Source organism: Cavia porcellus, unplaced genomic scaffold, assembly GCF_034190915.1.
Source record: "Cavia porcellus strain 051 isolate PalLab524CR breed Dunkin Hartley unplaced genomic scaffold, mCavPor4.1 scaffold_26, whole genome shotgun sequence".
Lineage (NCBI taxonomy): Eukaryota > Metazoa > Chordata > Mammalia > Rodentia > Caviidae > Cavia > Cavia porcellus.
In genome coordinates, this window is record NW_026947509.1 from 41545683 (window position 1) to 42122398 (window position 576716).

The 576716-nt window shown below is 38.1% G+C and overlaps 5 protein-coding genes, 1 long non-coding RNA gene and 4 other non-coding genes across 59 annotated transcripts in view; 4 read left to right on the forward strand and 6 right to left on the reverse strand.

The window, feature by feature from the left end:
• Positions 1-6099: 6099 nt before the first annotated feature.
• On the reverse strand, positions 6100-32421 carry Wdr12 (WD repeat domain 12). 2 transcript variants are annotated; one of them, XM_005005743.4, is made up of 14 exons: positions 32403-32421; positions 31689-31807; positions 29300-29394; positions 25954-26048; positions 23762-23868; positions 22558-22673; positions 21814-21968; positions 19438-19483; positions 17477-17562; positions 12486-12626; positions 12269-12374; positions 12023-12155; positions 10192-10264; positions 6100-7598 (listed from the first exon to the last, which is right to left on the reverse strand). In XM_005005743.4, exons 2-14 carry the CDS (start codon positions 31727-31729, stop codon positions 7521-7523), a joined length of 1272 nt encoding a protein of 423 aa, XP_005005800.1. In that variant the 5' UTR covers positions 31730-31807; positions 32403-32421; the 3' UTR covers positions 6100-7520. The 2 variants fall into 2 exon arrangements, with proteins under 2 accessions (XP_005005800.1, XP_005005801.1); XM_005005744.4 differs by lacking the exon at positions 32403-32421 and adding an exon at positions 32018-32150.
• On the reverse strand, positions 28413-28514 carry LOC111758177 (small nucleolar RNA U13). The gene has a single exon (XR_002792403.1). It is a non-coding gene; the product is annotated as a small nucleolar RNA U13 (small nucleolar RNA).
• Positions 32422-87349: 54928 nt separating the features above from the next.
• Positions 87350-87470, reverse strand: LOC100379618 (5S ribosomal RNA). Its single transcript, NR_033364.1, has one exon. It is a non-coding gene; the product is annotated as a 5S ribosomal RNA (ribosomal RNA).
• Positions 87471-124354: 36884 nt separating this feature from the next.
• On the forward strand, positions 124355-301524 carry Nbeal1 (neurobeachin like 1). 6 transcript variants are annotated; one of them, XM_063237279.1, is made up of 56 exons: positions 124355-124532; positions 125349-125629; positions 142042-142133; positions 147092-147253; positions 149075-149156; positions 149524-149651; positions 158641-158723; positions 167991-168076; positions 173207-173513; positions 175092-175198; positions 196369-196455; positions 198807-198890; positions 200803-200901; positions 201039-201619; positions 202540-202672; positions 203278-203397; positions 205060-205363; positions 206743-206828; positions 213724-213813; positions 219378-219546; positions 219937-220070; positions 220695-220854; positions 220958-221060; positions 221860-222016; positions 224510-224668; positions 227513-227672; positions 228610-228698; positions 229198-229764; positions 230243-230418; positions 231357-231510; positions 232023-232151; positions 237568-237873; positions 237967-238116; positions 240215-240372; positions 243023-243147; positions 248217-248343; positions 250144-250292; positions 251358-251491; positions 253235-253336; positions 254177-254272; positions 254629-254753; positions 256138-256278; positions 259348-259478; positions 262578-262687; positions 266561-266678; positions 272604-272701; positions 274093-274209; positions 279216-279305; positions 280899-281008; positions 282401-282573; positions 283796-283890; positions 285727-285843; positions 286189-286350; positions 287325-287473; positions 290845-290980; positions 294103-301524. In XM_063237279.1, exons 2-56 carry the CDS (start codon positions 125579-125581, stop codon positions 294202-294204), a joined length of 8160 nt encoding a protein of 2719 aa, XP_063093349.1. In that variant the 5' UTR covers positions 124355-124532; positions 125349-125578; the 3' UTR covers positions 294205-301524. The 6 variants fall into 6 exon arrangements, with proteins under 6 accessions (XP_063093349.1, XP_063093351.1, XP_063093348.1 ...); XM_063237281.1 differs by lacking the exon at positions 196369-196455; XM_063237278.1 differs by lacking the exon at positions 294103-301524 and having other exon boundaries at positions 290845-291744.
• Positions 301525-313107: 11583 nt separating this feature from the next.
• LOC100713954 (cytochrome P450 20A1) lies at positions 313108-375808 on the forward strand. 5 transcript variants are annotated; one of them, XM_063237287.1, is made up of 14 exons: positions 313122-313266; positions 317357-317499; positions 318039-318088; positions 318663-318829; positions 322479-322621; positions 338153-338320; positions 350258-350336; positions 355784-355899; positions 357143-357197; positions 360338-360458; positions 372204-372315; positions 372870-372934; positions 375025-375114; positions 375224-375808. In XM_063237287.1, exons 4-14 carry the CDS (start codon positions 318826-318828, stop codon positions 375372-375374), a joined length of 1104 nt encoding a protein of 367 aa, XP_063093357.1. In that variant the 5' UTR covers positions 313122-313266; positions 317357-317499; positions 318039-318088; positions 318663-318825; the 3' UTR covers positions 375375-375808. The 5 variants fall into 5 exon arrangements, with proteins under 5 accessions (XP_063093355.1, XP_063093356.1, XP_003474497.1 ...); XM_063237289.1 differs by lacking the exon at positions 313122-313266 and adding an exon at positions 313496-313824; XM_003474449.5 differs by lacking the exon at positions 317357-317499 and having other exon boundaries at positions 313109-313266.
• LOC134473296 (uncharacterized) lies at positions 339264-343491 on the reverse strand. The gene is made up of 2 exons (XR_010043495.1): positions 342972-343491; positions 339264-340235 (listed from the first exon to the last, which is right to left on the reverse strand). It is a non-coding gene; the product is annotated as an uncharacterized LOC134473296 (long non-coding RNA).
• A 24852-nt stretch (positions 375809-400660) lies between the features above and the next one.
• Positions 400661-400797, reverse strand: LOC111758213 (small nucleolar RNA SNORA2/SNORA34 family). Its single transcript, XR_002792434.1, has one exon. It is a non-coding gene; the product is annotated as a small nucleolar RNA SNORA2/SNORA34 family (small nucleolar RNA).
• A 3927-nt stretch (positions 400798-404724) lies between these two features.
• Abi2 (abl interactor 2) lies at positions 404725-500822 on the forward strand. Of its 35 annotated transcripts, none has more exons than XM_063237327.1 (13): positions 404725-405102; positions 453493-453660; positions 457943-458119; positions 459812-459829; positions 466552-466649; positions 469771-469917; positions 470546-470670; positions 470944-471105; positions 477027-477185; positions 488878-488964; positions 494042-494215; positions 496586-496678; positions 496902-500822. In XM_063237327.1, the coding sequence occupies exons 1-13, from the start codon at positions 404986-404988 to the stop codon at positions 496976-496978; spliced, it is 1602 nt and encodes a 533-aa protein (XP_063093397.1). In that variant the 5' UTR covers positions 404725-404985; the 3' UTR covers positions 496979-500822. The 35 variants fall into 35 exon arrangements, with proteins under 35 accessions (XP_063093397.1, XP_063093398.1, XP_063093399.1 ...); XM_063237328.1 differs by having other exon boundaries at positions 404728-405102; positions 470549-470670; XM_063237319.1 differs by adding an exon at positions 452166-452275 and having other exon boundaries at positions 404967-405102; positions 496586-500822.
• On the forward strand, positions 438629-438765 carry LOC134473372 (small nucleolar RNA SNORA2/SNORA34 family). Its single transcript, XR_010043623.1, has one exon. It is a non-coding gene; the product is annotated as a small nucleolar RNA SNORA2/SNORA34 family (small nucleolar RNA).
• Positions 489909-576716, reverse strand: part of Raph1 (Ras association (RalGDS/AF-6) and pleckstrin homology domains 1) — a 104267-nt gene continuing 17459 nt past the window's right edge. For 2 of the 6 annotated variants that reach the window (XM_063237290.1, XM_063237291.1), the window contains exons 2-16: positions 548015-548134; positions 543228-543333; positions 541959-542464; positions 533549-533629; positions 527953-528027; positions 521133-521210; positions 520563-520722; positions 519539-519660; positions 518292-518357; positions 516916-517059; positions 515605-515715; positions 511687-511785; positions 510981-511101; positions 509388-509536; positions 501431-508117 (exon numbers count right to left, since the gene is read on the reverse strand). In XM_063237290.1, coding sequence (XP_063093360.1) covers positions 506363-508117; positions 509388-509536; positions 510981-511101; positions 511687-511785; positions 515605-515715; positions 516916-517059; positions 518292-518357; positions 519539-519660; positions 520563-520722; positions 521133-521210; positions 527953-528027; positions 533549-533629; positions 541959-542464; positions 543228-543333; positions 548015-548134 — 3693 coding nt within the window. In that variant the 3' untranslated portion in view covers positions 501431-506362. Of the gene's footprint in view, positions 492919-501430; positions 508118-509387; positions 509537-510980; positions 511102-511686; positions 511786-515604; positions 515716-516915; positions 517060-518291; positions 518358-519538; positions 519661-520562; positions 520723-521132; positions 521211-527952; positions 528028-533548; positions 533630-541958; positions 542465-543227; positions 543334-548014; positions 548135-576716 lie in introns of those variants that run through there. The other 4 variants (XM_063237295.1, XM_063237293.1, XM_063237292.1 and 1 more) reach the window with 4 other exon arrangements.

Below are 576716 nucleotides of genomic sequence, written 5' to 3' on the forward strand. Positions count from 1 at the left end.
TGATCAAAAAACCCCAAAAAGTAATGATCTTCTGTTTTTATATTTTAGGGCAAATCTCTATTTAGTCATCTAAATAAAACCATAATTGATATTAGAAATTTAAATTATCCTACTATTTATATGGGTTTTACTAGAGATTAGGGATGTATTATACTTTATGTCATCGAAATAGCTCCATTTCTTCAAGGTGTTTCCATCCTCTGTAACTGGTTGGATCTTAGTAGGTAAAAAGCATTACAAGCCAGTGGCAGTGAGGGGTAGAGATCTGTTTTCCCAGATGCTCACACTAGTAACTATATTAATGTAAGCTGAATATGCTCATGGTCTCCTACATTTTCACTCAGGGCTAGAAGATGCAGTATTAAGATGGCTTTTTATAAATGTCAAGTATTTCACAAATATTTTAAAAATATTTCCTCTTCCTGAAACTATCATTGAACTTACCTTGGAATTAAGTTCCAAGCATGTCATATTATTTAGAATTATTTAAAATTTCTAAACTCTCTGTCAGATTTTACCTAATAAGATCAGTTCTCTGTATTTATTACTGAGAATCGTATCTCCTAGCCCCATCATTAATTGGCTGTATGCTTTCATACAAGTACTTATGTCTGGATTGTGGTCTCTTAATGTAAATGACAATTCACTTATATGAATAAACCACAGAATATTTTCTGATGTCCCCTTTTGCTCATATAATTCCTATATGAAAATATAAAAATGGGTCTTTAGGGTAGTCTAGTACCAATAAATGGCAGCTAAGTTTATAACATTTCCTTTCTATAAGTGAAGACATTCTCACATTTATTCTTTTTTTTTTTTTGTCTTTTTCATTTTTATCGGTACCGGGGATCGAACTCACAACCGCCTGCTTGCAAGGCAGGTGCTTATGCCGCTGAGCTAAACCCTCAGCCCCCTCACATTTATTCTTTACACTTATGAAAACATCATTCTTGGTTAGTTTGGTTTGGTTTAGTTTGGTACCAGGGATCCAACTCCCAACCTAGCGCTTGCCAGGTGGGAGTTTATGGTGATGAGCTAAATCCCCAGCTTGAAAACATCATTCTTATGCGTAAGAATTGTGAAGACTGAGTATAGTTCAGTGTGGCAGAGTGTTTGCCTAGCATACAAGAGGCCCTGAGTTCAAACCTAGAACCAAAAAAACCCTTTTTAAATGCAAAGTCTGTAAAGTTAGCTTGGCCTTCTATGCGTTGCTTCCACATATGTAGATTTAATCAACTTTAGGTAGAAAATATTTGGGGGAAAAACTGCATCTGTACTAAACATGTACAGATTTTTTTTCTTGGCATTATTACCTAAACAATAGAACATAACAATTATTTACATAGCATGTACATGGCATTAGGTATTGTAGTAGACCCTTGAACAAAACAGGTTTTAATTGTAGGGTCCACTTATATGTGGATTTTTAAAAGAATTTTTTAGAACAAAAACAGAAATACTGCATAGCCTAGAAATTTTTTAAAATTCAGAAAAAAATTAGGTATATCATAAATGCATAAGATATCTATAGATAAGTCTATTTTATTATTACCATCAAATATACAGTATTCTAAGTTACTTCATCAAAACTTGCACAATCACCATACATGGTACCATAAGCAATCAAGAGAACTGTAAACAAACATAAAGATGTACTGTTAACACTGCTGCCGCTTCAATCTTGCAGTGGAACAAATGTGCTGTCTCTTTGGGCTGCTTGTATCACCAATGATACAAACAGATCTAGTACTTTTACTGGTAAAAGTAATGAATAGTCATACATGTGCCACCAGTGGTTCAAGCCACCTGCTGCAAGACATTTGATGTATAGCCCCACTGGGAACATGTTAATTCCTAATAGTGAAATCAACTGTAGTGCACATTATACTACTATCCTCATTTCATAGTCATCTGCTGCTATTGCAGTAAAATTAAGTGTTGGAGACACTTAAAAATAACATGTGATGCTAATCATTTCCATGTGTATCATCTTAGTAGTAAATTATGCCTCTGGTAAAAATGACTTCTTGTGGCTCTGATGTATATTTCACCATACATAATACAATGTATAAAATATGCATTAACCTACTTTTATGCTCCAGGTAAGGTTTCCAGTTAGGAGCAGGCTATCAGTAGTTGCTTTGGGGTAGATAAAAGTTGTATGTGGATTTTTTTTTGTCTATACAGGAGTTGATGCCCCTAACACCTATGTTAAGAGTCAATTAGGGGGCTGGGCATTTAGCTCAAGTGGCATAAGCGCCTGTCTTGCAAGCACATGGTTGTGAATCTGATCCCCAGTACGGAAAAAAAAAAGTCAACTGGGCCTGCGATATAACTCCGCGGCATTTGGCAATGTGCAAAGTCATGAGTTTGATTCCTGGTACCAAAACAAAAAATGATCGTAAGGGTAAACTATACAATATAAGTAATTTTTACATGACTAAAAGAATACAGGAAGATGTACAGAAGTTGTATGCAAATATTGTTTTACAGAAGGAACTAAAGTATTTATCAGAGATTAGAACCCAGGATCTTGAACATGCCAGGCAAGTGCTCTTTCTACTGAGCTATAGCCCCAGCCTATTACTTCTCCTTTGAAATGCAGATAACTTGGCACCTATGCCTGTTGATTTTTTTTTTTTTGCAGTACTAGGGATTGAATTCACGACCTCGAGCTTGCCAGGCAGATGCTTATGCCACTGAGCTAAATCCCTAGCTCGCTTGCTGATTGTTATGATGAGCTTTATTATCGTTTTTACAAATACAAGAAAGAAACTTATTTCCTTAAATCTGTAAAATCAGTAGAATTGATAATAGAACATAGTCTAATTCTATTAAGCCACATAACCAACTAAAATAACCTTAGTGATGTTGCATTAGAGATATCTGGTCCATTTAACAAAACATTATTATATTTGATATTTGAAGTCTATAATAATGTCAATATTAAAAGTGATGAAAAGTTGTGTTTTGAGAGAGGGTCTTGCTTTCACTACGGAGCCAGGCAGGCCTCAGACTTGCAGCAATCCTCCTGTCTCAGCCCCCCGAGTGCTGGAATTAGAAATCCTGCCATTTTTTTTTTCTTTTTTTCGGTACCGGGAATGGAACTCAAGACCACCTCAAGGCAGGTGCTTCTGCCGCTGAGCTAAATCCCCAACTCCCATTTCTTTTTTCATTCTGCCATTTTTTTTTCATCCTGCCATTTTTATACCTGGCAGGTTAAGTAGCAAAATGGATTTCATGTGCCTAATGAAACCTGATTCTAATTAGTGGCTGTTACTATTTCTAAAAAGATATTAATCGAATATTCCTTGCACATGGTCTTATTTTTTTAGGTTCTGGGAATCAAATTCAAGACCTTGTGCTTGCCAGGCAGGTACTTGTACTGCTGAGATATATATATGGTTTTAAAATGTCATATTTTTGCCTTTAAAATCAGAATTATGCTGGTATAGTGGTACATGTTTATAATCCCAGCACTCAGGAGGCTGAAGGAGGATTGTCATGAGTTTGAGGCCAGCCAGGGCTACACAGTGATTATAAGTCCAGCCTGAACTACACAGCAAGACCCGGTCTTAAAAAGAAACAAAATCAGTGCAAGGTCATGAGTTCAACCCTTACTACAAAAAATAGGTCAGTTATAACTGGACATGGTAGTGCACACCTATAAGCCCAGCACTCTGGGAGGCTGATGCAGGAGGATCACAAGTTGGAGCTCAACATAGGCAACTTAACAGACTGAGTGAGGTCCTATCTCAAAAAGGGATTGGGGGCCTGTTGATGTAGCTCAGTATGTGAAGGGCCTGGGTTCAGTTCTCAGTAACCCGCCCACAGAACAAGAATCAGCTATGATATTGTCTATTAATACTGTTTTTCCTATATATAAGCAACTGTGAATTTTCAAAGCTAACGTCCATCAAAAGAATTTTAGTGGTATTACCAGAAATGCATGGATGGTACTTATCTTGCAGGGCTGTTTGTTCAATTATGCAATTAGGTACATTTTAATCAATTAAACACTCATCATTCCCCACTAATGCCAGGACATTCTCAGATATATTATTAGGCACTGTTGATCACAGTTCCAAAGTGGAATCTTAAATTCAAAAGAAAAGAATATACACAGCAAATATCATTCATTTAATCAGGAAATGTTTTTTTATATTCCATGTAAAATAAAAATGTTTAACTGGTCTTTATCTTAATAATCTTTAATTGGGGGCTGCGGATTTAGCTCAGCAGCATAAGCGCCTGCCTTGCAAGCACACAGTCGTGAGTTCAATCCCCGGTACCAGAAAAAAAAAAATCTTTAATCATCAAAGCAAGATTTTGTTTCCCTATGGATGATCCTATCTTATGAAAAGATTTTGAAAGTGGCTTTCAGAGGAAAATAAAACTTCTATGTATGAAGAAACATTATATCCACATCTTCCTCATATTATCTGAACAATCATGTTGGATGCTTTCTCTATGTATCTCTCTCTGCTACAAATAACCTACATTCTCACTGTGTTCCTCAACTACTTGCCCAAACCTTGCTCAGATGTCAGTCCCCTAAGATGTCCTTCTCGATAGCCAGCTTCCTGCAATACTAACTGCTATCTTCGCTATGCTCTTTGCATTTAGGATGCCAGTGTAACTAAAATTTTAATGAGTATATATCAAGTATCGTATTTTTTCCTATTTTCTATTTTGCACTTTTGTCTATATATTGGGGTTCTCATATAAGAAAAACCGTATGGTATTTAAGCTTTGTCTTAAATGCTTAATTACTTAACAGGACCCTGAGGGCCAGTTTCTTGTGGAAATGTAGGGCTGTTTTTTACTCTCAGGTCAGGAGTCTGCCCTCTTGTCATCCCTTTCCTTCTAGCAGAGCTGCAGTGACACTTGGGGCAGGGGCTCGACACTCCGTTGTTCCTAAGATTCAACTTAAGGTCTTAACCTTAAGGTTTCAATGCGTACCCTATTTTCCTACAAATAACTCATTTTTCTTTCTTTATGACAATGTAGTACTCCATTATGCGTAAACACATTTTATCCTTTTTTTTTTTTTGGTAGCCCAAGCTGGTCTTGAACTTACAACAATCCTCCTGCCTTAGCCTCCCGACTGCTGGGATTACAGGCCTGTGCCACCTCACCCGGCTACATTCATGCTGATGGTCATTCAGGCTGCTATTATAAATTACATCACCTTTTGAAGGTAAATATCCACATCGTACAATTTTTATGGTTTTTCCCCTTCCTATACCCTAGCAGACTCTAGTGTATAACAATTCAACATTATTTGATTTGGTTTGTTCAGCCCATTTTACTTACTTTTTGGAGATGAGGATCAAACCCAGGAGCATACAGCATCCTAAGCAGCTGCTTTTCCACTGAGCTCGACCCTTGGCTCGAGCCTAAGTTTAAATTTAGGAAGTTTGTTGTTAAACAGTAAGAAATGGCATTTCTTTGTTAGATAAACTGAGAGACCAGGAATCAACATATTTATGATCCCCATTTCTATGACAAAACAGCATAGATAATGCCCAAGGTAACCCCCAAGGTCAGCTTCTCAGTGCTGCAAGAACAGCTTTGAGCCTTTCTCCAAGTGAAAGGGATGACAAGAGGGCAGACTCCTGACTTGAGGAAAAAGGAGCAGCATTACATTTCCATAGGCTCAGGAGCTTCACGGTCCCGTAGGCATCACATATTTTTCCTGTTCAGGAAATAAGCTCTAAGCAGTTCAGGTACTGGGAAGTCTGGCAGGTATGGATCAGAGACCTCTTGCTAAATGTACTGTAATACCCCAAGGGAGAAAGCCTAACCCTCTCCCTATCTTGCTGAGGAGCCAGGACTGAGAGCGATGAGGGATCAGTTACAGGTGACACTTCCTTCTTTCCAGTGCATTTGATAAGGAAGGCTCTATCTTTACTTTCACCACCTAATGCATATCCCATTTAATCAGACCAGGTTGGGTGAGTTCAGAAATTTTAAATAACCAGGCTCAATCAGAGACCATCCAAAACAGGAGTTCTCTGACAAAGACTATAGTCCAGACACTAGAGATGTGTTAAGATTTACAATAGTCGGCACAAAATGAGAAAAACAAGGACGTTGTGAATTTTAGCTACTTTATTCATTTTTTGACATTAAATACATTTTAAGAAATTGATAACAGGACCTCTTGGTTATATGAAAATGAGGACCACTGAAGGGAGTCTAGGATTGAAGGGAGCCTGGGTCCCTAAAAAAGAGAAAAAAGCCAGGCAATAGTGGTACACATCTGTAATCCCAGCACTCTGGAGGCTGAGACAGGAGTATCGCTGCAAATTCAAGGCCAGCCTAAACTACATACTGAAACCCTACCTCAAAAATGGAGGGGAAAAAAAAATGGTAGTAGGAAAAAAAAAAAAAAAAGTCCCCTATCCCAGACATGAACTGCCTCTGGGCTTCTACATGCCAGGGAATTAAAATTCTAACTGGTTCAATCCACTGTTAATTTAGTTGTCAACTGCAATCATAAATGTTTCCCAACTTCTGTGGTAGCAGCATTGTTTGAGATATGGTACAATGATTAAGGCCAAGCTTATTTCCCATAGAAAGATGTAAGAGCTCTGCTTGAGGAATATGGATCCATTAAAGATGAAAGTCATATTTTAAAAGATATTACTATATTTTGTTTACAACATATGCATAAATACAAATGTTAAGAAATTTATAGGCTATTTAATACTGACAGGCTTTGTCTAAAGAATTTATTTTTAACATATATGAGGATCAGTTAGTGAGAAAGGAAATTCCTAGTTATCATGAAATCTGTATACATTTTCTAAAAGACCTGATTGATCTTTAATATGATGTATTTCATTTAGAATAGCTAAATGAAATTTTGTGTGTATGGTTCTGAAGGCTGATTTATGCTTGTTCAAATTTTATTTCGAGACAGATTTTCATTAAATTGTGCAAGCTATCCTTGAACTTGTAATCCTCCTGCCTTAGCCTCCTGAGTAGTTGAGATTATAGGTGTGTGCCACCTTGCCCAGCTTTCAATGACTTAACTGGCAATATCTTTTAATGTTCTAAATGCCTACAAAATCTTATCATTAAGCATTATTTTACCAAAAGGAATTTTATTTCTAACTTTTTTTCTCTAATAGTTTTTATCAGTCTTTTCTGGATGCTTTTAAAAAAATAGCTAATGGAAAAATCCAAATTTCTCCAACAGAAAAATCTGGAAAACTGATTACTGTACTTCTAGTATATTCCTTCATGGTATTTCAAAAGCTACTCTTAGTTCAAACTAATACCTTTAAAGAGAAATTGTAAAACTCAATTTAATTTCAGGAGTTTGTACATTCAGACCATTTGTCATGTTTTATAAATACAAAGAAGGCAAAGACAGTGATGGTAACCATTATAAGGAGGAAAATGTTATGTAAGCTTTAAAAGGCTACTTTCCATTTCTGTATAAATAATGTGAGGTTTCTGTACCAATGTTATTTATGAAGACTCCATAACTAAGCTATCATTCACTTTCAAGCCCCCACATGAGAAGTGGTAGGTGAGTATCTGTAGGAATATAATTTATTATCTGCTCCTCCACTCAGAAGTAGCTGTGCAAAGAGAGAAAAATACAGAAAAACATAATTATTTCATGTAATAGCCAAGCCTAATTAAATACTGATTACAAAAGGAATTATAGGTAAGCAGGTAACTAGCAATGGACATTAATATTAAAGGGACAAGTTGCAGGAAGTTTCACTTCTTTTTTTGTGGGTACCAGAACTCGAACTCAGGACCTTGGTTTATCAGGCAAGCACTTATGCCACTGAACTACAGCCCCAGCCCTAAGTTTCACTTCTCTTAGGCTAAGCATCCCTATCCCAAATCTCTGCAGTCTGGGCCAAGGATGTAGTTCAGTAGTAGAGTACATGCTCAACACTTGAATCCCTGGATTCAATCACTGGCACTAAAACAAAACAAGCAAAACTCACAAATGAAAATGCTCCAAAATCTAAAATCTTCTGAGGGCACAATGACGCCAGAAGTGAAAAATTATACATAAGGTCTCATGAGATGGGTTACTGTCACAATGTAGAAACACAAAATATTACATAAAATCTCCTTCAGGTTTACATATAGGGTGAATATAAAAAGAAAAGATTCAATATGGAAATGTGTGGCTGGGAATTTAGCTCAGCGGCATAAGCGCCTGCCTTCCAAGCAGGCAGTTGTGAGTTCGATCCCTGGTACCGATAAAAAGGAAAAAGACAAAAAAAAAAAAAAAAAAAAAAAAGTGCCTGCCTGGCAAGCACAAGGTCATGAGTTTGATCCCTGGTACCAAAACAAAAATAATTGGCATATGTACTAGTTCCCCAAGATGGATATAATTAGAATGTATTGCCAACATGTACTCATAAAAACTTTTTTTTTTGGTGCTGGGAATTGAACCCAGGACCTTGAGCTGGCCAGGCAGGTGCTGTGCTGCTAAGCTGTATCACTGGCCCAATAAAAACATTTTTTAAAAATAATTTCATGTTTAGACTTGTGTCTCACCTCCAAGATATTTCATGTATGTGCAAACATTCAAAAATCTGAGAAAACTTCGAAATGCTTCTGCTCCCAAGTACTTAAGATAATGGACACTCAATATGTATTATACAATACATTAAAACATAAATAAAAATGATCATTAGAATTTGGTTGAGGCACAGTTGGCAATCGAGCTTTCTATGAAGCATTTGCTAAGATATGTTATAATAAAATAGTTGGCAACTAACTAAGTTTTACCTAAGAAAATCAAGTTTCTAAAAGATACCATGTTATTTGTACACAATGTATGTTGTAAATAATTCAAGTGGCCAAAGAACTTGTATGTGGAAAGTATTCTGAGGCAGCAACAGCTTATCTATACAGATTTTAAAAAGTTAAGAGGCCAGGGGCCAGGGATTTAGTTCAGTGGCATAAGTCCCTGCCTGGCAAGCACAAGGTCGTAAGTTCAATCCCTGGTACCAAAAACAAAAGCAAAAACAAAAAAAACCTTATATCATAACTTTCTTTGAGGTGGAGGAGACAAGGTCTTGCTGTATAAGTCAGGTTTGGCCAGGCCTCAAATTCATGGCGGTCCTCCTACTTCAGCCTCCCAAGTGCTGAGATTACAAGTGTGCATGACCATGCCTGACTCTAAATTGTAATTTTTTATTATTTATTTATTTATTTAGGTACCAGGGTTGAACTAAATTGTAATTCTTAAAATTGATTTTTGGACCACCCTCCCACTGCTAAATTTGACTAGCTTTAAAAAAAAAATTGATTTTTGTTTTTTTAACCCTGACGACTTACTTCAGGCTGGCCTCAAAATTCTATGTAGCCTATGCTGGCTCACACTCAAGATCCTCCTGCTACAGCTTCCTGAGAGCTAAGATTACAATGTGCCACAACACCCCAATTTAAACACTTTTTTTGTTTGTTTTTGCAGTACTGGGGATTAAACACAGGGCTCTTGCACTGAGCTACATCCCCAGCTTTTCCTGTTTGAGAAAAGTTTTCACTAAGAAGCAGGCTGGCTCAAAGTTGTGATCTTCCTGCCTCGGTTTCCCACAGAGTGCTGGGATTATAGGTGTGCACTACTATGCCCAGTTTAAACACATTTATAATCTATATTTATTATAAAAGATGTTCTGAGAATTCCTTTTTTTTTCAAGGCAGGGTCTCACTATGCAGTTTGAGCTAGCCTTTAACTTACTTTGTAGCCTAGACTGATTTTGAACTTACAATGATCTTCCTTCCTCAGCCTCCCTAGTGCTGGGATTACAGGGGTACACTACCATGCCCAGCCTTGGGAATTGCTCTGATCTGATTAATATGAAGTAGTTTATGGATTTAAAATGTTTAAGACATTTTTAAGAAAAGACTGCTAACTAACCCTATTGCTAGAGAATAGATTTGTTTCTCCTTTGAAAACGGTGAGGTTTTATCATAGAATTATAAAAATTAGATTTTTTTTTTTTGTCTTTTTCCTTTTTATAATTACCAGGGATCGAACTCACGACTGTCTGCTTGCAAGGCAGGCGCTTATACCACTGAGCTAAATCCCCAGCCCCCAAAAATTAGATTATCTTGAAACTAATGCCTTTATAAACACAAATACTAGATTTATTCAAATAATATATTTGACTTTCTACCAAATAACTAAGAGATTCTTACCCCCGTGTCTGTCCAGTCTACACTAAGAACTTTGTCTTCATGAGCAGCCAGATCATAGAGAGGAGCTTTACAACTGAAAGATTAAAATACCAACATGTTACATGCATTCACAGTATTAAACATGAGCAATCAGTTACTCTTTTAAAGGTTGCACAGGATTATCATCCTTCGTCAATCACCATTTCATCTGAACATTCTGATGACTGCCCACTTCACCTGTTTCTTCCTATGTCATTCACTGACTACAAATATATACAGGGAAAATGTTAATTGTAAAAATTTATTCGTACTTAGGCCCATTTTCATACATCTCTCCCCTTTACAGCCAAAGCACAGCTATATGTACCCTCTATCCAGTCATATATATGACAACTCCTAAACTTCTATTCTCAGTCCACACTTCTCACCTGAGCTTGATATGTATATCCAGCTGCTTTACAACTAGATGGAGGGCGGGTGTGGTGGTTTACACCTGGTGGATTACACCTGTAATCCTAGCATTTGGGAGGCTGAGGCAGGATGATCAACATGAGTTTGAGGTCACCCTGGGCTACACAAGTGAGTCTAAGGCCAACCTGAACTACACAGTGAAACCTTGTCTCAAAAAAAGGAAAAGAAACAAACAAAGTGGGGGGGGGGTGACCCCAGCTAGACAGGCACTACCAATTAGATTTAAATAACAAATCAAAGCTCTTGATTTAATTTTAAAAACCTGCTTATCCAGTGTTTTCCATCACAGTAAGTGGCATCACCAACTACCTAAATACTGGACATAAAATGTGGACACTGCCCTTCAGTCCTATCTCCACATTTAATGCTTAAGAATAAAACCTGCCACTTGTTTCTTGTGCCACCATATCTGTAGCCAGAATTCCAACAGCCTTTCTACTTCTGCTCTTCTTTCCTGCTGAAAACCCTGGAAAGCCTTCCCATCACACTTAGAATAGAATCCAAACTCATCAACACAGTCATCAATACTGATGACTACTCACCTCACATCCTACGTTTTTCCTCCCTGCTTACTCTACCAACAGTGGCCTTTTTGCTCTTTTGCCACTATGCCAAAATTATTGTCACTTTATCTGTTGTCCCCTCTGTCATGGTATGTGTGTGGCTTGTACCTTCACATTATATAATTCACTACTAAAACATTTCCAAAGAGAGCTCTTCCCCAAAGTAGTAACCCTTTACCTTGTTTTACTTTCTTCATAGTACATACTACTACTATCAGGAACTATATATTGCTATATAAAAATGTCAATTAAAATGTATACACCTTCTAAATATTAATGTTGTATATGATAAGGTAGTATAGGACTGTCAAAAGCCATATTTTAGATAAACAACAGCAATACAAAAACAAGTACATTAACCCATCTATTTGTAATGGAATATAATTAATTTGAGTACACATTTTATTTGGGCATTCTATATATACATATCACAGCACTAAGCTTATGATAAGGAAGGTTTCTTTAATATCTTTAAAAATTTTTTAAATTTAATCTCCTATTAATATATAATTTATATGAAGGTCAGGATAATCTTTCCAAAGCCTATTTTTATCCTGTTTTATAAGAAAGAAAGGTAGATTTTATAAAGTGTAGGCTTTTAAATTTTGTTTTCTTCGTAAAAGATAACGTAATTATATTTATTCAGGATGCTGAAAACAACAGTATCCTTTGATCCTGTCATTTTTTGAATAACTGTATTTATGAAGTATAATCAAACTTTCTTTTCCTATTTAAGTTATAATAATCATTTCAGCATTCTTTTTTTCTGATATACAACACTAATTGATATCTGTTTTATACAGTATAATTAAATTTACCTTCTTGTATCCCATAGCTTCACAATGTTATCTAAAGAGCCTGAAATCAGCTGTTGTTCATGTGTTGGAGACCACTTTACTGATGTAACCCAGCCTGTATGTGAGGTTAGAGACAGTGACACCAAAGAACCATCTGAAAAAAGCAAAAAAGACAAGTTCTAAATTTTAGAAAAGCAATCAGAACAAACCTAGAAAGTATGTGTAGAAAAACCGTTTTACAGCTCTCAGGGGGATTATACAACTCACCTTTAGTTCGGGGATCCCACAGTCTGATATGTCTATCTGTGCTGCCAGACGCTAAACGTTTACAGAGTGGAGAATAGGAAATACAATTAAACACTTTATTACCTGTCTGAAAAAGAAAAGGAGTAACATTTAACCACAGAAAGCTAATAGCAGCCAGTTTTATAAGTTTACCACTTAACAGACCAAAGGTAACAGGACCACGGAAATTAGGTCTTACCAGAGTTGACTTAAGACTGCCAGACTCAACATCCCACACTCTAATTGTGTGGTCCCAAGATGCACTGCAGATTTCTTCAGCATCTGACCACAGTACTGAGGAAATTGCTTCTGTGTGGCCAGAGAGGGTCACTATGGGAGTCTAGAAATAAAAGACAGCATTTTCATTTCAAAGTAAAGTTACAAACAGTAATAGTAATTAGCTTCCAAAGTCCATATGTTAGATATTTTGCCAAGTGCTTTTGTTTTGCTATCTTGTGATCTTTCTCTTTTACAACAGTCTTCCAAGATGAATATATATGAAGCTGAGAAAGAAAACTTGCAGAGTTGAGCATGGTGGTGCACAACTGTAATCCCAGCAGTTGGGAGGATCCTTGCAAGTTCAAGACCAGTCTGGGCTACAAAGTGAGCTCAAGGCCAGCCTGAACTTCGTAGTGTGACCATCTCAAAAAGACAAAAAAAAAAAAAAAAAAAAAAAAAAAAAAGAAAGAAAGAAAATTTGTCCCAAAGATAACTTGTTCCAAAGTATCTAGTCTTTCTACTATCTTCCGATGCTTACTTTTTTACGTTTTTTTTTTTTGTTTGTTTTTGTTTTTTAAGACAGTCTTGCTATGCAGTTCAGGCTGGCCTTGGGTTCACTTTGTGTAGCCCAGGCTGATCTCAAACTCACAATGATCCTCCTGCCTGTCTCCCAAGTGCTGGGATTCCAACAGTACGCCACCATACCCAGCTTCTGATGCTTCTTTCTCTCTTCTGGTTGTCATTTTGAGGAGTATTAATGTTAACACTAACTCTCCTAAAGGTCAGAAGATTAGTACTAAACAGCCCTCAGATGACCTTAGGCTGACTCTTCTTGCTTGTAGTTCTCAGAACTGTAGAATATATTAGGAATGCAACATCCTGAGATATGGAAGGCTGACCAGAACAGCCCAGCTCTTTCCAGGTCCTTAAAGTTTTGCCTAGGAGTCCCATGACCCAAGGGTAAAAAACCTAGTGCTGATTGCTTTTTGGAAACCTGCTGTCCTGCCAAGTGGGCACATACCAACTTAGGATGGAACCTAGGTTTTTGTTGGCTCTCGGTGCTCCTCTTCAGTGATAATTCCATTTCCTGTAACTTGTCATATGTTAATGTATTACGTCTCACTAGACCCAGGCAATAGTAAAAGTACAGCCCAGGATGCAGTGGATGGAAGTCCTGACAGCTGGCAGTTTGGGTACTATCCTGTATGCAGTGGGAGCCCTTCCTTGGGATCGGTTATTAGTGAATCTGTTTCTGAGCAGAAAAAGTTTTTGGATGCAACAGATCTAGGTTTGAGTCAAGGTGCTGCCATTTGCTTTAAGACTCTTCCAGGTAAATTACTCTCAATACGCTGTTCTCATCATCTCATTCCCTCAGCACCTTTGACTATTATTTAACTTATTTTTATTTAATTATATATTTTTGAGGCAAGGTCTCATTATGTAGCTCAGGCAGGGCTTGAACTTGCTATGGGCCCAGGTTGGCCTCAAATTTACAGCAGTCCCCTTGCTTTAGCCTTCAAAGTGCTGGGATTACAGGCGTGTGCCACCACATCTGAATACTCTTTAAAGTCCATAGTTAATTTTTTAATATTCCAGAATCTCTAATGTCTTTCCCAAATTAAAAAGCCCCAAACTGGGTACAGTGCCTGTCTTAACTGTATAAGGAACATGTAACAGAAAGGAAAGAACTCGAAAATGAGATATCTTTATAAAATAACTGCTATATTTAATATCCTTAAATATTAGGTCATCTGCAATGGAGGGAGGCATTATGCTAGATTAGGGAGCAAACCCTTTCAGTAAAGAGTCAACAAGTAAATATTTTAGCTTTTGTAAGCACATGCAGCTTCTTTAACATATTCTTGTTCATTTTACAACCCCTTAACAATGTAAATGCACTTAATGCTCTATAGTATAAAAATAAATGGCAGCCAAGTTGACTTGTAAAAGGAAGGTAGAGGCCTCTACAATAGAAAACAAGTTAGAAACAGGAAAATGTCTATAAATAAGCTATCACATTCTTAGGTTCACACAAAAATCTGAACATCAATTTTGATAGCAATTTTATTTATAACCATCAAACTGTAAACAATCAGGTACACTTCAACTTGTGAATGAATAAACCAACTGTGGCATATCCAAACACTAGAATCCTCTCAGCATCCAACAGGGACCAATTCAGGGACCTTAACAACAAGGATGAAGCTCATATATTTTATGGCAAGTGAAAAGGCTGATGTGACGAACTATTGTCATTCCATTGATAGGACTTTCTGGAAAAAGAAACTTTATAGGAACCAAGAATAGACCAATAGTTGTAAGGAAACAGACATGAGAGGCAGTGCTGACCACAAAGCGGAAACCTGAGTTTTCGCAGGCAATGCACTGTTCTGAATCTTGTTTGTTACAGTGGTTACACAATTCTGAGTTTATCAAAACACAAGATCCATACTAAAAAAAAAAAAAAAAAAGGAATGCATTTCCCCCATGAAAAAGCCAACACTGGCACTGTTACTATAAACAAACTAATGTGGGTTAATACTTCAGGGGGAAAAAAGTAATTTTGAGACTAACAGAGGAATAAATCTTACTAAATGTTTAACACATGAAACAAATGACACCTGGCAACATGACTCATGTTAGTTCATATCAGGTACTATAAAGGAATGCAGCAAGAAGGGAACTTGGTATGTGTCTTATCTCATTTTCCCGTTATTTTTCTAAAGTCCACATTTTTCTATTGTTTCTAATGATGGCAACTTTTACTACAATTAGCTCGTCAAGGTTTTCTGGCATGATTTCAATTAATAAATGTACACCTGAGTTTAAGTTCCATAAAAAGCTAAAGGGCAAAATGAAGGTAATATATTATTTCTCTCAAACAAAATAAACAATGGATACAAGCTTATGGAAAGTACATCTCTAAAATAAAAGGTATCAACAAGGTACTGAGGAGAAGAAAACATTTTCTATAGATATCCAGCAAAGAACCTGAATGCAGAATACACACTGAAAGTCAGTAAAAACACAGGCAAAATACTTTTTAAAAATAGACTAAAACTGTGCACACTAGCACATGTAACCCAGCAACTTGGGAGATAAGGCAGGAGGACTGCAAATTCAAGGCCAGCCCATGTCTCAAAATAAAAAATAAAAAGGGATGGGGCTCAGTAGTTCAGTGGTAAAGTACCTCCAAGTACTAAGAGAAAAAAAAATAAGAAAAAGGATAAAACATCAACAGGCATTTCACAACTAAGTATCAAAAATTGGACCCAAGTTAAATTCATCACTGAAAATAGATGAAATGATATACTTCTAAAGAAATAAGTTAATATGTTGCCAGATACACACTGGCAGGCTATACTTATAGAAGAGAATCTCTCGAGCTCAGAAATTCAAGCCCTGCCTGGCAAATCAGCAACTTAGTGAGACTTTATATAATATTCTTACATGTTGTAAAATGAAGTGAAAGTGGATATAATCCATTTTGGAGAATTTTTATCATTATGAAACATTCAGAAAGTAAGCTGGGCACACTGGCCCGAACCTGAAATCCTAGCTATTCCAGAAGCTAAGGCAGAAGGGTTGCAAATTTAAGACCAGCCTAGGTAACTTAGTGAAATGTCTCAAAATTAAAACTGAAAACAGGACCTGGGATGTAGCTTAGCGTACTTTACTTGTTTAGCATGGGTTCAATCTCTAGCACTACTTAAAAAAAAACCCACAGGTGTATGTATGTGTATGTATGACCTAGCAATTTTTTTTTTTATTTCCACATATGCAGAATGATTGCAAACATAATCCATAAGACAAGAAAGAACTATTTTAGATTTATTTTCATCAGTCACAAACTGGAAACAATCTAAACATCCATCAGAAAAAAAATGGAAAAATTACAGTATATTCATGTAATAGAATGCTACATATTAATGAAAAGAACTGCTGTATTACACGTAGTAGTATGACTCTCATAGATATATGAAAATTAGAGAGCTGGGTATTTAGCTCAATGGTGTAAGTGCTTGCCTGGCAAGCATGAGGTCGTGAGTTCAATCCCCAGTACAAAAAAACAAAAGAGAAATCCCAAGAGGTATAAAATCAGAGGATTTAATTAAAAAGAAAACTTACCTTTTCAGTAAAAAATTATTATAACTCAAGAAAGCTTTTTCTATTCAGATATATTCTTTACACGTCTGATCAGATATATACATGGATACAGACCACTGGTGTATTTAATATTTAACTCTAAGGTACTGCCAGTTTTAATGTCCTAAACACGGCCTGGTGGCTCACACCTGTAATCCCAGCACTTGGGAGACTGAGGCAGGAGGATCATTGTGAGTTCAAGACCAGTGTAGGCTACAAAGTCAGCTCAAGGCCAGCCTGAACTGCATAGAGAGACCTTGTCTCAAAAAGACAAAAAAAAAAAAAAAAAAAAAAAAAATCAACCCTGTACCATGTCCTACCTAAGTAAGGAAACTGAGTACCCATCAGATCTTTTGTGTTGAAGATCAGCAATCTATGATTAGATGTATTAAAAAGTTTAAATCATTATTTTCAGCGAGAAGCAGCAGGTGCTATTGTTCAGGGCATCCTATGTGAGTTGAATAAATCACTTATTATACTTTAATCCTCATATCAACAAGTTTTATCTCACTGGTAACTATAAGAACTAATACACAAACATTGCTTGATTACTGCTCACTTATTACAAACATTAGAGAATAAATGGAAGATGTTTGGTTGTTATCAGGCTACCAAGCTTGCCTAGTGCTACCACATCAAAGATTCTGAGAAATGCAGCCATATAGTGTTTAAAACAATTTACAAGCCTATTGCGAAAAGTGTAATTATGGTTGAAGAAATAAGGCAAGATAAAAGAAAATCTAAATAAAAAAGACTATATTAAATTCCCATATATTCATCAGTGCTGACCTAAGCCAGGCACAGTCTATTCTCACTAATACCTACCCTTGTTAGTCCTAACTGCTCTGTTTTCTGTTTCTTTCTTGGTCGATTTGTGGATTCTTCCATTTCATCTTCTTCATCTGTTGGGACTGTATTAAGGAGAATTAGACTTGATACTTTAACAATGTGAGAATATTAACAGCACATTTTCTGGAAGAATTTTCTGCATTTTTAGTACACAGTTTTTCTATGTAGTTAACAGCAAGTTATATATAAAACACAATACCTGGATTGCCAGTCTTCAAAAACAAAAAATAAATAAAATTTAAAAACTAAAACTTAGTTTAAAATCTTGCCATGTGTCCTCAAAATGAGCACTGTGAAAATGGATCACTTTACCACAGGCATGAAAAACTGCTGTTAGTGCTAGGAGTTATGACCAGGTTGCATTTATGTTATTGTAGGAGATAATAAGGTAAACACATGTTCAAAGGAGATACTCCAGCATATTTATTCCCCCTTGGCTATTTCACTTTCTACCCAAGCAAAGTCTGCTAAGTTACTTTGTTTTGTTTCTGTGGTACTGGGAATCAGATACAGGGACTCCTGCTGGATCACTTAGCACTCTCCAAGCCCCTCAGTTTGATTTTATTTAAAAAAATCTTTGTCATATCTTTGGTTAGGTAGTATATCCCAACTGAAAAATACAGATTTTAATGCTTTGTAACTTTCATCAACATTAATCTAGTTATAGTTAATGGTGCGCCACTTATCCAGCATTGTCAAAAAATATTCTACAAAGGAAAATTATCTAAACTGCTTTCTTCCTCAAAGTTATTTACTCTGGTAAATTTTTTTTTTATCGGTACCGGGATGGAACTCACGACTGCCTGCTTGCAAAGCGGGCGCTTATGCCGCTGAGCTAAATCCCCAGCCCCTACTCTAATAAGTTTTATAAAATCTAAAATGGATATGTTTCCTGTCATGACACATAATTATTCAAAACTGCTCAAAATTTTCTTGATCCTTTTCAATTCATTTGTAAACTGCTTGTTTACACCCTAATACAGCAAAATCCCTCAGAAGTTATGGAGATACTTGAGTCTAGTTTAATAGCTCTAAACTGTGTTTTAAGGTTTAAAAATTTCTGTTTTTTCCCCTTTTCTTCCCATCACTGTCTCTAATCTCAAGGCATTTTCCTATGAGTCTTCTTTCCTCTCTCAATTATTTCCGTTTATCCATGTTTTCATAGTAAAACTATTAACCTTGGTAAAAATGCATTGAAATAAGTTTTAAAAGTAAACCAGATTGAAAAATCCATCTAATAGTAAAATGACTCAAAATCTTTTTTTTCCCCTTCCTGAGACAGGGTCTCACTATGCAGTTCACGCTGGCTTTGAACTCACTATGTAGCCTAGGCTGACCCTGAACTTGCAGATATCCTCTTGTCTCAGCCTCCCTCAGGGCTGGGATTACAGGCATGTGCCTCCACGCCCAGCCCGAAAGCATTTTTAAATGATTTAAAGTAAATCAAAATTATTCAAAAGCTATTTTATTTCTAGGTTCCTAAACAAGGGAGCTCTGAATAAGGTAGTTCTGTTCTAGTATCTACACCAAGCATTTGGTTGATACCTGCAGCAATTCAGTGACCTTTGTCAGTACAAAAGAGGTTTTAAAAAAAAAAAAAAACTCCTAAATTGCACAAGAAATTACTAATTTGTCACCATACTCTGTATTTTTCCCTATGTCCTAAAAAAGCTGGTATATTTATATGGCAAAATGTGGGTTAAAAAAAATCATCTGATGACTGGGTATGGTGATGCACACCTGTAATTCTAGACCTCAGGAAGCTGTGCTACAAGTCTGAGGCCAACCTAGGCCATACAATTCAAGGGCAGTCTAAACTACACAGCAAGACCCTGTCTCAAGAAACAAAACAAAACAACCACCACAAAACAAAAACCAAAAAATCTCACTGAAATGCTTGCAATATCATTAATAAATCAAAGAAATACTTAACTCACCTGCAGACCAGATCTTTAGCATCTTATCCCAGGAGCCACTGCAAAACTAAATCGATATATATGAAAAGAAAAAGCATATGTAATAAAACTCATTATTTGCCCCTTTTTCCTGCTATTTGATTTTAAAACCTTTAATATGCTTGCTTTGTCTCTGTGCAATGGCTCTGAAATCATTTACTGCCATGGTATTGGTTGCCCAGCTTCTTACTACCCTTAACCTGCATGGCCACTGAGAAAGCTGCTAGCCTTGTGTTGCCCTGTGCCCTGGCCATGCTTGGTTAGACCAGGGTGGGGAACTGACCTATACTGTATCAGTAGGCCTTTTCCTCATTCAGTATCTTAAAAAAAAAATTATGACCCAGAAAACTGAAGTTAGTTTTTTCCCAGGGGCAGATAGTATAGGGCATAAACCCCGTCAATTACTGAAGTCCAGGTCCAATGCCATGTGGAGAAGGGCACTCCCAGATGAGAGAATACAGTTGATCTAGGGAGACGGAAGAGGGTGACAGGCATATTCCACTGGTCCTGAAGGCCTAAATGTATTATCACACTTTTTTTTTTGTACCAAGGACTGAACTCACAACCTCATGCTTACCAGGTAAGTGCTTGAGCCACTGAGCTAAACTCCCGGTTCTTTATTTGTCTTTTTGAGACAGGGTCTCACTATGCAGTTCAGGCTGACCTGAGTTTACTTTGTAGCCCAGGCTGGTCTCGAACTCGCAATAATCCTCTCGCCTTAGTCTTTCTTCGACTCCCAAGTGCTGGGATTACAGATATGCGCCACCACACCCAACTATATCATCACTCTTTGCATGATGGGTTTGGTTGTTTACTTTTTCTTTAGATATCACATACCATTAAATGTTCTCATCTTTTTTTCGGGGGGGGGGGGGGGAGTACCACGGATCAGACTCATAACATTGTACTTGCCAGGGAGGCCCTTGTGCTGCTAACCTAAATCCTGGGCCTATTCTCATCTTAAGCCAAGTTAAGAGGAGTTTCTACCTCTTGTAAGCAAAAGACAAGATATAATTAATTCACCAAAATAAACCCTTTTTGCCTAAATATGAAATATTGATTGTCATTGTACAAAAGAGAGGAAAAGAAAGTAATCTAAACGATATAACTGCATGTATATTTAAGTGTATAAGATAGATAATGATATCACTGAGTTTTGTTGGATCATTGAACAGAACTGTTTGCAGTCTCACTGTTGGAATGTCCACTTTACAAGCTTTAATTTTGTGACTTGAACAATTATTTCTAAGATGACAATATGTAATCCATTAACTAGTGATTTCCTACTGTTTATTTTTTTCTGTAAATCCGTATAACTTGTACCCTTTCTGTGCTTTTTTTTTCCTTAAATAAAATTTAAAAAAAAATTAAAAAAAAAAAAAGAAATATTGAATACATCGAATGTCCTGTTATCCCCACTGCCAAAGAACTACTAAGGAAATACTATTAAATCCAGAGTTCTTCAGTATGGCATAGGGAACTTTCAAATTGTAAGAGGGTTTGTAACCCCTCACAAGCCAATATAGTAATTCTATCAGGTCTGTGTGTCCTTTTAACTTTTACCATTTTGTCCTGATAAAGAATAGATCAAGGCTGGGCATGGTGGCAAAGGCCTATAATCCCAACACTCAGGAGGTTGAGACAGGAGAATCATTGCAAGTTCAAAACCAGCCTGGGCTATAAAGTGACCTGAAGGCCAGCTTCAACTGTATAGTGAAACTCTGTCTCAAAAAACAAAACAAAACAAAACAAAAGATCCACACTGATAGTAAACTTTTAACATTATTCTTTTTTATTTTAATCGGTACCAGGGATTAAATTCACGACTGTGTGCGCTTGCAAGGCAGGCGTTTATGCCGCTTAGCTAAATCCCCAGCTCCTAACATTACTCTTAATGTACGTTAAAACTCAGGTGACTGCTTAACCATTTTAAACAGATGACAACAATTAGAGTAGCTGATGTATTTAAACTATCATTTAAGAAGGTCACAGAAAAAAATTCTTGATTCACTTGATTTCTTTAAAATTTTGTAATTTATAATTCCAAACTCTGGCAGTTAAATCTTTGTATCTCTTATTGTATGAGCACAGTATTTACTTTGGGTTTGAAATCATATTCTTTAGGTACTGACTGTTTTTAAAATAGGACAAAAGGAGGGCATAGTGGCACATGCCTGTAATCCCAGCACTTGGGAGGCTGAAGTAGGAAGACTGCTTCAAGTTTGAGGCCAGCCTGAACTATATAGCAAGACCTGGTCTTAAAAAAAAAAAAAAAGAAAAAACAAAAAACAAAAACAGCCATTGGACCCTACATAGAAAAATGTTTTAGTGAGATGCTTAAATTCTTAACACACTTACTTTAGTTCCAGAGCTATCAACTGCTATAGAATCCACACTTCCAGCATGACCTCTACAGCAGTGTAGAGCTTTTACTTTATTTCTTTCTACACTCCATTCCCATAGGAGAATAGTCTGATCCATAGAGGCACTCAGTAGTAAGCAAGACAAACTGTCTGGGAGAGAATGCAAGAACAAAAACCAAATTAGCTCAAAAGTACAAACCCACACTGAAAAATTCAAACTTTCTGCTGGTGCTAAAAGAGTGAATAAGCTCATATGGCCAACTTATGAAAACCAAGGGTATAAAATGGAAGTTTCTTCAAACACAGAAGATACATTGTGTCACACACCTATAATTCCAGGACTACCTGCTGAGGCAGGAAGATTACTATAGAGTTCCAGGCCAGCCTGGGCTACCAAGTGAATTAAAGGTCAGCCTGAATTACATAGCCAGATCCTGTCTCAAATACCAAACAAACAAACAAAATCCAAAAAAACAACAAAAAAAGATAAGCATGTAACATAATAAATCTGAAAATGTACACAGCATTATGTAATTTTAATAAAAAAGTTTCTATTAATCTATAGATTTAAAAACACAATCTTTTTCTTTTTGAACACTATGTTTTTGAAAGTCCCCACAATAATTGAAGCATGAGAAACTTCTTACCCATCTCCCATTCTCCTCCTGCATTTAGAAATGGCTTATATATTTCCAAATCCCTACCTAAGATTCTTCTTGGCTTAAGAAAAGATTTCTACCTTTTTTCACCCAGGCCACATCTTTTACAACATCTGTATGTCCCACAATTGTCATTATTGATGTTCCTTCCAAGGACCAGATCCGAGAAGTTTTATCATAAGAACCAGTCAAAATCCTAGAATGAGAAGAAAGAACAAAAGAAAATAAGAAACTATGAAATACAAAAAGGACTGAAAATCAATTGTGTTTCTATAGCAATGACAACAGAACCCTTGGAGATTATAAACTTTTCTTCACATATGAATCAATATTTCAAAATTTATTAGGCTAGATCAGATATTACACTTAAGTTTTCCTTACCTACTAAAAATAATAAACAACAATGCCTAGATTTAACTTTTACTTTTTGACTTGACTACAAATCTCAGAGAAGATATGCAAATTGCTTATAAAGCTTAACAGTCCTTTGTAATAAACAGTAAAAACAGTGAAAAATAGGATGGGGGTACAACACTGGGCTAGAGTGGTTTTGCAGCATGTATGAGCCCCTAAATTTAATCTCCAACACCAGAAAACAAAATTTCAAAAAACAGTAAAACCATTTAAAGTGAAACCATAAGAGTAAAAACATAACTTTATGCAATAATTAGAGATTTATTCTTTGAAAATAAGCTTCTCTTCTGATCTGCTCTTGAGGTGTTTTTGTACAAGTAAGGCTGACAGGGTTTTGGTTCTTACTTGATTTCTAGTATGACCATTTTAGCTCTAAAATAGTATGATCTATATCATCAGGGTAGAGAGCCTAGAGATCTTTAGCTATAAAAGTTACTTTTTCCTTTATGAAATAAAATATAAATTCAACCAACTGTAAAACCAAATGAATTAAATGGTTTAAGACACTTGTCTTATACAGAAGGCAAATGTCACTAAAGTATCTTGAAACAGAAAAGAAGACCTATGTTAAACCCCAAGCCTTTGCACTGACCTACACCCCAGCCCTTTCTATGTAAGGGTCTTAGTGTTTCCCAGGCTGGCAGTGAACTTGCAATTCCCTTGCTTTACCCTCCTGAGCAGCTGGGATTACAGGCATTTGCCACCTTGCCCAGTACTGGTTTTCTTTTGAAATACAGTGAACGCAAAGATCATTCTGTTTGGCCCTGTCACTGATTATTTACAAATCACAAAATTATTGTTCACACAGTAGATTATTAAAAAGACTGAAGAAGCCCAGAAGGAAACAGAAGCACATTCATCTGGCAGTACCATTCCTCTGCCCCTTTGACGGCGCTGACCCAGTCATCATGGAACATGCACTGCTCGGGCTGGGGGGCGGTATACTTCTCCACATATTCCAGCTCCACAACTTCTTCCTAGTCAGGGAGAGAAACCAGCAGTCAACTAGGAGGTACGGTTTTAAAGTATTATTATGCAGATAAAGCACTGTATCTGCAGAAGTATTCCAATTTACTGTATCTCCTTCCTAAGTCCCTTTCATAATCCAGAAAATTTAGAACCATTCTAAAAGTCAAAAACTTTATTTGGTCTAACAGAATGCTAACAGTAATAATGAAAAAATAGAACTAAGTTTGGAAAATTTATGTAAACCTGTGTGTGGACAACATACAAGGAAACTACCATTTTTTAGCTTTTCCTCCCTGGCTGTCTAAGGACCTGCTGCCATTCTAAATGACACAGTAACTGTCCAGACCCCAGAAGGTCATGTGCAGCCAACTCCACCAGAGGAAACAAATGGTCAGTGATGCACTTCACCATGGGAAAGCAACAGTTCCTAAGATAGAAGTTCGAGAAAAACTCACCAAAATGTACAGCACCAGATGTCATTTTTGTGTTTAGATTCAGAACCCCTTTTGATGCTGGCAAGACAACTGGTTTTGGTGTGATTTATGATTCCTTGGATTATGTGAAGAGAAATGAACCTTCACATAGACTTGCCAAGATATGGTCTATATGAGAAGAAAAAGACCTCAAGAAAGCAGAGGACAGAAGAAAGTCCAAGGGCGCTACAAAGGCTAACATTGGTAGTAGCGAAAAGTGAACTGGAGATTAGAGATGGCCAAAGGAGTAATGATTCTGCAGTGAAGTCAGACATCAAGGTACACTCCTGTAATCCCAGCGGAGGTAGGAGGATCTTTTCAAGTTCGAGACCAGCCTGAGCTACAAAGTGAGCTCAAGGCCAGCCTGAACTTCATAGACACCCTGTCTCAAAAAAAAAAAAAAAAAAAAGAAAGAAAGAAAGAAAAGATTCTGCAGTTTCTATCTGTGGTGACTACAACTTTTTCATGACAGGATTAATAAACTATAAAAATTTCAAAAGAAAAAAATGTTTTTAAAAAATCATAAACTTATACTGTTGGGTGGGTACAAAGTGTCTATTTAGGATGCAGCAGTTCTGGAAATGGGTAATAGTGATGGTTATATAATACTGTGATATATTTCATGGCACTGAATTATTTACTTAAAAATGGTACCTTTTTTTTTTGGTCTGGGGGATCGAACTCACGACCTCACATTTGCAAGTTGGCACTTATGCTGCTGAGCTAATTCCTTGGCCCCATAAAAATGGTAAATTTTATGTTGTGTGTATTTTACCACAATTTGCTTTTTCTATACCTGCCTGACCCTTACTAGGAACTGAATCTAATGCCTTTACATTGAGCTACATTCTCTAGCTGTTTCTTAATTTAGATTTTGAGAGAGGGTCTCATTAAGTTTATTTTAAACTTAAACTAATGCTATCTCATTTTAAAACAAACCTCAGAAACATTGCCCAGGCTCGGGTTCAAATTTGTGATCGATCCTCCTGCCTAAACTGGCCAGAGTACTGGGATTACAGACATGTGCCATGCATATATATCTTTTTTTGTTGTTTTGAGATATATAGTTCAGGCTGGCCTTGAACTCTTGCCTTAGTCTCTTGACTATTGGGATACAGATGTGCACCACCATGCCCAGCTTGTAAATTATATTTTTAATTATAAAAGCAGTATTAAAGACGTTGTGAAATCTCAGAGGATGAATCACAATAAATCACAATAATCTACCTCCTAGTTTTTAAATATGCATAATTTTTTTTATTCCTGTCAAGTGTTTACATATATTTGCTATTCCTTTTCTTGCACATTCTTTCAATATGAAGAATGTGTTTATTCATCTGTATTTTCTTGAATAAAATACTCTCATTAAGAAGATTTTAGGCCAGGTATATAGCTGAGTGGAGCAAGCCCTTGCCTGGGAAGCGCAAGGTCCTGAGTTCAATTCCAAGTACAAACAACAAAAAAAAAGATTTTAAAATTTAATATATAAACTGAAGTTCAAATTTATAGAAAAGACCTATAATCAAAGAACGTTGATTACAAAAGATAGACTCAGCTTGGTTACATAAGGTCCAGTAACTGATGATGACAGTTGATAACTGAAGATAGTCATGAACTTACTGATGAGATGTTTTCCACTTCCATGTGCTTGGCCAAAGGCATTCGTAGAAACTGGCCTTTGATAAGGAAATCGAACTCCACATATTTGTGGAACTCTAAAGAAAACAGTAAAATTGTTATCTATTAAGAGTGTGAAATGTTATTGGCACAGACATAGAACTCCTGAAATCAACAGGTACCTTTTATCCCAGTGTGGCCTCTGAGTGTCTCTAGGACTTCTTTTGGCGTATCAGACAAATGTATTTGCAGGATACCATGTGATTTTTTTTTTCTTTTTTAGAACTGAAATATGTTGTTCTGTTAATATACAGTTATTGTTGCTAATATAACTTTTTTTTGGTGCTGGGGTTGAACACAGGGCCTTGTGCTTGCTAAGCACATGCTATCATCACTGAGCTGTATCACTGGCCTTATTTTGATTTTTGTTTGTCTTTTGAGGCAGGGTCTCAAACTATGCAGCCCAGGTTGGTCTCTAACTCACAATATTCCTGCCGCAGACTTTGAATGCTGAGATTATGGGTGTGTGCTATCATATCTGGTTCCTATGTTTTTAAAAAATGTTATTCTATGGAAAATTCCAAGCATATAAAAGTAGAAATAACAATGAATCACTATCACACATCTTGACATCAACCAACTCAAGAATAATCATTAATATTCTCCTCTGCTGGTTTATTCTAAAGCAAACCTCAGAAATTAGTTCATTTCTTAGTGTCTTACTATATATCGCCGAAATTTAAAGACTTAAAAATATTAGTTGTAATGTTAGAAAATTTACAAATTATTCCATCTGATATCAAATACCCAGTACCACTGCATTTGTTTTAGAGTAGGCTTTTTAAAATCAGCATCTGAAGTCCATACATAGTATTTGTTAATGTTTCTTTTAACCATCAACAGTCTTTCTTCCTTTTTTCTCCTTGCCATGTATTCTTGAAGACAGTGGGTTATGTTTGTTATAATCTTTCTATATACTAGGCTTGCATAGTCACATCCAAGCTGTTGTTTTAGGCAGGAGGGGTATTAGGCATTGAATGTAAGGCCTTTGCACTAAGCCTGGGGCCTCAGCCTATTTTTCTTTTTTGTGAGACAAGGTCTCATTAAATCACTAAATTGTCCAGGCAAGTCTTGCAATCTTCCTGTCTCAGCCTTCTAAAGTGCCAGGATTAAAAACATATGCCATCATACCCAGCTGCCATGGTGTCTTTTACCATGCTCTTTATTACTTATATAACCTATAAAATACTCAGATTAATGTTCAGTAAGATTCACATTTAATTCATTTTTGGCAAGAAACTTTATAGAGGCTTCTGTGTATTTCCTATATATTGGAATGCATATATCTAATTGTGTCTTTTCTAAAATCCATGCTTGTTGGCACTTGTCTGCAATCCTAGCATTCTGGAAGGCTGAGGCCGGAAGATTACAAGTTCAGCATGCATAACTTGCAACTTAGTAAGACCCTTTCTGAAAATAATAAACAAAATGTTAAGAACTGACATATGTGAACCAGGGATATAGCTCAATGGCATAGTGCCTGCCTGGCAAGCATGATGTTGTACGTTCAATTCCTGGCACAAAAAAAAAAAAAAAAAGGTAAAAAAGATTGACCTATGTGGTCAATGATGTCAGACTGATCCCATTGTTTTCTGTCATTAACCTGTTTAATGATTGTAGTAGTTATTAATATAATCACTATATATATTCATTGTTTGATTTATAGTTGGCAATGGTAATAATATAATTCTATTATTCTACATTTATTAGCTATACTCCTAAAAGAGTTTCCTCAACAATTATCTTCATTTGAAAATGAAAGCAAAAAAAAAAAAAAAATTATCTGACTTGTTATTCTTTAAAAATCGGAAGTCTGAATCAATTTGCATTTTTAACTCAAGCATGACTCAGTTCTTTCATTTATACAAAATGACAAAACATTTAGTCTATAAACTCAGAAAAATTCATAAAGACAACTTTGTATCAGTTATCTGTATGCATCCAAAATGAAAGTAAAGACAAGTATCAATTGCAAATGTTCAGTAACTATCTCTGAATCAAGAACTGCAACTTGCTAGCTAGGAACAATATAAGCCCTGCTAATTTTGTCATCCCCTCCCAAATTAAAAAAAAGTGATTGCCAGGTGTGGTATCATACACCAGTAACCCCAGCACATGGGAGGCTGAGGCAGAAGACTGCTGCAAGTTTAAGGCCAGCCTAAACTGCACAGCAAGACCCTGTTTCCAAAAACAAAACAACCAAATTTTGTTTTTCGAAGTCACGTTTTATGTCATTTTTAATTTTTCATTTAAAAGTTTTTGTATTTTATGTTTCATTACATTTTTAAAAAAATGTATTACAGAACATTCCAAACATATAAACATGTAAAATAATACTTTCATATATCCAGCTTCAACTATTATCAACTTATGAATTCTCTTCATCTGTATTTTTTTTTTCACGTCAGATGGGTAATGTGCCGAGGTCGTAACAAGGTTCAAAGGAGGCACATGTCATGCATAGAGCATGAACACCCAATTATCACGCTTATGAACCTGAGGATCCTTCATCTGTATTTTTATGTACATTGTTTATATTTATTGGCAAAAAGCCTATTTTAGCACATATACTAGTATATGTATGCTTAATTTTTATCTGTTTCTTATTTGATATTCTTGTGTTTATACATTTTGGCTATGTCTATTACTTTATGAATTCTGAACATAAGAAATGAAATGGCAGTATTAACCCTAGCATTTTGTTATTACATAAAATTACAGTTCAATTCAGATACTGATATCTCATGCTTTACCAATAAGCAGGGCCTATGCACCAAGATGTGTGCTTTGTACCTATATAACCCAGCCTTCCATGGTACAATCAGTGTCTGTGTTAACCACTAGTAACACATTGTTAGTATACTAAAATATATTTTCTTAATTTTATGGGGTTTTTTTGGTACTGAGAATCAAACTCATGACCTTGTGCTTGCAGACAGGCACTTGTGTCACTAAGCTAAATCCCCAGCCCCTAGTAGGCTAAAATCTTTATTCCCTAATTTACAACCTCTTTAGCTGTATATTGACTGAAAAAGTTATAGAAATAATTTTTCCTGAACACACTTTTCTTTCAGAGTATGTTGTAATTTATAAATTTCACTGCTATGAAATTCATAGCTTTTGGGGTTGGGGGTACCAGGGACTGAACTCATGTGCTTCCCAGACACACACTGTACCACTGAGCTATATCCCTGGCACATGAAATTCATATATTGAGAACAAAAAATATATTTTAGTGAGGTTAGTGGCTCTGGGCCTTCCGGTAACTTCTCAGAACATATATACCCACCATTTTTGGCCTCCAGCAATTTATTGATGATGTTACTAAGGTCAGCAATTTCAGAGCTGGCAGGGATTGAGAAAGGAACATCATCTACTGCGTATCTATAAAAAAAGATGATATGTCAAGATCAAATGTAAAGATATTTTAACAAATGTGCATTTATTCATTCAACAAACATTTACTGGGTACCAACTACATGTCAGATATTTTGCTACATGGAGTAAACAAAATTAATTAATAAGTATTCCTTCTCAAATACAGTAAAGCTATATATGTCACAATAAAGCTAACATCGCATTATTTATAAGCTAATGTATATTAATAATTATTAGCATATTAAGAAGCTAATGTAGCTTTATTAATAAAGCTAATGTAATATCATAAATGACATTATATATAGTGAGAGAAGAGAAAGTTAATAGGTCATTTTTTTTGAGACAGAGTCTCACTATGTAGTTCAGGCTGGCCTTGAATTCACTATGTAACTCAGGCTAGCCTCAACCTCTCAGTGATCCTCCTGCCTCAATCTCCCTTAGAGTAACACAGGAGACTAATTAGGAGACTCAGAGGATGTGAGAAAACATTTGCAAATCATACATCTGATAAGGAACTTGTATCTAGAATAGGACACCTATAACTCAGCAATAAAAATCAAATTTTAAAATGGGCAAAGGACTTGAAGATGCAAAAATAGCCAATAGGCACATAATAAGATGCTCATCACAAGTCAACAAAGACATGCAAATGAAACTACAATGCAACATCCCTTCATACCCGTTAGGATGGCTATAATAAAATGACATAATACCATCTGATCCAAGAAGTCCTTTTAAGTAAGTGCAAAGAGAAATGAAAATATGTTCACACAAAACTTGTACACTAATATCCATATAACCTCTATTCATAATGGCTAAGGGGGAGAAACAAACTAAATGTCTAAAAACTGGACATCAATAGGAAAATGCAGTATATCCAAACAGAATATTATTTAGCCATAAAAAGGAATTACGGACTAAGCCAAACTACTGCATGGATGAACTATGAAGACACCGTAAGAGTTGAAAGAAGCAAGTTACAAAAAACCATTTATTATTTCATTAATGCAAAATGTCCAGAATAAAGACATCTATAGAGACAGATAACCAGTGACCGCCTAGGGCTAGGTTATCAAATGAAGAAGGGGACCCTAAAGGGTAATGAAAAATGTTTTAAAATTGACTATAGTGATGGTTGCAAACCTGCTAATATAATGCTGCAAGTTTTCAAACTACACTTTGAGTAATAACAGCTGTATATTTATCATGACCTTCCAAAAGCAAGCTGTTATTTTAGTTCTCCAAGAGGTAATAAAACCTAGAAATTAAAATGTTTAGTTCTTTAACTTAATACTGTGGTCAATAAAATGTGAGGAAAAAGTAGCATAGCTTTCTTTAACATATACGCACACACACACACACCATCACAATACATGTCAATAATTTCCCCCATTTTACTGATCAAAACATATTAATTAAAAAAAGGAAGAAAGGGCTGGGGATTTAGCTCAGCGGCATAAACACCTGCCTTGGAAGCAGGCGGTCGTGAGTTCAATCTGGTACCGAAAAAAAAAAAAAAAAAAGGAAGAACGAACCTTAATATCCAACTTTCGTAACTTTTGGAAAAGCTAAATACAGACACAGAGGCACACATACGAAATTCACCCTTTTATTTTTGGAATTAAAATACAGTAGTATATGGCAAGCACAAGGTCCTGAGTTCGATTTCCAGTACCAAAGAAAACAAAACAAAGACATACAGTAGTACATTATTTTTCACAACACCAGGTGAATAATTAATTCAAAAATTTTAATACACACATACCATTACACACTCAAATTTGTAACCGAACTGATTTAGCATTTTCATCAAAATCCAGGTCCAACAAAAGTAGATTTAGAGATCCATCTGTTGTCCTGGTTTAGAAAAGCATCTTCTATCACTTAAGAAAACCTGAAGGGTGCTTTCAGAAACCAGGAAAGCCACTCCCAGCAGGCTGGACTGTAGGCGCAGGGCCTACTATTCACTGCGCAAGTTGAGCGCACTGCACGCACCTCTCAGCAGCGCGCTCGAAGCTCTTCTGTTCCACCGCACACAGATTTAACCACGCGCTGCGGGTAAACGCGGCCGAAAAGAGGGGAGGTCGCAGCGCGGGCGAGGGGCCCTGAGAAGTCCCGCAAAGGCACTGCAGAAAGCAGCAGGCGAGCGGCTCGAGACAGGCATCGCCTGTAGAGGTGTGTGGGGGACGAAGCTGACAGCCAAGACAACCCGGGAACCACAAGGCCACAACGCGGAGGGGGGGTCCCCTGGTGAGACCCAGGGAGGGGAGAGAGGTGCGAAGGCCGGGCCGCTCACTTACTTCTTGTTGTCCGTGAAGAAGCGTGTCTGGAGCTGAGCCATGGCGGGGAGCACAGGCAAGCCTTGCCTCCCAAAACGTCTAGGGCAGTACTACGAAAACAGAGCTTTCGTCTCCTCGGACTACAAAAAGAAGTAGCTCAAGATTAGATTCCGCAGACCAGCGAGAGCCGTAGGCGACCCGGCTTCCCTTCCTCCCTGGCGTGGGTCTCCAAGCAGAGGTACCACGAGGTTTCCTGACACACGGCCTAGGCCGCGCACGTCGACTACCTATCCCTGGATCAGGAATCATCGATGAGTGGAGTGCGGTCTTGCAGGCAGTGTATCCCTTACCCTTATTCTCATTTAGATTTTTCCCATATGTTTGGCCTGGGATCGGTTAGGATGATACAGAATGGCACCTCTCAAATCCCTCTAAAATAAATAAATAAAAATGCTATCGAAGGAGGGTCGACTTCAACTACAGCGCCTGCGTACTACAACACCCAGAAGGCAGCGCGTCTCAAAAACTGTCATCTCTGGGAATTGCAGTCTTTTTTTATTATACGCACTGGGATGCTCTTTGCATGGAATCCTAATTCAGCCCGCTCTTTATTAAATTTCATTTTCCGTCAGCCTTGATTGACTAAAGCTTTCCCCTACTTTCCTTTTTATGCCTATTCCAAACCAGAGGTTGACTCAGGCAAGAAGCTCCCACCCCCACACACTAGCTTCTCACCTCTAGCTTTGGGGTTTAATACCGGAAGAGCATGGGCGGAAATACGAAAAGCAGAAGAAACGAAAGGGAAACGAGAAACGGTGGCCCGTAGGAGTCTCACCTCACGAAACCGATCTGAGCCGCGGAGAGAGCTGCGCCTGCGCATTGTGCCGGTCTCCACGGCGGGGCCTCGGAGCCAAGACGAGGTTGAGTAGACTCGTTCTGAATTTTCTCCCCTCTGCTCCGGCGGACTTCCCTCCTCGCCGTGTAGGGCTCTTCGCAGCGGCAGGGCCAGGGGAGCCGGAGGTTTGGCAGAGCTGTGTGCGCCGACCTACTGGACGCTGCCTCCCCACCCCCTCTCCTCCAGTCACCTCCTGACTCCCTCCCGGCCGCGGGGGTCTTAGCTGCGCACCTCGGGGCGGCCGGGCTCGCGAGCCCCGGGCGGGAGGCAGGTAGAGGAGGAGGCCCGGTGTCCGAGCAAGGTGCCGAGTCCAGGAACGCCCGGGTCGGCAGAGAAGGAGCCAGACCCTTGAGCGGGCGCGCCCCGCTTTTGAGCTTCCCTTTCTGAGCGCTTAGCATTTTAATACTTAGAAAAGAAAGAGCGTGCTCCCGTGCCTGTCCCTCTGCTTTTGATTTTTTTTTTTTTTTTTTTGTCTTGACGTTAACTAAAGGCCTATCGTGGCCTCGGCGGACCCCATAATTATTATTTCCAAACAGTTGTTTTCTGAGGGAGGATGGATAGAGCCACTTTTTAAGGATTTGGCCAGGAAAGCTCCAGAGCGGGTCTCCCAAGAGACAGCTGAGTCCGGCATGGTGCAGGTGAAGACCGCAGGTCTCCGTTTTTACCTGACTTAAAGAAGTAGTGTAATTAAGCAGACGGGTGCGGTCTAAATCCGCTTTAGATAACTAGAAGTGACTTAAACAATTGGAAATGAAAAGTTTTTATTAGCCAGCGTGACAATAAAAATACAAGTGTTTCCGGTTTATTGTACTCACCTTTATGGAATGCGTGCCCTGGAACCAGAACACCTGAGTTAGACTTTGCATCTGCAACTTAATGAGTCTCAATGTGCCACTTTAGGCAACTTTGAGGATTTAATGCTACGTAAGAAGCATTTAGTAAATGTTAATATTTTTTACCATCATAATAATTATCAACTCAGATTTAATTAGAAGCCTTGCCAGGTAAACAAATAAAGGAGATAGTCACATGGTTGGAGGTATCAAACAGGAAAACCCACAGGCTGAAGTTCCTAGTAAATCACTGAAGATTGGACTTTCTAAAATAAAGGTGTGGCTATTTAAATGTGAATCATGCAACAGTGAGTGTTTACCTATCGAATAAGTGGAAGCATATGACGCTTGAAATGCTTTCTTAATTGAAGTGTTGCTATTGACTCCATATTTGTTAGATATATCATTGGCTAAAAGATCTTATGAAAATAGGTTAATACATTTTTAAATGTCATTAATTTGAGGTTTATCAAATTAAGAATATACAATACCCGAGAGTTGATACAGTTCTTTGTTTTGGTACTAGGGATTGAAGTCACGACCTAGCGCTTGCCAGGCAGGCACTTATGCCGCTGAGCTAAATCCCTGGCCTATACAGTTTTATTAGGAAAATGTCAAGAAACTATAGAACCTCATTATTCTTAAGCAGATAAGACTTTCAATTTGCCAGGCAGAAATCTTGAACTCATTAAAATACTTTTCATTTGACCAAGACCTTTAAAGAAAAGTTACTGTTCCAAAATAACAGAATACCCAGTGTAATGGATTTTTTTTTCTAACAGTGATTTACATGTCATGTTTGGTGTTGCCTCCTAGCCGTAACCAGGATGGGTAATGCTTTTACTTTGTTTTTCTTTAGTTTGAACATTAACTGCAAACGTTTGGTTAATAATTTTCTATGAGATTTATTAACTTTGGTCTTCATGAAGACCCATGGTTTTGTGGAGAACCATAGCTTGGAACATAAATATCTTACAGATTTTTTTTTTCCTGTTTATAAGGGCATAACATGGTGTGGTATAATGACCATGTTTGGGCTTTGGAGTCTTGTTTTTTTTTCCCCCCTCTTACTTGGTTTTGAATCTGAACATAATATTCTGATTGTAAAAAACTTAAAGTGGAGCCTCTTTCCCGAGGGTTTGCATTTCTCATTTTAAATTAACTATGGTCAGAAAATCCAGAAACAAACAAATCAAGGGTTTTTAATTGCATGATGTTCTGAATAGCATAATGTCTCCCTTTACCCTACTTGGGTTATGAGTCATCCTTCTGTCCAGAGAAGGTGTCCTCCAGATAGCCTGCCTACCATCAGTTAGGTAGTAGCCTTCACAGTTACCAGACCGGTATCACAAGTGCTTGTGTTCAAATATCTGCAAGAGTAGTGGTACAGAGGGCTGGGGATTTAGCTCAGCGGCATAAGCGCCTGCCTTGCAAGCAGGCAGTCATGAGTTCGATCCCCGGTACCTATTAAAAAAAAAAGGAAAAAGACTAAAAAAAAAAAGAGTAGTGGTGCTAGCAATTCAGATAAGCCCAAGACAACCTGAAAGTACGTCTATGAAGGTAAAAGTTCTTGATTTAATAAGGGAAAAGTTGTATGCTGAGGCTGCGAAAATCTACAATAAAGTATTTTGAAAGGGTACCTTGCTTAATTATCCCAAGATTTCAAAAATTTTGGAATCTATCCAATATCAGTGTCAGATTTTGTTAGTAGCTATAGTAAGGTAACATTCATATAACTTTATTATAATTAGAATTGCTCTTTTTTGAGACAGGTCTCATTATGCAGTTGAGGCTGGCCTTGGGCTCACTATGTAGCCCAGACTGGTCTCTTATGATGATCCTCTGTCTCAGCCTCCTGAGTGCTGGGATTATAGGAGTGCACCACCACTCCCAGCCCTATTGTTAATCTCTTACTCTGCCTAATTTATAAATTTAACTTTATCATTGTTATGTGTGTTTAGGAAAAAATTATACATATATAGGGCTCTGTTCAGTCATGATTTCAGAGACCCACAGACAGTCCTGAAATATAGCCCCCAAGAGTAGCAATGGGGTGCACTAATGTACTTGACAGCGTTGGTTGTCTATCTGTAAACATACTAAACTTTTCCTCAGAGTCACAAACTGTCAGAGAGCCAAGGAGTGAAAGGAGGTATGTATGTACATGGTAGGAAATGGACAGAAATAGATAATGGGGAAGATTTCAGGGAAGGGAAATGAAGAAAAAAGAGAGATTGTGAACACTAGTCAAAGATTTTGTTTTCTTTTTTTCCCAAATCCATTTTATTTCAAGGAGGAAAAGGAAAAAGAAAAAAACTAAAACAAAATTTCAAAACATCAATTGGGGTGACAGTGGTACATACATTGTGCATTGTCATAGATTTTTTTTTTTTTAAAGTGAAAGCAAAAAGTGTTGGGAGCATACTGGAGTAGTCCATAGTTAGCCAGTGTATGTGGGGCCCTGGGTTCAGTCTCCAGCACCAAAACAACAGTAACAACAAAATCCAGAAATAAAACACATTAAGATAAAATGGAAATACATTCATACATTTAAAAATTTGATACTGATTTATCACATAAGTTCCAAAACTTCTTTTAAAAAGTAATCCTATTACAATACTTGTCAATTTAATAGTCTCGATTTAATTTTTTTGTTTGTTTTTGGTGCCAGGAATCAAATTTACAACCTCATACTTGCCTGGCAGGAACTTGTGCCGCTGAGCTATAGCCTCAGCTCCAGTCTTGATTTTGACACCAAGGATTCACTGTAGTTTATGCTGTTTACCTTACTATAGCTACTAACAAAATCTGACTCTGATATTGAATAGATTCCAAAATTTTTGAAATCTTGGAATATTAAGCAAGGTGTATACTTGGAATGGAAAGAAACCAAGTCTAAGTGGCTTCAGCCTGTTTGCAGGTTTATTCTCAGGTGATTAGTTTTAACAGATGAAAAACTTCTTTTCTTTTTGAGATAGGACCTTGCTGTGTAGCCCAGAATGTATGCTGTATAGCCTCAAACTTAACAGCAGCCTCAGCCTCCCAAGTACAGATATGTACTGTAATACCAGATGATTGATAATATTGAGAAATCCAGGGGAAATTCGGCAACATCATTCAATGTTAGGACTCTTTTTTTAGAAGTTACACTTGAGAAGTTTTGAACAAATAGAACTGCTATTGAACAAAATAAAACCAGCAGTATCCCAAGTATGATCCTTTACAAAGAATTAAATGATTAAAGCCTTTAGAGTCTTCCTCTGACTTGCATTCACCATGTAAACAACAAAAAGGCCTTTTTTTCCTATAATTAAAACACAAAAGACTAATTTTATAGTTTCTTTCTAATCTTTTAGATAAAACTTACTTCCATATGATATGAAACAATCTAGAAAACAATTTGTGAAAAAAGTTGAATGCCCAAATATAAACTGTTTTAACTCCATACTTAATTCTTTGTTCTTTCTTTTTGCTTCCTTTACCCAATAGGAATACTTCTTAAGAAGTATTCTTAATAAGAATACTTAATAAGAATACTTCTTAAGAAAATTTGTTGGACTAGAACTACATCTCAGTGAGAGACTATTTACCTAGCATGTATAAATTCATAGATTTGACATTCCAGTACCACAAAAAAGAAAAATAAGTTTGTTAGTTTTAGGATGGGGAGAATATAGAAAAGGAAGCTTTTATTTTTAAGCTTTTTGTGTTCCAAAAGATCTTCTATTACTAAATGTTTTTATTGAGAAAAAAATATTTAGTTGCTATAGAGGTCTTTATATCAATAGTAATTACAGAACGTTGGAACTGGGGATTTAGCTCAGCGGCATAAGTGCCTGCCTTGCAAGCAGGCCGTCGTGAGTTCGATCCCTGGTACCAAAAAAACAAACAAACAAACAAAAAACAAAAACAGAATGTGAATGTTGAATTAAAATTATACTTCAAATCCTTAATTTTATAAGAAATTGGCAAGGAGAAGTTAAGATACTATCCCAAAGCACCTGCACTAAGGCTGTAAATTTACCTTAACTGAGTGATTGATGTTTCTACCATTTAAGGCTGGTAATCACTATTTTTTAAATAAAACCTGTATAATGAAATCGGGTGTTTTTATTTGTGTGTAGAAAAATACATATTGAATGCCTTCTCATTACAGAGAAAATGCTGCTGACACAGTTATAGCTTTTGTATAAATGATGATACACTTACTATGATTTAGAGCCCTTGAAAGGAAGAACTGCAGTGAAAACAAAAGACATTTCTGGGGTGATAGAATGCTTGAGGTCTGGAAGTTAAACTTCAGCCACTGCCTAAAGGTAATAATTTTATTTTTCTCTAATTGAAAGTAACAGCTTTATAAAAGTTAACTATTATTCAATTGTGGTGATGCACCCCTGTAATCTCAGCACTCAGGAGGATGCAGCAGGAGGATCACTGAGAGTTCAAGGCCAACCTAGGCTACACAATGAATCCAGACCATCCTGAATTACAAAGCAAGACACTATCTCAAAAAAAAAGATTGACTCGGTTACTCAGGTCTATATATTTTGATAAATGTGTAATGTCATGTCCTTATTACAGTATCAAAAAGAATCATTTCACCACCATAAAATTCCCCAGTGCTTCACTGATTTATCCATCCCCCTACCCTCCTTGCTCCCTAAAGCCTGCTAACTACTGATTTGTTACTGTGCCTATTAAAGTTAGTCTTGCACTTAACAGTAGGCATTTAAGGTTTCTGTGTGATTTCTTCTTTTTTACTAAAAAAATTCCATTTATGGATCTAGAAATGTAGCTCAGTGATAGAGCACTTGTCTAGGATGCCTGAAGTTCTGCTTTCAAGCCACAACACTACAAAGTCAACAGACAAAAATAACAGTCTTCCCCTTAGGACTGTACAAATCTTTATTCATTTCTGTTGAAGGACATCGGGGTTCCTTTCAACTTTTGGCACTTGTATATCAAGCTGTTATATCCACATACACATTTTTATGTGACATAATTTTCAGCTCCTTTGAATAAATCTCTTAACGCAATAGCTGGATTGTATAATAAACCTATGTTAGTTTAGGAGAAACCACTTGTCTTAGTTATTTTTCTTATTACTATGACAAAACACCCAACGCCTGAGGTAAAAGGGAAAAGGTTTGTTTGGCTCAGTTTGTAGAGGTTTCAGAATATAATCGACTGGTTCCAAGCCAGGGTGATATGGCAAAGAGGCATTACAGAGGAGCAACATTCATGGCAAGTGGAAGACAGCAAAAGTAAGCAAGCAAGGGGTGATCATAGCTCTTTCTAACCCTTCTGTTTTATCCAGGCTACTTAAGGCTGTTAGCACTCACACCCTTAATCCTTGTGCCTTTGAGCCTCAAACTTTGCCATAAATTAATCCCAGTGTCACAAACTCTTGATCAGCCACTTCTAAAAAAGCCCCACCTATGACTGCATAAGGCTTTAGGGTGTCATCTAGATAGAAGGCAGTACCCATTTTGCATTCCCAAAAACAGTAACAGGAATTCCTGTTTCTCTGAATTCTTACCAGTATTTGATACGGTTATTTGTTTTTATTCATTCTAATAGGTATATTGTATTTTTGTTAGTATATGTTTGTAGTATATAATGATTACATAGGTCGTGAGGAGTTGGTACATGTATATAACACCTTAATTCTTTTTACCTGTAGTATATCATTGTTCAAATTTTGTTTGTAGTTCCTTTATGCTATATGATATTGGGCATCTTTTCATGTGTTTGTCATCTGTATACATTCTTTAGTCTATTTTCAGATTTTTTTGTGTGTGTGTGCCAGGGATTGAACTCAACCTCGTGTTTGCCAAGCAGGTACTTACACCACTGAGCTAAACCCTGAGCCTTATTTTCAGATCTTTTGACCATTGAAATATTGGGGTTTTAAAAACTTCGGATTTTTCGAAGTTCTTTGTATATTTTGGGTACAAATTCTGTATCTTTTGCAAATATTTTCTCCCAGTCTTTGGCTCATTGTCTTTCCCATTCCTTTGACATTGTCTTTTGCAGAGGTCAGCAATGTTTTAATTTTAATGAAATCTAGCTTACCAATTATTTCTCTCGTTTTGCGTTTGGTGTTTAAAGAGTCTTTGCCAACTGGACATGGTAGCACTGCCAGCATTTGAGAGACTGAGGCAGGAGAATTGTTAGTTGCAGGCCACTTGGGCTACATAGCAAGTTCATGGCTGGCCTGGCCTCCGTAACAAGACCTTCTCTCAATAAAAAAGTCACTGCTGTGCTCAAGGTCACTTAGGTTTTTTTCTGTGTTATCCTCTAGGAATTTTGTATTTTTAGTCTCTAATCCATTTTGAGTTCTCTCTCTTTTTTTTTTGAAAGCTGTAAGGTCTATCTAGAGTCTTTTTTCTTCTTGCATGTATATTTTATTTGGGCACCATGGGTTGAAAAGACTCTTTTCTTTACTGAATTGCCTTTACTCTTTTGTTAAAGATCAGGGACAACATTTGTTTGCATTTGTTTGACTCTGTCCTGTTCTGTTAAGTTACTGGTCTGTTTTTTGTTTGTTTGTTTGTTTGTTTTTTTGGTTTTTTTCCTTTTTATCGGTACCTGGAATTGAACTCACGACTGCCTGCTTGCAAGGCAGGCGCTTATGCCGCTGAGCTAAATCCCCAGCCCCTACTGGTCTGTTCTTTGTCTTTTCTGTTTCACTGATATCTTGGCCTGTTTGTGTTGTCCAGATTATCATAGGTTTATAACAAGTCTAATAAGTGTTGGTCTTCCAACCTTGATCTTCAGTATTTTACTGACTATTTTGGGTTTTTTGTCTTTTGCATAAACATTAGATTTCTTTTGTTAATATATAAAATGTAATTTGTGTTTTGGGATTAAGAGGAAGAATTGACTTATTAGAATATGGGCTGGGGATTTAGCTCAGTGGCATAAGTGCCTGCCTTCCAAGCAGGCAGTTGTGAGTTTGATCCTTGGTACCGATAAAAAACAAAAAAGACAAAAAAAAAAAAAAAAAGACTATTGACTGTTTGATCCATAAATATGAAATCGCTCCATTTATTTACATTTTTTTATTTCTTTCATCAGAATTTTGTAGCTTCCCTCTGATGGTTCCTGTGCTCTTAAAATTTGTGTTTCCATAAAGAAAGATAAACAGAATCATTTATAGGAAAATGGATGCCCCTGGAGACCATAAGATTAAATATCACAAGCTTAATATCAGACACACAAGCTTAAATATCATATGGTTTCTCTTATATGAGAAACTCAACATATAAATAAAGTACAAAATAAAAGACAACAGGAAATAACAAGATAGATCTTTGACATAAGGGAAGGGAACCAGTAGACAGAGGGTTGGGGAAAGAGGGCGGGAAATGAGATTACAACATGAAAAGGAACATGAACTGATGTGTACATGGACCAAGTCCCTACAGGGAACATGATCATCATGTACTGTGAATGTATATTTTAAAATATACATAAATATACATGTGTCTACATATACATGTGTGTATGTATGCATATGTATATGCATACAAAATTAGGAAAAAGAGAAGGGAGGGAGGGGAGAACATTAGAAAAAAAGAATTGAGAAATGTCACATTACATGTATCAGCTCCCTATGATGAGCATAATCATTATGTACTACAAACGTACAATAAAGAAAACACAAATTTAAAAACCGAAACAAATTTGTGTGTGTGTGTGTGTGTATGTTACCAGTGATTGAACCCAACAAGTACTAAATTAAATCCCCAGCTCTTTTTTAAGTTTTGCAACAAGCTCTCACCAAGTTGCACAGCCTGTCTTGAATTTTTGATTTTAAGTAGTCAGGATTATAGGAATGTGCTACCTACATCGAGCAGCAGTTGACTTTTGTGTCTTGACTTTTGTGAACTGACTTTTATATCCTGCAATGTTGCTTATTCCAAGAGTTTTCTAACTTCTTTCCTGGTGTGTCTTTCACACCTCCCACCTCCATTCCATTCCCTTGCTTTTTCTATGACTTCCAAAGCCCTATTAAATAGTAGCATTGAAAAGGGACATCTTTACCTTGTTCTGAGTCTTAGGAAGAGAGTGTTTAATTTTTCACCACTAAGAACTGAAAAATACTAGCTGTAGGCTTTTTGTAGAAGCACTTTATGTGGTTGAAAAAGTTCAGCTAGTTTGAAGTTTTTGTCCAAATTGGTGTAGAATTTCATCAAATGCTTTTCTACATCTATTGATGTAATCATATATGTCTGCTTACTATAATTGGACAGATAGGATGCCAAGTATGATTCTGATGCCTGTTGATATTATCGATTACTTATTTTCATATCCTGTACTGCGTAGCAAGACCTTGTCACAAAAAGACCCCCCAAAATGTATATATATTTACATTTGATGTCGTTACTGGATTTAATTTTGCACTATATTTCATGACAAATTATATTTCTTTTATATTTTTGAGGGTTTTTTTGGTTTTGGTTTTGGTTTTTGAGACAGGGACTCACGTAGTTCAGGGTGGCCTCAAACTCACAGCAGTCCTGCCTCAGCTTCCCAAGTACTGGAATTATAGCCATGCGTGACCACACCAATGTATTTCTTATCATAAAATGCATCTATTAGGATATTTTCCTGTATGTACTTCTTTAATGGTTTCTTAAGGTTGATTTGTTCTCAAGACCAGCTGTATTTCTCTGATTGATCTAGATGTTTTGTAGTAATTCTGAAAAAGAAATACGTAAGTGTTGCAGTACACAGCTGTAATCTCAACATTTTTGAGACTGAGGCAGAAGGATCACCAAGAGTTTGAGGCCAACCTGGGCTACATAGTAAGTTTAAGGACAGCCTGAACTATATAGTGAAAAAGAAGTAGAGAAAGAAAGAAGAAAAAAAAAAAAAAAGAAATCTTTACACATACAAATTTATTTACACATCCTTTTAAATAGTGTATAAATTTGTGTTTTATTTATACTTTCATTATTTAACATGTTGAATTTTATCAAATGAATTTTAACCTAAGAGAACTGAAATTATGTTTTTTCTTAAACTGTTAATGCAATGATGCCATGTATGGATTTTCTAATTATCTCCTTGGTAATTCTGAAAAATCCTAAACTGGTCATGACATGTTATTTATGCTAGTAATTCTAGAATGCACATTTTCCCCACATTTTTATATTTCTGAAATTAACATATCTTATAACTGATGGTATCTTATAATCATTGTTGACCAAAAAGCTTGTGTACCTATAGTTTGCCCGAATACATCACGAGCATCATAATTTAAGGAATGTATGTCAGCAGATTAGAGATAGTAGTGGAACATTATTTCAACCTGTTGAACCCTAATGACCACAGAAACGGGTTAGTAGATATAACTTAGCAGATGTATTTTGCATGTATTTTCTTTTTTAGTCTATATATAAGAATTTTATGTTCTAAAACTGTTTAGAGCAACCTTACAATACGTAAAAAATAAAAATTCTAAATGAAAAGAAAGCATGCATCATTATTTAATTATTATCCGTTATTTTTCTTACTTAATGGTCCATAAAATAATGGTAAATATGAGTTTAGTGGCTTCTTAGAGTATACATTTATGCAGGATTTATGTATTTACATGCTGTAATTGTTTTTAAACATAGATTTTGTTTCTGTATAGGTATGCTGAGGTTGACAGAGCAGAAGATAATTGCCACTAAAAAGATAGTTTGTTACTCACAGTTCCCAAGAGGAAGAGGACATGCCATACTCCGAAAGGCATACAAAACACCACCAAGGTTGGTAGGGGGTGGGGAGCTGCAGTAGAGCCTTTATCATGGTTTGCAGAAGAAATGGACATAGCAGTGCAAACAGGCTAAGTCAGTCCACAGTGGGCTGGTTTAAGTGATCTTAGTGGACCACAGGGTGTATTCCCTGGCCCTAGTTGTCTGATAACTGGTCCTGTGGTGATTAGAGGAGAACAGTGACTCAGCGGGTAGAAGTCCTTTAAAGAAGGTGGGATTCTGGGGACTGGATTCTTGTGCATTGGAAGGGCAGGTTTACAGGAGACTCTGCTCTCCAAGAACTGGTTAATTCTGGGAGGAGCAGTGTTGTCCTGGTCAGCAGGGACCCAGAAATGAAGACATCAGATATAGAAAATATGTTTAATATAACAAAATTGAATATAGGGCCAGGGATATAGCTCAGCACACACTGCCTGCCTTGCAAGCACAAGGTCCATAGTTCAATTCCTGGTACCAAGAAAAGAAAAATTGAACCATATATTTTCTTCCTTATGCTGTCCTTGTCGGTTTGGTATCTAGTTTATACTATCCTCTTAGAATGAGCTGGGTGCAATCCCTTTATACTATAGAAGAGCATGTATAAGCTTGAAATTATATTTTTTGAAAAGATAGTTTTTAAAAACTTATAAAATGACTTGGCTTGATATTTATTATGTGGGAAGAATTTTAACTTGTAGTTTAGTGTTTTTAATATTGTGTAGAACTATTCAGCTGTTACAATTCTTCCAGAATCTGTTTTGGTTAAGTTGTTTTTTTCTAGGCATTTGTCTGAGATATCCTCATCTTTTTAATATCTGCTTCCATAGTCTTTTTTTTTATTCCTAATCTTGATAGATCTTTTTCTTTCTCTACGGAGAACCAATTTGAGAATTACTGGTTTTTCTACCATGCCATTTGGTTTGTATTATTGGATGACAATCTTCAGTCTGACTTTTCTTTTTGTTTTTGCATCTGTTATTTTTCTAACATTTTAATTATTATTTAGCTCATTGTTTATTTTCTTTTTCCCTCATAGAAACATGACATGAAAATTATTTTATTTTTTAATTTAAAAGCATACATATTTATGGTATACAACATGATGTTCTGATACATGCATGCATTGTAGAATGGTTCTGTTGAGCTAATTAAGAGATGCATAGTGTGCACGTGCACATGCAGGAGTACACACACAGGACTGGGGCTTAAACCCAGGTCCTCGCATGGGCTGGGCAAACACTGGACCTCTGACCCGTACCCACAGCCCAAAGTTAACGCTTTTTTGTATGATGGGGACACTTAAAATCTAGTCTTTCAGCAATTTTTAAATGTGGAATATATTAACTATAGTCATTTGATATACACTAGAGCTCTCAACTTCATTCTTTTGTACAACTGAAATTTTTTATCTTTTTTTGTAATATGAGAGTTTTTAAATCTACTATTGTCATTTCAAATGTTACTTTCTCAGTATCCCAAAAAATTTTTTTCCCCCCTGGGGATTGAACTCATGATCTCATACTCCTCACATAGGTGCTTATACTGCTGAGCTAAATCCCCGGCACTCAAAAGTTTCATATTATGGTTTACATCTTGAGTTTTTTGGTGCTGTAAATGAAACTGGGGAGCTCACGCTTACCAGGCAGATGCTTTTTCACTGAGCCATAACTAGCCTTATCCCACAATACTTATACAAAATATTTTCATCATGATGTAGATCCTTATGTATCTGAGAGAAACATACATTCTCTAAGTATAGGGAATGGTGTTTTAAATATGTCCAGTAAGTCAAGTTTGTTCTATTTTATGGTTTTCTTGTCTGTTTGCTTGCCTGTTTTGAGGTATGTATAATGAAATTTTGTATTGTAATAGTGTGTTTGTAATTTTCATCCTAAATTATATCCATTTTAAAAACTTTTTAAAAGGAAATTTCAAGGGCCAGGGATTTAGCTCAGCAGTATAAGTGCCTGCCTGGCAAGCACAAGGTCATGAGTTCCATCCCTGGTACAAAAAAAAAGGAAATTTCAAAATATACAAAAGTAGAACAGTAAAACAAAGCCAGTGCTTGTTGTTGAAGCCATTTATGAGCTTGAACAAGTCTCACTATATGACTAGTCTTGTGTTACTTATATCTCTATCTGGCTGTATTCTTTTTCTGAGTTTGATATTTTAGAAACACATATCATGGTACAATTTTGTTCTATTTTATTTGAGACAGTGTCTCACTATGTAGTTCAGGCAGGCCTTGAACTAACTGTGTATCTCAGGCTGGTCTGAAATTCAGTGGGAGTGAGTGCTGGAATTACAGCCTGGCTTACATGGTAGACCTTTATCCATAAATGTTAGCATAATCACAACATTCATGTTACCTGAAAACAGAGCAGAAATTCCATAATATACTTTTATCAAATAAGTAGTCCACATTCACCTTTTCCTGGTTGCTATGTGTATATAGACACACTCAGATATAAATAAATATTTTGGATACCACATTCATACATGTAAGGTGTAATATATAAGTTGAGTGCATGCTCATATTCCCATACTTTTTTGGTATTTTTTAACCTTTTGTTTTATTTTGTGGTGCTTGCAGTCTGGTAGATACATACTGTATTACTGAGCTATACACTAAACCCACTTTTTTTAAAAAAAGTGAAATTTGTACAACTAAAACTGACCATTCTTAAATGAAAAATTCAGTGATATTTAGTGTATTCACAATGAAAGTGCTACTTCTAATTTCAAAACATTTTCATAACCCCAAATAAAATTTTAAACACATTAGATATTTATCCTATTTCTCTCCCTTGAGCCTCTGGAATTCTCCAATTTGCTTTTCGTCTCTATAGATTTGCCCAATGTAAATATTTTAATTAGGTTGGCTTTTAACTTTCAAATTTCATTTACTTTAGTTTTTAATTTTTATCAATACATACTTGTAGCACATAATGGTCACACTTATCATGGAGAACTGTATTTAACACATCTTAATTCTTTTTACTTCTTCTCCCCTGCCTTTCCTCTCCCTCTATCTCTTGGTCCCCTTCTCATTTGCAAAAGATCTATCTCCCTGTTTCCTGTCATTTTTTATTTTGCTGTTTGATGTAGTTGTAAGAAAAACCATTCGATGTTTAAATTTCTGTGTTTTATTTATTTCATTAACATTATGGTTCCAAGGTACACCCATTTCCCTACAGATGACTCATTTATCCTTTATTATAGCAAAGTAGTCCTCTGTTGTGTATAAACACTGCATTTTCTTTATCTGTTCACCCATTGATGGACATAAAGACAGTTCCAATGATTTAGCTGTTACAAGTTGTGCTGCTATAAACATGAGTATACTTGTATCACTGTAATATGATTATTTTAGCCATGTTGTTTTAATGTGTATTGCTCTAATGGCCATAGATGTTGAACATTTTTTTCATGTATTGATTGGCCATTTGTACTTCTTCTGAGAAGTGTCTATTCATTTCAGTAACATATTTTTACATTAACTTTCATTTTGGGAAGTCTTGGTTTTTTGAGTTTCTTATTTAATCTAGTTATTAGTCCTCTGAAGAGTAACTGGCAAAAATTTTTTCCCATTCTCAATCATGGCATCCTATTGATACCCAATTTTTGTTTTTTCTTTTGACACATGTCGTTTCTATGACACATCAAAGAAACCATTGCCAAATCCAAGCACACAAGGATTTAGCTTTATGTTTCATTTTAAATTGTGTAGTTTTAGTGCTTGTATTTAAACATTTGATCCACTTTTGATTTTTGACATAACTTCTTTCTTTTCCATGTGGTTCTTTAGTTGTCCCAGCACCATTTGTTAAGAGTGGGTTTTTTGGGCCTGGGATTTAGCTCAGTGGCATAAGCGCCTGCCTTGCAAGCAAGCAGTCGGGAGTTCGATTCGTGGTACCGATAAAAAAAAAAAAAGAGTGGGTTTTTTTTGTTTTGTTTTGCAAATGCTTTTGGTACACTGTCAAGTATAATTTAGCATTTATTTCTGAACTTTATTTCCATTGGTCTATATGTCTGTCCTTGTGGCATTACCACCCCCCCCCCTTTTTTTTTTTTTTTTTTTTTTTGCAGTGCTTGAGATGAATTCCAGGGCCTGGCTCATGCTAACTGGCAAACACTGTGCCCATGAGCTACATCACCAATGTTCCACTCTCAATAACTGTAGCTTTATAGTAATTTTTAAAATCTGGACATGTGGGGCTGGGGATTTAGCTCAGCGGCACAAGTGCCTGTCTTACAAGTGTGCAGCCCTGAGTTCAATCCCTGGTACTGATTAATTAAAAAAAAAAAAAAGATAAAATCTGCACTGAGGCTTCCAATTTTGTTCTTTTTAAGAATCAATTTGAGGGGCTGGGGATTTAGCTCAGCGGCATAAGCGCTTACCTTGCAAGTGTGTGGTCGTGAGTTCGATCCCTGGTGCTGATAAAAAAGAAACCCCCCCCCCAAAAAAAAAAAAAGAGTCAATTTGAGGTTGGGGATTTAGTTCAGTGGTGTAAGTGCCTGCCTGGCAAGCATGAAGTTATGAGTTCGATCCCCAGTACCAAAAAAAAAAAAAAAAAAGAATCAATTTGATTATCCAGAGGCTTTTTAAATGCTGTGTGAATTTTAGGATTAGCTTTTCCATTACATCTTAGAAGGCCAGGGTATCATAATAGTGACTGCACTGTATATACATTGCTTTGTGTATTATTGTCAGCATAACAGTATTTCTTTCTAATCTGTGAGCACAATATGCCTTTTCACTTATTTAGGTGTTTTAAAAAGTATTTTGTGGGGCTGGGGATGTAGCTCAGTGGCATAAGCGCCTGCCTTGAAAGTGTGCGGTCGTGAGTTCAATCCCTGGTACCGATAAAAAAAACAAAAAAAAGTATTTTGTACTTTGTGTGTAGACATTTCCCTTTTTTGATTAAATTCATTCCTATGTATTTTATTCTTGTTGATGTTCACAACTTTTGACTTTTGGGAAATGTATGGAAGTGTACAATGGTCTTTGATTTTGTAATTTCTGTTTTTTTTTTTTTTCTTTCTTTCTTTTTTTCCTTTTTATCGGTACCAGGGATCGAACTCACGACTGCCTGCTTGCAAGGCAGGTGCTTATGCCACTGAGCTAAATCCCCAGCCCCCGATTTTATAATTTCTAATAGCAGACCCCAGCCACAAAATATTTTATTTAGTTACTTACTTACTTACTCTCTTACTGTCTTTGAGGCAGAGTTTCACTCTTCATTTCAGGCCAGCCTTGAACTCAGTTTGTAGCCTAGGTTGGCCTTGAACTCAGAGTGATCCTCCCAAGAGCTGTGTCAGCCACTGCGTGCTGGGATTACAGGTGTGTATCATCACGTCTGGCAGAATAGTTTATTTTAGACCAACTTGATGTTTTTGTTTTATAGCAAAGAATCTTATAAAATGCTTATTCTCCTATATTACTGTTACCATTAGTTTTATCTTTTTAAAAAATTTGTGTTAGTACACGTTCACAATGCATAGTGATGAAATTCATATGGGGAGTTGGTTCCTGTACATAATACATCTTAATTCTTTTTTACATTCCCTCCTCTCCCTCCATCCATATCTTAGTTCCTTTCCAGTTTGTTAAAGATCTCTGTTTCCTATTATGTAGCTTTTTTTTGCTCTTCATTTATACTTCGAGTCTCTAATGCGAGGGAAACACCATGAGATGTGGCTTGGCACCATCATTCAATGGTGCACGAGGGCTGCTGTCATTTTGTGTACATGAGCCATGGCTGTCTTTGCCTGGCTCCAAGGGCTGTGGGTTTGTGAGATACCCTTCCTGCCCCAGTGGATCCTTCGTGGCAGCTGTGCACGCTGAGGGAGACCCCCAGTCTAGCTGGAAAGTGTGGACAGCCAACAGACCACTGAGCTCTGTGCGGGCTGCAGGCAGCGAGACAGGGGCTGGGGCTCCAGCTCTCCCTGGACTTACTGCCAGTGCTTTCAGACTCAGCCCCTTGAGAAGCCACACACGGGTAGCTTGGCCTTTCAATCCACAGGGTGGAGCCCCCAAGTCCTGGCTGGCCTGAAATTAAACTTCTCAGAGAGGGATTCTGTGTTTGCCCCATGCCCTCTCTGTGACTGTCTGTTTTGCCTGTCTCTTACCTAGTCACTGAGTGGCACCAGAGACCCTGAAGTTCGGTCTTTCTAACAGTTAACCCCTTTCCAAAATGGCTCCTGATGAAATCTTCTCAGATATAGCCGGCCCTGTATAGGGTTTCCTCTCCAATTCTAGCTTGCCATGCAGAGGGAGTCACTTTCAGAGTAAAACCCCACATGTGGTTTGTAGTTTACTGCAACTGTGGGCTTCTCTTGGGCCCAGTCCGTTCTTTCTCCCTGGCACAGCTGACTCTCAGGTCTTACCTGGTATCACTGGAGACAAGTCCTTGGCCCTGAGAGCCAGGGCCACTTTCTCAAAAGCTTCCTGCCTTTTGCTTGCTGTGCTTTGTTTCTTTAGCCACTCAGCCATTTCCAGTTTTCCTGTCAGCTCTCTCCTGATTCCTACAGTTCTTTTTTTTTTCTCTTCACCAAGTTATTTTCCAGGTATCTCCATTCCATTTCCAAGTCTCCATTCAGGGTCCTGGAGAGACTATATTTTGTTCTCAGTCCCTACTTACCCATTTTTAATCTTCTCCATTTTTAAAACTGCTTCAAATTTTATTCCTAAGTGATGTAAGTATAACAGAGCATAAAGTTATAAAATTACACTTCTATAGCCCAAGATGTTTTAGGAGTTTCTATAATAAATTAGATCAGAATACAGAAATTATTTTAAATCTTTTTCTTTTTTTTAATCACATACAAATTTTACTCAGTGCTTGTATACTACAAAAAGTTATACCATAACCCTGGGATTCGCTGCATCTTCAGGGTGTGGGAAAACTAAGTAATTCAAAGAGAATACTGATACTACTCTGGCAATCTTCTTGCAATTATATCTACCTTTGGATGGTAGAGAATCTGGCTTAATTCTTATGTTTGCCTCAAAATGGTTTAGATGCTATAACACAGCAAAACTCAGAGAAAGTGGAAAAAAATGAAAACATCCCATACACATTTTAAGGAGAACTAAGATTTATCGTGAAAAATGTTGCATTAGAACACGTAGAAGCATGTTCTGTCATGTTAATTTGGCCTTTGAGAAGAACTGGGAAGTGACTATGGAATTAAATAATAGGAAAAAGTAGAATCTAATCACAGGAGGCTCATGCAGCTCCAGGGAAAGCTTTTCCCACCGTGGAATGGCATCGAGTCCTGATTCAGAGAAGCCTAGGGCTCCTGTGGTATTTTCCTCTCAACCCCTGTGCATCTCTCTCGCATGTAGGGTTTCTGCATCTCTTCTTTCCACTAAGAAACAAAAACAAACTCTCACCTCCATCCAGTGGAGACCTCCAAATAAAATCAAAGAATGAATTTTGGAAACAACAGAGATTAAAGAGTAGAATATTTTATTGTGAGAAAGAAAGTTTCTGTCTGAGAGAGACAGAGGGAGTCCCAAGCAGGTTGCCCTAAAATCTTGAAAGAAAGGCAATGTGAAGATATTTTGTAGATGCATATTAAAATAAGATTGATTTTATAGCCTTGTAAAATCATCCCTATTGTGAACCAGTGTACTAGACTTAAGTGACTCATATTTTTTATCCTGTATAGTTTTCATTTTCCAAGCCTGTCAAGCTAATTATAAATGGTGCAATTATATATATATATATGGCAAGAATTGTGTAAAACTGGGTGTACTGGCACATGCCCATAATACCAGCACTCAAGTGACTGAAGCCAGAGGATCGCTGTGAATTTGAGACCAACCTGCTACATAAGCGAGGCCAGGTCTCAAAAAAGCAGCAACAAAAAACCTCCCCAAACCAAAAAAGAGTAATGTACAGTAGTTCTCCCTTACCTATAATTTCTGTTTCTATGGTTTTAGTTACTTACAATCAGTGGTTACCTGAAAATATTAACTAGGTAATGGAAAATTTCAGGAATAAACAATTCCTAAGTTTTAAATAACATTACAGGATATTATTGTATGTGTCCTATTTTATTAGTAATATTCTCTTAGTGTGTAAATTAAATTTTATCATAGACATTTATGTGTAGGAAAAACTAAAACACATAGTGCAGATAGAGTTTGGTACCGTCTGAGGTTACAGGCATCCACTAGAGTATTTGGAATATATCCCCTATGGATAAGAGGTAATTATTGTATATATAATCCCATCAGCAGTGACACATCTTTTCTTGTTACAGGAGGGCACCCCCACCTCATAAAATTAAAAGCCTTTATTTGGATTTAAATCATTGTGAAATGAATAATTTAGACTTATTTATAAAGGTATACCATTACCTTGTTACACAGTAGCAAGTTTAATCAGCCAGGTTAAGAGTATAATTAAAGATAGTATGAGGCACCTATATAATCCTCATTTTTCTTTTGCTTGAATATATTCTAGGACCTTGGCCAGCTGTTTCACGGAAACATTAATTTTCTTATTTTGGAACTGGTCTTACCTAAATTTTATAAGATACCACACACAGTAGAGGAAATAAGAGATTTAAGGTAAAACATGTCATGAGCATGTTAAATGCTTTTGTTTATCAGATATTTGAACTTTTGCAGCTGTTAAGTAATAGGAGAAAATGGAATTGAGTCCGACACCAGCATGGAAGAGTCTAATGATTCATTACAAGCCAACTGTAATGATGGTGAAGCGTCCAGGACAGATGTGCAGGAATTCGAGGTAGAGACTCAGCTGGGAACTTCTTTCTCCTCTTGGGAAAACAACATGCTATTTGTTAAATGACTTTTTAAGCTAAGGAACACTTACTATGTTTAATTGTTTTTTGTTTTTGTTTTGGTTTTGGTACCAGGAATTGAACTCAGGACCTTGTACTTGCCAGCTAGGTGCTTATGCTGCTGAGCTATAACCCTGGCCCCTTTATTACATTTAATGATTTAAGATTTTAATACTTCATCTACATAGTTTATCATATTTCATTGTATAATACAGAACTTTATAGGAAGAAAGACTTAGATATATTCATAAAATTTATATATAAAAGTATCTGTATATTGAATTATATTTCATCACTTTAGGATGCATTCCCATGACCAACTTTATTTTTATAAAATCTAAATATAAAATAAAATTCAATAGTTTCACTTAAGAAATATTTTCTGCCCTATAAATTGACAGTCTTGTCAAAGTAAAATAAACTAGCTTTTAAAAAATGTCTTGGTTAGGAATATAGCTCAGTGGTACAGCACCTGTCTGACAAGTGTGAGGCCCTGAGTTTGGTTAAAACAAAAGTTTACTATTTATATTATACATGTTCTATTTTGAGGTAATCTTTGCATTTTGTTTTTCCTTTTGGTTTATTGGTACAGGCTTGTGGTACATAATGCTTATATTTCTTGTGGAAGGTTAATGTGTGTACATGACACATTTTAATTCACTTGTCTCCCTCCCTGTTCTACCCATCTCTTGGTCCCCTTCCTTTTTTTTTTTTTGTCTTTTTCCTTTTTATCGGTACCAGGGATCGAACTCACGACTGCCTGCTTACAAGGCAGGTGCTTATGCCGCTGAGCTAAATCCCCAGCCCCGGTCCCCTTCCTTTTTGTGTGTATATATTTTGGAAGTATTTAATGTTCTGTTAGGGGAGCTGGGGATTTAGCTCAGCGGCATAAGCACCTGCCTGGCAAGCAGGTGGTCTTGAGTTCGATCCCCGGTACTGATAAAAATGAAAAAGACAAACAAACAAAACAACAACAACAACAAAAATGTTCTGTTTAAAAAAATGACAACATATTTTACAAAGACTGAAGTAGGAATTTTTTGTATGTATTTTGTTTTGTTTCATTTTTTTTTTTTTTTTTTTACAAAAGCATCTAGCCTGTATGGACACCAGGGATCCTTCCTTTGGACCAAATGATTCTCCTGCAGATTTGGACATCACTACTCCAGATGCAAATAATCCACTTACATCACAGGATATCCCAGGACCCCTGACTCAGACCTCAACTCTTTCTGCAGAGCAGTTCCATCTAGTGGACCAAAATGGGCAGCCTGTTCAATATGAACTTCAGTCACTGGGAGATTCACAAATGGTGAGTATGCTTTATAAATAACCAGGTTATGCTATTTAGCAAAATCTAGTAGTCTTACTAGATGACCTTAATTTCTTCATACTACTGACTTGTGTTGAAAATTCTATTTCCATGACGTTCATTTTGTGTAAGGATTTTAAAAGGTTCTCTTTCAGGCCTACAAGTAGCACTTTAAACTAGTTTTACTAAGCCACTTACATCTGAGCACACCTGTGTTTTGAGGTGAATTGGAACTGTAACATCATCTCTAATAAGTTTACACGTAACTTAGGTGTTTCTTGGGTATAGTGACTTGGATGTGACATGCCAGTTTCCTCTCTTGAAAAGAATGGATTTCTCTATGGCCTTTTACTGAGAAGTATGTCTTTTCAGAAAATTGCCCATGTTTTGATTGGGTCCTTTATTTTGGGAGGAGTCTAATTATTTTGAATTCTTCATATATTCTAGCCATCACTTCTCTGTCTGAGGAAATACAAATAACAAGTAAAATAAAGATAGATAGTAGGAAGTAGGGAGATTTTTTTTTTTTAAGGGAAAGGGAAACAAGAGATGAAGGGGAAAGGGGTGAAAATAGAATTAAAAGAAAAAAGTGAAGGGGACCAGCTCAGCCACATAAGTGCCTGTTCGGCAAGTGTAAGGTCATGAGTTCAGTCCTTGGTACCAAGAAAAAAGTGGAAATAGAGCTTTTGCAGATGGAAAGAGGTCCAGGAAATGGAAGGAACAGGGAAGAATGGGAGTGGGAGAGGTAGAGGACAAAAAAGAATTAAGATGTGTTATGTTCATGTACCGACTCCCCAGGATAAATGGGACCGTTACAAACTGCAAGCATGCCAATAATAAAAATATTTTAATGGAAAGGAAGCAATGGAGATGGAGAGTCTGCAGGCTTACCTTTCTGGTCTCTGTAGGTAGATAGTATGTATTGTGTGACTAGCAGCATGCACAGGTGAGAACAGTTACGGATGCAGATTCAACTGTCAGCTCAGAGGGTTGTTTACCAAGTTCCACAGAAGAATCCAGAAAGTCTGTATGGATAAAGGGCCTTAAATAACATGGTACTGTGCCTTAAAAATGAAGTTGTTTGATTCTGGAAAAGTTACCATTCTTGTAATTAAATGTTTTATACAAAGTGATATGAAGCGCTGTAGTAAAACAGATAGCAGACTTCTAGTAGAACAGTAAAGCAGTGTCAGAAGCAGACCAATCAATCAGATAAAGTATGTAAGAAGTTCGAAAACTTAACTGTCTTTTTTTGGGGGAATACTGAGAATTGAATTCAGGACCTCATGCTTGCCAAGCAAGCTCTGCACCACTGAGCTATATCCCCAACCCCTGAAAACTTCTTCTGAAGTCATATGTTACTTACGTTTTCAAATGGTAGGTTCAAAATATTTCTCTTCAACTTCAAATGACTTTGTAGTTGATACTTCTCTACATTTGGGACAGTGGGTTCATTTGTTGAACTGAAAAATAGTACAGTAATTCCCTGTGAGTTCAGGCTTTTTGGACACTACATAGTTGTCTTTATGGAACAAGAAAGATACATAGGGAGCGGGGGATTGGCTTAGTGGCATAAGTGCCTGTCTGGCAAGTGCTAGGTTGTGACTTCGATCCCCCCCTCAAAAAAGACAGATACATAAATACAGAAATATAAAAATAAATCCTGTTTAATCAAACAGCTAACAAGTTACCTTTTTAACTAACGCCATGAGTTAAAATATGGGACAAATAATTGCTACACAAGTAAGTCAAACCTATGTAGATAATATAAGTAGAAGAGCATAAATATGTTAAAGTTGGTTATAGAGGGGCAGGTGGGGCAAGAAAAAAAAAGTTGGTCATAGCCGTGTTCAGATTACTAAGTAGATTTCATTCGTATAATGATTAAGACTATGAGTAATAGCCAGGCATGGTGGCGCACACCTGTAATCTCAGTACTTGGAAGGCTGAAGCAGGATATTTGCTGTAAGTTTGAGGCCAGCTGTATAATGAAACCCTGTCTCGGGGGCTGGGAATTTAGCTCAGCGGCTTAAGCACCTGCCTTGCAAGTGTGCGGTCGTGAGTTCAATCCCTGGTACCAATAAAAATGAAAAAGACAAAAAAAAAATTTAATGAAACCCTGTCTCAAAAAACAAAACAAAAAAGACGATAAGTAATTAAGACCATTGTCTGTAGGGTCAAACTAACTGTTTTGAACACTGGCTTTGCCACCCATCAATTGTGAGACTTTGGAAAATACTTTTGTGTTTCTCAGTCTTTTCATGTATAAAATGAGAAAAACAGTATCCTTTATAGAGATAGGTATGTGTTTTGGTTTTGGCTCAGTATATTCTATTAAATCATTGTAAGTATATGCATTTAACTGTTTTTGTTTTTTAATGTTTCCAAGATGATCGTGGCTAGCCCATCAGAAAATGGACAGGTGCTTCATGTAATTCCATCTACCCAGACAGGACTGGGACAAGTGATTGTGCCTCAGGAGCAGCTCGTGGACACAAATGCTCCTCAGGGTAAGTAATAATGAGATACTGGGGATTTGTGAACAGTTGGAAATAAATACATATTCTGGAAAATCACCTTACCAGAAGTCAGTGTTAACACTGATTTCTTTAAGTGAAATTGTGAACTGCATAATGAGAAAAAAATCCCAGCCCAAATAAATTTCAAGTTCATTTTTCAACTCTTACCTAGGTTAGCTGTCTATTTCATTTTGGAATTCTATGAAACTGGTTGACTCCTGCTTCCTCTCAAATGACCAGTGAGCATAAAATAAATTCTTCTTAATTATAATAACAGTAATAATAATAGCAGCAATAACAAGAATAGAGTGCTTAGCTTTAGGAGTCTTTTATGTTTACATTTTTATTAATATTTTTTGTTAGTCTTATGGCTCATTACTTTTTTAAACTATCATTTTTATCCTCCTGCTTTTTATCTCTTTTCTGTAGGCTTCAGATCCAAGAAGAAAAATTTCCTCATTTCCTTTCACCTATTCTTTCTTTACCTGTTTGATAATATCTCTATTCTCATTTTGCTTCCATCCCTTTCTCATATCCTAACATTTATAGCTATAGTATTTTGTTGGTTTTTCATAAGTGATGGCTTAAGGTAGATCTTTATATATTTATTCTGTGATTCTGTGTTAGCAGTCACTAAAAAGAAAAAGTTTCCAGAAAACCTAAACATGGTATATAAACAAAAATTCTACATTTCCTATTATATAACCATTAGTATAATGATTATTTCTGCCCGCTTTATAGTCTGCCCTTTCAGTATAAGTTCCAAAAGCTTAACTACAAAATTTTAATAGTACGTTTAAATTATGATTTAAAAGTAATCAAATTCATTGGAGACATTTTTAATAAAGCATCTAAAATTTTGTTATCTTTGGCTTTAGAACAATTCTGTCTTTTCTTATTACAAATATAGAAAGTCTAGTTAGATACATTCCCAAAATGATGTCAAAATACTGATTTTACTTTGTTCTTATTCTCATGTTAAGATGTCTCTGAGGAGAAATCCAGTGACAGAAATGGGCAGACCCTAAGGGTGGATGCCCTGACAGACAGCTCCAGCAGTTATATCCTCCATCCACCTGTGTCCCCTACATTGCCCAGAAAGTCCGTGGCCAGGTGAGTCAGTGGGAAGGAGAAGCTCATCTTGGAACAGCATCGTGGAGATCTTTTTTGCAATTATCACGTCAAAAGTGACTATTAAAAAAATGAGATTTAGAAAATGGAAGAAACTATCATCAGATATGTATTTAATTATTTTAATGGCATGTTGAAAATATGGCTACTTTAGAAACTGTATGTATCAAATGTGCTGATCTTCTGCAGTGTCACTTGCACAGGCATCTTTTGAGGCTTATGAAGGCTACATCATCTCTAATAGGTTTTAAAACAAAGACACCCATTCTAAGAGACAGGGAAATAGCTCAGGAGCAAAGCACCTGCCTGGCAAGCATGAGATTGTAAGTTTGATTCCTGGTACCAAAAAATTTAAAAAAGAAAACATCCATTCTCAGTCCTAAACACTTTTAATGGTTTCATCACATTTTTGTGCATGTAATTCTTTTGCAATAGAATGTTTTTGCTACCTTCCATTTCAGTTTTCAAAAAATTTTTTTCTTAAAATAACTTCAGATAATTTAGAGAAACAATCAAGAAATCTTTTCATTAAAAACTCTTTGTGGTGGGGCTGGGGGTTTAGCTCAGCGGCATAAGCACCTGCCTTGAAAGCAGGCAGTCATGAGTTCGATCCCTGGTACCGATAAAAAGGAAAAAGACAAAAAAAAAAAAAAAAAACTCTTTGTGGGCTCACTTGTTTTTGCTTTTGTTTTTTAATTTTGAGACAGGTCCACACTATGCAGTTCAGTCTGGCTTTGAACTCACTATGCACCCTACGCTGTTCCTTGAACTCACAATGATCCTCTTGCTTCAGCCTACCTTTTACTGGAATTACTGGCTTGTGCTACCATGCCCAGCTAAGCTTGTTACTCTTAACAAATCATCTAAAATTGTTTTATTAGATCTTTTTCTGATAAATGAAAAATAATTACATAAGGAGAGAAATACAGTTGACCAGGATGGTACATGTCTATAATCTCCACACTCAGGATGCTGAGGCAGGAGGATTGCCATAAGTTTGAGGCCAGTCTGGGTCTCAAACTGTGAGCTATGTAGTGAGTTCAAAGGCAGCCCAAACTGCACAGAAAGACCCTTGTCTCAAAAAAAAAAAAAAAAAAAGATGAAAAATACAAAATAAATTTTGAGAGAGACATATAAAATACTTAAATATTTGAAGTGTACATGTAACCCAGGACATATAGGCCTTTAATTTAGTAGTGAATAAAATAGTAATAATTAAAGCAGATGATAGATAAACCATCTGATAAAACTGTGGTTGTTAAAATTTTATTGATGGTCTCAATATATTGTCTTTAGCACTGGCTAAGAAGATAGGGCAGTGCAACCTCTTTCCCCTGGGTAGAGCCTAGTGTTTATTTATGTGTTCCTTCTCTACCCCAGAACGCTTGATGAACCTTTGCTGGCTCCTCTGCAGCCTCTGTCTTCTAACACACCTATGTGGGCCTGCCGTCTTAGGAGTTGTGAGGTAAGTTCAAATAACCCTTAGCAAAATCATTTAACTGATTGTCACCACAGTTCATCTCACAGTGACCTCTTTTGAGTACAACTAAAACAGGATATGTCTGTAATGCTGTTTCACTAAGTCTGACCACATCTTTTTTATTATTACTATTCTTTTTTGTGTGTGTGTCTTTTTTTTTTTTTTATCAGTACCAGGGATCAAACTCACGACCGCCTGCTTGCAAGGCAGGTGCTTATGCCGCTGAGCTAAATCCCCAGCCCCTACTATTCTTTAGAGACTGTAAGCTTTATTAAAGCAGAAGGGTTTTTGGGGTTTTTTTTTTTTTGGCGGGGGAGGGGGACACCAGGAATCAAACTCAGGACCTCATACTTGCTGGGCAGGTGCTGTGCCGCTGAAACATATCTCTGGCCCCAAAGCAAAAGGTGTTTTGTTTTGTTTTTCATTTTTAACCTTTATTTCTTATAGTGAAATATACATAACATAAAATTTATTATTTTAAGTATACAGTTTGATGGTGTTGAGTACATTTGTGTTGTTGTGGAGTTATCACCACCATCTGTCCACCTCTGCAACTCTTAGGTCCGGTTTGTTTCTCATCCAGAGCTGCTGCACATTTCCAAAAAGGGAAAGAAACTTGTACTTCTTCCTCAGGAGGTAAAAGTATCAGTGGAGCATTTCTGATGGCTCCTAGATCCTTTGTTCCCTCTCCATGGGGAAGTGAAGGACTGGTGCTTTCTCAGGACTGAAGTTCAACCTTGCATAGTTTTCCCTTTCATGGTGTCCTGCTAGGGACACATACATGTTCTGATCCTTTTACCAGTGAACATACTTTGACAAATCCTGCCTTTGACTAGAAAGGCTGCAGTTGTAGGAAAGTGAAGACAGTTTGAGAAGAAGCAGTAGGAAGCTCCTTTGCCTGTGGGTCAGAAAGGTGCACTTCAATTTGTTGAAGACCTATTTTCAGTCCTCAGTCTTTAGAAGAGAACTGAACGGAGTGTGTTAAAGCTGAAGCTTCTCTTGCAAGTTCCTTTCCCATCTTCCATGAAACTTCAGTATCATGTGTCTCTGTTTTTACTTTTGGGCCATTCCTTCTCTTTTTGTACTTTCCTTCTTTTCATATTCTCAGTAGAAATTCATTTCTCACTTTTGACCTTGTATTTTTTTCCTACATTATTTGGTCTGGTTTTGATTTTGAGATAGGGCCTTACTGTGTTGCCTAGGCTGTTATTGAACTCACAGTAATCCTCCTGCCTCAGCCTGCTGAGTGCTGGGATGATAAGCATGCACCACCATGCCCAACCTCGTTTTCTACATTAATCTCTGTCTCATTTCTCTCTTTATTGAGTTTGTTGACTTTCAGCTCTCACTACCTTAAAATGATTTTCAGATATGTATCATCTGATTCTTAATTCTTACTGTTTTCCCAGATATCCAGCTACTTATTTAAAGCTTTACTTGGATTTCCCTGTGTTATTCACTTCATCTCAAATTGAAATAATCTACCACATCATAACTAGGTCTATGTCCTAAATTCCTTGTCTATGTAGTGACAAATCCCATTTTCTTAGAAACCCATGCACAAAGTTTTAGACTGAAAAGTTTAAATGAATAAGGCAGTTATGGACCTTTGTTATGTTACACTTGATTACAGTACATTTCTCCTTAAACACTTTGCCACCCACACATGCTCCCATCTCAGAGGTGAGGTGTTTTCTGAGGCAGAGTCTTACTACATAGTTTAGGCTGGCCTCAGACTCAGTAATCCTTTCACCTCACCCTCCCAAATGCCAGGACTGAGGCACTTGGCACTTGCTGATCTCTTTGACACTTCCATTTCCGGTCCCTAGTGTGTATTTTTATAAAATTGCTTATCTTTAAATACTGTTTTTATTGTGTTTTTCTCACTGATCAATAAATTCAGTGTCATTTTCTCCACATTATTTAGCCTAGTAGCTTTTAAAATTTTCCATAATCTACTGGACTTGGTGCTGCACACCTGCAATGCCCACTGTTGGGAGATTGAGGCAGGTGGATTACTGTGAATTTGAGGCCAACTTGCATTACATAGTTTAAGGCCAGCCCGAAAAACAAACAAAAACCAAACAAAACAAAAAAGAAGTCTTCCATAATACAACAGCATCTTACTGTGTTCTATTTTATTTTTTCCAGCTCATCTTCCATTCTTGTTAACCTAGTTCTCTGACTTTCTGTAAATGTGTTAGAATCTTTCTTTAGTACTTTTTTATGTATTCTTAAATATGTATTAGCATAAATTGTTCATTATTACACAATGAACTAGATTTTTTCTAAGAGACCATGCCTTCTCTTCATGTCAGCTATAAATGATAATGAGTATGTAACTTTTATTATTATTATTATTTTTTTTTGTCTTTTTCCTTTTTATCGGTACCGGGGATCGAACTCATGACTGCCTGCTTGCAAGGCAGGCGCTTATGCCGCTGAGCTAAATCCCCAGCCGTAACTTTTAAAATGCTTCATTATTTTAAACAAATCTCAAAATATGGGGATGAAAAAGATTTCTTTAGATTTAATATTTTAAGAGAAATTCTAATAATAAAAAGATGTACAATGTGATATATTGTATCTGTTAATACTTTCTCATTATTCTTGTTTTTATAAGTTGTATTTGTATGTGTTAGATTTTTTTCACCCACACTTTCTGTTGGTCATAAAATGGTTTTTCAGTTTTCCTAAAGTTGTGATTGTCTCATGGGAGTGTTTAAAAGTCATTGTTATAAACCAAATAGAATGCTATGGATATTAGCATATTCACAACTATGTGGTCAAATCACTTAATTTTGCAACTATTTTACATTGTATAGATTGTCTTAAAGTCATATATCTTCCTTTTCTTTTCTTTTTTTTAAAATCTGTACTGGGGATCAAACTCATAACTGCACACGTGCAAGATAGGCACTTATGCCGCTGAGCTAAATCCCCAGCCTAAAGTCATATATCTTGTAAAAAAAACAAAAAACAAAAAACAGTGGTTAAGAGTGTCCAACAGACCAAATAATCTTTCCCACCGTAGGATTCTTTCTTTTCTCCAAAGCTACATCAGTAGTAAAAACCATTTTTGCTTAAGAACCAAAGAAATGTTTTCTGCATTTTACTTTAAAGTATTGTTTGGTAATGCCCCCTCTTTTTGATTCTCATTTAATGACTTGTGTACAGATCTATATTTTGGCCTGATTATATTATACTAATTTAAAATTTTTCCCTAAGTATTCTATTTTTTTTTTTTTTTTGTCTGTTTCATTTTTATCGGTACTGGGGATTAAACTCACGACCACCTGCTTGCAAGGCAGATGCTTATGCCGCTGAGCTAAATCCCTAGCCCTTCCCTAAGTATTCTATTCATTTTATTTATATAAAAGGGTTGCAGTAGGCTTTATATTCCTACTTTTATTTTTAGAAGGTTTATTTTTGTAGAATGTGTCTTGATGAACTATCTAGGTCAGAAGCAACTTTGCATTTGTAAACATGGGCTTTTTACAGTTTTTAGGAGAAAGTGTAGATAATATCTGGTGTCAGGTTATCTCTTTCTTATGGGTAAAACTACAACCACAGCAGGTATTTCTGTTCCTTCCTTTGCTGCTCTTGGGGGTGGTAGGGTGTACTGGGGGTTGAACCCAGGACCTTCTCGTGAGCTCCATCCCAGGCCTTTGTTATTCTTTGTTTCGAGACAGGCTATAAATCACTGAGTTGCCCAGTCTTGGTTCCTGCTCATCCTCTTAGGGTGCTGTGATTACAGCTGTGAGCCTCCGTGCCTGACTCTACAATGGTGTTATCTGCTTTCATTTTTGTTAGAGGTTCTGCCAAGATAAAATATTTAGTCTAAGGAGAAAGAACAACATCTCCATGCCCATGTCTTTGCTTTTATTTTCTCTAAGAAGGAAAAATACATGGAGTCAATTCTAAATCTTTGGAAATAAAAAAATAAAATGCTCTGGATAGATAATATTAATTTATTTATACGTGGCCTTGTTTTAAATGCATGTCTGAATGAACTACACTTGTGCATGTATGCATATACGTATTGTTTAAAATCTAAGTATGTGCATTTTAAAAGGCAAAAACTAATAATTGCTAAAGTCTGAGTCAGTTAGACAAGGGAAGCTACCTAATTTGCATAAGATAAACCCAAACTAGGGGCTGGGGATTTAGCTCAGCGGCATAAGCGCCTGCCTTGCAAGCAGGCAGTCGTGAGTTCGATCACTGGTACTGGTAAAAACGAAAAAGACAAAAAAAAAAAAAAAAAAAAAAAAAAAGATAAGCACAAACTACCAACCATTATTGGTACTAAGACCAAATAGTAATTTCTCTTAGAGAAGAACCTTCTAAAAATGAGTATTGATATATTGGGCCAATTCTTCTGCAGCATTTTTATAAGAGATATGATCACACTTTTCATTGGGTTTCAGATTGATTCATAACATCATATTAAAATTAATATTAGTTAAAAGATGCCTCACCAGGAATCAGTATTTTGTAGCTAGTTTTATGCTGATCTGGATTTGATCTAACAGGATCTTAAATATGTAGAATTGTATCTTAGTTACTTTTTACTCTTTGCTGAGACAAAGTCCCTAATACTCAAAGTTAGGGAAGGAAAGGATTATTTTTTACAGTTCTTGGAGGTTTCAGTCCATACTCAGTTGGCTTCAAGGGACCGTGGCATGGCGGGGCCACAGTTAATGGCAGCTGCAAACAGCAAGGTAGAAAACTGGCAAGACAGAGAGATACGCCTTCTTCCGGTCATTACATCATATCCTGGCACCACCCCTAGGTAGGTGTAGCACTCATACTACCAATCTAAGCACTAGGCAATGAACCAGTCACAAATGCACAGTGCAAATGCCTGAGGCCTAGGGGCCACTGACATAAACCATGACAAATGGGTATGTCCCATGTTCTTCCCTCCTTTCTCAATGTTATTTCTTATGAATAAGATTTTGATAAAGATCATGTGGCAGTAAATTTGGCATTATCTTCTCTAGCAAATACATGGAAAATATCTATTTGATAATAGTAGTTCAACTCAGTTTGGGCCCCCTGGTTGAAAAGGACCAGTGATCTGAGGGAACAGTTGACATTCTCTTTTGTTTTTGTTTTTGGTTTGGATTTTGGTTGTTTGAGGCACCATCTCACTATGTAGTGCAGGCTGGCCTTGAACTCGCTTGTAGCCCAGGCCTCAGACTTACAGCAATCCAGGCTGGGGATTTAGCTCAGTGGCGTAAGCACCTGCCTTGTACGCAGGCAGTCGTGAGTTCAATCCCTGGTACCTATAAAAAGTTAAAAAAAAAAAAAAAAAAACAAAACCTTACAGCAATCCTCTGGCCTCAGCCTCCTGAGTGCTGGGATTACAGGCATGTTCCTCCACACCCAGTTGACATTTCCCTTTTGAAAGTTGTGGGGTTTTTCATGTTAAACCACCATCTCATTGATTTTATTGTACAGTGAAAGAAATTTGCTAATGAGTTTATTCAACTTCTACTACACACAGAAAATTGGAGATTCATACCGTGGCTACTGTGTGAGTGAGACTGAATTAGAAAGTGTTCTGACATTTCACAAGCAGCAGACACAGACCGTGTGGGGGACCCGGCAGTCTCCTAGCCCAGCCAAGCCTGCTACACGCTTGATGTGGAAATCCCAGTATGTCCCATATGATGGCATCCCATTTGTCAATGCAGGTACTCTTTTAAAGAATTACTTTATTTATTTATTTATTTGTGGGAGGGATCTGGGATTCGAACTCAGGACCTCACACTTGTCAGGCAGGTGCTGCACCACTGAGCTACATCCTCATCCTCTTAAAGAATTATTTTAAGCCAGGTGTGGTGGCTCACACCTGTAATCCCAGCACTTGAGAGGCTGAGGCAGGAGGATCGTTGTGAGCTCGAGACCAGCCTGGGCTACAAAGTGAGCTCAAGGCCAGCCTGAACTGCATAGAGACCCTGTCTCAAAAAGACAAATAAACAAAATAAAATAAAATAAAATAAAAGAATTATTTTAAGGGGCTGCGGATTTAGCTCAGTGTCATAAGTGCCTGCCTAGCAAGCTCAAGGTGATGAGTTGGATCCCTGGTACCAAAAAAAAAAAAGATTTTTTTAAAAGAGATTCAGTAGCAGCCATTGTCCATTGTAAAACTGTGATTTTCCTAAGGTAATAGTTTTATTTTGGTAGATAATAATTGAATGTTAATTGATTAAAATACTAAACTGAAAGAAAAATATTTCAGTAAGTATAACCAATTACTTAATGTCATAAAATTGCATTTTAATGTATCGGAGTAAATAAATAGTGCTATCTATTTTATGCTTTTGAATAGAAAATAAAAATATTGAAATTCTAGGTACACCTATTTAATAAAATATAAAAATAAAAACTTTATTTTTAAAATATACATATCCACCTGGGCATACACACCTGTAATTCCAGTGCTTGGGAGGCTGAAGCAGGAGGATCACCATGAGTTCAAGGTCAACCTGTGCTGCATAAGCAAGTTCAAGCTCAGTCTGCACTACACAGCAAGACCTTGTCTCAAAAAAAAAGATACGGGCTGGGGATTTAGCTCAGCAGCATAAGCACCTGCCTTGCAAGCAGGCAGTCATGAGTTTGATCCTCAGGATCCTCAGTACCGATTACAAAAAAAGGAAAAAAAAAAAAGACATTCATGTTTACTATGCCCCTTTGCCAATCCATATATTCTCTCCTTTTTTTTTTTTTTTTTTTTTTTTTTTGTCTTTTTCATTTTTATCGGTACCAAGGATCGAACTCACGACTGCCTGCTTGCAAGGCAGGTGCTTATGCCGCTGAGCTAAATCCCCAGCCCCCATATTCTCTCCTTTTTAAATTTGTTTTGTTGGACAAACTTGTGTCCATTTTAGGTAGCTTATAACTGTAATTACTGTACAGAATTTGTGTGGGTCTAGAGTTAATATAGTTAAAATGTAGAATTCTGATATTAAAGTTTTAAAGCATATAACATTCTCTGACACTAGGTTAGTGTTTCTGCAGTGGAAGAGTTACAGACAGTCCCCAGAAATCTAGGACTGTCTGTAACTAGCAAGACTAGTTACACCCCACAGAACCTAACAATAAGTGATTTATTTCTGGACTATGAGGCACTAATTTAGCTGGAAGAATAGTAGTCTCATTCTGGACCTCTGAGGTTAATAAGAAATATTTAAGATTATGATTATACCTGAGGGGTAGAGTACTTGCCTAACATGGATGAGACTCTGAGTGAAAACCCCCAGCACTGAAAAAATAATAATAAAGAAAGGCTGATTTAAAAGATTGCCCAGGTTTCATCACTGTTACATAAAAGAAATGCAGTCTCAAAGGTAAGTATAAAGGGGCTGAGGTATAGCTCAGAGGTAGACCATTTACCTAGACTCTATGAGGTTCTTGCTTTGGTCTCCAGTAGCACAAACAAAACAAAAAACCTTGATGCCCTTAATTTCCCCTTTTTCCTTCACTAGCTCTGATCTCCTTTTTAATTCATGATAGCCATTAAATGTATTTGGTGTGTATCTTTCCAATCTGTTTTTATTTCATTTCATCTTTTATAGTAGGGTTTTGAACTTACTAGGCATGTGCATAGTGGGATCCTGGACTTCCTAGGCATGTATACTCTTCTAAGATTTTTACTTAATTAAAAAATATTTTAATGCGATGTACATAGGTATTAATAAAGAAAACATAAAAAGCACTTTCTGTTAAAAAATTGCACATAACAAAATAATTAGAGAATAACAATAGTTAATGTACTATGTACTATCATCTTAAGAGAATGGCCAAAGTGTTACTCAGAGTACAAGTTGTGGACATAAAACTCTTTTACAGAAAATGAATACATAACAGCACTGTCTTTTCAATGAACTAAAGAGAAACTAGTAGTATCAATGAAACGAATTAGTATATATATTAAAATATTTTAGAAACAGTGGAATAGAAAACTTTAGTCATTATTTGAACTTCTTCCTGTATCTTTCTATATTGCTAATTAAAGTGGTAAATTTTATTTTTTTGAATATTTAAAAAATACCTAAATAATAAACTAAATGGACATTGTTTTGCAAATTTTCACTCATTCCTATTTTTCACTCTATCCATATTTTTATGGGTCCTAGTTAAAACATTCAAGTTGACTGTTGTGTAATAGTCTAGCATGTGACAAACCAGGATAACTTTTCCATTGACTAAGATTGTTTCCAACTTTTTATTATTTGAAAGAACACAATAGTCAATCTTTCACAATCTATATCTTATCATAAAATGCATAGTTTTTCTAGAATATGAACCTTAATATGGAACTGTTAGTTTTAAAATATGCCCACTTGATCTTTGCAAGATTATCTCTAATTGCTCATTTTTTTTTTGGTACCAGGGATCAAACTCAGGACCACATGTTTGCAAGGCAGGTGCTCATGCTACTGAACTAAATCCCCAGTCCTCTAATTGCTCTTTAAAGTAGCTATTTCTCTCTCAAACTTTTTGGGCAATATCTTTCATAATTCTGTAATTTTAGAATGTAACATAGTAAGTTTACAGAGTACCCCTTGTAAGTAATGTGTAGACAGCATCATAAAATCTTTAGGGTGATCACACTGAGCAGTAAAGACTGTAAATAGCTTCACACATTTTAGATCATATGTAGCCAAATGAGTTCCAAAAAACTTTTTTTTTGCTGAGCTTTTTAGATTTCAAATTTGCTCATAAGGGATTGAAGACTTGTTCTGATTTTCACTCCTTTCAGCAATGTGTGAAATTTTTTCTTTCCTGCATTTACTTACCCAGACTTTTCTTTTGAGCTGGGGATGAATGCATTGTTGAAACAAGATCTCACTATGTAGCTCAAACTTAGCTTGAACTTTGTATGGCCCAGGATATCCTTGAACTCACACAATCCTCTTGCTGAGTGCCAGGATTAAAGGCATGTGTCACTACACCTAGCTGCATTGCCAGACTTTAAAAAAAAAAAATCTCTATATTATGGCAATTATCATATGCCATAATATGTAGAGATAATGCAATGAAATAGAGGCAATAACTCCATGATTCCAGGTATCTCTCATAGAACTTCAGCCTCTGTCAGCATGTAGTCAATGCTGTCTCATAACTCTATGTACTTCTTCATTCATTCATCAATGGTTCTGTAACAAATTCCAGACAGCACATCGTTTTATCTTTAGTTGCTCTTAAGCGTATAACATATACTGAGGTATAAACCTCTAAAAGACAAGTGTGCTTATCTTTTAGATAAGGATATATGTGCATACATATATGGCAATCCCATTTATGCCTTGAAAGAATCAACAGTAATTTTTTAATGTTATAAAATGTCTTGTATTTATGTTTTATCACTCATCTCAGTTTTCCCCCCATGGGTTTATTAGAGAAGGTATTTGGCTAATATAAATTTTCTCTTAAATTTCTTTACATCTGAAGATTTCTCTTCTCTTTCCCCACAGGTAGTTTGTGCTGTAAAATTTGCCTATTTTGGATTTCAGTGGTGTAGTTTAACATTCTTTTATCTCCTGTATTTCTTGTAAGCTGTTAGTTTTAGACCCTTGATTAAATGCAGATTTTAATTTTGAAAGAATGCCTCACAGATTTACTGTGTACTTTATATTAGTACTCTGGTATCCCTATCTGTGGTATTCAGATTGATCAGTGGAATTAGTTGTTTAGAATATTGTTAAACACTTTCATATGTGAAGAATGTGAGATAATTATTTTTATTTATATTTTCCTGTTTGCTAGTGAAGTTGAACATCTTTTTATGTGTTTATTTATTAGCATTGTTTTTCTTTCTTAATCACCTAGTTATAACCCTTGCCTAGTTCTCTGGTAATTTCTTTAATTAATTCTTTAAAAGAATCTGTGGTTCTTTATATTTTCCATAGAAATACTGTGTAATCTGGAGTAAATAGTGCTATTTCTCAAACCTGTACTTTTACTTCTGTTTATGATACCTTTTAAACAGAAACTTTAAATTTTAATATCAGGTTTAACAATATTTTTATTTATGATTGTTATTTTTTATGTATTTAAAAAGTTTGCTGTATTCTATAGTAGAATAAGTTATCCAATTCAAATTTTTTAGCTGTATAGTTTTTACACCTATTTATTTGTATTTTCCATCATTATGTAACAAATTACCCTGAACTTCATAGCTGAAAACTGCAAACATTTCTTATCTCACAGTTTCTAAGCATCAGGAATGTACCAGCATCTTGGCCTCATACCCTCTCTCAAAACTGAAATCAGAATGTTGGTTGGAACTGTCGTCTTCTCACAGCCTAACCGTGGGAGGATCTACTTCAAATCCCACTCACACAGCTTTGGGCAAGCTGTGCCCCTTGCCATGTGGACCTTTCCACAGAGCTCCTCACCATGTAGTGACTGATTCTATCCAGAGAGAGCAATCAAAACAAAAATACAGAGTACCCAAAATGGAAGTTACAGTCCATCACCCAAAAGAAAAAATAATATCCTATCACCTGCGCCATACTCACTAGAGATAAGTTGGTTGTGTGCAGCCCTTACTTGGAGGGAGGCTGTTACTCAAGGAAATGAATACTGGATGCAGGGATCATTGGGCATCTTAGAGTTTGGCTGTACCATTTAAAATTTTATGTCTATTAGTAGATTCAGGCAATGTGTTGTTTTCTACTTTGTTTATAATTAACATTCATTTGGTAAATTTTATGATAAACTTTTAAATTTGTGTTTGGACTCTTACTAAAGTGTTCCAGTGTTGTTTTCCATAAACATGTAATTACAGGTATACATTCTGACATTGCCATCACAAAGCTGTTGTTAATCTAATGTCTATAATAGACACGTGAATTAATGTCAATAGTTGGTTTTGGCCTGCAGGAAGTAGAGCTGTGGTGATGGAGTGTCAGTATGGGCCAAGGAGAAAAGGTTTCCAGTTAAAAAAAATCAGCGAACAGGAAAGCAGGTCATGTCACCGCTACAAAGCCACCTGTCCAGCCAGGTAAGCCTTCTTTCTTTTTCACTGTGGCCTCTCTTGTATATAAATTCTACTACACAGTGTTACCCATTGCAGTGTTCTTTACAATTGCAAAGCACTGATTTGGCTCACCTTCTTCTCCCATGAGAGCTCTTGTATAAGCTGCCACAGGTCCACATGCAGAGGGCTGTGTAGTCTGAGCCGACATGACATGGTTTCATGGCATGGCACACTGTTAAACAAGAAAAATCAAAGTGCACAAGTGTATCTGTTGTGTGTTTTATAGTAAGGTATACAAGAAACTATATGAATATCTGCTTATTTGTGTAAAAACTAATTTAGGAGAACTAAACCAAGTATACGTGGTTCTGCACCAAGAGCATGGTTGGCCTTGCACTAGCAACTCTTAGAGTACCACAAAGTAGAGTTTTGGCAATAAACCACACTCAACACACCCCACCCAGGACATGCGGGAACCTGGGATACAACAGAACAGCAGTCAGCATTTAACTAATCCTCTAAGGGTACACACTATGAAAAATATTCTTTATCATTATATACAAAGCTGCACATAACAACATTGTATATATTAAACTTAGCCAAGTTTGTTAGTAAGGTAAACCCCTAAAAATGAAGTTGATGGTAGAGTAAAGGTTATATCCTTGTTAATTGTTGGCAATATTACAGTGTTGCTTTTTAAAGAAATTTAACCAGTTTAAACCCACAGTAGCCAGTCCTAGAGAGTCTATAGTATAGTCATTGTGCGCGTGGGAATGAAAAATGGAAATGAATGAAAGATTTTTGAAGTATCCTTTATTAATAGTCTTTTTAGCTCAGTGGCACAAGCGCCTGCCTAGCAGGCACAAGATCATGAGTTTGATCCCCGGTTCCAAAAAGAAAGAAAAAAAATTCTTCTTTAAAATACTGAAAGTGTTTAAAATTATTAGTAACATAAAAATCTAGAAGATATTAACCAGCGTAGTGTCATGCCGTTAGTCCCAGGTATACTCAGGAGACTGGAGAATTGAGAGAAAGCCATGAGTTCTAGATGGGCCTGGGCAGCACAGTTGACCCTGTCTCTATCAGAGCAAACAAAAGATTATGAGAAATGATTGGGCTTAACCTTAAAACATTACATTTTAGTATTACATTTCATTTCACAACTATCAACAGTCTCCAAAAGATTTAAAAACTCATTCCAAGGCTTTCCATGGTTACTTTAATAATGTTAACTTTAGTCAATATTTAAAGATAACCATGGGACAAAACTTTCAACTGGTTTTTACACACAAGCAATATAGGTGTAAAAGGGAAGAACAGTTCTGCATGTGGGGAACTAATTTTATCCTCCCTCGTTCTGCAAATACTTTCTGAGTTTCTACAACTCTGTGCCCAGAAGCTGTGTCGTGTATTCCAGAAGAAGGGAGATGGGGAGAGGAATAGTATTTTACTTAATCTAGTGATTTAAAATACTTTTGGAGAGGATCAGAAACCAAAACACTGGTAAAGAACATGATCATGTAGTAAGGTACAAAACCTGTGAATTAGCTACCTATTACAGATACTCAGGAAAGGAGTCTATGCGTGTAAACTCCTAGCAGGAAAGAAAGTTCAAGTTAACCTGGGCTCTGAAGTTTAGGCTACATTTAAATAGAATTAGAGGGAAGATACAGTAGTCAAGGAGAACCATGTAAATAAAGGTTTTGGACAGTGACATTTGATATCACAGAAGGACAGGACATTGAAAAATTGAACTTCACGGAAAAAGAAACTTTGTATTTGTGGCAAGATAGATAAGTTAAGTTGCAATCACATGGAATGCCTTGATACTCCCAAGGAACTCTACTGACTAGAAGGAAATCTTCTGCAGAGGAATATAAATGCCAACAGCTTGTGGGGTGGATGTATCAAATGAATTTAAAAAATGAAAGATTGAAACACAGCAGCCTAGACAGCTCTTAATCCAGGCAGGAAGTGATTACAGCTTCCAGGAAAGTGGAGAAGAGGCAAATTCAGAAGAATTACTCATAAGTATAGTACTTAGATATTTTTATTCAAATAAAATTATTGTAATCCCATATATCGAGTTCAGTCATCCAAGTATTGTAATCCTCTTTTTAGTTTTCCCCACTATCCAAAAAGTCACATTTGTAATCCCATTGAGATGTCATTGGAATCTCAGCAAATTAATTTTAATCTACCACCACCAATGCAATCCATGGCGAGAGTAAAAACACCTAGACATATTCTGAGTTTCAGGCAGCTAAGGTGTAAATCTAATCCTCTTGAGGATTTGCAGACAAAGGCCTTGACCCTAGGCCTCTCCCAGAATTTATTATCTTGTGAAGAAGGTGGGTGGCTCAGGGATGAGTGACAGTGAGGATGGTGTCAATTGTGTGAGTAATTTGAGCTGGCTGGCCAGGTGAAAGAAAGAGATAGAAGGATCAATTTACATATTCTAAGGTAGCAACAGAATTGTTTTGGGAGGCTGTTGCTTTAGTTTTTGATATGTAAACTCTTGTGACTTCTGGAGTCATAGCCTGTTTACCTTGAGGCTCTTACCCAGTTAACATTTTTGGAGCTAAGGGCTCTAACATCCCGCTATACTTATATCCTGTACTCATATCCTGTTTGGAGAATACTATGTGAGGAAACCGGACTGTCTGTTGACTTTAGAGATTACATACCTGGGCTAGCCTTATTTGCAATGCTTAGAGCCAATTGAAAAGAAAATAAAATGCTATAGCGAGCTATCTACATATCAGTATAAAAAAAGTAGGTCTCCAAATAATCAGTCACAGTTAATTGTTTTGCATTCAAGAGGAGTCATTGGAGTTGTCTCCTACATAAAATTATCGGTGGGTGTGGTGGCACATGCCCGTAATCCCAGTACTTGGGAGGCTGAGGCAGGAGGATTGCTTCAACTTCAAAGCCACCTGGGTTACATATGGAGTTCAAGGCCAGTCTGAACTATAACAGCAACATCTTGCCTCAAAAACCCAAGGGGGGAAAATGGTTAATTTTCTAAGTATTATTCACTGAGTCTGGCTTATCTTGCATATACCTCTGAATACTTTCTAGGTAAATAGAATTTCAGTTGATAAGTTAGATTTCTTGAGTTTATAATGTAATGAAATAAATTCTTTTTATCTTGCATAAAGGATTTACATTAAAAAGGTGCAGAAGTTTCCTGAATATAGAGTACCCACAGACCCCAAAATTGACAAGAAAATAATCAGAATGGAACAGGAAAAAGCCTTCAACATGTTAAAGAAGAACTTAGTAGATGCTGGTGGTGTTCTTAGGTATGACATTTATATAATTGTTTAATTTTACAATTAATTAGCACCATATATAGGAATTCACATAGGAGAAATTATTAAAATTTTATTAAAATAATTTATAAGGTAGATATCTCACTATTATTAAATTTGTCACTGAATAAAGTAGAGTATTATCAAAGAATTACACGCTATACATGCCACATATAATGAGCAGTAGAGTATGTGCAAGGCTTTTCCTCAAATGACAAATACATATTTATCAACAGTTTTTATTATGTATCTTGCACTTTCAGATACTTAATAAGGGAGCTTTTAGCTATATATGTGTTTTTAAAATCCCTCTCTGATTACTGTAACATCCTAAAATGAATTGTGAGTTATAGTATTTTATGCTCAAGTTTTGAATAGGAAGAAATACTAGCTTCTAGTGTATTTTCTTTTATGTTCAGTCAGGGGAAAAAACTTACTATTGGGCTGGCAATATAGCCTAGTTCAATTCCCAGTGCCTAAAATAAAATAAAACAAAACATTATTGTGGATTAATGAGGGTTAATGTAGGGAAAATAGTTTTTGTGTGACTTTTAATAAAAACTTTTAGGTGTATAAAAAAATGAATTGAAGTCGGGGATCTCAGCCTGGCAAGTGCTAGGTCTTGAGTTTAATCCCCGGTACAAAAAAAAAAAAAAAATTGAGTCAGTAATTCAACCCTTCAGTGTACAGGCACCATTTATTTAATATTAACCATTATAATAATTTTGTTGCTGCTGCATGAGTTCATTTCCTGACATCTGTTTTCTGTAAGGAGGTTAGCTGTTAGTTGCTTCTCTGGCTCCCTGGGCTGTGGGAGCCGGATGCTTTGCAGGCAGTGTTTAGCTCCTAGGGCTGGGGCAGAGTCTCCCACACAGCGGTATCCCGCAGGCGTTAAACTGCAGCTCTGGTGACTGGAAGGTGGTGGGCGCATCAAAGCTGCACCGTGTGGCGAGCGATGGGAGATGATTCGCAGCGTCGTCTATTTTGGGGTAAAAGTTACTTAATGGAAAATGGAAAATATCCTTTCCAGGTGTACTTAAATCCCTTCAGCTTTAGAGCCATAATGAAATTTCTCAAGGTTTATAAATATTTTTATTTAATCGACTATACAATCGCAGTTAGCAGAGTTCAGTGAAAAACATTTAAATTTTATTAAATGCAACAAAATATTTTTATTAAAATTTTATTGCTTTTCAAATATTAGGCTAAGTAATTCTAGCCCTTGTCTAGTAATATTAGGTAATTTCAGTATTTAAATTTTACTGTTTTAAACATTTTCTCTTCCCAGGTGGTATGTACAGTTACCCACACAGCAAGCTCATCAGTATCATGAATTGGAAACACCTTGTCTGCCTTTGTCACCTTCCCCTTTTCCTGTTTCTTCTCTTGAAGAAGAGGAAACTGCAGTCAGGGATGAGAATTGTGCATTACCCTCACGTTTACACCCTCAAGTAGCACAAAAGATTCAAGAGTTAGTATCGCAGGGCATAGAGCACGTATATGCAGTGAGGAAACAGCTAAGGTACAGTAGAAGCAAACTGTGCGTTATGTTTTTCATTTTTGTTTTCTGGTTTAAACAGTGCGCTTAACATTATAGATATTTTCCAGGATGTGTGCTATCAGAATAAACAAAGAATATAGATTATTAGATTATTACTTACAAACCAATAACTTTCTAGCAAATAAACCATTCTATAATGTGAGTTATTATAATCTTATTACTCATTTGGAACATTCCATATTTTTCATATTGGACTGTTTCTAAATGATGTATGAGTTGAATTATGTAATAAACACTTTTAAAGAAAAGCTTTTGTAGAACCAAAGATTTCAAGATACTTATTTCATATTATTTGAAAAGCAATTAAATTTATTAAAACAAAAATGTTTGGATAGTTCTTTATGTAATGAAACTGTATTTGTAGTACTCTGGCTAATTTTACTCATTCTAAATAATTATTTACTACAAAAATGCCACATGTCACATATATTTTATTTATATTTTTATTATATATAATTGTATCATGTATAATATAGTAATAATACTAAGTAAATTATATTGAGTAGTAATAAACTTAGACCAGAGTACTACAAATAAAATTTCTTTAAGCAAAGAGCTATCCAAATTTTTGTAATGTAATTTATAATTTAAGATTTTAAAATTTAAAATAATTTAATATTATTTAGTGATACACCTTGCCAAGTTCTTTACATATGTCATCTTCCTCAGTCTTACAGCAGCTGTTTAAAGCTAGTGTGCTTCTCCCCACTCCACATGTGAGAAAATGGAAATGCAAGAGCTGTTAAATAGTGGGCTTTTACGTTTAGCCCTAATTCTACATCCTTTGCCTATTAGTATGATTTCTAATACTTCATCTTGCTCCTACTGGCTATTCTGTAATATAATCTGAACAATAAGATGAGTGCTTCCTAGAATTGTTTCTGAACTAATGCATGACTTTTCTATTTAGCCTATTTCTTAGAAATTTTATATTTATTTCTGTTGGTCCATTTTTAAGGCCAAAATTTGGTGAAGTCATCTATAGTTTATTAATAATCCTAGGTTAAGGGGCTGGGGGTTTAGCTCAGCGGCATAAGCACCTGCCTTGCAAGCAGGCGGTTGTGAGTTCGATCCCCGGTACCGATAATAATGAAAAAAGACCAAATAAATAAATAAATATTAATCCTAGGTTAAGATATTTGCAATGAGGTTCATTAAGAACAGAGAAAAACCAGACATATACCTGTAATCCCAGCATTCAGAAGGCTGAGGCAAGAAAATCATCAAGAGTTCCAGTTTGGTCATAGCTACATGGTGCGTTCAAGCCCAGCCTAAATGCATAGTGACACTGTTTCAAAAAGGAATAAAAAAGAAAAGGACTAGAGGAATGGTACAATTCTAAGTCTAGTTCATTGAATGTAATGCACAAAGTATATATATATTTTAAACAGTGATTTATGTATTTTTTATATAATGATGTAGCAATGTTGCCTTCTGTTTTTCTCTTGTTTACTTATGAAATTCAAGTTTCATGTAATGTTTCATGTAATGTTACTTGCCTTTTGGAAAAAGTATAACATTTGCCTATGCACATAATTTGGGTATAAGGCCAAGCTCTCTTTTTTTTTTTTTTTTTTGTACCGGGGTTCAAACTCATGACCTTATACATGCCATGCAGTTTCTTGTGCAACTGAGCTAAATCCCCGGCCCCAAGCTCTCTTTTTTACTGGGTAGGTATATCACTTTGAAAGAATTATTTAATTTCTGCAAGTCTTCAGTTCCCTCATCTATATAGTGGGAATAATAATTGTATCTATGTCACAGAATCATAGCAAGACTTACAGGAAGTATTGAAGTAGTCAATACTACACTTAACATAGCATTTAAAAACATTAAAATGAAAATAACTGTTCCTTTAATCTCACTCTACTGTTTATCAAATGAAAAAAATCTTTTTTGTACCAGGGATTGAACTCACAAGCTCATGCTTGCCAGGCAGGCACTTACACTGCTAAGCTAAATCTCCAGCCTCTATCAAATGAAAACTTATACTTCTTTAACCTGGATGAATTCTATGATTTAATGTATGAAAAAAAAATTAAGTTACGCTTGGTAGCACACATCTATAATCCGAGTGCTTGGGGTGGGTAGGCTGAGGCAGGAGAATCACTGCAAGTTCAAGGTCAGTCTGGGCTACAATATGAGTTCAAAGGCAGCCTGAATTATCTAGTGAGACCCTGTCTCAAAAAAAAAGAGGAAAAATATAAATTATTTACAGAGCTGTAAAACTTACTTTACTGAAATTCATGCTGAAAGAAACTTTCTCTTTTGATCTACTAGATGGTTTATATTTTTATTTTATTTTACACTCTTCACAGAAAATTTGTGGAAAGAGAACTTTTCAAGCCTGATGAGGTACCTGAAAGACATAATTTATCTTATTTTCCGACTGTAAATGATATAAAAAATCACATCCATGAGGTACAGAAATCCTTGAGAAATGGAGTGGTGTATGATTCAGAGATTATTCCAGCCACGGTATGGTCACAACTGCAGTTCTTTGCTTTATCAGAGACTGTTTCTTAGCTTCTATTAATATTTGAACTAATAGTGACAGCTACTACTACAGCATCAGAATAACATATAAAAAATAGTGACAAATCACCATTAAAATGTAAATATTATGAAATTTTAGATGATTTAAATTTTATTGCTGTCAAAAGGAGATGAAATGATGAATTTCTAAACCTGACTATAATCAAAATTCTAGTCTTCCCTTTAAAAATCAATGTTGTTCTCTACAAATGTTATTTCTTATTCATTTAGCAGACATTTGTTGAGTACATATCAGTCCTCTCCCTTTTATTTTTTATTGACTGAGACAGGATCTGACTTACTGTGTTACCCAGGTTGATCTTAAACTCCTAGGCCCAAGTGATCCTCCTGTGTCAGTTCCTCAGCACTGGAACTAAGACTGTCCAAGCACATTTGGCTCCCCGCTGCCATCTATATCTATATCTATATCTATATCTATATCTATATCTATATCTATATATCTATATCTGTAGAGAGAAAATGAGAGAGAGAGAAGAATGAGAGAGAGAGAGAGAGAATGAGAATATCAATCCCAGGGCTTTGAAAGTGTTAAGCAATGCTCCAGCACTGAGCTTCATCCCCAGCTTGCAACCTCCCTTAAAAAAAATATACATGAGGGGCTGGGGATTTAGCTCAGCAGCATAAGCGCCTGCCTTGCAAGCAGGCAGTCGTGGGTTCAATCCCCGATACTGATAAAAAGGAAAAAGACAAAAAAAAAAAAAATGCATGGATACATGGTCAACGTTAACTACTTTAGACTTAAATGCACAAAGTGATAAATGTTGGTTCCAAATGCCAAATATGAATATCAGTGTTATCTCATACTTCAATGCCATAGTTTCCACCTAAGTGCTAAGAAAATTTTACTACAATTACCTGGGAACAACTACGAATAAAGCCTTAAAATCTGAGTAGCAATATTCTTTGTTTTCTTAAACTTACTGTCCAAATTCACTTAGTATGTTTGAATATTTTTAAAGCTAGAACTGCTATTTTTTTACTATCAAGAACTCTTAATTATTCACTATCCAAAATTTAGAAAATAAAGCAGATTAGCCAGACATGGTGGCTCATGCCTGTAATCCCAGCACTTGGGAGGCTGAGGTGGAAGTTCATTGCAAGTTTGAGACCAGCCTGGGCTACAAAATGAGCTCAACGCCAGCCTGAACTGCAGAGAGACCCCCGTCTCAAAAAAGACAAGAAAAAAAAAATCAGATTTAGTTAATAATGATTATTGCCATCTATACTTACTATACAGATTCTTACTATCTGAACTCAGGAACCTAATGTATTTGGATTACTGAGGTATTACTGTGCTTTCAGAATGTGAGCAAGTAACAGAGTAATTGCAGAGTACAGTATGATATGATAATAAGTTACAGCATGTTCTAAGACTTGTCTTCCATACAACTACTCTTTTACTGAAATGAATGTTCCCATTTCAGCTACAGTGGACTACAGATAGTGGAAATATTCTCAGGGAGACTGTGACAGTTACATTTGCAGAAGGTAGGTTATCTTGAATATCTATAAAACATCAAATCAGTGTGAAAACTGGAAGGAACTTAATATATAATCATTTAATCAGATTTTATAGCTAAAGAAACCATGACCCAAAGAGACAACTATGTTAGCTATTTAAATTTCTCCTATATTCAACCTTTATGCTTTTTTATGGTTGAATTCTTAATGCTGATTACTACCATAATGAACAAGAGAGCTGGCTAAGTCTGGTATTGTGTATTTTGTATTGTTTTCTTTCTTTCAGAGCTCTTACTCCTATATTCTCTCAATATTCCATCTTAACCTTTTTGCATGTGTTCTGTCTTCTGGAAATGTCTTTTCTTCTGCAAGGCAAGCTCCTCTTATTACTAATTAAGATATCAATTTAATTTCAAATGCCTTCTTCGCCTCTTATATTAAAGATGCTAATCATACCCTATTTAGCATGGTGACCTTATTTCAGCTCTTCGGCGGAGCAAGAACTGTTTTATTCATATCTGTATAACTAGAGCCATGGATAATGCCTGCTAAAATGTTAACATCTAAGTAAATGCTTTAGAAGAAATTGAACAACTGTACAGTACAGTTTTTAATTTTTCTACTTAGTAACCTGTAAGAGTCACTTTACCTAAAAGTAACTTTTAAGTGCTGTCGCATTATTCATTATACTTATTCAATTCACTGTGCTAAATGCTGAGCATAGAAAAGAATGGATGAGTTTTGTGCTCCATGGAATTTAAAGGTTAGCAAGAAAAAAAGTTTAGCAATAAAAAAACGTTAAATTCTGTTTGGTATTGGTGAAAAAGATCATGAGAGAGTTTTGCAAAATTCTGTGGGCTAGTAATAAACACATAACAAGCTAGAGATGAGGGCTATGACATGTAAAAATTCCACTTTTAAACTAACAACTAAAGATGAAAGAGATTTTCCAATCAGAAGAATAGCACTTATGAAAGCAAAGCAAAAATGATCTTGTCTTGTAGCTAGGTGCATGCCTGTAATCCCAACACTCAGGTACATGCCTATAATCCCAGCACTCAGGAGGCTGAGGCAGGAGGATGGAGTTCAAGCCTGGGCTAGATACCAAGATGAAGGCCAGCCTAAACTGCATATCGAGACCCCATCTCAACAAAACAGAGTCCTGCTTAAAGAAGTGTGATTCTAGCATAGATAGTGCTTTGAATTAAACTAGATAAATAAAATAGTTGGGAAAACTTTTTATTGAATAAATGAAGACGTTAGTGGTTTAAACAACAGTTGGTAGCATGCACACTAAAATTAGATAAATTGTGAGAGTGATTTTAAAAATAGAATTCAGAGACATTGGTTCTGAGTGGTGACTACTTTCATAGGACATAAACTAAATTGATTGGTATTAGGTGGGGACTTGGGATGATCTAATGTAACACCCAAATTTCTACTATGACCAGTGAACTGATGGTGGTGTGTACTGAGCTCAACAAAAGTATAGGGCAGGGTGTGGTGACTCCCCTCTATAATTCTAGCACTCTGGTAGGCTGAGGCAAGAAGATCACAAATTCAAGTCCACTCTGCACAATTTAGCAATTTTGTAAGACTCTCTAAAAATCAAAAGGGCTAGGGATATAACTCATTGTAAAGGCTGTATTTAATTCCCAGCATTGAAAAAAAATTATATAAGAATGACTCAGATTCCCTTAGGACAATTACCTTAAAAATGAAGCTATGGGGCTGGAGGTTTAGCTCAGCGGCATAAGCACCTGCCTTGCAAGCAGGCAGTCATGAGTTCGATCCCTGGTACCGATAAAAAGGAAAAAGACAAAAAATGAAGCTAATAAGCATTTTCTATCTTTAGTGATTTACTCCAAAAAATGAGTTAAGAAATTTAATATTGTTGTTAATGAAGATCTGCTTTTGCCAGCCATTCCTGTAGTTACTAGAGATAAAAACAATGAATTAAGTCTGATTTTTGTAATGGAGACGCTCAATAAGTTTAACACATCTAAGAAAGGTCAGATATAGTCTGGCAGTGTAACATGGAGAATGGACTACCTTAGAGTCACAAATATGAGTCTTTCAAAGATATATTCCTGAATTCTGTTCCAGATCTATAGAGCGAAAGCCAGTAGAGATACGAGGGTGGAGTAAAGCTAAAATGGTAGAGCACTTGGCCTGCATGCTCAGCACTGTGGGATCTAGCGCCAGCATCCCACTGCAGCGGGGAAGAAGTTGAGCCTAGGGATTAAAAGGTGTTTGTTTTTGACAGTACTAGGAATTGAACCCAGGGCCTTTGTAAGTTCTTTTTACTTTTTATTTTGAGACAGTCTTGCTAAGTTACTAAGTTGTCCAAGCTGGGTTCAAATTTGTGATCCTCGGGGGCTGGGGATTTAGCTCAGCGGCATAAGCGCCTGCCTTGCAAGCAGGCAGTCATGAGTTCAATCCCTGGTACCGATAAAAACGAAAAAAGCCAAAAAAAAAAAAAAAAAATTTGTGATCCTCCTGCTTCAGCTTCCCAAAATGTTGGACTACAGCACTGTGTGTCACCATACCTGGCCAAGAATCTGTATTTTTAAAAATTTTTCCTTAGAGAGTCTGATAATTTGCCAGGCTTAGAAATAATATGGGCCAGGGTTATAGTTCAGTGGCACAGCACCTGCTTGGCAAGTGTGAGGTCGTGAGTTCAATTGCTGGTACCAAAAGAAAAAAAAAAGAAGAAAAAAAAAAGAAAACAGACTAGATGACTTTTTGGCGAATAATTTCTCGAAATTCTTTTAAACCTTTGATCATTTTTCCTATTCCATTTCTGGTTGAAAGGGTTGTAATAAAGTTGTATCCTAGAATCCATAAAAATAATTTTTAATAGTTGTATTTTATGCAATTTAGGAAATTCATCAGGAGAATCAATTCCCACCAAAGTGGATACAAATCAGACAGGGACTTCTTTGTCTCCAGAACCAACTCACTTGCTTTCCTCATTTTCTTCATTTCAGCCCAAAATATTTACACAGCTACAGGTAGGTCCCCAATAAATAGCTGATTCGGGGCTCTTCTTTCCAGAATTGTTACAGAATTACAGTAATGATCAAATATTTATGATTAATTTCCTGATCTCTGTCTTAAAATGATAATTTAAACAGTATATATTTTTTTAAAGTTTGATGTTGACTGTGAAAGCAGTAAAATTTAGTTGTACTACTCTTACGTTGGTTGTTTGTATCTGCATGTACTACTTTTTACGTACTTGCACTTTATTTGTTCCAAGATTTTGTCAAAATAGCAGAGCGTGACAGCAAACACCTATAATACCAGAACTTGGGAGGCTGAGACACAAGTTCCTGGCCTGCATAGTAAATTTAAGGACAGCCTGAAATACATAGTGAGCCCTGTGTCAAAAAAAAAAAAAAAAAATGTGAGAATGTCATGTATAGCAAATCTAAGCATTTTGATGTAACTGTTCTTTTTTAAAGGGTTTGCAGTTACAACCAAGATTTACCTCTCCAGATGGGTCGCCAGCTCTGTTATCAGGAAGTAACCACCCCTCCTCCAGTCCTTCAAGACTTCTGGATTCAATAGAAAGTACTTCAGTGAATAATAATTCTCTGCTGCGTGGTCAGAGTTGCAGCCTTCCAGCTGATACATGCCTAACCCAAAACAGTAGCGCTGCATCTCGTGGGGGTAACCTCCAAGGACCAGACCAGAGTCTCATGGCAGTGGACCAGCTGATGGAAGTCGGAGATATTGAGGATACCGGGAATCTGGAAGGAAATGTTGATCAGATGTTGTTGGGAGATATACAGACCATTCCAATACACATTATAGACCACCACCCAGATCTTAGTAAGTTAAAACTCAATTTACTGTGTTATGTTTTAGCCTTTATGGACTAGCATCATTATGTCACACAACTGAAAAAACACATTTTTTCCCAAGGGATTTATAGCATTATATAATTCACACAGATTTTTAAGAAAGAAGGGAGAAATTTCATTCAAAATTATGAAAAGGAAAATTCACTAGTTTAAGAACTTTTTAGCTTTGTTTTTCTCCTTTATTTCTAATTACTTAATCCCATTGAAATTACTCGAGTAATTTGTTTTTCCAGGGATGATGATGTGGTAATGTAAAACCAAGAAAATTATTTTAGAATGTACACATTCTAAATTGATAGCTGCACATAAAATAAGGAAACCTATTTTACTGCAAAGTTTATGGAAAACTTGGTACACGAATACACACACAGAAAAATGGAAAAGCAAACCAGATACAAAGGTTAAAGACAAGATTTTCAGTTATAAATGTAAATGTTGTGTTCTATGGAAGTTAAATAGAAACTAGTAAAATCTGGGCACTTGAATATGACCCAAGATCCTGTTATCTTTACTTCATTACTAAGCCAGTCAATGTAGTAGTGAATTCTGTTAATGCTTATTTGATCTGCTTCTTTTCTTTTCACACAAATTGTTCTGGGCTGTGCATATTTGTAAGAAAGGATTTCTAGTTTTCTTTGAAGAACAAAAATCTTCATAGAAGTTATTCTTTTTTTTTTTTTTTTTTTTTTTTTTGCGGTATCAGAATTGAACTCACAACCTCGCACTTGCCAGGCAGGTGCTTATGCCACTGAGCTAAATCCCCGGCCCATAGAAGTTATTCTTAGAACACACAATTTCCCTTCATTTTAAAGATCATTCTTAGGACTGGGGATTTAGCTCAGTGGCATAAGCGCCTACCTTGCAAGCACATGGTTGTGAGTTCGATCCCCAGTACCAATAAAAAAAAATTAAAAAAAGATAAAGATCATTGTTATAGAAAAGGAGAATTAGGGCATAGCTCCATCCAGAAAGAATGGTTTTCTTTTAAATTATTGAAAACATTACTTTTAAGAAAATGTGTCCAGAGGATTGTGTCAGTTATAACTACTCAATAACTTGGGTAGATGAAAAGGGAATGAGATAGACATGAATTAAGTCTCATAACTGCATGGTATTGGTCAGTGGTAGCAAACCTATAGCAAGCTTGCTGCCATGGGCTGTTTATGCCATTGCTGGTATAGGTGGTGGTGCCCCTCCATAGGTGAAGAAACCAAAGCTCAGGGAGAAAGAGTTATTGCCAAGAAGCCCCTATTTGGTGAGTGACACAGCAGACATTTAAATCCAGATTAGTCTTACCTCCCAAAGTTTTCTCCCTTTTAACATGCTGCATCCCTGTGTTTGTGCCATAGTATTTCTTTGGATTTAATCTGCATGGTTTATCATGTTATATTGTACTGAGGGACTGTTTCACCTGGATGTGAGTTCTTAGAGTTTCTAAATCCATCTTCTACTAGCTCTCTGTCTCTGGCTAAACCTCCAGTGTGTGAATGAGCGATAGATATGTTCAGCACACTTCTCTTAACAAACACCTCTATTTCCTACTAGCATCTGAAAAACTGACATTTTGTAAAAGAGAGAGGAAGATTTGAAGTTAGACTATTTGCCAGTTTACAGCAGTGCTGCTGATTTGTTACCTTCAGATTAACTTGCTTGTAAGCTCTCTAAAATCAGAATTGATAAGGACTTTCCAGACTGTTTGAGATAAGCAGATGCATAGCTCACACAGCTAAGTCACAGGTAGGATGTAGGAGGTGGCACAGAGTTCTGAAATATACTGGCTGCTTTTCTTAAATTATAGCTTTTTTTTCCCAAACTACTGTTTTTTACTTTTCTTAAATTCATGTAACTCTAAAGATTCTGGTGCCAAAAAGTATATTAACCTTATGGGTTTTTCTTTTATGTTTGGTTTTAAAGTTGAAGAAAATCCAGAATGTTCAATTTCTGTGAATCAAGTTAAGCAAGAACCCAAAGAACCAACGCTGTTTATGGTACCAAAAAAGAATTTAGACCGTAAGAAGTTATCTGCTACATAAATTTTTGAAGCTTTCAGGATTTACAGCTCTGATGACTTCTGATGTCTTAGAAAAGAAGTTGACTATCAGCAAAGCACAACATGTAATAACTGGACTGAAGACTGGTTTGATGACAGCTTTGATTTACAATTGGTATATTTGTTAAAATTTTCATATTTTTACCTTCGTTAAGAGAGATTTTATTTTTATTTTATATAATTCTTGTGCTTTTTGATTATCTAATAAGGTCAGTATTTCAAAAAACTCATCTGAACTTGTTCACAGTAATTTAGTCTGAACAAAAATGGTTATCTAACTTATTCCTAGAAATAACCAATTTTGGTTTTTATAAGACAAAAAGCAAAAACTAGAACAGTATGAGTGTACTTGTGTATGGATTGATGTATGTTATAAGGTTTAAAGTTGTAAAGATTTTTTTTTTTTTTTTTTGGTACTGGGAATTGAACTGAGCATGCTGTGCTTGCCAGGCAGGCGCTTATGTCATGAGCTATATCTTTGGCCAAGAAATTTTTAATTAGTAGACACATGAGAGAAAATATTTGTAATCTTTCTTATTTGGAAAGGTAAAACAAGGGGGCTGGGGATTTAGCTCAGCGGCATAAGCACCTGCCTTGCAAGCAGGCGGTCGTGAGTTCAATCCCCGGTACCGATAAAAAAGAAAAAGACAAAAAAAAAACAAAAAAAAAAGAAAGAAAGGTAAAACATTTAACATACTAACACAAATATTGGCAATTACGTCTGTAAAGACGTAATTGTAGTTTAGCCTCTTCTCTTAATTTTTGTTCTTTTAAGAAACCAGTAGCACACTAATAATCATATAATTGAAATTTAAGTGTCTTGTTAAGTACTGAAAATTTTAACTTCAGTTAATCAAATAAGCAACAGAAATCAGTACATATTGCTTGGAATTACACTGTATTGATGGTAAAACACTAATTATAAGCAGAAATATGAGGAAATTGAGAAATCTCAAGAAGAAAATAGATTTCCTGGTGTTTATAAATAAGTTAGGCAACCTTTTGAGGATAGCAGAGAATTTTTTACCTTTTTTCTTTTGAAGATTGTGTCCTACTCAGAAAAGACTGAGTTATCTTTACATTTTTTAAATGTCAGGGTTCTTACTGTGTTGAAGTATTAGGATTTACAATTCAAGGTAAGTATAGTTCAGAATTTAATATTTGAGACTTTAAATTCTAATCTTGTATATTTGCTTGTTAAGTAAGTATATTTTCAAATACCAAAACTGTACTAATCAGTATATTCATTATAAACTTCTGTTTTCTGGAAGATTGGCAACTATAATGGTCAAGAAATCAGCTGAAAGGCTTTTTTTTTTCCAGAGACCATTTCTGGGTATATTTTTCATTTTATTTTTTCAAAGTCAAGATTTCAAATTAATATTATTAATGTTGAAAGCATGCACAATATAACATAGAATTCAACCTCAATATTTTACATGTGTCACTTCTGGCTTCACATTGAGGTGTCTACCCAGCCCTTTTTTACTTTTTGAGACAATGTCTCACTACGCTGGCTAGACTTCCTATACTAGGGGTTATGATCCTCCTGCCTCAGCCTTCCCAAAGGGGTGTGCCACCACATGTTGCTCAGCCTCCCCCTTTCTGAAGTTACTGTTTCAGGTACGTAACATGTATCTAAGTATAAGTACTGTTACATTAGAAATAGATGGAATTCTACTATTTCTCGCTCTTTAGACTTATAGCCTGTTGAATAGAAAGTTTATTATTTATATCTATTTAATGCAAAATTAATATTTAGCTGTATCCTATTTTTAATAAGAACTGCTTAAGAATTGAAAATATTTGATGTCAACATTTGTACAAGTAGGCTGCTCAATTTGATTTTTAGGCAAAGTTAAACTTAACTCTTAGTTATCTCAAACCTGGATTTCTTAGTCTGTGTACTTATGAAGGGTAAACCTAGATTGATTTTTACAGTTACAATGTAGATACTATTCATTTGTTATTTCTACTTTTTTGGAAATCTTATAAGGTTTTAAGTAATACATTTATATCTCCTAATAATGATAAATGTTTATTCAAAACATTTCACCAGTTGAACTATACCATTTAAGGAGATACACCTTTCTTTCTGGTGTTGAGTTGCTAAGGAGAAATGCTTGTCAAGGTGCAAGCCCCTGCTGGGTGCCTGCGAAGATGAGTGAGGTCGGAGGACTCAGACTTTGGTACTTGATCTTGAACGAAACATAAATTGAGATGTATTTTCCTTACTTCTTTCGTGAATGTCTCTTCTATTACTGTTCTTTATCAGGACAGAAAGTTACAGTGCATCGTTCCTACTGACAAACAGAATTCCTACAAAAATCAAAAGCATGAAGGAAGTTATAAATGCCTAATTGTGTACTCTTGGGTTTTATGTAGAAACTGGAACTATTGATATTTTCATGTAAGTATTTCAATAAGCTCTTTAAAAATTATTTCTAAATGAGTTTTTAAAAATTCGTTTGTCCAGCCGGGGATTTAGCTCAGTGGCACAAGTGCCTGCCTGGCAAGCGTGAGGTCATGAGTTCAATCCCCAGTACCAAAAATATTCATTTGTCCTCTAAATGCTTGTTCAGTCACAGTATGTCAGTATTGTGTTTAAAGATGCTGAGCATCACCTTTTGAAAACTATGTTTGGGGGCTGGGGATTTAGCTCAGTGGCATAAGTGCCTGCCTTGCAAGTGCGTGGTTGTGAGTTCAATCCCTGGTACCAATAAAAAACAAACAAACAAAAAAAACTATGTTTACATATTTAAAATGTTTATTTTTAAATTCCCAGGTTATGAAATACAAGTGCATAAATTGTTTAGTATCGATGGCTTTCTTCCAACAGCTCTACAGCAATGTTTGACATTTATATTCCTCTCTATTATTATGTATTATAAGGTGTAATACCTGTAGGATTGAGCTGGACATTCAAAGTAAGCCGTTAGGATTTTACAGTTACAGTTCAACTTTTTCTTCATTGTAGTTTTCATGTTCCAAACCTTCAAGTGAATTTCGTATGTACTCTAGTACATTGTAGATAAACACAGCCATGATGTTTTTCTTCAGACAGCATTTTTCTATGTAAGCAGTGAGTGTACTTAAAAGAAAAAAGTTTTTTTTTTTTTTGTTTTTTTTTTTTGTTTTTAAAGCCTACAGCACCCGGTATTCCCAGGCGGTCTCCCATCCAAGTACTAACCAGGCCCGACCCTGCTTAGCTTCCGAGATCAGACGAGATCGGGCGCGTTCAGGGTGGTATGGCCGTAGACAAGAAAAAAGTTTTAATATCTTATACAAAGCACATTTCCCAAAAGTCACAAAAATGATCGAAAACAGATTTTGGGATCTGGTTCTGAATTTGAGTTTCTCATTTTGAAACCTATCCCCTCATTTTTTGTCTTCTTTATATCCCATCAGAATACATACTTGATCATGTGGGCATGAAAAGATGTTGTTTACTTTGTACCAGGTTTTAAAAGATATTTAAAAATGTGTACGTGTGTATATATATATGTATATATATATATTAACTTAATGTACAGTGTCCTTGTTATAATGTAATTTTTTCATTAAAAAATCCTGTGGTTTTTTTTTTTCTTACGTTCTTAGGGTATTTTTTTTTTTTAAACACGTATATATTTTTTTCCTGGATATTTTTCCTGGAGATATGGGGAGTTTGTTCCTCTTAAATAAGATGGTAAATAAACACTTTAATATGTAAGAATTTTGGCTAGAGATTTATGTTCAATTTGGAACCTGAAAATTTTTAATTATAACTACCAAGAGCTGCTGCTATTGGAGGGTACACATTTAGTACCATGACTTAGCTAAGCACCAACATTTTAAAACATGTTTGATAAGGCATAAATGATTTTTCTCTCCACATTTTCACATCATGACATCTTCAAGCACCTTTTGTATTCAGCATGATGACAGAAGGATGTATAAAAGAGATGATTATTATTAGCTGTCTTCCCCTCCCCCTGCTTTATTTCAATTTATGCAGGCATAAATTTTCAGGTGTATGGGAAAGTGTTATTCTCCCCAGCAGGATACTGAACTGACCATTCCTCTGAAGTTTTAGACTTAAGAAGTTTTAAATGGTATACTGTTTTGATATGTAGACATCTGTATTTTTACTTAATTAGTTTAATCATTGTAACAAGCCTTAAGCTAGGTTTGATGGTGCATACCTATAATTCCAGCACTCTAGGAGGCTGAAATAGAAGGATCCTAAATTTGAGTGCAGCCTGGACAATTTAGTGATTTAGCAAGATTTTATCTCAAAAACTTAATGGCTGGGAATATAGTTCAGCATAAAGGCCCTGGGTTCAATCCCCACTACTAGAAACAAAAACAAAGGACTGAGTATATTTTTTGCTATATATAAGTATCTAGGGCTGGGGATTTAGCTCAGCGGCATAAGCACCTGCCTTGCAAGCAGGCGGTCGTGAGTTCGATCCTCGGTACCAATTTAAAAAAAAAAAAATAAGTATCTGAATTTTATTGTTAAATAATACAAGTATTCATTGTTGACTGAATTCTTAAAACTTTGGGAATAAAAACAGAAATTAATGCAGGGTGTGGTGGCTAACACCTACAATCTCAGCACTTGGGAGGCTGAGGCAGGATTGCTGCAGATTGTTAGCCAACCTAGCTGCATAGTGAGTTCAAGGCCAGCCTGAACTACTTGGCTAGACCCTGTCTCAAAAAAAAATCAGAATTTCTTTTTTTAAAAACTCACTTATTCAGCACTTAGGAGGCTGAGGCAGGAGAATTATTGAGAGTTCCAGGCCAGCCTGTGCTACAAAGTGAGTTCAAGGCCAGTCTGAACTGTATAGTGAGATCATGTCTCAAAAAGACAAAAAACTCATTTATTAATGGATTCTAATGGGATTCCTAAGTAAAATTAATTATATGGAAAAATGAAAAACCTTTCAGAATATGATATGGTTATAAGAATAATACAACCAAGCAATACGGGAATCACATACCAGGCAGGGTTTTTTTTAAAAAAATATCTTTATTGAGGGCCTGGGGATTTAGCTCAGCGGCATAAGCATCTGCCTTGCAAGCAGGCAGTTGTGAGTTCGATTCCCGGTACCAATAAAAAGGAAAAAGACAAAAATAAATAAATAAAAAAAATATCTTTATTGAGTCTAATTAACATACCATAAATTATACATATTTAAAGTGCATGATTTGATATATTTTGAAATATACACAAATATAAAACCATAACCATAATCAAGGTAATAAACTGTCCTCCCCAGAAGTTTCATGTTTTTCCTTGATAATCTATCCTCACTCCTCCATAGCTCCCCACCCTCCATTCCAGTTAACTACTGATACATTTTCTGTCAGTGGAGATGTTTACTATACATGAAACTGTATAGTATGAACCTTTTATGATCTTTTATAGTAACCTTTTATAGTTGTTCTGTGGTTCCTCTACATTAGAGCATGTATGATTAGTTCATTCATTACTGCTAAGTAGTATTATCCTGTATGATTAATACCATAATTTGTTTATTCATGTGATAATGAATATGAGTTGTTTATACTTCTAGGTTGTTACAAATAAAGCTTCTGTGAATATTTGTGGACAAGTCTTTGAATGACTTAAATTTTTATTTCTCTTGTGTAAATACATAGTAGTGGAATGACTGGAGCATATGATATGTAAATATATTTAACTTTTTAAGAAACTGCCTAATGATTTTCCAGAGTGGTTGTACTGTTTTGTTCCTATCAGGGGTAGGTAAGAATCTCCACATCCTCACCAACACTTAGTATAGATAGTTTTAGATTTCTGAGATTCTAGCATGGTGGTTTTAATTTCAGTTTTCCTGATGACTAACACAGCTGAGCATTTTTTATGTTTAATATGACATCTGTATCTTTACATCTTTAGTGAAGAATCTAAATCTTTTACCCATGTTTAAATGTGGATTTTTGTTATGAAATTTTGAGTTTTAAAAAAATATATTCTAGATATGTCCTTTATTATTTTCACTTTCTTACTAGCATCTTTCAAAGGGTAAGGTTCTTAATGCAGCTTTTTATTTTTCTTTGCAGGTCTTCCTTTTTAGTTATATCTAAGAAATCATTGCTGATCCAAGGATTTTCTCCTAGATTTTACATTTAGATCTAGATTTTTTAAAAAGAGGTTTTGTTACTCAGGCTTGCTCTGAACTCCTGTACTCAAAGAGTATTCATATTTGTCTGCCTCCTGAGTGGTTGGGACTGCAAGCACAGCCACCACAGGCATAATCCATTTTGAGTCACTTTTTGTATACTGCTCTTAGTAGTGAGTGTATATGATCTTTTAGTTGTTAGCACATATTTGGATTACATCCCTCTTTTGGCATAAGTGCCTGCCTGGCAAGCGTGAGGTCATAAGTGCGATCCCCAGCACCAAGAAAACAGTTTTTTTGTTTTATTAGTACATGTTTGCAATTCATGCAGTTTGCAATCATATTTGGGAATGGTTACATATCCACAGTAAGCTTGTTTTTCTTTTTTCTAGTCCCCTCCCCTTTTTTCCCCTCCTCCTCTGGTTCCCCTAATCCCGTTTCCATACTTGTTGGTATTGTTTGCCTTAGCTCATGTTATGGCATATAACGTTTACCTTAATTGAGGCTATTAAGTTCCTGTTTACGATGCCTCTCTCATATCCCCTTCCCCTCCTCCTTACCTCTCACCCAGGGTCCCTTGGACCCCTTCCCTCTTACAGGCAGTCTGTCCCCTTGTCCCCTTCTATCCATTCTTCATCATTTTCTTTGTTTTTACTTTGCCTCACTCAAATGAGAGATCATTTAGTTTTAGTATTTAAGCCTGTGTGTCTGGTTTATTTCACTCAGTATTATATTTTTGAGGTGCATCTGTTTTCCTGAAAATGTCTTAAATTTGTTTTTGCTTTTTGTTAATTTTAGTTTAAAGAGAATAAAACCAAACAAAACAATGAAAGCAATACAGGACTTCAAAACAAGATAATAGAAAATCAACAATGGCTACCATAATGCCTCTTGTTATTTTTAAAATAGCTGTCCAGATCATCAGGCATAGGCATGTAAAATTGACCAAACAGTACAAGAACTAAGTTGCTTCTTTACTTCAGTTGTTACTTTTTCAGAAATTTCAGGTATGTGACTTTGAATTTCCATTGCTGTGTCTCCTGAGCTTGTTCTGTGTGGGCTGGAGGTCTGAGATTGTATTTTGCTCTTCCATCTTCACATCTTTCTGTGTTCCTCCAAATCCCATTGCTATATCCTGAGTGCTTCCTGCATAGACTGCAGGTCCCTTGGTATAGTAGACAGGACTAGCCACCTGGGTTCCTCCAATCTGGGGTTCCCAGAAGGGTGGACAGGCACAGGGTAGGGTTTCACCAGGGCTCCCTCATTGGTGGCAGGGTCTCAGGATGTATCTGTTTTTCCAGACTTGCACTGAGCTTATTGGATCTCTCCAGGCTGCTGACATGTGGCCTCTGGGCATGGCTTCTTCCTAGTAACTCTGTTTGTTCAAGGTTTGGTATTTCTTTGCTGATCTTCTGTCTAGTTGATCTCTCTGTGACAATGGGGTGTTGAGATCTCCTGTTACAATTGTATTATTGCTTATTGGATTTTCCTTGTCTACCAATAAATATCTTATATAGGTGGGTGCTCCTGTATTAGATACGTATATATTTATGATGATTGTTACGGCATTTGTGCTGTCTCTGTCTCCAACTTTCTCATTGACCCCGGTCAATCTTGTGTTATTCTTTGTTTCATCTTAGAGGTGTTGGATTGATTTCTCATGGTCTCTTGCTATTTTTGAGATGTCTTTCTTTTCATGATTACTAGCTGCAGTTCTGTCTTCAAGATCTGAATTCTGTCCTCTCTTTCGTTCAGTCTGTTGCATATGCTTTCAATGAGATTTTAGTTTCCTAGGTCTCTGTTTGGATCTGTTTCATGGATTCCGTTTGTCTCCTATGTTGGGCACTTTTTATTTCCATCTTTTTCCAAGGTCATCTTTAATTGCTGTCTTCATGATGTTAGGCATCGTGTCTTTTTGTACCTGAGAAATCTTTTTTTTTTCTATAACATTTTCCACTTGTTTTTTCACTTCTGCTGTTATCATTTCAGGAGATTCCAGTGTTTGACTTCCAAATTCATCCGTCTCATTGAGTTCCAGGGCTGTCTTGGTGGCCTGGGGTCTGGGGCCACACCCCGCCTCCACGTCTTGCCATTCTCCACTTTGTTTTTCCTTCTGTTTTGTCTTCTCTGTTGATGCCCACCAACCTCCCATGATATATAGCTCTACCTCTAGCATTGAGACCTCTCCCAAGAAGGAAAGGAGAAGATGTCCTCCAGATGAAGTTGGTTCTTTACAGCTATCCCAAGAGCCTACCGTCTTCTGATTTTTCCAGTTCTGTGCTAATGTCTGTGTTACATCCCAGAGATGGGCTAGGTATGGAGCTGATCTTGGCCTCTGCATGTGGGGGCTGGGACTGGTTTTCTGTCAGTGGAGTTCGTCAGAGTCCCTGTCCTACTTTCCTGGATACCTTTTTACCCTCTGTTTATCTTTGATCTCCCAAGACCCTTCCTCTACACACATCTTTACTCTTACCTAAACACCTTGCAATTTATTTCACCAGAAAACCGAAGCAATCCTAAGAGGATTTCCCCAAGCTCTCACTTGTCCTCACTGCTACCATCTTTATCATGTAAACCGCTTTGTCGTGAATCCATATATGAAGTTTCCATGCATCTGTGCAAAGCCAAACTCTTTACCTGGACACTAGATTCCACCTTTTGAAAAAATATTTCTCCAGCAATTCTTTCCCCCTCTGCATTCCCATTCTATCTGTGTTAGTTTTCATTGCCTATAAGGTCATTCTACAGTCTTAAAGGTAGTCATTTATTCAGAATTATTTTCCAAACATCTTCCGCTGTGAGGTGTACAGTGGTGAGCAGCTTGGGATTGCAGAAATATAGGGCATTATGAAGGCATGGCAGATTGTTTAGCCTGACGTCAGAAGTCTTTGAAGGACTTCCAAACTCATACCTCCCTCTATCCAATCATAAATATCAAAGACTTTGCCCAAGCCCATTTGGGTCTGCTATAGTGAAACTACTCTTAAACCAGATCCCAAAAAACTTACAAATTTTATACCTCTAACATTAAGCTGTGAGACACTGCTGTCTCCCAAGTGACATTTTTCCTCACTACATTAAGCACAAAGTTCAACATACTGCTTTATCAACATGTTATTTGGGAGATGTATTAAGGGAGCCAGCACTTAATGGTCATGGAGGTCCCCTCAAGCCTGATCAAGAGCTCCTCAGCCCTCAATTTGGAAACTTTTTTCTAAGATTTTCGAGCCTTCTAGACAGGGTCTCTCCAATAACAATGATGAGGTAAGTTCACGTTGAATATGAGCTCTGATTTCTTCTTATTCATCGAACACCTCAATGTTAAGAATCATTCATGAATACTACCTAGGAATAAGAAAGAAACCCTTCTCTTTACACAGAAGCAGATATACAGTGGTTGCCGCGGTGGGAGTTGGCTGGAGGATGGGAACGTAGGGGAAAGAGCATAAAATTGCATTATGTGGGATACGTTTTGAAAGCTGACCAACAAGAAGACGATGGTAGCATTACATGCTGTTCATTTTCTGAGAGACTAGATTGAAGCACTTTTCCTGTACCCCCGCCAAAAAAAGGTGAAATGAACATCTTTTCAAAACAAGGAAAGAGGGGACTGGGGATTTAGCTCAGTGGCATAAGCACCTGCTCTGCAAGCTGGCGGTTGTGAGTTCGATCCCCGGTACCAGAAAAAAAAGAAAACAAGGAAGGAGAAAAGAAAAAAAGTGAAAGGTAATTAAATGGGACAGTGGGTATATATGTTAATGTCCTGTACTGACACAATCATTTCACTGTGTATATCAAGATAAATGTGTTTTTAAAAAAAACCTTTTATATCTGAAGTATATACCATAAAAAGGAGACCCTCTCAAATCCAGTGAGTAATTGATCAGGTTTGAAAAATAAATTTTGGGGGCTGGGGATTTAGCTCAGCGGCATAAGCGCCTGCCTTGCAAGTGTGTGGTCGTGAGTTCAGTCCCTGGTACCGATAAAGAAGAAGAAGACCAAAAAAAAAAAGAAAGAAAAGAAAAATAAATTTTGGCCGGATGTGCATTGTTACCAGTGACACCATTGTTTGTTTGTTCTGGTCATTCCTTCATTGTGTGTAGGGCGAGGGTGGCTGTAACTTGGATATTCAAGTGGTTTCTCTCCAGTGTGACATCTCAGATCATTTATGAAATCAGAACTTTCTTCAGTCTCATTTATCTGTGAAATTCTATTTCTTAAGGTAGGATAGACAGGTGGGGCAAGTGTCCAAAGGACAATATGCCCAAGATTTCTCTGTTGCCACACTAATGGGTTTATATTTAGCCCAAGTCTGTACTCTGTAAAGTATTGCTGTATTTTATATGCATTTATACAGGGATCAAAATGTGTCATCTTAACTGGCTAAACCATATTGGAATGACAGTGGTTACTTTAGAGAAATTTTGATAATAAATTTTGAAAGGCAATTTGGAATAAAGTGAAACAAAATAATAAGCATCCTATTGTCTACATTTTAGGCAGCAGAAAACCTCCAAAATAAATTTAGATTATGAAATTACCTCTGGAAGATTACATGGTCAAGGAAAGAGAAATATGTGAACTATTAAAGCTATTTTTACATTAACCAGAGCAATTAGACAAGAAAAAGAAGATCTGGGGAGGAAAGGAAGAAGTAATTTAACTTATAATAATTTAATTATTGGGGCTGGGGATTTAGCTCAGCAGCATAAGCACCTGTCTTGCAAGCAGACAGTCGTGAGTTCGATCCCCAGTACCGATAAAAAGGAAAAAGACAAAAAAAAAAAGTTTTAAATAATTTAATTATTATTTGTAGATGACATGATCCTCTACATAGAAGACCCCAAAACTCCATCAAAAGGCTCCTTAAAATTAATAACCAAATACAGTAGCCTAACGGGAGGCAAAGTCAGCACTCAAAAATCAATAGGATTGGGGCTGGGGATTTAACTAAGCGGCATAAGCGCCTGCCTTGCAAGCAGGCAGTCGTGAGTTTGATCCCCAATACCGATAAAAAGGAAAAAGACAAAAAAAATCAATAGGGTCCCTATAAACCTGTAATAAACGTGCAGAGAGAGACATTAAGGAAACCATACTCTTCATAATATCATCAAGAAAAATGAAATACTTAGCAGTTAACCTAACCGAGGAAATGAAAGACCTCTACGATGAAATCTACAGTACTCTGAAAGAGGAGCTCAAAGAGGATATCAGAAAATGGAAAGATAGCCTGTTCCTGGGTACGCAGAAACCTGATAGAGTCAAAATGGATCTATTTCAAAACTGTTACACAGTTTAATGCAATCCCATCACAGCACAGTGGACCCTTGACTTACAAACTTAATTTGTTCATGAGGGCTAGTTGTAAGTCAAGCCTATTTTTCCCATATGAAATAATGGGAATATCTAGATGTGTTCCAAACCTCCCACAGCACCCTTTTGTGAGTTTGAGTACAACCCCCCCCCAGAAAACATAATAGCTAAATCTTGGAGACCAGTCTATATATCCATCAATGGATGAATGAATGAATTTAAAAAAAAAAAAACATTTATACACAATGGAGTACTACTCTGCCATAAAGAAGGATAAACTTTGTCATTTGTAGGAAAATATCAGATACTCAAGCTTAAATATTGAATAGTTTCTCTTATAAGAGAAACCAAGTATATAAAAAATGTATTAGTCTGGGTTGAAAGTTATTTTACAGCTTGAAACACTGTTCTGCAAGCTCTCCTGGTTTTTCAAGTTTGTGTTGAGAGGTCTGCTGTGATTCTGAGTTTTACAAGTGATTTGTTGCTTTTCTCTACATACTTTAAGATTCTGTCTGTGTTGAATTTCTGGGATTTTGACTGTGTTGTGTCAGGAAGTTCTTTTCTGATTATGGCTATTTTGTATTTTTTTTTTTGTTACCATTTGTACTATCTTCTGATTTTCCCTAATTTCAATTAACCTTAGGTTAGTCTTTGCCTCATCTAGCAGCTGTTGGCTCCACTTTTCATGTTCTCTTATTTTTTATAATACCTCTAGGGTAATGCTCACCTTTATCAGCCCTGTCTTCTAGTTCTAGTACCCTGCCCTCTTATTGGTCACCACTGCTGCCCATACTTTCAAGAGACTTTTTTTTTCCAAGACAGGGTCATGTTGTGTATTCCAGGTTGGCCTTGAACTCATTATGGAACTCAAACTCATGGAAATCCCCTTGACTCAGCCTCCCAGATGCTGGGACTATAGGCGAGCGCCACCTTACCTTGCTGCTCTACAGAATTGTTTACTTGCTGGATCTTTGTTTGGTACTTTTCCACAGGCTCTCATTATTTGCTGAGCCGGTCATTCATCAGCTAGTTTTTTTTTTTTTTAATTAGCTTCTTCTGTAAGTTTGCCAATCATTTTTGAGATGCACACTGGGCTTGGTCTTTATAGATGTCTGCCTGAACAGCAAGATCCAGCCACCTCCCTTAATGTTGCATAGAATGATGCAGTGGAACTGTCCCAGCACCTGATTCTCTGGAAACAAACTGCAGTAAAGTGGAGGACAGAGGAGAAAATACATACTGGGAAACAATAAAAACCAATTTATAGCAACAACTATTCCACCATGGGCAATAGCAATGAAATCAGCAAAATAATTGTCAAAGGCAAACTGGACATGGACACAGCACAAGAGCCAGTAAAAGGACTGGGGGTACAGCTCAGCACAGTGCCTTCCTGGCAAGAATGAGGTCCTGAGTAGTTCAATTCCTGGTCCCGCCTCCCCCAGGAAGGAACCCCTGACAAGTCTGGAAAGTGTGGAGTGAGCCGGCTGGGAAGACACCAGTGGTGGCGATGGCTCAAAGTGTGTTTGGTTTCAGAAAGTAGCTGGAGCAGTGCAGGAGCTGAGCTGCAGGCTATGGGGGCGTATGGGGAGGGGGCATGGCCGCACCCCCAGTGAGCAGTCAGCTTCCAGCCTTGCATTTGCTCTGTCATGACCTGAATAATGCAGGGTGTCTTTGGGAGTGGATACCAGCTGCAAATTCTGTAAATAAAATATGCAAGTTCCACAGGTGGGGGATTGGGACAGAGAATCTGGCCGAGAGTTCCCTGGGATCTGTAGGCCTCTAAGGGCCCACCAGTGGGCTGACACCATGCAGCCAGTCAGAATTACCCTTTGCCCTGGTCTTGCACACAAAACCACCAGTACAGCTGACTCCATTGGACTTCCTGTAGACGAAGACGAAAGCTATGTGACAACAAGGATGACAAGCAGACTCCACCATTACAAGAATGATTCTGCCCAGACAGCCAGTTGCAGGGGCCCTGCATCTTTCCTTTAATGGAATTAGTCCCTTATCCCAGCCCGCCCTGGTGCCCTGAGCTACAGTTAGCCAGGCAGATGGACTGTGTGGGCAGATGGACTGTGTGGCTTGTCTTTCCTTGAAAACTGACTTATTGTTGAGTTTACGACCACCCTCAGAATCCTGTACACTGACAAGTAGAGACATGTAAAATTTTTATTTCCAATTTTCTGGATGGGTTAAGCACCTCAGCATTCCTTAGGCATATATAATACATATATATATATATATATATATATATATATATATATATTGTTCTTTAACATTAAGCTACATAGTTGAGGCCATTCTTGTTTTGTTTCCAGTAGTATGAGTCTATCCATTGCTGGCAGAAAAGGGCTTGCCTGAATGTGCAATCTAAGGTGTTCATGAGAAGTGTTCAGCTGTATCCTCTCCTTGCAGGGGAAGGGACAGGTGGAGTGTTTAATGCATTATGTGGGGAAAGAAGTGGTTAAGATTAGTGATAATGCTGTGTACACCTCTTTTGCAGCCTGTTGGTTGCCTCTATTTTCCTTAGTTTCAAGTTCCACCTTTTGCATAAATGCTGGACAAGTCTTTATTCTTTGTGTGACATCCCTCGGAATGTATGAAATTACTGTACTTGTATATTAAAATACCCCTTAGATCATGTATTCTGCATTTGTTCAATTTTTTTTTTTTTGAAACAGGGATTCACTATGCAGTTCAGGCTAGTCTTGAACTCTCAGGTATCCTCCTGCCTAGGCCTCTGGAATGCTGAGATAACAGGCGTGCACCACCACACCTGGCTTAATTGAATTTAAAAAATAATGAGTAAAAGCTACCATTATTTCACTGTTTGCAACAGAAGAGAATTCTGCAATACTAATACAGACATCAAGACAAACTGAATATTGATATCAAGTAAATATCTACTAAGTGTAACAACTGTTATCAGTAGGAACATGTTGAACAATGACAGCATAAATTACATCTCTAAAATTAATAAAGCTTAAGAGTAATTGAAAGGATTTTGCCCTAAATGGGCCGCTGCAGCAGTGAGAGGCTGGAAGGTGGAACCAAGGGGCTCTATCTTGAGGTCACCTTCCCCCACCCCTAGGCAATTTACTTGTGGCTTGAAATAAATTCCAGTGGGCTACTTGTGCATTAGTAATGTCCCTTAGACACTACCCCAAACCTAAGCTATATGTATGTGCCCCACAACATGTGTCTGGCAGAGAGAAAAGCCAGACCTCAGTGGTGGTGATGGGGTTCTCTCTCCGCGTTCTTAAAATAAAGGCCACTTTTATTTCATATTTTTATCTTTTTAGCCATGCCGAAAATTCTATCAGTAATACTAGTAAGGATGAAGGGGTAGGGAACAGAAAAATGAAAGAAAACTTGAAAACAAAAGTTGGATAAGGAGGTAACAAAATTTGAGGTCAAGCTTCTTAATAAATATAAGAAAACAGGATAAAAGTAACAGAAAAGAACAAAGAAATCAGAGCAAAATAAGGAAAAAAAACTCAAACCTACCCCCCCCCCAAAAAAAAGAAGAAAAAGAAATAACTAAAAAAAAAAAAAAAAAAATCTGTGTGTTTGCTGGAGTGTTTTCTCACCAGTCTGCAATGCTGGAATCCACCTGATAAGGCCTTCTTGGTGTCTGCGTCCTGTCTGTGTGCCTCCTGCCTGCCTTCCTGCTGGCATGGTCCGACCTATGTGCTTTGAGACCATGGTCACTTCGGCCACTATCAGTTGCTATGTCTCTCTGTATGCTCCAAGTCACGACTTTCTCTGTGGACCCGGGAGATGCCCTTGCTCCTCTGTCTCTATACCCCAAGTTCTGGCATCACATCAGTGATGGGAAACCAAAACCCACCACTGGGTTCCACGATGGATGCAGGCAGAGCAGGCCAGAGAAGCATTCGCTCTATTACCGCCAGCGTTTCAGAGCCGGCACCCTCCATAAGCCACACACAACAGGCCTGGCCTGCCGGCTCAGAGGACAGGACCCCCACGTCTTTCCTAGCCTGAGCTTAGTCCTGGGGCATCTGTGGACAGCCTGTGCCTTTCCCGTCCCAGTCACAGTGGTAGGCTGATACCTAAGCCCTGAAATGCGCCCTAATCTTCCACAGTTACCCTCTTCCCAGCTGGCTGCTGAGTAGACCCTCTGCCCTGGGTTGTGCAGGGACCGGGCTCTTCCCGGGCCAGCGCTCCCTGCCCGCCTGGTTTCTCCCGGGGCTGCTGTCCGCTCCCGCTTCCTTGGTTTCCGTGCAAACAGGGCCCCCTCCTGGGGGTTCCGACTAACATAGTGTTCTCTGAGGAGCGCCTTGGTTTTCTTGCTTCTCTGTAGTTCCCAGGTTTCCTGTTAGTTCCTTCCCAACTACCAAATATCTACTAACGCTTTTTCCAGGTATCTCAATTCCAGGTTCCCGGGGAAACTGTTTTGCTGCCAGTTTCTACTCTGCCATTTTTAATCAACCAAACTGGTTTAAATGTTTTAAAATCATTGATCTTATTCCTAATATGTTATTGTCAATACAATATTCTAATTATACCGAAAGGTTGAATGTCTCATAATTTCAACCTCTATATTTCTTACATTAGCTTTATAGGACAAGCATGTTATCATTATTATGTTGCTCAAAAATTCAAAAACTGAACCCGAGGATGTAGCGCAGCGGCCTAAGTGCCTGCCTAGTGAGCACAAGGTCCTGAGTTCAAGTCCTAGTACAAAAAAAAAAAAAAAAAAAGAAAGAAAGAAAAGAAATTCAAAAATTTAGAATCATAACTAAAATTGTAACAATGGGTAATTTAAGAGGTTTAATATCTCATGATATTTCTATAACATTAAAATTCTTAACTTTATGTTTATGTATACTTAGATAAAGAAGACCCTACACCAATAATGGTAAATCATTTTGGGACCAAGTACCCAAAATAAAGCCCAAAGCTCATTTGTTTATTGCAGAGTGGCGCCACTGCGATTAAACCCGAACACTGAGGTTTTAGTGTAGAAAAAAGAACCCATGCACGTGGCTTATGTGCCAAGTGAGAGGCTCAGTGTGCCCACCACAGCACACCACTGCCCAAGAAAACGTTAAACAGATTTGATACATGATCTCTGTATACATGAATAAGATCTAAAGTACTGAGCAACAAAATATTAGTCATGAAACAGTTTTTGTATTAGTAAATGTTTTGTTTTCTTTTTTGAGACAGGATCTCACTGTGTAGTTCAGGCTGGTCTTGAGTTCACTATGTAGTTCAGGCCGATCTTGAACTCATGACAATCTTCCTGCCTCAGCCTCTCAAGTGCTAGGATAACAGGCCTGTGCCACTGTACCTGGATGTGTGTCAGTTCACCTTAATTGTCAACTTGATTGGGTTAAGAGACTCCTGACAAGGTGATTGGACCATGGGGTGATACACTCCTTAGCAGATGAATCCACTGTTAAAGCAGAGTGTGTTGGAGGCATAGCCCAAAGAGGAGGTGTCCGGGAAGATGTGTGTCCCTCCTGGCACTGTTCCCCTGTTCCTGGGTTCCACATGCCGTGCAGTGAGCAGCTTTGCTCCGCCATGTCCTTCCACTATGATGTCTCTGCCTGTAGTTAGCCAACTATGAAGCCTCTGAAACTGTGAGCCAGAATAAACCCTTTTAAACTGTGGGTGTTTGATAGTCTCTGTCAGGATAGCTGACTATAGTATTGTTTTACTGTCATTATTATTATACATTTAAAAATGGAGATGATTTTATAGAATATAAAATGCCTTCAGATTTGGTTTATATATAGTTTCCTTAAAGAGTGCAAGGATATTGGGGCTGGGGATTTAGCTCAGTGGCATAAGCACCTGCCTTGCAAGCAGGTGGTCGTGAGTTCAATCCCCAGTACCAGAAAAAAAAGAAAAAAGAAAAAAAGAATGCAAGGATAATATGAAAGGTATTCTCATGTAGAAAATAAACTTGGTTTTTTATCTTTTAGCTTTGCCTAGAGGGAAACTGTTACATTTCTTAAAAGAAGTAAGATTTAGCGAAAGGTGAGGTGTCACATACCTGTAATCTCAGCAATTTAGGAAGCTGAGGCAAGAGGACTACAACAATTTCATGCCAGCTGAGCAATTTGTGAGATCCTGTCTCACACTAATAATAATGAAAGTTTTGGGATGTAGTTCAGTTGTGGATTGCTTGCCAAGTGTGTGTGAGGCCCTGAGTTCAATCTTTAGTCCTGGGGGAAAAAAGTTAAAACTCTAAAAGTTAAAACACTAAACACTAACAGTTAAAACACTAAAAAAGTTAAAACACTAAAGTTAAAACCTGACAGGTGAGTCCACTTTAAATCTGTGAGGGGATATAGATTAGACTAGCAATCTTGTCTGTCCCTTGGTTCAACAGATATAATTCTGGGTAAGATAAACAGGAATTTCCAAGAAACATTATGACATAAGGTAACTCTTGTTTAAACACCCTATGATATAATACATAGTGAATCACTCTCTTTTGTATGTGAGAATATTAGATTACTGGACATGATTATAAAATTATTTTGGAAGTGTATTTTTCTGCTTTCTAGTCTGTTTTATCACCTACCTTAAATGATCGATTTTATCTTTTTTATACATTATTAAATTTAGAGATTGAATAAATGATTAAATTATTTAACTTATTTTGCTTCTACCAGTCAAGCTGCAGTATGAATTCTGGAAATAAAAACTTAATTCAAATAAGTAAATATATTAACTGTCTTAAGATCTTTCCTATCATTTCAAGTTTGATTAATTTTCTTTTTTTTTTTTTTTTAATTTTTTTTTTAATTTTATTTAAGGAGAAAAGAAAAAAAAGCAGGGAAAGGGTACAAGTTATACAGATTTACAGAAAAAAAATGAACAGTAGGAAATCACTAGTTAATGGATTACATATTGTCATCTTAGAAATAATTGTTCAAGTCACAAAATTAAAGCTTGTAAAGTGGACATTCCATCAATGATACTGCAAACAGTTCTGTTCATTGATCCAATAAAACTCTGTGATATCATTTTCTATCTTATACACTTAAATATACATGCAGTTATATAGTTTGGAGCACTTTCTTTTCCTCTCTTTTGTACCATGACTATTACACATTTTGGGTTTCATTGCTCCCACGGTTCTTATTACTTTTTTGGAAGAGAGTAAAACCAAATGTGACATAACAGAACAGAATTGGTCAAGTCAAAAGGGTGGACATAATAGATAATGTAAAAACATAATACAAGGTGATCAACAATGGTTACTATAATGCCTCCCGCTATCTCTAATAGAATTGCCTATATCGTTAGTTATAATACAATTGAACAAAACAGTAAAGAATAAAACCGACAAAACCAAAACATTGGAGACATTGTAGGTCTTCAAAAGTAGATAAAAGTCAACAAGAATGGGCGTCATAATGAATCTCATTATCTTCACAGCTGATGCCTAAACTTTCGAACCTGATACTATCCAGCAAAACAGAATAGGGAAACATCAGTTAAAAACCAGATGGTGAGAGTAATACAGGGCTTTAAATCAAGGTAATGAAAAGTCAAAGTGGGTTACTATAATATATCCTGCTATTTTTTTCCTTTAATTAAAAGGATAAAGATAAAAAAGTAAATAATGGAGTGGAGATTGAGATAAAAGAGGGCATAACAACGAAACAGCGCAGATCAAAACATAACCATTTAAGCAGAATAGTGTTTCACCACCAGATAATCCTAACCTAAAAGTAGTTACCATATTGTCTCTTTCTTTGAAATCCTTGAGTACAACTTCGTATACTGTAGCATTAAGTATATAAAAACAATGTAAAACCATTTAAGAGAATGACAGCATTACAGAGTATTTAGAATTGACTAACAGAAAATGAATAATGGTTTTTGTATAATCTCCTTGTCTTTACAAGGTTTTTGCTTATACTATCGTACATAATAAAATCCAGTAAGATACAACCTATTTAGACCATTGGAGACAGAAGGACAAAAGCTAGATGAGACTTCAAAACAAGATGATACTAAATCAGTATTACCTATTAAGATGTCATTTTCTCCAAAATAGCTGTTCCTATCATCCAATCTTCTCTGCCTCATTTCTGTTGAGCTCTTTTTCTGTCAGTAGCTGTCAGTTTGTCTTCTTCATTTTGTTCTCTGCTCCATTCGTTGTGGCCTCTGCCATTATTTCTGGATTCTTTGTATTTTTCTTTTTTTAGAATATCCTGCAATACTCTCTGTAGAGTTGAATTGGTGGTTGCAAATTCCCCCAGTTCCTCTTTATCCTGGAAGCACCTTGTTTTTCCATCAATTTCCAGGGACAGTTGTGCAGGATATCTCAATCTTGGCTGGAGATTATTATCTTTCAAAGCTTGAATTATTTCCCCCCACGCTCTTCGTGATTTGATGGTTTGTGCCGAGAAATCTGCTGTAATTCTGATGGGTGTTCCCTTGTAAGTGGTCTGTTTCTTGTCTCTTACAGCTTTTAATATTCTGTTCTTGTATTGAATTTCTGGAATTTTTATTATTATATGCCTGGGTGTTGCTCTGTTTGGGTTGTAGGTAGCTGGGGTCCTGTATGCCTCATACATCTGAGTATCTTTACCCTTTGCTAAATTAGGAAAATTCTCCTGGATTATTTCTGTGAGTAGCTTTTGTAGTTCACTCGTTTGTGTCCCTACTTCTTCTTTTATGTTCTTAATCCTTAAGTTATGGATCCTCTTATCATCTTCTTGTCTTTGTATTATTGCTGTTTGTTTCTTTGTTATTTTTAAGAAGTTTTTCATTTCATTCTCCCATATTACAAGTCTGCCCTCCAGTTCAGATAGTCTGTCCTTAGTTTCTTTCAAGCTGTTATGCCAGTCTTCTATAGACTTCCTAGTATCTTGGTAGTGCCTTTGAACCTGTTTCACGTATTCTATGCTTTCTCTGTTTTCTCCATCAAACAATTCTCCCCTTTTTTTCTGTTCTTCCATTCTACCGCCTGTTTTTTCTTGGGTGGTACTTAGCATTTCTCTAACTATTCTGCATACTTCTAGCTTCAGGTCGTTGATAACTTCATTCCTGAATTGGTCTATGAGGCTCTCTATATGGTGCCTTATGTATATTGGTGCGGTGTCTGCTATTGCCTGTTTCTCAGAATTGGGGGCCGAGGAGCCTTTCTTGTTGCTGCCTCTTCCCATGCTGCCTCTTTTTCTCTGTTCCTTATATATGCAAGCTTATATAAGAGGCCCAGCTTCTCTCCCAGTCAGCCACAGCCTGATCGAATTGCACCAGTTAGGTGTTCCCGCCCACCGCTGCGCACCAGGGAGTTACGGACCAGGCAGCCTACGCGTCTCCCCTCCTGGCCACCATCAGGCTCTGGGATCTGGGTTGGGACAGCCTACCAGGTCCGCTGGCAGCGTCACGCAGGCCAGGCACTTTTCACCAATCTCGCCCGAGAGGGGGATGTGTGGCTGGAGTCGCCACCGCGCCCTTTTCCCGCAGGACTGCTCGGACCCAGAAAGTCCTCCGCTGGAGTCAAACTGTGGTAGAGTGTCAGCTTCTCTCACTCACCTCACCACAAGTCAGTGCACGCCTCCCTGCCGTTCGCAGATCGCCATTCTCAGAGCTTCTGCGCGTCTCTCTCCTTGCCGAGCCACTGTAGAGGCAGCCAGCCGCCACGCGGCGGGAAACCCAAATCGCGGCTTACAATGGCGCGGGGTCCAGCCTCCACACCGAGGCTTTTCTGTTCCTGTTTTAGCACCAGGAATGCATTCCAAGTTGGTTTTTCTCAGCCCAGTTCGTTCCTGAGTCAGCGGAGCATATCTCCACCTGCTTATGTCTCCTTAGTCCGCACCATTCCTGGCTTCTGAGCCGAGTCTTTCAGAGAGCCTCCGGTAGTTGCTGTTATCTGTCCGCCATGTTCTCCCGGAAGTCGTTTGATTAATTTTCAAAAATAGTTTGTAATTTTTTTTTGTTTTTTGAGACCAAGTCTTGCTCTGTAGTCCAGGTTGGCCTTGAACTCACTGTATAGCCTAGGCTGGTCTCAAACTCAAGATAGTCTTCCTGCCTCAGTCTCCCAAGTGCTGAGATTACAGGCATATGCCACCATGCCTGGCTTGTAATGTTTTTAAATCAAAATTATATTCATCAGATATTTGGGGGTATTGACACTTTCAAGAAAAATAAAATGAGGAGCTGTGGTGTTGCTCAGCAGTAGTGCACCTGGCCAGCATTTATGAATGAATGAATGAATGGGTTTCGCCTGCATGTGTATACACACACAAAGCACTTAAACAAAAAAATAAAGGGAAAACAAAAGCAAAAGGAAAGCATATAAGGTGCTGGTCAGGTCCATTGCTTTAACTATAGCAATAAACACAGAAGCTAGTTAACCTTTACTCATTTGCAGTTTACAAAATGAAGCCAGGTGTGGTGAGGGATACCTATAATCCTGGGAATTCTAGATGAGGCAGGAGGATTACAAGTGCAAGCCTGGCTTGAGCAATTTAGTGAGACCTTATCTCAAAATAAAGTATAAAAAGGGTTGGAGAATGTAGCTTAATGTGAAGTCTGTGGGTTCAGTCCCCAGTATGAATGAATGAATGAATGAAGAAAGATGGTTAAAATAATTACAAGTTTCACTTGGTTATACCTTTAACTGCATATTAATTATTTTTTATTTCTCCTAAAGCTATCCTACAATTTTACATGCATTTAATTCTTCTGCTTGTTTCAACCCTGCAACTAATATATTTTAACAGAAAGTAAACTATTACAGAAAATGCAACAATGGAAAACAAAAGTTGTTTTTTTTTTTTTTTTTTTTTTGTACCGGGGATCAAACTCATGACCTTACATTTGTCAGGCAGGCACTTGTGCAACTCAGCTAAATCCCCAGTCCAAGAAAATGCAATAGTGGATCCTGGCAGGGTATGTGGTTGTGAGATGTATGAAGTCACCCTATGGAATAGGAGCAGAGTAGCAAGCCAGTTCTGTCACTTAGCTTCGTGGTCCTGGGAGGGTCACTGCGCTTCTCTGGCTCCCCCTTACCTCATCTGTAGCCCGAAGGCATGAGGAAGAATGATCTGAGATCCCTCTAAGCTTCAGAATTATAGGGTTCCTGAAAGGTCTTGGCTCTGTGGAGCCCACAATTTATGAAAACTACCCACACGAGCATTTGTCAACACAGATCTGTGGGTCACTGACAAAGCTATTAAATGGGGCAAAACATTCACAAAGTAGGTGCAATGCAGATTTTAGAGACAGGTAATCAATTTTCCCTTCTTTTGGATCATTGGAGTCCTGATATACAAGTTTAACAAGTTCTCTTTCTATTTGATGGGGTGATTTTCAGAACATAAGGGGCAAAAGGGAAGAATTGATTTATTGATGATTATTTTATGCATTATATTTTTTACATAATTATCTTTCAGTCTTTACAACAATGTTACAAACAGAGATTACTATTCAAATGAGAGCTAGAAGCCAGCAACAGTGGCATGTGTTTGCAGTCACTTGGAAGACTGAGCAGGAGATCCCTTGAGGGCAGCAGTTTGAGGCTAGCCTGGGCAGTACAGGGAGACCCAATCGAACTGAATCTCTAAGAAGGTAATTCAGTCAACTGCCATTCAACATTTGAAGATACCATGTAGTATCATTTTGAACTTTAATGTGACTTGATCTTTCTCTTTGTTCCTATTGTTATTTGCTGATTATCTACATTAATAGTTTCTTATCTGTAAATTAGAGCCCTGAGAGTTTGTAGAGTAACTGCCAAGAAAAGTGAAAATCATTGTATCTAAATAAATATGACTTGCATACATAGATGACTATTCAAAGCCATTACTAAAAATATGTATTAATTTTAAAGTATTACTAGTTTAATGGCATTAACATTTTTTGTTCAAAGTGTCTCAAAGAAATGTTTTGAACTGGGTGCAGTGATACATACCTATAATCCAGCACTCTGGAGGCTGAGACAGGAAGATTGCCATGAATTTCAGGTCAGCCTGGGCTACTTTGTTTTTTGTTTTTGTTTTTGTTTTTTTCTTTTACATTTTGCTTTATTGTGGGGGAAAAAATTGTGATTCCCTAGGGATTTATCTTTTTTTTTTATTTGGTCTTTTTCCTTTTTATTGGTACCGGAGATTGAACTCACAACTGCCTGCTTCCAACGCAGGTGCTTATGCCACTGAGCTAAATCCCCAGCCCCTAGGGATTTATCTTAAGTGGCAATAGTGCCTGCCTTCCCCGCACACAGGAGGTCCTGAGTACAATCCTTGGTACCAAAAAAAAAAAAAAAAAAAAAAAAAAAACCTCACTGGAGTTGTTCAGGGGATGCTGCCCCCCCCAACACACCACAGTATGAGGTCCGGGGTCTAGAGGACCCCCCTCCGCACCTGGGTCCCCAAGGAGGAAATGAGGGTTAGGCAGAACACCCCAGCTACAGGGTGGGGTCTGTGCCAGTCACCCACTGCCTCCTCCACAGGCTCCGTGTACCAGGAAACAAGCTGGAGAGAATGGCTGGCCCGGCTCCGTGAGGAGTCCCCCTCACCCAGGGGGCCAGGGTGACACAGAAGGACCAGTGTCAGGCCAGGGTGGAACAGAGGTGGTGGAGTCTCATCCCATGTCAGGTCATTGCCTTCTCCACACAGCAAAGCCTGGGCTACTTTGTTCAAAGCATGTCTGAACTACATAGCAAGAACACGTCTCAAAAAAAAAAAAAAAAACACCAAAACACTTTTGATATGTAAGAACCCTTTGTGAACGGTCACTTGGATTTTTAAGACTGTTAAAAGCAAATACACGGTTCATAATCATAAATCTTAATCTATGAACTTGCTACTTTCTTTGTTACAGTCATCAATGAGGTTGTCTTTGTCTATGAAAGTTATTCCTGTGTATCTATTTTCCAGGTACCTAATATGAGATATGAGAACATAGGGTGTTTTATATATATTTGGGGGGGTGTTATATTTTTAAGAAAATTTCCTTCATCTCAATAGAAAGTTAAAAATAAGAAATTTAAAAATCAATGATAAGTTTAATGAAAATACATTCCCAACTGCTTTTCTAAAAAACTATATTTGAGCTGGTATGCTGACAGAGGCCCTGCCAGCTGTCAGGGAGAAGCAGTAGGGGGGTAACGTAGCCTCCACCCCTGTGCGCAGGCAGAGGGCCTGTGCGCCCTGGACAAGCGGCAAGGAAGACTTGCAGCCCGGCGCTCGCCACACCCGTGAGTAAGCAGACATGGCACAGGCTGAGATGCTAATAACTGAAGTAGGGAAACAATCCGACGTGTATGTTGTTGGATTGACTTTGCAGGCCTGGTGTCAGTTGTCTGGGCAACAAAACAATATTTAATATAGTAATGATTGTGGAGTTCCTACTGTCCTATCACTGTTTTGTTTAATATTACTGTTCTGTTTTACTCCCTTTAAAATTAAAAAAATAAGAAACTATATTTGGGGATCAGGAATGTAGCTCAGTGGTGGAACATTTGCCTAGCACATACACGCCTGAGGGTTTAGTGTGTGTGTGTGAAAGTTAGCTATTTTAAAAAATCAATACTCTGAGGCTGGGGATTTAGCTTAGTGGCATGAGCGCCTGCCTTGCAAGCAGGCAGTCGTGAGTTCGATCCCTGGTACCAGTAAAAAGGAAAAAGACAAAAAAAAAAAATCAGTACTCTGTCATATATATTACTATAGTAAAACATTTGTCCATTTCTACATTATAGTATGTGTGACTTTACCAAGTAAAACAGGGCGTATCAGTTTTTATTATATTTATAAAGTAATCTGTTTATGACACTATTGCATGTGTTATACAAATACCTCTACACACCGATTTTTGGCATTTATTCCTCTACATGCCATTGTATTTGACTAATGCCTTACGGATGAAGTATTAATACTTTATACTGTGTTGTATGGTTTGCAGAAAAATCTCACTGTACACTTTTATTTGGGCTTTAAATTTCCACAAAGTAGTAGGATTCGTTAATCATTTTATTTCAAAGTATACACACATTTTGCTCAACTTTCCACAAACTTTTTATGATACAGCCAAGTAAAAGTATTATTTTTCTATCTTTTGTTGAAGATGCTAAATTATGGGAAATAAGTGACATCTTGTGTAGCATCACATATTTAATAATTTTTAGTTAAATGATATAGACATAATCACTTGGAGGTAGTTTTCTGATACTTAGTTGAGTAACTTTTATATTTGAGATTATCTCAGCCATAATCACTAAATTATAAAATTCTTAACTTTTCTTAATTGCCCTAGCTTTCAATAAGTCTACTCACAAAAAGATCCCAAAGCATTTGTTTGCAAGAGGAAATAAGTGGAAATGCACCGAATCCCTTGTTTTGTAAGAGGGATTATATTCACCTATGAAATATAATATGAACTTTGGTCATAGACATGAACTTAAATGAACAGGAAATGCCAGTATGTTTAATCATTTATTTCTTAAGTAAGTACACAGAGTTTACAATAAAAACCATAGTGTTTCAAAACACTAATGACCCAGCAACATGGACTGAATTTTTTTTTTTAAGACAGGGCCTGGCTATGTAGTTCAGACTAAACCTGAATTCACTGTGTAGGCTGGCCTCAAACTCATGGCAGTCCTTCTGCCTCAGCCTCCTGAGTGTGGGGATTATAGGAGGTGTCACAGTGCCTGGCACAACACGGGCTTTTAACTTGCCTGCTTTTTCCCAACCTATGCAGCATTTAGACTACCAATATTGCTAGAAAATAAAGATGCTTATCACTTAATATGTATTCACAGAGTTCCAAAAAATGATAATAGCTAATATTTATTGATATTCATATTTATCAGATAATCCTCACAATTGTCCTACTATATGATACTGTATGATGATCCCAATTTTATAGGAAAAAATAAACTCAAAGATTAAATACTTTGCCCAAAATTATTTAGGAAGCAAAGAGCATAGACTCTGAACTCTTATTCCAAAGTTTTGTTTTGTTTTGTTTTGTTTTTGTCTTTTTCATTTTTATCGATACCAGGGATCGAACTCATGACCACCTGCTTGCAAAGCAGGTACTTATGCTGCTGAGCTAAATCTCCAGCCCCCCAAAGTTTGTTTTACAATCAGATTTAACTTCTTTTAATTTATGTGTGGTAGTGCATGTCTGTAATCCCAACACTCTGGAGGCCTGTGAGTTCAAGGCCAGCCTGAGCTGCATAGCAAGACCCTATGTCAAAAAAAACAGAACTAATGCTGGGGATTTAGCTTAGTGATATAAGCACCAGACTGGCAAGCTCTAGGTCATGAGTTTGATCCCCATACAAAAAAAAAAAACAACTAACTTGTGAATTATCAATATTTATCATAAGGAAGATTATAGTTCCTGCCAACCAAGCAAATTCAGAAAAATGACCATGGGATATAGATTAATATATTAACATAAACTAGTTTAGTTCATCCAAAGTTGCACCAATATTTTTATTTGCAATTTGCCTTGATATTTGATCCTTTTCAACAAAGCATTTAATTAAATTATTTATTTTTTTACCAGAGATCGAACTCATGACCTTGTGCATGCATGCAGGTGCTTGGGCCACTGAGCTAAATCCTTGGCCTTATTTTGGTCTTTTTCAGACAGTCTCACTATGCAGTTCAGACTAGGCATGAGCTCACTTTGTAGCCAGGGCTGGTCTTGAACTCGTAATGGCCTTTCTGCCTTAGTCTTCTGAGTGCTGAGATTGCAGAAATGTGCAACCATACCCAGCTAAAACATTTAACTTTAAAGATATTATAAAGATGAAATAAACACAGGACAATACTTAGAAAGTCTGGCCTTGAGTTACTATCTTAAATTTAGTATTTCAACTGGTTTGGCTCTTTTGATTGGAAAATAAGTATTACATTTTATAGTTACATATATTTGAAGCTGATCAGATTTCAGATCTTATCTAGTTTGCTGAGAGTTTAAGAATAGATGTCAATTTTCTTTAATGTGCGGACTTTGTGAAAAAAAAAAGAATAGATGTCAATTTTTGTACAAGTCTATGGTGCGAGAGATTGAACCCAGGTCCTATGCATGCTAAGTATACACTTCTAACCCTGTGCAACACCCTCAGCCCCAACATAATCTCAATGGAATGCATGGTATTATTTTTTTTCCTTTTATGACTAATGATTTTTGTATCTTGTTTAGAAAGTCACTTTCATTTGATGGTTCCTCAAAAAATTAAATATGGGATTAACTATATGACCCAGCAATTCCATTCCTAGTTATATACCACAAAGAATTTAAAACAGGGACTCAGACAGATAACATATATGCCAGTTTTCATCATGTCATTATTCACAATTGCCAAAACTGGAAACAACCCAAATATTCATCAAAAGATTAATTAACACATAAACAAAAGTGGCATATTACTCAGACAGAAAATGAAATGAAATTCTGATGTATCCCTTCACATGGATAAATTTTGAAAACATTATACTAAGTAAAGAAGCTAATCACAAAAGAACAAATATTATAAAATTCCATTTATATGAAATATTCAGAATAAGAAGGTTAATGGAAACAAAAAGTAGCTTAGAGGCTATCAAGGGCTAAGTAGGGAGAGGACTGGGGAGCTATTGCTAAATTGTTACAGATGATAAACAATTTTTAGAAATAGCAGTAATGGGGTGGGGGTTTTGCTAAGCAGCACAAGCACCTGCCTGGTAAGTATGTGGCTGTGAGTTCCATCCCCGGTACCAAAAAATAAAAAAGAAAAAAGAAATAGTAGTGACAGTTGTACAATGTTATAGATATAATTAGTGTCACTCGATGCACTAAAAATTGTTAAAATGGCATATTTTATTATGTTATATATTTCACCAAAATGAGAAAATCAGTCTCTATCCAGAGGTTATGGAGATATTATCTACTAAAACTGCAATTTACACAGCACCACGAAAATGAAGTAAAGCTTTGCAGTTTTGACTTATTACCTGGATTTGGCGAGATGGGGAGTTTCTTCCTCTTTCATGTTTCCTGTGGAGAGTTGGTTATGTCAACACTGTTTGATGACCATTCCTCTTTGTAGAAATTGTTAGTTGCCTAGCTAATAGCCACTTCTCACATTTTCCTACTAGAAGATGAGCTATTGTTTTTGATGGCAATGTGACCCACTAAAGTCCTTTGTTTCTTGATCATTATTGAAGATAGGAGTGTCCAATGAGATGCATGTTAAAAATCACTGAATTTCCACAAAATGCCTTTAAAATGATCCTCCTTTAAAGCCAGGAGGCAGCTCGGCCAAGCAAGCTGTAAACACTACCATAGCTTCTTTCAATTCAACCCAGTGGAGGAAAAAAAAGTCAAGAAGCATGTTCCTTTTCTCTTTTTCCTTCGCTAGTCTGCCAGGAAATCAAATGTTAATGCTAGAACTCAAGCAGCCATCTAGGACCAGGAAGAAAAGCCCAAGAGAATTACATCTTTGACAATTATGGTCCACTGAACAAATGCCCCGCTAAATCTCAAAGAAACACCTGTTTCTGGATTTCAAATTGGTAAGAAGAAAATAAACCTCTATGTTTTTTTAATGCCACTATCTTAGGCCTCATCTGTTCCAGCAGGCAAATGCAATTCCCAACTGATACGTCGACCAAAAAAGTATGCACCATACTTTGGTGCAAGAATGCACCAAACTTGGTGCAAAGTATGGTGCAAGCTACATTGTGCGACTCCAAGTGTATATTGCAAAAGTGTCACACCCTTCCACTTTGCTTTCTTGAAATGTTAGTTCTTGGAACCCAGAAACTATGCTGTGAATAAGGAAGACTAAACTATCCCATTTAGATAGAGCATGTTTGAAGGCTAGAGGTAGGTGTTAGATGTTGACAGTTCAGCTGAAGCCCTGGTGAACAGTGAGCATCAACTTTAGTGTTGCCACTGAGTCACCCACAGCCTTTGAATCTTCTGGCACAAGACTAAAACATTCTAGAGCAGAGATAAGTCATCCTGTCTTTGCTGTGCCCAAATTTCTAGTCCATAGAATCTGTAAGCACAATAAAATAGTGTTTTGCACACTAAGCATTAAGTTTGTTTATTACGTAAGAATAATATTTAGAATAAGAAAACTATGGGAACCTTTAGAAGAATGTTGTGATAGATAGAACTTCATAATTTTTAGTCTTTAAAGATACTGATATCATAAAGAGAAACAAACCAAATTCATTCATCCTGATTGTCATGGTTTGAGTCTGGATGTCCCTCAAAGCCTCATGCCATCATAGAGGCAGGGTGCTACAGTTTGTGAATGACTTATGGTCCTGTGGTGGGATTATGGGTGTGAGTGCTATACCCAAGTGGGTGTGGCCTGCATACAACATATGGAACAGAAAGAGTGTTCTCTCCATGCTCCTCCCCCTTTGCCCTTTTTGCTCTTGTTGCCTTTGGTACTTGGAGCTGCCATGAACAGTTGACCCTCAGCCATGCCATCCTGCCTTGGAGCCAGCTGAGTATGGACTGAAACCTCCAGAAACTGTAAGCTAAATAAACCTTTTCTTTCTTCATTTTCATTTCTTCATGTCAGGCATTTTGTTCTAGCAATAAGATAAAAGTAACCAAAAAAAAAAAAAAGATAAAAGTAACCAAGACACTGATATGGTGGGATAGGGTACTACAGCAGATTGCAAATTGTACTCAGTTCATTTTCCAAAGCATTTAATGCTAGACACATGAATTCTTGTGAGAAAGATTTTCTAGTGTATTTTCTCACTGAATATTCACATTGAGTGAGGTCTTGTCTGTGGAATGTGAAAAAAAATGACAGGCAACATTCATATTACTGGCTTAAAAGGAAACTGCTCTTCATTTCTGCCCTTCCTCTCTTCTTGTAAGCTGGCTGATGGATCCAGGGATGAAAGAACAGTTAGAAGGGAAGTAGTGTCTATGAATCTCATGGAGAATGAAGTTCCCTGTCATCTAAACAGCCTATTTATCTTCAGGCAGTTAGGCGAGAATAATAAAAGAGCCTATTGATTTATCCACTGTGGTTTTTGGTGTCTGTTATAAGTGAGCTTAAGTGTTCCCTTAGTTTATCTCAGTCGTTAGGGACAGGATGAGAGAGATGGACAGATACTAGGTCCCTAGGATCATAGCCAAGGATTTGACAAGGTTGTCATTGACCAGGATAGCACTTTAAAGCAAGAAGTAAATCTAGGACTAAAATGGGGTGGGGGAGGGGTCGCTCTGTTTATTATTTATATGCTGATTCAGCTGGTCAGGTAATGATTGCTGAGCTATCTGAAATTTGTAATCCGTTGAAAAACCTGTTATTTTTTGCTTTGTAAGCATGAATTTGTGATTTTGAACCCCAGTATCAAAAACCAAAACAAAACAAAGCAAAAAAAAAAAAAAAACCCTGTTATTTTAACAAACTGATTGATGAGAAAATTTACAGTGCAAAAAACGTTACATGAGGGGGCTGGGGATTTAGCTCAGCAGCAGAAAGCACCTGCCTTGCAAGCAGGCAGTCGTGAGTTCAATCCCTGGTACCGATAAAAACGAAAAAGACAAAAAAAAAAAAAAAGGTTACATGAGATGTCTTAAATGGCCATTTTACTATAACCTAGTCAAGTACAACTGGTTCTCTTTCTATCTCTTCCTTTTCTTATGATAAATTATATATAACAAAGTTTAACATTTAAATCAGTTTTTGGTTTATTTATTGGCTTTCTGAGACAAGGCCTTGCTATTTAGTCCATGCTGGTCTTGAACTCACTATATACTTGCAAACTGGCTTCGAACTTGGGGTGATCCTTCTGCCTCAAACTCCTGAGTTATGGGATTGCAGATGTGCCCCACCACATCTAGCTTAAATTGTTTTCAAGTAAGCACTTAATTAGCTTTCCAGTACATTCATATTGTTGTACAATTGTCCCCAAATTATTTATCAATTGTCCCCTTTTTCATCAAATAACAACTCATTTTAGCCTCAAACATGGGTTCTTTTATATATGTATATAGTAAAGTGTTTTTACAGTATCCACTAAAATACCAGGAAATAAACAAACAAACAAAAAACAACAGAAAAAATTTTAATAGGATAGAGTGGGGTAACTGAAAGATTTTTGCAATACTATTTCTATTTCTAAAAAGTAATTAAGGCTATATTCTTTATAGAGGCTGTTTGATTTCTCACTTGGAAATAAAAAAAAATTGAGAACAAAACATTTTTTCAATTGTCCATCCTTTTCTATTAAATTTATACTGAAACAAACTTTCATTTTAGTCACATAAATAGAATGCTCAATAAACAAAGACCTTCTTCCCTGTATTAAACCCATTAAAATAAAATAGGAAAAATTAAATTTGTAACAAAAATTTCAGGAATGTTTAAAAATTGTGATGTAGTTGCTCTTTCATTCATTGTTGAAGTACTTAATGTGTGTCAAACTGTCTAGGTAGAAATTACTGGATCTCAGATTTTTTTATTATTTCTGTGTTGCTTATTTTATTACTATTAACATTTTGTTATATGAAAAAGTAAAACCTTATCATTCATTACTTGTATTAATTTACCCTTGAAACTCTGGATCTCATAATTTTTAAATTTTATTTTAAAGAGAATAAAACAATAAAACCAATCAAAACAATCCAGTGTAAGAGATACAGGACTTCAAAACATTACAAAATCAACAATACTGACTATACTGCCTTTTGATGTCTTCAAAATAGCTGCAGATAACTTCAGACATAGTAAAAATCAAATAGAAGAGAACAGAATAGAAACAATAAAAATAAAACAATGAATGCAATAAAGGACTTCAAAAGAAGCCAATAGTAAACCCAAAATTGCTACCATAATATATCTTGCTATCTTTGAAATAGCTGCTCCTGCCATCAGATTTGACATAATCAAACAAAACAAAAGAAAGTAAAACTCAACCCAACAAAACAATAGAAATGATATAGGACTTCCAAAATAAGACCATAGAGAATCAACAATGGCTACAACCCTCAGAAAGAGATCCCTGCTAGATGCCACACTGTATGCCGCTATCCCCTTGGCATATGATCAGACCACTGGTTCTAGACCTGCAATGTTAGTGAAACACTAAAGCACCACAGGCATCCAATTGCATTTCACCTCGATAGCTATCATCACAAACTGTGTTTCTTCAGATAAGCCAGTCACTTATGGTGGCAGGGGTTGGTACTTCTTGTTTGCCAGCCTGTGTGCAGGAAGGAATGGGTCTGTCTGTTCCAGACCAGCATTGGCTTGTGCTGGTTCCCAGACTGGGCTCCTTCTGGTGTGGCATTCTTCTCTCTACCCCTGATCTGCAAATCTGGATCTCATAATTTTTATTTCCAAATAAACTAATAGTTATTAATCCACTTTACTGCTCAAGTAAGAGGGAAAGGTGCTAATCAACTAAATGAATCTACTGTAGATGTCAAAACTAGTTTCTAGAGCTGTATGTGGTGGTGCACTCCTGTAATCCCAGTGCTTGGGAAGCTGCAGAAGGAGAAACGTTTGCAAGTTTGAGACCAGCCTGGGCTACAAAGTGAGCCCAAGGCCAGCCTGAACCGCATAGTGAGAGCCTGTCTCAAAAAGACAAGGAAACAAAAACACAAAAACCCAGCTAGTATCTAAAAACCTAAATACAGTGCCAGATGTAATTTCTAGGAATGCTAGTAGATTAATGTCAAAAATCACTTCTCATTCTTTGATTCTTACTATGGAAAATATAGAGGAAACTGATGTGTAAATAGGACTGCAGACACTGAGGTAGTAATTACACAATTTTTTTCTTTTTTAATTCTTATTGTATTTTCTCACTATGAGAAATATTTCTTAACGGGTGTGGTAGTGCAAACCTCTACCCAGGCTCCTGGGAGGTTGATGCAGGAGAATGGCTATGACTTCAAGGCCAGCACAGACTACACAGTGAGTTGTAGGCCAGTCTAAAACTACATAGTGAGATCCTGTCTCAAATACAAAAGAGAAGGGGTTAGGGGCTTAGCTCAGGGTGTATGTGCCTGTTTGGCAAAGGCAAGGTCGTGAGTTTGATCCCTGACACCAACCCCCCCCCAAAAAAAAAGCGAAATAAAATATAAAAAAAGAAAAGTAATGGTTTTTTTTTTCCTTTTCTTTTTTTTTCTTTTTTTTTTTTTTTTTTTGTCTTTTTCCCTTTTATCAGTACCAGGGATCGAACTCACGACTGCCTGCTTTCAAGGCAGGCACTTATGCCGCTGAGCTAAATCCCCAGCTCTAAGAAATGTTTCTTGATGCATAAAATGTAAAGAGATCTCAAATATTACTTTAGCTTGAATTAGAGCAAATGGCCTTCAGAAAACCTGCTTTAAAAATAAAAAGAAAGTAAGTTATTTCTTTAGGATAGGAAGTGTCTTCCCATCTCAAAATTTTTTCTTCAAATTTATATAAAAAGACAATAATTTAAAAAAGGAAATGCTAATTTTTAAATACAAATTTTGTATAATTTCCTCTTTCTTCTTGATTAAAGAATTTTTTTTCTAATGTGGATTGTGGGAGTCTTAACTTTTAATTAACTATCCAGCAACTGTGGGAATTTCATTAAGGATGAAAGTAAGGGGTCGTCTTTCATGTTCAACCTCATTTTAATCACCGTGTTCTGTGTGTTTGTGTGTATGTATTTATGCATTGCTTTGAGCAAGATATCACAAGATTTAAGAGAACAAACATAGTATTTCATCTCATTACATGTCTGCTTCAAAACCTCTAATTTTAACACAGAATTAAATCTGAAATTGAGCCAGTATGTAGGGAGCCACTGTGAGCTGGTTGTAAGCCCTATTCTCCCAACTTCATCTCACTGCTTTTTTTTTTGGCATGGGCATCGAACTCAGGACCTCATGCTTGCCCAGGAGGTGTTGCATCACTGAGCTAAATCCCAGCCCTATCTTGCTGCTTCTACCTCACATAGACTAGTCAGGTGAGTCGCAGTCTACTCAAAATGCACAGGAGAATTTCCTCAGGAGCCAGAGCTTTCTCTAAGGCATTCTTTGTTTTTAGACTTTTCCTTTCTTTCTGGAGACCAGCATTCTAGCATTCCTTCGAGGTTTTGCTCAGCTACACTCTCCAATAAAACTTTCTTTAACCATAGTGGTTTCTCGGTGGTATCTTTCTGTAACAATCCATGTTCAAAAAACCTGCCCCTTTTTGAAGAAGTTCCATCTTCATCTTACGCTTTGTCTCTGCCTCTCAAGTCCTGCATGTGCAAGAGGTTATTAGAGTAGATTTTGAAAGGATATGGTGTTAATATGTCTAGCGGGTATGATTTTGCTTTTCTCTTTTAACTAGTTAACTCTGTGACCTTTTGGACTGGTTAAACTTTCTGAGCTACAATTTTCTTGTCTGTAAAATAAGGAGAATTCTACCATCCTTACAGTGGTCCTTTGAGAAATACGAGATACTAGGTATGAAGTGCAGGATACTTTGTGTAACGTATATAGCCAGCAGAGACCACTGGGCTTGGGTAAAGGCAACAAGATATGGAATTTATTGTGCCTGGGGTCAGGCAGAGAGCTTCTGCCCCACACAAAAAGAAGTGTGTCTCTTTTATAGAGATAGAGAGAAGGCAGGGGAAGGCATCAGGTGGTTAAAGTTTTCTGGCAATCTTGCATTTCAGTGGGCAGAGTCCTTTAAAGAGTACACTGTAAATTCTCTGGTGTCTCCAGATGCCTCTAGAATCTGCAAACATCCTTTTTCTATCTTATCTCCCTTCCTGTGCTTGTGGATGATAGTACAGTGCCAAGTTGAGTTCCCTGCTGACAGCAGTGCTTGTGCTGGGAGCAGGCTGGAGGCTGGGAAGTCAGGCCAGGCAGCAGACTTACACTGTGTGTAGTAAGCATTTCACAGATGATGTTATATATTAACATTTTTAGCTCATGTTCTAGGTAGCCACCAATAGGCAGTCTTGTGTTGGTGAATTTGCACTTTTAGAACTAGATCATATTCTTGACATTTTTATTACATCATCAAGTGAGTTGGCTCTACCTCCCTCTCTCAAAGGTCCCAAAAGACCATCTTATGTCACTACAATATTCTGGCAGCAGAGACTATAAGCTAGAAGTTCTCGATTGGGGAAAATTTGCAACTCCTTATTCAGGGATATATACCACATCTGGAGACATTTCCAATTGTTAGAAGTGGAAGACGCTACTAGAATTTACCCCTTAGAAGCTAACAAAGCCTCATTCTGCAATGCCCAGGACAGCTCCCTGCAACAAAGATGTAGCTAACCCAGAAGGTCAATAGTGCTGAATTTGTGAAATCCTGTTTGGAATTCATAATTTTATGGACTCTGAAAAGGCAACACAATTTGATTTTTTTAAAAAGCCTAAGAACATGGAGTTCTGGATTCTAGTTCTAGTTTTGTCAACTGCAAATTGTGCTCCAGAGCATACAAATCCCTTTGCTTTTTAGTCAACTGTCATTTAACTTACTCCTTTAGCCACTTTGTTTCTATGCATATTACTTCTGGGGCTTCACTGTCCAATACAATCATCATTAGCCACACGTGGCTACTTAAAAAATCCTAAAAATTCATTTTGCAAGCCATATTTCAGTGGTACAATGGCTACTTATGGCTAGTGCCAGAAATATTGAACCTCATAGATGTGGAATATTTGTAACATTGCAGAAAGTTTTGTTTGATGGTGCTGTTGAACAGGGGTAGACAAATGCAGAGTCACACCTTCGCTTATTTACATGTTTTAAAGGGGGGGGGCATTACAGTGAGACCCTATCCAAAAAAATGAGGTCAGGCCTTTCCCCAACATACAGGTCTTTGTCTCTGGAGCCCACCACAATGAGGCACCCTCTGGAGCCTCTGTTACCTGGTGATCCCAGGTGCTGGTAGATCCCAGTGAGGACAATGGACATGATCCCAGAAGCCAAGAAATGGGACTTTTTACATTCAGAGATTTGGACATTGATTTGTCCAATTCCTAGAGGACTAGGAATACCTGGATCCTGCTAAGCAGAATTTGTATAGGGATGTGATGTTAGAGAATATTGCCTAAAAAATAAACCTAAGAGAAGGAAAAGAAAGTCAAATGGCTGCTTCTCAGCAGCTGGGAGAACAAGAGCACCCAGTCTGTTAGCTTGTCACAAGGCCTGGCCCAAACCACAAGGCTGGCCTCTTTGCACAGGGTTATGGCACCAAGCATGAGGGGAACCCAGCTGTTTCTGGGGTAAATGGCTATGACCACCTGGTGGTCTATGTTTTAATCCATCCTGTTAAACCCATAAAAGTTCACTACTTTGTTCTGGAAGCAGCCTGATCTCCCTTTTTGTTGTGATCATTGCTTGCTCCCTTTCCCTGAAACACTTTTCTCACCACCTGCCCCACTTAGAGCCTTGCTTGGGTATTTACGTATTTAAAAAAAAAGGATAACGAATTCCATGACCTCTATAGTGATATCCAGTTCTTTAGATCTGGTCCTAAAGACACATGGTGATTTGCTTTCATAAAAGAAGCTGTACTGTAAACAGGTGGCTAAGTAGTTTTGGTAACACCCACATTCCAATCACTGTAGTCACAATCAGAGTGTTTTCCTGCCCTGCCTGGTACTGCAGTTTAGACAGCTGTATGGTACCCACTAAAAAGAAACAGACAATGCTTCCAATGTCCAGAGGCTTCGAAGATGCTGTTTTATCAAGAAATAAAAAGCTGGACAAATAAAAACCAAAAAAAGGTCATTTTTAGGTCCTTAAGAGAAGTGAGATCAGGGTTGGGGATTTAGCTCAGCAGCATAAGCGCCTGCTTAGCAAGCACAAGGTTGTGAGTTCAATCCCTGGTTCTACAAAATAAATAAATAAATAAATAAATAAAATACACAAACCACTTAAAAAAAAAAGAGAGAAGTGAGATCACTTTTGGGAGGGAGAAAGTGCAGCAAAACACAGAGAATACAACTCACCAAAGCAGAAACCTCCACAGCAACTCTGGCTAGGGTGGGAAAACCTGATCCACAATTTACTTAAAGGGAAAGCAAAGAGACAAATTTAATAAAATGAATCAGAACATCCAAGAATAATGGAGTAAACAGAATAGTGTCATATGTGTAATAGGAGTTCTAGAGGGAGCAGAGAGAAGCAGAAGCAATGACTGGGAATCTCCTCAAATTGATGACAGATACTCAACCACTGTCTAAGAGGCTCAGAGAAGAGAGACAGGATTTAAGAAAGGGGCATACAGCTTCCCTCCTTCCCCCTTTTTTCTGTCTCTGTCTCTCTTTTTCATATTTCAATTGAACCCATGCTAGAAAGCATTCTACAGCCTATAATCTTTTTAGTTTTTTTTTTAATTTTTGAGATAGAGAGTCTCATTAAATTTGCTAGGCTTGCCTCCAATTGGTGATTCTTCTGCCTCAGCCTCCCAAAATGCTGGTATTATAGGTGTGTACCACTGCACCAGGTGGAAAAGAGATTTTAAAACAGGAAAAACATTCTATGTTTCCAGCTCTGTCCAAGAGGAACCGCATTATATAGAATTAGCAGAATGTTTCAGTTGCCCTTAGTGGAAATGGTATATTCAGACTATTATACAAGACGCCACTCCCCAGTAAGTTAATCTAATTAGTTTTAGTTGTTCTGAATTATGATGAAAGGAAACCCTAAAAATGTTTTATTTCCTTAACTAATTCTATCAGGAGATAATGCTCTGATGAAAAGATATGAGCATTTCAGTTGCTTTGGCAGGTGCATTATATTGTCAATTAATTTAGTGACATTCTAAGGTTCTGTGATGTAAACTGAATTGTTGAGGGGAACTGAAATTCATAATCCTGCCATTAGGTGAGATGCTGAGCTGCTGTGGACTCAGGCAAGATAATTTACATTAATGTGGAGGTCTTTTGTTATGAAAATCAGATCAGAAATCTTTGTCTTTTTGAGACAGGGTCTTGCTATGCAGTTCAGGCTGGCCATGTGAGCTCACTTTATAGCCCAGGCTGGTCTTGAACTTGCAAGGATCCTCCTGCCTCAGCCTCTTGAGTGCTGGGATTACAGGAGTGCACCACCATACACAGCTTTTAGAAATATGCTTTTGATATAATAGCCCAGGATTTATAGAAGACACAGTTTTAAGGTCACAGTTTTAAGAAAGTGTGTTCTTAGGTTTCTATGTTTTTTCCTGCATGCTGAGGTTACTGCTTTGAGTCTTGTGTCATCTTGAAGTCACCTTGAGTTGCTCAAAGTGCAGCTATGATTCTCTCACTTGATTTCTCACTTTAAAGCACTGGCAACAACTGGTGATTGGTATTTGCTTCCTGGCTAACATCCAAACTTAGGTTTTAAAGGGGAAGATTATTTTTAAGACTTAACTAACATTTATCTCAATAACATCCCAAGGCAAAGACTGATGCTTATTTTGTGCACGGATGAGCAAGCCAAACCCTAGTCATAGCCTGTAGCTTTCCTCATCCAAGGCAGGCCAAATGGGTGGCTCTGCAGTTTACTACCTAAGCTGTGCCAAACACCTGGAGTTGTGTCTTTGTATTCCAATGCTTAAATGGTCCCCTTCTCTATCAAAATTGAGAAAGTCAAAGACATACCCAGCATTAAATCATTGCCCATCATTTATATCATTTCCTCTTCAAAAGAGAACAAATGTGTATCATCTAAGGAGATGTACGAGGTGACTGCAGCTGACTGAGGACAGTCACGGCTAAGCTACAGTAACCCTTTGGAGATGGCAAAACTTCAACAACATGCGAGTTTTTGTTTTTTGGGATGGAGTTTTGCAAGCCCTCTTGTGAAGTTTTGACACGTTGAGTTAATCTGCCTGCTAGACAACCAACGAGAAACAGTGAATGTAAACTGTGTCTTCCGTGTAAAACAGCGAAAGCATAATCCGCAAGCAATTACTGTCAAGTCTGTCGTGGCGGAGTGAAAGCAGCTATTGACAACAGGAAAGCAACGGGCATGGCTGTGTTCCAATAAACATGTCCCACATTGAAACTTGAATTTCGTCGGATATTCATGTGTCAAAAATCCTTAAATTTTTTGGAAAGTTTTTGATTTCTGTTGTTTCGAGTAGTATGGTTTGTGCAGCCTAACCATTCAGTCTCTAGCTTTTTACAGGAAGTCTGAAGAATTGTTACAGCTGAAACGAAACAGGGCATCGGTTCAGCGGTGCCTGAGGCAGCGGCTTCATCTCGTCACTTTTTGGCTCGCGCGCGGGGACTGTACCATGGCCCTCTAACAATCTGGGGTAGGAACTCGGGCTCAAAAACTGAGCTAACGTATTTTTCCTCCCCTTAACAAAACCGAACCCTCTGAAAGTTGTAAATCCAGGCTGGTAGCAAAGCCGTCTGCTTTTGGTTTCTTTCTCTGAAAAAGCGAAACCCCTTCGACGTCGGCCGTGGTGGGAAGAAAAACCCTTTGCACTTGACAGAGACACACTACGAGGCACAAACACGATTCAGGAAAAGGATTTTTTTCCTTAGGGTTGTGGTATCTTCGCTACAAATTCGTCGGCCCAACCCCATAAAGAAATCAAAGCTAAGTCCCCTAGCTGTCACCAGCGGAGTCCTCTCCCTCAGCTGGCTCGCGGAAATGACGCCATCAGCCTAAGACTCCCCCACAGGTTTCCACGGGGGCGGGGCAGGGCGCTGACGCCCCTACTCGGGGCCCTGGCACCGACTGCGGCTGCGCAGGCATGCTGGGCGGGGCCTTAGTTCACCCCGCCCCATAGGGGCCTGCGCCACTATGGCCGTGCGGACGCCTGGGGGCGGGGTAATACCTGAGCGGCTGTAATGATTGGCCGAGGTGGCGCCCGTTCCCCCCAACCCCGCGCCTCCCACCCGCGGGTGTGACCCGGGATGAAGCTGGGGTAGGGACTAGGGCGCAAGTACTACGGCGGCCTGTGAACTGAGCTAGCGGTGAGGGGCGCGGCAGCGGGATAGGGGCCGCGTAGCGCGGTCCGGGAGCCCCTATGCGTGAGGCACTGGGCGGAGCGCTGTCTAGCGAGGGTCATCGGAGGGGCGAGGCTCTGTCCTGGCTTCAGCCCGGGCGGCCTGGGCGGCGGGGTCCTGGGTCGGCGGGGTCCTGGGTCGGGGTCGCACCGCGTCGCGCGGCCGCAGTTCTAAGGCTTCTGGTCAGCCTGGAGCCTCCTCAGTGTGCCTGCACTGGAGTGTTCCGGGACGCGGGGAGGGCATTTAAAGCTCCTGCAGCGCTTGGAGGCTTTCCCGGGCGCTGCCCTGTTTCTCGTTGGAGGGAGACTGAGAGGGGCCGGGTGGACGCAGGGTCGCCCTCGCGAGCCGCGTAGTCAGACTGAAATTTCCTCTTCCCCCCGCCTGTAATCGGCCGGCGTCCCCGCAGCTTTCCAGAAGCGGACTGGGAAACTCTGGGGTTGGGTGTGTTTGGGAGGTGTCATGGGAACGTCTGAGTGCAGACGACTCCTGGTCTTGATCCTCCATGAATGCAGCTAGGGTTGTGAGTAGGAACTCGGCTTTAGAGAGTGGTCCTGCACAGTTCTAGGGCTTGATACTGGTGTTAGCTATCGTGTTCCTCGCGATGTTTTCCTGAAACATAAGTTTCTGTGAAATCTAAGCAGTGTAAAAGTTGATCACCTTCATTGTGGCAAAGGGACGCGGATAAATAAGATGATCTCTAGTTTTTGATAAATCTGTATTGTTAAAATGTGACCCCCCCCTTTTTTTTTTGCACAAACTTTTGGGTATTTTTCTCTTTCACAGATTTAATTAATTGCCTAGCTATCAGTGATGAAGATGTGATGTGTTGGAATAACTGCTGAAACTGCCTTTTATTGACTAAAGACCGTCCGTTTGTTGCATTTATTTTTGCTTTCCCTACCACTTTGAGCTTTACTGTAACGGCTGACAAATCTGGAAAATAAAATGAACATACTGTGGTCTTGAATATAATTTTTTGAGAAAAATATTAAAGTGCCAGAGTGAAAACCAGAATGGCATCCAGAGAGAGGCTCTTTGAACTTTGGATGCTTTATTGTACAAAGGTAATCACTTTCCTTTTTGTTTCTTTTTTGAATACTCTATTATAAAACTTTGTGACTGACTTTATTCAATGAATGCTAGTATACTTATGCATACTAATAAGTCCAAATTTAAAAACACATAAGGAGTTTTTCGGATTTCAGTACATACACATATTGGCAGACTATTAAAAGTCATTGGGATGTGTTTTTATTCAATTCTTGAGTGATTTTAAAGTTAGATAAATAAAATTATGAGACAAATATTTTTGTTTATACTTCTCAACAAGTGGGAGCCGGATAAAGACATTTTGTGAGAAGGGCATTAAGCATTTTTTTCATAGTTGACCTTTTAAATTGTATAGAAAGGTTATTGACATACTTACTATGCGAGTGCCACTGTTGAACTTAATGCATAGTGTCTTATTTGATTTTCATGTGTCCTGAAGATATAATTATCGCCTTTTACTGATGAGAAAACTGATTCTTCAAGGTCATAAAATTGTTTTTATCATTTAGAAATAATTTTCTCTTCATGTGAATTTTTAGGTCGTAGCTTTGCTTTTAGGTTATTGGGAAGTGTTTAAAACATGTTTTTCAAGTGTGGAACTGTATTACTACTTTCAGGACGATGGTCAGGGTCAGAGAAATATAGCTAATCTATTTGAGTGGAGGTGATAAAGTTCTCATGGTAGGTTCCTTTTACAGTCTTTCAGGTGTTTAAACAGTGAATGTTTCTTAAACAGTGATCTCATTTATCTGTAACGTTAAATTTTAGAGAAATTTTAACTTCCTGGTTTGATAGGTGTTATAATTACTGAAGTATGTACACCTGATGTACACCTTGTTTAATGTGAATTTTTCTTTCTTTTTTTTTTTTGGTACTGGGGATCCAACTCTCAACCTTACGCTTGCCTGGTAGGCGTTTATGCCACTGAGCTAAAAATCCCCAGCCCTAATATGAATTTTAAAAATAGCTTTTAGGCTTGTGTAATTTATTTATTTACTAATTTTTTCTAGAAGGAAAAAGGGATGACTGGAGTCTTGTGTAATTTAATGCCGGAAATACCTTTTAAAAAATAAGCCATTCTTCCAACAAAAAGAACTTTTTTGAATAGTCATTAATACATGTTAGCCAAAAGTTAAAATGAAATATTAGTGTGACTTGCCAGTAATTTGAAAACAATTTTTGTTTTCTTGTGTATTTTGACAGAGGATTTTACTATGTAGCCCAGGATGGCCTTAAACTCACAGCTATTCTTCTGCCTCAACCTCCCTAGTGCTAGGATTACAGGAATGTGCCGTCACACCTGGCTGTAAACAATTTATATATTAAAACATTTGTACATTACACTTACTAAATTTCATTTTTTTTTTTTTTTTTTTTTTACTGGTACCGGGGATCCAACTCACAACCACGTGCTTGCAAGGCAGGTGCTTATACTGCTGAGCTAAATCCCCAGCCCCTAAATTTCATTATTTTCATATAGACAAAAGGTGAATGAGCTTCACTGTTTTATTGATTACTTGTGATAATTGTAGGTAGATTTAGTATTTAAGTGATTCTGTTCTTACTGAAAAGATAATATTGTTTACTGGCATACACTCAATTTTACTACTAACTTTTTTGAGACAGTGTCTTGCTGTCTGGCCTGGAACTCAGAATCTTTTACCTCAGCCTCTTGAGTGCTAGAATTAAAGGAATGTACCATCATGCTGGGTACATTCAATGACTTTCAATGTAAATGTGAATCCTTACTCTCTTTTGAGATACCTATCCTTGATAATGAAGTTTTTAGTAATCATTGTCTTTTTTATTTATTGCTGTACTAGGACTTGAACTCAGGGTCTCAAATGTGCTAGGAAAGTGCTCTGTTGCTGAGGTAATCTATCTCCATGCTATAACCATATTTTATAGTCTATCTCCGTCTTGGACAGAAAGATAAATCTCATTTTTATGTTTAAGATTAAATTATTTGTGTATTTTTTGGGGAGGGTACTGGCATAAAACTCATGACCATACGCTTGCCAGGTATGTGCTTATGCCACTAAGCTGTTAACACTGACCCCTCATTTGTGTATTCAACGACTTAATTTCTAAAATTGTTTTTAAAGTATAGTTAACTTGTAACTACGATTTTATATTTCATTGTTTTATGGATAATGTACCTGTTAGATAATTTTTTCTACCACAGACCTCTTGATTCAGATAGCTACCAAATATAATTCACAGATTTAACTTCTGATTGTCACATAGGTGTTCTCTGGTCTTACCAGCCTTACTGCCTTCCACTCTAACAGTTAACCCTACAAAGCTGCCTCACTCCCCCGCCTTGACAAGCTTATGGGGTTTTTTTTACCCTTTATTTCCCTTTCTAGTACTGAGGAATGAACCCAGGACATTCCTGTTAAGCTACATCCCATCTCTTTATTGTTAATTTCATTTTGAGGTAGATAGCCTTTCTGAGCTGCCAACATGCCCAGTTTTACCCTCCTACCTCAGTCTTCCAGAGTGCTGGGATTACTGGCATGAATCACCATGCTCAGCTTTTTTTTTCTTTTTAAAATACGTTTGATGGGTTTTCAGATGATTTGGGACTGCTTAGATGTATTTTGTTTTTGAGGTGCTGGGATTTGAACCCAGGACCTTACATTTGCTAAGTAGGTGCTCTACAGCTGAACACCTGGAGTTCCTGTTTAGCTCTTACAAAAATGTTTCTACAATTTATTTTATTTCTTTTTAATACCAAGGATTGAATATTGCACCCCGTGAGCTTTCTCACTGAACTGTTTCCCCAGTGTTAAAAAACAGTTTTGATAGGGTCTCACTAATTTGCCAAGAGTAGACTCAAACTTGGTGGCAGTTTTCCTGCCTCAGCCTCTTTAAGTACTTGAGATTGTAGGAATATTTCTGCCATGCTTTTTTTCTTTAAGGCAGTGTTTTGCTGTGTAGCCTAGTCTGACCTTTAATTTGCAGTCCTCTTGCCTCAGCCTCTGGAATGCTGGGATTACAACATGTTCTGCCATGCCTGCTGTGTGATTTAGTTCTAAGACCTTAGCAGTTTTTGTAGGCTTCTAAGTGTAAAATGTGAAAGTCTCTTGTTTTGTGACCTTGAACAAGGCTTACTTTTTTTTTTTAAAGGCTTCTTTGAGTCTCACTTTTCTCATTTGGTGATTGAGCCTGTACACAGGGAGAATGCTTGTTTTGACTCACCATTAAGGATTTTGTTTGTTTTGTCCACTGAGGGACAAGTAATTTTTTTTGTTTGACCTTATTATGTAATTGATATATAGAACCATTTAGCTCTTTTTTTTTTTAAGCTTTTGTTTTGGAAAATTTTAATCATCTGCAAAGTAGAGACAGTACAGTGAACTCTTGTTATCTAACACCTTACTTTAACAATGATTAATTCATATTCAATCATGTTTCATTTATAATCTTCCATTTCCCTTTCCTCTATTCCTGAATTATTGTAGAGCAGATTCGAATTTATGATCCCACTCAGATATTTAATGTGATTATAAGAACTCCTAGAAAGTCACATGATTTTTTAAAGTAAAATATTGCCACATTCACACTTCTGATAGTGCCATAATAATCTTGTTTTATCACTGTTTGACTCTACTGAAACAAAATTTACACATTTTTATTGACAGTATCTGTGAAATATTTTAATGTATAGATTCTCCTTCACCATATTTTTCTTTCTGTTGTTGAAGAAACTGGATTTTGCCCTTAGGGTTTTCTAGTCTGGTTTTGCTTATTCACTTTTTTTTATTTTACTTGATCTTGTTGTCTGGTGTCTATAAACTGGCAGATGTTGAGGCTTAAATAAATTGGATTTGAGCATGGGTGGTGGTGCACACCTGTAATGTCAATACTAGGGAGGTTGAAGCAGGATGATTGCTTAAAGTTCGAGACCAGCCCTAACTACATAATGAGATCCTGACTGGACCAAAAAAGAAAAGAAAAAAACTCAATACCTGAGATTTATTTTGGGTGTGGATGGCTAGGAAAATTCACAAATGTAGCAGTTACCAATGATTTTTTGCTTTCCTTAGGATTTTGCAAAACTCTTACTACAGTACTCAATTCTGTCGTTTTTTTCCATGTACTAGAATACACAGAGAAATATGCCCATCAGTCTTTGATGGCAGTTTTCTAAAGGGAAGGCAGGCAACATAATACTTGCTTCTTTTAATTTTCAGACTTGATTTACTTTTCAAGGTGACCAGTTTTTTTTTCTTTTTTGAGTATCAAGTTAAGAATTAAATTTTAAACAGTGTCTACTGTTCTGTCACTTTACCTGGCTTGTTCTCTTTATAATACTGTCTACATACCTGATTAAAGAAGACAACTTTGAAGACTTACTTAGGATGGTTTGCTTCAGAGAGTAAGGTCAAGGGGCCATCTATATTTGCCCCAAGTGCTCTGCCAACATTAAGTTCTTAATGTATTTTAATATAATGTTTTTGAAAGTTGCAGTTGACCATTATAAAAGTTTAATAGGTGTAGGTAGCAAAATTATCCCAGAAATAGCAGTTGGATAATCCTGTTTTGTCAAAAGGATGCTAATGGAATATATGTCTCCTGCCTGTTGGGTTGGGTTCTGTTGCAAGCCTAACTACTAGTAATTAAAGTTCTTTAAATAGAATTTAAATGAATTACTAGTTTCAGTTTTTAGCAGATGGATCCTTATATACTAAACTCAACATTTTAAAAGAATAAAAGATTAGCACAGGCTCTGTGCTCATTTTGCAGCACTGAAAAAAAATTATTCATTTATTTTTGTTTGTTTGTTTATTTATTAATTTTTTGGTACTGGGGATCAAACTCATGACCCTGTGCTTACCAAGCAAATGCTAGAACCTCTGAGCTAAATCCCCAGCCCCATGGAAAAAAAAATTAAAAAGAATTTGAGTAAAAGTTTTGCTGTTTTTTTAGGTATGGAATCTAGGCCCTTTATATTGAGTTTCATTCATCTTCAGCCCTTTAATTTTTTTTCCTTTGGGACAAAGTCTTGCTAAGTTGCTCGGGCTGGAACTTGTGCCACCATAACTAGTTTTAATTTATTTTCATCTAAGAAATACATCTCACAAACTTACTGATTACACAGTTTGTTACCAAATTTCTCAAGTCTAGTTTTTTTCGCTTAATTACATGATTAAAGTGTGAATCTTCACAGTAGGTTAGTAATTTTATGAAGTTATTGTGTAATGTAAGCAGGATTAATTCTGGTCACCCTGCACATTACTGGTCGCTTTCACTGGTATATAAGACTACTACAGTAATTCAGATATGTAGTCTGAAATTTTCATGCCTGCAAATGGTCATCCCCACCCAGGGTCAAGGACTTGATTAGCAGTGCCTTTCATATAGCTTTCCCAAGTTAAACATTAATTTGAACAGGTTTAATCTAGTATCTGGATTTTAGTTCAGTAGTTAACAGCTACATACATTGATGTATTTGTCTAAAGGATAGAAGGTGAAAGGACAACTGCTTAATGTTTAATGGTTTTAAGCCAGGTGCATTCCTATAATTTTAGCACTTAGTAGGTTGAAACAGGATTGTGAGGTTCACCTGAGCTACACAGTAAGACCCAAAATAAAAAAAGAATTTGTTGTCTATGGTTACCATGTTCACTATGTCTTTTGTTACTATCAATGTTTTGTAGTACTGGGGATTGAACCCAGTGCCTTTATACAGCTACATCTCCAGGCTAGTTTAATTTGGTTTAGTTTATAAATTAGTTCAATTTAATGTAACTTTGAGACAGGTTCTTAGTTGCTAAGTTGCCCAGCCCGGGCTCAAACTTGTGATTCTCTTGCCTCACTGTCTTTTGATACTTCATTTAGCATACTTAAGGTAGAAGAGACAGAGAAACAACTAGAGAACAACTTTATACCAACTTTTGTGTTTACTGAAAAACTTTTTGGAGCTCTTCTATTTGTGTAGAAAGAAAGAAATGTGCCAAATTCCTTACTTGAACCTGCTGCCCATAGTCAGGCATGAGAATGGTTTTTGCTTTTTTTGGTACTGGGGATTGAACTCATGACCTGGCACTTGCCTGGCAGGCGCTTGTACCGCACTGAGCTAAACCCCTGGCTGGTTGTAGCTTTTATAGGGATACTGCAGTTGATCCCTAGAATGTGAAGAGAAACTGAGCCTTTCAATTTCTTAGGTAAAATTAATCTGTTTTTGTTCTGTGGTAAAGTAACAAATGAATTAATCTCAGTTACCAAGTTACAGAGTGGCTCAAAGTGTAGCCTTTTGAAATGTGGTAAAGCAGGTTAAAATTCAGCTTTTTCTTATTCCTTCTGCTTTAGTTTCTGCTGAATAATTGTGTAGCACCAAGGGAGGAACCAAAATTTAGTTCTAATTCTGCTTGTGATCTTAGAGGGCCTCAAACAGGTTACTGTTTTCTTATGTCTCTTTTTTAATTTGTCAAATTGAAAAAACATAACTCTTTTACATATCTGTCAAAGTTGTTGAGAAAACTGAATTGGTTGTATTAAAGATTAAGAAATGTAAATGTATAATGTTTATTATGTAAACAGATGTGTGTCTGAAAATGTGTTTCAAGATTACTTCCAGCTGGCATTTTATTATATACTAATAGAAGGAACAGCATTGTCTTGTCTTTTTTTACCAGTAGTAATAAAGATTTGGTCATGAATGTCTTAAGTGATTTTAGTCTGTACTTAATTATTCTTCTATCCAGGAGTAGTGTTGAATTATGTTTAATAATGATTTCAGGTCCCTCCCAGCCCAGTTTGTTTTGGACTTTGGTGATGCTTCATTTCCTGCTGTTGCCCTTTGTCCTGCTAAATCTGGAGTATGACTGAAATAGATAGTTTTGCAGTGAGCTCAGACTAAATTTCCTTTTCAGAATAAAAGTTTTACTTTATGAAGAAACAGAATTTTGAGGTGTTTTTTTCCAGTGACAAGTACCTCTTTTTATGCAAATTTGGAAAAAATAGAATGACTCCTCTACTGAGAAAATTGTCAGTTTATTAGTATGTGTTAGTTATCCTGAGTAAGTTTTAGGCCCACTATATAATCAACTCTGAAAATTTAGTAAGTCTCAAGTATGTGATAAGTGTGGAAATGACATTTGAATTCAATCTGAAAATGCATATTTGCACAAGAAGAGTAGAAATCAGGAAGTCTTAGAGAATATTATTGTTCAGGTAGCTAGAACAGTTGAAAACACCTGCTTTAAACATGTAATAAATATTTTATGTTTCCTCTGTTTCAGGATAAGATGTCAGAAGAAGGAGAGTTTAAATGGGTGGAGAACTGGTAGTGATTAGAAAGCAGAGCTGAGAAGGGAGTAGTGAGGAGAGTCAGATGTGACACAGCACAAGGAAAGCATTATCGAGCATACGTGGGACCCAGCATTTCAGGGGTTATCAGTGACTTAGGTGGAGGCATGTGGCCCAAAATTCATTAAAAGCACAAGTAAATACTGTTTCTCATTTGACTGGTTTATTCTTGTGTTGCTGGGGAATTGAACCTAGGGTCTCTTACATGCAGGACAAGCACTGTACCGCTGAGCTACACCCTTTGTCCTTCACTTTGTTAGTGCTTTTAGTCTTAAATTCAACCAATTTCAAATTAACGCCCAAGTGCTTTGAACATTTTAAAATACTTCCTGGTATTTGACTAACCTGGCCAAGGTTTTTTTATTGGTCTCTGTATCACACTTTGCATGAAAATTTAAGACTCCCAAGAATCCTTTTGTAACTCCAGAGATCTAGAATTTGAAAAAGTATTGCTCTACAAATTGGACTGGCGGTAGCTTGCTATCAATATGAATGTAGTCACTAAAATTACCAACTGATTGCAAGGCTGAAATTCCTGAAATGCTTAAAGTGTGTAAAAGTTAATAGAATTAAGAACACAAACTTTAAAAATTCTTATATGAAACTTTTTTTTTTTTTGAGACAGTGCCTTCTTGTGTAGTTTACTCTGGCTTTGAACTAAGTTAATGTGGTCCAGGCTGGCCTTGAACTCAGTAGTCCTCCTCCCTCAGCCTCCCAAGTGCTGGGATTATAGGTATATGCTACCACGCTTAGCTTCCTTATGTGGAATTTAAGGATTCCTAAAAATATTTTTGATAGCTTCTAGGATTCTTGGACTCCATTTTCAGCAATACAGGGCTTAAATCAATTATTATACTAGACACACTACTGTTGCTTTCTGTTTTCTGTAGTTTCCTTTCTGCAAAATTGCAGGGTAAATTCATTTCAAAAGAATGAGGAATTGGGACCAAAAATCCAATCTCTTGATCTCCTTTTTTTTTTTTTTTTTTCCTCTTGGTCTCCTTTATTGGTTGCAATTATTTATGCCCTTCTATATGCAAAATTCACGTCCATCTTAAGGACTCTTGTCCACTCATGCTATCAGTCTTGAAACACAGAGTGTTGGATGTACATCAGACCCAATTATGATTTCTCTTGGTATTGAGAACTGTGAAGACATGATCAAAATCTGTCCGTCACAAACCCAGCATGTACTGGTGAAACGGGGAGGAATGAACTCTGCAGAAAGGATAAGAGGCACCTAGGAAGTTCTGAAAGTTGTAAATCATAACTGTGTCAAATCATAAACATTTTGCCTCAGTTTGGAAATTGGTGTCCTTGCTACTCCTCCCTATTACTTTTGGCTCTATACTTTTGAAAGATTTGTCATTTTCCTTTTGCTGTCTGTCAAGAGGTATACTCTTGTGATGGAGCAGAATTAGTCTCTATGAAGGCATCTCTCTTTCCTTCACGCAGTTCCCTTTTGTTAAGTTATATTGTGTAATAATTCCAGCATTATATTCTCTAGTGGAAATTTTAACTATTATTAGTCTGTGATGTATAATGGTACAAATTTTACAATTTTTTTCTGGGTCTACTGATATCGTAGGCTTGCCACTGTTTATATTACACAATTACTAAGAATGAGTTTTTATGTGTGTACATGTTACAATGTGAATGATTAAACTACTAAATTTCAGAAAAGTGATACTAAGACTTCAGTAATTGGTTCATGGTTACTAGTGGCTTTGTTATTTTAAATGTATTCCATTATTAGAATCTCCATGATGAATTTTAAGTAAGTATAGTTAGAATCATGTGCTACACTTAATTTTCAGCAGTTCTTATTTGTTAAAGATGTAAAATAAAATGATGATAGGTCACATTTTAATGCCTTGTTGTGAATAAAATGTTCAACCTGGCTAACAACATTTTCTTTAACATTTTCTCTGTTTCTAGTTAAAAGCCTTGTTGTTAACAAAAATCCCTAATTTCTTTTTTAAAAATATAACTCACTGTTTGGATGACATTTCTATTTTGGTCACTGCAAACCTGTTAGCTGCATGTGATGGTACATGACTGTTATACCAGCACTCAGAACACTGTAGGATCACTGTGAGTTTGAGGCCAGCGTGGACTAAAAAGTGAGTTCAAGGCCAGCCTGAATTGCAGACTATGAAATTCATGATAGCCATGTATGAAATTCTTCAGCGATATGAGAATTTAGGCAGGAGTTATCAAAACTCATTTCATCATGCCCATCAGCTTCTCAGAATGTGCACTGCTGTTTCCATAAAGAAAATGGAGAAATCTTCTTTTAAATAATTATATCCAAGAGGTGTCAGCATTCTCTTCTTCTACTTATGTCTTAGAACTTAAATTCACAAAGATGGATATATTTTCATAGCATTTACTGATCCATGCATTTCATGCAATAGTCAATTCTAAAAACAATGCTTCTGCTTTTGTTTAAAAGTAGTTAGCAAAAAAAAAAAAAGAAAAATAAAACTACTTAGTTATGTGTCTACCCTAATACCAAACATGTGAATAGTAGGAAAGATATATGGTATTTAAATACATGACAGTTTTATGAGGTGGGTTGGTACCGTTTTCCTTTTTGGTTTATTGTGATCCTGGGGGTCAAATTTAGGGCATCACAAATGCTAGGCAGCTGCTCTATTGTTGAACCGTACCCTTAGTTGTATGCCTTTATTTTTTATTGAGTAATTTTGACTTGCAAGTTTTTTTAGTTGAAAATCTAAAATTTAACCTATCTAGTAAACAAACTTCATTTTAGGGAGAAATATATATGGATTTTCTAATTAGATTTATGTTCTAAGAAAAGTAGTAATGGTGATACTATTATGATGAATTTAAATTTAAATTTTTATTAAGGTACATAAATGTAGAAAATTTAGAAACTTGATATATAGAAGTTGCTTAATATCTCATTAACTAGAAACTTTATTTTTTGGATCTGATTTAAGGCTGTAAATTATTATGTTTATTATTAGAAATCATTAAGATACCACATTTTAAAAAAGACTGACATAAAACTTGAACATTTTTTCAAACTTTTATTTTCCATTTAACAAATGTCAACCTTAAGTCGGTTTTAAATATTCATGTTAGGCATGGGGTTTAGCTCATAAGTTCCTGCTTGGCAAAAGTGAGGTGGTGAGTTCAATCCCTGGCACCAAAAAAAAAAAAAAAAAAAAAGTTAATATATTGACTTAATATGTATTGATAACACTTTTTTCACGCTAAAATTTTTAGTCTAACTTAACTGGTTCTTTTTCGGTGCTTGAGTGAGATCGGCAGGGATATGCTATAAAATTAGTATGTCAAATATGAGAAATGAAGTAAAAGTCAAATTGAAGCAGATTCTGTTACAGAATCCAAGACATTGATTATAAAGTACACCATTACTTTATGTGACACTTAGGAAAAATGCTAGCAGTTAAAACTGCAGCTTAATGTGTTATTCCATAATATATGAATGGACCATACCAGGATTTTATTGTTTTGAATTTCATTTTTCTCTTAGCTTCCTTTCTCTTGGCTTCATTTGCATTGCCTGGCATATGATAAATCTTTTTGTATGCATTTCAGTTTGATTTATTTGAGATTGTCTCCCCTTCTGAAGTTTCTAAACACAGTGGTGATCATTATAATATTTATTTCATTAATGCCAAATTATACCTTGTCTTCATTCTTTTCTGTATACATGATTACTATTTATTGCTTGCTTATTGTATGTGTATTTTCCCTTGTACTTCTAGGGATTAAATTCAGGACTACTGAGCTATATTCTCAGCCCTTTTTTAAGTTTTATTTTGAGATGAGTTCTTGCCAATTGACCAGAATTGGATCCTTCTGTCTCAGCCTCCGAAGTAGCTGGGATTATAGATAGGTGCCACCATACCTAAATTTGTTAGATTTTTTTTAAAGCAACTTTTCTCATTAATTGATAGAACAAATGGAGGAAAAAGATAAAGATTTTAATAAAAGGATTGCCAAATCTGATATGATGTATTTATGAAGATTTTATGCCCCGTATACATTTCCTTCAAACATATGCAAGTGTTTACAGAGAATGAAGATTAACAGACCTTAAAAGTTAAGTAGATTTCAGATTACTGAAATAATAGTATGTTTTTGGTTTTGTGTTTTGAATTTTTTTGTTGTTGTAGTTTGTTTTTGTCTTTTTGAGACAGAGTTTGACTATGTAGTTTAGATTGGCCTTGAAATCACAGTAATTTGAGTGTTGGCACTTACAGGTATGTGCCGTTTTGTTTTTGAGACAGGGTCTTGTTGTATAGTTCAGGCTAGTCTTGAACTCATGACATAGCCCATACTGGTCCAACTCCTGGAGGTCCTCCTGCCTCAGCCTCTAGAGTGCAAGCATTATAGACATGTACCAAAACATCTGTCTTACTATATGTTTTTTGAGTGAAATACCATTAATGCCAGCAAAAAATTTTAAAAAATAAACTGGAAGACAAGAAATACATTTTAAGGTAAACCTTGGTTGAAGAACAACTTAAAGGAGCATTAGATTTTTAAAATTGAATGACAAAAGTATGTTTTAGAACTTGGATGTTACTATTTTCTTTCTTTCTTTCTTCCTTCCTTCCTTTCATTTGGTACTGGGACTTGAACTTGGGGCCTTGTGCTTGTCAGCTTCTGTGCTGCTGAGCTATGTCTCTGGCCCTAGAACTTGAGATATTAGGAATATTTACAGCTTCAAATACAGTATTATATGTTAGAAATGGAAAAGGGCTGAAAATAATGAACTGTTGATAATAGCCTCTTAAGATCCCCACAATTAAATGAGTATTCTGAGAGCATTCTTTTAAATTTTGAATTAAACGGTAATGTTTTAGGGAAGTAAGTTGCTTGAGTTTCTTTATCCAAGAATACAATTAAAATTGACTGGTAAAGGGGATCATGAAATAGTTTATATATATGAAGTATAGAACATACCATTTTTTGGGAATCCTAATTGTGAACAAAGCTTATGAAGAGAATATTAATTTGATATTTACTAAGTATTTACTGTGTATTAGGCATTATGTTAAGATGGAGACATTTATTAAGTTATTTAGTTTTCATGACAATCCTTTAGTATAGATCCTGTCCTTAGAGTTACTTGTTCAAGAAAGTGACAGTCCAGCCGAACTGGCTCCAGCACTCCTGCATACTTCATGAATCTGTGAGCTGTGTTAATAAATAAACATTGTAGCAGTGGGGATGCAGACCTCAGAGGTTTAGCATTGTTTCTGAATGTGTGGAGATCTTTTCTGGCCTTTGGCAGCAAATTATCCTCTTAATTTTTTTTTTTTTTGACAGCAAAAATTCTCAGGATTTTTTCAGACTTTGTGTTAACTTCTCTGTACATGCTTTTCCTTTTTGCTTATTGAAGCTCCATTTCCTTCATGTCCAGTTCAGAGACAGTGCAGTGCAGTGCAAAGAGCATCTGTTGGTTTCATGTATCCTTGCACTTTAACCCCAACACTGTCAATTACTAGCTGTACGATCTTCATCAAGTTCATATGTTACAGTTTTATAACTTATAAAATAGGGACTGTTGTCTTTTTTCTGGATAGTAATAAGCACTTAATAGGACAGTGTATGTCAAAATGTTTACTGTAACACTTAGCACATAGCAAATGCCTTACAAATGGAGTGTTTTACTTCTTAGTAAGTGAAATAATACCATTTCTTTGCTTACATCACTCAATTTCTTTAGAGAGCTGTTGGCTTACACTAGTATTACTGACCTTTAGAATTTGAACTAGATACTATAGAGTTCTTAAATATAGAGAGAAACGTGAAGATTTTGTATTTAATTTTTTTTTTTTTTTTTTTTTTGGTACCAGGGATTGAACTCATAACCTCACACTTCCCAGGCAGGCTCTTGTCCACTGAACTATATCCCTGGCCCCTTGTGTCTTAATTTTTACTGAGAGATAATCCTCTGTTCTTTGAGAAAGGAGACATGATAATGAAACTCTGAACACTTGTATTTCTGGACTCTAACCTGAATGGACAGATGAAAGAATGGCAGGTCAATGACATTCTAGTTGGAAATACAAAAAAGTAATGAAACTCTTGAGAAAATTTCTCACGGGGTTGTTCTTGTCTAATTTCCATCTTATGATTTCTCAGTAATAATGTAGACAAGGAAACTTTACAAGCTGATTTCGAACAGTATATTATTAGAAAAAATAAACACACAAAAGGTCAAAGTCTGTGCATATTCTGGGAACATTCTTTTAAATTTTGAATTACAGTGTAATGCTTTTATTTTAGGGAAATAAATTGCTTGATTTCCCTTATCCAAGAGCAGCATGTACACATTGATGTTTTAAAACTGCTGAGTCACATGCTGTAATTGACTGGTGCAAAGAAGTACCGAGAAGCCCAATGGAAAAATATTGACATCCTTTTTAACATACAATTTATACTTTTAAAAAATTTCTGAGAGACATAATTTTTTTTTTTTTTTTGGTCTTTTTTGTTTTTATCGGTACCAGGGATCGAACTCACGACTGCCTGCTTCCAAGGCAGGCACTTATGCCGCTGGGCTAAATCCCCAACCCTGAGACATAATTTTTTAAAACTTGGTTTTATTGAGATTTTACTTTGGTCATAATGCACAGTTTACAGTGTCACAGATGATGAATTTTGATACATGCAAAGCATTACCTTAATCAGAATGTGGAAAATTTCAGGGCTGAGATACGACTCAGTGCCTAAGCACGCGTGAGGCCCTGAGTTTGATCCCAGCACCACAAAGGAGAAAAAATGGAAAACATTTCCACCATTAGAAAAGTTCCCTTTCCCCTTTGCTGTTGGTCCTCTCAGAGGCAAGTTGTTAACCTGATTCCTGTCAGTGTAGCCTCTTCTAGACCTATGCTTCAGATAAATGAAATAAATTCAGCCTGTACACACAGATTCCTGGCATCTTTTGCTCAGTAGGTTTTGTGAATTTGTACGTGTTCTTATATCAGTAGTTAAGAGATTTTTATTCCTGAATGGTACCACATTGTGTGAGTATGCTCCAATTTCTTTATCCATAAACCTATTGATAGAATTTGTGTGTGTTTCCAGCTTTGAACTATTAAAAATAAAGTTTCTATGAACATTTTTGTGCAGGTGTTTTCATTTCTGTGGAAAAAGAATGGCTGAGTAGTATGTATATGTTTAGAGGAAACTCAAATTGTTATCCAGGTGGTCATACCATTTTATATTCCTACCAATAATGTGTAGAGCTGCAGTTATTTCACATCTTCACTAACACAATATCTTCAGCCTTTTCAACTTTTTCCATTCTAATGAGGAATACACACACACACACACACACACAAACACATAGATATATTCCATTTGTTTTAATTTGCATTTCTTTGGGCAACTAATGATAACACATTTTTATGTGCTATTTGGCCATTTGTGTAGCCCCTTTTGTCAAGTGTTCACTTAAAAAATTGAGTTGTTCTTTTGTTATGGATTTGTAGATGTTCAGATGCTGATACAAATGTCTAAGACATATTTGAGTATTTTCATCAACACGTGTGAATGTGTGTGGTGCGGAGGATTGAATCTAGGGCCTCAGACATGCTAGATAAATGTGGTATTACTGAGACACATCCTCAGCCCTGCCTTCCATTTCCTTGATAGTGTCTTTTAATGAGTGATGAATGGAAGTACTTGCTTATTTATTTTGTTTTACTTATTCGTGCTGGAGATTAAACCTAGGGTCTCATGTGTGCTAGGAATAGACTACTGCTGAGATACACATAGCCATAGCCTTTAATTTTAATCAATACCAGTTTTCTCTTTTGATTCTTGAACTTTGTGTACCAGAAAGAAAAAAAAAATCTTTATCTCCATGTCCACTGTATTATTTTCTGGAAGATAGTGGGTTTAGTTTTAGTGTTTCGATTAGTGATCCATTTCCAGTGTGATTCTGTTGCATTTTGTATTTTCTGTCTTAGTATATGTGTTGCCAAAGTGAGCACTGTTCTTCCTGTTAATTCACTGAAAAAAAAATTTACTGAGCACTTGGTGCTAGGCACTGTTTTAGGTACTTGGTAGCCATTAGCCAATAAGAAAAATCCTGTGTCAATTTATATCCTAGGGAATGTGACAGATAATAAGTAAATCACACAATATTATAAAGGATGATGGGAAAAAGAACAATAGGATAAAAGACACTGACTTTTTGTTTTTTGATTTCTGGTCTTTTTGAGACAGATTCTCACGATGCAGGTCGGATTGGCCTTTAGTTCACTTTGTACCCCAGGCTGATCTTGAACTTGCTATGATCTGCCTGTCTCAGCCTCCTGAGTGCTGGGATTATAGACATGTGCCACTATGCCTGGCTTGACAGATTTTGCCTCTGAGAATATATCATTTAAAGAATGACTTGAAGCCAGGTGTTGTGTACACCTGTGATGCCGCCACTTGAGAGGCTTAGGTAAAAGAATTGCTGTGAGTTTGAGGCCAGCCTAGACTACACAGTGAATTCAAGGACAGCCTGAATTACATAACAAGGCCCTTTCTCAAAAACAAAACAAAACAAAACAAAACCTTGAAGATGGAGGAGTCATCTGTTCAGATGCCTGGGAGAAGTGCATTCTGGGTAGAGAAAAAGGTCTGCCATGTCCAAGAAGTAGGCATGAGGCAATCGAGTGTAGCAGTGGGAAAGGCACAGAGTGATAAGAGAATAAACTGGTTAGAATCCCAGAGGACACTGGTAAGACTTCATTGAGTGATGTGGAAAGCCATTTAAAGGCTTATTACACTTTTAAAACTTTATTAGTCTATATTTGTCACTGATCATACACATCATAGAGAATTTGCACCTAAACATAACATGTCTCAGTTCTTTTTTGCCATTCCCCTCACCCTTCCATCCTTCTTTCTCTCCTCATTTAACATAAGCCTGTTTCCATTTCATTATACTTAATACACTTTGTAAAAGAGCACATAGCTTTTGCTGAATATTGCTTAGAGATTTCATATTGTTGCTTCTTTTATGTAGCTACTCAGTTGTGAAAGCATTATTTTTCCTAACAAATATACTAATGTAATCATTTTTGTAATGATTTTCTAATTTCAGAAAGATCCAGATTACCTGAAGCTGTGGTTGGACAATTTTGTTTCTAGCTACGAACAATTTTTAGATGTTGATTTTGAAAAACTGCCTACCAGGTATGTAGACACCCAACTTTACTACTCTTGCTGTTTTTGGCACAGAAATGTCAATGCTGACATGTTATAATGGTGACAAATGTGTCAGCACTCTTAGTAGCCTGCATGACTATTATCATGGCAAAAAGTATTAATCATAGCAGTTTTACTTGTTGGTACAAGACCTGGCTTTTTGAAGCCTCTTTGCGTTGGTGAGACATTACCCACTGGTGCCTTGCAGTTCACTCATTTCTGATGCCAGCTCTCCAGGATTCGCATCAGGTCTCAAGTTAAAGGGAAAGCCTTCCACAAGGCTGGCTTCACTTCAGACATCCCTCACAAGTTTGGGGGGACATCTACATTTCTGACCAACTATTAATTTAGGGTTTTTATCCTCTTTTCAAGTTCAGGAATTTCTTAGACAGTCCAAAACAATTCACCATATGATACAGCTTTATTGTAAAGGACACATAGGACAGGGTCTAGAAGGGTCCTGGATGCAAAGCTCCAATGTCCTTTCTCCATGGAACCAGGACATGTTACCTCTCAGAGCATCAGTGTGTCACCGGTCAGGAAACACAAGCACATGGCTTATTTCCAGCCTCAAAAGAGAGCCTTGAGAGAAGGCAAAAAATTGAGATTTTTACAAGTTATATTTAAAAAATGAGGTGGGTGTGGTGGTGCACACCTGTAATCCCAGTACTCAGGAGGGTGAGGCAGGAGAATTGTTGTGAGTTTGAGATCTGCCTGGGCTACAAAGTGAGCTCAAGGCCAGCCTGGACTCATGGCAAGACCTGGTCTCAAAAAGACCAAAAAGAAAAATGAGGGCCAGGGATATAGCTCAGTGGCACAAGCTTCAGCTTGGCAAATGCAAGGCTCTGTTACATTCCCAGTACCAAATAAAGAATAAAAAATGGGCCAGAGGTTTAGCTTAGCGGTATAAGTACCTGCCCTGGCAAGTGCAAGGTTGTGAGTTGGATCCCTGGTGTCAAAAAAAAAAAAAAAAAGATAAATAGGGGCCGGGGATTTAGCTCAGCAGCATGAGTGCCTGTCTGGCATGCACAAGTTGTAAGTTTGATTCCAGGTACAAAAAAAAAAGGGAAATTCAGATTTTTATGTACAACTGAAAGTACGGATCTTCTTTTCCACCACCTGCCATCATTTCTGGACTCTTAGTTTCTTGGCTATGTACAAGATAAAGTTTTTTTTTTTTTTTCTAATTCTCAAGCTGTCTGAAAAGCCCAGTAGTTGGTAGATCAGAGAAGTTGCCTGGGGTAAAAAGGCGGAGAAATAGAGACAGCCTCAAAAAAGTTCCAGTTACAGATATATGTTGAGGGAAGAAGGAGGAAATGTTGTAGTTAGTGAAGAGAAACAGTACTGGAGAATTAAAAATCTGTAAGGAATAAATAGTGTTAAAATTTGGGAATAAAAACTGGCAGTCAAGCCAGGTTTGGTGGTGCACACCTGTAATCCCAGCACTCGAGAGGCTGAGGCAGGAGGATGTTGCAAATTTGAGACCAGCCTGGGCTACAAAGTGAGCCCAAGGGCAGCCTGAACTGCATAGTGAGACTGTGTCTCAAAAAGACAAAACAACAACAAACAGGCAGTTGGAGGGTAGTAGTGAGAGTTGAGTCTGGAGAATCATACAGGGACCAAATACTGTGATTGCATTGTTAATGGATTTGATTTAAAAAAAATAGTTAATGCAACTTAAAGTTTTGGCTGGGCATGGTGGCTTTTCTAATCTCAGCTACTTGGGAGTATGAGGCAGGAGGGTTGTGAGTTGGAGGCCAGCCTATACAATGTGGGGAGACTGTCTCAGAAGCAAAACAAAACAAAATAAAACCAATGGGAGTGTAGAAGTATACTCAGTGGTAGCGCCTTTATGTAGCATGGGTGAGGCCCTGATTTAAATACCCAACTACAAAACAGTAAAGTTTCTTGGTAATAAGTTGTTACCAAGTTTGTTTCTCAAGTTGTTTTGTTGGCCCTGCCCAGGGAGAATTGGAAATTTGGACTAAATGCAGGAAACCCAGGAAGAGAAGAATCTGGAGAAGAAATTACTAGATGAGATGGTGCTGAGGAAGGACCAGTACTTTATAAATACAGTTTCTGATTTCTTTCTCATTAGGGTATTGATAGAATTTTCTTAAGATTATGCCTCAATTTCTACTAATAAAAGAGTATTCATGTAGTTTGTGCCTAGAAGTACTTTAATTAATTAATTTTTGTAGTACCAGTAACTGAACTCAGGGGTACTATGTATCTACAGACTTTTATTTTGAGATGAAAATTTCACTAAGTTGACCAGGCTGGGCTCAAACTTGTGATCCTTTTGCCTCAGCCTCTCACACAGCTGGGATGACAGGAGTGTGCCACTGCATGTGACTTTGCTTTTACTTTAATAATTTAGAGTTCACTTTGAATCGTGGGCTTTTCAATTTTAGGGAGTGAGGGTTTGGGCCTCTGAATATTTCGAGTATTGGAGTGAGGCTTCTCAAGTTTCTAATGTACAGTTATCACCATCCATACGTTATAAAGGGGAATCATTTTAAAAAACATTGCATGGACTTATAGTGCAACAGAGTTTAATTTAGAATGAAGATGAAAAATGTTAAGAGCTTTGCTTTGCTGTGTGGTTAGCTTTTGTTTTTTCTTATGTTGTTTTTGTTTATTGTTTCATTTGAGACAGGGTCTTTCTCTATATAATTCAACCTGGCCTTGAATTCAGTATATAGTCCAGGCTGGCTTTGCACTCACAGCAATCCTCCTGCCTCAGTCTCCTGATCATTGGGATTACAGGGATGTGCCACCACACCCGGCTGTAGTTAGTTTATTTAAAATTGTGTTTCCAGGCCTCTGAAATAGGAAGATCAAAAGTACAAGCCCAGCTGGGGCAATTTAGCAACCTGGTGACATCATGTGTCAAAAAGTGAAAAAAAGACTGTGGTTATATCTTAATGCAAAGGTGTTGGGTTCAATTCTCAGTACCTCAGAATCAAAACTAAAAAATCCCCACGGGGCACGAATATAGATTTTACTAATAGAAAATATTTTCAAGCGCAGATTATATGCAAGACACTGTAAAATTAGTACAGGTAAGAAACTCATGAAAACTGTCATGTAAAGTACATTTCTGAATTAGAGTTCATAATGCAAGGCAGATTACTTTTATCAGAATTTAAAGTCTTGAACAAACTTTAAGGTAGGCTTCTGCCTGGGTTAGATCCAATTATTACTGCCATTCAGTATTCAGTAGTCAACAGAGGTAGGGAACAAAGTTTTGGATTTGGGAAATTTCAACGAAAAAAGCGTATAATTTTGGGCAGTAAAGTTCTAATAAAGTGCTTCTAAGTTTGTAAATGTTTATCATAGTAGAAACGTGGTCAAGAATTTTACCTGTAAGAAATGTTTCAACAACAGGTTAATTTTATAATAAGCACTAGTTCAAAACAAAACAAAAAGATATATTGCTTGTTAAGAAGCTGATTACTTTTGATAGTTATTTTACAAAATGTACAGTGTAGAATGGAAAGACCAAGGATAAAAGGAAATAGTGCTTTAAACTATTGTGGATTATCAAAAAATAGTTTTCCTTCTTTTGACATTTTTTTGAAAAATGAAGAATAAAGAGATTAATTTATTCTCAAAATTGTATTTTAGTCCTTATTATCTTGAGTTACTCTGGTTTTTCCAAGCCCCTCTTTTGAACTCTTCACCGTATATGTATGACAATGAGAGTTTTTCTGGTGCTGCTTATGAGTAAGAGAATAAACAAATGTGAAGCTACAGCTGACATAGTTCTCATGCATAAGTAGTGTGGTACTTTTGTAACATAGTTATAGAATTTGTTAGTCTTTATAATGTGCTTTGGACAGTACTGTCTGTAGTTAATTAAACTTAGGCTTTAATTTTATAAAAAGTTTTTAGTTATTTTGGAGAATGATTCATAAGGGGGCTAATTGTATTATGTATTTTTTTGTCCTGCAGTGAGTCAATCTTTCATTCAGTGTTAAAGAACTGTATTAGTGGTAGCTCACGTGAAGCAGTATCTGAAGAGACATCAATTATTATAAGTCATTTAATTATAGGAGCTCTTTACTTTCCTAAGATTTGGGCATTTATATAGTGGTTTATGGAAAAATTCTTTGGCTTCAGTGGTGGTTTATACATTTTTATAATTTTTTATGTATTTCACAGCAAAAAAACCATATTGACATTCTGGTTTTCGAACCCTGTGAAAATATGTCAGATGATAGTAAAATTTCATAAATTGAGGAACTTCAGAGATTGAATGGCCAGCACCATGTTAGAGATGGAACGTGTTCCCTAGGGTTTAACTGTGACTCTGGTGTCACAGTTTATTGTGAAGGAGACACAGAGGAACCACTTAGGTCTCCTGTGCACTTTGCCATCATTTGTCTTGTTACACAGAAGACATTTATCACAAAATAGTGATCTGTTGCTCTAAAAATTCTTACATGTATGAGGTTTACGTTCATCTTCTCATCTTTCTTCTTTCAGTATTTATCACTTTGCCCTCTTACAATCATATGTTTAGGGATTGGATAAGTAGTGCATTAGTGTTCAGTAAACCAGATGATAAAATTTCTATTTGTGAACTTTTATATGTAAATTATATAGTTACATATTTTTTATACTGGGACTTAAATTCACTACCTTGCACTTGCCAGGTAGGTGCTGTGCCACTGAACTGTATCCCCAGCCCTGTTACACATATTTTAATTCAAAATAGAACAATTGAAAATGAGTCTTCTTTCCTCTGATATAAAATTAATCATTCTGCTGTAATCTAGTTACCAATCTGGTTGTGCTTACAGACAAGAAGTTACAGAGCTTCTGGAAAAAATTAAAAGAACTTCCTTAACTTCCTTAGGATTTAGGTTAAAAACGCTGTTCATTTAAGTTTTAGAGATTTCTTCTGTATTTCAACACTATTTTCTTTCCCTCAATTGTAGGGTAGATGATGTGCCTCCAGGAATATCTCTACTTCCTGATAATATTCTGCAAGTTCTGAGGATTCAGCTACTACAGTGTGTTCAGAAAGTGGCTGATGGGTTGGAGGAACAACAACAAGCCTTGTCAATTTTGCTTGTGAAGTTCTTTATTATTCTTTGCAGGTATGTGCATAGACATAGAAACAAATCATGTATTTAAAAATAATTATTACAGGGCCAAGGATTTAGCTTAGTGGCACCATGCCTGCCCAGCAAAGTGTGAGGTCGTGTGTTCAATCCCTGGTACCAAAAAAAAAAAAAAAAAAAAAAATTATCAAAAAGAATAGATTTCTTGGTTTTGAGATTTGTGTGTGTATATGCTTTGTTTCTTGTTTTGTTTTGGGTTGGTTTTGTTTTGTTGAGACAAGGTCTTGCTACGTAGTTCAGGCTGTCCCTGTCCCTGAACTCAATATGTAGTCCAGGCTGGCCTTGAACTTGTAGAAATCCTCCTGTCTCAGCCTCCCCAGTACTGGAATTACAGGTGTGCATCACATGCCCAGCCTGGCTATTTCTTATTTGAAACCAGACTCTCACTATATAGTTCAGGCTGGTCTTGAACTCACTATGTAAACCCATGTTGGCTTCAAATTTGGGCAATCCTGTTTCAGCCTCTTGAGCACTGAAATTACAGATGTGTGCCACTGCACCTGCCCATTTATTGATTGTGTTTATTACTTTGGTCATTGCTGAGACAAAATACTCAACACTCAAAAGTCAAAGGAGGAAGGATTATTATAGCTCACAGTTTGTAGAGGTCTCAGTTTATAGTTGACTGGCTCTAAGGCAGGGTGGCATGGCAAAGGAGAAACAGTTCATGGCAGGCAGAAGGCAGCAAGGCAGTGAAGTAGCAAGCAGTAGCCCTCTTTCTGTCTCTTATATTCTGCCCTTAGGTTGGGTAGCACTTGCGCATAGAATGGGGTCACCCTTAATCCTGGTGTCCCACCATGAATCAAATCCTAGCATCACAGTCTTTTTTTTTTTTTGTCTTTTTCCTTTTTATCGGTACCAGGGATCGAACTCACGACTGAGCTAAATCCCCAGCCCCGCATCACAGTCTTAATTCCATCATCACACACCCTACCTAGATCCAGACATCTCTGAAAAGCTGCACTTATGACCCCGTGAGACTTTGAAGGAACATCTAGATATAAGCCGTAGCATTGATTATTAATGATATTTGTTGTTCATGCAGATCTTGAAGAGTATAACCACGTTTTGTAATTGGTTTGTCATTTCTTCATGCATTGCAAAACCTTTTGAGTGCAGCTAATTACAGAGATGCTTAGCCAAAAGTTTTAAGTGTTGCTTTAGCATGAGGACAATAACCAAAGGTTTTACTTCAGTGATTATACCAGTACCTTTTGTATGCTGCTTACTGAAAAATACGTACTTTTTCCGGTGTTGAGGGTTGAACCTAGGGCCTGGCCTTGAAAAACATTTTAGCACTATGCTGCACTCAGCTCCTGATGCACATTTGTATTACTATGCATACATCAGTCTTATTTACTCCATTAAGAAATGGAGTAAAATGAGGGTTGTATTTTAATTAAGGTTCAAGCACTTATGACCTGATGCTTCAAACAACAGTGTAATACTCTGCCTTCGAGAATATGTAAGGATGTCTCAGTGGATCAGTGAAGGACTTTTAATATAGTAGAGTAATATCACGTAAATCTAAAAGAGAATTATAATTCAGAATGTTAAATGGTAATGGTTAAATGGTGCATATTTTACGTTCTTAGAGGAAAAATAGTTATATAACTATTGGGTTTTATTTATTTGCTTTATGACTTTAGGGATTGATTGCAGGGACTTACACTTACGAGACAAGTACAGTTTTATGTTTTAATATTATTTGTATTTTCTCGACATCTGCTCTCAGAATTCACGCATGAGCACGTTTTATTTGCCATTCCTATATATGATTCCTTTTTTTCTTCCTAGAAATCTATCAAATGTGGAAGAAATTGGAACATGCTCATATATTAATCATGTCATCACCATGACAACACTCTATATTCAGCAAGTAGGTGTAAATTGATATATTCTTTCTTGTTGCTTTATTGAGGCTGAATAGATTTTACTGTATTATATTATAGTTGATAGTTAAATATTTTGGAAGTTAAAAATTGAGAGAATTTAAGTTATCCAATAACTTGTATTTCAGAAATCTTTTTTCAGTTTAAAAATGGAAGTGATTTATAGGTGGCTTTTTAACATGACAGTTTTATTTTATTATTTATCATATTTTATTGATTGCATTATTTTTTCAAATAGTGTTTGACTTTTTAAAGCTATCCTGGGAAACACTTGATTCAGTCTTACTTGAATAAAATGATGTATTGTTAGATAATGAATGCTATACATGTTTTAATATGTTTGACTATTCCTAGTTAAAAAGCAAGAAAAAAGAGAAGGAAATGGCAGATGAGACAGCTGTTGAAGAATTTGTGATCCATGCATTAGCATTTTGTGAAAGTTTATATGATCCATATAGGAATTGGAGACACAGAATTTCAGGGTATGTCAAAGTCATGTTTATTTAAAACCCAAATGTCATATGTGTGATTCTCTAAAGAGTGTCTTCGCTGTGAAAACAACTAGAAAGATGTGTATATGACCTACAGATTTAACTCTGAGGTAGAGACATACGAATTTGTGATAAATGCTGCCTCCATAAAATTAAAGGTACTCTGAACTGTTAGTCTTTTTGAGACAGGGTCTTACTGTGCAGTTCAGGCTGGCCTAGAACTCGCTTTGTAGCCCAGGCTGTCTTCAAACTTGGAGCGATCCTTCTGTTTTAGCTTCCCGAGTGCTGGGATTTTAGGCATGCACCCTTCTCTGGTTGAACTTTTATTTTCAAGTGTGTTCAATATTGACAGTTTGTTAAGAAACATTAAAAGCTCAACAATAAAAATAGAGTATACATATTTTCAAAGAAAGTTCTTCTTTTTAAAAAAATATTACATGAGAGACATTTGAGGCTGGGCTATGGCTCAGAGATAAAACACAAGCGTGAGTGTGGGTTTGATTTCTGTACCCCCGCCCACCTATGCAATGCATATATTTTTTATATATATATGTCGTTGTTTGAATTTCTTTTGTTTTTTGACAGAGGGTCTTGTTATATAGTGCAGGCTGGTCTTGAACTCATTGTGTAACCCAGGCTAACTTTGAACTCTCAGTGAGTGTCTGTCCTTCCTCAGTCTCCCAAGTGCTGAGATTCTAGATATGTGCCACCAACCTGGCATATTTTATATTTTAAAAATCCCCATCAATATTTTGTTCTGTTTTTTGTTTTGGTACTGGGAATCAAACTCAGGATGTTGCGCTTGCCAGGCAGGCACTTATGCCGCTGAGCTATATCCCTGGCGATTTTGTTCTATTTGTAATTGTGGTGCATGTGTCCGTCAGGGTCCAGCCAGGAAGCAAACCACTAGATATTTAAAAAAGAGAATGTAATATAAGGAAATTATTAAACAGAGAACTGGAAAAGCAAAAGTGGCATACTGAGATAATGCAGAAATAGCAACTTCAGGGAACAGTTACTATCTTTTGGGCTATGTGCACAAAGGGATGAGATTGCCAACAGCAGAAATCTAGATGTTTGGAGAGCCTATTGGCACTGAGACTTAAGTTTTTTGAGAAAGGAGCATTGCTAGGTGCTGCTGGCATTGCTGACTGGCTAGGAACAGGGCCAAAAATAAGCTGAAGATTAAACAAACCACCATTGCTTTAGTTAAAACTATTGCTAGGTTGATGCGAAAGAAAAACAAAGAACCAGTTCCTCTTTCATACTTTGCTGCTGTTTAATACTTGTTATTGGGGGAACCAAAAGGATGCAGCTGGAAAAAGAGCAATTTGCAGTGTCTGCTCCAGCTTTAGAAAGTAGAAAGGATACGGAAGGGTGGGTTTGTAGCAGGGTTAGGGTTAGGGTTAGTAGCTGCATTGCCAGCGCAGAACACAAAAAACATCTCTGCCTGCCTGTAGGCCCAGACCAGGAAGAGTAATCCCATCACCTTCTTCAGAGCTCTTTTTTTAGGTTTCCAAAGTTTGCTCACATTTTCCTTACTTCTATTTCTAGTTTAACTTGACTCACTTACTTAAAAATAATTCCCATTTCTTGCAGCATGATTTCATCATTTCATTACTAAAATTCAACCTTTCATTACCAAATAATTTTTATAGGATTTTCAGAGTTTCCAGGGTAATGTCCTGATTTTGAATAGCTACCAGTAGATGGTGGTAAGAGTTCATAACTGAGAGAACATCTATGTAGACCGCAGCAAATGCTTCGTGTGTTCTAGTGATATCATATTTTATTGAAATAATATGTCCTGATGAGGTGAGTAGGGATATGTTGATTCAGGGCTACAAAATTTCAATTAGACTAGAAGAAATAAGTACAAGAGATGGATTGCAAATATGATGACTATAATTAACAACATTGTTGTATTCTTTTTGGTTTTCAATTTTTTAGTTTATTAGTACATGTGTGCAGTACATGATGCTTGCATTCTTTGTATGGAGTTGATACATGTTCATAATATGCCCCAATTCCTTCCTCTCATCCTTTTTCACTTCCCTCCCTACTCTTCTGTCTCTTTTTTTTTTTTCCTTTTTTTCTGGTACTGGGGATCAAACTCACGACCGCCTGCTTGCAAGGCAGGTGCTTATGCCGCTGAGCTAAATCCCCACCCCCCTCTTCTGTCTCTTGATCCTCCTCCTGTTTTAAAATGACCTATCTCCCTATTACTTACTTTTACTCTGAACAAAAATTGCTAAGAGGATAGCATTTTTAAGTGTCGCCACACATATACAAAAAGATAAGTATGTGAAGTATTCATTTGTTAATTACTTTGATTTAATCATTCTATAATATATGCATACTCGAAAACATTGTGCATCATGAATATATATGATTTTTGTCAATTAAAGAAAGAACACGTATTTTAGCAAAAGGAACACTATCCCAGGTATTAAATATTACAGTCTTTTCTGCTTATTTTTATATGTATTTTACACCTTAAGAGAAGCTGACTTACATATTAATTGGGTTCTCCAGAGAAACAGAGCTAATAGGATGTGTACGTGGACATGTGTGTGGGGGCAGATACCAAATTAATCTTAAGAAATTGGCTTACATAACTGCAGAGACCAACAAGTCCAAATCTGCAGCACTGGTCAGCTGGCTAGAGACTTGGGAGCCAGGTGCAGATGAGTCTGCAGGCCTGAGAGAGCCCTTCCTGGCTTGGAGGCCATTCTTTCTATTGTATTTCAGCTTTCACCTGATTAGATGAGGCCTTACAATATACTTTACCAAAAGTTCACCGATTTACCACTTAAACTTCTCTAAAAATAGCCTCCAACTTAATTAAATTGTCATATTGTTCTAAGACTTTTTGACTGTTTAGTAATGAGAAAGTGCTAATAATATTCTAATACTTCCTTCCTTTTTTTTTTTTTTTTTTTGTCTTTTTAGACTGGATTTTGCTATGCAGTTCAGGCTAGTCTTAAACTCACTTTGTAGCCCAGGCTGCCTCAAACTTGGTATGAATCTCCTGCCTCAGCCTAAGCACTTCCTTTCTATAGACTTGTCATATTCTATTTTTCCAGAAAGAAAGTCTTTGAATTTTCATTTGTGAAGATTTTTTTTATAGGTTAGTTATAGTGCAGTAATAAACAAGGGGCCCCGAATAATGAAGGTTTTTGTTTGTGTGTGTGTTCTGTCTCCTGTGGCTAGGCAGAAATTTCTACTTACTCTAGCCCCTTCAGGTCCCAAACTAAAGGAACAGTTGGCATCTTAGGCTTTGTTAATTACTATGTGAGGGTGAAGAAAGTGTGAAAGGTCTCATGTTGTTATTCTGAAATCATTGGTCAGAACCAATTGTGTGTCCCCATGTATCACAATAGTGTAGGAGTTGAGATTCTTGAAGGACAATACACATGGGAATAAGTGACAGTACTGGGACTACCTTTTACGTCTGCCTGTGCACTGCTTATGACTTTTTAAGGATGCAAGTAAGAAAATAGATGCACCTTGAGACCATAATGTTAAATAAATCAGATACACAATTTTAAATATTGAAGAAACTCAAACAATAAATATAGTAAGATAAAACATAGATAACAGGGAGGTAGATCTTTTGCAACAGGAAAGGGGACCAAAAGACGGAGGAATGATAAAAAAACTAAGATGTGTTAATGCATTTACCAACTCCCCACAGGAGTATGATCATTATGTATTGCAAATATGTACTAATGAAAAGTAGAAATTAAAATGAGATTTAAAAAGATACAAGATCCACAGCAGCACTTCATTTGTCATGTACTCGCTTAGCATGTTCCTTGTGTATCAGTGTTCCTTCTGTTTTGATTTGAATACCACAGAGTTCTCAAAATCTTGGTTACTCCTTCTCTTGATAGTTTTCTACCTTCCATTTTTTGCTTGTTAGCAGTAAGTAGCCAGTCTAAGAAGAATACAAGTTTTGAAACAGTGACTTTTTCTGTATATTTTATATAGAAGTTTTCAGTAAAAAAATTTTTAAAAAGTTGCTGGGCATGGAGGCACATGCCTGTAATCCTAGTACTTGGGAGGCTGAGGCAGAAGGATTATGGTGAGTTCGAAGCCAGCCTGAACTACAAGGTAAACCCCTATCTCAAAAAACAAAACCAAACTACATAGGCAGCAAGGCAGATGCAGAAAAAGAAAGATAATATCAATGATAAAGCAGAGTCTAAAGAACTCTTGAAAATAAGAGCAGTATTGAATTTAAACATGAGGGAGAGAAGATTTATTTAAAAAAGTAGATCTCTTGAAACTAAGTAAAATTGGCAATAAAAATTTTTTTGAAAACTAGAAAAAAATTTAAATAGTACAACATCATACAGAAAGAAAGTTGTATATATTTTATAAGGTGGCTACAGAAAGGGGAATAGAGGATGAGTAGTGATATTTCATAAATGCAGGCAGTACTTGCCAGCAATATTATGTGAATCTGTTTGTTACCTCTAGTATGCATAACAGTCTTGCTTCTTCTGTTATGTAAGAATTGATTTGGAGGTAAATGGTAAAGCCAAAGGATTTAAACTTAAATTTCTTTGACTTAGGGAGATTCAGTCATGGGTTTATGAGAAATCCATTAGTCATGGAAGACCTAGACAAAAGATATACAGTAGTGATTTACATAATATTTATTACTCTGATTCTAAAGTAGAAATTTAGAATATGTATATTTTGTATTTGCTGTTTGTGCTTGATGTACTGTAAAAACCAGGTAAAACAGGTTTAATTAGAATTAGCATAATTCCACAGAGCCATTTAAAATTATATTTCTTATCTGGGTGTGGTGGCACATGCTTGTAATATGAGCATGTGGGAGATTGAGGTAGGACTATCTCTGAACTTAACGCTAGCCCAGGTTACACAGCAAGTCTAAGACCAGCCTGAACTACATACATAGTGAGACCCTGTCTCAAAAAACCTAATAAAAAAATTTAAAAATGCATACATATTTCTTGTTTAATAAGTAAGTAGCTGCTTTTTTTTTTTTTTTTAAAGGCAGGGTTTCCCTATATAATTCAGGCTGGCCTTGAACTTGTGGCAATCCTCCTGCCTCAGCCTCCCTAGTGCTGGGATTGCAAGTGTGCACCACCATGCCTAGTGTAGGTGCTTTTCATACGCCTTATAATTTGATTTGATTATTCTATTAGACCAATTTTCTTCATATTTGCAGAATCTCACATTGAATAGTTTCCTCAAGTGCAACTAAAATAAGCAGAAGAAAGAAATTTTCCCTTGAAATAACTTAGTCAGGCATTTTTTAAACATATTTAAGTTCTTGCTCTATGCCCAGTGCAAGTTTATTTGGCCTCTTTGCCTGCCCGTAGAAAAAAATGTAATTATACAGTATTAAATTATACCCTGGGTCTTCTACTTGCCAAATTTGTGACAATATACTGTATACACAAAAACAACTACAGGGAAACATTATAAACCATTCAGGAACAAATGGGAATCCATGAGTTTATATGAGTAAGAGCCATGTAAAGGAAAAGTGAAAACTTTTGTTTTTGCTGGAGTTGAAAATATAATTAGCATCTTTAGTTACAGTAAACATTGGCCCACACAAGAATAATTATGGTAAATTTAAGGAGAAAGTTTGATTAAGAGGATGATATGTGCATCATTTTAAAATATTACAAAACTGGCCTGTAATCCCAGCACTCACGAGGATGAGATAGGAAGATCACAGCGAGTTCAAGGCCAGACAGAACTACATAGCAAAGCTATGTCTCAAAAAAAAAAAAAAAAAAAAAAAAAGAAAAAGAAAAAAAAAAAAAAAAGAAAAGAAAAAGTGGAAGGAAAAGAAAAAGTCACAGATTGCTAATTTATGAATGAAAATGTAGTGAGTGTTTTGGATGGTACTGGATCAGATAATCTAGTTACAGGTTACCAGAGCTACTGTCAGCACTGAGAATGTGATGAGTGTGTCATCTGCCTCCGTGTTGACCCCTGACAGAGGCATGTCATTGCTCACATGGTGTGTAGCAAGAATTCAAGAATTCAGTGTGTACCTAGTAGTAAGGAAACTCAGAAGAAGAACATCCCAGTTCTAAAAAGGAGTTGGGGCATATTCCTTAACATTTTACAGAGAGTTTGTGGAAATAGTTCAGAATAATGGAGGTTGAAGGGCTCCAAATGTAATGCTTGACCCTGGGCAGAAAGCTATGCTGAAAGGGGGATGTTGTACAGGTGTTACTGCATGATTTGACAAACCTGGAGCATAGGGGCTGGGGATTTAGCATAGCGGCATAAGCACTTGCCTTGCAAGTATGCAGTCGTGAGTTCAATCCTCAGTACCAATAAAAACAAACAAAATAAATAAAATAAAATGTGCTTTACATCATTTACTTTAAAAAACAAAACAAAACAAAAACCTGGAGCATAGCTGGTAGACTAGAGTACTATGTCAGTTTTGAATTTATTATTATTCTTTGGTGTTATACAAAACAATGTCCTTGTTATTAGTAAATATTCATATATTATAGGACTGTAATATGTGTATCTTCCATTTAAGTGTCTGGAAAACGTATTTGTATACCATATATATACATATATGGGGAGAAAGTATGCATATGACAAAGGTTTGGGATGAAATGTAGTAAACTTAGGTAAACTGTATTTGATGTTCTTTGCACTATTCTTACTGCAGCTTTTGCAGGAGCTTGGACTTATTTCCAAATAAAGAGTTAAAATAAATTATTATATCTTAGGGCCTTAACATTAACACTAATACAAAAGAAACTGGCTAAATTCATTAAGGAATGTAACTTAGAAAACTGGGATACAAACATGTTTTGTAGCACTCTCAAAAACCAGGTGGTGTGTGTTAGCATCAGCCAGGTGTTAGATGTTTGCACCAAATAACAGATAATAATGGAACCATCAAGCATGCTGTGTGTGTATTAAAAATGGTGTATGATGAAAGTTCATTTTTAGCCTTACTGTTTTAATAAATGGTACATTACAGGCCAGGTGTGCTGGCTCATGCTTTTAATCCTAGCACTTGGGAGGCTGAGGCAGGAGGGTTGCCACAAATTTGAGGCCAGCATGAGTTATATATTAAGCTAAAGGGCAGCCTGAACTACATAGTAAGACCCTATCTCAAAACAAAACAAAAAATATAGTACAAATCACCTAGGCTTTAATTTTTGTGTTCTAATATATAGAATAGTGCTTATCTCTTTATGTTAGCATTTAAATTCTCATTACTGGCTTGAGGTTTTAGCTCAGCAGTGTGTGTGTCTGCCTGATAAATGCGAGGTCATCAGTTCAGTCCCCAGTGCCAAAAAAAATTACAGGTATACATTTTCATTCTGTCAATCAGGTGAGTATATTTAGTGTTGCTAGCACAGATTGTTTGACTAGAACATACAGTAATATGTAACAAAGTAGAAATAATTGCATAATTAAGACATAGTTGAAAACAATCAAATTTCACATTTTTCTTTCTTTTTTTTCCTTTTCAGTGTTGGGTCTTGAACCTAGTGCTTTTGCACTGAGCTTCTTTCCAAGTCCTTTTTTATTTTTTGTTTTGAGACAAGGTTCTCACTAAGTTGCTAAATTGTCCAGGCAGGGTTTGAATTTGATATTCTTCTGCATAAGCCTTTAAGCATTGGGATTTACAAGCATATGCCACCATGCCAGGCGAAATTTGATTCTTTTAAAATGAATTTTCTATCATATTATTTAAGTTTTAATTTGAAGCTATAAAAATTCTGTCTCGTCATAAAGACAAATGTGTCTTTGATAGTGATTTTAATAGGAAGATCTAATTATGTCCTAAGATGTTAAACATTAAGTAATGGAAGTCTGATCACTTTCATGCCTTGTACACACTGGAAGTCAACATTAGTTTGGAAAGCAGTGCCATAAGAAATGGTGTCTGTCTGATGTGATTGCTGGTGAATCCAGGCGCAGATGAGCTTTGGACTCCATTCTGTCATCGCTAAGTCCAGTTACGGCTCCTTGGCTTATTCTATCGTCACTTGGCTTTTGTTTATAGATTTGAATTATAAGGAATATAATTTTAATAGCTCATTTATGGTCACTTAAGAAAGAAGTGTCTAAAACCAATGTAGATTATATTTAAATGTACAGAATTTCTAAGTATCTAGCCTTTAGGATATTTTGTACTTTTATTGACTTTAACAATTTTAAGTGCTTTTACAGAGCATGAAAAAAAATGCCTGATTTTTTTTTTTGTTTTCACCAGTTAAAAGTATCATTGTAATGTTAGCCTTTATTTTCCAATCTCCATGCTATCATGCCTAAGAAATTCCTTTTATGTTGAATGATCCTGAGTAAAAATATGTGCAGTTTGTTTTCGATACTACAAAATCTGTACAAAATTTCCATCACACTAGATCCATGTCATTAAGATGAAAAAGGCTAATCAGAGAGACCCATTGTGTCCTGTAGGAGTCTCAGAAAGTGGCAGTGACCTAGCTTCTGAGGAATTTTAGCGTAGTATTAATAAGAAGCCACTAGCCATAGTTGTCAGTTCAGCAGTGCTGGCCAGCTTAGTTAGGGCAAACCTGTGGTACCCATGTTGTTTTTAACAAAAGATAAATGTATAAGTTTTTTCTAAACTAAAACTTACTACTCAGGTTTAACTGAAGTGTTGATCTTTTGCAATAAATAAATAGGTTTTCAGTTGCAGTTTTGGGATTTGTTTCTAAAAGGTGCCCCATTGCTGGGCTAATTTCCAGTTATTTAGAAATTAAACTGGCTATAAGTTCACATTTTGTAATTTAGAAGAGGAAATCTTTTATTGGTGATCATTTAAATTATTTGCTAGATTCTTTTTAAGAATTATGTCAGTCTTGGAGATAATTGTTCAGTATATTAATTAGAAATGAATGTTAAATTTGTTTTATGATTATGTTTGTAATTGTACCATTTCTACTTGACCATGTTACAATTAATTGTCTTTTTTAAATAATAGACGAACCCTTAGTTCTGTGGAAAAGAGCAGACAGAAACATAAACCAGCTTCTCTCACTGTGGAATTTGTTCCTTTTTTTTACCGTAAGTATAGTAACACACTAATTACTTTCACCTTGATTTTCATTTTTCTCTGGTTATTTATTCTTATTCTGAATCTGACCTGAACTCCTAATTTTAAATTTATAAGATAAAGGTTGAGAACATGTCACTAGAGTAATTTATTTTTGGTGATTGTTTTCACTTGGTGTTTTTCTGTTAAGAAGAGCTGATTTGGTGTGTGTGAGCAGAATATTTTACTATAGTAACATACTTTACAACTTCAGAATTTTTATGGAAAACAGGAAACATGGCTGAAGGTGTAGCTCAGTGGGAGAGCCCATGCTTTGTGTGCACAAGGCTTTGGGTTTGATTCCTAGCACCCACTCAGATAAAAGCCCTCACAACCTGGAAGAGTCCTGGCCACTGTGTATATGTGTGACTCGTATGGGCTGGTTTTCCTTCTTTAAAATGATCATACTAACTTTAAAATACAGAAAAATTTGCAAATAGAAAAGGAACACTGCATATGTTTACTGATTATATTCTGTATTCAGATTTTCCTGATCTTAACAATTTGCTGTTTGCTTTAATTCTTTTTTATTTTTCTTGTGAAGTAGAATAAGACAGAACTAGTATTTTGTCTGCTTAGTGAAAATAATTGCAGTGACCCCTTTGCATTATGACCAGTAGTAAAATTGACTTTAATTAGATAATCAAATTAACATTTCCATGATTCACTATGTCCAGAACTGGCCTTGTGGTAATAGAAATTCTGCATGCCTTAGACCAGTTTAAATTGTTTGTGCTTAGCAGGAGTCTGCAGCAGTCAAGGGGCTCTTCTTTGGTCCTGCTGCTGAGGTTATGAAAACAAATTTGGTGGATGGATACAAGAGCTATGTTGGTTTAAAAGCACAGTATTTCATAGAACCCTTTATATCTTGTTTTTGTTTTTGAGACAATGTCCTTTTGTATATAGTCAGCTGCTGGTCTTGAACTCAGTGGCCCAGGCTGGTCTTAAACTCAAGAGGGTACCTCCTGCCTCAGCCTCCTGAATCCTTGAATTATAGGCATATGACACCATATCCAATTTAGAACCCTTTATATCCTGCATGTGTGAACTGTGTAGATGTTTTCTTAATGTATCCTGAATTTTTCATGTTTTTTTCACTCCATGAATAATTTTTTTTATTTTGAAAAGAATAAAAGCAAATGAGAAAAAAAATGGAGTCATTTTTGTACTATGTCCATTTGTACTATGTCCAAAAGGATGGACATAGTACATGATTTAAAACCACAATACGAGGTTATCAACAATGGTTACTATGACGTCTCTTGTTATCTTCAGTAGAGTTGCCCAGATCATCAGGTACAGTAAAATTCCACGTAGCGGTATGGAACAAAATCAATAAAAACAAAACATTGAAGACATTATAGGGCTTCAAAAGAGGATAATAGTCAAACCAAACTAGGTATTGTAGTGAATCTTACTGCCTTCAGAGTTGTTGTTTATACTCTCAGACTTGATACTATCAAACATAAAAGATTTGAATAAAATCAGTCAAGACAAGACAGCAATCAAACAAAACAGATTCAAATAAAATCAGTTAAAGCAAGGCAGTGAAAGCAATGCAGCATTTCACATTAAGTTAATAGGAAATTTAAAATGGTTACCATAGTATATCCTGCTATCTTTGGAATAGCTGTCTATGCCCTCAAATCTAGTACAAGTAGGCAAACTGGAACAGAATATAACCAAACTACACAGAGTGATGAAAGCAACATAGATTTCAAATCATACAAGATTAACAATGTCCTCTGCCTTCACTATTTAGACAATTCCTCCCCTTTCACTTTCCCAAAGTGCATAGTATATTTTGCATCCCACTAACTCCTTTGGTTTTTAGATTAGGGAGGCAACCCACTATTTACCTAAGTGGTTCTGAACCTTTTTACCCCTGAGCTTGGTCTCAAGTTGTATCCATTTACTTACAAAAGCCTCAAGGTTTTTCTTCCTTATGGGTGAGTAGTTCTCCATTGTATAAAAGTGTTATGTCTTTCCAACCAATCTGCAGCTGATAGGTGAGCTATCCCCTCTTTTTTCTGGTTCCCTATCACACAGAGCATTATTTTCATTGACTTTCAGTTTATAAACCGTCTTTCAGATTAAATATATTTCTTATATAGAGCATCTTGATGGGCCCTATCTCCTGATCCACTCTGTCTGTGTTTCTTTTTGTTAATGTATTTAGGCCATCCATGTTAGAGATTATGGCCGATCTTCTCTGCCTCCTCCCTGCCATGCTATTTTCTGCCATTGGTTGTCTACTTTTCCCCTTTATTCCACTGTCTGCCCCATTCAGTCAGCCTCCTCTGTTGCTATTCTTGAAATCATGGTCTTTTTTTTTTTCTCTCTCTCTAGATTGTCCTTCAGTATTTTTTGTAGGGTTGGATTGGTGGTCACAAACTCCCCAAGTTCCTCTTTGTCATGGAAGTATCTTGTTTCTCCATTAATTTTGAGAGATAGTTTTTCCGGGTACATCAATCTGGATTGAAGGTTATTTTCTTTCAGGGCTTGGAATACTTTGCTCCAAACTCTTCTTGTTTTGATGGTTTGGGTCGAGAAGTCTGTTGTGATTCTGATGGGGTTTCCTTTGTAGATGATCTATTTCTTTTCTCTGACAGCTTTTAGTATTCTGTTCTTGTGTTGAATTTCTGGGATCTTGATTATTTATTATATGTCTGGTCATAGATCTATTTTGGTTATAGCTGGCTGGAGTTCTGTATGCCTCATCTATCTGAATATCATTTCCTTTTTCTATGCTTGTGAAGTTTTCTTTTAATTATTTCTGTAAATAGCCTTTGTATTTACCCCTGCTTCTTCACTCACATTTTTTATTCTTAAGTTCTAGATCCTCTTGTCATCTTCTAGCTTTTGTGTTGTTACTTCCTGGTTTCTTGTTATTTTTATGAGATCTTTCCTTTCATGAGCACACGTTGTAAACCGGTCTTCAAGGTTTGATAGTCTATCTTTAGTTTCTTTCAAGCAGATTTGCCAGCTTTCATTGGAAGTTTTTAATTTCCTGGTAATCTCTTTGAATCTGTTTCATGTATTCTAGATTTTTTTTATATTCTTCATCAAAGGTTTCTTTCCTTTTTCTATGCTCCTTTATTCTTCCCTCTGTGTCTTCTTGAGAGGTAAATATTATTTTATTATTTTTCTTATATCTACTTTTGCATGTATTAATATTTATGTTTTGAGTTTTTTTATAATGTCACAAAGGTAATTCTTTATGTCATATGATCCTTTTTCTGAAACTGCAGGTGTGCAACTCCTGATCTCTTCTGTGTTTACCTCTCCTGGGCCAGTACTGCTTGTGTTGGAGGCTGGAGACTTCCTTTTGTTTCTTCCTCTTGTTATGTTTCTGGTTTCTTCCAGACAAGTGGGTAGTGGTGGTCCCTGACACTTCCTGTATTGGCTAGACATACTCTGAAGTGTGCTGGCTAGGGATTGCTGCCTTCTCCAGTCTGCTGATGGCCACTGAAGTACAAACAGGTGCGGGCCAGGCTGGGCCCTCCCTTCTGAGCTGGTTAAGCTCTAGGAATCTTTACCACATGAGTGTGTGCTGTGGGGACAGGGCTGGTTAGATATAGCTTCAGGGAGACCTTGTCCTTGGCTATTGGATTACGCACAGAGGCGGGACTCAGTCCAAGCAATTCTCACCAATCTGCGCTGCACTAGGAGTGGCTGACTGAAGCCATTGCAGTTCTGGTTCCAGGCTTATCCTGCCTGACTCTAAGATGTTGCCCAGCCAAATGTTGTCCTCCCCTCACGGGAGGACTGAGTTTCCCATACTCACTGTGAGCCAAGCCAGTGCTGTTCTCCGCTCCACTGCTCTCCTCTGTGACCATGTCCTTCCACCAAGGCCCTCAGGCTGCCAATCTCCAACTTCACAGTGACCACATGTCTTCGAATTTTGATTCCAGTGACAGCAAGTCTGGCTACAGCCTTCCATCCACATTTTCCTTTTCTTTTTTTCTTTCTTTCTTTCTTTTTTTTTTTTTTTCCTCTTTAGTTTCTTCCTGGGTTGAGAGCATCTATCTCCTTCTGTCTGGTCTTCTCAAGGATGTTTTATTCCAGCTTCTGAGCTGTTTCTCTCAGAGAGGCTCTTTACTTTACTGCTTATTGATCCGCCATCTTCCTTGGCACCAAATAAATTTTTTTTTTCTGGTACTGGGGATCAAACTCATGACTACGTGCTTGCAAGGCAGGTGCTTATGCCACTGAGTTAAATCCCCAGCTCCCAAATAATTTATTTTTAATTGTACTTTCCATTTATTACAGCATATAAAAGTATTTTTTGTACAAAATGTATTTTTGTATTGATGTTGAGTCCTATGACCTTGCTAAATAAATTCACTTGTAAATTGTAGTAACTTTATATAAATGCTTAGAATTTTATGTGGACAGTCATCTATCTACAAAGTAGGATTTTCCTTTCCAAACCATATAAACTATATATTATTGAGTAGAAGTAGTGGGAGAAGACATTGATGCCTTTTTTCTGTGTGTACATGGGAAATATGATGGAAGCTATGAATTTTTTTTTTTTTTTTTTTTTTTTTTTGGACAAGGTCTCTCTGTGTAGTTCAGGCTAGCCTTGAGTTTGCTATGTAGCCCAGGCTGCCCTGGAATACCCAGTGGTTGTCCTGCCTCAGCCTCCCAATTGCAGAGATTATAGATGTGCATCACCATGCCCAGCAGCTATGGATTTTTAAACTGATGTCCTTTATTACGTAGAGGAAATTTTATTATGAATATAGACTTTTTTTTCATATTTCTGCTTCTATTTAAGATGATTCATACATTTTAAAAGATCTTCTGCCTGTTATTCAGTGTTGTAGATTGATTTTTTTGTTTGATTTTTCTTTGTGAGTGTGTGAGAAAGAGAGGGAGTGTGTGTGTGTGTGTGTGTGTGTGTGTGTGTGTGTTCAGACTGAATCTTGCTTTATAGTTCAGACAGGTCCCAAAGTTGAAGTGATTTTCCTGTCTCTCTCGGCTTCTCAATTGCTAGGATTACAGATTTGTGTACCTCTTCTGTTTTTTGAGACAGGGTCTTGCTAGGCTGGTCTTGAACTCACTGTGTAACTCAGGTGATCCTCCTGTCTCATCCTCCTGAGTGCTGGGATTATCGGTGTGCATTACCAAACCTAGCCCAGTTTTGATTGACCGATTTTTATTTTTTATTTTTTTGTACCAGAACTCACAACCTTACTTTGGCTGGCAGGCACTATGCCACTGAGCTATATCCCTAGCCCCCAGCTTTGATTTTTGACTGTTAAATTTCTCTCTCTTTTTTTTTTTTTTTTTTGCCTTTTTTGAGACAGGGTCTTGCTATGTAGCTCAGGCCAGCCTTGAGCTCACTTTGTAGCCCAGACTGGCCTTGAATTTACAATGATTCTCTTGCATCAACCTCCCAAATGCTAGAATTACAGGTGTGCGCCACCACACCTGGGCCCTTGATTGTAAAATTAACATTGCATTTTCAGGCTAAACTACTTTTGGTTATGATTATATTTTTGTATTATCTATTTTCTGTAATACTGTATTTGATTTGCTAATATTTTGTTAAAGATTTTTATATATATGTTCAGACTGTATATGGATTTGTAGGTGGTGTTTGTTTTCTTATGTTTCATGTGGTTTTTGTGTCAAGGTAATTGCTCTAGCTGCCATCACAAAATAAAAGTAGCATAAGCTGGGTAGCTAAAATGTCAGAAGTATATTTATATTCTTGTAGTTCTGAAGGCTGGGATGTTTTCAGATCAAGATTACATTAGGGTTCAGTGTCTAGTGAGGTCTCTGACTTGCAGATGGTGTCTTTATTGCTGTGTCCTTATGCATTGAAGAGAGACTCATGTCTCTTCTGCCTTACAGGACATTAGTTTTATTAGATCAAGGCTTCACTCATATGACCTCATTTAACCTTAATCACCTCCTCTGAGGCTGTATCTCTCATAGTCACTGTGGAAGGGAGTTAGGGCTTTAATACATGGATTTTAGAGAGGCACAGTTTAATACACTTGTATTATTCACGTTAGTGATGTGTTACTCTCTGTATAACATTAGCTGGCTATGGTTTCACTAGGTGCTAGGTATTTTTCAGCTCCATTCTAACCTTATAGGACCACTGTGGTACAGGCAGTCCCTGAGCGATGCAAGTGTTGTCCTGTGGTGCAAAACTGTGTTTAGGGTTAGCCAGCCATATATTCAGATAATCTCAGTTTTGTTGACCAAAGCCAGTAAACCATAAGCTATTTGCTGTCTATCCAGCCTGACGTTGGCCATTTCAGTTGCAGAAGTTCTTCACAACCGGTTTGATCAGGTACTTGTTGACACTGATTGCACAGGAACTTAAGGAATGTGTTGCTCTCTTTTTTTCATGTTGGGTTAAATTTTTGGGAGATTGTTGGTGATGGTGTAGTGATTAAGTTTATTTCTTCTGGGACATTCTTGTAATCTATTTGGGCTGCTTTTAGGACTGCTTTGTTTTGGGTTACCAAAAGTAGGAGACTTTTTTTTCATGACTTTTAATACTTTTCAGCACTGCCTTATCCTTCATTTCCTTTGCTTTGGCTCCAGCATTGGAGAGAGGGGTTTTCTTCATTTTTGTTGCTGTCTCATGAAAATGATCTCCAGGGGGCTGGGGATTTAGCTCAGCGGCATAAGCGCCTGCCTTGCAAATGTGCGGTCGGGAGTTCGATCCCTGGTACCGATAGAAATGAAAAAGCAAAAAAAAAAAAAAAAAAAAAAGAAAAGAAAATGATCTCCAGATACAATACCTTTATTTCATTACTTTCTTATATAATTTCAGTGTGGTAAGTTCTGTTTTACAGACCATTTATTATCCTCTTTAGCTTTTTTTTTCTTGGTGCCAGGGGTTGAACTCATGACCTTGAGTTGCAAAGCAGGCACTTACTGAGCAGGCACCACTGAGCTAAACTCCCGGCCCCAGTAATACTTTTTGAATGCTTTGTCAAATATTAATTTAATCCTGAAATTTTGTAATTAGAGATTACATGATATATTTTATATCCTTGTTGTCTATTAACTTTCTTATGAGTCCATTTGTGGCTGAATGGAACACTGTTCTGTCTCTGTGTAAAATCAAAATTATTTAGCCTTGTAGTTTTTCATCTATCTTGTGCAGCTTGACACTGTTGTGTCAGGAATGATGGACAAACACAAAGTAAGTCTTGTGCATGTTTCTGGAGCACTTTTCCTGTGTTATCTTCTTCCTCTCACAAATTCCAGTTGCGTGTGTCCCACCAAGCATTTATTTCTGGTTCCCTAATTCAACAAATATGCATTTTTTTCTTTTGATTTCTCCTTTCTGTGCAGTAGCCAATACAGTATCTCTAAACAGGTATCTGAGTTGGTCCTGGGTGTACTTTGTTTACCTGTTTCTGTATATCACTGTTTTCTGACCCAATTTCTAGAAGCAGTTGCATCAGTTTTTTAGGTGTTTATAGTGCCAGTTATTCTGACATAGGATGACTTCATTTAATTATAAATACATAGCAGTACATTTTACCTCGGCTTTGGTTTATTCCTCACAATAGTCCACCCTGTGTCCTCCAGGGTGTACTTTTATCTTGTTTTTCCCTTTTACTCAGCCCGAACCCGCTCTGTGCAGCCAGTTTCTCCCTCACTTTTACTCTTCCAAATAAATTTTTTTTTGTCTTTTTGAGACAGGGTCTCGCTGTGCAATTCAGGCTGGCCTTGAGCTCACTTTGTAGCCCAGGTTGGTCTCGAACTCGCAACGATTCTCCTGCCTCAGCCTCCCGAGTGCTGAGATTACAGGCATGAGCCACTGCACCTGGCTTCCAAATAAATTTTTACAGGTTAAAAAAAATACATTTTTACTTTAAAGCTGTTTCTTTTTTGGTAATATTACATAGAATACTGGCAATAATTCTGTAATTATATCTTACCTAAGTATGAAGTATTATATGTGAAATTATATTTCTTATAGAATTATCAAAAGAAGGGAAAAGCGTAAGTTTACCAGTAGAGAACTGGTTAAGTAAATGTACATCACCATAAAGGTATATTGTTTCTGGTCATAAAAATAAACAGGACAGTATCTGTTAAGATGTAACAATATTAAAATGTATTAAATTTTAAAAATGATGCAGTACTGCCAGCTCTATCCATGAGTTTCACATGTGTAGATTGAACTAAACATGATTTTAAAATAATCAGCAATCATGTTGCATTTGCATTGAACATGTACAGATTTTTTTCCTTGTCATTCCCTGAAACAGTGCAGCAGAACACTGCTTCTGTAGTACTTACATTGTATTTAAATTATGGAGAGATGATTTAAAGTACACAGCGGGAACAGCACAGGTGATTCACAAACACTGTACCATTTTATATAAGGAATTTGAGTGTTCATGGTTTTGGTGTCTTCAAGCAAGAGTCCTGAAATTAGTCACCCACAGATACTGAGAGAAAACTGCGTATATGCTTTTGCTTTTTTTCTTTTGTTCAAGATGGGGAGTGATAAGGCAGGCGTGGTGGTCCATGCCTGTAATCCCAGCACTTGGGAGGCTGAGGCAGGAGAATCACCATGAGTTTGAGGCCACACTGTACTACATGGTGAGTTCAAAGCTGAAATATGTAGTGAGACCTTGTCTCAACAAAACAAACAAAACCCAAAAAACAAAGATGAGAGTGGTGTGGTATGCTGGGGGAGAAATCAAGGAGAGACTTTTTCTTTGTCATGTCCACTTGTAACATTTTTAAAATAACAAGATAATTTATGGTGGTAAGAGAAAAGTTGCTGTTATTTAGGATCTTGGCCCTGTTGTAGACACAGGAAATATTTTTGTCTGACTCTTTCATTTTATAATTGACTAAAGTCTGTACTAATAAGAGGCAATAATAATAGAAAAAAAATCCAACAAAATCTAATTTCATCTCAGGTTTGGGTTGATGTCTAGGTCTTGTTACTGAGTGACCCTGTTACTTCAATCAGGATGCTAACCTCTGATCCTTCAACTTCTTGTTTATAAATAGGAATAGGATATTTTCCTGCGGAATATTATTAGAATTAAATGAGAAATCACAGTGTACCAAAATGCTACCTGATTATTTCTCTTTTTCCTGAGATAAAATGCTTACCATCTTTGCCTCTGACAGCATTTTTGCCAGATAGTTCTTCATGCTTTAATTTTACATACTCTTTAGAAATTAATCCTGTTGTGAAAGAAACTGTGTTTATTTGTTGTGTATTGTATTTGCAGAATGTTTTCAGGAAAGTGAACATCTCAAGGAAAGCCTTAAGTGTTGTTTATTGCACCTCTTCGGAGCCATTGTAGCTGGTGGGCAGGTGAGAACAGTGTTGAAAATTGATATATAAGTCATAGTTGATACAAATCATAACTTAACAATGCCAAAGATTATCCATCGATTGCTTAATGTGTTCTTTCACTTTTTTTTTTTTTCTCTTTATCGGTACCAGGGATCGAACTCACGACCGCCTGCTTGCAAGGCAGGTGCTTATGCCGCTGAGCTAAATCCCCAGCCCACTTAACGTGTTCTTCATTTTTCTAACTTCATACACCATACAGTTTTAAGTTTATATTTTGTTTAAAACTTACCCTTTTTTCACATTTTTATCTAGGTTCTAAGAAATTTAAATAATACCATTGACAGTAAGATTGCTAGATAAATAAATTTAACAGTTTTTAGTATTCTAAGTTTATATTTTTTGTTGGCTTTCAGCTGCTATTTCTTACTTTAAGGTGTAATTTCTGTTGTTGATTTAAAGAAATTAAATCCTAGCAGCTTGCTTTCTTTTTTTTTTTTTTTAACCTTCTAATCTTTTTACCGGTACCGGGGATTGAACTCACAATCGCCTGCTTGCAATGCAGGTACTTATGCTACTGAGCTACATCCCCAGCCCCTGCAGCTTGCTTTCTAAAGTGTGTAAGTCTACGCACTTTTCTGTCATTACTAAATGTGTGTATATATCCTTTTGGCAGTTTGATAAAGCCTGTCGCTGGAATGTTTTTAAGTATGTAAGATCTCTAAGGTCGCCAAGAGAACCACTCATACTGAAATATTAACCATACAAGTTGTGCTGTAATAACATATTTTCTTATAACACATAAATAAGATAGTCCAGCAGTGAATGACATGCTGGTCATGCCTGTGGAAGCTGAGGCAGGAAGTTCCCTTGGGCCCAAGAGTCTGAGGCAGTCCCAGGGCAGCACAGTGAAATCCTACCTTTCAAAAAGGAAAAAAGAGGCTATCGTCAACAGCTGTCATATACGAAAATGTGTATGATTTATCAGTGATAAAACCACAAATGTGGTTTAGTGTTTACAATAAGCATCAGTGATAAAACTACAAATGTGCTTTGTTGGGGCTGGGGATTTAGCTCAGCGGCATAAGCGCCTGCCTTGCAAGCAGGCAGTCGTGAGTTCAATCCCTGGTACCAATAAAAATGAGAAAGACAAAAAAAAAATTTTAAAAAAATGTGCTTTGTTCATATTTTAATATGAAGGTGAAAGTAAACTTAAGTTCAAGATTAGTGAAAATAAAGACACAATTTTTTCTAAGATTATATCAACCTTGAATTTTCTTGCTCTTTCCCCTTACTTTCTGTTAGGTTGAAAGTTCTTTTTTGTTGTGTTTTTTGAGATGGGTCTCACTCTGTAATCCAGGTTGACCTTAACTTCCTGTGCAGTCTAGGTGGACCTGGAATTGCAATTCTCCTGGCTCAGCCTCCCCCCAGTGCTAGAGTATTACAGGCATGTGACACCATACCTAGAAGGTTAAAAATTCTTCCCTATTTTAACAATTCGATTTTTCTTTCACGTAAAATATTTTTTTGACATTACTGTGTTACATTCTTTGTAACAAATTGTATGTTTCAGTTACAATTTCACTTTAAAAGTTAGAAATGTTTTTTGTTTCTTGGTGCTGGAAATTAGCCCCACGCTTACAGTGACTGCATCCACAGCTCTTGTTTGGTGTTTTGTTTTTTTGTTTGGTGCTTTTGTATTTAAAACAGGATCTTGCTGAATCACCAATTTTCTTGGGTTGTGTTTGAATTTATAATCCTGCCTCAAGATTCTAGGATTATAGGTGTATACCACCATCCCTGGCTAAAAATTGTAGTTTTAAAAATTTAATTAAATTTTATTTAAAGACACATAATTGTGCTAATACTTTTGACATATTACCTTAGCATTCTGGGCTTAAGGGACAAAACCCTTGTCTACGTTCGGTAAGAAACCAGAGAAGCCGGGTGTGGTGGCATGTGCCTTTTGTAATTCTAGCACGCAGGACACTGAGGAAGGAGGATTGGCAGGAGTTCAAGGCCAACCTGAAATGGTATGGTGAGAATTGCAATTTGTTATAAAGAACTATGTGTCAAGAAACAAAACACCAACACCACCAGCAACAAAAAACCCCAAAATCAGTGTTTTGGTTATTTATGTGTAAAAGCCAAGCAAAAGAAACTGTTAGTCCCATAACAATAAGAAATTTACTTAATAATCTTACTTTACTTTATAATTTACTTTAAAATAATTTAAAATAAACTTTACTTAATAATTTAATTAGTACTTCCTGTTCTGTTAGGAACATTTGAAAGAGCATTTGTCATTTTTCAAGTAAACTGCACTTTGTAAACAGTGACTTTGTATATTTAATCTTTTAAATTAAATGTGCCCAATTTAGATCTGCTTTCTTGGATATTTATTTTGTAATACTATCATGAGTTTCCTGTCTTGATTCTGCTGCAATTTCCCTTTCTTCTTTATCTTTGTTTTTTAATTTTCTCTACACATAGTTTTAACCCTTGTACTCACTGAAAATTTTAAAGCCTGATTTTTATTACTACCTGTGGTGTCTAGAGCATGGTTTAAATTTCTTTCTTTCTTTTATCTATCCTGTTCCTTTTTGGTATTAAGCCAGAATCCCCACTTGGGTTTCCTGGTGGGTTGTATGGCCTTCTCCTGTTTACCTCGATGGAAGATAAGGATCTCCTTACAATGAAAGAGAGTGTTCAATGTCATATTTTCCAGTTAAATCTTACATCAGTTATATTCTTCTTTTGGGTCAATATCTTCCCTTTCCCTCGTTTTTTCACTGCCATGAATAAGAATTGATAGATAGGCATAAATGAAAATCGAAGTGTTTTGTTGGGATCTCATTCTCTTTTTGAATCAGTGATACACACTTTTGTTAGTACCCAGGGTCAGTACAGCCCTAAGAAATGTCCATAATGTAAACAACATGAAAATTTAGTAGATAATAGACGCTTAATTTATTTTCTATACTGAAAATACTCGAACATCCTTGTGGTCAGGATATAGCTGTAGTTATACCAAAGTCAGAAAGTTTGTTTGTTTGTTTGTTTGTTTGAGACAGTGTCTTGCTAGATAGTTTAAGCTGGCCTTGGACTCACGTGTAGCCCTGGATGGTCTTGAACTCACAGCAATCCCCCTTCCTCTGCCTTCTGAGTACAAGGATTACAGATGTGCCTTGCAGAAAATTGTTTGTTGAATGTGGGGTAGGTACAAAGGAATTTAGATGAATCGAATATCTGAAGACATAAGAATGATCATCTCATGATAAACTGAAAAAACGAAGTCTAGTCTCCTGAGCACATCATTGTGCCTGGGCTTCCCATGGGCAAATTTGTTCTTTTTCTCTCTCAATACACAGGCTGGGGATTTTGCTCAGTGGCTTACGTGCCTGCCTGATAGGCACAAGGTCATGAATTTGATCCCCATTACTAAAAAAAAAAAAAAAAAAAAAAAAAAAATCTGAATTCACCCAAAATATAGCCTGTTAATGTTTTGTGTTAAGAGCAAGGGTTTTAGTACTGAGTGTGAGTCTCATATTCATCTGAAACTAATTAACAATGGATAAAAGTATTTATGTGTGTTTTATTTAGTGGGTGATATGGCAACAGTAACATTTACAGGGTAATTATGATGACTACATGACATGATACATAAGCATTCAACAGAATACCTACAGTTATAAAAACTAAGCATCTCACAGTTGTAGATACATGATTTGCCATAAAAAGCAGCTAATAAATTCATAACAATTAAGTTAGTGTACTTTGCTCTCTCAGTTAAAAATGTGGGGCTGGGACATAGCTCCAGGGTGGAGTATGAGCATAGCATATACAGGACTGTGGTTCAGTCTCCTGCACTCTGCAGAAGTAGAAAACATCCAGGGCTAACCTAGCGACTGGTGTCTTTAGGGACTCCTGCTGAATTCCCTCTGTTATCGTTATACTAACCCTAACCCTAAGAAAACTCTAGAGTTCTGGCCATTATGCTGGTATTTGGGGCACAGAACTTGAAGTAGTCATGATGAGAGAAGTGGCATGTGCCGGTGGTCTCCAGAGAGATAGTGAAAAGCTGATGCTTTCTAGGCATGGTGATGCATTCACGTAACTGGAGCTCTTTTGGGGTCTGAGGCAAGCGAGTCACAAATGTAGGCCAACTCTCCCTTTCCCTTCTCTTTCTCTTCTCCTGTTCGTTTGAAAAACATGGTGTTTAAATTTCGAAATATTACCCCACAAGCTGGGTGTAGTGGCACATGTCAGTATAATTCCAGCACTGAGGAAGCTGAGGCAAGAGGATCTTGAGGAGTTTGAGACCAGCTTAAACTACATAAGCAGACCATGTCTCAAAAAATACACATTTCAGTAGTCCCAGACTACTTCAGAAACTGGCACCATTGATTAGATAAATGCATTAGAAGCAAGGGAAAGTATTTTGAGAGAGATTAATGGCAGTGTGTCTTTTACTGTTACAAATCTAAACGTTCATCATATGTTTCTGTCATTCTCTGTTGCTCAGTTTTGAAGGCCCTGGGTTCAATCCTAGTGCCAGAAAAAAACAAAAAGAGAGAAAAGCTGATATTTGCTGTCTTTTTAAAAAGTCTTATTTGCCAGTCTGAGTGATAGGACTGCAAAGAAGTCAGATATGTTCACATTTAAAAAATAGAACTTGCTTTCTCAACTCCCTTAGCAGCAGGGGAGGTAGGAAATGTGATCCTCCTTTTGGTAGCTGAGCATCTAGGGAAACACCAGGGTTCCCCTGTTAAGGAACATGGGGAGGCTGAATGTTGAGCTCCTTCCGTTGTGGTACTTCCTTTCACTAATACTGTAAGGTGTTTAGGATAGGAGAAGGTAAAAGGACCAAGGGCAAAGTGCTGCACTCTCCATGTATACCGCGTATCATTAAGCAGGACTGTTACATGGTTACCCTTAGCTGCAAAGGAAGACAGGAAGTACATTTTTCATTCAGCATGAGAAAGGGAAAACTTAACATTTATAAAACACCATCAGTGTCTGTTAAATTATTCACTAAAATTTTATATGTGCTGACTTATTGAAAGAAAAAGTGCCTTACAGGTTTATTAATTCTTTTTCGCAGAACTGCAGTTAGATTGTTTTTCATTTTTATTGCCTTTAATGTTCCAGAGGAACGCTTTGCAAGCAATTTCTCCAGCCACCATGGAAGTTCTTATGCGAGTTTTGGCAGATTGTGATTCCTGGGAGGATGGAGATCTTGAAGAAGTGGTTAGGAAGGTAGAACTCACCCTGCAGTGCCTTACAGAAGTGGTGCATGTACTTCTTACTAGCAGTTCTGATCAGCGACAAGTGGAAACCAGTACTATTCTGGAGAACTATTTCAAATTGCTCAATTCAGATCATTCAGCTCTACCTAATCAAAGGAGGTCCAGACAGTGGGAAAGCCGATTCATAGCTCTACAGATCAAAATGCTAAGTAAGTAGAGATTTCTTGAGTCTGTCTGTTGCTTTTGTATTGCGCATTTTCTTTTGCAATAACAGCACCAATGTATGGAAGGTGTTGATTTTTAAATTGTAATAACAGATGCTTTGTTTTTTGACTTCCAAATAATTAATACAGAATTGATTTTTCTTTTTCTTTCTTTTTTTTTTTTTTTTAGTTGGTACTAGGGATCGAACTCATGACTGCCTGCTTGCAAGGCAGGCGCTTATGCCGCTGAGCTAAATCCCCAGCCCCTCAGAATTGATTTTTCTAACGTGTAATACTCTAAGAGTACCACTATTAAAAAGAAAATCAGCCCTGACTTTAAAACTATGAAAAGTAAATTTTCAGTGTCATGTATAGTGTTTTTTACTTATATTGAGTCAATTTTATATATGCTTTTATAACATGTCTGTATGGCTTAATTCAATATCTGTCTTTCCTTTTGAAGGCCTTTCTTTGTGTTTTTCTCTCAGAGCTCCTATGTGTATTCCTTCTCTTTTCCTCTGTCATTGTTTTGTTTCACAGTGTCCGTATGATCTATCTCTGCTCTGCAAGCTTCCTCACCAGTATATAATTTCTTATTGCATTCCTATGTTGTATTGTTAAAAATAAATATTATTAACTGATGGTTCTTTATTGTATAAGTAAAACATTGTCTTTACAGTTAAAGTAGAAGATTCAGGTAAGTAAAAAGAAAATGAAAGTTTTTAATATTTGATCTCCCCTTCACTTACTGTTAATGATTTGCTGTATAGATTCATGTATGTATCAGTTTAGACATTTTGAGACGAAAATTTTCTTTGAAATTAACATTCTTTGAAATGGTTTTAATAGGAAGATTTATGTTTTTACTTTATAGTTTAGCATGTCATGTTTTATAATTACTATAAATTGGAAGTTGGTAAATAAGTTTGAGTCCTTGTCAAATGAACTTCTTTTCTGTTAGAAACTGGGGTATCGGCCATGCTGGATGTCCTTTGAAGAAGTATTACTAGGTTGTTGTTTTTTTTTGCAGAAAAGTGGATCAAATTGGAGGCTATTCTGTTAATCAAAACAAGCCAGTCTAAGAAAGTTGAATAATCACATTTTCTCTCACATAAGCAGTAAAATACTTTTAAAGTGGTACTAAATAAGTAGTTGACAGGAAACTAGGAGGTGGACTTTAGAGATGAAGAAGGGGATCAGAGTGAGAGTGCAGACAAAGGAGAACACCAGTAGCTGGAATGAAGATAATAAAAACATATCTTGTTTATGTGAATGCCATTCTGATCACGAAAGTACATCAGTAAAAGAATACAGAGTTGGTTAGACTTGAGCCTTATGATGGAAGAATACCTAAATCTCTGAGAAATATGTATATATCAAAGTTATATATTAAATTCAAATATTTTAAATAACGAAGCATAAAAATGTTCACTTTTCCTTTCTGTAACTGTAGGTTTTATATTTCTCCTCCCTGTTGTTTTCCAGTTAATTTATATCTGTTCTGTGAACTGAAAAGTCTAACTTCCTAAATTTAGATCTTAAATTTTGACTCTAACGTGGATGGTTTTGTTTTTACTTTCCTAGATACCATCACAGCTATGCTAGACTGCACAGATAGACCTGTTCTGCAGGCCATTTTTCTTAACAGTAATTGCTTCGAACATCTCATAAGACTGCTACAGAACTGCAAGGTATGTTTCTATTAGGAAGATGACAATGATTATTGTCTTTGATTGTCAGGAGCTTTTGTTTCATGTTTTGATTTAAATTTGAGCATATTACTGAATTTTTATGATTCGTGTTTGCTTTTAAGTATGTAATTTAACTGTATGTTGATTGAAACTAATAGCCCATCATTTGTAATTATCTAAATTTTTTTTTAAATAGTCAAACTGAAAGCTAATTTCTTTGTGTGATTAGCGTTTTGGCTCATGAAAGGGAATATGCTTTATAGCCTTTAAAGACACTGGTTGCTCCTGATTTGATGGCTAGCTATTAAGTATATTGTATTGTATCAGAGTAGACTAAGATGATCAAGACTTTCTTTGAAAAATTTTGACAAACGTTTACTTGTAGCTGCTGTCTTCTTTGAGTCTGGAAACCTGCTTTCAAAAGATTTTTCTTATAAATGCATGTCATTGATTGTGAGGAGTATCAGATGTAAAATGTGGATTGCTCAGTGAAATTTGTGTTTCTCACTCCAACTCAAATTGTATGTCATTAACTGACTGATAGCTTCAAATAAGAAAAAAATTTTAATTGGGTGTGGTAGTATATAATTAGAAGACTGAGGCAGGAGGATTGCTGTGAGTTTGAGGCCAGCCTGGGCTACAAAGTGAGTTGAAGGCCAGCTTAAGCTGCATAGTGAAACTCTGTTTTCAAAAATAAAAAAAAATATAAAAAAATAACTACCTAAATAGATTGATTTAAGAAATATTTCTTGTATATCTGCTGTTTGGCAGACACAGTTCAGACTATTGATTTTAAAAATCTGCCCTTTGAGCTGGGTATGGTGGTTCAGGCCTGTAATCCCAGCACTCAAGGAGGCTGAGGCAGGAGGCTTGTTGCTAGTTCGAGACCAACCTAAGCTATAAAGTGAGCTCAAGGCCAGCCTGAGCTGCATAGCGAGCTGCATGCCTTTTAGAAGCTTACATTTTGACTGGGGCAAGGCAAGATAGAAACAAAGATATACATGATGAGCTGGTGCTAAATGCCATGAAGAATCCCTGTGGAGCACACCTGGGCAGGCCAGACACTGCTCACTGCTGTGTGTGTGTGTGTGTGCAGAGGAACCTGTAGGCCATGAGGAGCCACATAAAGCAGGTACCAGCATTTCACAAAAAGAACAACAAAATTCCTGAAGCGAAAGCACTCTTAGCGAATTTGAGGAACAACAGGTAGGCTGTGATGCTAGAGACAGAGTTGAAAAGAAATCAAGGTTAAATTGTCCAGCTGAAAAATTTTAATTCCATATTTTGTGTGTTTCTTTAAGAACATAGTTTTTGGGGGCTAGGGATTTAGCTCAGCGGCATAAGCGCCTGCCTTGCAAGCCCGGCAGTCGTGAGTTCCATCCCCGGTACCGATAAAAAGGAAAAAGACAAAAAAAAAAAAAAACATAGTTTTTATAGAAAGTGTTATTGAACTAAAACCAAAAAAGGAAACCCTGTCAGTCAAAATAAAGACCACTATTTATTCAGTGATGCTTACATTTGCTTACATTTGAGGACGCAGGACATGTATTCATAATGACTACACAGACTAGGCAAGTGTGTGAATCAAAGTTTCAGATTCTTTTTGACCCAAGGCCTTTATTCTTCTATACAGTGTCCAAGACATTACTTCGTGTGTTTATTTCCAGATTTCTTTCCAGACATGTAGTGTTTTTGCATAATTTCAATAAAAATTAATGAATGATTTGATGCCATGTCAGTCACATAACATTTTCTATAATTATTTTTATTTTTTTAATTAATTATTTATTTATTTTTGGTCTTTTTCATTTTTATCGGTACCAGGGATTGAACTCATGACCGCACACTTGCAAGGCAGGCGCTTATGCTACTGAGCTAAATCCCCAGCCCCTAACATTTTCTATAAATACTGAAGTAATAGTATTCTCATTCCCTTTCCTTTTTCTTTTCCATTCTTGTTCTTTTCTTCCCTTACCTTCTCTTATTTTTTTAAATTTTTCCTCCTGGGGATTGAACCCCAAACCTTGTACATGTTTGCCAAGCGCTCTACTGCTGAGCTGTTTCCTCAGCCCTAAAGTAGTATATTTTTACTATAAAAGAAATTTTAGTGATATATTGATTCTCTCAAACAATAATAAATGTACTCAAAATTTTTTGCTTATGGGTAAACAGTGACAATAATTCCCATAATGGGAAAAAATGTTTCTATTAGAAAATTAACAAAGCAGGTATGGTGGCACATGCCTATAATCTCAGCATTTGGGAGGCTGAGGCAGGAGAATCTCTGTAAGTTCAAGGCCAGCCTGGACTGTATAATGGGTTCAAAGGCAGCCTGAACAACATGCCAAAACCCTGTCTTACAAAAATATGTATAGAAAGAGAAAATTAAGATTTAGCATTAAGCCGGGCGTGGTGGCTCATGTCTGTAATCCCAGTACTCAGGAGGCTGAGGCAGGAGGATGTTGGGAGTTCGAGACCAGCCTAGGCTACAAAGTAAGCTCAAGGCCAGCCTGAACTGCACAGCGAGACCCTGTCTCAAAAAGACAAAAAAAAAAAAAAAAAGATTCAGGATTAAGGTGAATAATACCTTTTTTTTTGGTCTTTTTCCTTTTTTATCGGTACCAGGGATCGAATAATATCAGTGAAGCACATTAATAAATGTTTATATATGTTTTCTATTTTTTGGCTTTTCATATCAGGGTCTTGCTGTGCGGTTCAGGCTGGTCTTGGGCTCACTTTGTAGCCCCGGCTGGTCCCCAATTTGCAATGATCCTCCTGCCTCAGCCTCCCGAGTGTTGGGATAACAGGAGTGCACCACCACACTCGGTCAATAAATATATTTTTGATAGCCTAACTGTATTATATAACACACAAAGATCTGAAGCAACTAGATGATTGGTAGTTTTTTCCAGTGTCTATTACTCCCTTTTATAGTTGTTTAGAAGATATCAAAGTTAGTATCGACATGAAGAAACCTTAATATCTTTATAAGCGGATTTTGTACAACATAAGATTATTTTGTTTAGTATGTCAGTATTTTCATGGCAAAACTCAATATATAGAAAATAGAGTATGGAAAACTACATCAATTGCATAATAAGGAGTAGAAACACAAAGGTAGAATGTAACTTGTTTAACATACTACTCTGACCTTCATTTAAGATAACAGTATTAATGCACATAAGAAATTGAGAAAAGAAAGTTTAAGAAAATATAAAGAAAAATAATTCAAATCCATTGTTTAAAAAGTTGGCAATTTAACATCCTTCTCTTTTATTTATACAATTTAATGAGCGTTTTCTTATTATTATTATTTTTTATTTATTTAAAGAAAAGGAAACGAAAAAAAAAATACATGGAGATTAAAAAAAAAAGGGTAGAAATAATACTAAATTACAGACAAACAAAAGGTAAGAAATTGCCAGTTGATGAGTTACAAATTGTCTTCTTCGAAATGGCTGTTCAGGTTATAGAATTAAAGTATTTAGAATGACATTCAAAAAAGTGACCCTACAAACCATTCTGCTTTATGGCCGAACAAAAGCTCCGTAATATGATTATCAGTCCCACCTATTTGTTTTACATCTCTAAGAGGATAAGGTTAACCATATCAAAACAGAACAGAACATTTAAAAAAAAAATAAAAAACAATTTAAAGAAATACAGATTTCAAAGCAAGTCCACTGGAGATCTACCTTATCTAACTGTCTCTAGCTTCTTACAAATAGTTGTCCCTAACTTCACCCACTTTCTATACTTATTGCATATTATAGAACAAATCGAATCATTACAGGATGATGGAGTCTTTTTAGGTCCTCAAGTTCCAGATTAGGGAAGACATTTCCAACTACCATCGCATCTCTCATTCTCTTTGTGATAGCCGTCCCCATCTCTGCATATACTGAAGTTGAGCTGAAGAAACCAGTCCAGAGTCATTTTAATCAGCAAGCAATAGATTGCTAGAATTTATATTATAATGCTACAAAATAAGCCTCGGGTTTTTCAGGTCTCTTCCTCAAAGTATTTGTTCCTATCCTCTCTGTATTATAGGGAAAACCAAGTCATAACAAGACAGCGAAACAATTTCCTAGATAAACATGCAATGGATAAGACTTATAAAACTATAATATAAATGATCTTCCGTAGCTACTATGTTTTCTCTTGTTATTTTCAATAGATTTGTCGACAACACTGGCTTATTATAGTTAAATATACTATCACCTATTTTTATAAAAACTTATCTTTGACTGCATTGTAGTATTTGAGAGCTGTTACTGATTCATACCAGTATGGATATCCTTTACATCCTGTCATGCTCAGAGTAGTTTCCTCTACTTTTAGGGTTGATTCTAACACGCATACCGATTTCAAATAGGATCAGTCAAGGCCAACCAATAGTCTTATGATTCAGATACAATTAAGATCAGTCTTAGTAAGACAATGTAAGTAATACAGGATTTCAGCTTAAGTCAATAGGAAAATAAGGATAGTTACTATGGTATAACCTGCTATTTTTGGTTCTAGAGGTCTGTGTCCTCAAATCTGATATGAGTGGACAGACCAGAACAAATTTAATTCAATCTAAATATGGCACTAGGACTACTGTGTCTTTTAAATCGTTATACACCATTAGCAATGACCTCTGCTTTTTTTTTTTTTTTTAATATAGTTTCAGAGCTGTCTCTACCAAAGACTAGCTTACCGTCTCTGCCTCATGTCTGCTACTCCATTTTTCTGCTATAATTTGTCCACCTTATTCCCTCATTCCATGGTCTGCCCCGTACACTGAGGCCTCTCTGCCACTGTAGCTGTAATCCTGATATCTCTTCCTCTCTTTCTCTGTAATGTCCTTCAGCGCTCTCTGTAGGGTTGGATTGGTGGCCACGAACTCCCACAGTTCCTCCTTGTCTTGAAAGTATCTTATTTCTTCATTAATTTTTAGAGAGAGTTTTGACGGATATATGAACTTAGGTTGCATATTTTTTTGTCGTGAGTGTCTAGGGCACTCTGAACTCCGGGCAAGGTAAACACACACGCACGCCTTGTCGGGACACGGGGGGTACAGCGCTTGGAAAAGAAAGACAGGAGAGACACCTTTGCTGTCTGCACCGCGTTACACTGCACTGCACTGCACTGTACGCACAATCTTTATTTTAGGATTCATATATAGTAAACCCGATCAGTTCACAGAGCCCAGATAATTAAGTAGTGAAAAGGCATTCTTTGTGGCAAGCTACAACGTGACAGACTACAATGTTTATTCTAAAGCTATCTAAGTGAGGTAAATAATCACAACCAGTTCTCATAACCTCTCTAGCCCAGGAAGAAATTCATTAGCTCAAGAATGTTGTTAATTTGTCTGCTGTTAGTGTCACAAAGGGTGGCCAGCCACTTCCTCAAGACTTCTGCAAAACAAAGCCAGCTCACAGTATGAATTCCAGAGGGTGAGGGCTCACTAAGAACAGGCATTCCTATTCTACCTCCTTCTCGCATACCAGGGCGGCTATTGTAAATTGCAGGTTAGAGGGGGTTGGGCCTACAAAGTGACACCTCATCCCCCACACTTCCTTCCTTTTTATTTTTTAACAACAATTTCCATAAGATCAGGTTATTAATAGTATTTCGTCTTATGCAGTAAAAATACACAAGAACTATGGCAATGAGAACTATAATTAAACTAAGTCCCATGCCACTAAAAGTGTGGGTTATGCTCTGCCAGATTCCTTTGGAATCTAATCCTTTCAAAGATTGAGCAAGCAATTGCGCGAATTGTGCTAGGGATTCATCATCATTTTGCTTTGCAAAATCCTTGTCAATTTGATTATGCAAAGATTCTATTTCCTCCTGGGCAGAGGTGTTTCCATTTAGATACATTCTAATCATTTCCCATTCATGTTCTGTTTGATTATAAGGTCGTTGGGTTATACAGAAAGTAGTTGAATTCCAATCACATTTTAAAAACACTTGATGCTGAAGAGCCAATATTTTTCTACCCATCCATTCAACTGTTTGTTTAAGGAGGTCTATTTGTTGTTGTAGTCTGGCGTTTATTTGCCACTGAGTTAACCAAAGTTCATGAGAATTTTCATGCCATAATTCTACAACATGTTTTTCTTGCAAAGAGGTTTGTAAAGCTATTCCTGAGACTGCTGCTAGGGAGGCTACAGTTATCAGACTTAACAGTACAGCAACCACTATTCCAATAAATCTTTTTGTACGTTTTAACAGATGTTTAAAAAATTCAGTAGTAACAGAAATTACCGGGTCTTGAGACCATGGTCGAGTTAAATTTACAGGCAACCAAATATGAGTTTTTTGTTGTAACAGCATAACTGTATAAGGCTTAGTGAAATTTAGTGTGCTATTTAAGCATGTAAACAATTGACAATTTAAACAAGTACAAGAAAAATGTGTAAAATTAAAAGTTCCCACTAAAAAGACATAAGGCAGAGGTGCACAAACAGTAATATTATACATTTTAAACCTAGTAAAATTATAAGTAGTAGATACAGATCGACTAGTCCCTGAATAGGAAACATTGTACAAGGTTACAGGTTGCATAGCGGCTGGAATCTTCCAAATATGATTTTGAAGGTGATGAGGGTATTCTTCGGCTGCAACAGCAGGGTTAGCGATTCCACCATCTCCCCACCACAAAAGAGCCGTCTTCTGATGAAATATAGGAGCTCCGTCAGTTATTTTCTTTGGATCTGGAAGACTATACACAACAGAGAGATTACATCTTGTCTCATTCCATTCAGCACATCCATTAACGAATTTTCCAAATGGTCCCCAAATAATATACCCATCAATATTTTTAGCAAATTTTCCCATACATAGTTGCCAAATTATGGGATTATAAGAAATATTTTTATAAGTGAATTCAGGGCATACAGGAAATGTATTTGTATCAGGTGCTGTTAAATTTCTCCAGGTAACATTAAAGGTTTGAGCAGCCAAGGCTTGAAGCCTTGTTCTTTTGTTGCCTGCTTTTATTCCATGTTGAATCCAATACTGCCATCCCAGAGGGATGCAAGGCGGTTCCCCAATGCAAATAGGCCTTTGATTACCATAATAAGTAAAATTGAATAATGTCCCATCATCTTGATTGTGGGGGGTTAAATCAGCCCACGGTGCTGACAAAATTTCTCTAGGTGTGGTATAAAGTAAAATATCACTAGTTCCCCATTTTACAGGTTCTAATAAAGGGGGGTTTGGAATATATGCCCAGTACGAATGCGGAGGTACCTCAGTCCCCAACGCAACAGTGAGCAAGGCACATAAAGCTAAAAACAAGTTTTCAGGGTTTAAAGGCTTTCCTGCTTGAAGGACAAGCCGTTGCCCTTCTATGGTCAATTTCTTTAATTGTCCCCATGTAGGGAGGGGATTTAAATTTGGTCGCTGTGAGCGGCGGGATTTTCTTAGCTTTAATCTGGCCATGGCTGCGATAGGAACAAGCTCAGCATCCTCAGCCTCTAGCTGGTTTCGCGCTCGCTTCTGAAGGCACGGTTCCGGTTCCTTGGGGAGTTGTCTCCGGGGCTGGCGAACAGGGTCTGGAGGCGCGGATCCTGATCCATCGTCCAGGGACCCACTGCTGAATTCCATTTTCTGTGGAGATATAACCAAAACCTTTCCCCTTATAGAGCAATGTGCCCCTCTCCCATTCAGCCTCTGGAGCTGTTTTAGTCCAAATAGGTTCATTAATCACAAAGGGCTGTTGTTGCTGTTCAAAATGTTTTTCAGCTCTAGTTAATATTTCACCTTGTGGTAAATTGAGAAAATTTAAAATAAACAATGCTTGATGCAGTAATGTTTTTGGACTGTTTTGCAATTTAAACAGTATTGGTATCTGAATATCCTCCTGACTCCTCCTTTTTAATTTTTTAATTTGTAACTTAAGAGTGCCATGTGCTCTTTCAACAATAGCTTGACCCTGGGGGTTATATTCAATCCCTGTAATATGAATAATATTATGGAGATCGCAAAATTGTTTAAATGTTTTGCTAGTATAAGCAGGTCCATTATCTGTTTTGATTTTAGAAGGAATTCCCATAACTGCAAAAGTCTCCAATAAATGTACAATAACATTTTTAGTGGATTCTCCCTGTTGAGCAGTAGCCCATAGAAATGAAGAATAGGTATCAATAACTACATGTACATAAGAAAGCCGACCAAAAGAAGGTACATGTGTAATATCCATTTGCCATAACTCATTAGGTTGAATTCCTCGAGGGTTGACACCTGCGGGAATAATTCTTAAATGTAATGGTCTACAAATAGGGCAAGCTTTTACAATCTGTTTAGCTTTTGTAAAAGGTATCTTATATTTAAGATGCAAATGTCCTGCATTTGCATGATTAAATTGATGTTCTTCAACGGGTGTGGTGAACATAACTAAGGAATCCACTGCATTGTTACCTGATACTAATGGTCCGGGTAACTGAGAATGAGAACGTAAATGAGTAATAAAATAAGAATGATTTCTTTTTTGAACATGTATTTGTAAATTTTGAAATAAAGACAATAAAGCAGGCTTATTAGAATATAACACAGCTGAATAGATATTTGTCACTACTCCAACAGAATAGGCTGAATCGGCTATAATGTTAATAGGTTGGTTATGAAAATCTAAAAACACTTGTAATATAGCAAAAAGTTCATTTTGTTGTACAGAGTTAAAATTTGTCTGACGTACCCAGTAAGATTTTTGAGTCCAATATGCAGCTTTATTTTTAGATCCATCTGTAAATATAGTCAAAGCTTGTGGAATTGGCTGTACAGCTAATAAGGTATTAACCACAAATTGTTGACGTCTAAAAAAATCCCATAATTTACTTTTAGGAAAATGATATGAAAAAGTTCCCATGAAATCTGCTAAAGCAATTTGTAAGGTTTCAGTAATTGACAACAAATATTCCCATTGTTCCTTAGTTAAAGGGATAACTATATTGTTTATATCTTCTCCTATCAAAGTTATAGAACGAGCTCTACCATTCATAATTAAAGCTGCAACCATGTCAATATAAGGCATAACATTTTTAGATTGCTTAGTTTTAGTGAATACCCATTCTACTGGCATAGCATTTTGACCTAAAACTGCAGAGGGATATTGAAAAGTATTAATAATATATAAAGTTAGAGGCAATTTAGGATCAATCCTAATTAAAAATGCATCCTTAATTCGTTGTTCTACAAACTGTAATTCTTGCTCTGCTTTTGCTGTTAAAGAACGAGGGCTGGATGGATCTGAAGAGCCCTGTAGAGTAGCAAACAAATGTTGTAATGCATGGGTAGGGATACCTAGTGTGGGACGAAGCCAATTAATATCCCCTAATAATTTTTGAAAATCATTTAAAGTGGATAACTTATCTCTCCTAATAGACATTTTTTGTGGAATCACCTTTTGTCTAGTAAGAATATATCCCAAATAATGACTAACTTCTTCCTTTTGAATTTTATCCTGTGCTATTACAAGTCCAAACGGAGAAAAATATTGAGGTAAAGTTTTTAAAATATCTTCTAAAACATTTCTATCACTATATGAGAATAAAATATCATCCATGAAATGAGCCGTATAAACCTGAGGCCATCGTGCACGCACTGGTTTTAATGCTGCATCAACATAAATTTGACATATAGTTGGGGAATTTTTCATTCCTTGGGGTAAAGTCCTCCATTGATATCTTTGATAAGGTCTTTGATAATTTGTTTGAGGAATTGAAAAAGCAAACCGTTTTCTATCTTCTGGATGTAATGGGATGTTAAAAAAACAATCTTGTAAATCTATAACATATACAAACCAACCAGCAGGGAGCGCTGAGGGTAAAGGAATGCCGGGCTGAAGGGCTCCCATTTGAATTAAGGATGAATTTACAGCACGTAAGTCCGTTAAAAGTCTCCACTTGCCTGATTTTTTTTTTTATCACAAATATTGGAGAATTCCAAGGAGATGTGGATGGTTCTATGTGATGTAGAGCAAGTTGTTGATCAATCAATTCCTGCGCTGCCTGTAACTTTTGAGTAGTCAAAGGCCACTGATCTATCCAAATTGGGTCATCATTTTTCCAATTAAGCTTTAAAGGATTCATTTCCCTAGGCTGTAGAAACATGCAAAATATTAAAAATGTATATAAGCTCCCCATTGTTCTAATACATCTCTTCCTAAAATAGAAACTGGTACCTCTAAGATATAAGGTTTAATAACAGCAACTTGACCCTCTTCATTCTTTATATGTATATGCATTGTGGCTTGTCCAATTGTATTTACTGGAGTTTTACTTACTCCTTTTATATTACATGGAATAATAGTATAAGTAATATGAGAAGGCCAATCAGTAGGTTTAACAATAGTAATATCCGAGCCTGTATCTATAAGAGCCTGAATTTTTTTATGCTCAATAAAAATATTAATAAGAGGTTGTTGTTGAGATAATTTAGCTGTCCACATTACATTAATAGGGTTAGTGCTGCCGAACCCTCCTGTTCGCTGAACAACAGAGGATCCTATTGGGATATAAGGCAGTAAAATGAGTTGAGCTATACGTTCTCCCTTTAATAATTTATAATCTGTAAGTGAGGACATCAGAATCTGAATTTCTCCATTATAAGCTGCATCTATAATTCCTAAGTGAACAGTAATGCCTTTTTGATTTAAACTAGATCTACCCGTGAGCAAGCCAAAAGTTCCCGCAGGCAGAGGACCAAAAATTCCTGTAGGAATTCTCACGGGAGATTGTCCTCCTCTTAATTCTACATCTTTTAAGGCTGGTATGTCCACTGCGGCACTGTGTTGGGTGGCTGGCTGTAGGGAGAATACGGTAGATTTACCCCATTGATTTGTCCGGGGCCCGGGGTAGGGCCCGTTCTCCCGTTTCCCTTTTGTTCAGCTGAATTAACTTGTTTACTCCTGCATTCACGAGCCCAATGATTTCCCTTCTTACATTTTGGACATAAGCCGGGAGCTCTAGATCTCTTTTTTTGATCATTGCCTACAAGTTTTGGACAGGCCCTCTTTACATGTCCTATCTGACCACAATTAAAACATTTTAAAGACTGTTCCTTTTTAGATTGCCAATTAGTCCACGTGGTTGCCATGGTCTCAGCAAACAGTTGCATTTTCCTAGATTCTGAATTTAAATCTTTACATTGTTTTATAAAATTGTCAATCGTTCCAGTATCTTTTATTGGAATTAAAGCCCTTTTGCATTCATCATTAGCATTTTCAAAAGCTAACATTTTTAAGAGATGCTCTTGTAAGTCTTGTCCAACTACTGTTTTTTCTATAACATTTTGAAGTCTTGCAACGAACTCAACTTACGGTTCATTGGCTCCTTGCAGAACTTTAGCCCAAGATCCATATTCTGATCCTTTAGGCCGTATTTTATCCCAAGCTTTTAAAGCAATATCTTTTAATTGAGCATGAATCTCTCTTGGAGCTCCTGCCTGATGCTCAACAGTATCAAAGAAACCTGTACCAGAGAGCATGGGATAAGAAAGGAGTCTAATATTCGGATCTCGATCGTCAGCATTTTGTCTTGCCTTTTCCGCACAACCTTCCATAAACCACATGTGCCACTGTAAATATTCTGGCTCCTTTAAAAGAATTTTGGCCAAGGCTTTCCAATCATAAGGAGCAAGATTACCATACTGATCTGCTACTGATGTTATTAATTCTCTAGTGTAATGAGCCTGAGGGCCATAAAGGGTTACAGCCTTTTTTAATTTTGCTAAATCATCCATATTAAATGCTTCCCATCTAGGGGGAACTGCCTCTCCATCTATTGGCTGTGGCCTGATTACAGGGAAAGCAAAGGCAGGCTTTTCCTCATCAGAATCCCCTAATTTTGGTAGATCAGCCAAAGCTAGCTTGGCTTTACTCCAATTAGGGTTAGATGGAGGAGGTGCAGAGGGAACTATAGGCGGGTTTTGCTTAACGGAGAGTTGTTTCACCTCTTGTGTTAAATGTTGTATAGCCTGTAAAATTGGGCGATTGTCATAATTTGATATTGCTGCGGCAGCTAAAGCTGAGTCGGCTGTAGTGGATTTTACTTTTAGTTTGGACGCCTTTTCACTACTTAAAGCGATAGCGTCATTTTGAACTACATTCTGCTCCTCCTCTGTGAGGGGCAATTCCTGAATAACTGGCTTAATTTCTAGTTGAAGATTTTCTACAATATGTTCATCTTCCATAGCTTTTAATAAAGAGTACACAACCGACCAAATAGCCCAAAAACGTAAAGGAATCTTTTCTTCCTGTTGCATAGCCCTTTCTATACTAACCCTTGCCTTCCTCCATACTTCTACATCCAAAGTTCCTTCATCTGGAAACCAAGGATTATATTCTTTAATTGTATCAATACACATATCCAAGTCAGCTGACCTGAGCGATATGCCATATATAGATAATAAATGTTTAAGAATTTTTAAGAAAGGAGAAGAAGCAGATTGTCCCATTTCCCCGTAATAAAATTATACTTACCTTCCTAAGCGACCTTCGGAGTCCCTGAATTCGGGCGCCACTTGTCGTGAGTGTCTAGGGCACTCTGAACTCCGGGCAAGGTAAACACACACGCACGCCTTGTCGGGACACGGGGGGTACAGCGCTTGGAAAAGAAAGACAGGAGAGACACCTTTGCTGTCTGCACCGCGTTACACTGCACTGCACTGCACTGTACGCACAATCTTTATTTTAGGATTCATATATAGTAAACCCGATCAGTTCACAGAGCCCAGATAATTAAGTAGTGAAAAGGCATTCTTTGTGGCAAGCTACAACGTGACAGACTACAATGTTTATTCTAAAGCTATCTAAGTGAGGTAAATAATCACAACCAGTTCTCATAACCTCTCTAGCCCAGGAAGAAATTCATTAGCTCAAGAATGTTGTTAATTTGTCTGCTGTTAGTGTCACAAAGGGTGGCCAGCCACTTCCTCAAGACTTCTGCAAAACAAAGCCAGCTCACAGTATGGATTCCAGAGGGTGAGGGCTCACTAAGAACAGGCATTCCTATTCTACCTCCTTCTCGCATACTAGGGCGGCTATTGTAAATTGCAGGTTAGAGGGGGTTGGGCCTACAAAGTGACACCTCATCCCCCACATTTTTTTCCTTCAGGACTTGGAATATTTCTCCCCACTCCCTTCTTGACTTAAGAGTTTGTGTTGATAAGTCTGCTGTTATTTTGATAGATTTCCCGTTATAGGTAACCTGCATCTTTTCTCTGGCTGCTTTTAATATTCTGTTTTTTTGGTAGATTTCTGGGATCTCGATTATTATATGCCTAGGCGTAGATCTGTTTTGGTTGTAGGTAGCTGGCGTTCTGTATGCTTCTTTTATCTGGATATCATTTCTTTTTGCTATACGTGGGAAATTTTGCTTTAATATCTCTGTGAATATTTTTTGTATTTCATTTTTGGATGTTCCTGCTTCCTCACTCACATTCTTTATTCTTAGGTTATGCATCTTTTTATCATCTTCCAGTTTTAGAATTGCTTCTTTCTGGTTCCTTGTTATTTTTAAGAGGCTTTTTCTTTCACGTTCATAAGCCCTAAATCTCTCTTCAAGTTTCAGAAGGTTGTCTTTAGTTTCTGTCAAGGCATTTTGCCAATATTCAATGGAGTTTTTAGTTTCCTGATATTCTCTTTGGATCTGTTTCATGTATTCTAAGTTATGCTTAAATTCTTCTTCAGATGCTTCTCTTTCTTTTCTGGTTTCCTCAGTTCTTCCATCTGTGTTCTCTTGGGCGGGGCTTGTCATTTCTTTAATTAATCTCTTTATATCTTGCCTCATTTGGATCAGGAGTACATCTTTAAATTCCTCTATGAGATCATGTAAATACTTTTTAATTTCGGCTGATGCTGTGTCGAGCAATGGATGGTTACTGTGTTTGTTCTCTTCAGTGTTTAGTTCTCTTGGGTTTAATTTCTCCTGTTGAACAGCTGGAGATTTTTTTTTATTTTTATCTCTTGTCATGTTTCTGGTTTCTTTCAGACTGTCCTGGAGTTCTCTGGCCCTCTCCGAATTGCTTAGGGCCTTTCAGAAGCGTGCTGGCTTGAGTTTTTGCTGTCCTCCCCAATTTGCTGTTATCTGGGGTAGGCTGGGATGCAGGGGCGGTACAGTCTAGTCTCTAGCCTCTGTGCCAGTTAGTTCATAAATTAGGCTGTACTTTCTGGTTGTCACTGAGTTGTGACCATTCTGCATCCGCCCATTGGGCCCCAAGCAGAGGCCTGGTCTAGCCCCAGTAGCTCCTGCCAGTTCTCCCTGAATCAGAAGCAGCTGGGTAATGACACAGGATTCTGCCCAGGTCCCAGCCGTTCTCTTCCAAACCTCTCTGTGATAGGAGCTCTAGAAAAGCAGATCTGCCCAAAACCAAGATGGCTCCCACTAAGTTCTCCGTGCGGAGCTGAAGCCAGCAAGCAATCAGACTCTGCCAGGACTCAAGATGTCTTCCACCAGCCCTCCCTACAGGGGGACCTGGTGATGTTACCAAGCTGCGGTTTCTGCCGCCAGGCTAATATGTCTGCACCAGATTCTGTGTTATTGATTTCCCCGTGGTGGCGGGCCAGCTGTTCTCTGGTCAAACCCAGCAGCCGTGGGGTTTTCTGTACTCACCAGAGTCCGGTGCAAGTCCCCACTCCGGGACCGCCGCACACCAAGCGGTCCACTTTTCCCCACCTCGCGGCTCAGCGCTGACTGGTCAGATTTCTGTGCACCATTTAGATTCGAAACGCCAGAGCTCTGTACATCTGCTCTGGTGCAGCGGTGCAGAACTGGCTGCCACCTGGAGTCTCGATCTGGGTCTCAGTTTCCGCAGTCCCCAAAAGCAACTCAGCTTTTCGTGCTGGGTCCACGAGTCTGTTCGTTGATTTAAGGGCGCGGGATTTGCAGTCTCCGGTCTCAGCACGACTTTAAATCCTCCAGCTGTACTGTCTTGGTTAATAAGAATCGCTATCGATTTGTCTGGTCCTCTCCATGCTGTCTTTTTTTTTAGCTTTGAGTTTGAATTCTCTGGAGAGATTCTTCGCTCGATCCCCTAGCTCGCCGCCATTTTCAGACTCCTCAATCCTCTGATACAGCTGCCCTGACTCCCTGGAGGGGAGTAGAAAAGTAAATAGTCATCGTGGCAGCCCACTCAGCTCACTTGCTTCCTTAAAACCATAGTCCTCGTCTTCCATGCCCGCCTCCACCCGCGTGCCCAGCTCGCAAATGGGACCCAAGATTGCGTTGACCGGGGGCCACCGGAGCAGCAAGCTGCATCTAGCAAGGGCGCGTTTTCTTATTTTTGTATGTTTATAATACATTATTGTATTCCCTTACGGTAACTATTGTTGACTTCTTCTGTTACTTTGTTTTGAAGTCCTGTGTTGTGTTCAGTGTTTTGTTTTGATTGGTTCTATTCTGTTTTATTTTGTTTGGTTTTATTCTCTTTAAAACAGTAACAACAACAAAATAGTTGTATTCACATTGGAGAATTGGTGCATATATAAAAAATATCTTGTTTTCAATTCCTTTATCCCTTCCCCCTTGCTGAGTTTCCCTTTCATCATTTTTCTCTCCATAAAGAGTTTCATAAATAGATGTATTTCCTACACGTTTTAAATCATTTGAATGAGAATACTGGATTATCTGAATTTTGTGTACAATGAAAATATTTGTTTATAAAACTTAATAAACATCCCCCTGTCACAGGAACTGTTATTAAAAACTAAAACATCTTTAGAGTAGGCATAGAGAAAAACAAAGGGAATGAAAACATTAAACCCCAAAAGCCCGCTCTGACACTGTTGGCCTGGCTGCTCTTCAGCCTTTGTTCCAAGGCGTTTCATCTCTTGCGTGGTTGTTCTTTGATGTTTTCTGATATTGGCAGTGGCTTCTTCCATACCAATATGTGCTCTAAATAAAAGGCCTTTGTACATGTGTACAGTTTGTATGTTTGTCAGATAATTCTCTTGAAAATGTGACCCTATTGAAAGATTCTTCTCTCCCTGTTTTTAGGCCTGATAAAGTCTACTCATACCCATGAGATAACAAGTGCAGTTACAGGTTCTGTAACATTTTGAGAGGTAGCAAGGATTGGATCCTATTCTGTTAATTTTAAAGTATGTCTGGCTTTTGCCTCTATTGCTCCATTGAAACTTTTTATCAGTATCCTTGAAACCTTGTAATAGACATTAGTTTCTTTTTTAAAATAGTGTTGGGCTTGAATGTAATTAACTGCTAAGCCAGCAGATGAAAAGATCTGATGGTAAGGGGGTGGAAATCAGGTTTATAAATTTAGGAGGGAGGAAGGCCCTTTCCGACTGGTTTAGGTTTAAACATTCACCAGCCTGAATCATTTTTTGGCTTTGAAATTAAAATTTTTGCCATAAAAAGTGAAACAATGTATTAAAACTGGCTTTTAAAATTGTCCAAATTTTTATAATTGATTGAAGTTTTCACTCATATTTCTTTGAATATCAAGTTTTCTTTGGTAAATCTATCCAAAATACTAAATTTCATGTTAGAGTACCCTGAATTCATGTTTTTTTTTTTTGTTGTTGTTGTTGTTGTTGTTGTCTTTTTCTTTTTTATTGGTACTGGGGATCAAACTCATGACCACGCACTTGCAAGGCAGGTGCTTATGCTGCTGAGCTAAATCCCCAGCCCCTTGAATTCATGTTTGTTAAAGATACCTGACAGGAATGGTGGCCAGGAATGGTGGCCCATGCATGTAATCCTGACACTCAGTGAGGCAGGAGGATTGCTACAAGTTTAAGGCCAGTCTGGGCTACATAGTGAGCTTAGGACCCACCTGAAGTACAGAGCGAAACCTATCTCAAAAAAAAGAAGAAAAAACCCAAATAAACATTATTCAGCCTTAATGACTAGTATCTTCCCTTTAGAATGTCTGAGTATTTTCTCATTAAGTTGTCATTCTCAGAGATAGCTAGGAGAGGAGCTGGAGATGTGGCTTAGTGGTGGAGACCATGCAGTGCCTTGTGTTCAGTGCTCAGCCTTGAAGAAACCAAGATATTTAGGAGAAATAAGTATGAATTAAACACCTATAAATTCTTCACTTCTGTTGCAGTGTAGCAATTTATTACCTTTCTCACAGTGATCTTATCTGTTCAGTATAAACTAAGGCTTAGGTTTTTTTTTTTTTTACAGAAAAAGCTGACTGCAGTTCATAAAGCAACACTTGACTACAGCGTCTCCACTTCTTTGTTATTACAAATTTAACCGAGACAAGTCATTCTTTGATCTGTACATTTTGATTTTAGATTAAGAAGATATTCCCCCTGTATCTTGCTGCACCTATTTTAGTTTTCCTTCGTTTAATTCTTATTTATGATTCTTGTTCACAGAATTACTTTGGAGGATTCCAGTTTCTGCATCAACACTTGATATTTTTTATTCTCATAATTACTGCCCTATGTGATATGAAGTGCTATCACTGTGGTTTTGATTTGCTTTTTACAAATGACTAGTGATGATGAACATTTCTTATCTGTGCCATATTTGTGTATCTTCTTTAGAGAAATATCTGAAGCCTTTTGCCCATTTTAAAATCAAATTGTTGAGTAGTAAAGTCTTTTTAATAAAGTAACATCTTACATATTTGCATATAATTTTTATGTAGGATATTTTATTTTCTTTTTTCTATTTTATTTTATTTTAAAGAGAATACAACCAAAGTAAATAAAATAGAATAAAGCCAATCAAAACTAAACTGTGAAAATAATACAGAATTTCAAAGCAGGATAATAGGAAAGCAACCGTGTTGCCTCTTGTTATCTTCAAAATAGTTGTCCATACCGTTAGACATAATAAAATCAAACAAAACAAAACAGAATAAAACCAATCAAAATGAAACAATGAAAGTGATACAAGACTTGAAAACAAGATAATAGGAAATCAACAGTGGCTACCATAATGTATGTTACTGTCTTCAAAATAGCTCCCCATGCCATCAGATATAATAAAATCAAACAAAACAAAACTGAATAAAACAAAACAATGAAAATGATAAAGGAATTTAAAACGAGATAATAGGGAATTAATAATGACTGCCACCTTCAGAAGAAAATCCCCTGTAGCTGCTATATTGCATATTGTTGTCCTCTAAACAGAAGCTTAGACTACTGGCTTTAGAGCTGCAAAGACAGTAAAACAATATAGGCATTAGGTTGTTGTTTTACTTCAGTGGCTATCATCTCAGCCAGTGGTTTGGCAATTGGAGGGGTGGTTCAGTACTTCTTGTCTCACAGCCTGTGTGCTGGCTAGTTCACAGAAAGGGATTGGCCTGGCCCATGACTACCACTGGCTTAGACTAAGGGATTGGCTTCTTCTTGGTTTCTTCCTAGGTCACAGGGCCACCACTGGCTCACAGGAAGGGGTTGTCTTAGCCCATGACTGTTGCTGGCTCAGAGAAAAGAGTTAGCTTCTTCTTAGTTCTCTTGCTGGGTCTCATGGCCACCGCTGGCTCACAGGAAGGGGTCGTCCTAGCGCATGACTACCATTGAGTCACAGGAAGGGATTAGTTCTTCTTGATTCTCTTCCTGGGTCACTTGGCTGCCACTGGCTCACAGGAAGGGGTTAGCCAGCTCATGACCGCCACTGGCTCACAGGAAGGGGTCGTCCTGACCCACGATTACTAACAGCTCACAGGAAGGGATTAGCTTCTTCTTGGTTCTTTTCCCGGGTCACATGGCTGCCGCTGGCTCACAGGAGGGGGTTGGCCTAGCCCATGAGTGCCATTGGCTCACAGGAAAGGTTTAGCTGCTTCTTGGTTCTCTTCCTGAGATGCATGGCTGCTGCTGGCTCTGATGCTTTATTTTCATGTTTAAGATTTTCATGTCTAGACAATATTAAGTTCATGTACTAAGAATTATTTAATAATTCTTTATAGACTGATACTTAGTTTTTGCTATCACATGGCTTTCAAATTCTCTTGAGTATATACTTCCTATTATAATTACCAGTCATAAGGCACAAACTTTTATTGTTTTTAAAATGAGGAAGCATTGTATGAAAGGAAGTTACCACTATTGAGAAAATATACAAAAACACATCCTTCATATGTTGTGCTAATTTGCTTTATAATTTTGTGCACTTGTAGCAACAATACATGAGAGTACATAATAACAAAGATTTTTGCTTACTATAATATCATTTTATCATTTCAAGGTGGGTATTATTTTTTTATTTCACAGAGTTTCTTGTAGAGTCTTTGTAAATGAAACTATTTCATAGAGCTTTTACCATTCTATTTGAAGTACTATATTTCATTCATGGACTTCCTGCCAAAATCAGGTTGAGTCTGTTAGAGTAGTCTAAAATGAGGATTTGAATATCTGTTTCTTGAGTTTTTTCACATTGTTAGAAGGAATAGCCCTGAAATATTTTGCTTACCTTGTGCTGTACAGCAAAAATGACGTATGATTGTAAGGACTATATTGATACGTATAAAGCCAGGGAAATTATCAAATTCTACTAGATAGGTGAAAATGGCATAATTGCAGTGTTTATAGAACTTTTTTATTGTTACAGAAAAAGCAGTATGGCTTTATTAGCTCTACAGACAAATTCAGTGATCAAGTCAACACCTACATGCATAAAGTATCTGCTAATTGTACATTCTAGGGTTATGTCTAGGACATAGTATAGTTTCTACTAAATATGTTAGGATGGACTTTTTTCTTCAGTATATGAATCTCTTAGCGCATGTCTACCTATAGATATAATGAATCTGATGTAAGTAGTGTATTTACAAGACAATTTGTCATAATTGCCTAACATGGTGAGGCAATTGTTCTATGATACAAGGATATTTCCTGAAAAAATGCATCTTTTAGTTAATTTCATCACTCTGTGAGCATCCTATACAAAATAGGACGGCTACAGCTTTCATCAGCTTTGCTTGAGCATTGTAATTGCCTTGCACCTCAATATATGGAGTCTTTGCTGATAGTACAGTTTTTACTTATTTTTCTTTTTGTAGTATTGGGAATCACCAGCTTTCTTTTGTTCAGATCTGTTATATGCTAGATATCACATGCAGAAAGCTGTTTTATGCTAGATATCACATGCAGAAAGCTAGCATAAATTTTTATCATTTAATATTATAGCTGACTGATTACTTTTCTTATTTTTTTGAGAAAACAGTTTTGAAGTAATTGAGTAATATTTCTTAAAATTAAAGCCAAGAAATAGCAAAAGATTCAAATCTGGATCTTTTATTTGAAATACTATTATTTTGTTAAGCTTTACATATATACTATCATGCTGTCATCCAGTTTATTTTGTAGTAAATATTTTAGCATGTAACCAAACCTCTGTTTTCTCACTTCTGAAGTGTCAGAATTCTCTAAGAATCTCTTTTTAAGAGTCTCTTAGTATATTTCTTCATAAATCTTTCTCTGCCTTTCACTTTTATTCTGATTAGCTTTCTCTTTATCCAGACTATGACAGAAGCCAAGGCTTTTTGGAATGCTTAAGTTTCTGTACTGAAACTATTTGATTTCTTTTTTATTCAGAAAAAGATATTCCCTGTGTGTGCCAGAGATTATCCCAGCCTCCTTTTCCAGAATACAAATAAATGTAAACTAGGTTCAACACTTGGTGACTTTGGAGCATATCTTTAAACAGTATTTCAGCCAAATCTGTAGGCAGTAAATTGGGAAGTGCTGCACACTGGCTCCCATGTCAGGGTACACGCTAGCTTTTTAGAGACCCTGAGAACTGTTTCCAGCAAGAACCTTCTGGAAAGTCAGCTTAATATCATTTTACAAACTTGATTAAGTGTGTTATTTGTTACTGTTTTTAAGTCTATTTCAGTAGCAACTTCTCTGAGACATTCTCTGCTGATTGTTTAAGAGTTTAGGAATAACTAATTTTAATTATTGTTGCTTTTTCTTATTTTAGCAAGAATGAGTTCTAAGGGAGAAATGTATCTATAATAATTAAATAGTACATAAACTAAATTAGTTCATAGTCCAAAAAGCAAATAATCTTCAGTTTTCAGAAGAGGGTACTTCACAAAAGATTTCTTAGTTTTGTTTGGTTTTTCTTTTTGGGGGAGTATGTAGGGGTTGTTTTCAAGAGACAGGAAATCCATTTAGGCTTCACTCTGCTTATATACCCTGTAACAATGTAATGTTCTTTCTCCATTATTCTTGTCTCTGTTTTGAACAGCTATTTTTAAATGCTAACAATAAGGTGACAGACAAGAGCGAGAAAGACCTTGCCAACAAATTACTGACAGAAATGAATGAGGACCAGGTACCTACAAAGCCTGCATCTTGTTTCAGCTGAAGTCCAAAATCAGTTAATGGGAATAACTGTTCCTGTACTTTTCTTACTTCTTAAAATATGTAAACATCTGATTCTGATATTCACTATTTTAAAAAGTTATATAAGATTAAACATTGCTTTCATCTAAAGGATGAAATCTTAGTGCTTGGTAAAGTCAATACCATTCCATTTGTGTGTGTTCCATTCATTCAGAGAAGATACAAAGTACAGGAATGGAATTCCAGTGTCAAGGCTGTCTACCTGATGATAATTTCATATTTTGGAGCTTACTTTTCTAAGCACTATGGTATATTGGGACTGCAGGGCTTTGTTTGTGAATATAAATTATTTATTTTTAATGTTTTGATTCTTTGCTTTTTATTGACATATAATGATTATAATTTAATGGACAACCCAAATCTTGGAGGAAGGGAAGAAGATGTTGAACTTTTTTAGTTTTAATTTATCATAAAATTTAGTTTTTCTATCCTAAAAATCCAACTGTATATAGCTATAATAAAGGAAGATATATTGTTCACGTTGCTTCTCATTATATATTAAATTAGTTCTTAAAAAAATTACTGTGTAGTTGGGTGTGGTGCTATATACCTAGAATGCCAGATTTCAAAAGGCTAGGGGCAAGAGAATCATGAGATCAAGGCCAACCTGAGCTACAAAGTAAGATCTTGTCCTTAAAAGAAAAATATTTTGTTCTTTTTCTTGCCTAAAATGTTGTGAGAGAATTTATTTTTCTTAGCATTATATTAATGTTTAGGTTTACAGAATCATGATATAAAAATGTTTTATTCTCTTCTATCCTTTTCTATTCTGGATATGAAATGCCAGTTCAGAGAACTGTACTGTTTTAGATTTCTCTGAATGTTTAGTCTTTGTTAAGGCTTAATTGTATAGATTAATAAAATAGTCATAGTAGTTTAGTAGAGATTTATGTTACAATTCCAAATGATAGGTGTAATGAGGTTTTTTTGGCTTACTCGTCATGGACAAAATCTTGCACAGATCTTATTTGTATGAAATTTAGCATACACAATGTTTTGTTTTGTTTTGTTTTGTTTGTTTTTTTGTCTTTTTCATTTTTATTGGTACTGGGGATCGAACTCACGACCACCTGCTTGCAAGGCAGGCGCTTATGCCGCTGAGCTAAATCCCCAGCCCCACAATGTTTTAATATATGCTGTAATATGTTTAATATTTGCACAAAGTACATAACAACATAACAAGAACTAGGATTCTAGATTGAGTAATCTTCCTAAGAATGATAGATCTTAGATCACAAAGATCTAAACGGTTCCTTTTATACTCAAATCTGTTTTGTCAGATAGAAAGGAAAATCGTGTTTGTGAAATGATGAGCTTCAGATTGTAATTATATATTCCTGACAGCCAATTTTCAGGACTGTTTATTTTACTGCTTTCTGGTCCTCATTCTGTGCTCTCATGATTGGCTTAGGCTGATGTAATAGTAATGTTCAGTTTCAATATATTGTTGGTATTAGTGTTTGGGTTTTGCTGTAAGTGCACTGCCTTGAAATGTGGTACATCTCTTGTTTATGAAGCTTGTACAGTGATAGACAAAATGGAGCTACTTTTTATTTCTTAAAATCTTTGGTATCGGGGCTGGGGATTTAGCTCAATGGCATAAGCACCATACCGATTTTAAAAAAATAAAACAAACATCAAAATCTTTGGTATCAAGGATTGCCTTTTTAGACACATGGACAGTGCATCGGATACACATTTAACTTTCAGTGTCTACCTAAAAATTTGTAAAAAAAAATTAAATATATAAGCATTTTATGTGTTTTGAATTATTAGAGATCATTTTGACATAATAAGGATAATGATTAATTGGTGTATGTGTATACCATTTCAGTTTTGGTAGTTTGGAAAGCAAACGAGTGAGGTTATTTTAGCTATCTTACTGTGTATACGAGTAGAACTTAAAGCTAGACAGTTCAGGAATATTTTTGAAGGGAAATTAAAACATAATAGAATTTCTGGTTGTAGACCTCCTTCCCTTCCTCTTGAGATTGTCCATTATTTTTGAAAAGCATGTGTTAAGCTTGGTGTTTTGTTTTATTTTTTTCCTCAAAATATTTAATGCTATGGATGAATGTTGCCTTACCTTTCTTGACACATATGGCTTTATCTTCTGTTACCTTAGCTAACTTCTCTTGCAGGTTACAGTATTTCGGAAATCCATTTCATGGGAAGAGGAATGGAATGCGTATTAAGTATTCTTTTTCAGGTTTTCGGAACAGAGGTTTCCTAACTGAATAAAATTTGATTATATGTGTTTACTTCTCCCCACTTTGGTAGGCATTTCAGGAACAGTTGGATTGTTTGGCTGTATCAACCATTAAGGCTTTGACTGCAGTGATGAACAAATCTCCAGCTGCCAAGGTGAAACTTACATTCCCAAGCTTTAAAATGTCTTAGATGTAACCAATTTTCACTGCACAAATCCCAAAGTGGTATGTGAAAGTAGGTAACAGGTACAGCTAAGTAACATCTGAAGTTAAAGTATTCAAAGAATAGCTTAGTATAAGAGCAGTTGGCTGATAATTTTAAAAACTACCCTTATAAACACTGCAGGATTTTAAAAGAATTGATTCCTGGTCTGCGAATCAGGAGAGATGCAGAGATTTCTAGTGTTGACCATAGAAAAGGAGATAGCCAGGTGGTGGTGCACACCCATAGTCCCAGCTATTCCGGAGGCTAGGCAGAAAGACTGCAAGTTCTAGGGCATTCTGGGCAACTTTCTAAGAACTTTGTCTCCAAATTTTAAAAGACGGGGGAGAGGGAGCATAGGGCTTGCCCACACATGTGTGCACCCTTTTCCCCTCAAAAAGGAAAAGAATAATGGGAAGAAAGCGCTGGTATTCAAATGATTATTGTTTATTTCATAGATTTTCTTAAAATAATCACTCTTCATTTAATCATTTTATAGATATGAACATTTTCCACATGTAATCATGTGAGACATTTTTTCAGGTTATATAGCCATAGAGCATCTGCTGCTGCTTGTGTAGACACTAACCCTCCAGAGCTTTCTACTTTTTCCCTTTCACTGCATCTGACTGTCCTTTTGTAAGTTGTACTGAGAATTACCTCACTGAGTAGTTGTCAGGATTAGCGAGACCATCTCAGTTAAATGCTAAGCAAAATGCCAGGCACATGGTAATCAGTAAAAGCTAGTGAATAATTACCACTTTATCTTCCCATTTCCCCACTGTACTTTATGCTTCACTTTTCTGGTACTAGAGTGAATCAATATTCCCTGATCCCTGAGCATTGTAATCATTTGTTTTCCTTAGTTTCCATTGGTTTTTGCTGTAGAAATGTTACTGTGTACAGTTAGGTTCTTATTGAATGGACTTTCTAAATTGTAACATGTGAATTTAGTCTCTAATTAGTAATAGCTTTTATAAGGAAGAAATCATTCTAAGATCTAACTAATTGGTTTATAACAGATTGCCTATAATGTATTCTGAAATTCAAAGCTAAGAAAGTGTTCATGTCTTTTAAGTTAATTTCTTGTTGACTATATACTGCCTTCATGGTTTTAAAGTTTCAAAGCTTATGTTAACACAACAGCAACAAAAAAATCTTTTGCAAAAAAGATTTCCTTCCTATCCTTAACCTATGTGCAACTAGGGTTGAGACAACCAGTACTACTGGTTTTATTTAAGTCTTTTGATTTTATAGTGAGTGCAAGTATTTGTGCCATAATTTCAGTGAATTAATTGAATATTTTCTACACTTTTTGGTTGTCTATATTTTACCTTATTGCTTTCGAGTGCATGCAGATGTAGTAATATATGCAACTTAAAGCTTCTGAAAATGAACTTGATGCAGCAGATAATTTAGATAAAAAGAGCAAAGAGAAAATTCTTTGTATTTGGGTTTTTTTCTACCACTACTTAAAATGCCTCTTAAGTCTAATCCTTTGAAACTGTTGTCTCATTGTTCTTAGCCACAAAGTCTCATTTTTTATGTTTTTTGTTTTAGCTTTATGTAATATTTTATTAATTACAAGTCATTAAGCAAGTAGCAGAAGTGTCATATGCTGTAATCTGTAAATAATAGTTCCTGTTACTGCTAATTTCATTTATTTTGTTGTTTGACAGATGAATATAAGTATTCCAGAAGGTATATGAGCTTTACTTTAACATGGAATATGAGATTTAAGAGAACAAATACTGAATTTGTAATCTTTTATTTAATATTAAGTTAAAGTGGATAGTCAGTATTTTAATATTGCAATAAATTTAGTCTTTTAAATTATGGTTCAATGTATTATTTTCCCCTTTAGGAAGTATTTAAAGAAAGAATTGGTTACACACACATGTTTGAAGTATTAAAGTCTCTGGGTCAGCCTCCCTTGGAACTACTTAAAGAACTCATGAATATGGTGAATTTTTAACCTTTATTAAATTCCTCTCAAAATTTAAAAATATTAAAAATTTTTTAAAAATTATAGAAGTTTTATTGCTGTATTGCCATTTTAAAAATGGTAACTAATCTATTTTCTTTTATGTTGTTTTTTAGGCTGTAGAGGGTGATCACACTTCAGTTGGGATTTTGGGCATTAGTAATGTCCAGCCTCTCTTGCTTCTTATCCAGTGGCTTCCAGAGCTAGAATCTCATGACCTGCAAATCTTCATCTCTGATTGGCTAAAAAGAATTTGTTGTATTAATAGGCAGAGTCGAATTACTTGTGTCAATGCAAACATGGGAATTAAAATCATTGAAACCCTTGATTCACATTCTTCACTCCATCGAACTTGTGCTGAGAATTTGATTGCAATTCATGGTTCCTTAGGGAGTCAGTCAGTGAGCTTCGAAGAAGTCCGTCGACTGCTAAGGTTGCTAAGAGTAGATGAATATAAGGTTATTCATCCTTATACCCCTCCTGTGACTCGAGCAATCCTAATGATGGCCCGAAAACTGAGTCTTGAAAGTGCGTTGCAGTATTTTAATTTATCACATAGTATGGCAGGAATTTCTGTGCCTTCTATACAGAAATGGCCAGGGTCTGCCTTTTCTTTCAGTGCTTGGTTTTGCTTAGATCAGGATCAGTTGACTGTCGGCATTGCTAACAAAGGAGGAAAAAGAAAACAGTTGTACAGGTAATAGTGCAAATTGTGAAATATATATATGATATGTCTTAACTTCATATGTCATGATTTCTTAAATAGGAAAAAGCCTGTCCGCGCATATCATTTTAAAGATAATAACAATTTTTCTGGAGCCTCTTCATCCTTTGGTTGCATACAGTTTAGTTATAAGTAGTTTACTGCTTTCCCAATAATTATGTATCTTACACATTTTGCTGATTAAATCCTAAGACTAATTTGGAAACTTGTTTCTCAAACGTAATGGGTTATGCACATGTACCAATCTCCATCAAGGAATGAAAACATGTACTAAGCACAGCTATTCAGAAATTTAAATTTAAATAACAGTAGTTAAAAAAGATAAGTAAATGTAGAGATAAAGGCATAATAACTTCAGTGACAATGCCTGTCCCATGCTTATATGAATGACTAGAAAATGTATGTGTAAGTTCATCCAAACTTCAGTAAATAATAATTTTTATTATGCCTGGTGATTTTTAATACCTTTATATATGTTTTCTGAATCTTTGTTGGATGAATTTTGAAGATTTGAAAATTTAAGCAGGATACAGTGGTTTATGCCTATGATTCCAGTAATTAGGAGGCTAAGCCAGGAGGATTGCTGGAAGTTCAGGGCCAGCCTGGGCTACCTAGTGAGTTCAAGGCTAGCCTTAACTACAAACCAGTACCCTGTCTCAAGAAACAAAACAAAGCAAATCTGAAAATTTACAGTTTTGCTATGGTTTGCCAATGGAATTTCACTTATAACGCTAACTCATGTACAAAAAGAACTTTAAAACTGTGTTTGATATATGGCAGTAACATTTAAACTACGGCATTGTTAATCAAAACATTCATGGTTTCATGTGTTTCAGTGATGATGAAACTGATCAGCTGACTTCAGAAGTTCTAATAGTATTTATTTTTGTTAGCTTTTTTACAGGAAGTGGCATAGGTTTTGAAGCTTTTATTACCCATTCAGGTATGTTGGTTGTGGCAGTATGCACAAAAAGAGAATATGCAACGGTTATGCTTCCTGATCACTGTTTTTGTGATTCCCTCTGGGTAAGGTTTTAGGGCATCATGTTTAATTTCTTTCTTCTTTCCTTTAAAACAAATACAATTTGATGGATATTTTTAAGGAGTTTTTATTTCCTTTTTAATAGTCAAGTAATGCTTACTTTAAAATTCTATTCATATTGAAATTTGTAATACTGTTTGCCATCACCATCATATATTCAGTAATCATTTTGTTAAAAATAAAATAGAGGTCAGAGATATAGCTTAGTGGCACAGCACCTGCCTTGCAAAAGCAAGGTCTTGAGTTCAATTCCTGGTATAAAAAAAAAAAATTAGGTTAAGATTTTTAAAAAACAGATTGGACTTTTAACTTAAGTGCTTTTTTACTTCTAATGAGAAAAATTGATTCTAAAGAATATTCACAGTCTTGGAAAATGCAGAAAAGATACTATGTTATGATGTGTCTGAGTTTTTTAGAAAAGGCTTTTGTGCTAATATAGAAAAAATTGTTTATTTTGAAAACATCAGTATTCAACTGTGGTTAATCTTTATTCATACAAATGGGTTATAGAATAATACTCTGTAAACATTTATTATTCCAAAAACATAATGTGACTTTAGCCTTTTCTATGTATGTTTTATTTCACCAGCACAACATAACTATTGTTCACATCCCTGGAAAAAGGCCTTTTGGTCAGAGTTTTGTGTCTATCTATGACAATGGACAGCCAAAGGTCTCTGCCCCGCTCCGATTTCCTGCCATGAATGAAGTAAGTGTGTCTGACTTATTCTTCACAGGCTCAATTAATTGAAAATTCCTTAACATTTTCAGTTAATATACAAAGGTTTTTTTTTTAAGAATTTTAAATATGTGCTCCCAAATTTAAGTTTTTTTGGTGTTATGTATTAAGATACAGTAAATTAATAATGTTAATCTATCATGAAATGACATTTGATAATGTGTTTAAAAAAGACAGCACAGGGCCAGGGAGTTAGCTCAGTGGTGTAAGCACCTGCCTGGCAAGCGTGAGGTCATGAGTTTGATCTCTGGTACCAAAAAAACAAAACAAAAATGAAAAATAAAAAATAAAACAACTCAAGGAATAAATAAATGTGAAGGCTTAGGAAAAAAGATATAACAGGAAAGATAATGAAATTAATAAATCTAAGTACCATTTAATGAAATCTTCCAAGTATATAAAATACAAGATATCATAATTGACTCTTCCATTTTCACAAAATTTGAAACAAAATGAAGAAATTTTAAGTGTCACATTGTAACTAGCTATAAAGTAGAGTTTTTGTACTGAGGCCACATGTGATAATGCACATTTGTAATCCCAGCACTCTGGGAGGATTAGTCAGGCGGGTCACAGGTGCAATCCCAGGCCCTGTAGCGTGCCAACTTTACCAGTCTCAAAATTCAAAGGACTGAGAATGTAGCTGTGTATGAAGGCCTTGGGTTCAGTTTCCATTAGTTAAAAACAAAATGAAATCCACAGTGAACATAATCATGATGTATTATAAACATGTACTAATAAAAATCAGAAGTTATTAAAAGCATTAGATTTTTCAGAGGTTTTGGGATAATTTAGAAGTCTTTTCTGAATATAATAGAATGGAATGACTATTTCTCAAATCCTTCTAAGATTGTAGTAGTTTTTTTTACTGCTTTTCATCTTGATGACTATATTAATGTATAACTTTGTTCATGAATTCTAAGTGGAAAAATAGCTTTCCTCTATTTTAGATAGTAATAAATTTGTTTAAAGTTTTCTTAGAATATACATACATTTAAAACTCCAAAATTTAAGCCAGGCCATGTGGTATATGACCTGTAATCCCAGCATTTGGGAGACTGAGGCAGGAAGATTGCCATGAGTTCAAGATCAACTAGGTACAGTTTCAAGGCCAGCATGAACTACATAGTGAGACTCTGACTCAAAAAAAAACAAACAAACAAACAAAAAAAAAAACGCTAATTCAAAACAAAAATTCACACAAGGTTATAAAAGGAATCATTAAAATAACATATATATATATATATATATAAAGAAAATAAAAATAAGATTTTATCCATTTTCATTTTGTTTAATTTTGTCTGTTGTGTCATTCTTTTATTTGTTTTTATGATTTATTTATTTATTAGTCTTTTTTGAGACAGGGTCTAGCAGTGTAGTTCAGGCTGTTCTCGAACTCTTGTTGTAACGTCAATCTCACTAGTGCTGTAATTACAGACGTGTGTCAGATTAGTTTTAATTTTTAATCTATTTATTTAGTATTCCTGGGGATCCAAGCAAGGATCTTGTGCACGCTAGGTCAGTGTTGAGACACAGCTACATTCCTAGCTCTGAACTGTTTACTTTTAAAGATACTTATTTGTTTTCTAGGTATTTATTTAAAATTCTGTAACTTTTGTTTTCTGTTTTTAGCCTTTCACTTCCTGTTGCATTGGTTCTGCTGGGCAGAGAACCACCACTCCCCCACCATCCCAGATCCCAGATCCACCTTTCTCTTCTCCCATTACCCCTCATCGGACATCATTCGGTGGGATTCTGTCATCAGCCTCCTGGGGAGGACCAGTTGAGAAATCAAAATCAGTTACTAAATTGATATCAGCTGGCACCCAAGACAGTGAGTGGGGGTGCCCCACATCCCTGGAGGGTCAGCTGGGGTCTGTTATTATCTTCTGTGAAGCACTGCAGCCTTCTCAGGTGAAGGTATTGTACTTAGCAGGTAAGCATATGATAAGTCACACTGTTCAGTTACATTTAAAGTTTTTTCCTGTTGTCTGAAGAGTACATTTGTTTTAATTAAAGCTCAAAGGGAAAAAAGGCTTGCCACATACACGCTCGCCCACCCTCCTTCCCTCTCTCTCTCTTTCTCTATTTCTTTCTGTAAGTAAAGCAACTTTTGGAAATATTTCAGATTTCATTCATTATACTGCTTGTAGGCTTGCCACAGTCGTATCCTACTAAATCTGTAGTTTTAACAGCAGGAATTTATTTTCTCACAGTTCTGAAAACTAGAAGTACAAGGTCAGAATGCCATTAAGGTTGTTTTCTAGTGAAACTTCTTTTCCTGATTGTAGCTAGCTGCCTGCTTGCTTTGTTCTCACAATTCTTTTCTCTCTGTATATGGAAACAGAAGAAGATAGCTGTTATCCTTTTCTTTCCTTGTAAGCAACCCTATTAGGTTAGGACCCCACCCTGTGACATCATTTAATTTTATTTATCTCATTAAAGGCCCTGTTTCTAAGTAGTCACACTGAAGACTATGGCTTTAACATACGAATTTTAGGGAAACAGTTTCTGAGGGGGATGTGGATTAGAGGCATGTGCCACCATGCCTGGCCAAGTAAGAATTGTTATACAGTCTTCATAAGTGATTATTTTCACTGGATACAGATTTATTTTTGAGTTTAGAAATTTACTTAGGTTTATTATTTTTAATTTAGTATAAGCTTTAGTGTTAAATATAATGAACTGTTTCTTAAGTGTTTATTTTGATGAATTCAATCATAAATTTCCAGGGTGAATATTTGAAATGCATGAATGTACTAATGGCTGTCAATTCAGTGTTAAATAATCAGTTTCCAGAAGGGGTGTGCCAATTCTCAACCTCTAACAGTAGCACAAGTATCTCAACTTCATCACAGCCTCAGTGAGACAGTCAAGAATGTTGCATGTACAGTATTGTTTGGACTTGTACTTTTTTGATTTTTAGTAAAGTTGAATTCGGTGGGATTCAGATTAGTTTTAATTTTTAATTAAATTTTTCTATTTATCTGCTACTCCATTTCTGTGATGTGTAGTCTCATTATTTTGTTATTTTCTTAATCATTAGAATTTACATTAGACAAAATACATAGTTTGTTACATTTGATAATAGTTTTTCAATGCTACATAAAAGTTTCTTTCTGCAGTAGAGATTAATCTGTTCCTCAACTTTTCTACATTTTGAATAAAAACTAAAGTACATTTTAGCAAGTGTATTTTAACTGTATTTTTTGAGTAGTTTGAAACAGTTTAGTTTAAAATTTGCTGTAATGACACAGAACGGAAGAGACCATGTACAATCAGTGATGCATACGTATGTGTATAAATACTTTTCAGGTCCCAATTGTTTAAGCCCTTGGAAATGTCAAGAGTCAGACATGGCTGACCTGCCTGGTAACATCCTCCTTCACTACACAGCAAAGGTCAGAATAAATGTGTGAACTTTCCATCTAGTTATAACTATCCTGTAATTGAAAATTCTTTCTTTTAATTCCTTTGTCATTATTCAGAGGAGAGGAAAAGCAGCAAAACTTAAGGTATACTTCTTCAGTGAAAGTTTAAATATTATCACTGTGTCATTCTGATAGTATGACTCTGAATAGTTAAAGTTGCAGCTAGTACTGTGAATCAACTTCAGCAAGTGAATTTTTTTTTTTTTTTTTTTGTCTTTTTTGAGGCAGGGTCTCTATGCAGTTCAGGCTGGCCTTGAGCTCACTTTGTAGCCCAGGCTGATTTCGAACTCGCAAGGATCCTCCCACCTCAGCCTCCTGAGTGCTGGGATTACAGGCGTCAGCCACCACGTATGGCTAGCAAGTGAAACTTTTAAAATTTGTATTCTTCTTGGGAGGAGAGATAAAACAGTTATACTCAAAATTCATTTTGTTTTTAAAATGTGATACAGAAAAAAGTCTTAAGAAAAAAACAAATTCCTATATTCCTACCATGGTCAGCCAGTTTGCCTTTTAGGACCTATCTAGTGAAAGTGAAAATAATTGAAGTCAGCAATGGAATGAAGGAAAGAAGATAAATTAGAATAGAGAGAAATAAATGAAAGTGTTAAAAAAAAATCTCAGTTGCCTTTATTTTGTTTAATATCATGTTGATTCAGATAATGCTTTAATTGTCTGAGATTGTACTTTGTAGAAGTTTTTCTAGTTGAATTATAATTTATTACTTTTGAGAATATCAAATGTATTTTCCTCAAATTTTTTTTTATTTTGACAAATTTCAAACCTAGAAGGAAGTCAGAAGCATAGTAACATCCTGTTTACTCTTTACTAAATTCACCAATTATTAACATTTTATTTGTTGACTTTATTTCAAGTCATTTTTGTTGTTATTGTTGTTGTTTTTGACTTTTTGAGAGTGTCTCACTTTATAGTACAGGGTGGCCTTGAACACACTTTGTAACCCAGGCTAGCCTATACGCTATCACACCCATCCATCTCAAGTCATTTGTGAAAGCAGATTGTAGTATTTCTAGAGCTAGGTGGAGTGGTTCACTCCATAATCCCAGTATTTAGGAGGCTGAGGTAGGAGGATTGCCTTGAATTCCAGGCTAGCCTAAACTACACTGTGTCAAACCCCAAAGCCAAATAAAACCAAAAGAATATTTCTATATAATTATTTACCTATCTTAAGAAAGTTATCCATAGTTTAGTATATAATATGTTTTCAAACATTCCCAAAATATTTAGCATTTTAAAATCGTTGATCCAATCAAAATTTATGCATTATGTAGGTTTTAATGTCTCTCAAATCTTAATTTTTTTGTTTGCTTGTTTTTCACAATTTTTTCCCAAAAAATATATACTTACTTGCTCAACATACTTGATATTGTTTCATAACAAAGACTATCTATATCTTGTGCTTATTTCTGTCCCCCAATAAATAGTATAGATAGGAATACTTGAATTTAATCTAAATAATATATATAGTGGCATGTTCTAGACATCTGATGGCCAACTGGTCTTTGACATTATGATTATCATCTTTTTATAAGGTAACTTTGAATTCAGTAATGTTAATGTTGAATAAAAGTTTGGGGCCCAGGTGCATTCTTTATATCTTTCTTGGAGATTGATGCAACACTTTAAAATTTCTGTTATAATGTATAATGAAATAATGTAAAGATACTATTTTACTTGGCTTTATCCTGTTGTTTCATCAGTTATTTAAGCATAAAACACACTTTAAAAATAACTCAGTGACTAACACAGTGCCAGTTTGGGAAATGCTGCTTTAAAGGACTTTTTAGTAATCATCAGGGTTGTTTTGTTTTTTCAGTTTTGTCCTCATCTGTTCGAAGCATTTAATTATTCTTGTGTTTAAAATTTTTCTTTGGTTTGCTAAAAGTTTGTGCTAAACTTTTAGGACACAAAGCTGAATGCCTTAATTTCTTTCTCATTGCTGAGACAAAATATCCAGCACCCAATGTTAAAGGAGGAAAAGTTTATCTTAGCTCACAATTTGTAGAGGGTTTGTTTTAGTCCACAGTCAGCTGGCTGCAAGGTAGCATGACAGAAGGCATCACAAAGTCTACGTCACTGGACCAGAAACAGCAAAGCAGTTTGCAGCAGCAGCAACAGCAGCCTGCATTTCCTTTATCCTTTTTGGGTTACTGACCTTTTGAGTGGTGTCTTCCCATCATCCACACTCAGAACTGTGCTATACAAAATTAGTGGACTAATTTAGTGATCATCACCACATCCCTTGACCCAGCATCACATATCCTAGCCACCTTTGAAAAGCCCCACCTATGAGCTTTTGAGGCCCAATCCTAACAGTTTCAGCACTACTGAAAAGTCTAAAGTCTCCTCTGAGATTTAAGACAGGCTCTTAGCTGCAATCACCTGTAAAAATGAAAAGAAAGTTAAATACTTGCAACATTCCTGAGTACAAGATAAACATTCTCATTTCAAATGATACATTTAGGGGAATAGAAAAGAATGAGACCAAAGCAAGTCCAAAATCCAGCAGGGCAGACATTAAATTCTACAGTTTCATGTCTAGCATCTGGTGCAATCTGTGCCGAGATGTGAACTCCATAGGGCTTGGATGGCGCTGCCCCTTACACCACTGCAGGTGTTGGCTTCTCTTTTGGGCTTGCTCTGTGTTCTTCACACAGTTTTCCTCAGATGATCCATATTCTTGGCTTCTCCAACCTTCAAGGGACTCTACTGGACCTTTGGCTTCACGCTTACAGCCTCACAGACTTCCCTCGCAGGTGCACACTCGCTGGCCTCCCAGGCTACCTTCTGATGTCTGAGTGGAAACCTTCCTGACCAAACAGATCTTACATTTTGCATATATCTAGAGCCAGCATCGTGTGTATGACACCAAGCTCTGCTGCCAGCTGGAGCATCAGGCAGGTTTCTTACTCTCTTGGTTTGCAGGGGCAAGTACCTGGATTGTTTGGTACCCTGAACCCAGTCCCAAAGGACAAATTCCCTAAGCTACTGCTGTTGTGCAATGTGCTTCTCTGGGGCTTTCTTCCCAAAGCAGTCTTTCATCTTTGACATTTTGAGGCTTCAAAGGCTGGAGTCTTGCTAGTTCTTATGATGTCCTCAGACAGTTTTTCTGTTCTCTTCTTTCTCCTACCAAGTTCTCCTGTGCTCCTCCTTTCTGGCTAGAGCTTCGTCCTGGCCAAACTCAAAATGTTTTAAATCATTCTGCTGTGCTGTCTGCTCTTGATACTCAATATAGATCTGGCTAAAAGCCACCTACAGTAGCCATGCCATCTTTGAAATTCTGCAAGACTTGTTTGAAATTCTGCAAGATTAACTAGTCAGTCACCTTCAGTCTCATTCTCAGGCAAGGACACGAGCAAAATGCAGACAAATTTTGTGCCAAAGGACAGTTCCTATGGCCTGGAGTCCAGCACCAATGCAGTCCTTGCTCCTAACTGAAACTTCTTGAACCTGGTATTTACTGTTTGCATTTCTGTCAATATTATCATCTTTTAAGCTCTGATCAGAATCTCCCATCAAGTACAGTTTAAAGCATTCCAGGGCTCCTGTTTCTGCCAGTATCTCTAAACTTTTCCAAACTCTTTCCTCAAGCTAGTTCTAATCCAGCTCCTGAACTACAGGGTCAGGTAGTATTGTAACGGAAAATGCCCCTTACCCCAAGTCAGTATACTTCAGTTTGTTAGTTGCTCAGGGTTCCAGATCTAGTTGCTCCTGAATTTTAGAAACCTCAGATCACTATGATGCACATTGTATAAACCAAGCCCCAATTGACAAGCCATTCTGCCTCTGTACTTCCTGCTTGCTTATCTCCTGTTAACCTTCGACCACTAGAGATCAGAGTCTGATGTTTAGGAATGATCCCGATAGTGCCCATTGATGTAAACCAAATCATGGGTGTTGTTTTGGTGTTTCTACTTGCCACTGCAGTATCAAAGCAGCCACCTCACTCTGGGTAACAAAATCTGTCTCAGTTACTTTTCTTATTGCTGTGACAAAATACCCAGTACCCAAAGTTAAAGGAGGAAAGGTTTATCTCAGCTCATAGTTTGTGGAGGGTGCAGTCTAGTTGATTGGCTCCAGGACAGGATTGCATGGCAGATGAGCAGCAGTCCATGACAATCAGGCCAGAGAGGACAAAACAGTCAACAATAGGAGCCTGCCTTTCATTTTTGTCCCTTACAGGTTAGCCACCTTTTGGGTCCACATCCAGGTGGACCTTCCCAGTACGTATGCTACATGCTGTGGTGTATGGTATATGCTATACCAGAATCAGTGGACTAATTTAGTTATATACTCTTAATCCCAGCATCATATCTTTAATTGCAGCCTCACACACCTTGATCCAGGCACCTCTGAAAAGCCCCACCTTTGACCAAAAGAGGCTTTGGAGGACGTCTAGATACAAACCATAACAATGAATAAGTTGAAGTCTCTAGGTTTAGGAAGATTAATATTTAAAGTGAGATGAATGTATCTTAAAAGTGTAATACAATTTTGTGAGAACTTGTTTTGTTTTGGAGGCAGAATCTCACATGTAGTTTAGGCTGGCTTTGAACTCACTTATGTAGCCCATGTTATGTTGGCCTCAAACTCATAGCCATCCTCCTGCCTCGGTCTCTGGAGTGCTAGAATTACAGACATGCACCACTGATTTAGGTTGAGCATATATTTTTAAGCTATCGTTTATTGAACGCTTACAGTGCATTAATGTACTTTGTTAAATGTGTCACTTAATCTTCATTGAAGTACTCAGAGGCATATAGCATTCTCTATACATTTTTCTAAAGTTTTGTTTTCTGATGTTCAATTAAACAACTTGCCTAGCCTTATTATTCTAGTAAATGGTAATTCTGAGTTTATAATTCAGCTTGTGTAATGAATATCCTTACCCAATATACTATGCAGCATTTATGTGTTGGAATTATATACAAAAATTAACAAATATGCATATAAAGGTCAAAGGATGGCTTGTTTTTTCAGGGAGTTAGAATATGATAGATGATGTTATTTGTATTTTAAAAAGCAGTATTGAACTGAGTGTGGTGGCACATGCCTGTAATCCCAGCACTCAGTAGGCAGACAGGCAGGCTGCAAGTTCGAGGCTAGTTTGGGCTACATAGTGAGACCCTATCTCAAAAAAACAAATAAGCAAACAAATAATTAGTTGAAAATTTAAAAAACTAAAAAAGTATCAAAAAAGGATGCACTTTAAACAGGATCTGCAAAGACACAGTATAAAACTGGATTGCACATGAATGTATTTGTGAGCAAGGGGAAAAGATGGTAGGAAATGAACTTAGAGAGCAAAAGGAGACCAGATGATATCAAACCTCATGTTTCACTGATTACAAACAACTGCCTATGGCTATCAGGCTCACCACTACTTTACTAGACTGAATACTAGGCATTTTGCATAGAAAGTAGAATGTTCAGGTTTGCATTTTAGAAAAAGTTCTCAGGCTACAGTAAGAACATTGGACTGGAAAAGTAGAAAATCATAGGCAGCAATACCATCAGAGAATTATGTTAGGGAAGGTCATAGATACATAGTGACCAAACTAAAGTAACAGAGACTGATATATATTAAATATTCTTTCTTGCTGGGTATAGTGGTATACACCTGTAATCCCAGCACTTGGAAAGCTAATAAAACAGGAAGATCATTGGGAGTTTGAAGCCAGCCTAGGCTATAGAGTTCAAGGCCATCTTGAACTGCATAGTGAGACCTTGTATCTAAAAAATATAAAATATATGGGGGCTGGGGATTTAGCTCAGCGGCATAAGCACCTGCCTTGCAAGCAGGCGGTTGTGAGTTCGATCCCTAGTACCGATAAAAAGTTAAAAAAAAAAAAAAAGAGCAAACAAAAAATATAAAATATATATATTTATTTTTATATGTTATAAAATATATATATATACACATGTTTTTCTTTGTTACAACAATTTTTTTCAGTTCTTTTAGGAGAAAAGCAGTAGCCATATCATATGTGCTAAAATTGTAAGTTTCTGTTTGGGAATTAAATTAAAGGTTGATTTGTTACCTGGAAATTCATGGATTGTGGTTTTATATGCTCTTTTGAATAGAAATTAACATTATTTTAACAATTTCTAAAATTGTTTATTAAGTTCTTAATGTGAATCAAACCAGAAATACCTTTTATTCAACATGCAGGAAAAGTTTCTTTTGGCTACAATTTAAATTTTCATATCGCAATGTATTTTCCTTCCCACGTTTTTGCTTACCTCACTTTCTCTTTTCTTTGTGGTACTGGGGATCAGGCCAGGGGCATTCTGCCCAGTTCACATCCCCAAACTTTGCATTTATCATCTTGAAACAGTATCTCCCTAAGTTGTCCAAGCTGGGCTCAAACTTGTGATCCTTGTGCTTCAGCTTTCAGAGCAGCTGAAACTACAGGAGTGCAGCACCCCACTTGGCTTCTGTTTCACATTTTAATCACTTATTTTATGTGTATCATGAAATTAATCATAGAGAAGTACTAATGGGAATTAAACATCATATATTTTCTAAGCACCAAGCCTCTTGGTATATTCTGGTTTAAAAGATAAAAATGTAAAAGCTATCTGGTGAATGAGAAGTTCTAGCCATAGCTCACCCATTAGATGATAAACAGCAGTGACCTGCTTTTGATGAGAGAATGCCTGGGAATGTAGTCCCTGGTTCTTCAAAGAGACATGGTGTGAATAGCAATACTAAAGTTCATACAATAGTCTTCTTACATATATTGATATACCTTTTAAAAGTATGAGGAAGTCTTCCAAATATGGTTAAAGTTACATTTTGTCTTATTTATACTTAGTTGCTTACTCTGTTTTTTTTCCCCCTTAGGCCTGCAAAAATTCAATCTGCCTTGATTTATCTACTAATTGTTTGCATGGAAGATTAACAGGAAACAAAGTGGTAAACTGGGACATTAAGGTAAGTTACTAATAAATGATGGGGTAGTAAGATTTGAGTGAGTTTAATGGTCATTTTAAAGATTTTTATCTTTTAAGCACCACCAGATTGATCTGATGGAGAACAGTAATGGTTCTCAAAATGTCATGCTGCTAGACAATTTGAAGAAAACAAGTAGTCAGATGACTTCAGTAGCTGAATGACTGATTTGCTTAAACCTTAATTACTTTTATAAGACATATACCTTAAATAAGTCTCCATAAAAAAACTAATATGGGACTGGGAATTTAGGTCAGTGGCACATCATCTGCCTGGCAAGCACAAGGACCTGAGTTGGACTCCTGGTTCAAAACAAAATAAAAAAAAAGTAGTTGGTTAACTCACTTTTTAGGTATTTAATTCCTAAACACTGTGGTAGATTTCAATATCCTAAGCTTCTCAGAGACTTTATTATTTCTCTCCTCCTATGTCTGACACCTCTGTTTGTACAGTGTTCTATACATCATCAGCTTTGAACAAACTCAAACTTTTCTTCTCCAAAGTTACAGATGACCTTAGCTGTCACATTTTGTCTGCACTCTCTTAGTTCTCAAAGATGTGTTTTATCTCTAACTTTGCTTCTGTGGCACTAGATCATTTCATGTATCATAGTGAATATTAACTGCTTGCTTAATTCTCCAGTGGTTTGGGCTGGGGATTTAGCTCAGCGGCATAAGCACCTGCCTTGAAAGCAGGCAGTCGTGAGTTTGATCCCCGGTACCGATAAAAAGGAAAAAGACAAAAAAAAAAAAAAAAATTCTCCAGTGGTTTGTAAGAACTTTGAAGGAGGGGCCACTATTTTTTTAACAAGTGCATAGTACAGGGATATGGAGTAATGATTGACTCTTTCTTAAATACAGCATTTCCCTAATATTTTATTTTGAGTAGAAATTATAATTCAAGTAAAATAAAAAGAAATATAGCCTGGACATGGTGGCACCTGCCTATAATCCCAACATTCTGGGAGGCTGAGATGGGACAGTTGTAAGTTCGAGTCAACCTGGGCAACTTAATGACTTGAGGAGACCCTGTCACACAATAAAAAAATGTTAAAGGTGATCAAATGGCTCTAAGCTGGTGACCGTAGAAATCACTCCTATGCCTCGTCCTTCACCTAACAGAAGAGGAGAAAACAGAATCAAATCAGGAGATTCCTAACCTGGATCGTTACATTAAACATCTTCTACAGAACTTTTAGATACCCTGTTTTATAAAAAACGGTAAAAGTAAAACATGGAAAGCAAATCTTTGACTTATTCAAATTTGCTAATGTTAAATTTGATAACATTTGGGTTCTGTACAACCATGTCCAGTTGTTTAGTAGTTTAATGCCTTGCTGTGATTATTTATCACTTTGTGTGTGTGTGTGTGTGTGTGTGTGCGCGCGCGCGCATGCGCATGGTGCTGGAGATTAAACCCTAGGCCCTGTGCCTACAAGGCAAAAGCTGTACCACTGAGCCACATCCTTGGCAACTACTCACTTTTTTTTTTTTTTTTTTTTTTTGGTACCAGGGATTGAACTCATGACCTTGCTGGGCAGGCGCTTAAACCATTGAGCTAAATCCCAGGCCCTAACTACTCATTTTTTAAAGATGATATTGAGTCCATATAGAAAGACAAGGCAAGCAAATGGGGAGGATGACAGCTATTTACATTGAACACACAATTGAGATGTCTGGCAACAGACAGTTGTACTCATTGGAGAATCTTTGATGACTGCAGTGATGATGTATGTAGAACTGTTACTAGTATTAGCACTAAGATTGATAAGATGGCAATGCAGGCTACTGAATATGAAACACAGGCTCTCTAACAGGTAGAGAGAGTACACCAGGAAAAGCTAAAACTTCCTCCAAACAGTGACTAAGTTACCTGTCCTATGCAGATACAGCCACGAAGAGCAACTTCATCACTAAAAATAAGTTAAAGAGGACACCTCTGAATATTGTCAGAGGAGACTATATCAAGTAGTTGAGATTTAAGAGCTGAACTAAAGCCTTTTTAAGGGCCAGGGGTTTAGCTCAGCGTTATAAGTGCCTGTCTGGCAAGTGTGAGGTCGTGAGTTTGATCCTTGGTACCAAAAATAAATAAATAAATAAGTAAAATAAAAATAAAGCCTCTTTGGGCTGGAGATTTAGCTCAGCGGCATAAGTGCCTGCCTAGCAAGCACAAGGTCATGAGTTTGATCACTGGTACCAAAAAATAAAATAAAGCCTCTTCAAAAGCAGTGTGGACCTTTTTAAAATTTCATTTCATCCAAATGTTGTTTAGACATAAAAAAAAGTCTCATTCATCTTTGCTTAAACTGTACCTTCTTTAAAATTTTTGCTTGAGTTTTCAAGGAATTACAGTCCACATCATCCCCAGAATCCATAAATGTATTCCTGTCTGTTTTGTAATAGCTTTGTAGAAAGACTATAGCAAACACATCTTACCCATCTATGATACTCAAAACAAGAACTTACCGTAACAAGAAAAAGGTTATGTTACATTTCATTGTATACTGTGCTTATTTTGTTGGTTGAAAGATAGGATAATACCTACTGTTTTCTAGCAATTTTCTTTGTTTCTTTTTATAGCATCATCTTTGCTGCATTCTTGCTCTGAAGGCTGCTAGATTTTGTTTCCCTATTTACTTACATTAGTAATTCTAATGTCAGTTTTTCATTTGTTTTGTTTTTGTTTTTTCGTTGTATGACATTGGTAAAGGATCCAGGAATGACAAAAAGTGGAGTAAATATTAGCTGTGTATTCTTTGATAATTTTTTGTTTTTTGTAATATAAAGCTATGCTACAGATATATGTATTTCATTTAAATGAATGATCTGTGCTTGTGTGATTTCATAAACCTAATTGTGGATTATTTAAAAAGTAACATAATTACATCCCTCACTAAAGTTAGTCTCTTTTTATATCTTAAAACTTTTTTCTTTATGCTATATTTTAATACTTAATATTATGTAGGTTATTTTGCTTTGGTTAAAAATGGCTCAAGTAGAAAAGCAGTCTTATTTGTGTTAAGATAGTATACAAAACTAAAGTGTGTACAATAAATTGTCTTTGAGAGACAACTAAGAAATAACAATAAAAAGAACTAGAGATGTTGCTCAGTGTAAAAACTGCAAGAAAGAAAAAAAAAAAAAAAGAAAGAAATACAAAAGGCTACAGTAGCTCAGTGGTACAGCATCTGCCTGGCAAGTGCAAGGCCCTGAGTTCAATTTCTGGTACCAAAAAAAAAAAAAAAAAAAAAAACCCAGAAAGCAGTAGACACCTGCTGGTAAACCAGCAAGGAAGCTTTTCTAGGCATTTACTATCAATCAAATATGTTTATTGCTTGAATTAAATAATCAGAATAGTTTTGCTTGTGTAGAAGTCAATCATTACTAATCTCATGTTATTCATGCATAAAGTATTTTTCTTTTTAACTTTGGGATAATCACTTATTCTCTGTTAACATAGTAAGATTTATGACCTGAATGACAATTCATAAATTAACTTTTGTTTAACTTGTTAAGATTGGCTTTTCAGGACTGGGGATTTAGCTCAGCGGCATAAGCACCTGACTTACAAGCAGACAGTCGTGAGTTCAATCCCTGTTACTGATTAAAAAAAAAAAAAAAAAAAAAAAGATTGGCTTTTCAAAGCTGGGGATTTAGCTCAGCTGCCTAAGCAGCTGCCTCGCAAACAGGCAGTCGTGAGTTTGATCCCCGGTACCGAATAAAAAAAAAAAAAGATTGGCTTTTCAAGACTAGTTGTGTATATTAAATGTAGAAGGTTAGGCATTTCAAGTATGTCATACATATCTGAATATCAAAGCAGTCCTTAGTGCTTTGTGTTGCACCTACATAGATTAACTAGTTTGCCTAATGTGGAAATAAAGGAAGAGAGGGCCAGGGATTAGCTCAGTGGCACAAGTCCTTGCTTGATGTGTGCGAGGTTGCAAGTTCGATCCCCAGTACTTCCCCAAAAAGGTACAGAATTAAGACAAAGACAGTTGTTTGCTGCAACAAAATTGAGAGGAAAAAATAATTTTAAAAATGACAACTAAGAAAAATGTTCACCATTCAAAATATTAATTTGTTTACTATATAGAGAACCCTTTAAAATCAGTATGGAGGGACCAGGGATATATATAGCTCAGTGGCACAGTGCCTGCTGGCAAGCATGAGGTCATGAGTTCTAGTCTCAGTACCAAAAAAACAGTATAATACCCAATTAATATATATATATAGTTTTTATGTTTTTGTGAACCAGTTAGAAATACTTCTCTTAAAATCAGTATAAACTCTGGATGAATGATTTGTGGAATGATAATGTGCACTGTATGTACATTGTTGCCCCCGATGGTATCTTAAAATTTATTTATTTATTTAGTTAGTTATTTTTGGTACGGGGAATCGAATTCAAGACCTCATAAATGCCAAGCAGGCATTTATACTGCTGAACTAAACCCCTGGCCCATGTTTTGAAATTTTGTTGTAGTTTTTTTTTTGCTTCTTTTTTTCCTTTTTAATCCTTGAAATAAAGTGGATTTGGAGAAAAATAAATAAATATAAAATAGTATTAATGAGACAAAACAAAGTGGAAAGTATGCAAATTAATAATTCTGGAAATTTAATACAAATTTTTGTTAAGTAAGATTTTAGCTCCCCTTTTTACAAAAAAGCAGTTAAGGGACATGATACGTTAATCTGCTTCAGTATTGCAGCCATTTACCTTTGTATGTACCCTGCAACATGCTGTAAACCTCAGATAAACACAAACATATTACTTATTAAAGGTAAAACAGGCAAAGGATGAAAGAGGCTGTTTACAGGCTTAGACTGGGTCCACACGGAAGTTCTGACTCCTGGAATGCTTTGGAGTAGTAGCTGACACCGTCTCTACACAGGCACTAAACATTTTTCATGTATTGCTTAATCTTTGCAACGTCTTCATGAAGTAGGCATTATTATTACTAGTCTGGTAGAACACGTGAAAAAACTGAAGCCAAAGGAATTACAAAGACAGAATATAGTTTGTTAAGCTGTCAGTTATATCCATGAATTTGAATTTTGGCTGAAGCTATCCTTTCCATATTTTTGTTAACCAAAAATAGAGGGGTCAGTCATATTTCTACCACCAAATTCATTGTTTTTGTTTTTGTTATTACTGTGAGACAGGATCTTGCTATATAGTTGACCCTGGCCTTGAATTCACTGTGTCTCTCTGTCTCTCTGTCTCTGTCTTGATAGCGTCTTACCATGCAGGTAAGGCTGATCTTGAACTTACTGTGTAGTCTAGGCTGGCCTCCAATTTGTGGCTGTCCTCATGCCTCAGCCTCCTGAGTGCTGGGTTTACAGGTGTGCTCCATCTCACGCCACTGAAATAGTGTGTCTTAACTTTTGATTATGGTAACCAGTCTGATCTTTAAAGAATCTTCCCGTCAGTTTAAGCTATCCTAAGGTTTATTAACAAATTGTAACTTTGTACACGCTGCATAGCTTTTAGATGACACTGTTGAGCCCTTGTGTTACAAGGTGAAGACATTATGGCTTTGTTTTCAGGACATCATCAACTGCATAGGTGGATTGAATGTACTCTTTCCTTTATTGGAGCAAATCAGCCACTTGAGTGAAGAGCAGATTGCTGAAGGCAGGAGTGAAGGCACAGTTCCTGAATCTGTTGGACCTGTGGAAGGAGACAGCATGGCGCCAGCCTCCACAAAGGCATCAGGTATCAAGTTGGAATTAATAGTCTGCATGAGATATTTGACAATTGAATTTAAATGTTTTGCTATTGTTAGGAAGAAACTTAACCACTTGTAGCTGTAGCAGCTGCTAACTTTACTAATATAATTCAAGAAGTTTATGATACTTTGGACAAAATACTAAAGGTGTTGTTTTTATTATTTACTAACTTTATACTCCTAATGGAAGGATTGTTAAATTTTGGGAGAGAAATATTTATATGTGTACGCAGTATACAGTGTACAGTGGCAGCCTTTTCTGATTTAGTTGTCCAAGAAAGCCTGAGAAGCCCACTATCCAGCTAGACTTTTTCTGTTATAATATGTATTATTAAATAGAGTGATTAATTGTAATATACGTGTTTCCATTTCAACAGAATCAAGACTGGAGAAAAATCTAGTGGCTACATTTATCTTGATTGTGAAACATCTTATTCAGAGGCACTCTATCAACCAGGACAACCTCATTCACTCCAATGGAGTTGCAACTCTTGGCGTCTTGCTTCAGAAGGTGACATACATCTAACATGGTGTTGATGTACTAGTAATTTTAATTAGAAGTTGGTGTTGGGATTCTTTTTTTCCTACTGACTAAAGGCATTAGTAAAGATTACAGTGTTACATATTACTATATTAATATAAGGTGTTACATGGGCAGCTCTAAAAATTTTTAGGAATCATCTTATGTAAGAATTACTTATTTTAGGCCAGGTGTGGTGGCCTGTGTCTGTAATCCTAGCACTTGAGAAGCTGAGGCAGGAGAGTAGCAATGAGTTGAAGGCCAGCCTGAGCTACATAGTTCAAGGCCATCGTGGACTACATAGCAAGACCCTGTCTCAAAAACTCAAATACAAAAAAGAATTATTTAATTAATATAACACTGTATAATCTTTGAGACTTCATCATTGACTTTTAAATTTTGAATATTTGAGAAACAAGACATGAGGAATACAGCATTTGGAAAATATGTTCTAGTGTTATGTTAGAAAAATAAATGATTTAGCTGTTTGTATTTCTCTACCCTATATTTTTATATTACTATATTTGGTAGATGTTCGAAAGTAATTTTGAGACTATTGTTTAATGATAGTTGTTTAAACTGAATTTTATGGAACCCCCTTCCATTTGTTTGCAGGTACCAGGCTCCTTAATGGATGTGAATGTATTGGTGGCAGTTCAACTACTAATTGAGCAGGTATCCTTGGAGAAGAATATGCTGCTCCTGCAACAAATGTACCAGTATTTACTCTTTGACTTCCGTGTTTGGAATCGTGGAGATTTTCCTTTCCGAATTGGTGAGAGCAGGGTGTTGCAACACATGGTATGAATACTTCAGAAATTTGCAACTATGTGACTTTATTTTAGTTACATTATTTATAAGTCAACTTTCTGTTTTAGGTCATATACAGTATCTTTCAACAATCATTAAAGATAGTAGGAGAGTTTTCCGAAAGAAATACGGCGTGCAGTTTCTCCTAGATACGCTTAGGATTTATTATGGGTATGATTTCCTTGCTTCTTCTTGGTTTGCTGTAATGTTTCCTGTCTGCTACTTGACTGAAACAGGTAGCTTTTTCTTCACCAGCAATTCTGTTATCTTTTGACTTCAAAGAAATTGACTAGTATGAAAGTTAAAATGATAAACAATGGATCCACGTATGTTAGGTTTGAATATTGGTTTCATAAATTGTGTGACTAGAGGTAAATTACTTATTCTCTGTGATTCAGTTTCTTCATCTATGAAAAGCAGATTAAAACCATGGCCTCCTATACTAGTTTTGAGAATTAAATGAGTAAAATATGTTAGGTACATACAACTTTGTCTGCTACCTCCTAAGTGTTGTATAAATGGAAGCTGTCTTAATATTTTAAATTTTTGTCATCGAAATTTTTGAAGAGTTTTCTTAAAAAAGTCAAAGATACCATGAATTCTGACAATTAATGAGACTTTTTAAAACCCTAAATTCTGCATGCATATAGTCCCAGCACTTGGGAGGCTGAGGCAGAAAAAGTGCTGCTAGTTCAAGGCCAGCCTGGGTTACAAAGTGGGTTGAAGGCCACCCTGAGCTGCATACCGAGACCATACCCAAAAAGATTTTTTAAAAGGGCGGGGGACTGAGACTGGGGATTTCGTTCAGTGGCTTAAGCTCCTACCTGGCAAGCATGAGGTCCTAAGTTTGATACCTGGTTTTAAAAAAAGAAAGAAAGAAAGAAAGCAAACAAGCAAAAAACTGTGAATTCTTTTATATTAAAATACAAGAGTATTAAAATTTTAATTCCACTTTTGTGTTCTCTTCCAGGAGTGGATGTAAATATAATGAGTTATCTCTAGATGATATTCGAACAATAAGAAATTCTTTGTATGGATTAATTAAGTATTTTCTGTGTAAAGGGGGAACTCATGAAGAGATACAAAGTATTATGGGTTACATAGCTGCTACAAATGAAGAAGAACAGGTATGATGTCTGAAATCTGTTTTTTTTCCTAACGTTTAAGTTGCTGTATCATTTCATAACCTTAAAAGTATGTTTAATTATTACCATAGTAAAATATATATATGTTATCATAATATTACAGAGTTAAGGAAAATTTACTGATTGTAAGTTTTAATAAGTATATAATAAACATAATGAAGTTTGATATTATTATTTGTAGTAGCGGGGAGGATGCAACCCAAGGATACTCTACCTCTGGGGTACATACCTGCTCTTTTTTATTTTAAGATGGGGTATCATCCAGGCCTAGTTATACATACCTGTAAATCACAGCACTTGGGGAGGCTGAAGCAGAGCTACAAATTTGAACTCAGACAGGGCAACTTAGCAACTAAACAAGACCTTTTCTAAAAAAAGAATGTGAGAAAGAGAAACAGTACAGGGCTAGAGATACAGCTCAGTACAAAGGCCCTGGGTCTAATCCCTAGTACTAGAGTAAATGAATGAATCTGTGTTGTGTGTGTGTGTGTGTGTGTGTATGTGTGTGTACACCTACCTATATATGTCAGGGTCTCACTGAGGTGTCTAGACTGGCCTTAAACTTTCGATCCTCCTGCCTCGCCTCTAAAGTAGTTACGATTAAAGGGATGTGCTCCATTGCCCAACTAATTGAATAATTTAGTTATAAAATATAGTTTGTGGAAATAGTTGTTGTGCCTGGCAGTTCTGCAGTCTATTTTCCCAATCCATTTGTTGTATGTTTTATCTATCAGAGTTACAGGGTAGATTTTTAATGTGAATTTTAATGTAGCATTGTTTCACAAAAATGTTGCATAAAAAGTAAACCCTAAATAGATGTATCTGTTTTATTTTTTATTTATTTTATTTTATTTATTTGATACTGGGAATTGAACTGGGAATTGCATTTGATACTGGGAATTGAACCTTTACATGCATTATCTCATTTAATCCTCAGAGCTTTCTTTCCTCCAGGACAGCAGGGTTTTTTTGTTCGTTTGTTTTTGTTTTTTTGGTACCAGGGATGGAACTCATGACCTTGCGTTTGCCAAGCATGTGCTTATGCTGCTGAGCTAAATCCCTGGCCCAGGGCAGCAGTTCTTAATGTCAGTCCCTGACCAACTTTAACCTTGTTAGAAAAGTAAATATAATGTTTACTGATTTCACTAGTGAATCAAGCACTACAGGTAACTCTAGTACACATGCTAAAATTGAGAACAGCCAATGTGAAATATACAAGCTAAGAATTACTCTCCTCATTGATACTTAAAAAGTTACACAACTGATCTACCTAAAACTAGAACTCAAGTATGTTTTTTTTCCTGGTGTTTCATGTTCCTTTTGTGTAACACTATGACCACTATAAATTTGAGCAGCCTTGATTTATATTCACTAAAATATTTTCCCCCTCTATGTAATGTTCATTCTGTACTCAGTAGTTGCATAACCTCATAATTGATATTATACAGATGAGCTAACAGATAATTTTCCTGTAAGATTGGACTTCTCACTAGGACTGTGATTGTAGCTCAATGGTGTAGCACCTGCCTGGCAAGTACAAAGCCCTGAGTTCAGTTTCCAGTACCAAAAAACCCAAAATAAAAACTTCTCATTACTGGTCATGGTGGCATGTGTGCAATCTCAGCTGCTTAGGAGGAATGTGGCAAGATGATTTCCAAGTTTGAGGCCAGCCTAGGCAGTTTAATGAAACTTTATTTTAAAAGGCAAATTTATAAGGCCAATGATACCAGTGGTAGAGTGCTTGCCTGAAATACCAGGGGCCTGTAGGTTCAATCCCCAGTATTACAAATACAAATAAAACCAAAAGACCATATCAAAATGAGCAAAATTTCTCAGTATTTAGAATGATGATGATAACTGTGATGTATCTGTGATTCATAGCCAGTGATATTTTCTTGGTCAACTCAAAGAATTACTTGTTATGAACTTGATATATGCCTAGAGCATAATATTAGTCATTGTAGATAATGCAAAGATGAGTACATTACCATTCTTTTAGCTTAATAGAGGTAGAGGCCAATAAGAGAGATTTACAAGTAAGTAAAAGCAAGAAGATAATATCAAGAGAGAGACAGTTCTGTGAGGACTTGTAGGAAGGTTTTACATGTTGAGCAGACAAGGAAAAGTTGTTATGGAAGAGGTGCCTTGTTACATGGCAGGATGGATAGGAAGGGTTTCCATGGAGAGTGTGAGGAGAAGCAGGTGTAAAAATTCAAAAACATGGGACAGGATTTAGCTCAGTACATAAGCACCTACCTTGCAAGTGAGCAGTTGTGAGCTCAATCCCTGGCACAAAAAACAGTCAAAAACATGTCAGAAAGAACAGGCAAGGGTAGGGTTGGAAGACAGGAGAATGTTCCAGAAAGTTAAGCATTGGCATACATAGGTTCTAGTTAAATAACTTCTATATGGTTTATGATTTTATGTGCTTATATACATTAATGTGGTTCCTTGTTTTTGTGTTAATTTTTAAAGCTTTTTGGAATTTTGGATGTACTCTGTGTTCTCCTACGTACCAGCCCAACAAGAGGGCAACTTTTCTTACTGCTGTTTGAACCAGGAAATGCTGACATCCTTTATGCCTTACTCTTAAATCAGAAGTACTCTGATAAACTACGGGAAATTGTTTTTAAGGTACGAACATCTAAGCATCTTTATGTTTGAAATCATTTGTGGGTATATGAATTCCCTTGGAATGCATCTATTCTTTCTTCATATCTATTTAAGTTTACTGTCTCTTGATATATATTTTTCATGTTAAACTAATTATATTATAACTTCCTAAGTCATCTCAGTGATGTATCTACTATATTATACTATCCACAATGTGAAATATCTTATGTCCTTGTTAAATTATGATGACTCTGTGTGCCAATTCAGAACATTTCAGTTGCAGATGACCTGCCATTTGTGGTTATGATCCCATGCCTATGGTTATTTGTGGTTATGACACATGCCTATGATCCCAGCACTCAGAAGGCTGAGGCAGGAGGATCACTGGGAGTTCAAGGGTATTGGGGTATCAGGGCTACATCGTGAGTTCAAAGCCAGCTTGAACTACATAGTGAGACCTTGTCTCAAAAAAAAAAAAAAAAAAAAAAAAAAAAAAGGCCAACCCATATAATACCTACTCAATGTCAAGCCTAAGCACTTTAAATGCAATAACTTCCTTAGTCCATAACAACTTTGTCAAGGGGTATCACTGTTATTCCCATTTTGCAGATAGAAAAACTAAAGCCAAAGAACATATATTACTAAGTTATTCAAAGTAAGCAAGACTGAACTTTGGCCAAAACCACCCAGGCCACCTTTTTATTAACTAAAATTAGAGGAATCAATTATATTCCCAAAACTAAATGCACTTTTTTTTTTTAAGTAATTCTCCTGTTTAGCCTTCTTGCCTGGTGACACTTGTTTGTTCTGACATTGTTAACATTATAAAAGTCTCTTTATGGAGTAGTGTTTGGATTCCCCATACTTGAAATCCCTAAACTTTATAAAATAAAGATACAGTAAGAATAGTCTGAAATGGCTTCTCTTGAATGTTGCTTACGGTGACCTCTGACCCTATTCTTTAGTGCATCTGTCCTTACAAGAGTTCTTTATGGCAACTCAGTATTATTTCTTAAAAACAATCTTGTAAGGATTGTTTATGATATTCTGACAGGATCACCCTTGTAATGTGTCCATGTGTCTTGGTTACCTTTTTCTTGTTGTTGAGACAAAATACCCGATGCCCAAAATGAAAGAAGTGAAAGGTTTATTTAGCTCACAGTTTATGGAAGTTTCAGTTCATAATCAGCTGGGTCTAAGGCAGAGTGGAATGGCATGGGGGCAACCTTTCATGGCAGTGGAAAACAGCAAAAGCAGCAGGAAGAAAAAGGGAAGTGCTCAGAGAAAAGACTCCATCCCTTATATTGTATATAGGCCACACCCACCCTAGGGTTAGTGTAGCATTCACACCCATAATCACAGCATTGGGCAATAAATCAGTCACAAACTCTAGAAGCCCACCCTCATGACCACATGAGCTTTGCGGAGACATCCAGACACCAACAATAACATTCCATCTCTGGCCCCCTCAAAGACTCGTGTACATCCTTTATGCAAAAGGATCTAAGAGTTACCAAAATCCTAACAGTTTCAGCACTGCTGAAAAGTCCAAGTGTCAAGTCTCCTCTGGGATGTAAGGCAAACTCTTACCTGTGAGCTCCTGTACAAATGAAAAATTAAACACTGGCCACGTTCAGTGGCACAAGATAAACATTGATATCCCAAAAGGTACAAACTCACAGTGTTCTAAATCACTCTGTAGGGTTCTGTGCTGTTGATTCTCAACATAAATCTGGCAATAAGCCTCCAACAATAGCAATGCCACTGGTGTAACACTTGACTGCCTTGAAATTTTTTCTGCCAGTTTAATTAGTCCATCATCCTTAATCTTAGTCTCAGGCAAAATCTCTGGACATGACCAAAATGCAGACAAACTTTCTGCCAAGCCGTAACCTACATTTCTGGACTCTAGTAGCCAGTGCAGTCCTTCTACCCAACAGAAACCTCCTGAGCCTGCTCTTTACCAGGTTTTTGGTCTTCTGAGCTCTGACCAGAATCTCCCATACAGAACAGCCTAAGGTGTTTCAGCTCTAGTCTTTTCAGTCAGTGTCTCCGAACCTTTCTAAACTACCATATTGATTCAGTTCAGCTGGTTGTGAAGTTGACCACTAATTTTCAATCTACCACACCATGTAAGATTACAGTGCCTGTCTTGTAAAATGCTAATCTCACCTCAAAAGCATCAGACTACTAAATTCTGTCCCCTTTTTTAGCATATGGATTAGATTGCTTCACAAGTCCTTCCTTGTTCTGGAAAATTATTTTGATAAATGTTATAGAAATAACCAGAGGTGGTGTCACATACCTGTAGTCCCAGAATTTGGGAAACTGAGGCAGGAAGATTATTGCAAGCTCAAGACCAGCCTAGATAACATAGTGAGTCCAAGGCCATCTTGAATTCCATAGTGAAACCTGTCTCAGAAAAACAAAAACAAGAGGTCAGTGATATAATTGAGTGGCATAAACATCTACCAGGCAAGCACAAGGTCCTGAGTTTGATTCCCAGTATCAAAACAAAGTTATACAAATTGAATTACAGTATTAGACTGATTCAGAGGTATGCTGACACAGTTTTACTCTTCTTGCAAACTACATGTATTCATTTGTTTTATTTTTTGTATTTAAATCAGAGTTTTAAACATTAGTTATTCAATTACAGATACATTTTAGTCCAAACTGTTTTTAAACTCATTTTTATTATAGTATAATTATAGGGTACTCCCAACTAGTGGTGAGTTTTTTTAATACCAAAGAGTAAAATAATACTATGAAAACAGATATAAATGTCTTATTCAACATTAGTCTAAATGAAAAACTGTTCTTAGTGCTTTATGTTGAGAAGGATATATTACTTGTTGTGATCAGGTTATGGAACAGATGTTGAAATGCACAAATGTTTATGAACGTAGTAAACAGCGAATTCGACTCAGAGAAGTTGGCTACTCAGGATTGGGACTCCTCCTTAATGAAGCATCCATTAACACTTCTCTCATTAAAAACCTTACCAATCAGATCATAAATACAGGTATGACTAAAGCTGATAATGCTATTAAATAGTTTTTTCCTGGCTAGAATTTTTTTTTTTTAATCCCAGATTCTCAGATTGCTTTTGAACTTAGCTGTTATTTGATTCAGGTAGGTCTTTCTTAGATACTGTGTTTGTCCTTTCTTACTTTTGTGTCTCCTGGGAATAGCTCGGTTTTTTTCTTATTAGGTAAGTGTTTACTCAATCAGCAATTGAGTACACAAACAAAAGAATACTGTTGATAATATGAGTAAAATATTCTCTAAAATACCTGCCTGGCAAGCATGAGGTCATGAGTTCAACACCCCAGTACAAAAAAAAAAAAAAAACATATTCTTTAAACTTTTGTTAAACATTTCCTTCCATTTTCCCCTTAACTTTGACTTTATTTTTTTATTAGTCCATATTTGCAATGCAAAATGTCTGACATTCTTCCTGGGTAGTTGGTGCAAGTAGATGGCACAGGTTCATTCCCTTTTCACCCCCTTAGCCCAAAAAACATTAAAATTAATCTCAGATATATATTTTCTTCTTCAAAGCTTTACATTTTTAATAAAACTTTTTCAGTACTTACTACAAACTAGAGTTTATGCCAGATCTTGGGTTTTTTGGGTACAGTCTTTGTTGTTTGTTTGTTTGTTTTTTAATCTTCAATGATTTACAGTCTCAAAGACAAAACAGATATGGTAGTAGTATTAGAGACATGTAGAATGGACATTTTATTCAAGCAGTCAAAAGAAAATAACAGTTATTTAGTGCTGACTGAGGGGAATCAATCATTATAAATCTTTCTTTATTCTTTCTGATAAAATTTGGCATGACTGTAATTCTTATATGAAAATGAAACACCATTTCAGCATTTGTTAATACCCATGGTTCTTTCTTTAGCTATTTATGAATCTGAATTTTAGTCTTTTGTTTTTTTTTCCCATCATAGACCCTGTTATTAGTTTCAAAGATCTGTTATCTGTGATATATATATCTTACAGAACACACATAAATGTCAAAGTGGCCCTCTGCAGAAAGGTTAGTAAACTTTAAAATATATTTTAACAATATCACCATCATATTAATAACTTTCATTGACTATTTTTTAGAGATAAAAGTTTTAATTTGACTTACAAATAAAATTGTTTTATAAAAATGTTTCCACTTAAAAGTAAATTTATGGCGGGCATGGTGTTGTATCTAATCACAGCACTCGGGAGGCTGAGAATAGTTGAGTTTGAGGCCAGCCTGGGCTACAAAGTGAGTTCAAGATCAATCTGAACTACATAATGAAAAAACAAGACAAAAAGTAAATTTACTTGATGTAAAGAAATCATTGTAGCAGTTTTTACATGGTTTTGTAGAAATATACCTTTTCCAAAGTCAGAAATCTACTATAATTTAAGATTATAATCACTTGAAAGTATGTACTCCCACATCTCAGTAAATTACCTTATTATTAAAGTAACTACAAAGAGAAATTTGGGTGTGAAATAATTACACTTTTTGAAGACTTCTACTATTCTACTCTTTGCAGATTTTACACATTGTACAGTCCCAACCAGATGCAGCATATCAGATATCACAACAAGTGGGTTGGCAAGACACATTGGTTAGACTTTTTTTAAAAGCAGGTTTTGAAAATGGAAATTCTCTTCATAAGCATAGTAGAGCTGCTTTAATGAAAGAAATCAATAAGAATACATCAATTGAAGATACTAAGAGGAACTTCGATGAAAAGACAGAAGAGGGAAAAAATGACTTGTTCTTATCAACTAATGTCTCTTCCGATCAGTGGAGTTGGGAAGATAGACAATCTCTGGACTCAAACATGATCTTAATTCAAGAAGATAGCTCTGTGGGAGAGTTGACTTTCCACTCTGAGAATCAAGAACTCTTGGAGAGTAACCTGTCACGTTTGACTTTGGATCTCAGTGGAGTGGACACTTGTGAACTGAGTGACAGTGGCAGCCACATGCCAGACAGCCTACCTAGCACACCGTCCCCAGTGGAGACCAAGTCTTTTTCTGCTCCATCTGACAAAGAAGGCAGCATCAGTGATATGGGCTTTAGTGATGACTTCTCTTTGCTTGAAAGCCAAGAGGTAAAATTCCTTATGTTTCCAAATGGTGTTTTTGTTTTCATATGTCTGTTACATGTTTTGATCTTCTATCAATATCTGAGCAGTTACTAAGAGTTTCATATCATATTCATGTTCTAAGTCTCATGAAATGAGCCTCATTCACTAGGTTGTGTCTTGAGACCAAAGCCAGTGTTTCATGTATCAGGTATATCCAGGCCCTACTAAAGGTTTGGGTTTCTCAAGACATTTAAAAATCGTTACCGCCACTGTGTTCACTCTTACATGGTGGCTGCCTTTAAGCTGTAGTATATCTTTTCCTACTTTCACTTTGCCTACATTCACTCTGCAGAATCAGTTTCTTTCCTACGTTTAATAAAACTTTGATATCATTAAATAAATAAATAAAGTTACATGGATAATTAGTGTGGGAGAATTCCTTTGGTGTGCTTTTAACACTTCCTTCCTCAGGTAATTTAGTATTACTGTGTCTTTTTCCTAGAGATCTGAGGAGGAGCTTCTTCAGTTGCTGACAGATATTTTGAATTATGTAATGTACAAGGGACTAGAAAAGTCTGATGATGAGTCTTGGATTGAACGGGGACAAGTGTTTTCAGCACTAACGAAACCAGGAATATCCAGTGAGCTACTTAGACCATCAGATGAAATAAAACTAACGTAAGTGAGCATTTAGTTCATGACTTTTTTCTACCCTTTTTTTGAAGTAGGCAAGAATGTACAATAATAATAATCCTTGAACATTTCTTGAGTATTCAGTGGAAGCAGAGAGAGAAAAGGAGCAACTGTGCTCAATTACTTTTCCTGTGTTTTGTCATCCTAGCAGAATCTTAAGAGAAGAGCAGACTAACTCCCATGTGAAGAGATTTAAATCTTAAATAACTTCGGGCCTTCATGATTTCAATTTCTTATTTAAATTCTTTTTTGCATATCTGGGGACTAATGCATTTGGTGCTACAATTTTGTCCAAATCTCAATGTTTTCATGCTAAAGGAAGCAAATAATGTTTTTAGGAAAATTTCTCCAAATCATTTAAAGTTCCCTGGAGATAGTAGATTGTAGTGTAACAGCAGTACCCTGGGGAAGAGTTACCTCTTTACTTCTTCTTAGATGTTCTCTAACGTGTAATAAGTCTTTTTCTCTAAGTTTTCCCAATTTAAAAGTTGAAAGAAATCATTTTAAATATCTCATGGAAAATGTAATGTGAATTATTGTCATAATCTTTTTATGATCAAATAAAACAGGGCCAGGGATTTAGTTCAGTGGCCTAAAAGCTCGAGATTGTGAGTTTGATCCCCAGTACCAAAAAAAAAAAAAAAAATCAAATGAAACAAGTGATTTTCTCTTTTGATAAGTCAATTAAAGATACTTAGAACATTGAAAAATTGCTGCACTAGTACTGTATGGAATTCAGTCCACAGTGTCTTAGCGCAATACATGCTAGTGATAGTGTATCTTTAGAGCTGCAATACTCCTAATAAACCACTATCATTCTATACTCCTAATAAATACTATCAATACTCCTAATAAATCTCTATCATTTCATGTTCTCTTTCTAATTCATAATGGTTTAAGAGGACTATGTTTTACTTCTGTAGTTTGCTACAGAAGATGTTAGAATGGGCACTCACAGAAAACAGAGAGGCAAAACCGAATCCCGTTTCTGCTGAAAATGCCTTCCGACTCATACTCATCATACAGGACTTCCTGCACTCAGAGGGATTAGTTAATTCAAACATGTGGACTGAGAAGGTTAGTATTATCTTTAGAGTTACCTTTAGGTTAAAGACTCTCCAGAGAAAACAGTTTTTGCACCCTTTTTCCCCAGCACTGGGAGCAGACTCAGAGCCATGTTGACGCTGGGTGGGGGCCGTATCAGTGAACTTCACTCCCAAGTGGCACACTGCTTTGTAGAACATTAACACCTCACTATGTAGATACAAGGAGCTTGGGTAAAATGTAGTGCATAACCACAGGTTTTGTTAGTTGTTACTAGGATGTTACTGTCATTTTTGGTTTTTGTGTCGCTTTTGGGACAAGTCTTCCCATTTGTTTAGGCTGGTCTCAAACAGAATAGTTCTGTTTCAGCCTATTGAATAGCTGGTACCACAGGTGTACTCCAGGTTACCAGTGATTCCTTTGGCTTTCACAAACTGAATATAGGACTGGTTTTGATATAATTGTTATTTTTATTAATGTTGGGGAAACTCATGATCAGTACATTGAAAAATCATTTTTATTTCTGAATTTTTCTTCTGTATTAGCTTTTAGAGGATATCATGCTACTCTTCGAATGTCTATCAGTCTGCTATTGTGAAAGTTCAGTGTGGGTAAAACTTTCTCAAATTCAGATCCAGTTGCTCCTAGGATTCATTGAAAGCGGCAATTTGCAGGTTTGTCAATTCTTTTTATTTTCTGTACTTGTATGCACTAGTGTTATTTAGGGACAACTAAATGATAATGCTTTCCAGTACTTTGATTTATGTGTTCCAGTAATATATATGTTTTCACTTCAAATTTTAATTTTGTGACATCACAACTAATTACTTACTTCTTCCTTGTATTTAAAAGGTTAGAAAGGTTTCATGTGGATTTTTGTCTTACCATTTTTGTTTTATATTTGGTATTGTGATACCTGGATTGGATTAGACATACTAAGAGGTAAGGCTTACTTCTTTAACCTTCTCAACTTCAATTAATCATAAATATCCCACAGTTATTTGGTATTTGTCTGGCTCTTTTTTTTTTTTTTTTTTTTTTTTTTTGGTTTTTTTCCTTTTTATCGGTACCGGGGATTGAACACACGACTGCCTGCTTGCAAGGCAGGCACTTATGCCACTGAGCTAAATCCCCAGCCCCAGTACTTGCAGTTTTAATGTTACAGTTTTAGTACTTGATGTGGGAGGGTTACGATGGGTTTCTAAGCAAAATATAGTGTTGCTAGGAATATGTAGAAGTTAAAATACTGATGTCAAGATTGTTTTATTTTAAAAAGACCATAATCTGATGGTTCTGATTTTCAGTAGATACTTCTTTCTGATCATAACAATACATGTTTATTGGGGAAAATATGCAAACATAACATGGTCTGTGTCTGGATGTTCCCTAAAGTCTCATGTGGTCATTGGGATTGGGCTGTTTGGAGGTGGCTGAATCTAGAGTTTGGGGTTGGTCCATTTTCTAGTGTGTGGACTAAGGCTAGGAGTGCTACACTCATCCTAGGGTGGATACATACAGTAAAAGGTAGGGCAAGTGGCGTGTTTTTCCCCTTTTGCTCTTGTTGCTTTGGCTGTCTTCCACCACCATGAACGGCTGCCTCTCAGCTGTGCCACTCTGCTTTGGAGCCAGCTGAGTATGAACTGAAGCTTCCACAAACTGTGAGCTAAGTAAAACCTTTCTTTCTAAATTTTGGGCATCAAGTATTTTGTCTTAGCAACAAAAGAAAAGTAACTAAGGTTAAGCATGAAGAATAAAAAAATGGGCTGGGGGTTTAGCTCAAGGACACAAGCACCTTGTCTGACAAGTGTGAGGTCATGAGTTTGATCCCCAGAAGCAAAAAAAAGAAGAAAAATCAAAATTATTCATCATCCTATAGCCTGAGAGAAAACTACTAGTATTTTAATATATTGCTTTCTTTCTGTCATTATTTTTTTAAATTTTATTTTGAAAGTAGTAAAATACAACAGAACAAGACAGAATAAAGCCAACTAAGATCATACAGTGAAATTGGTACAGAACTTCACAGCAGGTTACCGGGATAACAGTAATAGGTATCACAGTATATTTCGTTATCTTTACAATAGTTGTTCTTTCAATCACATATATCAAAATAAAATGAAATACAGAACATTATAGAACTTATCAAAACAGAACATTGAATAGGGCAGTACCGTTAATCAGAATAGAGCAAAACAGTAATAAAAACATTTGCCTTCAAAGAGGTGGTAGAAGGAAATCTCCCTTATTTGCTATAGTCAGCCTCCTAGGAGATGCTCAGATTTCTGGTTCCCATTTGCTAACGGGACGGGGGGGGGGCGGGGGACAACAGAAGGGGGGTAGGGGAAGTGGGATGTTTGACTCTAGGCCGTGTACCAGTAGGTTCACTATTGCTTAGCAGGGAGGCAGACTGGTTGCTTGGTTTCCCAGCTTCGTAAGTTCCAACATGGTATGAATCTCAGAAGACACTGATGGTTCTCCCCCTGGAAGGGCCACAGCCCGCCACACTGTAGCCACTTACCAGGGAGGGAAGGTGCTTGCTTCTCTGTCATTATTTTTTGTGAATGTATCTTTTTTAGATTGTTGAAATTATCATATATTTAGGTAATTTTGTGTTTTTTTCTCCTACTATATAAAACTTATTCCTCTATGTTGCTTTCTTAATAAATAGTTTTCCCCTTTTATCATAAAAGGAACCAATATTCAATGTAGAAAACTTGGAAAATGTAGGAAAACTAGTTAAATAAGTGGACTCTAAGATACATGAATGGTAGAAGTTTGAAAAGTATGGTTTTATAATACATGAACTAAGAACTTTAAAACATGATTGTACTCTGTCTAGTAAGTCCACCCTGAAACTATATCCTCACATAATAATCTAAAATACTGGAGTCTTTGAACATAGATGTTCATCATGGGAATCTGTTTTATTTTCTCCTCGTAGAAATAGAATGAGGCTATTTTTTGGCTTTTTCTTTAATGTTAGCCTAATGAATATATAGCAGTTACAACTAGTATGTTTACTAGATGGCAGAACTCTTCATTTTATTTTAGATGGTAGAATTCTTTTTTTGGGTTATTATTGTTATACTAAATTTAATGAAATTTACCAAAACAATATCCTTATACTTTATCATTAAATATCCAGTATCTATCCATTGTAGGACCCCTACTAACACCTATTAAATAAATGAGTGTAGCACCTACATACAAGACTTAGCCTGTCTTATCTGCCTATATTTAGTCCTGGGTTAGTCAGTTTGCCCAGATTGTTCTCGAATAAAACAACCCACCTGCTTCAGCTTCCTGAGTAGCTCATCTAAAATATTTTTTATAAGCCTGTTTGATTTTATTCGTTCAGAAATAAAAGCAAGTTTTCCTGAGGTTTTATACATTAAAGGTTAGGATAGGGATCCTTCTTTTTAGACTTACACTCAAGCTGACTGCAACATGAAGGTGCCACTCAAGCTTTGGTTCGGACCATGTGTACTAACTGCTAGTTTTTTTGATTTTACAAGATTTCACATAAAAAGCCAAGAAATCCTAGCCTGTAGAATTATGTGGCTTTTGATTGATTTAGATGCAGGGGGTTACATTCCTATTCCTCCCAGTTGTTTCAGCTTAAGCCAGTGATTTTCTTTATTTTTTATTTTTTTTTAAACCGCACTGGGATTGAACTCACAACCGCGTGCTTGCAAGGCAGGTGCTTATGCCGCTGAGCTAAATCCCCAACCCAGCCAGTGATTTTCATCCTGGGCTGCACATGAAATCACCTAGGGGACCTTAAAAAAAACAGTTGCCTAAGTAAGGAAGGCATCACTTTCCTCTTCGTTGGGACAAAATACCAGACCCACAACCTAAACGAGGAGAGGTTTATTTTGGCGTACGTTTTCAGTCCGTGGTTGTCTGGCTCCAAGGCAGTAAGTGTGTGGTAGGATGGACTGGCAGAGGGAGGCTGCTTGTATCAAGGCAGCCAGGAAACAGAGAGCAAGGAGCAAAGCAGGGAGATGAACCTTTCTAGTGTATGCACCCAGTGACTTGCGTCCCTCCACCTCCCAGCAGCAAGTCAACTGTCCTCCAAAAGCCCCACCTGTGAGCTCGTGAGACCTTTAGGGTACATTCTTGATTTATACCGTAGTTCATGCAGATGTAGGGAAATGTTGGGCAGTGGTATTGTTTTTTGGTACCAAGGATCGAACTCATGACCTTGTACTTGCCAGTCAGGCACTTGTGCCTCTGAGCTAAACCCCAGGTCCTAATCAGTAGTTTTTTAATTCCTCAGGTGATTCTAATGCAGTGTTCTATAGGAGAGGTAAGATCAGGAAGAAATAAATGTGTATATATCCAGAAATAAGGCAATGGTCAAGTAAAGTATGGTGTATTTATTAAAAATAGCTTTATAAAATAAACATATGAACAGTTTATTTAATACCATGTTATTACAATCAAAGAACTATATGGTCAATTTTTTTTTTTTTTTTACTTATGCTGCTGAGCTAAATCCCCAGCCCCTGATATTTTTTTAATGTTATTTTGAGACATCTCCCTAGGTTGCCATAGCTTCCTTTGAACTCGCTGTTACCCTTCCAAGTTCCTGGGATTTACAGGTGTGCCCTGCTGCATCAGGCTTCATCTTTTTAAGTCAACAGTATTTTTTTTAAACATATAACACAAAGGCCTAGATATTAGCATGTGCGATATGAGGATTGTTAAAAAGCCCCACTTACTGCTAGAGAAGTTAAAACCTTGAACCACATTACAGATTATGTCCTCCTGTGCTATTTGCTTTGTTACGATTTTCTTGTTTCCTTTGCCTGTAGAAATCTGTTCACATAGCCAAGACCAGCTTTTACCATAATACCTTCTTAAGGTCACGTCAAGTTGTAGTAATTGATTTTATTTTGCTTTTCTTTACTTTGAGAAGTAATTTTATCCAAAATCAGAACAAAGAATGAGGGACAAGTGAGCACAATATTGTCATTTTGCCAGTTTTGCTTTTTAAGGCTTAGTTCTTTCTATAAATAAAAAAACCTGAATACCTTTAATGATCTAATTTACTTTTCCACATTGGTACTTATGGCAAACCCTTAATAATATTTCTAGATCATTCCTTTGCGTGGGCTTGTGCTTTGGTATCTATTTTCTGTGAGAATTTTAAAGGTAATTAGGTTTTGATTATAACTTAGACTGCTGTATATACCTGTCCTTGTGTATCAGAATATTGTTTATCACAAATAACATCAACACCAGTTCAAACTGACTAAAGTAGAAAGCTTTAGTGGCTCAAATAATTGAGAATCCCATAGTGAAGAGGAGTTAAAGCAGGATTTGGTCAGGGCTCTGGTTCAACTAAATTGCTGTTCTCCCAGCACTTCTCTTGTCTTAAGGTGGCTTCCTTTGTGGACACAAACTGGCTGCCATTAGTAATTGGGCCTCTTTGCTACCTTATTCATGTGCAGAATAAGACAAGATTTTCTTCCTGCAGTCATTAGTGGTAGAAACCCTACGTGAGTCTCTTGTGTTTCTATGTATGAGGGTCAGATGCCCTTGGTAGACTGCTTATGTAGTGAAGAGCTTTGGAAATGAGGTCCCAACTTCCTCCAAACAAACTTTTGGCCCAGATGAAAGGTTCAGTTTCCATGTGTTTGTTTCTCCCTAAGCAAGGGCATGGGCCTTGGACAGATACCATCTATTCGTCTTCTGTTCTTACTGCGAAAATTGCAGTTTGGGGAGCCAGTCCAAATGCTGATACTGTAATTATTATTATTATTATGGCTGTAAATCTTTGTTGCTGGCCCAAAAATCTCATGTTCTCTGCAGGTATGTTTGAAAATACAGCAGGCTAATTTGTCAGCTTAGAAATAAAGTAAGGGGGCTGGGGATTTAGCTCAGCAGCTAAGCCCCTGCCTTGTAAGCAGGCAGTTGTGAGTTCGATCCCTGGTACCGATAAAAATGAATAAGACAAAAAGACAAAAAAAAAAAAAAGTAAAGTAAGATCTGAAACAATTCTTGATTCCTGACTGTTAATATGCACAGGTTCTGTTTTCACTCAGTTCTGTCTTACTCTCCTCCTCCTCCTCTGTTTTCTTCCAGGTTTGTGCAGTGGCATCAGCCAGGCTGAATACCCTTCTTCAGACCAAAGTGATTGAAAGCCAGGAGGAAGCCTGCTACATTTTAGGGAAACTGGAACATGTTCTCAGTCAGTCAATCAAAGAGCAGACTGAAACTTACTCATTTCTGATTCCCCTTGTCCGTACTCTGGTGTCCAAAATTTATGAACTTCTCTTCATGAACTTGCACCTGCCTTCTTTACCTTTTTCCAATGGTAGCTCCTCATTTTTTGAAGATTTTCAGGAATATTGCAGGTCACATGAATGGCAAGTTTACATTGAAAAATACGTAAGTTTTATCTTTTTTGAGCAAGGTTCTACTGTTTTATCAATTTCATAGATATATGCATACCAAACTTTGTATATTCTTTTTTTAAATAAGATTGTTCCTTATATGAAGCAATATGAAACTCATACATTTTATGATGGGCATGAGAATATGGCCCTGTATTGGAAGAATTGTTATGAATCCTTAATGGTGAACATGCATAAGCGAGACCGGGAAGGAGGGGAAAGCAAGCTCAAATTTCAGGTAAAAATGCTTTTGTTTTATTTTGTGTTGCAGTGCTAGGGATCAAACCCAGGGCCTTGTGCGTGCTAGGCAAGTGCTTTACCACTGACCTATACTTGCAGCACAAATGTTTTAGTACCTACATTTTCATATTGATTCCAAGCATTTAATACTCAAATGAGAGTACTAGTAAACCTGAAATTTGCAAAGTTAATAATTAATCTGTCTGAAGACTGTTTCAGAATTGGAAGACAAACAACTAATCAGAAACAATTGAGTATTAGTACTAAAATGCTCTGTATAATGATTATATGAAAATTAGTTTATTATACTGAAAGCCCATTAGTAAACACGTGTAAAAAGGCTCATTATGTATCAGTGCTTAAAGAAAAATTATGCTTATTAGAAAGGCCTTAATATTATAATTTTAAATTTCTACCTCAAGAAACTAGAAATAGCACGTAATTTAAACTTATAACAGAGATAAAGAAATAGATAAAAACAGAAATCAGTGAAAGCAGAAAAATAGAGAAAATTAGTAAAACCAAAACTAACTCTTCCAAATGTCAGTAAACACGATAAACTTCTAGCAGGGTAATGGAGTAAAAGTAGAGAAGTGAAAAAAACTGAGTAGGCCTGGCATGCAGCATGCTCTTGTAATCCCAGCACTTGGGAGATTGAAACACAAAGCATTGCCACAAGTTCAAGGCCAGCCAAACTAGGCAAGGCTCGTCTTAAAACAGTTAGTTCTGCTGGGAATGAAAGAGGCAATGTGACCACTGACTGCAGACCTTGATGCAATATTAAGGGACTACCACAGACTCTGAACACAATAAATATGGTAGCTCAAGAATGGGTCAATTTCTGGGTAGACAGAAAAGTTAAAACTAAAAAGTAAGTTGATAAGCTAGATAATATCTACTAAATAACCTGTATCATAAAGAAATTAAATTCATAGTTATAAACCTTCTTAAATGATAACTGTAGGCTCTGGTAGTTTTACCCACAAATTACACCAAGCAATTCATGGAGAAACAACACCAGTTCTTTAGCCTCTTCAGAAAATAGGTAGTGACACTTCCCAAATCATCTTATGAAGGCAGTGTTATACTCCTACTGAAATCGCACAGAAATAGTACAAGAAAACTATAGACTGATCTTCCTCCTCAGGAGCCTAGGCACAAACCCAATCCAAATAGGAGAAAGAGAGGTGGGTGGGTGAGTAGGTAGGTAGGTAGATTGATTGATGATTATCCTAGGAGTGCAAATTGGTTCAGCATTGAAAAATCATTCAGCATAGGGGACTACATTAATAGACTTGTCAAGAAAAACTTCATTTAGTTGGGCATGTGCACTACCATCCCTTATAACAAACAGTTAAAGACATGGATCAAACACAAAGGTAATGTAGTAAAACTCTACTATATTTGATCCATGTCTTTAACTGTTTGTTATAAGATGATCCAGTTTTGATTTGTTTGAAAAATGTTATACTGTCCTTTAGTTCCTGAAATGTGAATATCATTGAGAGATAAGCCAGTCTTACCACTGTCTATTAGAAAAGTATAAAACCAGGCATGGTAGCACATGCTTGTAATCCTAGCACTTGGGAGACTGTGGCAGGAGAATTGCCTTGAGTCAAGGCCAACCTGAACTACATTTCAAGCTTTGTCTCAATTAATGCTGTTAGGGAGAAGCAGTGTAAGACAAGAATTTTTCTTATTATTTTTGTTGCCTTTTAAGTCCATGGTAGTGATGTGAAATGAGATGACTCTTCCTCCTACTTTCTTTAAATATGAACCTCATTCCAGAGTCCTTATAAATCAAAGAATCCCAATTAAAATTTATTTCACCTGATTTTGGAAGGCTGCTTACCCTGAGTTTTAAGAATCTCTGTTAAGGCACTTTGTTTTTTAAATTCTTTACAAGTTTATTACTAGGGTTTTTTTTTTTAAGTTTTAAAATAGCCTGAATAAATTATAGCTAGAATTATATCATGCTTCATCAAAGATAGTTATTGCAGTAAAATAAAATACGTGATCACAAGCTTCTTTTCTCATATTACATGATTTTATTGGTCCAGTTTAAAAATTTTGTGAGTACTGTTACTTCCTTTCAGGAGTTTTTTGTGGAACCGTTTAATCGAAAAGCACGCCAAGAAAACTTGAGGTATAATAATATGTTGAAGCAGCTGAGCACTCAGCGACTAGCTGCTCTGAGACTCTGGAAGGCAGGACGGCTCTATCTCACAAGTGAAAGGGGACCTTGGGCCAAGAGGTAGGAATATGCCATTTATTAATTACTCTGTTTCTTTAGAACTCTGGAACTAATGAGCCAGTTCCCTTTTGACTCCAAATTGATTTTGTTGTGTTTCTATAGATTAGATCAGGGATGGTTAGAGATTTTGTGTCTTTTTCTGTCCTTTTTTTTCCCATCATGGATCTGGCAGTTAAAATCATGGCTTTCACACTGAGCTGCATCCCTATCACATTTTCACTTTTTGAGACAGCTAAGTTGCCCAGGCTGAGGTTGGACTTCCTGCATTAACTTCCCAGAGTACTGGGATTACATACATGTACCACCACTTTTGGCATATGGGGTTTTTCTTCATGCACGTGTTTTCTTTTTACCCTATGATACATAGGTTTATCAGACGTTAGACTCTTTGTAAACATTGACATTGTATACTGCCATCTTTCTGATCCACCTCTTTAAAGTAGGGTTAATGGTAGTTTAATGAAGTAAGGTTAATGATATGTTTAAATGTTTTATCACTAAGTGATTCCTGTATCATTTCTATTTTGATAAATCAGACCAGTTTTATAGCTCTTTTTTATAAATCAGATTTACCATTTTATTTATTTTATACTATTTTTTCTGGGGCTGGGATTGAACCCAAAGTCTTAGCATGCTAGGCCAGCACTCTGCTGCTGAGCTGTATTCCCAGCCTTCAGTTTAGTTCTGCTGTAGTTCATAATGTCTAATTTCAGCCGAATGTGATGACATACTCCTATAGTCCTGCACTCTGAGAGACACAGACATAAGGATCACAAGTTCACGCTTAGCCTAGGCACTTTGAACAATTTAGCAAGACCTTGTCTCAAAACAAGACAGTGTGGGGATGCAGCTCAGTGTAAAAGCCCTTGGTTCAGAAAAAAAAAAATGGTACAGTTCAGCAGCATTAAGCACATTGATAATATTGCGTGATCACCACCTCTGTCTAGCCTCAGAATATTTTCATCACCTAAAGGAAAGTCCTTGTTTACTCAACAGTTACCCTCGTTGTTCCCAGTCCCTGGCAACCTGCAGTGTCCATTACTGGCCTCCTTTTAGATATTTCATCTAAGCTATTTACTTAGCTTGTTTTTGTTATATCCCAACATATTATATAACAGTATTTTATTTGTTTTTATGGCTAGTAAATGTTTCATTGCATGGATATACCACCTTGGTTTATCCAGTTATCGGCTGATGGACATTTGGTTGTTTCTTACTTTTTTAAATTGTAATAAGTTCTACTATGAACAATGGTCTTAAAATGATTGAACATCTGTTTCTAATCCTTTTTGGTATTATCCACAAGTAAAATTTCTGCTTCCTGCTATAATTCACTGAGGACGTGCCAGGCTCTTTTCCATAACAACATATGATTTTATGTTCCAGCAAGGTAGAGAGTTTCAGTTTCTCCTAACCAATACTTGCCATTTTCAAAACTTGCATGGCCTCTCCTAGTGGGCATGATATCTTATGATTTTTCATTCCATTTTCCTAATAATTAATGATACTGAACATCTTTTCTTGTGATTGTTGGCCATTTATCTTTGGAGAAGTTTCATTTTTAAAAAGAATTTCACTAGTCCATGTTTGCAGTACATAATGATTATGTTCATCACGGTGAGGTGGTACATGTAACATGACACACTTGAATTTTTTTTACTTACTCTTCTGCCTCCCTCCTTCCCTTCATCACTTGATCTCCTTCCCATTGTCCATTCAGTTTCTTTGCCCATTTATAAAACTGGCTTTTAAGAAGCTTATAATCTTAACTCTTATATCTTTGATCCATTTTTTTTATGTGTGTGCTTTTCGTTTTTATCGGTACCAGGGATCGAACTCATGACTGCCTGCTTGCAAGGCAGGTGCTTATGCCACTGAGCTAAATCCCCAGCCCCTTCTTTGATCCACTTTTACTTGTCCTTATTATTAGTAAAATTATTTTTTAAACTGTATTTGGAAGTATAAACCCATAGTATAGTTATGTAAGAACTTCCATTTGACAGCGAAAAACTAAAGCAATCAGGCTATAAGTTTGAAGTTTCCATTCAGATCTGACTTATGCTACCTGTAAACCTCGTATAGCAGAGCAAGTAATAGCCGTCCTAGGTTCCTCCTATATAAATGTAGCTATACAGATTCACTTTAATTCACTTTACTATTTAAATTAAGTGATATACTCAACCAAAAAATAAAGCAAAAGCAAATGAGATAATCAATATAAATGCTTTAAAACAAATAGAAAATACTTGGGATTTTTTTGTTTTTTGGAGATCTTTGGTTGTTGTTTTGAGACAGGGTCTCTATGTAATTTAAATGGGCCTTGAACTCCCCATGTAACCCAGACTGGCCCCAAATTTGCAGCTAACCCCCCATCTCAGCCTCCCAAGTGCTGGGATTACAGGCATGCACCACTGTGCCTAGGACTTTTGTTAGTTTTGTTTGCTTGCTTGCTTGCTTGCTTTTGAGATAGGATCTTGCTAAATTACCTCAGCTGAGCTTAAATTGCTATTGTCCTGCCTCAGTCTCTCATAATGCTGGTGTTGCAGGTGTGTGCCATCCTACCTAGCTAATACTGTGTAATTTCTTATACTACTTTAACCAACCAGTCTTTGTAACTGTAATTAATATATTTTGTTTATTATATTTTTAGGAAACAAAATCCAATTCACTGGAAACTAGCTAATGTAGAAAATTATTCCCGTATGAGACTTAAACTGGTACAGAACTATCATTTCAAAACTCATGAAGAAGCTAGTGCCTTGAGAGATAATCTGGGTGAGTTGCAGTGATGGCTTAATTAACTGTTAAAGACAAGATTGTTGATGGGCTATTATTGTTTCATTAATGTTTTTATTTTTATTGTTGCTCAGTTGTCTTTTTGAAACAGGGTCTTAACATGCATTTCAGATTGGTGTTGAGCTCACTTGTAGCCCAACCTGGTCTTAAACTCAACAATCTTGCTGTCTTAGCTTCCTCTAAGTGCTGGAATTATAGGCGTGAGCCCCCATAGCCAGTTCATTAATTATTTTTAAAATTAGGAAGAGCAATGTTTTATAGTCAGTATTTAAATTTTATGTGTGTTCAGTGCTGTTATATTTGGACTAAAGTGACTTCATACTTCCCTTGGTGATACTTTGAAAAAAAATGTAATGATAAATTTTTTTGGTGGGTGGGTGTGTACCAGGAATTAAACTCAGGAACTCATGCTTGCCAAGCAGGTACTGAGCTAAATCCCCAGTGTGTAATTATAAAATGATACTCAATTTCTTACGAATTTTGTCTCTAATAGTGAAATATTATCTTTTCCCTTAGACTAATATTACATATAATAGAATTCTTCAAAACAGCAACAACAAAACAAATATGGTAGTACATATCTGTATTCCCAGCTACTTAGGAGGCTATAAGCAGAAGAATCACAATTTCAAAATCAGCCTTGGCAAAACAGCTAAATTTTCTAAAACACAAAAAAATTTCTTGGAAATGCTTTAGGCCTTTCTTTTATAACCTAATTCTAAGCCAGAAATGGTGGCACATCATGGAGGACCACCTGGAGAACTCTCCTTGAACAAAGAGCAATTACCTTCCCTTTGGCTACACCTGGCCCTGTCTCCAGGTACTGATATGTGCAGAGCTGGCTAAGCCATTTCCTCTTCCCCTCAATTGGCTTTCAGCAATGTAAATAGGGCTGACTGAGGTGCTGATGTGTAATCTTCGAAGCTAGATGATGACAGTCTGTTTCCTGCCCCGTGGCTCCCCCAACTGTCAGGGCTGTCAGCTGGGTTCAGCCTTGAGAAGAGAGGCTGTGACTTTCCAGGGCAGAAGTTTGCACATCAGAGCTGTAGCACCACCCTGCAAACATTAAATGCTACCTCAATTGTGTTATACAGACAGGTCTCTCAGTATATCCTTCTCTGTATATTGCAGAGGTGATTTCAGGCCTCCTACCGAACCCAGCTCACAGTACTCATGTGTTTCCTGCCATTCTCACAGTCACTCATCCTCAACTACTCCCTTCATGAACTAATAAAATCTAAACTGGGCCTTTGTTCCGATGAACCTTCATCTTGGCTGGAGTTAGGGCTCCTTGGCTCCTCATAATTATAAACACATGTTAGTGTTTTTTTTCTTGCCATGGGTTGCATTGACAGTGGTAAAAGTAGATTTAAAAACTTGCTAGAATTCCAGTAACTTTTCCATTTTATTACAAATATAAATTTCCCAGACTGTGACGAGTACTGAAAAGGGCTCACTATAGCACATAGCTAAAATCCCAGCAGCTCATTGGGCTGAGGGCAGGAGGATGGCTGAAAGTTTGAGGCTGGTCTGGGCTACATCGTGAGTTCAAGGCCAGCCTCAATATATATAGCAAGACCCTATCTCGGTTAATAAAAACCTAATTCTAAATAACTAAACCTTTAATGTTTTTGATGTACTGATACTTCAAAATATTTAACATGGATGCTCCATGCCTAGCATGCTCAAGGTCCTAGTATATATCCCCAGAACCACAAATAAAGTAAAATATAATATAAAATATAATATAATATAATTAATATAATGTTACTCTAGCAGTATTTCAAAACAGATTTTAAGGATATTGTACAACTCCTAATGAAGCCCTTTATTTCTACCCATCTCACTTGTCTTATCTGTCATCTTTTTGAAGATAGGTCACACTCAAAATATTATTTGTAAAGCCGTTGACATTCATCTATATACTAGATTGTAGTTAGTTCTACCTCTGCACATTGTTTTCAGTGACTAGGTTATAGGTGAAATAAGTGCCAACTTTTAAAAGATCTTCATGCTTAATTTAACATGTTGGTACTGTATAAGCAAAGCCATGTTGTCTGCTCTTTAGGGTCTTATATTCTAAAATAAGCCAGATAACAACAGTAAGTGGTTTTCCTCAGTGAAAACTAGTGTCCTTGTCCATAATACAACCACCAACTTTTAATGTATCTTACATAGCAGCAGCCAATTATATATAGCTTTCCTTCCCTTTTAGTGTCCTGAGACTAATGAATGAATGATTTTCTCTACTGAATGATTTAAGCAGTAGAATCCCACATCATTTTACTGACATTTGCCAAGAAATTGTACCCCAAGAAATTCCTTCTCCCCATTTTATCCCCCTACATATGTATACAGGTGTAATTTTAATAATGTCTTGATCTCTCAGGTGTTTTGAATCCAGGAAAATGAGTATCCTTTCTCCTTTTTTCATCTCAGTCTTTCTCATTACCTATTTTAAAAATTCACTGCAAGGATAATGGTGACATTAAAACTATAGTAAAGAAAGAAAATTACATATTTCTTGTGAAAATGGAGATAGTAAAAGATCAACAGCTTCATGTATTTTAAGACATGTACAGTTCCTTGAAATATATACATTTCTGAATTAACTACATAATATTTTGCTTTCTTCTGATTTTTGTACTTCTGTTGAAGCATTTAGTAGTCATTCTCCTCATAAATGTATTTCTTTGTTATCTCTGGTATGTTACTTCTTTCTTTCATATCAGTTTTGTCGTCATCTTTTTTTTTTTTTCTAAAACTTTTTTCTCATCTTTTAAGTGTTGGTGTTCCCAGATCCACATCTATCATCTTGCCTTTTACCTGTTTCCTCTGGTCATTCCAGGCTTTACCACTGTGTATGTAATGACACTTTGTCCTATAAATATCTCCTCTACAGCCTCCATATAATTGATATTTCTGAAGCTAAATTAGTTATCTTTTCCCATTTATGTATCATATATCCTAGATTCTGTTTCTCTTCTATCTTGTATTCTAGTTCTCATTGTCTTCATGTATTAATTGTTCAAATTAAAATCACTATTGTTATCTTCTCTCACCTCTCTTAATCCCGTATACCACAATAGCTTTAAATTTTAGGTACATGTTGATCTTAGTTCTCACATACCTTTTGAATATTTTTCCTAATTTTTATTTCCTTTGCTGTTGTCATGGCTGAGTTTGGGGCTGTCTTTCCCCAATTTTGCAGATTTCCCACTTGGCCCCCTGCACTTTATGACTTCTATCCACCCAGTCTGACCAATCTTTAATGGAGTGGTGTCATTCATCTACATAAAGTCAGTTCTGTTTATATCAGATGTGTCTGGACTTCCTGCTTTTTCATTTGTATTGCATTCTTATGTGCTTTGTTTAATTAAATGTTTCAACAGTTTTTTTATTGGGAGCTTATGAAAGAAACATGTTCAGCAGGAACAGTTGCCAACATGTTATAGGAAAATTATGGACTAGGTAGAAGAAAGTGTGTTGAAATCAGATTACACAGAAAAATGCAACTCCAAATAGGTTCATACATTTTATGTCTGAGCAGTGATACCATTTGAGAAGCTGAAAGATAAATAATCTTTATAATGTTTTGATGTAGTGTTTTTTATAGTTATTTGCAGTCTTATGTTAGTATGAATTAGTATTTCCCATGAATGAAATATGTTCATTTATAAATCTTAAGAATTTTTAATTCTTGCCTATAAGGGATATACTGTAATACTGTTGTTCTCAGGCCTGTTAAGATAGTTGAGAAGCTGAATGTATTAATGAAAGATTTATTTAATGTCTCATATATTACCTTTTATATCAATAACTACTCTGTGATAAATTCTTTCAACTTTAAAACATAGATAACATTTACTGAAGCACCTTCCTGTAATTCGAGCTATTCAGAAGGCTGTGGCAGGAGAACTTAGGAACACCTTAGGACAATTTAGGAAGACCTTGTCTCAAAAGAAAAAAAAAATTTTTTTTTTTTTGTCTTTTTTGTTTTTACTGGTACCAGGGATCGAACTCACGACTGCCTGCTTGCAAGGCAGGCACTTATGCCGCTGAACTAAATCCCCAACCCCTCAAAAGAAAAAATTTTAAAGGCTGTGGGGAGCAGCTGGGAATATAGCTCCGTGGGAGAGTATTTATCAGCATGAACAAGGCCTTAGATTCAATTTCTAGTGCCACACAAAAAAGGGAAATAATAAAATCATGAGATCTTGTAGCTAATAAGTGGTAAAATGGAATCTGAAGCTAAGTTTATTATGTCACAGCTTATGTTCTTTTCATTGTAACAGCTCTACTTTCCTACAAAGTGTTTCATTTGTGATGTTATATTTATTGTACATACATATAATAGAATTATTGATTAAATGCCATGTACTCCACAAAGTAAAACATTAGTTCTCGGTCTGTATTTTATCTTTCAATTAAAGACAATTTTCCTATATTCTTTCTTAGTATTTCTTTACAAATGCATAATAAAAATAATTTTTTAATATAGTGGGAGTGATTCTTTGGGTTCATTTCAGGTATGCTACAGAATTAACTATAAGTGTGAATAATGAAGAGTGTCATTTATGTACATAACGTTAGTTTTGTATTTGTATCAAACTATAGTAGATAACCTATTTCTTTTTGTTTCAAGACAGGGTCTCAGTATGTAGTTTAGGCTGACATCGAACTTGCAGCCATCCTCCTGCCTCAACCTCCTGAGTGCTGGGATTACAGGCATGCATCACTCTACTCAACTAACTATTTGGCCTATTTCAGAAACAGTTAATGCCATCATTAAAAATATTTCACATATTTTAATACATTTATATTTCTTACCACATGCTTAAAAAGTCACCATCTTCACTTCCTTGTTAGGGGAAAAAAAAAGTCACCATCAAGCATCATAGATTATTCTAAATTAACATACCTTCTTTACTTGAAATTTACAAACTATTGTATAGTTAATGGAAATTATAGGACTATAATACTATTTTTTCTTTATGATTTGTTTTGTTTTTTACTATATGGTTAGTAGATATTTTGTCTTTTAACAGGTCTCCAGCACTCACAGCCTTCCAGTGATTCATTGCTTTTAGAAGTAGCAAAACAAGTGAAGGTTAGTGACATGGAGGAAGATAAATTAGAACTTTTTGAAGAGGACATAACAGCCAGAGTAAATACGTATGTATGACTGCAGCAAGAATTTTTAGTTATTTTGTTATAAGAAATGGGATTGCCGAATTGTAGACTTGCTTGAAATTTTAACTGTATACTTCTGTGATCCAGCATGTAATGCTAATGCAAATCTGTCAGAGTTCACTGAGATTATTGAGGAAGGCATTTTAGGACTGAGATTACTTGGAGCTGGACACTGAAATTAGAAAATATATAACAGCAAGATAATAAAGTGTATGAGATACAGCTAAAGCTGTGTTTAAGGTAATGCTATCTTTCTGTCACTGTGACAAAATACCTAGAAAATTATCTAAAAGGAATAAATTTTTATTTTGGCTCACAATTTCAAAGTTCCAGTTAGTTGCCAGTTGACTGTTAATTCTGGGCTGTGATGAAGCAGAACACTCTGGCCAGGAACATTCAGTGGAGTAAAGCTACTCACCTCACGGCTTTCAGGCAGCACTGGGAGAGAGAGTGGATTTTATAAAAAAGACTCTGCCCCAACCTATTAAGTTATGAATCCATAAGTAGATCGATGCATCCATGAAGTCAGAGCCCCCATGATTCAGTCACTTCCTGAAGGCCCCATCTCTGAATATTGCACACTGGGGACAGTTGTGGGATATTTAAGGTTCAACCCATAGCTAATAAAAATATGCAGTGCAGGGCCTGAAGGTGGAACTCTGTGTACAGCCCTTGCCTAGCTTGCACAGGGCCCTGGATTTTATCCCCAATGTCATCAATAAATAAGGAAATGTACCGTATGAAATACAAAATCAAAAGCAAAATTAAAGGTGAAAGCAGAAATCCCTGAAGGGAAACAGCAGAAAAAGAAAAAAGTTTGGTTATTAAGAAAAAAATAGCAATAAACATAAACCTCTAGCCAGACTGATGAGGAGTAAAAGAAAGATGTATCTGCAAATAAAAAGGAATACTATTGACAACCTTTTATTTGGTTTTGGTTGCTTTTGGAGACAGGGTCTCACTGTGTAGGCATATGTAGAATGGTTAGTCCTGGGGAGCAGCTTACAGATTTACTTGTGTAATGTTTCCTGAGTGGTGTGCACTCCTGTTTGTGTAACTGGCAGGTCCAGGCACCTGAGCCACCTAATGACTGCCCCTTTGTGGTTACTCTCTCCGAGAAGTACAACTGCTAATGCTTCTTCTAAGATGCAGGACTGTAGTGTGTACTCAGAGGAACTCTTGGGTTAGCACCAGTCCCTTCATCAGGAGGATGTTGTGATAGTGACCCTCTGTTTCAGTTACTTTTACAGTCTTACTTTATACTTTAAAAGTAATAATTAGTGACTGGGGATTTGGCTCAGCAGCATAAGCACCTGCCTTTGGGCAAGTGCAAGGTCCTGAGTTCAATCCCTGGTATTACAACAAAAAAAAAAAAAAAAAAAAAGCAATTATTAGCCCTGATAATCATTAGTACTGATAATCGTTTACAAAACATGGGTCAACTCATGTTTCTAATGGAACTAAAATCATATGACAAATACTGCCATTTTTAATTATCTTCTGCCAATTCACTTAACTTCATTTAGCTTGACTCAGTTGTATAAAATTAAAATATAAAGCATTTTTATGAAACTGAATCATTGGATAATATTTGTATAACATTTAAGTAGTTTCTTGATAGAATGTTTCTTACAGGTAATTGAGATATTCTTTTGGGGGGCAATCTCATATCTAATTTTAGATATGAGATTTGTATTTAAATATACTCTTTTCTATTTAAGCAAGCTTAAGTTTATGTTTAAGCTTAAGCTTAAGTTTTTGATTGTCGGTTTGTTTTTACAGTAATGAGAAAGAAGAACAGGATCAAAAAGAAAAATTGGTGTTGACAGAAGATTGTGAACTTATTACAATAATTGATGTAATTCCTGGCAAATTAGAAATCACTACTCAACACATATACTTCTATGATGGCAGCATTGAAAAAGAAGATGGTGAGAAGTTCTAGAAAAATAACTTTGATGTATTAATTAAGTATTCAGTTTAATAAATCCCAAATGAGAAGAAGAAAGCAGTAAGATAGAACATTGAAATTGTAGTCTATCATGTAAAATGAAAAATGGGAAGTCAGTCTGGGGTTAAATTTATTTATCAGTATGTTGGAAGGGAATGCTTTCATTTATTATTAATGATTTTTAAATTATAAAAGACAGTGTTCATTTTATCAGACCTTTGTATACATACCTGTAGGCGTCTCTCCTAATTCCTTATGTGTTAATAAAAGACTGATGAAACTAGATGTCATGATGCCTACCCTTAATCCCAGCACTCTGGGAGGTATAGGCAGGAAGATTGCCAGTGGGAGTCCACCCTGGGCAATTTAGACACTTAACCAGACATTCATTCTCATTTTGTCTCTGTCTCTGTGTCTGTCTGTCTCACTCTGCCTTGTTTTTGTTTTTGTTCCTGGTGTTATACCAGGAACAGTGGTTACCAGTGGCTTGACCAGTGGTATACCAGTGGCTTGACATTGAATTACTCTCTTCATTAATTTTTAATTACTTATTTTGAGATATTGTCTCACTAAGTTAATCAGTTACCTAGACTGAATTTGCCATCCTCTTGCTTCAGCCTCTCAGATTGCTGAGATTACAGATAGTTATTTCCATGCCTGACTTCAAAATAACTTCTGAAAAACAATTTTAAGGACTGTTCTTAGTGTTAGAGCATTTGCCTTGCATGTTAAGGCTGAAGGCTAACTCCCCAGTACCACGAAAGAATAATTAAAAGGTTGATTAAAATGCCAACACAGACCTATGTCCAAGATAGTGGTCACAATTATTCTCTATTCTTACAAAACAGCAGAATGGCCATAGAATTTTGAAATAGTTTTAAAAGAAGCAATTTAAACATCCAGTGGCTATAACAAATAGTTTTTATAATGTAGAATTCCTTTCCCTAAGTTATATTTTTATCAGGAACAAGACAGTATTTTATTTGCTTCAAAGCATGAGTAACTTTATGCAATACCTAAGCCACAGGATTTCTTCTGTTTTCAGGAGTGGGCTTTGATTTCAAGTGGCCACATTCCCAAATTCGAGAGATTCACTTACGGCGTTACAACTTAAGGAGATCAGCCCTTGAGATTTTTCATGTTGACCAGTCCAGCTACTTTCTCAATTTCAAAAAAGAGGTATGCTACCTTTCTGGAAATTCCAAAGTATTAGCTAAAAATAACTTTCCAGCTAGTAAACTCTGATGGAACTTTGGAGTATACTCTTGTCAAGAGAAAATATTAAAGAAAAAATATATACCTTGGGAACTAATCATTATATCGCACCATTGGCAAGGTGGTTGTTTGTGATTCATATGTATGTGTATGTGTGTATAGATGTGTATGTAAATATAGTTGATAGAATGTTGCTATAAATAAATGCCTTGTTAATATCCAATTATAATATAATATATAAGATTATGACTGAATTTATTAAATTAGATTGGGTTCAAATTCAACAATAATAGGGCCTTTATTTCTTCATGGAATATAATAAGTTCTTAACTAGTGTAAGTAGTTAAGCATACAGGCTCTGAAACCAGATTACCTGGATCCAAGTACCGTCTCTGCCACTAGCTGTATAACCTGGACCTGTTCCTTATAGCACTTGCCCAGAACCTTCTCTCCTTCTCATTCACTGGGGGTCAGAAAGGCTTCACGTTCTGACAGCTCTCCTTACTTTCCTAGTCTCTGTCCCAACTGGATCTTTCCATGTTTAATTCTGCCTTCAGACTACTCAGAAAACCCAGATTAGCACAGAAAGTAACTAATTCACTGTTCTTTTGCAGGACTCAGGCTTACTTACAGATGATCCGATTCAGATGTTTTAAAGACCATTGTTCTGATTTAAGGAAAGGCTACCTTTTTGCTATTAAAAATAAATCCCCTTCATAGAAATGCACAGAGGGTAGTTTGATGAAAGACTGCGTCATGTAATTAACCAAGCCTGTCCTGCTAAATGCGTCTGTATATCTTCTTAACTTTTAAACCACATTTGCATAAAATATCTAATCTTTATAACAACCTTGTAGTTAATATGGCAAATCCCGTTATTGTACAGATGAGAAAACTGAAATTCACAGGTGAATTTTATTACTTTGTATTTGTATAGCTCTGAATATAACACTTCAGGGTAGAAGTTATATTGTTTACAAATGAGATGCAGCAAATCAAATTATTTGTCAGGATCATTAGTAAATAGCATAACTGAATTTAAACCAGGCAAGCAAGTTTTCCAACTTAAACGTCTAATGACTTTACACTATATAAGTTTTGCAAAAGATAGATGACTTCACCAAATGCCTTAGTCCATTTTCTGTTACTATTCCAAAGTACCTGAGACATGGTAATTGAAAAGAAGTTTCTTTGGCCTATGGTTCTGGAGCTAGAAGGTCCACAGGCATGATACCAGTACCATAGATTAAGGAAGTGCATCTCAGGCTAAGAGAGAAAAACAATGTTAATTTGAGTCTGTCTTTCTTTTGTTAAAAAGCCACTAATGGCATCACAAGATCCCCACCCTCATGATTATATCTAATCCTGACTACTTTCCAAAAACCCCAACTCCAGCTATTAGCATAGAAATTTGGGGATTACATTTCCAACATCCACAGCACCAGGGATAGTGGAGTCATTAAAGCCACAATCAACTACTTACCTGAACAGAATAGCCAAATCCCTAGAGACAGAAAACGAATTAAGAGACTATTAGGAGATATAAAGGAGGCAGAACTAGGGATAACATGAATGGAGTAGTTGCATAACTGAATATACTGAAGTACAACTTAATTATATACTTTAAAAGATGAATTATATCTCACTAAAATTGTCATTGAGACTATAATCCAAACTTGTCTTTACTTTAATGTTGTATTTTTTTAGGTTAGAAACAAAGTATATAGCCGACTATCATCACTTAATTCTCCAAATAGTTACGGGACAAGATCACCACAGGAGTTATTTAAGGCATCAGGATTGACACAGGTAGGACAAGTCATTATTGTGGTGTTCTTATGGTGGGGGCAGCTAGAAGAAGGATCTTCCTGTGTAGGTCAGGCTAGCCTTAAACTTGCAGCAATCCTCCTGCCACTCTGCCTGGCTTTTAGTGTTCATTTTTTATCTCAGACTTCTGCTTAAAAGTAAAACCTGCATCTTTAGATTACTTTCTTGTAATTATTACTACTATCTTTCCAGTCAAAAGATCTATTATCTTTAAATCTAATTTTCTTCATAAGCACAGTACCTTGCTCTCTTTCATATCACTCAGTCTATGGGATTAATTTCCTCTTACAAATGCATGAGCCAACCAGGTGTGGTGGCACGTGTCTGTTTTCCCAGCACTCTGGAAGTCAAGGCTAGCGGATTGCCATGAGTTTGATGCTGGCCTGGGCTAAACAGTGAGTTCAGTGACAGCCTGAATGGCATAGCAAGATCCTGTCTCAGAAAAACCAAACAAACCATGACTGGATGTAGTGGTACATACATGTGAGCTAAAAAAATATTCCAGTGGAATTATAGGAAACTAATCATTGAACTAAAGATGGAGGTAGGAGGATCACTTAAACTCACAAGTTCAAGATTAGCCTGGGTAGCATGACAAGTCCGTGTCTCAAAAAATAATGAGAGTTACAGAGGCTGGGAATATGGCTCAGTGGCATAAGCGGCTGCCTAGCACACACAAGATGCAGAGTTCCATTCCTGGTACCCAAATAAATAAATAAATAAATAATGAGAGGTGGTGTTTTTTTTCCCTAAACAGTAAAATCAATTATGCATGAAACAAAATAAAGAAAAAAGCTATTTTAATTTTTTTATGCTGTCTAGAAATGGGTGAACAGAGAGATATCAAATTTTGACTACCTCATTCAACTGAATACAATGGCAGGACGAACCTATAATGACCTTGCACAATATCCTGTGGTAAGTTTTTTGTAAATCCTGTATGAGGAATTGCCTTACAATTTTTTTGATATATAAAAGTATATTTATGATACTTATATTTCATTTATAAAGATGTATAGGACCTGGGGTATAGTTAAATGGGAGAGTACCTGCCTAATATATGATGCCCTTTTTTGATTTCCCTTCATTGAAAAATTCCAGTGGAATTATAGGAAATAACAGCACTGAATTAAAGATGAATAAACATTTGAACGATTTATGTAAAATGTATACAGTAAGGAAAATATTTTAAAAGAATATTCCTTTATATAAACATTTTATATTAGATATGGGAATATTAGGAATGTCTAAATTGTAAACTGTGGCTCTCCTAGTTTCCCTGGATTTTACAAGATTATACCTCAGGAGAATTGGACCTTAATAACCCCACTGTATTTCGAGATCTCTCCAAACCAATTGGGGTAGTTAATGATAAAAATGCCAAAATCATGCGAGAAAAGTAAGTGCTTTTTAACTGTTTTGAATATTCCCACTGTCAGCTTGAATTTCTATTGATTTCTGCTGTGACCAACCAAATGTTAACCTGTTTTTTTTAAACGCACAACTACTTTTATTAGCCAGATGGCCAATTGCATCATTAAATTTTCATAAAATATTGGTTGTCCTTTAAGTAACTTAATTCTTCACCACACTTAAATTGATGCTTCTCAGGATTTCTTTTCACTTTGTAATAAGTGTATGCTAAAGCTAGTTCTGGAAAAATTTTCCCCCAGGTATTTTAGACTTCATAGCCTACTGATAAAATATGTGTAAATATCCATCTGTTATAAGAACATTTTGAAAGATACAACATTAATAACACTAATCTATTATTTAACAATGATATTAATAAAACTAATGAGTTAGACATAGTGGTGCATGCCTGTAATCCCAGTTACATAGGAGGCTGAGGCCAGAAGATCACAAGTGTGAGGCCAACCTGGGCAACTCAGCAAGGTTTTGTCTCAAAATAAAAATATTTGAAGAATTAGGGAAATAGCTCAGCACTCCCTGGGTTCAATTTCATATTTTTTTTCTTCCTCCTTTTTTTGGAGAACTGCAGGTATAGCCCATGGTAGAGTACCAGGGTTAATCTATAGTACCATCAAAAAAAAATTTTTTTAAAAGACTAGTATATTAATTCACACAATAGAATAGGCAGGCGATTACCTGTGGGAAGTTGAATTATAGTACTAAATTTTGTCTATTTTAATCATGTTCCTAGTTTTTCTCACAGTGAACATGTATTATTTCCATAAAACAAAAATGTTAGCTGTGATGAAGCACACCTGTGAATCCCAGCAATTGGGAAACAGGCAGGAAGATCACCACAAATTTGAGACCAGCCAGGGCTGCATAGTCAGCTCAAGGCCAACCTGAACTACACAGCAAGGCCCTATCTCAAAAAAAAAACAAAAAAGTTTCAGAATCCAGTATTGGGAATATTAGATTGTTTAGAAAAATCCTTAAGGAATAAGACTTTGTCCATATATTTATATGATATGAAACTAAACATGCTAGTGGCGCATGCCTGTCATCTCAGCATTCAGGGAGGCTGAGGCAAGAGGATTTAAGCTCAGCCGAGGCAATTTATTGGGACCTATTGTAAAATAAAAACGGGCTGGGGTGTAGCTCAGTGAAGCCCTGGCTTCAGTCTCTGCGACCTGAAAGAAAAAAATTAAAATATAAAAGGCATATAATATGACTACACTTTGATAATGAACCATATAAAGGACTGACTTTTTCTTTTAAAAAGCCAAACTTTCTCCAGCAATACAGTACAAACCTAAGCCACCTTATGGAACTTGCCATTATGGTTATAAAACTCATTTCATTTTATTTAGATATGAAAATTTTGAGGATCCAATGGGAACAATTGATAAATTCCATTACGGTACTCACTATTCAAATTCTGCGGGTGTCATGCACTATCTTATCCGTGTGGAGCCATTCACCACCCTTCACATCCAGCTGCAGAGTGGAAGGTATGTTTGGAAGGAAGTAAGCTGTTTTCTTCCAGTGTATGTTAATGTTGAAGATTGTGTGCCTTGACATCCTCTGCTGTGTAACAGCCGCATCACATCATCGTCATCTCCTCCTCTTCCCTATCCCTCTCTGCTCCCCCTTTGCTTCTCCTCTTCCTCCTCCTCCTCTCTATATCTTCCCTCCTTCTCTCCCTGCCTCCTCTGTTTCTCTCCTCCTCCTTCCCTCCTTCCCTCCTTTCATTTCTCCCTTAGGTTTTGATTCAGATAAAAGCAGCCAAACTAGTTTGAGAATAAATCACTCAAACTGAGTCAAACAAGTGACTTTTTAAGAGACCTTTTTCACTGGTTTCCCAGTGTACCTTTGGAAATTCCTATTGTAATCCCTGCTGCTTTGAGGAATTTACCAGAGATAGATCTGCTTTAGAACTACATCTAAGCCATCTGTAGAGAGTCAGATTTCAGCAATGCCTCTATGGTCCTCCTAAGAATATTTATCAAGATGGAGCAATGAGGCACTCTTTACAGCAGGTGCTTAAACAGGTCTGTGACAACTTACATTTCATGTTTTCCTTATAAATCTGAGGAAACTAAGTTCTCTCTGAATCCTTCTGTTCCTATGTAAATCTTCAGGGAGCTTCCTACTGATACATATTTTGTCTCTTTTGCCTTATTTTTAAACATGACCACATTGTCTTCCCCCACCCAGTCAGGAGCTATGCAAGCAATTGCTTGTTCTTTTATCTCCAGTATCTCTTCTGTCTCACACAGTTAGCCTGTGTTCTCTATCCCTTTGTCCCCCTTTCCCCTGAAACAAGATCTCACCATGTAATTTAGGCTGGCCTTGAACTCCTAGTGATCATCTTGCCTCAGCCTCCAGAGTGCTGGAATTACAGGAGTGCGCCAACACAGCTGTTCTGTATCACTGTTTTAAATAAAGCCTTAGCTTTCAAAAGACTCTAAAAAATAAAATATTTTTTTATTTTTTAAATAAAAAAGGGACTCCCTTGTCACTAAACATCACTAAAATGTTACATTTATCACAATATCAGGTACTTTTTTCCTTATAAGATGCAGAGAAGTATAAGTTAGTCTTTTCCACTTTTCATAATTTTATAATTAAATGATTTTATAGAACTTCAGTACTTTAAAGGACACTATAAGCAAATGAGCACCGTTTTTAAAGAAGCACTATTAAAAAAAAACTGATATAGGACCTTTACAACTAAATAATAGACAGAATATCCAGTTTAAGAATGGCCAAAGGATATGATAGACTTTTCTGTAAAGAAAATATGTAAATGTCCAGTAAACACACCAAAAGATGCTCAACATCATTAGCATTGGGAAAATTAAAATCAAAACCATGGGAAGTGTGGTGTATGCCTATCATTCTAGGATGAGGCAGGAGGATTTCCATGAGTTTGAGACCAGCCTGGGTTACATAGTTAGCCTAAACCACATACAAGACCCTGTCTCAAAAGAAAAGAAAAGAAAAACTATAGGAGGGTTGGAGAATAAGCTCTGAGGGATAGCACTTGCCTATCATATGCAAGCCCCTAAATTCAGTTCCCAACAGGACAGGGAGTGAACACTTTTAAACCCACTAGGATGACCATTATCAGAAAAGTGGTAAGAACTATTGCTGGTGAGCATGTTGAGAAACATGTTGAGAACATAAAATAGCATAACTTTTATGGAAAAGATTCTGAGTTCTTGAGAAGATTAAACATAGAATTACTTTGTGACCAAAGCTTGCACACAAGTGTTCCTAGCAGCATTGATTGTAATACCCCAAAAGTAAAAACACCCACACGTCCATACACCAATACATGAATAGAGGTATATAGACATATCCGGAATGGACTCTGGTTGAGCTCTGAGTAAATCAGAGTACATGCTGCAATGTGGATAGGCCCTGAAAATGTTTTCCTGAGCAACATAAAGCTAGACGCAAAAGGCCACGTACTGTGTGACTTTTGTGAACTGTCCAAAATAAAACTATGAAGACAGAAAACACATTAGTGGTCACCAGCAGTTAGGATAAAGCGACTGGGAAGCACCTTCCCTAGATAGCAGCATTTCTAAGGCTGAGAGTATAGCTCAGCAGCACAGGCCATGCCTGGCAAGCATGAGGTTCTCAGTTCAATTATCGGTACAAAAAAAAAAAAAAAAATCACCTGGACAGTAGATACAGCATTTCTTGGAGCAGTGAGAATATTTTAAAATTGATCATGGTGATGATTGCACAACTGGGTAATACCAAAGCCACCAGCTGTCCACCTGCGGGAATGAATGGCGCAGTATGTTAGTTTGTCTCAGCTCTGTCCCTCTTCTTGGACGTGACTGAACTGCCACACACATGGCCTCATCTCTCTGTGATTAGATTCAGAGTTCTGCTGAGGTCGGCTGTCCCTCAGCAAAATTAATAGGCATTAAAGAGTCAAGTTTATCATGAACATCACATCCTTGTTAGACTCAAAATCATTACTTATTAAACAGATCTGGGAAATAAAAGGAGTTTATCCTTTTTGTGATTAAAGAAAAGATGGTAGCATTTCCACTTGAGCTTCTTCCCCCTACCATATGCTCTAAGTATTTATGGTGGAATGTAAATGGAATTAATGAATTGAAAATTAAATAAAATTAAGCCAATAGTATATGCAAGTAAAACACAAAAGCTTTGGTTATGGGACTGTTTCCCTAATTGACCCTTTTTTAGTAGAAGAATTTGAAAAGATAATCATGTATCAAGGGATAGATCAGCAGCATTCCTGTTTATCAAATACATTAATACTATACTGTTTAGTTACATTTAAATGCTGACTTTCAAATATAAAATGTTATTTAATTTTACTCAGCAAATTTATACTTTTTTTTAAGCTTAGGATTGTATTTAATTTAATTGAAAACTTTCTTCCAGTGTGATTTGGCTTTTAATTTTTTGAGTAAGATGATAAAGATTAAGGAAAGTGTGGCTGTAATCGTTTGGAAGCCTGCAGGAGAAGTTTTGTTTCATACCTTGTTGCTCTCATTCAGTATCTACTGTTTTCTTCTAATTTCCACATGCAGATTCGACTGTGCAGATCGACAGTTCCATTCCATCCCCGCTACCTGGCAAGCTCTCATGGATAATCCGTATGATGTGAAAGAACTTATTCCTGAATTCTTCTACTTCCCAGAGTTTTTGGAAAATCAAAATCGTAAGAAATAGAATAAAAATTTAGCTCAGCAAGTTCAATAGAAAGATCTAAAAAAAAATCTTTCAGGACGGTTTTGTAAAGTCTTGTCACTTAACGTTTATTCTTTCTATGGATTAGTCAGTAATAGGACACAAGTTTTACCTTTTAGGGAAATATTTTAGCGAACTAAGATAACTGACGCAGATGTGAACTCATGATAAGAGAATTGGTCAACGTACAGTGTTTCATTAGTGAAGCAAAAATGTGTATATACTGTTACATTAAGTAAGGATTTAGAACAGGGGTCCACAAACTACATGTCTGTGGACCAAACATATGGAAAAACTCATACTTGTATAAATAATGTTTTATTGGAACACAGCCTGCCAATTCACTTATGCATCATCTATTTTGGGGGCTTTTACAGTTTAATGGCAGACTTGACTAGTTGCAACAGAGACGATATTGCTTACAAAGCTGAAAATACTGACTCTTTGACCTGTTGTAGCACAGGTGGTAAACTTACGCACGGCATGTGTGCCACAGTGGGAGGTTTGTATCATCAAAAGCTCTTAAAAGGTCTCCATCACTGCATTATAAAAACAATTTTTAGACTCCTGATTTACAATTTATGAGAAAATGCAGTGGAGAATAATGACATTTATTACAACATTTGAAGATTCATATCTATGTTTCTGAAATAGAGAAGCACAGAATTAAATGAAGTTTTTAAAAATATACAACTATTTCTTCGATAAGGTAGTTCTGTGTGGTTTTGCTTTTTTGTTTCTTGTTTTATGAGATAGGGTGTCACTATGTAGTCCAGGTTGGCCTTGAACTTGACTAGGTAGCCCACGCTGACCTCAAACTCATGGCAAACCTCCTGAGTGCTGGGATTGTAGGCACACACCACCATGCTTGACTTCTGCATTTATTTTTAACCACTTAATGCTTTATCCCAAGCATCACACATACTGACTATCTGGAGCATTGCTTTGGCAGGTATCATTTCACCCAGTCAAATCTTGTATTGAATAGATTGGATAAAATTGTCATTTTTCATATTTCCTGTTGCATTCTCTTATAAAAATCAATGAGTATTTAAATTATTGGACTGGTAAGTAGTAAAGCACAAATAAAGTAACTGCTAAGATTTTTGCTATTAATGTTTTTTAGAGTAATTCTGCAGGATAAAGAGTTATTACCAACTTTTCTTACCTCACATAGATTGTTTTTGTTTGTTTGTTTGATTTGACTTGGTTTTGGGTACTAGTAATCAAACTCAACACCTTGCGCTTGCCAGGCAGGCCCTGTGCCTTTGAGCTACATCTCCAGCCAGAAGAATCATTTTTGCATGCTGGAAAGAGCATACACAGGACTTCTGTCACTTTTATCAAACACTCTGGAACATAGGAGTTAGGGCATCTGATTCTCGGTGAGGTAGACTTTCAGGTCAGAAAATCAGGTAAACAGGTTGACCAGGTCTGACCAAAGTCCCAGACTGCTGTTTCCAGAATGTCTGGGATAGGTGAGGTGAGCAAGCTCTATTTGGATCCAGAATCGAAAGTACTTACCTTGACAGTACTATCCTTATCACTGTAATGTGCTGTCTTTGGCAGGATTCTTGATTGCCTCCCTTCCTAATTATATATATATATGTATGTATGTATGTGTATATATATATATATATATATATATATATATATATATCTTTGTTTGAAAAGAGCTAGGCGGGAAAAAACATACATCTATTAGTTTGCCTTAAAAAAAATGTTAGTAAAACCAACTCAGAATGGGGAATAAGGAAATTTTGGTGTTTTCTATAACAAAATTCTAGAGATATGGTAGTTTGAGATAGCTTAACCTTATCAAGGACAACTTCTTTCTGTATTTCACTTCCATTCTGAATATTTTGGTGTTGTCTGCAACTCGTTTCTCTCAAAGTTGCAAAGGACTAAAGCAGTCTTAAGCATCATAGGTAGATACAAAAGTATTTAAAAATGAAAATGTTGGGCCAAGGATATAGTTCAGTGGCACAGCGTCTGCCTGGCAAGTGCAATGACTGAGTTCAGTTCCCAGCACAAGAAGAAGAAAAAAAGAAATTAAAATGTTAATTTATCATATTCTTTCTCCAAAGTGAGACACGCTTCCTCATAACCTCGCCCCATTCTCCAGAGCGAGGTCACACACCAGTCATCTTGAATGGAGATGGAATACAGGGCATAAACAGACACTCAAATGAATAAAGGTTCTGTTAGCAAATAAAAAGGGGAGATGACCATCAGGTGGACAATACACAATACAATGATTGACCTGACATAAAGCCAAAGACCTTATATCCTAATACTCTATGACATTTAAATACTAGTATTTTGGGGCAGCACACAGTTGTTTTAAAACTAGTTTAAGATATTATTTTAAGATATTTCTTCTTGAAATTCTTTAGTGTTAACACTTTCCTCCCATATTGTATGATTAGGAAAATTTCCTGTTTGGGGAAGTTTTATCAAAATGGCATGTTCTAACAATATAAGCAAATCTTTATTATGAAAATACCTACCTAGAATAGTAGTGTGTATATTATTCTTAGCTAGGCATGGTGGCGTACCCCTATAATCCCCAGGTGCTCAGAAGTCAGAGGCAGGAGGATAAGTTGAAAGCCAGCCTGGGCTATATATGTATGTGTGTGTATTTATTTCTTTCATGTCCTGATTCTTCTAGAAAGCAAATACAGTTGTTCCAGTGAGCAAATTTAAGGTGTAAGTTACAACAAAGAGCTCTAATGAGCTTTATTTTGTAAATGAACCATTAGACGCACTGTTACTTATTTTCAGTATTCTACCTCATACTGCATTACATTTTCATTCAGGTTAAAGTAACAGTTGTAGTTCTAGGTCTCCCCTCAACAAAAAACTTAATTCTTCTTCTGATTTACTTTGAAATAACGTAATTTGAAACTACTATAAATGTTTTTCATTAAGGTAGAGACTATCCGCCAGCAGGTGAGAATTAAAGAAAAAAATCTGCTTTACTTAGTAATGCACCCTCCTCATTTGTGTGTCTTACCTCATTTATCTAAGACTAAAATGGTAAGATACATGTATCTTTTACATGTCTTAGAATTTAACTTGGGTCGTCTGCAAGTTTCCAAAGAACTAGTAAATGATGTCGTTCTTCCTAAATGGGCCAAATCAGCTGAAGATTTCATCTACAAACATAGGAAAGCTCTGGTAAGATTTTAAAACAATTTTTTTACTTTTTAAATTGCGAAGATAGGGGCTGGGGGTTTAGCTCAGCGGCATAAGAGCCTGCCTTGTAAGCAGGTAGTCGTGAGTTCAATCTCTGGTACCGATAGAAAGGAAAAAGACAAAAAAAAAAATTTAAAAAAAAAAAATTGCGAAGATAAAGGTGTATTTTCAGAAAGATGAGATAAAATGTATCCAACTATTATTTTTCTAGATTTGTAATGTTTTATATACACTGCTTTTAAAAAGTTATGGTATAGTAATTTAGAATATGAATCCTTTGATACAGTTGAGAATATAAAACAGTCCGTGAATACATAGCAGAATACGGTTGGGCATCTTTAAACTTACTTGGTTTTGGATTTTCCAGCATTTCAGATTTTTTAGAAAATGTAATTTTCTTAGTACATCTTTGAGATACATCATGAGTGCACTCACCATGGGGAGCTGGTTTGCGTACATGCTGCATCTTAGTCCTTATTCCCCTCCCTGACCCACTCTTCCCTCTCCTTCCATCCTTAGATCCTGTTCCCATCATCCAGAAGGCTGCCTCTCTGGTTCCTGTCACCCATTGTCTTTTTATTTTGGTCTTTATTTATACTTTGGGTTTCTCTCGTAAGAGAAACCATATAATATTTAACCTTCTACTTCTGTTTATTTCACTTAGCATTATGGTCTCAAGATTTTTGAATTAGAGATATTTGACTAGTCAAGTTGAAACAAATATTCCAAAAGCTGAAGAAAATTCCAGAATCTTAGCCAGACTTGGGGCATGTGCCTGTAGTTCCAGCTACTTAAAAGACTGAGGCAGAAGTGTCCCTTTATCCTAAGAGTTTGACACCAGCCTCAGGGGCTGGAGGTTTAGCTCAGGGGCATAAGCGCCTGCCTTGCAAGCAGGTAGTCTTGAGTTCGACACCAGCCTGGGCTCTGAATTGTAAATGGCTTCACTTCTGCTACCTTGTAATTAAATACTGAGTACAGAATCAAGAGGAGGGAAAGTTAGACTGGGGATTTAGCTCAGTGGTATAAGCGCCTGCCTGGCAAGCAGGAGTTTGATCCCCCACACCAAAAAAAAAAAAAAAAAATGAGGGAAAGTAAACTCCACTTAATGGTAAAAGTGAGAAACAGTTTATAGCTATCTGTAACTCACTATACAGTCTGCCCTGTGAACCTAAGGTATTTACATTCCTCCTGTAGGCAAAACTGTACTCATTTCCTCTCCAGATATCACCCAGTCCCATTAATCAGTTTTCTGGTCAAGGGCCGGGTAGTAAATAAACATTGTTTAGCTTTGTAAATAGTAAGGTCTGAGACACTTACCCACTTCTGACATTGTAGTAAAACAGCAAATAGGTGGCTGGTTTCTGCTACTGGTTTCTATTACAGGTGCAGCAGCAGATCAGATTTAGCCCCAGGTAGTAGATTGTTTAGGGCTTGAGTTTTAAAGTCCAGGGTCCCCCTACCTCAATCAGGTATAAATATGGCTGCAACACTCAAGTCTGGCTCCTTCTCTTATTATCTGAAGACTGAAATAAAACTTTTTCGGTTCCAAATAGGGCAAGAGAACTATACTAGAACTTTTATTCAAAAAGGAGAGAAAAACAGGAGGCCCTTGCAGTTGCTGGTCTGTTGCAATTCAGAATACCAATAGGAATTTGTTCTGAAATTTTTTATCAGGGCCCAGTCCTATTCTCTGAGAGTAGCTCTCAATGCCTGTCAGCTGTGCCCTTTACTCTCCCTCTCTGAATCATTCTTTTCCATAAAAAGCACGTTTGTTTACGTGAGTACAGTATCTTTGTCATCTTCTTACCTAACCATAGTAAGCAGGAAGCCAAAGGTGTTTCTGCTTTTTTGAACAGTTTTTACTTCTTTTAACTTACTTCTTTTAACCAGTATAATTCCTTTTTAAAACCTAATGATTTTCTTAACTGTTTTGACAAAAAGCCATTACATGGTACTTTACAAAATGATTTCTTTTCAACTCTAGGCTAAATGGAAATGCTCTTAAGGAAAAATGACCACTTCAGATGGGCCTAGAGCTGCTGACTTTTGTTTTTTGGAGTCAGGGTCTGGCTATATAGTTCAGACTGGCCTTGAACTCACTATGAAGCTAAAAGTGCTGGCCTCGGACTTCCAGGGATCTCCTCAGCCTCAGTTCTGATGCTTTCTCACGTTCTACACTGACTCCCCCAGGGCCTATTGATCTCTATCTAATTTAGGTCCCTCTAATAAAACCTTGAAGCTCTTGCCTGAGGCTATATTTAACTGCTATTCTGATTTAATCATTATCTTAGGCCACTTAATGTTTTGAACACCTTTCTGCTTGTAGATTCTGGGAATGAAAAATAGTTTTCAAACCCAGAAAGACCTGGCTCTCTCATATTCAAATTATGATTTAAAAAGAACTGTGTACTGAAAGTGTTTCATGAAATGAAAAAAATAGTTCACTTTTTACCTATCTTATTCCTCCCACATGTCATTGTAGGCAGTTAACAGAAGCCAGTTGGGAGTCAAGCATGGTGACAAATGCCAATTATCCCAGCACTGGGAAGGCTGAGGCACGGCAACTGCTGCAAATTCAAACCCAGCCTAGGCTACATAGTGAGTTCAAGGCCAGCCTGAACTATGTAGAGAAACCCTGTCTCAAAAAGAGGTGCCCTTTCTATCTTTCAGGGACTGAAACATAAGCCCCCTACTTAGCTCCTGTCTCCAGTAGCAAGCTCATCACCCTCACTGCCTGCTCTGTGAGATCTCTGCTGCTACCCTGTCTACCTTTTGCTGGCTAGATGAGTAGCAGGGAGTGATTTACAGCTTTCTTTTCTTTTCTCTCCTTTTTTGCAGTTCCATGTAAATTCAGTTTTTAAATTTTAATTTTTTCCTTTTTCCTTCAGTTGCAAAGTATTACACAGCTGTTTCTTTTTTCTTTTTCTTTTCTTTTCTTTCTTTCTTTTTTTTTTTTTTTTGTGTGTGTCTTTTTCATTTTTATCAGTACCAGGGATCAAACTCACGACCACCTGCTTGCAAGGCAGGTGCTTATGCCGCTGAGCTAAATCCCCGGCCCCTACACAGCTGTTTCAATGGAAATTATACCACAAAGATGCATCCCAGAAGTCTTAGGGATTCTTACAGATATTTGGGTTGTTACTAGATTATTTATGTTACTTGTATCACTTAGGACACACATCACAATTAATAAACATGATAACCTACATTATAGCAGATGTGAATAATCATATACTGGATACTGAATGGTCAACATGATTTTCAAGGGGAAAGAAGTAAAAGAATTAAGATGTATTATGTATGTACATCAGCTTCCCACAATCAATGTAGTTATGTACTGTAAACATCTAATAAAAATAAGGGGCTAGGGGTTTAGCTCAGTGGCATAAGCACCTGCCTGGCAAGCAGGTGGTCGTGAGTTCGATCCCTGGTACCAATAAAAATGAAAAAGAACATCTAATAAAAATTAAAAAATTTTAAAAACTTTGAAAACACTACATTATGATGAAAATCATACAACTCTTAGAAGTTAGTGTACAGTTCTAGACATCTAATGTTTAAAATATCTTAAAACTGATTTTTTTTTTTTTTTTTTTTGGTCTTTTTCGTTTTTATCGGTACCAGGGATCGAACTCAAGACTGGCTGCTTGCAAGGCAGGCGCTTATGCCGCTGAGCTAAATCCCCAGCCCCTTAAAACTGATTTTTAAAGAGTGGAATTTTAAATTAAAAAATGATTCTGAGAGACTTACATGTGGACAGATCTATGTGGGAATGTTCCATTTGCTTTTCTAAAAGAACTTGAGTTTATATTGTAATTGGAAGATGTTTGTATTGATAAATTTACCACTTTCCAGGAGTCTGAATATGTTTCTGCTCACCTTCATGAATGGATCGATTTGATTTTTGGCTATAAACAGAGGGGACCGGCTGCAGTGGAGGCACTCAATGTTTTCTATTACTGTAGTTATGAAGGTAAAACTTACAAACTTTTTCTCTTGTATTTTTTTAAAAATAGTGGTTAGGGTATGATTACACATGGTATTTGGAGCCTATTTAATATGTGGAAAACTACATTAACAAAACAACCTCTTTTTTTAAGTGTTATTGGAAAACTGAGCTCAGGGTCTTTGCAATAAACTCCATCCCTATTTCTGTTTTTGTTTCGAGGCGTGGGCTCACTAAGTTGTCCAGGTTGTCCTGAATGCAAGATCCTCCTGCCTCATTCTCTCGAGTTCTGGAGTTACCAGTATATACCACCACACCTGGCTACCAAGATAGGTCTATTTAAAAAGATTAAGAAACTGCTACTTTGGGCCGGGGGTTTAGCTCAGTGGCCTAAGTGCCTGGTTGGCAAATGCAAGGTCGTGAGTTCAATCCCCAGCACAAAAAAAAAAAAAAAAAAAAAAAAAGAAACTGATACTTTTTTTGGTAGTAGTAAAGTGCATATATGCAAGTGTAATTGTGAATGTCAATTACTGGTGTTAAAAAAGTTTTTGGGTCTCAGTTAGTGGTTTTGATGTCCTGTGGCCTGATTAGCAAAGAACCTAGGAGACCCTCTAGCCACGGAATGGAGGCCATGACCTTTGAGGATGTGGCTGTCAACTTCAGCAGTGAGGAATGGGCTTTGCTGAGTCCATCCCAAAAGAACCTCTACAGAGATGTGATGGAGGAAACCTTTAAGAACATGGCTGCTATAGGAGGACTTGGGGATAACCAGGAAGTTGAAAAAGAATGCAAAATTTACTGGAGATACTTAAGAAATGACAAGATAGGGAAATCCTATGGACATACATCTTGGAATCAGTGTAAAGAAGTATTCCTCTGTACTCCAGAAGCTCATGAGGGTGTCAAAGAAACAGAAACACACCACAGTGTTCAGATCCATGAACATCATCTCAGTGGAGGAAAACTATATGTACATAAACAGTGTGGGAAAGCTTTTACCAAACATAAACATTGTAAGCAACATGAAAGTATTCACATTGGAGAGAAAACATATGTATGTAAGCAGTGTGGGAAAGATTTTACCACAAGTGGACAGTGTAAGACACATGAAAGAATTCACACTGGAGAGAAACCCTATATATGTAAGCAATGTGGGAAAGCTTTTACCTCACATGGACAGTGTAAGGAACATGAAAAAATTCACTCTAGAGAAAGACCCTATATATGTAAGCAATGTGGGAAAGCTTTTACAACACATGGACAGTGTAAGACACATGAAAGAATTCACTCTGGAGAAAGACCGTATGTATGTATGTATGTATGTAAGCAATGTGGGAAAACTTTTACCGCAAGTGGACAGTGTAAGACACATAAAAGAATTCACACTGGAGAGAAACCATATATTTGTAAGCAATGTGGGAAAGGTTTTACCACACATGGAGATTGTAAGAAACATGAAAGAATTCACACTGGAGAGAAGCCCTATGTCTGTAAGCAATGTGAGAAAGTTTTTACCCAACTTGGACAGTGTAAGCAACATGAAAGAATTCACACTGGAGAGAAACCCTATGTGTGTAAGCAATATGGGAAAGCTTTTACCACATGTGATCAGTGTAAGCAACATGAAAGAATTCACTTTGCAGAAAGACCATATGTATGTAAGCAATGTGGGAAGGCTTTTACCAGACATGGAGATTGTAAGAAACATGAAAGAATTCATACTGGAGAGAAACGCTATGTATGTAAGCAATGCGAGAAAGCTTTTACCCAACATGGGCATGGTAAGCAGCATGAAAGTTCACAGTTAAGATAAACCCCGTATATATAAGCATTGTGAGAATGGTTTTGAGTACATGAACATTTTGCATAATGCATGAAAAACTTCACACTGGGCAGAAAACTTAGATATGTAAGGAATGTGGGAAAGGTTTCAGCAGAAATGCTCATTATCCAATACATAAAAAATTCACACTGTTGATTAGCCCTATGTATATAAAGAATGTGGGAAAGCTTTCACGACACATGAATATTGTAAAATACATCAATGACTTCATACAGGTGAGAAACCCTATGTGTATAACAACGTGGCATATCTTTTACCACATACAGTCGTTGCAAAACACATGAAAGAATTCACACTGGGAAGAACCACTGGCTATGTAAGCAAGTGGAGACACTTTCAGGAGCCAGAGTGAAAGTGAAATACATGAGGAAACTCACACTGGAGATAAATCCTATGTGTTATGGGAATACTCTCAGCACACATGATGATTGTCACATATCTGAAAGAGCTCACTGGGCAGAAATCATATGTGGATTTGCAATGTGAGAAATACAGAAATCCATGTTTGTTGTTAAATACATAGAAAAAGCATCATTGGTCAGACAGTTTAGATCTAAGTTTACTTTTAAAATCACAAGGAGACCTGAAGTAATAATAAATGCAGGAGTTTAATGTCAATATTTCTTCACAAATTTTCTGGAAACGACAAATCTGAGGAGGAGTTCTCCTCAAGTACACATGTATGGTTTTCACTTAATCACTTGTACCTCTCTAGATTTTTAAAGTGTCTTTGTGCTTCAACATGGCATCTTGGAATGAAACATGATAAACTGAAATGTGCTTTTGACTTTCAAGTATGGATAGTGTCTACGTACATAATGCCTTGTCTTTAATACTTGATTTTTATATTTTTTTGGTGAATTCTAATGTTTTTTATTTAAAGAGAAAAAAAACAGAAAAATAGGGTAGAAATAATACAGAATTTCATAAAAATAAACAATAAGAAATCACTAGTTGAAAAGTTACACATTGTCATCTTAGAAATAGTTGTTCAAGTTACAAAATTAAAGCATACAAAGTGCCATTCAAATAATGACACTGTGAACAGTTCAGCTCTATGATCCAACAAAAACTTAGTAATATGCTTATCTGTCCTACACACTTGTTTTTTATCCTAAAGAGTATAAGATTAAACATGACAAAACAGAACAGAATAGTCCATAAGAAAACAAGTTAAGGACACACAGATTTCAAAGCAAGTCCACTGGAGATGTTCACTGTCCATTTTATTGTCTCTAGTTTTCTTCCAAATAGTTTTTCCCATCTTCACACGCATTGAATATATACTGAGCATTATAGAACTAGTCAAATCAGTACAGGATGATGAAGGCTTTTTCGTCTTCAAGACCTGTTTTGGGGGAAGTTGATAATGACTACCATAATATCTCTCATTCTCTTCATAGTAGCTGTTTTTATCTTTAGATATGCTGAAATTGAACATAAGAGACTAGACTAATATCACTCTGAACAGTGAATAATAGTATCCTGAGAAGGGGAAAGGTGAGGAATTGCCTAAAAAAAGAAGGCAGAGGACATTGTTAAATGTGTATCCGGATTTGAAAGCTGTAGTAGTCTTATTTCTCTGTTTATATTTTGTTCCGGTCTGTCTACTCATATTAGATTTCAGGGCACAGACAGATAACCCAAAAATAGCAAATTATACATGGTAACTATTCTTAATTTCCTATTAACTTAAACTGAAACCCTGTATTATTTACTTTGTCTTACTATGATTGGTCTTATTTGAAGCTGATTTGTTTGAATGCTATTTTGCTTTGACTGATTTTTATTCACATTTGGTATGCTTGCTAGTATCAAGTCTAAGAGTAGAGAGGGCTGGGGATTTAGCTCAGCGGCATAAGCACCTGCCTTGCAAGCAGGCAGTCGTGAGTTCGATCCCTGGTACTGCTAAAAATGAAAAAGACAAAAAAAAAAAAAAGTCTAAGAGTAGAGCAACTACTCTGGAGATGACAAGATGTAAAACATGTCCATTCCAGTTTGATTATTAACTGCTTTCAAGTCCTACAATGTCTTCAAAGTTGTATTTTTATGAAAATAGCTATGTAATGCTATGCTTAACTAAATAATGCCTGATGATGTGGACATTTCTATTAAAAATAACAAGAGAAAGCATAGTAACTACTGTAGATCACCTAATATTGTGGACTTATATGTCTTTTTCATATCATTTTTTTCTAGGAGCTTGTTTTGGGGTCTTGTTTTGATCTGTTTTTCCCCATAATACAAAAAAGATAGATATACATGTAGAGATTCACACATGGGAAGAATTTTTAAACTATTCATGGCAACAAACTATATAATACATGATGTAATGAACAGATACTCTGAAGTAGAAGAGACTCTAAGAAACGCAATGCTAATTCTGTAGCATTATGATATAAAATCAAGCAGTGCTATTATTCACTGCTCAGAGTGTTATTAGTCTTGTGTATTTTTTGGTGAATTGTAATTTTGACACTGTATTTGCTTTAATATTTTGATACACATGCTTCATTTTCTCTTTCATAAATGATGTTTCTGAAGTTAATGCAATATCTGGCATTAAGATATACATTTATGGAGGCTTGGAACATGTGTTTTTGACAAAGTTGTGTTCTTTTCACATAACTTGTACTTAATGAAGTTATGTTTTCCATGTTGTGATGAGATACCTGCTGATTTTGTAACATCACTGCATATCACACTGTGTACATTATGTTGCCTCATTTTCTTTCTCACTGGAGCCAATATTTGTCATTTAAGTAAACCCTTGTTTTTCTAACCATCAGGATTTTACCTGTTAATTTTATATTACATCTTTACTTTGCTGTTAAGTTTTCCCCACATGTACCAAAAGTAAACCATGCCACTGTGAATTTCTGATTGCCCCATACTGACAGAACCATAACTTGTCTCCAAAAGCATATCATAAGATATGTTAATAACTCCAGAAATTATAAAATGTGGTATGATTTATGAGTAACCATAGTTTGAAAGGAAATTTTCTTAAGTGTGGAATTGTTTTGGGGAAAAAGGTTGTTATTGAATGTATCATGCAAATGCCTTTATTGTATTCCTTGACGCTGCGAATGCATTATCTATTGTGTAATTATTTCTGCTTTTTCCTAAAACACTGAAATAATGGCATGAAGGGAAAACCTAAATTTTGACCTGTCAGCACAGTAAAAATTAAATTTGTTAAATTAAAAAAAAAAAGTTTTTGATCTGTCACACATTCCCTACTTATTCAGATCCTATATTAAATATTCTTATTAAATTGTTAGTATACTTTGAAAGAAGTCCTGTAGAATCATGAATAACAAATTCTTGAGATGATATTACTTGGCTCTTGGGATCAAACTTCTGATGACTTTACAAAGCTGAAAAGTAGTTCCTTCCTCCTACCTTCCAGGCCTTTCTTTCCTTCTTTCTCTCATGATGCTGGGGCTTGAACCCAGGGCCTTATGTATGCAAAGCAGGTGCTCTGCCACTGAGCCATATCTCCAACCTCTCTTCTAATTCTCGATTAGAGTTAATAGTTTCAACTTTGTGAATAGTGTCATGATACATGAATTTGAGCAGGGCCCATGTGGCTGTGGTAAAGACACAGTCCCTGTGCTATATCCATTTGGGTAATAGGTTTTTTAATAAAGTAGTATTGGAAGCTTGGACTTTCCCAGTTTGGCCAGTTACTAGTCATACAATGCTACATATTAAATATAACTGTATAATCAATAAGCAAGAATATCACCTTCCCCAAACTTTGTTTTAATCTGTAACTTAAAGCAGTGTTTTTGTGTATTATCCTTGTTTGATCTTCTCGTGAATAAAACACAAAATTATGTATAGTATGAATATAATTTATATTTTTCAACGTAAACTTTCAAAGAATGCCTATTAACTTAATCACTTAAATAATGGATGGTATTTATTATACATTTAATAATAATTTACTGGTTTTTAGAAAATTATCTCCTCATACTGTTATTATAATTTGAAGAAAAATATTTTGTTAAAAATAAACCTATCAGTGCTGGATGTATTAGTCAGTGATGTGGCTTGCTGATTTGTTTTTTACTCCGTAGTGAGTTGATTACTTCTGGTTTCAGGAGCTGTAGATCTGGATGCTTTAACAGATGAAAAGGAACGAAAAGCCTTAGAAGGGATGATTAATAATTTTGGGCAAACACCATGTCAACTATTAAAGGTAAATTGTATGAATTATTAACAATTTAAATCTAAAATTGAATTGTTAAGGTTTAATACTACCATTATTTTTAAGGATTTTATTGACTTAAAGACTTACTTCAGAGTTACTATCCAGAATTTGGAAAAAAAATTACACTGTTGCTTAAAAAATAAATAGCTTTAGCTGGGCATGGTGGTGCACTCCTATAACTCTAGCACTCTGAAGGCTGAGGCAAGAGAATTGCTGCATATCTGAGCCTAGCCTGGGCTGCATAATGAGTTCAAGGCCAGCCTGAACTATATAGCAAGACTCGCTCCCCCAAAAAAAGGAAATAGCTCCCTCCGCCCGCCCCAGTCTAGGAATTGAACACAGGGCTTCCTTTAGACTAAGTGAGCATTCTACCACTGAGCTACAGCCCCCTGCCCCACGGAAAGATTTATACTTAGTTAGAAAACCAGTCACTTCATATTATTTCTGAGAAAAGATAAATTGAGTACCAAGTAATATGTGCCATTAAAACTATCTTTATATTAGGACTCCTTCCATATATAAAAATCCAATCAGCCCAAAAGAGATATTTACCAAGCTGAAACTCGGTCTTAAGAATTGAATTATATAGACTGAAATTGTTAAACATTCCAGACACAAAAAAGTACTCACCAAGCATTTGTGAGGCCATGTTCAATCCTCTGTCCTTCTAAAAGTAAACTAAAATAAAATGAATAATACTTACTAAGAACTAAATATTTAAGTACTTGAAGCTGGCACACCTTTTTCCTGTAATCGAACATTTTGTGGTATAGATAAAGATTCTTACGTTTAGATAGCATTCTGTTCTGCGTTTTGCCTTTGGAATGATGATTTGTCACATTTGCTTATTAATATGACTGATGCCAAAGTTAAGGAAGAATAATAACTTATTTGAAAAGTGTGCAACACTCTCTGATTTCTTTATATTTACGTATTTACATTTCGGTCTTATTTCAAGAACTAAAGATTGGCTCAAATTATGTATTTTAAGTAATGCGTGTAATTTCACCATTTATTAAGCATCTACCATGTTTAAGATACTTTTCTAAATATTAAAAACACCACAAATGAGGAAGAAAGATCATGAACAGCTACATGTAATCCAATATAGAAAGAAATGAGTACTAAATAAAATATTGAAGTATTTTCCAAGGAAAATATTAAAAGGGCAATTAACTGTAACTTAGAAATTCGCTTGAGATGTCAGTTCAGAAAAACTTCCAAGTTGCACACCTGTGTTTCATAGAAGTGAAGAGAATGAAAACTGTAGCAATGTGAGCTGAGCTGAGGTGGGGGCTGTGAGCCGAGTTAGAACCCAGGTGCGTGAAGCAAGAGCTGCTTTGCTGTACTGATGGGGCTTCTCTTTGTCTTGTTCCAAGGAGCCACACCCTCCCAGATTAACAGCAGAGGAAGCGGTGCAGAAGCAGACCAAAGCGGACAGTTCAGCCCTAAACCTGTTTCAACACCTTCCTGAACTGAAGTCATTTTTTATAGAGGTAATAGCCAATTGCACAAGAGCAAAGAGTTTTCTCTGTGAATTCTGTGCACTTTAAAGTTCATATTCTTCTTTAATGGAAGGGAAGTAGTATATTATTTAATCCAAATTAGTGTAGTACACCACAATAATCTGTTCCTGAATTTTTAAAACATTTTTAGTAAAGGCTTTTATTGATTGCTGGGTAGGAGTGTGAAAACTTTCTCTTGGATTGCTTTCTTCTACTTCACATTTTCCTAACAAAGAAGAACAAATAATTTGATCTAAAATACTTTTTGTGACCATTGAAATGATACATAGAAAATATAGATGCTTTATATAGAAATATATAGAAAACTGATGCTTTAATTGTTCTTAATTATGATGTTCGCTTATCTATAAAATGTGGCCCAAGTGCTGGGGATATAATCATTGGTAGATTATTTGCAAGTCTACATGTGTGTGACCCTGTGTTCAATCACTAGGACTGCAATAAAAATAAAGGAAAAACAAACATAGCCCAGTAAGTCAAGGTGTTAATTGATAGTTTCCAAAGGACTAGTCAAGTAAAACAGTAGTTAATGCTGTAATAAGAGTACCTTAAGCCAGGCATGGTGGTGCACGTCTATCATCCCAGCATTTAGAAGGCTGAGGCAGGAAGATTACTGTCAGTTTGAGGCCAACCTAGTCTACATAGCAAGTTTAAAGCCAGCCTGAGCTGCATAGCAAGACCACTTCAACAAAACCAGAAAAAAGTACTTTCATATTTAATTTTAAAAACTCAAATGTTTAAATATGCATATTGAAATACTTTAAATAATTCAAAATGTGATTATGAAATGCATTTACACCACTCTACAATGCTTTCGTCCACTTGAATGGTGTTACACTGCCTTGATATGTTTGATGCTATAGCATATGAAGTTATATTCAAATATTTCAAGGAAAAAGACACTATGGTAACTACTATTAAGTCAGGTTATTTGGTGGTGAAGCACTAGGTTGCTGAAACTGTCATGCTTTGACCTGTATTGTTATGTTGTTAAGCCTCTTTTATCTCAACCTCTCCCTTATTCATTAAAAAATTATTTAATTTTTTTTCTTTTTTAAACTAAGGGGAAAAAAAAAACTAGCAGGATATATTATAGTAACCTTCTTGATTTCCTATTAACTTGATTTGAAGTCCTGTAATACTCCCACTATCTTGTTTTGACTGAATAGACTCTGTTCTGCTCTGTATGATAGTATTAAGTATCAGAGTGTAGGCAACTACTTTGAAGGCAATAAGATTCACTTGATGCCCATTTTGGTTTGACTATTACCCTCTTTTGAAGTTCTGGAAGGTTTACAATGTTTAGGTTTTATTGGACTTGTTCTCTACTGTTTAGGTTTTATTGGACTTGTTCTCTACTGTTTTGTTCAACTTTATAATACCTAATGAGATGGACAATTCTTCTTAAGGAAGCAAGAGGCATTATGGTAACCGGTGTTGATGACCTTGTATTCTGTTTTTACATGTGCTATGTCTATCCTTTGGTTTTTAACTGACCGCTTTGTTTTATCATGTTTGATTTTATTCTCTTACAAAAAAAAGTAATAAGATCTATGGGAGCAATAAAACCCAAAATGTGTAAATTTTGTTGTAATAAAGAGGGGGGGGGGAAGTGCCCAAAAGGATACAACAGCAAGTGTGTTTAGGTGTGTTAAATAGATGACCATATTAATATTTTTGATTGGATCATTGAACACAACTATTTGCAGTCTCACTATTTGAATGTTCACTTTGTATGCTTTGATCCTGTGACCTGAATCACTGTGTATAATCTGTTAATTGGTGATATCTTAGTTTTTTTTTCTTTTTATAGTTCTGTATTACTTGTACCCTTACACTGTTTTGCTTTGTTCTGTTTTTTTCTCTTTTGCCTTTTAAATAAAAAAAAAAAAAGAAATGCATTTACACCTATGAATTTGCCTATGACATGTAATATATTTTGACAAAAAGAAAAAGAAGATAGAAAAGTTATAAAATTGTGAGAATAATGTGGAGATATGCATAAAGTGAGCCTCTCTCAATACTGCAGAGGTTGGCAAACTGTTTCTCAAAGGATCAGAACAGGGTGAATATTCTATGCTTGCCAGCGTGAGGCAAAATCAAGGGTACCATGTAGGGACATACATAAATCTGTTGGTGAACCTATGATGTGCGTGCCACAGCAGGCTGTATCTTTGAAAACTCTAGTGAGTTTGCCATCACTAAATATAATCACTTAAGATTCAACCTTCTTTTTTTTTTTTTTTTTTTTTTTTGAGAAGCATAGGCAGATTTATTAGGCAAAGTTCAAGGAAATACATGCTCAAAGAGAAAACAGTATAGGCACTTGGGAGTGATGCATTATGATCTTGGGTTGGAGATGTATAAGGGTCTTCAAAGTATCTTTCAAGATGGACAATCTAAGATGCTTTGAATCTGTCTCTTCATCTTAAAATCAGTTTCCACCCTTCACTTTATCAGCGAAGTTAATTTATGGACTGACACAGTCTTTGAGAGAGTTGGAGTGAGGCATAATGGTATACGTGTGTAATCCCAGCACTCGGGAGGCAGAGGCAAGAGAATCTTTGTGAGTTCAAGGTCAGCCTGGGCTACATAGCAAGACCCTATCTCAAAAAACGTACAAACAAATAAAACAAAATCATTCTTATCACCTACAGAATGAAAATGTTAGAGAGGATTTTGATAATTTGCAAAAAATTTTAGGAGATTTATAGTAAGTATAGCTTTATAATGTTTTATTCAAATGAAAACAGTTAGTAGTAAGCCCCTCTATACTCTAATGTGGATAGGCGTTTACATGTTTGTGAGAGCACTTCAAAATTTTATGCTGCTTTCCTAGGTTTGTGTTAACAGTATTGAGTTAGTGTTTAATAGTAAAAACTTTACAATGTTGATTATTTTCCAAAAGTACCTAAGTCAGTTGCTTAGCACTCAAAACACATAGGAAAATTCTCAGAAACAATAATTTCCAGGATCTGTTGGGGGTCTCCAAGAGCATTTCCAGAATTCATGAAAAACTCACAGGAACCAACATGTACTTATACTCGTGGCCAAGCATCATTACAGTGGAGAGATGTAAAATGGCATTCACAGAAGTACAAGGTGCATGGGAGAAGGCCAGGAGGAAGCCAGGCACAAGCACCCAGGAACTATCTCCCATCCTTTTACAAGCATGCTTCATTCTTCTGGGATGAAATGTGAAAACATGTTTTCATCGGCAGAGAAGCTCATTAGAGACTCAGTGCTAAAAGGTTTTTTGGAAGCTGGTCACATACATACCTTTTGGCCTGGCATAGACAAAATTCCAGACTCTAGAGAAAAAGCCAGTGTTCACTATAGAGTGTATTGTTTGCACACTCCACACCAGCACAGTGAGCCTCCCTTGTCACTGAGGGCACAGAACTATGTGCCATCCAAATCCCCAACGTGAGCCCCACAGCGTCACAAGCAGGGCTAAGTAGCGCAGCCTGAGGCCTGCTGAATGAAGTCCTCACTACATGTGCAGCAAGCCATAAACTGTTTGATTCCGGGTCTGATGAACATGCCAAACTAAGTTATTTATTTATTTGTTTGTTTGTTTGTTTATTTATTTATTTATTTTAGATTTCATACTCTCATCTTAGAAATAGTTGTTCAAGTTACAAAATTGAAGCCTATAAAGTGGACTTTCAAACAGTGAGAGTGCAGTTTTGTTCAATGATCCAAAAAAACAGTAATATGGTTATCTGTCTTATACACTTAAACATATATGCAGTTATAACCTGTAGAGCACTTTCTTTTCTTTTCTTTTGTACAATGACAGTTACACATTTTGGGTTTTATTACTCCCACAGTTCTTGTTACTTTTTTTGAAGAGAGTAAAACCAAATGCGACATATCAGAACAGAGTCAAATCAAAAGAATGGACATAATAATGTAAAAACAAAATACAAGGTGATCAACAATGGTTACCATACTGCCTCTTGCTATTTTCAAACTAATTTATAATGAAGGTAAAGTTACTTCCATCTGTCTAGAGACTTGCATTGTTTCTATGTGATGATGCATGGTGAATTCCATCTGTGGGGCAGTGGTGCAGTTGTCTGTTCCCACACTCGCTGTGCCTCACAGTAGCTTTCCCCAGGAGCAGGGTCTGGAGCCGATTGCAGGGCACGGCAGCTATCCTGGGAGACCATTGGTTACAGTAGCCCTGTCATCACCGTGAGATGTGTTTCTCTGTACCCATGTATTAAAAGACCAGCCTTCATTTGTAGGTGTTGAAATGCTGGCAAAAATAGAGGAAGTGGAGAAAGCAAGGCTTGATAAATGTGTTTTTCACATATTCTGATTTAGTCTTATTCAGATGTAAGTCAGTCCCTTAATTAACTCAATGCAAGGAACAATATTAACATTTTATAATTTCTTGTGTTGTAAATTTTAGTTCATTATTTAGTTCCTATAAAGTTCTTACATCAATACCTGGTACATGATGCCTACCCAATCATGTTATTTATCGATTAAATGTTAGATATCCCTTATGAATTATCACATCAAGGATTGAAGTTATATGATTTTGTCTATCACATTGTAATAAGATGTTTTCTGTGAGGTAACTTATTGTCTGATAATATTGTGGTTTTCAGAATATACCTTAGCTGAACATAGTTGTGCATGCCTGTAATCCCAGCACTTGGGAGGCTGGCTTTGAACTCGCAGAGATCCTCCTGTCACAGCCCTCCCAAGTACTGGGATTACAGGCATAGGCTACCATGCACAGTGAGAAATGTAATCTTATATGACCTATATATTTTCTACTTTATAAATCAAGTCATCATAGCAAGAGTAAAGGAAAGATCATAAATCATTAGCTGTTCTAAGTGATTGCTGCTCCTCGAAGAACACATCTCCGTTCAGTGGTGGAAGAGTAATAGAAGGTAATGGGTAAATTTGTACCTAATAAACATGAATAGAACCACTAAACCTCTTTTCTTTTGTAGGGAATTAGTGATGGTATTCCACTGTTAAAGGTCATTGTCCCCAAAAACCAGTCTCGTTCTTTTATGTCGCAAGGCAGCCCTGAGTTACTGGTAAGTTGATTGATGTCTTTTTACACACTGTCATGTCTGTACCTATAATAGCTCAACAAAAAGTGAGGAAATAAGATTTTCTGAACACTTTTTAGCTAAACATGGAGACACACCCCTGTAACCCTAGCACTCTGGGAGGCAGGAGGATCACATTTCAGCTCAACGTGGGCAACTTAGTGAGACCTTGTCTCAAAAAAAGGATAGGAGAGGTAGCTCAGTGCCAAGGCCCTGGGTTCAGTTCTCAATATCCCAGTACTACCAAAAAAACCAGAAAAGCTATTTTTGAAATAATATAGAAAGTTTTATAAAATTTGATTAAGTACAAAAATGTGTGTTTTCCTATCTTCATAGTTTTTATACAGTTACTTTAATTCTAAAGTTTACCTAGGGCTGGGGATTTAGCTCAGCCAATGCAAGTGTTTGCTGGCAAGTATGAGGTCATGAGTTCAATTCCTGTTACAAAAAAATGTTAAATTTATCTGGAAGGATGGATATGGAAAAATAACCAGGAAATATTATATAAGAAAAATAGGGTATAGTGTCCTACATTAAAATTATTATAAAGCTGTAAAATAAGAAATAATACAGAATTTATTATGGTGTGCATCCAAAGATTTTTTGGGTTGGGTAACTGAGGATTGAACTCATGACCTTGAGCTTGCCAGGTAGGCATTTGTGTCACTGAGCTAAATCCTCAGCCCATCTAGAGCACTTTAGAGAGTGTTTTACATGAATTTTTAATTTAATCCACCGAGAGATCCTATAGTTTGGGACCATTATCATTTCCTTCCTACAGATATTAAATTAAAACTCAGTGAAGTAACTTAGCCAGAGTTACAGAGCTAGCTAGTAAGGTAGAAAGGAATCTGGGGCCTTAGCACATAGCCTAAATGTGTGTTTTTTTAGGAAAAATGTAGAAGAATACACAAAAATAATAGTTTCTCATTAGTGGAATTTTTGTGATTTTCAATTTTAGTACTTTTACTTTTTAGAGTTACGTGAATGGGGGTGGGATGGGGGTTGGTACCTGTTACATTTATAATCAAATGGGTAAAAAGCTTTTCACTTTTAAAGGAAAATATTTACTGTGACTCTTATTTCAATGAGACCTTAATAATTCATCATATTTTCTGTATCAGATTTATATTCTAAGTGAGCATATTAAGTAAATGTCAGATTTTCACAGCCAGATTTGTGGTTAAGGCCAGGCATAGTGGTGAGGGCCTGTGGCCCCAGTTACTTGAGAGGCAAAAGGATCACTTGAGCCCAGTATGACCAACACAGCAGGTCCTGCTGGAGAAATAAAAGAGACTTGACTTTGAATTTTTTCTGACTCCCAACTGATAGGTGCTCATAAACCTTGAGAAATTATATAGAAAAGTAATTTCACTAAAGAAAGATGTACAGTATTTGGCAACTTTTCTTCCTGTAAGATAAAGAGCCTTTTCATTTAAAACTTGATGAGTTTTATGTGTTAAGTGTAGTATCCCATGGCATTCCTTAAATGATAAATGCTGACATCATGCAAACCACGTTCATTGATTTTGCTCCTTTCTTTAGTGTTTCAGTTGAGTCTCATACATTTTCTATCAGGTAACAATAAGCATGAACTATGTTATTGGAACCCATGGATGGCTGCCTTATGACAGAAATATTTCTAATTACTTTACATTCATCAAGGATCAAAGTGTGACAAATCCAAAGTAAGTAAATAAACATATGTGATAGAACAGTTGCATTGCATACCTTATTGCTGGGAAAAATAACTGGGTTAATTCATGTGAAAGTAATGTTTCAAGCCCCATATTTTCTCTTCTCCTTTCTCTTCCACTCTTTTTATGTCCTGATTTAATACTGGTTTAAAGACAAAAGTGAATTTCTGTATCAGCTATAGAAGCAAAAGATACTAGGTATGGTAGATTTAATTATAATTTTATTGTACTTCATGATATACTATATGTTTTAGATAATAAGAATTTGGTATTTGCCTTATTTTGTTTTCATCTCCAGAACTACCGATGTAATTTTTCTTAGCTGAATGTTTGCATGCATTTTTTCAAGTTAAATCACGGTTGAGAATCAGATTACATCACGTATTTGAAAACTTTAAAATGATATAATTATTATCACTGTATCTTGTCTCCCTCAACTAGTAATATATTTTTCGTTTTTCATCCCACATAGAACTTAGCACTGTTGTCCCTTCTTTCTTTCTTGGTTGGTTGGTTTTCAGTATTGGGGACTGAACCCAGGGTTTTCACACTAGATACATTCCCAACCTTTTTTTTTTTAAATTTTGAGACAGTATCTTGTCAAGATGCCTGAAATGAACTCACACTTGAGATCCTTCTGTCTCAGAGTACTGGAATGGCAGGCATGCACAATCATGCCCACCTCACTGTTGTCTTTTGTATGAAGCATATTCTTAGCAAATTATATTGAATAATAAAATTGTAGGTCTGAAATGTCAGTATTAACCTTTGCTTTCCATACATTCTCGTGTATCTTTGTGCAGAATGTAGATTGTTTAGGCTCACAAATATTTCACTTAGAAGCAAATAAAACTCATCTGCTTGGGCCAGGGATTTAGTCAGTGGTATAATCCGCTGTGTGGCTGGTGCATGGTTGTGAGTTCAGTCCCTAGTACAAAAAAAAAAAAAACTCATTTGGTTGGAATGAAAAGAGTCATCATAATTAGTGCATCTATCTGTATATCACTTTATTTGTATAGGAGACCCCTGGGGGTTTTAGTGTATTTCTGATTTTCCTGGTTCTAGAACATCATATCTTGTCTTTATACTTATTTCAAAGCTGCCATTTGCAGAATTGCCAATTTTATTAAATTACCTTTGAATGCCAAGATTTAAACATGTTTCACACCTTCACTAATCTCAACTTCTTTAAACTTAACCCTTGAGACTATTTTGTTTTATGAAAAGTATTAAGAAAGTAGCTTTATCATTTATTAATAGACATTTCAAGTAGAACTTTTGGTGCTTATTTTTTATTTCTTTTGTAGAAACTTGTTTAAAAAATAGTTGATCTTACCTAAGTGTTCTTTTAAGGGGAAGTCTAATATTTAATTGTATTTACAGAACTCAGCGTAGTATGAATGGTCCTTTTGCTCCAGGGCTGGAACTCACTTCTAAGCTGTTTGTGGTATCGCATGATGCCAAGTTGCTCTTCAGTGCTGGACACTGGGATAATAGCATTCAAGTGATGTCACTCACAAAAGGAAAAGTTATCTCATACAACATCAGACATATGGGTAAGCATTAGCTTTTTTCCAAAACAATTTTTTTCTATTTTTTCTAATGATAAAAGTAGTACATACTACATGGAATATTTAAATTTACCTTTAAGCTGAGTCAACTTTTTGATAGTTGATTATAAATATTGAATGTTTTCTGTAAGAGAGAGTGCCTAATGTATTGGAGGCATACTAAAGCACTATTAAAATTAAATACACTGGGGGCTGGGGATTTAGCTCAGCGGCATAAGCGCCTGCCTTGCAAGCAGGCAGTCGTGAGTTTGATCCCTGGTACCGATAAAAACGAAAAAGACTAAAAAAAAAAAAAAAAAAAAAAAAAAATTAAATACATTGACAGTGTGTATCAAATGTTCGACTAAATCTTTTCAAAAATTGGCTAATAAAAGAAAAATACAAATTTGTTGGTAAAAATAAAAATTTTAAGACGAAGTCATAAAATTTGTCATCATTAGATAAAGCAACAATTGCCCTACTATTGTATTAACAGTGAAACACAAGAGTATGGAATTGTTGAATGTATTTTAACCTAGTATGTGTTAGAATCTCTGTCTTCAGAGGCTGGGGATTTAACTCAATGGCATAAGCACCTGCCTTGCAAGCACGTGATCATGAGTTCGATCCCTGGTACTGGTAAAAAAAAAAAAATCTCTGTCTTCAAAATAATAGTAAAAAACTGGGTAGACTTTTTTTTCTGATAAATCTGTTAGGGAAGAGAAATGAAGCCTGCTGATAATTCTGTACTAGTGTATCCTAAATTACCACTTAGCATGGCTGCTTACAGTTTAGGAAAACTATTTTTATACTGTAAAATTACAGCATAATAGTATGTACTGTTTTCCTTAGAGACACAAATGTTGTAGGATTATAATTCCTAATGGGAAGCAAGGTGAATGGGATGCAAGCCAGAGAAGCATATCAGAATTAACTAGAGATTTATTTCAAGCCATTTGACTTCCTCCCATTTCTCATCAATCATCCCGTCCCTTACAGCTATGCTTAATGCTCAGAAAAAAGAGAGTCTCAGAAAACGTTCTCTGAGATGATTTTCACACTGCTGCTTTCCAGCATCACTTTCCCAATGCTTTTCCAATGCCATGGTAACATTTTTTCCTGGAGACTTAACTTATTCCGTAATAGTTGAACATTAGCTAAATTTCCCTTACAGTTCTCTTCCAAAAAACCAAGCCATTTCATGTTATTTAATTCCCTTTTCTTACAGATATTGTGACTTGCTTAGCTACAGATTACTGTGGGATACATTTGATTTCTGGTTCCAGAGATACTACGTGTATGATATGGCAAATAATGCAACAGGTAGTCACACATTAAAATGTTCTTGGTTCAGCGCAGATTCACTTTGAGAAAACTATTCAGATGTTTTAAAAAGAATCATTAATTTTTCTCTGTTAGTAAAAGTTTACTTTGAGTTCCTTTATGTAAGCACCTTCTGTTCTGATCACTACTTTTTTTTTCTAGGTTTATTTTCTTTTGGTACTGGGAATCAAACTCATGACCTCATGCTTACGAGGCAGGGACTTACACCACTGAGCTAAATCGCCAACTATTTTCTGATTCTTTGCCTTACACACTTTTACTTTGCAAAAAATTTGTCTTTGTTAACCTCTCAGTGTTTTAGTCTCACTTAGGAAAATAGTAATTATATTTTACTTTTTTGATAGCATGATAATATTTCTACTTTCTCTTTTGGTGAGACTACTACTAGAAATTACAGACACATAATTTTCATCTTTATTAAATTCTTAATACTGGTTTAAGAAATGTCTTTTTATGGTGGTGCATACCTGTAATCCTAAACACTTTACTTCCTGTAATAAACCCACATAAGTCATATTGTATTACTACTGTATTTTATTGGTATGTGTTATTTGCTCTAACTTTTTCTCTACTCTCAACTGAAGTAGCCCAGGTCTTATTGTTTTTATGATGTTTTATATAGGAACATAGAAATTCCCTGATGTGTAAAAATTGGGTAAATGTGGTTTTGGATTTAGCTCAGTGGCTCAAGCACTTGCCTGGTAAGAGTGAGGTAGTGAGTTCGATCCTCAGCACCAAAAATAAATAAATAAATAAATAAAAATAAATTAGAAAAATGCACTAAGCGCTCAGGCTGACACTTGTAAGGGAAAGACAAATGTGTCTCAGTCAGTAGAGAGCCAAGAGGAATTTATGTACGCTGTATAGAATACACAGAATGTGCAGGCAGAGTCATGTGGGATAATTGTGAATAAACATGTGCTACATTGACTGTTCATATATTCCATAGCAGGTAACAAAGCATACTAAAGACACAAAGGATCTTCTTCTAGAAGAAAACAAAGAGAAGAGAGATTCCTTGTAATAGAATTGCATCACTAGAACATAAGAATAGTGCTTAAAAAAAAAAAGAATAGTGCTTCAACAAAATAGAAGCTCAAAGGTGAAATTAAAAAGATTACAGAAGAATCAAACTGAGTAAAGCCAATCCGAACTAGTTACAAATTTAAATAAACTCAACACAGAACAGCAAGAAAGATTAATTTCCAAATTAATAATGTGGAAGAGAGATTTAAGATACCAAAGTAAATGCAGATAAAAAAGATAAAAAGATTAAAGTAATTAAAGAATAATAGTATAAAAAAAGAGAAATTATCCTGAAAATAGGATCTCTGAAACAGAGATTCCTCTAAAACAGTAAATGACAAAGCAAAAGAGTCACTCGGGAGGCTGAGGCAGGAGGATTGTTGCGAGTTCAAGACCAGCCTGGGCTACAAAGTGAGTTCAAAGCCAGCCTGAACTGCATAGATACCCTGTCTCAAAAAGACAAAAAAAAAAATTATTCAGAAATACAAGATGAAAAGTTTCTTTGAAGTTAATGATGAATAAAACTGCATATTAAAAGAGCAGGTAACATACCTGGAAAAGTTAATCTAAGACATTCAGTATTGAGATTATTCATATTAAGTGTTTTGAGCTTCAAAAGCATAAGAATCATACAGGAATCCAAGGAGAAAGAGAGGAATGAGTACTACTTTTGCCTAACTATTGGCTGTATTCTCAGTGTTAGTCTCTTGTTAAAAAATTTGAATGCATGTAAACTTTATTGTAATAGTGAGAAAATGCTTTATCTTTGCCTTTCTGTTCAAATCTTAGGGAGGCGTTCCTGTGGGCTTAGCATCTAAACCTTTTCAGATTCTTTATGGCCACACTGATGAGGTACTGAGTGTTGCCATCAGCACTGAGCTCGACATGGCAGCATCAGGATCAAGGGTAAGAGCTCGCTTTTCACGAAGACTTGTTCTGTAGCAAGCTTTATATCTCAGAAGTTTTTCTAGGGGAATGGGTAAAAGAAACTTCTTGAATATTTAATAGAAAAATGTAAAAGACTGGATTCTATTTTAGAACTTGATCAATTTTATGACAAAATATTATCTGAAATTTGAAGATTGGCAATTTTTCTGAACTACATGTGTCCTTGGTGAAATAATCATTTTTGCAGTTCTTTTCCTGAATTTCCTTATCCAGCCAAGTTTACTTTCTTCCTTTTTGCTGTTACTATCCTTAGGTTATTTTTTCCTGTTTCTTTTTTCATTTTCTAATATCTCCTGTGTGTAGGATGGCACCGTGATTATACATACCATTAAGAAAGGTCAGTACATGAGGACTTTACGACCACGTTGTGAGAGTTCTTTGCTCCTGACTATTCCCAATTTGGCCATATCTTGGGAAGGACACATTGTCATCTACTCGAGCACTGAAGAAAAGACCTCCCTCAAGGTACCTGATCCTTTTGTGCAGTAGGGACAGTATGTCAGTAGTGTGTCTTTCCCTTCCCACATACCAGGCAGCTTGAGCACAGAAAGAACACTGATTTTTTGTTTGTTTTGTTTGTTTTGTAATCAAACTTGGAACCTTGCGCTTGCCAGGCAGGTGCGTATGCTATTGAGCTATATCCCCAATAAGGACACCTCTGTAGAGGCTATTTTTCTTTTCATCATTCTGTTATTCATTCCTTACCATTATATAGACTTCTACTACAGTCTTGGTCTCATATTTTATAGTTTATTATAGGAACTGCTGTTAGTCTGTGTGATACATGATTAGAAAATAATTTCTGATTATCTGAGACATCATAAGCTTAAATGGAAATGATAGCCAGTTTAAATTCTTTTTTCACAAGCCAAAGTATAAATTAATAAACCTGAATTTTAGCAAGCACAAGGTCGTGAGTTCAACCTCTGGTTCAAAAAAAAAAAAAAAAAAAAAAAAAAACACCCTGAATTTTGTATGTTTATTTACTTTCAGCAATAAAGCTTTTTAAATATTAAAAAAATCTTTTTCTCTTGCTTTGATAATGTGGGACCGAGCCAGACATGGTTGTGTACGCCTGCAATCCCAAGATTTGGGAAACTGAGACAGGAGGGTTGCTGTGAGTTCAAGGCCAGCCTGAGCTGCATAGTGACACCCTGTCTCAAAAAAGAAAACACAAAAATAATAATAATAACAAGGGATATTTTGAGAACTAGAAATTTTACTTTTCCTTCTGGTAAGGATGAGACATCTTGTTTTAACATTTATTTATTGGAAGTCTAGTTTGAAATTACTGTCATATTGTCTGTATACTTTTCCTTTAAGTATTACTATTTTTATTCCAACATTTTTTAAAATCATTTTGTTACAACTATAACTGACAGTATGAAAACTGAGCTTCTAGTTGCGATCATTAAGTTTTCCTCATCAATTCTCCACAGGATAAGAATGCATTACATCTATTTTCAATAAATGGCAAGTATCTGGAGTCTCAAGTTCTGAAGGAACAAATATCAGATATGTGTGTAATTGGAGAACACATCGTCACAGGCAGTTTACAAGGGTTGCTATGTATAAGAGATCTCCATAGGTAAGTAATAGAAATTATTGAAGCATCACTTTAGAATATGTTATAGTACTTCCTAGAGTGGAAATCAGGAATCTAAACTTAATAACCCTTTGAGTTTTCATTTTTAAAAATACCTCTATCATATAAAAAAATTAAAGATGCTAAAGTATTCCTGGATTAGTAAATGAAATATGTATACATATTAAAAATGGGTAGAAAACTTTATATTATGTGTATTTTACCACAATTAAAATTTTTTAAAAATATGAAGACCAGACAAAAGTTCTGATAGTACCAAACCTGAGCATTTTATGGATTTGGAAATTTGTCCCAAGTTAGGGTTTGAATTTTTATGAACTATATTTTTCTTTAATTCTAATAAGAAAAACTAAAGTATTTGTGATGTTACTTGTGTATTATTGGTGGTAGAATTTTCTGTTCTTTAGGCAAAAGAGGGGTGTTTGAGTAGGAATGTGTTCTCAATTCAATATTCTTCAGGAGTATTAACTTAAATACACAAAGTACTGTTCTCTGTGTGCCGCTAATACTTTGTTCTTTCCCTTCTTAAAAACAAAGTATTGCAATTTTATTTACATGCGTCAGACTATCTTTTCTTCCCCCAAAATATCATTTATTTTCTCATCTGAGGTATATCTTATTGCATTTTAATATCATTTATTTTCTTTTTTAAAAATAGTTTGTTTAAGGGGCTGGGGCATAAGCGCCTGCCTTGAAAGCAGGCAGTCGTGAGTTCGATCCCCAGTACCGATAAAAAGGAAAAAGACAAAAGAAAAAAACAATAAAAAAAAAAAAAGTTTAACTTCTGTATCAAAATCCCCTGCTTTACTATTTTCCTTCTTTTGTCACTTTTTTGTCCTATGTTGTTGCTGGGAGAAAACATCTGACACTCATGAGTTAAAGGAGTGGTTTATAGGTTTCCGTCCATAGTCAGCTGGCCCAAAGCAAGACAGTATGGCAGATGGACAGCACAGGGAAGAAACAGTGCATGGCCTGGCACACAGGAGGCAGCAGCCTTCCTTCCTCCCCTTTACATTCCATCCAGGCTACAAGCCTGGTAGCCTGGACATCATAGACTGATGTCTGATGTCACCCATACCAACGGTGGAGCTTCCCTCTTCTGTAAATCCATCACTCACACGTACCCTAAAACAATCAATGGACCAATACAGTATCATTCCCCATGATCTACTCACTCCCAGAGTCCCCACCTAGCCTGGATGGAATGTAAAGGGGAGGAAGGAGGGCTGCTGCCTCCTGTGTGCCAGGCCATGCACTGTTTCTTCCCTGTGCTATCCATCTACCATACTGTCTTGGAGGGACATCTAGGTATGAGCCATAACAGAATCCACAGTTGAATTATAACTTAACAATATTTTTGATGTTGTTTTTACAATCCTCATTTTAGGATACCTGTAGGAGGCTCTCAAATTAGAAATATCAATGAATCTCTTAATAGTTTACTCCAGAATGGCATGTGTGTGTATGTGTGTATCTTGTGTTTCTTCATTCACTGATGATTAAAGGACAGACACTTACCAAAATGGAATATAATAAAAAGCAAATAGAACAGTTGTATTGATCTCAAAAGTACATACATGTGCATGCACTTTTTGAGCTTTTTGCCATTCTTGTGCAGCTCTCACTTGTTAATTGACAAAATGAAGAGCATTTAATAAAAGCATCTATATAGTCAGTCCTGTGATGTATACTCATAATAACTGACCTACTGGGCACTAAGACTAGTGAGGAAAATAGCAATATTTGTATGCTAATTAGAAAAATTTCATCATAATGTTAAATTATGTGGTATTAATTATATGTGCAAAAGGAGTTTAAAAGACATTGAGTTACTGTTGTTCTGAGTATCGGGAGTTTTAGTAAAGAATTAGTAGGAATTGAAATGGGATTAAAAAGAAGGGCCTTCTTTTGGAGGTGACAGGAAAGTAAAGCACAAAGACACAGGGACAGCCATGAATGTTGTCTGTGCTGTGAGAGGTTTCAGAGGTACAGTCAAGGCAAGACTGGTACAAATGCCTCCTGATCATCTCAGGTTCAGAGAATGACAACTTTTTTTTGTTTTTTTGTTTTTTTGTCTTTTTTCATTTTTATCGGTACCGGGGATCGAACTCACGACTGCCTGCTTGCAAGGCAGGCGCTTATGCCGCTGAGCTAAATCCCCAGCCCTGAATGACAACTTTTGCAAGACCATTATTTCTGCCTGTTTTAGGAAGGACACTGAAGACAGGCGTCTAATTAATACCCACATAGAATCCCACTTGTTTTTCTTCTTCTTTGATCTCTTATCTTCCTCTAATCCCAGGAGGAGTTCTATGTCAGTGACAGTAAATTTTACCTTAGATACATGATGAATCAGATAGAGCATTTAAAGCCTGGCAAGGTGGCACAGAACTGTAGTCTGTGCTACTCAGAAGGCTGAAGTAGGAGGTTGGATTTCTCGAGTCCAAGCGTTTTAGACCTCCCTGGGGATGCATCATGAAACCCTCTCTAAACACACATACATTTAACATGGGGGGCTGTAATAATAATTGGGAAATTGAGTAAGTATAAAGTTCTTAGGAAATTTTCAGGTGTAAAATTTACATATTAGCTTGATGAATGCTTTATTAATATTTTGTTTAATTGCCAGGGATTTAGCTCTGTGTCAATTTATTTGATTATTAGAGAAGCATATAAGACTAGGGAAAAGATCTCTCAGGCACAGAGGATTCAAGAGATCAAATCATGTGTATACCCAAAAGATGTATTCAAACTGCTGGTAGGTCACCGGTTTCTACTGTAACAAAGTACAGATGTTAATCAACATGGTTTCTGCTGGACAGTTCGACTACCTTCTAAGAAGCCACAATTGGAGTAAAGCATCACAAAAGAACATGTATTTTCAGTTTTCAGAGGAAGCTATTAACATACTCTTCCATTTTCTTAAAATTTGTATGAGTCCAAATATTTTTGTATGCTTCAAAAGTAAAAAATCATGGAAACCAAAAACAAACAAACAAACAAACATGGCAACCAATTTAAATAAGAAGCAAATATATGAATCCAGCTGGACATTAATTTGCAAAATATATTAATTTGCAGTGCTACCTTCTTAATACATATTTTTAGTTTTGGAAAATATAGTTTTTTAATGAAACTCATTTGTAATTAATGGGTTTATTGCTACTTTAATGAATTATTAATAAATGAATATTTTTTAAAAATTTTTAAAGATCTATCCAGTGTTTTAAGTAATACTGTAAATGTGGGCCTTATCTGAATCACTTCTAGATTATCATTGTTATTTTTCAGGAATAAAAATTGTGGTTCCAGAATATATGCATCTAATTTTGTCCTCTTTATTTCTCTTCTAGTTTGAATGTCAGCATTACAGCATTAGACATGCGATTGCCAATCCACTGCATTTGTGTGACTAAGGAATGCAGCCACATTCTAGTAGGGTTAGAAGACGGCAAGTTGATAGTAGTGGGTGTCGGCAAGCCAGCCGAGGTAAAACCTAATGCCATGAATTTCATTTCCCGAACTGTTGGGGATTCCTTTGCTTCTCCTTTATTCCAGCTAACTCAGAAGTCGCCATTATGGATGAACAAGTTAAAAAGCAAGTTTGATTTTTCAAAGGACAATAAATGAAAACAGAAGATAAAGCTGTTGTTCAACAGTGACGTTCATGTTAATGGTCAAAAGCACGTATTTGGTTTTTGTCTTCCACTCTATATGAACAAAATTCTTTTATTTGGGATCTAGACTCAAGACCCACTACATGGGTTTTTAGTATATAAAAACCTTTATTAAAAAATTATCAACTCAGACAATGAAGCTGCTTAATTTATATATATATATATATATATATATATATATAACATGATCATACATCTATTTGTAAAATCATAATTCTCAGTGAATTTCCCATAATTATAAATCTACTTACTAATAATTTATCAGTTACCAAATATTAAGATGAAATAAATCTAGCTCTTACGTCTTCGAGAACTAAGTGGCTGACCTCCAAGTAATGTACTGGTTCTTTTAAGAAATTTCTTACATAGAGTTATATTAATCATTGTAAGTGTTTTGGAGTCAGTGGTCTTTTGTAATATCTAATATCTAATATCACATCTATGAAATTATTTTAAGAGAAAATTGTATTGACACACAGTGGTTGTTAATAAGTCTGACAAGACAGAAGAACCTTTTTAATAAATATTTTAGGATTTCTTGAACTGTTTTTTCAAGATTAAAAAAGTAAAATTAAACTTAAGTGATTATAACATTTAATTTCAGATGTAACAACCCTCCATTGACAGCAGCTTTACAGCTCAGTATTTCAATTATATTTAAAATATTTAAACATGTTCTCATTTAACACCAAGTTTCCTGATCAATGAATTGCCAAAATCATACCTACCTGTCTCCTGCTAATGTGAGAATTGCATAAAATCTCTACTCAGACTTACTTTTTGTGTTTTACTTTCTGTCATTTTCTCAAATGCATTTTTAATTGCCTGCCATTAGGTAAGTTTGTTAGTTTCTGATTTTTTTTTTTTTTTTTTTTTGTCTTTTTCCTTTTTATCGGTACCGGGGATCGAACTCACGACTGCCTGCTTGCAAGGCAGGCGCTTATGCCGCTGAGCTAAATCCCCAGCCCCTTCAGTTTCTGATCTTATTAAATTTTTTATAGAAAAGACCATTATTGAATACATTTTAAAAATATATTAGAAAAAATACCTGAGCAGGGCAGCTGGGTTTCATAGGCCTAAATTAATGTTTTTTAATATTTACAAGTAAGTTAGGTCATTTCCCTTTATTATAAGATTTATTATAAGATTATTATAAGATTTATGTAGTCTACTCTGAATTGTGTATAAGTTGTAAGTGAAAGTATTTTTTAATCTGTTTTACATCTTTGCCTATATCACCTGAATTACGGATCTACTTTAGTAAATTGAACACTTAGAATCTTTCATAACAAAATATAATTCATTTTGACTGTGACCATGTAAAATATGAACTAGATTAGTACTTTAAAAGAAATTTGTATTTCAAGATTGAACCCAGCGAGTCTCTACCACTCAGCCCTTTTTGTTCTTTGTTTGTTTGAAAGAGGCTCTCACTGTGTAGCTTAGGCTGACTTTGAACTCACTGTGTATCCCAGGCAGGCCTCAAACTCAGCAAACCTCTTGCCTCAGCCTCCCAAGTGCTCAAAGTAGAGGTGTACACCACCATTCCAGGCCTTCTTTTAATTTTGGGGACAGAATCTCAGTAAGTTACCCAGATGGGACTCAAACTTGTGATCTCCCTGCCTTAGTCTCTCACATAGCTAGGATTACAGACATATGCCACTGTTAACTAACAAGTTTTATTTTTTCATCTAAATCATAAAAATCTTAATGTATATTTTAAATCGTGTACCAGTTCTATATATTACTTTGTCAGTGTGAAATTCATCTATATAAAATTAGATGATATGGGGCTGGGGATTTAGCTCAGCAGCATAAGTGCCTGTCTTGCAAGCAGGCAGTCGTGAGTTCGATCCCCGGTACCGATAAAAAGGAAAAAGACAAAAAAAAAAAAAATTAGATGATAGGGTAGTAATAGATTAATGAAAATAATATTTTAGAAAATATATCTGGAAATGAAAATGTAAAAGAAGCATCCAGAGCCACTGGTGACTTTTTATGAAGCTATCTTTAATTATCTGATACATGTACCCTAGAAAAGTAGCCATTTGAGCAGGGTAGCCAAGGAATATCTAGGAAACATTAAATTGTCGCTGGACCAGGCCTAATGGGTCACACCGAGAATCCAAACTATTCTATAATCTCACTAACTTGGGAGCCTGAGGCAGAAGGATCTGCTTGAACAACTTAGCAAAATCCTACCTCAGATGTAAGGATATAAAAAAGGGCTGTGGATGGGGCTCAGTGCCACTGGGGTTCAATTCTCAGTACCACAAAAACAGAAGTAAATCTTGGGAAAGAGATTACAAGTCATGCAGGAGGTTTTGCCACTTAGATTTATAAGCACTGTTAAAAGACATTAATCACATTTGAAAGACATTTAGTTAATGTTTGATATTTACTGGAAAGGGTGATGAGGTAGTAGTGCAGATTTAATGATGAACCACCTGTGATTCTTCCCACCAAAGGATTTATACTGTTCTTGCTTTCTAAACTACTTTTAATCATTCTGTTGTTAAATACTGATTTTTAAAATTCTTATATCAAAATATTCAAAATTACTTTATTTTCATCAAAACATTATTTTACTTCTTTATGTTTGACATTAATAGAACTCCAAGTACCAGAAAAAAAACTGTCCGAACTTATGTATCTTATTTGGCAAATGACTTGTTCAATAAGTGATATATATTTTTGTTAAATAATTTTGATAATTTTGACATAACTGGGAAATTTTATTTTTAGATTTATAAATTGGCATGAGCCATTTCAACTAAAACATGTAATCAGAAGCTTTTATTATTAATCAAGAATCTTTAAAACATCAATGATTTGCTAACAAGACCTGTTTATTCTGCAAAATCAATGTCATATAATGATTTTATTTTATTTCTTTAACATCTGTTTTTCATTTCTCTGGATTACTTTAAACAGATGCGTTCAGGTCAGCTTTCTCGAAAATTGTGGGGCTCTAGCAAGCGACTCAGCCAGATTTCAGCTGGAGAAACCGAATATAATACTCAAGATTCCAAGTGATTATTTCCATCTGCTGTTGTGGATAACTGAAACTTGATTTATTGCTTTGTCACTTTGACCACATCTCTCAACTCTTCAAAACACTTTGAAGTTTTTTATCTATGAAAAACTCTTAGAGTTTGCCACAATTTGGTATAGTGTGTGTAATTACGTAGGGTACATAATCTACCTTCAGCAATTCTGGTAGTGTTAATGAATCCTTTCGTATTAAACAATTGTTGGTCTGTACTAAGATGGATTTCATAAACTACATTTGATTTAATTTGATGGCCCATACCTAAAAACCGTTAGACCCATTCTTAAAAATACTGTTCAAAATGAAACTAGATTCAATTCACTTACTATCCAAAGTAGCAAAATTTAAGGTATTTCTAGTAAAAGAGGCCAGGAATATAGCTCAGTGGCACAGTGCCTGCCTGGCAAGCACGAGGTCCTGAGTTTGATTTGCAGGACCAAAAAAAGTGTACAGACAATGGGCTGAGAAATGTGGCTTTCTAAATGTGCTTTAGATAATCATTTTCCTTTTTCCTAACTACCACATTAAAAAATTATTAATCTCTTCATTGGCGGTAATAATTTTTAATGCATCTGTTGCACATTTCAATTTTCAGTACTCATGAAAATAATTCCAGGAGACATGGTAAGATTAAAATAAAAATATTTAAACTGGTACAGTGATTCATTCCCCTACTGCTTAACATGTTGTTGATGAAAGTCTGAGTTGTATTATCTTAAATAATACAAGTTGAGTAGGAAAAAGAGAAGCTAATGATTCATTTTATGGATAGTTATCATGATAGTATATTTAAGCAAAAATGCTAGTTATTTTAACAGTGGTTATTTTAAGTATCACTTGTAGCATAGTTTACAACTGCAACATTCAAAATTTCTTGGCTTTTTTCTTTGCTAAGCAAATACTGTATTTACTCTGAAAATTTGAAAAATTAACTTTACCCAAATGTATTGCTTTCTTACCTAGGATATCTGTGTGATTGATGGATGAACTGAAAAGATATACCTAACTTAAAGTAATCGTTTAGATAATTTAATTTCTGGGGTTTTTTGTTTGGTTGATTGGTTGGTCAGTTGGTTATTTTGAGACAGGGTCTTACTTTGTACTCCAGGCTGGCCTTGAAGTCCTAACAGTCCTCCTGCCTCAGCCTCCTAAATGCTCGGATTATAGATGTGTACCAGTGCACCTGGCTGTAAAAGTATTTTTTTTAAAAAAAAAACACTTCTATTTCATGTTATGTACAACTTTTAGGATTACAGTTAGTCTTATAGGTAGCTAAGTATTGTGTTATGCTTCTTTATTCAAGATCTTATAGTAAAAGACTGAATTATTTATTTGGAGTTCAAAGAGATTATTAAGTCTAGGTTTTTAAAATTTTTATTATATTTTTTGGGGCTGGGGATTTAGCTCAGCGGCATAAGCACCTGCCTTGCAAGCAGGCGGTCGTGAGTTCAATCCCTGATACTGATAAAAATGAAAAAGACAAAAAAAAAATTTATTTTATTTTTTAGTACCAGGGGTTGAACTTGACCTTGCGCTTGCCAGGCAGGTGCTGTGCTGCTGAGCTATATCCCCGGTGCAAGCCTAGTTGTTTTATAAAATCATCTTTTGAAGTGAGAGCTTTTACAAGTACCAGGGTTATTCCTTTGCAATTCCATGGGCTTGGGGTTTGTGAACTCCTGCAGTTACTTTTTATGTAGAATACTTTGTCAGGAAAAAATTGATTAAATTTCTTAAAGGTTCTACGAACAAACAAAAAATACTTTTTGTATGATAGTAGTGTCTTAATAGGAATAATGTATTTTACATATCATAGATTTCCTTATATTCAGTTTTTTTCTTAAATGAATCTTGGAGAGAGTTTTCCTTTTGCATTTTCTCTTTCCTGTTGAGCGTAATTTCCAGTACCCTTTTCTTTATAATCCTATGAATGAATAAAAAATTTTAGGAAATAAAGGAAATAAAATTCTTTTTAGGGTACCTTTAGAATAGTTTGATTTGTTATGACTCAAGACTAATAAAAAGTTTAGTTTTCTAATAAATTAAATCCTCTCTTATTCAGAAAAAGATTTGTTTTAGGTAAATAACACTAAAATCAATTGGTGTATGGCTGGGGCTTTAGCTCAGTGGCCTAAGTGCCTGCCTGGCAAGCATCTGCCTGGCAAGCGTGAGGTCATGAGTTTGATCCCTGGCACCAAAACCTGCTTGCAAGGCAGGCACTTATGCCACTGAGCTAAATCCCCAGCCCCCGAAATTTCCTTTGCTGAGTTCAGGAATTTATGTTAGAAAAATTATCTCGTAGGCCAATGTAGTGGCCCATATCTGTAATTCCAGTATCCTGGGAGGATCCTCCCAGGATCTGTAATCCTCCCAGGATACTGGAAGACAGGAGGATTACAAGTCCAAGCCCTGCCTGGGCAATTTGATGATTTAACAAAATCTTTACAAAGTAAAGAAAAGGCTTGAGATGTAGCTCATTGAGAGCCTTGGGTTCAAGCCCCACTACCACCATGAAAAACAAAGTCAGCAAGTCAGTAGAGACACTACACTTCATGAGAGGGAGGTGTTGCCCGTGGCAGGTTTGCTGCTGCCATTTTTCTCACTTGCAGTGTTGGGCTGTACCGTGATGCCAGAGCCATCTCCTGTGGTCTGTGTTTACAGCAGAGCCTGCATGACTGGGTTCGTGGCCTGCTTGTATTTAACATACTGATTTTGAAAGGCAACTATTTAACATACTGATTTTGAAAGGCAACTTTTCTTTTTTTTTTTTCATTACTGAGAATTGACTTCAGGACCTAATGCTTTCTGGGCAGGCACTTATGCCTCTGAACTGTATCCTCGGCACTGAGGCAACTCTTTATGAATCAAAACTTTGTAAGGGATTTAGGGATTTAGCTTGGATACTTGGGCAGGAGGTTCATACACTCAAGGCCAGCCTGGGATCGCACAGCAAGTTCAAGGCAATATAGACCAGTGAGACACAGACTCAGAATACAGAACACAAAACAAAAAGAATGTATTTTAATCGAGGTAATTAGCTCCTTTCATATCTTTATAAAATGTGTTGCCTTTATCGCCTTTCCTTTGTAAAGATAAAAGCAAACTATATGAAATGTAAATGTAATATATATAACACAGTGGTGTGTGTGTGTGTGTGTGTGTGTGTGTGTGTGTGTGTATCTAAAGATGTTAGCTGTCTACAATACATGGATCTATTTTGTTTTATTTTGTTTTGTTTTTGTACCAGGGATCGAACTCATACTTGCAAAGCAGGTGCTTATGCCGCTGAGCTAAATCCCCTGCTAATAATTCTTAAATAAATTCTTTCAGGGCTGTTTTGTTTTGTTTTTGTCTTTTTTGAGACAGAGTCTCTATGCAGTCTCTAGGCTAGCCTTGAGCTCACTTTGTAGCCCAGGTTGGTCTCAAACTCACAACTATCCTCCTGCCTCAGCCTTCTGAGTGCTGGGATTCCAGGCATGAGCCACCACGCCTAGCTCATAGGTTCTTAAATATGTCTTTAGGATAGTTTTTGAGTGGGATATAAGAAATGCACTATGTTTTTGCTTTCAAATCTAATCTGTCTTCATTTTCAAGCTAGACTCATAGTTTGCCCTAAAATATTCTCATCAACAATTGTTCTTTCCCAATAACTGAGCACTCTTTATTTTTAACACAAATATCCATCCTCAATATTCTTTTTTCCTAATTCATATATGCATCATATATACTGAGTAGTCTGTTTCAAACTTGATCTTACCTGTAACATTGTTCTCTGGAGTTTTCCTGGATTAGTCAGAATTGTAATAGTGTTTTTCCTGATGCCATTAGACAACAGTGTAGGGTTACCAGTGGGTTTTTATGTGTGTGTGGTTTCTGTTATGTTTTGCTGTTTTTTGTTTTGAGACAGGCTCTCACTATGTAATTAAAGCTGGCCTCAAACTTGCAGCCACCCTCATGCCTCAGCCCAAATGCTATTATAGGCAGCACCATTATATCTCGTTTGTTTTGTTTTATTGTATTTTTTGAGACAGGTTATCTCTATATAGTCCATGCTGGCCTTGAACTCATTGGGTAGCCTACGCTGCCTTGGAACTCCTGGTGGTTGTCCTGCCTCAGCCTTCGCATAGGCCAGTGGTTCCTAATTAGATTGCAGATCAGTCTTGTCCATGGAGTTTGGTGAATATCCATTGTCAGGTGTAATAATGCATCCCTGCAATCCCAGCTATTTGGGAAGCTGAGGCAGGAGGATCTAAAGTTGAAGGACAGCCTGGGCAGCTGAACAAGGTTCTATTTCTAAAGGACTAGCAATAGAACTCACTGATTCAGTGCTTGCCAAGCATACTCAAAGTCCCAGATTCAGTCCCCAGTACTGAGAATAATGTGAGCATATGTGTGTGTGTGTGTGTGTGTGTGTGTGTGCACACATGCACACATGAACTACCTACACATAATTTCTAAGCAGTACTTCGTGTTTTAGGAGAAAAAAATCTCTACTTGATATTCTTGGTATAAAAAGTATCTCAGGCTAGGGATTTAGCTTTGTGGCATAAGCGCCTGCCTGGCAAGCGTGAGGTGGTAAGTTCCATCCCTGGTACCAAAAAAAAAAAAAAAAAGTATCTCAGGATTATACATCTTAAAATATTTTCCACCATAAGAATTAAGTCCATGGTTTTGTGTCTGTGTAGAATCCAGGTCTAATATTAGACTTATTTGACAATAGTGTTATTATCCTGAGAAACATTTTGGGCTTCGCTTAGAATTGCCTTATTTTTGTTGCCATGTACAGGAACAACCAAATCTTCTTTACAACTGCATTATTCTTATGAACTCCTTAGAACCTTTCTTAGGTAGAAATAGCAATTTGTCTCCAAAAAAGCATCTGTTTGGTAACATTAGTTCCTAATAACTATCAATGAATATTTTATATACCTCAATTAGGTAACATAAGAACCTTGTAAATCCAAGTATGGTGGTGCATGCCTGTCCCACCCCATGGAGGCCAGCCTGAACAATATAGTGACATCCTGTCTAAAAAAAAAAAAAAAAAGTGGCTTCCATAAAAGTGGCTTCATTGGGTTTATTATCAAATGCTTTTCTGGTAGATTGAAGTAATTCGCCGAGCATGGTGATGTACTCCTGTAATTCTAGCACTAGGCAGCACTAGACTAAGGCAGGAGGATTGTTGCAAGTTATAAGGTACCAACCTGGGCTACAAAGTAAGCCCAATGCCAGCCTAAACTGCATAATAAGATCCGGTCTCAAAAAAATAGATTGTAGTAATTCATCAGACACAGATTGTCCTACTGGGATTTTTTATTTGTGGATGGCTTCCAAACACCTTGTGGAATTTGTACATACGAAGCCAATGATGTTAGTGATAAGATGCAAATTCAGTAATACTTATCTTCTCAGCAAAAGAACAAGTATGAGGTCACTAATTCAACATTTTCATGGTATAATTTTCATATCTTAGAAACAATTTTGCTAATGACCATAAAAATAATAATAACATAATTTAGTCACTTGAAAGACTACTTACCCAAAGCATGGTGACAATCCCAGCTACTCAGGAGGCCGAGGCATGAGTATCATTTGAGCTCAAGCATTGGAGATCAACCTGGAAATTATACCAACACCCTGACTCAAAAAAAAAAAAAATTGTGTGTGTGTGTGTGTGTGTGTGTGTGTGTGTGTGTGTGTATTTCAAAGTTTACTGTTAATTAAAATGAGTGTGTATGTTTCCATTCATTTAAATTTATTTATTGATATTTTTGAGTACACCAAATGATTAACTGCTTATAATGCTATTATAAATGGAACATTGTAATGTGAGACTAAGAGGAGTTAGAATTTAGCTGAGATCAAAAGCTTTTACTGATTAAAATACAAACTCTTAATACTTCTCCCAGTTTTTTAAAATCTGATTTTGGTAATTTGTTTCAACTTAAGGTGTTTTCAAATTAAAGGTTCTCTGATAGGGTCCTACCTAGTCAACTTTAAAATGCTGGTTTTGATGTTCTTTCTTTTGGTAACATTTCCCACACTAAATAATGTGTTTTAACATTTAGTGCGCTCAGCATACAAATTCATGGTGGCTACTCTTGTATTTTGAAGGGAAAAAACCTTATCATAACAGACATAATTATTTTGTTCTTCAGAAGCTAACAGAAATAAATGGAGACACGCCAGGAGGCACATTTAACTGAAAAGTACTTTGGCCAATTGGTCTCTTATTTAAGGGTTACAAAAATAAGATTATTTCTTCTCTTGGAAATTTTATTACTTAGGTAAATTTTTAGTGACTTCATTATAATGGTTTCTACGCTTCTCCCAAAATTGTGGTATGTTACAATAGATCTCACTCTTAGAAGATCTTTTCAGACTGTTCTTTCCTGTCCTGCTTTTTTTGTAACAACTGATTCGTAAACACTATCACCAAACATTTCTGTTTATCATTAGCTTCACATAAGAGAACTTGTTAGAAAACTGCATGTCTGCTATGTTCTGTTCAGATACTCGGCTTTCCTTCCCCCAACTGCCTGATAATTTATACACTTCGTGGGAAAAAATTAGAAGTAATCAGATATCTGGCCATTTTCTGTGGGATTCATTGCTATAGAAGAGAATCCATTGAATCAGAACAGCATTGAGCATATCTGACTAATCTCTTGCCAGTTTTTCTGGGACCCAGACCACATTTTTGATGGAGGGTGGCGTGTCTTGAATATATGTGTCACATAGTTCAGAATGGTTAGCTGCACAGAGAACTGTCAAAATATTTGGAAATTGTGCTGCTGCTTAAATATTTAAGGAATTCAAAAAAAGTTGTATATGTATCCTTAAATGTTCCTTTTCATGTATTCTACTAGAATTGACCATGAAAGAGAGTATTAAAACTTACTTATATCAAACCATTGACTGTGCAAACTGATTTGTTGGGTATTTGTATAACAACAAAGGTTTTAAAATTAAGCAAGTTTTTAGACTTACAGATGTGTAAATAATCTTAATTAGTATTCTCATAAGGAAGATACTGTTAGCTTGGTGCAATACATTCTTCATTCTTTTAAATTTAAATGGATGTATGTTTTGTTACATGAAGTGGTGTTTTAAAAATAATGTGTGTATATGAAGTTAATGTTTGATTTGTTTTCTATAATATGATTGAAAATACCTGAAAATTTTGCACTTTTTTAATACCTTGGAAATTTATATTCTAAACGTTTTTAAGAATGTATTTTGTTTGTACATAATAAATTACCTTCATATATAAAAATGAAATTGAATAAAATAAAAAGATAATATTACTTTTAGTTGACTTAAAATTTTTAATTTATAGATTCTGAATACAAGTTAGCCTTGCCTAAATTCTTTGTGTATACAAATTCAATACACTATGGGGGGGGGCTTTTTTATTTTATAGAAAAAAATTTCATATTAAAATAGCCATAGTTTTATACTGTATCATTCTTAAAAAGTTATTCAGAATACAAAACAAAAACCAAAAAGTCAAACAAAGTTGAAACACCACAATTTATTTTATTCACTATTAAATTTAAAATGATTAAACAATCAATTTTACAATCAATTATTGTAAAATTATTTAATTAGCATTAGTGTATTTTCTAAAAGTCATTGATTTAAAGATAGTTTAAAGGAGCTGGGGATTTAGCTCAGTGATGTAAGTGCCTGCCTGGCAAGCGCAAGGTCATGAGTTTGATCCCTGGTACCAAAAAAAAAAGAAAAAAAGAAAGGTGATTTAATTATAATGCTGTAGATATTGGGAAAGTAAAGGGAAAGCTGTAGAGAAATTGTGAATTATTACTCAGACCGATAATATTAAGTCTCTTTAGGGGCTGGGGATTTAGCTCAGCGGCATAAGCGCCTGCCTTGAAAGCAGGCAGTCGTAAGTTCGATCCCTGGTACTGATAAAAATGAAAAAGACAAAAAAAAATTAAATCTTTTTGAAAATAACCATCTTACATTATTCATCACTGAGGGATAGCCCACATCTTTGTGTATGTGTGCACATGCCCGGGATCAAACTCGCAATTTCGCACTTGCTGGGCAGATGCTTGTGCTGCTGAGCCTTGCCCCAGCCCCAGCCCAAATCTTTTAACATGAATTTTGAAAGAAAATGTGTTGAATCTTTCAGATGCATATGACAGGAAGATGAAGGGTTTAATTATTCAGCCTCAAACATAGCTTCACATTCTGTTAAAGTATGTTTCGCAAGAATGTCATTAAAATACATCAAAGCATTTATGGATGGAAAGATAAGGATATGCAGATGTGAGAGGTTCACTGTATTAATAAGAGGTTGAGAAAACAGTGATGACCTAGAAGTAAACACCAAATTTTGTGGGGGGGGGGGCGGGGGGGGAATATGCAGATCAGCTGGAACTCTTACTGGAGGTATAAAATTTTTGGAGATGCCCCAGAATATCTGAGACTGGTTCTGAAGACGGTGAAACCCACACAGGAGGAGATAAAACAGACACTTTGCAACAACAAAATAACCTTGCTCATGTGCCAAATCTTAAGTTTTTTAAAGTAAAAATACTGCTTCTTAAATGTATAGGAAAGTGGCTCTCGGAGTACACATAAAACCTGCATTACAGGAGATTTTTAAAAAACTGAGTCATAAAGACCAACTGAAGGGGCTGGGGATTTAGCTCAGCAGCGTAAGCGCCTGCCTTGTAAGCAGGCAGTTGTGAGTTCGATCCCGGTACCGATAAAAAGGAAAAAGAAAAAAAAAAAAAAAAAAAAAAAAGACCAACTGAAAACACACATTCTAGGTCTTTGAAAACAAAGACAAGAAAAAATTCTTCCTGGAGCATTGCTGGAGATGGTCTGTGGGACAAACTACCATTTCCTAAATGTGCAAATCACATTGTTAAAAATCTTCACTGGTAAGTTTATTTTGGCTTCCAATTTGAGTTGTTTTTGTTCAATATGCTTAAAATAGATACTATGTTTTGTAAATTCTTAGACTACAATTACAGGCTTAATTTGTTCTTTCATTGCTTTAGTGCATATAAAAATTTTGATTATTGGCAAGCAGCCAAATTTTCACTAACAACCTGAGAACACAGGAAAAAAGGAAAGGGATACTTAGGGGTTAGGGTTAGTATCGCATTTTGACTGATTACACCACTGGAGCTCCTAAAAGGAGGCACTATACAACCACGTGACAGCAGCCAAGTTTGGCATAGAAATACTACAGTAAGAGAGAAAAGAATATAATAAAAGCTGTAAGTATAGAGATGTAGATAGATTAAACAGATACAGATGAGTGAGTCTTGTGTATTTCAGGCTGGCCTTGAACCCACTAAGTAGCTCAGACTGATCTCAAACTCAACAATCCTCCTACCTCAGCTTTTCAAGTGCCAGGATTACAGGCATATGACACAGTGTCCCACGTTTAATGTGAGGATTTTGTTTGCTGATGTTTCCCTACCAATGTATAAAGGGAAAGGAGCCATAATGGCAAAACTAGATTTAAGTATGTTAAGAAGCTGTTGGTGGATATTATGGTTTGTGCCTGGATGTCCCCCCAAAGCCCCGTGCAATGGGCTCCTAGAGTTTGTGAATGACTCATGATTTAATGCTGGGATTATGGGTGTGAGTGCTGCCCCCACCCCAGGATGGGTGTGGCCTACATACAATATTAGGGACAGAAAGAGTCTTCTCTCTGCACTCCTTCCTTTTTGTTATTGTTGCTTTTGTCTTCTGCCACCATGAAAGGTTACACCTGTACCAAGCCACCCTGCCTTGCAGCCAGCAGATTATGGACTGAAACTTCCACAAACTGTGAGCTAAATAGACCTTTATTTTCTTCATTTTGGGCACCAGGTATTTTGTCTCAGCAATGAGAGAAAAGTATCTCTTTGTTCATTGAAAAGGAAGGTTTGTGTAAATATCAATTGGAGAATTTATTATGCCTATATCATGCTCTGAGTAACTACTTTGACAATGATGATATGCAGTGTATTAACTATTGTTATTCTCTTATTATTATGAAATTTTGCTTTGCCTTTTTTTCAATAACATAAGAATAATAAATAAATATATGCTGCTTGTTGCTCAAAGAAGATTCGGTGGCTATAGCCCTGACACTCATCAGCTACCCCTCAGGCCTCAGCCCCTATCCAGTCTAATGAATGCCTCCACCTGAAGACTATAATTCTGCTTTCTGAGATTAACATTAAACATTAGCCTTTCTGCATGACTAGCAAAGACACCTACACTGGTCGATGGCAAAAACCAAGACAAGCTTCCTCCTTGGGCAGTTCCAACCTGGTTTGTGACACTCATGATTGCTGACTTGATGGCATATTAAACATACTTATATTTCCCAAATGTGCAGGTCTTTCAAGATAAAAAGCTAAAAACCATCTCATACTATTGTTACTTCCCAGGCTAAAAGTACTCACAATGATAAACTTCTAAATTCAAAGATCTGATTTTTCCTTACTTCTGTTCCAACAGTTGTTGATAAAATATACACACCATTCCAACATAAGCCAACCAGCCAAGGCTCAAAGAATGTAAATGCTTTTCAGGGGTTAAGTTTATGTAATCTTTCTGTGTAGGGAATGCTCACATGCTAAATAGTCCAAACAGTGTTGCATAAAATACACTTGTAGACAAATACATTGTTTTCAGATGACACTCTACTACAAATGTAGATAATTTTCTCCATGTCATATATCATTTACTATAAGATGTTATGATTGTTAAGCTATGTTACATTGCCCTTCTCAAATTTTCTCAAATTTTCATTCTACAGGGTTTCAACTTCTGTAACAACCATGATTGAAAGAAAAATAACCGTTCCCTAATTAGACCCTTGATATTGTTGCTGATTTGACTTATGTTGTAGAAACCTATAGGGTCAGTGTGTGGTTTTAAAAGTAACTAAATTTGGCAAATGCACGTAATTTACCATGAATCTTTTGGCAACTTAAATATATCCATGTTTCTGTTGATGCCTACTCTGTCTCTCTCTATATATATATAGAGAGATAGATAGATAGATAGATAGATATAGATATAGATAGATAGATATAGTATATAGTGAAACAGTAAAACACGTTAAATGCTATTTACCAATGTTTTTCTGCAGTGGGATTGTCTTCACAAATTAAGACTACTAAACCGGGGAGGCTGGGGATTTAGCTCAGCAGCATAAGCGCCTGCCTTGCAAATAGGCAGTCGTGAGTTTGATCCCTGGTACCGGTAAAAACGAAAAAGACAAAAAAAAAAAAAAAAAAGACTGCTAAACCGGGTGGCTCATGCCTGTAATCCTAGCACTCGGGAGGCTGAGGTGGGAGGATCCTTGCGAGTTCAAGACCAGCCTGGGCTACAAAGTGAGCTCAAGGCAGTCTGAACTGCATAGCGAGACCCTGTCTCAAAAGAAAACAAAAAAAAAAAAAAAAAAAAATTAAGACTGCTAATGGACTTACCTATATTTCCAGTTATCTTTGGGCTTTCTTTCAACTCTGATATATTAGACATGTCACAGTTTTACCTCATAACCCTGCAGGTCAAGCAATAGTAGAACAAGCGAATGGGCCCCTTGAGACGCATTTATTAAAATGATAAATGGGGAAGATGATGGAGAAACTCCCTCTATAAGAACAATATCTAAAGCATTATTTACCTTTTTTTTTTTGTACCAGTGATTGAACTCACAACCTTGCACTTGCCAGGCAGCCACTTAGGCCACTGAGCTAAATCCCTGGCCCCCTACTTTAAATTTTAAAAACTGTGATTCATGGGGATTTAGCTCAGCAGTGTAAGCACCTGCCTGGTGAGCACAAGGTCATAAGTTCGATCCCCAATACCAAACAAAAAAAAGAAAAAAACTGTATTCAGAAGGTTTCACCATAGCAGAAAACACTTGGTTCCCATAAAGGATGTTCGCAACAGAATTGTTAACTGGGGGAGAAGAACTGCATCTGTTTCATCACCCACATGCCTTTGAGTTCTTGCAAAGGCTGAGTGTCCCTGCCATGTGGTACCAAGCAAGATGCTGCAAAAAATTCCCTTCATTCCCAAGATGCTGCATAAGAATTTTCCCTTCACTTATGAAAATTTGTTTCTTGCAATGATCTTGTAAGTCATTTGCAACTCCAAAGTTAGAAAGGTAAAAAGGATTCTTGCATTTCTGAGTTTCCTGACATACATACCTCATGTAAGCAGCATACCTTATTTGGCTCATGTTCTTATCTTGCTGTCTGACTTAGTTACATGGGGAGATCCAAAGCCACCTCTTTCCTCTAATGCCACCTCATACAGGCAGAACTCAGGTATCTTTTGACTGTCTAACGGGTTGTGGTAGAGATTGTGGCCACTGTGAGCTGGCATTTATTACCTCATGACCAGTACTTTTTAACTAAAGAATTCCCCTCTGCTTGGTCCTCACTGTCACTGATAGCTTTTATTGTCCTCCCTTTCACCCCTAATGAATATGAGTCATATTTTCATTGGATCCATCCATGTACTAATAGAGTCTATCATCAGATCTTTATTACAGAGCTCGAATCCTAAGTTCCTCCATATCTGGCAGGCACATCCCAAAAACAATATTCCTGTATATTCCTATCTGTGGATTCCTGCAGAAGATGGCATAGATTTAGGGTGGAATGCATGTCAGTCCACTAACCTCTCCATTATTCACCTTGCTTATAATCTGACCCTAGAAAATTTGAGACCTCCTAGTTTGATGACATTACAGCTCAATTCTGCTTGGAATTATGTTTTGCCTTTTAATTACTGTGGTAGCCCACCTTCATGGAAACCTGGGCATGCTAGACCTTTGTTAAGCTCAGTCAGGCAGTTTTCCCTATCAAGAAATCCCTCTGGCACCTAGTTATTCCCATCTTCCCTCATTTTATTAGAATTGGTAATTATCAATACAGATAACCTCAGATGGATTACTTACATGATACTTCTGACCATGTTATAATCTTCACTTCTTTTCCATATGTTCTAGCCCCCATTAAGTGGGAACCCAAATTACTGAATACCATTTCTGCAAGTTGTCATTACAGACCCTTTATAGCACTTAATATCTCCTTGTCCATCAATGCCACCTGGCTGTGTATTACAAATAATAATATTTCTCAGATAATTAGTACATATATGATGGCCCTCAGGCAGCAAACTGAAGCATGCCTCCCCACCAATCTCACTTGAGTGGATGAGAAATTCTGCTCTTGAACAAATTACCTCAGCACTTGAACATAGCAAACAAAAGTGCTTTCTAGGTGTTCTGATTACAACTATTACCATAGGTAGCTACTGCATTGGATGCTACTGTGGTGAATGTAGCAGTTGTTTTGACGCAGTCAGTCCAAACTGCTCACACTATGAATGGCTAGTTCCAAAATGTTGCCTCCCAGTTATTAACAGAAATTCTACAAGGACTTGATGGCCTTGAAGCAGCTGTCAAATTAGGTGTGATGCTGTATATTCTTTGATGTGCATTACTCCCATTCCTTTCAATCATCTTGAATCTTTTTTTTTTTTTTTAAATCGGTACTGGGGATTGAACTCACGACTGCCTGCTTGCAAGGCAGGCACTTGTGCTGCTGAGCTAAATCCCCAGCCCCCATCTTGAATCTTGGGAGCTGGCTCAACACCTTCTCCGTGGTGCCTCTCATACTGGTACAGAAAGAGCTACTATCAATCTCCAGGGCTGACTTCAAGCCCAACTTCGTAACTTCAAGTGAAGGCTGCCAACATTATTTTGCATCATCTCAATGATCTTGCCTATTGGCTCAATCTTAAAAGTTAGCTCTCTGTCATCAACCTTCACATTTGGGTTCTTATAGCAGAGGAATAATCTTTGTTCCATTCTTTCTTGCAGTCCTAAGAGCACTCTGAATGCTGTCCCAATGGACTCTGTCTGGAAGCCACGATGATCTTCCTGCATTAAGCCCATCAAGCCTTCTACGTGTACTGTTCTCCCTTTACTGAGTTTAGATTACAAAACAAACAAAAGACTTGTGAGTATGCTTTGGCCAAAGGAGTGAAGTAAATGTGAAAATGGTCATTGAGAACAACTGTTCCATGGCTCCTGAAATGCATGCTTACATTTAGAACAGATCTGCAGGACAACGGTCAGCAGAATCAATAATAAATTATTCTCAGAGATGTTTGCCATTGTGTCCCCTCTGCCCCATAAGATTGTTTACACTAAATTGGCATATGTCACATAACCATCTCTTAGGGATTAAAACCTGGTGATCAACTTAACACCAGCTGAATTAAATCAGCCTAGTGCTGAGTGTAGGTGGCCCACCTAAGGAAAGTTGCCAGCATAAAAGGAGATGTGGAAAGGAAGAGTAGTGTTGTGGGTTCTCCCAGAGGAACTTGTCACGCTGGCTCCCCTGTTATGAACAAGGCCATTACCATTGGAGAGGCTCGGGACTTTGTCACTGAGAGTGGCTGCAGTTCACTTTGGGGGAGCTCTGGTCCTTACATTGAGCATTGCTTCCTGGCTCCAGAGGGAAAGACATGTGCTGTTTAATCTCCAAGAGAAGCTTGTCACACTGGCTTCCTGATATGTACTCAGCTGTTCTCATTGGCAGAGGAGCTCAGCACCTCACTGTCACTGAGGATGGCTGAGGTACTTTTCAGGGGACCTCCGGTCCTTATTCTAAGCATAAATATTATCAAGAGTAGCAAATTAACAGTTTATGAGAATGACAAGTTGGAATGTAAATTTACTAATTTATAATCCAGTATATTTATTTATTTATTTATTTATTTTGGTCTTTTTCGTTTTTACCGGTACCAGGGATCGAATTCACGACTGCCTGCTTCCAAGGCAGGCGCTTATGCCGCTGAGCTAAATCCCCAGCCCCCAGTGCTCATTCTTTCTGAACTCAATATTCATCTATTCCTCAAAGTTGTCTTACATATCATCCACAGAGCTCACTGTACTAAAGTCACTATTTTTGTTTAAATATAATGAAGCAAACATAATTTGTAATAGAAAATGTAGCTGGGAATAATCCCAATATTCTGGGAAGCTGAAAAGAATAAAAAATTCAAGCCCATCTTGGGCAACTTAGTACTTAGTGAGACCCTGTGTAAAGATAAAATGATTAGGGATGCAGCTTGGGGTGAAGGCTAACAGTGGCAGGCTTACATTGGCCACTTGTAGAGTCACAGGAGAAAGAATGCAAAAAGGTCATTTTTGCACTGAAGAGCCAGAGGATCTAGACAAAAGCCTAAGGCCTGGAGCTCCTGTGCGAGTTAATATCAGAAGCCAAAGAGTCCAAAAGGCTGGATGTCCAAAGGCTGTGGCAAATACTGGAGCTACTCTGCAGAAGCAAAGTGAGATTTCCTCCTTCTCTCCCTTTTTATTCCATCCAGTCTACAAGCCTATCAGTTGGTGCCACCCACACCAGGTTGGGTCTCCCCTCTTCAGTAAATCAGTATCCAGAGACACCTAGAACTGTGCTAAACCAATCTGCTAGGCGCTTCTTATTTAAGTTAGCACTACAAGTAACTATCAGAATCCACCCTTTCTCAACATGATAACCAGACACATTTCCTTGTATCATACCTAGACTCCAGATATGATAGGAAGTTTATATTATGCTTAACGAGATACAACTATCCTGCATACAAAAGGAACTGCACTAATTCCCTCCTGAGAACAGAAAGCAAATTTTTTCTTTTGGTGATGTTTACTGCTTACACCACTTAAACAATGAACAATGTAACATTATAAGTTTTATAACTTAAAAGGACATTTCATAACTTAAACACTATAATATAGGTTTAACAAAACTTTAAGAACCAATACTAAGTCTATCAACATTGTTATAATGGAAGACAATAAAGATACCTGATTGTGTACTCACAAGTATATTAACGAAATAGGAGAGGACATAAATTACAATCCTCATTGTTGTACCTGGTATTTACAACTATCTTCTAAGTACCCATTCTTTATTCCCTAGGCCTCAGCAAGCCCTAAGCAAGTCTTGGTTCTTTTCCTGCCAAAGCAACCCGTGCTTTCCTTTTTGAAGGTTCTGGGCCATTTTTCATCTGGTCTGGATTGATCCTTTCCCCCCTGATCTTCTAAGGGATCCCCTACACCTCCAGTATATTATGCTTGTCCTCTATTATGGAATAATAGTCCAATTTTCTGTTGACAGTCTGAATCCACCACACATCAACACAATTACTCCCTTTTTTTTTTTTTTTGTCTTATTTCTTTTTATCGGTACTGGGGATCAAACTCACGACTGCCTGCTTTTTTTTGGTCTTATTCCTTTTTATCGGGTACTGGCGATCAAACTCACAACTGCCTGCAGGCACTTACGCCGCTGAGCTAAATCCCCAACCCCTGTTTTTAGCTTGTTTAATGAGAGGTTTGTGGAACCCAAAATGACCTTAGCTACAAGTTCAATGGCTTTATTGTTTCTCCCTCTAGAAGTAACACTTCTAGGTCAGCAGGATGTAAGTTTATGGGAATAAAAGTAGAAATTTTTCTGGTGGATCAGTAAGAGAATGGTGAGTGGTACCATTTCCACTTTTATCCCTTAGTTCCTGACCCGTGAATTCTGGTTATGGGAGACACAGTGGACTCTGACGCAAAGAATATACAACCTTCTGGAGAACTTTGCCCCAGTCCTGCAAGGCTCTGCTGTTATAGGCAGCTCAGTCAGATAAGAACATTACAGGCAGTCAGACAGAGCTGAACCCTCAAAGGAGTCAGCACCTTGCAACTGTGGGAGAGACAGGCGCCTCCTCTGCAGGCCAAAGCTCAAGAAATAAAGCAAATGGACTCAGGATAAACATCAGGGATGGATATTCTAAGCACATATCCCCACTTGATCCTAATTTAATCAATATTACCCGATATAATCAATATTATGCTAGTGATCTTATTGGTTGACCACAGTTGTGTCCCACCTCATGCCTGTTTTGCAAGTTCCCATTTTTCCCCACCTTGGACCTGCCTCACATTATGGATCTATTTTCTAAAATCCCTAGAGAAGGCAGAGTCCTTGGCAACCCACTCTTTTATCTCTCTCTGCGTTTTTTGTTTGTTTGTTTGTTTTGTACCAGGGATCAAATTCACAACCTCATGCTTGCCAGGCAAGTGCTTACACCGCTGAGCTAAATCTCCAGCCCTAACAGATTGTTTTCTTTCCCCATTAAATGTATTGTGCTCTTTAAATAAAACAACAACAGAATTGCAAACAAGCCTCTGCCTTACAGAACTCGGGGTGGAGCTGTGACAGAGCTGCCTGTTTCTTATTTCACAGCCTGCATTTAATTCCCAGCGCTGCCTTTAAACAAAAGAGAAGAAAAAACTCACTTCACAAGCATGCATGCCTTGGAACTAATACCCAGAGTTAAAAGCACCATTCCTGCTGGGGCTGTAGACTGTAGCCCTTAGTCCCAGCAGTATCCATAAATTGAGGCCAGCCTGGGCTACACAGAGAGATCTATCTCAAAAATTAACACAAACGGTGAAATTTATGCTGTGAATTATTTAAAAAGCAATGTTTCATTATATTTGCTATAGACAACAAAAGATTTGGGACTTTCAAGATGCCATGTTTCATGCTTATGTAAACAGACATTTATCCAGGCAGCTGAAATTCGGTCTGGAATGATTTGTCTGGCTGAATTGCTGCCCGTTTTTGACATTTCAAGTTATCAGACCTGTAAAACCTACAAATAGTTTTGGGATGCTTTCACTAAAAGGCATACCAATAAGCAGCGGCCATGTCCTAGACCAGCTATTGTCAAAACCCCTCCCGATGCCCAGAGCAACTACTGCGAAACACTGCCCTGCACAGCGCCATTTAGTGCTGCGGGGGAAGCTGTGTGCACCTCGGGGATTCAGAACAAGGCCACTGCTTCTCGTGAGTTTGGCATTTCTGTCTCATCTCACTCCCCTTAAACGCTCCATGAACTCTTCCTGTGCTGGTTGTGTGAGTAAAGACACTTGGTTGTTGGGCTCCTGACCTTCCCCACCTTGACCTCAGCTTTCTGCATCCTGACTCTTGTTCTAGTTTCTTCTCCCTCCACTGTCTCCCTCCTGAGTTTGAAGAGCTAAGCAGGGCGCAGCAGTTCACTTCCCCCAGGAGCTCCATGAGGCGTTCATGAAATATCTAATTTAATCCTACAGGCAACTCAGTGTGATATTACTGTCACTGTTTTACAAAGTAGGAAATGGAAGCTTAAGAAATTCCAGGAATTTACCAACATCCAGAGCTAGCAAACCTCGGACCACTATGCACCAGCGAACAGCGCAGAACAGTGCCAGGAATCTGCCCAACGTAGGTTAGCTTGATTTAATGGTTTTAAGTGTTTAACGTAAAGTGTTTAACGATATCCCTGAGAAGGCTTTGTCAAAATACATACTGTGCTACTGATCTCAGCACGATGGGAAGCTGAGGCAGGAGGACTGAAAGCTAGCCAGTCCTTGCGTCAAAAACAACAAAACAAAAAGGACCGGGAAGATAGCTCAGTGCGAAGGCCATGCTGCCATCCCCAGTGCTGGGAAAAAACAAGACAATCCCCAGATTGCAGTGTCCCCTCGTGTGGTTCCACTCAGAATTTGGGGTGGGGGCCAAATATTTGCATTTCTAACTCCTTCCCAGGTGAAATGGACGCGCTAGCCACTAAACTTTGAAAGTCATTGTTTAAAGGTTTTCGTTTTAAATCCACTGGGGAAAATTCCAGGCGCTCTGGCGGACGTCAGTTTTGGAGTCACCTCCTACATAAGTTTGGGGCGTGGGTCCAGGCTTTCCAGGTTCTTCGGAGATCCACTGCTTTTCCCTCCCGCCGCATCACAGCGCCGGCCACGCCGCCTCTGCCTATTGGTTCATTGAGCCCGCGGCTGCCCCGCCCACAGCTCATTCCCCAGTCCCCCCAGGCTGGGCTGCTGCTGCCCGAGCAGAGGATCCGAGACGTGGCTCCCGGGTTAAGGAACTATGTTGGACTTCGCGATCTTCGCCGTGACCTTCTTGCTGGCGTTGGTGGGAGCAGTCCTCTACCTCTACCCGGTAACCCATCTCGGCTCTCGGAGGAGTTCTGAACGCTGTCGCCCGCATCTGCGATGCTCAGCCTCGGGCTGGCGGCGAGGGGCGGGCCTGAGGGGAGGCGCGGGCCAGAGCCCGTCCTGCGGCGCGGCGTGGGAACACGTGCCTATGCGGGTTCACGTGGCGCGGCGCGCGGCCCACGTGGCGCGGCGAGTCCTTTCCGCCCCACCGGCTATTGGGCTGTGCCCCAGCTCTAGCTCCCGCAGAGCGCGCGCTTCCGTCGGCCCCGGGGACGCAGGATAGAAACCCGGGGCGCAGCAGCCCTGGGAAGTTCTGCGCGCGGGGCGCTGGCCTGGGGGATGGAGAGGTCCCAGGATGGAGTCCAGGACTCCACAGAGCTTAGAGGTTGAGGAGGGCGAGAGAGGCGCCAACCAAAGAAACTGAGAAGCAGCGAACAGAGAGATACCAGGAGGCCAAATGTTTGGAGTATAAAGGGAGCAATCAGCTAAGTCGATTGTCGCAAATAAGTGAATTAAGGCGTGAAAGTTTTATCACGTACCCGACCTGAGAACACTTTCAAAGGTGGGAAGAGCCATTCAGTGGCGTGGGTTTAGAAATATTAAATATAGACAGAGCTCTAGGTGTGTTGTAAAAAGGGGCTGGTAGTGAAGGGAAAGGAAAATAAGGAAATTTTAAAATCCGTTAATGTGTCGATGAGGCCTGTAGTGAGGGGAGAACAAATGCTGAAACGAAGAGTCCCCGGAGCCATGGTCTCCGTGCTGTCAGTTGGGTGGCATCAGGGCTGCGCCCACAAGAGCACACGTGTGAGCACACGTGTGGACGACAGGCCAGGCCGGGGTGAAGTAGCAGTTATCTTCTGGTTGCTCTTAGACACTTTTTTTTTTTTTTTTTTTTTTTTGTCTTTTTCCTTTTTATTGGTACTAGGGATCGAACTCTTGACTGCTTGCTTGCAAGGCAGGCGCTTATGCCGCTGAGCTAAATCCCCAGCCTTCTGGTTGCTTTTAATATAAAAGTGAGGTAGTCAATGACTGGTGAACACAGGAGACTAGAAGAGTGAATGCACTGGGGTCAGTGCGTGATTTCCAAGCAGCACACTTGTTTTATGCTCTTCTGCAAGGTTTTCAGTGGGACTGAGCTCCGTGACCCATTGGGTTATCTTCAAGTAGTCAACATACTTAACTGCCTTCCTCTTTCGACCAACCTTTGTGCTTCCTGCCAGCTTTGTGCTTCCTTAGGTCGTCTATCAAGTTAGCTGCCAAATGACAGTGTGATCCTCAAGTCAGTATGGCTGTGTCTTCCTTTGCCTGTGCTTTTCGCTAACTGTGTGGCTCAGAGGCAAAGTGGATAGAACTTTGGGTTTTATCAGAATTAAAATTTTGCTGATGATTGTGACAAAAGGATAGAGGAAAAAGAAATGGAAAGTATGTGCAAAGAAGTGGAGGTAGTGACAGCATGAAATGTAACTTGGGGGGGGGAGTGGGAAGTGAGTGCCTGAGTAGGTGAGTTAAAAGTTCCTCTAGGGTAATAATCAAGATACTAAGGAAAGATAGGAAGTGATTAGAGATTTGCATGCCTGATATTAAAATTTTGGTGGTGTTGAAGTTGTTGGTAACATGAGACTTAGCATGTGATCATGGCAATGAATTGCTGAGGTAGGATGCAGATTTGAGATGGGAAAGAGTTAGGTCAGGGAAGATGAACTTCTGTAGAAACAGTGTCTAGGCACAGTGGTGGCGAACCTATGGAAAGCGTGCCCCAGATGGCTGTCATGGAGAGCTCTAAAAGTTTGCCATCCTGATGTATGAGAGAAGATTTGAAAGTGGTAGTCCAAGGCTTCCTGTCGGATCTTAACACAAGGAAGAAGGTGGTTGTCAGGTGTGATGGTGCACACTCATAATCCAGCACTTGGAAGACTGAGGCAGGGGATTCGAGGCCAACTTGGGCTAATAGTGTGTCCAAAATCAGCCTGAATTACAGCGCGAGACCCTGCCTCCAAAAAACAAACAAAAAAAATAAAGTAAAAATGCAAAGGACTGGGGTTGTTAGCTCAGTGGAAAGGTCCTGGATTCCGTCCTCAATGATGGGGGAAAGAAAATCACTAAAAAGTATACAACAACAACAAAAAATAAGAAAGTCATAGTAACACTATCCTATCTGGTCTCAAGGTACATGGAAATGGTGAGGCTGTGAGTATTGGAGACATTTTACTAGGTCCAGTACATGCCAACTTGGAGTACCTCACTTTCATTTAGTGGGTTTGGAGATAAAGGACAGGAGAGCATTATCACCCCAAATTTCTGCTAACAAAGTGTGGGAGATAGTACCATAGCAATCATCTTGTTTTTATTTTAATAATATATTTTATTTACCCCAGATATCTAAGATATTATGAGGTCAACATTCAATTGATACAAAAATTAATGATAAATTCCAGCACTTGGGAGGCTGAGGCAGGAAGATCATTGCAAGATCAAGACCAGCCTGGGCTACAGAGTGAGCTCAAGGGGCAAGACCATGTCTCAAAAAAAAAAAAAAAGACAATTTTTTTTTTTTACTTTTTTTGGTACTGCGTTAGAAATGCAATTTATATTTTACATTTGGAGCATTCAGTTCTGATCAGCTACATTTCAGATCCAAGTTAGTTGTGTGTGGCCAGAGACATTTTATACCATTCTCCAGGGTTTGCAGTGAGACTGAGCCCCAGTAATCATTGGGTTACCTTCCAGTAGTCGCCATATCTAAGCTCCTTCCCTTCCTGAGTGCCCTGAAAGGGCACAAACTTTGCCCTCTCTGCCAGTGCTTTCTTTGATCGTCTGCAAAATTAGGTACGTGTTCTTAAATCCTGATTTCCAAGTCAGTTCCCAGAGCTCAACTGAAGATATGACACCATTAAACTTGTCAGCTTTGAAGACAGTCACTTTTTTTTTTTTTTTTGAGGGTCTTACTGCAGTTCAGGCTGCTCTTGAACTGACTTTGTAGCTAGCCCATGCTGTCTTCAAACTTGCAGTGATCCTCCTGCCTCAGCCTCTCTCAAGTGCTGACATTATAAGGCGTGTTCCACCACACCTGGCTCATGTTTTGTATTAGTTTCATTATTCTTTTTTTATATTTTTTTATTACTATATTTGCAGTACCTAATGATGACCTTCATCATGGGGATAGCGGTCACCTCATCCAGAGCACACCAGGCTCGTGCTGAGCTGTGGGAGCCAATTTGGAGGGGTGTCAGCTGTGCTTATTTGCATAGCAGTAGGTCTAACACTTTCTTGCCCCTCAGTAGTCTTTTGCAAATGCTTTTAACATTTTTTGTATAAGGTACCACTTAGTGAGGTCCTCCAGATGGTAAAGAAACATCACCGTGGCTCCCCCTGCCCCACCCCTTGACCACTCCCATGCAGCGCTGGTTGCTGTCCTCTGATGCAGGGCCCTTAGCCTTCCATGGCCATTGTGGGAATCTTTTTACCTGTGTTGCCAGGTGCCATGCAGTTCTCTTTGTCCCCCTCATTTCCTTTATTTGTTGCACTGCATCGTTTCCTGGTAGCTTCCTAAGAGTGCATGGAAGATAAGTTTCATGCGACCTTGCTGTTTGGATAGCTCTGTTCTGTCTTTACATCTGAATGACCTTTTGGCTTGGAATAAAATTCTGTTTTGGAAATCATTTCTCTTCAGAAGTATAGAGGTTACACTCCCATTGTGTTGTTCCTGAATCGGGAATCCGTGACTTCTTCCAGAAGGATTAATAATCACAAGCATGCAGAACACCAGAAGGCCACCTAGACTAGGTAGCAACACCCTGTCCCAAAAAAAGAAGAATGCTTATTACATTTATGTTCCAGATACCTTACTGGGTGTCCTGGAAATAATGACTGCACAAAGCAAAAGACGAATATTGTTGTCTTAGGGTGTTTGGGCTACAGTCACTTCCAATATAGTGAACTGAATGGCTTCGAAACACAGGCCTCATTTCTGCTGGTTACAGAGGCTGAGGTCAGCTCCTGGGGAGAGCATACTTCACTTGGTCCCTGGTGGCTTGTGCTCTGTTCTCATGTTGGTCGGGGAAGAGCTGGTAAGTTCCTCCAATTCTTCCTTCTAGGCACTAATCCCGTAGAGCGGACTCTGCTCCTTGCCCAGTACCTCGAAGGGCCCAGCTGGTGATCCCCTCACTCAGGAGTGAGCTTCAGCCTGTGCATTTGGGAGACACAAACCTTCAGATCACAGCAGTCATGTTGTATTTTGGTAAATTCTTTGATGACAAGGAGCATAATTATTTCAGAATTGAAACTATTTATGAGCATGGACTTTTTTTAAAGCCAAACCAGCTGGGACCAGTGTACTTGATATATATTAAAGTGTATTTGACAGGTATTAATTGATGTAGAGTGGATAGTCTTAGAATATTTTAGTTTATTTGACAAAAGAATATTAAATTCCTTTCCATGTATATTTTAAAGTTTAATACAGAAATAATTTCTTAGATTCAGTTGAGTAGGAAGAACATTGTTTAAGGTTCTGCCTGTCTTGATAAACACATCTGATTTATACGATATATGATAACTCATTGTACAAAACTGTTCTTTTAAGCCACATGGGGATGACACATGCCTGCAATCTCAGAACTCGGGAAGGGGAGGCTGAGGCAGGATGATCACTGCAAGTTCAGTGGTAGCCTGGGCTGCATAGTAAATTGAAAGCCAGTTTGAACTACATAGTGTGACCCTGTCTCAAGCAAAACAAAACAAAACAAGACAAGACAAAACTTTTTTTTTTTTTTAAAGGCTTCCAGACAAGCTGCAGGGATTCCAGGGATTGCTCCAACTGAAGAAAAGTGAGTATACTTTTTGTACTAAAATAGTTCTTCATTTTTGGTAAGATATTTTTAGATTGGTTAAACCATATTTTTAGATTATCTTGTTTAATTCCTCGTTTACTTTAAATTTACTTCTGTACATACATTGTAAACTTTGTTGAGAACTAAAAAAAAAAAAAAAAAAAAAGAAAAAGAACTAAAAAGATGGCTGTGTAACTCCAAACCATTAATGGCTTTCGCTTCCTCTTGCCAGAGAAAGCTGAAAATAGACATAGAGTTTAGAAAGGAAAATGAATGCATTGCCCTAAGTGATCCCATAATCTTTAGCCTGCGCCGCCAAAGTCATAATCTGCACAAATGTTCCTAGTGTACCTTTCTTACTCACTTTGAAGTGTTATGAATTCTCAAAAAAAATCTCAGAAAAATCTGTAATAGATGCTTAGCAAAAAGGCAAATGTAATTGAGTTTTGAATTTCAGAATAATGTAAATGTCATGGAAATTTGTTACCTATAATTCAATGTCAACTGTGGTTTCTCTATATTTTTCAAGGTTAGTCGTTATACTGTTAAATGCTGTTTTATTTTTTAACAGAGATGGCAATCTTCCCGATATCTTGACCAGTGGAAGTCTGCATGAGTTCCTGGTCCATCTGCACGAGAGATGCGGGCCTGTGGGCTCTTTCTGGTTTGGCAGGCGCCTCGTGGTCAGCCTGGGCACTGTCGAGGTACTGAAGCAGCACATCAACCCCAACAGGATGTGTGAGTTCCATCTTCTAATTAGTTGACTTTTTTTTGAAGCATAAATGTTTGTAAGTAACTGTACATTGGTTTTGGATAAGTATAGGTACATATATTGAATGCCTTATACTACACAGAGTTATGGTCAGATCTTCATTTTACCTCACTTAAGACAATGTAGTAAAACTATATTTTTGATTAATTTATAGACTTATCCAATAAAACTTCAGGGTAAATTATAATAGGAGTTTTTGGAGAATCTGAATAATTTGAGATTTGAACCCCAGTTATATTAGCAAAAGTTTAAGGGTACATCATGAAGATTAAATATATAATGAACAACCAGAAAAAAATCTGAAAAGGACATTAATAAAGGAAAACCTGTAACATCATCTAGTGGTGGCAAACTTATGGCACATATGTTGCTTGTTTTTTCTTCTAAGACAAAAGATGTTAATTTGAAACTAAAACTCAGGTTGGGGATTTAGTTTAGTGGCTGAAGTGCTTGCCTGGTAAGCGTAAGGTCATGAGTTTGATCCTCGGTACAAACAAAACAAAACAAAAACAAAAATAACACCAAAAACCCAGTACTCAAGTTTAATTGTAGTGTTTCTGTCCTTCACAATAAATAAGTGGATTTTGGGTTTCAGGTTAGGCATGTGTCTCTAAAAGGTTCACCATCACTGGTATACTGTATTTTGAAGCTAGATTAATCTACAGGCTACTTTTTTGTCTTTTTGAGACAGGGTCTCACTATGCAGTTCAGGCTGGCCTTGAGCTCACTTTGTAGCCCAGGCTGGTCTCGAATGATTCTCCTGCCTCAGCCTCCTGAGTGCTGGGATTACAAGAGTGTGCCACCACACCTAGCGGTCCCATTTCTTTGTACCGCCTTATTTCTATCTTTTGGAATAGAAATGTCTATCTTGTGCCATTGAATGTTGGAAGTATTTAACTTTCTTTTCTTTGTATAAGGGCTCTCAGCAAAGAGTTTGCCTTAAATCTCAGAGGAAATTTGGGATTTGGCCTTTCCAGCAATGCTGAAATGACTTTGGCAATTCTTAGAGATGGACTAAATGCCTTTTGTGTAAAGGAATGTGCATACGTCTGTAGGGGGCCAGGGGCTTTGTGTCTAGATGTTCGCCCGAAGCCTTCTGTGATAATAGGTGGGGCTTTTTCTGAGGTGGCTGGCTCTACAGTGTGTGATGCTGGGATTAAGCAGGTCTTACAATTAAATCAGCCTTCTGAGTGGTTTGGCACTGCCTTAATCCTGGTAGCCTGGATAGAGTATAAAAGGTCCCCTCCCTAGCTTGCCTTGCTGCCTTCTGCTGCCATGAAGTGTTTCTGTTTTGTGCCACTTTGCCTTGGACCCAGCTGATTAAGAACTGAGACCTCTACCATCTGTGAGTGAAAGGAATCTTTTCTTCTTTAACTTTGGGCATCAGATATTTTGTCTTGGCAATGAAAGTAACTAACACACCCAGCACTTGAGGGGCTGAGGCAGGAGGATTGAAGTGAGTTCAAGATTAGCTTGGACTATATTGCAATATCTTGTCTCAAAAAACCAAAAATATAAAAAGAATGCTGTGGTCAGTTGACAACTGATGATCAACCTATAACACCCAGCTGAACTGAGTCAGTGTGGTGCTGGGTGTCGAGGCCCCTCCTGAGGATTGTTGCCAACAACATGAAAAGGAGAAGTGGAGAGGAAGGGGTGGTGCTGTTAGTTCTCTTGGAGAAGCTTGTCATACTGGCTTTCCTGATATAAAGTCAGCTGTTACCATCATCAGAAGAGCTCAGATCCTCGTTATCGCTGAGGATGGCTGCAGTTCTCTTTAGGGAAGCTCTGATCCTTACCTTGAGCGTTGCTTCCTGGCGCCAGTGCAGATCCCTCAGCCTTTTGGAACAGACCCTTCCTCCTGCTGGCTCAGTCTTCTCTAGCTTCTGCCATGGACCTTTGGCCTTCCCAGTGCAGACCCTTGATACTGACTTGCATAAGACACTGTTGTGGGCTCTAGGCCTCCAACTGGACTCATGGAGGAACATTGCCCTGGGCTCTAGGTCTTCTGGATTCTTGGGACATTGCCGTAAGATCCAGACCCTCAGCTGGATTCTTTGGGTCTCTATTGCGTTGACAGATTTCCTGCACACTTCTATATTTGACTCTTTGGGTGATTGCTATAAAACAATTCTATAAATTATGTGTCCTATATTAAATTGCTTTCCTTCCAAACCCTGACTACAGCAAACACGAAACTTGTAGAAAAATGGGCAACACCAAAATAATTACGAATGAAGAAATACAAGTGGCTAGTAAACATGAAAAGATTTCAAGTTAATCTGTTGGAAACAAATAAAAATGAGAGTTTCACCTGATTAAAAGAGAGGGAAAACACAGCTGAAAGTTACAGTAGATGAGGGCTGGAGAGCCCGGTATGAATTTGAGGTAGGCTCTGGATCAGTGGTCAAGTGACCTTTGACTTAGTAAGTCTTAGGGAATTCATCCATCAGATGATAATCACACACATGAGAAATGAATCTTAGTATAATAACAATTTGAAGCAGCTTAAATATTTAGCAACAGCTGAATGAAAGAATCTTTCAGGCTTACTATTATAATATAGGCTGATTTTATCAAGTATTTGTGGCAGATTTTACAGGCCAGCACTATTCTGCACCCCATTATATTACCTCATTTAATCCAAAGGACAATGACTTATAAAGTAGGCATTAAATGTCCCTATTTGTGGAAGACAAAACTGAGTTTTCCAGTGGTGCTGGTGGGTAGGGAGCCAGCTAGCACGCCCCAAACGGGCCTGCAGGTGAGCTGAGGCAGTACTCTGTGGAAGGGCAGGGTAGTTACTGGGGAAACCCAGCAGATTGGTCTTTCTGTTAAGACATGATAGTGGCTGTTTGAGTGTCTCTGAGCAGCGAGAATTAGGGTGAATTTTACTTTATATTTTTTTCATAGTTTGAATTGCTTACGTGGGTTTTTATTCTTCTTTTTTTTTTTTTTTTTTTTGTCTCTTTGAGGCAGAATCTCGCTGTGCAATTTAGGCTGGCCTTAAACTCACTTTGTAAGCCCAGGCTGGCCTCAGACTCACAGTGATCCTTCTGCTTCAGGCTTCCGAGTGCTGGGATTACAGGTTTGTGCCACCACACCTGGCTTCAGGGTGGAGAAATTTTTGAACTCAGATAATTTTAGATGTAATACTTGACAATCATGAACTTACCCATTTTGTCTTAATATGTGCTGTATCAGTAGAGGTTTTTTTTTAATCAAAGATATTGTAGTCACTTAGAAAATTTATGCCAGTGTTTATGACTCACAGTAGAATTTGCAGTCAGGATAGTGTGTTCTTGCCAATTTTCTTTGACTCTTGAACTGCTCATATTTAGAAGACACTGTTAAGGGAGTTGTGAGAAAATGATTGCTGTGATCGTAGCTGTCACTTCATCAGTTACCCTTCTTGATCTTGGGAGGTTTTGTTATTACTGTTTTTGGGTTGTTTTGTTTGTTAGTTTCTGCTTTGAGATAAGGTCTGGTTGTGTAGTTCAGGTCTGCCTGAACTCCCAGCCATTCTCCTGCCTCAGCCTCTTGCGTGATGGGAGTACAGGCCTGTGACACCACACCAGCAGGGTTTTAGTGATTATTGTGACATGTCTGTTTCAGCCAACCCTTTTGGAACCATGCTGAAGTCGTTGCTAAGTCACTGGCCGGGTGGTGGGACTATGGACGAGCACCACCTGCGGGAGCGGCTGTGTGACCGTGGTGTGACGGAGGCTCTGCACAAGAACTTCCAGCTCCTGCTAAAGGTGAGGTGCTGAGCAGGTCAGTCTGGGGACCGCAGCATTGGATCACAGTGTTGTTAAGCTTTTGATATGTGTCTTCATCACTTTTTCCTTGTCTCTCTAAGCAGATTGTTTTCTTCTCCTGAAATTTTAAAACAAAATGAGACACACAGAAAGCCCATACATTCAAAAGACAAAACGGCATTCTGAATTGCAGACTCACCCTGTAAGGATTTGTTTGGTTTTGGTTTGTTTCTGTGGTGCTGGGGATGTAACCCAGGGCCCCGCACATGCTAGGCAAGTGCTATACCGTTCAATTACATCCTGCATCTTCCTGTGTAACTGGAAGAATGGACCAGAGACCTGAACTTCTCTAATCTGCTGGTTTGTGTGTTGCTGTCAGGTCAGACTTTTTTTGTCTTGTTTTTTTTTTTTTTTTTTTTTTTTTTTGAGGTACCAGAGATCGAACTCATAACCTCATACCTGCCAGGCCCATCCTTACACCAGTGAGCTAAACCCCCAGCCCCTGTCTTGTTTTGTTTTTTTGAGACAGGGTCTCACTATGTAGTTCAGGCTGGCTTTGCTGTACTGGGGACTGAACTGGGGACTGAACTGGGGACCTTTTTAGGCAAGCACTGTACCACTGAGCTATACCTCTAGCTCTTCAGGCTGACCTTGAACTTGTTATGTAGCCCCAGATGGCCTCAAACTCATGGCAATCCTCCTGTCTCAGCCTCCCAGTTGCTGGGATTACAGTATGCACCACGATATCCAGCTCAGGCCAGAGTCTTAAGCCAGTTTCCCAAAACATGATCCAAGCTCATTTCAAGCAGTCCTTCTGATTGCAATACTGATTATCAGGCTGCTCCTTGTACATGTTGAATCACTGGAGGAACTTGGCCTTTTGAAGATCCACAAATGATTCACAGTGTCTGACAACAACAGTGCTGATCTGTACCATTTTGTTTTGGTCCCTAAGGGTCCCCTCTTGAGCTTGAGGTTACCTGACAGTCTTCTGTGTCCCCTCAGGACTGTCCCAAACCATGTTCTAATATTGCCAGTCATACCTCCACTAACAAACTGTCCATCTCAGTGCTTTATTCTTTTCCTGATTTCAAATCTTTCATTTTGTTGAGACTGGGTTTTACTGTGTAGTTCAGGCTAGTCTCAGACTCACTGTGTCCCAGGCTTGCCTTGAACTTGTGGCAGTCCTTCACCTCAGCTTCCTGAATGCTAGGTTTGCCATGTGTTCCGCCATGCCTGGCCTGATTTTAAATTTTACAGAATCATTTCTCCTTCTCCTCCTTTGTGTTTTTGTAATTGCAGAGGAGGAATTGAACCCAGGGGCTCACATAAGCTAGGAAAGTGCCCTACTATTAAGCTACACCCCCAGCCCTAATAATCCTTCCTTCCATCCACAGCTACCCTAATTTATTTATGAGTCCTCTTTATAGATGCCGCTGTGACATTGGTAATTCTGTGCAAGTTTGTCTCCTCCCTGTGGTGCATGCCCCATGGAAGGGGGATTAGTATTTTGATAGGTTTTGATTCCTAGTATAGAGCAGGCCCTCAGTAATATTTACGAAATCACTGAATACTGATCAGTTAAAGTCCCTCTGTTATAATTTATTAACCTGGATATCTCCTAAAGTCTCTTGTGGTTGTAGGTGGGCCCTTTGGGAGATGACTGGGTGGAGGGATCCAAGCTGTCTGGCTGTTGGGAGGTGGGGCCTGTCAGAAGAGGTGGTTACCAGGACATCACCATCAAGCAGGAGGTTGTGGCTCCCTTCCCGGCTCTTCCCTTGATGCTCCCTGCTTCCTGTCTGCTAGGCCATAAGCAGCTTTCTTCAGCCATGCTTGTCTTGTCTTGGAACCAGCTGATTTAATCCTCTACAAACTATGAGCCAAAATAAACCTTTCCTTTTTTAATGTGTGAGGACTGGGTGTTGTGTCTCCGTGAGAGGAAATAACTAACATACCCTAATTCTGGGCCTGGCGGTGTATGCCTGTAATCCCAGCACTGAGGAGGCTGAGGTGGGAGGATTGCTGAGAGTTCAGAGCCATCCAGAGTTACTTAGTGAGCCCAAGGCCGGTCTAAAATATGTAACAAGGCCCTGTCTCAAACAAAGCAAAGCAACAACAGGAAAAGTAAGATACCCTCAATTCTTTGACTCTTCTCTTACCTTCAGAGTCTACGCTTGCTGTTTTCCTCTGAAACATTGTTCCTAGCCTTGCCTGATTCTACTCCAACCTCTATTTTAAGTTAAGGTTGCTTTGCTTTCTCTGAATACATTCTCTAAATTTTAATGACAACCTGGGTAGTATTTACCTTACAACATAAATCCAATTTCTTCCATCTCTCTCCCTTCTTAGATTATGTTTTCCTTCTATTTTACCTAACCCATGCACTTAAAACAAAACTGTTTATTTTGTTGTATGTTAAATGTGGCTTGTTGGAAAACACCATTATTACATAGTGAAGAAGTATGAGGCTTAGGCATCAGGTTACAAGAGACTCAGAGTTTTAGTATCTTTTGACATCTGCATGAATCTTTGTGTTAATTGACAAAGTTTGTGAAGTTTTGTTTCCTCTTCTGTAAAATGAGATAATAGAAATCGCTGGGAAGATTCAGTGAGATAATAACAATACAACAAGCACCCAGGAAGTACCTCCTTTCTCTTCATGTGAGTAGTTTCTCTTGCTGTGTATTTGCTGTCGCCCTTCCATTCTGTTCAAGTAATGTTCTTCCTTTCTTAAACCTTTCCTGAAAGTTCTCTGAAGGTTCTCTGAAGATGCCTATTGTTATTAATATTCCAACTCAGAAGGTTGGGGATTTGGCACAGCGGTGTAAGCACCTGCCTGGCAAGCACCAGATTGTGAGTTTGATCCCTGTACCAACACCGCAAAAAAAAATTTCCAATTTGGTTAATGTATTTCCTCTTTTGTCATAGTCGCTTTAACATTACTGGGACAAATGCCTGACACACACAATTTAAAGGAGGAGAGATTTATTTTGGCTCATGTTCTTCAGTTCACAGTTGGGTGGCCGCAAGGCACACTCAGCTACTGACTCAAATGCCTAGAAGAATCCACTGATAAGTGTGGTACCCCCAGAATCCAGTCACCTCCCAAAAGCCTGCCTCTGAGTGCAAGAGATTTGGGAGACTTACTAGATCTAAACCATAACATCTTTCATGCAAAGCTTTATACTTGATGGGTCTGTCCTTGCTTCATCTGGAGGGCTACATTAAACATCTTTGTATGCTACAAGTATGCCTCTGCTTACTTCTCTTGTCTTCTTTGGATTATATTAAGGTATATTCCGGACATTATAACCATGAAGACCTGCTTTTTAAAAGGGCCCAAAATGTTTAGCATAAAATAGCCAGATGGACAGCTTCAGGCTTTTTTTTTTCTTCCCTTCTTCAGTAACTTTGTTTCTCCTAAAAATGTTCTAACTACATTATAAGCACTTCCCTAAGTTGCGTTACAAGTATACCTCTTGCTCTTGAGTAGCTATGAGGTTTGGTTTGTTTGTTCATTTGTCTGTTTTTTGAGACAGAATCTTACTGTGCAATTCAGCTGGCCTTGAACTCTATATTGCCCAGGCTGGTCTCAAACTCACAGCTCTCCTCCTGCCTCAGCCTCCTAAGTGCTGGGATTATGGGAGTGGGCCACCCTGCCCGGTTCAGGAAGGCATGTTATATACTTTATGGTTTCTGCTTTCAAAAGTTAGGTTTGGTAAATGTTTAATGCCATTTTTTCCTTATTGGAGTTCTGTTTGAAACTCACACTTCATATCTGAGACTGGAGGCTGGCTTTCTGAGTTAACAGAAGCATCGATTAACACATTAGTTCCCCTCTGCAGTTTTGTCTAAAGCCAAACTGAAGGCTTCTTAGGTCTCCTTCACTGTTTGTTGGTAACTTGTGGCCAGTACTCTCAGAGCTATGACGAGATTGCGTATCTAGATCTGTGTTTGGTAGCTCCGGGTTCTGCTTCACCTGTTCTCTGCATCTTAAGGGCTGCTAGTTGGGTTGCCGTAGCTATTTCTATGACTCTCACTGTTCTCCTCGGAAGTTGCTGTTACTGCCTTCTTAATAACTACAGTAAAAATCTTTGGACTCTGCTTAAACACCATGGCATTTGTCAGAAATGCTTTGTATTTAATTCCATAACTCCAAGGAATTTTTCCTGCTTTGCTCTTAGTGACAATAGAAACACCTTTCTCTTTTATTAGTATTATTAGTTTTTGTGGGGAGAGGGTGGATCCTGGGGATTGAGCTCAGGACATTTATACTGAGCACCATCTCCAATCCTTTTTTCAATTTTTTTTCCTTTTTTTTGGTATCAGGAATCAAACTCAGCATGTTGCACTTTCCAAGCAAGCACCATGCTGCTGTGCTATATCCCCAAGCCTTCTAGTCTGTGTTTTTTGTTTTTGTTTTTGTGTGTGTGTCTGGGATCAAACTCACAACCCTGTACTTGCCAGACAGGCGCTTACGCCACTGAGCTAAATCCCCAGCTCTGGTCTGTTTTTGTTAAGGTCTTCTTAACTCACTAAATTACCCAGGCTAGGCTCAAATTTTTGATCCTCTTGCCTTGGCTTCCCAGAGTGTTGGAATTACTGGCATACACCATCACACTGTCTTTCTCCATGTTTTATGACTCCCTCTATTTTCTTATCTTTTTTTTTTTTTTTTTTTGAGACAGAGTATGTAGTTCAGCCTGGTCTTGAATTCATGGCAATTCTCCTGCCTCAGCCTCCCAAGGGCTGGGATTACTGGCATGTGCCACTACACTCCACAAAATTTTTGTTGGTGCTGGACATCGAATCAAAGGCTTGATGCATGCTGAGCATGTGCTCTGTATCTGAGCTGCACTCCCAGACCCTAGACTTCTAACCCTTTTTCTTTATAATCCATTCTTCTCTCTGGTCAAAGACAAATCCCACTGGGAAATTTGTTTGCTGTTTTCACATTTTGTGCTGTTGTGATTTCAAGCTTTGTTTCACAGGCTGGGTCTACATGTGAGAAGTTTGATTTGGGTTTATGTTTTCAGCACTGTTGTACAAGCCTGGCACTTAATTTAGGTACCACTCAAAGCAGTTAAACAACTAATCAGCGGGAACATTAGTGAGGCTCGTAGCTTTCAAGAGTAGCCTCCTCCTCTAACAGTGGTTCCTTGTCTTCTTTCTTTCTTTCTCTTTTTCTTCTTCCTCCTTCTCTTCCTTCTCTTTCTTCTCTCCTCTTCCTTCTCCTCCTTATGGTCCTGGGGCTTGAACCTAAAACCTGGCACACGTTAGGCAAGGGTTCTATCATTGGGCAATATCCCCAACCGCTTTTAAAAAATTTGTTTTATTTTGAGAGAAGGTCTCTTTCAGTTGCCCAGACTGGTCTCACCCTGTGTTCTTTCTGCTTCCACCCCCCGAGTAGCTGGAATTACAGGCGTTTACAACTATGCCTAGCATTGAAACCCATCTTCACAGGACACTCACTTAAAATAAGCTGTGTAAAGCTGGGCATGGTGTTGCACATCTCTAACCCCAGCACACAGGAGGCTGAGGCAGGAAATTGAGGCCAGCCTGAGCTACAAAGTGAGTTCAAAGCCAACCTAAACCACATAGCAAGATCCTACCATAAAAAAGATGTATGCTGCATATGACTATGGCATGCATGTTGCAGCAGGCTGCTTATATCATTCAAAGCTCTAAAAGGTTTGTCATCACTGGGCTTTGGTGTTTTTATTTTTCTTTTTGTTTTTGCTTTTGGTCCAGGCTGAGTTCTGCTTTTGAATTAAATCCTATAGTGACCTTAAGCTTCTCAACTTTGTTCTGAGTTCTCTTTCCTATCCTGATCGTCTTTGGTTAAATGCTGTGTGTAATGCTCCATTTCTTTTCTTTTTTTTTTTTTTTTGGTGGTACCAGGGATTGAACTCATGACCTCGCACTTGCCAGGCAGACGTTTACACCGCTGAGCCAAATCCCTGGCCCTCCATTTCATTTTTTTTTTTTTATTTTACTTTGAAAAGAATATAAAACAAAATGAGAAAAAAATTGGGTCATTCAAAACAAAAGGACAGGCTGGTCCGATGGCAGTGGGCTATCAGAACTTATTAACATTAGTGTCACTAAAGTTGTTATACCACCCCCCCCACTGCTAAATTTGACTGGCTTTAAAAAAAAAAAAAAGGACAGATATAGTACATAATTTAAAATCACAATACGAGGTGATCTACAATGGTTACCATGATGTCTCTTGTTATCTTCAATAGAATTGCCCATATCATCAGGTACAATAAAATTGAACATAGCAGTACAAAACGAAATCAATAAATACAAAACATTGGAGACATTATAGGACTTCAAAAGAGGGTAATAGTTAAACCAGAATAGGTATCATAGTGAATCTTATTGGCTTCAGAGTAGTTGCTTATAGTCTCAGACTTGATACTATCAAACATAACAGATTCAAATAAAATCGTTCAAGAGAAAATGGTGATCGAACAAGACAGATTCAAATAAAATCAGTCACAAGGCAGTGAAAGCAATACAGGGTTTCAGATTAAGTTAATAGGAAATTAAAAATGGTTATCGGAGGGGCTAGGGATTTAGCTCAGCGGCATAAGCACCTGCCTTGCAAGCAGGCGGTCGTGAGTTCGATCCCCGGTACTGATAAAAAACGAAAAAGACCAAAAAAAAAAAAGTTAAAAAAAAATGGCTATCGTAGTATATCCTGCTATCTTGGAATAGCTGTCTGTGCCCTCAAATCTAGTACAAGTAGACAAACTAGAACAGAATATAACCAAACTAAACAGAGCGATGAAAGCAATATGGGTTTCAAATCATGATACAAGATTACCAATGTCCTCTGCCTTCCCTTTGTAGACAATTCCTCCCCTTTCACTTTCCTAGGGTGCATAGTATATTTTGCATCCCACTAACTCCTTTAGTTTTTAAATTAGGGATGCAACCCACTATTATCTAAGTGGCTCTGAACCTTTTTACCCCTGAACTTGGTCTCAAGTTGTATCCATTTACCTAAAAGAGCCTCAAGGTTTTCCCTCCTTATAGCTGAGTAGCTCTTCATTGTATAATAATGTTATGTCTTTCCAACCAATCTGCAGCTGATGGTTAAGCTACCCCCACTTTTTTCTAGATCCCTGTCACATGGAGTATGATTTTCTCATGTTTGACTTTTAGTCCATAAACCTTTTTTCAGATTAAGTATATTATTTATATAGAGCATCTTTTTTTTTTTTTTTTTTTTTTTTTTTTTTTGTCTTTTTCGTTTTTATCGGTACCAGGGATCGAACTCACGACTGCCTGCTTGCAAGGCAGGCGCTTATGCCGCTTAGCTAAATCCCCAGCCCCTCCATGTTATTTTTAAGAGATCTTTCCTTTCTCGAGCACACATTGCAAACCTTAAGGTTTGATAGTCCATCTTTAGTTTCTTTCAAGCAGTTTTGCCAGCTTTCAATGGAGTTTTTAATTTCCTGGTAGTCTCTGAATCTGTTCCATGTATTCTAGATTGTTTTTTATATTCTTCATCAAAGGTTTCTCTCCTTTTTTCTATGCCCCTCCATTCTTCCATCTGTGTCTTCTTGAGAGGTACTTAGCATTTCTTTTATTATTTTTCTTATATCTTCCTTTACTTGTATTAGAATTTCTATTTTTAGTTCTTTTAGAGTGTCACAAAGATAATTCTTCATATAAGTCAGAGGCTGCTTTTTCAGACACTGCGGGTGTGCAACCCTCAACCTCTTCTGTGTTTACCTCTCCTGGGGCAGTAGTGTTTGTGTTCGGGGTTGGAGACTTCCTTTCGTTTCTTCCTCTTGTCATGTTTCTATTTTCTTCCAGATGAGTGGATAGTGCAAGTCCCCAGCACTTTCTGTATTGACTACGATTACTCTGAAACGTGCTGGCTAGGGATTGCTGCCCTCTCAGTCTGCTGATGACCAATGAAGTACAGGCAGTAACAAGGCAGGTTGGCCCCTTTTTCCTGTGCTGGTCAAGCTCTGGGAGTCTTCACCACATTAGTGTGTGCTGCACGGACAGAGCTGGTTAGGAGACCTTGTCCTTTGCTATGGGATCACACACAGAGGTGAGACTCAGTCCAAGTGTTTCTCACCAATCTGCTCTGTGCTAGGAGTGGCTGACTGCTCTGTGCTAGAAGCCGCTGCAGTTCTGGTTCCAGGTTTATCCTGCCCAACTCCAAAATGTCACCCAACCAGTCACCCACTCCCACAGGAGGACTGATTTCCGCACACTCACTGCAAGCCAGTACAGATCTCCGAGCCGAGTGCTGCTCTCAGCTCAGCCACTCCCCTCTGTGACTGCTTCTTGCACCGAGACCCTTAAGCTTGCCAACCCCCAACTTCACTATGACCACAGGTCTTCAGATTCCAGCAGTGTTTTGTACACAATGGGACCTGCTCTGGTGAGAGCGAGTCTGGCTGCAGTTTTCCGTCCATGATTTTCTTTTCTTTTCTTTTTTTCTCTTTAATTTCTTCTTGTGTTGAGAGGATCCATTTCCCTTTCTGGTCTTCTCCAAGATGTTTTATTCCAGCATCTGAGCTGTTTCTCTCAGAGAGGCTCTTTATTTTGCTGCTTATTGATCTGCCATCTTCCCAGCGTATCCATTTCATTTTGTGAGTGTAACTTCTCTCTTCTGTGCTTTAATCCCGTATGTTTCGGGGACTTTGGGGCCATGTTCTAATTAAACAAGTATTTCAGTTTAGAGCTGTTGTCCAGGGTCTGCTTCATAATAATAACTTTTCTCATTGCTGAGACAAACTAACCAACATCCACAAGTTAAAGAATAAAAGGTTTATTTTTGCTCACAGTTCATAGAGGTTTCAATCCATAGATGGCTGGTTGCACAGTGGGCAGTATGGCAGTGGACCATTGCAGAGCAGAAACAGCCCATGGCAGGGGAGACAAGGCAGCAGCAGCAGCAACAACCTGCCTTCCCTCTCTCCCTTTATATTTCATCCAGGTTGCAAGTAAGGTCTGGATAATCTGTGCCACCTGCACCCAGGATGGGGCTTCCATTTTCTATCCTCCTAATTCCAGTACCACTTTTTTTTTTTTTTTTTTTTTTTTTTTTGAGACAGGGTCTCACTATGCAGTTCAGGCTGGGCATGAATTACCTGTGTAGCACAGCCCAGCCTCAGACTCACAATGATCCTCCTGCCTCATCCTTGCAAATGCTAGGATTATAGGTGTGTGCCACCATACCAGACTTCAGTATCATTGTCTTTTTCTTGTTTATGCTGGGCATTGCCCTAGCCTTTGGTTTCTGTTAAGTTTCTTTATGCTTTGTATTTGTTACTTCTTTTTTTTGTGATCTTTGGTTTTAAGGTACTGTTCTTTTTCTAGTGTCTTGAGATAGATGCTTGGATCATTGAGCTTGATAGTGACACATTGTCACTTTATTATCAGAAGATTTGATTCGCTTGTGATTTTTTACCTCTGTGTGCATGAGGGACATTGGTATGCAATGTTCTTTGTAGGGCCTCTGTCAGGTTTTGGTATCAGGGTTATGTTAGCCTAAATAAATGAAGAAAACCTTCCCTCCTTTATGTTTTAAAAGAGTTTGTATAGGATTGGCATTATCCCTCCATGCTCTCTTATTAATGATTTAATGGGGTATAATTGACATACAATAAACTGTACATTTTAAAAGTATATGATTTAAGGGGGTTTTTTTGTTTGTTTGTGTGTTTCTGGCAATTGAATCCATGACCTTGTTAAAGTAAGAAAACACTATACTCCTGAGCAGTAGCCCTAGCAATGATTTAAGATTGTTTTTATTTTTTTGTTTGTGCTACTGAGAACTGAACCCAGGAGGACTCTTACCATAGAAGTATATTCTAAACTTTTATTTTTCATTTTGTGACAGGATCCTGCTCAAGTTGGTCTCAAATCTGTGATCCTTCTTAGTCACTTGAGTAGCTGGAATTATAGACGTTACATCATCATGCTTGGCCACATTTAAGTTATGATTATCATATTTAAGATAACAAACCTAACTATTGCCCCAGAAGTTTTCTTTTGCTCTCCATTCCTTTGAACCTAGACACTACTTTCAGGTCCCAGTGAGCTGATTTTTCCTAGAAAGTAGTAGTAAGGCATTTTCTAGAATTTTATCTAGAATCATACAGTATATGTTTTCTTTTTTTTTTCCTGGCTGCATAATTATTTTGACATCAATCCATATTATTGTATTATTAATGCTTTCTTTTATCACTAAGTTGTATTCTCTGCCAGGATCTACCACAGCTTATCCATTCTCCTGTTGATATAAATTTAGATTGTTTTCAGTTGATTCCATGAGTTCTTTGGTTCATCAAAGATGGAAGACAGCTACAACCAACAGGAATCAGTAAAGAATGAAAGTTTATTAGAATCGCACAGGAGCCAGGCATGGTGGCACACACCTGTAATGTCAGCGTTCAGGAGGCTGAGGCAGGAGGATCAGTTCAAGGGCATCCTGGACTATATTATGTCTCAAAAAAAAAAAAAAAAAAAAAAAAAGAGCACAGGACAAGATACAGTGGAAGACTGCCCCAGACACAGAACAGCTCAGAAAAGTAGTCAGAGCAGGCTACTCCACGGATGGAGCAGTCCATGGTTGAGATATGGTGAGGTTACATATGTTTTCTGCAAAAGCATTAGTGTGTATGTAAGGAATGTAGCAGCCATGTAATGTACACACATGAGCATGTGGTAGTCCTCACAGATCTGTTTGTGGCTTTGCGCCCAGGCCTGTTTTGTGCCTAGCAGCCTGTCATCCTTTCTAGGTCTCCTGGCGTATGTCAGTGAACCTTGGTTGCCTTACCTTTGACCAAGCTTCTAGGTGAAATTGATTCACTGTGGCTCAGAGAATGGGATGAGGTTCGTGTTTGAGACCTTTCTCTTTTTACCTCAAACAGTGGATTAGGGCGAGGTTGGCATTAATTGTTGTTTGTCTCCTGAAGAATGCTTTTTTGCCCTTGGTCACTGGCTGTCATGATTAACTGTTTTTTCCTGCCTAAAATACAAATAAAACCACCATAAACATCTAAGTGTAAATCCTTGTGCTTCTGTCTTCTTTCACTCGTCTTGGGTAAATATGTAGGTGTGGAATGGTTGAGTCACACAGTAGATGCATATTTAACTTTTAAGGGGTTGCCAAATCATTTTTCACAGTGTTTCCTTCTCACACATCCAGCAATTGTGAGCATTCCTATTTCTCATTTCCTCGCTGGCACTTGGTGTGGGCAGATCTTTTTAATATTTAGCCAGTCTAATAAATGGGTAATGTCTTAATTACTTTTATGTTGTGACAGCTAACAATTAATGAGGCTGACTCTTTTCATGTGTTTATTTGCTGTCTGCAAATCTTTTGTGACGAGGTGTCAATTTTTTGCCCATATTTTATTAGACTGTTATTACTGAGTTGTAAAGGTCTTATAATACTATAGATGCAGATCATTCTTCCAGCTCTGTGGCTTGCATCTTTAGATTCATCTGGATTCTAACTACAGCATGCAAAAAACATTTCTAGTATTCTTCGAAGAGCTAATGTTTTGAATTTTGTTGAAAATTACTGAGTTTTTTTCTTCAGTAGTTGATTTTCTTTGTGTTAAGGTCTCAAGTCATGCTTGTTTGTGTCTGTTTTTTGATGTTCTTTTCCATGATCTATTTGTGTACCCCAGTTGTCAAAACCACAGTGTCTTATTTGCTGCGGTTAAGAGTATTCAAGTCAAATAGGAAAGCCTTCCATCTTTGTGTATTCAGGTAAGCCCCTGATTTTTCTATCTGCTCAAATCTACTATTGAGTACCATCTAGCACATTTACAGTTTCAGTTATTACGATTTTCAACTCTAAACTCTAGGTGGTTCCCTTTAAAACTTCTTTTTATTGATATTTTCTTTGATTATGCTTTCCTTTAGCTCTCTGTGCATATTTATAATAGTCAATTTAAGAATTTTTCTAGTTAGTCCAATATTGGAACATTCTTTCTTTTTTTCTTGTCTGTACCGGGGATTAAATTCATGACCACCCGCGTACAAGGAAGGCACTTATGCTGGTGGGCTAAATCCCCAGCCCTCTTTTATCTTGCTTTTTCCTTTTTTTTTTTTTTTTGGCACTGGGGATTGAACTCTCGACCTGGCACTTGCCAGGCAGGCATTTATGCCACTGAGCTAAATCCCCGGCCCCAATGCTGGAATTTTCTTAAGTTCTGTTTCTCTTTTCTTGTAAGTTAGCTATAGTAAAGAAAAATTAGCTATACTCTTCTTTTCTTTGCATACTCAGAAAGAGACAGACAGACAGACAGACAGAGGATTGAATTCAGGGCTTTCTCACTGACCTAACCAGTCCCTATTTTTTAGTTTTTACTTTGAGACAGGATTTCACCCAATTGGTAAGTTTTCCAGGGTTGACTCAGATTTTCAGTCCTTCTGCTTCAGCCTGCCAAAGTGCTGGGATTATAGGTGTGTCAACTATGACTGTTTTGTTTTACTTCAGTTGGATATTTTATCTGGGTACAGTGAGACACAATACTTAAGGAGGTTGAGGTAGGAGGATCCTAAGTTTAAGACCAGTTTGGGCAACTTTAGGAATATCCTGTCACAAAATAAGAAAATAAAAAGAGCTAGAAATGTAACTCAGTGGGAGGCCTGTTTTCAGTCCTCAGTATAGCAAACAACAAAACCAAACCCAAAACAGCAACAAAAACTGGATACATTAGATATTATGTGTGTCAGCCAATGTATGGTGGTATATGCCAGTAATCGCAGCACTTGGGTGGCAGAGGCAGGAGGATTGCTGTGAGTTAGAGGTCAGCTGGGCTGGCATGAGTTACCTGTCTCAAAAGTGAGTAAATAAGGCTGGGGATTTGGCTCAGCGACATAAGTGCCTGCCTAGCAAGTGCAAGGTCGTGAATTCAATCCCTGGTACCACAAAAAAAAAAGTGAATAAATAAATGTTACATATGTGGCAAGTCTAGAAGTCAGATTTTCTACCATTTCTTCAAATTGGATATGTCACATGTTGTAATCATTATTCGTTTATTGCCTTTTCTAAACTATTTTTATAAAGACTCTATTCTTTGTCATGTGCAGCCACAGAGATGTTCCCCCTGATAGTTATGTGCTTAGTGTTTTGGCAGATTCACCTAGAAACCTGTTTTTGTACCTTCATTGTATACCTGGAGGGGCTTTCTGTAGGCAGCCTCCTTCCATACACCTCTTGTCCATTTGCCACCCTACCTGTTACTTTCTGTTTGTGAGGATTTTGAAGCTGCCATATGAGAAAGCTTTGTTTTCTCAGGTCTTTTTGGAGCTGTGTCCAGCTGGGGGCTTGCACATTTGTGGGTTCCCTGGGGGGAGCATTCACCCTTCAGAAGGATCTATACTGACATCCCACTGATGCTTCAAACTTCATATACAACCATGCCCTATGTATATTGTTTTTGCATGTGCACACAAACCTATCATAAAGGTTAATTTATAAATTAGACAACTAGAGATTAATAAAACTGATAATAAAATGAAATGTGAGTATAGTCTGTCTGTCAAAATACTGCATTATGCTGTAGATCTCAGCAACCTCAGTATTTGACTTTTTTCCCTTAAGTTTTCGCTTGAAGGAAGCACTTAATTGCTTCTTTCGGGCGTGGCTGAGTTGCTATCACTGGGGATTGAACTGAGCTTACACATGTTAAGCACTCTTACACACTTTGTTAAGCACTCTTATCACTCAGCTATACAGCCCCAAAGTTATTTTTAAGTAAGGTCTTGTTTCAGTTTTATTTTCCTGTTTTATTTACACTTCACCCAAATCTCAAAATTCTTTTAAAGTACTGTCTCAGCTCATTACATTTTTTTTCCCCAGTGCTGGGGATTGAAACCAGGGCCTTTCACATGCTGAGCAAGTTCTCACCACTAGGTACATCCCTAACCCTATTTATTGTTTATTTACTTATTTAGAGAGAGAGAGAGAGAGAGAGAGAGAGTGTGTGTGTGTGTGTGTGTGTGTGTGTGTGTGTGTGATTGGGTTTCACTGCAGTTAAGCCTGGCTTTCAACTCACTTTGTACACCAGACTGGCCTTGTTCTCACAGGGATCCTCCTTCCTCAGCCTCCTGAGTGCTATGATTACAGGTATGTGCCACCACACCTGACCTTTTATATTTTTTGTTTTGAAGTAGGATCTCACAAAGTCACCAAGCAGGACTCAGATTTTTGGTCCTCCAACTTTAGCCCCTGATTAGCTGGGATCACAGGAGTATGCCACCACACCCAACACAATTCATTAGTCTTGGGGATTCCCGTCTCTTTTCAAAAAGTTTTTTTTTTTTTTTAATTTCTTGAGACGGGGTCTCGCTATGCAGTTCAGGCTGGCCTTGAGCTCACTTTGTAGCCAGGCTGGTCTCGAACTCACAAGGATCCTCCCACCTCCGCCTCCCAAGTGTTGGGATTACAGACGTGAGCCACCACGCCCGGCTCAAAAAAAGTATTATACACCAGATATTTCATTTTAAGTAGGTGAATGCCAATGTAAATCTACAGAATGCTAAATCTTTTCATGCTGAATGTTCATGGGCTTTCTCACAGAATATCACTTTAGTCCTTTTTACTATGCTAAAGTTTCATACAATTGACGTGGAAAAGGAGCTTGAATTGCTGGGGATTTAGCTGAGTGGCGTAAGCACCTGCCTGGCAAGTATGAACTCATGAGTTCCATCACTGGTACGAGGGAGAAAAAAACGAAAAAAAAAAAAAGGAGCCTGAGTTCCTAATGTGGCAGGAGTTTACAGGCATTGGCTTGCAAAACCCTTAACACATTTGTGGCACAGGTGTAATGATTGCCACGCAGCACGCAGGGCAGGAGGTGTCTTCCCGACTTGACTGCTGAGACGCCTGAGCTTTGGTTAAGAAGATGCTGAAAGCCTTGCCACTTCTGAGTGACAGACCAGCAGGAATATCAGGGGTTTTTGGAGTCCCAAGCTCACAATCTCTTTCCTGCGTACTGTGAAGTTCTACTCCCTGAAGCATGTCTAAGACTTTTTGTATTCAGGTTTATTTGTAGTTTATATCACAGGCACTCTGGTGAACCTCTGTTATTTCTTTTGAACTTCTGCTACTTTTTTTTTTTTTTTGTCTTTTTCCTTTTTATCGGTACCAGGGATCGAACTCACGACTGCATGCTTGCAAGGCAGGTGCTTATGCCGCTGAGCTAAATCCCCAGCCCCTGAACTTCTGCTACTTTTAATTAAACACTAACATTTTGATTTCTTTAAATTTCCATTTTGTTCAGGCTTTTCTACATTTGCTATTTAAATTTCCCTTTTCTGTTTTTACTGTGGTGTGGTTTCTATGTGATTTTACATCATTTGTTAAACCATTGAAGATGCAGTTACAGGTGCAGCCAGAGCCTGAAATACCAAAATACTTACCTTAGTTACAGAGTTGAATTGCACACCATAGGAAAGGCATCTACTTGATGAGTTTTTTGAGATTGAGGGAAAGGAAACAGTGAACCATTGTGGCATCTTGTTCTCTTTCAGCTTTCAGAAGAGTTGTTAGACATTTGGCTCACCTACCCAGGGACCCAGCATGTGCCGCTCAGCCAGCATGTGCTTGGCTTTGCCATGAAGTCTGTTACAAGGGTGGTAATGGGCAGCACATTCGAAGACGACCAGGAAGTCATTCAATTCCAAAAGAATCATGGCATGGTAAGTCCAGGGCTTAGTTTAAGATTATCGTTTCATCAGCCCACCACAATGGTACATACCCGTAACCCAGCATTCTGAAAAGTTGAGGCTGGAGACTTGCAAATTCAGGCCAGTCTGCGCAACTTAGTGAGAGTCTGCCTCAAAAGGAAAAAAATATAAAAAGGGGCTGAGGATGCTGAGATTCTGGGTTTAATCCTTGTACTGAAAAGAAAATAATCCTTTCATGATAACAAGCAGTTGAATGCTGGTTTTGTCTCTGAAGATATAAGCTTTCTTGGTTTTTAGTGAAAAGAATAATGCTAGCTATGGTTATTTTAAGTTAAGAATTACGTTTTTCAAACAAATACTTTTTTAAATGTAAGGAGCATATGACTGAAGAAATTTTCTTTTAATACTTACCAAGTATATGCTGGGCACGGTGACGCATGCCTATGATCCTAGCAGTTGGGAGGTTGAGGCAGGAGGATCTGAGTTTGAGGTCAACCTGGGCTATAAAATAAGTTAAAGACCATCCTGAACTGCACAGTGAAACCCTGTCTGAAAAAGACCAGAAAGTAAAAAAAAAAAAAACCCAAAAACCATAAAACCAAGTGTGATAAAAGCAATATTGGATTTTAGAGTAAAGAGAAAAACTGTGTACTAGAACTAGATTGTGTCCTACATAGAAAATAAAGTCATTGGTGCATGAAAATGCTCATTGAGTGAATATGATTAGAAGCATCATTTGCTTTTTCTGGATTCACAAAGGAATTTATTTTCCTTTTTAAAAATTAGTCTCTACATTAATTCATTGAAATCATATTTAAGTTACTTTTACCACATTTTTGATCTGAAATTATTTCCTTATTTGATCCGGCCTGTAGATCAACAAGTTTGGAACTCCTGGAGGAGAAACGGGGATTAAACAAAAGACATGGGGGAGACAAAAAGAGACGAAGGCAAGTTGATGTTAACCCAATCAAGCCTCCGGTTTATTGAGAAAATAATCACACCTTTTATAGGCTAAGGGCGGGAGCTGGGACAGGAAGAGGTTAAACAGATGAATACAACAGGGTTACCATCACATCCGGATAAGTGACGTAAGCAGAAGAGGGTTATGGTTAATGTAGGCAGACGCAGTGCCCATAGGAGAGAGAGAGAGAGACATCTAGGCAGCAATGCCTGTCACTCGGCTCCCTACATCTCCTCCCTTTTTATATTATTTAATTAAGAGTATGGCAGGCCCTGTGAGGACAGCGTCTGTCTTAGGTCAAGGACCTCATTGCATGAACCCAACCAGGCCTTACCCGTCATGGGCTTGTAGAACAGCAGTTGGTCTTGTGTCTGTCTTAGGCGGCCGTTGGAATTAACATGTATGTCCTAGTTGCCCGTCTCTGACTGCCTGTCCATTGCCCCAGGGCAGTCAGGCCGCATCATCATATGGGCCACTCGTGGGAATTTCTTCCCTGTAGGTTTGTTGATCTGTCATCTCCAGCTGATGGTAGTGTACCTGAATGGGCTTTGCCATAAATGTGTCTATCTGGTTATTAATGAACATCATAATCCTCTGAAAAATACAAGACTCACAGAAATGAGAAACAATAGGTCAGCTAGGGGACCCAAAAGTGGGACTAGGTAAGGGAAAAACTCCCCCCCCCCCCAAAATCAAGGAGAAGGGGTTGACAGTCATTTGTTGGTGTCTCTGTATGAAGTTATTTTCCTGTGTCTTGGAGCATGCCTTGAATAACACTGGATGCAGTCTATTTGGCTGGTGTATGTTTCTCCAGACCAAGAAGAGCCTCTTCCGCAGTCATGGGGTTTCGTGCATGGCTGTCAGCAGTTGTAGTCTGTTTGGCAGGGGTCAAAATCCACCATGGGTGTGGTGTGGCTCAAGAAGGCTGGTTAAGCAGCATAAGGCTCCAAGGAGATATGTCACCTGTAAGAGAACACAGGGGATTGTGCCTCAGGAAATAACATTATTCCTGGGCGTTACATGGGGTCTTTGACGAACTGTCTACTTGCTTTACAAGGCGTTCAGGTAGCCATCTAGCTTTTCTATCTTGTTGAGAGTAAACACACACTGAACCTCGTCCCCAGATAAGGACTGGATCAGGGCCATTCCACACATTGGTTAGTGGGTCTCTCCATAAAACAGATGCAAACCGTGTTTGAGTCTGCGTATGCCAAAACCGAGATGCTGCGGAGCAGCCTGAAGCATCCAGGGTCAGAAAATTTAAAATAAAAAGAGCATGTGAAAGGACATTTTTAGGGGACCCCTGGGTGGGGTACCATGTCTCCCTTTTTATTTTATCTATGGTGAATTTAAGAGAACGATGCGCACGTTTAACAATGCCTTGTCCCTGAGGATTGTAAGGTATACCTGTAGTGTGGAGGATATTAAGGCTTTTACAAAATTGAGCAAAGGAGGTGCTGGTATAGAGCTAGGGCCATTATCAGTCTTGAGCTGTTGAGGACATCCCAGAACTGAGAAGGCTGACAGCATATGGGCTATAATGTGTTTAGCAGCTTTTCCAGTCTGGAGAGTGGCAAAAATGAAGCCACTATAAGTGTCAATAATGACATGTATATATTTTAGATTGCCAAACTCATTGAAATGGGTAACATCTATTTGCCATAAGGCGTTAGGAATTAAACCTCTAGGGTTGACTCCTAGGTGTTGAACAGGTGAGTGGATAGCACAAGATGGACAATTTTTTATAATTTGTCTGGCTTGTTCACGGGTAATTTTGTAGAGAAGGCAGAGGGTGTGAGCATTGAGGTGATGTAGCTGGTGGGCTTGTTGGGCCTCAGACACCTTGGAGTCCTGAGCCATAAAAACCTGTGCTCGTACAGCAACATCAGCCAAATGATTTTCTTGGGCAAGAGGCCCTGGGAGGTTGGAATGAGCTCGCAGATGACCGATAAAGAACTTATGACTGCGAAGCCGTATGAAGCATTGTAATTGTTTGAACAGATTTGTAGCTGGGGAAGCATGACATATAGTAGCAACAGTCTCTAATAATGGAACAGACTGAGCAAGGTAAGCACTGTCAGTATACAAATTAAATGGTTGGTCAGAGTAAGCAGCAAAAGCTGCAAGAATAGCTTTTAACTCTGTTAATTGTGTAGAGGAAGTATCTGCCTGGAGGGTAGAAACATTGTCTTGAGATATATAAGCAGCTCTTCCGGAGGATGAGCCATCAGTGAATAAAACCAGGGCACCCGGAAGGGGTTGTGAAGCTGTGACTTTAGGGAATATAAATGAGTGACGATTAGCAAAGTCAACTAGCTTATTTGGAGGGTAATGATTGTCAATAGTCCCTGAATAGGAAGCTAAGGCAATAGGCCACACTTCAGTACTCTGAAGTAGCCAATCTATTTGGTCTTTTGTAAAAGGTTGAATGATAATATCTGGTTTTTTGCCAAAGTAACATTTTCCCTGCTTTCTACCCTGGATTATTAGGTCTAAGACAGCTTGGAAATAAGGCAAAAGTGTTTTTTTTGGAGAGACTGGTAAATGGACCCACATGAGGGGAGCTTGTTGTCAGAACACTGCTGTAGGGCAAAGCTTTGTGTTAAAAATGAGAAACTGTAAAGGTTTATTGTAGTCTATAAAGGAAACAGTTTGTTGAGCAATAGCCTCTTTTACTTTACTGAGCGCTCTCCTAGCATCAGGTGTAAGCTCTCGGGGGGAAGTTGGATCTATGTCTCCCCGAAGCAGCGCATAAAGGGGCTGTAAATCATGTTTAGTTAGTTTTAAAAATGGTATGAGCCAATTAATATCTCCCAATAGTTTTTGGAAGTCATGAAGTGTAAAGGAATAGAGAAAAAGCAATCTTTAAGATCTATGACAATTTTAAAAAATCCTAAAGGAATGGCACTGGGTGAGGGGAGGCCTGGCTGTAGGGGCCCCATTAAGACCATTGTCTTATTTATCACCCTAAGGTCTTGTAGCAGCCTCTACTTTTTTGACCTTTTCCGGATAACAAAGATAGGTGTGTTTTAAGGGGAATTACTAGGAACAATGTGGCCTGCATCTAACTGGTTTTGCACCAGCTGCTGTGCGGCTGTAAGCTTTTCAGAGTTAAGGTTGTTTTTAAAGGCTTATATGAATCCCCAATTGGCCATGGAGGCACAGGGAGTGGCGGGCTGCCATCCTGGGACCTGCTGATCACGTCAACAGGTGGAAGTGGTGGCAGATCACCATGTATGAGGACCTCTAACAGGCCATCATTCTCTGCATCTGAGAAATTAGAGGCTTTAGATTTTTTTGAGGACGGTTTTGAGGTAGATTTAAGGGAGTCGCGCAAGGCAGCTTCACCCAGTGCAACTGTCTCCTCAACCTGAGTGTCTGCATGCCTCTGGGCAAGCAGCTCAGAAATTAAATTCTAATATGTAAAGGTGGTCACAGGAACCTTTTCTGGACCGAAAACTCTATAATAATCTTTTAAAACATCTCTTACTGTATTTCACCTCTTGGTATCTATAGAACCCTCTAGGGGGAACCAAGGGCAAACCTTATGAATAAACTGAAAATACTGTAATAATTTTTGTTTTTTAACCCTTATCTCTCTTGTCTTTAATGCCTTTATAAGGCCTCTGACGAACACTTCGTGTTCGCTCAATACTTGACCCATGTTGGGAAAGGGAAATGGGGTTGCCGTTTACTTACCGTGACTCGGGCAGGACGTCGGGTAGTCGTCTGCGCAGGTCTAGGCACTTGATTTAATGTCCTGTTGCTTTAAGCTTTAATCCTTGATTTAGTTTACTCATTTCTCGGCCGAGGTCTCTGGTTTAATTTGCTTTTACTTTTGGTTTAAGCCGGCTGTCTCTCGAACGGCTCCCTCGTTAACTTCTCTGTGCCAGGGGCCCCCACGCTGAGCGCCACTTGATCCGGCCTGTAGATCAACAAGTTTGGAACTCCTGGAGGAGAAACGGGGATTAAACAAAAGACATGGGGGAGACAAAAAGAGACGAAGGCAAGTTGATGTTAACCCAATCAAGCCTCCGGTTTATTGAGAAAATAATCACACCTTTTATAGGCTAAGGGCGGGAGCTGGGACAGGAAGAGGTTAAACAGATAAATACAACAGGGTTACCATCACATCCGGATAAGTGACGTAAACAAAAGAGGGTTATGGTTAATGTAGGCAGACACAGTGCCCATAAGAGAGAGAGAGAGAGACATCTAGGCAGCAATGCCTGTCACTCGGCTCCCTACACTTATTTATTTTTGTCTTTTTCCTTTTTTATCAGTACCGGGGATCGAACTCACGACTGTCTGCTTGCAAGGCAGGCACTTATGCCGCTGAGCTAAATCCCCAGCCCCGTATTTCCTTATTTAAATCTAGAAAATAGACTAAATATTTAAGGTAATGTGTTTTAAAAAAATTACCAGGAACTGTGAATTATTAATACCCTGTCACTGTTTACTATTATACTTTTTCTTGTTAAAATGGTTTATGTTACTTTTATTAGATAGTTTTAAAAAATCTGCTTTTTCATAAAACTTTTGTGCATCTTGGGACCAGCTCAGCAGGTCTTGAGCCTGCCTGCAACAACTGCCCTGCTTACTGCCATGTTTAGTGGACTCTGATGCTACACCTCAAACATCTAGAAAAAGAAGAGCAAGTCAAGCCCAAAGCCAAAAGAAGAGAGGTAATTATAAAAATCAGAGCAGAAATCAATGCAATAGAGACTAAGATAACAATCCAAAGAATCAATGAATCAAAGAGTGGATTCTTTGAAATAATAAATAAAATTGATAAGCCCCAGCCAACCTTATTTTAAAAAGGGAAGAAAAAGCTCAAATTCATGCAATAAGAAATGAAAAAGGTGAAATCTCTACAGACTATAGAAATACAGAAGATCCATTAAATTTCGAAAACCTCTACTCTCAAAGGTTTGAGAACACAGAAGAAATAGATTCTTAAAAACATATGAAGTACCAAAGCTAGGTCAAGAAGATGTAAAACTGCCGAATGACCCAATTTCTATTAATGAAATTGAAAATGTAATTAAGTCCTTACCTAAAAGAAGAGCCCAGGCCCAGATGGATTCACTGCAGAATTCTACAAGAAATTCAAAGAAGACTTAATGCTGACACTCCTTAAACTCTTCAATGAAATTGAAAAGGAAGCAATCCTTCCTAAGTTATTCCTGGAAGCAAATATTACTCTCTTACCAAGACCCAACTAAAAAAGAGAACTATAGACTAATCTCCCTAATGAACACAAATGCAAAAATCCTCAATAAGATATTGGCAAATAGGATGCAGCAAATCATCAAGAAGATTATATACCATGACCAAGCGGGATTCATCCCAGGCATTCAGGGATGGTTCAACGTACGTAAATCAAAAATGTAATCCACCATATCAATAAAGCCAAAAGTAAGAATCACATGATCATTTCTATAGATGCAGAAAAAGCTTTTGATAAGGTCCAATATTCATTTATGATAAGAACTTTACAGAAAATTGGAATAGATGGTCTTTACCTCAATATAATAAAGGCCATCTATGACAAACCAACAGCCAGTATCATACAAAAGGGCCAAAAACTGAAGGCCTTTACTTTAAAATCAGGCACAAGACAAGATGTCCCTTATCACCACTCCTATTTAATGTAGAACTGGGAATACTAGCCAGAGTAGTTAGACAAGAGAGAGAAATAAAAGGGATAAAGATAGGAAAAGAAGAAGTTAAATTATCATTATTTGCAGATGACATAATACTCCACATAGAAGACCCCCAAAACTCCATTGAAAGACTCCTAGATATAATTAATAAATAAATTCAGCAATGTAGCTGGATGCAAAAATCAATACACAAAAATCAATAGCATTTCTGTACACTAACAAAGTCACTGACAAAGATAGAAGCCACACCCTTCACACTAGCAATCAATAAAATGAAATATTTAGGAATTGTTCTCACTAAAGAAGTGAAAGATTAGAGAAAATTATAATCCACTGAAAAGAGAAATTGAAGAGGATCTCAGAAAATGGAAAGACATCCCTTGCTAATGGATAGGAAGAACAAACATTGTGAAAATGGCCATTCTCCCAAAACTCTTATACAGATTCAATGCAATCCCAATAGAAATACCATCAACATACCTCATAGATCTAGAGAAATTCATCTGAAACCAGAAGAGACCTAGAATAGCAAAGACAGTTCTAAGCAGCAAAGGCAAGGCAGGAGGCATCCCAATCCCTGACTTGAAGTTATACTACAAAGCAACCCTGGTTAAAATCAACATGGTACTGGAATCAAAACAGAGTTGAAGATCAACGGAATAGATTAGAAGATACAACCACAACTACAAACACACTCAACCAACTTATCTTTGATAAAGGGGCCAAACAGGTTCACTTGAAAGAACGACAGTCTCTTTAATAAATGGTGTTGAAAAAACTGGCTCTCCATATGCCGAAAACTAAAACTAGACCCATGCCTATTACAAGTACTAAATTAAAATCTAAATGGATCAAAGATCTGGATATTAAAACAGAAACACTAAATTTATTAGAAGATTTGGGTTAAGACCTAAAGGTAGGTAGAGAATTCATGAACAGGAATCAAACCGTATGGGAAATACTTCCCAGAATCAATAACTGGGATTATGTCTTACTACAAAGTTTCTGCATGTCAAAAGAAATCTCCAGCATAGTAAAAAGAAAACCCACAAACTGGGAAAAAATCTTAGTGAACTGTCCCTCAAAGGACTTCTGTATAAAACATAACAAGAATTTTTAAAAATCAGATCCCCAACATTTAAAGGTCCAATCCAAAAATGGGCATCGGAGATGAATGTACAATTCTCAGATGAACAAATACAAATGGCAAATAAATAAATGAAAAAATGTTCATCATCATTACTCATTAGAGAAATGCAAATTAAAACCACACTGAGATTTCCATCTTATTCCTGAAAGAATAGCCAGGATCAGGAAAACTACAAACAACAAATGCTGGTGAGCCTGTGGGGAAAGAGGAACTCTCCTGCCCTGTTGGTGGGAGTGTAGACTGGTCCAACTGTTGTGGAGGTCGTTTGGAGATTTCTCAAAAAGCTGGGATTGGAAGTCCCATTCATTCCAGCTATTCCACTTCTAGACATATTCCCATAAGAACTGAAAACATCATACCACAGTGATATTTGTGCACCCATGTTTATAGCAGCACAATTTGTAATAGCCAGATCTTGGAAACAACCTAAGTGTCCATCAACTGAGCAATGGATAAAAAAGTTGTGGTACTTTTATACAATGGAGTACTATTCAGCTATAAAGAATCATTACATTGAGATATTTATAAATAAATGGGCGCAGCTTGAGACCATACTCATAAGTGAAATAAATCAAAATCACATGTATAAATCCCGAGTAGTTTCCCTAGTGTAAGAAATGGTAAGAATACATGAAAGTATGTGGCAATCAGGATTCCCCCTTATATTGTTTTGAAGCCTTATAATGTTTTCATTCATTAATTGGAATGGCTTTATTCTGGGGTGTTTGATTTTATTGTCTTTGATGGTATGAACAGTTATTTTGAAGAAAACAAGACATCATAATAACTAGTGCTCATTTAATATCAGCTTGTTTTGAAGTCCCATCAAGCTTTTGTTCTTCTGTCTGCATGGGTTATATCATGTTGTATCTTCCTAGATTTTATTATATGTGATAGTATAAACAAAATTTTTTTATAGACAGGGAGATAATTTAGAAACCGTTGTTTGTTTTCTGTTAGTTGGTTCCAAATACCCTGTAATACTTTTACCCTCTTGAATGGTTTTACACTGTTTTGTTATGTTTGATACTATAGTATACGAAGGTATACCAAATATTTCAAGGAAAGAGACACTATGGTAACTACTGTTATTCAGGTTATCCTGTGGTGAAACACTATGTTGCTTAAATTGTTCTGTTCTGATCTGTGTTGTTTTTATGTCCTCTTTCATCTTAATCTCTCCTTTATATATATATTTTTTAAATTAAAAAAAATTGAAAAGAAAAACTTTTGTGCGTCTAGACATGTAACAAAGTGGAAAATCATTTTAAATTCCACTTCCCAGGCTGGACATGGCACCTCATGTTTTTAATCCCAGCACTCAGGAGACTGAGGCAGAAGGGTTGATGCTAGTTCAAGGCCAGCTAGCATAGCTGTGGAGTGAATTCCAGGCCAGCCTGAACTACTGGGCAGACCAGGTCTCAAAGAACCAAAAATAGGTAATTAGATTCTACTCCCCAGAGTAAACCAGTGTGTCTATCCAGACTGCGAAATTAATTGGTTAGGGAATCCCTAATATGTCTTTTCATTTCATGTTTTACTTGTTTACTGACACCTGAAGTTTCTTCCTTGGTGAGAGCTTCTGCTTTGGTTTTGGTGGTGTGACTGACCGCAAGGCAGGTGCTCTCCCTCCCATGGTTCTATTAATCTGTATCCCCGACCTTTTTTTTTTTTTTTAATTTTGAAACAGAGCTTTCTCAAAATTTTCAAAATTTCTCAAAATTAATTTTTGAGCCATGTTACCCAGGCTAATCCTCTTGCCTCAGCCTCTTGAGTAGCTAGGCTTCTAGCCATATCCCACTATGCCCAGGGAGAGGGTTTATTCTTGACCTGGCTCTTTCTTTTTGGTGGGAGACTGGGAAATTGATCTCAGGACCTCATGTGTGATGTGTAAGCACTCTACACTGAGCTGCATCTCCAGCTAGGCCTTCAGGTGTTGATACGTGTCCTGCCTCTTCTTATGTTTTATTTCCTTTCTTTTTCCTTTTGTTTCTTTCCATGTAGTTTTGAAATAGAAATCATTTCAATTGTGACAGAAAAGTTACAGCCAGAACAAGGAACACCCGAATATCCTTTGCCCAAATTAAGCATTTGTTTATATTTTGTCTTCTTTACTTTGTCACTGATTTGCCCGTCTGTCCATCCATCCATCCCTTCCTCCCTCCTCTCTTCCCTGAACCATGTGAGTGTAAGTGGACGTTCTCACCCTCAACCTCTAAATACTTCACTGTATGTTTTGTAATGAAGATACTCTTTTTGTGTAGTGACGTTTTTAAACTTGGGAAGTTCAGCATTGATACAATACTATTAACTCATTCGGGGCCATCTTCACATTTTTTAAGTTTTTAGGATGGTGTTTGTTTGTTTGTTTGTTTGTTTTGGTACTGGGGATCGAACTCATGATTGCGCGCTTGCAAGGCAGGTGCTTATGCTGCTGAGCTGAATCCCCAACCCCCACATTTTTTCAGTTTTTAATAAGGTTTTTATACTCCACACCGCTTCCCCTGCCCAATCCTGGACTTCATTTAGGGTCACTCTGCTTTTAGCTGTCAAAGGTTTGTTTGTTTTGAGGTGAGATCTCCTGTAGGCTGGCCTGGAGCTCATAGCAAACCTCCTGCCTTACTTAGCCTCTGGGGTTACAGGTGGTGTGCCCACCACAGCTGGCCATCAGACATCTTTAATCTGAAACCCTTGCTAGGTCTTTCAAAATTATTTATTTATTTATTTTTAGTTTTTTGAGCAAGATCTCGCTTTGTAGTCTAGGTTGGCCTTGAACTCACAGCAGTCCTTCTGCCTACAGGACCATTACTTGTAGAAATCTCCTACTTTGTGTTTATGTGTTTACTTCACAAGTAAGTTTGAAGTGTATTTTGGGGGGCAGGAGTGTTATTTTTTATTTTTTAATTACTTATTTTGGCACCAGGGATCAGCCTCATGACCTCATGCTCACTGGGCAGGTGCTTATGCCTCTGAGCGAAATCTTGGCCCCAAAAATGTTATTTTTAAAATGTTATTGGAAGTTGTCAAAGTTTTCAGACCATAAACAAAACTTACTATTCTGCCTCAGATAATGGTCTTTTAATATTTGAAATACCAAGTGCTTGACCTGTCTGGTTTGCCTCTAGGGATGCTGGTCCAGGGTGAGTTCAGCAGCAGTGACAACTGTCTGTCTGCTGGTGACAGTGGGGAGAGGTTACCATGCATGTGATGCATGCTGGTTTCACAGGTGTTACAGTGTGAGAAAAAGGTCCCCTCACATATGAATCCATGTTGGATCTCTGAATACTCACCAAACACCTTGCCCACTTATTTTCCCACTAATGTTACTGTACCACGTTTTTGAAACTTTGCCAGACACTGGTATTTCTATTGTGGGATATTTTCTCATGTACTTTGTAATATCTCTATTAATGTGGGTTTTTTTCCTTGCAGGTCTCTAAGAGCTATTTATTTTTATCTGTTCCCGTTTGCTTTTACTTTTTTTTTTTAGTGTTTTTTCATGATCACACTTGAGACAAAGTAAGAACTCACTCTGCTGTTAACTCTTTTTCCTCTCCACTTTGACTCCTTTTAAGCAAAGAACTTTTTCCTTTCCAAATGTAGTTTGAAAGTCTTAATTAAAATCTTTGGAATATAGATTGGTACCTCAGTTCACAAATTTAATCTTCTCCACAACTATGCACAAACTGAATTGGCAAGAACTGAATCAAATTTCCCATAAGGCATACATTGAAGCTAACCCTTGAATTTGTGTTTGTTTGTTTTTGAGACAGGGTCTCACTATACAATTCATGCTGACCTTGAACTCACTCTGTAGCCCATGGTTAGCCTTCAATTTGCAGCAGTCCTCCTGCCTCAGCTTCCCGCGTGCTAGGATTACAAGTGTGCACCGCCATACCTGGACCTAACCATTCAATTTGACTTGGTTCACATCCAAATCAGTTTGGGATCAGAACTGGAGAAAGAATCAAATTTGTGAGTGGAGGTGACTGTATTGCACTTTGTCCTTATAACTGTGGAGTAATGGCTGTCAGCCGTCACAGCCATTCATTACACAAGCAGAGCCTGTTACCAGACATGGTGGAGAGGAAGTCCTGACTATTTGGCTAACTTTGCTCTGTATTATTTAGGAAACTAAGTAATGGATATGTATACCTTCCTGCTTCCAGGTTTGGTCTGAGATTGGAAAAGGCTTTCTAGATGGGTCACTTGATAAAAGTGCAACTCGGAAGAAACCATATGAAGATGGTAAGTTTGGCCGCTCTTAATTTTTCAAAAAGGACCAAAACATGTATCTCAGTTTCAGTGGGTGATCTATGATGATGAAATTATTGGTCATTTTGTTTTTTTTTTTTTTTTGTCTTTTTCTTTTTTATCGGTACCGGGGATCGAACTCATGACCGCTTGCTTGCAAGGCAGGTGCTTATGCCGCTGAGCTAAATTTCTAGTTCGAAATTATTGGTCATTTATAAATTCTTTTTTTATGCTTTTCCCGACATTTACTACAGTGGACGTTTTTCTTTAACAAAAGATTTGGAGAAAAATTGTTGCACAAAAACTTCTAGTACTCATTGTGGAATTAGTATACTCTACAGGATTCATGGAAAATGTAAGGGTACAGTCCAAAAAAAGCAGTTTGAAACTGGATGCCTGTAATCAGCACTGAGGAGGCTGAGGCAGTAGGCTAGCCTGGGCTACTTAGAACCTGTCACAAAACAAAACAACTGAAAAAACATATAAAGAATCCTAAATAATGAATTACCTAAAGAAGAAAATATTCACAAAACTATTTAATGTCATACTGTTTCTGTAAATAGCAAACCAACATCAAATCAAATGTCTCACATTATAGGAATTGCTAAAGAAATAATGTCCGGCATGATTGAATTTTTTTTTTTAAATGTATTTTTCCTTTTTATCGGTACCAGGGATTGAACTCATGACTGCCTGCTTGCGAGGCAGGCGCTTATGCCGCTGAGCTAAATCCCCAGCCCCTCTGTCCGGCATGATTAAATGTTATACAGGTACTCGTAAAAAGAATGTAGCAATGTAAAAAATTCTTTGTGCTTGCCTCAGCAGTACATATGCTAAAGACAATTTTGCCATTATAATGTTAAGTAAAAATGTTTTTGAAGTTGTTGGGCATCAATGCCTACTTTATAAAATTTACTAGAGGGCCGGGCATTTAGCTCAGTGGCATAAGTGCCTGCTTGGCAAATGTGAGGTTGTGAGTTCAGTCCCTGATACCAAAAAATAAAATAAAATATACACAGAAACTTTTAGTTTGTTTTGTTTGAGACAGGGTCTCACTCCATAGTTCAGGCTGACCTTAAATTCACTTGGAAGCCCGGGCAGACCTCAAACTCACAGCAATCCTCCTACCTCATCCTCCTGAGTGCTACCCTTTTTTTGGAAGCACACAGAGTAAATTAAAATAAGCTAATAGAGTACAGTGGCACACACCCATTATTATCCCAGCTACTCCATAAACTGAGGCAGAGGGGTTGCTTGAGCCTAGAAGTTTAAGGCCAGTCTGTGAAACATAATGAGAACCTCCCACATTTAAGAAAAAACAGTAATTTTCCATGTACAGTATAATAATATTACATTTCAGAATTCTCTTCATTCTTTTAACAAATATTTAATTGTGACTTCCTGTGTTACTGTATAGTCTAAGCTTGTCCTGAACTCACTCAGGGGTCCAGACTGGCCTTGAATTTGCAGTGATCCTCCTGCCTCAGCCTCCCATGTGTTAGGATTATGGCCTTGTAGCACCACACCCTCTTCTGTGTAAAGGAGACAAAATCCCTGTTCTTATCAGTTTCCTATTTTAGTGATTCTTGATATTCAACACAAGTTTTTTAGAATGCCAATTGAATTGACATCTGCTGTTGAATGTGTTGACATTAATTTCCTTGATAATGTGCCTCAGAAATACTGGTTAAATTAATGTGAAATGAAAATAATGTATACCTTTTGAGTCTTAAATCTGAGTGAATTGTCTAGCATATGTTCTTGGGCAGTCACACGAGCAAAGAGCTTGTATGGCAAATGGGTTTCTTTTTGCCAGGCTCAAGCCCAGAGCCTAGAGCGTACTTGGCAAGCTTTGTGCCACTGAGCTGCGTCCCAGGCCTCAGGTTCTGCTATCGAAAGAGTTCCATGGCTTCATCAGAGCATCCTTTGCTTAAGTGAATACTTCCCAGCCTGCTCTGCACATTAGAGTCACCTGGGAGGCTTAACCCAAAAGTTGCAGATGAGACGCTGTACAAGATGAGTTTACTCCACACCCTGGGCATTAGATATCTTTGACAAGCTCTGCAAGTTACTCTGATGTACTCAGTGGTGTGAAGAATATACAGCAGTAATCCCTGAACTTTGCTGTACTTTTTAGATTTTGAAAGTACAGAAGCCTGGCTCCTACCTCTGCACATCAGACCTAACTGGTGTCAGGTGTGACTTGTGCTTTGCTGGAAGCTTCCCAGGTGATTCTCATGTAGTGCAAAGTTTAGGTACTGCTGCATTATGTTGTTTAAAATGTCTCGTGTTACATTCATTCAGCTCCATAAATGCTTGTAGAAGATTGTTTCTGGTGCTGGGGAGATGTCAGTGAATAAAGAAAAAATTGTTGCTCTTGTAGCAACACATGGTGGAAAGAGACAGTCATCTAAATGAGTAAACTGGGGTGTTAGAAGATAAGAAATGCTGTGGAGAAAAGTAGAACCAGAATGGAGATGGACAGTGCTGGGGTGCAAGGGTGCAGTTTTAAATTGTTCTTAGGACAGGCCCCATTGAGTGAGATTATGTTTTAATAGTTGTAGAGGAAGGGAAATCAGTCATGTCTGGAAGAGGATTCCATGTAGTGGAGATATGGCTGCAGAGTCTTTGAGGAGGGTAGCTTCCTGGTATGCTGGACAACAGTGTGGCTAAAGTGAACAATAAGAGGAGCAGAAGGGGCTGAGGTCAAAAGACTAGGGAGGGACACAGCTTTACACGGCTTGTAGACCACCATGTGACTGGCTTGGTACTCTGAGCTATGATGCTTCTGAGCGTTTAAGATCTCAGTTGTGTTTGAGAGGCTTGCTCTGGCATCTGAGGTAGACTGCTGGGGTCCAAACCAGAAGCAGATAGACTGCTTAGGTGGCTATTCATGGAAGTGCAATAATACGGGGCTTGGCCAGGCGGCAGACAGCAGAAAATAAAAGACAACAACAAAAAGAACCATCCTGTGTCTGAAGATAGAACCATCAGCACTGGCAGACAGACCAAGTGCAGAGTGTGGGTGAGGTGGACAGGGACATTTTAGGCCTGAATAACTGGAAAATGAAGTCAGACAAGGAAGCCTATGGAAAGATCCAGATTTCACAGGACAGATAAATCAGCTGATCATTCATGTTGAGGTGTTTTAGACATCCAAGTGGAGATGTGGACTTTGTGGTTAAAAATATGAATGTAGAGCTCAGGGGAAAAGATTCTCACTAGAAGTAAAAATGTGAAATTGTTTGGTACATAAATTTAAAGCTTTCCTGGTAAGCGGAGGCAGGGTGGCAGACTGCAGCCCTTCCAGGGGGAGAACCAGCAGTCTCTCCTGAGATCCACGCCATGTTGGAACTTAGGACTCTGGGAAGCCAAGCCAGCACCTCCCCTCCCTGGTAAGTGGTGGCGGTGTGGCCCACTGCAGCCCTTCCAGGGGGAGAACTAGCAGTGTCAGGGGCTGGGGATTTAGCTCAGCGGCATAAGCGCCTGCCTTGCAAGCAGGTGGTCGTGAGTTCGATCCTTGGTACCGATAAAAATGAAAAAGACAAAAAAAAAGAAGAAGAACTAGCAGTGTCTCCTGAGATCCACGCCATGTTGGAACTTAGGACTCTGGGAAGCCAAGTAAGCACCTCCCCTCCCTGTAAGCGGAGGCAGGGTGGCAGACTGCAGCCCTTCCAGGGGGAGAACCAGCAGTGTCTCCTGAGATCCACACCATGTTGGAAATGAGGACGTTGTGAAAACAAATGACCATTCTGCCTCCCTGCTTAGCAATAGTGAACCTACTGCTACATGGCCTAGAGTCAAATATCCCACTTCCCCTATCCTCCTTCTCCTCCCCCTCCCCGTCCATTAGCAAGTGGGAACCAGAAATCTGAACATCTCCTGGGAGGTTGACCATAGCAAATAAGGGGGACTTCCTTCTACCATTTCTTTGAAGGCAAATATTTTTATTACTGTTTTGCTCTTTTCTGATTAATGGTACTGCTCTATTCAATATTCTGTTTTGATAAGTTCTATAGTGTTCTATATTTCATCTCATTTTGATATATGGGATTGAAAGAACAATTATTATAAAGATAACAAAATATACTGTGATACCTATTACTATTTTCCCGGTAACCTGCTGTGAAGTTCTGTACCAATTTCACTGTACGATCTTAGTTGGCTTTATTCTGACTTGTTCTGTTGTATACTTTCAAAATAAAAATTTTAAAAAAAAATTTAAAGCTTTGAGATGAGAGAGATCACTAAGTTAGCGAATATATATAGACCAAGAAGCCCAGAAACTCAGGAGGCTGAGACGGGAGGACCACAAGTTCGAGGCCATCCTGGGCAACTTGGTAAGAACATGTTTCAAAAGCCCGGGGTTGTGGGGCTGGTGCTGTAGCTCCAACTCCGTGGCAGAGCACCTGTCTAGCATGCTTGAGGCCCTGGGTTCAATCCTGAGAGGAGGGAAGGGGAGATGGGAAATAATTCAAGAGCAAGAAGGAATCAAAAAGAAGGCAGCAGGGGCTGGGGATTTAGCTCTGCGGCATAAGTGCCTGCCTTGCAAGTATGCAGTCGTGAGTTCGATCCCCAGTACAGATTTAAAAAAAAAAAAATGGGCAGCAGGCAGGAAGACAGAAGGAGAGGGTGGAGGCTGGGGTATCCACAGTCCTGGGAGCATTGCTGACTGCATCAGTGAGGACTGCAGCAGATCTTTTAGGTTTTTGATCTACTTTTCTGATTATTTCACCTCTGTTTCTGTCCTTGTGTCCCTCCATGAGCAGTACCAGGTTTGAAAGAAGGAAGAGGCTAGCAACATAGAATTTAGAAAGGAAGTGGATACCATGAAGGGAGAAGCTTGTATGTTTAGGTCCTCTCAGCTGCTGGCATTGTTCTGTTCCTTGACCTGAGTGGGATTGACATGGTTATTTGCTTTATAAGTATGCCTTAAACTGTACTTAAATGCTCTGTGTGCTCTCTTTTTTTTTTTTTTTTTTTTTTTTTGTATTTTTTCTAGTGCTGGAGACTGGGTCCAGAGACTTTGCACTGAGCTACATCCTCAGTCCTTTCTTTTTATCATTTTATTTTGAGACAGATCTCTCTAAGTTACTGAGTTGCCCGGGATAGGCTCAAACTTGTGATCCTCCTGCCTCGGCTTCCCAGGGTTACACCACCATGCCTGGTTTATGTATTTTAAATTTAACAAAAAGTAGGATGAGAAGAAAGTTAGATGAGTTTATAAATTGTTGGTTGTTGGGCTGGTAGTATAGCCCAGTGGTGTAGTGCTTGCCTAGTTTACATGGGGCCCTGAGTTCAACCCCCAATCCTGAAAAAAAATTGTTGGTTATTATCTCTAAAGGTTTTATTTTGCGCATGAAACATTGTACAGGTTTAATTTTAGAGAGTTTCGTCTCCACAAATGCTTGTGTTCTAAAATTTTTTTGTTTTTCTTAAAGCACTTGGTCAATTGGAATCGATTTTAAAGAAAATCATAAAAGAACGCAAAGAAAAGAGCTTCAGTCAACATACGTTCATTGACTCCTTAGTACAGGGAAACCTTAATGACCAACAGGTGATGTAACTGTTAAATATTAATCAAATAAAAATAATCCATATGAGTAGCATGTACTTTTCATTCCCTATAGTCCACATCCCTCCTGAACTCAATAGCTTTTTTTTTATTGTATACCATAAGTAGCACTAAGTACTTGGTTGACTTTTACAGTATTTAGTTTTTTGAGGCAGCTGTATATTATTTAATATTTGGGTAAACAAATGCTGAGGTCAAATTCTCTGATGATAAAAGAGAACAATTCACCAGGCATGGTGGCACACCTGTAATACCAGCACTTGGGAGGCTGAGGCAGGAGGTTCATTTCAAGTTTGAGACCAGCCTGAACTGCATAGCAAGACCCTGTCTCAAAGAGACAAAAAAAAAAAAAGAGGAAAAGAGAAGGATTTGTGTTTTTTTTTCTTTTCTTTTTTTTTTTTTTTTTTTTTGTCTTCTTCATTTTTATCGGTACCAGGGATCGAACTCACGACTGCCTGCTTGCAAGGCAGGCGCTTATGCCGCTGAGCTAAATTCCCAGCTCCTGTTTTCTTTTCCTTTTTTTTTTTTTTTTTTTTTTTTTTGTGGTCTTTTTCCTTTTTATTGGTTCCGGGGATCGCACTAACGACTGCCTGCTTCCGAGGCAGGCACTTATGCCCCTGAGCTAAATCCCCAGCCCCAAAGAGAAGGATTTGTAAGAGCCTTTCTAGACTAAGCCGCTTGGTCTCCAAACAACCTGCCTGGTCATTCCCACAAGTTTTGGCAGCTGGGCTTGTTGATGGTGCCCATCTATTACCACTTGGGCTCCATTGCATTCATGGTGTTATCAGGCACAGGACAGGAATGAACTCATTTCCACATCCACTCACCATAGCAATCTACCCATTTAGCACATGCAAGTCCTGGTGACTGGAAGTGGTTTTTTGGGTCTGTGTTGGTTCACAAATTGAATCAGGCTCCAAGGACAGAGCTAGTCTCTTCTCTACTATTCCCAAGGCTTCATTGCTTCACCAAGCCAGGCCAGAAAATAGGACTGAATCAGTTCATCAGAGCATAGCATGATCCAGTAACACTACCGGCAACTAAATATTTATTGCATCCAAAAGGCAATATAATGTTTGGGGGTTTTTTTATATTATATTTTCATATTAATCAGGGTAAAGAAATAATGTATATTTCCCCTTTGGTTGACCCTGATATTATTTTAATAGGATTATTTCAATAAGATCTAGCATTTCGTACTTCTAAACTTAATTTTGTTTCCTAGATTCTAGAAGACAGTATGATATTTTCTCTGGCTGGTTGCATAATAACTGCAAAATGTAAGTATAAATTGATTTCTTTCTCAAATGGATTACCAGATTTGCAAGGGTTAAGCTATTCTAAAAAAAACACTATTTGCAAGACCTATCTATGACATCTTTTTCTTGCTTCTTACTCTCATTTAAAAAGCTTGATTTACACGGTGCACTTTTTTCACCCCACATGCTTGATACCACCTCTGAAAATTGCCATAAATGTCTTGGCACATTTTTGGGCTGCAAGTTCTCATTAGTGCTTTTAAAATACACTGCTGTTGACACCTTCCCAGCTGAGTGTGAGCGCTTCCCCGCTGCTTGCCCTGGCTCCAGGTAGAGATGGAGGCCACAGGGGTCAGGACTTACAGGAGGGAATTGAAGGCGATTTTGATTTTGATCTAAATTCTAAAATGAGTGATCTAAAGTTCCCTCCCTGGTTTTTAGATTAGTGAAATTCTTTCATACAACATTGATTAAATTAAGTTTCACACAACATTGATTAAAATGTTTATATGTATGAATAGTATTAGAGTGCTTACAGGAAGTATTAGGCTATTGGCTTAAAATCTAGTATTAGGGGGCTGGGGATTTAGCTCAGCGGCATAAGCGCCTGCCTTGCAAGCATGCAGTCGTGAGTTAGATCCCTGGTACCGATAAAAAGGAAAAAGACAAAAAAAAAAAAAAATCTAGTATTAGGCTATTGGCTTAAAACCTAGGAAATGTAGGTTCACATGAAGGATTTCATTTATAGCTATTTTTTACAATGATGAGTACAATTATACGCTTCCAGATATTACAATTAAATGTGATTTATGTAAGCATGTATCAGAAATAATGTATTCTACTTTTTAAAATGCTTAAAAAATATATCACATTAAAAACATATTTTTGGGAGGCTGGGGATTTATCTCAGTGGCATAAGCGCCTGCCTTCCAAGCAGGCGATCGTAAGTTCGATTCCCAGTACGGATTTATAAAAAAAAACATATTTTTTCTAAAGATCTTCAAAGGATCTAATTTAATTTTGTGGTTTGAACACCACAAAAAAAAATGACCATTCAGGATGCCTCTGAAGTTTTTGGAAGTCAGCACAGGCAAAAAAACCTTAATTACAGTTCTTGATTTACTAGTCAGTGTTAGCCTTGAGCAAGTTACTTATCTGCACTGTTTGTTTCCTGAGAGAAATGTTTAGTTGTAATGGGGAGGTTGCACAGTGGCACACATCTGTAATCTCAGGTGGTTGGAAGCTGAGGCAGGAAGATTGAAAGTTTGAAGCCAGTGTGGGAAACCCCGCAAAACCCTGACTCAAAGTAAAGTTCAAAGAGGGCAGGAGTCTGGGGATATGGCTCAGAGTTGGAGTGCTTGCCTAGCGTTTTCAGGGACCTGGGTTCAGTTCCCACTATCACCATTAAAGTTCTTCAGATTACACTGTTATCGCTGTTTCCAGTCATACATTTACTGATGATAGAAAAAGTAAAAGCACAAAACATAAGTGGTTATATTTAAGTGATGATAGAGTGAAACAGAGTATATTAACGGTTATTCTATGCAACCCTTGTGCTATTTCCTTCAGTTGTATATTAGTATAGGTTATAAAATCATATTACATATTGTGCTTTGTACAGCTTTTCATATTTCCTGTTAAATAGAAACTCTGTGCTCCACTCTGAAGCCATAAGGAAGAAGCACATATAGGAAAGAGTTACAGACAAGCAGTCACTGAATAACTGAGTGCTACATAGCTATTGATTTTAGTGATACTAAAACATTTTTTAAAACATTGCATTTGGAGGCTGTGAAAGTTGGAGCATTTGCTCTACATGAAGAAGGCCCTGGATTGTATCCCCCACTGCCACAAAAAAATAATAAAATAAATTCACTCAGGAAAGAGATAACTGGGAAGTAGAGATAAAAATTACTGTTAGCAAAAAAAAATTACCGTCAGCATATTAAAAAGTTTTTGACAGAAAAAGTAGAGCTATAGTGTCAGTTTAAATTTATTCTAGGGAAAAATAGTATGTATATCCAGATGGTCCCATCTGTTGTTTCCTGGGAGAAATGCTTAGCTGTAATGAGGTTGCACAGTGGCACACATCTGTAATCGCAGGTGACTAGAAGCTGAGGCAGGAAGATTGCAAGTTTGAAGCCAGTGTGAGATTCTCAGCAAACCCTTGACTCAAAGTAAAATTCCAAAAGGGCGGAAGTCTGAGGATGTGGCTCAGTGGTGCAATGGATTTATAAAGGAAATACAACCACTGCGTTTCCTCTCTTTATGTTCTTCATGTAATTTTCTTAAATTTCCATTCCTCTCATGAATATAATCCATAAATCAGTTTAAAGCAAAAAGAGGCCACAAGCCAATGATCTCCCTTCAGAACAGCAGTCGTATTGTTAAAAGCACAGATTTCTGGGCCTCAACCCAAGCCTGCTGAAAGAGAATCTGTGGATGCGAAGTTGCGGAATTGGCCATCTCTGGGTAGCTTTTTAGAATCATTGTCCTAAGCAGTAATTGGTCACACTTTGGGAGCTTGTACAGTTACCGTTATAAGTGACACATTTGCAGTACTGGTATTTAGATAAATCTGCTGATTTTATTTGTGTGAATCATTTTATTAGTGATAATATTTTTATTTTATAAGGTTGAGTGAAACAGGTAGTTCGTCACTATCACTAGCATTGACTGTTCCTCAACTATGAAATGTCATTACTGTTTTGTCTGAAATAAAATGTATTAAGTGATTAGACTTGCCAGATACAAGATAGCATCCAAACCATATGATCTCATTCTATAAATACTCACATCCCATTCAGTGATGTAGAATCCTAAGAAGAACCTGGGTGTGGTGGTGCACACCTGTAATCCCAGCACTCAGGAGGCTGAGGCGGGAGGATCACTGCAAGTTTGAGACCAGCCTGGGCTACAAAGTGAGCTCAAGGCCAGCCTGAACTGCATAGTGAGACCCTGTCTCAAAAAGACCAAAAAAAAAAAAAAAAAAAAAAATCCTATGAAAAATGCTGTTTTATTTATAACATTTATTTATCATGGGTATCTGGGGTGAAAAAATTAAGAGGAAAACAAAACAAGACCATTAGTTGTTTTTTGTACTCTAGCCCCAAACCAAGAATTAGCTGTTTTCATTATTATTAATTTAATTTTTCACACAGTATGTACTTGGACGATCTATTTTTTAACCACTTCTGAAGAAGTTCAAAAAAAACTATATGAAGAGATAGACCAGGTTTTGGGGAAGAGTCCTCTTACACCAGAGAAAATTGAGCAGCTCAGGTAAGAATACAGTGAGAAAATGAAGAGGTCATCAAAAGGTAACTTTGAGCTGTTTTGTCTAATTTAAGGATAATGTTACTATCTCAGAGAGCTATATGTTTTATAAGTCTTACAACATATAGAGATTTTCGTGGACATTTCACCTTTGTTTTAAAAATCAGTAATTCTGAGAAGTCTTTAAATTAGCCTGTGTTAAACAGTGCCTGTAGCCAAGCGTAGTAGTGCACATCAGTAATCCCAAGACTTGGGAAGCTGACGCAGGAGGATCATGATTTCAAAGCCAATCTCGACTACATAGCAGGACCCTGTCTGTCTGTCTTTCTTTCTTTTTGGTACCAGGGATTGAACTCACTACCTTACACTTGCCAGGTAGGTGCTTAAGCCACTGAGTTCCTGAGTTAAACCCCCAGCTGGGACTCTGTCTTTAAAAAAGCAGAAAACAAACAATAAGTGTCAATGATGTCAAGCAACTGGGACATTCATATCTTTTGGAGGGAATACAAAATGGGACAGCCACAGGGAAAAGGGTTGGTAGGATTTTGTAAAGTTAAATACGTACTTATTGTAATTCCATACAGAGTCTGGGCTAAAAATAGCCCAGACTGGGAGTAGCTCAAGTAAATGGTAAATGGATGAGCACGGCTGCAGTACCACCATGCAGTGGAGTGCTACTAAGTAACAAAGAGCAAGTATCAATACAATGCACCAACATGGGCAAGGCCTGCTGTTCTGAGTGAAGGAGTCTTGGAGTCCGGCACAGAAGCCTGCCTGCTGCATCATTAGTGTGAAATTCTAGAAAGAACTACAATGACATGAAGCCATGGCTCTTGCTTCTCTCCAGCCATTCTGTATGTCACTGCTGGAGCCTGGTAGCCACCTTACCACTCACTCAGGCTCTCTTAAAGTACCTGTGTGTTCACAGATATGTATTCAGGCTAATTCAGTCTCTGGGCATCAGAGATTTTTAGTCCACAACACCCCTGCCCCTAAAAGAGAAGCTTCAAGAGCTTCTCAGAAGACATGTACCCAGAGCTGAGCGTCACTGCACTCAACGATCTTTCTAAGTGTGGAATTGTAACTGATTAGTTGACTCTCCATTTAGAGTCCTTCAGTGACTTCTCCCCGTTGTTTGTACCAGGGATCAAACTCACAATCTCGCACTTGCCAGGCAGGTGCTTATGACACAGAGCTATATCCCCAGCCACTTCTTGTTTTTAAGAGAAACGTTAAACTCTCTGACCAGCTTATGAGGCATTTCAAGAACTGAGCCTTTCCTGGATGCGATGGCACATGCCTATCATACTGTCACTTGGGAGGCCGAGCCAGGAGCTAAATGAGTTCAAGGCTAGATTGGCCACACAACTTTAAGGTCAGCCTAGACTGTAGAGTGAGACCCTGACTGAAAAAACAAAAAGAGTTAAAAAATGAAATTAAAAATATCCGAGCCTTACATGCTTCTCCTGCTTTTTTTCTCTTTTACTTTGTCTTTCTTCGTGTCATTGGGTTCAGCATTATGAGAACCCATTTCCAGATACAGCCCTCTTTCTTATCTTTTCAATAGACAATGCCTCTATATAGGTTGTGGCTTTTCACTTCTGCTCTGGCTGCATTCTTCTTGTTGTTTTATAGGTCTTACCCCAAGTGTTTGCTTCTCTGCAGAGCTCTCTCCCTAGATGAGGTGTTCTCCATATGTTCCCATCACACTCCCAAGTCTTTCCTCCTAGTGTTTACCAAGCCTGTTTAACCTTTGATCCTAGGTCCTCTTCACCTTCTCTCCTCTGCCATCTAGATTCTAACTTCTTAGAAAACAGGTTTGGGGGTGGGGAGATGTCTGTAATCCCAGTACTCCAGAGGCTGTGGCAGGAGGATCTCCATGAGTTCAAGGCCAGCCAGGGCTACATAGAGATTTCAAGGCCTGCCTGATCTGTATATAAGGATACTCAAAAAACTAACAAACGGGGCTGGGGATTTATCTCAGCGGCATAAGCTCCTGCCTTGCAAGTGTGCGGTCACGAGTTCGATCTCTGGTACCGATAAAAAAGAAAAAGACAAAAAAAACAAAAACAAAACTAACAAACAAGCAACAGGTTTTGTTCACTGTTGTAGCTTAATATCTAGAATAATGCTTCCTGTGTTGTAAGTACCCAATAAATACTTGCTCAAAAAGGAAGGGAAAAGATGTTTCCGTTTTTGTTTTTGTTGGGCTTTGGTTTGTTAGTTGGCTTTATTTGTCTGTTTTTTTGAGACAGGGTCCCACTGTGTGCTTCAGGCTGGCCTTGAGCTCATAGAGCCCAGTCTGCCCTCCAGCTCATGTCTTCCTGCCTCATCCATCCTGGTTAGTGCTGAAATTACAAACATGCCACCATACCCAACCCATTTTTGTTGTTTTTCATATGGAAATGTTGCCATGTTTACAGCATTACTATGCCTACATTTTTGTTAGCATTGCCAGTTATTTCTGTATAGTAAGGTGTTATGAGTTTATGGCTTAAAGACACATAAAGCAGCATAGTGGTTAAAAGTAGGAGCACAGGAAAAGTCAGGTAAAAGTTTGAATCCTGTACCACTTACCTTCTATGTGCTCCTAAAGATTCCTTTTAATTTGATTGATCGATTGATTGAGACAGAGTCTTGCTATATAGTTCAGGCTGGCCTTAAACTTACTATGTAACCCAAATTGGCCTCAAACTGACAGTGATCCTCCTGTCTCAGCCTCCTCTATGCCCAGCGCCTTCTAATTTGAATGTGTAAAATTAGAACATTAAGAGCAGTCCATGGAGTTTTTCTGGTATTTTTAGAAGTGTTTTTGTTTAAATGTGTTCTCTACCTGGAATTTTTATACCTGTAACTCATGTAATGTGTCTTTACACAAGTAGGAATTATGGAATTATTTCACACTAGGAAAGTTTAAGAAGTTGTCAGATGGAGCCGGGCGTGGTGGCTCACGCCTGTAATCCCAGCACTCGAGAGGTTAAGGCAGGAGGATCGTGGGAGTTCAAGACCAGCCTGGGCTACAAAGTGAGCTCAAGGCCTGCCCAAACTGCATAGAGACCCTGTCTCAAAAAAGATAAAAAAAAAAAAAAAAAAAAAAAAGTTGTCAGGTGACGACACTGTTAATATGTGTAGAAATTTTAAACTGCCTCTTCTGAGATGAACACTCCAGAAGGCCAAGGCAAGAATATCACCCAGGTAATTTAGCAAGTTAGTGAGAGAGAGTCTCAAAAGAAAACATTTTAAAAAGAGGGAGCTGAGGATGTAGCTCAGTGTGAAGGCCCTGACTCCAACCCCCAGTACCAGGAAAAGCATTTTTAACTGATACCAAAAAATATGAAAGTTGTGCGTATGAATGGACACTGTGATGTTTTGATGCATGTATATACTGTGTGACATTTAAGTTAGGCGAAATATGTCTTTAATCCATTTCAAATTGCTTTTTGTTAGTGTGTGAGATCTGGGTCCAGTTTTACTCTTCTACAGGTGGATATCCAGTTTTCTCAGTATTACTTACTAAAAAGGTTAACCTTTCTCCAGTGCATATTCTTAGAACCTTTGTTGAAAATCAGTGGAATGCAGAGGCACAGGCTGTCTGTTCAATTCCATTGTCTCTGTGTGTGTGTGTGTGTGTGTGTGTGTCTGTGTGTCTGTGTGTGTGTGTGTCTGTGTGTGTTTTAACTAGGTACTGGAGATCGAACCCACAACCACGTGCTTGAAAGGCAGGCACTTATGCCGCTGAGCTAAATCCCCAGCCCCTATCTGTGTGTGTTTTTATGCCAATGCCATGTTGTTTGGATTACCATAGCTCTGTACTATATTTTAAAAGTAATATGATACCTCGTACTTTAGCTATTTAGGGTTTTTGTGGTTCCATACAAATTTCAGAATTTTTTCCAGTTCTGTGAAGAATGTCAGTGTTTTGATAGGGATTACACTAAAGCTGTGGATCTCTGTAGTATGGACATGTTTACAATGTTAATTCATCCAGTCGATCAACCAAGTTTCATAATGTTCACTTTTACCTCCTTGGTTAAATTTATTCCTTGCTATTTTGTTTTACTTTCTTTTATTTCTAATTATTATAATTGGGATCACTTTCTTGATTTTGTTTCAGATAATTAGCTATTGGCATGTATAGTAACATTACTGGCCCCGAGGGTTGATTTTTGTATCTTGCAGCTTTGCTGAGTTTGTTAATTGTGACTGTTTTTTGGCAGAATACTTAGGTTTTCTGTGTACAAAATCTTGTCATCTTCAAGCATCAGCAGTTGGACTTCTCTTCTCCATTTCTGATTATCTTTCTTGCCTGATTGCTCTGGCTAGGACTGCCAGTACTGTGCTGATTAAAGTGCTGAAAGTGGGCATCCTTGCTATGCTCCAGGTTTTAGAGAAAATGCTTGAAAGCTGTTCCTCATTCCGTTGTTTCTTTCTTTTTTTTTTTTTTTTTTTTTTTGTCTTTTTCTTTTTCATCAGGACCAGGGATCGAACTCACAACCTCACAACAGCCTGCTTGCAAGGCAGGCCCTTATGCTGCTGAGCTAAATCCCCAGCCCCTTCAGTTGTTTCTTTGTACCCCATTTGTTTACCTTTTTGTCATAAAGAGATGTTGAGTTTTATCAAATGCCCTTTGTGTGTCTATTGAGATGATTATAGGATTTTTTAAAAATTTTATTTAAGGAGAAAAAAGAAAAAAAACAAAAAACAAAAAGGGTACAAGTTATACAGAATTTCAGAAAAAATAAACCGTAGGAAATCCTAGTAAATTACATTGTTATCTTAGAAATAGTTGTTGAGGGGCTGGGGATTTAGCTCAGCGGCATAAGCGCCTGCCTTGCAAGCAGGCAGCCGTGAGTTCGATCCCTGGTACCAATAAAAAAGAAAAAAGACAAAAAAAAAAAAAAAGAAATAGTTGTTGAAGTTACAAAATTAAAGCATATAGAGGGGACTTTCAAACAGTGAGACTGCAAACAGTTTTGTTCAATGATCCAACAAAACTCAGTAATATGGTTATCTATCTTATACATTTAAATATATATGTAGTTATATCTTTTAGAGAACTTTCTTTTGCTTTCTTTTGTACAATGACAATTACACATTTTGGGTTTTATTACTCTCACAGTTCTTATTACTTTTTTTTTTTTATGAAACAAGTAAAACCAAATGTGACATACCAAGGCCAGAGTCAGTCAAATCAAAAGGATGGACATAAGACATAATGTAAAAACAAAATACAAGATGATCAACAATGGTTACCATAATGCCTCTTGTTATCTTAAAAATAATTGCCTATATCATCAGTTATAATAAAATTGAACAAAACAGTAAAGAATAAGACCAATAAGACCAAAACATTGGAGACATTAGAGGACTTCAAAAGAAGATAATAGACAACCAAATGGGCATCACAATGAATCTTACTGTCTTCATAGTTGTTGCCTATACTTTCAAACTTGGTACTATCAAGCATAACGGAATAGAGGAAAATCAGTCAAAAAAGATGGTGAGGACAATACAGAGTTTCACATCAAGTTAATATGAAATCAAAGTGGGTTACTATAATATATCCTGCTGTTTTTTATTTATTTTTTCATTAATTAAAAGAATAAAAATGAAAAAGTAGATAATAAAAAGGAGATTGAGATAAAAAAGAGGGCATAACAACAAAACAGCGCAGGTCAAAACATAGCCATTTAAGCAAAATCGTGTTTCACCACAAGATAATCTCGACATAATAGTAGTTACCATAGTGTCTCTTCCCTTAAAATCTTTTGGTATAACTTTGTATACTATAGCATCAAACATATCAACACAATGTAAAACCGTTCAAGAGAATGACAGTATTACAGTGTATTTAGAATCCACTAACAGAAAATGAACAATGGTTTCTGTATAATCTCCTTGTCTATAAAAGTTTTTGTTTATATTATCACATATAATAAAATCCAATAAGATACAACACGTTAAAACCGATGGAGACAGAACAAAAGCTTGAAGAGACTTCAAAACAAGAGGATATTAAATCAGCACTACCTATTATGATGTCTTGTTTTCTCCAAAATGGCTGTTCCTACCATCCAACCTTCTCTGCCTCATTTCTGTTGAGCTCTTTTTTTCTGTCATTCGTTGTCAGTTTGTCCTCTTCATTTCGCTTTTTGCTCCATTCATTGTGGCCGCTCTGCCACTGTTTCTGCAATCTTGGTATTTTTCATTTTTAGAATATCCTGCAGTAATCTCTGTAGAGTGAATTGGTGGTTGCAAATTCCCCTAGTTCCTCTTTCTCCTGGAAGCACCTTGTTTTTCCATCAATTTCTAGGGACAGTTCTGCAGGATATATCAATCTTGGCTGGAGGTTATTATCATTCAAAGCTTGAATTATTTCCCCCCACACTCTTCGTGATTTGATGGTTTGTGCCGAGAAGTCTGCTGTAATTCTGATGGGTGTTCCCTTCTAAGTGATCTGTTTCTTGTCTCTGACGGCTTTTAGTATTCTGTTCTTATATTGGATTTCTGGAATTTTGATTATTATATGTCTGGGTGTTGCTCTGCTTGAGTTGTAGGTGGCTGGGGTCCTGTATGCCTTATACATCTGAGTATCTTTACCTTTTGCTAAATTAGGGAAATTCTCTTGGATTATTTCTGTGAATAGTTTTTGTAGTTCATTTGCTTGAGTCCCTACTTCTTTTATGTTCTTAATTCTTAAGTTATAGATCCTCTTATGGGGCTGGGGATTTAGCTCAGCGGCATAAGCGCCTGCCTTGGAAGCAGGCAGTCGTGAGTTCGATGCCCGGTACCGATAAAAACGAAAAAAGACAAAAAAAAAAAAAGTAAATATAGATCCTCTTATCATCTTCTAGTCTTTGTATTATTGCTGTTTGTTTTCTTGTTATTTTTAAGAAGTTTTTCATTTCATGCTCCCACCTTACAAATCTGTCCTCCAGTTCTAATAATCTATTCTTAGTTTCTTTCAAGCTGTTATGCCAGCTTTCAATAGAGTTTTTAGTTTCCTGGTAATCTCTTTGAACCTGCTTCACATATTCTATGTTTTCTCTATTTTCTCCATCAAACAATTCTCCCCTTTTTTTCTGTTCTTCCATTCCACCATCTGTTTTTTCTTGGGCGGTGCTTAGCATTTCTCTAACTATTCTACTTATTTCTTGCTTTATTTCATTAAATACTTCATTTTTGAACTCGTCTATGAGGCTCTGGAGATACCACTTTACGTCTATAGGTGCCGTGTTTGATATTGCATGTTTTCTGTCTTCATTCTCTTTTGCATTTACCTTTCCTGCATCAATGTTCTCAGGATTAGGGATTGAAGACCCTTTCTTGTTGCTCCCTTTTCCCATACTTTTTGTTCCTTCCATACAAGCATATGTAGGAGGCCCAGTTTCTTTTTCTCTCTCTTTTTTTTTTTTAATTTAATTTTTTAAAAATTTTATTTAAGGAGAAAAGAAAAGCAGAGAAAGGGTACAAGTTATACAGATTTACAGAAAAAAAAATAAACAGTAGGAAATCACTAGTTAATGGATTACATATTGTCATCTTAGAAATAATTGTTCAAGTCACAAAATTAAAGCTTGTAAAGTGGACATTCCAACGATGATACTGCAAACAGTTCTGTTCAATGATCCAATAAAACTCAGTGATATCATTTTCTATCTTATACACTTAAATATACATGCAGTTATATAGTTTAGAGCACTTTTTTTCCTCTCTTTGGTACAATGACTATTACACATTTTGGGTTTCATTGCTCCCACAGTTCTTATTACTTTTTTGGAAGAGAGTAAAACCAAATGTGACATAACAGAACAGAGTCGGTCAAATCAAAAAGGTGGACATAATAGATAATGTTAAAACATAATACAAGGTGATCAACAATGGTTACCATAATGCCTCCCGCTATCTCTAATAGAATTGCCTATATCATTAGTTATAATAAAATTGAGCAAAACAGTAAAGAACAAAACCGACAAAACCAAAACACTGGAGACATTGTAGGTCTTCAAAAGTAGATAAAAGTCAACGAGAATGGGCGTCATAATGAATCTCATTATCTTCACAGCTGTTGCCTAAACTTTTGAACCTGATACTATCCAGCAAAACAGAATAGGGGAACATCAGTCAAAAACAAGATGGTGAGAGTAATACAGGGCTTTAAATCGAGATAATGGAAAGTCAACGTGGGTTACTATAATATATCATGCTAATTTTATTTATTTTTCCCTTAATTAAAAGGATAAAAATAAAAAAGTAAATAATGGAGTGGAAATTGAGATAAAGGAGGACATAACAGCAAAACAGCGCAGATCAAAACATAACCATTTAAGCAGAATAGTGTTTCACCACCAGATAATCCTGACATAAATGTAGTTACCATATTGTCTCTTTCCTTGAAATCCTTGAGTACAACTTCGTATACTGTAGCATTAAATATATCAAAACAATGTAAAACCATTTAAGAGAATGACAGCATTACAGGGTATTTAGAATCGACTAACAGAAAATGAACAATGGTTTCTGTATAATCTCCTTGTCTTTAAAAGGTTTTTGCTTATACTATCATACATAATAAAATCCAGTAAGATACAACCTATTTAGACCAATGGAGACAGAAGAACAAAAGCTTGATGAGACTTCAAAACAAGATGATACTAAATCAGTATTACCTATTAAGGTGTCATTTTCTCCAAAATAGCTGTTCCTATCATCCAATCTTCTCTGCCTCATTTCTGTTGAGCTCTTTTTCTGTCAGTAGCTGTCCATTTGTCTTCTTCATTTTGTTCTCTGCTCCATTCGTTGTGGCCTCCCTGCCACTATTTCTGGGTTCTTTGTATTTTTCTTTTTTTTAGAATATCCTGCAATACTTTCTGTAGGGTTGAATTGGTGGTTGCAAATTCCCCCAGTTCCTCTTTATCCTGGAAGCACCTTGTTTTTCCATCAATTTCCAGGGACAGTTGTGCAGGATATCTCAATCTTGGCTGGAGATTATTATCTTTCAAAGCTTAAATTATTTCCCCCCACGCTCTTTGTGATTTGATGGTTTGTGCAGAGAAATCTGCTGTAATTCTGATGGGTGTTCCCTTGTAAGTGGTCTGTTTCTTGTCTCTGACAGCTTTTAATATTCTGTTCTTGTATTGAATTTCTGGAATTTTTATTATTATATGCCTGGGTGTTGCTCTGTTTGGGTTGTAGGTAGCTGGGGTCCTGTATAGCTCATACATCTGAGTATCTTTACCTTTTGCTAAATTAGGAAAATTCTTCTGGATTATTTCTGTGAGTAGCTTTTGTAATTCATTTGTTTGTGTCCCTACTTCTTCTTTTATGTTCTTAATCCTTAGTTATGGATCCTCTTATCATCTTCTTGTCTTTGTATTATTGCTGTTTGTTTCTTTGTTATTTTTAAGAAGTTTTTCATTTCATTCTCCCATATTACAAATCTGCCCTCCAGTTCAGATAGTCTGTCCTTAGTTTCTTTCAAGCTGTTATGCCAGTTTTCGATAGACTTCTTAGTTTCTTGGTAGTCCCTTTGAACCTGCTTCACGTATTCTATGCTTTCTCTATTTTCTCCATCAAACAATTCTCCCCTCTTTTTCTGTTCTTGCATTCCACCATCTGTTTTTTTCTTGGGTGGTTCTTAGCATTTTTCTAACTATTCTGCATACTTCTAGCTTCAGGTCATTGATAACTTCATTCCTGAACTGATCTATGAGGCTCTCTATATGGTGCTTTATGTCTATTGGTGCGGTGTCCGCTATTACCTGTTTCTCATAATTGGGGGCCGAGGAGCCTTTCTTGTTGCTGCCTCTTCCCATATTCTCTGTTCCTTATATATGCAAGCTTACATAGGAGGCCCAGCTTCCCTCCCTGTCAGCTACAGCCTGATCGAATTGCGCTGGTTAGGTGTTCCCACCCACCGCAGCACACCAGGAAGTTCCAGACCAGACAGCCTACGCGGGGCCTGCCCCTCTCGGCCACAGTCAGGCTCTGGGATCTGGGTTGGGCTAGTGTAGTGGGTCTGCCAGCAGTGTCACGTAGGCCAGGCACTTTTCACCAATCCCACCTGAGAGGGGGATGTGTGGCTGAAGTCGCCATCGCGCCCTGCTCCCGCAGGACAGCCCGGGCCCAGAATGTCCTCCGCTGGAGTCAAACTGTGGTAGAGTGTCAGTTTCTCTCACTCACCTCACCACAAGTCAGTGCACGCCTCCCTGCCCATCCTGTTTTCGACTCCGTTTGCAGATTCCCATTCTCAGAACTTCCGCACATCTCTCTCCTTGCGGAGCTGATATAGAGGCAGCCGCCTCGCAGCGGGAAACCCAAATCGCAGCTTCCAATGGTGCGGGCTCCAGCCTCCACACTGAGGCTTTTCTGTTCCTGTTTTAGCACCAGGACTGCATTCCAAGTTGGTTTCTCTCAGCCCAGTTCGTTCCTGAGTCAGCAGAGCATATCTCCACCAGCTTATGTCTCCTTACTCCGTACCCTTCCTGACTTCTGAGCCGAGTCTTTCAGATAGCCTCCGTAGTAGCTGTTATCTGTCTGCCATGTTCTCCCAGAAGTCCCTTCTTTTTTTCTCTTTTTCTGTTACAGTTTGTTTGAATCTGCTGGCTAGGTGTTCCCGCCCACTGCAGTGTACTAGGGAGACACATACCTGGGCAGCCTCTGCTGGGCCCACCCCTCCAGGTCAGCCTACTGAATGCTTCACTGCTAGGGTGCACTGCCAGGCGCAGGGACCTGATTTGGGCTAGCCTACTGGATCTTAGTCCACGGCATCACCAGGTCAAGCGCTCCCCACCACTCCTGCTTGAGAGGGGAATATGCGACTAAAGTCACTGCAGGGCCCTGTTCCAGCTAGTCTGCTCGTTCCCAGAATGTCCTCTGTTGGAGTCTCCTAGTCTATGGAAGGGTCCCTGTTCTGCTCACTCACTGGCAGGTCGATGTAGGGCTCCCTGCCAGTCCCACTCTCAACGCCGTTTGGTTCGTGGATTCCAGCTCTTAGAGCTTTCGCACGTCTCTCTCCCTGCCGTGCGGATTGGGACACTGTATTGGCAGCAGGAAATTCAAATCCCGGCTTCCAATGGCATGGGATCCAGCTTCTGCACCGAGACTTTATCTGTTCCTGTTATAATATCAGGATTGCATTTCCAGTTGGTTTCTCTCAGCTTAGTTCATTCTTGGGTCGGCAGGGTACATCTCCTCTCATGTAGGACTCCTCACATGGCACCGCTCCTGGATTCTAAACTGGTAATCTCAGAGAGCCTCCATGGCTGCTGTTATTTGTCCGCCGTGTCCTTCTCTGATGACTTGTAACATCACCATCGATCAGGTCACATGATTTAACATGGAGTTCACGACAGAATTCCAAGCATGCATGCTCCTCTTCTCTCTCCACCAATATATAGTTCCACACAACACAGATCTAAGCCAGTTTTGAAGATGTGCACCAGATCTTTATGGCTTCAGATACTGCTGAGCCCTGAAGAATGTGGACGTGCATACAGACCTTGCATCTCCTGACCAACTCTGATGTGTATGCCCTCCCTGAGGTAGCCAAAGCGCCACACAGGGTTAGCACAGCCACGCAGAGCTGCCACAACCCACTGCACGCACAGCGCCGCCTACATTTGCAGGTCCCACAACCGCCTCCACTCTACACCCACGTGCTCAGTACTGATCATATGATTTTGATATTCATTCTGTAACGTGTATTGCATTTAATGACTTCAACAATGCTGTTTAAAATTTTTGAAACAGGTACTGTCGGCAAGTGCTTTGTGAAACGGTTCGAACTACCAAGTTGACCCCAGTTTCTGCCCAGCTTCAAGATACTGAAGGAAAGATTGATCAATTCATTATTCCTAGAGAGGTGGGAAACACAACATTTATAACTCATTTAGATGCTTTTGCCAGCTCTTCTAATATGTATTTAAAATTTTTATTGCTTAAAGTAAGTAAATGCTATATATTAGTTATCAAAGACACAATCTTTTAAAAAAAAAATTCCAAAATAATATGGGCTTAAAGTTCAAATAATAGAGAAGCCTTCCTTCCATATATATACTGTTGTCCATAGTTTAGTATGTTTTTTATATGTTTTTTTCTATGTATGTTACACTCTGTGCAAACACATGTATACATGTCTTAGAAATTGAATTTAAGTATAAAAAGTAGCCAGGCATGGTGGCACAGGCCTGTAATCGCAGCATTTATGAGACTATGGAAAGAGACTTGCAGTAAATTTGAGGTAGGCTGAGATACATAGTGAGTTCAAAGTCAGCCTAAACTCTGTAGCAAGACCCTGTCTCTTAATTAATTAGTTAATTCAATCCCCAGTACTGGAAAAGCAAGCAAACAAATGCATGAAACTGTAGGATGAATTGATTTTACCTTCACCACCTAATTTGACTTGCTCCCTTTCAGACCCTGGTCCTGTATGCCCTCGGGGTAGTACTTCAGGATCCAAATACGTGGCCATCACCATACAAGTATGAAGTAACTGTTCCTACTTCATGATTGCTAATTTTTATGTGTTTACATGTTTTGCGTTTCTCTTTTTCTAAGTTTTGGGGAGAAAATTCCGTTTGTGACAATAATACAATAAACAAAAGCCACTGCCTTCCTTTCCTGTGTTCTTTGATCTTTTTCCTCTTCCATGAATCTTCTGTCTGCTACTCTTTTATTGCCACTTGTATCCTAAGATCTGTTTGCCTCATCTCTGCATCTTTAAGCTCAGTAGGATTCTGGAATTCTTTTGTTGTTAAGCAGGCATTGCTTATGCTGGGTTTCTTTTTCCACTCCATTGGTCACAGCTATTCTGCTCCATAGGAGAATCCAGAGATAGGTGTTGTGTCATGTGTATATGTGTCATGTGTGCAGACAGGGCAAAAGTGAAGGACAGAGTTACTGTTGTTTAATTCCCAGAAGCGTAGCTGGTAAAACCACCTCAGAGCAGCAGTGGAGGATTTATTGTCCTAGAAAAAGGTTACAAATGGAGTTAATTTAAGATTAGACAGAAGTGCTGAGACTTCTGATATTGCTGCCCACAAAGTACTCAGAAAATCTAGTCTACAAATTGAAAATGGTGGAAGAAATAGATTCTCAAATGTGGAAATGATCTTTAGAAGTCAGATATAATCAAATTTAGGAGATACCGGTGGTGGCATTTTGCCTAGATATAGCCTTCCTGAGGCTGGGCACTTGCTTCCCCATACCATGTGGAGACCCCAAGAGACTATTGATAGCACCAGGAGTGCACAGGCCTGAGACAGACCTCAAGGAGGGTTAGATCGTTTGTGGTTCTGGTATAATTGTCACAAAGAGGAGGATCAAAATGTTCACTGAACTGATTGATGTCTGTGGCTGAGTAATATTCCATTGTGTGTAGGTGTCAGAATTATTCCAACTACTCACCTAATGAGGGATATTACAGTTGTTTCCAATGTTTCGCTGTTGTAAATGAAATGCCTGTAACCATTCATACAAGTTTTTGTTTGAACATAGAATTTCCTTTCTTGGAGGCCGGGGATATAGCTCAGTGGCATAAGTACCTGCTTGGCAAGCATGAGGTTCTGAGTCGATCCCTGGTACCAAAAAAAAAAAAAAAAAAAATTCCTTTCTTTGGGATGTATTTGTGGCCAAGAGTCATGGTAAAATAGGTGTTTAGTTTAGCATGAAAGTGCCAGGCTGTTTTTCAGAAATTTTCTACTACTACTTTACCAACACGTTCAGTTTCTCTGCAGCTTCATCATTTATTATCATTATTTAAAAATTTTTCTTGTTCTATTGTAGTGAGTTTCATTGAGTGAACTGCTGACTTTAAACTTACTCTCCCTGTAAAAAAAGTATTTAGATGTGACTTACTTATTAGAAAAAATGCATAGAGGGCCAGGGATTTAGCTCAGTAGTTCAAGTGCTTGCCTGGTAAGTGCGAGGTCCTGAGTTCGATACCAGGTACCAAAAAAAAGAAAATATGCATAGAAGTACAGCACTGATGTGGACATGGTGGCACATGCCTGTAATCTCAACATCCAGGAGGCTGAGACAGGAGGATCACCATGAGTTCAAAGCCAGCCTGAACCACATAGTGAGACTCTGTCTCAAAAGCGAACAAAAAACCCCTGAAAAATAGCAGTGCAAAACTGCTACAACTACTACTGCTACTGTGCTGGCAGTGTATCAGAGTACTACCTCTCAGTGAAATTCGGTGACTGGAGTGGATGATAATGTAAATATTCTTTTTTTTTTTTTTTCTTTTTTTTGCACAGAGAATCAAACTCATTACCTTATGCTTGCCAGGCAGGTACTTGTGCCACTGAGCTAAATCTCTGGCCCAGATATTCTACCTGAAAGATGAAATACATCAGCTTTAAATACTAGACTGAAAAACCATCAATTTTGAGGGGCCAGGGGTTTAGCTCAGCAGCACAAGCTCCTGCCTGGCAAATGCAATGTCATGAGTTTGATCCTTGGTACCAAAAAAAGACTTTAGGTTTTGTTACAAAGCTGTGGTTTATTTATGTCAATATGTAAAATACCAGTGGAGCTATATTGTGATTAACCCCAAATTTCTTTCCAGGTTTGATCCAGATCGCTTTGATGATGACTCAGTGATGAAAACTTTCTCTTCGCTTGGATTTTCAGGCACACAGGAATGTCCAGAATTGAGGTGAATAGTGGAGCAAATTACATGAAAGGAAAAGATCCTAGACTTAGAACTTGGGAGGCTACTATTGAAATACAGTGTTTAGTAACTGGTCAGTTTTCTTGCTTCCTAGGTTTGCGTATATGGCGGCCACAGTCCTTCTGAGTGTGTTGGTGCGGAGACTCTGCCTCCTTCCTGTGATGGGGCAGGTCGTGGAAACAAAGTACGAACTGGTTACAGCCACAAGGGAGGAAGTCTGGATCACTGTCTCAAAGAGAACTTAAAATTGTGCACATTTAAAAATTTTGTTAAATAGACTGAAGAAAATGACCATTTAGAAAATACATGATAAGTCCAAGTATCATTTTATAATGTAAATGCCTAGTGTTACTTTATTATGTAAATTTTATATTAGATTTTCTTAATGCATGAAATGCACTTATACTTAATTACACCAATATATTGATACGTCCAATAGAGAGCTTAGTTTTCTATTTTTAATTTTTATTTTATAAGCCATTATTTTTATCGTTTTCTTATTTTGATCTCTAAAATGAATATTCTAGAAGAGAGAAATTATCTTTTTTTTTTTTGAGAAATTATCTTGTACAAGTTGGAATCGTTTTTTCTGAATGTTTATAAAGAAAAACACAGTCCTAATTGCTTTTTGTACTTTAAATGAATCACTTTAAAGGGAAATAAAGAGGATTTACTATAATTTCTCTTTTGGATTATTTTTATCTCCTGGCTGTTAGCTTGCTTTGATCATTTCTGTTAAGTTTGAATAATTCATTGAGTATTCTTCCATGTATGTTTGCCTCCCCACACATCAGTGCTCATTCAGGGGTTCACAACCAGGCTCATCAGGAACAGGCCCAATCCCCTGGATGATGCTGGATGTGCTTGGAAGCAGGCCTCTCCCATGACAGGCCAAAACGAGCTGGGGCCTCTGTTGCACTGGACATCTTGTAGTGCCCTATTATTCTACTAATTGACATCTGTGGAAGAAGCAGAATTCTTAAGTGTGGGTTTTATTATTTTGTCGCATTCTAGACATAATAAATCTGTCAGTAAAAAAGAAGAGAGCTGGACTGAAGCCCCACACCTGTAATCCAGCCACTTAGAAGTCCAGTGCAAGAAGATTGCAAGTTCAGTGCTAGCTAGCAGAGGTAATGTAGACCTGTCTTGGGGGAGGGGAGAGAGAGAGGGAGAACAGGAGGTAGAGAGAATCAGGGTTTAGAGAAACAGATACCACACAAGATACACAACTGTGTAAGAAATTACAAGATCGGCTTACAGTGGTCAGCCACAGAGTCAGATGAGCAGACATTCAGGGGCCGAATAGTGCCAGAAGCCAGGAAAGACGACCAAGCTGAAGGCCCAGCACTGGAGCTCCGAAGAAGAAGCATCAGCAATGAATGCCAACTCATTTGCCTTTTATTGTATGCACGCTGCTCGGTGAAGTGCGTGCAGCATTCACACTATCTGTCTGCCTTCCTCCTGCACAGGCTGAGGATGTTACAAACCAAAGACCCTGGTCCCTGCGGAATCACTTAAAGCTCTGACCACCTCAGATCTACACAGTGAACAATAACTGCTTGTCCTCTGCACCTCAGGATACCGAGCTGTTGAGTTACGTAGTTAAACTGTTAGAAGTCTCAAGTTGACACAATGTAAAACCATAAAAAAGAGAAAGAGCATTAACCAATATACATAGCTGGTGTGTGTGTGTCTGTGTGTATGTATATAAATTTGCATAACATCCATATTACATATGAAGCACTTATACAAACTAGTAAAAGTATACAATGGACAAAGTAACAACAAATAGCTTTCACAGGAGAAAACGACTTTTAAAAAACTGCTCTGTCGGGCTGGGGATTTAGCTCAGCGGCATAAGCTCCTGCCTTGCAAGCAGGCAGCCGTGAGATAAAAACAAACAAAAAAGACAAAAAAAAAAAAAAAAAAAAACTGTTCGGTCTACGGGGTTTGGTGGTACATGCTTATAATCTGAGGCAGGAGGATAGCAAATTAGAATCCAGCCTGTCGTACTTAGTGACAGTAAGACCCTGTCTCAAAACGAAAATTTTTGAAAAGGACTGAGGATCTAGCTCAGTCCAAAAGCTGTAGGTTCAGTTTCTAGTACCAAAAATTACATAACTATTATTTTAGACCAATAATGAGCAGTTAACAAAATTTATATGCAGACTTTATTTCTGAAAAAAATGTTTAATTTATAGACAAATTTATATTATAGGACTTTTAGTGGAATATATTCTTCTTTTGGGGGGGTACTGGGAATTGAACTGAGGACCTCACACTTGCCAGGCAGACACTGTGCCACAGAGTTAAATCCCCAGCCCTAGTGGAATCTGTTCTTAGTTGTTGGGAGCCACTGAGTTAGTGAGAGAGCATGGGGTTGAAGCAGTGAACACCAGTAGAGGGGCACAGTGTGATAGGGTGTAAATGAAATGCACTGGGGTTGCTAAGTAGTCTCTTCCTCCCGTCTGAAGAAGAGCTACCCCTGACCCCAGCTTTCTGTCTCTGCCTCCGTTTTCTTTATCCTCTCCTTGTTCTTCCTGGGGAACTTAGCTCTTAATTAAACTGTTAGAAGTCTAGTTACTGTTACACTGTTTCTAAACAGACTATTGTTGGGCCCAAGATATATGGCTCAGTGGCACAGCGCCTGCCTAGCAAGTGCAGGTCCTGAGATATGCAGAGCTGGCTATATTGAAACAGATGCTCCCATAACTGGCTAAGAGGATGTTACCTGGAGGAGGCACTGGTGGTCTCATTAATAGCAAAGCTGCAGCACCGTGGTCAGTGAGAATAGCCTCCATGTTGACTGCTGGAATGGAGGCTTGAGCCACAGCCTGTGGGATTCCAGGGCCAGGTGAGATAATATCTCAGCAGCCTTGCATACATCAAAATTATCTGCTAATTGGAGGCCTTTGTGCCTGGTATAGCTACAAAATTTCTTTTCCGTATGTGTTCTGCTAACCGCATTCAGACCCCTGACTGATCCCAGTAAAAGTCATGGCTGTTGGTGATGAGGCCTTGTGTTCCTCACAGAATTTTGGATTACGCCACAGCTCCTTAACTGCAGAACTTATTCTCTGTTTTTCTTTTGCCTCCATGTGCCATATGGCTGGGTGGCTTACACTGATACCCTCAGCGAGGGTTTCGGTAACTAAACTTTTAGATGGACACCCTCAGCAGGGGTTTCAGTGCTTCTCACCTGTGTGTCCTGGGGAAGAACATCATCCTTTGTTGTCCACATTCAGTGGACCAGATGAGATGAGAGGTGGCTTGTTTCTCAAATTTCAGTTTTTATTATACACAATGATCCATCCACTGGTGGGGGCGTTGGTTCACATACATTGTGGCTTGTGTCTAGATGTCACCCTAAAGCTTCATATACTCCCTAAAGCCTAAAGCACTCAGAAATCCAAGCACTTGACCCCTAAAGCCAAGAGAAGGAGACTGGCTACTGCTCCAGATGGCAGCAGACCATGGCGTCATTCAGGTTCCAACTTAGGTGCATGTGGTACCAAAGAGTTGCTGGGTCAGGAAGGCTTCCTCCCTGATTTCAGAAGGCAGCCTGGGAAGCCTGGCAGTGTGCTCCTGAGTGGACAGTGTGTGAAACTGATTGTGAAGCTGAAGATGCAGTGGAGACTCCAGAAGACTGGAGAGGCCAGGAGCGTGGATTGACTGAGGAAAGCTGCAAGGAGTGAGTAAAGCCAGTCAGAGAGAAGCCATGGGAGCTACAACCACCCGCAGTGGCTTAGGGGTGGAGTCACCCAAGCCCTTTGGAACTCAAAGACTGCTGGGGATGCTGGATGTGGAGCTATGAGATTTAATGTTTGCCCTGCTGGATTTGAGTCCTGCTTTGTTCTCATTCCATCCTATCCCCCTCTTTGTATCTTTCAGAATGGAAATGTCTATCTTGTGCCATTGAATGCTGGGAGTGCTTAACATTCTTTTGTTTGTACGGGGGCTCAGAGCTAAGAGTTTGCCTTAAATCTCAGGGGAGAATTTAAACTTGGACTTTTTAGCAAGGCTTCAACCGATAGGACTTTGGCAACTCTTGGAGTTGGACTAAATGCCTTCTGGATAAAGGATGTGTATGAGTCTTTGGGGTTCCAGGGAGACACGTTATGGCATTTGTCTAGATGTTCATTTCAGGGTCATGGCCTGTTCCCAATCTCCTAAATGAGTGGACAGTGAATGGTTTAAATAAGAGACCAGTAGTGTGCTTTTTTGGGGCTTCCAGGATGTATTTGTTTTAAGTAACTATTGAAAGTTATGTAATACAAGTACATTTGTAAAAGGAGAAAAAATTAGATGCCAAAGGAATCAGGTTCACTCTCTAATGACCACGTCCATGTAGCTGACTAGTTTTTCTATTTCCCATACATTTTTATGTACTGAATTCATAACTGTATTGTGTAGTCTTCACTTAATCCTTCTTAAACATTTTCCTTTTTGACTTGTTTTTTTTTTTTTGGTACAAGGGGTCAAACTCATGACCTTGTGCTTGCCAAGCAGGCGCTTGCTTATGCCGCTGAGCTTAATCCTGGGCCCTCTCACTTAATTTTTAAGGGCCTACAGAGGTAGATTCTTTAAAGAACAGACTTCTAAAATGGAAATCAGTTAGTTTTTGATATCTAGAACCTTCCACACTGACTAAATGTGTTTTTCCATTTCTACTCATTTGGCAGCCAGCCTATTCCAGGTACCAGGGATGTAGCTGGGAACCACACAGGTGTGACTGGCTGGTATGCAGATGAGTTTGAGTCCTAGCACTGGTGGTGAGGGAGGAATGCACACAAAGGAATAGACATTATCATGTGTGTCTGTGTTCCACCCTGGGCTAAAGAGGAGCCACACAACTTTCCCACAAGCCCACCCCACAATCCCAAAGCTTTACTACCTGAACACAATCCCAAAGCTTTACTACCTGAACCTTCTAGCACCCAGAGCTCTCCATGTCTGTTTTGGAAAGCAACACAGGAAAGAATTTACAGATAATTACACAGCACCACACACAGGAGGCTGCAGTGGGAGAGAAATGAGGAACTTTTGGAAATCAAAATACTACTTACCAGTGTCTAAATAAGAGGAATAGGTGGCTTATCAAAGAAAGCTCTCATCATTGATTCCAATTAGGAATATTGAGGAACTGTTAAAGAAACAAAGTGAAGACTTGATTTATCTAAGTTAAACAGAGTATTTGCTATTTTTTGAAATGCTGCTTAATTATCCTACAGCACTAGGCATATTCATTTTCATGATTTGTTACATATGTTGCACAATAATAGCAAATAGATAATTGACTTGTAGAGCTTTAAAAGATCTTTTAGCAATTACATGGCATGACCTGCCAACAACCTAAAAATTAGAAGACAAACTTGGAGCATCCAGAAGTAGAGGAGTAATACTGCTAGGTGTTTACCTTGGACTTTTCTTACATAAGTGCTCTTGAAGACAGGCTTAAGTCTGTGTTACTAGTATGTGTATAGGATTCTGTTAAGCTTCAAATAATATGTTCATAAGGAATTTGAAAATAATTTTTAAAAATATTCCTGATACAGAACCTTTGGGGGAGATGCAATGTGCTTTGAATGCTAAATATGCTTAGATGTAAAAATATAGATCATCAGCAAAGTTGCCATGACAACCTTTCTTAATTTGTGTATACATTTTATGTTAGTCTCTGAGATTTTCATCTTTTCCAATGCACAGTCTAAATCGCAGGAACTGGGGGACATTTCTGGTATATTTCTTTCTGGATGATGCCTTGTGGAAATTATATAATTGTGGAAAGTACATATCAAGCTGTAGGGCAGTTCTGTAGCACATTGAGACATGTGTGAGTGTCATTATGACATTATGACTAATATGGTTTCAAACTCAAGAGGGAGCTTGCAATCCCACACATGCCTGCAATCCCAGCACTCAGGAAGCTGAGGCAGGAGGATCACTGTGAGTTTGAGACTAGTTTGAACTACTTAATGAATTCAAGGGCAGCCTGAAATGCATAGTGAGACCCTGTTTCCAAAACAAGAAAATCCCAAGGTGAAATTTTGGGACTGAAAGAAACCCATGAATGTGTTCTATGTTACTGTTTATTCCCCAATGCCTTGAGGGGGCTCTGCCTTGAGCTATAACCCCTAGTCCTTTTTAAAAATTTCCTCAGTTTTAACGTTGTGTTATTTGTTGTGTGGCGCGCCTGTGTGATACCATGGGACTTTGAACTGAGCTACATTTCCCAGCCTGTTTTTAAGGTGTTTTTTTTTTTTTTTTTAATATTTTATTTTGAGACAAGGTCTTACTAAGCCACTGACGTGCCCTGAGTGGCCTTAAATTTGCAATCACCTGATTCAGCTTTCAGAGTGCTGGGATTCTAGGTAGGTGTGTGCTACCATGCCTGCCTCTTACTTTTTATTTTTGAGAGTTCTAAATTGCCCAGGCTGGTCTTGAATTTAGGTTTCTCCTGCCTCGGCCTCCCCAGTGCTGGAATTACCGGGTGGGCTCCCACGCCTGGCCCTTTCTGTTTAATCCCACCTAAAGAATTTATAGGACGGCCCTGGGAGGTTTGCTGAAGGCTGACCCAGCTCTCCCTGTCAGCCCAGAATTTATCCAGGCCCCATGAAGGTCTCAGTCTGGTCCTCAGCTGTGCCTTCGAAGACCTCGCGCGAGGCCGCCAGGCGCATGCGCAGAGCCCACCCGAGGCCGCTTCTGCCACCCGCCTGAGTGCCAGGCCCGGGATGGCGCCTTGCGGATGCTCGGGTGTTTTGCGCTCTGTTTTGCTTGTCCAGAGCTAGAAGAGAAGCGGGATTTTGGAGCTCCAAAGTTTAGGAGGCAGACAGTTTTATCCATTCTGGAAATGAGAATTTCTTGTGGGGGCCAATGACGGACACTGAGGGCCTTGACGGAGCAGTCGGCGTCCGCCCTTGCGGTGAGCGCGTGGCCGGCGACTTCTCAGGTCGGGTGGGCCAGAGAGCCCGGACCGGGCCCCACCCCAGCCCTCATCCAGCCCGCAGCTCCTCTGCGGTGCCGTCCGGAAAACGGAAGAGGAAGCGCTGTCCCCGTGCCTGAAAGCAGAAAGTCTAGGGCAAGATCATTAAGAATTTCCAGGCGGTGGCTGTAAAGCAGCGAATCCAAAGCCTCTGACGGCACTGTGCAGACCACTGAGGGGCCCTCCAGAGCCGCGCCTGACGTTGCCCAGCGTGGAGCTGTGACCCAGGGAGGTGGGTGGGTTGGCTTCCTTTTCAGCTACTGAGGATTAAATCCGTGGCCTTCGCCCTGAGCTGCGTGCATCTGCAACTCTTTCTTACGTGTTTTATTTTTTTGAGACAGGCTTTTCACTAAGTTGTTGCATTGGCCAGGCTGGGCTCAAACTTGCAATCCTGCTGCCTCAGCCTCTGGTATTGTAGGCCTGTGCCACTAGACCCGGCTGGCTGATTTTTGAGGCCTGTAAAGTGTGGCTCCATGGTTGCATGATAGTTATTTCTGCAAATATCCATAATGTCTCATTGTTGGCTTTTTTTTTTTTTTGCTTGCTGAGGATCAAATGAGATCTATCCTTAAGTGATTTAAACCCAAGGTGTCTTAAAATTCTTTTCAAAATATGGAATGAAATATGCCTAATTTCTAAAACAGAAATAATTTCAAAACGTGTGTTTATTGAAGTTGCAAAAGTATACCAGTATGCTCAAAATCTCTTAAACCCCATTTTACTGATGAAACTGATTTTATGGCAGTTTCATCATAATCGGTGAAGATTTTTCTGCTGGGAGGTAAAAAGAGTTTTCCTCTGAAAAAAGCCATAAAACTCATGAAATATTTCAGTGATATGAATCATTCACTTACTCATATAAATATAAATAGATATTTAGATAATAGAAGCACTTAACAGGAATCTGTGAAACACGGTTAATTCCTGTGGAGGAGGAAGGAATGGTACTGACATATATTAAATGTAATTAAATTCAGTGTTCCCTGCCATTTGGAAATATCAAGGGTTTTTTTTTTTTTTTAAACTCCTTTCTAAGAAGCTACATAAATTTAGCAAAGTTATAGGCTAAGGTTTTTTTTTGTTTTTTGCTTTTGCTTTTTGACCCTTTCCATTTTATGGAAGCAGCAACCAGTAAGTGCTTTAGTTGTGACTGTTCCTAATCTTACAATTCCCCTGTTAATGGCGCTTGGAGTGAGGCCCTGGGAGGTAATTAGAATTGGATGAGGTCAGCTGTGGGCTCTGCCATGGTTTGGCACAGGATTATACTTTATGGGCTTGGTCCCTGCATGCAATCTTTTTTTTTTTTTTGGTCTTTTTCCTTTTTATCGATACCAGGAATCAAACTCAGGACTGCCTGCTTGCAAGGCAGGCGCTTATGCCGCTGAGCTAGATCCCCAGCCCCTCCTGCATGCAATCTTGACAGGAGGGACGCAGTGGTAGGTCTTCTGGTCCTAGCATCCCTTTGAAGGGAATGGTGGGACCCCGTGTCCCCTGGTTTCCTAGTTCCTGAGGTGGCAGCTTGTTCTGTCCCAGGTTCTTGCCATGATGTGCTATTCCTCATGAGAAGCCCAAAGTAGTGGGGCTGTGTGAGCATGGACCAAAATCTGCAGGACTGTTTGCCAAAATGGACCTTTTCTCTTTATAAGTTAATGTCTTATTACAATAATAACTGATAAATATGCATCTGTGACTTAGTGGCCCAGTTAGGGTTAGGGTTACTCACCATAGGATGCCCTCTGCACTTTGGGATACATAAGAAGCCCCTCAGCAGGTGACAGTATTGTGCCTTTGGATTTTCCAGCCACTGGAGCAGGGAGGTAAATCAACTTCTATAGTCTAATTTAATTAGTCTGTGGTATTCAGTTGTAGAAACAGAAAATGCTACACAGAACCTTGAATGTTCTTACTAACTTTGCGCAACCCAAGTGACACTTTTTATCACTTAGCACCCACAGTACTTAGCAGAGTGGCTAAAATATAAGTTCTTTGTGAGCAGTGTGATTGAAACTGATAAACAAGGGGCTGGGGATTTAGCTCAGCGGCATAAGCGCCTGCCTTGCAAGCAGGCAGTCGTGAGTTCGATCCCTGGTACCGATAAAAAGGAAAAAGACAAAAAAAAAAAAAAAAAAAAAAAAAAGAAACTGATAAACAGATTATTGTAAAAAAATTAGTTTAGAGCCCAGAGGTGCAGCGTGCATGTAGCCTTTGTGAAACCCTGTGTTAAATCCCCAGCACCCACAGAAACAGTCAGCCAGCGAGGCCTGGAGATCTTGCATGCTGTGAGTCGGCTAATATTCAGGGTACAGGTTCTGGTGGTATTGAAGCGCAGGGCTGCACTACTAGTTTATGCTCTACGAAATACAAAATGAATATAGACTTCCAGGAAGATGAGGGAGTAGTGAGCAGCAGAAAAAGAGCCTTGCTGAGATTTGGCATCCAAACACTGGAAGACAGAAAGGAGAAGAAGAGAAGGAGGAAAGCAGGTTCCGAGGACCCCAGAAGGATCCAAAGCCCATGAAAAGAGCAAGGAAGAGACTTCAGTGAGGAAGGAGGAGGTGGCAGGCAGCCACTTCTCTCTGAGTCCAGACTGACGTGTGGGAGGGGGCGCCTCAAGTTTGCAGATATGTAAGTACTGGTGACCTTGGAGGTCTCTACAGAGATACATCCCAGTGAAATGGAGCAGTGGACTGCAGTGGTTGGTGAGTTACTGGGGTTCAGACATCCCCCAGGAAGTGACTAGCTGGGAAATGTCTTGGCGAGGGGCCAACTGAGCTAGGAACTCTGAACTCCATTTAGCAGTTCTCAGTGTTGGGATAAGGGAGCTAAGTTCAAGTCAGCAGCAAGTCAGGCAGCCAATATCAAGCCAGTAGGGCTGCATGGAATGCTGCAGGCTGAACAGATCTGGTTCCAGCCTCACAGCCAGAAACCAGCATGAACCTCAGTGGAACCAAAGGTGCAGGTTTGCTGGATTATCCAATAACCTGGTATAAAGCTATAGCTGGCTTCTGGGATTAATCACCGCAGATCTGGACTCTGCCCACCTTATCTACCAGTAACAGCAGAGATAAATCTTGAAGTGGACATTTTTCCTCCATATTTTTTCTTTCTCTCGTTTCTCATTTTTTGTTTGTTTTGTTTTGTTTTGTTTTAATTTTATTTAAGGAGAAAAAGAAAAAAAGCAGAGAAAGGGTACAAGTTATACAGATTTACAGGAAAAAAAGTAGGAAATCAGGGCTGGGGATTTAGCTCAGTGGCATAAGCGCCTGCCTTGTAAGCAGGCAGTCGTGAGTTCGATCCCTGGTACCGATAAAAAGCAAAAAGACAAAAAAAAAAAAAAAAAGTAGGAAATCACTAGTTAGTGGATTACATATTGTCATCTTAGAAATAGTTGTTCAAGTTACAAAATTAAAGCTTATAAAGTGGACATTGCAGCAGTGAGACTGCAAACAGTTCTGTTCAATGATCCAACAAAACTCAGTAATAACATTATCTATCTTATACATTTAAATATATATGCAGTTATATCGTTTAGAGCACTTTCTTTTCCTCTCTTTTGTACAATGACAATTACACATTTTGGGTTTTGTTGCTCCCACAGTTCTTATTACTTTTTTGGAAGAGAATAGAACCAAATGTGACATAACAGAACAGAGTCGGTCAAATCAAAAGGGTGGACATAATAGATAATGTAAAAGCATAATATAAAGTGATCCACAATGATTACCATAATGCCTCCCGCTATCTCTAATAGAATTGCCTATATCATCAGTTATAATAAGATTGAACAAAACAGTAAAGAATGAAACCAACAAAACCAAAACATTGGAGACATTATAGGTCTTCAAAAGTAGATAATAGTCAACCAGAATGGGCATCATAATGAATCCCACTATCTTCACAGCTGTTGCCTAAACTTTCAAACCTGGTACTATCAAGCAAAACAGAATAGGGGAACATCAGTCAAAACAAGATGATGAGAGCAATATAGGGCTTTAAATCAAGATAATGGAAAGTTAAAGTGGGTTACTATAATATATCCTGCTATTTTTTTAAATTTATTTTTCCCTTAATTAAAAGGATAAAAATAAAAAAGTAAATAATAAAATGGAGATTGAGAGAAAAGAGGGCATAACAGCAAAACAGCACAGATCAAAACATAACTATGTAAGCAAAATAGTGTTTCACCACAAGATAATCCCGACATAAAAGTAGTTACCATATTGTTTCTTTCCTTGAAATCTTTGAGTATAACTTCGTATACTGTAGCATCAAATATATCAAAACAATGTAAAACCATTTAAGAGAATGACAGTATTACAGGGTATTTAGAATCAACTAACAGAAAATGAACAATGGTTTCTGTATAATCTCTTTGTCTATAAAAGTTTTTGTTTATACTATCACATATAATAAAATCCAATAAGATACAACCTGTTTAGACCAGTGGAGACAGAAGAACAAAAGCTTAATGAGACTTCAAAACAAGATGATACTAAATCAATATTACCTATTATGACGTCATTTTCTCCAAAATAGCTGTTCCTGTTATCCAATCTTCTCTGCCTCATTTCTGTTGAGCTCTTTTTCTGTCATAAGTTGTCAGTTTGTCTTCATTTTGTTTTCTGCTCCATTCATTGTGGCCTCTCTGCCACTATTTCTGGATTCTTCGTATTTTTCTTTTTTAGAATATCCTGCAGTATTCTCTGTAGAGTTAAATTGGTGGTTGCATATTTCCCTAGCTCCTCTTTATCCTGGAAGCACCTTGTTTTTCCATCAGTTTCCAGGGATAGTTGTGCAGGATATATCAATCTTGGCTGGAGATTATTATCTTTCAAAGCTTGAATTATTTCCCCCCACGCTCTTCATGATTTGATGGTTTGTGCCGAGAAGTCTGCTGTAATTCTGATGGGTGTTCCCTTGTAAGTGATCTCTTTCTTGTCTCTGACAGCTTTTAATATTCTGTTCTTGTATTGGATTTCTGGAATTTTGATTATTATATGCCTGGGTGTAGCTCTGTTTGGGTTGTACGTGGCTGGGGTCCTGTATGCTTCATACAACTGAGTATCTTTACCTTTTGCTAAATTAGGAAAATTCTCCTGGATTATTTCTGCCAGTAGCTTTTGTAGTTCATTTGTTTGTGTCCCTACTTCTTCTTTTATGTTCTTAATTCTTAAGTTATAGATCCTCTTACCATCTTCTAGTCTTTGTATTATTGCTGTTTGTTTCTTTGTTATTTTTAAGAAGTTTTTCATTTCATGCTCCCATATTACAAATCTGCCCTCCAGTTCAGATAATCTGTCCTTAGTTTCTTTCAAGCTGTTATGCCAGTTTTCGATAGAGTTTTTAGTTTCCTGGTAATCTCTTTGAACCTGCTTCATGTACTCTATGCTTTCTCTATTTTCTCCATCAAACAATTCTCCCCTCTTTTTCTGTTCTTCCATTCCACCATCTGTTTTTTCTTGGGTGGTGCTTAGCATTTCTCTAACTATTCTGCTTATGTCTAGCTTCAAGTCATTAATAACTTCATTCCTGAACTTGTCTATGAGGCTCTGGAGATAGCGCTTTATATCTATTGGTGCTGTGTCTGCTATTGCCTCTTTCTCAGGACTGGGGGCCGAGGAGCCTTTCTTGTTGCTGCCTCTTCCCATATTCTTTGTTCCTTATATATGCAAGTGTATATAGGAGGCCCAGCTTCCTTCCCTGTTGGCCACAGTCTGATTGAATTGCACTGGCTAGGTTTTCCCACCCACCACAGCACACCAGGAAGTTGCAGACCAGGCAGCCTATGTGGGGCCCGCCCCTCCAGGTCAACCTACCTTCAGGCGCTGGGACCTGGATTGTGCTAGCCTACTGGGTCTCAGCCAGCAGCGTCACATAGACTAGGTACTGCTCACCAGTCCCGCTTGAGAGGGGGATATGTGACTAAAGTCACTACAGCGCCCTGTTACCGCAAGTCTGCCTGGTCCCAGAATGTCCTCTGTTGGAGTCTCCTAGACCGTGGAAGAGTCCCAGTTTCTCTCACTCACTGCAGGTTGATGCACAGCTCCCCACCCGTCCTGCTTTCAACTCCGTTCACCGATTCCCCTTCTCAGAGCTTTAGTGCGTCTCTCTCCCTGCTGAGCCAATGTAGACGCAGCATTGGCGTCAGGAAACCCAAATCGCAGCTTCCAATGGAGTGGGCTCCAGCTTCCACAGTGAGGCTTTTCTGTTCCTGTTATAGCACCAGGATTGCATTCCCAGTTGGTTTCTCTCAGCCCAGTTCGTTCTTGGGTCAGCAGGGCATATCTCCTCTTGCTTATGATTCCTTACTGTGCAGCATTCCTGAATTCTAAACTGGGTCTTTCAGAGAGCCTCCGTAGCTGCTGCTATCTGTCCACCATGTTCTCCGAAGTCCCCTTGTTTTGTTTCTTGTTCTTGTTTTTACATGCTGTGAATGTGGTTTCTAGTTTTTGTTACTGTTCTGTTCTTATTTTTATTTCTGATTTTCCTTTTTCCTCCAGCCTTGCTTCTAATCTTTTCCTCCTCTTCTCTCTCTCTCTCTCTCTCTCTCTCTCTCTCTCTCTCTCTCTCTCTTTTAGTTTAGTTTTTTTCTTTTTCGTTTTTCTTTTTATCGGTACCAGGGATCGAACTCACAACTGCCTGCTTGCAAGGCAGGTGCTTATGCCGATGAGCTAAATCCCCAGCCCCTTAGTTTAGTTTTTTTGTTGCTGTTTTGGTACTGGGAACTGAACTCAGGATGTCATGCCTGACAGGTGCTGTGCCTCTGAGCTATGTCCCTGGCCCTCTCCTTTTAGTTTTTTGAGACACAATTGCACTGTGTGATTTAGTGTATTCCTGAACTCACTATGTAGCCCAGGCTGGCCTTGAACTCCTTGCAATCCTTTTGCCTCAGCCTCCTAAATGCTGGGATTACAGGTGTATGCCACCACACCTGACCTTCTATTTCTCTATTTTTTTCTCCTAACCCCTTTTAAATTTTCTCTTCTGAGGGTGTGATCAAAGAAGTCAGAGGAGTTTTTATCTCTCCTGAAAAATAGCTGACAATCTAAAATAACTAGAAGGCTTGGTTTTTGTTTTTCTTAGACCTTCAAGAATACATACTTGAAAATGTCTCCTGCTCCAGTCTCCTGTCTGGTTGCTTGGCCAGTAGGGGTGTTGAGTGGGAACTGCTTGTGCCCAGTGGGAACTGGTAGTTTTCCTGGTTGTTGATCTTTTGCCTGTATAAAATTAACAGTATGATAATTCATCTCCAAAGGTAATAGCAGCTGGTGATGTTGGCTGGCTCTCATTAGAAGTCAGTGTTTGATTTAAGAGTAACATTACATCTTTCCAGCCTAGCACATAGGTCTGAGTAAATCTTCTAAAGACATAAATGTACTTATCAAGGTCATCTGAAAATTTTCCTAGTTCTAGGTTATTTCCTTTAAGTTATTGAGAGAAAGAGACTTACGAATGAGCATAAATAAGAATTACTTCTTAATGTAAAAACAGTTTGAACATATAGCAATTTTGGCCATTTTTCTTCTTTTTTAGTATGATTTCAGTTACACCTCTCAACTTTCTTCAGAGTCCATTTTAACTTTTGACCACAAGGGCAAAATTGACACAGTATGGACTTATATACTGCATATAATTCTCTGGTTGATTTTATGTTTTTGTTATTTAATCACAAATCTAGTTCCTATGGTTAAAAGTTGCAAATTAAGGGTCGGCGCAATGTGTTGTGTTCTAGGCTCTGTTTGATGCTGTTAGTACCACTGTAGCCAAAATCGATGTAATTGTTCTAAATGGCTGTTGGTCTTGACAATCTATAAGTAGGATTAACTAAGGGTCACAGAAAATACAGTAGGACAGTGCCAAAGAACCAGGGACTAGGCAAAACAAGCAACAACTTTCTCATCTCTAACAATCTGAAGAGGTAAGATCTTCCAACAGACTCAAGGCCCTAAAGCCAGCTATACTTGGAACATACCTCAGAAAACAATCATCACCTAAGGGTCCTAAACATTACCAATGCCTACCATAGACAACCCACATGCATTACTTGAGGAATTAAAGTTAAAAAAAAAAGAGAAAATGGGAAGACACTTAAGCAAAATGCAGCCTCAGACATCAAGTCTACCAAAGGCAAATGCAGGGGAAAATGAGGCAGGACAATCTGAAAGCCCACCACCAGATCTCTCTGAAGTGGAAACAACAAAGCAAATAAATGAGGTTCTGGAAAAAATGAATCAGAAATAATTTCTCAATTGACTACCGAGTTTACCAAAATATACACCATGCTTTAGAGGAGGCACAGACAAAAAAAAAAAAAAAAAAAAATAGAGGAGCTTAAACAAATTATGGAAGGGTAGCATAGGAAAGAAATGGAATCTGTAAAGCAGATTCAAGCACATATCCAGGAGAATAAAAACTCCATTGAAAATATTCGGGGGGCTGGGGATTTAGCTCAGCGGCATAAGCACCTGCCTTGCAAGCAGGCAGTCGTGAGTTCGATCCCTGGTACCGATAAAAAATGAAAAAGACAAAAAAAAAAAAAAAAAAAAAAAAAAAAAAAAAAGAAAATATTCGAAGTAGGGCTGGGGATTTAGCTCAGTGGCATGAGTGTCTGCTTGGCAGGTGCGAGGTCGTGAGTTCAATCCCTGGTACAAAAAAACAAATTCAAAGATGGAAAACAATATTCCATGTGACAGGAACCCAGAAAAAAGCAGGAGTAGTTATTCTATTTGCAGACAAAGTGAATTTGAACCCAAGACTGCTTAAGAGAGAGATAAAGAAAGTTACTACATCCTTGTAAAGGGAACAATCCAAAAGAAGATGAGAGTCATAAATATATATACAAAAAATATCAGTGCACCTAGATATATAAAACAATTACAGACATGAAAATTCAAGCCCTAAAACAATTGTATTGGGATACCCCACTGTCACAAAAAAGATCAATTAGATTAAAAAAATTGAGCCAGGCGTGGTGGCTCACACCTGTAATCCCAGCACTCAGGAGGCTGAGGTGGGAGGATCATTGAGAGTTTGAGACCAGCCTGGGCTACAAAGTGAGCTCAAGGCCAGCCCGAACTGCATAGCGAGACCCTGTCTCAAAAAGATAAATAAATAAATAAATAAATAAATAAATAAATAAATAATACTAAGCACAAGACAAAAGAATCAATAATGAAATATTAAAACTAAATCAAAATTTTAAACCAGTGGACTTAGTAGATGTCTACAGAGTGTTCCACCCCACATCAGAATACACATTTTTCTCAGCTGCACATGGGGCATTCTCTAAAATAGGCCATATACTGGCTCACAGAACATACTTAAGGCAAAGGAATTCAAATTATCGCATGCATACTATCAGACCACAGTGCAATGAAATTGGAAGTCCATGGCAAGAGAACCCACAAGAACTTTATAAACACATAGAAATTAAATAGCATCCTACTGAACAACCAATGGGTCACAGATAAAGAAGAAATTAGACAGTTTTTACAGTTGAATGATAATGACACTAAAACATATCAGAACTTGTGGGGCACAATGAAAGCAGTCCTAAGAGGGAAATTTATAGCAGTAAATACCCTTATCAGGAAAACAGAGCAAGTGCCTATAACTAACAATGTTGAACCTCAAACTTTGAGAAAAAGAAGAGCAGGCTAAGCCAAAAGCTCATAAAAGGGACGAGATTATAAAGATCAGAGCAGAAATTAACATGCTGGAAACTAAAAACAAATTACCAAGAATCAATGAATCAGAGTTGGTTCTTGGAAAGATTAAGTAAAATTAAAACTGTATCAAAAAAAGGAAAGAAAAGACTCAAATCCCCACAATTAGGAATGAAAAGGGCAAAATCATAGCACATTGTCTGACCCTGCAGACATCTAGAAAGTCAGCTATACCTACTTTGAAAACTATGGAAGATAAAGAAGAAATGGACCAATTCCTAGATACATATGAATTATCAACACTGAATCAAGAAGATATAAAAATCCTTTTTGTTTTATTTTGAAGGTAGTAAAATATAACAGAACAAGACAGAACAAAGCCAGTTGAGACAATGTAGTGAAATTGGTACAGAACTTCACAGCAGGATATCAGGATAACAGTAACAGGTATCATAATATATCTTCATATCTTCACAGTAGTTGTCCATTCAATCAGGTGTAGCAAAATCAAACCAAGTATAGAACATTATAAAACCAATTGAAAGAGAATATTGAATAGAGCAAAACAATCAGAACAAAGCAAAACAGTGAAAACAATATTTGCCTTCAAAGAGATGATAGAAGGAAGTTACCCATATTTGCTATATTGCATATGGTCATCCTCCCAAGAGGTGCTGAGATCTCTGGCTCCCACTTACTAACACGGGTAATGGTGGTGGAATGGGCCGTTTGATTCTCAGCCCACAACCCCGGAGGCTCACAGGAGATGCTGACTGGTTCTTTTTCTGGATTGCCTGCAGCTTGCTCACACCACAGCTGCATACCAAGAAGAAGGGCGTGTCATTTTCTTGTTCAGTGCCCTAAGTTCCGCCATGGCTGGATCTCTGGAGATGTTGACTGCTTCTCTTCCTGGATCACCCCTAAAAATCCTAAGTAAAATATCAGTAAATGAAATCAAAGATGTAATTAAATTTTCTATAAATTATCTACAAATAAACTCCCAGGCCTGATGGATTCACTGCTGAATTCTTCAAGAAGTTTAAGGGAGATTTAATACCACTACTTCTCAAAATCTTTAATGAAATTGAATGGAAAGCAGTACTTCCAAATTTATTCTTGAAAGCAAGCATTATCCTGATACCAAAACCAGAGAAAGATCCAACTAAGAGAATTACAGGCCAGTTTCCCTTAATGAACATTGATGCAAAAGTCTTGAGTAAGATACTGGCAAACAGACTGCAGCAAAATATCAAGAAGGCTGACTTCCGGGAGAACATGGCGGATAGATAACAGCAGCTACAGAGGCTCTCTGAGATACCCTGCTTAGAATCCAGGAATGGTGTGGTGTGAGGAGTCCTAAGCAAGGGGAGATATACCCTGCCAACCCAGGAACGAACTGAGCTGAGAGAAACCAACTGGAAATGCAATCTCGGTGCTATAACAGGAACACATAAAATCTCAACGCGGAAGCTGGAACCCGCACCACTGGAAGCCGCAATTTGAATTTCCTGCTGCCACTGCTGTGTCCAAATCGGCACGGCAGGGAGAGAGATGCGTGAAAGCTCTGAGAGTGGGAATCGGCGAAAGGAGTTGAGAGCAGTACTAGCAGGGAGCCCTGCATCAACCTGCAGTGAGTGAGCAGAACGGGGACCCTTCCATAGAGTAGGAGGCTGCAGCAAAGGACATTCTGGGACCTGGCAGACTAGCCGGAACAGGGCACTGCAGTGACTTTAGTTGCATATTCCCCTCTCAAGGGAGATTGGTGCGGAGTGCTTGGCCTGGGTGACACCGCATACTAAGACCCAGTAGGCTAGCCCAAACCAGGTCCCAGCGCCTGGTGGTGCACCTTAGCAGTGAAGCCTTCAGTAGGTTGACCTGGAGGGGCGGGCCCAGCAGAGGCTGCCCAGGTCTGTGTCTCCCTAGTACACTGCAGTGGGCAGGAACAACTAGCCAGCAGATTCAAACAAACTGTAACCAATAAAGAAAAAAACCAGACCTCCTATATACACTTGTATGGAAGGAACAAAAAGTATGGGAAGAGGGAGCAACAAGAAAGGGTCCTCAGTCCCCAATCTTGAGAACACTGGTCCAGGAAAGGTAAATGCAAAGGAGGACAGAAAACATGCAATATCAGACATGGCACCAATAGACATAAAGCAATATCTCCGGAGCCTCATAGACGAGTTCAAAAGTGAAGTATTTAATGAAATAAAGCAAGATATAAGTAGAATAGTTAGAGAAATGCTAAGCACTGCCCAAGAAAAAACAGATGGTGGAATGGAAGAACAGAAAAAAGGGGTAGAATTGTTTGATGGAGAAAATAGAGAAAACATAGAATATGTGAAGCAGGTTCAAAGAGATTACCAAGAAACTAAAAACTCTATCGAAAGCTAGCATAACAGCTTGAAAGAAACTTAAGTGTAGATTATCTGAACTGGAGGGCAGACTTGTAATGTGGGAACATGAAATGAAGAACTTCTTAAAAATAACAAGAAAACAAACAGCAATAATACAAAGGCTAGAAGATGATAAGAGGATCTATAACTTAAGAATTAAGAAAAAAGAAGAAGTAGGGACACAAACAAATGGATTACAAAAGCTATTTACAGAAATAATCCAAGAGAATTTCCCTAATTTAGCAAAAGGTAAAGATACTCAGAAGTATGAGGCATACAGGAGCCCAGCCACCTACAACCCAAACAGAGCTATACCCAGGCATATAATAATCAAAATTCCAGAAATCCAATAGAAGAACAGAATACTAAAAGCCATCAGAGACAAGAAAGAGATCACTTACAAGGGAACACCCATCAGAATTACAGCAGACTTTTCGGCACAAACCATCAAATTACGAAGAATGTGGGGGGAAATAATTCAAGCTTTTGGGGCTGGGGATTTAGTTCAGTGGCATAAGCGCCTGCCTTGCAAGCAGGCAGTCATGAGTTTGATCCCTGGTACTGATAAAAACGAAAAAGACAAAAAAAAAAATTCAAGCTTTGAAAGATAATAACCTCCAGCCAAGATTGATACATCCTGCACAACTGTCCCTAGAAATTGATGGAAAAACAAGGTGCTTCCAGAATAAAGAGAATCTAGGGGAATTTGCAACCACCAATTCAACTCTACAGAGAATACTGCAGGATATTCTAAAAAAGGAAAATACCAAGACTTCAGAAACAGTGGCAGAGAGGCCACAATGAATGGAGCAGAAAGCAAAATGAAGAAGACAGACTGACAACGACATGAGGCAGAGAAGGTTGGATGGTAGGAACAGCTATTTTGGAGACAACAAGACATCATAATAGCTAGTGCTGATTTAGTATCATCTTGTTTTAAAGTCCTATCAAGCTTTTATTCTTCTGTCTCCATCGGTCTTAACAGGTTGTATCTTATTGAATTTTATTATATGTGATAATATAAACAAAAACTTTTATAGACAAGGAGATTATACAGAAACCATTGTTCATTTTCTGATAGTTGGTTCTAAATACCCTGTAATACTGTCATTCTCTTGAATGGTTTTACATTGTCTTGATATGTTTGATGCTACAGTATACGAAGTTATACTCAAAGATTTCAAGGAAAGAGACACTATGGTAGCTACTTTTATCTCAGGATATCTTGTGGTGAAACACTATTTTGCTTAAATGGTTATGTTTTGACCTGTGCGGTTTTGTTGTTATGCCCTCTTGTTTATCTCAATCTTCTTTTTTTAATTGTTTACTTTTTTATTTTTATCTTTTTAATTAAGGGAAAAATAAATTTAAAAATAGCAGGATATATTATAGTAACGTACTTTGACTTCCTATTAACTTGATTTGAAACCCTGTATTGCCCTCACCATCTTGTTTTGACTAATTTTCCCCTATTCTGCTTTGCTTGATAGTACCAAGTTCGAAAGTATAGGCAACAACTGTGAGGACAATAAAATTCATTATGACGCCCATTGTGGTTGACTATTATCTTCAAAGTCCTGTAATGTCTCCAATGTTTTGGTTTTATTCTTTACTGTTTTGTTCAATTCTATTATAACTGATGATATAGGCAATTCTTTTTAAGATAGCAAGAGGCAGTATGGTAATCATTGTTGATCACCTTGTATTTTGTTTTTACATTATGTATTATGTCCATCCTTTTGATTTGACTGACTCTGTTCTGTTATGTCACATTTGGTTTTACTCTCTTCAAAAAAAAAAAAGTAATACGAACTGTGGGAGTAATATAACCCAAAATGTGTAATTGTCATTGTACAAAAGAAAGGAAAAGAAAGTGTTCTAAAGGATATAACTGCATATATATTTAAGTGTATATGATAGATAACCATGTTACTGAGTTTTGTTGGATCATTGAACAAAACTGTTTGCAGTCTCACTGTTTAAATGTCCACTTTATATGCTTTAATTTTGTAACTTGAACAACTATTTCTAAGATAACAATATATAATCTATTAATTAGTGATTTCCTACTGTTTTATTTTTTCTGAAATTCTGTATAACTTGTACCCTTTTTCTGTTTTTTTTTTTTCTTTTTCTCCTTAAATAAAATTAAAAATTTAAAAAAAAAAAAAGAAGGATATACACCAGGACCAAGTGGGATTGATCCCAGGGATGGAGAGATGGTTCAACATATGTAAATCTGTAAGTGTAATACACCATATTAACAGAGCCAAGAACAAAAATCATATCATCTCAGTAGATGCAGAAAAAGCTTTTAACAAAATCCAACACCCATTCATGATTTTTAAAAAAACTATAAAAAATTGGAATAGATGCCCTTTATCTGTTTGATAAATGCCATCTATGACAAACCAATAGCCAACATCATACTAAGTGAACAAAAACTAAAAGCTTTCACTCTAAAATCAGGAACAAGACAAGGATGTCCACGGCATCCTCCCATCTGGAAAGTAAAGGCTTATCTGACCCCAGCTTTTATGTTGTTATTTTCTTATTCTCTTATGGTCCTTCACCCCAGGAACTTCAAGAGCTTCATAGATCATGGTATATGATACCTGAACATGGATGGGGTAAGAGATTGAGGGCAAGGGGATACTTCTTAGTTGTGTTCAACTAGGAGGAGAAGTGTATTGGTGTAGGTCAGTAGTTATCACTAGAGTGTACTAATACTGGCTTCATCAGGTCTAAAAGTGGGGCATTGAAACAAAACCTTATTCTCTAGGGCCACACTTATAAACAGACTTTTAAGAACACCCCCCTGCAAAGCCAGCGACAGACAAATAGGTTTGAAAGAAGCCAAAGAGACAAACTTAAGACAATTGAAAGGGACAATAGACTTCTTTTTTTTTTTTTTTTTTTTTTGTCTTTTTCGTTTTTATCGGTACCAGGGATCGAACTCACAACTGCCTGCTTGCAAGGCAGGCGCTTATGCCACTGAGCTAAATCCCCAGCCCCCTAGACTTCTAAGAAACAAAAAGAAGGCCCAGGGATTTAGCTCCGTGGCACAAGTGCCATCTTGGCAAGTGCAAGATTGTGAGTTCAATCCCAAGTACCAAAGCAAACAAACAAACAAACCTAGAAGAAACAAAAAGAATTGCATTGATTTTATCAGTTGTTAGACATAGGGAAGGCAAATTACCAAGAACCACAGATTTTGGAGCCGGAGACATAGCTTAAGCAGCACAGTGCCTGCCTGGCAAGCACAAGGTTGTGAGTTCAGTCCCCCATGCCAAAAAACCAAACCAAACCAAAACAACAACAACAAAAACGAAAACAGAAGAAACAAGAAGAGAATAAATTATTGATTTAATGAGGAAAGCAAATTATCAAGAAAGAACCACAGATGTTGGAGCTGAGGATATAGCTAAGCAGCACAGCACAAAGTTGTGAGTTCCATCCCAGGTACCAACAAAACAAAACAAAACAAATCAAAACAACAAAAACCCCACAGGTGTATATAGTTGTATACAAAAGTAGTTATTCTATGTGTGGTCCCAGTATTTACTTTTCCTTCCTGGATTTTGATTGGGAAGTATCTTAATAATTATAAGCTTGTTGAGATATCCACAAGGGAACTGGCTGAGAGCAATATTTTAAAACTAAGTCCTGAGCAAGAAAAAAGACATGGAGCAACAGAAACCCTAACAGAGTTTAAGCCCTCTGGCTTTGCTCATTAGATAAGGAGAGATGGGGGATAACTCTTACCTCCAGAGGAGAATTTTGCTGTGATTTCTATTCTACAACACTCGATATTTTTAACTGAGACACACGCCACTATCTCAATCTTTTCAGCTCAGAGAAATTTTGCTGTGTCACAAGGTGGAACTTCTCTCTCTAAGGGAGTAAAACTTTTCTCTGTCAGCCTTGTAACTGGTGCTAAAAGAAACCAGAGGGGCAGGGAAGTACAAGGAGGGTTTCCAGCATATCTACTCTGTTACTAAACTTTGAATCTCCAATTATCTGGGACAAATAATAATCACTGGGGTCATCAATTCACAGCTTTATAGACCTGTCTGTGTTGCAGGAGTGAGGGGCATTTTGCTCAAAATTGCTCTGCTGGTGCACCTGTAGGGGCAGCACAGCCATTATCTGTCCCTTCAACAAAACCTTCTAGTATCTGTACAGAGCGTAGAAAACCATATCATTGGGCCACTCTTCCACTGATGTGGAAGGCTCACCTGTTCTGGAGAAACCTCTAGCAGGGCCTGCAACACCCCTGCCAAAGAGGAGGGCACAGCGTCTGTGAGATGGCACAGCCCTGCTTACCATGGAGGCGCCTAGTAGTTAGGGGCAATGTGGTCCTGATTTGTGGGTTGCTGACTTTTGTTTACAAAATATTCGCACAAAAGACTATTTGAAATAACCAACATCTTCAGACTTTTAAAGGGTGGTCTAACAGGGGGAAGCTGCTGCCTTCTGCTCCTCTCTCTACTTCTCACAGGCCCCCAAGCAGGGGAGGGAGCCAAAGAGCTACACTGAGCCTGGAGCTTGGCGCAGACAAGAGGTAGAGAGAGTGTTGCTTGTTTCAGGGGCAAGTGTGAAATGTTAGGACTCTAATGTAATATAATGTTGAGGGACTTAGTAATGGTTCCTAAGGATTGTTAAACTTGTGTTACAGTATCCAAGTTCTAAAATAATAAAAATAGGCATGTCTTTGTATTTGGAGACTGTTTTAAAAAAAAGAAATGTGTCTGGTTACCAAGTTAACAAGGGGTGGGTTGGAATGATTGATAATTTGTGTCAACTTAAAGTTTGGAGACTTGGCTGAGTGACTCAGTGGAGAGGCTGAGGTCCTCACTTTATAAACGTCCTTGTCCTATGCAGGAGGAGGGCACAGAGATGGTAGTGCATGCTGCCCTGCTCAGGGAGCATAGCCTGCTTATATGGGGGTGGAGGGCGAAGTGGCTTAGACCTCCTCTGCTCTTCTGCTGTCTTCCACTGCCATCAACTGTGACTCCCTCAGACACTGTGCCACAGGCTTCTGTTTCCCATGCCATCTTCCATCAAGATGCTTCTGCCTTAAGAAAACAGTTCCATTTAACCCAAAAACAGGCTTGACCAATTGTTAAACAATGTTTCTGGTGCATAATGCAGGCTAAAAATTGTTTAATTTGTTCAAAATTTAATTATAAAAACAAAAAGGAATTTTAACCACAAAATTTGTACCTCATAGACTTTACTTGGTAGTACATACCATTAAAATTTTTAAAATTCTAATAAAGTTGGAACTACCACAGCAGAAAGACAATGCAGTCAGGTAAAGCCTAAAGAGTCCTTTAAAAGGCTCTTCATACAAGCACCCAGTTCAGTGCTAATTTGGGATCAAGGGTGTGCTTGTGTTTGTCCAGAAAATGCTGAATAATTGTATCCCAGACTCAAACACAGAAAGGAGTTGATTCTACCTCTCACGAAGCTGCTGTCAGCCCCATGGCAGTAATGACTCAGATCCAAGCCACAACTGATAGAAAAGGATGAAGCTAGACCCAATCCTTAATTGACCCAGGATGCCCAGGAAATTGTAACAAAAACAAAAAACAAAAGTCCAGATAGATGATAAGAGTATATAGAAATAAGCAAACAAAAATTATAATAAAAGAGAGGGACACAAAACTTACTGGCATTCTTTTTTAATTTTTATTTTAAAGGCGGTAAAATTAAATACAACAAAACAGAAAAAAATAGGACATAAGAAAGCAATGTAAGATATATAAATTTCAAAGCTAGATGACCTAAGATCTTCACTATTATACTGTCTCGTTTTCTTCCAAATAGTTGTCCATGTCTTCGCATACAGAGAATTCATACAAAGCAACATAATATAAAACTGATCCGAACAGAATGAGGAGGGCATTTTATGTCTTCCAAAAAGACAACAGGGAAGTCACTAATGGTTGTCATAGAGTCTCTCGTTTTTTTCAAAATAGCTGTTCATACTTTCATATATATTGAAGTTCAACAAAACAAAACAAGCTAAAATAACACCATTAATTAGAACAAAGCAAAACAGGGATAAAAATATTTGCCTTCAAAGAGATGGTAGAAGGAAATCCCCCCCATTTGCTACATTGCCTGTGGTCAGCCTCTCAAGGGATGTCCAGATCACTGGCTCTCACTTGCTACCAGGGAAGTGGGGAGAAGATGTGATGTTTGATTCTAGGCCACACAGAGCTGCTCACCAGGGGGGATAGGTTGCTTGGTTTCCTGGCACTCCATGTCCTGGCATGGTGTGGGTCCCAGTAAACACCAGTGGCTCCCTTCCTGGGCCACTGGAGCCTGCCACATAGCCGCTCACCAAGGGTGGAGGGGTTGCTTGGTTTCTTGGTGCTCTAGGTCACAGCACGGTATGGGTCCCAGTAAACGCTGGAGGCTGCCATCCTGGGCCACTGGAGCCTGCCACGCTAAGCTGCTCACAAGGGAGGATTGCTTCAAGCTGTTTCTTTCTAATGAATTGACCATTTCACAGCCCAACTTCTGAAATGGCCAATAGGCCATAGAAAGACATCTCTTTAGGCTCCTGCTGGAAACCAACAGCGTCAGGAAGCTGCTGGCCTTGATTCAGGGCCAGTCTTTTTTAACTTAAAAAAATTTTTTTTTTGTTACTAGCATTCTTAAGATAAACTATAAAAATATATGTTATAGATAGGATTTTGTCTTTTCTAAATTCTTTTTACAAGAGATTTCTGCTAACTGACCTACAACAAATCTGACTAGTCTATTTTATTTATTCATTAATTTATTTTCAGTACTGGGGATCAAAATCATGCCCTTGTGCTTGCTATGCAAGCACTGTGCTGCTGTGCTATATTCTCAGCCCCTGACTAATTTGTTTATAGTTACAAATTCTATGACTGTAAAAAGTTATTGTAATCATTTTGCTATATTTGAATGCAGTCTTGATTTTGTAGCCTGTGTATCTGTTTGTCCAGTCTGTTAAGCTGTTGTTGGTATTCATTGAACTAGTGATCATTTACACCATTGAACTAGTGATCGTTTATACGTGGAGCCAAAAGCAAAAGCATCTGTACAGGAAGGGCCCAAGGGCATGGGGTGCCTGAGAAACACCCTCAGGGCATGGGGGTGCTGGAGGTGAACACAGGGTGTAAGAAGTCAGCTAGTCAGCAAAGGGGCATGATACAATTGTATAGTCTCCTAGGAACTTAGCAAGCTCGTGAGGGCACCCACAAGTTGTGTGCTTGTTTCTGGCATTTCCAATCTGTACAGACCTTCTGTCCATGTTTGTCCATTTGTCCATTCTGTGAATAGCTGTTCCTTTTTACTGTAGCTTAACAATTCTCTTTTTTTTTTCTTTTGCATGTTTGGATCATTTGATCAAAGTTTAATTTGGGTTATGGATTTAAAAAGCATGCTTCCACGTGGTTAAAAAGTAATGTTAAATGTTGTGACTGGGTTTCCATAAGTTATCAAAGATAATTAAATAGAAGTTATCAAGTAATAAATATAATTAAATAAAATTCCCTTAGAGTGGGGGAGGTTATTGGATAGTATTCCAATTGATGAATAAGAAAACAACTGTCTGTTTACATTAACCAATTATTGTTCATTAATGGGAGGCCGCAGTGATCTCCATAGCCTTATGGGAGACACCTCAACTAAAGCTATAAAATATATTATTTTCTTTTTTTTTTTGTCTTTTTCCTTTTTTATCGGTACCGGGGATCAAACTCACGATTGCCTGCTTGCAAGGCAGGCGCTTATGCCGCTGAGCTAAATCTCCAGCCCCCTCATTTTTTAAAAAATGAACTTTTCTTTTCTTTTTTTTTATCGGTACCAGGGATCGAACTCACGACTGCCTGCTTGCAAGGCAGGCACTTATGCCTGCTAAGCTAAATCCCCAGCCCCTACAGGTCTCATTTTAACTTGGTCTTGGGCATCCAACAGAAAAGTCCACTTCAAGAGGTATAAACAATGCCATAGTAATAATTTAGCTATCAAAGAAACTCAAATCACTACCTTCTGACAGTTGTTGGCTGCATGGGTAACTGACTACTATTACAGATTAATAGACTGTACAGGGTTTTAATTGCTAAATGCAGGGATTTAAAAATCCTTGAACTTGAAATCTTCCACCTAAATGAGACTTTTATTCAAAATAGAAATAGAATACAGAGTTTTCCAAATGCAGCTCCTCTAGCTTGAACTGACCATCCTGTGCTACAACAAAACAAAAGAGAGGGATAGGAAGGGAGCTGTTGAAGCTGGAAATTGGTTACATGCGTGGGGTTCAGGCATGGCTATCCTAAGAACACACAGCCCCCCAGCAAGACACATGAAGCTGCTTCAGCCCAGAAAAACACCAAGCCTCTAGATAATCCAAGCAATGGGTTAGGCAGAGTACCACATGACATTGTGTTGCTAAATGTATAAATAAACGCCCCTACAGTTAGTTAGGAGCCAGTTCCTTTCCTCCCATCTGGAGAGTAAGGGCTCCATTTGACCCCTACTTTGATTTCTATTTTCTCATCCTCTCGTGGTCCTTCATTCCCAAGAACTCTGGAGCTGCACGGGTAACGGCAGAGGTGCATCAGATTAACTCTCAAGATAAAGTCACAATGGCCAGCCCTTCATACATCCCTGGAGGATAAACAGAACTTGAGACTATACTATAATTAGTATTGCCCAGTCCACTAAGTCCAGATATGCATCAGACACTTGGATGGGGTGATCAGGACATCTGGATCCACCCCTTTGTCAGTCTGGCGTGGTGGCATATGCTTGTAATCTCAGCACCTGAGGTGGGGCTGAGGCAGGAAGATTGCTGGGGGTTTGAAGCTAGCCTGGGCTACAAAGTGAGTTCAAGTCCAGCCTAAACTGCATAGTGAAATCCTGACTTTAAAAGATTAAAAAAAAAAAAAAAAGTCCCAGATATGCCAAGAGGAATGATGTCAGCTATACAAGCTTGCTACATGTCCCGTTTTCCTACTGGATCGGTAATAGCTAAGTGGCTCTAATCTTCTTGATTATAGTTTGATCCAGGTTGTACCCACATTATAACTCCTCTATAAATTAATCTCTGACAAAGGACCTCTGTAGCAACCCACGTGGGACCCCTCCAGTCTCTCAGGAGCTATTCCTGTTCTCCAATAGAGCCACTCTTAATCTGCTTTGTTTTTCAGAATTCATTCATTGATTTCAGGAAACACTAACTCAGCACATCTGACATGTAGCAGGCTGGGAGTTACATTTCTCCAGTGTGAAACCTACCTACCTTTTTTTCTCTTTCCTTCCTCGGTACTGGGGATTGAATCCAGGGCCAAAGCTACTAAACTCCATGTCTACTACTGAGCCCCAGCTCCGTCGTTCATTTGTTAATACTCATTCAGAAGATGCTTAAAGTGATTAAGAATACCATTAGTTGAACTGGGACTTTTTTTTTTTTTTTTTTGTCTTTTTATTTTTATCGATACCAGGGATTGAACTCACGACTGCCTGCTTACAAGGCAGGTGCTTATACCGCTGAGCTAAATCCCCAGTCCCAAACTGGGGCATTTTTAGTGTTTTTAAATTTTGGTTCTGTAATGAAAACTCCTCTTGCTAATATAGGTATCTATATCCAATGTAACATTAGCGTTTGCTCCGGAAAATTTTAACAGTGTGGCATTAAAATGATTGCTGAGACAGCACAATATACTTTGCTTCTCATTTGAAAAAGCAGAGAATTCACTTGGTCAAGCAAGCGATCGCGGGTCAGGAGCTGAAACAAAGGCTCCTGTTCTGAACCACACGCGCGCAAGCCCCATAGCTCACACAGGCCAGGGCTTAGCATTCCGCACTGTTGGGAGATCTGGTTGTGTGAGGGTACGCTGTGTGGGTTTGTCAGCTTTAGGGCAAAAAGGTAGCATATCTGGAGAATAAGCACTGATTACACCTCTGCAAGATCCAATTACGTACATTTCAGTAGCACGTCACATTTCTCAAGGTGTTTTCGTTTTACTTTAATGCATGTAACAACCTTGTGAAGGAAATCTACACCAGCAAACCCGTTTTCGAAATTTAAACACTGATTCCACGAAGGAAAAAGCGGCTTCGCAGAACCAGGGTAGTCACAGCAAAGGCCTGTGGAAGGCGAGGAAGCAGCGAGAGGGTGAACAGCGTAGCGTGGCCGGGGAACCGGACCGAGGAGCACCGCGCAAGGGCGCGCCGAGGTCCAACACGAGGGGCGGGCGGGTGGCCTTCAAAGCCGCGTGGCCTTCCGGCCTGTTCAAGGGTGCAAGCGTCCCCAGAGAGCGGCCTCACCATGCATCGGGTGAGGCGTGGGGAGGCGACGCGGAACGCCTGGGCCTGGGGGCGCGCCGTCGCCTAACAAAGGCCGCCGCGGCCATCCGTAGCAAGCAGCCTTAGCCGCCGGAAGAGTTAACCCCGCATGGGCGCTGGGCGCACCTCGGCCCCGCCCAGCCGTCGCTAGGAGACGCCGGAAGTGGGGGCGGGCGCAGCGCGAGCGCGGTGGGAATCTTTTTCTGGCGCTGGGGCGGAGGGGCCGCGCGTGCGCGCCACCGCCGTCGCCGCGGTGACCGTCCTCGCGGCCAGCCGGCTCGCGCCCCGCCTACGGCCCGCCGCCCCCTCCCGGCCGGCAGCGCTCCGGGGGAGCCGCTCGCTCCGCCCGGCCGCTCGGCCGCTAGAGTCTCGGCCGCTGCAGCTGTGCCTCTTCTCTCTGACTCGGGTTTTCTTGGCGCCGCCGCCGTCCCTGCGGGCTGCATGAGGAGAGGAGGAGGAGGAGGAGGAGGAGGATGTGAAGATGGCGGAGCTGCAGATGCTGCTGGAGGAGGAAATCCCGGGGGGCCGCCGGGCCCTCTTCGACAGCTACACGAACCTGGAGCGGGTGGCCGACTACTGCGAGAGCAACTACATCCAGGTGCGGTGCGGGCCGGCTCAGCCGCGTGAACCCGGGCTCCCGGCCTCCCGAGCCCGTGGGGGTGGGGCGCGGCGGGCGCCCGGCGGAGGGGATGGGGCGGCGCCTGCTCCCGGCTAGGTCCTCCTGCCGCGGCCGCCCGCGCTGTCAGTGTGCGTGTGTGCGCGCGTGTGTTGGTTGGTTCGCTCGCTCCATCGTTGTGGAGGATTTTTAAGGAGCTATGCTGCTGAGGAGTAAGATGCCTCTCTCAGGTTCCTGTTACTGCAAATGCCTGAAACATTATTATGTTTTACAGGCGTTTGGTAGAAGAGCACTTGTCTCTTGGAAGTTAATGCCATCTTTCGCCCTCCAAAAGAATGGGAAAATGCACGATAACGAGCTGTCCCCTAACTAGGTCCCATTAGAATGAATAGTTTTTCTCTGGGAAGAGCGGTGACTGTCAGAATTCGGAAAATGAACCTCATGGCATAATTTTTTTCCCGTGATGGTTGGTTTGGCACAGGGACTCGTAATGGTAGCGAGCGTGCGTGTGCGCGTTCGCACGCGCGTGTGGGCGGAAGAAACTGGTGCGAGAGAGGAGATGCCTCTGGACCTGGGTGAAGCAAAAGATTTTGTGCTTTAAAAAAATTATTTAAAAATTATTTGGAAGGGTGACAGGTTAAAATCCAGAACCTTGGGCCGGATGTTTAGCTCAGCGGCTTAAGTGCCTGCTTGGCAAACGCAAAGTCGTGAGTTCGAGCCCAGATACTAAAAGAAGAGAAAAATCCAGAATCATCTGCTTTTCTTAAGGCTCATTCTGAATTACAAGTTCTGCTTCCATTTTTTTTCGTATTTAAAGTCTCTTGGGATGAAGGTGGAAATGAAAGCTGTATGTTAAACTGTTCCTTTTTAGTCTTTTAAGTTTTTTTTCTTTGCTATTTTTTTTTTGAGACAGGGTCTCGCAATGCAGTTCAGGCAGGCTTTGAATTCACTATGTAGCTCAGGCTGGCCTTATGATGCACCTGCTGGGTTGCTGGGATCATAGGTGTGCGTTGGCCTGGTGTTTTAAAATTCTTGCTTCTACTTCCATCTCTCCACACATTCTTTTTTTTTTTTTTTTTTGTCTTTTTCATTTTTATCGGTACCGGGGATTGAATTCACGACCACCTGCTTACAAGGCAGGCGCTTATGCCGTTGAGCCAAATCCCCAGCCCCCTCTCCACACATTCTTAACATCGGTTGTATTTGAAAGCAGTCTCGAATCTTAGTAAACATTTAAAAAAATGACGCTTATATTTTATGAGGATCAAAAATGATATTATGAAATTTTACTTGACTAGATGTACTGAAACTCATGTTATCATGAGGAACATTTATTTATATTTGAGAATGAACCCGACATGATCTAAATCATTTCCTTCCAAAGAAATGGTTTTCAGTAGGAAAAGAATGTGTCTCATGTCAAAGATCAATTAAAACAATACAGATACCTATATTTGTGAAGTATTTTGCTAAGTAGTATAAGAAATACAGGATCAGTTGCCCAATTTTTTACAGAATATATTTGAAAGTCTTCTGTGGCCCAGAACTGGTCAGGGATTGATGAGTGTACACCTAGTGTCTTAGGGTACAGTAGGAGAATTGATCTGTGAGCAGCTTAGTGCCATATACAGGTCGGCTTTCTTAGTTGAGTCCAGCAACTAAGATTGAAAATACGTGTTGGAAAAAAAACCTGCCCCTCTACTGTGGTAAACATGTAGAGACTGTTCTTGTCATTCCTTAATAGGTACAGTATGACAAATATTTACATGGCTTTTTGCGTTGTATTAGGCATAAAAGTGATTTAGAGATAATGTGTAGGATATGGTGGTAGAGTGCATGCAACTATGATGCCATTTTATAGGAGGGACAGAGCAGCAACAGATTCTGGTATGAGGTGTGGGGTTGTGATACCAGTCTCTGGCGATATGGAGAGACAAGCCAGGCCTGGTTCATTTGTGCTAACCAGGCCATTAGGGAATTCTTGCCTGACCAGAGACAGAACCTGAAGAACTGAAGTGCTAATTTTGTTGCCTTGTGCAGTATTTCTGTTTGCTCGTTTTTAGACATGGTCTTGCCATGTAGTTCAGGCTGGCCTTGCACTTGCTACAGTCCTCTTGGTTTAGCTTCTTGAATGCTAGAGTTACAAATGTGTGCTACTGCCTTGTGAAGTATTTTTATGGGAGAGTGTTGTAAGTCAGACAAGAAATTGGGGGTGGGGAAGTGATTGGATTTCAGTCATTACCAATAAATAGTAAAGAGAGATTTGTCTCTATTTGTAGATAAATTTTACTATAATGTGCAGGGTCAGGTCTTATTAGATTATAATTGCTACAAGAGGGTAAATGTATGTGGAATATAAATCAGAGGTTGAAGGAATGAGCATTTTCTTTTTTATATTTTGTGCATTTATCCCAGTTGCAGGGATAGGAACACTATCATTCCCAGTATCTGTCTTAGCAGTGGGAGTGAAAATATAGTTGTATTTGCATTTTATTTCCTTATTTTGGGTGCTGCAGACTGAAGCCAGGTTCTTGTGCATGCTAAGCATGCACTGTACCACTGAACAGCATCCCCAGCTGGGTATATTTTGGCATTTTAAAACTTAAAGTGTAAATAAACACTGATTTACTAGAAATGGATATAGATTTGAAATGACCATATTTAGCACCTGAAGTAGTTTTTAAACTCTTATCTCTGAGGTGATCATGTATTTAGGATCTGGTTATTGTGGCGCTTTCCCAGGTATGGACTCTTAGAGAGCTGTTTGTAGTGAGATGCTCACTAGAACAGGGCAATAGCAGCTTTGTGCTGACCTGGCTGTGTGCTTGAGACCAAGAGCTGACCAGCAGGGTGAGTTGGTGGACTCAGTGATCCATTGCTTTGTTTAGCTTGACTATGTATCACATCTTCGCTGCTAGTGCTGCGTGGCTGACTCACATTCATTTGTATGGAAATGTAATTTTGCCTATGAAGCAGAAAAAAGGAAAAATCCATTAATTGTATTGTATAACTTGAATAACTGGTTTATACCTAGGACTATTAAAACTAAATAAGAATATCTTAAATATGAATTTTGTTTGTTGTGAAAATAGAGCTCATGCAGGGAAATTTTTGAGAAACACTTCTAACCTGATTAAATTATTTCTGTCTTGGAAAAATATCCTTTAAAAATACCAGTTACATTTGGAGTCAGATAGTGCCTGTGCTAGAACATGTACAATATCTTCAGGTAGATCAGCTTTTCTTTTTTTGCTACTGAAGATCGAACTCATGACCTCATGCTTACCAGGCAAGCTGTTGAGCCACTAAGCTACATCTCCAGCCCTAGATCAGCTTTTCTTTTTTTTTTTTTTCTTTTTCCTTTTTATCGGTACCGGGGATCGAACTCACGACTGCCTGCTTGCAAGGCAGGTGCTTAGGCCGCTGAGCTAAACCCCCAGCCCCCTAGATCAGCTTTTCAATAGTGGTTTTCCAGGTTATTTATGTAGCTGACATTAGAAATTTGAAGATCATGTTAAATAAAAATCAGTTTTATTATTTGAATCTCTAAAATATATGGTAGTTAAAAGTATTTTTTCTGTATAATATAATAAGTTAAAAATTATGAGTATGACTTGCGAATGTTTACCAGACTGACTTTGTAAAATTTTTGCGTGTAAATATTATTTAGTACTGGGCACAGTGGTGGATATCTGTGCTGCTAGACTTGGGAGGCTTAGGCAGGAGGCTAGCAAGTTCCAGGTCAAGGTAGACAAGTTGGTTTTTTTCTTTTCGTCTTTTTGAAACAAGGTTTCATTGTGCTGTTCAGGCTGGCCTTGAACTCAGGTAGGCTGACCTCAAACTGCAGCAGTCTTCCTGCCTCAGCCTCCTGAGCGCTGGGGTTTCAGACATATACCACCACACTCAGCCAGTTTAGACAAGTTAGAAAGAACCTGTCTAATATCTCTATATATGTATATATAGATATATAATGTGTGTGTATGTATAAAATACATATTTATACACAAATGAACTGGGATGTATTATATATATACATCCTGTGTGCACATGGACTGGATATATACACATATATTTAGGCACACATATAGACTAGGATACGCACACACATATATATTTACATGTGCACGGACAGAGGATAGCTCAGTGCTAGAACACCTGCCCAGCACGAGTGAGGCTCCAAGTGCATCCCCCCTCCGTACTGCACCTCTTGCTCCCCAACTATGAATCATTAGTAAAGCCTTTTGAGATACACTGAAACCTTTGTCTTTTCATTTATTGATAATAAACATGGAATGCCTAATTATTAGAAAATGTTCCTGAATTTTAAAACATTTGAATAACTTGGATTATACGTTTTCACAGGATTTTATAATCCAAGTCATTTTAATATTTTAAATACGTTTGTATTTGTTACTTTCCTAAAGTAAATTTGAAAAACCAACTTGTTGATATTGCATTTTCCTTTTTGAAGAAAGTTACCTGTCATTGGAGGAATGATTCACATAGATACAGAGTAAAATCTCATTGTTTATTGTTTAATGTTAAGAGCAGAATTATGCAATAAGTTTAGTCAGAACAAAAATTGAGAGTTAATTTTAAAATTTTATCTAAAATACTTTTTAAAAATAATGTCATTAGTAGCTTCTGTTTGTCAACATCAGCACTCCATAATTGAGAATTTTGTGAGTTTATAAGAAGATAATAAAATAATAGCTGATCATCAGTTTCCCAAAGTAATCACTAAAATGATACAGATTTTTGTGGTAGGTTGAATCCAGGGCATTGCACATGCTAGGCAAATGCGTGAAAACATGTTTCACTATTGGCCTCTGGGAATTTTAGTATGAAGGAAGGTCTTGCTAAGTTTCCCAAGCTGGTCTTGAGTTTTCATCTTTTGTCTTGGCTTCCCAGTTAGCTGGAAGAAAAGTGATTATTTGAGTCCTTGCCTGTGACTTTTGTCATTAGCTTCACAAAATGAGTTGGGGGAGACCAGATTCCTTTGCACTGAGGTTACTCTGTTCATTTGGAGCTAATCATTTGGCAGCCTGAAAGAAACTAGACCTGACTAGCAAAAGAAACCTTTGGTGAATTGTTTCCAAGTTATTATCAAGACCTTTGATGTTGGGATCTGTGCTTAGATTCCAGTCCCCTAAATGAGTGCATGGTGAAGGCCCAAAGGAATGAGACAAGTGGCATGATCTTTAGGGCTCCAGGAGTGCTAAAATCCTCTGCAGTTTGCAACTCTGCTAGCTGTCCGGCCACCTGACCCTGGGCAGCCCGTATTTAATCAGAACAAGCAAGGAGTTGAGTGGAAAATGCAGGAAACCTGAACAGTATTTTGGGAGGGGTTCAAAGACCCCTCAGAGCAACAGATGATCCTAATTATGGAAAACTATCTAGAAAGTCTCCCGGAGGCCTCAGCTGTGGGACTGTCTTGCCCCCTGAGGTGCCTCCTCATTCTCAGTTCAGCCATGCCCTAGTCATGCCACAGCCCTGCACGTGTATTCAGCTTTAATGGCTGCAACACTTTGACAAGATCACAAAAAAGGCTAATTACACTCTGCCCCTTTTTCTTTTTAAAGTTTGTCATTTATGTGCTTCTTATGCTGCCTTGTTCAAGGATCTTAGGTGGCCTGGCACTCTTTACTGGTCCAGGGGCTTCCGCCTAACCTCATTGTACCCTTTTCTTGAAAAGCTGCTCGTGCAAAATTGCCCCTTTGCCTAACCAGTTCATAAACTTGCCATTTACTTTTCCTTTTATAGTGGTAGGATTAGTGTGACTCTCTGATAGGTTGTTTTATTCAGGAGCTTCTTCTCCCAGAGAAAAATTTATAAACCAAATTGATTTACTCATTTGTGGAATGCTTAGATATTTTTGAGCAAGAGGCCCTTTTGGTCTTCCTTTCCATTTAACGTGCAGGAAATCTAGGGGCCAGGAGTGTAGCTCAGTGGCACAGTGTGTGCCTGGCAAGTGCAAGGTCCTGAATTTGAATCCCAGTACCATAAAAAAGGAGGAAATTTAATATATCCTGTGGCAGTGAGTATAAACGTGATCTTTTGATGCCTGAATAGAAATATTCTGAAAATCAGGTTGTTGGTACTTTAATAGCTTTACAGTTGAATTTTTGGGATCAGCTGATACTGGTTTCTTGATGGGCCAGATGGGACAACACATTCTAATCAGAACTTTTATTTTGTGTTATTTCCTGGTGGGTATAAGTGAATATATGATAGACTTGTATCATCAACTTCTCTACATGTTCTCCCAGTAAGCCACAGAACATTGTTCTCACAGTAGACACGTAAGTAGTTGCAAAATATCAGAAAAATGTGGTTGATTATTCTGAAGCCTGTGTACTGAATTGATCAGTTTAATGAATTTGCCTGTAAATGTGTCATGTCAAGTTTTTCCTTTTTTGTTTTTTCTGGTGCAGGGGGTTGAATCAGCCTTTGCACTGATCTATGTCCTTTTTAAAATTTTGAGCAAGGTCTTGCTGAGTTGCCTGGACTGGGCTGAACTTGTGATCCTCTTGTTTGAGTCTCCCTCAGTGCTGGGGTTATACTGGGCAACAAGTAATAACACTGTGTTGCAGAAAATTTGGATGACAGAACAACTTTTGTCTTGAATTATTTAAGAGCATGCTTTTTTCCTCATTTGATTTTTAAAGCCAACTGCATCGAGGCTTAACATACAGACAGTACAGATCATCCTTTTCTGTGTGAAGGTCTGTAATCATCACAGCGAAATTCTCCTTGAGCCTTTTGTAGTCAATTCGCTCTCTTTAATGCCGAGCCTTTGGCAGTCACTGATGTTTTCTGTTCCTGTGTGTGATCTACATGGAAGAATAGAATATGTAGCCTTTTGTGTTTGACTCCTTTTATTCCATGTAATATATTTAAAAATTAGTAATAAAAGCTGGTTGTGGTGGCACCACCCCGTAATCCCAGCGTTCTGGGAGGCAGACACAGGAGGATCAGAATTTTAACTCAGCCTGGGCAATTTAGCAATTTAGCAAGACCCTTTCAGAAAATAAAACATTCAGTGCTTTTTATTCTTTTGAGACAGGATCCTGTTTGCCTAGGATGGTCTCCAACTTTCCAACGTCCTGCCTCAGCCTCCAAGGTAGCTGGGGTTACAGGCATTTGTCATTGCATTTTGCCAGTTCATTTCTTTTTATTGCTAAGTAGCATTCCATTGTATTGGAGAATCAACATTTGTTTATTCATTCATTACCTGATGATTTTTGGGTTGTTTTTAGTTTTAGGCAGTGATGAATATAGCTATAAACCTTTGCATGCAGCGGTTAGTGGGATGTGTGTCTTTGTTTCTTGCGTAAACTGAAGGAGATAGTACCTTTTACCACTGCACCTTGGGCACAGAGGCAGGACTTGACTATAGCTGATCTGAGCCTTGGAATATGAGGTTATGGCAGGTTTGTAAGTTATTGAAAAGGACACTGCCATCAAAAATTGTTAGAACTGATAAATGAGTTCAATAAGTTTATAGGGTACAAAATCAACTTACAATAATCATTGCATCTCCGTATCTTTTTTTTTTTTTTTTTTTTTTGCATCTCCGTATCTTAACAACTGTCTGAAAAAGAAACTAAGAAAACAATCCCAGAGCGAAGTATGATGGTGCATACCTTGGGAGCACTTGGGAGACTGAGGCAGGTGGGTTGCTGTGAGTTCAAGGCCAACCTGGACTACATAATGAATTCAAGGCCAGTGTGGACTAGACAGTGAGATCCTGTCTCTAAAAAACCACTCCCCACAAAAAACCCCCAACGATCCCATGTATATAGCATAAAGAAGGATAAAATACTTAGGATTAAATTTAAGCGAGGAGGTGAAAGATCATATACTAAAGATATTTAAGAAGGTAATTGAAGAAGACACAAATGCAAAGATCATGGCTTGGACGAATTAAATGTCCAGCTGGTCATCGTGGTACACACCTGTAATTCTGCTATTCAAAAGGCTGAGGCAAGAGGATCACTGAGAGTTCACAGCTGGCTTCAACTGCATAGCAAGACTCTATCTCAGAAAAATCAAAAACATTTCATAACTTTCTAAATCTATGTACAGACTTAGTGTAAACATCATCAATATTCCAGCAGCATTTTTCACAAAAACGGAAAAAAAAATTCTAAAATATATGTGGAATCAGAAGAGACTCCAAATAGCCAAAGTGGTCATAAGTAAGAACAAATCAGAAGAAACAGCTTCTGATTTCAAAGTGTGTTACAAATCCGTAGTCCTCAAAGTGGTCTGATACTGGCATGAAACATAGATCAGTGGAACAGAATGGAGAGCCCAGAAATCTATCTGCATTTATATACAGCCACCTGCTATTTGACAGGCAGTGGGTGATACACAGGGAGGATAGTCTCTTCAGTAATGAAACAGGGAAAGCTATGTGCACATGCAAGATAATGACATTGAATTCTTACATAAACCACAGAAATGAAACACATTGAAGAATTAGTAAATGTAAGTCCTAAGGTTATAAAAGTCCTTTTAGGAAACGGGAAAAGCTCCCTGATGTCGGGTCTTGATACTGATTCTTTTTTATTTTTCATATGACATCAAAGTCACAGGTAATGGTAGCAAGAATAAATAGTGATAACTATATCAAACTGAAAAGCTTGCACGTGGCAGAGGAAGCAATAGAATGGAAAGGCAGATTGTGGAAGGGTAGAATGTGTTTGTAAACCATATGTGATGATATGGGGTTTGTGTTCAAGAATTCATGTGACAATTGCAAAAAACTCCAAAAACCGAATGACCAAGTTAAAAAATGAGCAAAGGATTTGAGTAGGTATTTTTCCGAAGAAGACATACAATTGGGCTACAGGTATATGAAAAGTTATTAGAGAAATGTATATAAAAATTATAAAGTGGATACAGCTTGAGACCATACTCATAAGTGAAATAAATCAAACTCACATGTATGAATACCAAATAGTTTCCCTATTGTAAGAAATGATTCGGGGGCTGGGGATTTAGCTCAGCGGCATGAGTGCCTGCCTTGTAAGCAGGCAGTTGTGAGTTCGATTCCCTACCGATAAAAAGGAAAAAGACAAAAAAAAAAAAAAAAAAAAAAGAAAGAAATGATTCAAATACATAAAAGTATGTGGTAATCATGATTCCCCATTATGTGGTTTTGAAGCCTTATAAAGTTTTCACTCATTAATTGGAATGGTTTTATTCTGGGCTGTTTGATATTATTGTCTGTGATGATATGAACAGCTATTTTGAAGAAAACAAGACATTATAATAGCTAGTGCTGATTTAATATCACCTTGTTTGGAAGTCCCACCAAACTGTTGTTCTTCTGTCTCCATTGGTTTTATCATGTTGTATCTTACTGGATTTTATTATATGTGATAGTATAAACAAAAAAATTTTTTAGGCAAAGAGATAGTATAGAAACCATTGTTCGTTTTCTATTAGCTGGTTCTAAATACCCTGTAATACTTTCATCCTCTTGAATGGCTTCACACTGTCTTGATATGCTTGATGCTATAGTATACTAAGTTATACTCAAGTATTTCAAGGAAAGAGACACTATGGTAACTACTATTAAGTTGGGTTATCTTGTGGTGAAACACTATGTTGCTTAAATTGTTCTTCTTTGACCTGTATTGTTATGTTGTTATGTCTTCTTTTATCTCAATCTCCTCTTTTTAAAAAAATTTTATTTTTTTATTATTTTTTAATTAAGGGAAAAATAAAAAAATTAGCAAGATATAGTAACTTTTTTGATTTCCTATTAACTTGATTTGAAGCCCTGTATTGCTCCCACCATCTTGTTTTGACTGATTTTACTCTGTTCTCTTCTGTTTTATAGTATCAAGTTTGAGGGTATAGGCAACTACTTTTTTTAAAAAAAATTTTATTTAAAGAGAAAAAGAAAAAGAACAGAAAAAGGGTACAAGTTACATAGAATTTCAAAAGAAATAAACAGGAAAGCACTAGTTAATAGATTACATATTGTCATCTTAGAAAAAGCTGTTCAAGTTACAAATTTAAAGCATATAAAGTGGACATTCAAACAGTGAGACTGTAAACAGTTCTGTTCAATGATCTAACAAAAACTCAGTAATGTGGTCATCTGTCTTATACGCTTAAATATACATGCAGTTATTTTCTTTAGAGCACTTTCTTTTCCTCTCTTTTTTACATTCACAATTACGCATTTTGGATTTTATTACTCCCACAGTTCTTACTACTTTTTTTTTTAAGAGAATAAAACCAAATATGACATAACAAAACAGAGTCAGTCAAATCAAAAGGATGAACATAGTACATAATGTAAAAACAGAATACAAGGTGATCAACAATGGTTACCATATGCCTCTTGCTATCTTAAAAAGAATTTAGGCAACTACTTTGAAGACACTAAGATTCACTATGATGCCCATTCTGGTTTGACTATTATCTTGTTTTGAAGTCCTGTAATGTCTCCAATGTTTAGGTTTTATTAGTCTTGTTCTGTACTGTTTTGCTCAATTTTATTATGCCTAATGATATAGGCAATTTTTTTTAAGGTAGCAAGAGGCATTATGGTAACCATTGTTGATTATCTTGTATTCTGTTTTTACATCATGTACTATCCTTTGTTTTGACTGACTGCTTTGTTTTGTCATATTTGGTTTTATTCTCTTCCAAAAAAAAAAAAGTAATAAGAACTATGGGAGTAATAAGACCCAAAATGTGTAAATGTTATTGTAAAAAAGAGAGGAAAAGAAAGTGCCCTAAAGGATACAACTGCAAGTGTGTTTAGGTGTATAAGGTAGATGACCATATTACTAAGTTTTTGTTGGATCATTGAACACAACTGTTTGCATTCTCACTGTTTGAATGTTCACTTTGTATGCTTTAATCCTGTAACTTGAACAACTATTTCTAAGATGACAATATGTAATCTATTAACTAGTGATTTCTTACTGTTTATTTTTTTTGAAATTCTGTATTACTTATACCCTTATTACTGTTTTGGTTTTTTTTTTTCCTTTAAATAAAATTTAAAAAAATTATAGTGAAGCCAAGTATTATAGTATATGCCTATATTCTCAGCACTCAGAAAGCTGAAGCTCAGGAGGATTAAGTTCAGGGCTTGTTTGGACATTGCGAGTCCAAGCCTTGCATGGACTGTGAAGTGAGGGAACCATCTCAAAAAAGTAAGCTCAGTACGGGGACATGTACCTGTATACCAGCACTTAGGAGACTGAGGCAGGAGGATTACCATGAGTTCAAGCTGAGGTACATAGTTCAACACAAGCCTAAACTACATAGAGACCCTGTCTCAAAACCAACAAACTAACTCTCCAAAAACCCACAACAGATGATCCCCCAAAGTATAATGAAATATCATCTCACACCTGTTACCCTTGGGACACTGTTGTGTGGGTTACCATAACCCATTTCATACTTTTCTAATGAGATTACTAGTGCAGCATAATAATAGCTGACAGTGCCCAAGGGATACAGAAAACAGTATTTGTATTCATCCACTTGGTACAGTAAGCAACAATGTGTGTACACTTGTACAGAAGTGTCAAATGGAGTTTTGTTTTTACTCATGTAATGCTCCTTGTAGTATTATGGAGCTGAAATGCATCCATGCCATTCTTCTCCTAATGGTAAATATTCCTATTCCATGCTTTCCTAATGAAATTATATAATTCAGTATAATGGTAGCTAGTTGTGCATCTCAGTAGTGGTACCTGAGGGATTCAGGAAACAATCTTTGTGTTCATGTACTTCAACAAACAGGAAGGCGGGTACACCTGTGCAAAAGTGTCAGATTGGGATTTTTACTCCCATAATGCTCTGTGTATTGCATATATATTCCATATGTATGCATCATGGGATAAAGTATATCTGTACCATTTTTCTGTTCTGCAAATATCTAATTTACCGTAATGGAGTCCAGGTATTGCTCACGGTAGCTGCACCTGGGAAAGCAGGAACCCATCTGTGCACTCACCTACTTGGCAGATGAAGGGCAAGGTGTGAATGGAAGCTCCAAAGCAGCAGCAGGTTGCTCATTGCTCAAGAATTGCTCATTGCTAAATTTCTGTGCCTTTGGGATTTGTTTTTTAAAAAGTTTTCTTTAGATTTTTCTTATAGAACCAGTCCATGTCAGTATAGTGGAACATGAGAAAACTGGTCACTGTAGCTTTAGGCAGTATAATGACAAAAAAAGCCTTCAAAATGCAATGTAAAAGTATATACTGAGCTAAATGTGAAGACATATACTTTTTAAAAGAAATTTTAAGGAGAAAAAAGCCCCAGAAAAATCAAGATGCAAACAAACCAAAAAACAGCAACAACAATAGCAAAATAACAATAGCAACAAAAAACAATAGTGATACAGGATTTCAAAGCAAAATGATAGGAATTAACAATGGTTACTATATGCATATTATCTTCAGAATAGATGCTCAGGTTACCAGATACAGGAATAAAACAAAACAATAAAACAGAGTAAAACATTGGATTTCAGAAACAAGACAGAAGGAAATCTCCTACTGTTGCTCTAATGCATATTGTTATCCTCCAAGTAGATGCTCCAGTTGCCAGCTTTAGGCCTATGGAGTCAGACAATCAAGTATCAAGTTATATTTTTTTACTTCAGTTGCTGTCAGCTCAGTCTGAATTCCTCCATCATCTGGTTGCTTATGGAGTAGTAGGGAGCAGGGGAGGGAGACAGCATTTGTCTTGTCTCCCAGCCTGTGTGCTGGCTGGCTCAGGGTTGGCTTCTTGATTCTCTTGGATTACATGACTCAAGACATATACCTTCAATTTAGAAATGTATCCTGGAACTCAGCCACACGGTCTTTTTTTATATAATAATGAGCCAAATGATAATTGTGAACAGACTGGTTGCTCCCATCTCCTAAACTAATTGAAATATGACATTTAGACAGTTGGTTTACCAGTTTCCAGTGGATGTTACATTTGCTAAAGAGCACAAGTTGACCAGTGTAAGAACTATACATAGGAACAAAGCAGAGGGCCTGGGATTTAGCTTAGCCACGTAAGTGCCTGACTGGTGAGCACATGAGTTCAATTCCTGGTATGCAAGCCCCCCCCCCCCCAAAGAACAAAGTGGCAATTCTCAGTGTTGCAAATTCAAAATAGAGAAGTATGTAGTTCAATTTTTGGATTTTAAGGAGCCATGACATTGATCTTGTTTGTGTCAAAGAAAAAGAAACTGGTAATGCTGATTTCAACAATGTTGACATGATAAAATACTGATAGGGAAACCTTGACAAAAATGCAAATATTGTAACTTTATGACAAAACTAAAGGTGGAGTAGGTGTTAATGAGTTATGCAGCAATGGTGGTGTCATTTGAAACACAAAGCATTGGCCTGTGGTTGTGTTTTGCTCAGTCCTAAATGTGTGGCATAGATAGTTTAATAGTTTATGAAGAAAATAACAAATGCAAAATATCATGGTGAAATTTTCCTAGAAAATTATGACTGGAACTCATAAGAGACCATTTATAACAGAGGAAGAGCAAAATGTTTTTGTCCAGGGAACTACGTAAAAAAATTAGGTGGACCATCACAGAGACCTACCACAATAGCAGGAAAACTAGAGATGCCAACTGTGATCTTTTTTTTAAAGGACAGGTAAACAGAATCATGTGCTGTCAGTGTGATAGTTGTGTATGGAGCATGTAGTTTTTGTGTGTGAAGACTGCCTTGGGTGTGGCACGTGAAGCAAAGATTATTTCAGTGGTAGACTTTTGTTTGTAATTACTGTTGAGTTCCACGTAGGTATTTATTTCTGATGTTACATAGGTTTTGTAAGGAAGTACACAGCTGATGTGAAAATGTTGATGCCTATTCTAAGCACTCATTACATACTTGATATTTTCTTTTATTGATATATTTTCCTGCAAAGTACATGTTGTATAGTACAGTAAGAAGCTCCTGACAAAATGAAAAGACCAGCGAGATGTGAAGTGTGTCCTATAAAAAAGACAGGAAAGCTAAGCACATGTGCTGTCAGTGTCAGTGAGATTTGTGTATGCAAGAGGCAGTTGTCATGTGTGAAGACTTCCTTAGGTGTGATAATTGAAGTAAAGGTTATTTGTTGTAGTATTCTATTGGTATTTTTCTAGTAGTTCATATAGGAATTTATTGGAATATAAGTTTATAGGAATATATATATTCTGTATGTAGTTCATAATAGTTTTTAGACTTTGTAAACCAAAAAACAGCCAGTGTTGAAAATTTTGATGGTTTTTAAAATAAATACTCATTAAATATTAAACATTCAACAGTTTTTTGGATTTTTCCCAGTGAAGTACTAATTGCTTAATACAATAAAACTCATGAAATTAAAATTAATAATTCAGCAGTAGAAGTACTTCTAAATAATAGACATGCATTTTGTTCACCCTTTAGTATACTTCTTTAACACAACATTACTGTGATGCCCTATTAAGATGTCTATAAAGCAAGAGACAACTGTTGAGCAAAATGTGGAGAAAAGGGAGTCCTTGAACATAATGAAAATGTGACCTGGTATAGGAAGGAGGTATAGAGTTTATAAAAGTTAAAAATTAACCCTATGATTGAGCAGTCTCACTTCTGGTTATGCATCTTATGTGGGTGTTAAACATGTATCTGGTAAATTGAATACTGTCTCAGAGTTCTGCATTCGTGTGTCATTTCAGCTTTATTCATATAGCAAGATACGGAAAGCAGCAAGTGTATCTGTCAGGGGTGAATGGATAAAATGTGTTAGGAATATATACAGAGCACTGTTAGAAATAAAGAAGGAAGCCCTGTTTGGGATGCTAAGTGAAATAAAGTAGACATGGAAAGACCAATATCATATGGTGACTCTTGAATCTGGACTCTAGAAGTCAGACTCACAGATGCCTGAGTGGTTGTTACAGATGCTGTTGGGGGTCAGAAGGTGTTGGTCAAAGGACACAAACAACTCATGGATGATTCTGTTGTGGGTGCATCATAACTGTAGGACTGCAGTCATAATCATGGATACCTGACCCTGTCCCCTCACCCCGTAACTGTGAGGTGATGCGTTTGATCGTGATAGTCATTTTAAATCTATATTCTCATGGACTGACAGTCTAGTTAGTCCTTTTTCCTTTTTCTTTTGGAACCTGGGATTGAACTTGGGACCTCGTGCTTGCCAGGAAGGCGCCATTTTGCTGAGCTATATCCCCGGCCCTTCTTTTCTTTTTATAGACTGTTGCTATGTATTCAGGCTGGCCTCCGCCTTCTGAGTGCAGAGGTTACTCGTGTGTGCCACCATGCCTGGCTTTTTTATTTTTATAATAAATGGTTAAAAACTGGATTTCCAAAGTTCCAAAAATGTATTTTTTTGTGTTAAGTGATGGTCTTGCAGTACTGTCTAGGCTGGTCTCACACTATGGCTAACCTTCCTGCAGAACACCTGGGATAGGCAGGTTCCTATCATCGTGCTTGGCAGAAGATTGTTCAGAGGCTGATGAAAAGCTCTCTTTCTAGGTCAGATTGGCTTTACTATTATTTGATGTTTTTTGTACATAGTGTCTTCTGATAAAAAAATGTAAGTTATGTTAATTTGTCACCAATTAGCTGAGGGTTCTTTTGCTGTCTCAGCCCTTAGTGTACAGCTTCTAGTGGCTTCCGCGACTAAGGCTTGCATACCCTTGGTGGCTTTCAGGGGTTCAGCAGCAGCTTTTGCTGCCTGTCCAGGGTCTCTGATGACAGTGGATCTCTGCAGCTGTCAGTGCTTTGCTGTTACACTGCTGTATGGGGCTGTCCAGGCCTGATTGCCCCAGCCTGGAGTAGTAGCTTTAGTACAGCTTGCTCAGCCTGTGCTGCCTGAGATGGGACCATTCAGAGGGGCTTGCTTTGGCTGTGGGACCTGCTCTGCAACAGAGAGGATGAGGAGGAGCCCTCCAGGGCTGATGAGTGTGAGTGAGTACCATACGCCCCGCGCCACCTTTGTAAGGAGGACCAGCACTGAGGCAAGCCCCTGCTTGCATTTTGCATGCCCATTTGGGGAATTTTCAGAGTAGTGATAGAGAGGATTGGAGTCCTTTGGGTGGCCACAGGGCAGAGTCATTTGGAATAGGTCTGGGTGTCAAGCCGGCTTTGTAGAAGCAAGTGTCTCTTGGAGCAGGCATAGAGTATTTGAGTCTTAGCTGTCACGCTGACGTCTTCATCAAACCTACTGAAGAAGCCACTGCTGGGTTAAAAGCTGCACCTGAAATGATGGGGCTGAAGTTGCCACTGCCACCCCTTCTGAGGCGTCTCCAGGAGGGGCTGCTTTTCTGATCACGGCCCATTTGACTGAGGCTATTTCAGGGACTGTGGCAATGGGTCTCTCTCTGATCTTTCAGTTCTCCTGCTCCTTAGAGAGATCAGGCATGGAAGAGGCTGTCAGTGAGGATTGGAGGATGGCAGAACAGGACTGGGTCTCATCACCCCAGGCCACTCCAGAGGCGACAGCTGTCAGGAGGATCACAACCATAGTGGGGTTGGTTAGTTTATCTTTCTTCGGTCACTTTTGACCTTTATTCTTAGTCCTGTTCCTCCATCTTCCCAAAAGCAATGATGTCAGTGGGTTTTCTTTATTATTATTTTATTTCTAGTCATCAGTTTATTACAACCCTATTTGATTGACTTTGCAAAAGATTTTAGAGCTAGGTGGTGGTGCATGACTGTGGAATCATTGCTGTGGGAGGTTGAGGGAGGAGGGTTGTGGGCTTGAGCCCATTGGGGCAGCTACTATTGAGTTGTGAGTGTAGCCAGTGCAGAGGCTTTGGGTTCCAGTCATAGACTTGAAACTATTTGCACCATTTGAAATGTTTTTCTTTTTTAATTTTTTTAAAAACCATTTTAAAGTGGAAAATTCATTGGATTTTACTACACTGTCAGAGTTGTTTGGCCCTTAACAAATCTAATTCCTGAAAATTCGGACCTAATAAGTGATTACTCCTCCATTTCTCCTGCAGTCACTCATCTGCTCTTTGTAAATTTGTTTCTGGTGAACATTTCATGTAAATGGAATTGTGCCTTTGGTCCGGCTTCTTTCAGGTTAGTGATGTTTTTGTTATGTTGCAACTCATGCCTGTTTTGCCTTCTGTTTTGTGGCTGGATACTCCCTTCTGTGAGTGTAACACATTTTGTTTATCTGTTGATTAGCTGATGACACCTGGTTGTTTCCAGCTTTTGGCTGTGATGACTGATGCTGCTGCAAGCATTTCTACTGGCTTCTGTGCAAACATCAATTTTGAGTTTTCTTTGATATGTACCTTGGAGAGGAACTGTAGGTAACTTAGGGTCAGATAGCCTTTGAGAGAGATACTAGCTGTTTTCCACCGTGATTGTACTACCGTTGTCAGCAGTTTATGAGGCCTTCAGTTTTTCCTTTATTCTGGACAATACTTTATTCTGCACATCCTGGACAATACTTACATTCAATAAAATAATTGATAGTCAACCTGATGTTATGTCCTTTTGGTTTACTTGTGTTTTCCTAGTGACAGTAGTGTTGTATATCTTTTCTTGTGTTTATTGGCCATCTCCATTTCCTTGCAAATAATGCCTATTCAAGTTCTTTTTTCATTTGTCTTCATCTTTTTGTTATTGGGTTTTTAAAAACATATATTTTGGGTAAGAAATCCTTGTGGGATTTTATGTTTTGCAAATATTTCTCCCACTCCGTGGTTAATACCACTTTCTTTATAGTGTCCTTATGCCCAGTTTTTAGTTTTGGTAGAGTCCATATATGTTTTTTTTTTTTTTCCTTTTGCGTGTGCTTTTCATGTCATTTAAGAAAACAGTGCTTAAGTCAGTCATGAAAATTTATACTTACGTTTGCTTTTAAGAATTTTATAGTTTTAGCTACAGCCAGTACATTGTCCTTTGCATTTGGCCTTTTTTCACTTAGTGTGATAATTTCAAAGTTCATCCATGTGGTAGCATGTATCAATACTTTATTCCTTTTTTGATTGAAGAATGTTACCTTGTACAGTATTCTGATGTATTTCATTTAGGTTCATTTGATTCATCTGAAGTTAAGTTTTATGTACAGTATGTGAATGTCCAGCTATCCCAGCACTACCTGGTTAAAAAGACCTTTTTCTCTTCCGTTGAATGGTCTTGGTACCCTACCAAAAAACAAACAAACAAACAAACAAACAGTAATTGACCATACATTAGCTACCTTGCATCTCCTTCCCTTCCTCTTTCTCTTTCTTTTCTTCCTTCCTCCCCCTCTTTCTTTCAAGTGGGGTCTTGCTATGTAGTTCAGGTTGGCCTTGAACTTAGTATGTTGCTCAAGCGAGCCTCCAACTCTCTGTAATCTTCCTGCCTCAGCCTCTTGAGTGTTGGGATTATAGGCAGGTGCTACCATGCCCAGCTGGGTTTATTCTGTGTGCTCAGTTCTGTCAGTGTTTCTCTGCTCTAAGGACAGTAACACGCTGCTTTGCTTTTGCTTTGCTGGGGCTTGGACCCTGGGCCTGTGTAGCATATGCCAGGCAGGTGCTTTGCCACTGAGCTATACCTGCAAACCTCAAACTCCTGATTGTACAGTAGTAGTTTTGTAGTAAGTGGTTTTTTTTTTTCCCCGTTGGTCTTTTTCATTTTTATCGGTACCAGGGATCGAACTCATAACTGCCTGCTTGCAAGGCAGGCGCTTATGCTGCTGAGCTAAATCCCCAGCCCCAAAAGTGTTTGTTTTTTGACCTCACTGTTCCTTTTCAGGCTTGTCTAGGCTGTTTGTGAAATACCATGTGAAATTTAGGATCAGCTTGACCTTTGCTGAAAAACAGTTAGCTGTTTTATAAGGAATTGCATTAAATTTGTACAACAGTTTGGGGAGCATTGTTTTTGAAACAGTATTAAATTTTCCAGTTGATCGTTATGTCATTTCTTTATTATACTAGTCTAATGTCTTCTGTGATGTTACATAACTTTCAGTGTATGTTTTAATTCTTGGTTAAATTTGTTAGTGTATTTTATTCTTCTTGATACTATTACAGATGGCAGCTTCTTCATCTTCCTCACTGTCTCTTTGTCCTTGTCCTCTTTCTCCTTCCTGTGTTTGTCTGTGTGTGGTACTGGAGACTGAACCCATGCCCTTGTGCATTCAGTTTCAAATATTTTATTAAAAAGTTTTGCATCTCTGCTTAGAGATATTTTGTTATACCTTTGGTTTTTAAAAACTTTTTTTAAACATTTTATTTAAAGAAAAACAAAACAGTAAAAGGGTACAAGTAATACAGAATTTCAAAAAAAAGTAAGAAATCACTAGTTAATAGATTACATATTGTCATCTTAGAAATAGTTGTTCAAGTTACAAAATTAATGCATACAAAAGTGGACATTCAAACAGTGAGCCTGCAAATAGTTGTGTTCAGTGATCCAACAAAAACTTAGTAATATGATCATCTTACACACCTAAACACACTTGCAGTTGTATCCTTTAGAGCACTTTCTTTTCCTCCCTTTTTTACAATAACATTTATACATTTTGGGTCTTATTACTCCCATAGGTCTTACTATTTTTTTTTTTTGAAGAGAATAAAACCAAATGTGACAAAACAAAGCAGTCAGTCAAAACAAAGGATGGATATATTACATGATGTAAAAACAGAATACAAGATAATCAACAATGGTTACCATAATGCCTCTTGCTACCTTAAAAAGAATTGCCTATATCATCAGGTATAATAAAATTGAACAAAATAGTACAGAACAAAACCAATAAAACCTAAACATTGGAGACGTTACAGGAATTCAAAAGAAGATAATAGTCAAACCAGAATGGGCATCATAGTGAATCTTATTGCCTTCAAAGTAGTTGTCTATACCCTCAAACTTGATACTAAAAAGCAGAACAGAATACAGTAAAAACAGTCAAAACAAGATGGTGAGAGCAATACAGGGCTTCAAATCAAGTTAATAGGAAATCAAAATGTTACTATAATATACCCTGCTAACTTTGAAAAAGTTTTTCCCTTAATTAAAAAAATAATAAATAAATTTTAAAAAAGGAGATTGAGATAAAAGAGGACATAACAACATAACAATACAGGTTAGAACAGAACAATCTAAGCAACATAGATAATCACCACAAGATAATCCAACTTAATAGTAGTTACCATAGTGTCTCTTTCCTTGAAATACTTGAGTATAACTTAGTATACTATAGCATCAAACATATCAAGACAGTGTGAAACCATTCAAGAGGATGAAAGTATTATAGGGTATTTAGAACCAGCTAATAGAAAACGAACAATGGTTTCTATACTATCTCTTTGCCTAAAAAAATTTTGTTTATACTATCACATATAATAAAATCCAGTGAGATACAACATGATAAAACCAATGGAGACAGAAGAACAGCAGTTTGATGGGACTTCCAAACAAGGTGATATTAAATCAGCACTAGCTATTATGATGTCTTGTTTTCTTCAAAATAGCTGTTCATATCATCACAGACAATAATATCAAACAGCCCAGAATAAAACCATTCCAATTAATGAGTGAAAACTTTATAAGGCTTCAAAGCCACATAATGGGGAATCATGATTACCACATACTTTTATGTATTTGAATCATTCCTTACAATAGGGAAACTATTCAGTATTCATACATGTGAATTTGATTTATTTCACTTAGGAGTATGGTCTCAAGCTGCGTCCATTTATTTATAAATATCTCAATGTGATCATTCTTTATAGCTCCATTGTATAAAAATACCACAACTTTTTCATCCATTCCTCAGTTGATGGACACTTAGGTTGTTTCCTAGATCTGGCTATTACAAATTGTGCTGCTATAAACATGGGTGCACATTTATCACTGTGGTATGATGCTTTCAGTTCTTCTGGGAATATGCCTAGAAGTAGAATAGTTGGATCAAATGGGACTTCCAATACCAGCTTTTTGGGAAATCTCCAGACTGACCTCCACAATGGTTGTACCAGTCCACACTTATGCCAACAGTGCAGGAGAGTTCCTTTTTCCCCACAGCCTCTCCAGCATTTGTTGTTGTTGGTTTTCTGGATCCTGGCCATTCTTTCAGGAGTGAGATGGAATCTCACTGTGGTTTTAATTTGCATTTCTCTAATAAGTAGTGATGATGAACATTTTTTCATGTATGTGCCATTTGTATTTCTTCATCTGAGAATTATGTATTCATCTCAGATGCCCATTTTTGGATTGGATCTTTGAATTTTGGGGGTTTGATTTTTTAAATTTCTTTATATGTATTAGACAGAAGTCCTTTGTCTGAGGGACAGTTCACTAAGACTTTTTCCCAGTTTGTAGGTTTTTTTTTTTCCACTATGCTAGAGGTTTTTTTTGACATGCAGAAACTTTTTAATAAGAGGTGATCCCAGTTATTGATTCTGGGAAATATTTCTTGTGCGGTTTGGGTCCTGTTCATGAATTCTCTACCTACCCTTATGTCTTCAAGGTTTTTACCCAATTTGTCATCCAATAGATTTAGTGTTTTTGTTTTAATATTGAGATCTTTGATCCATTTAGATTTTAATTTAGTACATGGTGATAGGCATGGGTCTAGTTTTAGTTTTTGGCCTATGGAGAGCCAGTTTTCCCAACACCATTTATTAAAGAGACTTGTTCTTCCAGTGAACCTGTTTGGCCCCTTTATCAAAGATAATGTGGTTGAGTGTGTTTGTAGTTGTGGTTGTATCTTGTAATTTATTCCATTGATCTTCGGCTCTGTTTTGATTCCAGTACCATGTTGATTTTAACCAGGGTGGCTTTGTAGTATAACTTCAAGTCAGGGATTGTGATGCCGCCTGCCTTGCCTTTGGTGCTCAGAACTGTCTTTGCTATTCTAGGTCTCTTCTTGTTCCAAATGAATTTTAGGAATGATTTCTCCAGATCTATGAGGTATGTTGATGGTATTTTTATTGGGATTGCATTGAATCTGTATAACAGTTTTGGGAGAATGACCATTTTCACAATATTTATTCTTCCTATCGATGAGCAAGGAATGTCTTTCCACTTTCTGAGATCCGCTTCAATTTCTTTGTTCAGTGTATTATAATTTTCCCTGAATAGGTCTTTCACTTCTTTGGTGAGAGTAATTCCTAAATATTTCATTTTTTTGGTTATTAGTGTGAAGGGTGTGGCTTCTCTTATTTCTCTGTCAGTGATTTTGTTGTTAGTGTGTAGGAATGCTGTTGATTTTTGAGTATTGATTTTGTATCCAGCTACATTACTGAATTTATTTATTATATCTAATAGTCTTTCAGTGGAATTTTGGGGATCTTCTATGTGGAGTATCATGTCATCTGCAAACAATGATAATTTAACTTCTTTTTTTCCTATCTTTACCCCTTTATTTCTCTTTCTTGTCTAATTGCTCTGGCTAGTATTTCCAGTACTATATTAAATAGGAGTGGTGATAAGGGACATCCTTGTCTTGTGCCTGATTTTAAAGTAAAGGCCTTCAATTTTTGGCCATTTATAGTATGATACTGGCTGTTGGTTTGTCGTAGATGGCCTTTATCATATTGAGGTAAAGACCATCTATTCCAATTTTCTGTAAAGTTCTTATCATAAATGAATGTTGGACCTTATCAAAAGCTTTTTCTGCATCTATAGAAATGATCATGTGATTCTTACTTTTGGCTTTATTGATATGGTGGATTACGTTTATTGATTTACATATGTTGAACCATCCCTGCATGCCTGGGATGAATCCCACTTGGTCATGGTATATAATCTTCTTGATGATTTGCTGCATCCTATTTGCCAATATTTTATTGAGGATTTTTGCATCTGTGTTCATTAGGGAGATTGGTCTGTAGTTCTGTTTTTTAGTTGGGTGTTTCTTAGGGTTTGGTACTAGAGTAATATTTGCTACTGGAAATGACTTAGGAAGGATTGCTTCCCTTTCAATTTCATGGAAGAGTTTGAGTTTCATTGAAGATTTTTGGCATTTAGTCTTCTTTGTATTTCTTGTACAATTCTGCTGTGAATCCGTCTGGGCCTGCGCTCTTCTTTGTAGGCAACGACTTAATTACATTTTCAGTTTCATTAATAGAAATTGGGTTATTCAGCAATTTTACATCTTCTTGACCTAGCTTTGGTATGTTTCTAGGAATCTGTCTATTTCTTCTGTGTTATCAAACCTGTGAGAGTAGAGATTTTTGAAATAGGTGTTAATCTTCTGTATTTCTTCTATAGAGTCTGTAATGATTTCACCTTTTTTTCTTATTGCATGAATTTGAGCTTTTTCTTCCCTTTTTAAAATAAATTTGGCTGGGGCTTATCAATTTTATTTATTCTTCCTTTTTTTTTTTTTGTCTTTTTGAGACAGGGTCTCTATGCAGTTCAGGCTGGCCTTGAACTCACTTTGTAGCCCAGGCTGGTCTCGAACTTGCAATGATCCTCCTGCCTTAGTCTCCCGAGTGCTGGGATTACAGGTGTGAGCCACCATGCTCAGCTTATTTATTCTTTCAAAGAATGAACTCTTTGATTCATTAATTCTTTGGATTGTTTTTTTAGTGTTTATTGCATTGATTTCTGCTTTGATTTTTATAATTTCCTCTCTTCTTTTGGCTTTGGGCTTGACTTGCTTTTCTTTTTCTAGATGTTTGCGTTGTAGCATCAGGTTATTTATTTGTATTTGCTCTGTTTTCCTGATGTGGGAAGTCGGTGCAATAAATTTGCCTCTGAGGACAGCTTTCATTGCATCCCACATATTCTGGTAAGTTGTATTTGTATTTTTGTTTGCTTGTAGGTATTGTTTAATTTCTTCTTTAATTTCCCCTGTGACCCACTGATTACTCAATAGTGTGTTATTCAGTTTCCATGTGTTTGTGGGATTTTTGCAGTATCTTTTATCATTAATTTCTAATTTTATGGCACTATGATCCGATAACATATAAGGGATAATTTCAACTCTTTTGCATTTATTTAAATATGTTCTTTGAGCTAATATATGGTCTGTTTTAGAGAATGACCCATGTACTGCTGAGAAGAATGTGTATTCTGATGTTGTTGGATGGAACACTCTGTATATGTCTATCATGGGTTTGATTCAGTTCTGTTATTTCTTCGCTGATTTTCTGTCTGGTTGATCTGTCCCTTGGTGTCAACGGTGTGTTAAGGTCTCCTGTTATAATTGTGTTACTGATAATTTGGTTTTTCATTTCTGTTAATACTTGCTTTATATAACTGGGTGCTCTGCAATTTGGTGCATATATATTTAAGATGGTTATCTCTTCCTCTTGAAGTTTTCTCCTAACCAGTAAGTAGTGACCTTCTTTATCTCTTCTGATCATTATTAGTTTAAAGTTCACATTGTCTGCAAACAGAATGGCTACTCCCGCTTTTTTTGGGGTTCCTGTTGCGTGAACTTCCATCCTTTGACTTTCAGTCTGTGAGTATCACTTTTCTGTTAGATCAGTTTCTTGTAGATAGCATATGGTTGGATTTTGTTTCTTGATCCATTCTGCCAGTCTGTTTCTTTTAATTGGTGCATTGAGACCATTTACATTAATGGTTATAACTGTCATATGTTGGTTTATTGTTAACGTTATCTTTCTGCTGTTGCATCTTTATCTTTCCATTCTGTTTAATTGTCTGCTTTGCTTAGTGGTTTTTTCCTAAGTGTATCTAAACTATGTTTTAGTATTCTTTGCAGGGTTGGCTTGGTGATCATGAAGTTCTTCAGCTGTTCTTTGTCATGGAAATATCTTATTTCTCCATTGATTTTGACGGACAGTTTTGCAGGGTACATCAGTCTAGGTTGGAAATCATTTTCCTTTAAGAGCTGGAATACTTCACTCCATGCTTTTCTTGACTTTATTGTTTGTGCTGAGAAGTCTGCTGTGATTCTTATATTTTCCTTTATAAGTGATCTGTCTTTTCTCTCTAACAGCTTTTAATATTCTGTTCTTATATTTGATTTCTGGGATGGTGATTATTATATGTCTGGGTGTAGTTTTATTTTGGTTATGACTATTTGGAGTTCTGTATGCTTCATTGATCCTGATGTCCGTTTCCGATCTTATGATTGGGAAATTTTCAGCTATTATTTCTCTAAATATCTTCTTGACATCCTTTATGTTGTTCTCTTCTTTTTCATTTTTTCCTATCAATCTTATGTTGTTTTTCTTTGCATCATCTTGCTGTTGTTGAATTGTTATTTCCTGATTCCTTGTTATTTTAAAAAGATCTTTCCTTTCCTGTTCACTAGCTGCAATCTTGTCTTTGAGGTCTGAAATTCTATCTTCACTTTCATTGAGGTGGTTTTTACAGCTTTCAATGGAATTTTTGATTTCCTGTATATCTCTGCATCTGCTTTATGTATTCTGTTTGTTTCTTATAATGCTCATCCAGGGATTCTATCTTTTTGTTTAGTTCCTCCAGTTTTTTAACTGCATCTTCTTTAGATATGTTCAGCATCTCTTTCATTTCTTTTATCATTTTTTCTTTTAGCTGGGAGATTATTTCTAGTTTGAATTCCCTTAAAGCTTCCTGGAGTTGCTTCTTTATTTTAATTGCTGTTATGTCTGATATTTCAGGTATATGGCATATATTTTCTTCTATGTATGTCACTCCTAAGGTTTTTTGGGATGGGCTGGGTTTGAGATTGTAATTTGGACTTGCGTTTTGTCATTTTCCTATATTTCTGTGCTTCAAGTGTTTATTCTAAGGCTTCCCCAGAGTCTGTTGGAAATCCTCTTCTCTGTCCTCAGCTCCCGGAACTCTGGCCACTTAGTTCCTCAGATTGAGAGAGGGTCACTGGGGGTGGGGCAGGCCAGTGCAAGCTCAGCCTCTGGAACCGATGGGCGCCCACTTGCTTGCTTAGGACTCCAGAGTCCGCCAAGTACAGCCAGGAGTGGGAAGGCCATTGCAGGCCCTATCAGGACCTGCCACACTGGTCCAGTGCACCTGGAAGCCGCAAATTTCCCTGTCCGGGGCTAAGTGTCCCAAACTAGCTGGACTCGGGGGAAAGTGCACGCACGGGGCACTTACACCAGGCTGCCCAGCCTCTGGAACCAATGGTGCCCACTTGCTTGGTTAGAACTCCAGAGTCCGCCAAGCACAGCCAGGAGCGGGGAGGCTGTTGCAGGCCCCACTCAGGACCCGCCATGCTGGTCCAGTGCACCCGGAAGCGGCGAAGTTCCCTATACCTTTGGTTTTGGTGTGTCAGAGAAGTGTTGATCTCATAGAATGAGTCTGGAATTACAGAATACAACTACATATAGTTACCTAAGTGTACGCATGTGTACACTATACAAGCAAAACTTTTATGATACTAACTACTGATCTCTTGAGTCTAACAGTGTCCTATTTTATGGCACTGATTCTGAACTTTTCCCTAAATTACTGCCCATTTTATATTTTACAGATATTTAAAAAGTCATTTATCTATGGAATATTTAACACTAAGAAAAATGCAGACTTTTATCATTTCTTTCTTAAACATTTATTTCATTTTTACTGAAAGTGAAACTGCACTGGGTCTGGGGTGTCTGAATTGTGTGCATACCAAAGAAAGAGCTAGCCATGGGCCAGTTCCTGGGAGATAGCACATAAGTCCTTGGAGTGTCCTGCCTGGAAACAGTATCTTTGTGTACCTGGACCATGCTGGCGCATGATGAATACCCAGTTTTGTTCCTTGGGACCCTGTGCTCTATTGACATGAGTTGGGGGTCCAGGTACCTGTAGCCAAGGTCAGTTTCGAGGACCTCAGTGCCTGCTGTCTGAACTCCAGCTGGAAATGCTAAGCACACATTCTTGGGTGAGGTTCCCTGGTTCAAAATACTTCACAAATGTCACACATTTTCAAGATTACACAGTGTTTGTCTGATTCCACTGGGAAATGGTAATGGGAAGCCAACAGATTTTCTCTGGGACTTCAGTTATGCACCTTTTTCCATTGCTGACTTGCTGTGTAGTCCAGACTGGTCTTGCTCACTGTAGTTCAAGCTGTCCTTGAATTTGAGATGATCCTTTTGCCTCTGCCTCCTGAGTGCTGGGACTACAGGCATGTAGTACCTGCCTGACTCCTTTGCTGACTTTCACCTGTATCTTTTCAGTGTAGTAAGCTATAAAAACAGTTCTTCTTAGTGGTTTGAGTTTGCATGTCAAACTGTCAAGCTTGGGGGGGAGTTCCGAGAAACCATGTTGCTATTGGTTCCTTGGAGAAGCCTCTCAGCAGTAAAAGCATTTAGTGAATACAAAACTCAGGTAGTTTTTACTCAGGTAAAAGTTACTTTATTTATTTTTTTGGTATTAGGAATTGAATTCAGGACCTTGTGCTTGCTAGGCAGGTGCTTGTGCTATATTCCTGGCCCCGAAAAGTCATTTTATAGCCAAACACCTGTTGCATAAAGCTACTGGTTGGTATTAGGCCAGTTTTAAGGCATTTACAGTTTTACAACAAGCATTATGTCTTGAAACTGAAAAATAGAAGAAATAGAATCTCAAAAATATTTTATCTCAATTAAAAGGGAATGTAAATAGGGCCATTGTAGGAAAAGTACACAGAGAAATAGTGATAATACTGACAGGTCTGTGAGGGTGCAGGGATAGAGAAGTAGATTTGCTTGGCTTTACAGGCACCGTCAGGCTGGGAGTCCAGGCTGCAAAGGGTATCAGTCAGACAGGGATGGCTTGCTGGCCTCCACCCCTGCCCCTGTTGCAGTCAGGTGACACTGGCTGGAGGGAAGCTGGGTTCCTGGCTTCTGGACCTGAGCTGAGCACTTTGCAGCCACCAGCCTCTGCAGTGCGTGCAGCACTGCTGTGGAGCTTTTAGGCTCCGTGCTTGTGGCCTGGGTGGGTTCCCCTGATGAGAACCCTCGGGGCTCCAGGCTTCCATGCACACAGCCTGTGGTTCCCCTGGAGAACTGAGCTTGTGAGTACACTGCAGGTCTGCATGCACTGGGAAATGTGCAGAGTATCTAAGTGCTTCTCCACAATGTGCTGCTATTCCAAAGAAGTAGTAGCTGTAGTCAGTGGCCACCATGTGTGTTGTCAGCAGTGAGACAGACCCAAGTTGTGACAGGAAGCAGAAGAGTGACGTAGTGTCATTCTTGGCAGTCTTGCCACAATATCTGATCTGAGTCTGGGTCCCGAGTAAACCCTGAACGCTGGAGGAGACTCCAGATAAAGGGTGGCTCAGGTCATCACTGTCCTGAAAACCAAACCAAAAGGAGGAGCTGAGAAAGTATTTCTGATCTAAGGAGACTAAAGATTTAAGACAACTAAATGTAACAATTTTCAGGATTGAATTCTTCAGCAATAAACTGTGCTCTTGGGAGAAATCGCAGAATTTGAGGGATGTGAGAGTTAGACAGTGGAAACTCAGCAAGACCTTGCCTCAGAATTAAAAAGAGGTGAAGGATATAGCTTAGCTTCTTGGTAGAGCTCTCCAGTACTGCTGAGTAAGTGTTAGGGTGACATAGGGCAGAGGCCAACACCTCATTCCCAGCTGGTTTTGCAGAGAGATGCTCTTTGCATTGAACCAGGTCTGTGCAGACCTGGTTCAGACCTGAAACCCTGGCTATACAGGTGACGGAGTAGGTTGTATCCAAGTTCGAGCCCAGTCCAGACAGCTTAGCAAGACCATGGCCTGGGAGTGTGGCTCAGTGAAAAGTGTGGCGCTCTTCCCCCAGTGCCACAAAACAAAAATGAAAACAAGTACTTAAAGATCAGCCTTCTAGAGACTAGACACAAAACTACAAGGTTTGAGGTAAAGTAACACATGGGATTAAGGACATTACAAAGGAGAGGAATGTAGCAATGCAGTTTCCTAAAGTCAGTCCAGAGGGAGGGCCAGGGGGGAAGAATATCACTTCAGGTAATATAATAAATATGTAGGTAAAAGGGTAAGGGGCATACACAAGAGTATTAGATAAGAAAATGGCTGAAATTTTGCAAAATTATTGAAAACTCTTAATTCACAGATTTTAAAAAATATAGTAAACCTTAAATATGAGAAACACAAGAAAAACTACACAAAGGATAGCAAAATAAAATTGCCAAAATAGTGGTAAGTTATAGAAAAGACATTACCCTGCAAAAGAACAAAAATAACGAGACCTTTTCTTTTCAAATAATGTAAGCTAGAAAACTGGGTAGCAGCATCTGTAAAATATTGAAAGAGGCTAGGCATGGTGCCACATGCCTGTAACCCCAGCACACAGGAGGCTGAGGCAGGAAGATCGCTATGGGTTTGAGGGCAGCCTGGGCTACATAGTGAGTTTAAGGTCAACCTGATCTATACAAGACTCTGTCCCCACCCAAAAAAATGAAAGAAAAATATTGTCAACCTAACTTCTGTACCCAGCAAAATTACTTTTTCAAAATAAGAACGACAGATTTAAACATGTCTTGGATTGTAATGTATTATGTTAATTATTGTGTTTTTTGGTTGATCTTTACTATACTGTATTTAAATAGTTTTGCATTTTTATTTCACATTTACAAAGATTGTCCTGATGTAATTTTTAATATTAAGTATTTCATGACATAGTTGAGCCAAACTTATTTAACCTGTTCCCTATTGGTAGATATTCAGGTCATGTCCTGTTTGACAGGACTTCTGCCTCTCTCCTTGAGGTTAACAGTTTAGGCCCCAAAGTGGCAAACACCATGTAGCAATGCTGTTCACAATTTTTTTTTTTTTTTTTGTCTTTGTCTTTTTATTGGTACCAGGGATTGAACTCACGACTGCCTGCTTGCAAGGCAGGTGCTTATGCCGCTGAGCTAAATCCCCAGCCCCTTGCTGTTCACATTTTAAAGGTATTCATTCACTGTAGCACTTGCTGAAAGATGTGACTGTTGTTACAGCGTATCACTTGATATATCCATGAATAGAAATGTAGACACATAAGTATCTGTAAAAAGATACAGATTTATCAAGAGAGTGATTTTAGACTGTTAGTGAAATTTTAAGAAATCAGTTGTAGAAGTTGGGTTTCTCTTAAAAGGAACATCAAAATTTCACTTCCTTAGTTTGAGACATTTGTTTTTTAGTAGTCCGTGCATTATGGATTAAAAACTGGTGGTCAGTTTTACACCAGCTGAATTAAATCAGCATAGTGCTGAGTGTAGATGGCCCACCTGAGGAAAGTTGTCAGCTTTTTTATAAAAGGGAGACTTGCAGAGGAAGAATGTAGTATTGTGGGTTCTCCTAAGTGGTGGTGTTTGGTGTTCCTGGTTTTCCTGGAGGAGCTGGCTTACCTGAATTCAGCCATTATCATTGGAGGAGCTCGGTACCTTGTCACTGAGAGTGGTTGCGGTTCACTTTGGGTGAGCTCTGCTCCTTACTTTGAGCATTGCTTCCTGGCTCTGGAGGAGAAGGTGTTTGCTGTTTAATCTCCCAAGGAAGCTTGTCATGCTGGCTTACTGATATGTACTCGAATGTTCTCATTGTCAGAGGAGCTCTGGACCTCATTGTTGCTAAGGGTGGCTGTGGTACTTTTTGAGGGAACGCTGGTCCTTATTCTGAGTGTCGCTTCTTGGCTCCAGTGTAGAACCCTCAACCTACTGGCACAGACACTTTACCCTGCTGGCATAGATTTTATAGCTTCCACCACTGACTTTTGGGCCTTCCCTTTGCAGATCTGTGAAACAGACTTGCGTGGGTCATTCTCATGGGCTTTAGGCCTCCAGTTGGACTTGTGGGAGGCATTGTCATGGACTCTAGGTCTTAAGCTGGACTCACACAGGATATTACTATGGGACCCAGGCCTTCAGCTGGGGATTTTTCTAGGTCTTTAGAACAGATTTCTTGCACTTTCTTGTATTTAACTATCATAAAATATTATAAATTCTGTGCCCTGTATGCAACCCCTGACTACAGCACTGTTTTCAGTGCATAATGATTACATTTATTATGGGGAGTTGGCGTGAATATACAACACATCTTAATTCCTTTCTTTGTGCCCTAACCCACCCTGTCCCCCTTCTTCTAATTCTTGGTCCCTTTCTCATTTACAAAACTGCTTTTCTTTTCTTTTCTTTTCTTTTCTTTTCTTTCTTTCTTTCTTTCTTTCTTTCTTTCTTTCTATTTTGAAGGTAGTAGAAGTACAACAGAACAAGACAGAACAAAGCCAATCGAAACAATGTAGTGAAATTGGTACAGAACTTCACAGCAGAATACTGGAATAACAGTAATAGGTACCTTAGTGTATCTGTTATCTTCACAATAGTTGTCCATTCAGTCAGATGTAGCAAAATCAAATCAAGAACAGAACATTATAAAACTTATCAAAACAATATTCAATACAGCAAAACAGTTAATCAGAACAAAGCAAAATAGTGAAAACAGTGTTGGCCTTCAAAGACAAGACAGAAGGAAATCCCCATATTTGCTATATTGCATACGGTCATCCTCCTAAGAGATGCTCAGACCTCGGGCCCTCAGTTGCTAAGGGAAGGGCAGAGGAGATGGGATGTTTGATTTCCCTGGTAGGCTCACAGGGGATGCTGACTGGTTCTGTTCCTGGCTTGCCCGCCGCAGCCGCTTATCAGGAAGGAGGGTGTACTGCTTTCTTGCTCAGCGCCCTAAGTTCCTAAAACTGCATTTCTATATTTTTTCAATTCTTTATTTTTTTCACTCATTTATCTCTTGGCTTCCTCCATCTCTTCTTCCCCCATCCATTTGAAAAAGATCTCCCACTTTCTGCTTTTTATTTAGCTTTTACATTATATATATATAATATGTATATATATACATTATATATATATTATATATTATATATTACATTATATATATATATTCTCATATAAGAGAAACCATGGACTATTTAAACATGTATGTTTGATTTATTCTCCACTTAATATTATGGTCTCAAGGTATATCTCTTTACCTACTAATGCTTAAAGTTTACCCTACTTTATACAGCAGAGTAGTACTCCATTGTATATAAAAACAGTGTGTAGTTCTTTATGGGAAGTTAGAACTCCATTGTATGTAAATACCACATTTTCTTTATCCATTTTCCTGTTGATGGACATATAGGCTGCTTCCAAGATTTAGCTGTTATAAATGGTGCTGCTATAAACGTGGGTATGCATGTCTCACTGTAATATGATGACTTTCAACTCTTTTGGAAAGATACCTAGATACCTACATCAAATGGGATTTCTAGTTTTAGTTTTTTGAGGAATCTACATACTAATTTCCATAGTGGTTGTACTAGTTTGCATTCCTACTAATAATGTATAAGGTTCGTTTTTTCCCCCTCACATCCTTGCCAGCATTTGTTGTTATTAAACTTTTTGTTTGTTGTTTTTAAAGAGGGAGTGTTGTTGTATAGTTCATGTAGCCCAGGCAGGCCTTGAACTTGTGGAGATCTTCAGCCTTCTGACTGTTAGGATTGTAGTTATATGCCACCATGCTGTGGTACTTGACTTCTTGATAGCTCTTTCTTTCTTTTTTTTTTTTTGTCTTTTTCTTTTTTATCGGTACCAGGGATCAAACTCACGACTGCCTGCTTGTAAGACAGGCGCTTATGCCGCGGAGCTAAATCCCCAGCCTTGCTGTCTTTTTAAAGTAAAATGGTATCTGTGGTTTTGCATTTTTCTAATGGCCAGAAGTGCTGAATATTTTTTGGCCATGTGTACTTCTTGGAATTGTCTGTTAGTTTTTGTTGCCCATTTTATGATTGAGTCATTTTGGGGAGGGTCTTAATTTTTTTTTTTTTTTTTTTTTTTAGTTCTTTGTGTATTCTACATGTTAGTCTCTGTTGGAGAAATTGCTGGCAATTTTTTTTTTTCACTCTATAGGTGTCTTTGTTGGTTCTTTTGCTGTTGGTTCTTTCTTAATTTGATATGACCCTGTTTGTTGATTCATGTGCTGTTTGGGTTCTTTCCAATGGATGCAAATGCTCGAGCTGTGAATTTCAGGGGTAAAATGTCTTGGTGTAGGAGCTGATTCTTGTCTGCCCTGGGGATGGTATGAGAGTGATAAGAAAAACATTAGCTTGACTTTCCTGGAGAAAAGTCTGTAGGTTATAGGCAGTTAAAGAAAAGAAAAGAGGCTATCATGTAAGGACCTCCTACTTCTAGAGTTTGGAGGTGAAAAAATGATGATTCCCTTCCCAGGTGAAAGCAACTGCTTGTTGAACGGACATGTCAGGAAGAGATTGGGCAAGTTGACTGTTACTTTTTCATAAAAATTCTCAAGTACTGTAAGTGTATAGTTCTAATACTTCCTTTGCACCATCTTTTGGCAAAAACTTCTTACTTTTGTATTACATTTTTCAATGTTACTTTGAGATTTAGTGATGAGCTCTGTTTTTCACTTTTCAGTAGTTAGAAGATTTGTTGGAATGCAGAATCCAAAGCTCATTTAACAGTGCTCTGTGAACAGCTCTGTACTGAGTTGGACACTGTGACCCTGAATGTCCTTACGAGAGTGATTGCATGTATGAAACTTTTACTTAAGAGTTTTATGCAAACGGAGATGATTACACTGATTTTAAAGCTGATGTTTCAGTCTTAAAGTAGCAACAGGACTGCCCCTGAATCAAGGCCGGCAGCTTCCTGATGCTGTTGGTTTCAAGCAAGAGCCTAAAGAGATGTCTTTCTGTGGTTTATTGGCCATTTCAGAACTTGGGCAGTGAAATGGTCAATGCATTAGAAAGAAACAGCTTGAAGCAACCCCTTGCTCCCCTGGTGAGTGGCTGTGAGAGTGTCAGGCTGCAGCAGCCCAGGATGCAAACCACTAGCGTTTACTGGGACCTAAGCCATGCTGGGACCTGGAGCACCAAGCAACCCCTCCCTCCCCTGTGAGCGGCTGTGAGCATGGCAGGCTCTGGCGGTCCAGGATGGGAGCCACCAGCATTTACTGGGACCTGCACCATGCTGGGACCTGGAGCACCGGGAAACCCAGCAACCCCTCCCCCCCTGCCTGTTTTGTTTTGTTGAACTTTAGTATACATGAAAGTATGGACAGCTATTTTGAAGAGAATGAGAGACTCTATGACAGCCATTAGTGACTTCCCTATTGTCTGGTTTTGAAGACCTAAATCGCCTTCCTCATTCTGTTTGGATCAGTTTTATACTATATTGTTTTGTATGAATTCTCTGTATGTGAAGACATGAGCAACAATTTGGAAGAAAAACAAGAGACAATATGATAGATAGTGAAGATCTCAGGTCATCTGGCTTTGAAATTTATATCTCTTACATTGGTTTCTTATGTCCTATTTTGTTCTGTTTAATTTTACCTCCTTTAAAATTAAAAAAATAAAATGTATTTAATACCATAAAAAAAAAAAGTAGTAACAGGAGAGAACTAATGATGAACCAGCACTGAAGATCCTATTTGGTAGACCCAGTATGTATTTTCTTGCTTCTTTCTATTTAAATTGTTTCTTCTGCCTAGAATAACTTCTGTCACAAAATTATTCTGTGAGGCTCCATTCAGAGTGAACTACAATAGTATTTCAACTTGAATACTGTACGCATCTTTTACCTCCTACCCTCCTTGGTGGTACTGGAGATTAAACCCAGGGCTTGGTGAATGCTTGATGAATATTGCACTACTCAGCTACATCCCCAGCTCTTTTTTAAAAATTTTGTTTTCAGAGATTCTCACTAAGTTCCCCAGGGTGGCTTCCAACTTGGCAATTTTATTGCCTCAGCTTCCTTAGTAGCTAGGATTACAATAGTGTCATTGGGCCTGACTTTTTAAAATTTCTATCTGGACATTTTCTCTTTGTTTGCCTCTGATGTATTGGAAGGAAGCTTCTTGAGTGCAGAGATCATATCTTCATTTTGAAATCTAAATACACAGTACAATGTCTGTGAAGTTACATGTGTGCAGTGAATAAGAGTGCATGCACTGACGATTGAACTAAGTCAAGTCAAGGAGGGAGGAGAGTGTAGAAGAAACTGTTTAGTACTTTAGATGGGCTAACTGATAAAAGAGAATGCCAGGAGCCTGGTGGTATTGAAACTGCAGTTGTGAGCCTCTTCAGAGGGTGGAGGTTTTTGCTCTTCTATCCAGTACCAATCTCAGAACGTTAAACTGGGAAATTGGTTAAATTTCTTTTCCTTAGGGATTACACAGTAATGCCAGTGTAGGTTGGATGGTGCTGAACTTTCTGGAAATCCAGGAAGTCTCCTTTACAGCATTAAACTCTTTTCTACCCTCATTATGTGATAGAAGTAACGGTTATTTTCTGGACTCTTACAGTTGATACACAAATGAGTTACAGATTAAAGTGTAATGTGAAACCAAAATGTGCAAGACACAGTACCTTACTCAAAAGGGTTGTGCTGGTAGTGTGTGACTTTGAGCTGTGCAGGGTGCACATACTATTAAATTGCTGTGCTAATTGAAGAGTTTACTACAGTTGGGAAAGTTTTCCTGAAGTTCAAGGCAGGGAAGAGTGATTATAGGTGAAGAAAAAGGCAGAGATGCAAAGGTAGGAAAATAATGACCCATATTTTGCGAATAAGATTGCTTAAACTGTAGGATAAAATCCAGGCAAGGTAGAAGGAAAAATAACTTCTAGGTCTCATTGGTGATAGAAGATTTTGTATGTAAAAGGGGAAGAAGCTGTGGAAAGATGAAACTGAAGGACCTGGACTGTGTAGGATGCTCTGATGTGTTCTGGAAATGAGTGCAGTACTACTGGCAAGAGCTAGCTAGGACCTTGAGGTGGCCTGTGGCCAGCAGGAAGCCAAAGAAAGGAGAGGGTGTAAAGCACAGATAGGGTGTAAGTGTCTTGGCACCTGAACACCTGTAGAGGTGGAGTAGAGGGAGAGTTGGGTAGTATCTGAGATGACAGACTATGACGGTGATACTAAAAGGAAAAGGAAGTGGAAGTGGTTTTGGGGAAGGGTGATAGTTACAGATATATTGAACCAATGTAGTATAGAAGGTAATGTGTATGCCATGTAAACAGAAATGTAGGTTCGGGAGAAATGTAAGGGATAACTATTTTTTGGCTTTTTTGAGACGGGGTCTTGCTGTGCAGTTGAGGCTGGCTTGAGCTCACTTTGTAGCCCAGGCTGGTCTTGAACTCACAACGATCCTCCCACCTCAGCCTCCCGAGTGCTGGGATTACAGGCATGAGCCACCACGCCTGGCTCAGGGATGACATTTTTAAAATTTATGCTTGAAAGTGATAGCTTAGAAAGTAAAGTTTCTAAGGGGTAGAAGTACAGTAAGAAGAGAAGCCTGAAGACATTGGGAATCATGTAAATAAGAAATTAGTATTATACCTTCTATACCTTAGTTTAAACTTAGGTATAGAAGGGATTAATTGTTGCTTAGTATTGATTTGCCATGGAACTTTTACATCATTTTATTCTATATAAGAACCTTTCTTGACTCATGAGAGTATTTACCTGGAGCAAACTTTAGAATGTTCTTCTATAAAATTATCTTTTATTTAAAAAAAATTCTGTTTTGTCCCCATTTAAGTGGTAATAATACAGTTTTTTTTTTTTTTCTTGTACTCAGAATCAAACTACTGCATGCTTGCCAGGTAGGCGCTATGCTGCTGAGCTATACCCCTGGCCCTGGAAGTATTACAGCTTTTAATGCATGAACCGTAACTGTGACATTATTGACAATTATATATGATTGTAGCCAAAAGAACACAATCATAGGTATTTAGGGAATGCTGTTCGGAAACTAAAAACCTTTTTTTTTTGTCTTTTTTTCGTTTTTATTGGTACCAGAGATCAAACTCACGACTGCCTGCTTGCAAGGCAGGCGCTTATGCCGCTGAGCTAAATCCCCAGCCCCTAAAAAAACAACTTTTTGTTGTTGTGCGGTTCTCTGTTTCTATCTAGATAGAAAATTTGTTAAAGTTTTTGTCCTTTTGTATTAATGGATACTAGTTTTAAAGAAAAGTAATACAGCTCTCATCTTTCTGATAATTCAAGTGATACACCTCCAAGATAAGCAATACTAAACTGTATTAAGATAATTAAAAAACCCACATCTGTTATAATCCTAACAATCAGAGCAAACTTAGGTTGACATTTTGGAGCTGACATTTTTCTTATGCCCATGTTTACACATAGGCTCCTGCTGAATTATAGTGATCGGTTTTATGATGCTCTGAAATGAGCTCTTTTTCACTTGGTTATATTGTGTGGTTCTCACTGTGTGGTCCTGACTGACAAGGACTGGCTTTGCACTGGCTGTATAGCCCCTGCTAGCCTAGAACTCGGTCCTACTGCAGTCTCCTGGGTGTTGGGGTTACAGGACTATGCCAGCATGCCTGGCCCTTCATTTAGTTGTGTTACAGACATTTTCAGCAATACTGTTTTAGTGTAATCCCCAACCCCGTACTGGGTATTGAATTTAGGGCCTTATACATGCTAGGCAAGCACTCTCTAATGCTGAGCCACATCCCTTGCTCTTTATATTTTATTTTTAGACAGCATCTCCATAAATTTCTCAGGCTGACTTCAGATGTATAATAGTGCTTGCTGCCTCACCCTCCCAGGATTACAGGCTGAATTACAGGTGTACATCATCACATCCAGCTAATTTCCTTCATGCTTTGCTTTGTTTTTCACCTTTAGTAATCCTTTACATTTTTATTGGATTATTGCTCTCAGCTAAATAGTATAAAGCTATACTGACCCAGCCTGCCCCAGCCCGCGGGTCAATCAGCCGGGTAACCACCTGGAGGAGGAACGGGATTAACAAAGACAGGGCAAGAGACAAAGAAAGATGGAGACAATTGAGGAAGTCCAAGTCTCGTTTATTGAGGAAGTGGTCACAGCTTTTGTAGGGCAAGGGTGGGCAGGTGGGACAGGAAGAGGCTACCAGATGATCTCTGATGGGTCATTGTCTCTGATGGGTCACATACACGTTCGTGTACGTGAGGGGAGCAGGAGAGGATCATGGTTGATGTAGGCGCACTACATGCCCATATAAGGGAGAGGCGGGGAGACAGCAGCAGGTGGTCGCGCGGTTCCCTACACTATACATGTAATGGTACTTATAAAAGTTCAGGCAAAAATATTGAAGCCCTTGGGGTAGGTCCCTCTATCCCCAGGAGGTGATTTTCTTGCCCAATAAAGCCAAAGAGTATTGTTTCATAGTGTCAGGCTCAAGTGTGTCAATTATATTGTTTGTTGATGGCCTATTGAATGCTTCCAGAGTTACTCAATTGGAGGGTTTTAGGAGCAGCTATACAGTTAAAAGTGTGTTTCCTCATTCCATACTTTCCTGATGAAATTATGTACTTTAGCATGCTGGTAGCCAGCTGTGCATCTCAGTAGCTGTTTCTGGGGGTTGTAGGAATTAATGTTTGTATTCATCAACTTGGTACAACTAATGGCAGCGTGTGCAAAAGTGTCAGGTTGAGATTTTTACCCACATAATATTGTCTGTATCATTTTTTTGGTGAATGTATCCATGGGCATAAAGAAAATAGAATACACCTACACTGTACTTGTATAGTTTAAATGTGTACTTTACCATAATGGAAGCCAGGTGTGGCTCACAGTAGCTGTGCCTGGGGATAAAGAAACCTATCTGTTCATTCACTCACTTGGCAGGGTGTGTGCAGAAGCTCCAAAGCAGCAGCAGGTGAGTCTTGCCCATGAAGTGCTTATTTCTAGATTTCTGTGCATTTAGGATTTGTTTTTTATTTTTCTTTTTTTATTCATTTTTTTATTTTGATGAGAATAAAACCAAACAAGACAAAACAATATAGAGTCAATCAAAATAAAAGGATGTACATGGTACATGACTTAAAAACAAAATACAAGATCAATAATGGTTACCATAATGCCTCTTGTTATCTTCAAAAGAATTGCCCATATCATTAGGCATAATAAAATCAAACAGAACAGTATAGAACAAAACCAATAAAAACGAAACAGTGGAGACATAGGATTTCAGAAGAAGATAATAGTAAAACCACAATGGGTATCGTAGTGCATCTTACTGTCTTCAAAGTAGTTGCCTATACCATCAGACTTGATACCATCAACCAAAAAATAATAGAATAAAATCAGTCAAAAAATGATAGCAATACAGAGCTTGAGATCAAGCTAATAAGAAATAAAAAATGCTTACTATAATGTATCCTGCTATCTTTGGAACAGCTGTCCATGCCATCAAATCTAATACAAGTAGACAAACTGAAATAGAATAAAACCAAACCAAACAGAACAATGAAAACAATATGGGTTTCAAATCACAATAGTAGATTAACAGTGGCCACTGCCTTCCCTTTTTAGATAGTTCCTTCCCTTTCACTTTCACAGGATGTATCGTACATTTTGGATCCCACTAACTCCTTTAGGTGTTTTTTTTTTTTTTTTTTTTTGGTACCTGTGATTGAACTCATGACCTCATGCTGCCAGGCGGGTACTTATGCCACTGAGCTAAATCCCTTGCTCCTCCTTCAATTTTTATATTAGGGAGACAACCCACTATTCACCTAAGTGACTGTGAACCTGAGCATGATCTCAAATTATATCCATTTATCTACAAGAGCCTCAAGATTATCTTTCTTTATAGCTGAGTAGTTTTCCATTGTATAAAAATGTCTTGGCTTTCTAACCAATCTGCAGCTATGGGCAAGCTACCCCCTCTTTTTTATGGTTCCCTGTCACATAGAGCATTGTTTTCTCATCCTTGGCTTGCCGTCTATAAACCCCCTTTTGAGATAAATGTATTTCTTACATAAAGCATATTGATGGACCCTGTCTCTTGATCCATTCTGCCTGTTTCTTTTTATTGGTGAATCGAGGCCATCTATATTAGTGATTATAGCCAACTTTCTCTACCTCATCTCTGCCATGCTATTTTTCTGCCATTGGTTGCCTACTTTTCCCCTTCATTCCACTGTCTGCCCCATTCAGTGAGCCCCCTCTGCTACTGTTCCTGAAACCATAACCTTTTTTTCCTCTTTTTAGAATGTCCTTCAGTATTTTTGTCCTTCAGTAGGGTTGGTTTGGTTGTTATGAATACCCCAGTTCCTCTTTGCCGTGGAAGCATCTTGTTTCTCCATTAATTTTGAGAGATTGTTTTACAGGGTACACCAATCTGGGTTGGAGTTTATTTTCTTTCAGTGCTTGGAGTACTTCAAGCTCTTTTTGATTTGATGGTTCCTGTCGAGAAGTCTGTTGTGATTCTGATGGGTTTTCCTTTGTAGGTGATCTGTGTCTTTTCTTCATAGCTTTTAATATTCTGTTCTTGTGTTGAATTTCTGGGATCTTGATTATTAGATGTCTGGGTGTAGATTTATTTTGGTTATAGCTGGGTGGAGTTCTGTATGCCTCACTTATCTGAATAACATTTCCTTTTCCTGTGCTTGGGAAGTTTTAATTATTTCTGTAAATAGCCTTTGTATTTCATTTGTGTTTACCCTTGTGTTTTCACTCACATTTTTTATTCTTAAATTATACTTCATGTCATCTTGTAGCCTTTGTATTGTTGCTTTTCCTGGTTTCTTGTTATTTTTAAGAGATCTTTCATTTCATGATTACAAGCTACAAACCTTTCTTCAAGCTTTGATAATTTAATTTTAGTTTCTTTCAAGCAGTTTTGCCAGCTTTCAATGGAGTTTTAATTTCCTGGTAGTCTTTTTGAATCTGTTTCATGTATTCTAAGTCTTTTTTATATTCTTCATTGAATGTTTCCCTCATTTTCCTGTATTCCTCTATTCCATCTGTGTCTTCTCTAGAGGTGCTTAGCAATTCTTTTATTATGTTTCTCATTTCTTCTTTTACCTGAGATGGTATTTCTGTTCTAGTTTATTTTATAGTCTTTTGAAGTTGTTTCTTTACTTCGGTTGCTGTTGCTTCAGAAACTTCAGGTGTACGACTCCCAATCTTTTCCATGTTTACATCTCCTGGACCAGTACTGCTTGGGTTGGAGGCCAGATTGCCTTTTGCTTTTTCCTCTTGTCATGTTCCTAGTTTTTTCTGGGCAAGTGGGTAGTGGGGTCCTTCGCACATCCTGTGTTGGCCACAATTTCTCTGAAGCGAGACTCTTTGCTTTTTGTAGCCTCTGCTGGCTAGGGGTATCTGATGGTGACCATCGGGTGCACTGGTGTAGGACTGTTTGCCAGCCTGCTTTGGCCCCAGTGGCTGCTGGAGTACAAGCAGTGGGAGGCAGGTCGCCACCTCCCTCCTGAGCTGGTTAACAGCAGGGAGCCCTCACCACATATCAGATTTGTAAGTTTAGGAGGTTGAAAGTGAGTCATTATCAGGTGACTCATGCACTGATGATGATGATGATGATGGCGATGATAATAATGACAGTGATCACAACTACAAATTTGACATTGGTCACTTGCTCCAACAACTTTTACACTGGCCATTTGAGCCAAAGCTCCTGTGACAGTGAACCAGAGCAAGAATTGACTGATACAGACACAGGGAAAGAAAGCCTCCTTGATTCAGATGAAGATGAAAATAGCAGTGTTTAGTACATATGTGATTAGTCATGCTGCAACCGAATGGTTACATATGCCTGACTGATCCAGTGTTAGAACTAGGTCTGAAAATATAATTAGGTTCTTGGCAGGGATGAAACCTTTCTGATGGAATTCACTGCAATTCACTGTTGGTAATTGTTTGTAACAGGTGATATGCTACAAGATGTTGTAAAATGCACAAGTACTGAAATGCAAGTTAAAATGTTCTGTATGCGCCAGTAACCATACTCAAAAATCTGTTTATTAAATGACACCTCACTAGCTGAACTGAAAGCATTTATATATCTGCTGTACTTAGCAGATCTTTCTCATGGTAATTGCGGGAATGTAAAAGACTTGGGAAACTGATAGCTGTGGACTTTAGGTTTATAGAATGGCACTGAGTAGCTTGGGTTTCCTTCAGAATAGTCTGAGGTTTGATGACAAAACCACCTGTCAAGAAAGAAAACTGATAATTTGGCTGCTATCTGTTCCTTGAGAGCATTTTTCCAGAATGTTAAGCAACACTGTCCAAATCCATGACTATTGATGAACAGCTTGCAGCATTTTGTATGTAGTATAAAACTTCAAAAGCAGACAGTTATCAAACCAGAATATATATCGTAGAGTCTTGTCATCTTCAGTGTAGTTGCCTATACTCTCAGACTTGATACTATTAATCATATCAGTGTTGAATAAAATCTGTCAATACCAAACAGCAATCAAACAAACCAAATTTAACTAAGATTAGTTATGATAAAACAGTATAAGCCATACAGGGTTCCAGGTTAAGATAATAGGAAATTAAAGATGATTACTGTGCTATATCCTGATGTTTTTGGGATAGCTGTCTGTGCCCTCAAATCTAATGCAAGTAGACAAACTGGGACAGAATAAAATAAAAAAAAAAATCTGTCTAAGCAGAGTGATGCAAGTAATGTGGGTTTTAAATCCTCATACACTATTAACAATATCTTCTGCCATCTTTTTTAAGACTCTCCTTGCGCTTTCACTTCCCCAGGGTACACTGTGCATTTTTTGGTTTGACCAAGACCCTTGGTTTTAAATTGGGGAGGGGGGCAACCTGCTATTTACCTAAGTGGTTCTGAACCTTCTCTCTCCTGGACTTGATCTCTAATTGTATTCCTTTTACCTATTAAAGCCTGTCTTTCCAACCTATCCACAAATACTGGTCTAGTTGCCCCTATTACTCTCTGGTTCTCTATCACATAGAGCATTGTTTTCTCATATTTGATTTTTAGTCCATGTACTCTTTTTTCATGGTAATTATATTTCCTATAAATAGCATCTCGGTGGACCCTGCTTTCTGATCTGCTCTACATGTGGTTCTTTTTTTTAAATTTAGTGTATCAGGGCCATCTATATTAGAGATTATAACCAACCTTCTCTGCCTCATTTCTGTTTTGCTGTTTTTTTTTGCCATCAGTTGTCTGCTTATCTTCTTTATTCTGTTTTCTGCTCCATTCATTGAGGCCTCTCTGCCAATGATCCTGGAATCCTAGTACTTTTCTCTCTCTAGAATGCCCTGCAGTATTCTCTGTAGAGTTGGATTGGTGGTTGCGAATTTCCCAAGTTCCTCTTTGTCTTGGAAGCATCTTGTTTCTCCATTAATTTCTAGAGACAGTTTAGCAGGGTATATCAATCTGGGCTGGAAGTTATTTTCTTTCAGGGCTTGGAATATTTTGCTCCAGGCTCTTCTTGACTTGATGGTTGTGTCGAGAAGTCTGCTGTTCTGATGGGCCTTCCTATAAGTGATCTGTTTCTTGTCTCTGACAGCTTTTAATATTCTGTTCTTATATTGAATTTCTCGAATCTTGATTATTATATGCCTGGGTGTGCCTCTGTTTTGGTTGTAGGTGGCTGGAGTTCTGTATGCCTCATACATCTGAATATTATTTCCTTTTCCTATATTTGGGAAGTTTTCCTTAATTATTTCTGTGAATAGCCTTTGTAATTGCTTTGTTTGGACCCCTGCTTCTTCATTCACATTCTTTTTTTTTTTTTTTTTGGTCTTTTTTCTTTTTTATTGGTACTGGGGATTGAACTCATGACTGCCTGTTTGCAAGGCAAGTGCTTATGCCGCTGAGCTAAGTTGTAGATCCTCTTTGTCATCTTCTAGCCTTTGTATTATTACTGCTTCTTTCCTTGTTATTTTAAAAAAGTTTTCCCTTTCATAATCCCACATTGCAAAGCTGTCCTCCAGTTTGGATAATCTATCCTTAGTTTCTTTCAAGCAGATTTGCCATCTTTCCAAAGAGTTTTTAATTTTCTGGCAATCTCTTTGAATCTGCTTCATGTATTCCATATTTTCTTTATATTCTTCATCAAATGGTTCTCTCCTTTGTTTGAGTTCCTCCTTTCTTCTGTCTTTGTCTGCTTGAGGGGTGCTTAGCATCGCTTTTATTAATCTTCTTATATCTTGCTTTACTTGGCTAAATATTTCCCCTTTGAACTCGTCTATGAGGTCCTGAAGATATCTCTTTATGTCCACTGGTGCCATGTCTGATATTGCATGTTTGCTGTTCTCATTCTCTTTGGTATTTACCTGGCCTAGGTCAATGTTCTCAGGGTTGGAACCGGGGGACTTTTTGTTGTTGCTTCCTCTTCCCATCTTTTTTGTTTCTTCCAGGAGGCCCCCGTTTCTTTCTTCGTTGGTTATAATTCTTCTGAAGCACACTGGCTAGGTGACCCTTCCCATGTGCTGCCCCCTCCTCTCCAGATCAGTCAAGCTGCTGAGACCTGCACTGTATTACTATGCACCGCCTCCCCTCCGGGTCAGTCAAATTTCTGAGGCTTCACTGTCTTAGTGTGTGCTGCCGCCATAGGGAATTGATTTTGGATAACCTATTGGGTTTCAGCCAGGTTGTGTGACCCAGGCCTAGCTCTCTACCAATCCCATTTGGGAAGGGGACAACTGACTGAAGTCACTGCTGCCCTTTGTACTTGCCCGGTCCCAGAATGTCGTCCGCTGGAGTCTTGCTTTCTGTGGAATGGCTCCATTCCCGTCATTCACCACAGGTTGATGCAGGCTTCCCACCAGCTCAGCTCTCCGTTTGGCTGGCTGACCCCGACCTCAGTGTGACTGTGCCTCCAGTGAGTCCAAGCGGCGGGACCTTGGATGGCTCAACAAGTTGCCTGCTGTGGTAGGAGCACTGAACTTTTAGCTGTTCCAATAATAGCACTGGGACTGTATGTTTAATTGGTTCTTCTCATCTTAGTTTCTTCTTGGGATGAGAGCATTCATCTCCCTCTCTTTGGGTCTCCTCACACTGTATTATGTTGAATTCTAAGTTGATGATCTCCTTTGTTTTTATTCCTTTAAAAAAGTTTTTTTTTTAATCTCAGTTAATTTGAAAAGTTCTGTCTTCCAGGTCTTTTTTCTGCTCGATCAATTCTGTTCTTGCTCTCTATTATATTTTTTTATTTCATTTTCTGAGCTTCCTTCCTTCCTTCCTTGGTATTTTGAGACAGGATCTTGCTATTCAGTTCAGACTGGTCTTGAACTTACTATGTAGTCAGGGTTACCTGGAACTCATAACAGTCCTCCTGCCTCAGTCTCCCAAGTGCTGGGATTATAGGTGTGCACCTCATACCTGCTATAGTTCTGTGATTTTTTTTATTTTTTGGTCATTTTGAGACAGGATTTCATTGTACAGTCAGGCTGGCCTTGAACTCACTTTGATACAAAGTAAGCAGTCGTCCAGGCTCAGCCTACCAAGTGTTAAGATTACAGGTATGTGCTGTCATGACTGGCTGATCCGTGATTTCTAATTGGTTTTTAAAAAAATAATTTTTTTTTTTTGTACCAGAGATTGAACTCACAGCCTCGTGCTTGCTAGGCAGGCGCTTATGCTCCTGAGCTAAATCCCCTACCCCTCCGAAATTAATTTTTTTTGATAACCAGGAATACTTTTTTATTTCTTTTTTTATGATTGCTGCCTGTTTACTGAATTTCTCATTCATAGCACGAATTATGTTCCCAATTTTAGTGACTTATTTGTCATTAAAGTCATTAGTTTTCTTTCTTTCTTTTTTTTTTTTTTTTGAGACAAGGTCTTGCAGTGTAGTCCAGGAAGACTGGCTTTGTACTCACCTTGTAACCTCTGCCCAGACTGGCTTCAGGAACTGGGTTACAGGTGTGTACCAGCACACCTAGCAAAACTACTCTGTTTGTAAGTTCTTCATGGTACTGTTCACAGATTCCTTGCTCTTTGGAGCCAGTTACTGCAAAGTGTGTTCCTGTGGGGGCCTCCTGTTCCCTTATTTTTTCCAGGTTTTTAAATCTCTGCATTGGTATCTTGTGTTTCTCCTGGGCTGTGGTTGCAATGTGTGTTCCTATGAGGGCCTCTTGTTCCCTTATTTTCTCAGGTTTTTAAATCTCTGCATTGGTGTCTTATGTTTCTTCTGGGCTCTGGTTGCTGTGGGCTGGCTTTGCAGTGAAGGACTGTGTGTGGCTGTGTGTGGAGCGATGGTTGGAAGTGCTGCGTTGGCATTAGTGCCTTGGGAGGTCCAGTTGTGTCTCTGCGGCTTTGCTTCTTGAATCCACCTGGGTGATGCAGGGTTGATGGGATTGCACTGCCTGCTGGGTTGTGGCTCCCTGAAATGGGGTGAGTCCACTGTTAGCTCGGGGTCTTGGGCCTGGTGGTGAGTGTGGAGCATCCTGTCCTTTCAGGTTCATGTGGCTCTAGGCTGCTCTGGGGGGACCCTTATGGGCCCAGACATGCGTAGTATGGTATCTCTAGCAGTTGTCTGTTGGTTTCAAAATCCACACAGCCAGGTTGCACCAGTGCACTGACTGGGAGCCTGTTCATGTTAGGTTGCCACTCTGCTGCTGGGTTCTGGGAGCTCCCTGGACACTTCCTGGTCTGAGGTGGGGGGAGGAATGGGCGCTGCTGAAGGCTACCTGCTTCCCTTTCCCTGACCAGCAGAGTCCCTATGGATTTAGGGTTGATTTTGAGAGAAGGAACAGTGGGTGTCTAGTGCTGGTTCCGTGTGTCTGCATCTGTAGCTTTCTGGCACCATCTCTTGCTCTGCTTCAGATGCTCTACTGTGGCTGATGGTTGTCTTTTTCTTCTCCCTTATTCGGTCCTTTGTAGTGGAGGGAAATGCGCTTGGCCTCTGTTCAGCCGGCTTTCTGAGTAGCACTCTACGTTTTCAAAACGTCTTTAGTTTGAGCCAAGATTGATATCATTACTGCTTTTTTTAATTAAGTGATTATAAATATTTTTATTAGTACCTATTATGACGCATTGGGCTTTAATGTGTTTTGTATGTACATATCTTCTTGATATTTCAAGCTTGCATAATTCGAATTTCTAAGGATTAGAATGGAGAAGATACAATTGGTGCACACTTGAAATCCCAGCAGTCTTGAGAGGATGAGCCACAAATTTGAGTCTAGCCTGGGCAACTTAGTGAGACATGTTTTAAAAAATTATTTTTCTCTCTGTCTATGATGTGTAGCTCACTGCATGCAGAACTTCTGGATTTGATACCCAGTAGCACTCCCCCAAAAGTCTAAGATAGTGATTCTTAACTCTTCCCAAGTAAGAAATGATATTACTTGGTTATTTTGTTAACTGTGTCAAAAAAATTCGCTTCCTTTCTTTCCTTTTATCTTCAGAAACATTTGTAATCTAGAGTTATTGGTCGTGGTTCTAGACTGTGTGGAAAAAACAAGTTTGGGACAGAAGTGGATTTTTGACAGTTGACTACTACCCACAGACACAACAGGTGCTTGTTTTAGTGATTTCTGTTAGAAAACAATTTTGTATTCATTGTCTTATTTGATGTTAGCTTCTCAGAGCGGTTGAATCAGGGTTTTATGTCTTCTGTTTGTCATTGAGGAAACTGAGAAACTGTTGTCCCAGTTGATGTCGTGTAGTAAACCACAGTGCTGGGCCAGGCATTTAGCTCAGTTACATAAGTGCCTGCCTTGTAAGTGCAGGATCATGAGTTCAATTCCCAGCACCACAGAAAAACGAAAACAAAACAAAAAAACCTCAGTAAACGACAGTGCTAGTGTTCACAGAAACGCTATCTGGTTCAGAGATGCTGGCACTTTAGCTCAGCCACAGAATCTGTACAGAACCAGGGCAGGACATGGGATTTGGCAGTTGGCAACATAAAATATGTAATATTGCTTTGTTTGGCAGATCTTAAAAATAATCATGCTTTTTTTGCTGTGTAGCTTCTCTTTTTCAAATGAAGTTTATGATCTTTGGTAGTTTGTATTGCATAGGGTTGTTAACATTAAAGGGCTTTAAAGCATTTAGAGCACTTTCATTATTTTAAATTTACCATTTCTGTTATTAATCCTTTTTATTTATCATTATTTTATGGTTAATGCTTTAATCAGACACATAACTACATTGTAGTCACATTTAATATATGAATGGAAGGAAAGGAATTCAGGAAAATACAATAATATATGCCAGAGTTTGTACATTCAGATCAGTGCTACTTTCCAAGCAGTGATTTTAAGAATGTACATATTTTCTGTCATTGCTTGAAATGACCATTGGATCTCATTTTTTAAATAACAGCTTCAAGGTTTTATTTGCATTTTTTATAAAGATGTGTCTATTTTTTTGGGAGGGGTACTCGGAATCAAACTCAGGACTTCACACTTGGCAGGCACTTATACCGCTAAGCTGCATGCCTGACCCAAAGATATGACATAAAAATATCAGTGAACCTGGGGCAGTAGTTTACTTTATGTGATTGTCAAGTAGTTTTCAGAACTGTTTTTTTTCTTTTTAAATTAGTACTGGGGATCAAATTCACGACCATGTGTTTGCAAGGCAGGTGCTTATGCCACTGAGCTAAATCCTGAGCCCCCAGAACATTTTTATCCGGGTGTAGATTTGGCAGCAGAATGGTTTGTTGGTTAGTTGGTTAGAAATGGTTTATCGTTGAAGTAATGATCACTGGTTTGTTTTTTCCTCTAGTCAGCAGATAAACAGCGAGCCCTAGAGGAAACCAAAGCCTACACCACCCAGTCATTGGCGAGCGTTGCCTACCTGATAAACACCTTGGCCAACAATGTCCTGCAGATGCTGGATATCCAGGCGTCACAATTACGAAGGATGGAGTCTTCAATCAATCACATTTCACAAGTGAGACCATGCTTTTTCTACTTTCCTGAGAGGAATATTTAATAAAGCTTATCTTGCTATGTTATAATCTTTATTATGTGAGTTTATGTTCATATGTGGCTTGAAAAATACAAACTAATATTCAGAGTTTTTTGTGTGTCTGTCTTTTTATGGTATCATATTTATGACTTAAGAGCAAGTAAATGTTAATATATTCTATTACATTTAAGTTGCCATGGTAACATAGCCCTAGTGATAATTTGTCCTATTTCTTCTAATTTATACCAGATTTTACATTTTATCATTTTTAGAAACAGGAATGGTGGCTTATTTAAAATTTTCTGTTGCTACAATTTGTGTTTACTGGGGTGATATCAGTCATACTTACAGTAATGGAAATACTAAGACTAGCAGAAATACTAACAAACTTTGTTACAGTGTCTTGAAACCTTTTTATAAGAAAAGTCATGCTCGGCTGGTCCGAGTGCAGTGGTGTTTACAACTAATTGATCACAACCAGTTACAGATTTCTTTGTTCCTTCTCTACTCCCACTGCTTCACTTGACTAGCCTTAAAAAAAAAGTCATGCTCACAAAAATATAGAAATAAAAATAGAAAATCTCTTTTATCACTACCTGACTTTTTTACTAAGAAACAAGAAAATTAAAACGTTTATATTTTTGTTATGTACCTTGTGTTAAGGATTGAAATTTTTAAAAAATTATGTTTAAGTGCACAAATTGAATTCTTTGTTGAAAAATTCAGTTGACTTTGAAGACTATTAGATGCTGTTTAGTTTTTTTTTTTTTGTCTTTTTCATTTTTACTGGTACTGGGGATTGAACTCACGACTGCCTTCTTGTAAGGCAGGCGCTTATGCCGCTGAGCTAAATCCCCAGCCCCTGAAGATGATTGTTTTTTGTTTCATTTTGGTGTGGGTGCTAGGGATTGAACCCAGGAACTCACACATGCTAGCCAGCCACTGGAAGTTTATTCTATAGAGTAAAAGAAAGTGGTTTCTGCCTTGAAAGCTAATACTTAGGAAATACTCTGAAACAGGGAATGGCAAACTGTTTCTATAAAGGGGAAGATGGTACATATTTCAGGTTTTGTGAAACATGCAAGACTTCAGTGTTATGTTTTCATTCTAAGCTATGGGTATATAAAACAGTTTGTGGGTCAAACTAAGTGTGTAGCCACATTTTACCAGCCTGTGGTCCTAAATGTTTTTTTTTTGTTTGTTTGTTTTTTAAAGAGACAATGATTCCTTTTTGGGGAGTGGAATCCAAGGTGTTGCACATTGCTAGGCAAGTGCTGTATCAGGGAGCTACTCTACCAGCCCTTTGGGACTATTATTTGAAAGTAGGGTCTTGTCCGTGCTGAGCTCATACTTGTGAGCCTCTTCCTCAGCCTCCCAGGTAACTGTGGCCGTCATGCCCTGCTTCAACTATTTGAATTCTAAGTTTTATTATCTGTATTATTATTATTAAGACCTGGTTTTAGAGGCAGTCAGAGGGGTCTTTTTTTTGGTACTGGGGATGGAATTCAGGTAGGTGCTTATGCCACTGAGCTAAATCCCCAGCCCTGTCAGAGGGTTCTTGAGTCCAGAGGTTCATGCAGCTTGGACAGAATACTATGTTCTTAGAATGTGCAGAAACGATTGAGTTGAAATGAAGAAACGGAGACTCAGTCAAGTCAAGGATGAGTTTGCCTGTGAACTGTGATGACAGTGGGCTTCTGGGCCCTGCGAAGCTCCGCTGTTTCTGGACCAGCGGGCATTAGCTGTCTGGAGTGCTGGGGTTATTTTCCGTTAGTGTGTGTTTTCCTGTTTTTTTTCCCAAGAACCAAAGCACGGTTCAGCTTCCCAGTGCTCTTGCTTTTTTCTCCATTGTAGTGAATGTCAAAGTGAATAGAATTGAGAGTTAGGATCTAGATTTTGTGCTGGCTTTTTCACTGCCTTGTATTACATTTGGCTTTTGGGTCCTCAGTTTTCGCTTCTGTGAGATTATTTATTTAAAACTTTATATATAAAGCTTTATATAGAGAGTTTTGCTACAAAATTGTCTTTAAGGAGATATCCCAGTTAATCATATGCAATTATACATAGAATAGGGAATTTATGTACTTCCTAATTTTCTTTGTGTAGTTTTTATATCGCTATATAAAATGAAGAGCTAAAACTTTACCTACCCTGGGTTTAGTAAGCGACTTGTCTTATGAAAGATGCATTATTTGAAGCACATTTTTGTAATTTAACAAAATATTTAATTGAAACAGCTTACTGGTGAGACATCAGAGCTCTGTCTGGGAACGCCCAGCCTGGCTGAGTGAATCCCCCTAACCGAGGGTCGCGGAGGTTCCCACACCAGCGGGGCAGCGGAGGGAGGCAGTGCTGTGCCTGTGGGGAACAGCAGGCAGCGCAAGACTGAGCCACAGCGACGTCTGTCCTTGGCCCTGCCTGTCGCGTGCTGTGGCCCAAGCACATGCTGGCCTCATGAGGGAAGTGTGGAGCGGTGCTGGGGCTTTCGAGGAGCTCCAGGGGTTAGTCCAAGGGCCTCCAGGCGGGCCAGAGTTTGCGCTGCCCTGTCACAGGGGAGCCTGTTGCATGCACGGCCAGCCTGGCGATAGAGGTAAGGAACTGTGAGCGCGGCGACGGTTGTCCCCGCGCTGCTGGCAGTGGGCTTGGTGGTCGTGGGCGGTGTCCGTGGTCTCTGCTGCTCCGTGTTTCCTTGCTGCACGCAGTGCTGTCCTGGAGGCCGCCTCTATGTGAGAGCAACTTTTTTTTTAAAATTTTTATTTTTTTGACTTTTTGAGACAGGGTCTCTGTGCAGTTCGGGCAGGCCTTGAGCTCACTTTGTAGCCCAGGCTGGTCTCAAACTCACAACATCTTTCTGCCTCAGCCTCCCGAGTGCTGGGATTATAGGCTTGAGCCACACCCCCGCGAGAGCAATTTTACTGCCAAACCCGTAATTCGTGACTTTAGAAACTTGGGATACATTTGAAATGATTTTCTATTAAATTCTTCCTAACTATCACTGATGAACCTGTACTTGCAGTAACTTAATGGGTTTTAGTAGTTTGCCACCACTGCAGTAGGAGATTTAGAAGAGTGAATCATCAACGCAGAGATTCTTCCAGTAGTAGTTAATAATGTCAGACACTTATGTCTTTATTGCTGTTAGCTACTACTTTTAGAGAGGGGAAGTTGAAGTGCAGGACTGAGGAGTTCGGTTGGAAAAAAAAGTGTCTGTTATCAATTTGCTTAACCCAGGAATGGTGGTAGAATATGTGGCCACTTTGAGTGTTTTCCTTGCATTCCACAAGGAAGCATACATTTTGTGTTGCAACCAGTACCTAATTCATGTATGTACTTATATATAAAACAAATGTGTTTCAAGAAACAGTGGTTACTGTGTGTGCTTGAAGTCTTCTGTTTCATTTGAAATAATCTCTGCTTAACCCCTGAGCTGCAACTTGTGGTTTAAAGTATGACAAAACAGTTACTAATCACCTGAGAAAGTCTTTGTTAGCAAATAGCCTATGTAAAAGTACAAGTCATTTGAACTACATTAGACCCGATGTGATTGTTTAATCAACCTAAGTAAATTAAGAAGATGTTTGGAAAGGATTGTGTCATAATCAAGTAAAAGCAGCTTTGCGCAATACAGGTTTTCTGTCAAACTTACAATCATTTTTAACATTATATTTTAGCTCCCCCTTCTTAAAAGATGTTTAAACATTAATAGAACTTTTAAAATATCAGATTAATCATTGGGGCTTCCTTAATCATTGAATGAAGCTACATTTTACTGGAGAGTAAATACTAGCATGCTTTGAGCTGGAGGTTGGTGAGTTTCCATGCAGGGACCAGTTAATGTTTTGGACTTTGTGGGTCATAAATTCTCAATGATGACTCTGTCTCTGCTGTTGCAGTATAAAAATCACCCATAGACAAGTAAGCATGTGAGCAGCATGGGTATGTTGTAATAGTTTGAAATTTGAATTTCATGTAATTTTGACGTATCATGACTTTTTTTTCTGGTTTCCTCAGCCATTAAAAATGTAAATACACTCATAGCTTGTGGTTTCTAAACACAGATGGTGGGCTGTATGTGACCTGTGGGGCCATAGTTTGCTGGCCTTGTGTTGATCTACAATGTAAAAAGTTGGTTGTCCAGAAAGGAGAAAATGAGCAAGTGAATATGAACAGCAATGCTAAATCTCTGGCCATTTATATTTTGATTTTTCTGGATACTGGAGCATATATTTTTGTATTGTCTTCTTTAAAATATTGTATCTTGCAGACAGTTGATATTCATAAAGAGAAAGTTGCGAGAAGAGAAATTGGTATTTTAACTACCAATAAAAACACTTCAAGGACACACAAGATTATTGCTCCAGCCAACCTTGAACGACCAGTTCGTTATATTAGAAAACCTATTGACTATACAATTCTAGATGACATTGGACATGGGGTAAAGGTAGGTATAGTTTTTTCAAGCTTTTAAAAATAATAGTTCGTAATGGAACTCTTTAGAAAGTAAGCTCTTGTCTTTCTTAGAGGACCAAGTTCTGGTCTAGTTGTGTTGGTGAAGATTCTTTATTCCTATAACTTTAAAAATATCTTTTGCTTTTTCTTAGTGCTGTCTGTTCTTAAGGTTTTTTTTTTTGTACTGGGCATTGACCTTGTGCTTGCCAGGCAGATGCAGCGCCTCTTGAGCTATATCTCTGGCCCTGTTCTTAAGTTTTGAAAAGTCTTCAAATAATTGCATTTGCTTGATCATTTATGATAATTCTATGTATAGAATGTATAAAATGGTATGATTTTTATAATCTTTTAATGGTTAATATGACTGAAATTATTCAGCATGTTATTAAAATGTTTATCTTATCTCAACAATTTATCAGCAGCCTTTTGGATTGGTTTTTGAAACACTATATTAATAGACTAAACATGTACTTTGATTTTTTCCTAGAATAATCTCTTTGTTTAAGGCGAGAATAGAGCAATAAAAGGACAGTAATGTATAAATTACTGTTTGTGCTGTTTTGAGTGTGTAACCTGTACGTTTGGCCGCTTGTGAGTGCCTAGTGTGTCTGTGAAACGGCAGCCACAGAGCTCAGCGGGCTGAGGTTGCCAGCCCCTGCTGGTGAGGTGGGTTCTTTGCAAGTACAGGCCCGCTCTGGGTTTCCTCCTCCGTACTAAAAATAGCAAAACAAGGACCAGCAGACACCCCAGCCATGACTGAGGGATATGGGCATTTCATTTACATTTGTGTCGGTACTTAAAATGATTTAGAGCCTCAGCTAAGTAATAAGTTATTTAAAATACTCATCTGCTTTGAAAGACAGTGCCTTACAAATTGTGACTTTGAATAGATACATACATATGTCTGTGGTAAAATTGTATGCAGTTGATTTTTTTCTAGTATGTCTATTTAAATAAAAAATATACCTAGACTGTTTAAGCCAGAAATCAATTAAACCTAAATTTAATGTAGCTCAAAATAATAAGAAAATACAGAGTATAAATATACTTTTAAACTTTTTTTCTTCCCTCAGAGTTTTGATGTAAGCTTTATTAGCTGGACTTAGGTGTTTAATTTTATATGCTTTTGGATTGTTTAATTAGAACATGTTAAAGTAGGATATGTAACTTGATAGTTACTTGATAACTGAAGTTTATTTTAACTTGGGAAAATTTATTCAAGGCCAAGAGCTGTTAATAGACTGTTTTAGGTACTATCAGAATCTAATGCCAAAAGACATGAGGAATATTTTTAAAAAATCACTTCTGTGCTTGGCTGTTAATGTAATAAAAAGATCACCTTCTACAGCTCTATCTTCAGAGTAAAATGTTATTCCTGTAGGACTCTCTAGTCCCTTCATTATTTGTGCATTATTGTTTAAGGGTTCCTAATTTGAAGAAATCATTAATGAAATTTTTTGAATAGAACAATGTCTTCAATAGTTTCATCAAAGAAACTCCTACTCATGACACATTCTGCTTTAATCACTCTTTCTGTGATCTACTGAAACATTATTTTGTTAATGCTGAATGCTTAACTTGTTTTTTCTTTGTTTTTTTCCTTTCTCTTCACATCCTAGAGTTCCAACTAACCTTTCAATGCTTTTTTTCCTTACCTCTTTATTTGCTCCATTTATGCATTAAGTGGTTGCTTAGATTTAAGGTAAGAGATTCCAGGGCTGGATTTCCATTCTTTTTCTTATGTAGAATATTACACACGGGGAGTAAAGAGATACTTGGCACCTGGCCTCTTAAGGCCAACAGATAATTTCACTTTATTTTTCCTTGTGCATCTTCGTGGTGTGTCTTCATGTTCTTTGAGCTTATTTTTGTCTCTGTTCACAACTCTTTCCTTTGGGCTAGAACAGTGCCTGATACAAATTAGGTATTTAGTGTTCGTTGAATGAATGCTTATTTTGCAATTTTGCTATATTTTGTGAAATTGAAGTGTAACCTACTTTATGAAATGTTACGAACTAAAGTAGCTGAATTTTTGTAAATGTAGAAATTTTGTTATAAATTGGAGGGCCAACTAATGTGCTGTATTTAACCCTCCCCTTGTGTAATAACCTTTTTATTCTATAAATGGTATGCTTCATTTACCTTTTGAACAAAATGTCATTATCTTTTGACAATACAAGGAAATTCAGAAGAAAATATTTAGTTATGTGTTTTTTTAAAGTTGCAGTATCATACATAAGAATGTCTTTTTAAAAAGTAGCTGTAATAATACACATTTCAGTACAGACTGACTTTTTTTTAAAATTTTATTTAAGGAGAAAAAGAAAAAAAAGCAGAAAAAGGGTACAAGTTATACAGAATTTCAGAAAAAAAGTACAGTAGGAAATCACTAGTTAATGGATGACATATTGTACAGACTGACTTTTAAGAATTCTTAAAGATGAACATTGGCACAACATCCGGAGCTCACGGTGGTCGACAGTTAGGTGGAGGTTAAGCGGGGGCTGGGCGCTGCTTGGGGTAGCTGATTTGGCCTGTGAGGCCCAGTTTGCGCTCCCGCACTGCAGCAGCTTGCAAGAGAATAGGTGCTGTGGGAAGTGGAAATTCTTTTTCTTGTTGCAATTTGTTTCAATAATAATTTGTTTCATTTTGGTACTTTGGAGGATTGTAGTAAAAGTACTTCAGCTACATTCAAGAAGCTTGTCAAACACATTACTAAAATTATTTTCACCAAACTTAATGTGCATTCTTTTTGTTTTCTTTTTCTTAGCTGAATTTTGTGATTCCTTTTCAATGTGTGTTCTGTCTTTCTGATGCCTTGGTGTTGGTCACATTTTCTGTGTAGAAACCAGTAACCAAGCACAAGGCCACTTGAGTTCGAATCACTCCCTTGTCCTAACCCGGGGCATAGGCTTTTTATTTGGTTTTGGTCGATGAACATGACCAGAGGAGCTGGGCAGGTGTGTGCTGTGAGCCACTGGTGGGAAGGTTGGCTGTAAATGCCCAGTCTTGGCGATTTAGGCTTGTGGGGTTGTGCAGAGACTTAACGGTTGCAGTCAATGAAACCAGGACTGCGTGGGGCTTACCCCCCTTCTTCTCTTCTAACCTCTTGTGTCTTGACGCTGGTTAGTGACGCCCTGACCCCCACAGTGAAAACTGTGGAAAGCCAGAGAAATCTATATTTGTGATCCCATGGAGAAGTTACTGGAATTCTAGTGAGTTAATTCCAGTCTATCACTGCCAATGCAACCCAGTGAGAAGAAAGACACTGAGGCCTGTAACAAGGGGTCCTAAGTTCAGCCAGAATCATGGCTAACCAGAACAAAGGCCTCGACCCAGGGCCAAACCCAGGTGTTGTTAATTTGTGAAGAGGGGTATGGCTTGGGGGATGAGTGACTGTGAGAGTGTTGGAAAGTAGGGATGCTGTGTGCTGGGCTGAGTAGGAGTCCTGAGATCACCTCTGCAATATGGGGGGGTGGGGAGGGAGAGAGAGGGGGAGACAAAGACACACATACACGGAGTAATCTGTATATCACAGATTAGGGTGATACGTAGTGTTTTGGAGTAGGTGCTGCAGTTTCAATGTGTAATTTTCACACTCTGAGAAGCCACAGCCTCTTTGCTTGAGACTCATTCTCAGCTGACAGTGTGGTGTCTCTCAGCATATCTCGCAGACTACTTGGGAACTACAGGCAGGGCATCACTGACCAGTCCATTGCTTTAGAGGCCACACATCAGCACCTGGGCTAGGCCCATGTGCACTGTTTAAAGCCATTGAGGGGATAAAGACAGAACTGGGCCATCTCTGTGTGTATTAGTGCACAGAAACAGGGCCAGGCGTAGCCAGAATGGAGACAGCTGTGCTCCTTTCAAGGCACGTTATCTTGTGATTCTCCACTATAAGTATGTGAAAATATTAATTGAAAACATAAAAATAGATAAGCCCTTTACCCTTAAGGTCCAGAACATTTGCCCACATCACTATTCCATACTTGTTTCTTTCTGGCCCCTCTGTGATTCCTTCTTGAATCTAGTGGATCAAATAAGATTTCTTCTTGATCTTTCTGGGTTCAAGATCTGTTTCCATGTAGGAAATTGGCCCAACTGAGGGACTCAGAGAGAGCTCTAACACGGTTACGCTTAGGTAAGACCCTGTAACTTCACATTTAGATGAAAGCCTTACTATCTTTGCTCTGTTCTAGAAACCCAAAGAATTAGGTACTGGGTGGGACTGCAGTGCTGGACAGGGATGGAGGTCTAGGCCCACTTGGCCAGTGTCCTTTCATCCTCCAGTCTATGTACAAACACAGCCTATGCAGTGCCTGTGTGTGTGTGTATGCTGGAGACTGAACTAGGGCTTGTGCATGCAAAGCAAGCATTATATGCTTGAGTCACAACACCCAGTCCCAGATTCTGTTGTTTTTAAACTTAGAGTTCAGCTATGATTTTCTCTATTAACTTTTCCCTTTATGGTTTTTTCCCACATTGATATTTCTCTGTGTGTGTAATGTCTATAGAATTTGTAGACATCATTTTTTGTTTTAAAAAATACCAGTTGTGGTCATTCATTTTCTGAGCTATTGTGTCTCCCACACTTTTTTTCCCCGAAGGTCTTTATTTTTGTGCTTAGTTTTATAGGTAGTTAGTAATTGAGGGCTGTATAACATCCACCTTTTTATTAACATATATTTGCAGTACAGAGCAGTGATGTTCACATTGGGATCTGGGTGCTTGCGTATAACACATCTCATTCATTTTCACATCTGTTTACCTGCTCCTTCCCCTCTTCCTCCCCTGACCCTCCCTTTCTCAGGGATCTGCAGTGGGTTTCCTGCTCATGCAGTACAGTGTTAGCAAGTGTCTGTCACTGTTCTGTAGCAGCAGGTCATCTTCCAGTGCAAGATTTCAGAGCAGAGTTGATGACATCTGTGAAGTGGATACTGGACAGCAACAGCTTCAAGTTTGTAGGATGCTAAAAAGCGGTATCATTTGTAAGGAGCATCATGTGGCATTGGCACTTGTCCTTTTTTGTGTGTCTTTTTCTTTTTTATCGGTACTGGGGATCGAACTCACGACTGCCTGCTTGCAAGGCAGGCGCTTATGCCGCCGAGCTAAATCCCCAGCCGCTGGCACTTGTCTTTTGATGGGGACATGTTCTGAAAAATGCTCCTGTAGGCGATTTTGTGTTTTAGGCAAAATCCTGGGGAGTTTATTTACACATATTATGACAGCTGTGGTGTCCCTGGATGGTACTGAAGGAATCATTGCTAGAGAGCAGTCTGCTATTGATGAAACACTGTATAATCCAGGGAGATTCAAGGAGGTCTTGAATGCACCAAAAGAATGGTGCAGAAAAGCTGGCACCATGGAGGAGAAGTGTGAAGGCATAATCATTAACCTAATGGGTAGAGACCAGACCACCTTTGGCCGTGAAAGGGCTACCTCTAGTACTGAGACTCGAGGGCAAGTATGAAGGCTGTGGCCGTACCTTCATGGTTTACACGAAGCACTTCTTCTGTTTTGGAGGTATTCTGCAGTAGGGAGAGTAGGAAACTTTCCCTGCCGTTCCTCCTGTGTCTGATACCTGCTTCACGTGGCTTGTGATGACTTTCTGCTTTGTGGACTAGCACCTAAGGCGAAGATTGTTGAAATCAGTCACGAAAACTCCTTTCTAACCCACTTTAGACAGTGTGGTGAGCACTCCTGCTCATGACTCAAGCTTGATCACTGGACATTTATGTGCCAGGTGATCATTGTGCCCCAGCATCCTTCCACCCAGGCCCATCCCTGCCCTACACCCAGTCCACACTGCCATGCTTGTGCTGGCTCTGAAGCCTTGGGCTCTGTGATCCCCATTCCCCTCCTCCTGTGTGCCTGGGAGTGTAGGGGCTCGGCACTGTGTCTGGCCTTTGGTTGATAGTTTTAAAGTTCCAAGAGGAATTATTGTTGTGCAGTGGTTCCAGTCTTGTTATTTTTTTTTTTTTTGTCTTGAGTTTATAGTATGTGAATATGTACGTAAACGTGTGTCAAGTTCCCCTTTGCACTTGCACAATTCAGTCTTGTGTTTTGCTCTGTGTCAGGAAATGTTTTCTTTTAAACACTTCCCATAAAATAGTGTTGAGGACCACGATGGCTACTCAGTAAGTAGGTTTGGACTATAGTTTAATTATAATAGACTCTACCTCTTAAAAAGAAATTCATTGTACTTGGCATTTATTCCATTTTTCAGTCAGTATTTATATTCTGCATGGTATATTGTTTTATTTAGCATACTTTTCACAAATGTTTGAAGAACTTTTTAGCTAAAAGTAAAGTATGACAGTGTCAGTGAAGTATAAAATTAGATGTGACACAGGAACTCTTGAGTTCCTAGGTGATTTGAATCATTCACCCAGGCCACTGACCAAACAGTTGGAGGACTCGACAGATCATAAAATGTAGTGAGTGAGTTTCATATTTATGCGAGATTTTTATTCAAAGACTGTTACCATCTTACTTTTGAGGTGGATTATAGAACATACTACAAAACCTGCCTACCAGATTTTTATTCAAAGACTGTTGATCATCTTACCTTTGAGGTGGATTATAGAAGATACTGCAATTTAAACAAAAAACACTTTACATATTGAAACATAAACCAGAGCTGGAAAGTTATTTTTAAATATTTTAGCTACCCCATATATAGAATAAAATTGTCTTTACTCTTTATCTATTTTGGTTTCTTTTCCTTCCTGTTTCTAGTAATTTGATTTATAGTTTAGTGTTTGGTTCACTTCTCCCTCATCACTTAAAAGTAAGTCTTTTGGGTTTTATGTTGTTGGAGGTTGAGCTTAAAGGACTTTGGGTACTACTTTTAAAATCTTCTGGTATCATAAAATTAAGATATACAGTTTAAAAGCTACATGGGTTATTTTTCCCAGTAATCTGGAAATTTTCCCGATACGGATTGAAAAAAAAAAAAACTTTAGGCATTTTCATTCTAAGGTATAATTAGTATACCCTCTGCTTATTAATGAGGGGGGAGAGCAAGGGTAAGCTAATTTCCATTCTTATTTGATGATTGGTTTTTGGTTCTATTCAAAAGCAACAAAAGGATTACAGATAAATGTTTCACTTAAAAAATACTGACATTTCAAAGGTATCATTTGTCATTAAAGATTGTTTTAACATCACACACAACTTGTTCACTGGGCTATTCATTTGAAGAATTTTTTCTTGATATGTTATTTCTTGCTTGTTCAAATAACAAAGTTTAGTACTTTAAAAAAATCCCATGGAAACCATAGTTAATTTTGGTAGCTATAATACTCCGCATATAATTATGATTTATTTTTAAAAATTTATATCTTGAAATTACAATTATACATATATTCTGTCTTCAGTAGTATCTTTCAATTTCATTTTGCAAGTATTATTTGAATTGTTATATGTATATTATTATTAGAAAATTGATATCCTTTTTTGAAGTATATTTTGAAGATGACAATCCAGCATATTAGAGGCTTAGAATAGCGTTTTGGTGACCATTGACTTAACCCCTTGGTAGTCTCAAACAACCCAAGATTATATTCAAGTTCCATATAAGACACTGAGATTTCTAGGGCTTGCTGTCTGAGTGCTGACATACTCCTGTGGTGCCATGATTATTTCCAGATGACCCATCTTTCTTACCCTGCAGTTTGAGTCAGGAATCAGTAGTGAGTGGAGTCCTCCTGGTCTGATCTAGGGACTGTATTGTGCCTTTCTCATGCCTGAATTAACCCCATGGCCCTGAGTAGCCACAGTTGCTCAGTTCCTGTTGGAACAAAGGCATGGGCAGTGACCCTAGGGAAGTTCACAGCTGAGCAGAATACTTCAGCCCTACTGTCTGAGTCAGGTGTTTAGGGAACTTCTAGCAGTTTTCAGGTATGTGACTTCCACATAAGCGAACACTAGAGAACACTGAATTGTTGTAAGGGCAATCCACAACACAAACAAGGCAGTTTTCTCTATATAATGCAGTTTGTATTCTCTAGTTAACAGTGCATATTTTTATTTGGGAAATGTTTCATGGTATACTTGCTATTTAAAAATAATGACTTGCTTAAAGGCTTCATTGTTTCTGATTGAGTTACTTTAAAACTAAAATTTTTATAGTTATCCTGCTTAATTTCAGTTGAATCAAATCCTCTAACCAGTGATCTGTTGGTGTGATGGCCTAATGGCAAATAAATTTTTGCATACAAGTTGATAATTATTTGAAAATACTTCGTTAGGAAGAGTCCTTTGAGTACAACTGTTGAAAAACAGTAGAGTAGAAATCGCGTATGAAATGCATGGCCTCTAGTTTTTTCCCTATATTTAAACCTCCTTTGTTATATAGTTCCCCCAAATTGCCAGTTGATTTCACTGCATACAAGTTGAGCTTTCCTCAAAATTTTTTAGGTGAGTACACAAAACATGAAGATGGGCGGGCTTCCACGCACGACGCCTCCGACTCAAAAACCGCCCAGCCCCCCGGTGTCAGGGAAGGGGACACTTGGGTGAGTATGTCACTAAGGGTAATACAAGCTAAGAACGAACACAACATAGGTTTCAGTTATTTTTGAATATTTGAGAGAGACCATTCTCTTCCTAGAATTACTTTTGTGTGTGTGTGTATAACCTTTTTCTGGGAAGCACATGTTTATACTTTAAAAAGATCTGTTTAGAAATTGTTTTTCCAATGAATTTAAAATTGATAAAATCCAAGCATAAGTTTATGGCTTATTGTAAACTATAGTCTAATTTTAATTTCTCTATTGTAGAAAAATTTTGTGGTACTTTTGATACTGCAAAATTGTGAACTTCTATTATCCTTCTCAATGAAGGTTGTATAGATGATAAAATTCTGTACACCATGTTATAGAACTGTTAAGCTTTGATTTGGTGCTACAGAATTGGGCTCTGGATTTGACTTAGCAGAAGTGGTCAACACAAAAAGTTGACTTTTTTCTTAAATAGCACTGTATCATTAGCTTCTGTATCACAGTCAGGATGTGTGACCAGAGCGGAATGTGCCACCCAGAAGCCTGATGACCAACACTCTGGTTGACCTCTGCTGTTTGCTCTGTTGTTCTGCATGCTCAGCCTCTCAACAGTTCAGTTTTTTCATCTGTAAAAAGGGGGTAATACTTGTCCTCTGTCAACTTTTCAGGATTACTGTACCACAAATTGGATTTTAAAGATTGTGTAGGACAAAATGTTTGATAAACATTGGCTTCATAATATGTACTAAAAGTTTTAAATTGGCAATCCTATTTTTAGCCCCCCACCAAAAAAATTTAAAAAAAAAGAAAAAAAATCCCCCCAAACAAAACCCAATCAAGCACTCTAGATGAAGACAACAAAAATAAGATATAAAGGAAGATAAAGTTAGAAGAGAAATTACAGTTAGGACAGTGGAAACAAACACCAAAAATGATTATCACCTAGGAGTAGGATGACTTTATTGGAGGTGGTCAGAAAATTTCTGCTTAGCATAGAGAGGAAGGTTCTGGTGGACTAAACAGACTTGATTTTCAGGCGGAATGATGCTGCTAGAGAGTAGAGTAGTACAGAAGTGAGAGTAGGGAGATCAAGAGGAGCTACTTTTTTGTGGAATGTTGGCATTTGTACTGTGTGTATAGTGCCTATTGGATTTTGTTAGGCATTAAATCAAGATGCTTAGTATGGTGGCGCACACCTGTAATCCCAGCACTCTGGGAGGCTGAAACACGAGGGTTGCTAACCCAGCTTGGGCTGCTTACTGAAGGTCCTGGACCCCAGGACCACCACCAACAAAACAACTTCCCAACAAAACCAAAGCAAAATATTAGTTAGATATCTGTTTATTCTCTAATAAAATAAAGTAAAATTTTGTTTTGCTCCCAGATTTTGAAGATTTGCTTATAGCTTCATATGTGTTTTACCTGGGCAACAGTGGTTCTGCAGCACCTTTGACTAAGGAGTGGCGGTCATGGCTGGACTTCCCAGGCTTCAACTGCTGTCCTTGTTCCTTGTTCCTTCACTCAGTTCTCAATTAAGAAAGATTTTTTTCTTCTTAGATGAAATAGAGCATTTTTACTATCTGGGAAGCATTGTCTAAACATTTAAAGAAATGTTTAGAAATTCTAATTTGTTTTTATATTCGTATTAAAATTTCAGACATACAGTTTTGGTATTTTAAATCCAGAGTCCCGACATTGTTTATTATTATTTTTCTTTGATCCAGTATCCCATCTGGTACCTCTTATTTTTTAATTACCAAAGTATGCATTGCATTTATGTGAGGAGACTTAGAGGGTCGTAGACTTAGAAGTGGCTTGCATTACATGGGTCCCGTTGCCGCTGAAAACTAATGAGCAGTATCGAGTGGGCTTGGAGGGCAGAGGGCGTCTCAGAGCCACTCTGGGAGCCCCTTGGAGGGGGATCTCAGGGATGCTTCGGGAGCCTCTTGGAGGAACAAGCCAGCCTTACTGAGAGAGAACACAGCTCTGGTTTTCACGTCTTGAGATGCCAGTTTTGATTCTTTTTTTTTTTTTTCTTTTTCATTTTTTATCGGTACCAGGGATCGAACTCACGACTGCCTGCTTGCAAGGCAGGCGCTTATGCTGCTGAGCTAAATCCCCAGCCCCTAGTTTTGATTCTTTGAAAGACCAGATGTTTTATATTTATCACTGTCACAAAGAATTTGTAAACTTTAAAAAGAGATGAAAACTAATAGTGTTCCCATATGCACCTTATTTTCTGTTATAATCCTATATTTGCTTTCTTACCCTTCTTAATCTCTTCCTTTAAAAGGAGAAATTGAGAAAAAAGGGAAATACATGTCAGGCACGACCGTCTGGCTTGCCTTTTACAGTGCAGTGAGGTGGGCCAAGGGTTCGGGTGTTTTCACTTTCTTGGCCTGGGTCCCGCTGTGTTGCCCAGGCTGGTCCGCAGTTGCGGGGCTCGGTGCGGCCCCCAAGTGCTGACACTACAGGTGCGCACCCTCCCGCCTGCTCAGGTGGTCTTTGGGAATTTTCTTCTCTCTTTTTCTAAGTGTCAGACTCTGAGGAGGGAAAGAGGGAAGAGGTCAGGGTCAAAGTTGAGAGAATGTGGTGGTGAGAGTGGAAGGTGACATTTCTGTGTATAGACGGACTTCAAGTCCTGTGCATTCAGTGTTGTAAGAAGACCTGAGCTAACTTTCTATGGCTCGTGTTGACTCCTGAGTGTGGGTTTGTGGACCCCAAATCTTGACTTGTCTTACCGGCTTCGAACGTCCCGGTTAGGGAGCGAGGAGCGAGGGGCGAGGGGGCTCCCCATCAGTGATCTCACGCAGGGCGCCGGGCGGCGACCAACGAAAGTGCGGGACTGAAGCAGCCCAGGAGAAGGCAGTGCCCGAAAGCCTTGGCGTGTGTGGTGGGGAACCTTGAAGCTCTCAGGATGCAGGGACAAATCGCTTTAGCCCAGCGAGACGCGCTTGACGGGTGAGAGCTGACAGCGCATGCGCACCAGAACTCTGGCGGTGCCGGGCGCGACCCCAGGAAAGCCTGAACCTGGTAACCTGTCCGAGCACGGTGTCCGAGTGTGATTACAGCTCGCGTTCACTGCAGCAGCTTGGGGACTGCTTAACCACACATCCGTGCGCTCTTCTTTTTGTAGGCGGCACTCCCCCTACCGCACCCTGGAGCCAGTGCGTCCTCCAGTGGTGCCAAATGATTACGTTCCTAGCCCAACCCGTAACACGGCTCCCTCGCAGCAGAGCCCTGTGAGGACAGCTTCTGTCAATCAAAGAAATCGAACCTACAGGTATTTCCTCCGCCTTGGCGCCGAGCGCGCTGCCCCGGCACCGCGACCCGCCCGCCTCCCGTGCTGGTCTGAGCTCTCCCCCACTCCGCCCCCGCACGGCCTCTGACGCCCACCCTCGCCTGGCTCGGCAGTCAGGAAGTGGGACACCAGGCACACTGCTCACAGTCAGGCTTCACACCGAGACGATCGTTCAGTTGATCTGCAAACCAATTATGCACCAAATGTGGCCAATTTCAAGTTGTTTTTTGGTGGAACTTTACAGATGAAAAACTATACCTGACAGTACCAGTTTGGGGTAGTGTAACAAGCGGTTACAAATTTAGAGAAGTTGCTGAGGGAAATGTTTTTATGATGTTTCTTCAGATAGGCACAGACTGGAATATAAAGAGATGCTGTGTATTTTGTTATGTTGAGCTCCAGCATTTTTGATTTACGTTCATGGAGCATTTTTTTCTCTGTCAGTTTCCTTAATACATCTTACTAAAAGATGTTAAAGCAAGCTTAACGAGCTCAGCGTTCCCCCAGTTTCGTGGCAGAGCTAACGCTCCCGAGTGCCCCTGTGTAGTCGTGCTCTCTGCAGGACCTCCGGACGCCCGGTGCGAGCGCTCACCCCGGCTCTGTCTCCCAGCAGCAGCGGCAGTAGCGGAGGAAGCCACCCGAGCAGCCGCAGCAGCAGCCGGGAGAACAGCGGCAGCGGGAGCGTGGGGGTCCCCATTGCCGTGCCCACGCCGTCCCCTCCCAGCGTCTTCCCGGGTAAGTTATCGCGGTGCCCTCTCTGCCTTCCGTTTGGGGGTGAGCTGCGGGATGCTGTCCTGCAATCGGGGTTCTGTGATGTAGGAGGCGGGGAGGCCCTGGGTCCGTTGCGCTTGGCCTGGCCTGGCCTGGCTGGGACAGGAGAGGGTAGGGCGAGGTAGGAAAGCGGCGTGCGCCTGGAGTCGCCGCTGGCCTTGCCCGCGCCCCTCTTCCTCGGGGTGGCGCCGCGCCCCCGCCGGAGCGGCTGCCTCACCCTTCCGCTCTCTCCTGCAGCCCCCGCCGGTGCCGCCCCTGCAGGCGCGCCCCCCATGCCATCTGCCCCTTCCGCTGCCCCCGTCCCCTCGGCCGCCCCGGACGCTGCTGCTGGGGGCGCCCAGACCCTTGCCGACAGCTTCACTTCTGCAGCGCCTCCTGTGTCTTCCAACCCACCCGCAGGTGAGTCCTGGCTGGTGCACGGAACCAGACAGGGACGGCATCTTAGGGGGGTGCACTGTGGCCGCACTGTGTTTGTGGAAAGGGGTCGGATAATGCATGACTGTAAACGCATGTGACCATGGAGTAAGTATCCTGGGAAAACCAGGACTTCCTCCTACATTTTTCAAGTAGGATAGTACAGCTATATTAAAAACATTGAATTTCATTTGTTTAACGCTTGAGAATTTCATATGGAGCAATCTTCACTACGGTTTTGAGAAATTGTCGCTAGAAGTGTTACAGGTTAAGGAATTATAAAAGTTCCAAGGTGTGTTTTACAGGAGATATTTTCCATAGCGATTTGAGAGCCTCTCAAAGTTTGTTGTGACCGAATCTGTTGCATACCTTAGCAGCACTGGAAACTGAAAGCTTGCACAGTGAACTTAACCAGGTTTATTAAAGCTGACTGGTGTGTTTAGTGTTTTAAAATTGCAACTAAATCTGTTTTGATGGGGCGTAAAACACTCAATTGCTAGAAAACACATTTGAACAGTTAATTCGAAGCTGGTTAGTAAGCAGGTTCTTATCTATTATAAAACGTACGTGTGTGTATGTGTGTGTGTGTACATCAGCTTTTTAGCTTGTCAGCAAAGTACTTCCCAGACTCAGCTTTGCTTTCCTAGCCAGCTGTTTGCATGTTTAATAGACACTTTTAGCTAAATTGGATTTTATACAGTGTTCTGTTGGAATAGCTTCTGTGATAGTATTTGTAAAGCTTTCTGTGGAGGGTAGATGTAAACATTATTTTTTGTTCTAAGTAAGGTACAACTTGTTAGGCCAAATTTATCATGGACCTGGCCTAGATCCCCAATCTCCCAAATGAATGTACAGTAAGGGCTTAAATAAATGAGACAAGTGGTATGATTTTAGGGCTCTGGGAGGATCAAAACACTCTGCAGAGTTTTCGATGCTTCCACAAAAATGAGAGCTGAGACAAGGAGCCTCTTTGGACTGCTCATATTTATTACATCTCCAAACGAAGAGCGGGGATACTGAGGAAAGCATGGGAAATGAGCAGGACTTTGGGAGTCACTTCAAAGACTTTTCCAAGTGGTAAATTATGCCAGTTTAGGAGAGCCATCTCATCTCCAGGATGACATTTACGTTATGGTAGGAGTGAGACTGCAGGTATGAGAGACCTGCAGCCACAGTCTCTATCTACTTCAAGGATGCCTGAGCCAGGCAGGTGTCCTCAGCTGTGGCCTCACCTTGCCTTTTGAAGTTTCTGTGGCATCACAGGCCACTACAGGCCTCAGCTGGGACCAGTGATTCATAGAGAGTCACTCATAGGAATCAGCTCCCATCGACAGGCAAGAGGCCCAGGCCTAGAAAAGACTGAACAGATAAAACACAGAAAGCCAATCAGTTCATTTTAAATTCTGCTCAGAGCTGTGTCATAGTGGTCTCCAATAAAACTATCTAGTTAACTTTCAAAATCTTGTGTTTTTGTGTTAGTAAAGAGTATGTCCTGACCTTGACTGCAGAAAGGACAGATTGCTTCCAGCTAAGAGCCAGCATTTTAGTAATCAATAATAATGTAATAACAGATGCCTGACTCATAGTGTTCATCAAATAAATATTTGTTATGTGAATAATTTTTTATTCACATATGAGAAAGTAAAGTTTTTATTCTTTGGTTTTTTTAGGACAGGGTCTCGCTATGCAGTTTAAGCTGGACTTGAGCTCACTTTGTAACCCAGGCTGGTCTCGAACTCACAATGATCCTCCTGCCTCCCTGCTTCCTGCCTCACCCTCCTGAGTGCTGGGATTACAGGCATGTGCCCTTATGGCCAGCTTGAAAGTACAGTTTTTAAAATAAAAAACAAGATAAGTGTCTTAGTGATTTATATTGATATAATCTTTTTCATATAGTTGTCTCTTTTTGTGGTACTGGGGAGTGAACCTAGTACCACTTGCCCACATTCCTGGCCAGTTCTCTTTTCTTTCACTTTTTGTTGTTGTTTTTGAGACAGAGTCTCACTATGTATCCCTGGCTGGCCTTGAACTCATGGCAGTCCTCCTGCCTCAACCTCCCAAGTGCTGGGATTACAGGTATGAACCACCACATTTTAAAATTTGAGGCAGGTTTTCACTAAGTTGTTAAGTTGCCCAGGCTGGGGTTGAATTTGTGATTTTCTCTTCTCAGCCTCCCAGAGTTCTGGAGTATCACTGTACACACCTGTTTAAAGTTGTCTTTGGATCACCAGATAATGTTTGATGTAAGATAAAATTCACCTTTTTAGTGTGTATGTGTTTGAGAGTTTTGACAAATGCATACAGTCATGTAACCATCACCACAGTGAAGACATGGAGTGGTCTTATTATCCTAGGAGCATCTGTCATTCCCTTTTGGCCAGGCCTTCGTCAAGCCTCTTGTGACCCCTCAGTAGGTTTTGCATTTGTTTTTTTTTTTTTTTTGGTGTTTTTCGTTTTTATCGGTACCAGGGATCAAACTCAGGATTGCCTGCTAGCAAGGCAGGCGCTTATGCCGCTGAGCTAAATCCCCAGCCCCTGTTTTGCATTCGTTTTATATAAATGCAAGTATGTGCTGCACAGCTTTCTGGGTCTGGTGTTGGTGATGTAGCCATGTTGTGTGTGTGTGTGTGTGTTTGTGTGTTTTGTTCTTATTTCTGCATGGTGTGCTTTCATGTGATGTACCAGAATCTCTCTTTGCCAGTTGGGGAACATTTGGATTGTCCTTAGTTTTGAGCACCATAACAGTTCACATCCAGGTTTCTTGGGAACACAGTTTTATTTCATTGGAGTACCTGTGCACTAGCTTGTGGTATGAGCTATGTTGAATTTCACAGAAGCTGCCTGATGGTTTCCCAGAGTGGTTGTAAAATTTGTGTGTCTACCAGCAATGTGTGAGCTTTTTAGCTGCACCCTTACCACCACTTGGTTCCTGGTGTTCTGTGTTTAACTTCAGCTACCCTGGTGGTGTGTGATGTTTGTTGTGGGGTGCCAACCCCTCTTTTGGAGCTGGGCACTGGCCTCAGGCTCTCGTACTGGTGTGTACCCCCAGCCCTTTTTATTTTATCCTGCTAAGCTGCTCAGGCTGGGCTCACAGTTGCTATCATCTGCCTCAGCCTCCCAAAACATTCCCCATCTTCCTTGTAAGTTTTTTTCCTTATCAGTGAATTTTTATATTTTGAATTCTTTATCAGTGATGTGAACTGCAAATATTTTCTTTCATTTTGTGAAATATTTTCTTTCATTTTTAATTCATATTCTTAGTGGAGCCTTTCCAGTAGCAGAAGTTCTTTGTACTCATTATGTACAGTTTGTCTTTTTTTTTTTTTTCTTCTGTGGATTGTGATTTTGTGAGAACTTTTTAACTGTGGTCATAAATTTTTATGTGTTTTCTTCCACCTGACTTTCTTTTGCAAGTTTTGAATTTTAGGTTTTGTAGTTAGGTCTCTGGTGACTAGCCAGTTTTTTCTAAACCCCCAAACAAGGTAAATGCCATGCTAATGTTACAAATACTGCTTCTTTCATGCACTGTCGTTGAACCACTGCAGATTGCTAACTTAAGTGAAAATTTAGACTGAATCTAATGGCATTAAATTCACAGTGGTATTAATCACTGATTTTGGGTGGGGGGGAACTGGGATCAAACTTGGAGCCTTATGTTTGCCAGGCAAGTGCTTATGTTGCTGAGCTAAATCCCTGGCATCATCACCAAGTGTTTTTAACTCAAGGACCCTGGTCTGTTCTGGATTTCATTATTAAGTGCCAGTATTGCGTTTCTGCCTGGTAGTCCCAGTGGCTGACTGCAGCCTGCCCGCCTTGCCTGCCTGCTGTTGATCATGTTACTGAGTGCCTGCAGCTGGTAATGGGTCAGGTGTGGGCTTGGGTATTCCAGGTTTCGTGTGCATCACTGGGTAGCAGATTTTAATACATCGTGAAATGAGTATGTACGACTCCTTGTGGATCCAGCTTTTACATGTTGACGGGGTTCCCACAGTGCAGTCTACCGATGTGGAACATTCTGTAAGCATGGCAAAAGGACAGAGTGTCCGAAGGGTTTCCTCCCTCCCCCCTCCTTGCCCTCCCCTGTTCTTCTCTTCCCCTCTGCTTCCTCTGCTCTCCTATCTCCTCCGCCCCTGTCTGCTGCTTGCTGAATGTTCTCTCCTGGTGTTCTGGTACTCTAACAGGTCCTCAGCTGATTGGGGGGTACATGGGACCAAGTAAGGGAAAGCCAAGGCACAGTTTGGAAGCTGCCAGGGTACCGGGGATCGAACTCACGACCGCCTGCTTGCAAGGCAGGTGCTTATGCCGCTGAGCTAAACCCCCAGCCCCTGAGGCAGGACGATCTTGAGTTCAAAGACAGCCTGAGCAATTTGGTGAAACCCTATCTCAGAATGCCATGTAGGAAAAAAGAGTTGTGGAGATGCTTAGTGCTGGAATGCTTACGTGGTTTGCACAAGGCCTTGAGTGGGGTTAGAGTAGGGGGCTATGGCCTGTGTGGAAAAAAAGTTAGCAAAATTGTGTTAGGGAATTGACGGCTCAGGGAAGGTGTGATGAATGATGTGCATCCACTCTGTATTTTAGCTTTTTCATAAACTAATTTTAAGACAGTAATTAACTTTTGAGATGGGTATTTTTGGATAAAAATATATTTGATTTGGAATTATGTCATCAGACATCTTACTGAAACAGTTTTCCTTTAAAAAATTCTTTGCTACATTATAATTGTATTATACCTACCAATATTATTTTGGAGTAAGATTGTGTGTCAGACATTTTTCTTTTTTCCTTCTCAGCATCATTCTTACCTTGTTTAGTTCCAGCATTGAGTAGCTGCTTTGTTATAGGAAAGGAATTGTCTCAGTTCAATTTGTGCTGTTATCATAGCATATCAGGAGCTAACTTATAAACAGGAGAAATCTGCTTCTCGCTGGGCTTGATCATGCATGCCCTATAATGTCAGCATTCTGGGAGGCTGAGACAGGAGGATCTCAAGTTCAAGCCCAGCCCAGGCAATTTAGAAACATAGGGAGACCTTGTCTAAAAAAGAAAACAAAAACAAAAATAATGCTAGTTGGTGTAAGTCAGTGCAAAGGCCCTGGGTTCAATCCTCAGGACAGCAAAAACCAAACAAAGCAAAACTGAACCAAGCAAAGCAGATCAAACTGTTTCTGCAGGCAAACAGGACGTACGCAGTGAAGGCCGGGAGTCCGGCCTGGCTGGGCCCTTCTTCCTCCGGGCTTTGTGGGAGGCAGGCATCACTGGGAGGAGGCATGGAGAGAAGAGAGATTGGCATTGGCAGTGGGTGGGCCGAGTGCCCTTTCTCCTCAGGAACCCCTCCGTCTCTTCTGGGGAGCAGCTTGACGTCCTCACTGCCGCTTTGCCTGTCTGTCTGTCCGACTACCTGTCCATCCAGGGAGCGGTTCTATACAGAAGAGCTTTGGGGAACGCTCAGACCACAGCAAAGGCCAGGAACATTAGTTAATTTAGTTGTGCTGATTTTGGAAACCGCATACATGGTCGGTGAAATCTTAATGCTAACTAGTTACCTATCTAGATGTAATTTTGCCAAACACAAGTCTTAGTTTCGTTTATTTCTTGCTGTTTTGTTAAGTTTTAATTTTTATCAGCATGTGTTTGCAGGGCACAGTGATGCCATTCCTTGGAGGGAATTGCAGTATGCACATAATGCCTCTGGATCTTTTTTTCCCCTTTCCTCCCCACTCCCTTTTATTTTTAATCTCCCTGCTTTTGTGCTTTGGTGCAGTGCTGGCCGAGCACACTTTTCCTCTTGCGTTGATTTTATGATAGCAATGTATTGGACCACACACTGTCACATTCAGTAACTGGAGAATGATTTGGGCAGTGCACATGCACATCTCCTCACCTGCGGTCTCTGTTGGTCTCCCCAGGCCATCCGGTTCAGTTCTACAGCATGAACAGGCCGGCCTCCCGCCACACACCGCCCACCATTGGGGGCTCCCTGCCCTACCGCCGCCCACCCTCCATCAGTTCGCAGGCCGGCCTTCAGCCCCAGGTGAACGGTGGACCTTTCTATAGCCAGAACCCAGGTGAGATTTTCTTTTGCTTCTTATGTATCTGTTTAAAAATCTTCAGTTAAAAACCTTTAATTCCACATAATTGGCGGTGATATGTGGTGCACAGTACTGTTGGTTGTATGAATGGAAGTATTGAATGCATGCTTGATGAATACTTGGCTGCATTTAATGCTGTATCTTTCCACTCTCTCCTCAAAATCATTGCATGATTTCCTTGTAAAGTTGTACAAGTTAATTTTTCTGAGCAGAATAGCAGATTCCACTCTCTCCTCAAAATCATTGCATGATTTCCTTGTAAAGTTGTACAAGTTAATTTTTCTGAGCAGAATAGCAGAATCCTTTTTTTTTTTTAAAAGTGAAATCCTTTTGACTGTGCTAGTGGTTACTTTAAAAAATAATATTGTGGGCTAGAGGAGTAGCTCTGTGGTAGAACATTAGTCCAGAATGGACAGCACACTGGGTTTGAGTTCTGGATTACCCACCTCCCCCCATAAAAAGCCCACTGAGAACTTGGTGAATCATATGTCTTTTTTTTTTGTACCGGGGATTGAACTCACGACCTTGTGCTTGCCAGGCAGGTGCTTACGCTAACTGAGGTAAACCCCTGGCCCTTGTACTTTTTATTTAATGATCTGTCCTGTTCTCTGGTTTATAGATAACGGTGATGAAATTGGGTGTGCAACATGCTCTTTTGTGCTGTCACTAATATATATTACCTTATTTGTTTTCTTGTTTTGGTATGGGAAATGAAATGGGACCTGTGCTCTGCAGGCAGGTGCTGTGCTGTTGAGCTACATCCCTGGCCCCCTTTATTCAGTTCTTACTCCACATTTCTGTTGGAAAAGCTGGGCCTTGGAGAAATTGACCCAAATATAACAATTGTAACTGCATCATTCATACAGAAAAACTAATCTGACATGTATTTAATGCTATCCATGGTCTTTATTTTCCGTATTCCCTAGAAAGAGCAAGAACAAATATTAGATGTGGCCTGTCAGCTTATTGTATTGTTAGTTTTTCCAAGAGCCCAGTAAGCCTATGTGTGGGCACCTCTGATAGTAGAGGGCAGCATATTGCATCTTTGATGTTTTCTATTTATTTTTTTCAAATCCATTTTATTTCAAAGAGAAAAAAAAAATCAAAACACCTCAATCGGGGTGACGATGGTACATATATTATGCATTGTTATCCCCAAATCATAAAATCTTGTTCATAAAATCTTCACCCAGAGCACAAGACATCTGCATTCAGTTGCCCAAGCAGTATTGACACAAATCTTTCCCTTTAGCGAACTTGTAGAAATCAGTTGTGTAACTATCTTAACTATTTCTTTATGTACATATATGTATACATACACACATACAAATGTTTCTTTCAGCTTTTCACACTAGTGAGACAATATGATATTTACATGTGTGTCTTATTTATTTCACTTATGAGTATGGTCTTCTCAAGTTTTATCCATTTACCTATAAAAGTCTCCAGTTTATCCTTCTTTATGGCTGAGTAGTACTCTGTTGAATAAAAAGGCCACATCTTTTTTATCCATTCCTCAGTTGATGGGCATTTAGGTTGTTTCCAAGATGTGGCTACTATAAACTATGCTGCTATAAACATGGGTGCGCATATATCACTGTAGTATGATGCTTTTAGTTCTTTTGGGAAAATATCCAGAAGGGGAAGAGCTGGGTCTACTGGGACCTCTAGGCCTAGGGTTTTGAGGAACCTTCACTCTGATTTATACAGACGGTCGCTCCTTTTGTCTTCCATCCCCTCCAGCATTTGTTACTGCTTGATTTCTTGATAGTAGCCATTCTTCCTGGGGTGAGGTAGAATCTCAGTGTTTTTTTTTTTCTTTTTGTCTTTTTCATTTTTATTGGTACCGGGGATCGAACCGGGTCCCTGCAAGGCAGGCGCTTATGCCGCTGAGCTAAATCCCCAGCCCCTCAGTGTTGTTTTAATTTGTATCTCTCGAATGACCAGTGATGTTGAACATTTTTTCACTTATTTGCTATTTGTACTTCTTCACCTGAGAAGTGTATATTCATCTCAGATGCCCATTTTTGGATTGATTCTTTTAATCTGGGAGGACTGATGTTTTTGAGTTCTTTATATGTTCTCAATAGTAATCCTTTGAGAAACAGCTGGCAAACATTTTCTCCCATGTTGTGGGTTGTCTGTTCACTCTGTTGGTAGTTTTTCTTGCTGTGCAAAAGCTTCTCAGTAGAATGAGATCCCAGTTGTTGATTCTTTGTGATAGCTCTTGTGCAATTGGGGTTTGTTCATAAAATCTCTGCCTATGCCAATGTTTTAAAGAATTGTACCTACTTTTTCTTCCAGCAGATTTAATGTTTCCGTTTTAATATTAAGATCTTTGATCCATTCTGATTTTAGCTTACTGCATGGTGAAAGATACGGGTTCAGTTTTAATCTTTGGTGCGTGTAGAGCCATTTTTTCAGCACCATTTATTAAAGAGGCTGTCTTTCTTCCAGTGAATGAGTTTGGCACTTTTGTCCAAGATAAAGGGCTGGTTTTTTTTTTTTTTTGCTAGTATAACTTCAAGTCTGGATTGTGATGCCTCCTGCCTTGCCTTTGTTGCCCAGAAGTGCCTTTGCACTAGGTCTCTTCTGGTTCCAGATGAATTTTAGGATTTCTTTCTCTAATTCTGTGAGATATGCTATTGGAATTTTGATTTGGATTACATTGAATCTGTATAACAGTTTGGGAAATAGCCATTTTCACTATATTGGTTCTTCCTACCCAAAATGGGATAGCTCTCCCATTTTCTAATATCCTCTTCAATCTCCTTTTTCAGAGTTTTCAATGTAGAAGTCTTTTGCATCCTGTGTTAGATTAATTTCTAGCTGTTTCATTTTTTGGATGCTGTTGTAAAAAGTGTTGCTTCTCTAATTTCTATCTCGATGAGCTTGTTATTTATATATAGGAAGGCTGTTTTTTTTTTTTTTTTTGGTACCAGGGATCAAACTTACGGCCTAGTGCTTGTGCTGCTGAGCTAAATCTCTGGCCCAAGGCTGTTGATTTTTGAGTGTTGACTTTGTATCCAGCTATGCTACTGTGTTTGCTTATTAAATCTACCAGGTTTTTAGTGGAGATTTGGGATCTTCTATGTAGTCTCAGGTCATCTGCAACTAATGATAGTTTAACTTTTTCCTTTCCCATCATTATTCCTTTTATTTCTTCCTCTTATCTAATTGCTCCAGCTAAAATTTCCAGGACTATGGTTGAATAAAAGTGGAGACAGTAGACATCTTTGTCTTGTTCCTGATTTTAGAGAGAATTCAGTTTTTGTCCATTACTAGTATGATGTTGGCTGTTGGTTTGGCATAGATGGTTTATATCAGATTGAGACAAAGACCATCTATTCCAGTTTTCTGTAGGGTTTTTATCCATGAATGTGTGCTGGACATTTATCAAAAGCTTTTCCTGCATCTATTGAGATGATCTTATGATTTTTGTCCTTGGCTCTGTTACTATGATGTATTACATTTATGGATTTATGTATGTTGAACCATCCCTGTATTCCTGGAATGCATCCCACTTGATCATGGTGTACAATCTTGATGATTTGCTGCAATCTTCCAGTATCTTATTGAGAACTGTTGCATCAATGTTCGTTAGGAAATTGGCCTGTAATTTTCTTTCTTAGTTGATCTATCTCTGGTTTTGGTATCAGGGTAATGCTTGCTTCCAGGAATGAATTTGGGAGTATTGTGTCCCTTATCAATTTCACTAATGAGTTTGAGATGTGTTAGGTCTTCTCTAAATTTCTTGTAGAATTCAGCAGTGAATGTGTCAGAACCAGAGCTGTTCTTCATTGATAGGTTTTTAATTACACCTTTGATTTCATTGGTTGATACTGGTTTATTTAGGATTTTGTATGTCTTTTTTTTTTATTTTTTTGGGTGATAGTAGGAATTGAATTCAGGACCTTGCACATACCAGGCGCTATGCTGCTGAGCTATAACCCCAGCCCAGGATTTTTATATCCTCTTTATTCAGCTTTGGTAATTCATATGTATCTAGGAATCTGTCCTTCTATATTTTCCATCTTCTTAGAATACAAGTTTTCAAAGTAGGTATAGATGATCTTCTGGATTTCTTCAGGGTCTGTTGTGATTTCACCCTTTTCATTCCTAATTGTGGGGATTTGAGTCTTTCCTTTTTTTGATAAGGTTAATTAAAGATTTGTCAGTTTTATTTAATCTTCAAAGAACCAACTCTTTGCTTCATTCATTTTTGCATTGTTTTTTAGTCTCCAGTGTGTTGTTTTTTTGCTCTGATCTTTATAATTTTCTTCCTCATATGAGCTTTTGGCTTAGCCTGCTCTTCCTGTCCTCACATTGGTGTGTTGTGCTTCAAATATTTTCAGTGGAGTTTTTATTCTCCTGGATATCAGCTTGAATTTGCTTTATGGATTCCATTTCTTTCCTATGCTGCTCTTCCATAATTTTCTTAAACTCATCTGTCTTTTTGTCTGTGTCTGCCTTAAAGCCACTAAGTGTGGTGTGCATTTTAGTAATTTCTGTAGTTACCTCGAAAGTTGTTTCTGATTTCATTCTTTCCAGAGCCTCATTCAGTTGCTTTGTTGTTTCCACTCTAGAGAGGCCTGCCTGGTGAAGGGCTTCCAGATTACCCCACCTCATTGCTCCTGCATTTGCCTTTGGTGAACTGAATGTCTGGGGTTGCATTTTGCTTTAGTGTCTTCTTTTCTTTTTCTTCCTTTCTTTTTTTCTTAGTTTAAATTCTGGGGTAATGCTTATAAGTTGCCTATGGTGGGTTGCTTTATTGTTAGGTGTTGCTTGTTATTGTTATTGTTGCTTAGGTGATGACTACTTCTCTGAGGTATCTTCTAGGTGTAGCTGGTGTTCAGGTTTTGAGTCCATTGCAAGATATCCTATCTCTTCAGTTTGTTGGAGCTGAGAAGTTGTTGCTTGTTTGGTCTAGACCCTGGTTTTGTGGCACTGTGCCACAGTATTTTCTGTGACTCTTAATTAATCTTAACACCAGGACAAACAGCAGTTTAGAACAATTATGTAAGTTTTGGCTATAGTGGTACCAATAGCATTGAACATAGCCTAGAAAATGATGAACTAAACCAACTCTTTGCAAGTTTTAACTGTGTGAACTAGATTTGTGATTATCTAACAAAATGTAAAACAAACCAGATAATTATATGCAGTATTTAAGTCTGTAATATGTCAATTTTGCCCTTGGGTGTTAAAATTTAAAATGGCTTAAGGAGAAAATGGAGAAGTAGACAAAGAGAAAGAAATTAAAAGGAAGATTGGAAGACAAAGGAGGATCACGCCAGCTTTGGGAAACTGGTACAGAAGACTGCAGGAAAAGAAAGATAGAAGAGATAAAAGGAAGAACAGAAAAGAAACTCATGGACAGAGAGGTTAGGAACCACTTTCATACTCATAAAAACAATGAAGGAGAAAGAGAAAAAAGGAAAAAAAAAAAGAAAAAGTCTACTTCAGCATCCTGTCTGGTTTCGCTAGGAGACAATCAATGGAGACAGTGCCAGATAGTGCCGATCAATCCCAGCAGGCCAGTACTAGCTTTTTGGCAACCTAGTGGGTAATCTCAGCAGGCCTGCCCTGAGACCAGACTTACTGAGCTTGGTGCCTTCCAAGCAGTTCCTGTTGGAACTGAGCCCAGCTGAGTGCTGCTGAGGAAGGTGGCAGCAGTTCTGAGTTCTGGGCTTATCTGGCCTGTGTCTAAAATACTCTCAGCGAATCTCGCTCTCCTGTTGGAGGACTAAGTCCTCTGCACTCCTCGCCAGCCAGTTTTGTCCTCCTTGTCCGCTGCTACTCTTCACTACTGTGTCTCTCTGCAGAGACCTCCAGGGTCTGCAGCTGTCACCTTCCTTGGGCCCCTGCGTCCCCAGTTTCTAGCAGCTCTTCTTATGTAGTGAGACTATTGACTATTGCCTTCTTCTTCCTTGAAGCTTTTCTTTTAACTCTCTCTGTGGACTTCAGTTTGTACTTCTGATTCTTCCTGTGTGCAGGGCACCTACTGCCTTCCTGTATTCCAGTATCTGGTGGGGACTCTCAGAGAGGTTGTTTTCTCTGCTGCTTCCCACTTCGCCATCTTCCAGGAAGTCTGTTGTTTGTTCTTAATGACGGTCACTATATAGAATAGAAACTCTGGTATTGTGATGTCTCCTGCTTTGTTCTTATTGCTCAAAGTTGCTTTTGCTGTTCTGTTTCCATATGATTTTAGGATTTTCTCTAGCTCTATGAGGAATGCTGTTGGTATTTTGATTGGAATTGATTCAGTCTATGTATAATTTTTGAGGGATGTGGTGATTTTGACAATACTGGTTCTGCCTATCCAGGAACAGGAGACGTTTTTCCATTTTCTGATATATCTCCTTTAGTCTTTTTTTTTCTGAGTACTGAAGTTTTTATTGTAGAGGTCGACTTCTTTGGTTAGGTTATTGCAAAGTATTTACTTTCTCTTGATGCTTTTATGAATGATATTTTCATAATTTCTTTCTCACTGAGTTCATTGAGTTTTGTGTGTTGATTTTATATTCTATATTGCTGAAACTAGTTATTCTAAGATATTTATTTTTGGTAGAATTTTGTGAATCTTCTGTGTAGAGTATCATGTCAAATTTTGAGTTCTTTCTGCATACATGGCCATTTTATTCTTTTCTCTTAATTGCTCAAATGTTTCAAGTACTGTGTTGAATAGAAGTAATAATGGACATCCTTGTCTTGTTCCTAATTTTAGAAAGAATACTATCACTTTTCCATATTTAATTTGATGGTGACTTGGTTTATCATGAATAGCTTTTATCGTGCTCAGATATAGTCCTATACCTGTTTTTTTCAGAGTATTTGTTATTCTTCAGGGGTGCTGGATTTTGTTGAAAGCCTTTTTCACATCTATTGATATGATCGTGCGGGTTTTGTCCTTGCTTCTGTTTCTGTGGTGCGTTACATTTATTGATTTGCATACGTTGAACGATCTTGGAGCTGGGATGGAACCTGCTTGATGATGATATGTGATCTTTTTTTTTTTTTTTTTCTTTTTCCTTTTTTATCGGTACCGGGGATCGAACTCACGACTGCCTGCTTGCAAGGCAGGCGCTTATGCCGCTGAGCTAAATCCCCAGCCCCGATATGTGATCTTTTTGATGACTTGTTGCTTTCTGTTTCCTAGTATCTTGTCGAATGTGTTTGCATCTGTAATTCCTTGAGGACACTGACCTGGAGGGTTTTTTTCCATTGGGTCTTTTCAGGCCCAGAGTGAGACCTCATAGTCCTATTTGCATAGCCTGACCAAGGCTGTCCCATTAGGCAGCTTGTGCCACTGGCTTTACAAATGGACCCATCACATCACTTTCATTTACTAATAAAATTTTTCCTAATAAAATTAATAAAAAGTCTATAAATGGACTAAATATAATTAGCTGCTGGAATTTTAATAATTACTGCCCAAACATAAATATTAATACTAGTCATAGTCATTAAAATTATTAAAATAATAAATATAGTCCATTAAATTTATTTCTATGTGTGAATTTCTTTAAAACATTTAATACATAAAAACAGCTGGTTTTTGGAGTGCACAAAACCTAATGTTTTTGACTTTTTTCATGGCTGTCTGGTGACATCTATTTTTTCAGATAATTTTTGATGACATTTTCTACATTGTTTGCCTGCTGACCCTAAATAACCAGTTATAAAGTGGATGTTTTCTTTGAGTCATTTGCACCTGTGGTGTTTCTTCTAAGGTTCATAGCTTAATCAGCAACTCCCTGAGTTTTAATACGGAAATTTTACGAGTACCCCAATTGCTGGTTCTAATGTGCACTTATACAACTGCTGTGCCACAAATTAGTCATATTGCAGTCTTTACACTATTGCGTAATGTTTTCCCTAAGGAACTGTAATATGATGGACGGCATGCAGTCTGCTAAATCAGCTCCTTCCTTTGCAGGGTTGTACACCTGTGTCCATGCTGCCCACGAGGAAGCTGGGCAATCCTGGTCCCCGGGCGAGCTCCTACAGAGCTGCACCAACTGTAGGTGGTGACAGGTGGCCACACCAGGAACCTTGGGGCTCAGCACTTGCTTCTGTTGGCTCGAAGCCCATCTTGAGTCTGCTCTGTCCCTGTCCTGATGTGGGAATGGCCCCTCCCTGAGGGGATAGTGTAGTTGGTGGCGGGTTCAGGGGTCAGGTGCATCTGTGCTCTGTGGGTCCTCAGGAACCTGCAGATGAGTCACAGGGAGCTGTGGCGTCCACAGGAGCATCAGCGAATCCCCTCCAGGAGGTGTGCACCTGACTGACCTTGATGGCCCATTTTCTGCTTTCTGTCCCAGGTGGACTGTGGGCTTCCTCTGCCCTCAGGGAGAGCTGTTGGGGCCTCGCCAGGACGTGGTGTCCCTGGTGTTTGGATTAGAGCTGCTGTGGCGGAAGCACTGTAGGAGCCAGGGCTTTGGTCTCTGCTGGGCTCCTGGCTGAATTCCAGGGCTCTCCTGGGAGCTGTGCTGCGGCAGGAGCTGGGAGGTACCATATCCTCGCCAGGCTCAGGTGCTAGATCTGGCCTGCCTGTGCCATCGTCCCAGTTCAGGCTGCAGTTCAGTGTTTGGACTTGGCTCTACTGCAGGACTCTCTACCTGCCTGCAGCTTTGAGCACCTCTTGGGCATGGCATCCTCTCATTGGCTGTGCTGGAATCAGAACTGAGGTTTTGATGTGCCCTAGGAGTAGCTTTGAAACAAAATCATAATTTGTTCCAAAATAGTTCTATTTAAAGGAATATTTTAGGTTGGTTTTCCCCTAGCCGCTTTTGGTGGTCTTCTTAAAAATCATTGGTTTTACTTTAAAAAACAAAATACAGTATGTCCTTAAAAAAATAGGAACATAGCCTGCTTACAAAAAGACTGGTGTTAAGTTAAACACCTAAGCCTCATTTTTTTCATTCAAGCACCAAAGATCATGTTTTTATGTGAGAGAGAAACAGTAAAGATGGAACTGGCCTCATGTGGCAAGGCCAGCAGAGCTGGTGCTGACGGAGGAAGGGTGTCCATCTGGAGGGTGTGCCCTGACCTCAGCTGCTGCCCTCTCTGCCTTGGCTGCCTGCTCTGGGCACTGTTTGCTTTCTCCAAGTGTGGGGTGCACATTAGTGAAGGCACAAGCACTCCCCAAGTCTGGTGAGTGGGAGACACATGCGCTAGTCAAGGCTTCCCTGCCAGAATGCATGGCTTTAGGGCAGACCCTAACTAAAGGGATCTTTTAAAGAAAGGAGCCAGTCCCCAGGGTTGTGTCCAGAGACCTTCAAGAGCTGGGAATGGTGCTGGGTGAGCCCTTCTCTAGCTGCACGAGGCCCTAGATTTGACTCTCAGTACTGAATAGCAAACCACTGAGGAGGAGGACAAGGAGAAGAAACAAGACAAACAAAGGAAAACCCAAGACTGTTTGCCTCTTCTCCAGTATCTTCTCCAGCCTCAGCTGTTGGCTTTCAGCTGCTGACCTCCGATGCTGTGTGACACCTCCCTCGCTGCCACGCACACTCCCCCACTCCACCATGGCTTCCCGTTACTGCTGAATTCCCTTGGCGACACCCCTGCCAGCCTGTCCTTCTCCAGTCAACCCACTCTGGTTCCTGGTTCTCTGCCCTTGGTCCTGAATGCCAAGTATCTGAATTACTGCTTTTGAAGTAGTTTCCCATTCTTTTCAGTTTCTAGAAACAGTCTTAATTTATTGTGTGCCAGGGTCTCATTTAGGTTTTCTGTGTCCATTGTCACCATTTTGTGGAGTAGATTATAGATTTATTTTTTCATATCACATTTATGGGTTAGGCCCACACAATTTAATTGATGTGCTTTCCAAACCCAAGGACATGGGCTGGGGATTTAGCTCAGCGGCATAAGCACCTGCCTTGCAAGGAGGCAGTTGTGAGTTCAATCCCCGGAACTGATAACAAGAAAAGAAAAAAAAAAGTACAAACCCAAGGACATGTTGAGTCAGGGAGGCTAAATGATTTTAAAAACCATCTCTTTCCATGAGGCCTGCTTTCTCCTGGCAGGTAGAGAGGGTCCTTTACCTGTTTCATCCTAACTGCTCAGTCTTCTGGATTTCTTTCTTTTTTTTTTTTTTTAACCTTCTTAAAGGCTATGTTATTCTAATCATATGCAGAAATTTCTGGTCTTATGAACTGGTCTCTTTTATGCCTTTGAGCCTTTGTTCTCACTGAATTCCTTCAGTTTATCTTTCTCCACTCCCACCTGGCTAACAGATGCCTTTTCAGAGAAAATCGTCACATGGCCTCCTTCACTATCGCCACCACTGTCTCCAGAGGACATTTAAGACACTGTTGGGGGGCTGAGGATTTAGCTCAGCGGCATAAGCGCCTGCCTTGCAAGCAGGCAGTCGTGCGTTCGATCCCCGGTACTGATAAAAAGGAAAAAGACAAAAAAAAAAAAAAAAGACACTGTCGGGTTAGGATGGTTATCCCCTGGTCCTGAGTGCAGTGTGATCTCTCTTAGTTAATGAAAGTGACATTAATTGTAATTTGGAGCTAATAAAACCATCCTGTCTTTATGGTAAGATATACCATAATTTATACCCATTCTGAGGGAAACTCTGACTGTGGAATTTATTTTCTCAAGTTGGTCATACGTGGCTGCTTTGTGCGTGTGTGGGCTGAGCCTGTGTTAGGCGCTGTGGTAGGTGACTGAGGTAGAGGGAAGCACCTCGGGAGAAGAGCAGGATGATGTGAACAGAGGCAGCATTTTTCTGAAGGTTGGGCAGGAAGGGAGTAATACCAGTGAGTTGGGATCGTGACAAGTTGTAACGATAGCATCTGACTCTCAGTGTAGGCCTTGGTACCGGCCTGGCAGAGTGCCCGCCACTTGGAAGTCAGTTAATGCCTGTGTCACAGTGCACCCCGATGGCCCCCACTTACGCCTCATGTAATCGTGGTCTGGGTTGAGTTTGGTGTTCATGACTGGTTCGTTTTCTGGCACTGGGATTGGTAGTGTGAGTGCTGCAGCTGGGTAGAGTATAACTGGGAAGAAGGCGTGGTTTCTCTCTCTTCTGCTGTTCACACTTGCTGTTTGTGGCCACCGTGAAAGCTGCCCCTCCTCAATGATACCATTTTGCCTTGGAGCCAATATGGACTGAAATCTCTATCTTGTAAGAAATAAACCTTCCCTTCCCTGACATCGGGCATCAGGTATTTTGTCTCAACAACGAGAGAGAAAAGTATCCAAAACAATCTATTTCATTAAATGAACAATTAACTAGTCATTGAAGTAATAAAAAGTATAAATTTAGATGTTAGGATGTAATGCTTTTTCTTTGATACTGACAGAAGTGTATCATTTGAAATAAAATTCAGAAAACGAAACTATTATATGGTAAGCTGCCGAAATTCATTCTTTGAGAGGGCATGTTGTAATCAATGTGAAACTAGATGGCCAGTATACATTAGAGTAGCTCTGTACGTGATACATTTTTCCTGTTGTAATTTTGAAAAACTTACTAAAACTTCCCTAGTACTGTACTTTGTGTTAATGAAATGTCCCTCAAAATGGGGTTCTTAAGATATTCTTGCTACTGAAATGTTTGTGAGAAGTGTTTTCCTCCTTTGTTTAATTGTCTTATCCTCTCCTCAGTGTAACTCGCCCTTACCCCTTATCCTCCGCACCTCTTTTGTTTTTGCAGTATCTGTTGCTCCTCCTCCTCCCTCCGTCCTACAGGTAACTCCTCAGTTACCTTTAATGGGATTTGTGGCCAGAGTCCAAGAAAATAGTAAGTTTGTCTTCTTTATGCTGTAAGATCAGATTATAGGCATAAGATGCCATTGATAAATGATTGACTGAATGGTCACTGATATTTCAGATGTTTTCATATTATGAGTAAGTCAATGTATGACTAATGGGGATGATAAAATAATTAAGGTGAAATTCTCTGATTTCATAGAGCTTTAAATCTGTTAGTAGCTGGGGTTGTAGCTTAGTAGAAGAGTGTATGCTTGGCATGCATGAGTCCCTGGGTTTGATTCCTAGCACTAAAAACAGAAAGGGGAAAGCTGAGTTGGAAATATAAGAGAGAGTAACAGTCGCATTGGAGATCTGCTGCAGTCACTGGGCAGCCCTCTTTCATGTGCAGGTCTCGTTTCTAGTCGCTGTCCTGTCTGGGAGGTGCCTGGCAGTTCTCTCCCATCCATGATGTGGTAGGACGTGGAGGAGCAGCCAGCCGGCCTGTCCTCCACTGGCCTTGCAGGTTGTGCTGCAGCCTGCTGTAGAACCCTGTGTAATCAGATAGATGATTTGCTTGCACATGACTATCCTGGAAAAGCAGCAGGGGCGCTCAGGAGCTGCATGCCTCCAGATCAGGGTCCTGTCTGAGAGGCCATGGTCATGGTCGCTGGGCTGCACGACGCAGGTGGAATCTGAGCAGGGGCTGCAGTTGACCCGTGAGCAGGTAAGTGCAAACTGCTCGGGGCCAAATTGTAGCCACTTGGTGGCTTACGCTGGGCTTCCCTGGACAGCGTGGACCACTCAGCCAGCTGAGGCTTGTACTGAATAAATTTGATAAAAACTATTAGTATTATAGTTTCTGTTATATTACAAAAACTAATAAAAAAATCAAGTTTTGATCATCCTGTATTCAAACAATTGGACTAGTAAGTGGTTAAAAAACTCACAGATAACACCATAGCCCAGAAATATTTTTATCATGAATACATAAAATACATGTAGGAAAATAGTCTTTATTAATCATATATTATTATAAAATATACACAAACCTATTACAAAAAGTTAAAATGTATCCATGCTCACAGACCGAAGGAGTGTGACCAGCAAGCAGATACCAGGATGCTGCGACCCAGGGCCGGGCGCTCCACAGTCCCTGAAGCTGCTGGCCCTGCCATGGGTGCAGGCAGCTTCAAGGGCTGGCTTAGTACCTTGTGTTGGGTTGGCTGTGTGAGCCCACCAGCTAGGGATGTGCTATAGTCAAAAGTGGGCTCACGCTTTCCAGTATTTTCATACCACAAGCTGTAGTAAAAATGTGAATATATGAAAAGTCCTCAAAAATTGACACAGTCTGTTCATCACCCTAAACACCCCCTCACCTGGAACTTAGGTCCCGTTGTGCTTGCCTCTTTTTGAAGCTGCTCTGGAAGTCCTCTGTCACCAGGGTCTTCGTTGTTGTAGTGCCTCTGCATTTTTCTTGCTGACCGAGGGTAAGAACTGTGAGTCCGGTGCTGGCAGGGATGCCGCATCCTGAGGGTCCCACACTACCATTTCATGCTGTTTCTCGTGGTGCTGGCAGCAGCCCTCACTGATGAAGCACTGAAAGAATGTAAAAAGAGGACTCCCGGGGCTTCGGCTGTGGCAGAATGGTGCAATGAGTGTGTTTTAAGTGGATGGGCTGTTTGGAGGGGAATCACTGGCAGTGTGTTTTATTGTAATAAACTTAAAAATGCATAGTTTGATCACACCGCATACACAGCGGGTGCTGGCTCGCTGGTTAGGCTTCCTGTCAGTAGTGTGCAGTGCATCAGTAGCTAAATCTGGGGAGAGACAGAGCTGTGTGCTGTGCTCTAACTACTGTGAGGCCAGGTCGGGTCAGCCCGACCTTCATTCCACATTTAATGTCATCGTCCAGAGCAGCTCACCCTGTACTCCTGACAAGGGCAGCAGCATTGGCAGTGTGGGTTTGGGGGCCTTTGGGGCAGGCTTTGCTGCTAGTGCAGTCTGAGGGCTTTGATGGCAGAGGCTTTGCCATTTTGTGGGCTGGCTTATCGCCAGCCCCGGGATGTGTGCCATGGAGAGTGCCCCCCCCCCCAATGCTTGTGTAGTAGCAAACTATGTGCTGTTGTCAACACGTTAGAAAAGCAAAGGTGCCTTTGGACTCTGGTTCAAATCCACTTCTCCCGTCTTGAGGGCTCAGTGTTCCTTTGAGGTACCTTCGCATTTCTTTTTGTGGATTTCTGGACAGTTTGCTCACCGGAATGTACCCTGTGAATCCTTGCAGTGTGACCATGCTGTCTGTTCCTAATATGTTTTAAGTTTGAGAGCTGCTTTCCTGACAGTCAGTGGGTTCCGTGGGTTTCAGTTGTGTCTGGAGCCTGCTTTGTTCTGGCTCATGTGGCCTTCACTGGCTGGGGATGGCCGCTGGCCCACAGTGTGACCAGCACCCTCCTCAAACACGTGGGCTGGGGTCTGAAATGCAGAGCAAACCAAGAGATTTGCTTGAGAACCGAGGTGGTGGTGGCGGGGTTGGTTGCAGTTTACCTTCCACAGCAGGTCAGAAGCTGAAACAGTTTGATTGTGAATTAGTGGAGTGATGAAGACAGCCACTTGCATTGCCATCCTCCTGTGCTCCTCCAGTTGCTCTGGTCCGTGAGCTGATGTCACTTTACCCCCAGCAGACCTGAAGAGCAGCTTCCAGAGTGCAGGTCAGCTGACTGCAGATGCGTCCAGTGGTGAGACACACCTGTGTACACAGGGAGAGACGGTGATTTTCCGAAGCATGATGCCTTTAGCTGTCAGCATTCATTAGTGAGAGTCTGTAAAAACATCAGTGTCCGTGAACAGCCCCAAAGTGCTGTTGGGTTGCTCTGTGACAGGGGTGATGGGTACCTGTTCAAGGCTTAGTGCCCTGAGTATGGCTGGAAAACACTGCCCTTCATTCAGTCCTGAGCTCCATCTCAGCTGGAGAACAGCATAAAACCAACTTTGAGGTGTATTGTGACCGACATAGCAGGGTTTACGTATTCACATGCATTTTATCGTCTTCTAAACACTCCCTTTAGAAAGGGATGTTTCTTTCAGAAGGGTCTTCAAAGCTTTTCAGGCATGTTACTATTTTTATTCCTGGTGGTACTGGGGACTGGACGCAGGGAGAGACTTTGCGCTGAGCTGCTGCCCTGTCCTATTTTAGCAGGTTTTATTTTTTATTTTTTTTTTTCTTTTTAAACCAATATCTCAGTAAGTTGCTCTGGCCTTAAACCTCTGCTCCTTCTGCTTCAGCCTCCCAGGGTGGTAGGATCCAAGCTTGTGCTGCCCTGCCTGCCTGGAGCTTGCGATCTTGCCCATTTTGGCAGCAGGCCTTGAGCTGCAGTGTGTGGGGGTGTCGTGGAACTGTTCCCAGTCAGTTACAGGGCACAGCCTCTGCCGAGCTGGGGGATTCCCTTCTGATCCTCAAATGTGCCCTGGGGTCGCCAGGCCGCCCAGCCCCTGCCTCCTATCACCCCTTCGCATCCCCAAGCGGGTCCCTGCACCTGGCGCTGTGCCTTCTTCCCTCACTGCGGCCCTGTGCCCTCACCCAGCTGTTGGCTTCCGGCTTGCTCAGGCCCCCCTCCTCCAAGCACTGCGCGGCACGGAAGTGTCCCCCTCTCCTGGGCCTGGCCTGGCCTGGCCTGGCACGGCACGCACCGTCTCCGGCTCTTTAAACTTACTCCTGTGTTGGGTTTGTCCTATAAGAGAAGCCGTGCGTATTCAGCCCTTGAGAGTGACGCGTACCTATGACAAGCGGCTCTACATCCCCAGTGGGCAGCCCGGGGGACCCCAGGGAAGTGGGAGCCTTTGGGGCGGTGCAGCTGGGCGGAGACAGCGTCTCCCGGTGACGTTTTAGTGTAGTTTCTCAAGGCTGCTGGTCAAGGTTTCTTTCCTGTGTGATTCTGTGCCGTTCGACAGTCCCACTATGTTAGGTCTGAGAAGGGGAAGAAGAGGAAGGAGTGGTCGGCGGTGGTGGCTGAAAAGATAAGAAGTATAAAATATAAGTGACCTTTATTTTGGGAATGCAGGGAGAGACCCCCGGTCCCCCGGGGCGCAGCATCTCCACCCCGGGCCGGCGATCTCTCTCTGGAACACTCTCTGGAACACGTCGAGTGAGGCACATAAGTAGCCTCGGCCTGGGGTGGAACCTAGGGGGTATTAGGGATGCACAGGTAGCCCATTGGTCTTAGTTTGGCGCCAGAGGTAGGTTTGTAAGGGTGGGGGTATAGGGTTACAGGTAAATCTCTAGGGGCGGGGGAGGCAAGAGCTCCCTAATTCCGGCTGAGGCTTTTCCTGGCTAAAGTGTCCGGTCTGGGCCAGCAACCCTTTCACACTACAAGCGCGACTGGGGCGTGTTGTTCTGAGTTCAAGCGGGGCTGCTCATGGACTTGTTAAAGCCATGCGGGTAGCCAGGTGCTGGTCCACGCCTCGAATTCCAACTATTGGAGGATGGGGCAGGATTGTGAGCTGGGGAGAGGGGGGGCGCCCTAGTGAGGCCTGCTGCAGCTTAGCCCCGTGCTGGCCTGGTACTGTGCAGCCTAGGGTAACCCTAGTCCTGCAGAATGGGGACGCAGCAGGAGGACTGGGGCGGGACCGGGCTGGCTTCTCGTGGCTCATCAGGTGGTGGGGCTGGAAAGGCAGGCGCGTGTGCGGGAGGGGAGCCGGGTGCGCTGTGGAGAAGGGACGGCTCGCAGGGACTCTGAGGGTGACCGCATGTCTGGGGGTGCGCTGGACGTTTAGCCTGAAGAAATTCTGAGTCATAAATTAGTTTGAATTAGTTAGAATTTGATAAACAAAACATCATTATGGAAGTTACCCAAAGTCGTTTGTGATTTTTCCTCCATGATTGTTAAAATGCAATTTCAAAAAGAAAAAAATAGAGTAAGCGCTGGCCACCCCTGGGCCCCGAGTGTTTATTATAAGTGAGGTTCGCTCACAGATGTCCTGAGTATTATCGTATCTAAGGCTCCCGGACGGACGCGGGAGTGAGGCCAGGCGGGGGGGGGGGAGTAGGGGGCGCAGGCTTGGGGGTCGCCAGGTCTCGGCGCGCGGGCTGCCGGGGCCCGGCGAGGGCAGCTTGGCTCAGCGGCTCCGCTCAGTTTCAGATGCGCCGCCGCCGCCGCCCGCCGAGGAGCCTGGCCTGGCCGAGTCACCACCCCCGCCGCCACCGCCGCCGGAGGACTACGAGGAGGAGGAGGCGGCCGTGGTGGAATACAGCGACCCCTACGCCGAGGAGGACCCACCCTGGGCGCCCCGCGCCTACCTGGAAAAGGGTGAGTTTTATTGGATTTACTCATTTTTAACCTATCTTTGTCTTTTTTGAGGTGGCAGATCTCACTGCGTAGTTCGGGCTGCCCTTGAGCTCCCTGGGTAGCCCAGGCTGGCCTCGAACTCGCAGCGATCCCCCTGCCTTAGCCTCCTAAGTGCTGTGCATCAACACGTGCGGAAAGAGTGAATTTGAAAAGGCGCCTGGGTGGGCAGGATGCGGTCTCCTCAGAAGAGAGACGACTGGTGCTGAAGAGAAGCTCGCTGAGTTTTTACTAATGAGTGAAGTTTCATTAATATTCGTTCAATTTTAGTGCCTTGCATTACATTGTTCATCTATGCTGTGGGAAGTCATGCTAGTTAAATTTTATAAGCAGTTTGTAAATTGATGGTTATCTATCGTTCTTATTGAACAACCATTTCACAGAGTTTTTGTCAGACAGAGATCATAAGGGAGCAGTTTTCTGTTTCCTGCCAAATGCATCAGGAGGGAGGGTTGTTATTCTCAGCTCTTACTCCTGTTCCCTCTCCTTAGAACAGGATTTTGCACCAGACATTTAAGTGGGACATGTGGAGAAGAGGAGGAATAATGGTTTCTCAGTTTCTTCATATCACGGTCTGGGCCTTCCTCTGTGCAGAGGTCCTCTGGAAACTTAGCTGGCCTGGAGGCAGGGGCCCGCACGCTGCCATCTGGGCTCTGCGCACCCCATGGCACCAGTGCCAGGTGTCCAGCAGGCGCTAGGGAGTGACGGCAGCACTGCCGTCTTCCCAGACCTGATACCTTCATAATGAGGCAGTGAGTGAGGCACAGCCTGGTGGGGGAAGCCGGGCTCCCGGTGCCCAGCCGAGTGACCCCAGCCACTCCCCTTCGGCCACAAGCCCCACTCTTCTACTCAGGTGTGATGCTGGCTTCAGATTTACTTGTGCCTCAGTCCCGAGTGAGAATTACAGGCATCTACTGTCACGCCTGGAAAAAGTTTTTAAAAGCAATTTTTTAATTGGGAAAAACACTAATTTCAAAAGTGATGTAGGGCCTGGGGATGTAGCTTAGCGACACAAGTACCTGCCTAGCAAGTGCAAGGTCCTGAGTTCGATCTCTGGTATGAAAACAAAACCAAAAGAATGTTGACTGATTTTGACAATTACACTACTATACACACTTGAGACTGGCAATGCTACATACTCTTAACCTGTGTTCTCTGTGACAAGTTTGTAGTTAGCCTTGGGTGCTGTAGTTACAGTTGTGTTTAGGTTCTCGGTTATATTTTGAGAAATACAGACAATTCTTTCAAGCTAGGCCTCTTTTAAGTATATCATATCCCTTAATCACAGATTATAATAATATATATGATTCACAGATTAAGGGAGTTACTTTTACCACAGCAGGCCAGAAGTACACGTTTTCGTTACTTAGAGCAAGATGCATGGATGCATGGTGTCAAAGGCTGTCTCGTGGTTGCTGTTTCCCGTTTGTGTGAAAAAAGGGTTCCTTCCATGAGAGACTAAACAGTGTGTGCTGTTCCTGACAGTGAACAGTTGAGGTTTTATTGGGTGAAGTTCAGAGTGGAATTTAAGGAGGCATGGGGGAATGAACAGATTTGGAACAAAAATTAGCTCTTCAGATGGATTTGAGTCATCTAGGAAGCATCCCAATTTCAACCATCAGGGAGATGAAATTTTTGGAACCAGAGATTTTCTGCGGTAGTGGTTGAGAGATCCCCATTTTCAGTGCCTTAAGGAGTAAAAACAATAGGAGCTTACAAGTGTCTTGTCCTCTGAGGACTTTTAGACTGTTTCTGTAAGCTGGCACAGGGTATTGTGTGTTGGAAGGAATATGTGATGGGCCTTCAGTTTGCATGGATGACCCTGGAGGATTCTGTCCGTGAAAAGTGTGCACAGACTGCAGAAAGGAGACTGAAATTTGCCATTTCCTGTCAATTTTTTGTTTGCCTTTTATTACAGATTTTGCTGCACTAGTATAGGTTTTGTTTTGGACCGGGGATTGAGTTCATGACCTTGTGCTTGCTAGGCAGGCGCTTATGCCACTGAGATAAATTCCTGGCCCTCACTAGTATAGCTTTAATGTTTAAAGATTTGCATGCATGATGCCTCACCGTGAGCTCAGCTGATTCTGAGACTGTCTCTCTCCAGGATGTGATTCCCTCCCTATAGACTGTAGAAGGGTAAGTTTGTAGTGGACATAATTCCTCTTCCCATATTGCAGTCACATTAGAATCAAATTTTTGTAGAAAATGGGATCCATTTTACAGGACTGGTTATTAGAGAAAATACATCGAAGTAGTTTTGATTGCTTACTTGATTTTGGTTGTCTTTCTAGGAATATATTTTTTCACATTGCCTTTTTTCCTTCTCTCTAGTTGTTGCTATCTATGATTACACAAAAGACAAGGAAGACGAGCTGTCTTTTCAGGAAGGAGCCATTATTTATGTCATCAAGAAGAATGACGACGGTTGGTATGAGGGAGTCATGAATGGAGTGACGGGGCTCTTCCCAGGGAATTATGTGGAGTCCATCATGCATTACTCTGAGTGAAGCGCAGAAGGCTACACCCACCTTGCAGAAACAGCCAGGTCTTCCCAGGCTGTCCAAAGGCCTTGGGCTTTCCCTTCAGTGAGACAGAATGAAGGATACAAACGATAAAAACTACTTTGTTTTTTTGGTTTATCCTCCAGTATTAAAAAAGCAAGCCAAGTCTGAACAAATGGACCTTTCTGCCATCATTTGTACTATACTGAGCTGTCTGGATTGAAATAAAGTGACCATTTCTGAGTATGTCAAAGGTATAACAACATAATTATGTAGCTAAAATAAATCAGATTAAGACTGATTCAGGAAAAAAATTGAGGATCTTTCTCAGGAATTCTGTACACTCTTGGGCGCTCCCTTCCTGCTGAATCTGTGGCAGTAAACCCATTCCATTGCCTGTGCTAAAGCAAGGGTTAACCTCACGGCCCAGCAGGTAGCCCAGCCCCTCATCCTTTTCCACTTGTACAAAGAGGAGACCAATATTTAAATCCCGTACTTCACTATTTTTCAAATAGTTTGAGATGGCTTTTTCCTTATCAACACTGTAAATTCTGCACTCTCTAGTACTTGGGTGTGCCAGGCAGGTTAACGCTAAGCCTGCTTGTGTCTGATCTTGTTTCCACTTGTACGTATGGGGTGATGTGTGTAAGTCGCCAGGCATCTTGAGGGGGGTGACAGTGGCCACAGTCTCATTCTGACCTGCTGCTGCTGCTTCGGGGACCTCCCTGGTCTGGGAAGGGGAGTGGACTGGCCTGGGCACGGGGCTGGTATGTGCAGCTGGGCAGGAAGGTTCCCAAGGCCATGAGAAGCAAGCCAGGAGTGCGCCCCCAGCAGGCCTGCTGAGTCCTCACCTTCAGTGCTGCTTCACGAAGTAGCTCTTGGAGATGAGACCAGCTCTTTCTCCTTTTACATTTTAGAAAAACACTAGTTTTCGTTTTGAAAGAACAGCAAGTATTTTCAAGTCTCTGACAGTCACTGGCCGCTAACGTGCTCTCTGAATGTTAACCAATGGCCAGTGCTGGCTGCTGCTGCTGCACCCCCCTGAGCTCTAGGGAAGGTAAATACTCATCTGACTTCGTGTGACTGAGCTCTACAGTAGCTGCTTTTAGTAATAATTTGAACCTTCTGAGAATGAGACTGCTGTGGAGTGAGATTAATATGCCAAAATACTTACCTAGTTACACTGATAAAATCAAAAGAATTTTCAGAGAAACAGTAAGCACCTCCCTCTGAACATGACACCTTCACCTCCAAGGAATTTGTATATCTAGTGGCTGCAGTCATAACCTTTGTAATCAATATTAAATACTGGAAAACATCTGGGAGATGCTAGGTGCCCAGTAGGTAAGGCGGTGGTCGCCCAGCCCAGGTCACCAGGTAGCCTCCTCTGGTGACGGTGGGAGGCGACAGTTGCATATGTTTCAAATGAGGGCCTTAAGCATTATGGTAGCGAGGCTAAAGTTGGTTGGAAAAGAAATGTGTGTGTAGTGTGTGAGGAAATGCAGATGGTAGGCAGAAGCTCATATGCCACTTGTGGATCTGTTACCAAAGCATAAAACTTCACAATTTACCTGGGACCCCACTATAGGTCTGCTTATCAAGACTTTTGTTTTAACTTGTAGGTAAAACAAAATGAAACAAAACAAAACCCATTACAACTTAGCAGGTTTGATTTTAGATAATGGCCTTCAATGTTCTCTGAGCCTTTAATTCCACTAACCCAACAAGACTATATATTTGGATAGGTTAAAATCTTAGTATTGGTGCACAGCTGGGAAACCGTTTGAAACAAATAGTTCCAATGGTTTAAGTAACTTTTTGCTGAGAAACTGTAATGGGTTACTAGGCAGAGGGTGTTTGAAAATCCAGTCGCCCCTCACCACCACAGAGCAGCCACAGCAGTGAAAGCACAGTGGGCAGCCTCACCCTCTAGACCCTCGAAGACACTGGCCATGCCTCCGGTGCTGAGGACTGCAGGGGGCTGTGGGTCAGCTGATTTTTTTCTATATTATTTAGTACTACTGCGTGTGATTTTGCGGGGGGGCATATTTTAAATTTTTGTACAGTTTTGAATTCTAGATTGTCTTTGAAGGATACTATGAAATAATTACGAGCCAGGCCTACCAGAATTGGAGACTTCAGTGTATGTAGTATCACATAGGCTGCATGCTGTTAAATAAGTCTATGAGGGTAGTATTTCCTGTTTTATTGTAAGTTTCTACCTTTTATCTTATAAACTAAAAGATGGTGTTAGGAATTTCAAATGAATTCAGATCTTGGATGCTGCAAGATGTATTAATACTGTAGCAGAGATGATCAGACTAAAATCTGCTGACTGTGAACTCGCCATGTTACCAAGGTAGAGGGAATTTAATGAGGCTGTTGTTTTACAAGAGTTTCTGACTATGTGACCACTCTTTTTCTTAAAAAAAAAAAAAAAAAAAAAAAAGCGGAGTAAATAATTGTCCCTTTTGGGTATTAATATTTGAAAGTTTCTTGTTATGTTTGATGATGACCAAGGTAATAAATTGGAAACAAAATCAGTGCCAGTGTTTCAAATTATCTAGACTTGAGAGATTCCACATACTGTTTAGAATAAATATGGATCGTTGAAAATGTCTCTTTGGTATTTTCCATCTTTTGGCCACTTGCTCCTCCTGGTCCTGAGAGGGTCCTGCTGTTCCCATCGTGGGGTTTTGCTGTTACCAACTGTAGGTGCGACACTTTTATCTCCTTTCCCCTCCTGGTACTGCTACTGTTCATTATCCAGCTAGAGAAAGTGTTCTATGCATTTTCACAGTGAGACCTGTGATGTAGCTGTGCTTCTGAACAGTTTCATGATGTTGACTCAAGAATTAAGATTTTTTCTTTTTGGGAGGCAATAAAAATGACTGTCATTTGCTTTTATCTTTTGGTTTTAGCAGGTAACCTTTCTGCATTAAGTACTGTTTGACCTTACCTTTTCTCCTTGGAAAAGCATGGGTGTCTTGAAAGCCACCTTTTACCTGTAAGAAGAGTTTGATGGAGGAATTGGAGGAGTCTTTAAAAAGAATGAGAGCTATTCGCTTTTGAGCTGCTTTGGCGCCTGGGGCTGCTAGGGTGGTAATTCTCCTCCCACTTTAGGTAGAATCATAGAACCTGAGAGTTCTATGAGCTTTTAAGATTTTTGGTTTAATTCAGTTGACTGATGAGGTTAGAGGCTTTGTTTCAGATGAACATTTAGTTAATAAGATCCTGACTCAGTGTCCAGTATTTGTTTTACTGTTCCACAACTGTCTTAATTAAATGTGCTCTTTTCTTTAAAAATTAGTTTTACTTGATGTTTAAGAATATACTTGAAAAGATATGCCATGGTTTGATAAATAACCATCAGAGTATTCAAACTGAAAGTGTATTAAGTGTAACGTTAATTAGTGCAAATAATCTTCATTTACCCCTCCTACGCAGTTTTTCATAAAGGGGTAGCAAAAACGCATTGCCGTTGTTCCACATTGGTAGCACAGCATGGTAAACAGCCTTATTTAAGAGAGCCTTATAAAAACAAGTTATTAAATGGAGGCATTGAGCTCATTAAGTTTATGCTGATTTGTTTTGTTGAGAATATTATTAAATTATGAATGAAATGACAGGGCCTACCTGTGTATAAATGATCCTTGCTAAGTATCTTAAGGTTTTTTGTAAAAAACAAAACCAACAAAACAAAAAAAAAACTTATTTTCACATTAAAATGAAACTTCTTTTGCAACTTCAGAATTCTATGGAAAAGCAGTTTTTATCATATTTGTGTCCATGTACTTTTGTTTCTTAAAATGGTTTATTTACAAAAAAGAATGTAAACAGTTCATGATCTGGCCAGTTGTATTTTTCAGCTCCCAGAGGGAGAGTTGGTGATGCTGAGTAAACCCTTCAGGAAACCTGAGGGAAACCGTCTGCTGCCAGTCCTGTTTGTGTGTGCCATAAACCACCTCCAGACAAGGAGGAAACACTCACTTTTTAATTTTTTAATTGTATTTGGAATTACTGCTGTGTACTAAGAACTTGACCTAAATAAAACCACGAAAAATATATCTGAATGTCTTGTGAAATTTATATAGGTGATGTCAGTTTTTCATTCTAAGATAGTATTTGAGTATCAAAGATGACCCGGCTTTCCTGTTGCTACTTAGGAAGTGGCAACTGTAGAGTGCCTTGCTAAGGCATTTACATTAAAGGAAAGTTTTGATTTTGAGAGGGCTTCCTCTGGTTTATGGGTAGGAGGAACATGCTGGCGCGAGCGGTCAGCTCTGCAGAGATACCTGTCTGTTGCACAGTCTTCTGTTACAGGTCTGTCCCTCAGTTCCTTCTGGGTTCCTATAGAGCACATAGCTGAAACACCGTGTGGATGGCACACCACTCCTTTCACTGCCTTGTCCTGTGTACATTCTTCCTCCAAAACCAGAAGGACGAGGAGGGCAGTTTGACACAGTGCTGGTTGGTTTCTGAGTGGTGGCAGTGTGCCCGTTCTTGGTCCTAGTGTGGTAAGTGGTGATTGTAAACACAGAGAGGCACATTTGTGTTGGGCTCCTGTGTCACGACACACACGACAGTGATTCCAAAGCTTCCAGGCACAAATATCCCTGTTTGTACTTGACTCAAGGTTTAAAAAAAAAAACAAAAAAAAAAACTTTAAAAGCCATTATCTTTTAAAATGTGTTTAATGGCCAAAGCTCCCCAGTCTGTTACAGATAACTCTTAAAGCTAACATTGAACACATCAAACCATAGTTTATTAGTCTTTACACTTAATTTGTTCCTACGGAATAGCATTTTTGGTACCCCAGGTTCTTAGTGGTGCCCATCCACAAAATGTCCCTGTTCAAATGCGTTTTAAGGTTTGAGATTGGGTAGGTTGACATAACAAAATGCAACTGGAAAAACAAATTTATACTGAATGTATGACTGCTGTCCTAACCCATTACAATAGTTTACTGACAATAAGTTGGAAAATAACTTAATCCAGCAGAACAAGAACACCATCAGTAGTACTGAATATATTTCTCTCTCATATATATATATATATATATATATGTGATATATGTATTATATATATAGTTTTGCGAAATCTGGGAGCAAGGCACATAATGAAATGAGCATACATTTAAGCAGAACAAGTAGCAACAAAGCTAAAAGAACACTTTCATCTTCACAGAGCTGTGCATAATCCTCTGAATAATGTCCTCTATCCAGTACTTTATAATGCAGTTCCTTGTCATCTTTCCCATGCTTTAAAAAGTACATTTTCTGCACTGTATATCAAATGACAAAGTTCCCGCAGCCAGAAGTCAGTCAGCCTTGAGTGCCACCCCCTCGGGAAGGGGAGGAAGCAATCCCAGTTAAGTAAAATGTGCAAATTTCCTTTAAAATAGTAAACAATTAACAACACTGAGCAACTAGTATTTTACTTAAATATGTATCTCTATAAGAAGAGTTCACTAGTAGCTGATCATAAAATTCAGCAAAATTCATTTGAAACATTCCAGTTAATGCTTGTTTTCTAGGAGGGATTATTTACAAATAGAAAAGTTTTAGGAGGTGGGAATCATGATGAAAAGCGGCAGTTTTTGGTATTAGGTAGACCATACAGACAATGAACAGTGGACAGTTTTTGAAGTTTCCCCTTGGGAGAGTGCAGGCAGGTTGAAAACCTCAGCAGTCAAGTGCTTGGTGTTAACAGCCAGCCACGCCCCCCCCTCCCCCCAACTCGCTGTCAGGACAGAATTGCCACCCTGACTTGATTCATTTCTCTTAACATCTTTGGTAGGAGATAGCCAGACTTACTTAGGTAGATGAAGTCCATCTTTTTGTAGGATCATCACTTTTCTATTTCTGCCAACACAGCTTTCATTAGCACCTCAGAAAATGCTATTCTGCTGAGTTAAAGGCACAGGGGCTTACAGCAAATACCTCTCTCTCCTAAACGGTTCATTACTTCAAATAAAGAGCAAACCAATTTGAGAGGTTCCCCTGCCTTCAACTGTTTCTCAAGGATGTTGCTTCTGCTTATTTTTATCGAGCAAGTTTATTTCCAGGCTATATTTGATTTCTATTATATAGTTCTAAGGTCTCAATAAGAACTGAGCACTATTTTTTGTGGGTTGAAGTACTAAGGGTATGAAAATGGTCTTAACATCTGGAAAGGAAATGAGCTATTTGATTCTGTTGTACTTGCATTTTCTTTTTGGATCAAATCTCCCCTTAGTGAGAGATTACACTCCTCCAGGGTCAGAGGTATCCTTTATACAAATGAAGATGTATAGAAAAAAATCAACACCAGCCTGTGTTTGCAATCTAAAAGCATTTTTAAAACAATGTCTCAGCAAGTGTGTAAGTTATATCTACTTTGTTAAGAGCAAGTCATTATACCACTGAAAGAGTGATACTGGTTTATTTGGTCTAACCTTTATTAAATTCTGTAGCATTACATCAGCTGAAATTTTTGAAGGTCTATGAAAAAAGTCTGGTAATGATGCATGGAAATAGGAATGAACTATTTTTAATTGTTTAAAAATTACCTTGTGTTTGTAACAAACTGATTTAGCTGAAAAAGGTGATTGGGTTCTAACTTTCAAATCAAACCCAAGCCACACCATTGCCTGAGACACTGTGTAGCAATGTTTACCATCCAGCATCCTTTAGGTAAGTGTCTTACCAGCAGTATTCTCCCAACATAGCAGTTTCTGAAACTTGAACGCACAGTTCCTATAATCTTGATCTCAGAACTGTCACCATCAGAATTATGGTCTCTACTTTGTTAATCTTTCTTGATAAATTCTTCATTGACTTTAGTGACAAGGTCCCATGAAGGGACCCAAGGGTGGGTCCCAGTCCTCTTGAGACATACTGCCAGTGGTAGAAGCACCTTGATTTTGGGGGACTGAAACACTGTCATCGCTGCATTACTGTTTAAAATCTTGTGAAAAGTTCCCTGCAACTTAGAAGTCCTAAAAACCCAGTTTATAGCTGACTGGGCATCTAAAATCCTGAAGGATAATTTTCCTTTCCAAGTGAGAATTTGACTATATAAGGAAAAAGTATATTCAAATCTTTTGAGTAGTGAAGGCCAACTTGCTGAAATTCAACACAGAACTCTGTATTTAACTGTCTCTAGTAAAGGCAGTCATTAGCTAAGAACAAGATCTGCTGCGATGCAGCTGTGATGCTGTCCCCAGGAGTGAAGGTGGTCGGTGCCTGCGGCACCAATGGGTGCTGGGCAGAGAAGCAGCCAGCACAAGCAGGAGCAATACAAGTGCTGTCTGAGGGACACACCAGAGACGGAGCCACAAAAATACAGTCTCGGCAGGAAAAGAAAAAGCTCCACACCTACATTCCAACCAAAACCCACAGAGAAACCCCACGGGGAAGTAAAGCCCTAGAAGTACAATCAGAGTCACTTTGGTTCCTTTGATGCACTTATTGCACACATAAGATTAGAACAAAACTCGCTGTTTACATTTTTGGAGGAACATAAGAGGAGCTGCCTCTTGTCAAGATGGGGTCAGCCTCCGGCCTGCTCCACTTGGCACGCCAGTGACCACACGGCTGGCTGCTGCTTCAGGAAAGCACAGCTCAGGTGGCTGCAGCTCAGCATGGCGAGCATGAGGATGGATGCCAACGAGGCCACCTTGGTAGCAAAGCCTGCTCTAGGACACAGAGGTGAAGGTAGAGATGTATTACGTTTCCTCATCAAGAAACATAGTCTGCTTTCATGAAAAAAAAAAAACAAAACTCAAAAACCTTAATGGAGAGTATTTAGGTAGCCTGATTTATGAGTAACTTTACCCTGCAAAAATGCCCCAAAAGCAACAAGTAGAAGCCTGTGGAAAGGCTTCTGCCCCGGAGCGGGTGCAGCCACGCAGTCTACTTTCAGGGTACCCACACCGCTGTGCGAGCGTGGGTGACACAACTAGGGTGAAGGGCATTTCCTAAGCATCAAAGAAAACTGCGTGCTTTTAAAAGACGCAGGTTACAACAAGATGCAAAGTTGTGTCTTACTGCTTCCCCCTGGCATGACTAGACTGAACAGCTCCTGGCGATACCCTGGGAAGCACAGCTTCCTCTTACCAGAGGCAGCTCTTTCTTAGAGAGTGGATTACAGTGATGCCTTGCACACCGTACAACTTTAATTTATTCTTGTTTACCGTCTGTCGCCTATTCACTGATGTCACTTTCTGCGGTGGGGAAGCTTACACTGGTAATCTTCATGACAGGAACAGACTTTCACTTCAAGAGGTGTCATTTCTCATTGCTGGGTGGCCAAGTTTTATTCTTGTTTGAGTGCAGCTCTAAGGTTGCTTTTATTTGTGACGGTTTATCCAGGTAAACTGATGAGACAGTACGGTACATACTTGTCTCACGTACAAAGGAAAATCAATAGAAAAAAATACATAGCGTGTGAAGCTTAGAGAAGCACAGGGTGTTCTTGTTCTGCCAAACTGCATGTGCACGCTTTGGAAGGTCAGATTGGCCGGGCACCTAGACCTGTGTCCCCAGCCGGCAGCGCGCTAGGCAGCACACAATCACCGGGGACCTCAGACTCCCTCAGCGCTAGTCCCATGCCTGGTGGGTTCTCTGAATTCTGCATTATGGCTCATCTACTGCCTGGTTCATGACATCCATACAGGACCCGGTTGTGTTCGTTCTTCCTCTTTCAGAGAGCAATACACAAAGAAGACATATTTCAGAAGGTGGTTTTTTTTTTTTTTTTTTGTTAATGCACTGTATTGGGCAGAGAAGTGTATTATTATATACCGTTTACAGATTTCAGCATCCACCTAAAGTATACACCAGAGAGAAGGTTAGCTGGTGACCCGGGCGGACCGGGACAGTGCAGACTGCCTTAGACATTCTCAAAATAAACCTAAAACAACCACAACGCCAAGTTGACGAGACAGTGCTCGCAGCAGCCAGGGGGGCTGAGGGTCGGGGTCACATAGGTTTCCCTCTGAGGAGCACTGCTGGGGCGGGGCGGGGCGGGGCAGGCACACCAAGGGTTCTCACATGGGGCCTGAGGACATTCCCTTCCTGAATGCTGTGCCCTCTACCAAGCTCACATTGCTCTCCTGATTTAAAGGGCCCCGCAGTGGAGTCCTGAGGCATCTCTCAAGCAGCTCCAACTCGGCCAACTTGGGAAAACCAAACACAAAAGCTATGCCAAACACTTTCTCAAACGGAAACGTGTTACACACTTAACTGTGTACTATACGACATGCACGAGGAGACTGCACAGACACTTACAAAATACCTTCTTAGTAAGCAGAAGGTTTTGGTCCAATCTACATGACAGACAAATCCTAAGACAGTAAACAGCCCCGTCCATGCCTCTTCCACCCCAAATACGCAAAACCCATGTTCAGATTTGTAGAGGGAAGGAATAAATACAACTACTCTGTTCTCTACATACATACTTACAAATACACTTATGCACACACGTGTACACATACACGCACACACACGGCCGGAAACTACCTGAATATCATCATACCAGGAGGCTCTGACCACCTGAAATCACAGGTGACCAGATGAGCTGATTGTAAAACCGATTACAGAGAGCGCAGACATCGCTTCAGGTGCTACCAGTCCCTCGAAAGCTTGGTGCTCTGGTCTCTCTTGGGGGGAGCGGGAGGCGGCCCCCTCCGCAAGGTTGCATAGCCTGATATGTGACTGCCCCCGTAGACAGCCTTCTGCGGGTCGGCGAGCAGTTCAGGGGGCGGCGGGGGAAGGGCCATGTCATCCATGGTGGCAGTAGGCTCGGCCCGGGACACGCGTGTGGAGGTCAGCGAGCCGTGCCGGGTGATGGACTTCCGCTGTAGGGTCCGGTTGAGATCAGCCAGGAATCCAGGCTGGACACTAAGGCTGGACTTGGGAGATGTGGGCACTTGTGGCACGACTGCAGCCAGCGTTGGCGGCTCCGGGGGCTCTACCTGGGTGAGGCGGGTGCTGTCGTTGCGCTTGGGTCGCGTGGGCGGAGGGGCCTTCTTCACGGACGTCTTACACCACAGCTGCGGCTGGGGATTCACCACGGCCACTTTGGGGGAGGCGGTTCCGCTTCCAGAAAACACCGGCGGGATCTCCACGGGGGGCAGGGGCAGCTCGGTCTCGGGGGGCGGGGGCGGGAAGTCAGAATCTGATGGTGGTGAGGGGAACTCCAGCCCTGAGTCCTTCCCGCGCCCGCCTGGCACGGCGGCTCTGGCAGGCGCCTCTGCCCCTGGCGCGCTGGGGAAGGCAACCCCGACCCCGACCGCGGAGAGCTGCAGCTTCCCGGGCTTGGGAGGCGCGGGTGGCGGCGGCGGCGGCGGGGCCTCATCGGCGGGCGGCGCGAACCTGCTCACCAGGCTGTCCACCGAGGGCCTCGCGGGCTCTGGCTGCTCGCTGCCCACGCCCCCCACCCTGATGCTGGAGTTGCGCTGCGGTGCGGGCGGCGGCTTCTTTCCCCCGGGGCTAGCCAGCTTCCCGGGCTTCTTGCCCGGAGACCCGCCTTTATCGGAGGCCGGGGCCACGGGGGGCGGCGGTGGAAACACCAGGCTGTTTTCTGGCGGCGGCGGCGGGAAGTCGGGCGACGGGACAGGGGCGGCACCGGGCTGCCACTTGGGCTTTGCCTTCACGGCTGGGGGGGACTGCGGCGGGGGGTGCACCGGGCCGGGCTTCGGGGGCGGCGCGTCCCCGGGAGCGGGCGGCGGGCACTGGCTGGCCAGCTGTTTCACAGCAGCAGACGCCAGCGGAGAGGGCGGCGGCTTCCCGCCGAAGCTCTGCTGCTTGGGCAGCGTGGGCGGGGGCCCCGGTGCCGTGGGGAACGGCGGCGGCTTCTTGACCGGAGGCGGCGGGGGCACGGGCTGCGAGTGGGGGGCCTTGGGCAGCGGGGGCGGCGGCGGCGGCGGGCTGAACTGCGGCAGGGCCGGGGCGCAGGGCGCCGGCTTCAGCTGGGCCATCGCCGAGCCGGGGGTTGGGGGTGGCGGAGGCGGTGGCGGGGGCGGCATGTCGCCGGTAGGGGGCACCAGGAGCTGAGGCTTGCTGGCTTGCGAGGCCGCGGGCGGCTGCGGCGCCCCCGGGGGCGGCGGCTTAAACAGGGAGCCCGAGTGCTGCGCCGCGTGCTGCAGCCGCGCGATGGTGCTGTACTTGACGAAGGTGGGCGCGGCGGCGGCGCCCGAGGACGGCGTAGCCTGGCTGGGCAGCGGCGGCGGTGGCGGTGGCGGCGGAGGCGGGGGTGGGGGTGGCGGGGGCAGCGGGGGCGAGGGCTGGGAGGCCACACAGGGGGCGCTGGGCCGCATCTGCGGGGACAGAGGGGTCACCAGCGAGGCGTAGGGCCGACACAGGGACTCCGTCCTGGCCTGGAGTGGGCGAGAAGAACACAGGGAGGGAGCCCAGTTAGCGGGAAGGCTGGGGGCAGCTGGGCACGCGCTCCTGGGGCGAGGGCGCAGGACCACGCCACGCCCACCCAAGAGGATGTGCGGGAGCTAAGGTAAGAGGCGAGGGCGGCTCGGCCCGGCCCACGGACTTCCAAGGGAGCAGCCTCGGGCGCCCCCACCGGTCCCCACTCACGACGCCTGGCAGAGAGCAGGGGTGGCAGGCGGCAGGCTCCGAGCCCCGCCGTGCCAGCGTCGTGGGCAGCGCCCGACCCGGCGGGCCTGCACCTGAGCCACTGAGCTGGCCGGCCCCCGCTCCTCCTCGGACATCCGCTCCCCAGGGCGCACGCGAGGCGCAGGAATGAGCACACCCCAGGAGCAAGGGGAAGTACCCCGAAGCGCGCCCACCTCCCGGGCGCGCGCGGTTCCGCTGGCCAGGCGGCTCTCCGGACCTCGCCGCTCGCCCACGCTCCTCCACCACCCCCAGGGCTGCCGCTGCCTGCAGGCCACTTAGCGAAGAAAAGTTCCAAGAAGCAAGAGCACCGCCAGCTGGGCGCTCGTCTGTGAACGGCTGGAGCCAGAGGCTCGTGATTCCTGGGCAAACACCAGGCCGGCTTCCGCTGTGCGGCGCCCACCTGACACCTAGCCTGTCTTTCAGCTGCGTCCAAGACCTATTTTCTCGGCTTGTCGTCCTGAAATAATGACGCTCACTCTTCAATGTCTGAAAAATCTGCGCAAGCCTCAGCAACACAATTTTCAAGGGACTGATTTGAATTCGGCCTTCTATCATAAAGCATAATGAGAAAATTCACCAGCGTCCGGAGAAATGCCAAAAATCGAAAAAGCCAGGAAAGAGTCTGATTAAATTCAATTAATAACAAATAACTGCAAGCAATTTCTCTGGAATATGCACAGCTGCAGGGCACGGGTGTCAAACGGTACACTCCCTCCACTTGTTAAAAGTGGGAAGGAGAAGAATGTTTTGTCTCAAACATCTGAACCACTGTGACACAGGAGTTAAATAAACTGCAAGCTTTGTTTGGTGTAGACTATTAGAGTGAAACAGCAAACAGCCATTTCCCAGAAGTCAGATGGGCAGGTCTCTCTTGGGCTCTTCATTATGCTTGGCAAGCGGGACACCTGGGTGCCGGGTGAGAGCCCTAGGCGGAGCCAGCAGCCAGCAGCAGCCAGCAGCAGCCAGCAGGGTTAGGGTAACCCTCAGTCTTTCCCGGCGGGTCATCCAGCCCGCTCTTACCTTGCTGCTCTCCTCCAGCTGCGTGCCGCGCTTCCAGGCCTCTGAGAAGATGGAGCTCACAGCGCTCTGCGAGCGGACATGGCCCGCGCCTGCCGGCGGGGTGTCGGACACTCCGCTGTCGGACTGGTTAGAATGGTTGGACTGAGACTCTGTACAGACAGTGGAAAGCAGATTCAGTCAGCTGTTATTCTGACAGGATAAACACGTACTTTATGTCCTTCACAGGACCAAAAGCTATGTAGAATGGCAGTTAATTTTACTCAGCTCATTATAAATATCGTATTTTTCATTAGAAAACTTTCCTTATCTCAGGAAATAGGGGGAAAATTCTTTTGAGACAGGGTCTCATTGTCTTGAATCTGCAGCAAACCTCCTGTCTCAGCCTCCCGAGTGCTAGGATTATAGGCATGTGCCACCACTCCTGCCAGTAAATCTTTTGACTCTGTAAGTAGTTCAATACGAGACAAAATTATAGTAAAAGAGCTCTGTTTTGATGAGTTTGTGTTTCTTCCTTCTGATTTGATGCTTTTTCCTTGATTGGACTGAGACCATAGATTTGGGAAGAAGAGCGCAGGACAAGGAAGCCCAGCCCTCACATTCTCTGAGGGACACCTGCCATCAGCCGACTTCCTAGTGACCACACTGACTGTGACGGCTGGGTTGAAGTTCTCTGTGTTGGGCTCTCAGCTGGCCTCGGCCTCTTCTACTCTTTGAGGAGCGGAGGAGAGACCAGGTCCACCCCCTGGGACAAATCTGTCTAAGTAAACCATTTGAAAATCTTCTGTATAAACAGATTAGTCTCTTCCTTGTTTGTTCAGTGATTTACTCATGTTAGTATGGACTCAAGGATGTTTATTTTATGATTTGGAATATACCCTATACTACAGTGTTATCTTTTGTTGTCTGATTCTTCTGGCTTTGGCAGTGGGACTTAGGTTGACTCCTCAAGTCCTTTAGCATACTTGGGTAGTCTTACTGTTACTGGGGTATCACTGCTTCTAAAGTCAGTAAACAAAACTAGGAAATATATGGGTACCTACGTATACACATTCTAAATTTTAAAAAATGATTTAGGGAGGAAATCATAGTTTTTTAATCAGTGAGCAACAAAAAAAGTTCTGCTTTTAGGGGTCTTGAACCTCACAGAGGGAACATTTTTGAAAGTGAAGAAGCAATTACTTTACAACATAAACTTGTTTAAACTTGCTTTAAGGATGTGGGAATCTCTTAAGCCCTATTTGAGTATCACTGGCTTCCAGTACTGCAACTGTGAAATAGTTCCTAGCATTTCCACTACACCACAATGTCAGGAAACCTGTGGGGAAGGAGGGTGGCCTTCTCACAGACTCTGAGAACAGTGATTCTGCCAAGCAATTTTTTAACCCACACATTTCAGCAGTATGTAATGGGTTTTGAATAAACGTCTAAAAGTCTTAGCATTGGAAGTTACATATACTGATTTGAGAATTAGTCCATGATATTGTTCACTCTTAACAGTCTGGCTCTGATTTTTATGAGTCAAGTTTGAAACGAGCAGGTCTACTGTTGGTCTCTGCAAGGCACTAAAAAAGCACTCGGAGGCATCTGAACTACCTGGGATGCTGGAAGAGCTGGATCCTGATTTAATACTGGAGCTGGATAAGGATGTCCAGTCATAGGCAGATTCTGTCCTCTTCATAGCTTCTTGATAGTTTGCGTAGAGCTGCTTCCCATACTAAACGGAGGCAGTAAACGGTGACAATGAACTGTACTTGTCATCAGAAGGATGAGGTAGCAAAGGGGAATGCATCTGTTTACTGATTTGTAGTTGTATTAATACCTATAATGCTCCCAAGTCGTCAAATACTAGCAAATTATAATCTTTCCTCGATTATATAAGAGCAGCAAGAGGTTAACAGTTGGGTTTTACTATTTTCATTATAAATATAAGTATTTTTTCACCTCAAATTCTTGATCTAGGGCCTTATCTTTAGCACTATTAAAGATACTGCTCCAAATCTGGTTGCTAAATGAAGATTACTTAAATAAAAAATTACTTTGCTTAGGCTAACCTGTGCTATGAGAGTCACATAATACATTCTCCAAAGACAAAATAAATCACTGTAATACAAGCTTTTACCAACTGTGTCCATGAATATCAACTGTTTGTCACTACCAAGAAAAAAGGACAGCATTTTAAAAAAATCACACTTAAGGCCTGAAAAATAAAATACTAGCAAAATCACCAACACAAGACAATGAGAGTAACTGCCATGAAATCCGAGTGGCATTATTAAACAGCCATCCTATCCAGATGCACCTTCGCAATTCGGATTCCATTGACCCACTGATGCAAGGTCCTCATGTCGTCACAGCAGAGGTATTTGATGTACTGGGATTTCTTCTGGATCTGTGGGTGCTGCAAGAGTAAAGGCAAAATCCAAATAAATACGGAGAGAAGTAAGCTTTATCAAAGTTTAAATTTATCCTGGTAAATTATTAGAATGGCCAAGTAGTAAAAGTGTTTCTTCGATTATCATAAGGCCAAATAAAACAGCCCATGTACAGTGGGAACAGTTACATTTTAGATCAGTCTGTCCAAGTTAAAATAAACCTTCACACCGTGGTGAATCCTCAAATATCCTTCGTTTGAAAGAAACAAAATCCATTAAGGTTAACTCAGCAGAATTCTTAATCTGTAGGATTGGGAACAGGGAAGTGAACTGTTTCACTTTGAATCCCCTGAAACCCTGGGTTTAGGAGACTCTAAACAAGAGGAGGGCTTTTGTGAGGCTTCATGCAACTCTGGAGTCCTCACTGGCCCAGGGACACAAAGTGCACAACCTAGGTCCAGGACAGGAGCCAATGGCCCCAACTGGTGCTGTGCAGGAGTGCGGTGTGTGCCACAGCAGCCTGAAGCTTCTCAAGGGCTCAGAGCACCTGTCAGAGACACCTGGGCAGGCTGGGCTGCTGGGAAGGACCTGACCTCAGCTACAGAGGCAAGCGTCAGCCAGCTTGACTGCACTGGACCTCAACCACTAGTGTTTAGGGAGGAAGAGCCCAAGCCACACTGAGCTTGGATGCAATGAGGCATGTTTATTACTGGTCTTTTCAGTTGTGCTGAAAATGAAGTCATAGCTCTATTTTGCCAAAAAAAAAAAATACTTAAAATTTATGTTCCATTACATGATGGAAAGCAGCTTTAAAAAAATGTATACAAACTTCCTACATTTATTTGTGGTAGAAGCCATAAGAACAATAAAACAAATTCACAGCTACAAAGTTGTTAAAAGATCAACCCCTGGTTTGCAGAGAAAGAAAAGAATATCTCCCTCAGCGTTATTTTTGTTGTTGTTGTGGGTTTTTCTGTTTTGTTTTGGTACTGGGGACTAACTCAAGACCTCAGGATTACTAGGTAGGCGCTTATGCTGCTGAGCTCAATCCCTGGCCCCCTTCAGTGTTCTGTTCCCAGTGCATACAATGTTTTACAGAGCTCAGGAGGCTCCCTTAAAACAACACTACTCAAAGCACCTTTCTTCCTGAAGGCTGTAGCCAGAGTTTTAAATGGTAAACCCTTAGTCAATAAAAGGAGAGCAAAACAATACCCGATGGTGTTCTCTCTTGACAGTACAGACTTGGACTACATGACATCATATTCCAAGAAATGTCATGGTAACCTTTAAAGCATAAAAAAAGGCATGTGGAAGGGTTATGGTTTTGCACATAAGGATAAAGAGGAATTTCACTTCATCTATTTACTCAGCAAGGATTTACTGAGAACTACTTGCAAGGTGCTGCAACTAGCTTTTCTGATATAGTGCTAAGGGGCTGTGGATTTAGCTCAGCGGCACAAGTGTCTGCCTTGCAAGCACGCAGCCGTGAGTTCAATCCCCAGTACTGATTAAAAAATACAGTGATAAGCAAAACAGAGCAGGTCCTGACTGTAAGAAGCCACAGTGTACACAGAAGATGACGCCAACAACTGAAGAAGAGCTGGCTTATTCCTGCCAGCGAGGCATGGGGAGACCTCCCCAAGAGGCCCTGACTGCCAGTGGGGGCCACCACGGGGCACTCTTGGCCTTTCTCACCACCTTCTTCCTCCACGGCCATTAATGGCCACTCTTGACCACGTGGCTGTGTGAACAAGTAAAAAATACACTACCCTGGCATTTAAGTTTAAGTCACTTAAAAACAGCAGACCCAAAAGGATCACTTAGGGTCTTCATGCTGTTTCTTGAGAACAGATGACGAAATTTCTAGGAGAAAGGTGCCCTGTCCATATTAGTGATACACTATACTTTTCTATTCAAGGATAAGAGGTCAGACCAAGAATTCTGTGCAGACCTTTCCAAGACAGTGCTGTCTTCTAGGGTTCCTTATGCAATGTGCTGCTGCACACCCTCTACTCTTGCTGTAATGCAGCCTGCAGCAACGGACTCCACTACTTCAGTCCACTTTTGTCAATTTAATTCCCTCACCAAGATAGGCCTGAGAAGATGGGAGTGGAGTTTTCCTACCTCTTCAATATTTACCTCATTAGAAATCAAGACAGAAAAACATTAAGATACAAAAGTACATAAAATGCATTACACTAGTCAACAGTGACAAAAACATAATCATCTTATATGATCTTGTAGAAAACTCCACAGTACATTTGTGACAGAATCAAAGTACAAAGGCAAATAACATCTTAGTATTAGAAGAATACTTTTGACACTATGGCCTTAATTCTCAGGGGACCTTGGCCTCATTTTGAAAACTGCTGGGTTAAGTTATTTTGCTCTGACTATAAAAATTATTTGTTCCTAAGTATCTTGAATGATACAGTGGTGGTCACTAAGAAAGTATTATTTAATAGAAGGTTGTCAAGCGGCTGCGGTGTGGCAGACTGTGGCCCTTAGATCTGTGCCATGTTGGAACTTAGAACCCTGGGAAACCAAACAAGCAGCATCCCTCCCTGGTAAGCTGCTGTGGTGTGGCAGACTGTGGCCCTTCCAGGGGGAAAACCACTAGTGTATCCTGAGATCCGCGCCATGTTGGAACTTAGGACCCTGGGAAATCAAGCAACCTGCCTGCCTCCCTGCTAAGCAATAGTGAACCTACTGGTGCATGGCCTAGAGTCAAACATCTCAGGTCCCCTACCCTTCTTCCTCTGTCCCCCCATAGCAAATGGGAACCAGAAATCAGAGCATCTCTTGGGATGTTGATCATAGCAAATAAGGGGGATTTCCTTCTACCATCTCTTTGAAGGCAAACATTTTTATTACTGTTTTGCTTTATTCTGATTAATGGTACGGCTCTATTCAATATTCTGTTTTGCTAAGTTCTATAATGTTCTGTATTTCATTTGATTTTGCTATATCTGATTGAAAGAACAACTATTATAAGATAATGAAATATAATGTGATACCTATTACTGTTACCCCAGTAACCTGCTGTGAAGTTCTGTATCAGTTTTACTACATGGTCTCAGTTGGCTTTATTCTGTCTTGTTCTGTTGTATTTTACTATTTTCAATATAAAAAAATAAACAAATAGGCATTAATCAAGCAAGAAAAAAAAAAAAAAGGTTGTCATTACATCCAGTTTTGTCAAATCCAAGGCCCCTCACCCCCCAACAATGCTACTCTCCAGAACCAAATGACAATTCTCTGAGAGAAGCGGGAGAAAACATGATGTGACGATAAAAACAGGAAGATTAAAGGGTCACTAAAATGGAGCCAAGAAAACAATTTCTGTGGCACTTAGGCACAGCGCCCTCTGATGGTTCTCATTAGCATATACAGGAAAATAAGCAACATATTCAATGTGTTCCACATTCATCCCTGATCTATGTTTTCCTACAATAAGCTGACTACTAAATACAAATCTCAAATATATAATCAAATACTGTACATACGATGGCTCAAAGTATATAATCAGCGTCCACTTTTTATCTGCATGATTCTAAGGCTAACTGGCAAAAGGTCAGCAGTGGCATAGGACATGGTTTTTCCTTCATTTTAAAGATCTTCTTTTATTTTTATTCTTTGGTTGTGCTGGGTTTCTAACCCCATAACTTATATATGCTAGGCAGATGCTATAGAACTGAGTTACACCTCCAGCTCTATCATTCTTTTTTCAAGACATAGAAAATAGCAAAAATAGTACACTTGCTGGAGATCCAAACTATTGCAAATGCCCAATAACCTATGTCTAACATCAGTTAAAACTTTCAAAAAAAGAGGTAAGTGATTACCTTTAGCACCAGACAATAGTCTGTAGGTGCTTTGTATTTGTTTCGATAGTCTTGGCCATAGTAAACATTGACATGATCCAGCTGGAGAAAGCACACCAGATCCCGAGAGACCTAACATAAAAACACCAAAAAGGTCAGGTTAACAATAGTGTACAAAGTAGCAAATATCACTGTTACAATTTTCAGTTGAAAATCTGAATTTTAGTGAACAGAAATTATTGCTATTTTGAAGACAATGAGGTTGTTTACAAATACTTCTTTAATCCATAATATAACCTTCTCCCAAACCAGTTCATTTTGTTACTGTTACGGTTTGTGTCCAGGTATCCCCTCAAAGCCTCCTTTCATCATAGGTGGGGATTTTTCAGAGATGGATTAAGGGTGCTGGGATGAAGGGTGTATGATTACTACTCAGTCCATTGATTGGTTTGGCATTTGCTCTAAGACTATAAAAGGGGCAGAAGGAAGATGCTAAGGTGCTTTGGTTGCTTGCTCTGCTACCTTCTGCCCACCATGAACTGTTTCACCTCAATGATGTCCTTCTGCCATGTCTTGAAGCCAGCCAATTATGGTCTGAAATCTTTACAAACTGTGAGCCAAATAAACCCTTCCTCCTCTAACTTTGGGCATTGGGTATTTTATCTCAGTAATGAGAAAAACAACTAAAACACTTACTGTCTTGCTATTCATAACAAACCTTTAGAAATGCCAACATTTAATCATAGTACTTTAAGTACAGCAGGACATGTATTAAATACATATGTGTAAAGAAAGCTCTCTGGAATGAACCAGAAATTATCAAGTAGTTCAGTGCCAGGAAACATATCTCAAATACTATGATCCTTCACTGGAGGTTTCCTCACTAGTTAAAGAGGAACAAAACTTTGCTTATAGGATTATTATAATACTAGATGATACTATAAAATCTTTAAAATAGTTTTGCCCTCAAATTAGTACACAGCTATAGTTAAACCAAACAAAAGCCTATCACTCAAAATTAAAATGGCTGTAAACCCAGAAAACTAGTCTTCCCCAAACAAAAACTACTATGGCAAGAATCCCAAGAGTAAATAAGTAAATAAAATAAATAATAATCATAATAAATAAAATTATGATTTCAAATGTAGCAAAAGAAATGAGATGGGCCCAACTAATAATCAGAAATGTGAAAATTTTTTGAGTTGCCTTGTCTTTAGATAAGACTATAAACAAAGTAATCTTTCTATACTAGATAAAGTAATGACACAATCACTACAAATTAAAAGCAATTATTATAAGAGAAGCCCAAAACCTTACCAAAGGGGGACCCACCTTTGCTTTCCCTTTAGGGACATAGTAGATACCAGATGCTCGTAAGAGAAAGTACCGCTTCTTCCAGGACTTCTTGCCGTCATCTTTCAACCAAAGGACTCCTTCAATTTCTGGTACAGTTACAGAGCTTCCACAAAAGCATTCCTACAATAACACAATGAGTTGCAAAAACTTTTGCTCCTTGGATCCTTCGAAAAAAGTTGTGCCTACCTATGTGAGATACATTACATTAAAGCATGGTAGTTTTCTTGGAAAACCATGCTATTCATTTTCATCTAAATCTGAACTTTCTAAACACAATATGAATTTATTTTGGAACTACTGTAGCAATCCCTTTAATAAGCAAAAATTCTAGACCATAATGTAACACTAACTCCTGCATATGATCTTTTATCTAATGTTGAAGAAAAAGTAACTTGAATTAACTGTATATAACAGTACTTAAATGCATTTCTAAACAACACAGTTTAAATAAAATACTAAGTATAATTAAAAATGTCAGGGTTAACATAAGCATTCAATTTTATTTTTCTCCAAATTTATGATGAATTAATTAGCTGCCAAACTAAAAAGGAATAGTTAAAAAGTATTAAGTGATTGTTCATTAACAATTGGATTGATATGGTCTAAGAGCAACAGAGTATTTGTTTTCAAAACACTGAATAGTATGTTGAAAGGAATTTAAGCAACTTCAAAATTACGAATTTAAGCAACTTTAAAATACAAATATAATGTTAAAAATAATGTATTTATAAAAGTAAGTCCCAAATATTACTGTAGGGTATTTTCAACCTAACTTAATTTCTTTGCCTCAAAGTGTTCAAACGTTAGGAAGTATAAAGATATTTTTTCTTAATGGTAACTAGTCTCACTACAAAAAGTTAAATACCTAACTTTATATTCTAATTGCCTTGTTGGTAAGAGTTTATTCCAGTTTTCAATGTACCAACATCTTTTAATTTGTTAAAGCTAAGCAAAAGATGAAGATTAGGTTGTATTACAAAACTTTTTTGAGTTATTTATGGCTAAGGCCTGAGCTATTTTGTAAACATGAGCTATTTTGTAAAAATTATATTTAGAGAAGCTGGTGAAAACAAGAAACATTTTTCATCAACCAGCCCTTCTTCCTACATGGCAACTCCTAAAAAATTACTATTTCTTTTAGTCCACTGGTTGGCAAAAGAAGTTTTTCAAACGTTCTTCATTGGCCTAACCTGTTCACACAGTTGTACTCTCTCTCCCTCATGGCATCAGAGAATATAGGCTTCTTGAGTTACAATTGTCACTGTAAATATGGAGCACACCATACGGCATTTTAAAAGGTACTTAATGCTTCACTTATAAAATGTGCATAAAAAGGAGTGGGGGAGGCATACCTCTAGCAGTACTTCTTTGTTTCTATCTGCCATTTCAGCTGTTTCTTTTTTCCCCAGAAGGTAATTCTGGAAAAACAATGAAAGGAAAGTTAAAGGAACAATCTATCCTATCATTCCCTTGGCATAAGTACACACATGATTTCTTCTATAGAAATAACAACTCTAGGGGGCTGGGGATTTAGCTCAGCAGCATAAATGCCTGCTTTGCAAGTGTGTGGTCGTGAGTTCGATCCGGCACCAAAAAAAAGAAAAAGACAAAAAAAAAAAAAAAAAAAGAAAAGAAATAACAACTCTAGGTCCATTTTTGCCAGTGTAGAGAGAGGAAAGCAATTCTCCCAGCACTCAGGCTTCATCATTAAATTACTTAACACTTGTCTCTTCCTTGCCTACACATTTGTCATGAATTAGTCCATAAACTGCCTTTTCTTGAATCCTGAGGTGACCTCACATACAACAGCTGACAGTATGCAGAAAACTTAACATTCTGGCTTTAAGAAGAAATCCCTGGTTCTGTAAAACTGTAACAACTTCATTTTATTAGTTTAATTAAAATGAATTATAATTATTAGTATAATTATTCTTCACAGCTGCCTACTAAAAGATCTATTGATATCCCCACATATGAATTCTTCACTAAAATATCTAAACAAGGTGAGTTGTGATTAAGCCTGCAGAAAAGCTATTCAATACCTTGCTGTTATTTTTCTCATTACTACTTTTTATCATGGAGTTGTTTTTCCCTACCACACTGATTTCTATAAAATATCTAGGTATTAGGAAGTAGTAACTCAAACATGATTTTGGAAGAAAAGTAACATATTAGAATGTGGAGCCATTTCTAATCAAGATAATTGTGATTTGTAAAAAAAAAATCCAAATGAAATAGATTAATAGTGGAGATAAGATCTTCTTTTCTTTTATGAGGTGAGAAACTCACCAAATCAATTACTGGATTCAACACAGTTCTGGGTTACAGAACAGGGAAATCTGGTAATTCCCTGGGGCTACTTCTGCTTCCACACTGGTTTATCTCCTGAGAGATCTGACACCAGGGTCCTGCAGCCTCACTACCTCGGTAGCAGTAATGAATGCTCCTGTGGGGTCTGTACCTGCAATGCCCCAATCAAGTGGATGCCAGACTCCTAACCCTACTAATTTAGCAACAAGAGAATAAAATGAGTTTCATATCTAAAAACTCTGACCTGAGATACATATCTAAAAATCCTGAATAATCTACTCAGTCTTACCTGTGGGTTTTTGAATAGTGCGTATTTTTCTATGCGTTCCATAAATATAAGCTTGTTTTGGCTATCTCTTGTCCAATTGAGAAGATTTTCAACCAAGTTTTCATGATCTTCAAAGATTCTCTCTATTAAAAAAAAAGAAAGAAAAGAAAAAAATCAGTATGTTTGTTAGTATTTATCAAAATTACATTAAAGACATGAAACCTTGCAAAGTGATTCAAATCAGAATTATATTCACTTTTTTTAAAATTGAGGCTGAGTCTCACTATATAGTTTAGGCTAGCCTTGAACTCACAGAATACACTTTTTTTTTTTTTTTTTCAGAATACACTCTTGCCTGTCTCTCAAATGCTGGAATTACAGGCAGACACCACCACACCTGGCCTAGAATCATAGCCTGTTAATCAACTCTAACATCCTGGGCCCTCACATGTTCATTTTACAAACAAGGAGACAAGCCCTAGTGATGTGAAGTGAGTTAAAGGAGGTCACATCAATGACAGAGAGTTAGGACTAGAATCTAAGTCTTCTGATCTCCAGCACATCATTCTTTAGCCTCTAGCTCTTTTCTATCCACTCTTAAGTTGAACTTTTTTGTTTTTGTCTTTTTGAGACAGGGTCTTGCTATGCAGTTCAGGCTGGCCTTGAGCTCACCCTGTAGCCCAGGCTGGTCTCGAACTCACAATGATCCTCCTGCCCCAGCCTCCTGTGTGCTGGGATTACAGGCATGAGCCACCACGCCTAGCTCTTACATTGAACTTATGTTAAACAACATATTTTATATACTGATTTTTTGAAATCTGTTGCTGTTGTTTCTCTTAAAGTTAAAAACTAGTACAGAGATACTGATACCACATCGCCATTTTAAACTGGAAATAATATTGTATATCAAAGAATTCTCAAAATATTTGAGGTAAACTGCTTAGAAATTTTGCAAGAAAAGATTAAAAAAAATGCTTCAAAATGCTTCTGTAACATGAAAGCTATAGAGATCACATAAAAGTTTAAAAGCAATGATGTTACTAACCCATTTGTAACTCAGAAATGGTTTCCACCAGCGACCAGTCTAAACCATAGCCACAGTGGGACTTGTCCATCAGGTTAGCCAGCACTTGTCTCACTGTCTGCCTCTCGTCCACCATCATTGTTTTAGAACTGTCGTCAGACATGTGGACTCTAATCACCAGCTATAACAGGTAAAAATGACATTCAATGAAAACCAAAATAAGCATCCTGGAAAGGATTTGAATATTCTTAAGTGTCCAAGTGTAAATTGAAATACAAATAATGATCTTACTATGTGAAATGGTACACTGAGTAACCTACCTAAATGAATTTAAAGCCTTTAAAAAAATATAACAGGTTAAGAGTGTTATGTAAAGATTATTCTGTTTTATTGTTTTAGGAGAGTTTAGAAAAAGTTCATTCTTTTTATAATGTATCTCACACACAAAAAATATAAGTGTGAAAAATACATTAGAGGAACGAAGTCCTCATCCACCATTTCATAAATGGAAGGAATTTATTAAATAAACAAGGCAAGTCTTTGTAAGTCCAGAAAACTGAAAACCCCACCAAGCAAACGCCCATGCGTCACCTTTTTCACTTGTGCCTCTTTAATTTTCTCCAGGGCAACTCTGATCTTCTCAGCTTTCAATTTTGCTGCCTGTTCTTCCTGTGGACACAAAGCATTTCAGATAAACTATCCCTAAAGTAAGAATATGTGAGATGTCTTTTCTACTTTTTAAGTATGTTTCCAACACTGAATTTCATTACAAATATACTGATCATACAAAGTATGTTTTAAAAATAGTCTTGTTTACAAAATGAATGCAGACATAGTGTTTAGAAAATAGTTGTTTTCTTTAAAATGTCTTACAGTACGATGAAATTCCATATTCGGGGGGGGGGGAATCTGGTGTAGCAAATTAGTAAATCTGATTTTGTCAATACAAAACCGACATCTACACAGCCCTCCCTGCCAACTTAGTTTTACAAAGCCAATTCTGCACTTATACTTCCTCCAAAGTACATAGTTAAGTTTGTGTATTCATGTTTTGATTTGTTACACAGAAAATGTATAAAAAGATCTATAGCAAAAAATGATTGTTTACTTATCTCTTTATTCACACCTTTATTAAAAACTTGAGAAAATATAGGTACAGTTTCATTAATATACTAATATAAAGGCGGCTGCCATATAGTCAAAGTTTTACTTTGCTTTGGGAATTTATAAATATAGTCATATCAGTAAATTCAAATTTATTTCCATGGCTTCATTAATAAGATTTTTTAAAATGCTAAATATAACTTTCCAAGTAACTTAAATTTTAGTAACTGCTATTGCAAAAAAGCTAGTTTACACACAGTAATAAAACTTAGAAAGAACTAAAATCATGTGATATGTACTAGTCTAACACTAGTATACTACTTACTTGTAATTTCCAGCAATAGGCCATAATACACTGTAGCATTACTCTTTAATTGAAGAAAAAACAAAAGCTTATATAAATAGACTTCTGTTAATAAAAGATTATTTTCTATTCCCAAACTCTTGATTGCTCTGGAAAACAGCTAAGAAAACTACAAATTCTCATCTTATATATTTCCTTAAGCATGTATTTTTTAAAAGAAAAGAACCTAATTATATCAATCAAACTTTATCTTCTCTGAATTGTAATTAAAAAACCACAATCCTGGCGTTATTCATCATCAAAAAACTAAAGCTTCCAGGGCAAAAAAATTAACAGGTTTACCTCCTGTTCACTTAACTTTATCAGTTCTTACATATGAATCCCTTTTCTCTCCATTTCATATTTTCAGTTGTCTCCCCTCATTTCAAGCTTAGTATTTACTGCTCCGTGGAACACGGAGACAGTGCTAAAGAAAGCAGAAAGTCTGCTTGCCAGAAATCTGATCTCTTTCAATGAAAGGAACCAGTGAATTAACATAATAACTAAGGTCTGGAAATTCTATCTGTAAACTGCATTAGGCAGACAACAAAGAAATTTATTTTAACAATGGCCAGGGTGAGGTAAAACTTGGTTTTCTACTATAACCTATATTTTCTATATTACTATATTTTCCTGACCTGAAGATCAAATTATATTATTCCCTACCCTTTACATGAATAAACAAATAGACTTATAAAATAACTGACTGCATTTTAACAATTTTTTTCTTATAAAAGCAAGCTATTAAAGAAAAACTACTACTATTAAAACTCATTCTCTTGAATTGAGTCTGACAGAAATATCACTGTTAGGTAAATTACCAAACCCTGCATGTGTTTTGAAGATATACAGTATAGGTTTGAAACACTTAAAAACTTCCAAGTAACTGATTGTATAAACACTCCTGGAAAGCATTTTCCAAGGTCTCATCATTATATTCGTATAAACGGCTACTGCAGCAAAAGAAAATTTATCCAGATATACTTGCAAAATTCATTTCATTTTGATGAGGGAAAGCCAACATGGAATTAATGCTTTGTGTTTTTGGAATACAAATATGAACTTCTAAAAAATTGAAATTCTTTACAATATAATTAATCTTCAGATATCAAAATAAAGTTTAGGATATGTTCTCAAACCTGAAAATATTTAACAAAAAATAAGGAATATTCAAGAAAGTAAGGCAAGTCAAAAACTGAAAATGAAAAATGGTACTGCTACTTTGGAAAACACAAATCTAAACACACTCTTATCATATGACCCAGTAATCACATTTCATTTATGTCTAGAAAAAAACCTACATGGGTGTTTATAGAAGCTTTATCTTAAGTGCCAAATCTTGGAATCAACAAAGATGTCTTCCAGTAACTGAACAGGTAAACTACATGCATCTTGACAACAGAATCTAGTGCTAAAAAGAAATGAGCTATCAAGCCAGCAAAGGCACAAAGGAATCTTAAACAGTAACTTTTACCAAGTGAAAGAAGTCAATCTGGAAAAGCTACAAATCATATAATTCTAACTATACTATACTCTGGAAAAGTCAAAATTATGGAGACAGTGAAAAGATCAGCGTTTGCTAGGATGTTAAAGAGGCAGAGTACAGAGGATTTTCAGGGCACTCAAACAACTGTGTCTGACATTCACTGTGGAGACACATGTCAGAATCTGAAACTGCCCTAAAAATAAAGTCTATTTAAATATGGGTATGTGCTTAAATATTACATTCTGATATTAGTTACAAATATTAAAATATTTGCATGCTATATTTGAAGCAAAGTTTTCAATGACTGGACTAGCTTACACTCATTGATCAGTTTCTGCTCCACACTGAATACGATTAAACAAGAGATTGTGTACAGTTAACAAGTCAGTTAGGTTTCCTAGCCATCCATATGAAATCATTTTTATGTAAAGTACGTGAGATGGGGCTATTTTAACAAATCCAAATGTAGCGATTCCTCCATTTGTTCAAAATACTCTTCAATAGCTACATAAACTGGTCAGTGTAAAGACCTGCAAATTCAAATTTTAAAGCTAGTTGTTTTATCTGAATATCATTACTGGAGTAAAACTGAAAATGAAATACCTCAAACTGCAAATTGCATAATATTTAATGCTTCCTATGGGTGATAAGCTCTTTCTCTGTGAGTTCTATTTGTTATGTACTATAATTAGGCCCAAGCCATTATTTTAATTGTAACTTATGAGGAAAGAAATTGCCTTAAGGGCCAGGGATTTAGTTCAGTGGTATAAGCCCTTGCTTGCAAGCACAAGATCTCAATGTTATACAATATAGGAAAGAGCAATAAATCTTTGCTAATTTGTTTAGATGGCATATTTAGAAGATCTCCGAGTTTATAAGGAAATGCAAAATCTATGTTCAATATCAAAAGGAAAAAGTTTTCATTTTACGTTCTCCCAACAAACTGACCTTAAGTATTAGTACCTGCTTGTAATACATTTAATGAGCAAGTTCTTTGTATGGCCCTCACTTTTTGACTACTCTTTTCTTTATACTGTCTCACAAGTATCTTAAATATGTGAAAGACACTTCAAACATATAAAAACAATTTTCTTTTCTATCCTTCTGTTTAAAGAGCCAGAGACAACCCATTTTCTACTGCTGAGTGGCTATCAGTAACCATCAAATACCAAGCCTCCTCAAATTTACATAGAAGACAAACACTTGGTGAAGATCATATGATTAAATGAAAACCAATGCTGTGGTCAAAAGTGTTAGAGAGTTCTCTGTGTGGTAAGAATTAGAATACTCATACTCAAAACAGAGTCACGGCTGCACAGAGTTAGTGAATTCCTTCAACTGAGAAATTAAAGGCATTCTAGGTTAAAACCAAACCCAGATGAAATTAAGACAGAGTATTCGGAATCTAGTTTATTTGAAAGATTATAACAATTAAAAAGTTATGAAAATTAATGATTTAAAGAGAACTTGGGGTGATACGATTTAATGCCCATCAAATATTCTATTCTATAAGGCTGCTCAGAACCAATATAACAATAGTAACAGTTTATTTCCTCTCAAGAAATGATGAAATCAACAGTTTCTGAGACGAAAACTAACATTAGCTGAACACCTGTAACTTGCCATACTATGAGGCCTGTTACAGGTGCAATCTCATTTAAATCTCAAAAAACACAAGGCCAATATTATTAGTACACTTATTCATTGTACAAATTACCAATGAAAGGTTCAGGAAGACTCTCATCTTTCCAAGATCATATAGGTAATATAGTTACCAACTGACTAATTACTTCCACCATAATGGTAGAGTTCTTAGTGTCCTTTAAGGGTTATAGCTTAAACTTTTCCGATATAAGTAAATAAAAAATTGCTTGTCAAAAAGACATTCAGTAATACTAATAAAGAAGAGAGAAAATGGTGGTTAACATTTAAGCATTCTTGAACTTAGACAACTCAGAAGAGTGGTCAGAAACTGGTGTACCAGGCTATTTGGTAGGAGGAGCCAGACTGGCTGAGGTGTAACACAATGCGAGAGCACATACTGAACATATGCAAGCACCTGGTTTGGTATGTTGCACACGTGTGCGTACACACACACACACACGCCTTAATTCAGCTTGAAAATAGCCAGGGAATCTGGTGGAGAGGGCAGTACATTAGTACCAAGAGTAAGGCTCATCTGAGAGGCCAGTGGGTTGGCTTGCCTAGGAATTTCTGCTGCCTCTTACAGGTCTCCCATCTCAAGACCACCCTAAATGCTCATGTTCTACGTGACTGAGTGACATTTCTGCTAAAATCTCTTGCTGCACATAAGCAAGGTGGCCTACAGAAGGGGGCTAGAGCCAGAAGTTGGCCAAATATACTGGTGCTGCTGGTTTGGTAGTAGGTGAAGATAAGATGTGGGCAGGAATGGCTCCAATACTGCAGTCAGTATCACTGTCTTTGGGAGAGGGAGATGAGAACTCACCCAGCCCATTTATCCAAAATTTGCTAAAAACAACTCTCCCTATGGGAGGAAATGTTTTGTTCATCACTGCCATGTCAAATAGTTGTAAATGCTGGCACAAAGAGAATATTAAGTATCAGTTGGGTGAATCAAGTAATTCTTTCCAACAGTTTCCCAGTGGAAAATGTGAACCTTCGTATGACTTGAATGATCTGGCTCCTGCCTGCCTCCCTAAACCCAAGGCACTTGTACCGTCACTTAACCAAGGTAGCTCTAGCAACATGGTCCTTCTTCAGCTTCTCACTCACACCAAGCTCTTTTTCCTTGGCCTAACTATATGGAACAACCTCTTCTCCCAGCTAGCTTCTTTTCATTCTTCAGGTTATAGTATAAATGTCACCCACTTAGATCTCATCATCTAACTGAAATACAGCCCTCATCCTTTTCTCAGTTTCTACTTCTTTACGTTTTCTTCATAGCATTCAATAGCTTAGATATTTTTTTTACATGCTTGTTCATTATTAAATCCATAGGTTGTGAGCTCCTAAGGGTAGGGGAACATGTTTATTTTATACAATGCTGAATACCAGCACCCAGCATACAGTAAATATTAAATAAGTAACAAAATGATAAAACATTTTAGAACAGTGTACAAAAACAGACTACAGGAGGGACAGGTAAAGATAAAGACCCAGCTGTCACAGTTTTGATAAGATGTAAGAACCTATTTTACAAGAATAGGAACAATAGACCCCCTAGAGGTCAGGCTACACTTCATTCCATTTTGAGAGTCAGAAGAGAGATGCCAAGGATGATCAGCCAGCTTACCCTGGATCTCTGGGACAGTGGCAGTATTCTAAGCAAAGGAAGTTGGGTATGAATGTGGGGCCTTTGGGAGAAGATGGGCAAGGCGCCTAAAGCCCTGTGGATGTAGGTGGTAGTAAGATGCTGGTGCTCTCCCAGCAACCCTCATAGAGCTCTGCAAGTGTGGTGCTCTCAAGAGAAACAGCTGACCCACAACAGAGACCTACCTGAAACTGTGAGTGTAGATTCCAAGATTAGACAGCAAACAGGAAAAAGCGCCGAGGAAGAAAAACTGCTCTGGTGGTAAGGTGCAGCCACAATCTACTTCAGTGTCTGCCCTAGCCTAGTCTTTATGCTTCCACCTCCGCTCACTGACCTACAAAGAGAAACCTGGGCAAGCGAAGGTGCCCCTCGCTCACCCTGTCAAAAGATTTTCTCTTTGAGCTACTGGGCAGGTTTTTATGTTAGCCTATTGTCTTTCATAAGTTTAAAAGGTTAGCAAGAAATGAACAAAAAAACCCCCAGATACAACTTAAGAGACATTATTCAAAATTACTATGGACATTCGTTAAAAACTATAATCAAATCTGATATTCTTGAATTATAATATTTAAGTAAGATAATGAAATAAGGCCATGATTTGAAAATAGACAGAAAGCTATTCAGCTTCTAATTTTTTTCCTGGATAGTGATGATAACTGCTAAGGGATTTTAAGTTGTTATAAACACTAGCACAATGAAAATCTAGCTGGACTGATTCAAATCATTCTGAGGATAGAGAACTGGGAACTGCAGCTTTCTTTTCCAATCTAAGTCCTTATAAACCAAGATAAAAGTAAATGTTTTGATAACACAAACACAAATTATAAAACTTGCTACAGAAACTCAACAGTTTGGATAACCATTAGAGTAAAAGTTTATTTTGGCAATATTTTTTACATTTTAAAATATGAAATTAAACTTGAAAAAATTCAACATACTTTTAGGCATTTACAGAAGTTTAAAAAGTGGTGAAAATTCCTGAAAATATTTGCTACTCTTCAGTATTATTTCATAGTTATTAAGATCAGGTATGCTATTACCTTCGGTAAGATAAAAGATAACTTTTATTAAGGACAAAGGTGCTAAAATGACAAGCAATAACATGAAAGCACAATCAAAACCAGAAATTATATTCTACCTACAAGGCAGTAAACAGTTACATGCATGAAGAAAGCAGTAGTGTCACCTTGGTCAGCAAATGAGAAGGTTTTCCTGCAATGTTTCTCAGAAGAAGGGATGTTTCCCTGTCCAAATAGGAGTGCTTGTGCAGAAAAGAAAGAGAAAACAAAAAAAGGAAATAACAGAAGTCAGTGGAGGCTTTATATGTTTACAATATAAAGAGTCAAAGCAAGAATGATTCTCTGTAATTAATCTCTTATCTTTTTAATAAACTGAGTAAAGTATGTCCATAAAGAAAACTTTCAAAAAAGAGAGAGAGAGAAAAAAAAGAGAAAGTAAAGAAAGGGGAGATAAAGACCTCATCTGTCATGTATGCCTGCAGATATTCCCAAGTGAATCTTCCCAATTTGTGGCTCTTTGGGAAAATGGTAACACATACACAAGGATCACAGAGCCAGTTTGGCTTCTAGGCCAGTACTCATGAGTCCTGTGCAAAGAGTGCAATTAAATACACATTTGAGATCAGTGACCACCATATTCCTTCCTGTTGTGCAAGTCTATTAAGGCTCACATTGCTTTAAATAGTTAAAACTGATAGGAACACGATGTGATCATATCATTTGAAAAATTTCTGCAACTGTTTCTGATCAATTCAATGATAGTCATCCCAAGAGGAAAAATACCTATAAATGTTTTGGCTAACAGAGACACTAGCTTTCAGTAAAATTTTATGGTCCTCATTATAGAACCATGTTGCATAGTAAAGAACCTGAACAAAATATGAGAGATATGAACAAAATATTAAGAAGTTTCCCTCCTGTTTTAAATTAATTGAAATATATTTCCATAAAATGATCTGAACATTGTTTCTATCATTCCCTGGCTTAATAACCTTTTAATACCATGCTCTAAATTTACACAATTATATTTATCCTTCTTGCTTATTCCAAAATAATTCTGAATTAGTATTCATTTTTTAATGCTATGCATTTACTAGTCACCATTGGCATTAACACAGCACAGTGGAGTTACACAAACAAGTTCTATAATAGTACAGGATGCAATAAATTTAAGTTGTTCTGACAAACATTATTTGGAAAGAAACTTATGCAAACAAATACAGTACTACAGCTGCACCCATTCAAGAAGAAAATGATCCTAGGTGATAAACATGGTATTTTAGGATAGAAATTTACACTACTTTAAGATTTATACTATGTTGAGTTTGCTGTGTGTGTGTCTGTGTTTTTTTTTTTTTTTTTTTTTTTTTTTTTTTTTTGTCTGTTTGAGACAAGAGTCTCACTATGCAGTTCAGCCTGGCCTTGAGCTCACTTTGTAGCTCAGTCTGTTCTTGAACTTGCAACAATCCCCTTACCTCAGCTTCCTGAGTGCTGGGATTACAGGCATGTGCCATCACACCTGGCTCTATGTGTATTTTATTGCCTGTAATATTAAAGCTGTGTTTGAAGTTGAGATGAACCTATTCTCATTCCTCACTCATTTCTTAAAAACAAACAAGAACCCTGAGGTTAAAGAAAAACTGAAAATATTCACTAAGATTCACCACTAACATGGTCAAACAGTACTCAGAAGAGAGAAGAAAATTACCCCTATGTTCTTGTTTACCTAGATAGTATAGTCTACCTAAACATAAACATTGGTTGGTTCATCCATCAAGATAGTAGGCAGGCAGAAATTTCTGAAAATTCAACTTAGTTTAAGGTTAGTGATCTGCCAAGACCAAGGAAAAAGTTGAGAAGGATAAAGAACAAAAGCACAATTAAAAAGAGCAACTATAACTTTCACTGCTCTTATTCCCAAACACCTTTGTTATTCACACAAAATTTAATTTCAACATCAAATTCAAAATTTAAGCTTTAAAAACAAGAGGTACTCAAATTCTCTGAATCCAAGACTTCAAGTCCCTCAAAATTTATACTATGAGCAGTAAGAGGCAGTTGTTAATTTGTTTCAAGACTCATTAAGTTAATCTATTTTAAATATGATACAACTTAAACATGAAACTATGAATGATAAACATGAGCATAAATCATGTGATCATTATGTATATCTAAAATATATCAATAAACAATAAATTATGCTGTACTTGGATGTACGGTAGCAGGTAGAGGTCAGGTCCATGTTCTTTCCATCTATGCTACAAGTATCTGTAGCAGAAAGAACAGACATAGAAACCAAAGGCAGCAAACTCCTCTCAGTAAATTGCTTTCTTTACTTACTCTTCCCTATGATATTAGTCAGGGTCAACTACATACAGCCACACATAGCTCCCAGAACTCCTTGCTTGTCAGAAAGCAGGGGCAGGGTGTGTGTGCGCGTGCACACATGCCTGGCTTGGAGTGGAGAGGAGTGCTGGCTACTGGAGAGGTTTGCAACAGGCATAAGAAGAGTGGTATAGTTGAAGGTTTGAGAACAGGAAGAGACTAGTTTTGGTACTTCAGCCCCAGCTTTGCGATGAAGACATGTTGTTAACCAAAAATGTACATAGTATCATATAAGTAGAGCCTTCTTTTATTTTGTTCTGTACACCACTATAAGTACAAAGTCAGAGGTTTCTCTGTAATTCATTTTATGGGCTTGTTTTGTCTGTTCCATTTTTTTCCCCTCTCCACTTATTTAACTATTTTTCAGGTTCTAGCTTGGAGACTGGAAATTGTAGGCACTGCAGATGAAAACAAAGATAGGCAGGCATTTCTTGCCTTAGATAATTTAGAATCTAATAGGTAGATACAGACTCACTGGCAACTATAGGGCCATGTGTTCGGTGGAAGGGGCCATGCAGGAGATGAGTACCTTTGACAAAACTGGGGGCTCATTAAAGTGTGTCTGAAGAAGCTTATAGTTCTAAAGAATGAGTAAGAGGTTCCAAAGATGCAGTTGGGCTTGCTAATGAGAACAGAATAAACAAGAGACTATCTGAGACCAGCAGTGCTACCACTGTCTTCAGGTAAGCACTTCATAAAATGGTGAGGACGTTCTGAGCTGTCACAATGAAGCACAGAGAATTACCAGTATTTGTTGAAAGGGAAACAGAAGTGCCAGATGCCTGTCAAGCATATAAGAATGCCACACAACAATTAAAAATCTCACAACCTGCCCACATCATTTTAAAAAATATGTTCTTATCTAGAATATCACAGAGAAGGGAAATCGTTTGTAATAATCCAAAAACTGTAACCTAACTTTATTTTATATGTAAATACAAAATAATTTTATAAAGTTTTAACTTTTAATGAGTTTTTAAGGAATGCACGTGCTCTGTGAAATAAATTGAGGGAATTCTGCTTTCCTTTGTTCAAATATATAAAGCTATTCACAATGCTGGAAAAATCATTTTACTGATGGAAACCTAGTTTGAAGTAAAAAAAAAAAATGACTTGCAAGAATTTTGTACTTCCCTACTTTTTTCCTTTGTCTATAAACTGTCTCAGCACATTATTTCTACTTCAGTTACTTCCTCTTTCCTCTTACAACATACAAGTGTGTCATGTTTGCTGTCAAAAGAGATTTTAATTCTGGGAGGCACTTACTGCCTTTCCTTTTTTTTTTCCAGTACTGAGGATGAAACCCAGAGCCTTTGCACTGAGCTACATCTCCAGTCCCTTTTCCCCTTTTTAATATTTTAAAAATTCTGACACAAGATCTCACTAAACTGTTAAACTGGTCAGGCTGGACTTGGAAATTGTGATCCTCTTGCCTCAATTTCCCAGAGTGCTGAGATTACAGGAATGTGCTATCCTGCCTGGCTTTCTTATTTGAAACAAGCAAACCAATACACCATTCTGATATTCTTACTTCATTTAAATGCAAAGTTCTTTTTTATTGTACTACTGGGGACTGAACGTAGGGTTTTTACACTCAGCTACATCCTAGGCCCTATTTATATCTAAGATAGGGTCTCATGAAGTGACCCAGGTAGGACTTGACTTTGTAATCCTCCTGCCTCACCCTCCCAAAAGTGCTGGGAATACAGGGTGTACCAGTGGGCTCAGACAAAGTTCTTGATTATAAAAAGTTCCTGAAAGGGGCTGGGGATTTAGCTCAGTGGTGTAAGCGCCTGCCTTATAAGTGCAAGGTCATGAGTTCAATCACCAGTACCAAAAACAAATAAACAAAAAAACCAAAGTAAATCTTCTTTAAGTGACGAAAATATTGTAGACTCAAACTTGTATTTCTACCATAAAATACTAAATTGCTGGGGATTTAGCTCAGCGGCATAAGCACTTGCCTGGTAAGCACGAGATAGTGAGTTTGGTCCCAGTACCAACCCCACCCCCCCAAGGTTCCTACTTTTTAAAAATGTTTTTTAAATAGTAGTGGCCAAGCATTAACATATTGAAAAGTATATTTTTATTATAAATTAAAAAATAATTTCTCCTTTATATTAGATATTAGAGCATTGCATTCACTAACAAAAACATTAAGTAGGCAGACTGTATTAACTGTGAATTTGGGATGGTAAAGATGGTATAAATTACATTACAGAAAGGGGCGTTGGCTCTGAAAGGATTAAGGACTACTGCATGGACACAAGCAATGAGAAGATACACACGTCTCACTGCAAGTGTGGTTGAAACTTAAAGGCGGTAGAGGAGCAGCTGCTTTCACTCAGCAGGATTGTTAGAGTCGGTCAAGGATGAACAGGAGATGGGGGGAGGTGGTTGTAGGGCTTTAGTGGCTTTTCCTTTACGCTTCACAGATGCCTGTCAGGCAGCACACCGTAACATAACGTAAGCAAGTCACAAATATAATTCAAAATTTAATTCTAAAAAGTGCAGAGAAAATATTGAAGTATTCATATCTTTTAGTAACCAAGAATATCTAAAACAATTCAATTGGTAAATACACAAATTAACAAAGTATTTTATATTCTTTTGGTCTTCAAAACTCAGCTTGTGCTCTGTGCAGTGCATCTCACTTTGGCTTACCCACATTTTAGTTATGTAATGGCCATGTGTGGCTATTGGTTGTTGTAAAATTTATTTTATTTTATTTTTTTGTCTTTTTTTTGAGACGGGGTCTGGCTATGCAGTTCAGGCTGGCCTTGAGCTCACTTTGTAGTCCAGGCTGGTCTCAAACTCACATCGATCCTCCCACCTCAGCCTCCTGAGTGCTGGGATTATAGGCATGAGCCACTACGCGTGGCTGTTGTAAGATTTATTAACCACTGACTTCAGAATACATTTTTGAAACAACTAGGTTTTCAGTTAAGCATTAGTGCTGAATCATTCCATTGGTGACCCCCACCTAAAGAGTAGCAAAATTTGTTACTACTTTAAGAAACTGATAGAAGCCTCTAACTTTAGGATAACAAAATACGATTTGTTTCAATACAAAATTCTCTATACCAGATACATTACTACCTATAATTTACCCTGAGATTTGGTACTCTATCATAAAAGTGCTTATTTGGCCTTTATTCTTAAGCTTGGTTTAATTTTTATTTGAAAAACAGAGGTTGGGAATTTAGCTTGGTGGCAAAGTGCTTGCCTGGCAAAAAACCCCCAAAAACCCAAAAAACCAAAAAAAGTTGTCATTCAGTGAAAAATAGATTGTATGACAAGAGTTCACCACTTGGCTTACTGAGTGCATTCTTCTTTGCTGATACTTAAGCAGTCCTATAACATGTTTACAGAACTTACAGGTGTCAGCTCAGCCTGTTCTTCTGTGAAGTCAGTAAGATGCTGGGCCTGCTTGCTGGGACATCTCTGAGAAATAGCATGCTGTGAAAATGGAGGAAGGGAGAAAATGACAGGTAAAGAAAGTGAAAAGGGCAGCTCTCCATAACATGCAGGAAGAGAAAAAGATCACGGAAATGAACAAAGCAGTAATGAAAAGTTGCATGCAATAACGTTTCATTCTTTTATGTAAAAATTAGGTACAAATCAGATGATCTCAATGCTTAACCTTTTAGTAACCTCATCCTACTTCTGGTCAGTACAGCCATATGGGAGAACTACACAGAATCATTGTGTCCAATGTAAACTCATCTTAGCCTTGATCACTAGTTGCCAATACTTGATCTTCTCCCCTCACTCAGCCAAATCAATGCCTGTTCTCAGTCTCCATGCTCTACAAGCTTCTATTTTTTCCTTTCTTCCTCTCACATATGACCATACTTTTTCCCTCAATTACTTAAAAAAATCACATCTATTATGAACATCTTCCTCACTAAAGTATATCTTATGACTAAATCCAGATTCTTGTTCACCTCTCCTTCTAGTGCTATGTGGATAAACAGCCCTTTTCCCTTTTCAGCAAATAACAGATCCTACTTATCCTTCCTCTAATATCTTCAGTCTCTGATACTCAACCAAACCAGCCGATTTCAAGTAGAAAAGAAAAAAGTTCTGAGTACCTTTCATTACACCATTATTTTCTCCTCAGTGCTACCAAACTTCCTTAATTCATGCTATATAGTAGCTTCATTTCTTAGCCACTCACTAATTCCTAAATTCTTCGTTTTTTTTTGTTTTTTGTGGGTTTTTTTTTTTTTTGTCTTTTTGAGATAGGGTTTCACTATTCGGTTCAGGCTGGACTTGGGCTCACTTTGTAGCCCAGGCTGGTCTTAAATCTGCAATGATTCACTTGCCTCAGCCCCCCAAGGGCTGGGATTAGAGGGGTGCACCACCACACCCAGCTTCTTTGTATTCTTTATCTTTCAACATCATTTGTGTTGTAATGCATTCTGCAATTGTTTTGTCTTTCCAGTCATGGTGTTTGTACACCATACTGCCATTACTTGTTGGTTTACTTATACTTGCATGTCATACCCCTAGAGCTAACTTCATAAGGAACTGTGAGCTGTAATCAGCTTTATCCTTCCAGCCCAGAGCACTGCCTAGGCACTCAAATATTTATGAATATATTGATATTCATGTCACACAGATCAGATCAAGACTGCTTCTGCTTTTCCATCTCATATTTTTCTCATTAAACATTTTATAGCACTGCTTCAATCTATATTTAATAGCAGTGTTTATTAAATCTATTATTTCCAATATCTCTGTTTTTAGTAAATAGAAACAGATATTAAGGGACAAAAAGATATGACAAATACAACCAACTTGTAAATGCCTCAGAGGAAAAAAAAATGTGTATGTACAAAGAATGATAAATGATAAAGAATGAGCGGAATGTTAACAGTTAGCAAATCTGATTAGTGAACTTCCCCATTCTTTGTACTTCATATGCTTTCAAATTAAAAACCTTAAAAAATAGTTTTCTCTAGACTCAATCTTGCATAAGTTCCCATTATGTATATCCAAAGGCTTACTAGTTAAATTGTTTAAAAAATCTAAATCTAAAGTATTCAAAAGATGACTATATATACCATATTGAACAGTATGACAAAACAACATACAGTTATTAAGGCTCAAGATATCCTTATAAGAAATGAATACATGAAGTAATAAAATAGCATACAGACAAAAATTCTGTCAATTTATGTTATCATGTTAAGAAAAATGAATGGAATAATAAACCACAGTTGATTTAATATTAACTAGATTCCATTTCTACAAAGTACTTAACTATTTATTACCAACAACTTTACCCCAAATTCAGCCTTACTTACACTTTACCATTACATAAATCTAAAAGCTGTGCTCAAATCATGTAGAAAAATGAATTAAGGGCCAATGTTCTAAACTTTCTCATTTTCTGAAATTTCATTTGCATTATAAAATTATCATCCCGAATTGATCTTTCAAAAACTTTACTGTTTGCAAGCCAGAGTCCTTGGGGTAAAAGGGAAAGCACATGTACTGAAAAGCATTAACCTTAACCCAGGAGCTAAATCTTTATCACTGCCTTGTACCCAAAGTAGTGGTTACAAATAAAATACTTCCATGTGACAGCAAAACATTTTAGTTACTTTAGAAAAAGATGAGCTGGGTGTGGTAGCTCATGCCTGTAATCCCAGCACTCGGGAGCCTGAGGCAGGAGGATTGTTGTGAGTTTGAGACCAGCCTGGGATACAAAGTGAGCTTAAGGCCAGCCCGAACTGCATAGTGAGACCCTGTCTCAGAAAGACAAAAAAAAAAAAAAAAAAAAAGAAGAAGTAGAGGTTTATCACCCATTCTTTCACAAAAACAGATGAGCAGTTATCTTTTACTGAGACATGTCTGTATTTTTCACAAATATTACACTGAAAATAACCATAGTATGATAAAGAAGAATGTAGAGCCTGGGGCTACCAGTGCCTGTGGTCAAGTCCAATACGGCCGTTCACTAGCAGAGTGCTTATGGACTTATTTAACTCATTTCCTTAAGTATAAAATGATTAAAAAACAGCATTTGTCACCAAAGGTTTCTATAAGAATTAAATTATAATTTTAACCACATTATTCTAAGAATAGAAAACTGTCACAAGTCATTTGTATTTTATTTAAGGCTTAACTGATTTCATTTGGAGTTAAAACTTCTAAAAAATATTCAAAAATATACTAAAACACCACCAGATGGGGATGTTGCTGCATAAACCTTTGGCGACCTCTGCCGTGTAGTTCAGTCCATAGCTCTGGCTTTGTGAGCACTGGCCGGTCTGCTGGTATCTTGATTCCCCTTCCTTTGAGCTCAGCTAAACTGTCTGGGTTCAAATCCTTGTGCAGGTGATGTAGTCACTCTCTGCCTCTGCTCCTTTTACTGTAAAATAGGGGTAATGGTACCAATTCCACAGGGTGGGTTACACAGAGTCAGTATGTTAAGACATGCAGAACACAATGCCAAACGGAACAAGCACTCAGTATAGCAGCTTTTCTTTTCTACGCCCTTTTTTCTTTATTCTTCTCCTTTTACTGGCCATTATATAGTCAGTAAATGTTCATATGCTCTTAAAACCATTTCCTTTATACTTTACAGCCCCTATTAACTTTAAAAACAGATGAATATAATTCTATCCTTGTTAAAAAAAAAAAGTCCCCTATCAGTCCTCCAAAAACCCAAAACAAAACAGAAAAACGAAGTGAATCAAAAATCAAATGAGGACATTTTTACTTCTGCAGAGAAAAATCCCACACAGATTTCAAAGAAATATACCAAGAAAGAGAGTGCATGTGCCAGTGTTTGCTAGAGGACATGTTTGAAAAACGTTTATGTGAACTAGGCTTTTCTTTGGACTTTACCAAACCTTCATCTTCTTTCACCTGAGAGCTATTCCTGTTGCTATTAAACCTCAATAGGTCAATGAAACTCAATTCGGCACCAAGCTGGTATACGTGAATAAATTTCAATGCAATGGAGCCACTAGACTTTTATGAGAAAGGTAGTTACAATAAATAGAAATGAACATCTAATCTGGAACCTTGATACCAGTGAGATCACATTCCAAATGCTACAAAATACAACTGTCTTTTTCTTTTTTTTGTTCACAAATTAGCTCTTGAAATAGTTCTAGAAGGTGAAGAGAACTTGGGCTTTCACTGAAGTTATGATACACTGTGTTGCACATTAGAAACTAAAAAAAATTTTATAAGCTAAAAATTTTAAGTTTTTTACAGCTCTATCAGGCAATTTTTTCATCATAACAAATCAAGTTTTTTTAAACTTTTACTGCTTATTCAGCAAAACCTTTGAAATCTGCTATAAACTACACTAATAGCTTTAAAAAGTCATTTCTTTCCTTCCTTCCTTTATTTATTTTTGAGATAGGGTCTTCCTATGCAGTTCAGGCTGGCTTCAAACTTGTAGCAATCCTCTTGCCTCAGCCTCTCAAGTGCTGGGACTATAGATGTGCACTACCATAACTGGCTAGCATTTTCTTCTTTTTTTTTAGTCTTTTTGAGATAGGGTGAAGGCTGGCCTTAGCTTACTTTGTAGCCCACGCTGGTCTTGAACCTGCAGCGATCCTTTGGCCTCAGCCTCCCAAACACTGGCATTTCAAAAATACATTTACTGATGTAAAATTCTCAATTCACAGGAATAATTAAATTAAATGCCACCCAAAAATAAAGGAACATTTTAGCATTAACCTTTAATCTGTAAATCTTATTTTACAAAAACTTTTATAATATGCAATTATCACTTTATAAACTGTTTTCTTACTGAAATATTTTATTAATTAACATGAATAAACTATAATGAGTAAATGAAATGCAAGATATATTTCACATGGGTTGAGAAACAGACTTTGCTAGTATTTTAACTATGTTGAATTCTAGTTTTTAAAACTTAGCAAATGATCATTGTTAAAGAACTTCAAATGAACACTAAAATTATTGATTTTTATGTGTATCCATGGTGAATTTTTATACTGAAATGTTTTTTAACATTCAAGAAATAACCTTTTTTTTTTTTTTTGAGACGAGATCTTATTCGCTATGTAGTCTATGCTGGCCTCGAACTCATAGTGATACTCCTACCTCAGTCTCCTAATTCCTGGGATTATAGGTATGTGCCATTGTGCCTGGCGAAATAATAATTTTTTAACAAACATGCTTTAAAATTTTGGTGAAAATCAGTAAGCATGTGGCTTTAGAATTCAAATACAGACTTCTCAGGTATTTGACCTACTTAATCACTTTAGTCCTGACCTGGATGGACTAACTCATTTATCAAAGAAATAATAGGATGATTAGAATGAGGCTTAAATGAAATAGCACATGAAGCACAGTATTTCAAAAAAATCTAGGGAAGAAAAAGGCAGGGGAAAAAATACATTCTTCTTAACGTGGAAGTGTACTGTGCCAATCTCTGGGGACTTTCAGAAGAAAGCAGGAAGAGGAGCCACACTTTTGTTTACTGCAGATAGTTTTAGTTGCCACACTGGCACCTGCAGAGTAGAGACCAGGGGTGCTGCTAAACATATAAAGCACAGACCAGCTGTTCATTACAGAAAGACATTGAGCCCAAATGTCAATAATGGTGAGGGCAGAGAAACTCCATCTGACCTAGAAGGACCAGATGGAGTTCAAGTGTGGAACGTGAGCCATCTCCTAAGTCCAAGCCCTTTTGCTACAAGTGGGTTGCTTTGACACTGGCAGCCAGATACAAGCTCTCCACCCAGTGGACTAGAACAATCTCCTTGCAGAACATAAATGTCCTAAGAGCAAAGACTTAAGAAATAATCCCAAAGCAGAAACTTAGAAGCAAGCTGATGTCTCAGAGAGAAAACATAGTAAGACTACAGAGATTACCTACAACTGAAATATATAGTCATTATGGCATGCACATTCCAAGAAACTATATTGAGAGCATGGAGAAACAGGAGGAAAAAAGCAAAGGAGTAGTGTGTGAGACGGATAGATTCTCATCTCCTAGAGTGAGAAGGCAGCAGATAATACATACAATGAGGAATTTTAAAAAAATCAAGAAATACTGATTTAATGACCCAGAGGTAAACACCATAAAAACCAGCTGAAACGCTAGAAAGTGCTTATCTCTGGGAACAGAAAATGATGTGTGCAGTTTCTGAACTCAGTTTTTTTTTTTTTTAAATTGGTACCAGGGATCGAACTCACGACCGCCTGCTTGCAAGGCAGGTGCTTATGCCGCTGAGCTAAATCCCCAGCCCAACTATTTGACTCTTTAAGGAGTTTTTTAATTCCATGCATGGAAAACTAATTTTTGAAAACTATATTCAATTTTAAGAACTTGATACTTGGGCTTGCAATCTATTGCGCTTATCCCAGTTTACTTAATTTGAGTTAGAACAGAATAGATCCAAAACTGAAGCAAATTCCAAGTTTGTTTAACCATTTGGTTTTTTTTTTTTAAACCTGTGGGCAAGGTAAAGGAACAGGAGAGGTAAGATTTTAGAATGTTTCTTTGTTTTATCCCTGGTTTACTTACTGTAATGGTTTAGATTTCTAAGGGTCATGTCTGAACTATAATTGGGTCATGGAAACAGTATGCTCATCAGTGGATCCACCCATTAATAAACTCAGTACCTTGCTGTTCGGTTAGGAGGTGAGTCACTGAGGACAAGATCTGTAAGAGTGCTTTCTCATACCCAATTCCTGCCTTCTTTCTGTTTCCTGGCTGCTGTGGGTCAGATACCTTTTCTCCACCATGTCCCTCTGCCATCTTGTTCCTGCCTTGGAGGCTGTACCCATGACCAAAACAGAGAGCCAAAGTAAACTCTTCCACCTTTAAGTTGTAGATGTTGGGTACTGTGCCTCAGCGAGGGGACAGTGACTAAAACCCTCACCAAACCTTATGTTAAAAGTGTAAAAAATGCTATAGTATCGAAAAACAGTATCTTTGTTCCATGTATACCACCACATATCATTTGAAGAATATTTGTTAGGAGACATGGACTTTTCCCTTCATTTGTCCTTGTATTATTTGAACTTTGAGTGTATTTTATAGACATATACAGACACACACACTGCAGAACAGCCTTACTGAACAGCTCATGCCCTGTCCTCAGACCCCTTAATCCATCTCAGAAAAATCTGAGGAAAGTCATATTAATATACAAGACAGAATGATGAGGAGCATGCACCTTTTTAAATAAAGCACTGCTCGAACCTCAGCACCTACATCTGAAAGACATAAAGACAAAGTAGCTGGTGCAAAACATAATTCTCAGGTGTCATAAAGTAGAAGCCAAGTTTCTCCTATTTTTTAGATCAATATGATTCTTTGAACCACCTTATGAGGAAAGTAGACAAACAGTACTAACTGCAGTTTTCCTGAGAGACATTGACATTTAAAGGGGTTAAATAACCTGTTTAGGTCTCCTGAACAATAAGAAGCAATGAAAAATGCACAGAAAGCAGTTTTTAAGTTCTCTATAGAATATCTATATATCAATTTAGTAAAGTTTAATTTTAAATAAATAAAACCTTTTTAGTGATATGATTTGCTTACTTTCTTTGCCATAAAATTCATTTATCTCCATTCCACACTGATTCATGTTTCGTTGTATTCCATAGCATCAAAGTCATAAGAACAACAGTTGTTGATGTTATTGACATAATTAAATCAGTTGAAGAAAAATATCAATAATCAAATAAATATAAATTTTAAATTTCCCTGTAATTTCTTAAATGTTTTACATTTTATATTACTGATTATTCACAGATTCTTTTACTCTATTGTACTAACTAGACAGTATGTAAACACAAATTCACTGAAAAAGCGCCATTATCTATTTGGCACTACCCTACTATAAAATTGTTGTCTTAATGAAAAGAACTCAATGAAGAATCCTCACCAAATTCAGCTCTAGTCAAACTTATCACAAATCTACTTCCTAACCCTTACTGCACCACACTCAGGGCAGCTTCTAATGTCTATTCATATAACATCCATTTGATTCTCTGAACCACTCTATAAGGAAGACAAACCCAACAGAACCAAAGATAAAACTATTTTTTTTTACTTATGAGAAATACACATTTGATGAGGTTAAACAACTCACTAAGGTCCCATGAGTGGCAAAGAAAAAACTCACAAGCTTTCTGAGCCTACAAGCTCTTTCCACTATTCTACGCTGACTCTGGTGACAAAAAATGATATAAACTCTGAAAACCAGTACCTATTTCTTGGGTTTTTTTTGGAGATACAGTCTTGCTATGTAGTTTAAGCTGGTCTTGAACACATTATGAGGCCCAAATTGGCCTCAAACTTATGACAATCCTGCTTCAGTCTCCTGAGTGCTGGGATTACAGGTGTGCATTGCCATATCTGGCTTGAAAACTAGAATTTTAAAGGACTATAATGAGGATATAAGTGCTTTTCTTATGTTCTCATTTTACAATGTACTTTAAAAAGTAATTATTATCAATTATTATCAGTTTAGTAGTAATTATTGGTTTGCAAATTGTATTTCAAATTTTAAACTATCTGAAATAACTGATGTTAATTCAAGGACTTTCAAAAAATCATGAAGAATAAAAAGAAGAAACTAAACGTTTTCTAAATCATCACTGTGACATTACCATGTGTTAATGTACTCCTTCTGTAGTCTGATTTTAAAACTTAAATCAGAAGTATTTGTGACAAATTTTAAATGCTGTATCAACAAAGTTAATCAAAACTACATTCTTTTAAAATCATTTCCCTTTATTTAATACTAAAGAAGAGAAAAAAGTTCCATCTGTTTACCTCAGCAATTGGCTGCCCCTGAGGTGTTAGGTCCAATTCCTGAGGGCGTGTCACTTTATCAATATCCAGAGAGTCCATGCTGGAGGCTGCAGAAGTGACACTAGAACGAGAGGAGTTACTCATAGAGCGCACTTCAGCATCGCTCACTGTGCCCGCAGATGCAGTTCTTCGGTGCTGATTGGTAACCACTGGCTTAGTGTCTTCTAGTACTGACTGCTGAGCAGCCTCATCCATGCTCAAGGAGGCCTGTTCTAACTGTGCAGTGATGTCATCCAGGGAGTAGTTAGCATGGGAAGGTTTAGCTATCCTATTAGACGAAGAAGACAGTCCTTTTAAGGTGCCGTGTTTTGATGGATGTCGGCTAGCAGCTAATTTCTGAGTAGCTTTTGGTTCTGTGATTTGTCGCTTACTACTTCCTGAACCAATACTACTGAGCTCCTGCTCTATAGAGCAAAGATCGGCCATCAGTGCATCCAGATCCACAGTCTCTCCTTGACTCAGAGCTTCTGCAAAGAATAACACAGGTTTCTGAACACCATAATCACAATTTACACATTTCACCGTGAGTCAGTTAAATGCAGAAGAAGCAAAAGATTTCATCCCAATGGGCCTAAAAATCAATCAAATAAAATGCTTCTAACTGTTGTTTGTTTTAAATTCCAAAGGAAATTTTCATAAGCAAATAAAAGCATCTTTTAAGATCACTAGTATAAATTAAAGTTATGTATTCAAAGACAAAAAAATTACAGAAACTTAGTATTACACAAACTCCATAGTTTTAACCATGTGTCCCACGCAGCATTTTAACCACAGGTTTTATATGGTCAATGGCTGCATAAAGATGCTACTATCAAAGGAGCTATGGGCATAAAAAGAGAAGTCAAAGTCTAAAAAATACATATTGGAATGCTAATTCCAAATACCATAAAGCTGACTAGGTAGAGCAATATTTTGGCCATGAGCACTGATCATAACATTATTAATAAATAATTTAATTGAACTTAAACCCAGTGAGAAAACAACAATACCATTAATTTGCTATGAGGTTCCCATTGAGTATGTATTTGTTAACTACAAAAAAAAAAAAAAATCAGAAAACTATTATGGTCCAGTTTTTTCTTTTCTGTGACAATTTGAATTATTATCATGTACAAATAAAAAAATAGAGAACTCAGTCAAGTTATGCATATGTTTTGAAATTATAGTGTCATTTTTCCTACATTATATAAATTAATATACTACTGTGTACTTTACTTAATTACATCTTACCATTCAAGTTGTATATGGAGAAACGGTAAGAAAAATTGGCCATGTTTGTTTCCTGGCGAAGAGGAGATCTTTTTACTGGTTCTACGGATTTGTCAGAATCCAAACTCTATAAAAGAAAATTTAGTAAGTCATACTAAATTCAGGTTTCAGTTACATGAAACTTTGTAATTAAGTGAACTGCTATATAATAAATGAAACTAAAGTGTAAGTAATAGCCTTAAGGAAAAGTACATTTAAGTTTCACAGCATTTTTATTATAATCATTTCAGTTTTTATATATATACTTACTTTTAGGGCACCTAAGACTGCCAATAATGTTCTCATTGTCATGAAATTAAATTTAATAAATGTAACCATTTCTACAAATTGACTAGAACACAGAAGGTATTAATTGAAGGAATAAAACCTGTACCCTTTCATCTTAAATTAGTATTCCAGTTTAGAAGATAGGAGTCATCATAATCATTATTTTTATTTTTTGGTACTGGGGATCAAACTCATGACTGCATTCTTGCAAGGCAGGTGCTTATGCCAGTGAGCTAAATCACCAGCCCCATCATTATTCTTAAAACTCAAGATCCAACAAAACAAAATGAAGAAAACTTTGCCTGTTTTAAATGCATTTGGGAATGAATTTTTATCAGTATTATGGAAATACTCAATAGAATATACTGACATGAGGAAAGTACGGTGTAAAATGTGTTTAAATTTACTAAGTATAGAGTAAGATTTATTAAAATTTTGACTTAAATTTTAGATTTTAAAACTTTTTAGTGCTAGAAATCTCAGGTTTATGTAACAGATATGAAGTAATTGGTCTAGATGAACAGAACTTGTATTACAGTATTCTTTTAAAAAATACCCTTAGAAAAACCATAGAAGATATTCTTGGGTATTTTAAAATTTAATCTGTATCCACATTCTTATATCCGCACGTTAGACTTTTAACACTCTGATGGAGGCTCCCAAATGGCAAATCAGTGAGTGCCAGCAACTCAGTTCCTTCCGGACAAAGTGTCTGCAGTCTGGAAAACAGTAGCATGGAGAGGAACTGAAGTGACTGGAGGTTACCTGGGAACCACCAGGGAGCTGAGAGAAGAGAAGAAAACAGGATTATTACCTATTATCAGAAGAAATAGACCACACTTTGAAGAAGAGGTGGCCTTTTTGCTCACAGAGAACCAGAGAACTGCACTGGGATTAAAAGAATCTTTGGCAGTTGGAACCAGGCAGGAGAATGTGGGACACTGTTTCCAAAGTGACCTTCCACAGTGAACAGTTGATCAGTGACCTCAGTACAGCACTTGCAGCCACAACTGTGGAGAAAGAGCTGGTAGGGACACCTTTTAGGAAAGGGCTGATGTCTGAATCTGGGTCCCAGAGCAGTCCTCTGGCTGCTTCACACTGCCAAATTCCCAGGATGGATGCAGGAAGGACAGTTACACAGGAGATAGATGGCAGGGGGAGAGCAGGGGCTGATGAACACACGCCTGGCTTCTGCAGTCAGAGGCCAGCTTTGGCCTGAGGTACACAGAACTGGACACTCACACTGGGGTCATGTTTTCACTGCAAGCAGATCTCTACACCCAGTACCATCTGGAGGCGGACACTACCTTAGACTTCCAGTGTGAATAGAGATATCTCCTAGCCTGAGCTCTGCTCTTAACCTTCGGCTGGGGAAAAGAACCATACACCCCAAAATTTAGAAAAATTTCTTTTATTATTCTTTGATTGTATTATTTTAAAATTTTTAATTATTTTCTTTTTAAAGAAAATTTCTTTTTAATTAAAAAATTTTTAAAAATTCTTCACTGTTATCCTTCTGTATATTTTCTACATGTTTTTTGCATTATTTTACCCATTTTTTAAATGAGCATGTCTGTGTCTGTGTGCTTCTCTTCCATTTACCTTTTCTCTTCCATTATAGTTTATACAGGATAAGGGAATTTTCCCTTGTCCTTTACCATCTCTTCTATTTTTATCCGTATTGTTTTGCCTTACTTTTTTTCTCCTCTGTTGTTATTCATCCTCAATTTTTCTTTTCCCTTCCCCTTTTCATTTGACTCCCTTTAATTTTTTCTCTAATATTTGTATCAGTCATGGGATCCTTTCCCATGCCCACTTCTCACTACCGATTTTGTACCCAGTTTTCTGTTATCACCTTGTAAATATATAACATACCCTTACCATCATTAGGCTCCTTTACCCTCCTCCATTTTCTCTTGCCCATTCAACTAGTAGGCAACTTAAAAATTCTTTTCTTCTTTTTCCTCTTCTCTTCCCTCCTCTGGCAATACCCTATCCCCAGACCCTTGGGCTTTAGATAACTGATTCTATAAAACTCTGTTTTTCACCATTAGAGGAGACAGAGACATCACTAATTTGGGTCAAGATTTGGGTTGCTATGGTGTTTACACTATAGCTGTGGATTTCTTTTCTAGTGAAAGGAGACTCAAACAGGATCTCATGGTATGTTATTTCTCAACCAGCCCTGATAGATACCACTATAATGGCTTAGTCTGTTACTACTGTAGCTGATTTGATTACATTGGAATAATCCTGACTCAGTTGACGATTTGGTGCTAGTGAATCTGTCTGACAAATCCACCATCACACCTAGCGAGATGTACAAAGAAAGCAAAAACGATTAACATCAACATAATTAGAAGTGAAAAAGGTGAAATCATAAGACTGTAAGTAATTTAAGTAATTATTTAAAATTATATCCCTACAACTAGTAAATTTTGAAGAACTGCATAGATTCCTAGACACATACAAATTACTAAAACTAATGCAAGAAGACATGAATACACTTAACCAATAACAAGCAATGAAATTGAGACAATAAATATGTACCAACTAAAAAAAGATCAGAACCTATGGAACTGACTCCTGAATTGTATAAATCTTTAAGGATCTTGTATCAGCAATACTCCCCAAGCTCTTCAAAATAACTGAAAGGGATGGAGTGCTCCCAAACTCATTTATAGAAGCCCGTACTGTTCTGATCACAAAACAGGAAAAAGTCCCAATTTCCTTAATGAATATACATGCAAAAATCTTCAACAAATAAAACACAGCAATTATCAAAAGATTATGTCATATCAGGTAGATTCTATCCTAAGAGGTACAAGGGTGGTTCAATATATGTTAGTCAAAATAAATGTAATGCATCACATAAACAACAAAAAGGTCAAAAACCATATGATCATATCAATAAAGGCAGAAAAAACTTTCAATTAAACCCAATATTCCTTCATGATAAAAAGTTTGTCATAACTTTTATCACATTTGGCTATGGTCCTTCTACACCTATTTTCTTTACTTAGCATTTTTATCATGAAGGAGCATTGGGTTTCATTGGAAGTTTTTCTGCCTCTATTGATATGATCATATGGTTTTTGACCTTTTTGTTGTTTATGTGATGCATTACATTTATTTTGACTAATAAGCAGTGTTGAGTAAACTGGTAATCGGTATGCAGAAGATTGAAACTGAACTTTTATCTTTCATCATATACTGAATTAAAATAAAGACAAATCAAAGATCTAAAACATTAAAACAGAAACATTAAACATAAAAGAAAAAAACAGGTAAAACATTTCAAAACTAAAAATACCTTCTATGCAGCAAAAGAATCAATCAGTAGAGGGAAGAGATAACCTGCAGAATACGGAAAAAAATTTTTTGCCAGCTACTCCTCAGACAGAGAACTAATATCTAGAGTATATAAAGAACTCAAAAAATTTAAACCATCTAAAATTAAAGATCCAGTCAAGAAATGGACAAGAGAAACGAACAGATACTTCACAGAAGAAGAAATATAAATGGTTAACAAATAAATGAAAAAGTCTCTGGCCATTAGAGAAATGCAAATTAAAACAACACTAAGAGTCTATCTTACTTCAAAAGAATGGCAATCATTAAGAAATTGAACAATAACACATGCTGGTAAGGCTGTGGTGAAAAAAGAATCCTCCTTCATAGTTGGTGGGAATGTAAACTAGTATAATCATGCTGGAATCTGTAATGGAGATTTCTCAAAGAACTGAAATCAGAAATTCCCTATAACCTAAAGATGCTAGCTAGATATCCTGTCCAAAGAGCTTAAGACATCATACTACAGCAATGCATCATACCAATGTTTATAGCATCACAACTCTTAATACCTAAATCCTGGAAACAACCAGTATACACATCAACAGATGATTAGATAAAGAACATGTGTGTCTATATATAATGGAATAGTACCATGCTATAAAGAATGACAGATCTGAAACATTGGTAGGAAAATGTATAACGTGGAAAATATAATGTTAATTAAAATAAACCAGAGACACCAGCTGAAATACATATGCTACCTCTCATTTGACTGAGGTAAAGTATAAACAAAGAGAATGATGAAGGATGGATAGAAGGGGACAAGGTGATGGATCTCTTGCAATGGAGAAGTGGTCCAAGAGAAGAAAGTATGAGGGGTGAGGAAAAGGAGAGAGACATAAGTAAAATAAAGATATGTCATGTAAAAAAACTAACAACCTCAATTAATGTAAATATTATATGCCATAACATGAGCTAAGATAATTAACATCAAAGAGAATGAAAAATGGGATAGGGCAATTGGAGTGGGGAAGAAAAGGGATTAAAAAATCTGTAGTATGTACATGTAAACACTCCCCAAGATGTTTGCAAACTGCAAGAGCTGTGAATATATCTTTAAAAAACCCCCCCAAAAACTCAGTGATGACTTGAAATCCTCAACTAATTTTTCAAGCACTATTACTAACCTGTGTGAGTTTGTCCAGTTCCCCAAGCCAGGCTCCAAACATTTTGTCCAGGTCCTGATCTTCTTTGTCACTGTCTTCTTCAGCACCATGGTCAATTTCTTCATCTGATAGCTGCTCCATCTGAAATACATTTATGTGAATGAGTAGTTACAAATTAACTTGCAAAAATATGTGACAGAAATTTTATTACTTAGTAGGATTTTTTGGAATCAAATATTCAATCCAGAAATTACTTTAAAAATTAAAAGATATTAATGGGGACAAAGTTGCCAAGTGAGTAGAAATTATAATAAAGTATCAAATTCTTCAGGAAATTGTGAAAGAAAAAGCAAATTCTATCAATTATGATCTTAAAGAGAAATAACAAAATAATCATACAGCACACTCCCTTCCATACATAGAGTAACTGTAGCATAATTCTCTCCATTGCATACATACTGTAAGACAGCCAACACAAGAGATGTAACTTCAGAAGACTTTAATGCAGCAAGTTATTATGTTAGGCATTTTGTAGAAATTCTGTTCAGATACACGCCGATATGAATCCCATAAGATCTTAGTTCAAAAGGCATTTGAGAGAAAGCATAAAACACATTTTAAAATTTAACTTCATCTGTTGAATTAGTTCCTCTTCCTCCTATCCTGCCCATACTTTCTACCCCATGTCTCCTTTCTCAATCTCACTTCCCCATTTTTTTCCCCTAGAAAATCCTTGGAGAAAACAAAATTTAGGTTTAAATTTACATACAAATTCTCTAAAAGTGGCAGCTTTTCAAATAAATCCTTTGAAAGAAGAGATTATTTTCCTTCTTCCCATTAATAAAATGATGTGATATCTGATGTGGAATTTGCACATTACTTTGTAATAATGAAGGGATTTATACAAAACAAGATCAGTGACTAAGGTGACCAATATAAAATATTTCAATATTAAAGACGCTGAAAATTCTTCAAGTAAAGTTTGGCTTTACTTGTATAAGCACAGTCCAACTGTATATGACTGTAAATCTTTTTTCCTTAAACTCCAGGTAACACCTGTTACTTTTCCTCCTAGGGTCAAAGTAAGTTCATCATTATACATTACATTAAAATACTCGACCCACAGCTCTAAAACAGTTTTCCCAATGGATCCAGGTAATATTTGGCATATGACCAATAAGTTTAGTATAAATAATTTCTCAGACATTATGTAAATACATGGGCTTTCCATTAGAAACGATAGCTAATGTGATGGTACCCATCTGCTATGATTTAAATATGCCCCTAGTAAAATTCAGGTCCTGCATTGTGATTATACTGGCCTTTTGAGTGAGGCCTTAAAAAGAGTGACTAGTCCAAAAGAAATGTTCTGTGATGAGCGGGAATAAGAACCTAACTCCTGTTCTCTGGAGGATGCAGCAAGAAGGCTTTCACCTAACACCAAATGCCAGTACCTTGATCTCAGACTTCCCAGCTTCCAAAACTGTGAGAAACTGTATTTCTGTTCTTTACAAATTATCTAGTCTTAGGAATGGTGTTGCAGGAGCACAGACAAAGACAACACGTTCTATCTCCAAAACAACAAGTCAACGAAATTATCTCTGTGATCTTTATATTACCTTTTATGTGTCATGAAGTTAAGTTTCAAACCTATTTCACCAACATTTTGCAAAAAAAATGCTATGCATTAAATTGAACTGACGTAATTCTTGAAAATCAAATCCTATTCCATTTAATCAATGGATGGAATTAATTTTCTTAGGTCTAGTAACAGGAAGAGCCATACTTTATCAATATCTCTATTAGAAACTGATAATCTCTATTTTTTATCTTTTATCACCCTAATCATACATAAACTGGGGCATTTGAAAATGATAATGGATCTATACCAATTCTCTAATTCATAATGTCAGCATTAAAGGAGATTTGGCTTTTTAATTCATTTTTGATAATATCATTTTTAATAACTACATAATTTATAGCTCAATTTCAAATAGAAATATGATATAAAATTCACTGTGATCTACCTATGAAAAACATAAAACGTTAATGAAAAGAAAACCCTTATTTGACCAGGTGACTTAATGTTTAAGTAATTAAATTCGAGAATAGATAAGAAGAACCCAGTCTTTATCACAAAGGCCAATAAGCAATAGAATCTGGAAACAGTAAAGCTGTTTTTCCCTAACCACTATAGTAACTCAGAGGCTAAAATATTCTAGTAAGAATTCTGCTTTGAGATAGTCATCCTTATTTCTAATTACATTTTACAGTCTCAAAATACATTTAAATAACTAGGCCTATTGTACTACTGTACCCAACAGATGATATGCTCACTTTTGACAGTAGTTTTAGTATCTTTTATGAATATTCAAGTGAAAAATACATAAAACACTAATTTCTGGAGACCTTGCTTCAATCCACAGTAAAAATCTGGTTACACGACACAATATTCACCAGAGTGACCTACCATTAGGAAAATTTGTTTATGTATGAATACTGTGAGACACAGCATGACGGATTAATCCTGACAGTGGATGGGGAGAAAACATTATTAATCACAGACCTCTGTAAATCAGACACTGTGACAGATACATCATTTCCATTTCACATATGAGGAAAGCAGGTAGAAGAGGGCACTAGATGTTCTTGGAGAAGGAAAGGACGCTTCAGATCCTCCACCACTGCAATAAAATCTATGATTTTAGTCATCTTACAGATGAGTGCTTCATATAAGATTTAATTTTAACCGAGTTCATTTTTCTAATATAAAAAGGTTTAAAGTCTGCACTTTTCTTCTGCCCACACAATAGTCTCCTGACCACACAATATAACTGTGTGGTCACTAATAGGAAACTATTACATTGGGTGGAAAACAAAGATAATTTTACAAGGCAAATATAAAATAATTCAAAATGAATATGAATATTTTAAATTATCATGGTGCCAAAGAGAACTATAAAGTTCTCTATCCAGGTCGCAGGTGAGTTTTCATACTACTTAAATGTGTTTTTTAAAATCCTTTTAAATATTTTCATTAATAATTTTTCTTTATCTAGACTATTATATAATTGAGTACAAGCAAATACAGCTAGAAGAATGAAAAGTCCTAGAGTAAGTGAAAATTTAAGTAACTACTGTTACTACTTATGTTACTTGTCAATTCTCTCCTTTTAAAAATTTACCGTACATTATTTTCTAAAAACTAACAGACTTATTCAGAAACTCTTCCAGTTAAAAAATTTCAGGTTCTGCACAGCTTGCTTAGCATGTATGGAGTTCTGGGTTCAAGCACCAACCCTATGAAAAAAAAAATAGGTACCACAACATTTCTTAAAGATTTTACTGGTTGGGGATACAGCTCAGTGGCACAGTGCCTGCCTGCCAAGCACAAGTTTCCAAGTTTGATTTCCAGTACCAAAATAAATAAATAAAAAAGTAAAATAGAAAAAAATTACCATTCTCCATTCTCTGGAAGCAATGCTGATGATCCTTTTCTCTATCCCTCAATATGGTATCATTTCTATTTATTATTTCCACCACATGAATCGTCTCCAGCAAGTGTTTTTTGTTTCGTTTTAAATAGGCCCTGCAATGTCTAAAGTCACAAATCTAAGGAAATTCACTCCTGTTTCCTAATTCTTTGATGTTCATCCTAAAAATTGCTATATTTTATTGCCAATTAAATTACAATTCTTTTAATCTAAATTTCCCCAATACAATACCCCTAAATGGGAATGTTAATCTCACCAATCCAACAGTCAGCTTCTTCTGCAGTAAGTGGGTATAAAAATTAAGAAAAGAGAACTTATAACTATTTATTTATTTATAGACAGGGTCTTACTATGCAGTTCAGTCTAGCCTTGAACTCACAATGTAGCCTAGGCTGGCCTTGGACATGCAGTGATCCTCTTAGCTCATACTCCCAAGTGCTGAGATTGTAGGTGTGCATCACCACATTCAGCATAAATCAGTTTTTAAAAGACTCAAATTCTATGATGCTTTTCATTAATGATATCCAAATAGACTGTCATACATCTTATTAAATTATTCTGTGATTATTAGATTTGGTACTTTGGGAGGATACACTAACGTTTCACTTAAATTCTCTGTTCTCTTACATACGAAGGAAACCGTATGTAAGAGAAAGAGTACTTTACCTCAAATAAAGTTTCTACTCCAACAGTCAAACTTTCTGAAGACAATATCCAAAGTCAGGGAAAAATGGACAAAGCACAGTGAGAGCCAAACCTTCAGGGACCTCTGTCTTCCTATCCCAGTCTCACTCCTCTAGCGTTCCAGCCATACGGCCTTGCTTGCTGTTCTTTAGAAAACACAGATTTATTCCATTGCTCAGTCTTTGCAATGCCAAGTCTTCTGCCTGATATACCCTCCTCCAAATATAAGTATGCCTCGCTCTACTAAATGAGCATTCTACCAAAACAGCACCCTACCCTTGCTACTGTCTGTCCCTTACGGAGTTTTATTTTTCTTCACAGCACTTATCACCATCTGTCACATTTATTATCACTCTTCCTCCACTAGAAAGAAAGCTCCATAAGAGCAAGGGCCCTGGTTTCCTTCTGTAACTACAATACCTGGAATGGTGCCTGGCTCATAGCTGTGCCACTAAATGTTTGCTGAGTGAGTGTTCAACTCTGTATGTGTATTCTTATAAAGACGTGCAAGTTTTAAAGAGCCAGTTTAAACCCAAAGCTGCTGCTGCCGCCGCCACCACCACCACCACCACCACCACCAATGGCAACAACAAATCCACATAATAAAAGAACAAAAATGAACTAGAGTTCTATTCTTTAGGACTAAATGCATCTAACCTCACATTCTTTACTGACTTATATATGTGTTACTCATTTTTATATGAAGAAAATTAGGCTAAGAGAATTTAGATAACTTTTCCCAAGGTTCATATATAGTTAATGGCAGTATGAAAATCTGAATCCAGTATGTATGACTTATCCAACTATATTACTGTATTACTTTTTTGAAAGAGGTGGTTGTATTGGCTACCATGTGCACAGACAGATGAGATACACACACAACACCTCATTTTTCATCATTCACTTAACAAATATTTATTGAGCTGCCACTGCCTGCCAGGTAGTATTCTGGGGAGTAAGAATAGAACAGTGACACAAGTCATGTTAAGCCCTTTTCCTAACGGAATTCCGATTCTACTGGCATGAAGAATGTACTGAAGATTAGGAGCAGACTGGGCAGCAGAAATGGAAATGCAAGGACCAAGGTAAAACAAACCAAGTGTACCAGTAAATTATTAGAATACTTAGAAAAAAATCTTAAGGTTAAGACCTTACTTTATTCTAAAGCAGGATCTTAATATAATGACATTAATGCTTTTTAATATAATGACATTAATGCTTTTTAATGACATTAATTTTTAAGCATTAATGACATTAATGCTTTTAATAGTACTTTAACTGCTCTGTGGTAAACAGACAGTAAGAGGGGAACTTAGAACAAAGATCAGTGGCCACGGTCCAAGTGAGGCATTTTTTTAAAGTCCCCAACTACTAAAAGGAAACGAAGGTGATGATGACAGCTAATATGTATGTAGTAAACATGCACTGTGCATCATTTCAAGTGCTGTACAGTGGTGCCTTGGTTAATAAATGCTTTTGCTTGCAAACTCTGTATTGGATGGCAAACACAACCACGGCCATCTTTCCCACACACAAATGTGGCCATGTTTCGCAAAATTGTAGAACAAATTAGTTGTGAACTGAGGCACCACTGTATTTATTCATTTTACATATGTGATATTTATTAATTTACCTAATCCTTACAATAATCCTATAAAGTAGGTACACCAGACCTCATTTACTGATGAAGCAAACAGAAAAGCTACATAGTTTGCTTAAGGCTGTGGCTGCACACCTAGAATTCAAATGTAGACAGGTAGGCCTAGGCTCTTAACCTGTTGGATAATACTGAAGTAGTATGGCCAAACTCAAGATACCTTTCCAAGGTAAAAGCAGAAGAATCTAATGAAAAACTAGGTGGTGAGAGGAAACAGTGAAGTAAAGAGAACTCAAGGATAATTCCTAGATTTCCAGTACTAACAACTGAATAGGAAGTAATGCCATTTCCTCAAAACTAGTGACAGGCAGGTTGAGGAGGGGTGTCTAATTTTGAAGATAAGAGTGGAGATTCCCAGCAAACAATCAACTGAAAAAACAATGAGGAAGGATAAAGATTCAGCTAATAAGACTTAGTTCCACCTGCAGATTAATTCAAAACCATACTTACTATAGAAAAATCACATAGTAATAGTAATGATTCAACTATATATTAAACTACATCTATTTTATTCATGAAGTAAAAATAGAAATGGTGATCTATCATTGTTTATATGTTAGTTTCATTTTGTCAACACAAAATAATCGTGTTTAATTATTACAAAGTTAACCTTTTAGTGAATATAGCAGGCATCACTACACAAAATTAAACTATCCATTTAGTATACCACCTTACATGAAACTTTTCATAAAGCTAATTATCCAAGTCTATTTTCCCTATTAACCTTCCTTTCAGAAGACATTTTGATTTACTATTCAATTTTCACATTGTGAGAAGGAACTGGTAATTCTTCAAGAAAACTGGGCAAAGATAAGGCTTAAGAATCTGGTTAAATATACTCCAGTTAAGCAAATTATAAAGAGCAAAGAGGAAAGTGTGTTTGTGACTGTCATGAGACTGACTTAAAACACCTGCAGAGGGTAAGATTTCAAAGTGACAGGGCCAGGGATTTAGCTCAGTAGCATAAGTGCCTGCCTGGAAAACATGAGGTTGTGAGTTCGATCCCTGGTACCAAAAAAACCCAAACAACAACAACAATAACAACGTGAAGGGCAAAGACAGAACTGGGCCATGAAGAGTCCCACATAGTTAAAATTTCTATTTTAACTATGTTCCATTCCATTCTGTTCTGTTTCTCTGAAGAGTTCTTTAACATGGAAGTAAAGAGGGAAGGAGCACATGGTATTTTTGTTGGAGGATAGGGTGACGGTAACAGTGCTTAGAGATGGGAAAAACCATAGAATGCTACTGTAGATATTAGGTAAAGATAATTAAACATACAGAAATGAAAGCCCTAAAAGAAAATACAACTTTAAAAAAACTCACATACAACTGGGAAAAATAAAATCAAGACATATACAGGATACCTTAGTTACAGAGCTGTTTTTCTTTTTGAAAATTAAAAATCATTGTTTTTTGCCAAAATAAGTACTCTGTACTAAAAAACCATATAAAACTCTCAACATAGAAGAGCAAAGATGCCCCTCGAGCATTTTTCTGGGGCTATATTCAGTGTGTAAAATGTTCCAAACAGGTATGAATATTTCCAATCACTTAATGCTTCTAGTATGTCTTCTATGTGCCAGACACTAGAGGAATAGAGATGAACACTATAGTTGCTGTCCTCAAATTATATGTAATTTAGTAGAGGACAGAGAAGGAAATCAACAGTAATGAAACACTGTTAAAAGCTAAACTGTATGTTAAATGAACATATTGTAACTCAACTTGAGAAGGAAAGGAAAAGGCTGATGCTTCAGTGGAGGTGGGAGAAGTGACTATCCAAGACAGAGAAGGATGAGGGTGTTTTAGACAGAAAGAGTGGTACACACTAGGATGGACGTGTGAAAAAGTAAGACATATGAGAACTCTAAGTGGTTTGTTTCTGAAACATAGAGTGCGCAGTCTCATGAAAAAGTAAATGGGAGAGGAAGGAGAGCAAAACTGTAAGCCACCACCAAAGAGTTTTGACTGTATCCTGTGGGGCAATTTTATTTCAATTGTGGTCTATTAATAACCTGCATTAAAACTACATGGAATGCTTCTTCACTGTCAATTTTGAAATGATCAGACTAAGGTCTACTGAATGCTAAAGGGGTAGAATGTTTTTAACAAGTATTGCTTATGCCCACTAAAACTTGACAATTAAGGTATAAACAACTGTGTTTGTGTTACAAATACTGGGAAGACTTGTAAGATAACAAGTAATGGGGTTTTCTATAACCATACTTAAAGATGGAACAAATTAGAATGAATAATACTCTCCCAAACCATGAAGAAATTAGGCAGTAGCAGTATCCTAAAATTAACACATCCCAATTATTTCTTCTTCATTACCATGAGTCCTATGCTTTTTCTTATCCATTCACAAATTTTAGTCCTTGACATTCAATTGTATTTCAGCAGCTTTCTCACAAAAGATGGTTTTTGAAGTATTCCTATGCTGCTCTAGTATGATAAAACAATTCTAAGAAAAGGGAGTAGTAAAGAAAGGGCTGTGTATGAAGATTTCCATGTTCAAGGAGTGCTCCTCACTGTGTATGACACAATAGTTGCAAAACAAAAGCAAGCAGAAGGAAACCTAATCAACAAAAGAAAAAGGAGCACAAAAGAAAAGGGGGGGGGAATGAATGAACCCAAACCCTAAGTTATATTTAGTGAGGCATAAAAAGAGGAAGAGGACCCATAAAAGGAGGGTGAAGTCAGAGAACAAAAAGGAAGTAAACAGGACACAACACAATGTAAATGGACTAAGAATTGTAGGGATGGTAGGCTGTCACTCATGAGAATAAGACAGTGCTGTTATGTTCGATTCATTATTTTTTTCACCTAAAATTGTACTATTTTAACATAAAACCTTTAATTTTGCTGAGAATTAAGTCATTTTTAACCCACCCAATGGAAATTGGGAACTTAAAAATCTTAAAATTTTAAAATTTGATTTTCCCCCAATTTTAAGTGATCCATCCTTTAGTATGTTTCTTTCTTTATATATTTGTGTTCTGTGAATTGACTAGGTTATTTTTCTAAAGATCCAATTCCTTGGTGTACCCATTCTTAAATATTACATAATTTCTTCTGTGACTAATTTATAAAGCAGATGAATTAAAAAAAAATCAAAAGTTGCTTTTGCAGTTCTATCACTGCAATTTTCCTACATAGGTTAGTGGTCTTCAACAAAAGATTCCCAAGTTCTATTTGAGGACAGTATTATTTACCATTTCTATTGTTGGGACAAAATACAGCACTCGCAACATAAGGAGGAGTTTAATTTGGCTTATGGCTTCAAAGGGTTCTGTCCATGGTTAGCTGGCTCCAAATCAGAAAAAGCATGGTGGAAAGGTGTGGAGCAAAGATGTTTACTTTGTGGAACCCCAGAACCAGAACATGGAGGAAAAATGCTGGAGATGAAAGAATCCATGACCAGATCCTTTCCCCAAGATAATGCCCCAAGATAATGCCTGTATGACCCACCCAGGTACATCAAGTGTGTTCTAATCCCCTAAATGACTCTCAAGCCAATGAACTGACAATTAAGATTAACTGTCACATGGCCCAACACCTCACATTCTCTGGGAACACATTTCTTTTCATAGGTCTATCCATGAAACATATTCAAAGGAAGCCATGGTCTCATAAATGTCAAGAGACTAAGGAAGCAATATGCTACGTTACTCAGGGCTTCTCAGGAGCAAGACAACTAAATGCCCACTGGGGAACTTGCATGGATTGCCTGATTCTCTAGGAATGAGCTTACACTGGAAATACAGGTCTGGAAAGTTTCCATATGGAATTGAACCTCTTCATAAACAAGCATATTATTTTGAGGCCAGGTATGGTGAAATTATCCTTGTCCAGAAACAAGTGCTCCATTAAGGAGCCCTCTCTTTTCTTTAGGTCTCTGTTTTTGACAACTTAGAATGTAACACATCCTCTTCACTATCATGTACATTACTGTAATGATGTATTAAGTAAGGAAGCATGAAAACAAACTATGACTATTTTAACAATAAAGTTTGTGATGACTAACAGAAGTCAACTGAAAGGCAATTTAATTAATATTTTACTTATGAAACAAATACATTCCTTAGAAAAGGAATTCACTTTATAAAATGATAAAACACACTGAGAATAAGCATTCCTCATTTACACTGAATTGTCCTAATCATTATGTCCTAAACCCCAAACAGGAACTTCTTTAAAGTGGAAAAACAATCTTACTCCTGGATTTTCTACCATGGCAGGTACAGGTACTTGGAAACGGATGTGGGCTCTAGAGGAATGTGAACAAAAATCCCAAATGCAGGAAGGCAAGCTGAAGGAGAATCCCACTAGAAAAATTTCATTATCTATGATGTTTAGAGAAAAAGGCCGAGTTGTCACTCAACTCCAACATTGTTTAAGGGCCAGCTAGGGCAAACAAACCATCTTGGGGAAAGATCTAACCGTAGAGGAAGCTGAGTATAACAGCTGTGATGGAAGGGCTGTAGTATTCAGCCATCAGCCTAAGAACCACTACCTAGTGCCAACCAATTCTAGGTCTCTTCTTAAGAGGACACAGGAACCATGAAAGTGCGCTATATGCAGGACAGGGTCTCCACGGATTAGAGCACTAAGGAAGACGCAGGCCAGAGAATCACTCAAAGAAATCACTCAAAAGATGATGACTGAGGACCAGCAACTCATATAGTAAGAAAGAAACAAAGGCATAGTCCTACACAAGGACTCAGAGCCAACCACTGCGTGATTCAGGAGACAGTCAGGAGGCAGTGAGTCCCAGGGTGTGCAGTAGCTGTAACCATATGACCCAGAGATTAAGAAAAGACACTGGACCAATGTCACTAAGCACTCTCCCACTGCCCTCCCTAAAGCCACCGTGCTCTGAGCCTATACCAAATCTCATTTGCCACCCACTCTCCAAAGGCACAGAGCTCAGTGCCTATGCAACAGCTACAAGATCCTCCAGAAACTCTTAAATCACCAAAAGCTAATCTACAGGCACTGAAATGGAGGCAGTATCCAGCCAGGAAGTCAAAAACCAAATGGTTAAAATGTGCAAAGAGTTCAAAGAAAAATACTAATAAATAAGCCCAAGTTAACAGTTTTAATGAGTTTAAAAGTTGGTTGAATTAAAGACGACAACACAAAATATGAATGATCACTTTTGTAAAGAATTAAGAGACCGAAAGGTCAAACAGAAATCCTGAATATGAAAAAGTCAATTGAAAGTATGAGCAACAGGTAATAGCAATGGCCAGTCTGAGGGAAGACTGTAAGAACCTGAAGACAAGGTTGACACAATAACAAGCACTAGAACCCTAAAAGCAACAAGACATCACAGAAGCAGAGCTCAACAATATCTCCTAGATGACTTAAGAGAAACAAACCTAGTAATTATACAAGTTAATAAAAGGCCAGAAAACCATAGGTATAAAAAAATTACTGGAGGAGCTGAAGATGGCAGATTGGTAAGCAGCAGAATACAGAGTTTCCCTGAGAAAGACAACTCAGATGTTGAAATAAAACATCCTGGAGAGGTCCCGACAGAGGAAGATGGACTCTCTTAACCCAGGAAGAAACTAAAGGGAAAAGAGCTGGTCAAATATGCAGTCTGGGGGCTACCACTGGAGCAGCTAAGATTAGTGGCCACAGTGCTCTTGGCAGAGCTGCCCGAACTTCCATCACTGTGACTTGCTGGAGCCGCAGTTACGCTTAAGTTGGAGGTTGGTGAGCCCAATGGAGAACGGAGCTAGCAAGGGATCTGCATTAACCCACGGTGAGTGTTGGGAATAAGACTCTCTCATAGGAAAGGGGTGATCAACTGGACCGACAGGTTGGAATCGGGCAGGACAGGCAGGAATAAGGAATGGCAGTGACTTCAGTCAGTTGTTCCCTTCCCAGAGCAGATTGGTGGGATCTGCTTGGCCTGGGTCACACTTCTGGCCAATAAGTCATCCTAAAACAATTCCATACATGTGGCACAAACTAACACAGTGAAGGCCCCAGAGGTTGACTGACCCAGAAGGGAGAGGCCAGCATATGCTGCCCCATTTGCATCTCAATGACCAACAGCAAACTGGAGAGGGCAGAAATCCCTAGCCAGCACCTTCAGAAGAACCATAACGAACACGGAAAGGGGCTGGGACCTCCTCTGTACACCTGTATGGAAGAAACCAAAAACATGATGAGAAAGAAATAAGAAAAAGTCCGCAGCCCCCAACCCTAAGAATATTGATCTAGGAAAGTTAAACACAAAAGAGATTGAGGACAGCAAACATGCAACATCAGACACAGCATCAGTGGACATAAAGAGGTATCTTCGGGACCTCATAGACAAGCTCAAAAGTGAAATATTAATGCAAGTAAAGCAAGATAAGTAGATTAATAAAAGAAATGCTAAGCACCTCTCAAAAAGACACAGATGGAAGAACGGAGAAACACCAAAAAAGGAAACGTTTGATGAAGAGTATACATGAAGCAGATTCAAAGAGATTACCAGGAAACTAAAAACTCCATTGAAAGCTGGCAAAACTGCATGAAAGAAACTAAGGATAGACTATCAAAACTTGAAGACAGGTTTACAATGTATGATCCTGAAAAGAAAGATCTCTTAAAAATAACAAGGAAACAGGCAGTAACAATACAGATGCTAGAAGATGATAAGAGGATCTATAATCTAAAAATAAAAAATGTGAATGAAGAAGCAGGGGTAAAAACAAAGGAAATACAAAGGCTATTCACAGTAATTACTAAGGAAAACTTTCCAAGTGTAAGAAAAGTAAATGATACTCAGATGTCTGAGGCATATAAAACTCCAGCCACCTACAACCAAAACAGTTACACCCAGACATATAATAATCAAGACCCCAGAAATTCAATATAAGGACAGAATATTAAAGCCATCAGATAAAAGAAACAGATCACCTATAAAGGAAACCCCATCAAAATCACAGCAGACTTCTCAACATACACCATCAAATCAAGAAGAGCTTGGAGCAAAGTATTCCAAGTCCTGAAAAAAAAATAACCACCAGCCCAGATTGATGTACCCTAAAAAACTGTCTCTAGAAATTAATGGAGAAACAAGATGCTTCCCTGACAAAGAGGAACTGAGGGAATTCACAATCACCAATCCAACCCTACAGAGAATACTGAAGGACATTCGAGAGAGAGAGAGAGAGAGAGAGAGAGAGAGAGAGAGAGAGAGAGAGAGAGAGAAGTACCAGGATTTCAGGAACAGTGGCAGAGAGGCCTCAATGAATGGGGCAGAAAGTGGAATGAAGAAGAAAAGCAGACAACTAATGGCAGAAAAATAGCATAGCAGAAATGAGGCAGAGAAGGTTGGCTATAATCTTTAACATAGTTGGCCTTGATACACTAAAAAACAACAACAACAACAAAACCAGAAACACAGGGAGAGTAGATTAGGAGGTAGGGTCCACCGAGATGCTCTGTATAGGAAATATAATTAATCTGAAAAAGGGTTTATGGGCTGAAAATCAAATATGAGAAAACAATGTTCTATGTGACAAGGAACCAGAAAGAAATGGGGTCAACTCGACCAGCAGCTGGAGATAGGTTGGAAAGACAGGCTTTTGATTATTTTGAGATCAAGTCCAGGAGTGAGAAGGTTTGGAACCACTTAGGTAAATAGCAGGTTGTCCCCCGCACCCCAATCTAAAAACTGAGGCAGTTGGTGGGACCCAAAATGTGCAGTGCACCCTGTGGGAGTGAAAGGGGAGGAATAGTCTAAAAAAAGAAGGCAGAGGATATTGTTAATAGTGTATCAGGATTTAAAACCCGTATTACTCACACTGCTCTGTTTATTTTTTTTTATTTTTTTAAATTTTATTTAAGGAGAAAAAGAAAAACAAACAGGGAAAGGGTACAAGTTATACAGATTTACAGAAAAAAATAAACAGTAGGAAATCACTAGTTAATGGATTACATTTTGTCATCTTAGAAATAATTGTTGAAGTTACAAAATTAAAGCTTTTAAAGTGGACATTCCAACAGAGAGACTGCAAACAGTTCTGTTCAATGATCCAACAAAACCCAGTAATATCATTATCTATCTTATACACTTAAATATACATGCAGTTATATCGTTTAGAGCACTTTCTTTTCCTCTCTTTTGTACAATGACAATTACACATTTTGGGTTTTGTTGCTTCCACAGTTACTACTTTTTTGGAAGAGAGTAGAACCAAATGTGACATAAGAGAACAGTCAATCAAATCAAAAGGGTGGACGTTAATAGATAATGTAAAAGCATAATACTAGGTGATCAACAATGGTTACCATAATGCCTTCCGCTATCTCTAATAGAATTGCCTATATCATAAGTTATAATAAAATTGAACAAAACAGTAAAGAACAAAACCAACAAAACCAAAACACTGGAGACATTGTAGGTCTTGAAAAGTAGATAATAGTCAACCAGAATGGGCATCATAATGAATCCCACTATCTTCACAACTGTTGCCTAAACTTTCGAACTTGGTACTATCAAGCAAAACAGAATAGAGGAACATCAGTCAAAACAAGATGGTGAGAGCAATACAGGGCTTTAAATCAAGATAATGGAAAGTCAAAGTGGGTTACTATAATATATCCTGCTATTTTTAATTTATTTTTCCCTTAATTAAAAGGATAAAAAAAGTAAATAATAAAATGGAGATTGAGATAAAAGAGGGCATAACAACAAATCAGCGCACATCAAAACATAACCACTTAAGCAAAATAGTGTTTTACCACAAGATTATCCCGACATAAAAGTAGTTATCATATTCTCTTTCCTTGAAATCTTTGAGTATAACTTCGTATACTGTAGCATCAAATATATCAAAACAATGTAAAACCATTTAAGAGAATGACAGTATTACAGGGTATTTAAATCAACTAACAAAAAATGAACAATGGTTTCTGTATAATCTCCTTGTCTATAAAAGGTTTTGCTTATACTATCATATATAATAAAATCCAGTAAGATACCACCTGTTTAGACCAATGGAGACAGAAGAACAAAAGCTTGATGAGACTTCAAAACAAGACGATACTAAATCAGTATTACCTCTTAAGATGTCATTTTCTCCAAAATAGCTGCTCCTATCATCCAATCTTCTCTGCCTTATTTCTGTTGAGCTCTTTTTCTGTCATTAGTTGTCAGTTTGTCTTCTTCATTTTGTTTTCTGCTCCATTCATTGTGGCCTCTCTGCTGCTACTTCTGAATTCTTCGTATTTTTCTTTTTTAGAATATCTTGTAGTATTCTCTGTAGAGTTGAATTGGTGGTTGCATATTCCCCTAGTTCCTCTTTATCCTGGAAGCACCTTGTTTTTCCATCAATTTCCAGGGATAGTTGTGCAGGATATATCAATCTTGGCTGGAGATTATTATCTTTCAAAGCTTGAATTATTTCCCCCCACGCTCTTCGTGATTTGATGGTTCGTGCCGAGAAGTCTGCTGTAACTCTGATGGGTGTTCCCTTGTAAGTGATCTGTTTCTTGTCTCTGACGGCTTTTCTGTATTCTGTTCTTGTATTGGATTTCTGGAATTTTAATTATTATATGCCTGGGTGTTGCTCTGTTTGGGTTGTAGGTGGCTGGGGTCCTGTATGCTTCATAAAACTGAGTATCTTTACCTTTTGCTAAATTAGGAAAATTCTCCTGGATTATTTCTGTGAGTAGCTTTTGTAGTTCATTTGTTTGTGCCCCTACTTCTTCTTTTATGTTCTTAATTCTTAAGTTATAGACCCTCTTATCATCTTCTAGTCTTTGTATTATTGCTGCTTGTTTCTTTGTTATTTTTAAGAAGTTTTTCATTTCATGCTCCCATATTACAAATCTGCCCTCCAGTTCAGATAATCTGTCCTTAGTTTCTTTCAAGCTGTTATGCCAGTTTTCGATAGACTTTTTAGTTTCCTGGTAATCTCTTTGAACCTGCTTCACGTATTCTATGCTTTCTCTATTTTCTCCATTAAACAATTCTCCCCTCTTTTTCTGTTCTTCCATTCCACCATCTGTTTTTTCTTGGGTGGTGCTTAGCATTTCTTTAACTATTCTGCTTATGTCTAGCTTCAGGTCATTAATAACTTCATTCCTGAACTTGTGTATGAGGCGCTCGAGATAGCGCTTTATATCTATTGGTGCTGTGTCTGCTGTTGCCTCTTTCTCAGGATTGGGGGCCGAGGACCCTTTCTTGTTGCTGCCTCTTCCCATATTCTTTGTTCCTTATATATGCAAGTGTATATAGGAGGCCCAGCTTCCTTCCCTGTCAGCCACAGTCTGATTGAATTGCGCCAGCTAGGTGTTCCCACCCACCGCAGCGTACCAGGAAGTTGCAGACCAGGCAGCCTATGCGGGGCCCGCTCCTCCAGGTCAATCTACCTTCAGGAGCTGGGACCTGGGCTGTGCTAGCTTACTGGGTCTCAGCCAGCAGCATCACGTGGGCTAGGCACTGCTCACCAATCCTGCTTGAGAGGGGGATTGGTGACTGAAGTCACTGCAGCGCCCTGTTCCTGCAAGTCTGCCCGGTCCCAGAATGTCCTCTGTTGGAGTCTCCTAGACCGTGGAAGAGTCCCAGTTTTCCCTCACTCACCGGAGGTGGATGCACGGCTCCCCGCCCATCCTGCTTTCAACTCCGTTCACCAATTCCCGTTCTCAGAGCTTCCGTGCGTTTCTCTCCCTGCCGAGCTGATGCAGAGGCAGCGGCGGCGGTGGGAAACCCAAATCGTGGCTTCTAATGGCGTGGGCTCCAGCTTCCAGGCTGAGGCTTTATCTGTTCCTGTTATAGCACCAGGATTTCATTCCCAGTTGGTTTTTCTCAGCCCAGTTTGTTCTTGGGTCACCGGGGCATATCTCCTCTTGCTTATGATTCCTTACTCAGCACCATTCCTGAATTCTAAGCTGGGTGTTTCAGAGAGCCTTCGTAGCTGCTGCTATCTGTCCACCATGTTCTCCCGGAAGGGCATACTGCTCTGTTTAGATGGATTATATTCTGTTCCAGTTTGCCTACTCTTACTAGATTTGAGGGCACAGACAGCTATCCCAAAAATAGCAAGATATAATACGATAATCATCCTTAATTTCCTGTTAACTTAATCTGAAGCCCCGTATAACTTACACTGTTTTACCATGACTGATCTTAGTTGAATCTGGTTTAAGATAGCTGTTTTGTATTGACAGGTTTTATTCAAATGTTATGATTGATAGTATCAAGTCCGAGTATAGGCAACTACACTGAAGATAAGATTCACTAGGATACCCATTCTGGTTTGATTATTACCTGCTTTTGAAGTTTTACACTATCTAAAATGTTTTGTTTTTATTAATAGTGTTATATACTGCTATATTCAAGTATACTATGCCTGATGATACGGACAATTTTATTGAAGACAGCAAGAGACAACACAGTAACCACTGCAGAACACCTTGTACTGTGGTTTTATATGACTTGTTTCATGTTTTTATAGGAATATGTTTTGTTTTGTCTTGATTTGATTTGTTTTTCCCTCTAATACAGGAAGGATAGAAATACATCTAGAGATTCATGCATACGTAGAACCTACACAGAGTTTATGAGAACTGATCAAGTAACACATGATGAAATAAGCAACTACTTTGAGGAAAAAGAGACACTACAGTACCCAGCGCTGATTCCATAGCATCATGATGTGAAATCCAGCAAAACTATTATTCTTTGTTCAGCGTGATTTTAGCCTGTTTTGTTTTGTTTCATTTTAACATACAAAAAGGTATGGACAGCTATTTTGAAAAGAATGAGAGACACTCTGACAGCCATTATTGACTTCCCTGTTGTCTAATCTTGAAGACCTAAAACGCCTTCCTCATCTTGTTCAGATCAGTTCTATACTATGTGTTTCAGGTGAATTCTCTGTATGTGAAGATATGGTCAACTGTGATAGACAAGTGTGATAGACAGAGAAGGTCAAGTGTGATAGACAGTGAAGATCTCTGATTGTCTTGCTTTGAAATTTATGTCTCTTACATTGCTTTCTTATGTTCTGTTTTGTTCTGTTGTGTTCAATTTTACCCTCTTTAAAATAAAAAAAAATTATTCACTAAAATTGTAACAAAAATTCCCAAATTTAGGAAAAGAATTCAATATCCAGGTATATTAGGCACATAGAACCCCAAAGAGCCACAATCAGAAAAGAAACTCTAACCCTAACCCTAATCCTAAACTTCCAGAAATTCAGGGCTAAGAATACTAAAAGATGTTAGAGAAAAACATCAAGTAACCCACAAAAGCTGCCTATCAGAATAGTAGCAGATTTCTTAACATAAACTACAAAGACTAGCAAAGTTTTTCAAGCCCTAAAAAAACCCAAGTGCCAACCAAGATTCCTATATCTTGTATAATTATCCTTCAAAATTGTGGAAAAATAAAGATTTTCCATGAAAAAGAGAGCTTAAAGAAAACCATAACCACTGTAATGGTCATGGTTAATACATTGTGTCAACTTGAGAAGTTTAAGTGACTAAGCAGGGGGCCAGGATCCTCATTTTGTAAATATCCTGAGCCTAGCAAGAGGGGCATGGAGATGGTGTTAGTGCTACACTTGCCCTAAGGCAGGTAGCCTGCTGACAATATAAAGGAAGAAAAGAGGCTTGCTCTCCCCTCCCCTCTCCTTTTTTCCCCTCTCCCTTCTTTTTGCTGTTGTTACTTTTGCTTCTTGTGCTGGCAAGAAGGGTTGCCTCTCTGCCATATGCCACCCCACCTCGAAGCCAGATGATAATGGACTGAAACGTTCACAAACTGTGAGCTAAATAAACCTTTCCTTCCTTAACTTTGGACATCAGATATTTTGTCTCAGCAATGAGAGAAAACTAAGACAACCATTAAACCAGCATTGCAGAAAGTACTTGACAATACTAGACAAAGATAGTGAAGCCAATACCACCAAGAAATCCAGAGAGAAGGACACACCTAACTAGGAGAATAGTTGAACAAAAGGAAAAAAACAAAGGAACTGGCACTGGAAAAAGAATGCAGTAACAGGATTCAGTAAATGACTTTCAGTAACACTCAATATCAATGATGTTAACTCTCTAATCAAAAGACATAGCAGATTAAAAAAAACAAAACTATTGCTGCCTATAAGACACATCTCAACCACACAAAGAAATAAATACTACAAAAAACACAAACACATGACTAATATCAAAGGATAGAATGATACTGTATGCATTCAGAGCCTGAAAGCAAGCAAGAATAGCTATGCTATTTTCTTTTTTTTTGTCTTTTTCGTTTTTATCGGTACCAGGGATTGAACTCATGACTGCCTGCTTGCAAGGCAAGCGCTTGTGCCGCTGAGCTAAATCCCCAGCCCCCAGCTATGCTATTTTCAAACAAAGTGAACATCAAGCCAAAATTGATAAGACAAAAAAAAGTCACTATATACTTCAATTTCAATAAAATCACCAATAATATTTATCACAGAACTAGGAAAAAATCCTAAAATTTATATGGAAGCAGAAGAGATCTACAATAGCCAAAGCAATCTTGCATAAAAACATCAACATTGAAGCTAGGCATGTAGTGGACATCTATAATGCCAGCACTCAGGAAGAAGAGGCAGGAAGATCCTTGTAGAGTTCAAAGCAAGCCTAAGACAAAGTGAAATCTCATCTTGAAAGAGGGTGGAAAAAGAAAAAAGAAAAGCAGGAGGGATCACAATTCTGGGTTTCAAATTAAAGCACAAAGCTATAGTAATTTTACAAAAAAGAAAAGCATGATATTGGCACAAAAACAGACACATCAATCAATGGAATAGTCTTGCTTGCTTTTTTTTTTTTTTGGTGGTACCGGGGATTGAACTCACAATCTCACGCTTGGCGGGCAGGCACTTATGCCACTGAGCCAAATCCCCGGCAATGGAATAGTCTTGAGGATGCAGAAAAAAAATCCCATGTACCTTCAGCCATCTGATTGTTGACAATGGGGCCAAAAACATGCTAGAGAAAATGCTACTGGGAAAAATGGCTACCTACATGAAGAAGAATAAATCTAGATCTGAGTTTTCTAAACCTGTACTAAAATCAATTCAAAATAAATCAAAGATGCAGATACAAAAACAGAAATGTTAAATCTGCTAAAAGATAAAATAGTCAAACTCTTGAGGTGATAGATATAGGCAAGAACTTTCTGAAGAAAGCCTTAATTACACAAATAATAATATCAAGTATTAACAAATGGGACTGTATCAAATTAAAAAGCTTCCACACAGCAAAAGAAACAAGAGTGAAAAGACAACTTATGTCACAGAATGGGGAGAAAAACTTTGCCAGCTACTCCTCCAACAGAGGACCAATGTGTAAAATATATAAAGAACTAAAAAAATTTGACTTTCCCCAATAAAAGACCCAATCAACAGTGGGCAATTGTAATCAGTAGACATTTCTCAAAAGAAAAAGTACAGGGGCCAGGGATACAGCTCAGCAACACAGCACCTGTCTGGCAAGTGAAAAGTTATGAGTTTGATTCTGGCTCCCCCTGTCCCCCAGCCAAAAGAAAAAATCTAAATGGTCAGTAAGTATATGAAAAAAATGTTCAGCATGTTTGGCCATTAGAGAAAGGTAAATCAAAATAACAATAAGATTTCATTTTACTGCAATAAGAATGGGTACTAAGGGCTGAAAAAAGACAAATGCATGCCAGGTGGTGGGGGAAGAAAAACCTTTTACACTGTTGGTAAGAATATAAACTAGTATAACCAGTATGGCAATCAGTATGGAGGCTCTTCAAAAAATTAAAAATAAAAACTTCTAATGATCAATCCTGTAATTACACACTGTGCAATATACTACATACCACTATCTGAAGCTACAGAGCAGCTAGAAAACAATGAAATGTGAAGAAACAAAAAAGATTAAGAGTAAAATGCTATTGTTTATATTCCACGTTTTTACTTTCATTTGAAGAGTAGTAAAAGAATAAATTTCTGTATTTTAAACCACCCAATGTATAGTAACTTGTGATGACAGCTTAGGAAACACATGCACATGGCACACACACACAACACGTTAAAAAGAGGGCTTTTATACCTGCTTCCAATGATATTCATTGGTCATCCTGCCCACACGACTCCACATTTCGGATCTTTTCTATTGTATAGGTAGTTATCCTTGTAGACATCTGATACTGTTTGTGCACTGTCCAGCTTTTCCAGAGAGGCTCACTCATTTGGGTAGGAGAAACTATCATGAAACTCTTCAACATCTCATTAGAGAGACAGGCAGTGCTTTTTTAACTTTTGCCCCAATCTCCCAAAGATACCCAAGTGTAGGGCAAAAATGCAAATCTACAAGCAATTCATATTTTGACAAGACAGTGGCAGACAACTGCAGGCATTTATATCTGGTTTTGAGTTATCAGAATGAACTGAAGATTTCAAACAGAAAGAGGAAAAGAGAGGGATAGAAACTGATATGTATGTGTATATGTTTTTGCGGGTGTGTCCACTTTAAGGACCTAGTAGCAAGGTCACAGTAACACAGTGCCTGCCTGTCAAGCTACAGAGCTCCATTCCTGGTATGGAGAAAAAAAAAAAAAATCAAGGTAGGAAAGTCACACACCAATAATCCCAGCACTCTGGGAGGCTCAGAATGAGGACTGCAAATCAAATTCAAACCTAACTTAAGCAACTTAACTGAAATAGTGTCCCAAAATAAGAAACAGGGATGTAGTGCAGTGTAAAGACCTTGAGTTCTATCCCAATACTTGCTCTCGCTCTCCCCCAATTCACAGCAGAAGTCATCAACAGATATTAAAGCTACTGGGCAAAAATTTAATAAGGCTATATAATTTTGAAGCAACTCTCCAAAAATTATAGGAAAGACACTAGGGGTGACCACAATATCATCAAAAGTGTGACAAACTACATATGGCTGTTATGATGCACAGAACATATAATTCTGTAGTGCCCTTGCCAAAAATGTACTACCTGAATCAAATCATTAAGAGATCTCCTGGCTTCAGCAGCATATATAATAAAAATGGAAGAGACCTTCTACAAAATATTTGTCTTATTGCTTTAAAAAATGTGAAAGCTGAAGAAATGTTTCATATTAAAAGGAACTTAAAAAGACACTAAAAGAAGAGAGACATGACTATGCTTGACCCTAGATTGCATTCTAGGATTCACAAGTCTTTTCTAAAAGGAAAACATGTAAGTATAGCTATGAAAGACACTGTTAGGACAAATGACATTTCACTATGGACTGTGGGTTACATCATGTTGAATCAATGTTACATTTCCCTATAGCACTGCAGTTACATAAGAGAAGATCTTTGATCTAAGGAATGACACATTAAAGAGTTTTGCCATAACGGGACATACTTTCTGCAACATAATTCTCATATAATTCGGGAAAAATATATGTGTATGTATGTGCTGTGAGAGTGTGTGTGAGGGAGACAGAAAATAAGGAACGATAATTAGATAAAAGAAACGATAATTAAACAATAGATGAATGGGGTAAAGGGGAATGTGGGGATTGTTTCTAATCTTACAACTTTTCTGTAAATTTGAAATAAAATAAGGAAGAAAGTGATGAGAAGAAAGCAAAGGAAAAAAGTTTTTGCCTTCAGAAGTTGTAGTTTAGCTAGGAAACAAAATCAATCAATTACAAAAGTCATTTAAAATTCAGAAATAAACTGCAGAGAAAAGAATAAAATAGGATGTAAAATATTTTCCTCAAATTAAACACATGGTTTAGTCTAAGGAGGCTAAAACATAATCGTACATTTCTCTAATAGTTGTCTTTTACTATGTATGCATATTTATTCTCTTTCCTGAAGTGTTTTTTCCTATTTTATTCAATATAAAGGTTTAGCAACTTAGAAAAAAATCACTCATCAGATAAGGTCACACAGACAAAAGACAATCCTTTTTAACTTCTGGATGAAAAAACAAAACAAACCCCAACTAATTTTTTAAAAAGTTGGGTAACACCACAAGTGATCAGGAAAAAAAAGTCATAATTCAGTTACAAATTAAAGGTTAGTATTTAACCAAGTGGAAATAATTACAGACTTCAAAATGAGCTTTTAAAAAGATATTTTGATTTTAAAATTTTTGTTACTAGGAGAACAAAGGAAAAAAAGAAAACAGTTGTACTTTGCATTTTTCATTAACGTATGTCCTGACCTTTCGCCAACACTGAGATAGCACTAAAATTGATCAAATATTCTCCACTGTACAGAGCTTTCGGGTGTCAACTTTCTGTTTATTTCATAAATGTAAAACGCCTTTGAAAGACTTTTAAAAACTCATTACTGACAAAAGATACATTCAATACTGTCTCTCACACAATACTGTCAATGAATCCATCAAAATAAAAAGTCACAATGTTAACTGCAATTACCAGCGAGCAATTAACCACAAGTACCAGGAGGCCTAGCTATGTTTCTGACTGCATGCCCTCCTTTTTGAGTTTTTATGACCACTATCTAGGTTTAGATCTAGGCTATAATGCCTGCAGGTTATTCTAGCAACTTTCTAACTAGCTTTTCTTCTTTAATCTATGACTGTATGACTAATCTTCCTTAAAGACTCTATTCATGACAAGATTCTGCTCAACTGCCCAAAAGTTTCCCATGATATTCTGAATTAAGTATGAACACTTGATCACATGATTTTAAAGCTCTGCCATGATTTCAACCTACAATTTCAACTTCATTCTCCAAAAATAAGTCATGCTTTCCCAACTGGGCCTCTGTTCATGTTTTCAACCTTACTGCAACGTATCAGTTACACTTCTCTACCTCCCAAAATTCCACTATGGTAGTGAACAATTACAAAAAGAAACTCATAAAGACACTGGAAAATGGAGATGTCAAAGTTATGAACAGACCAGAGATTTTGATAAATTTCTGAAGACAGATACAGAGCCATACAGGGGAGATGAACCAGAGCAGCAGGAGCCATGGCTCAAAGCAAGCATTTTCACTTAACATTTATTGATCAAGTGTGTACTAAACACATACTACATATCAAACAATATTCTACAAGGTCAGGATCTAGCTATAAATATGACAAATTAGGGTTCTGTTAATATTGAACTTACAATCTAGTCAAAGAGAAATATTAAGTAATGAAACAATGAAATCAGTGACAATTATGGAGTTTTTAAATTAGCATTTTCTGGCAAGTGAAAAAACTGCTGTAGGTTTGATGAACAGTGAAATCCATAGTAATATTTAAACTGAAATATGAATGAGAATTTTACACATAGGAATCAAGGTGGGGAGGAACCCCAGAAAGACTAATCTGGTGGGAATACAAGGAATGAAAAGTGATGAGATTGAGAGGTATGAGAGAGGTCAGATCATGCAAGAATTTGTAAACCAAGATTCTGGACTTTAAAGAAGGCCTCAGGCAGGTAATGCAAAAGAAGTCACTTCTCACAAAAGGCTGTAACAGAGGTGAAGTCTATTCTAAAAGAACAGTGAATAGAGTATTAAAAAAGACAGATCTGGCCAAAAAGATGCTACGTAGAACAGCACCCAGTAATCCTCAAGCTAGCACCTGCCTGGCAAGCTCTAGGTGTGAGTTTGATCCCTGGTACCACACACACACACACACACACACACACACACACACACACAAAGAACCATGCACCATGACCAAGTGAATTTATCCCAAGTATGTGATGCTGGTACATTAACAGGCTAAAAAAGAAAACAGTACATGATATCAACAGATGCAGGAAAAGCATTTCACAAACTAATACCAATTCATGATAAAATTTCTAGTAATAGAAGAAGGAAGTTCTCTAATTTGATAAGCCTATCAAAAACCCTATAGGTAACAGCCACTCCATGATCAGAAACTTGAAGTATTCCCACTAAGATCAGGAATAAGGCATGGATATCCCCACTCTCCTTTCCTTTTAATACCGGCTAATAAAGAGAAGGAAAGGACATAAAAGGTATACAAATAAAGGTATACATTACAGGTAAAGAACAAAACTTCTGTTCACAAATGATATGATCATCTATGTAGAAAATCTGAAAGCAGCACACACATATGCACATGTGCACTCATACAACAAACACTCCTGGGACTAATAAGCAATTTCAACCAAGTTTCAGGATACAAAGTTGATATGCAAAAATTGATCATTTTTGATATCTCAGCAATGAGCAAGTAGAATATGAAATTTAAAACATAGTATCACTTATAGTAGTGCTCTCAAAATAAATGAAATATTTGTATAGCAGGATATGGTGACACATGCCTGTCATCCCCCCACTCTGGGAGGCTGAGGCAAGATTGCAAGTTTGAACTCAGTGTTGGCAATTAACCAAAACTGTTTCAAAATAAAAATGGCTAGGGATACAGTTCAGTATGAAGACCACAGAATCAACCCCCAGTACTACAAAAAAAATATGCAAATAAAATCTAACACAATATGTATAGGTCTAATGAGAAAAAGTAACACTCCAATGGAAGAAATCAAAGAACTAAATAAGTAGATAACTAATAATATTTCATGTTCATGAATAGTATAATTCAATGTTGCCAAGAAGTCCATTCCTCTCAATTTGATTTAGTCAATGCAATCCCAAATAACTTAAGGAGAAATAATATTTTATGGATATCAACAAAGTGATTTTAAAGTTTAGACTGACTGGCAAAAGACCTACAAAATGTTTAGTAATGAAGGACAAAGTTGGAAGACTGACACTTAACATTCTCCAGTCTTACTATAAAGTATAAAGCTATTGTAGTAGTGTAGTACTGCTCAAAGATTAGACAAACAGAAAAGAAAGTCCAGAAACAGATCACATGAAGTTAGTCAACTGATCTTTGATAAAGAAACAAAGACAATCCAATGGAGCAAAAATAGTCTTTTCAACAAATTGTCATCAACACAAAAGGGAAAAAACCCAGACACAGACCGTATACATTTCACAAATATTTACTCTAAATGAATCGAAGACTTAAATTTAAAATGCAAAATATACAAGACCTATAAGGTAATACAGGAGAAAATCTGAATGATTGAAGAGAAGGAGGATGTTTCAGAAATAAAAGGATAATCAGGAAAATAATAGCTGAACATCTATGAAAGACAATGTCAAGTGAATTCAATAAGCCACAGACTTAAAAAACCTGCAAAAGACATATGTACTAAAGGATGTTATCCAAAATAACATAACTCTTAAAACTCAACATCAAGATCTAATGAAAAAAATGGACCAAAGATCTTAGCTAAGCCTGGATCAAATATAATATACAGAAGACAAATAAATGTATAAAAAGTTGTTCCACATCATATGCCATCAAAAAAATACAAATTAAGATGGCAATGAAATACTACCAAATCACTATTAAAATGGTCCAAATCTAAAATAGTGACAATACCAAACACTGGTGAAGATGTGGAAGAACAGGAATTCTTATTAATTGCTAGTGTGAATGCAAAATTATACAGTCACTTTGCAAGACAGTTTGCCAGTTTCTCACAGAGCTAAACATACTTTAACCACACAGTGGGCACTCTGTGGTATTTACCCAAATGAGTTGAAAACTTACATCTACATAAAAACTCTCACATGTTTATAGCAGTTTCATCATAATCACCAAAACTTGGAAGTAACTAGGTGTCCATTCAGCTAGGTGAATGGATGGATAAACACTACATCCAGACCCTGGAGTATTATTAGAGCTAAAAAGAAATAAGCTATCAAACCATGAAAAGATCTATCAAGCCATGGAGGAAACATAAATGCTTATTTTTAAAAAAGTACCAATCTAAAAAATGCCAATCTGAAAAAAGGTACATACTGTATGATTCCAACTACATGACAAAAGAAAAGGAAAAACCATGAAGACAGTAAAACGATCCGTGGCTGCCAGGGCTTAGGGGGGAGGGGAAGATGCACATGAAAAACATGGAGGAAAAAAAAACATGGAGAACTTTTTAGCAGTGAAAATAACTACATACAATGTTCAGACAACACCAAAAAATGAACAAAACCAAGCAGACTAATGTAACTAACAGGCTCTGGGTTAATCATGTGGGGACTATACAGGTTCCCTACCAAACTGTACCAAATATATCACTCTGATGGGAATGCTGGTAACAGGGGAGGGCTGTGCATGTATGTGCACAGGAGATAAACAGAAAATCTCTGTATCTTTTAAAATTTGCCCTAGAAAATGTCTTTAATTTACAAAAATTGCTGACAAAAATGTAACTTGTATAACTCTCACACTGTTTAAAAATTAATATACCTGCATGTTACAATACTGTAAGTCTGAAATGTTTCTCATTATACACACACACACAAGGTTAAAAAAATAAGAAAATTACATAGGAATAATACATTCAGCATTCTCAGAGTAAATAATTTCTACTACAACATCATAAGCACTTGTTAGGGTAACTAATGCAAAGAGTTTTTAAAAATCACATAAAGGACAGCTACTTTGTAGAGAACAAGAGACATGATAACCACTGTTGATTTTCCTACTGTCTGGTTTTGAAGACCAGTAATGCTTTCATTCTTTTGTTTTGATTGGTTTTATACTGTTTTGTTTTGTTTGAATTCACTGTATGTGAAGATATGGACAACCATCTCGAGGGGAACAGGAGACACTGTGGTAGCCACTGTTGATTTCCTGTTGTCTTGCTTTGAAATCCTAGGTTGCTTGCTGATGTTCTGATGGGCTTAAATGTTTTGTTTTGTTCTCTTTTTTAAAAAATCACATAAAGCCTACACGAATTCAAAACTCAAATAAAGAGCCTACCCATGACTGGATATTATATTTTTACTTGATTATCAAGAATTAAATATGTGCCCTCAAAAAGCTGACATGAAATAGAAGTCATACATTCTATAAACCAAATAATCATCTCAAGTATCTACACAGATGTTACAACACAGGAACTAATGCATTTAACCAATTCTCTAGCATCTAAGTTTTACAACCACAACAGTTCACATTTCTTTACAGCAAACATTTACTTCACTGTGAATCAACAAACAATGCTTTAACTCAAAATTCTTTTAAAAACTTTAATTTATAAATGTAACAATTTAAACATTTTAAAATATGTTAGCAAATATTAATTTTACAAAATATTGTATTAAACATGTATTTCAAACAGGCATATATTTTGATCATATCCATCATTCTCATTACCCTTTTATACTTCCCTCCTTCTTACCGAATAACTGTTTTTCTTTTACTTTTATCGCATCTTTTTAGACTCCACATATTTTCAAAAAATATGATTCTTATCTGAATCTGGCTTATTTCATTTAACATGATGATCTCCAGTTTCACTTATTTTCCTACAACTGATACAATTTCATTCTTTAAAGCTTAATTTAATACTCCACTGCGCATATATTCACAATTTCTGTCACAGGCATCTAGGCAGGTTGCACATCTTGAACTGTACATAATGAACATGGATATGTAGGTATCCCTATAGTGTGCTGACTTTAATTCTGTTGGGTATATAGCAAAGAGAGGTACATGGCTAATCATGTAGTTCTATTTCTAGTTGATAAGGAAGTCTTCATACTTATTTTTATAGTGGCTACGTGAATTTTCCCCCACAAGTGCAGAAGATGTCTGTTTATTTTCTGTATTGTTGATGACAGACATTCTGATTGGGATAAGATAAATCTCAATGTAGCTTTTTTCTATTTTTTTTTTTTTTTTTGGTACTTGGGATCAAACTCACAACCTCACACATGCCAGGCTAGCGCTGTGCTAGGCAAGCACTGCCACCGAGTTGTATGCCTAGCCTTTTAAAACTTTTTTTTTTCCTTGACACAGGATCTCCCTAAATTATTTGGGCTGGCCTCAAAATTATGCTCCTCTTGCCTTAGCCTCCTGAATAG

Coding starts and splice junctions, on each gene's coding strand:
- Wdr12 (XM_005005743.4), bottom strand. CDS start 31,729: ATGGCTCAGCTCCAGACACGCTTCTTCACGGACAACAAGAA. Junction 26,049..29,299: donor ATTGCTGGAGGCCAAAAATG/GTGGGTATATAT, acceptor TGTTTTCTTTAG/AGTTCCACAAATATGTGGAG. Junction 12,156..12,268: donor GTGGGATCCCCGAACTAAAG/GTGAGTTGTATA, acceptor TGCTTTTTTCAG/ATGGTTCTTTGGTGTCACTG.
- Nbeal1 (XM_063237278.1), top strand. CDS start 125,579: ATGGCATCCAGAGAGAGGCTCTTTGAACTTTGGATGCTTTATTGTACA. Junction 158,724..167,990: donor ATTTGTTCCTTTTTTTTACC/GTAAGTATAGTA, acceptor TTGTATTTGCAG/AATGTTTTCAGGAAAGTGAA. Junction 240,373..243,022: donor AGGGGACCTTGGGCCAAGAG/GTAGGAATATGC, acceptor TTATATTTTTAG/GAAACAAAATCCAATTCACT.
- LOC100713954 (XM_003474449.5), top strand. CDS start 313,195: ATGTTGGACTTCGCGATCTTCGCCGTGACCTTCTTGCTGGCGTTGGTG. Junction 313,267..318,038: donor CAGTCCTCTACCTCTACCCG/GTAACCCATCTC, acceptor TTTTTTTTAAAG/GCTTCCAGACAAGCTGCAGG. Junction 322,622..338,152: donor ACTTCCAGCTCCTGCTAAAG/GTGAGGTGCTGA, acceptor GTTCTCTTTCAG/CTTTCAGAAGAGTTGTTAGA.
- Abi2 (XM_005005745.4), top strand. CDS start 404,986: ATGGCGGAGCTGCAGATGCTGCTGGAGGAGGAAATCCCGGGGGGCCGC. Junction 469,918..470,545: donor CAAAGAAATCGAACCTACAG/GTATTTCCTCCG, acceptor TCTGTCTCCCAG/CAGCAGCGGCAGTAGCGGAG. Junction 488,965..494,041: donor GGCCAGAGTCCAAGAAAATA/GTAAGTTTGTCT, acceptor GGCTCCGCTCAG/TTTCAGATGCGCCGCCGCCG.